This window comes from Vulpes lagopus, chromosome 3, assembly GCF_018345385.1.
Source record: "Vulpes lagopus strain Blue_001 chromosome 3, ASM1834538v1, whole genome shotgun sequence".
NCBI classification, from domain to species: Eukaryota; Metazoa; Chordata; class Mammalia; order Carnivora; family Canidae; genus Vulpes; species Vulpes lagopus.
In genome coordinates, this window is record NC_054826.1 from 118739556 (window position 1) to 119316271 (window position 576716).

A 576716-nucleotide genomic window follows, 5' to 3' on the forward strand; every position below is an offset into this window, starting at 1 on the left:
TGATCTCAGCCTAGTTTTAAGAACATGTTGATTGACTTGATTGATTAATCACTTGAAACACAGTAGGGAATTGCCAGTCTGTGGGTTTTTTGGAGAAGGCTTTTCTGAATTGTAGATGATTGCTGCCTTGACAATATGGGTTTGGATTGTAACTAGGGGGCTAATGGTCTGGAAGATTGTGAGTTTCCCAGGGATAAATAAGGGCTCATTAGCAGGTCAGTGTGTGTGTGTGTGTGTGTGTGTGTGTGTGTGTGTGTGCACTGCTTTTGGGAGGAATCTTCATTTTCTCAGCCCATTCTGCTAGCTGTTCATCTTATTTTAGGATTGGGAGCCACATTACCATTATAAATTATGTAAAATCCGATAGGAGCTGAATAATGAATCAACAGACCCAAGGTTCAAATTCTCTGTTACCCACTTAAAAACAGTGAGAATTTGAACAAATGGCTTAATTTCTCTGTATCTTGGCTTCTTGTTATGGAAAATGGGGACAGGAATAATATTTTTCTCTTATTATTGAGGATTAAATGGGAGACTGTAAAGTGCCTTGCACAGCATAAGAGCTTAATAAATGGTACCCACAGGTGGCATCTTCCCTTCATCTGTTTTATGTATCCAGTTTGCTTGAATTCAGACCTCAGCATGCTTGGATACCACAGAATAAATTCTACATGGTGCCTGGCATCCAATAAGCACTCAACACATAGTGGTTGCAAAAAGTGTGATCTCTGAGTGGTTGTTGTCACTTACCATTGGACATTTATTTAGATGTTCACCCTGGTAGTTTAATTCTTTGATTTTAAATTTTGGTGATTGGAACTCCTTGTACTGCTTTGACAGATGATTTTTGAGGTTATTAAGATCTTTGAAAGGGGTGCATGGGTGGCTCAGTTAAGTGTCTGCCTTTGGCACAGGTCATAATCCCGAGGTCCTGGGATGAAGTCCAGCATCGGGCTCTCTACTCAGCAGGGAGACTGCTTCTCCTTCTCCCTTTGCTGTCCCCTTTGCTTGTACTCTCTCTGATAATAAATAAATAAATAAATAAATAAATAAATAAATAAATAATAAAATTTCACTAAAAAAGAGCTTAAGATCTTTGAGAAAGGAGAGGAATGATTTACATATGTTAACTCAGATTTTCACAACCTAGATCCTTGCTACTCAAAGTGTGGTCTGAGGACCAGCAACATTGACAGCACCTAGGAGCTTGTTACAAATACAGAATCCTAGCACTCTCAGAACCTACTGAATCAGAATCTGTATTTTAACAAGATCGTTAGGTGATTTATAGGTGCAATAAAGCTTGTAACGGATTTACCTAAATATTTATACTACACACAAAAACATAGCTCCACTGTCCTTAGATAGATGTGTCCTCTCTTTGTGCATGTTGACTCTGTCTCTAGCAGGCACTAGAGGAAATGAGTGGACCAGACTGGATGTTACATTAAAGCACTCCTGTTGAATAATGTACAAGATCTTTTCAAATGACATGAACCACTTAAACAAGTTACTGGTTATTTTGTCAATAGGTGAGTAACTGATGGCAGTTTTGTTCACACATTTTTCACATAGCCCTTGAATGATCCATAATTTTCTGGGCCCACTGCCAGACAAAATTACCAATATTACACCATGTAATGATAACACCAAAGTAGGGGCTCTGTGCATTTCAATTTAAGGCAATTTAGAAGACTTCAGTGGAGCATTTGTTTTCTATGTGATAAAACTTTCCTTGGAAAAAATTTCTTGTGGTTATGATGTCATTTCACTGTTGCCCTCAATTTTTTTCAGAGGTTCAAATCTACAGGCCATGAGGTCCCACAAACAGACTCAAACCTAGGGGTCATTCTTGACTCATTACCATCTTTATCATCACCCTCATCACCATCTTCATTCTTTTTGGCACATAGTTATGAAGTCCCAAGTCCTTGTGTGTTACCATCCATTTCTGTGGATGGTAAACATTCCCCTTCATTGTTTTTTTACACTAAACCATTTATTTCTTCATTCTTACTACACAAGTACTAAACCCCTAATCCTGATATTGCCAACAAATGAGCAGGGTGCTCCACCAAAGAAATTAACCAGATACAGATGCTTTCATTGTAACTGATGCATGCATTATTCAAAAAGTAGCTAATGTCCAGGGAGGAACCCATTCAGAGAGCACAACTCCTTACACATAGAGAATCAAACCTCTTCCAGAGATTGATCAGAGCATAAATGAAATATGAAATAATCTTTCAGGATCCTCTTATCATTACATTGTCTATTTAATAAAAATATTCCCTGGTGTTCATTATAATTGGGTATTATCTGTTTAATATTGTCTATATGGTATATTGTCTGTTGAATAAAAATGCTGAATGGTGTTAATTATATTTGGGTGAAAAGAATCATCTTGCATATTCATTGAAAGACATAAATCACCCAAATTCTGCAAGTTGAGTGAATGCTGAATGAGGAAATATCTCTTGTTGCTTGTTCAAAATTTGCTTCTCTTTATTTTCTCAGGGCATCTCTTGTCTTTATGTGATTCAATGTCTTCAGCAAAGAGACAAGTGCTTTTCCTTGGAGCACGTGAACATCAAAGAACTAACCTGTCCTCCCTCCCCAGATTCTAGTCTGTTTCATATCTTTGTTAAGGACCTAGTGGGCGCAGATCTTTCAAAGAAAATCCAAGCTAGTTCTAAAAGGCAGAGTAAATCTATCAATGTGGTGCTAAGCCAACAGTAGTAAAGATAAGGCACGTGTCTAGAGTGGAGTTTCTCAAACTGGGCAGATCATCAAAGATATGTGTGCATTTGGGTTTGTTTTTTTGTATAGATTTTTAGCCCCACACCTAGATGAGGAGGTCCTCAAACTTGAGCATACATCAGAACTCATGTGGAATGTTTGTTAAAATACAAATTGCTAGGTCCTGCACTCTGAGTTTCTGATCCAGAAGGTCTGGAGGGCCAGAAAATGTGCATTTCTAACAGGATCCCAGATGATGATGATGTTGCTGGTCTGTGGACTATCCTTTGAGCATTTCTGCTCTAGAAGTTCTGAGTCAGCCTATTCTGAGACTTGAGAATGCACACATCTGCCATGCATCTTATGGAACCATGTACCCAAAAGTTTAATACCACCAATGCAATGCATGCTTATTCTGAAGCAGCACTGTGCTAGATTCAGTGCAGAGATGACAATAAAGCCTGGTCCCACTTGCCTCTGGACCTCTATCCTCCATGATCCCTCAATCCTGCTTTATGTCCCAGCTCTACTAAATCACTTATAGTTCCCCAAACTCAAAGCTGATCTGCATCTTCTCATCTTTGTATATGCTTTTTCATCTGCCCAGAATACTCTCCTCCATTTCTCTGTTTCATTCTTCAAAATGCTCTTCCAATGCCATATTCCTCAGCATCACTCTCCCCTAAGGAGACTTTGCCCTTCAAGGAAACTCTTTTCCTCCAGGAAATTATAATCTAGAGTGGAGGTCATTAACGAACAACTCCCAATTATGATATTGTCCCTGTATTTTGTTGGATCTTATACATATTTCAATGTTGGGCTTATTATCTAACATTGAAATGGTTGTTTTCTTATGCCTTATTCTCCTCTTAGACAGTGGGATCTTAGACCACCAAATCCACATCTTTTTATCTCTGTGTACCTGGTTCCTACAGAGAGTTGGTCACATGCTTGAGTGTTTTCTAAATGTTATCTGAGTTCAATACAACATAGCTCTTCTTCCCAAAGGGATAACAATCTTATGCAAACACTAATGCAGCAGATGTGAAAACCTTAATTATATTATTAGTTGGCATCAGAATTCCTTTTATATATTGGGACTGTTTTTGTTGAGAGAAATCCCTTGAGAAGCCACTTGCAGCTTTAAGTAAAGCTCAGAGTGCCTGGGCTTCGGGAAAAACATTGTGGCAATGAAAGAAAAGGCTACAAGGCTCTGTGTGAGATGAAAGAAAGGTGGCTTTGCTCTTGACTTAGAGAGAGAAGGAACACAGAAGAAAGGGAAATAGAACAGGGAAAGTGAAATGTGAGAGACTGAGAAAGAGAGGAACCTGCCATCAGTGAGGTGGGGTGAGGTTCAGGCACAAGATGGATGAAGTGGCCTATAAAAATTCTCTAGTTCCAAGATGACTAAATTTCAGTAATAGTTGAAGATTTTTTTTTTACTACTTTGGGAACTTTACTATTGTCTGCCCTGTGTACCCTGTAATTTTCAATAGAATAAACTGCTCACAAATCCCTAACAAAACACAGGTGCTTTTGTTAATGTTCATTTTGGGGAAATAAAGCAAGAGGCTGAGTTTTTTCTCTGGGTCAGCACAAGGAGGACTGCAGCCATGATTCATAGAACAACCACAAGATGATGTGACATGAAGTGATTCTGTCTAATCAGGATGCTACTTCATCAAGAAATACTGAGTGTGACTACATGCTGGACTTACAGAAGTAGGTATATTGCAGTGAACTCAATGAAAAAGTCCTTAATCCCATGGAGTTCATGCATGGGTGGGAGGAAGACATTTAATGTAACTGGGGCACTAAGTACTAAGAAGGTAAATTAAGGAGAAGAGGTGTGGTGATGGTACATAGTGGTCAGGGAAAGCCTCTTTGAGGAGGAAGTGTTGGAGCAGAGACCTGAATGAAATAAGAGGGTGAGTCATAGGCTGTATCAGGTAAGAGAGCTTGGGGCAGACCTTGAGATAGAGAATGATTGGCCCAACTGAGAGCAGCAAGCAGCAGATCTGGAGCAGAGTGAGTGCAGAGAAGAAAGGAAGGAGAGGGGTTGGCCAGAGAGTGGGGGCAGATCACATGGGCTGTTGAATGACAAGAAATCCGGATTTCATTGTGGATGGGGTGAGGTGTGGGATGAGGAACCATTGGAGGGTTTGGAGCGGATAAGTAACATGATCTGATTTGATTTTGGTTTGTTTTTTAATCTGATTTGAATTTGTAAAGGCTTTTTATGGCTGCTCTGTGGAGGGTAGACTGTAAGTGATGGTGGTGGAGGCAAGGGGACAATTAATAGGAATCTTGAGGAAAGTCATGGAATTGAACTTCCCCTGGCCATGGAATTGAGATTTATATCTATCTTCTACAGATTTCACGTGGTTGAGAGATATTCCTGATATTCAGATTTAGTACTGCTGCTACTTCTACTATTATTTACTATTACTACTACTACTAGTAGTACTAATATTAATACCATTACTAATACTACTGCCATTGCTGCTGCTAGTACTACAGAGTAACAAACATTCATTATATAGCAGAAATGTTGAAAAGTGATTTTCGTATATAAATGATCTTATTCACTTCTCTCAATGAACCAAAATAGGAGCTATTTTTAATCCATACTTTACAGATGAGGAAAATAATGCTAGGACATGATCAGTGAGTTGCCCCAGGTTACATGATTATTAAGTGATGGCAATGGGACTTGATCTTACGCCTTTCTGACTCCAAAGCTTGAAATTCGTTACCTCTATTCAGTTATGGCAAACAGCGAATAATTACGTGTAACTGCAAACAATATGTACAGGGGGAATAACCAGCTGAATAAAGACTTTCATTCAGTAAGTCATTTGTGTGAGACAGCCTATGAAACAGAGGAGACATCAGCATGAGTGAAGGCAGAGGGAAGAAGCTGTGTGAGAGGGAGCACAGGGAGGTGATAGAGTGGGGAGGAACTACGTGGGAGGCATGATGCCTGCAGAGATGTACAGGTGGAAAAGCAGAGTGGTTAAGAACATGAGCTCTGTAATTAAGAATCGGATCAACACTCCTGATCCCTACTTACTCATACAACCATGGGCCAGTTCCTTGACCACCCTGTGCCTAGACTTTGTCATCTGTTAATGGGAGTAAAAACAGCATTGTCTCTATAGGGATATAAATGGGATAAAGCACAAAGAACTCATAAGATGCTTATTAGCATAAGGGCATCTGGGTGGCTCAGTGGGTTGGGCATCTGACTCTTGGTTTTGGCCCAGGTCAGGATCTCATGAGTCGTGAGATGGGTCCCCATGTCTTCCAGCTCTGCTCTGCCTTCAGCAGGGAGTATGCTTCAGGGTTTCTTCCTCTGCCCCTGCCCCCATTTGCTCTCTGTCTCTCAAATTAATCTCTTTTTAAACAAATGCTTAGCATATAACAAATACTAAAAAAAAAAAAGGTTAGCTATTATTAATCTAGAGAGAAGTAGATAAAATTGAGAAACATTTAGGATTTGGTAGTTGATTAGAGGATGAGAAGAGTATGACTCCAAGGTTTCTGGGTTAAGCAACTGAGAGGATGGTGGTGTCATGAACTGAAATGGATGAACCGGTCAGAGAATTGGATTTTTTCTTTTCCTTTCTTTTAAGATTATTTATTTGCTTATTCATGAGAAACACAGAGAGAGAAACAGAGACATTGAACTCCCCACAGGGGGCCTGAAGCAAGACTTGAACCCAGGATCAGAACTTGAGCCAAAGACAGATGCTCAATCACTAAGCCAACCAGGTGTCTCAGAATCAGACTTTTTCAAGGCAACATAAAAGTGTTAGCAGGAGAGAGAGAGAGAGAGAGAGAGATCCTAAGAATGAAAGAAATAACATGGGCAAAGAGATATAAAAGAAAAGAAGATGGTGGATTTTCTCAATCTTTAAGGGAGAAATGGAATCATCCATGAGTATGGGAAATGAAAGAGGAACAGAGAGTGTTAGACAAAAGGAATACTTAACGTAGCTATGATGTTAGTGTGAATCTCCCCAAACAAAACCTGAGGAGACAAGGACTTGAGCGTAGGTAACTGGGTGTTTATGTGACAGTTTAGCTCCAAAAGTAGGAAGAGAGAATAGGTCAAATGAGATGAGAAAGGAAGGAAAGTTGATAAATGGGGTGTTATTGAGCTGGTAATCACTATGAACAAGCAGAAAGCATCTTGCTGGGGGTCCTCTGAGAAACTGGGGGATACACCTCAGAATGTCCCCTCTTGGGGGCATTATCCACTGACTCCCATCTCCCATTGGCTGAGAGTTGCCATTAACTCCCCTGTGTTTCTAGGCTCTGCCTATGTGTGTCCTGAGTGATCTGCCACCATTTTGAAAAAAAGACTTGAGACAGAAAAGTGGGGAGACATGGTGGGGAGTAGTTATAAGAATGGGCAATGACCATTCTCTGTAGCTAAAGTCAGAATTGGGAAACAATACCATCTGCTACAGAAAGTAGTGAGTGGTAAACTTGAGATCTTACAAAAATCCTGAAATGTGTAAGCACTTTTAGTATTATTTAATATATGAAGACCTTCAGCTTAAAGGTGAAAGTAAGTTGGTAAATGAGGGGTTTAAACCCTTAAATCAGATGGAATCCAAAACATACACACATTTCCCACCTACTGTGCTGACAGCCTTCCCCCTAAAATTCTATTAAAATGGAAATGGCAACAACATTAATGGACCAGTTCTTCCCAGTACTAATTATTGGACTTTTGCTGACTTATGGTTCTCCAGACCAGGATCTAAAAATACCCACTTCTTGAGAGACTGGATACACAGACTCTAAAGAGGAAAATGAGAGCCACAGAGAATCCAAAATTGGATACCCTTCTCCAGTCGAAGTCCAATGAATGGGAATTGCATTTCTCAGCCCAATCAAGAAATTCTTTACCTCCAGGAATATGCAGCTATTAAAGTTCCAGGCCTCCAGCCTCAGAGGCCTATAATCTGCTTAGCTCAGTATATGCCCAGTGAACTGAGGTATCTTTCTGTTTCCCTCACTGTGATAGAACTTTCTAACACTATTTGGCCCCAAAACACCTTGTCTTCTAGACCTGTCAACTGCATTGTGTTTCCCTATAACTGTGCAGAGAACAGCACTGAAAACAGGTGTTACAGCTGCTATTGATAACTGGAATTCAGAACCCTCAGTAGTCTGACATAAGCCAGGCATAAGGTGAAGTAGGTTCCAATCCTTCTCTAACCTGAGGACTTCCATTGGCTGGTGGAAGCCCTTAGAATCATGCTGAATCTGAGAACATTCTGAAAAATAGAATAATGTTCTCTTACAATCTCTGTGTCCTGCAGGATGAAAGGAAAAGAAAAGAGAGAGGATAGGTGTGGTGGGGAGAGGCGAGGTTATTGAACATTTATCTATGCCAGTTACATCCTCATAGATTATCTCATCTGATTCCCATGAGTTTGTAAGAGATCCAAGAAAATTAGGATGAATTTATAAGGTTCAAAAGCCCATGCTCAAAGCCAAGATTTGAACTCAGTTGGCTGACTTCAAGCCCAGACAGCAAATATAGCACTCATGCCGCCACTTCCTGTTCTGCACTCAGGTAGACATTACTAATTAATCAGACCTTTTATTCCACTGATTTTAGAATCTTTTTCATCTCACTGTCCTACATGGTCATTACCAATCAAGCAGAGAGTAGTAAAAGCCAACTGAAATCCTTCCCATTAAAAAAAAGATCTTCCCATTTACCAAAGATTTGCTGGCAGAAGGAAGATTTTTTTTCTTCAAGGGAGGCCATGCCCATCACAGAGGCATTACCATTACTGTCCAGATCCAATCTGAAAGGTCATCTTGAGGTAATCCAGTGGTCCCTACATTCCTACCAGGATCTCCTTTTGATAGTAACAAGGAGTGCTGTATACAGCTATCCTCCCATCCCCCAGTAGCCAACACCGATAACATGTTAATGCGTTTTTTTCCTTCCAGAAATGTTGCTTTTCACTTGAACTTAACTGTGATCACACTGCATCTGTATTTCAAATCCTAATCTCCCATGCCATAATAAACTCTCCGTTTGTTAATTTTTATTTCTGCCCCAAATATATGAAGTCAAAGAAATCAGACCATGCATTCCTTTCCACTCTCCGGCACCCTGCGGCATAGAATGCTTTTTCAAAGGAGACTTAAGAAATGGGCATTGCTGCTCAGCTTGGGCAAGGCTGAGGGTTTGCAGTGGGCAAAGAAATGTTTTGGTGTTGGAATCTGGAGGTGTTCTCTTCACTGTCACATTCCCCTCTCCATGCTCATGATTGATATTAATCTCTCCAGCCTCCTTTGATGTCAGCAAAATCATTTTATTTGAGCAGTAGCCCAAAGGAACGTGGCTGATTCACCACCTGTTGTCATCTTTCCTCCTTCCTCCAGCAGTGAATTTAGAAGATCTCTTCACAGGGTAGCAGTGTGTTTGCTAGAGCACTGCAGTTCCCTATGTTTGATCTCATGTTTCTTGCCTGGAGCTTGTATTTCAGACTAGAGTAAATTATTTACTGGTGTAACAACCAAGTCTTGTGTTATTTAAAATATAAACCTGAAGTATCGGAGCAATCAGACCTCACCAGCTGACACTATTTATGCTTTGCAGATACAGAGACAGATCAAAGGATGAATCATAATTATCCCAACACATCCATTTTTCTAAGTACAAGAGGAGGAGATGCAGTTTTCTCTCCTGACTATGAATTTCAGGAAATGAATAGCAACTTAGGCAAGAGTCTGTTGACTTCTCTTCCCCAGAGCCATTGCAACAAGGAAACAGGAGGGTAGCCAGGGAACAGTCAACTCTGGGGCTGACATTAACCCTGTCCTGGCTTCTGTCCTTTGCACTTTCAACAAACTTTGCACATCAGCAGTCCTTGGTTCGTACTTTTGCTCACACAGTGTGTTGTACTTGTTTCACTTCCTTTCTCTTCTTTGCTTCCCACCAGTCCATGAGCTCCTGGAGGGCAGGAAACCAAGGTACACAGAAGAGGGTGCTTATGCAGAAGCAGTTAGCATTTGCTTTCTTTGGTAGTTTTAATATTGTCTGGCTAGAAGCCTTTTTTGTCCACCTGCTGGGTAACCTACTTTGGGATGGATAAAATTAGTGGCTAGTGGCAGGCAATATAGGTAAATGGCTTAGAGGCTAGGTTTTGGAATGAAGTAGAGGTGGGTCCTGGCTCTGTTACTTTTGCTATGTGATCCTCAAGAATGTTACTTTTTTATGAAAATTAAGACAATTCATATAAAATAATTTACTTCTATAAAGAATTTAGCATAGTACGTGCACAATCAGTGCTCAATAAGCAATCGTCATCATTACTGTTTGGAAAGATCTGCAAGCCTTTTATAGGTCCAAGAAATACTGAGGTAGATGGTATCAGGACATAGTGTTCTCTGGAACAGCTGGGTTCTGTGTAAAAGGAAATGTCTTTCTTGATCTGACTTTGCCAAAGACTCTTTTGGAGAATGAAAGGGATTCTGTGTAATAAGGAGCAACATCTGAAAATCAGCCATTCAAGGAGTCATTCTGTATTAATATCCCAGTGCTTGCCCTTTATCTCATTGCCTCCCCTTGTCTCTGCAAAAAAATGAGTATGGCAGTTAGGTATGTCTTAGAATGACTGGTGCCTTTGGGGCCTGAAGTCACATCTGGAAAGGACCCACTTCTGCAAATGCATCTCTGCCTTTAGGATGCAGAAGCACAGACCCAAAGCTCTTAAGGATGGCTCTCAGAGGACTGAGCCCTGAGGCTGGATGGGTTCCAGGCTCAGTTCAGTGGACGTCAGTTTAGGGGTCTTCCAGAGACCTCTAATAAAAATAATGGAATTCCTAAATTCTGCAGATCTTCTAAGGAACTCAGTCTGTCTTTATATGTGATCTCATCCCTCCTTTCCAGATCAGAAAAAGACCAGACCCCTTGATCTGTTCATCTAAACCAAAGTAACCCTCCCTACAGGAGATTTATTACCACATTTTCATGATTCTAAGACACTTCATTTGTAAGCCACATCACTGGTATGATAGCACCTTTCTGGAAGAAAAACACAAAAATAAATATGCACATCAATTGTCAGTTGCACTTTGAGAAATGTTAAAATGTGGAAAGATGTACAACTTGGAATCAAAGAAAAAATTAGTCATACTAACTTAATGGGCACTTGTTGCAACAGAAATGCTAGAGCTGTCAGTGGATTAGGAAGCCCAGCAGTGGCTGTGTGATAGGAGAGTTCCCAGCCTCCCCCCTCGTCCTTTGTCTACGTGTTTGTTCCACGGTCTTCACAAACCCTGAGCCTGGCCTCCAGAAAAAGTTGGTGCTTAATTGTTGATGTCACACATATCCATAATAACTGTCCCCTGTGACTCCAACCTCTCTCTGCAGCTAGGCAAGTTTTTTTTTTTTTTTTTTTTTAATTTCCTGCAGAAAATCGACTGCTATCCTAGAGACTCCTGCCCCTTTAACTCACCATGTCTTAATGTGGTGGGTGATTAAGACACACCATCAGGCAACAGGAAAGTCTACACTGGTGACTGCTTTGCAAACCTCATTGGCATTTTTCTGGAGGGGCCTAGAAGGACAAAGGGAGTTGATATTTACCATATGAAATTCTCCATAGGAATTATATGCCTCTTATTTATCTCTTTGGTCCAAAACAAGACTTATTTCCTTGGTTAGAGAGACCCTCTTTCCAGTTTGATAATTCCGAAGAATAAATGCCAAGACTGTGCGTGTGACTGGGAGTGTCTGAGAATGACCTTGGGAGCCACTAGCCCACCCACTGCGGGTGTCCATTGGCAAAAGGAAAACGTTAGCCCACATCAGTCAGAGAGTGGAAGCAGAGAAGAGCTACAGAGTTCACAAAGCATATAAGTGAGGGAACCATGTAACAGACAACTCCTGGAAGGATGAAAATTGTTTCATGTGTCTTTCTCTTCTCCGATCTATTGGATCTACAGAGGTACATCAGGTCTCCGTGATGGTTGTCCATAATCCGAGCACCCTGAGCATCATCTGATTGGGCTGGAGCTGATCATGTGGCTCAAATAGGGCCAGTAAGTTCTCTCTAATAGAATTCAGAATCCAATTAAGCCTGTCAGTCTCTATTTGCGGTTGGCTAAGAGCACCAGTTATGAGGTCAGACACCTGAGAAGTGCACCCACCACTTCCCAGTTGTCCTTAGGCGCTTAACCCCTGAGCACCCTCCCTTGAAAACTAATAAGGGCAGTGGCAGCACCCACACCATCTAAGATGCTTAGCACATTGTTCTCGGCATATAGAATGTGCTCAATAAATACTAACATTAATTGTTTTAGTTTCCAATGAAGGCCATAACAAGTTATCACAAACTTAGTGGCTGAACACAATGCAAATTTAATATCTTACCATTCTATAGGTTAGAAATCCAATATAAGTCTCATCCTGTGATTGTGTGATTGCATTGAACCCACCTGGATAATCCAGGCTAATCTCTCTACTTTTAAAGTCAGTTGATTGGCAACCGTAATTCAATTAATAATCTTAATACTACTTTGGTACAAAATGTAGCACGCGGATTCTGGAGATTAAGATATGGACATCTCTGAGTGGGCATTATTCTGCCTACCACAACTATAAAAAAAATTGGGAGCTCTGGGGCAGCAATAGTACAAGGTAGAGATGGTGAAGAAAAGAAAGCAACTTTGCAGGAGAATGAAGAGAGTCCAGATATGTAGAGTTCTGAGGTCTTCCCAGTTCCCCAGTCCAGCTCTTCTGGAGGCCCATCTTCATTCCTTCACATGGCTTCCCCAAACTGAAATTACATGCTTCATTACATGATCATTACAGCAAATCCTCTCCCTCCATTAATTTTTGTTTCTTTTTTTAGCTGGCTCAAGCAAGCTTAAGTAGGTTGCTAATAGTTAACAAGGGGTGCCTGGGCTCAATCAGTTAAGCCTTCAATTCTTAATTTTACTCAGATCATGATCTCAGCGTAGTGAGATAAAGCCCAGCCTTGGGCTCTGTTCTCAGTGGGGAGTCTGCTTGAGATTCTCTCCCTGTCCGTCTGCCCCTAGCCTCACTCATGTGCTCTCTCTCAAATAAATAAATAAAGTCTTATAAAGAATACTTAACACTTGGAATCTTAATAAGATGGAAATGTTCCCAGTAATAATGTTCTGTATCACAGCTACTCAGCAATGAATCCTATCACAGTGACTACTTTTATAAAAACATTACTCAACAGTGATCATCTACTCTTCACTCTCCATGTATAATATGCCTTTGAAGCACATGCCACAGCTCGAATACCTTGGGACTTGGTCTTTGGGTGATGAGTTTGTTTCCTTTTTCAGGCACAAAACACTCATCTAGAGATGACCCAGGCCTTTTAGGTCAATCAGTGGTATCTAAATGCGTAAAGTTATACTACTCATTGATAATCTACTGCAGGATTATAGCTGAGCCAAGTCCATTCATACCTTTTCTTTGCCCAGAAGTGCAATGCTCTCTTGAAAGGTGTTCTCAGACTTCCTCTTCCACCTCTTATAAATTGACATTATCTCTGAACTACTGTGTGAAGACAAAGACATTCAGGTACAGGATTTCCTGGAGTACTGGCCTTGCACTGTGTTATTACACTTGGAATTGGTTTGTGGATAGACTTGAAGAAATGTGCATTTGAATCCTAACTGTACCTCCTAAGAGCTCAGGGAGCACAAGCAAGCTACTGAGCCTCTCTTAGCCTTAATATCCTCTTCGTATAAAATAGAGATAATGTTTCCCACCTCAAAGGATTGTTATGGGAATTAAATGAGAATTCTGTGCCTGATCTAGTGCTGAATATACAGCAAATATTCAAAAGTGGCAGCTTTCACTCATTTTATTTGGTTGAACCAGGAATCAAAAACACATCTCAGGTATTACCTTTTCTTGTATCACCAGGAAAAGAACTAAAAAGAAGTTCAACAAGTACAAAACATGATTTTCCTTTGGTTATTCTTTTTTTTTTTTCTTTTTTGAAGAGAAGTAAGCCTTTATTTCCTTGTTCACAAATAAAGCTGCTGAATTGGTTGCTTTTTGGTGATCCTTTGGTCCTTCTTGAGTCAATGAGTGTAGGCAGAGAGTAGAAGAAAACCAGGAAAACAGAGATCTGAATACCATATCTATACAGAGTAATTGAATACATTTCAAAAGCCTAATGAAATGGAAGAAGGTAAGAAGCAGGATGGAATTTAGAGCACAATACCATTTACGTAAATGTGAAACATGCACACACAAATACCATATTTTTTCAAGGGTATAGGTACATTTTAAGTGTGTATAAAATATGGAAGGTGACTTGAAGGATATATATTATATGCACTAGTGTAAGTACCTGGTAGAGAAAAATAGGAAGGAAAAATTAAATGAAAAGAAGCTTCTAGCACTGGATGATAATTTTAACATGCTATGAATGGGAGAGTATGCCATTTCCTCTCCATATATTTATATTCTATATTCATATATATGTGAATCTTTAGTAGGATAAATATAAATTATTATAAAACCAAGATCTAAATGTTGATCAAATACATACCTATCAGCAAGGTCTCCAACTCCATAATTCCCTTCTGTGGTTTTCCTTGAACTCAATGAGTTAGGAAAGTTCTGATTCTACTCTGTGATTCATACTCACTGAGTTTCTTGGGTGATATCATTAAAAGTATAATAATTATAGGGTTTTCCTGTGAATGGAAAAGTGCATATTGGTGATGGAATGTCATTTGTCTCCACCAATGGTAATGTTTTGAAAGCCATGGGCTCTGAGACTAACTGTGATCCTAAGGCTGTGGCAATAAAAGTCATGGTCTTCAACGCCCTGGACTCATAAGTTGAGTATTGCTTTTGCACAATGACAACAATGATTAATTTCATCCAAATCATCCTTTCTCTCACTGTTAATCTGCTGTGTTTTTCTGAACATTTTCCTGTGGATTAGTATTGATGCTTGGGTTTCCTTGGAGAGAACAAGCGATGTAGCAAAAGCCTCCCAAGATGTGTACCGATGCTCTTCTCCTATTGATCTAATTAAAGATCATGATGCCTAATATAATTAGTTCAGTCGGCCTTTCTGTCTGGATGGTTCTTACACTTTTAGACATGTAAGCACCACAGCTAAATTGCTCTGGGGTAATGAATTGCAATTTTAAAGGAAGCGGCTTTCAGGGTACAAATACGTGAATCAACTAGGACATTAATTATAGGATTTCCTTTTTTTCCCCTAAGCAATCGATGCTTATTTTCATCCTAGACTTTTTTCATCTAGAGGCGGGACACTCAGTGCCATTTTGTGGAACATGCTTTAAATTCTTGACTTAATGGACTGTCCAGAGCACAGGATATGTGACTTAATACTTTAGTTCAGATGATATCTAGCATTTTATTTTATGGTACAAGAGATAAAAGGGGGACCTGGGAAAATGTGTAAGTCTTAAGAAAGCAAAACTATATAAGATCTGGATCACATGATAAGGAATTGACTTTGTGGAGAGAAGAATGAGATCAGTAGAGCTATTGGGAGATTTGAAGAGTTGATGACAGAAAGATTAGGGAGTTCTCATCTGAAATTTTCCAGGTTTTCAACTAAGTAGAGGTAAGGTCATCAGATGGGAGAATGGGTTAATGACAGTGACAATAATAAGAATGTTATCATTATTATCAATAGCCAGCATTCATTGAGTTCTTCCCATGTGCCAGGTATTACTTTAATCAATTTTTAATATATTAACCCTTAATCTTCACAACGACCTTATGAAGCTAGATTGGATCTTGGAAAGCAGATGAATAAGCTCAGTAAAAAAAACATTGTAAGATATAAAATGAGTATCTGGATTTATTTTCTCTCTAGTGTTTTTAGCGGCTCAGGTATAGCACAGAGAAGGCAGATGGCTTACTGCATCTAGGGTTGGGTTTTGCCAAGCAAATATGGTATGGAGAGAAAATGAGTCAGGAATATTGTGTGAGTGGGCATTTGGAAGCAGGCAGTTGCAAGTGATGGACCATGAGAATGGGAGAGAAAAGTAGTGGAGGAGGACAAATGAATCTGGAGAAGGTGGTGGCCTGAATGGCTTACAGTCATAGTGAAGTTGAAGAATTATGGTATTGGACATAGTTGCCTTCAAGCTGGAAGAATAGGAGTTTGTGGTCATGGAATCAGAAGCTGGCATTTATGTTTATAGATGGAACAGTGTTCAGTGATGGTGAGTTCTAAGGCATGTCCCTAAGTGGTAAAGAGGACATGAAATGATAGACATGGTCAGATTCATATTTGGGAAGATGAACAGTAGGCAAGGGGTAAGCCTGGAGGCAGGGAGAGGATTGGAAAAGTTCCAGTCATCCTGGAGAAAGAGAGATTGCAGCAGCTTGGCTAGAATGGTGGCAGTAAGGATGCAGATGAGGAAGCAGATGGACCGGGGAGACATTTAGCAGGTAGAAGTGTGGAAGAACTTCATGGATTTGACTGAATACAGAATCAAGGAAAGGGATGAAGCAGAGTGATACCCATATTCTAAGTCCCAGTCTTGACAACTGGGTGAAAGTTGATAGGCTTCAATCATAAAAAAAGAACTGGGAAGGAAAAAAATAATGAATTCAGGGTAGACAAGAAGAGCTGGAGATACTTCAAAAGGTTTAAGATAAACCACGATTTCTCTTACATATAGACAGGATCCTTCGATGTTGCTTTCAATGTTGCATCTCCTGGAAAGAAAGGTTTGTATGTGCCTCAGTCACTAAGGAACTCAAATAGGCTCTGTGGGAGGAGAGAGTATTGAAAATGGGGAGGTGAATACAGAAGTTGGGAAAGGCATTACAAAGACTGAAGGTGAGACCCAGCAGACTAGAAATAAGTGAAGTGGTGCTCTCAGGTCAGGTTGCAGTCTGCTGAACCAGAGCATGAATAACAGCCGGCAAAAACTACAAACATCCTTTATGTTTCTTGGAGCTGTGGCCATCTTTGTTGCCTGTGCTGTGTATCCTCATGCTGGATCATCTTGGAAGAAGAAAACCTTCAGAATGTTCTCAATTTCCATCTCCTCACAATAACATGAAGGGTCTCATTGGGTTGCAGATAAGACAACTCCACTCACAGGAAAGTAAGTAAAACATAAGACTTCAGTGGACTCATGGTGAATGTCTTTGACTGAATCTGAAGAAAAACATGAGAAAAAGCAGCCTTCCAGAAAGGTAGGAGGTGGGGACCAGGACAGCTCTTGAATCCCAGCAGCAGGGCTGTGTGTACTTTCACCCTGCAGCTCTGCTTATCCTTGGTACATATCCATTAGTGTGGTGGGTATTTCTTGAGCATCTATTATGGGCCAGCCATTATGCCAGATGCTGGGGCTATAAAGCTGAACAAAAGGAAATATGACCCCCATCCTGATAGAGCTTGGAGTCTGCTATGACATGTGGTCATTACTCAACTAATGACACACACAGATGTGTAACAGGAGGTGGGGGGTCACATATCAGGAACCTGGCTGCTGAGGACCTACCTGAGGGAAATTTTCAGAAAAGATGAACTGGATAGAATTCTTCAAATAACTATTACATCAATTCACATGACATCATTACTTTCCATGATATGAAAGACCAAAGATTGCCACTGTCCCATACATGTTTCCAAAGTCCTTTGGGGGAGACAGCATCTGGGGAATGGAGAGGGCAAAGGATTTTGGGAAAGACACTTGGCCAAATCATCTGTGTGTCTGTGGGCAGATGGCTTAGTCTACCCTACTCCATCCTCTGTAAAAGGAGAGATCATCACAATAGCCTCTGTGTCCCAGGCTGGTACACACTATAATATCATTTTAATGCCATTTTTGCCTCAAGGGGTACAAATTGTCACCCTCATTTCATAAAAGTAGAAACAAGGGTTGAACATGTTTTAAACCAGGAATGACTTCCAAGTCTACCTACCCTTCATCATTTTCCTCCTCAAATCTCATAACCTTCTACATCGAATGAGTAATTATTATCATTATCATTCTTAACAGAAATAATAGCAGTGTTCAATTGATAATATAATTACTGCTGATAGCTAAGACATATAGCACACTATTTGCCAGGCACTGTTCTAAACACTTTCCATATATTTATTCATTTAGCCCCTGGAACAACCTATAAGATAAAATAGTATAATCTCCACTTAACAGATAGGTAACTGAGACACTAAGAAATTAAGTAATTTGAACAGGTTACATAAGTAGCAGAGCTATAACTTGAACTACAGAGACTAGTCTCAGAGTGCAGGCTCTTCACATTTCCGATCTCTCTCTTGCTCACTTGTTCTCTCTCTCTGATTTTCACTGTGTGTGTCTCTCAACACACACACACACACACACACACACACAAACCCCAAAGGGGAAAAACAAAACCCACTATGATTACTCATCACAGATTTTTGCCTGAATCCATTTTTAAAATGAAGCACAAAGGAACATAAACTTGGTGTTACAACTTGCTATTACTGCTACTGACTCCATTTTACTGATAAGGAAACTGAGGCTCAGAGACCTCTCCTTATTGGAGATAACTCAGATTGTAATTGGAGGAGTCAGGATTCAAATCCAGGTCTGGATGACCCCAAAGCCCTACTGATATGAGGACATGAAAACAGTTTCCCATATCCTTTGTCAACTGGTTCCATCTCAGCCCTTCTTGAGTGAACTTTGGGGCCTTTGTGAAAAAATAAAATAAAAGATCAGTATGGTAAAAAGTGCCTATTAGGTCTTAAGTCATGCCAGCCCTCACTCTGAGATACCCATACACCATACCAGGCTGTGTCCTCATTTCAAAAAAAAAAAAGTCACAACATGAAATTGATCTCTCGTGTATTTTCTGCTTCTGTTATAATCTCTGGCATGGAAATGAGTTATTTAGGTTGTTAGTAGCTGACAGTCCCCATAAATTGCAAGAGGAGGCTCAGCAGGGTGACAGGTGATGCTGTTTTGTACTTTGTCATACTACATCTCTCTGGTTATAATCTCTCCCTGCAATTCCATGTACCAAGCGGCCATGAATTATACATGTACTTTCTGAAGTTTGATGAAAGTTCTCCCACCTATTAAATTGCCAGGTTCCCAAATCTAACATAAATCTAATCCAAACATGCTTAGGAAAATATTGTGCCATTTGTTCTTCTAATATTGTGCCTTTTCCTTTGTTGTATCATGTATTCAAAGTGTCGAGAGCTTCTGCTTACTGTATATTCACCTGGGGATCACAAACCAGTCAAATGAGTCTGCAACATGGCTCAGAAAGGTTAGCAATTCAGAAAACACAGGCTCATTCATTCCACCCCATCACGTAGGATGAAACCCTTTCACTGCCCTGGAAGCAACTAGCAGGGGAAAGAAAACTGTAGTAGAGAAGTCAAAATCCCAAATAAAAATCCCAAGATGGGGAAATCCAGCTTACTTCCACTGGCTTACTATTGCCTGTGGGTGAAGAAATTAACCTTTAGGAAAGCATCCTAGGTTCTTTGTGATACAGCTTCTTTCCATCTGTGCATGTTGCTCTGATCTCAACACACTTTCTAGCCATGTCAAATGATAACCAATCCTTGGCACATTCATGCTGAAAAATCCTATTATGAATTATGAATGACCCTGAGATCCTTTTATTGATTAGGATTTTTTTTTTCTGGTTGCAAGTGAAAGAACCATAACTCAAACTGACTTAAGCAAAAGGAAGAAATTCTTGTGCTATGTAGTTGATAAGTTCAGGAATACAGGAAATTGTAGGCGTGGCTGGATCCAGGAGTTCAGAGGACATCACCAAGACTCAGATTCTCACCATCTCTCAGCTCTGCTCTCCTCTATGTTACTGTCATTTTAGATAAGCTCTGTCCTTTAGTTGGAAAAAAGTACTTGGCTTACCTGCAAGCCAGAACAAAGATCATGCTTATTTAAAAAAAAATAATAGTAGAAAAGCTCCAAGTATTTATTGAAGATTTGAGTCAAGAAAAAAAAATTAGAGAGTGTTGCACATGAACATCCTACTTAAGAGTATCTCTGGAAAAGTCAGATGATCTGACAATATCAAGCCATCCCTGATAAATGGTAACCATGGACTGGCTGCTTAGAAGCATTCTGTTGAAACAGGGCATGTGCTCTCTTTTTATTACCATCCTTCCCACACCTTATTGTCTCCCAACTCTAGAACCAAAAGTTAGTTGTCATGTATTATGCTTTCATTGTAGTTTTTGTTTTAGAAGAGAATTTTCTTTATGGCCATATCTTTAAGAAAAATGAGTCAATTAGGGGTACCTGGATAGTGCAGTCAGTTAGGAGTTCAACTCTTGGTTTTGGTTGAGGTCATGATCTCAGGGTGATGAGATCAAGCCTCACATGGGACTGCACACTCAACACAGAATCTGCTTGAGATTCTCCCTCCTTCTCTCTCTGCATCTCATGTGTGTGCTCTCTCACTCTCTTTCTAAATAAAAAATAAATCTTTTCCAAAAAAATGGGTCAGTTAATGAATACTGAGAGCCATGTGAATTTCCTTACACCTATTTCACTATAGTTACATATATTGTCTACTTGATGTCCAAGAGAATGGTAGCTTGTGGCTTCCATGGGAAAGTAGTCTTACTTTGATGGGATGGTAGTTAGGAGAGTTGGCCATTCTTAGACAACCAGGATCTAGGAGTGGACAAAACAATGCAGACAGAATGAGAGCACTGACAGATATTCACCCTCAATTTAAATATTCCATCTCCTTTTTTCCCAAACTGAATCTACACCCTGACATTTGGTCCATAGCTAAACTGACAGCTCTTGGTGACTGTCTCAGGGCACATATGTGGAAAATGGGTTCCTCATCTTTCAAGTTGGTCATCCTCTTGGGATGGAAAGAAAGGAATCTCCAACTATTTTAAGAAAGCAATGCTGTAGGTTGTCATATGGTTTCAACAAGGGAGCTTCCTTTCTGGGATCAGAGTGATTCAGTGGGTGCTTTTTGCTTGGGACTGGCAAAAAAAATCCAAATGCATATATATATATATTTATATATTTATGCCAGTTGAAGTCAGAAATGTAAGGAGGTAATGAATGAGACTCAGAGGTAATAAAGTCAGATACCCTGGAGAAATAAAAGACTAGGGGTATACACATGTATGGTTATGGTTTGGATAAATCTTAGTATACCTAACCAAGGACTCAGATTCATAATAGGAACCACCAAATGTGCATTTATTAAATTATTGCTTGTTTCCTTGGATTCCTTCAGGATCTAGGACCTCCACTGACTCTTTATTTGGGATAGAGGCTATGTTATTAACACCTTTTAACATAAAGAAGGACGATTATTATTCCTCCACTTCTGGGTTGGAGAAAGTTGATTCTGGACAGGTTGGGTAGCTTGCCTGAATGCACCTGAGCAAGTATGAGCAGGATAACCACACAGCCTTTCCACAACTCCTGGAAAGGGGGAAACCAAGAGAATTCTGATCTTATGAGACTCCACACTGGAACACCCTCCCTTCAGTATTTAACTATAATTAGCGACAACCATCCATATGGCGACTTTTCTCAGGCCAGATGGGTGGTTGTCAGGCGGCACATGATCTTTGCTTCACTTTGAAGGAGACGTGAGTAATCCTGGGGATATTAATCCAACAGGGACTATATTTATCTTCATTTCTTTTGTTAATAACACATCTCTATTTCTTCTCTAGCCATCAGGGAGTATAGGGCACAAGCACCAAGGTAGTCCTACCTGGAGCCCAAGGAAAAGGATGCCTCCACTCTGTGGTTCCTACTTGTTTCCACAGACCCATGCTCTAATGGCCTCAGCCACCCTCAAAGGAGTGTGAGAACCCTGTAAGATATCAGACCCTTAGAATTTGTCCAGACAGTATGACAGATGAGGAGACTGGGGCTCAAAAAGGATGTGTGGCTGATGTGTAGCAAGTTACAGGTGGGGCTGGAGTGAAAGTCACATGATTTCTCTTTGGTTTTATGTGGGAATGGGAGTGACATCCTATTTTGCATCCTAGGGAGCCAAACCATAAAAAAATTACATGGCGACCTCTTTATTTTTACTCTCAAAACATGACAAATTATGTGGTTACCCTATTTCAAGGGACTACAGTCACCTTTAAAAGGAGGCAGAGGGTGGGTATTGTCAGCATATATATGGTGGAAGTAGAGCCAGAAAAGCTTTCAGGATTCAAGGTGGTCCTACAAACAACCTACTCCATCCATCCCTCGTTAGTCCATGAGCTTTCTCCCTAATGACAGTTCTGCATCTCCTCTCAACTCAGCCTAACACAGAGAGCCACACCCATGGCTGTCCCACACTGTCTCTCATTCACCAAGAAGTGAGCCCTGCAGGGACAGAGGCAACACCATCCTGTTACTCTGGATTACTCTGGATTGCCTCTGGATTGCCTCTGACCTTGACACAAACAGAGTTGCTATAAATACCTTCATCCCCTTCTTTCAAGAGTTGTACTTAGTGTCTTTACCTCCTTTTCTAGTCTTTCTCCAGTCTGGATATCTATTAGATCCCACTTTGAAGGTCCTTAATATCAAGTAAAATTTTCAGCCAACATGATCTGGCAAAGTTTGTGGTATCTTTATTTCCTATCATTGTTCTCATTGTTATCATAGTGCATTTTATTAGCAGTCTCAAAAGCTTTCAGGATAAAAAAGTATGAACATCAACTATTATATAAAAGAAAAAGGCTCCAACACAGGTAGCATACATTTGTGACTTTGGATAAGTTACTTAATCTTTCTAGATCTGTGTCTTCATCTGTAAAATGAGAATACTTCCTACCTGATATAGTTATTGTGAGTGTTGAATGAGATGTCCATGGAAGTGCCTAGAGAGACCCTACCACCTAATACTTGCTCAATAAATACTTACATCTTGGGATCCCTGGGTGGCGCAGCGGTTTGGCGCCTGCCTTTGGCGTCTGCTCAGGATCCAGAGCGCGATCCTGGAGACCCAGGATCGAATCCCACGTCAGGCTCCCAGTGCATGGAGCCTGCTTCTCCCTCTACCTATGTCTCTGCCTCTCTCTCTCTCTCTCTCTCTGTATGACTCTCATAAATAAAAAATAAATAAATAAATAAATACTTACATCTTGGCCCAAGTAATTCCTTAGGCATCAACCAATGAGCTATCTAGTTCAGACCTCCAAAACTTATGCATCATTCTCCTTTTTTGTCCTGAAGTCTTTGCCCTGAGTTCTTTCTCTCTCCAGGGTATCTGGTTTATTACCTCCTTATATTTCTGACTTCACCTGGCCCTTATGCCCAAAGCCCTACCTCTCCTCCCCACTATGGCCATCAGATATTTCTGGATGGGTGAATTGCCTCATTTTTGCCCCCATCAAAGAGACATAAATCAGTTAGGGTCTTCCCTCTTTTCCTGAGCCAGAGATAGCAAGTATCTTTCAAACTAAAGGCTGGCTGTGATTGGGTGATAGTGGCTGAATTCTTAAGGTTCTAAATCTCTTAATAAACTCAGTGGGAAGGAGTTCCATGATTGTTTAGCAGGGTCTGCATGGGCAAGAGTGGAGAGTGACAACCCATATTCCATCTCTACTGTGTGTGCTGATGATACTGATTTGTTCCCCGAGTCTTCCTAGAATTGTTGCCACATTACACTGTGAGCCAGGATGCAGGTGAGGTCATGAAGCAGCACAAAGCCATAAGCTTCCACTGCCACTTGACAAACCACTCAAATGTTTTCCCTTCTGGTTCATCAGAGGCTCCATATTCAAATGCAAAACTGCTTGTTTTATCATTCCCTCATTATTGCATAAGGAGAACAGACCCACAGAACCATCCTTCCTGGGTAGTGGGGGGAATTAGGCCATTATGTTCTCTCTCCATCTTTTTCAAATGTTTTTAATGAGGCATGCAATTAGGGGGGATAAAAAAACTCAGGGGAAACAAGGTATGACTGTGTGAGTCTTTAGGACACAACAGCAATTGCATTATCAGTAATTACCCTTTAAGGAGTACCTACCACTATATATCCTAGCACTGTGGTAGGGGCAAAGCTTATGGCTTCTCATTTAACTTTATGACAGTCCTATGAGGCCTGTACTATTAGTTTTCATTTTACAGGTGGGAAACTGGTCCACATTCACAGTGCAGGTGAATAGCAGAGCTGGATTTTACCCTGGATATTTGTCTGGGTCCAAAATCTGAGTTCTTTCAAGATACCATGTTGTTTCTGAGGAAGGATCTACAAATTCTTAGCTACAGGTCAGCCTTCCTGATCTAATCATTCCCTTTATTTAACTGGCATTTGACTCAGATGAAGTTTCCTTCTATGAGTGTGTGTGTATGTTTCTGCAAGAAGCATAGCTTTCTGTAGTAGATTGGATTAGAAGATGTGGAATCAAAAGGCCATAGTATGAAGCATGCATCAGTGGGGTCATAAAACAAAGGAGAAGTCTGAATTGGGTCTTACCCCCAAGCCAGAGAGCCCGAGATGAGCCCATCTCCACCCCTAGGTTCTTAGTTTCCTAGGGCCGCCATAACAAAGTAACCCAAAATGAGGGGCTTAAAACAACACAAATTTATATCTCATAGCTTTGGAGACCAGAAATCTGAAATCAAGGTGTCAGCAGGCCCATGATCCCTCCAAAGACAAAGGGAAGGGACTGTTTTGTGACCCTCTCATAGTTTCTGGCATCCTTAAGCTCTCCTTGTCTTATAAATGCATCCTTCCAGTCACCTGGCTGTCTTCTCCCTCTGTGTCTTCACATCATCTTCCCTCTGTGTATGACTGTTTCTGTTTTATAAGAACATCAGTCATATTGGATTAGGACCTACCTTAATGACCTCATTTTAACTTAATTACCTCTGTAAAGGCCTTGTCTCTAAATAAGGTCACATTCTGAGGTCCTGGGGGTTAGGGCTTTAATGCTTATTTTTGTGTGGAGTGAGACTCGACTCAATCTATAACTCCTGGGTTCTCTGTGTGGGAGTCAGAATTTAGGAATTAGCTTTTCCCATGCAAATAATCAAAAGATGAATAAGGAAGTATGAAAAGTTACCATATCCAAAAGTGGGATTCACCTTTTGCTAGCACATAAAACTGATGTGGAATATCCTACTTTAGGAGGAGAAGACGGGCAAAATTTTTGAGCACCTACTATGTGCCAGGTTCCCTGTCAGAACTTTACAATCACTGCCCTATTTAGCTCAATTAGTAATGGGGAAACAAGTATTTATATCAATCCATTGATCCTTCACAACAAACCCAGGGGGAAGGGAATCCTACTGTCTTCATTTTACAGATGGAAAGAGTGACCTCCAGAGAAGGAAGATGCCTGAGGCAGCAGGACTAGAATTCCAAATCAAGAGCAGTGAGATTCTTATTTCCATAGTTGGCTATGTGTGTCCATGAGGGTTGGCTGGCGACCACCACTGGCTCAGACTTCGGATAATTGGGCCAATGGTCACCTAGAAGCAGATTCTCCCCTTTAGGAAGAATCTGATGGCAGAAACATGGAAAGTCCAAGAAAGAGGAAATGAAACACAGAGCTCATTGACTGGTGTTGATTGTCTATCCCCAGTGAGAAGAGAAAATGAACTGGGTTTTGATTCTTGATGTTAAATTTGACATTAAACTTTGAAACTTGGCCTCAAAATCTAAAGATTGCCAAACCTTAGTTTCCTCATCTGAAAACTGGGGACACTAACATGGCTGGAGAAAATTAAATGGAATAATATTTGTAGGAAAACATGATGAAAATGTTGATCTTAGTTTCTGTCATTGTTGATAGAGCAAAGACAGTTTGGAGCTAGATGAGGTGGACATTTCCTGAGAGAAAAGGCCCTTTGTTATCCTTTTCAACAAGGTTATAGAGTTTCACCAGGAAGCATCAAGCATTAATCATGTCAGCAAGCAGGAGCAATGGAGAATGCCTCTACTCCCACATCTTTTTGCTGCAAAGCTGTGGATGGTTACCTTAAGGCAAAGTAGTTTATGTACCAGATATTCACAGAATGATTTTCCTTCTGTTCCTGTTTTAGGACATCCTTGCTGATCTCCCCCATCCATCTCTCCCAAACATTTTAATGGTTAAGTAGAAACCTGAGTTCTTTTCTTCTCAAAGTTAAACAACTCATCCCTTCAAATGCATGATGTGGCTCTTGGCTCCAGAGAGTCTGAGATTGTTGGAAGATGTCCAGAAGTTCCATTCACTCTGAATGCCATGAAATATGCATAACATTAAATAGGCAGACTTGAAAACCTCCCTCCCTCCCTAATTTCAGGAGACTGGTAGTTGTGATATGCATGCATCTCGGTCAAATATACATCTGGGGACATGCCTGAGACATATCAATGACTCTATTTGGGTGATAACATTTCACACGTTATCCAAACCAAGCTTCTTCCTTCCCAGATTACCTTTAACTGCAGCTGGAAGAGCTGTAGAACCTAGATGGTCTTGCCTGCCCCTGGCTGTGGCTTTATATCCATTCCCTTGAAAGAAAGAAGACAGGCTATTTGGTATTTAGATGGATATTCCAATCACTCATGTGCTGATGACCCCAATCTTCAGGGTCCAAGAGTTAGACCAGAGAGTATAATCCCCTACCCTCTTCCCCAGTAAAAGATAGTTCTTCTAGTCCTCTGACTTATGAAGGCAGCCATTGCAAAGGATCTCTCATGGAGAGAAGTAGAATGAAGGGCTAGATCTTTTTAAAAGACAGAAACAGAACTCAAAAGAAGAGTCAATTTGGAGAGGGCAAAACCAATCTTGAGGCAGCTCTGTACATGTTGGGCATCCCTAGAAGTTGCTGACATTCCAGGCACCAGGCCATTTAGCACCTCTGCCCCCAGAGTGGATAAGAGAGGCTTGAGTAACACCAGGACAGAACACATGAGTGTTCAAAGGCAAATGCCTGATTATTTTACTATATCACTAATGATCTTCCCACATGGGGTTTCTAGGAACCCTCCTGGAGTCACACCCTGTTGGATATTTTCATTTTCCACTTCCTCTTCTTTCTCCATTGGGAAACTCCACTTTACTACTCTGGGGCTTCTGAGACATCTGGGAAGTACAGCTTCTTCACTGCTCTGATGGAGGGTTCTTTGCCCTTTTGGGGGGAGGGGGGAGAATGTCCGTTTTAATCAAATTTGAATCTTCTTTTGGAACATAGGTGGATTTTGGAAGGAAGATGAGGACTCTTCCAGCGAATTAAAATAGTTGACTCATTCTTGGTTATTATCTCCCTCATCTTTAGTGTTTTCTTGGACCACTATTCTCTTACCTACAGTTTCAGTATTTCTCCAGAAAGAAATGGATGTTAACTCAGCCATAATGTTTACAGTAAGTCCACCCAGTCATTCATGGGCATGGGAAGGGTCCTCCATAACTTCCACAAGCTTAAGACATAGGATGACCAAGTTGTCCCTGTGAGTCAGGGTCTTTCCTGGGTCTAGCACTGAAAGTCCACATCCAGGGACTCTTATTCCCAGGAAAACCGGGAAAACTTGGTCATCCTAAAGATATGTCTTTAAATCTTCCAAAAGACCTGTCTTCTCCCACATAATGACAGAGGAATTCTAATTATTTTTTTTTCCTTGTATTACCTCTTTTGCTTGAAATCCACTTTCAGTCACTTCTTCTGACTTCTGGTCCCTTATTATCTCCCCTAAATACTACTATCTAATTTCTACCCCACCCAGGTTAATAAGAAGGACAACTGACTCAAGATAATAGGGAACATTTTCTGAAGGATACCAGGAAGAGGAAACAGAACATGAATCCAATCTCACGTGTGCCAAGAGTTGTACCAGCTATGAACACATACCATGTTATCACAACATGGCGTAAGTACTATCATTGGTTCCATTCTCCGATAGCAAACCAAGGATTAGAGAGACAAAGTAACTCCCTGGAAGTCACTCTGCAAACAAATAATGGAGGTGGAATCAGATTTCAGGTCTTGTCTGGAGAAAAGTAGAGGTCGTTCTGGAAAGGAAGTTTGAGGTTACAGTTATAAAATTTCTCAGAATGTTGAAGCCAAGGGGGAAAAAAATCTAGTGTGATGGAGGAGAGCAGATGAAGCAGCAATGTGGGAAAACTGAAATATATGCATTCCTCTTTTTTTAAATTTTAACACTCTTTATGGAACTTAAGTCACTTTGTAAGCTTTGAAACATAAAAATGTATTATGTATAATGTGGTTTGCTCATAAAATTATCATGTTTGGGGTATTTAAAGACCTGAGAACATAGGAAGAAGGAGAAGAGCTTGGGGAAAATAGCTTTTCTCTTTTATTTGAGAAAAGTTAAAACATTTCAGAAAAAATATTAAAAAGAAGTTTTTCATCCCCTCCCCCCCCCCGCCGCCGCCGATGTTCAAGATGGTATTTGTAGCCATTCACTTTTCCCTTTCTCTGTTAAACTTCAGAACCCTCAAACTGACCCTCTAAGGCTCCCTCACGTGCCCAGGGGCCAATGCTTAGCATCACCATCCCCTCTGCCTCTGCATCCTCTCCTTCTCTCTAGTGTTGGGTACCTTATGGCTTTGGCGCCTTTCATTTTTCCTTGTCCTTTCTTCAGTCCCAGCCTGTCATCTAGCTCCCTACTCAATAAATAGCTCTTACTTTCTGCCTCTTCATAATTAATTAGTCCTTATGAGTATTTAGTGTCTGTGGTAGTTCCTGGTGGCTACTGATCATCTCACTTAGCTCATCCCTGGGATGGGCTGATTGCTAGGTTCAGAGAACTCTTCTTTAAGACTTTTTGAGGAGTAAAGCCAGGGACCTGCCCTCTTACTACATCTGTTCAACTGATTAATACAGCCCTACCCTTGGGTTCCAGGTTTGATGGGTAGAGTGTGGGCTTGAATGTCACTCCCACTTGGCCTTTTGGTCAAGTGCACACCTACTGACCCCAGATGATCCAGAGTTTTCAAAAGGCTTTGGTCAAAAGACTAGAAATAACCTTAATACTCACAATAGGGACTGCTTAAATTATGATGTAAACCATAAAATGGAATTGCATACAGCTAAGAAAGTATCAAGATAGAGCTACATCTACCAAATACAGTACTATCTTTAAGGAAATTTTAGTGAAAATGATAATAATTCAGGGGTTCCTGGAAGGCTCAGTTGGTTAAGCATCTGCCTTCAGCTCAGGTCATGATCCCAGGGTTCTGGGATGGAACCCCACATCAGGCTCCCTGCTCAGCAGGAGGGTCTACTTCTCCTTATCCCTCTGCCCCTGCTTGTATGTTCATTCTCTCTCTCTCTCTCCCAAATAAATAAAATATTGAAAGAAAAAGAAAATGGAAAAATTCCAAATAACGAGAAAACACACTGCATATACACTAAATAGAATGAGATGTTAAGTACATATTTGCTTGTCTGTTCATAAAATATCTTTATGATCTTTTCAATGCCCAAGAAACTCTGACAGGAAGGTGACCTAGAGTATTAAAGATAAAGAGGAAGAGAGACAATTTTGACTAGATATCCTTTTATAGCACTTATTTTTTTTATCATTTTCATGTATTGCTTTTTGGTAGTTGGTTAAGCAGATAGCTAGATTATACAAATAAGTAAATGAAAATATAAAGGTAATTTGACACATTGTATGCATAAGTATGCTGGAAATTAATTAAGTGAAACAATTGCTGATTGATCAAATCACCCCTGCACACAGCATAGCCTGCATGCAGTCTACTGAATCTGGCAATACTTGTTTGCCTTTGAGGAAGAAAGGTGGATGCATGTGCCATCTGGATGTGCCTCTGGCTAGTCCCCTTGGCCATTTCATCATTTCCACAGCAAACATTAACTGAGAAGTTAATATGTGCCCACACTGAGATGGATGCTAGTAGTGTGGTAATGAATAAGACAGAGCTGACCCATCCTGATCTCACAGCAAATGGGAGATGGGGCCACCTCCATACATTACTGCACTACAATGTAACAAATGTTCAACCCAGAGATGCTGGGGGATGATCCACTAATGGGATTATTGGGGGTCTGGAGAAGAAATTGAATAATTTCAGAGCTAAAATGACCCTAAAGAATCATCCAAGTCAATCCCTTGATGAAAAAGTTGAGGAAACAGCTCTGAGTAGGGCCATATGAGGATAAAGTGGCAAGATGGGATGTATAAACAAATGATGAATTTTCAATTTTGCTGCATAACAAATTCCAGTATCTCAATGGCACGCAGCACGAAGTATCTATTTAGCTCAAGTTCTGTGGGTTGGCTGGGGGCAGGACAGGGATTAGCTGGAGTGACTCTGCCCTGCTCCATGTGTCCTCCCTCTAGTGGGCATATTCTTCTCCTGGCATGTGGCAGGGATGCAAGAAAGCAAAGAGAAGCATGCATGCCTCAAGAGGTATGCCTCTCAGAACTGGCATGATATCACGTCTACCTCATTCTATCAACTAAAGGAAGTCACTTGTCTGAGCCTAAAGAGAAGAATAGGAAATTATTTTTTACTCCTTTAGTGAAGAAAATAAAAATTCCCAGGCAAAAGGTATGGATAAGAGAGGGCAGAGGGGGTCAAGAATTAGGGTTGACAATACAATCTACCCCATGGATTTATATACGCATTTGTAGCTCACAAGCCCAGTGTGGTAGGCTGCCTCTTTGGGAAAAGAAGAACTTGCTAATGTGGAGAAGTCTGAACACTCTAATGGGTGGAAGGGCCTGTAGACTATGCACAGGTAATGACACTGGTAATGTCAAGGGGCAAAACAGATCCTTACTAGAAACCTGGCATCTAGGAATTGATCTTTTCTTCTCTTTCAAAGCTCTTCCAGTGTGCCAAGAACTCTACAGAGGTGTGCAAGGGCTAGAGGGGATGGGAGCTAGGGCCACCTGCTCCGGGGCCAATTAGGAATTGAGAGAAGGGGGAAGGGGAGAGAAATGTATTTAGGGGAGGTGAAGAGATCATTGCTTTCAAAAGCAGAATCTTTTCAGCCATTTGTTCAAAGCCAACATAGGGACAAAATGTTGTTATAAGTGAAATGAGATGTTTTTAGATGATACAAGTGTCAAAGTGCAACCTTGAGGCCCAAAGAAAGGCAAGGGCCAGTGCTTTTTTTTTTTTTTTTTTACAAGATTGCTGATCTGTTAACCACAAGGTACAGGCTCAGGCTTGCCCACAGCACAACCGACCCCCAGGCTCCCTTCCTCCCTGATTAGGACCCGGAAGCCTCTCAAGCAGAGTAGGCAGGGAGAGGGGCTGGCCCGATTCCACCTTGGAGTAACAGGAAGAGTAACCTGAAGTGTTACTTTCACGGAGTGATAATGCCTGGTGTCTCCTGGAGGCAAGACTTTGAAAGCTTGGTAAACACTATGGCAAGGACTGAAATAACTGTTATCATACTGTTTAACACCTAAATTGTATATATTGTTGCTGAGAAAGAAGCAAATTTGGCTGGTGGGTGTTGAGGAGGTTGTTTTCAGGATACCCAGGTTGCAAAGACATTCTGGGATGATTCACTGAGTTACTGATAATAAGGCACAGAGAGGAGAGAGACGAAAATTATAACAATAACTACCCAGATACAGAACATGTTTTGTATGCTGGGTTTTGCTATCAGATTATTTTTTCTCACTACCTCAATATTGTAGGGAGTCACATGACCTGTTCTCAACCAGTCAGAATCTTTCCTGGGACTTTGACTCTTAAGTGTAGAGATGCAAGCACTTGGAACTACTGAGGTTTCTTTATGGCACCTGAGTGGGTAATTTTATGTGTTAACTTGACAGGATCAGCTGCTGAGATACTTGGTCAAGCATCTCTCTGCTTGTGTCTGTAAGGGTGTATCTGGATGAGATGAATGTTTGAGTGGACAGACTCTATAAAGCAGACTGCCCTTCCTAATGTGGGTGGGCTTTAGCCAGTCCATTGGGGGGCTGCATAGAAAAAAAAAGGCAGGGTAAGGAAGAATTTGCTGTTTCTGGTTGTTTTCAAGCAGGACTTTGGTCTTCTGTGTGGTCCTAGAATGTATGCCACTCACCCCCTTGGTCCTCAGAACTTTACACTCAGATTGGAATTATATGACCAACTTTCCTGGTTTCCAGCTTACAGATGGCAAAATGTGGGATTTCCCAGCATCTCTAATTGTGTGAGACAACTTTTTTATAATATAGTTAACCCTTAAACAACACAGGGGTCAAGGGGCACTGACCTTACCCACAGTCAAAAATCCATGTATAACTTTCACTTTCCCCAAAATGAACTACTAATGGCCTACTGTTGACCTTATCAATAACATTAACAGTCGATTAAGACATATTTTGTATGTCACATATGTGAGATACTGTATTTTTATATATAATATTTTATACATTGGAATTTTATTTGCTAATATATAATATATATTGTATTCTTATGTATACAATAACATAAGCCAGAGAAAAGAAAATGTTATTAAGAAAATCATAAGGAAGGGCAGCCCCGGTGGCTCAGCAGTTCAGCACCGTGTTCAGCCCAGGGTGTGATCCTGGAAACTGGGGATTGAGTCCCACATCGGGCTCCCTGCATGGAGCCTGCTTCTCCCTCTGCCTGTGTCTCTGCCTCTCTCTCTCTCTCTCTCTGTCTCTTATGAATAAATAAATAAATAAAATCTTTAAAGAAAAAAAAAAGAAAATCATGAAGAAGTACATTTATAGTAGTGTGCCATATTTACAAAAAAAAAAAAAATCCGTGTAAAGTGGACCTGCACAGTTCAAACCCATGTTGTTCAAGGATCAAATATAAATCTCTTTTATTGATAGAGAGAGAGAGAGAAGAGATAATAGATGATAGATAGATAGATAGATAGATAGATAGATAGATGATAGATCGAATAGGTTCTCTGGAGAATGCTAATATAACCATCAAGAGGTTTGTGCCACCAAGGCCTTAAAGAGTTTCCCAAACACTTTGTAGTGTCTATTTCTTTCTTTTTTAAAAAATTTTATTTATTTATTTGACAGAGAAAGAGAATGAGCACAAGTGGGGGAGCCTTAGGCAGATGGAGAGGAAGAAGCAGGCTCCCCACTGGGCAGACAGCCTGCCTTTGGGCTTAATCCCAGGACTCTGGGATCATGACCTGAACCAAAGGCAGATGCTAAACCTTAGACTGAGCCACCCTGCACTATTTCTTATATCCTGGGAGCTACTCTATATTTTTCTAATTCATTCCTTTTTGCTTAAGCAATCTGGAACCAGATACTGTTGCTTACTGATAATATAACCTAGGAGATGGGCAAATACTATTCCTCTTTAAAAATAAAAATAAAAACAAAAAAGCAAATAACAAATGCAAGTCATAGAGGTGAAATTACGTTACTCAGCTCATGAGTGGTAGAGCTGGAATCTGAACCCAGTCTGCCTAAATCGAGAATTCGTACACTTCCCATTTTTTTCTTTGGAGTTGCTGCTCAGAAGATGGCTAGAAACTGGGCTGGGAGCCTGGAGGTGTCTCTTGAGCTACAGAAACAGAGGCATCTAACTTGGCTCAGTCTGGGTCAAAGAAGATGCTATGAGGTCAAAGTTGCATAGACTGAAGAGTATCAATTCTGATTCAGAGTCAAGTGCCAAATTGTGGATCTGCTACTAAATTGCAGGGGGTTCTGCTTCTTGAGGGACATAGGAGACAAAGTGTATGTGTTAGCCCCACTCTGTGTACAGACTTTGTGACTGGATATTGCCAGCCAGGCTCCTGCACATGAGACTGATTACATTTCATTTCCAAAAGGGTATTGGGTATAGATGGAATGAGGAGAACCAGCATTTATTAAGATAATCCAGCTTCTTTGAGGCTGTTCCTATCTGTAAAACTCAGATATTACATTACCTAGCTGGCAACATGGCCATGAGAATTAAAGGTGAGAATATCTGTAATGCCCTTAGCATGAAAAAATACAGTGTGTGGACAATACAGCATATAGTCATAATTCTATTATGTTATTTGGCAAGCATTATACATCAGGTATTATATTGGATACTTTAAAAAATGTCTTATTGAATTATTATTATACAAAGATGTAATTCCTATTATTATCCCCTTTTCACAGCTAAAGAACCTCAAAAGGTTAAGTACTTGCTCAAGGTCACATTAGCTATTAATTGGTGGCTATTATTATTATTATTATTGCCATATGGATAACAATTCTCAATGCATAAATCCAATCTATACATTGTGCACATCTATACGCAGACACAACCAAAGGTTGTTAGGCACACCTGAATACACAAGGAAACACAGACATTACACAATAAGTAAGTTCCCTGAATTGTAAAATCCCCTTCCCCATATACCGGGTGTGTCATTCCCTGTCCTACTGCTTCCAGCACTCCACCTCATAATCTGAAAGGTTAATGCAGGGCAGATACTAGTATGGCTTTATTGCAATACTTTCCCCAGGGTAACTGAATTTTAACCGATGAATGGTGGAAACTATAGTGCAAAAGCTGCCAGAATTATTTGTCCTTAGTGAAAATTCCAGGCCTATACTAGGATGACAAAAGGGAGACTCCTGGGGAAAGATCATTCATTCATTCAATGTAGTGTTATTGATCACTAGCCATGAACGACCCACTGTGCAAGGCTCCAGAGAGAATAATACAATGATAGAGGCATGGTCCTTGACCTCTCAGATATCAGAATCTGCCAGAGTGACAACATAAGCCGGAGAAAAGATCTTAACCATGTCCTCCTAATGCCACCTATAGATGGACAGAGATAGTCACAATAAGGGGATTGTCATTCCATTTAGAATCCTCATTGTGAATTCCCAAAATCCTGGAGATGTGTTATCCAATATGGTAGCCACTAGCTGCATTGGGATATTTATGTTTCAATTTAAGTTTATTAAAATTAAATAAAGTTAAAAGTTCAGTTCCTCATTATGCTAGCCTCATTTTAGGTGCTCAAAACCTCCATTTGGCTAATGGTTACCATCCATCTTGGAAGGGATGGATATAGAATATTGCCATCATCACAGGGATTTTAAAGGCTGCCAGACTGGAATACCAAAGAATGATGACAGTTTAGAGATATTTAAGTTCTATCCTCCTCATTGTACAAATGGTGAAACTGAGGCCCAGAGAGGGGGGCCAGAGAATGGGTCCATAGGCTAATTACAAATGGAATCTTCTAGTACCTTTGCCAAATAATATCCCCCACCCTCTGTCCTGCTCACTCAGTCTTCCCTCACAAACCAAAGGAAAGGAATCACTGATTTCATATTTGACATTGCTATACATATCCCAGGGGTAAAATTTGTTCTACAGGAGAAGCCCTTCTCCAGAGATGACCTTACTATCTCTCTAAGAGGTTGTGTGCACCAGTAACTACAAAACAACAACAGCAACAAAGCTTCCCTTTCTGTGTGGTGATCTTGGCATGCATCGTCTCTTTTAAGCCTCTTCAGCAACCCAAAGAGTTGGTATCATTATTACAGATAAGGAAACCAAAGCTTAGAAAAGTCAGGGACTTGCCTGAGGTCACCCAGCTGCAAAGAGAGAAATCTGAATTGGAACTCAGATCTTTGGATCCTAGAGCTCATTGCTGTGTGCTTCCATTCTAACCTACAATTGCGTTTTAAAGCTTTGCTTTAACAGGATAAGAAGCAAATTATAATTGCAAATTTCCCTCTTTCTTGGCCTTGCTTCAAATTCAAATACCAAAACAAATGTAAAACCAAAGTTTAAACAAGAACCATCCCTGCTGGAAAAGCCACACATGCTCCCTCCATTCCTTGCCCTATTTTTTTTTTATCAGCTCTGTACAATGTCTCTGCACTGCAATCCCCAGAAACAATTTCCATAGGTCCCAGAAGGACCCAGAAAGAGCGTAGCTGGGAGACCTTGTCTGAAATACCTGTCTCCTGCTGTAAACACAGGACTGCACTTCCAGCGTGGATGTCAAAGGGTTAAAAATCAGATCCGGAGTACCCTCCCCCTCAACAGACATACCCACCTATCCCCAGCCCAGGTGTCCTGGATGGAGAAACAAAAGGCAGAAGGCTCCCACAAAGTTGAGCTCTTTCCAACCACAGCTTCAGCTGTGCCATTTCAAATCTGTCAGACAAGGAAGAGACTCAGCTTTATTCTTGTGTGATAAAGTGTTACCCTCTCTAATTCATGTAGGGTAAACCTCTTAGTGTCACTTTGATGACTAAAATATTTGTTGAGAGTTCTCAGGTCTCTTGGGGCAAGAGAAATGCAGCTGGCTGGAATTTGTTTTGCAAAAATAAACATGGCGAAATGAGTCCATGGGGACCACCTGAGTCCTAATGCGAGCATGAGGCTGGGTGGGAATCTAGACTGGATCTGTGTCATGTAGGGCTTTGGGTGTCAGCTAAGGAATTTGAACTTGATTTAGGAAGTGATAGGGCATGGTGGAAGCAGGTTTTTGTTTCATTTTTAGCAGAAAACTGCCATGATCTTGATTTATCTGATCATTTTTGCAAATAGTAAGCATTTACCATGTAAGCAGCTACTCTTCTAGGCCCTGGAAACTTTGAGGATCGACCAGACAGGTGCTGGCAGGTCAGGTTGTGATGGGACTCATATACATCTAGAATAGTGGTTCTCAACTGGGGGAAATATCGCACCCCCTAGGGTATTTTGCAATGTCTGGAGATATTTTTAGATTTCATAACTAGGGAGAAGTGGTATTTGCTACTGGCACCTAGGAATAGAGACCAGGGATGTTGTTAACATCCTACAAGGCACAGAACAGACCCCACAACAAGGAATCAATAAAATGTCCATGGTACAGAAGTTGGGAATCTCTGACCTAGTAAGTAATGAACTCATGAATGATACAGAACTTTTCCCCTGCATAGAGTCACTACCTGCTTATAGATACTACCATGGTGCTGGGCACAGACTATGTAAATAGTAGATCAATTTTAAAAAGGCACATGTGGGATGACTTTAGAAATTATCCATTTATAGACCAATGTGAGATAGTAGGTATTTCAGACAGAAAATTTGAACAAAAAATTTTTTTTTCCTCAAATGAGAGCTCCAGAAGATCAAACGTGAGGCATTTCCAATTTTAGTGACACAAGGTACTTCTGGGAAAATAATGATTCAGGAAGCTCTAGGAATCAGGAAGATTCTGGGACAGACAGCCATAGCCTTTGAAGTTAACCATGTAGGGGACAAGCAGCAACCACCATTATTAAGCACTGAATACATGCAGGGTACAATGGGTTGTTTTATGCATCCCCCCAATGACCCAGTGAAGTAAGTCTGTTGTGATCTCCATTTTACAGATGAAGGAACAGAAAGTACAGAGACGGTAAGTAACTGGCCCAGGGTCACTCAGCTAGTAGGCAGAGCCATCTTGGGGGAGAAAGCAGCTTGACCCCAGAACCTATATTCTTGACCTAGATATCCTCTTGGGGAACTCCCTCCTGTGTGTGGTATTGGGAAAACACTAGTGTACTGATGAGCATCCCCTGCCCTAACCCACACCAGGGCAACAGGACTCTGTCCCAGAGCATTGACTCTTGAACTGTGTGACACAGATTTAGGAAAACTAAACAGAAGTGGTTGATACAGATTCCTTCCAGCAGATGTTTGAAGCTTCCCTGGCATCTAGACTTGTGGTGTTGCCTCCAAGCTCCACTTTCCTGTCTGTTCTGCAAGCTGCCCCTTTCTCATCAGTAAACTCCCCCCTTTTGTTTATAGGTCATTGGTCATGTCTGTTGTTTGCAACCAAAGAATTCCTGGACTGGACAGAGAAGATCCAGGAAGGGGACTCTGGACCTCTTGGCTCTGCTGGCCTCTGGAGGTCAGGAGAGAGTCTATGGAGCAGGGAAGGCTGGAAGGTGTGAAGGTTGGCCTGAGGCTCAATGGGGAGGAATCAGAGAAGCAGAAGGCTTCTTGCCTTCAGTTCAGATGACTTTCAGGCTGTTGGAAGCCCAAGGGCTCACATCAGGCTGCTGAGGTTTACGCCTTGGCTTTGTCTAGCTAGCTGTATAACTTCAGACACTTAATGTCTCTGAACAACTTTCCCTTTCTTGAAGGGTGTGTATCTTAATATCTGCTTTGTGGAGCTGATGGAAGACCAAATGAGTTAACAGTGTATTTCATCACTTCTATGGTGCACATTTCCCATATTTTATCATCTCTGACATTGGAATGTGGCTCACAGTTGATGATATGTCATCAATTATTAGATAAAATGGGTTTCTTTTTCAAAGTATAAAATACAACTGTGAGTTATTGATGTCATCTCAGGTTCAGTCATACAGGATGGCTGGACTGTTGTACGGGCTTCAAATATTAGGAATATTTTTCTACTGACACCACTAGCTCCTAGCAAGTCCTAAGCACTCAGTAATTGTGAGCTTAAAGAAGATCCCTCAAGAGTTTGAGCCTGACCGGAAGGTGTATTTGAACCCTTGAACCCAGTAAAAATCAAAGAGAGATCACCCTCGGGGGGTTCCTTCTTGGGGAGAGAGGTCAACACAAGGCTGCATACAGATCCCCTAGACAGGAAGAAACAATGAAACTCTGGTTGTAGGGAATCACATTGGATAGGTTCTCTGTGAGTTCAGAGAAGTCACACATCCTCTTTGTTACGCAATGTACAATACAAAACCAATACAAAACCCCCACCACCTCTGCTTCCTGCCGGCCAATGAACCACTCATACTGCAGGTGGCAACCAGGGATTCACCAGTGAACAAGTGACTGCTGCGTGCCCAGGCCCTGCCTGCCCAGTAATAAGCTCCTTCCAAATGCCATCACTCATCCTCAGCTTGGCCACATATTGGGGCGCTTGCAACTCTCTGGCGTTGTCCTTGTTGTAACTGTTCTGATTCTAATGCTCTTTATCAGATTTTATTTACTCTGACCTACAGATTTGATTGTAAGTGCACAGGTGGCTCATCTGGGCGTTTTCATCAGCATTCACCCATGTTAAATAGTTGACCAGGGAGAGGCGAGATACAGCACAATGACTAAACCGCCGGGCTCATGTCTCCACTCCAATATATGTGACCTTCCACATAGGAAAGCCAATCAACGACTGTCAGCTTCAGTGACCTCATCTGTAGTATGTTCCAGTCACTATTCCATGCAGTTAACATAAAATAATTTATTATATCCTAGCAACGATCTATGAGGCGGGTGCCCTGTTAACATCTCTATTATCCAAGTGACAAAAAGGATGCTTCTAGGATCCATTGGAAAGGATGTTCCAATTACACAGCTAGACTGTAGCAGACTGTCTCCAGAGCCCATGCCCTTAACCACAGTTCTGTTGCTTCCCAAACTAATAGAAATACCTCCCTGATTACATAAACAAAGCTTTATGCATTTAACAACAGTCGGCTTCTGCTGGGACAGCTTCCATTTATCAAACACTTCCCATGTGGCATACTCTGTGCTATGTCCCCAGACATGCAATTTCTCTCCTCTTCATAGGAAATAGGAATAACTATTACCTTCCTTTTAAAGACAAGGACCTAGGTTCAGAGAGGTTTTTTTCATTACAAATGGCCATGGACCAGGCACATCACAGGTGTTGTGCTAGAAGTGATTGGCGCACAACTATTGAGATGCCAGGGCTCCTGACTTTAAGACCATTCACTCTCCATGAGACCCCTGGATCCAACATCAGGTTGCATCTGACAAGGATGCAAAGAATCACTGCAAAGGGACCGAGCAAGACTGGGGGAGGGACCGTTGTGATCAAAGAATAAGGAGTTGTTCCCAGCTCATAGCGAATTGCCCTAGAATTGATCCTAAGATGCCAGAGCAAGAAGGGAGCTTGGCGATCATTTAGTTCCAGCCTTGTCTTCACAGTAGAAGAGAAGCTGGATTCCTGCCCAAGGGATAGAGCTCATTAGCAGAGCTGGAGCAAAACCCTGTGGCTTCTGACTCCCAGCCAAAAGATCATTTTTGCTAGCCACTCAACATGAAGAGAGGAGAGCAAACTCCACCGATAATATTTCATTTATTTTGGCATTACAAAAGCTGTGCATGTTTGCCATAGAAAATTGGGAAAATACGGAAACGAAGGAAGTTGTGACAAAAATAAAACAATCCTGTTTCCCACCACCCAGGGAGCTGTAGATAACTTGGCATGTTTCCTTCTAGGCCTTCCCCATGCATAGCTTTTTGTTTGTTTTGGTTTTAGTTTTTATATACTTGTGAATGCACTGTGTATACAATTTGTTACCAGCCTTCCCACTTATATTATAAATATTTTTCCATGTTATTACAGACTCTTTATAAACATTTTTTTTCTTTTCAGTAATGAAATGCAACAGTCCCCTGCCCTATTCCTACTTTCTGCCCACATACACATACCTATTGAGATTAGCTTGGGAACCAATTTTAACCATTTACATTAGTTTTTCTACTATTGTCTCCATATGGCTAAATAGTATGTGACCTCTATATTCTTCTACTTCGACAATTATCTGTTGGTTTCCTGCTATGATGGATGGGAGCTGGTCATGCTATGAGTTATGCTGGCAATGGGGCAGGTGGGCAGGAGGAAATATCAAGGAGTTACTGTCTTTGGGATACTTGGAATGTCTTCAATCTAGGATGTTTGCCTGAGACCCGTGCTTAGGAAAATATTATTTGGCTCAACTCATCTCCACCAATTATCCTGCCTAAATGATCTACCTTAAATAACATCACCTTGGGATTCCTGGTGCAATGGTTACAGGGAATGGAGAAAGACCAGAAGCCATTACAATGGGTGCCCATCTCTTATCCTGCCATTCCATCTCAACAGACATTGACACCAGAAATGTGCATGGTGCTTTTCTTCCACTTCCTCACTTGTAAGCATCAGAGCAAGATTTTCCCCCCAAGAGGATGGGCCAGGAACATAGACTACTTTGTGAAATCTAATAGAACAGTTCATACAATCTGCTGCTTTGGGGTTAAAAAGTCCTAGAACATTCTATTCCCTTTCTTCACTATCCTATTATTCATGTGGTGCCTCAAAATAATTATTTTCTGAAAGGATCTTAGCCTCCCAGATGCACTTCGAAAGTCACGAAAGAGCAGAGGAAACAAGCATTAGATGCAGCACCAAGCAAGAACAGAAAACAAATTGTCCCTGGCCCATGATGTATGGCACCCAGAATAAACACAGTGAGCTTCATGAATGCAAGTTCATTTTATTTACCATGAAATCCAACTTTAACTGCTGGCAAAACCATTAATTGTCCTCATCTACTCATGGAAATAAGCCCATCTAAATTATCCTGAAAACCCCAACTCATTGGGTGGATGAAAAGGATTGTCTTTTTTAAACTTAAAACATTTCCAAGTCACTTTAATAAAGTGGCAAAACCTGCTTTCTGTTCATTTCCTCTCTATTAAAAGTGTCTAAACAACTTATCGATTCCTGTAAAGAGAAAGAGCAGGAAAAAAAAAGATCAAGTACAGATTGAATAAAAACTTAGGTGTTTATTACACTAGAGCTATAATTCAAACAGGCTTTGGAACAGAACTTTTGTCTAATTAGTCATTGTAATCAGGTATCTATGGGAATAGGTGTTAATGCTTGGAATAGACAACCAATTAATCATGTCTATAGTCAGCATAATGGTTGGCATCAGGCTCCATGCTTTTTAGACTCCTGTACAGCAAATACAAAACAAGCAGCTATCCTGTGCTTTGAGTAGGACAGAGGCACGTCTCCTTTCTGCACTGTGAGGCTCTTGTGATAGCTCATCCCTGGGTGTCTGGATCCATAAAGCCTCAACCTCTAGCCACAGGAACACAAAGGCAGAAAGTAGAGGGAAAGCACACAAAGGGCCATGCCACTCAGGAATGCATGATATTAATAATAAATGGCATTTTAAAAGGTGGTTACTCTGTGCCAAGCAGCCGACGAAGTTCAGTGTATATATTAGATCATTTAATCCTTACAGTAACTTTGGCATATAGCTGCTATTGTTCTCACCTGAGCAAATGATGAAACTGAACTTCTGAACTTCAGAGCAGTTAAATTATTTGTTCAAGTGTGCACAGATGGTGCTGGGACTCAAACACAAACCAATCTGACTGCAAAGTGTATGATGAATCTGTTTCTCATGTGAAAATTAATCAAGGGAGCCCTCATTTAGAATGGAGGTGGGAGGCCAGCAGGGGGAGCTCCCATGCCCTAGCACCTATCAATCGCAGACACAAACCCAAGAGGAAGAGAGGCACCTTGCATGTGGGTACTATTGTAGCTACTACTTTCTGACCCCAGCCGGAGGAAGAAAGGCTTTCTTTCTGCCTCAGCAACAGCCCAGCCAATGAGAGACTGTCACAACTCAGCTAATGAGAAACCAGTAAACTTGGAACTTCCAGTTTATTCCAATAAACTTTTTGTTTATAATAGCCCCTCCCAACCCTTCCCCTACCCCTTTGCTGTATAGAAGAGGTTCCTCTCTTTGCTCTCCATGGTTTTGCTGTAGCTTGCTTTGCCTCAGATTGCAATTCTTTGCTATCTCCAGATAAACCCATATTTGCAGGTAAAATAATTGGAGGTTTTATCTTTTCAAGTTAACAATGCCATGGAACCGTGTTTGTAATATATTAAATGAGAGTATAAAACTTCTGGATGTAGTGTAATTGCTTCATTCATAAATATTTATGAGTACCCACTATGAGCTGCACATTGGCATAAAGACACACACACACACACACACACACATATATATATATATACACATACATATATGTGAGTCTAGGTTTAAGATATGACTACGTATCCTTTTATGTTCCTCATTCCTAATGACTACAATAAAGCAGAAGTGACAGTATGTGACTTAGGAGACTAAGTTATAAAGAGCCCTCTGGCTTCCTTATTATTCTCTCACTCTTAGGTTTCTTTGCTCTGGAAGAAGTTAGCAACCATGTGGAGCATCTCCCCATGGAGGAGCTCATGTAGAGAGAAACAGGCCTCTGGACAACAGCCATGTGGATGGGCCATCTTGGAAGTGGATCCTCCAGCCCTATTCAAGCTTTCAGATGACTTCAGCCATGGCCAACATCTTGACTATAATTTTGTGAGAAACTACAAGCAGCTAAGCCACTCTTGGAATTCTGACCTTCAGAAACCTCACAAATGTTTGCAAATCACTCAGCTTTGGGGTATTTTGTTGCACAACAATAGATAACTAATACTGGTGTGTGTGTGTTTGTGTGTGTGTGTGTGTGTGTGTGTGTTATTAAAGAGTGATCAAAGAAAGCTAAGGAACAACAACCCAGAACATATCTAGGACCTGTTCCAAAAGCTCATTGCTCTTTACAGTCCTTTTCCTATGGTCTCCATTCTTAATTGATGGCACAACCACTCCCTCATTCACCCAAACAAAAAAACCACAGTTCACTCTTGACTCCTCCCTGTGTCTATTCCTCAATTCCTACAGATTGGTCACCGAATTATGATAATCCCATTTCTTGTATCCTAAATGGTCTTGCTTCCCATCTTTTACCATTTAAGCCTCTCTATTTGTTCAAAAAAGTTACCATTTCTAGCATCTACTTAGTGAACTCCTACTCATATGTCAATGCCCCAGAACTCTTATTATTGCTGGGTCCCCTCTACCAGTTCTGTGCCTTGCACACACTTCTAGTTCTCCATTTTAAATTATTCTCTTGTCATCCTACTAGCCCATGAGTTCTTGGAGGATAGAGACTATGTCTTGTCTTCTCAATCTCTCCTATCTTTAGCAGATCCTGACAAAATCTGTGCTTTGAAAACATTACTCTACCAACAATCTGTTTCTGTGTAACAAATCATCCCAAAACTTGGTGGCTTAAAACAATAGAATGTGTGTTACCTCCTAGTTTCTGTAGGTCAGGAATCTAGTGTGATACAGTTGGGTCATTTGACTCGAGGTCCCTCATGAGTTTGCACTCTTCATCTCAAGTTTCAACGGGGGGGGCGGGGGGCAGGGGGGAGGGGACAATCCACTTCCAGGCTCACTCATGTGGCTGTTAGCAGGCCGCAGGTCCTCACTGCCAGGTGGACCTCTCTATGGGGCAGCTTACAACACAGCAGCTGGATTCCATCAGAGCTAGGAAGAGAGAGAGAGGTAGAGGGAGAAAGAGATGGTGAGCAAGGACCAAACCAGTCTTTGTAATGTAAGCTCAGGAGGGACATCCCATCACTTTGCCATATATTTATTAGCAGCAGTTTACCAGGCCAGTCCAGAGAGGTGATTACACAAGGGCCTGTATACCTGCAGGTGGGGATCACTGGGAGACTTGTCTCAGGACAGGACCAGCCTCGGGTGTCCTTCACCTGCCTTCTCTAACACCATCTTCATTTCCTCCTGCTATGCACCCCTCCTGACTCCTCTGCTCCCTGGCAATCAATGAATGAATGGCAGTCCTTCTCTAGATTCTGTTCATCGCTCATTTATTCCATATTTCAGCCCTGGGCATGCTACTTAACCTCACTAATGTTCCAGTTCCCCATCTGTAAAATGGGCTTAATCATAGGACTTGCCTCATAAGGTTGTTGTGGGAACTAAAAATGTACCTAAAAGCTCGTAGCATAGTTCTCAAAACAGTGCAACTGCTCAATAAACATAAGCAACCCTTTATTACTGTTATTACTATTATTATTTTGTCCATGAAGTTCAAGTTATCTAAAAACTAGCTTCCAGCTTCTTCTGTTCAGTTTACATTTGACCTCAAATTACACACTCTTGCCAACTTGATTTAGTGTGTGCATTTGTGTTTTTTCAATTATCAAAAACTAAAACTATCTTTAATAAGTAATAATTTTAATAATAAGAAGAAGACAGCTTCTGTGTGGTGGGTGGCAAAAAGACACCACTTCTACAAATCTTCCCAGAACCAGAAATTGAAAAACCCAAGGAGGAGAGGGTAGTAGCCCATTGGTGCATAAGCATGAGTGCTCAAGAACAGAGATTGGACATAGATTGAGAGTAAGATTCCCCAAAGCTGTAGTAAGGACAGAAATTAAGCTGGGGAGTGGGACCTTTTTGTATGCCTCCTACTTAAAAAAAAATTTCACTTGGCTTTCCTTTTTTTTTTTTTTTAACTTTATTTTTTTTATTTATTTATGATAGGCACACAGTGAGAGAGAGAGGCAGAGACATAGGCAGAGGGAGAAGCAGGCTCCATGCACCGGGAGCCCGACGTGGGATTCAATCCCGGGGCTCCAGGATCACGCCCTGGGCCAAAGGCAGGCGCTAAACCGCTGCGCCACCCAGGGATCCCCTCACTTGGCTTTCCTAAGCAATTAATATGGTCCTATAAAGTGAAGGATAACTGTGCCACAGGATCCAAGGGATCAGATCCTTACAGTCCATGAAGACTAACTCTGTGAAGAGGAAGGGGAATCACATGTATTGAGTGAAAATTGCTGAGCCATAGAGCACATCTGGAGTTCCACCGCATTATCTCATCCCTCATACCCAAACAGATTAGATGGCTAGTTATTGCTGTCCTCCACTTAAAAAATAAAATAGGTGGGATTCACACAACAAAATTCATCATTTCAAAGTGAACAATTCAGTGGCATTTACAATGGCATTGTAATTTTGTAATTGTAATAATTTACAATGCCATTGTACAATGGCATACAGTGGCATTGACAATGTTGTGCAGCTACCACCTCGATATAGTTCCAAAACATTTCCATCACCCTAAACAGAAACCCGGTACCCACTCATCCCTTCGTCCCCATTTCCTCCTCCTCCCTTAGCCCCCAACAACCACCCCTCTGCAGTCCATCTCTGTGGATTTATCTATTTTGGATATTTCCCATCACTGGCTTCTTTCACTTAATGTTCTCATACAATGGTTTTGAAGTTCACCCCCATGATGGCATGCATTCATACCGTTTTCCTTTTTATGGTTAAATAGTATTCTGTTGTGTGGGTATGGCAATTCATTCATCCATTCATCCTTTGATGGACACTTGGGCTATTTCCACCTTTGGGTATTGTGAATAGTGCTGCTGTGAGCATGTGTACAGGTTTCTGTTTGAGTTTCCGTTTTTAGTTCTTTGGGCTACACACCTAGGAGTGGGTTATTGGCTTGAGTGGTCATTCTATTTAACTTTTTTGAGGAACTGCTTCATATCCTCTTTCTACAGGTGGAGAAAACACGAATGCTTTAAAAAATATTATGTTTTTAAGTAATCTTTACACCCAACATGGGGCTTGAACTCAGGACCCCCAAATCCAGAGTCACATGCTCTACCAACTGAGCCAGGCAGGTGTCCCCAAAACATGAATGCTTTAAAATGCTTTATGTTTAGAGTAATCAGGCCTCTCAGACAGAAAAGTCATTGCCATTTTCACTGGGTGACAGCCCCACGAGGGCAGGCTTCCTAGAGGAGGTGAGACTATCTAAAGGGAAGCAAGTCACTTGTCGGGGAGTAGAAAATGCAGAGCCTAGATGCAGGGTGATATGCACAGAGGCAGAAGCAGGCAGCTTAGTGGCAGATGAGGTCCTGTTTGGAAAGGACTCGGGCCAGAGGGGCCCCAATCCTTCCTCCTAAGGCACCAGGCCGCCAGTGTCATTATTTACCTTAATGATGTATCTTAGAGTCAGAAGAGCTGATGTCTGTGGGGTTTGCTTCTAGTTAGAACTGTTTATTCCAGGATAGGCTTGGGGCTCTGTCCAGCTCACTCACATATGTGTACAAGCTGTGGACATTTCTGCTTTCTAAAAAAATAGGTTGATTTCCTGCCTGCACACCTCCATTCCACAGGGAAGATCAGCAGGTATCCAGCTCTCCTTCCCCAGATGACACATATAGATGGCTGGCTCTCTTGCTTCCCCTTATCATGACTCAGCGGGACAGGGAGAAAACAATCTGGATCCTACCCAGCTGATGAGGAAGGAATGACCGGCCCAGATCATGCCACCCTGTGTCTAATAAAACTCTCCATGGCTGCCCAGTAGGCCATAAAATCAGTGTACCTCTCGCATTGGGACTCGTATTTCCACAGGAGTAAAATCACCACCATCACGGCTGGCCCTTAGCTCAGTTTACCTTCTATAATCTTTTTTAGCCTTCACAGTGAGTCTGCCAGGTGGACAAAATTACTCTCACCTTACAATTAGGAAAGTGACAGCAGGTTTGAGAGATTCAGGGTTTGAACCCAAGCATGGCTGAATTCTGAATTCTGAATTCTGCTGCTGGCCTCCCAGCTTTATCCAGCATAGTGTGTGTGAGTCTCTAGCCCTTGTAGAACTGCAAGTGTGTAATCTCCATCCAACATCACCCCTTTCGCCCCAGCCCCTGGCTGCCACCACTCTGCTCTCTGCTTCTATGTGTTTGGATATTTTAATAGCATTTTTGTAGGAAGATAAAAGAGAGGAAAGTAGAAGGCCAAGAGTGAAGGAAGGAGAGAGGGAGAGAGAGACAGGAGTAAGTAGGGGGCTAGGGGAACTTGGGGGCCAGAGAAGGAGAGAGATCTCATGGCAGGGCTGGGAAGTACCCCACCTTATGCATTTGACAGACCCTGCATGTCCTCTAAATGACACCTGGTCCCTTTGAACAATGTCGCCCTGGCCAGGGGCCAGCAGAGGGGAGTAGAGACAGGAGACAGTAACACAGGCACATTTATTGATTCCGAATAGACTCCCCTGGGAGCACATCAGAATGATTTTCAGGATTCAATTGAATCGACTTGTTCTTTAAATTAAATTCTTTTCATTGCAGCTCAGCTCCTCACCAACCGTCTGGTTCTGTCCTAAAGGGGCTCTGATCCCCAATTAATAAATGAGACTTTGAGTAATCTGATTCAGAGTTTTGCCAACGGGGTAGACCAGATGACAGAGCAGGTCAGAGAAATGCAAGGGTTTGGTTTCTCTCCTGGAGGGCCCACCTGGATGAGCTCCTGGGGGGGCGGGGGAGGGGAGAGGGAGGGGCAGGGTTACATTTGCAGGGAAGCTCCAAAAACAGGCCCTTGTTCCAGGGGAGCTGGCTGCTCTTTGCAGCTTGTTACATCATGAGATCCCACTCAGAAATGGATTCCGGGGGTGGACTGGGTCTAGGAAGTCAGCACATCTTGCAGTGCAGGATTATTGGAGGGAAAAGTGGGCAAGAACTTGCTACTTAGGGCTCTGCTCCCCCTCACTCCATCCCTTGGATTCTTTCTTTTGCTTGGATCAAGGTGAAATTTTGCATTCTTGAGGAGGGTAATAGTTGGGCTGCTTTGAAACAGGAGCATTGAGATGGAAGTGGAGGTGAAACATAAACCTCAGGAGGGCAAGTCCTCTTGGGAAACCACACTGCTACCTGGAGCTTCACGTGCACCGTATTGTATGATCCTCCTAAACATCCTCTGCTGGAGGAAGAACTAGCACGTGTACTTTACAGGCAGGGAAACTGAGGCACAGAGGAGCCAAAAGATGTGCCCATGAGCAAGTAATGGCAATGTAGTTTAGTCAGGATTTGAACAAAGGTCTGCTTATCCCCAGTTCTGTGCGCTAAGAGCATGGATTCCAGAGCCAGCCAATCTCTACTTCAACCCAAGCTCTTCTCCCTAGCAGCTGTGTGACCTTGAGCAAGATTACATAAAGTCTCTGTGCCTCAGTTCCCTTTGTGTAAAAGGTTATATTTTACGCACTTTACAGAATTGTGAATAGTGAATGAGAATCTAATTCTAAACGATCTAAATGGTCAGTCTTTTAAAACAGCAAGTGCCTGTCCTACTGGGTAAATGCTGATAGAAATGGGGCAAAAGGGTTTTTACATTCTTAACCACAGAGCAAATATTTTGTGCAACAAAAGTATGAGTGTTAGTCTTTGTGAAGCGAGGGTGGTTAGATTCAGGGGAGAGAGGTCTCTTAGTGGGCCTCTATTGGATGAGCAGGAGCAAGAAGTCTTTGGGTTGCCCTTGGAGCATCCTGCTATGGGTCCCCTCCAGGGCAGTCCTCGTCTTGTTCTTACAGTTCAAGGGGATCCAAGGAGACTGCTCACTTTAGCCAAGTGGATTTGGGGACAGGCCTGCAGGCACCCTGCACAGGTTGCTCCCCACTCTGTCTGTGACCAGAACCCGGTGGTGTGCAGAGGGGCTGCCGCATGTGCCCTCCTGACAAACCCAGCCCTTTCTGTGGCTGGGAGAGCCATAATTAGGGCAGATCTCAGCGTGGCAGCCAGGTTGCGTTTGAGTGGAGTTTCCAGCTCTCCTTCCCCAGGGCCCAGTTAACTGAATAAACCCTTCCAGAGGGCTGTGTATCAGCATTTCACCAGAAAGAGCATGACTCTGAGAGAGCTCTCTCTCAGGCAAACCAGAAGGTAGAGTTCCCCCAAAAGTAGTGAGTTTGGATCCCAGCTCCACCACTCACCAGCTCTGTTATCCTGGAGAAGTTACTTAACTACTCTAAACCCGGATTTCCTCCTCCTCTGAACAATGAGGATAATGATATCACTGACTTCGTAAGGTTGTTGTAAGGATTAAATTAAGATAATTCATATAAAGCTTTCACACCAATACCTGAGAGATAATCTCTTAGTATTTGCGAGCAATTCTTTTCATTGTTGATAACTTATTGATGCTAATAGTTAGCAAAATTAAGAAAATTAATAGCAAATTAGAGTTTTCAGAGGGATTTTTCCCAGCTTCAACATCACTTCCTTCCAACCTGTAGGGTCCATCAGAATCTTTGAACTTCTGAGCCAGGAAGTCCATTGAGTTTCTTTTTTTTTTTTTTAAGATTTTATTTATTTATTCATGATAGTCACAGAGAGAGAGAAAGAGAGAGAGAGAGAGAGAGGCAGAGACACAGGCAGAGGGAGAAGCAGGCTCCATGCAGGGAGCCCGACGTGGGATTCGATCCCGAGTCTCCAGGATCGGGCCCCGGGCCAAAGGCAGGCACTAAACCGCTGCGCCACCCAGGGATCCCCCACTGAGTTTCTATAAGGAAGGGAGCATCTCTGCATTAGATAAAGGTTACCTCTTTTTTTTTTCCTTTTTTTTAGTAGGGTAGCAGGTATCAGTGGTTTGGATTGGTCACCTGAGCATATTCCTCCACATACAGTAGCTTCAGAATGTACTAAACGCTATTGGCAGAGGAGGGACATCTCCTGTTAAACTCCCATTCTTGCTCTGACCACCAGGAAGCTCAAGGCCAACACTCAGGCCATCCTTCTTACTGTTCTTTGCTAGGCTAGACCTTTTCCTGCCTAGGGGATGCTGCACCTACCATATCCTTGCTAGGAGTCCCTTCGTTAGAAACCCACATGGCTCTTTTACACCTCAATCAGGTGACTGTCATTGTGGTAGTCTACTTGGGCTGCCATAACAGAATACCACAGACTGGGTGGCTTCCACAGCTCTGAAGGCTGGAAGTCTGAGATCAGGGAACCAGTACAGCCAGGTTCTGGCAAGCGTCCCCTTCCACTTTGCAGATTGCTGCCTTCTCACTTGGCAGAGAGCAGGGAGAGGAAGCAAGCTCTCTTGTGACTCTTGTAAGGGCACTAATCCTATTTCAGGGGGCTCCTCCCTCATGAGTTTATCAAACCCTAATCAACTCCCAAGGCCCTACCTCCTAGTACAATCACATTGCCAGGTAGGGGTTCAACACATGAATTTGGGAGACATAGGCTTGCAGCCCATAACTGTCACCTTGGTGACACCATCCCTGACTGTCCTACTTCAAATCTCAACTCCACCCCAGCACTCTCCAGTTACTAACCTGTTTTCTAGCTTTCCCTAGGACAAAGGGAAGCCCCAATGACAGGCTGACACTGTCCTGGTCTCCAAAGACCACACAGTGTACATTTGTACCAATTTCCTACAAAACTGTCAAGAGCCTTAGAAATATCCATTCTCCTTGACTCAACAATTGGACTCATAGAGCCTAAGGTACTAGCAAATACGAAGAATGGTGAACAAGAACATTTATCCACTTATAGACATGAAAACTTAGAAGTCACCTAAATATCCACCCACAAGGGAGTAGATTAAGACGTTATTGAACACCAATGTGGTGGAACATCATGCAGGCATTCTGAGTCTTTCAAACTGTGGGGCTGCCATTAAATTGCAAAATAAATCTGCATATTATATTTACTTTCAGTGTCATTGTGAATGGATGCATGGGATATTGTATTTCACACCATTAGGATTATCACTGATAGAAACACAGGTGATCATTCCCTTTACTCCTTTCGTATTTCTAAAATATTTCTAAGTTTACAGCATACATGCATTACATTTACAATAAGGAAATAATATTGTAATCTGCACGAGGGGTTTTCACAATACCATCATGGCTTCATTTCCACAAAGCAACTGTCAGCCCCCCAAACAGAATGTGGCCCCTCCAGAACATGATCAACCACATTCCCAGCATTCCTGGACGTAGTAAGGCGGGGATCTGCTTTTCTTTTCTTTTCTTCTTTCTTTCTTTCTTTCTTTCTTTCTTTCTTTCTTTCTTTCTTTCTTCCTTCCTTCCTTCCTTCCTTCCTTCCTTCCTTCCTTCCTTCTCTTTCTTTCTTTCTTTCTTTTTCTTTTTCTTTCTTTTTAATTTTTCTGTGTGCTGTTTGGAAAACAGCAGGCACAGCAAATAACAACCCTCTAGATAATACAAATGGGTAAATATTGCCAGGATTTGTTACATAAAGTGCTAAAAAATATAACTTGAGGATATAACCACTTATTTTCCCACCTTCAGAAATCCCAGCATCTGTTCCTGCCAAAAAAGATGGAGGGTGGGGAATTTTGCAGGGAAAAAAAAAATTCAGAAGTCTTTTCTTTCAAACTGACAGAGGAAGAGGTGGGGTTGGTAATGGAGGAAAAATGCTGCATCAAGTAAAATAAGAGATTTGGCTGTTATCTCCTCTGAAAGCACAAACGAGGTGGCTTTTGCCACAGGAAAGTGACAGGTGTCACCCTTTGGAAGGACTGGGGATTAAGGGATAGTTTTTAAATTTGCAAGGAAGTCAGAAAGGAGGGGAAACTTCTTCCCCTCCTCTACCTAACAGACCCACACAGAGTCTAGTATAGGCTCAAGAGAGGCAGACTGATCCTATAGAAACTTGTCTTGAGAATTGGGGCAATTCAAGGAAAAACTCTAGAAAAAAGAGAAAAGCAACCTCTTTGTATCAATGTTCCCTCCTCTGCATGTTCATACTTTTTCTTGGGCACACTGCAGGTGCTATTCCTCTCTCTATGAATGGTGCGAGACAATTTTCATCTCTGGTTTTCACATCCTCTTGCCTTCCTCACATCCCTCTTCTGACCCCTAGCCAGTCAAGTCTTGACAACGTCAAGCCACACCTGCACAATACCTGAGCCCTCACTCACCTTCCTGGGGCCTCTGCAGGAGGGTGAACCATCCAAGGTGAAAAGGCTCACAGTTGGCCCACGCCTGATATGCAAACCAAGGCCAGCCTCCACCTGGGGCTCCAGTTCTAATTTCCGATGCCCTCAGAAGCACTGGTCAATGTCAGGCAGTGCCTACCTGATATCCTGGGCCAATGCCAGGACAGAAGCCTCAGCCAGAGCCCTGTTAAGACACCGCTGGGATCTTGGGGATTGATCTTGGAAGTTTTGATTGAGTTCAGTACTTTTCCGGAAGGGTAGGAGGCCTATCATGGCTGGCAGCTGCCCTAAATTCAGGCTGATAACATTCGCCTGGTCAGACCAATCCTCTAGGCTGGATAATGGTCTTAAACAAGAGGCCCACAGTCAAATTCAGCCTACAAAGATACTTCCCTTGGCCTGCACAATGATTTTTGTATATTTAAATTACTTGTTAAAATATTATACTTGAATGATTCCATTTGAAAATCTGCATTTCTGGCTTTTATTTTCCCCCCAAACAAAGAGAGTTGGTTGCAGAATGCAATGTTTAAGAACACGAATGCTGGAGCCAGATTTCTTGGTTTAGGATCCCAGCTCTGTGACTTGGAACAAGTTACCAAACCTCTCTGTGCAGTGATTTTTCTCATCCGTAAAATGGGAATAATAACATTAATAATAACTGTCTCAAATGCTTGTTGTAAGGATTAAATGAATTAATATAAACAATGCTTTTAGACTAGCACCCACCAGATATGTGTTTGACCAGTTACTACCCTATGTTGCTACTCACAGTGGACAGGCGTCTGCAACAGTATCTCCCTCGCTCAAGATAACCTGCAGAGATGTGCTAAAACCAACCCAGACTAGACAATATTTGGTGAACCTACATTCACATGACATATAATAATAAATGGCTGTTGTTTCAAGCTACTGAGCATTGGGGTGGATTGTTATGCAGCAAACACTAGCTGATAAACTGTCTAATGGAAACCCTCAGCATCACCCAGCAATTAAATGGGACATTGCAAATTTTCCCAGGACACAATGATGATGCTACCTGTGTTAGGCGTGACCAGGGAACTGGACTGCTCTCGACTTCTTATGAAGAGCCAAACATTCAAGAGGCAGGGAGTGTTGGAGAGCCAGCTGCCAGTTGGGCACCCTCACCCCTCATACAGCCTTGGGCAAAACCACAGGATACTAGTCAAAGCCCTTCATGGATTTTCTCAGTTTTCAGGGTGTATCTTCTCATGGTTCTTGTCACCTCCACATACCTGGGAATACACACCATATCACCAAGTTTTTGTTCACTTGTTTAAGTGTTTATTCTGGCTAGACAATGGAAGAATGGACTAATGGAGGCAGAGTCAGGGAGTAAAAAGCTGTCTCAATAAATTTAGGGAGATTGAAATCATTGAGTGTATCTTTCCCAACCACAGCAGTATGAAACTAAAAATCAATCACAAGAAAAGGAAGCTGTTGGTGATGTCCAGGCGGAAGATAATGTCAGCCTGATTGAGGACTTCAGGAGTGAGGATGGAAATAAGTGAACAGATTTAATAATAAAAACAATGCCAGTAACAAACTTATCAGGTGCTTGTCAGGTGTTGGCCACTGTTCTAAGAGAATTACACATCTTTAAGCAACAGTCTTATGGATTTGCCGACAATGATGTTGAAGCCAAAGTGATGCAGCCTGCCAGTGGGGAGTTCAAAGCCAGGAAGATCCTGAGTAGCCTGGGCCCTTCACCCCTGCATGATTCTGCTACTGCATTTTTTAGGAATTTTGCAGGTGGCTTATTAACCACAGGAGTTGAGGGAGCCACGGAAAATACAAAACAGTTGGAAAACAACATAGTTTTCTCATTTGTTCTAGGTGTGTGTGTGTGTGTGTCCACTTACAATGACAAACAAGAAAAAGTCCATGAACAGAGTAAGATTTTGACTAGATAAGACTCATGGGAGAACAATTATTATCGCCAAATATTGGGAAGACTGTCAAATATTTGGTTCTGACTTGTTCTCTGAGGACCAAGGAAGGAGAATTTGTCTAAGTAGAATCTCAACATCAGGTGGCAGGGAGAAGGAACAAAAGAACCCATCAGTGGTGTGTGTGCGCACACAAGCATGTCTGCATGCCTGCATGTCTGATAAACAAATAAATTATTGCAAAACAATCACAGGACCATTGCATGAAAGAACTTGTTCTGAATGTGTCTGCCACAGCTGGGCACTCATTACAATATTGCAGAATGAGTGGAGGCTATTTGAAATCCATCTGCCTCTTCGACTTTCCCAGTTAATACTGAAGCCAAGATATGACAAGATTAACAACCGTTTGGAGGAGGAGAAACCCTGCGTCTTCTTGGCTTTGTCTGGTTCTTTTAAAAAAGATCTTTGTTTGATGAGGAGTGGCATTCCTTCTCTCTAGAAGAGATCGATACTGGCTTTTCTGCTAAAGCTTGCAAGTGTATTTTTTTTATGTCCAAGAGATGATTGCTGGGACCGGGGAGACCAAGTGTCCTCATTCAACTGGATGTCCTAGAACTCTTGCTCTTTGATAACATTCTTAAAAAAAAAAAAATGCTTTGGAAGAGATTACTTTCCATTCAGCCTCTCAGGCCCCAGCGTACAAGACAGCCTCAGCGTCCTTCTCTCCCTCCCTCCTCTTGTCCTGATGTTGAGATTTCTTTCCGTATGGTTCCTCCTCATCTGAGTAACTGATGCTATCTGATAGTGAGGAGATGGCCAGTTCTAGGATGGGAATTGGGCCTCGGGGACTTGTACCTAAGTATACAATGGAGACCACCAAGGGGAGATCGAGAGATCAGTGTAAGCTGCATATTTGAGAGAGATTTCAAAAGTTGGTGGGGGAAAAAACACCCTGAAAATCTGTCACCAGTTTTTGGGTGAGCCCAGAGCTAGTGACAGTCTAAATAAGAAGATTGGGGAAATTTAATGACGCAGGGTCATTCCAAGAGGTGAGGTACCAAAGTAGGCACAAGGAGGGAGATCCAGGCCTTTCTTGATCCAATTCCTCTGTCTGCAGGGTTCTTGCTATTTGATATGAGAAAGAGCTTGTTGGGAGTGGCCCAAATCTAAGAAGCAATGGTCAGGACAAACACACATGTTCTAGGTTGTGACTGGGCTCATGTCAGCCACCGCCACGTCTGGCTTCTGTCTGGTTCAGGACAGCGACAGAACACAGAAGCCATGGTGGCTTCACATTTGGCCTCTGCTTTTCCTTAAAATCACATTTAAATAAATAAATAAATAAATAAATAAATAAATAAATAAATAAAATAAAAATAAATTTTAAAAAGATCACAGTTTTTAAAAAGATTTTATTTATTTATTTATTTGATAGAGAGAAGGGGAGAAGCAGGCTCTCTGCTGAGCAGGGAGCCCGACACTGGGGCTCCATCCCAGGACCCCAGGATCATGACCTAAGCCGAAGGCAGATGCTTCACCAACTGAGCCACCCAGGTGTCCCCCAAAAAGATCACATATTTTTTAAAGAATTTGTTTTTTTGACAGAAAGAGAGCACAAACAGGGGGAGCAGCAAGGGAGAGGGAGAAGCAGACTCCCTGCTGAGCAGGGAACCCGATATGGGACTCAATCCCAGGGCTCTTTATCATGACCTAAGCTGAAGGCAGACGCTTTCAGCGACTCTTTTCAGAGTCTCAGCTGCACGAGACTGAGCCACCCAGGTGCCCCCAAAATGATCACATTTTAGAAAAAAAAATAAATTGATCATAAAGGACCCTAATCAAGCTACAAAAAGAAAAAGATAAATTTATATGAATGAGTCATGAAATCCAAAGCCATTGGGAGGTTGTTGGCAGGTGGGAGAAATGCAGTCTCTTCAGGAGGCTCCAAGACCAAGAGATGAGAAGTCAGTATTTCGCCACAGGAGTCTGTGATTCTCCTAGGAAGTGCAGAGTCAAGTTTCTAGTTTGTCTCTCCAAAGTAGTCAAGGACATAATGCTACGCATTTGTAAGTCATTTCTGGCTCCATTTTACTGCCATTCTGTGTTAACTTACCTGGCATCTACTTTGAATTTGAGCTTTCTCTTTTGATATTATACATTCTTTTGAGTCGCATGACATCTTCTCTAAAAAATAAGTCACATATCAAAGTAAAACATGCACTTGAGCATAAACTGGCATGCATGCATCTATGCAATCACATGATCTATATACATAATGCTTATATTTCTCTCAGCCCCATGCCTGTACACCACCACCACCACCACCACCACCACCACCGGGTAATTGGGAGCAATTCAGAAGCAACATCATCCAGAGGAGATATGTCAAGTATGTCTGGGTCATGGAGTCTGTGGGGTTATTTTTGCTGTTCTTGTGGGAACTTTACATTTCTAGACTGTCAGAAGTGAAAGATACAATTTGCACAGATTGCTGAAAAAATAAATTATATCCCATATGACCTTTGGCGATATAACTTTATCATTCCTTCTCACAGGCTGGAGTCTGCTTGGCTGGCCCGGACACTTGGTTTGACCAACAGAGAGCAATAGAGGCAATATTGTGTAAGTTTCAGAGTCTGGGTCTCAAGAGATCTTGGAGCTTCTCTGAGACCATCATGTGTGAGGAAGCTTATCCAGCCTCTGGAAGCCATGGAGGGAAACCACCAAGCCACCAGCAGCAGCTATCTTCAGTTCCAGGGGCAAGCTGAGGCCAGAGCCTGCACTACAAGGCAAGTCTCCAGGCCTCTCTTCTGACATCCTTAAAGAGCATGTTCTAAACATCGGGGTGCAGGTGTCCTGGCGTTTCACTGCATCAGTTTCTTTGGGGTAAATCCCCAGCAGTGCAATTGCTGGGTCGTAGGGCAGATCTATTTTTAACTCTTTGAGGAGCCTCCACACAGTTTTCCAGAGTGGCTGCACCAGTTCACATTCCCACCAACAGGGCAAGAGGGTTCCCCTTTCTCCACATCCTCTCCAACATTTGTTGTTTCCTTTCTTGTTCATTTTCCCCATTCTCACTGGTGTGAGGTGGTATCTCATTGTGGTTTTGATTTGTATTTCCCTGATGGCAAGTGATGAAGATGTGGTCTATGTACACAATGGGATATTACTCAGCCATTAGAAACGACAAATACCCACCATTTGCTTCGACGTGGTTGGAACTGGAGGGTATTATGCTGAGTGAAATAAGTCAGTTGGAGAAGGACAAACATTATATGGTCTCATTCATTTGGGGAATATAAAAAATAGTGAAAGGGAATAAAGGGGAAGGAGAGAAAATGAGTGGGAAATATCAGTGAGGGTGACACAACATGAAGACTCCTAACTCTGGGAAACGAACAAGGGTTAGTGGAAGGGGAGGTGGGCGGGGGGTTGGGGTGACTGGGTGATGGGCACTGAGCAGGGCACTTGACCAGATGAGCACTGGGTGATATGCAATATGTTGGCAAATTGAACTCCAATAAAAAAAAAAAAAAGGAGCATGCTCAACACTGCCCGTCTCCTCTGTGAGAACACAACCCTGTGACAGGCTAGGAAGGCACAACACTGGGAGCCAAAAGGCAGAGCTGCAGCCTCAACTGAGTCAGAGGCTTGCTGTGTGTCTACACCCGAGTACAATAACCTCTCTGGACCTTGACCCCCTCATCTGTGGGATGAGCTGGTTGGAGAAGTGAACCCCCAGGCCCTATGAAGTCCAGAGAGTCCTTGATCATGACTCTCAAGCATGCCTTCTCAGCTCTTTAGTCACAGCAGGAGCTCGGGGATTTTACTGTGACAGGCTGGAAACCAGCGAGGGGGAGGCAGGGGGGTGCATTTCATTCTGTCAACTCCCCTTCTTCTAAAGGGTAACATTGTCACTCACAGCTTATCTTGCTGTGAACTTTCCGTAATGGTTTCGTTGGATTCAGGCTCAGATTAATCATCCTGGGCAACAAGCAACACGACAAACTCATCACTAATTAATTGGCAGCAACGCAAGATACCACATTCCCCGGTGCAGAAGGCCTGTTTCTATATTAGCCCCTGTCCTCGTGGGTGCTCACCGTACTCTGCCATTGTCATTCTCTGGGTGCTTATCTTGGCTGCAAGCATAGTGGCTGCGCACCCTGGAGACAAATAATCGAGAGAAGATGCGATCCAGGAAAGTGTGTTTCTCTTTTCATTTTCATCCCCGAAACCAATGCTACATTTAAGGGAGAGGTTCTGCTTTGGCTGGCTTCTGGAAATAAAAGTTTGCCCTTGCAGCGCTGAAATAAAAATGCAATAGTACTGCTACCCATGCAATGCTGTCGGAGCAAAGATTAGGTCACACCATAAACAGGCTCGGAAGTTGGATGTTCAACAGAGTTTTTTACCTGAGAGATTTATTCACATTCAGCTATGCACATACCTTTCCACCTATGTTCAGTGTTAAATCCTTACACAGGGTAGTAAATTTGTGTTGAAGGAATGAACGAATCTCTCTTGCAAAACAACTACATGTTGTTTTTTGGGTTTTTGTTGTTGTTGTTTTGTTTTGTTTTTGTTTTAGACTCTTGCCCTTTATTCCTCACATCAGAGTGTACTTGCTTCCAGGTCCACACCAGCAATTTCAGTCTTAGTGAGGATTCTTCAGAAATTATAAAGGCATAGGCACAACTCAAATGAGCTCAGGCCAAAGAGGGAATTTTTGAATTGTGTGTCTGGAAGGAAAGTTGGGTAGAGGTCACAGTGATCACACAAAAAGATTCAGGAGTTTGGAGCTTGAGGATTCATCCTGGAACTCAGTGCTGCCAGAAATCAATCAATCAATCAATCAATCAATCAATCAACAAACAATTCCTCTCTCTCCACCCTGTGGGGGCACAGCAGGAAAATGGCCTTCTATCCTCTGCCAGCAAACAGGAGGGCTCTTGTCAGAATCCAATCATGCTGGCACCCTGATGTTGGGCTTCCAGCCTCCAGAACTGTGAGAAAAGATATTTCTGTTGTTCAAGCACCCCCCATTCTAGGATATTTCATGTGGCAACCTGAGCTAATACACCAAACTAGTCTAGTCTTCCTCTTACCTCTTTGATATTTTATCCCTTGTGCTCTTTTCATGGTTCGTTTTTACCTGGTCCTGTGTTTTCGATTATCATTACCGCTCAGTCTCCCTGGATACAATCTTCAGCTCAGATCTCCCAACTGAGCTGCATATTAACATATCTTGCTACCTACTATGTGGTCCCACTGGTGCCTTGCAGTCAGATATCCAGAACTGAACACATTTTTTCCTCCCAAAGCTCCTCCTCCAATATTGTGCCCATCCACATGCCCATCCACGTTCTTCACTCATTAAAGGGATGAGTGTGAATGGACCTGAATTCATCTGTTAGCAAGAGGGTATCCACAATGATGTATCCTTCCTTCTCTGTCACCGTCAGGTGCAAACACTCACCAGATCCTACCTATTATGACACAAAGCAGTTCTAGAACTGCCCTGTTCATCTTCACTCTCACTGACAGCACCTTTGTGAAAGTGACCGCCATTGCTCAGCTGGATTTCCATACACTCCCCGAGATGGTCTTGTGATCACAGTTCTGCTGTCTGTAATCTCTTCTACACTCTGCAGCCAAACCTGACCATGCTGTGTCCCTCTGCCCAGAACTCAGCCTGGGTCAGAGACGCTACATGTTGTGACTTGCACTTACTGTCCCAGCATTATTTCTTGCTCTTCCACCCTCACATGTGGATGTGCTTGTAATTCTTTTGGAACATATTCTCACTAATGCCTCTGGATGTTTAAACATCTATTGTATCTACATATCATTCCTAAGGGTGCCTGGGTGGCTCCATTGATTAAGCGTCTGGCTCTTGGTTTTGGCTCAGGTTGTAATCTCAGGGTGGTGGGATTGACCCCATGTCAAGCTCCATGCTGAGCATGGAGTCTGCTTGGTATTCTCTCTCTCCCTCTCCCCGTCCCCCTTGTGTTCTCTCTCTCTTTTTCTCAAAAATAAATAGATCTATAAAATAAAATATCATATCTATTGCTCCTGATTAAATCCTACCAGTCCTGATTTCACCCTAGTTGTTCTTCCTTTGGAAGGCCTTCTTATCCCCCCAATTTAGTAAGGTTCTCATAGGATCTCAGAGAGCACGTAATTAATTTTTTGTAGGACTACTTTACAGTATTGTAAATGATGTGTTTCCTTTTTCCCTCTTATGTTAGAATGCAAGTTCCTTAATTGCAGGAGTAGTGTTTGGTGGCTGCTGTGGATACTTAATTGATATTTGTTTAATGAGTGAATCAATAAAGTAATGAGTGACAAAATATACAAAGATATAAACCCATACCCACACTGCGGTTGCACAGTGACTATAATTCATCAGGTCAGCTCTCACTAAAAGCAAAAAAAAAACAAACAAACTCCATAGCTTCACCTTTTTTTAATGCAATTATGTTTATAAGGCCTCTAAGAAGTATCATCTTTACGGCTTTATACACAAGGTCAAGATGTTTAAGTGTCCTTTATGCTAATTCCATTACCTTCTTCTTAAAAATCTATTCTATCCGTCAATGTCTGCTGTTCTAGGGTACTTTGGATGAAAATCTATTTTATCAGCAAATGTCCCCTAGTGATAAATAAACACGCATTAAAGCTCTCAGATGGCCTTTGCAAATGACATATTCCTTCTTGTTACGCTTTTCTCTAATATTGGTTTAATTGTTTTCTAATCACTGTGAAATGAACAAACAATGGCTGTTCTATTTTACCCAGACAAGTAGCTCACTCAGATCTGTTTGCCTGCTTTATCTGGGTTCTTGACTTTGATTTTACATGGGTGTGAATAAATTTAGTGACCAAGAAAATGCTTGGGTACTAAAAAATAGAATATAAGTGGTGACTTTGGGTTTAATATGACTAAAACAACAGAAGAAAAGCATCCACATGTTCTTTAAATTCATAGCAGGACTGGAAGGATGAGAAGAGTACTACCAACACATGACAAAAGAGGAAGCCTTGGAAAAGGAAAGAAAATGGGTAGAAGGGATGAAGAACATTGGCCATGGGTTGTCATCAGGGTAAAGAATTAAAAGGTAGAGCAGTTCAGCCAGGCCCTGGATATTGGAGTGGCTTTATTGACACTTTATTGACACTCTAGGATAATGCTTTTTGTACAAATCTTTTATCCAGAAATTCTGATAAAGACTCCCAGAGTAATCTATGGCCATTGAAGCGGGGCTGTGCCTCAGACAACTTATAGTTCCAAGGAAAGATGGGAAGATCACTTACTGAAAATGAAAAATCCTCTGCTTGCATACTCTAAAGGAAAGCCCAGTCTCCCATCTCCTCCTCCATCATTAAGGCCTTCATGATCGAAATCTGCATTCATCGCCAACAGAACATGAAATTTCATTGAACTAAAGAATTATTCCTCAGCTGCCAACATCACTCAATTTATGTTACATCAATAATTATGAAAAACAACGAATAACTACCATACATTTGGAGAAACCAAACAGTGTGAAAGAGATTTTCAAAATACAATAAACAGCAAATTAATGTCTGAGGGAGCAGTTAACACAATAAACTGAAGGAAATTTATCCATTTATCACATCAATAAGAAAGAACAGGCTGCGAAGAAAAAAAAAACAATGAGAGCTCTCCAAAACAAAATTTTAAAACCAAATTGTCCAAGTAAAAACTAAAATTTAGAAGGTAGATGGTCTGCACAGAAGAGTGGATACCAGTGAAGACTAAAATCTGGACTAGGGATTTTTAAAAATTCCCCCAAATCTGAAGGATTTTGTTAGAACTGGTGAAATAAAAAAGGTCAAACATGAAATAGGGGGTGGATATTAAGATATATCCAGGTATTCAAATCTGTTTAGTAAATGTTCCAGACAGAATGAAAGAGAGGAAATTATCAACTAGCTAATAAAAGAAAATTTTCCTGAGCTGTAGAAAAGACTGAACAGGTAATTACTCAAGATACTTTGTTTATTCAACAAATTTTTATTGACCACCCATGTGTTAGTAAACACAAATATCACATCTAAGTGATAGATCCTGATGAAGTTATCCTGATGAAGTTATCATCCTGATGAAGTTATCTGAATTCCAGTTATTAAAACAAAATGCCAAATTCTTCTGCTGTTGGCTATGATAGAATAACTGGTACTGGGCCAGTCTCCTCCCTGTAAACAACTATAAAGCTAGACAAAATATGTAAGTTAACAGAAAACAGCACAAGACTGTAATACCTGAAAGAAGAGACCTCCTAGCTGAGCCCTATGATCACACAGCTCTCTGTCTATGGAAAAATTTCCCAGCCTGATACAGAGAACTAGAGTCTGAGAAGAAAACAATGGTTTCTTCTTCTGCTAAGTTGAATAGGCATCAGTCAGAGTTCTGGACATCTGAAATGAAGCCACTGGGAATCTGTTTAATGATTAAATTGATGACATAATGAAGTAATTAGTGTTTGATAAGGCATCAAAGAAATGGAAGCTGTGTGGAGAGGGAACCCTAGAAGTCCATGCAGGGGGCTCCCTGCAAGTCTACGGAGGAAAACTAGGTTGTCCGTTCCCAAAGTGAGACCTCACAAGGTTTACCAGACAAAAGCTACAATGGATTGAAATTGTAATTAGATATTATAGGTCAGCTGGAGGAAGAAAAGTAACAGAGATGTTGGTGTGTTCTGGCCCTAGAGTAGAGGGATCTTCTTAACACATCCTTAACACACCTGAAATCCCACCAACACATAAGAATGTCATCAAATTAGGATAAAGAGACACCCTAGAGTAAAACCTACTAGTGGCTTGTCTTAATGAAGCCTAAAAACAAGCCCCAGTAAGACCTGCAGGGGAGACAGAGTATAGAGGTTGAAGTCAACTGAGTTAGAGACGTTTGAGAAACACTCTTTCATAGATTTGCACTAGCAAAATGCAAAACCAAACCTTCACAAGTTCCTGGTGATCAGCCAGTGGTTGAAGAATCAATACTCTTCAGAAAAGCAGAACCCAAAGTCTCCATAATATTATCTATTGTGTCAAGTATTCAATTAAAAAAAAAACACTAGCTATACAAAGAATGAGAAAAAGTGAGCCATAGTTAAGAAAAATAAAGTTGTCACTATAGACCAATCCCAAACTGGTCCAAATGTGGGGCTAAGCAGACAAAGATTTTTTTTTAAGATTTTATTAATTTATTCATGAGAGATACAGAGAGAGAGAGAGAGAGAGAGAGAGAGAGAGAAGCAGAGACACAGGCAGAGGGAGAAGCAGGCTCCATGCTGGGAGCCCGATGTGGGACTCGATCCCGGGACTCCAGGATCACGCCCTGGGCCAAAGGCAGACATTAAACCGCTGAGCCACCCAGGGATCCCCAAAGATTTTTAAGCAGCTATTACAAATATGTGCAAATAACTGAAGGAGAGATTTAAAGAAGGGAAAACATGGTCTTAATGAATAAATAGGTAGAAAATCTCAACAATTAAATGGAACTACAAACAGGAGCCAAATGAAAAGCCTAGAAATTAAAAGTATAACAATTAAAATACAATACCAGGGATCCCTGGGTGGCTCAGTGGTTTGGCACCTGCCTTCGACCCAGGCATGATCCTGGAGTTCCAGGATCGAGTCCCGCATTGGGCTCCCTGTGTGGAGCCTGCTTCCCCCTCTGCCTCTCTCTCTCTCTCTCTCTCTCTCTCTCTCTTTCTCATGAATAAATAAATAAAATATTTTTTAAAAATTAAAATATAATACCTGGAATTTAAAAATTTCATAGGCAAAAAAAAGTCAGTGAATTTGAAGGCAGATAACTGAAATTTATCAGCTTTAAAGAACACAGGGGAAAAAAGATCTAAGAAAAGTTAACAGAGCCTCAAGATCCTATGAGACAATATCAAATGATTTGACATGCGTATAGTTACGGTCTCGAAAAGAGAAGAGGGTGAGGTTGGAACAGGAAGAGTATGGAACTAATGTTGCACCTTAAAGGGAAAAAAAGAACAGAGTAAGTAAAAGTGAAGAAAATAATAAAGAGAAATAAATGAAGTGAATAAAAGAAAAAAGAGAAAATTAACATACTCAAAAGTTACTTCTTTAAAACATCAATAAATTTGATAAAGCCCTAAGTAAACTGATCAAGAAAAATAGGAAATAATGCAAATCTAAAAATCATGAATGAAAAGAGGTTATGAACTCCACAGATCCTAGTAGTAGAAAGATAATAAGAGAATATTGCTAAGGAAATAGAATTTGTCAAAAACTTTACCACAAAGAATAATTGAATTCAAGGTGAATTGGTGAATTCTGTAAAACATTTATGGAAGAAATCACACCAAACTTACACAAGCTCTTTTAAAAAATAGAAAAGGAGGATATACCTCTCAACATGTTCTGTGCAGCCAGAGAAATGCTGATCTTTAAACTGGACAAGGTCATTCCAAAAATGAATGAAATTACAGATCAAAATAACTCCTCAACATAGACACCGATATCCTTGAAAGATTGCTAAATCAAATTCATATATACGACAATACGTTATGATCACAAAAATTAATAGGAACATACTGAAATATTGAAGAAAGAGGGGGAAACATTTATATAAAAAGAAATCAGACTATATTGACTTATCAGAACAACAGAGCAATGTCTGAAGTTCTGATAAAATATGACTTCGGATTTTTATTTCTATCTCAGGCTAAATTGTATATGCAGTGCAATCTCAATTATGTAAAAATATGCATAAAGATTTTCTGAGAAGAAATGTGTATTGAACACCTAGCCAGTCACAGTATTAAGGGTTTTAGAGATATTATCACATTTGATCCCCACAGCAGCCCTGTGACATAGGGATTACTGCCTTCTTCATATATCCATCTCACCCTGCTGGTAAAGACTGGAACTGAACTCAGATCTATGCCTTCTGAATATGAGAATATTTGACTGCATGCCTTGTCATCAGATTTGAGGAATTTATACTTGATACTGAGTGACAGCTATCCCTGCTGCATCACATAACCATTGCCACGACTCAAAGTGGACCCAATAACCAGCACTCTGGGCTAGACTTTGAGTGCAGCTTGGGAATTTGTGCTAAATAGAGGACAGCTGACCAAATTCTCTGCATTGGCTGGCATTTTTCAGCCTTAGGGAATTAGCGAGACCTTCCTGAAACCTGTTTGATTCCGCTGAGTTTCCCCCAAAGGGATGGCTGTCATTGTTAAGTGGCTTATCCAGCTTCAAGGCAACATGAATGACTTTTTCAAACGTTCTGATCCCACAAAGAGTCAGCATGTCATGGAATTCAGGCCATTTGACATAATCAAGGTCTCTCTCTCCTCCCTCCTCCTTTCAGGGTCAGCCAGCAGTGATTTAGCTCCCTTCCGTCTACCCACATTATCTCTACCATGGGGAATTAACAATCACTTCCCTGCACAGCTGCTAGAAGCTGGAATAATTAATTAAATTTTAAAATTAAACCATTTACAAGCCTTTGCATTTGAAACTAGAGGAGTGGGTAACCTCTTCAAGGCATTTCAACTGATTAGCAAGGGAAAGAAAACTTCTTTGTCAAGAGGATATTAGCAGTGTAAAGTATATTTTACAAGCATATATATAAGTAATTAAACCATAAAAGCTGACATCAAAGCAGAACAATCTTGTTGTGTATAACAATTGGAAATTTATCCACGGCATCAAATGGATTCACGTGGGGAAAGTGAGAGCCCGGATACTCAATTAAAAGCATCGATTAATACAAGTGGCAATCTGAAATGATGACCCATCTTCCCTTTCATCAGATGCCTCAACATCTCTGGACAGTCCAATAACTGATGGGCAAAAACACATTTTTATGTTTTGATTTTATGAGGCTTCAAATGAGAAATAAGCAAGCTAATGGCATGTATTATAGAATGTCTTGCCAAATAAGTTACTTTCGCCCAGGTGAGAAAGCTAAGATAACTTTCTCAAGTCACTAAATTGACTTTCTCAAGGTCACACAATGAGTGAGTGATTCCTATAAACAGCCTCATTGGTAGCGTCTACATTCACTTTCAACATTGGTATTCTCAGTTCCAACCCGCTCCAAACTGATGTTCTGATTGATGACCCTAGGACTGCCAAGTTCGCAAGTGTTTCTGATGTCAGAGACAAAGATACCCATGAACTTTGACAATTCATGACAGTCCTGCAGTTCCTTAATCTTCTGGGGCTTGGGGGGAGAGAAAAAGAATTCATTGAGCCTCTACCATATGCCTGGACCTGTAGCCTCATGGTATAAATAATCTTGTTGAATTCTCCTGTCTGCCTGTGCACCAAGCATTCCCATTTATTAGACCAATAAAAACCCTATGAGTTGAACAACTTGCCCATAGTTGCATAGCTGCTCCATGGCACACCTGGGATTTCAAAATGCCTCCATCAGGCTACACCATTGAGATGTCTCACCAGTGGGCTGAGGTCCCTTTGTTGGCACTGGCTTGAGAAGGTGCACAGTTGGAAACTGGGTCCTTTACAATACTTCTGTAGGCTCTCTTTGCAGCTGATGATGGCTGAGTTGGTGTGATGAGGTGAAAAATACCAATTCTGATAGCAATCAACTGGGGATGTGGCCAAATTGCCATTTTTGCTCTGATTCTATGGCTTTCCCAGTTCATAAAATGAGACAGAAAGCAATGGGTTCAGTTTTCCCCTGAGTTTAAAAATCCCAGATAAAAACAGAGTGAGCGAGGGGAGGGGAGAGAAGAATATCAGTGAGCCAACGGGGAAAGTCTTCAGTACCAACAAAGAGCAGAAGGGACTCTGAGGGCTTCAGAGGAAATGAAATCCCCATGTGACGCATGCCCAGTTCTGGTGGGAAACAGCAGGACAGGAGATCATAAAGAAGAGAGAAAGACAATAGTCTTTTCCTGATGCAGATGAGGGCTAATATTCATTGTACATCTTCCACCTGCCAGGTACTCTACCTGTAAGTTATTATCTCACTTAATTTTCACATAACTGGTAGCAGCTCCTCTGTAAATGTCATGTGCAAATACAGTGATGCTTTTGTTTTTCCAGGTAATCTTAGAGTCCTTATCTACTAGATTGGCAAAACATATGGGAGCCCTCTCATGCATCTCCTCATCAATTTTACATATAGCAGAAGGAACAAGGTTCTGTGCAGGCCACCATGGTGGAGGGTAGAGGGAGTAATGCAATTGTTAGCTTCGCACTCAAACAGGAAAATCCATGGCTTATTTATTTATTTATTAGCCACAGAGAGAGGGGCTGGGGAGAGAGTGGAGGTAGGGGAAGAGGGAGAGAATCTCAAATAGACTCCCTGCTGAGTATGGAGCCAGATGCAGGGATCCATCTCACAACCCATGAGATCATGACCTGAGCCGAAACCAAGAGTCAGATGCTCAACCCACTGAGCCACCCAGGTGCCCCAGGACAATCTGTGGCTTTTAAATAGTTCACAACCACCATTGCTTCTTGTTGCCTCACTGAATTGTTTTTTATAAATGACTCTATGGAGGTATAGTTTACATATCCTGAAATTCATCCTCTACAATTATACACTTTGATGATTTTTAGTAACTTTACCCAAACGGTGCAAATATCCTCATAAATCAATTTGAAAGCACTTTCATATGCACACACAAACCCGCACCTTCCTAAGATCTCCCATGCCTGTTTGCAGATAACCATTATTCCTATCCCCAACTCCAGAAAACCACTAATCTACTTTTCTTTCTATCTTTTCTGAACATGTCATAGAAATAAGATTGTACAATCTGTTGTCTCTGTGTCTGCTTTTCTTTTTCACTTCACATAATGTTTTTGAGGCTCATGCATGATGCAGTAGCTTGCTCCTTTTTATCATTGAAAAGTATCTCATTGCATAGATAGACCACATTTTCCTACTTACTTACCAGTGTCCACACAGACTTTCACACAGATGTTCACAGCAACATTATTCATGATAGCCCCAAACTGAAAACAGCCCAAATGCTTTATAAAGTTGGTCTACACCTGTGGTTCTCAAGCCTGGTTACACATGATGATTTTGATTTAATGGGCTTGGGGTAGAGCTCACAACAAATATTTGTTTTCAAAGCTTTCCAGATGATTCCACAGTCCAAGAGAATCACTGTGCTACAGAGTCTAACAGATAATGTTTGTCCTCTCTGTCTACATTGGCGCTACAGTTCCTGGATCCACACTGTGTTTTTTTTTTTTTTTTTTAATCTCATTCTTTCTCAATTAAGCTTGGCCAAGGATGCCCAAACGTGAGCCCCATTACAAAGCATTTCATTTGACTGTTGGACTGGGGACATTATCCCTGCTACCCATAGAACCCTATAGTCCCAACTATTTCCCATCTCAGGGTCTGAGCTCAGTGATCAGTTCACTCCTTCTCTCAAACCCTGGGAAATGGATCCAAATGCCTTATATACATCCCCTTTCCGAGAGAATGAGACCACATGATCTACTTCCCAAATGAGGCTCCAAAACCTCCACCTCTCTCTCCCATTCTCTGTAGGGGATGCTACTTCCAATGACCCAAAACTGATTTCCTCTCTAAGAAAGACTCCTGGTGATTCCAAGGTGCCAACTACCATGCTTCTAATTAGAGACCACTTTTATGACTCCAGGGTGTTCTGTCCCTACCCATTCCTGTTTACTGTACATATTTCTTGGTTAATGAGACAGAGAAAAAAATCCCTTCAGTGACTTCTGTGTCACAACCTTTGCAACATGCAAGTATATCATCCTTATTTTCAGACGCTGATTCCCAGCTGGGTTAATTGGCCAAGGTCATATAGCTGATAATTGCAGATCAACACTTCAACTCAAGTCTTCTTGACTCCAAAGCCTGTGTCACTTTCTAACTTTCTACTAAAATTTGCTGGCTTCTTTTCACCTTCTTTGCAGAGCAAGGATTTCCACATTTCCTTTAAAATGCAATTTAATTGTAAATACCTTCTTGCAAAGCTCATTCTATCTCCCTCATTTTCTCCTTTCCTTCCTCACTCTCCTAAGAGAAAGTCATTAGGAAGGTACATTCTGTTTCTAAGTCTGCTTTGCTTCGTACAAAAGGTCTGCTTCCATAAACCTGGTGGAGGTGCCCTGGAGAATTGCAATGGTGTCCTCATCCCCTCCCTGTTAAGTCGGTGCATTCCTATAGCATGAGCAACACATCAGCCTGATGCTATACAATCCTACTCCTTGGCTCAGCCTGCAGACCCTCACCATCAGGGGAAATGTAAATGGAAGGCAAACTATTTTTCATCAAATAAACAGTTGGAATTTGTTGGAGTCTGGTGAGTGAGGCAGGGCATCGCTCCATGTAAGCCCTTATCAGAGCCCAGCAAACACTTCCTTCCAATGTGGCTGGCTTTAAATTTTGTGTGGCAGGTTAGAGTGACGATAATTGGGTCAGCCTCTCAGGGTCTGGTTCCAATGCCCTTGCATCCAACTATAACTAACTTGTGACAAATGTCAGCCTTGCTATGGGAGAGGGGAGAGCTTTCTAGAGGTCAAGTCTCATCAGGTCTTTGGTGATTGCAGGGGCATGGATTTTGGTTACCTGGATCGAATACTAGATTCCCTCTTTATAAGGTACGTGGCAGGGGCATGGATTTTGGTTACCTGGATCGAATACTAGATTCCCTCTTTATAAGGTACGTGGCTTTGGCCACGTTACTTCACCTTTCTGGGTCATAGATTTCCACCTACCTCTATGATTTATTTCAGCAATTGCCTTCTTTATTCATTCTTTTCATCCATTCTCCCTCAAATGCATTATCCCTCAGGACTTCTGCAGCACTGTTTCCTGTGCTGAAAACATGCATGTAAAACATTGCCGCTGAAAGAGGCCATTTTGCCTACCTTCCTTCTTTTTATAGATGGTGAACTGAGGTATAGAGAAGGTAAGTGACAGGTATAACTGGCATTGAGTCCAGTTGGCTTCATAATAGGTTTTTAACACATACCTGCTGAATGAGTCACAAAGCTAGTGATGGTGGTTCCTCCAAGAATTCTTACTTATTCTGGCTGCATGTCAATTTGTTGTTGTTGTTGTTGTTGTTGTTGTTGTTGTTCTTGTTCTTGTTTTTAAATTAAAGGATTCCCAGGATTGATTTGAATACATTTTAGCTCATTAGGAAAGAAACATCACAAGGAATTGTGTCCACCATAGGAATAAGGAAAATATGCCACCATTGAGGATGAAAAAGGACCATTAACAGTACAGAGGGGAGTGTCTTCACTTTCTCATGTACATGGAGAACATTATGTGCTGCTAAGCATCTTGCAAAGCATAAGTATTAAAAAGAGAAAACTTTTCATTGAGCATAAGGACTGGCTTATTCATCTCACCATCACAAACACCTCTGTAACCTCTACTCCCCTCTCTCAGTACCTAATGCAAAATCATCTATTCAATCCCAACTGAAATGGGAGCGTTTTTAGGAGAGGAACGAGGGGGGTGGAGGGGTGGTGAATGGGGTCCTTGAAGCCCTCGCCATACATTTATGCAGCAGCTGCACTCAGCGGCACCCCATGGGCTCCTAAACCCTTTAGTCTTCTTCCTCTGGTAAAATCATTGGACCAGGAATCCTTTGAGATACAGAAATAACTATCCCACCCCTCAGAACACCATTGCCAGATGCTAAAACAGGAAAGAAAGAGAAACAAGAAAAGTACCCCTGGTCAACGTACCAAATACTAAGCCAAATTCTCACAACCACCCGGCAGGGGCCCATTAGTTCAATTTTACAGATAAGGAAGCATGAGCAGAAATGCAAGCAGCATTCCCTGGAGTTCAGAGAAGATAAGTCAGGAACAGACCCAGGTTGGTCTGACTCACTACTAATGGTTTATAATAATCCAACAAATGGACTCCATCATTTACTTAACCATTCCTCCTCTTGTTATACATTTAGACTGCCTTCTTCTTTTTATTGTGGTAACCAACACTGCAATGAAGTTTTTTAACACAAAAAGCTTTGGCTGCATTTACGATTGCTGCCTTGGAGGTTAGAATTGTTGAATTAAGAAGCATGGATATTTTTAAGGCTCTTGATGCACACTGCCAAGCTGCCTTCCAAAAGGGCTGCACAAACTCACATTGCCTCCAGCAGTGCATGAGAGTATCAATTTTACCACACCCCCATCAGTTGGGGTATTTTTTTTTTTTTGAAAATGTTACACATTTTCTGGCTGAAAATAGTGTCTCTGTTTTAATTTGCATTTCTTTGATTACTAGTAAGGGTGAACATTTTCCCATATGTTTTTAAAGCCGTTTTGTTTCCTCTTTGTGATTTTTATTTTCTGGCTATTTTAGCTCTCAGGAGCTTAGTGATTTTCATAATGGTTTTATAAGCTCTTTTATGTTGAGAATACTGAGGCTTGGTTTGTCATCTTTGTTCAGAATATTGTCCTGTTTTTGCTTTCTTTTAACATTTTTTAAAGCCAAAGATATATATACCTCGAGATATTATATGTGTTAAATATATACTGGATAGAGATATTTTAGAGATATATATATGAGATGTAGGTATATAGATATGGAGATTCAATATCCCTCTACGTGGGAATATGTATCTTAGATATAATAGATATACTATAATGATATATACATTTTAAACATATATCGTATATATAATTAAATATATCTTTTATTTTGTGGTTTTGTCCACCCGTAATTACCTCTGTTTCAGTACCTCAGTAAATATTCAATTTTATTGTTTTCTGGTGTATATTTTTATTAAAAATTTAAAGCTGTTACTCGACCTGGAAGGTTTAGGGTTTTTTTTTTCTTTTTTCAGTGTTAAATCTTACGTGAGGATCAACCTGAGTCTTTGCCAAACTGCTAGCCAACATTTGTCCCAACAGTGTACACCGAATAATCCCTCAGCTTCCCTGCAGCTTGTTATCGTATATGAAGGTCTCATCCCTAAGAGTTACTCTTTTTCGTCCCTTTCCTCTCTGAGCCGTACCAGGGACTGTGCAGATGTCCTATCTTGTTTCTATTCCACCCACTACCACCCACTCAGTTCCTCCTCCACCCGGGTCCCCAGAGCTATCCTTGCGCTTCCAGTCAGTTTTCCATCTTGAAAGTTCTTTTGCATTTGCAATGCCAGCCTACATTCCAGGAGGCTTGGTTCCAGAGCAATTCCAACTGGAAAACTCCAGCAAGAGCTAGCAGTCAGTGCCTGTGGGAAGGTTGCTTGTGTGACTGAACCTGCTAACACTGACCATGTCAAAACCCTCCTTCTCTAGCCTCTCAGCGTGAGAAACAGCCTCTATGAGAAGATGCACTGCAGGCTCTCAGACCCACAGAACCCTCATTTTAGTACAAGATTGGGGAAAGAGCTCACCCCCATAGAAAAGGATGGAAACGTTATCTTCCCAAAGAGGGAAATCAATGAAGAAAGTCTGGGGGAAATTAATGGAGAAATAGCCATATGTGCATAGTTAGAAATATAGCATAACTTTGTGGAAGAAGAGCTAGCCATTAAAAATGCTTGCCTTTGGGAGATGAGGAGACATGGGTAAAAAGGACTTCCACTTTTTCTTATAAAGTGGGTTCATATTTTTAACTGTGCATGTAGTTGCTTTGATATAAAAGGAACATATCTGAAAAAGCATCCACTGAACATGACAATGCAAAATAAAACAACCTATGCACCTACTTCTTATCTGGTGTCTGGTGAGCAGAAATGAATCTTTCTTACCTCTTTACAGAAATGCTCACCATCCAAGTCTGCAGATGGGAGATGAATTAGAGTTTAGAAGATTGATTGCAGTGTGAACTGATGGCCAAAACACTCTGGATGTTGGTAATGGTTCTTTTAAAAACAAAATCCCCTAAAACTGCTTGCTTTTCTTTGATTCTATTTTGCTTCTTTCCCTAGAAAGGAGTAGTTTCTGTCTCCCATATGAAACTCTCCAATCTTAGAGAGTAGGGACCAATGTCTCATTGGTTTCCATATCTTAGCATGTATCACATGGTTTGATGCTAAGATTATGTTCTGTGAATACTGAATGAATGGTTAAGATAGGATAGGATAGGACAGGATTCCCTTGGGTCTAAGGAAGTCAATATATCCACTCTCTTTCCTCCACATGGGAATACATTAAAACCTTCTATGATACAGATATATCTTACATTTGCTTAGGATCTGTGATTCTGACAGTGTTTTTAATTTAGGCAGCAGTCATAAAGGGCATAGCACAGGTTTGGCCTATTTCCAGATCCCATGTCTAGGTCATTTCTTTTCCCATATTTCTCCTTAATAATAATCTCTCACATTTATGTCTTATTTTGGAGTTTTCAGAGTGCTTTCACATGCCTGTTCTATGTATTTCTCAAGACTCATGAGGGTAATGTTACGTTTCTCAGTTGGAAGATAGGAAATTGAGGCCTGGAGATATTAAGTGACTTGTCCAAAGTCCCCTAGCTAATAACTCATGGAATCTGAACTCAAACTTAATTCCTCTGTCTCAAGGTCCAGCCAATTTCAGAATCCAACACAGTAGCCACGCTCCCTCTTTCATGGGATAGGAACCATGGGCTGCCATGTTTCTAACTGGAGGAAGAGACCTGGGGACTTTGGGTGGCTATGAAATTTACATCTATCTATCTATACATAGATATCTATACATAGATATCTATACATATCTATACATAGATAGATATAAATTATTATATATGTATTATTGAAGTTCGATTTGCCAACATATAGTATAACACCCAGTGCTCATCCCATCAAGTGCCCCCCTCAGTGCCCATCACCCAGTTACCCCATCCCCCCGCCTGCCTCCCCTTCCATTACCCCTATTAAACACCATGGTTTGCTTGCAAGTTGTTCAGATCTTCTGAGACTAACCTTGGAAAGGTCAGTACCAAAAGTGAGTAATCTTTTCACTCAACTTTTATTCTGACTCCTAAACCAAGGCTCACTATCAACCCAAACCTAAGACAATAAAAATAGGGTCTTCCAAAACACAACACAGGGTTACAAACAAGAGAGACATTCTCTTCAATATTATAGAGCATAAGAAAAATACTAGTATGGAATTAATCTTTGCAGTACAAGGAATTTTCTTCTCTTTCCTCCAGTCCCATTTAGTGTGGAAGTAGACGTTGGTGGTGACAAATGACAGCCCACAGGAGGACGTACTTTGATGAGAGAGATAAAGGTACTAAGTCTCAGAACTGTGTAAGTAGTAATATCCATGTGTATAAAATTTTGTGGACCAAATTCCACTTTAAAACATGGAGGAAAGTTATGAATCTTCTCCTTGAAAAATGAACAGGTACATTCATAAGATTCTTTTTTCCCTATTTTATGTACTTTCTTGCTTCATGAGATTCTTAAATACTTTTTATTATTTTGGCTTATGATAGATTCACAAGAGGTTTTTGAAGTAACACAGACAAGTCCCAAGTACCCTTCATCTAGCTTTGCCCAGTGGCAGCAACCTACAGAACCACAGTACCTCATTAAAGCCAGGAAACTAATATTGATTGGCACAATCTTATACAAGATTACATATTCAGTTTCAAGGGGATTAAGGGTCCCTGAAGGCTATCCACAACTACATGACCATGGGCTCACCAAGCTAAAAGCCCTTGCCTTAATTTACAACAATTTCCCTTACCAGGGGAGACAGCCGAGAGAAATGATTACGAAAGAGAGTAGTGTATTCATATTGAGGTGAGGAGCGCAGAGCAAAGGTCTTGGAAATGGGGGTTTAAGATTTAAGATTGTGCCTGGCTGCACCTAGGCAAAGTGATTTAGAAGGAACAGAGGAGAGAGATACTAATGTCCCCTTCTGTAACTTAAGGCTGAAGGAGGAAGGACTGGCTTTATATCTCTCAGTAGGATAATCTTAGTAAATGGAGTATTCCATGGTCTGGGTGGCTGCAGTGTTTCACGTTGGGTGGTCCATTCCATGGAAGAAACAGCTGGCATCCCTCTATTCCTCTCTCCCATCATCCCATCCTTCCTCCTTCCCTCCCTCCCTTCCTTTATTCAACAAAAAAGTTAAGAACCTGTTATCTGAGCTAGCTCAGGGAAGCTCTATTGGTCTTACTATGGCACAAGTTAAAAAGACTAATAAGACAGAGTTTCTACCTTTAAGGATCTTCTAGGCAGGTAGGCAAGGGAGCAGGTCAACTGTGTGATACAATCTAATAAGACCTTTCATATAGATAGAACAGTGACAGCTAAAGGGACTGGTGTGTTTGGGGAAGGAGGGAGCTGAGAAATGAACCTGAAATGCATCAGAGGGTGGAGGATGCCAGGATCAGGATTATGGTTTTTATGTTTTCATGAAAACCACTATATTCTGGCTGGGATCACATTTGTAGGTGTTCAGGCTGCCTCCCATCAATTTACAACTGCTATCAACCCCATTCTTTTTAAGCACTGAGCATATCAGGACCAGTTTTCCTCATTGGATGATTGACAGCCTGTTGTTTTACCAGATGGTTGGAGGGCATTCAAGGGTGGTGGGGATGTTGGTTTTCTCTCAGGCTGAACCTCAAAGGTAACTCCTTACTCTTATCTCCAGTTTCTGAGTCTCTGTAGAGGGAGCCCACCTGGGCTGGCTGATTTAATTAATGCCTGTGTTATCTCTCTGCCACGTTTGAAGCTGTTGTCATGTTGTTAATGCTTAAGCTGCACAAAGACACACCTGTGGGATCCCCCTGCCAGCAAACTCCCATATATTGTCATTCTCAGCCACAGAATTTATAGTCTAGGCAAGAGATGGTTTGATTCCTCAGGATGTTCATAACCAATCTTGAGAGAGTTGGCCACAGCTGAGTTTGAATCTCACTAATGCCTATTTCACAGATTATTTGTCAAAGTCCTCTTGGGCTCATGAAAGCATGGTCATCTGCCCATATCCATTCCAGGTCACAGATAGTGTTTGTGATAATGTGGTCTCGAGCACATGGTATTTGGTAGACATGTGGTACTGGTAATCCACCAGTTTCTTCTATATGAATTTCCAAAATGTTGAAAACAGTAAGCTTGGATTATAAAAAGGGGGGTGTATAGTGAATGTCATCCTAGTATAAGGATTTGGATGCTCCAAATTTTATTTCTGGTCCACTTTGGAATAAATCCTCAAGCCCCATGAGCTTGGAGATTGCCAGAGAGTCCAAGACTCTCTGGAGTTGGGATGAACCTCAGTTTGGAACAGACTCTGACACTGATCAGATTTGTAGTCCTTGTCATGTCACTTAATGCCAATAGCACCCAGCACAAAATATGAATGCTGTAACCATCATCATCCTAAAAATCATGACTACCATCATCACCATCACCATCACCATGATGATGATAATCAACATCCATGATCCTGGCTATAACCTATAGTCCAGGTTGGGTTAGATTCCTCTCCTATGAGAAAAAATGTGTGGGAAATATCAGAAAGGGAGACAGAACATGAAAGACTCCTAACTCTGGGAAACGTACTAGGGGTGGTGGAAGGGGAGGTGGGTGGGGGGTGGGGGTGACTGGGTGATGGGCACTGAGGTGGGCACTTGATGAGATGAGCACTGGGTGTTATTCTATATGTTGGCAAATTGAACACCAATAAAAAATAAATTTATTTAAAAAAAAAAGATTCCTCTCCTATGGACTCCTAAAGCACACTAAATGTTCCCATCTTAGAACATATCCTATTTTACCACTAGATTCCTTAAGAGCACGGGCAATAGGGTTTTGTTTGACATTCTATCCTCAGTTCCCAGGAATGTGTTGGGCACCCAGAAACTATCCAATAAATTGTTGAATGAATGAAAAGGGGAAGGGAACCAACTCTTCCCAAGCACCAATTACATGCCATATGCTTTACAAATTTGTTTCTAATCTTCAGCATAACCTTGAAATGTTTCCATTTCCATTCTCATTTCTTGGAGTAATAAAGACCCTGGAAAGTGAAGTGACTTGGCCAAGGACGCACTTAATAAGTAACAGTGACAGTATGCAAAGATAGGAGGTCTGCCAAATAATCTTTATCTACCAGGATGATTACCTAATGAACGAGAAAATTTATTTATTCAGAATCTTTTTCACTCTATTTTAGGTAATCAAAGTTTTACAGTCTCCAAATGGGGCTGTAGAGGAGGGGCAATAAGGTTGGGGAAGTGGATGGCAGATGGCTGAATAGTGTCTGGAGCACTAAATTACATGGCCTTGGGGCTGCTAAGATTTTCTAGTCAAATTTCAGCTACTTGGAATCAGGAAAATGCACCATTTTTTTTTCCATTTGCAAAACTATCCATCCACACAGGGAGTGCTGAGAAGTCTGGTCATGATGTTTTTATTTGCAGAGGGCTGCTTTCAAAATCTCAGAGTTCCTTGCAAAGAAAATGGCAAACACAGGTTTAAGTCACCAATAAAATTAAGTGTTTAAACTGGGTTTTCTCTTAAAAAGCACAAAATGGGCAGATTTCGGATTTCATCAACTTCTGAGCACAGAAGGGAGTCTGAAACATTAAGGGAATAGAGAAAATTCCACTTCTGAAGGTCAATTTAAGGGCTTTTATGTAAATGCTGGATCCCAGGCGGACACTTATAAAGAGGTGACAGCATTTGCAAAGACATTTGGATTCTTCCTCAGAACCACAATATTTAAATTGGTGGAATAGTACTTGAAGGAAATGATATCTGCCAGCATCCCTCTGCTTTACAAAAAGGACTGATCAAAATATGATGATATTGTACAGATAAAGTATCACATAGATCAAAAGACTTGAATACTGGGGATGGTGGTGGTAGTGGTGGTGGTGGTGTAATTCTATGATCCGTGAGCATGTTTCACATACAAGATGTCCTAGTCAACACCCTTTGAATGTTATCTATTCAACAGCCTATGGGTTTGTTATTATTAGTACAATCTTAGGGGTGAGGAAAGAAAGTCCCAGAAGCAACTTGCCACATAATTAAGAAGTAAGCCAGATGCAACTTAGACCAGCTTAATTACATTCAGTTAACCTACATAGTGTCTCCAAGAATCGACCAAGTCACTTTTCAGGGCTATAGCAAAGTGCCTCATGTCAGTAGCAACAAAGAAAGAAAATGTTTCCCGGGGAAGGTTTCCATACCAATGGCCAAATTCTTCAGCCAAGAGGAAATGTGATGTCCCAAGGGAAATAGAAAAGGTACAAAATTCTAATCCTGTCTCTGCTCCTACAAAACTTCCTAAATGGACAGAGATTCTCTGGCAGATCATTTGTAACCCGATTTCATTTCCTGGGATGGAGTTTTTAATACTGTGTTCAAGGGAGCCAGAAGTCGGCACATATGAGCATTGGGAATCCACGAATTCCCTGCAACTATATCAAACATATGTCTATGTGTGTCTTTCTTGTAAAGGTCACATCACATGCTCAAAGGAGTCTAAAACACCCCCTGCCACCGCCACCACCACAATCAAAGGAAGGTTTTCCGTCCTCAGGTCTTACAAGTTACAAATTGTCCCTTGTGCTCAATAAGTCTTGGCCTATCAATGCTCAGAAAGGCAACAAGGTGTAGTAAAAATAGCACTCTTTCACTAATTTATTCACTTAGTCATTCATTCATGTATTTATCAGTTGCCTTACTTTACACGCTATTCTAGGCAATGGGAATTCAGAGACAAATTAATCCTGCAAGGTCCCAATCTAATGGGGAGAAAGACACCTAAGCAGGTAATTGTAAAACCATATACAGAGTGGTACTGGCACAAAAACAGACACATAGATCAACGGAACAGAATAGAGAATCCAGAAGTGGACCCTCAACTTTATGGTCAACTAATATTCGACAAAGCAGGAAAGACTATCCACTGGAAAAAAGACAATAAATGGTGCTGGGAAAATTGGACATCCCCATGCAGAAGAATGAAACTGGACCATTCTCTTACACCATACACAAAGATAAACTCAAAATGGATGAAAGATCTAAATGCGAGACAAGATTCCATCAAAATCCTAGAGGAGAACACAGGCAACACCCTTTTTGAACTTGGCCACAGCAACTTCTTGCAAGATACATCCATGAAGGCAAGAGAAACAAAAGCAAAAATGAATTATTGGGACTTCATCAAGATAAGAAGCTTTTGCACAGCAAAGGATACAGTCAACAAAACTAAAAGACAACCTACAGAATGGGAGAAGATATTTGCAAATGACCTATCAGATAAAGGGCTAGTATCCAAGATCTAGAAAGAACTTTTTAAACTCAACAGCAGAGAAACAAACAATCCAATCATGAAATGGGCAAAAGACATGAACAGAAATCTCACAGAGGAAGACATAGACATGGCCAACATGCACATGAGAAAATGCTCTGCATAACTTGCCATCAGGGAAATACAAATCAAAACCACAATGATATACCACCTCACACCAGTGAGAATGGGGAAAATTAACAAGGCAAGAAACCGCAAATGTTGGAGAGGATGTGGAGAAAAGGGAACCCTCTTGCCCTGTTGGTGGGAATGTGAACTGGTGCAGCCACTCTGGAAAACTGTGTGGATGTTCCTCAAAAAGTTAAAAATAGATCTGCCCTACGACCCAGCAATTGCACTGCTGGGGATTTACCCCAAAGATACTGATGAAGTGAAATGCCGGGACACCTGCACCCCGATGTTTATAGCAGCAATGTCCACAATAGCCAAACTGTGCAAGGAGCCTCGGTGTCCATTGAAAGATGAATGGATGAAGAAGATGTGGTCTATGTATACGATGGAATATTACTCAGCCATTAGAAACGACAAATACCCACCATTTGCTTCGACGTGGATGGAACTGGAGGGTATTATGCTGAGTGAAATAAATCAATTAGAGAAGGACAAACATTATATAGTCTCATTCATTTGGGGAATATAAAAAATAGTGAAAGGGAATAAAGGGGAAGGAGAGAAAATGAGTGGGAAATATCAGAAAGGGAGACACAACATGAGAGACTCCTAACTCTGGGAAGCAAACAAGGGGTGGTGGAAAGGGAGGTGGGCGGGGGATGGGGTGACTGGGTGATGGGCACTGAGGGGGGCACTTGACAGGATGAGCACTGGGTGTTATGCTATATGTTGGCAAATTGAACTCCAATAAAGAAAACAATGTATAATAATCTCAGTAATGGATATTTATAGGTCATGAAGAGGAGCATCTGATCTAGGTGGAGAGGATTGGGAAAATTCTGATGAGTCTTAAAGAATGAGTAGAGTTAACCCAATGTAGAAGGAAAGTCACTCAGGACAGAGGGAAAAAACCAAGCCAGGTGGCAGGAAACAGCATGGTGGATATATAGGGGAACTTCCAACAGCCTAATTTTCTTAGAACACAAAAAGGCAGAAAATTGGTAAAAGATGAGTCTGGGGAGGTTGCAGGATAGGTTATGGGGGATATTATATAATACCCCTTTCTTCTATAGGCGTTCTATTCTAAAGGAATTCCATTAAAGGGTTTAAACTAACTTCTAGGTAGTCTACCTGGCATATGAAAATGGGTTGAGAAAAATCTGTTACATTAACCCAGGCCTGAGGTAATGAAAACTCTGCAGACATAGTAGTCATCTCTTTCCTCTGTCGACTGAAGTCTTGCCCTATTCGGACTTTTCTGACATTTGTTCCAGACCTACTACAGGTATTGATACATAGCAGGTGCTTGGTCGTTTATGTTGAACGAATAAACAAATAGTAAGGATGGGAAGGTGCATATCATGTTCAAGAATTATTTAGAGTATTAACATGGCAGGAACTGGAAACAGAGAGGATGTGGACAGTGAGAAGAAGGGAAATGGAGGCAGCTTCTAAAAACACAGGCTTTGGAGTCAGTTAGATCTGGATTCTAAATTCTGTCTTCTGAATTTGAATACTGCTGTGTGAAACAAGTAGGAATGGAAGACAGTGGTGATGGTTTAACGTGGACTCAGCTCAAGAGACAACTAATCCTTTGTATATCTATGAAAAAGAGAATAAAACAGAGAGACAGAGAAGAGAGGGACACAAAGTCCCGAAGATGGAGAGCAAGAGAGGAGAAACAGAGTCAGAAAGAGAGAATGTGTTTTTGGGGGGGGGGGGCACAGACTTTAGGGGCTGAGCAGTGGTGATAGCACGTGTCAATGACACTCTCTATGAGGTATCCAAGTGTGTGGTGTTATTAAGTAGGGGCTCAGGAGGATGAGTAGAGGAGAGAGTAGGAAGCCAGAGAATGAAGAAAAAAAGCAAGATGACAGAGGCTCTGCAGCAAGGAGAAGGGAACACACTCAGCTCCTCTCTTGCTATGCAGAGGACCCCAGCTCACACCTGATCCTTCATTACCTGGTATTAATCTGCTGATCTGTTATAAGACCACATTGCCTCTGGGCACAGCTGTTCAACAAAACGACTGGCACTTAACAGCCTAAAAGGGACTGTTCCTTCCTTTGTAAAAGTCCAGTTCTCTCTCATTTTGCCCCAGGGTGTCCACTGGGGGTTCACCAGGAAGCCCCAGAGACAGAAGTTTGATGTCACATCAGGAGGATTTGCCCTGAGACTCTGTTCGGTTCTCAGTGAGGTGATTAGCCAGGCTAAGAGGCCCTTTTCTGGAAAGAACGTCATGGTAATTGCTGACAGCCCTCTGTACGATGGATGGAAGAGTTCAGAAATAAGAATAATGAATAAGCAATCAGTCTATTCTTGGGTCTGCTATTACTGCCCCTCTAATTGGGTGTCTCAGAGTCTCCTGGGATTCCCTAAACTATAGCAAGAGAGGCCAAGAAACCGAGGCTGGAGATATAATAATTCATAACAAACGTTCTGATTGGAACTGACGGTTACTCTGGGAGCTGTGGCGAATTTTCCTGTTGTCTTATCTTCTCTCTCCCCATGACTCCCTGTGCAGGTGGGACATGAGAAGTCCTTGACCAGAGAACACATCTGAGTTTTAATCCCAGTTCCTAGCAGCATGGCTTTAGGCCCATCACTTCATGGCTCCTACCTCATAGGATATTTGTGAGGACCAGTGCTAATATATGCAAATGGCCTGGCACATAGTAGACTTTCAATAAATGATAGCGATTAGTATTATTATGATAGAGGGTATCTTTGGCGAGAATGCAAAAGACTGGCAGCCTGACAAGTCAGAAGCCAGAGAGCTACATTCTGGAAACTACCACCGAAGTGTGCAGTAGTCCTAATTAGAATTCTCATTAAGTTCTGATAATGAGAAATGTGTGAGAAGACAGTTTTCAATCTCCCAAGAGGAAACAGGAAGTGGGAGGATTAAAAAAAAAAAAAGCAAAAAAGAGAAAAGTAACTTTCAGTGGCATTTCATTTTTGTCTCCTTAATTTTACTGAATGTTAAAAGAAATGAGATGAAATGTCCCTTCTGTGTTCACCTTTGGACCTAATGGGGTTGTTACATAACATACTTGTCTGGGCGGGGGGAATTAGTACCCGAGCAGATGTATTTCCCTCCCAGCTCAAGAACCAGTAGACCTTTAAGATAACTGAGGACAATTATAGGATGGAGCATGGTGTAAGCAGGTGGGTTTGGATATGAGGTTCAGGATTTAAGGCTGTAATAGGAAGAATTGTTCTGGAGATCCCTGTGTATGAGGTTTGCATGTGACCCAGGTACAAAGTAGAAGCTTTAAGGTAGGTGTTTGGGAAAGTGATCCTAAGGAAAAGGAGGAGGGTCCAGGAAGAGTGAAACAGGACAGGAGGAAAAGCCAGCCCCAGGGGGCTCTATGGAGCTAATAACACACTGTGAGTAAGGGGGCTCCAGCCCACCAGGACCTCTGAGGAGCTGAATGAACTTGGAACTGTCTTCCCAAGAGAGGGAAATGGAGAATATGCACCATCAGTCCCCACCCTACACTGGGTCATGTTTAGCCCATGGGGTGTTAACCCCCTCACACTTGCAGCACTGCACATGTATCAGAATGGAGCACACATTCCTGAAATTATCTTACACTGTGGAGGCAGGAAGCTCGAAGGCAGAAGGCAAGAGCTCTGCAGCACACCTCAGCCAGGTGCTACCTGAGTACACCTGCTCTGCTGGTTGCCACAGCAACGGCTAGAGTTAAGACCACTGGCCAAGAGGAAGTGATACAGGAGGTGGGCTGAGGGGCTGAAGTATTCCCTGGAATATTCTCTGTCTGCAGTCCCTTTGACACTGAGTTCAGAGACAAGGGAGCTTGGAGGTGGTGCAGCTTCTCACACAAAGGGCATCATCTTTGAATCTGTGTAGCCTCTTAGAGTTTTCCCATCTGCCATTTCATCTGTTCCTCACAGAAATCCTGCAGGAAGACAGGGCAGGGGTGAAGAGCCCTATGGTGCAGACAAGGAAAGATGCTTAGAGACCTTCCACAACCAGGTCAGAGTATTTGAGGTCGAGCTAATCCCAGGTGTCTAGAAGTGACTCACAAACAGCGGTCCACCAACTGACCACATCAGAATCTCTGATGTGTTTCTTAAAATGCTGATTCCAGGGCCCAGAGAGCTACTGAGTCATGATGTTTAAGTCTGAGTACTGTTTTATATAAGTTACCAGAGTACTCTCTCTATTTGGAGCAGTTGCCCTTGACTTCACAGTACAGTGGTAACTGGGTTCCAGCCAACAGTCTGCTTCCAGGGCCTTGAAGGTAGGTCTTTCCCAAGCCCAAAGGTAGTCATCTACTAGGCTCCTGGAATGAAAAAAGTTGGTTAATATGATAAGAGCCCCTATGGGGTCATTCTAAGACTGAGACACAACAGGGAGTGAAATCAAGATATTTTTAAAAGTGGGGTTCCTGGCTGAGAGGACCACACAACCCTCAGAAGTCATGGTCTCTACGCATATCTGGTGGATGAGGAAAACAATGTTCAAGGTCATGCAGCTTGTTTCAGAGCTAGAATTCAAGCCACAAGTTCCCTGGTGCCCATCCCAGCACACTTGGGAGTCTACCCATCTGCAAAATAGCAGGGAAATCTCCTCTGCTCTCCAGACCTTCCTGCACCACCACCCACACTTTGCCGCCAAACAATTAGCCATGTATTTTATTTGCTATTCCCGAGGACTCAGGACTGCTGCTTGCACTTGTACACCCACGTTCACCTCTTCCTCCAGCCCCCAACCTTTAATTAAAGCTCTGAGTGGTTTCCTGTTATCTCCATGTCACCTTCTGCCAAACCAGAGGGCCTGGATTGAATTGGATTCCCCAGAACTTCATCCACTCTGTACCCTTCAGAAAGGCCCTTGGAAAAGAGCGGCAGGAGGCAGGAACTTGATAGGGTAGAAGGCTGTAGAGTGTCTAGTGGATATGAAAACTAGGTCTGTGGGGAGGGTAAGAGGACGCAAGACAGGAATGCAGAGAGGAAGTGAAGGAGGGAGGACGTGGGGCAGGATGAGGGAGTGGAGAAGGCGTGGCGTCAGAAACAAGACAGAGATCGAAAGGAAGACAGAGGAAGGGAGACAGATCATGTATAAGGAAGGACAAGGAGTCTATAATTTATATGTCTGCCTCCTCCACTAGCTGCCAAGGTCTTGGATTGCAGGACCTGTGTCTGATTCATTTCAGTGTACCCAAGTCCTGAGCTTGACATATAGCAGATGTTCAGTATATATATGTCAGATAAATCAGTGAACAGAAAGACAACCTTGTAGAACAAACCTACAAAAAGTATATTGTCATTCCTCTTCTATGAGTGAGAGGATGTAAGTCACAGAGGCTAAATCAGTTGCCCAAAGTGCCACAGGCAACAAAAAGGTAGGCTAAGACTTCATCTTAAGCCACGGTGATCCCAAAGCCCCCCATTAGCCCTATTTGGATTCGGAAATTCTCTAAACTGCCCATGCTTATGAACCATGGGCATCTTACTTCTTGGGGCTAGTTGGGCCAGGGCTAATGTCCCCCTGAAGTCAGAAAAGGGAGGTATGACCAACATAGCTGGTGCTTCACCCAGATACCCTCATATCCTTTTTCTCATTTCCATGAACTAATCTTTCAGACTCTGTGTGCCTTTGATTGTAGCTACCAGCACCTGAAACCTTGGAGCTCTTCCCTTGGGCTATGGCACTGCTTTCCCTTCACATGTAGTGATCCAGAGCTCTTGGGGGTTCCCATCCTTTTTGCTATTGATTGGTGAGTGTGTAAGAATGAAATCCCAGCTTCCTTGCTTGGAATAGGTGCAAATTCTGAGAAGTGTTATTCACCAGAGCTACCCTCCATGGGACACTGCCTGAAACTGTATCCTTATGTGGCTTTTTCCTCTTCTGTCTAACTCCCACCATTGCTTTACCAGTTCCTCCTGGGATCCCTTTCCTCCTTGTCCATGAATCCTTGTCTGGGGATCTGTATCTAGGGATCCCAATATAAACAAAAGAGAAATACCAAACTGCCCTGTTAGCCTGGTTTCTGATGAGTAGAAATCAATATTAAGCAAATAGTTCATATTAATAGCAGTTCCCATTTATTGAGTATCCACAATGATTAAATGTTTCACACACCTTACCTCAAATGCTCAGGCAACATTGCAAGATAGGTATGATTGTGTCCCTTCTAGAGATGAGAAAACTCAGGCTCTGAAACAACTCAGTAATCTCCCTAAGGTCACCTAGCTAGAAGTGCTAGGAGGGGATTTGAACCCAAGTTTATCTGTCATCAAGGCTTTCCTTATCCATGCTGTCTCTCTTCATGGTACCTGTATCCATTTGTCCATCTTCCATTTTCATTTGTTTTTTGGTGGAGAGGGAGGGAGGGATGGTAGCAGAGAGATCCTTGTATTCTCAAGGCCCAATACAATGCCTGGCACATAGTAAGTACTCTGTATTTGTTGACTGAATAACTAAATGAGGTGCTTGAGAGGAATAAAACACTTAGAGTGTCCCTAAATTTTCTTCAAAATTTTGTGGACTCTGCTTGAGAAAGTACTGAATACTGCCATGAGGCAGATTCCCACAGCAAATAATGAGACCCAGGATAAAGGCTTTAAGACCTATGCAGTGTTAACATTTGGGACCCGAAGACAGGGACAGGGCTGACAGCCAGCTTGTAAAAATCCTGTACATTCAGCTCAACTGCCTTTGATAAGTGGGCAGCAAAACACAAAAACAAAATTACAGCATCAAAACCAGCTTCCAATTACTAGAAAATAAGGCACCTGCACATCATAAATTGCCTCTTTAGGATCTCCTCATTTTGTACCTTTTAAGATGAAGACAATGAAGTGTTCTATTTGGATGTGGAGATTCTGAAAAACGAAGTGCCCTTTTATAATGTTTTAAAAGGAGGCATTATAAGATTTGAATCTAAGTGAACCCTCTGAACTTGCAAAAAGGAAAAATTCAAGAGGATGTGACAAAATTATTTCTAGCAACCATGACATTTCTTGATGTGAAATGCTTTCTTTGAACTGTACAACACAGCACGAGTTGGGTTTTGGAATCTGACAAGAAAATAGTGAGATGCCAAGTTGACAATGTAGACATTCTTCTCCTACAAAGGTTTTAACTCCGTTGCTGGATCCAGATTGTACCAGCAACTTCGAGAGGGCTGAGTGGGATACTAGAAATGGTGGAACCAGATCATCTAAACCATGTTTTAATGACGCCTCCAGCCCTTGCTCTGTAATCTTAAGTAAATTGTTTAACTTCTCAAGATCTTAACCTATTAAATGGAGTTACTAGCCTTTTCAGAGTTATTGGGGGGATTAAATATTGGAGATGTAGGGACACCTGGGTGGCTCAATGGTTGAGCATTTGTCTCTGCTCAGGGCGTGATCCCAGGGTCCTGAGACCCACGGTCCCTGCATGGAGCCTGCTTCTCCCTCTGCCTGTGTCTCTGCCTCTCTCTGTGTCTCTCATGAATATATAAATCTTTAAAAAAATATTGGAGATGTAAATGTCTTAGTACAGAGTAGGTGAGTTAAGATGGTGATGATGATGATGATGATGATGGTAAAGATGACATTTATTAAATGTTTTTAATGTGGCAGATACTGTTCAGGATGTCTCATCTGTTGTATGTGTTAAGGAAACTCTAGCTACCCTAACAGATAAACCCTGAAATCCCAGGGCTTAACACAATGTTAGGATTAGTTCTCACTTATATAAAGTTTAATTAGCGATGGGATTGGTGGCAGGGAAGCCACTGCGCCACACAATCATTCAGAGACTGGGGCTGGTCAAGCTCTATCATCCTCAATATGTAGTTTCCAAGTGGTGTGCTGGGCATTGGCATCTATCCAGCAGGTAGGGGAGGCAGTTGGGAGGATAGTGCCAGAGGTTTTATGGACCAGCCTTATTGTCCAAAGCTCAGTCAGATGACCCCCATCCAAGTGCAAAAGGAGAAGGGCTGCAAAGCATAGTTCTTGTCTGGCTTGCCATAGCTCTATGTTACATCTTTGTTGGGCAGTCATCTGCTTGGCCACTCAGACATCCCTTAGTAAAGGCCTCACATAAACCTGAGGAGTCGGTGCCATTATCACTTCTGTTACTGAAGGTGGAGAAGCTGAGGCACAGAAGGTGATAGAGCTAAGAATTGATCCCAGGTTAGTTAATCATCTCTCTGAACATGATAGAGACATCATAACTGTGCTCAAATACTCATTACTCACAAAAGACATAATAGCTGCTCAGGCTTTTGCCCGGGAGGGAGCATAGGTGCCACCTGTGTCAGGCAGCCTCTGTGATGGCCCCCAAATGACACCCATCTTCTGGTCCTTACAGCCTTATGCAATCCTTTCTCCTTGAGCAACTTGCCTTTAACCAACAGAATATGGTGATGTTGAGAGGTTGTCACTTCTATCATTAGGTGACAAGAGATTATGACTTCTATCTTGTTAGCAAATGCTCTCTTTTGCTGTCTTTTATGGAGTGAACTGACATATTAGAGAAGCCCTCATGGAAAGAAACTGAAGATGGCCTAAGGCCAAGAACCAGGTAGGGACCAACACCCGAAGTCAGCCCAACAATCCTAGAAAAACTAAATACTGCCAACAATTACATGAGTGAGTTTACAAACAAATCTATGCCACTTGACCCTATAGATGATACTCCAACCCTGGCTTACACCCTGACTGCAGGTTCCCGAGAGACTCCCTAGCACACAACCCAGTTAAGCCATGTTCAGATTCCTGACCTCTTATAATAAATAACAATACATGATAACAAATCATAAACGTGTGTTGTTTTAAGCTGCCAAGTTTTGGAGTGATTATGTCATTGTGCAACAATAGATAACTAATAAACCACCTAAAGCCAACCTTTTTTACTACCACCGATCTTCTTAATTACGATTTTTTATCCCCTATAGACCTCTAGATCTGAAAAATTCCCTCTATCAAACAAACCACAGTCATTGAACAAGAATTTATTCTCTTTCCAATTTTTAAAAATTCATCAAAACTCTAAAAGGATCTGTAGTAAAATCAGGTCCCTAACATGTTCATGACCTCACCAATAGCCAGGGAATTGGAAGAAAAGGCACCACACCAGGTTCAGAATTATCTCACCCAAACCCAAGGTGAAGAAGCTTGATGAACTTGATGTTTCTTCTAATCCCTTCTGTGGGGCCCTGGGGTAGGTGATGATCCTAAATGAAGTTTTAAAATATTGAAAGTACTATCTGAGAATTGTGCTCAGAGATTTATGAAGATTGTATTCTTTTATCCTTGTACCAATTCTATGATAGGTGCTATTATTATGCCCATGTGAAAGCAGACATGGATCATCCGACTCCAGAGGTCCTACTCTTATCCAAAAGATGGCATGGCCACTTAGGGAGGAAAAATGACTTTCCCAAAGTCATACAAAATTAAGGGACACGGAGTTAAAATTCCTGATTTCCTGTCTACTTGTCCCAGAAGGCTCCTCTGGTCTTGCTTTCTTTCCCACTGTCCAAACACTAATGCATTCCGAAGGCCAAGGCTGTTTCGCTGGTGACATATGGAGTACGGGGGACAAATCTGAAAAACACGAAGGACAGAAACATCAATAGAGGTGGCATCAGGTCGGTTCAGTGCCTCCAGGTCAGTGACAGCTGGTAGTAGTGGGCACTATCTAACCCAGAGGGGTATACTTCTCCCTGGCCTTTGAACAGATGCAGTACATATTACAGTTCCCAGTTATTTACCCCAACAGAAGCAAGTACAGGCATGGGTCATGTGAGGATGAAATGGATCACGGTGATAGGGTTGGCTTTGGAATCATACAGATGTGGGTTTGAATTCCCAACCCTGCCACACTCACTCGATGTATGATCTTGGAAGAGTCATTTCACCTCTCCGAGTCTCCAATATTCCATCTCAAAAATGGGAATGATGCCTCTTCCTCGGAGTACTGTTGAGAGGAGAAAATGAGGCAATGCATGGACAGTACTTGACACAGTGCCTGGCCCATAATAAAAGCTCAATAATTGGTAACAGAAAAACTTGTTGTTATTATTACCATTACAATGATTATTATCTTTCAAAGCTGAGACTGACTGAATTTATGGGGAAGGCTTATCTAGTTTTAGGTGATGAATATATTTCTAACAGGACTGATTTAAAAAAAAAAAGAATCTGACAATTTCTAGGACAGGGAAGTCCTTGTAGTTGGAATCTTCTAAGGGGAGAGCTTACCTTGAACAGGAAGATATTATTAACCATCTCCAACACGCCTTTAAAAATAGTCCCCAGACAGGGTGCCTGGCTGGCTCAGTTGGCAGAGCATGTGATTCTTGATCTCAGGGTTGTGGTTTTGAGCCCCATACTGGGTATAGAGATTACTTAAAAAATAAAATCTTAAAAAAAAAAAAAAGCTCCCAGACTAGTCCTGAACCTCGGACATCTGCCTTTCTCTTCAGGGAGGGAAGAAGAACTGGGGTTATCACTGCCACTACCCCAGTGTGTGATTGACTCCATTCCAGGGAGCTGTAAGGATATTTAACATATTTGCTATAAAGAATATGTATACAACAAGGTATGTGGTCGATAGCCGGAGGATGAATCAGAAAGATCTGGGGCTCAATCAGTTCTATCACTGACTTGCAGTTTTGCTTTGTGCAAGCATAATCTCTCAAGCCCAGCCTCAGTTTCTTCTTCTGAGAGTGGAGGATGATAAAAATACTATTTCATAGGATTGTCATGGGATGCACTGAAATAATAATTTTGATAACAAAAGCGAACTCCTGAGTGTTTACTAGGAGCTCATTAATGTCTTTTAATCTCTTATTTTATTTCGCACAACAGCCAATGATAGAAGTAATAATACTACTATTATCCCTACTTTAAGGATGAGAAAATCAGAGCATGGAGATAAAAAAGAAAGTAGCTCTGAGTCTTTCTAGTCCATGGATGGTTTACCTAGACCCACAGACCCTCAAGGGGATCCGTGGATAGAATTCAGTGGGTTTGGGAACTTGGATGGTAAAATAATAACATCTTTATTTTCACTAGCCTCTAACTGACATGTTGTATGTCATAGGCAGAAATCCTTCATGATATTAGCACTGACCTAGGACTACGTCACCAATAGAATCATGGGTATTGTCACATCAATGTGTACTTGTAACAGGTAGCTCAAAGAATTGTTTGTACCCATCACTACATTGACTATCTGTCACTTGATCTTGGTATTTAATGCAATAGTTAAAAATCACATATATTACTATATCACAAATGTAGGTCTTTAAAATATTTTCACAACTGCATTTCAAGATCATGGGTTGCTTTTGTAATTCTATGTGTTTTATTTCATGCATTTAAAATCATTATTCTGAGAAAGGATCCACAGGTTTCCCAGACTTCCAAAGGAATCCATGGCACACACACACAAAAAAGTAAGAACCATCATAGTAAGTCCATAGCTGTTAAAGCAATGGAAAGCCCTAAATGTAAAGCCAGGTAACTAGCAAGTGCTCGTGGCATAGAGGGCGCTACAATAATATTATTATATTCAGCAAAGTCTTGTTCATCCAGGAGCAAATTTAGGGAAGTGATAAGGGACTCAATCCTACTGACTATACCAAACACTACGGTTTGAGTAGCAGAGACACCTAATCAAGTGAGAGAATAGGAGTGGAGATTTTTCTATCCCAATCTCCTTTTTGGGATGAAGAGAGCCTCAAAGAGCACTCGTGTCAGACCGCAGGACACACTGCAAATTAGTGTGAGAATCAATACCAGCAACCTGTTCTTCTTGAGTCAGTCTTCTATCCCTTATAGGACGCAGTCTTCCAACATTGGACATGAAGCCAAAGGGTGAAGGTCCTTCTCTCTGGTGGCACACATCTCCATCCCATTTCCTTTTGCATCCCGGGCCCACAGATGTTAGATGACCAGCAAATGTAATATGGTGCAACACTTTTCAGGTCCGGAGGTCACTGGATTGTGATGATAAGGCATCTGTTACCAACACTGAATCCTGCCCACCGCCCCCCTCCCTTCGGACCTACTTCAACTTGGTTGGAGGGGCTTGAGAATCCCAGTCTGTATCCTCCACTGACTCACTTGCTCACCCAAGTGAGAACTGCTCTATAGTAGTCAAAGGATGAGTTCTGGAATTCAAATCCCAGTTCCACTGCTTCATAGCTAAATCGAGTCAGGCAAAATTACTCAAATTTTAGAGAGATCGCTTACCTCCAAAGCTAACAGTGCCTACCTTATACGGTTGTGAGGATCAAATGTGACAATGATGCAAAGTCCCCAACAGTGTTTGGTAGATCTTGAGAGTTCTACAAATATACTTTGCTGTATATTGTTGTTTTTTGAGTTGTGACCAAACAGCTTCACTAATGGGAGAATCCGTCATTGTTCCCTACAGAGGCATGATTCTCTGTCCTACCCTGCTTCCATGGGGCTGTGATGTACACTGTCAGTGACTCCCCCTCTGAAGAGTTCCTACATACTGGAGGATCATTCTCTGCTATCCAGACTCTTCTGATAACCACAGCTATGCCCCAGAGAGAAAGAGGGAGAGCCCATGAGATCTACTCTGGGAGACACCAAACAACCCTCTGACGAAGGATCTCCACATCCCAAAGCAAGGACCCTGACTCAGATTGCAGACTGTGGTCCAGTATTCTCTCTGCTTGACATAGACAACTCCTGAAGTGGCCAGAGAGAAGAAGATTCACTCCAGAAGACCTCAGAGAGGCTTGCTTTGAGCAGCCCCTGCAAACTCCTGCCTCTTCCCTTGTGTCTTGCCCCAGGGGCTGACTTCCAATTACCAGTAGGCATCTCTGCACCTAGGGCTTTCTCCATGCCTCTGAAATCCCTCTGCCCTCACACATGAGAGCCTGGGGGTTGATGTGTGAAAAGCTGAGCTCCACTTACATTTGGGTGGGATGATTTTGTGTGTTCTACCCTCCACCCCTCCCCCGCCCACTCCTGCAGCCTTAAATTCCAGTCACTCATAGTGATAACTGGCATGAGAAGGTATTCTTTATGGCCTATTTTCCTTTTCCTGTCTCCCCTTCCTCCCCCCTCCCTTCAACACTGGTGCCCCCTTTGCTTCTCAGATCAACTTTTCTCAGAGCCCCTTTCCGATGAGACCATATTAAGGCAGGTTTCTACCTGAAAATTTCAAACTGAAATAATGTGAACAAAAGCCAGGCAGGAAATAAAATCTAACAAATAGGGGAAGAATCCAATCTTCTGTGTTTTTTATGATTGTAGTCACTGAAAAAAACAAAGTGCAAATCTCAGCAACATTCTTGACCAGTGCAGATAAATTTAGTTATGATGAGGGGATCTAGCAACGGTATTATTTTTTAAAGGCAGAAAGTGAACTTAAGAGACAGACTCCTACCAAAAAGGCTTCAAACAAACGAAACAAACAAACAAACAAACAACTGTTCTCCTGGAAAATTTGTATAAGTTGCTATGAAATAAAAATGTCCTTTACCTGTAACAATTTCCCATGAATCCTGAGTATGTATTAAAGATTTAGTTTTCTGTGCTAATACTGGTGGTCTCTGGTGGAAGCTTAGATTAGCATGTGGGACCCTAGGAAGTATTGAAATCAAACACCAACAGGGACAGGCCTTGGGAATTCCCTGAACAGAACCAGTTCAGTCCTTCACACAAAGCTTAATTTAGCTTATTTTGCAAGACAAGCAAGGCTCACTTGACCTGGGTCACTTCATGCTGACACTTCTGAAAATCCTAAGCCAAACTTACTCCCCAAAATTGATATGAGGTCACCACTAACCAGTTTCCTCTCATTTAAGAAAATTCTAATATTGTAACCCATCACTGTGGGGAATCAACAGTCACTGATTGCACATGATCTAAGCTGCTTTACAACGATATACCTCTGAGCCTCATTCCACGTTTTGGTTTAAATGCTCCCGGTTGGCAAACTGTCTTTTTGGTGTGTGCACAATAAACTTGTACTAAATACCATTGGGGTGATTCATTGATTTCACTTTTGGCTTCTTGTTTTTTTTTGTTTTTGCTGTATTTTGTTTGGTTTTGAACTTTGGACAAAAGATACACGGCAACCCCAACAGCATCACATATAATCAGTTTTATTGCCAGGTAAGAAATTCATATTAATATAGTGAATACATGTTTACAAATAAACATTTTTAGAAAACAAACAAATGTCTTTTTTTTCTTCATTGTAGGAAGTATTATTGGTATCATAAACTCTGCAGTTGTTGACAAGTATTAACACAGGTTTACTTGCAGAACATACGGTTACTAAAATATTCGCACATAAAATATGCTCCATTTACACGGAAAACTGGGGAGGGGGGAGTTAGATGGGGGTACCAGGCAGAGCCCCAGGCAGGATGGAGGCTGAGATGCTCTGGGAGGGCAAAGGGAAGTCAGACTCTGGTCCCATTGGGTTGGAAGTCGGGGATAGCTAAAGGCAAAAAGTAGAGGCTAGTGCCAGGGCATGGGATGGGGCAGGGACAGCCTCTCTGCTTTGTTCCGGTTTCTCTCTTCTAAGCTCCCCACCATAGCTACAGGATTCATGTTGATGCATGGCAGCCACAGATCCATCAGTACCATGAGTTCCATCCCCATCCACCCTCCTGGGAGGAGGCCTAAGAATAAACCTCCTTGCCCAGCCCCCACCCCCTTGGTCCCAGTTCACCAAGCCAACTGGAAGGTCGTGAGACAGAGAAGTAATGTCCTCTGCTGTCATCCTGTCACATCTTCCTGAGCGTGCTGCAACCTTCCTGCCAACACCCCCCAACTAACAACAAAACTCACCGGATGAAGTTTACCCAGAAGAGAAGGAACACGGAGGGGGGTGGGGTGGGAAAGAATTCTGTTGATTCAGAGACCAAGAAAGGTCCTTAATCAGCGTTGGGATAAAGGTCAGATGAAGTGAGTCCAGTACAAGAGGCAAGATGAGCCAAAGGGGAAACTAGACTCACAGGACTTTGGAGCTGGAGGGAACCTCACAGATAAGCAGACCCAGTATTTCCTGAAATACGCGCTGTGCATCACTGGCAAATGCAAAACGATTTGTAGTAGCACGTGGATCTAGCACTGGTTAACACCGAGTCACAGAGGGAATGGGTTCCTTTCCATTCTATCCGTCCGATGGAGTCCCTTGGAGTGCAAAGTCTCCACTGGGTGCTGGTATATCTTTAACAGCTCTTTAACAAATCTGCTAATCTTCTTAATAAAGAAAAAAGGGAGAGGGAGGAAAGATGGAAGGGAAGAGAGACAAAGAGAGAGAGAGACAGAGAGAGCGTGCGATGAGCCAGCAAAGGCCTGGCTCTGGGTTAACATCCTTCCACAGGCAACAGTATCCAGCTAGAGCTTAACGATTGCCTCTCTGTTGCCTTGGTCCTTGTTTTTATGCTTACTTTTTTTTAGGGTGATGATACTGACTTTCTGTTTGGCATGAGGAAAGGAAGTTTTCCTTTTAAGAGTTCAAAGTATTAAGAGGGAATCAATTTAGATACAAATATTTTGGTGGCAATACACAGAGATGCCAAAAGCAGGTACACGGAAAGCTAATATCACGGAAACCCTGACCAAGTTGGGCGGTGTTTACCCCACTCTGGGGAGCGCTGGGATCCCAGCAAAGAGGCTGAGAAAGTGGGCATGTGTATCCGCCCCCACCCCCACCCCGACCACCAGCTCTGCTTTGTCCAGTGCAGAGCCACCTTCTCAGTGAGGATCTTCCAGAGTGGCACCTGTGCACGATTACATTTTTAAAAAATGGGCAGAGGTTTTGCTATTCAGAAAGATTGAAAGGCTTTCCCCGTGTTTCGGATGGGAGACTACGGCCCGAGGAGATAACATACATTGTCAATGTGCCCCCAGATGGAATGAAAAGAAGAACCTAACCCCTGATTTCCCTTGCTTCCGTGATGTCGGAGGAGAGAGACAGGTGAGGCAGCACGCCGCACGGGGGCATCCCCAGGAATGCTCTGGATCTTCTTGGACCACTACGTATAGCTTCTGACACCAGAAGAGCTCTGGGGCTCTCAGAGGTTCCTGTTCATTGGCTAAGGCCGTTAGGGAACTGGATGAGAACTTGTCCCCTATGATCAAAAGTTTCTTCTCTCCCTGCACTCTCCTTTGGGCTTCCACAAAACAAACAGAAGTAGCCGGGAAGCCACCTTGGTCGGAATGCCCAAGGGCCATCGGCTGGGAGGACCGATCTGAACAACCACCTCAGGGGGGATTCTGGTTAGGAGATGAATTCTTGGATGGATGTATCTGGGGAGGTAGGTGGCTGGGAGGGCCATGGAAATTACAAGATCCCAAAATGCTTGGGAGGTTTGGCGGGGGCGGGGGGGGGGCAGATAACAGTAGGACTGGGGGTGGGAGGGTGGGGGACGGGGAGGTCGTCATCTTTAGGTACCCCCGACATCGTAGCAGCCCCCTCGGGGTGTGGGATGGCTGGGCTCACTGACAAAGGGGGAGAGGAACATCTTCTATTACTGCAGGAAACAGGACGCGGGGCGGGGGGTGGGGGGCTCGGAGAACACAGGTTGCACTTGGGAAACAAGACTGTCATTAAACAGTAACACATTGAAGGCACCACCCACGCTTATGACATTTTCAGTCCAAAGCAGTTGAAATTTGGCAGCGGCGGCGGCAACGGGCTGAGGGGGGTCGGGGAGAGATGGGTAAGAGAGGACTGGTTTCTGCGTCTGTTTCTTGTCTTGGAGGCAAGGCGGGAAATGCGGGGTGTCCCCTTCTCACCTCACTTTCCAGCTGTGGAGTATGTTTTTGTTCTGATGTCATTGTTTCCTAAGTCCCAAGGATTCTGGGCAAAAATGAATTTGCTGTTTTTGTCTGTTTTGTAGTGGGCTTGTCTTTGTTTCTCTTCTTCTTCTTCTTCTTTTTTAAAGTTATTTAATACTCTCTGGACCCTCTGCCCGCTGCAGAAGCCTACTATCCTTGCCATGTCCATGGTCATGGTCTTTACAGGACTTCTCTAAAATGCTCTTTCTTTCTCATCACTGCCAGTGGGTTCAGGGTCTATTGACTTTTTGTGAGTTTGAGTGTGTGTGTGTGTGTGTGTGTGTGTGTGTGTGTGTTTGCTTCCAACACTGATGATATGAAAAGTACTACAAATAGAATGGTAGGGGTCCAGTTACTGTCTCACGCTTGGCAAAATTGTGTGTCCATGTCACTATTTCTTGAGATTAGAAGACACTTATGCACACAGCATCCTTCCCAGACAACTCCTCTTCTCAAGTACGCTCTTCTCTTGTGTCCACCCTCACGCTCCCCCCACCCCAACCTGGCTCTTTCACCGGAAACAGCGCATGGTAAATGGTGTATGTGCTCAAATGGACAATTTCTCTAAGTTGTGCTACTTTTAATTTTTCATCATGGAGTTCAGTTGTAAGTCAGGAGGAAAAGAAAAATTAGCCCCACGATGTGGGCATGTGAGTTGGCCACCTGGGGCCTGAAGTCGAAAGAGCCGTGCCTCAGTTTCTCCTTCGCTGTATTGCTGAACGTCCCTGCTTCCGTCTTGCTCAGCTGCCCGCTGACACGTGTTTGGCATGACCCAAGAAAAGCGTGATTCTGCGTCACCAGTAGGTTTATCGTCGGTTGGAATGGGGAGTCAGGGAGTGGGGGAGCATGTCGGGGGTGAGGGGGACAGGGAGGGTGTGGGCCAGGGGTATTTTTTTGCCTCTCTCAGTTGAGTATGGTCTCCAGGATGCTCCCTGTAGTGAAAGCTCAGACAGTCACTTCTGTTTTGCTGTTAGTGATGAAGTATGGCTGTGGGGGTGGGTAGTGCTGGGTGCGAGTCCCCAAGGGGTCGCTGGAGCCCGACTCAGCTGTGCCAAGCTTGCCCTTGTTACCATAAGCCTGCCGCCGGAGGGAATGCTCGTTGGGGTCCCAGCCCTTGAAGTTGGCGGTGGAGTTGTAGGCCAGGGGATGTGGGGGCATCTTGTTGGTGCGGGACTTCTGTCCATTCTGCTTGGCAGGGCCATGCTCAGGGCTGAAGGCCCGCGGCTCGTCATCCACTCTCACTGGGTGCAGAGGTAGGTTCCCCTTGGCGGCCAGCTCGGCCAGGTGCCGTCGCTTGGAGGAGAAGTCATCATTTACCTTGTCGGCTGTCCAAGGTGGACGGAGATGGGGAGGACAGGGCACAGAGAGGGAGAGGGTGTGGGGGGAGAGAGAGAGAGAGAGAGAGAGAGAGAGTTAGGGATTGGCAAGTCAACCTGACCACAGCGTTAAGTGGGCCAACAGTCCAAACGAGACACACACTAGAAACTCCATCTGGAACAGACAGAAGGAAGGAGAACAGAAGGAAAGAGGGTCGAGTTCTTTTCACAAGCAAGAGCAAGACCAAGAAGGTTAGGGCATCCCCAGTGGACACTCTAGATCTGCACCCTCCCCGCCCCCACCGCCAATAAACACTTCTCCACCATAGTGCACCGAGCACTGTACCTCCTTGGCGTTCTTACAAAGTTCCAGGGTTGTTTCTTCATCATTAAAATCATGCATTCTCATTTTAACATCTTGAGGAATATTCATATCTGTCACCCACCATTCAAGATCGCCGATATCAATGTGTGGCTGTATTTTCTTCTGGTTTTCTCCATAAATGGGGTTCAATTTGGGATTTCTATTAGTTTGTTTGGTTGCTTTAAGCAGTTAAGTAGACCTGTGTTCAAACCCCAACTCTTCCACCTGCTAGAGGTGTAACTTTGGCTACTTAATGAAAAGGTAAGAAACTTCTTAGTTTTAATTACCATTAGTTTCTACATTAGGAGAGTAGTTACAATAAATATATATTTATTACATATTTCATGCGGTTGTTTAAAGGGTTAAATGATATCATGCATGCAAAGTATTCAGGTATTAGCCCCTGCCATTGTAATTATCATTATAAATCACTGTTTAATTTCCAAATAACATTCTATCATGCATTTCTCCATGCTGTTAAAAATCACTAATAAACAACATTTTAATGCCTACATAATATTTCATTGGGTAGAACTATTAAAATTAATCACTCCTCCCATTGATGAAGAGTCGCTTGCCAATATGTTGCTGACATAAATAAAGCTGAAATGAGAATCTTCAAGACTCAAGCTCTTTTTGCATTTAGGATCATTGTAAAAGTAGTTTCTTCATCTACATGAGACGACTGCAAATTACATCCCCTGGACCAAATCCAGATGCTGCCTATTTTTGTAAATAAAGTTTTACTAGAACATGGCCATACCCACTTGCTTACCTACTGTCTGTGGCTGCTTTTGCTCTGCAGTGGTGGATCCAAGTACACATGCCTGAGACTGCGAGGCCCATAGAACCTAAAATCTTTATTAGCCAGCCCGGAAATGAATGACCTGAAGTTAATTACTTGGCAAAAGGATGTAAACATTATCAAGGTTCTTGATACATATTGCCAATTCCTCCAAAAGAGTCACACCAATCTCTGTGCCATTTCACCACACCATCTCCAGCACCATGATTTCTTTCTCTTTTTCTTCCTTGCTTTCTTTCATTATGATCCTGGCTCCCTCCTTCCTCTCCTCTTCCTTCCTCTTCTCTCTCTCCCTCCCTCCCCCTTTCTTCCTTCCTTCCCTCATCTTTCTTTCCCTGTGTATTTATTTGATAAGTTTATTAGATCTTTTATGTTCTTATACTTCTTTTATTATAAGATCCTCTACACTTTTAAAATTTATTTCTTAGTGGGACATCTGACTGGCTCAGTTAGTAGAGCATGTGACTCTTGATCTTGGGGTCATGAATTTGAGCCCTACATTGGGTGAAGAGATTATTTAAAATAAGATAAATAAAATAAAATTTATTTCTTAGCAGTAAACTTTAAATTTACATCTATTTGGAGATGAGAAATATTTGCTGTTTTCCCATTTACGCTTCCATCATCCCACAGCCTTCCAATATCCTACATTGTTACGTAGGTGAATTTGTGTATATGTACATTCATGTATGCCATCATTTTTCCATGTTTTTTTTTTCCCCATTTGATCCTTTCAACAACCCTAGGAAGTAGGAAGGATGGGGATTTTTACTCCTGCTTGATTGATTAGGAAATTGTCAAGCTCAGGAATATGAAATGATTAACAAAAGTTACCCCCAGCTAGTGGCTGAGCCAGGGTAGAACCTAAGTCCAGTAGACATTATTTGGTGCTTTTCAAAGGCCATAGAGGGAAAGCTTCAGTTTCAGGACCAAGGGCACAAAAATATGGCCCACTTGCCCCCTCAGTGTCCATGGCAGATGTCACTCATTGATCATAGTGCTCTGTCCAGGCAAGTGCAGCCTCTGCTCAGACTCCTCAACACAACACCCCAGTAAGCCACACATTAACCTTCCAGGCTTCATACCATTTAAGTTGGGTTTCTGTCCCTGTTAATGTATATTGTCCTGGCTACTGTGATCTTTCAAGAGAAAGTCCCCTTTGCCATAAATCTTAGAGCTGTCTGAAGATACAGAATGTCAAAAGGAATCTGCTACTAAAGATGCGAAGAGCAAACATTCTGAAAATACCATGCATTGCTTAAAGGGGTATGAGTTAAATTCAAGTCAATGTAAGATCCCCATCTTTCTGCTTTCCAGAAGAAAGTTCTAGGTTTCCAATGCCACAAAGTCTCAACAGAAGGATGCCAGAGCAATATCAGAATATTCCCCCTTTGGACTTGGGGTAGTGGGGGAGGACATGAATCCAGTTACCTCCAGGACAGATTCATTGGTATTTCCTACTCCAGGTAGCCAAGTCTGAAACCATTAACAATAAATACAAATATACCTTCTTCTTCAGGTCCTTCCTTAACTCCTGGATGCAAACACCCCTGAAGCCAGAAACAAGGTAGCATCTTCCTCCTCCAGCACAACTGCTAAGCCTGTCCAGCTATGCCTACAAACGCTGCTCTAACCTATTCCACTCCACCCCCAACTTTGAACATCGCTCCACTTCAGCCACCAAACTGGCCTCCCTGCCCTGAGCCTCATGCCTCGACCCAGTCCAATCTCCACACTGCAGCCAGAGGCATATTTCTGAAATGCAAAACCTATCATGCCCCTCATCTACCAACATCCTCCTCAGGTAATTTGCTCATTCATTCATCAGAGAGTCAGGGGCAGTACTAGGCAGTGAAGAATCAGAAATGGACAGGGTCTTTGCCCTCATGGGGTGGACATCTACTAAGCGGAGACAGATAGTGACCAAAGAATCCTACAAATAACATAAAAGTATATTTACAGGGGATTCCTGGGTGGTTTAGTCGGTTGTGTCTGCCTTTGGCTCAGGCCATGATCTCAGGGTCCTGGGATTGAGCCTCACATCCAGCTCTCTGCTTAGTGGAGTCTGCTTCTCCCTCTCCCTCTATGTTCTCTCTCTCTCTCTCTCTCTCTCTCTCTCTCTCTCTCTCAAGTAAATAAAAATCTTTAAAAAAAATTAAAAGTAAAAATTTTTTTAAATAAAATAAACAAAAAATTAAAAGTATAAATATGGTAGGCTTATGAATATTTATAATAAGATCTCTGAGCTGGTCTGACAACAAGATGTTGCAGCTTTGAAGGCAGGGACCTTATCTTTCCATCTGTGGGGCTCTCAATCCTGGCAGTACTTGGGAATCCCATGGGGGAGCTTCTAAAGCATTCAGATTCCTGGATCCCTCCCCTGAATAATTCAATTAGAATCTCTGCGGGTCAGGCCCAGGCACAGATTTTTTTGAAGCGCCCCTCCACCCAAATGATTCTAATGTACAGCCAGAGTTGAGACCACAAGCAAAGCCCTGGTGTCTAGCAGAGTCAGGGCACATAGCTTTTCCTAGAGAACTAAAGGTAAGTTACCTCCAATCTCATTCCTGTTCTCTCCTGCCACCTCCCACCATCTTCCCTTCTAGAACCTTGAACAAGGTCACATACCACCATGATAGGTTCTTCTCCATGGCACACATTGTACATGCCATTTTGCACTCGTTAATGCACTGTGTGTATTCCTGTCTCTCTCTCTCCCACTGCAGTTGCAACAGGGCAAGGCCAGGTCAGATTCCTGCCCATCACTGTGTGCACAATGTCCAGCCTACTTCTGGCAGATATTACTCAATAAGTATCCAGTGAGTGGATGTAAAAGCAAAATATTATGAATATGCATAGAATATTAGGGCAATCATAGGAGTGGAAGCTCCCCTCCCCTGTTCCTTCTGGGAGTCTCTTATAAAAGTCTCACTCATCCTCATTACGTCTCCAGTTGTGATCTAGAATCATTCACTCCCATGTCCTCTTTCCAGACAGTGGACTAGTCTAAGATCTGCTCAGAGAAAGGAATGTAGTCAAGGTTTCCTGTATCTGACAAACTGAGACAATTGATTATGAAGTAGGTATTCCAACAGCTGGGATAGGTGATGCTTCCTCAAAAAGTTCTAAAGGAAAGAAATCACAGAGGCATTAAAATCTTGCCAATCAGTGCAGGGATGGGGAGAAGGCTCCATTCAGGGAATCATGAGGTCCCACAGGGAGAATCTACAACCTCCTCCACAATCAACCCTGATTTAGTCTCTTAGTGAGCCTGACTCTGGGGACCCCCGGATCGTAGAAAGTGTTTGATACTTGGAGCAAGAGAAGGGTGGACAGAAAACTCTGGGGGCCCTGTAATCAGACGGACCGGAGGTTATGAGATCTCAGGAATGTCACTTAACCTCTGACAGCTTTATTTCCTTCAGTGTGAAATGGGGATAATATAAGCTACTTTCAGGTTTGTTGTGAGCAATACATTACATGAGATATATAAGGTACGTAACACAATTCTGGAATGTAGTAACTATTCAGTACATATATTTTGTCTGTCTTCTGAAAGAACTGGATTAAATCCAACAGACATTTATTGAGCACTCACCCTGTGCCAGGCAACTTGCTAAGCACAAAGGAGGCATTCATCCAAGCCAACAATCCTTTCCTTTCTTCCTTCCCCTTTCACTTCCCTGTACCTACTACCTGTGTTTGCCTCGTCTGCCCTATGAAGTGGCCTAAGAAGGGGACTTGATCTTTTCAGGATGATTAGGGAAGGCACCCTTGAGGATGTGTAACAGCAGCAGGATTCCAGGTGAGAGAACATGTAGTATATAGCAAAATGGCCATTGTACATCGCATTGCCTTCCATCAAGAGGTTGAATGTCTTTCTCTACCTTTTGAATATGGTCGGGCCTTGTGACTGGCTTTTACCAGTAGACTGTAGCAGAAATTATGTCATGTAAGTCCTGAACCTGGGCCTTTACAAGTTCTAAAGCTTCAACTATCAGGCTCTTGGATTCCTGCTTCTGTGTGAGAAAGGAAGCCCAGGTTAGCCTCCTGGAGGATGAGAAAGCTTCAGGCCAGTTGCCTGTGCTCACCACAACCAACCGCCTGCTAATTGCCAGATACTGAGTGAGGACAAACTAGATCACACAGCCATCAACTGACCTGCCAGCTGACTCCAGATACTGAGTAAACTTGGCTGAGAACAGCTAATCTAGCCCAAACCAGAAGAATTGCCAGCTGACCCACAATCATGAGTACAGTAAATGGTGGCTGTATTAAGCCACTGCACTGCACTTTGGGGAAGTTTGTTATGCAGCAGTATATAACTGACACTAAACAGCATTTGCAGGCAGGAAGGAGTCTGACAACTTCAAGAAACAAAAGGACATCTGTGTGGTAAAATAAAGGAAGCAAGAGGTCTCCAGGCCATCTGAAGTCTAGTAGGCAAGACTATATCATTCACAGACACTTATTTGTCTGACCATCTTCCCTCCACTGGACTTAGAGGTGTTTTAGAGAAGTACAGAGCAGGCACAGATATGTTGCTGGGACATGAAACTTTTCCTTAAAGAGTGATTTTCAAGATTGTTTTAATAACAGGAATATAGATGGTGGTGGATGGACCATTCCCATAACCAGGAAAGGCAATGTTTGTGATGCTCTCTTCCCCATGTTTTTGGTCTCTTCTGACTTAGATCCAGAGGAGGAGGAAGAAATGCCTACCTGGCCTCTCTTGGCTTTGTGCAGTGTGGTCCCTGTCACTATATCAAAACACTTCTCGTGAAAGAAATAACAGATTCATTGAGCAGCCTTGTAAGCCCCATTAATAAATGCATTAACCTAATCAGCCCCAATACCTTGTGGGCAGATGGCTGACAAGCCAACCAGGAAACAGATGTGTGAGCCTTTCAACAACATTGGGCCTCTCTGGTTTGATTTTTCTTCATTTAAAAAGAGGAAGAAAGAATGAAAAAGGTGCTTTCCTTCCAATGAGCCTAATTGCCTTGAAGGAACCAAGGCTGTAAAATTAAACTCTACCTTCCTCCATCTGTCTCTCCCCTAATTAGCAGCAGACACTTGTCCAGGTGCAGGGTAGGATGGAGCCTCACTTCCGTGGAAAGAGAGCGAGTCAAGGTAATAACCCGTTTTCAAAACAAGCTGCACATCTGAGGGTCTCAGCAGGTGGCCTCCCACCTACCTTCTTTCCTTGGGCCAAAGATATCTTAAGGAGGGGTTCCTACAGCTCATTCTCACTTGGTGATATTCTTGGGTCTTGGGTGATGAATTTAACTGGGTAAGCAATGCCCCAGCCAACCTAAGCTTTTATCATTCCTCATTTGTCCCTGTCTTTGGTCCAAGAATATGTTGAAATCAAGTAATACATATTCTTATTGCACTTAAGAATAAAACCCAAATTATTTGCAGTGGCCCCAAGGTCTACATGACCTTATCTCTGGCTGTTTTCTAGCTTCATCTCTTCCACTTGTTGTGAACCCATCACAGAGTGTATTAGTTTCCCAGGGTTGCCTTAACAAATTACCACAAACTGGGTGGCTTAAAACAACAGAAATTTATTCTTTCACAGATTCCAGAAGTCTGAAATCAAAGTGTCATCAGGGCAATGCTCCCTCTGCAGGCTCTAGGGGAAGACCCTTCCTTCCCTCTTCTAGCTTCTGGTGGTTGCAGCAATCCTTGGCATTCCTTGCCTTTTGCCTCATTCCAATCTCAGCCTCTTACTCCATCTGGCCATCCTCTTTGTGTGGGTCTATCTGTTCAAATTTCTTTCTTCTGATAAGGATACTGGTCATTGCATTAGGACCCACTTTAATCCAGAATGAGCTCACCTTATTACGTCTGCAAAGACCCTATTTCCCAGCAGGATCACATTTTGAGGTTCTGAGTGGGTAGAGATTTGGAGGGATACTCTTCAAACCAGTATACACAGGATTCCTTTCTGCTCCTGAACACACCAACCTTTTCACCACGTCAGAGCCATTGAATCACATCCTTGCGGTTTTCTCTGCCAAAATGCTCTTCTTTTTGGTTGCACATCTGGATTCTTCTTATAATTTGGTTCTCTGATCAAAGGTCACTTCCTCAGAAAATCCCTCTTGATGAGTCAGTCAAAAGAGAGCCCTCCCCACCCCCAATTGCTCTCATCACTTCTCCCTATTCTACTATATTTTTTAGCTTGTATAATTTCATGAAATTATCTTTTTAGTTACTTGGATATTATCGGCCTCCTTTGACTAGAATATAAATTCTGATTAGGGTAGAGGCCATATCAGCTCTACTCACTACTGTATCACCAATACCTAGCCCAGTGCCTGGCACACAGTAGGAGTACAATAACGCATTTGGTGAAGGCAGGAAAGCACTGGAAATATTTCAGATTCTGAAGAATTCTCTAAAATATTAGAAACAGGCAGCATGTTTCCTGTTTTGGCCATCTGGTCTGTGAATTTTACGTGTCAACCAGACTGGGTCTACCGGGTGTCCATATTAAATATTATTTCTGGGTGTGCCTAGGAAGGTTTGCATTTGAATTGGTATGCTTAGTAGATTGCTCTCCCCCATATAGGTGGAAATTATCTAATTTGTTGATGGACTAAAATACCACAAAAATCAGAAGAAGGGAGGCTCCATGCCCTTCCTGTCTGCTGCCCTATCTCCTGGGTGGGACATTGGCCCTCTGCTCCTCAACTGGGATTTACCTCATTGGTTCTGCTGGTTCTCAAGTTTTCGACTTGGACTGAGATCACACCACTGGGTTTCTAGCTCTCAGACAATAGAAATAGATCATGCAACTTCTCAGCCTCCATAATCATATGAACGAATTCCCCATAATAAATGTCCTTTCATATATGTACATATCCTGTTATTCATATATACCAATATTTGTCATATTCATATATACACATATATATATGAAAGGTGGTTTATTATGGGGAATTGCTTCAATCACACCCATTATATATATATATATATATATATATAAACATATATATATCCTATTATTCATATGTGTATATATATATAAATAATAGGATAAGAGTGTGTGTGTATACACAGTTCAATTTTTCTGGGGAACATTAATATATACTAATACAGAAGTCTGAATGATCTGTGCCCTGTGTTTTATAGGAATCACAGGACTAAAGAATGGGTTAAATTCCTTTATTTCTGGGGCAGGAGAACCTGGTTGCTGCCCAGCTCCATGTCTCTGGTTAGCCTTGCAGAGGCATGACTGTTCTGTAGCAGTGAGCTCAGGGAGGCAGGATGCAGTTAGGTGAAGGAGGCAGGGACTGGTTAGAGACTACATGCATATAGTAGAACTGTGGTCTCCCTCTCAGATCCCCAGCGGTAAATTGAATAAAAGCTCATATTAGTTATTAAGAACATAGTCTGTTCTTGATACTTGACTAGGGAATTTGTTAACCTTTTTTTTAAAAAAATATTTTATTTATGAGAGACAGTGAGAGAGAGAGAGAGAGAGAGAGAGAGAGAGAGAGAGAGTGGTGGGGAGGGTCAGAGGGAGAGGGAGAGAGAAGAGAGAAAATAACAAGCAGCCTCCCCATTGAGCAGGGAGCCTCATGTAGGGCTTGATATCAGGACCCTGAGATCATGACCTGACCTGAAACCAAGAGTTGGATGCCTAACTGACTGAGCCACCCAGGCACCCCTGTTAATCTTTTTAAGACTCTCAATATCCTACCAAGGTAGGTGCCATTCTCAGCCTCATTTTATAAATGGGGAAACTGAGACTACAGAACTTTGGCAACTTGTTCAAGAGATGGTGCTGGGATTTGAACCCAGGATACCCAGCTCAATTCTGGGTGTCCTGAAATTTATGAACTTGTGGCTACAACCCTCACCATTTCTATAACCACTAGCCTGGCTTATAGAACCGTCTTGTTTCCTTCAAAAGGTTTTATCTGCAGGAAAATATCCCCCCAAACTACAGAAAATAGAGAGCAGAGTGAGAATTATACAGAGAAATCACTTTTCTTGTTTCCTTCTCTCAAAACATTAGGGATTGGGGTGCATATGGCAAGTATCAGAATCTCAAGAGGAAACATCAGGATCTCTCAACCAGAAGCTTAACAAAGCCTCAAATTCCCTCCTAAAGCAAACTAGGTTAATCTTTTTCTTTCTTAAGGTGAGGAGGAGGGAGCTGGGGGTGACCTGAGATGTTCCCTGTCAGGTTGTGACTCTTCCAGTGTTAAGGTTGGCTACTGCATTACCAGGAGCACAGATCTTGGCATCTCTGAAGGGCAATGATGTTAGCTGGAGTGCTGGCCAGTCACTGACCGAAAGGAGGCCACCTGTCCTGGAGTTGAGCTGGATAAAAAGCCACTCACTTCTCATAGAACTGAGTGAAGACTTCAGGTCAGGTTCTTGACACATACTAGTTCATGTAGTTGGCCCCACAAAGCAGATGTGCTTGCCTGGGCTCATCACAATGATTTCCTCCCTGACAACGTAGTGGGATAGTGTGAAATATTAACTAATATTTATTTTCCTTGTGCTTCTACTATCCCATCTCCACCACCCAGAGAACATCAGTCACTTTCAGCAACAACAAAGAACCAAAGTGTTGGGTTTGAATCCTACACTGGCTCTCAGCAGCCATAGCAGAGCCTCGAGTCTCAAAAGGCAAGACTTCAGCAGTAGGTTCCAGGAATTAGAAGGATTAATGAGAGAAAGAAAGGAAGATTAGTGAGGTTAGAACTTGAAGGCTACCATGCATCAGGCTCATACAATATATAATGATGTCTGAAAGAACAACCACCTGATTATTGTGACCATAAATTCTTCTTCACAATATGGTGGTAAGAGCCTAAGCTCTGAAAGATGGATCTAAGTTCAGATCCTAGGTCTTCCACTTATAGGCTGGAGACATTGAGCAAGTTACCTGAACTCTCAGAGTTCTACCAATAAAATTGAAAATCAAAAGACAATGGTTGGGTGGCAGGGGGTTGAGGGTACTGAAGAGAATCATGTACAGTACCAATGTCCTTGCCTCATAGTTGGTATTCAACAGATGGTAGCTGCTATTGCTGTCATTGTTAGAAAGCAAAAGAAAATTGCATGAGGATAGACTGACTTTGCAGGGTGCTGTGCAGAAGTAAAGGAGACAAGGCAGGTAAAAGCACAAACCATTATGCATGGTGTATGGTAGTGTTCTTTAAGTGTGGACTCTCACCTGGAAAAATGTAGCATATGGCCACTTGGGCCCCAAGCCTTTCTCTGCCTTTTTCTCTTGGGCATGTGGCCACTCTGCTCCAAACTAGATTTCCTCAGCCCTCTTGGGGGCTACATTTGGCCATGTCGCTCATCTTTTGCCAATGGTATGTGAGCAAAAATGATATATCCAATTTTCACTTCACCTGACTTACTTAAAAGTAAATCGCTTGCCCTGGATGTCCCCTCTTCTCCCTTTCCATTGGCTTGACAACAACTAACCATAACAATGCAGATGAGGACAATCCTGTAGACGGTGGTAGAGAAATAGTGTTTGAGGAGCCTGGGTCCCCAAGTGACACTTTAGAGTAGAGCTGTCCCACCAACATGTACCACTTCCCTGGGTACTGTAACAGAACGATATACTTGTTTCTCTCAAGCTGCTGTATTTGTGGGGCCTTTGGTTCAGTAGGACAATATTTGCTTTTTACTTATACAGAAATATGTCTGGGTCTGCACTTTGTTCCCCCTCCTTCACAAACTACGTTAAAGAGTGAAACAGGGGACAATTCATGTTTAAAAAAAAATACCCAGGTATTTCTCTCTTCTTTTAAAATACATTCTATAAAGCTGTGCAGGCTCCTGAAACTGTCTCAGCAGGCAGAAACAAGAAAGGCAAGAAAAAAGCCTAGCTTCTTAGACAGGAGAGAGCCAGGGAGGAGTTGGGAAGATTTGCCTTTATGGTGAATTAGCCCTGTTTCACCTGGTTCTGGGCCTTGCTGAAGAGACATCAGTAGGGAAAGTCACATTTGAACCAGGTCTTAACAAAGCTCGGGGCTCCCAGCTCTCTCTGCTGGGCTTCACATCTTCCTTCTGAAGTCCTTTATCTCAAAGAAAGAAAATTGTCAAGGGGAGTCCAGAAGCCTGAATCTTCTTTGTCTTAACCCTGAGGGCTCCCACTATCTTTGCTGGAGAGGATTCTGAAATAGTGCCTGGCTTGGGCTTTGCACTAAAGCTGTCCAGGCTGCACCACTAGCTCCTTGGTTATGAGTCCAGGGAACCCTCTGCAAATGTCTTGTTGCTAACAGGCCTCTAAACCTGCAGGTCCTTTGTCTCTTCCCTTAGGCAGTGCTGTTCTGCAGTCACCTCTTTCTGAGAGGCTGTGGAACAAATATAGACAAGACTAGTGCTCCAGCCATGGCTGACCACAGTGCCCCCTACATAGAAGAGCTCTGGATGGAAGTGGTGCATTCATTCACTGCCCTGCCACGCATCCTGCATTGCTGCTCCATAGATGGAGATCATTCTTTTCAGAAATTCCTTGTACAGTTTGTCTTCCAATCGACTTCTCCTCTGGTGAAATTTTATAAAACTGGTGTTTGTTCTTTTTTTTTTAATGTAGCAAATAAAGGATGACTCTCCTTAATCCCATGTTCTTCCTTCCAATTTGTCATAGCAAAGCATAAACAAAGCAGATTATTATCTCAAAGCAAATAATTCTTAAGATTTCGGATCCTATGTTAGATTCATACACGAATGACCTCAATTCTTCACCCTTCCCTGTATCCATGCTTTTTGTATGCAACTTTGAAACTCACCCCAAAAGAGGTAGATCTTTTTTCCCCACCAGTGGATTCTGAGTTCATCCATGTGACTAACGAATGTGAACAGACATGACATTACAGAAGCATGAAAAAGTGCTTGCTGGTTTGGGGTTCCTCTTTTGTACCTATGCCATCATCATGGGATGTGTGGGCTACCCTCTCCAAGGATGAAAGACACCTGGAGCAGAGCCAAGTCACCTGAGTCATTCTAGCTAGAACCAGCCTTGATCAGCCAACATTCAGCAAGCTCCCAGAGACAAGAGTCAACTCAAGTGAGACTAGGAGAACCTCTGACATCAGCACAAGTCACTGGCACATAGACACCTGGTCTCAGTAAATGCTGCTAAATAAAGTTAAATCACAAGTTTGGGGCTACTTGTTACACAGCATTTTTGTGGCAAGACTACCAATACAAACACCAATCATTTACTCACCCTACTTCCAGGAAGAGCCCCATATTTTCAGATGGGGAATCTACCTGTCTCCCACTCTTAATCCATGTGGTTTGGCTGACACATGCTTCCACCCTTTCCCCAGCTATTCCCCAGGGACTACAGCCAAAACATTCCATTGCCCTCTCCACAACAATTTGTTCAGAGGAGGGTGCATGACAAGGCAAGCCAATCAGAGCAAAGCAAAGAGCCAAAGAAATCAATGATCCCCAACCTTCCATTCTATAGGAGAGACAACTCAAGCTGTGGTCTCAAGGACTGTGAATTGCTAACAAGGAGCACTGGATCTAGAACACAGGTCTCCTGATTTCCATCTGGTTGATTTTTCTGCTTCACAGTGCCTCTTCAGAAAAGACTACAAGATTCCCTTCAAATGGTATGCCCAACTTCATTCAATCATTTATTGATAAAATGCACATTGAGTGTCTACTATGTGCTGTAGGCACCATGCAACGTGCTGGGAAAGTGTGAAATGCAGATTAAAAAAAAAAAGATCTAACTGGCTTCACATCACAGGGAGTGCTGGTGCATATTTTCAAACTAGCAAAATATGTACTGAATCTTACAGAATGGCATTTTCTGCCAAGCAGAGAATCTCCTCCATGCCCTATGGGTTTGCAAAGAAGTTCATCAAAACTCCAGTGCTTACTGTGTGCTTTTCAAAAGAGGCCAAACTCAGGAGCTGGTGGGATTTGATTTTTATTAAAAAAAAATCCCCTCCCTATTCTCCACCTGCTCTGCACCCTCCTGCTCACCAGCAAACCAATAACCCAAATCAGAACATTGAAAAAGCCTGAATTTCATGCAGTAATGTTTTAAGGTTGCCTTTAGGTGGGTCTTTATTCAAGATGTGTGCACTCCAACAAGACTGCCACCCAAACTAGACATTTTCTCCTGCTTTGTGCCTCTGTACCATCTCTTAGATGAACACTTATTACTATGGGACATCAATTTTCTTAGAAAAAAGAAAGAGCTAGAATTTACTGAGTACCTACTATGTACTAGACACTCTTACTCACTTCCCTGACATTGTCTCATTTAAGCCATCTTAAATATAGGTGACAAGGCAAAATCATCTCTTCTGTGTGACAATGGGAATTAAGGCCCAGAGATACTGGGTAATTTGGCTGCCAAATTTCTCTGCCACAGCTGATAAGTGTCAGGGCAGGACACTGAATCCAAGATTGTCACCTCCAATGTTCCTAGTTTCCAGCTATGGATCCAGCTCAAACCCTCAACTAAGAAAACAGTTTTATTTCAGCAACCAGCAAAAATACTCATGTTTGGAAGAATCCTGGCATGTGAAATTGGTGTTCTAGGATAAATTGTGTCTAGAGATTGGGTCTTGGAAAAGGTAAGTCCAAACTTTAGTGTATAAAGAATTATCCAGAAAGTGCAGTTAAAAAACAAAAAATTAGAAGATGTCGAGGCCCCATGTCCAGTGGTCCCAGTTTCTTTGCACTATGTGAGCCCAGGATTTTCATTTGTAACAAGCATGTCCAGTGACTCTCAGTCCAGTCTTTTTTTTTTTTTTTTTTCCCCCGTCTTTTAAGCCATTCTTTGAAGACTGGGCCTTGGCCCCAGGTCTGATATAATTTTCCTGTGTGACTTTGGGCAACCTCATTTATCTCAGGGGACTTGGTTCCCTCATCCATAAGAGCAGAAGGCTTGAGGAGAGCATATTTTCTTCACTGTCATCAATTAAAGCATTTTACTTCTATTGTCTCCTAAAGTTACTCCCCCAAACACTATGGAATGTGGATTTTCAGGGCGGCTGCTCTGGAAATACCAGAAATGGGTGTTGGGAGCCTATGAGTGGCTTGTGCAAGAGCACGTGGTCTGCTTCTGATCCGAGCCAGAGTGATTATACCACAGTCCTATGCTGGTGGCTTCCCCCACGTTCAGTGCCCTAGGGTAGCACTGGACTAAGCAAGCAACAGTCAGATTCAAAGATTCATTTTGCAAAATTGCCAGATCCCAAAAGACATGGCTTCATACCGATTGGAGAGGCTACCAAGGTAATGGTGTCTTCCTTGGGGTGGGGGGTGTTTCAACAATTTTGTGGGGAGTTCCCAGGACCAGGCAGGAGTGGAGCAAAGCAGTGACCACTAGGGGGCAGCATGCATGGGAAACCTCAGAGAAACCTGAATAGAGCAAACGGGTGTGATGTTCACCATTTCTCACCCTGGCACATATGGTACACCTCCCAAGGGAGGTATATAGTCAATGCGGATGGAAAAGGGAACGTGCATCTTCGGGGACCTTGCCTTTTCTCCTTGGCAGCTACTCCCTCCTTTGCCAACCTCCCCAGGTGGCACCGACCCCTCTGTCTCCTCCTCCACCCCTGCCCTATGCTCCCAGAGTGGGTTCCTAGCAACATTTGTGCCCCTGAATGTTAAGATGTTAACTGGTTTTCCTGAAGAGAAATGAGATCAGACATCAAAAGTGTTTGGGAAATGATGCGTTAGAGTCTGACGGGTTGTGTTGGCACGAGATTTTCCAGAGCCTTTCATTTGCTCACCTGGTAACAGTCATAATGATACCAGTAATAGTCTTCATGTGGCTATGACTTTCCATATGCCAGGCACTGTGACATGTGTTGTACATGTTATCTTCACAGCCAACCTAGGTGGTAGGGGACTATTATCCCCATTTTGTAGATCAGAAAACAGGGACTCAGAGGGGCCGCGCTGACTTGCCGAGGATCACAAGGATGCTGAACGAGGAGACCATGGTTGGAACCCAGGTGTGTCTGAGGCTAAGTGCATCGCAGCCTGCATGTGTCTCCCTTTTGAGGAGGTGTCAGGGTGTGGGAGGCAGGGGCTGTCCAAACTCCCCGACCTTGTTATTATGCTTCATGCAGACTCTGGGGCTGGAGGTTGAGTAGAGAACACTGGAGAAAGATCAGTGACCCCAGAGGAACCTGGGCCTGGCCATTCCTGAGATCCCTACTCTCGTCCCCAGACAAGGCAGGATAAATAAAGATTCATTTAACAGGACAGGTGAAATTAGCCCGGTTTGGGTAGAAAAACAGCTTCCAAGCCCTTGCTTTTGACCGGTCCCGAAATATTTTCTAAATGCATCAGACAACAACAAGCTGATATAAGGACAGGGGTGCTGACTGCCTCCAAATGCTGTCACGGGAATCATAATGGCTTTGTTTTTCACAGAGGAGACAAAAAAAAGTTTATGCCTCAAATTAGTAGGTCTGTCATGTTCCAAATTGTTTGCGTTTCTAAAAATGGATGTTGACATGTGAACAGTTATTATCTAATGCAAGCCCCAAAAATCTGCCTCTCTAAAGGCAACTGGGTAGTCAAGGGATCCTCAGCAGACACGTGGATCTACAGCTCTCTCTCTGGATACGGGAGTAGATCTCCCACTCCCCATGCTCCTCTCAGAGCTGAGGTTGTTTCTGAGCCTCTGAGACCTGGTCAGACTCCCCTCTTCAGAAACCTCAGCCTCCAGAACGATCCCTAGAGATCTAATTAGATGGTATCAGCTTCCCAGCAGGATTTCTCTAGTGCAGTGATCTTCCAAGTGTGGTCCCCAAACCAGCAGCACCGCCATGGAACTTGTCAGCAATGCAATTCCTCAGGCCCCACCAAACACCTAGGGAATCAGAAGCTCTGGGATGGGGCCCAGGAATATGGGTTTTAACAAACCTCCAGGGGGTGCTGATGCTGCCCAAGTGGCTGAAATGTGAGAATCACTGAAGAACCACTGTACCCTCCTGCCTGCTCAGAGGCACTCACTCACCACCTCCCATAGCCTTCTTACTTGTCTGTCTCTCCATCCTCCACCCACCGCAGCTCAGGTCACTGCCCATGTAGGTGACCGCAGAGCCTCCCAGTGGGTGGCCCCATCTCCAGACCACTCACCCCCAATCCTGTCTCCACCTTGGAAACCAACTTTTGAGAATCCTCCCCACCACCAAATCCAACAGAGCAAATGGGGTGAAGGCAGAAGAGAACCAAGTTTTCCACCTGTTCTGGAAAGAGCTGCTCCCATCACCACACCCCACTGGGAAATAACCTAGTCCTTGAGTCAGATGGGTGTGTGTCTAAACTGCAACCCCAGCACTTAGCAGTTGTAGACATTAGCGAGATGCCCCTGCTCAGATACCCGCTGAGTCCTCATCTCTGAAGGGGAGGAATGTGGATGTGGTCTACACAGCTGGGGCATCGGAGAAGTTACTGACACCATGATACCAAAGGCCAGCACTCTGTCTGCACATGGTAGGGAGTTAAGTCCAGTTCACCCAGCTGGTGAACTCCTAGACTCCATCTGACCTGACTCCTTGGCTTTCAATGTTCACCATATGGCCTCCGGAAAGCCAAAAATAGCAAAAAGGCTAATCACTCCCCAGACCCTGAGCCAATAACCTGATTCTGTTTCCCTCTCCCTCAGAAGTTGTGTTTTCTCCCCTGCATTAATTCACCTTGTGTTTTGCTGTTTTGCTTGTGCTGCTGAGAAAAACCAACATTTCCCGGATGTCTTACCTGGGAAGGTGTCTGAAAGTGACATTTTCCTTCAGGCAGTGAATATTGAGACATGAGGGGTAGCACGTTCTTCAACAATAGCCCCGAGCACAGATACTCCACCACACATGCACGCACGCACGCACGCACACACACAAACATCTACACGCTGGAACTTCGACGGACTTGCAGGGCCACCCAACAGAGACATACGTGTGATACCGGGTCACACACAGACACCAGGACTCTTGTGTCTTCACTGGTCAGTGTCAAATCTGACAACACCCCGGACGAAAGAGCTAGAAAAAGCCGTACAGTACCTTTTGGTGACTTAAGTGTCGCCACTGCCCAGTCACCATCAGAACTTCCTAAAAAAATAACAATTGAGAGATGCTGATCTGCTGGCCGGCTTCCCACATCCGCGGTGCCCTCACCCCCAGGTGCTGCTGCTGGCAGCCCCAGCTGCAGCCTCCATGAGGCTGGCAGGCTCAGGAGCCCCGGGGGACGGGTGAGAGGCCAAACATGCAAATGTGATCCTGCGCACGCCTCCTTCTGCAAAGCCATGCAGCGGTATCAGGATAACACCCCACAGGGGGTCAGAAGAAGTCCCCTGAAAAAGGCCTGGATGTTTTTAGTTGCATTAGGGAGACAAATTTCTTTTTTTTTTATTTTTTTATTTTAATTTTTTTTAATTTTTTTTGGGGGGAGACAGATTTCTTAGGCAGTGAATCTGGCTCTGAATTTCAACACTCTAAGAAAGAAAGGAACATTTGAGTTGCATGAGGTCACTCTGGCTAATGACAACACTGTTGATCAGAGATGCATTTTGATCCTGTTTTAGTGCAATTCCTTCCTATAAAGTGTGTGTGTGTGTTTTGGGGGGGGGGGCAGGCATTATTAACTCCAAATCCAAGGTTGGGGTCAGCTCTGAGGACTGCAACTTTACATGCTGGGTGGCAGGTCCCTGAGGGGTAGAGAGGCTGCCTTCACACATGGTCTGTGTTTGAAAAATACAGTTGAATGAATGAATGAATTGAAGTTTCTCCAGGGAGTTACTTTTCCTAAGGGAAAGAAATGCCCCTAAATGTTAAAGGGATCAAGCTTGTTATTTGAGAATCCTGTAATGCTTGGAATTTTGTTTATAAATCAGTTTCTCCAAGTTGAATTTCATTCCAGGTGTGCTGAATGAGCCCGAGGGGGATCGCACATTATTAGCAGATCCCCCCGGTGGTCCCTTTCACAAAGTCAAGGATGGTAAGAAGAGCAATGTCTACACCCTAACCCTGCTTTTGATATGCCTTCTCTGTAAGGGTTTTACTCAAAGCGGGGCAAATCTACCCACATGTCCACGCAGCAGCCTCTGCCCACTGGCTGGAGGCCTGGCCAATCATTGTGCGTCACTAGCTCCCCTTTCCTTTCTTAGGACTCTACCTGGACAGCCCAAGTCCTCAGCCTTTTATGCAACTTCCAGAGACAGATGAGGCCGCCAGCTGAGAGGAGTCACAGGGAACATTCTGTGTGATGTGAATGATTACAGAGCACAGATCCGGCCTCATTTAAACATTTCCGGTTGGCCTCCCAGGCATGCCAGAGGATGCTCAAATTGCCACATTCCCCCTGCGGATATGAACTCCAACACCCTCATCACTCACCACAGAGTGGAAATGACGGGACAGGAGAGTGACAAAGTTAAAATTAAGTGAGACCCGCCCGGGATGGACTGGATGTTTCTTCTCCTTCTGAGCTAGGGTCACTGACATCTGGAAATAGTGATGTGGCCCCAAATCTTCCTGTGCGGGTGGACACAAGCCTGATCGAGTCGCTGAGTCACTGATCCCAAAGAGGCCATCTTACCCCCAAGTCAAATTCATCCCGTGAAGTCAGGAACCATGCCCTCGCCACCCCTGTCCCCACTACCTAAGACGGGGTTTATCTCTGGCAAGGGGTAACAAGTTGTCTTTCATAAATCCACTGAAAATAAAGACACTTAATCAGATGGCACACAGGCTTCCAAATATATACTTAAGTTCCCACTACATGTTTTGTGCCACTAGTGGGCATTAGATAAATATTTGTTGGACAAAAAAATTAAACACTTAGTAAAAGAGGATGGATCCAAGGCACTGAGAGGAAAGGGACATGAAGGAAACTTTCTGGGTGATGAAATATTTCTTATCCTTACTGGGATGTCAGTTGTCCTAGAGTATGTATATTTCAACAATCACACTATTATAAAATTAGGATCTGCATATTTCACTAAATGTAAGCTATACCTTATCTATAGTATGCCTTAAGTCTATTGCACCTCAATTATACTCAGCACCCTGGGAAAACTTTCAACGTTGAACAAAGAAAATACAATCAATATGTTAGTAAGTCTTCCCTCCAAAAAAGGGGGAAATGGTACTCCCAAAAGTTTTTTTTTTGGGGGGGTTTTTTTTTTTTTTTTGGTCTGGTTATAACCTTCTGATGCTAGAAATTGTTCTCTGGAAGATAGAATCTTTTCATGGAAAGAACACAGGATTCTGAATCAGGCAATCCTGAACATGACTCTTGGCTCTGCCATTTACAAAAAAATATGACCCTGGGAAAATTGCTTAACTACACTGAGCCTTAGTGTCACCATCTGCAAGAATGGGATCAAGCCCTCCATCAGTGGTATAGTGTTTTGGGAGTTCAGTGATGTTAACCTTCCTCCTGCCATAGCTTTAAAAAAAAATTAAACTAGTAGAAGTCAATCCATAGTTAAGGCCCTAATACATCACTTAGGGTTTTCACACAGGATTCCTACAGCAAGATGGAAGAGAGAATTCCTGCCTTGTTGAAGTGTGTTGTTGCTGTGGTTTTAAACAGTGCTTTGGAAAATGTAACATGGTTCTGGCAAAATCATCCCTTGTCTGTCAAACAGTAACAGAAAAAATTACTTTATTAAAATTTTAATGCAAAAATGAAGGTACCACAGCATTTTATCAATAATGCCGGTATGCCCTCTTTCTCTCATTGAGTAGCCAGGGCTGCACCAAAGAATCTAAAGGGGATGTGGTCAGGAGTTTAACTCTTAGATGCCTAGAGAAAAAATTGGACATGAAGCCAGTAGGAGACAAATGCCAACATGTGAGTGACTTTCTGTTTGCAAGGTCCATCAGAAATTACATGAAAGTGTGGTCTTTTTCCAACTCTGAAAGCAGGAGCCACCCCTCTCTGAGCCATCAGGTAAGCCTTCAGGATACCTTCCCAAACACCTTTGTCTCGTGAACATTGACCTATGAGGAACCATAAAATGGGTTCTCACATCATAACTACCCATCACACGGGTGGCTCAAGCCAGGGAACCCGTGTGCTTAATTAAGTTTTCAGGTTACATTTCGACTCAATCTATCACAAGACACACTTCCTGTCTTCAATCTTAGTGGAAGATATGTCTAAAATGTTTAAATCCTTAGGAAGGAAGGAGACTTAGGACTTAGGAAGAAGAGTCAGTCGGATGAAACTGAATCTTTTTGTGATAGACTGTAGTAGCCATATGTCCGGGCATGGATTTTCATTGTTCAGGCTGTAGATGGGCCAGTGTAGAGGTCTGGCTGACTGCAGGTCCTTAGGACAGCTCAGAAAAGTCATTTGCTCTTTATTTCCTTGCTTGTTTGTTTTATCAGATCCTCAGTGTGAGTTAGCTTCCTTGTATGTCTTTCCCATCAAACTGGCATAACCCTCCCTCCCTCAAAATGACAGCTGAGCAATTGCATGCTAACCAAGGTACCAGTCTACGTTGGAGATTCAAGGGAAAATATGCCCGACAAACAACTCTGGTCTGGAGACTTTATTATGTGGGAGTATTTCCTGAGTGTTGACTGTGTGTTGGGCTAAGCACATTCTGTGCACTATATCATTCAATATTCCCAACAAACCATTAGCTGTGTATTTTTATTATCTAGGATGTTACTTGCTAAAGTCTGAATGAGGTCTTAAACTCAGAAGCCAAGCTGTGTTCCACCATCTTGCTGGTCATTTCTCCCAGCTCCCGTCTGGATGTGGTGCCCATCACACTCTATTATTCTCTGATTTTATAAACATATGTTGGGAGCACTCATTAAGTCCCCCCACATGGTACTAGGTTCTGGGGATGCACTGATGAATGGGACAGACTTGGTTCATGCCTCAATGGGACATATAATCAAGGGACATCAGATTAAATGTCTAAAGAATGAATGGATGAATGAATGAATGAATGAATGAATTGAACAAATGATAATTCAACCCCATCTCACCTCCTTGTATGGAGTCTGATGAGATTTAGCTTCCAGCATTTCCCTAGTGTGTGCTAATCTTTTACTGATAACTGGGCAGTGAACCCCTTAGGAACAGAAACCTTCTGCAGTCACATGCTGTATTCCTGAACTGTAGAGAGAAAAGAGCTCTCTTTAAACATGAATGAGTGTGATTTCAATAAGCAACTAAAATATATAAAACAAAACGAAACAAAACGAACCAAGTCACCATCTTTTTCTTCCCGGGTTGGCAGTGAATGGACAGGACATATTTAATGGTCCACAGGTATTCTAATAACTAGAATGAGTGGAATTGTTTCATTTTCTATTTTAAAATTTCCTCACTTTTCATTCCTCATTTTTCACTTGAAGAGGTTGAGGTCAGAGAGTTTCAGTGACTGGCTCAAACTACCCAGTGTTCTGGATATTAAAGCTGCCAAGAGAAATTTATTTTCCAGGGATATTTTTGAACCTGGCAGTTAACCCTAAAGGCTGTCCAAGCCTCTCCTTATTTACTAGAAAATTTTAGAAAGTGAGTCTGGTTATCAGAGGCTGCAGAGCTTTCAAGAGCAAACAATTTTTTAAACAACTTCTCTCCTGGGTGGTAATGATTTCATTAATGAAATGCATTTCATCATCTACATACACATCATGGTGTGAATTATGCCTTAATAAAGAACCTTTCAAAGAACATTTATTATGGGATTTGCCTTTCATTTGTGCAGGCAGATGCTGGACACCTGGATAAGCCATTGGGTCAGCCAGTCCCTAGTAGGTTCCTCACTGGGCCTCCATTCACTAGAGAGTCACAGGACCATCAGTGACTCATAGAAGGTCTGAACTCCCACAACAGTCCTAGAAGAAGGACAGAGAAAAAAGAGGGGCACATCAACCATATCCAGGATTGAGGAGGGTACTCTAAATAAAATTCTTCATAGTTTTCTAGATTAGGGGTGCTTCCTTATGACTAAGCTGTTCTTTGATTCATGCCAAAGACAAGCTCATTCATTCATTCAGCAAACATTTCAGAAGTTCTCCCTTTGTGGAAGAAAGTGTTACTGAAGGAGGGTAAGATACATTTTCATACTGCAAATTTAATTCTCAATGCCCTGCAGACATTTGCTATGCACAGGATCCCTGTATAAATCCTGGGGAAAATCAAGGAGCATTGTGGGAATATCCACTCATTATTTACCCAAATAGCTACTGGGTTTTTGAGGGAGGACAAGACACTGCACCTAAGCTGAAGAAATGAGTTGTTTAAGGTAATGTAACGAGTTCAAAAGGAAAAAGGTGTCTGGGCTGATTTTTTTTAATGCCAAAAGAAGAATCAAATAGAACCAGCAGATGCCATTTATCACCCAAATGCAAGGCTCAGAAAGGGGAGGGGGGTGGTGGGCCACCAAATAGTGTATGAAGGCTTTGCAGCTACATCAGCACAGATGCCCCGACTTTTTCTCTCCTAGGCAACAGCTCTCAGCTATTCCTACTAATATTTGAGTCTGTTTGAACACGCTTAGGATGCATATGCTGTGCAAACATGCAATATGGAATAGAGGGAATCTGTGTCATGGGGTGTATATGAGGGCTGAGTTGGGTGTAGAATTTCAACATGAAACGTGGGAACTGGTATATAAATCCTGCAGGGCTTGGGATTTAGAAAAGCCTGTGTCAGTCTGCACAGCCTGTGCCCTTGGTATTAGAAATTTGGTTTGCCTGTCTTTGAGTGACTCCATCTAGAAGTCCTAGGAGAGGGGGAAAAATGAGTTCCCAAAGATACTTGTGGTCCAAATACTTATTGAGTTCCTAGTATGCACCTGGCCCTCTGCCGAGCACCAAGGTACTTGTTGTGTGCCTTTGCTATTGGGAGACCAGGGTCACCACAGGCATCACAGACACGTGTTAGTGTCTGGGCTTTGGTTTCTGGTGTCAATTTGTAAAGGCGTTAGGATATTTAACACTGGAATCCATCACTAAGGGTCTCCCATCTCATCTCTGATGAGGGAAGAAACGAAGACAAGCAGATGATAATACAAGCAAGCATGTGGTCTGTGAGTCTTCCATCTGCCTGAAGTTTGACTTTGCTGCTTCCACCCTATAGAACTCTTACATGAACTATTTGTTCAGGAGCCTGGGTCATTATCTGGGTTGTTGTCACACTCCCTTATGTGTGAGCTGGGGAAAGGGACTGACACAGGAACAGGACTGAGGGAGGCTAGTGGCAGGAGGATAGGCTCTGGAGTGATAAAGACTCAAAGATTCCTCAAGTCTCAATCTCCTAATCTGAAAACCGGGATAATAATTGGGCCTTCTGCTTTGGATCACTGTGAGAAAATGAGGCGGGATGTATAAAAGGTCTGATGCAATATCTGGCACTTTGATAAGAACTTAGCACCAGCTCCAGGATGCATGTCCCATCTTGAAGAGCAGAAGCTGCCTGAAATAGGAGCATTCACTTACCGACTTCTCAGAGATGGGGTGACTTATGGGGGTGATGGGTGTTACCCATTACCGGGCAAGGCGTTTGGAGACCAGGTGTCCTGGATTCTGTGTCCAGAATCCCTGAGGATTCATGAGGGTAGATGGTGGACGATGAAGGGGCTGGGCTGTCAATGGGACCAAATGAGTCTCCAGGCCCTCCTCCCCGGGAAATGGCCCCCACATGTGTCCCTCGCCTACCCTCCCAGCCCCACATGACAAGGCGGGACTTGATCCAGGCAGAGAGGAAGCAGCTGAGTGGCTCTGCTTCACAGTAACCTGGGCCCCAGGTAGAGAGACCAAAAATATGTGTGAGAGAGACAGAGACAGAGGGATATAGAGAGAGAGAGAGAAAGAGAGAGAAGAGAGACAAATGGAGAAAGAGACAGAGACAGACACAGATCTTATGAAAGAAGAAGAAAAAGAGAAGTAGGAAGAAAAAAGAGAGGACTAGAAGAAACAGTCAGAGGGAATGAGAAAAAAAGTACAGAAAAGTAGAAGAGAAAAGAAACAGAAGAGCACTCACCGACTGCCTTCAAGGAGGCATACTTGTTGAGCTCTTTGCCCGGTGGCTGCTGCTCATAGGGGTTGGAGATCTGGCCCAGGCTGGGGTACGAATGCGGATGGCCCATCTGCTGGAGCAAGGGGGAGGTGGGCACCGCGTTGTTCATCTGGGTCGTGTCTGCACGTGAGGAGACAGAGGGACATGATCACAGATGGAGCAGGACCTTCTACCCACACCCACCACTGCCTGGCCCCAAACTCATGTCAGAACAACCAACTCCATGACCCTCACTGGAAAGCAGCTGAGGACAGATGGGTAAACAGCAAATTTATATATAAAGATGATTAACTTCAGTAATAGTCAAGGTAATGCAAGTCAGAGCAACAGTGAGAAGCCAGTGCTTTGCCAGGAGACCAGCAAACAGTACAAGCATGGAAGGACCCCCACACTAGCAAAGATGTGGAAACTGGCCAGTCTCATAAACTCACCTGGGGGCACAATCTGCCATGTTTGCAGAAACAAACATAGTTTGTTTGTCTTGAAATGTAATGTGAATGTATACCTTGACCAAATAATACAACTTCTAGGGATGAAGCCTACAGAAACAGCATCAGAATATATGGAGAATATATGGATAGGTGCGCCTAGGTGTCTCAGTCAGTTGAGTATCTGCCCTCAGCTCAGGTCATGATCCGGAGGTCCTGGGATCAAGCCCCACATTGGGCTTCCGGCTCAGTGGGGAGCCTGCTTCTCCCTCTCCCTCTGTTACTCCCCCTACTTTGCTTGCTCTCTTGCTCTCTGTCAAATAAATAAAGCTTTTTTTTTTTAGATACAGAATATATGAATATTTGTTCAGAGATGTTCTTTGCACCGTTGTCTATAAAGTGGCTAAAGGGCACAGGCACAGAAACAACCTGAACTTCTACAAATACAGAATTCGTAAATAAATTACTGTGCATCTACATTAAATACACAATATGTACATGCATATGCTGGGATATCATGCAGCTGTTAGAAAAAAAATGTGTTTAAAAGTGAGTTAACTCTATACATGTCAACCTGGATAGTTTCTTTTGGTTTATATTGTTCAGGGATTCCCCAACACCCTGAGCGCAGTGGGATGGATGGAGTGAGGGGAAGAAAGAGAGGAGAGGCAGAGCCCAGATGGGGTGATTCTGGCTCAGGTTCAGGCAGGAACTACAGGTTCTCCCCACTTCATGAGGCACATGTACAGATCCAGATAAACATGGTGGTGGGTGCTGGTGCTGCCTTGAAAGATCCCCTTCACTTGGCATGTGTGCCTATTTCCTGGCTGCTGTGTCAGCTGCACACAGCCCATGGCTGCCCCTAGCACCCAGGAAGTTATTCTTGGCAACTACCACCCTGGGTTTAGTGTGCTTCATGCACCTCACTCAATGCCTGAGGTTGTTGGCAACCAGGGCCTGGCTGACTCGAAGGCATGCAGACGAGCCCCATGCCTCAAGGTGGGGATAGCTTTGGAGCAGTGGATGCTCCAGAACTCCCAGGGATTGGAACAAGCCACTTTCTCTAGTAAAGGGCCAGACGGCAAATTGTTCAGTCTTTATAATTATAAATTTAAATTAGTCTTAATTAATATTATTAATTAATATTAATTAATTATAATTAATTAAATTAGAATTGTTTACGGCCACATTGTCTTGTTACAAATGCTCAACTCCGCCCTTGTAGCAAGAAGGCACAGACATGAGGTCAATGAAGGGGTGTGGCTGTGTACCAATAAAACTTTTTTTTTTTTCCAATAAAACTTTATAAAAACAGGTGGTTGCTAGATTTGGTCCAAGGGCCATAATTTGACTACCCCTGGTCCAGACTTTATCTGACACTCAGACCGTATCCTTGAGTGGCTCCTTTATCTTTCCTATTTTGTTTCCCTCACAACCCAAGAGGGGTGTGTGCATGTGTCTGTGCATGCGTCTGTGTCTGTGCATCTCTGTGTGTGTCTGTATGTGTGTGAGCGCTGGAGAGCATTCCCTCGGAGTCTCATACACCTGAATCCCTCTCTCAAGTGCTGCTTCTAAACAATTCAAACCATGATAGATATGGACTATGTTTGGCTTTAGAAAAAAAATGAACCCAAATGGAAAGAGACAGGGACACTACAGCTGAGAGATGAGCAGAGCATGTTTATCACTGCACAGGCAACTGCATCATGGGAATGTCACCAAACATATGCCACATAACCCAGCCTCTGGCCTGCACGTGAGGAAGTGGGTGTATCCTTCTGCCGTGATAGCTTTTTTGGCTGAGATTCAGCAGGGCTGGGAAGGCCCAAGATTAAGGAAATCATGGATGAGGTGCTGCATAAGGTACAGCTTTTGCTGAAGCGTGGACCTCAAGATCCTCTGATATCTTCTCTCCAGAGCAACCTGCTGGAGAAGTTTGTCTCCTCCCGGGCATGCCAGACATGTTTTGTGCCCAAATGCTGGTCCAGGGGGAGCACTTACTACAAGTCCTCATTGTGTCCTGGTTTTGTGAAGTGTTTTTTTTTTTTTTCTCACAACGTCTTTTTTTTACTGGACAGGTTCTGCTAGTTGTGTGTACTCAGAGCTACCCTGCACAGAATACACTGTGCCCTGAGCATCTGAGTCATGTGATGAACTGCCCATCATGGTGACTGTCTCGGTCTGGATTTTCCCAGAAGTTACTGAGGTAAGGACTCAAGGAGGAGCAAATCTGGGAGACAGGCTCAGGGAATACTACAGAAAAGGAGTAGCAGAGTGAGACAGGGAAGAGAAAGCAGACATAACCGTAGTGAACTGGAGTCTTATCCCATTTTGGAATTCTGGTAAATGGTGTTGATGCCTGTCTCAGAATTTTGTCTTCCGTGGGCAAGTGAGCCCCTTACTATTCCTACACCAATTCCCAACAGTCGTTGGGTGAGGGCTGCTTCTGGAAGATAGCAATGCCTTAGCACTCGCAACCCACCATGTTCAGGGGCAGAATGTGCTCTGGCAGCCACAAAAATTCTTATTCAGATATGTAAGAGCCGGCAGTTGGAAATCAGGCCAGGAAACCACACCTCTGGCCACAGAAGTGCGTATGTGATCCAAATTGGACAAATCATGATGCCTCCTTCTTCTCGTAGTGACTGGGCTGGAGGTAGGCATGGGACCTACGTTGGACCAATTAGAATTCTTCCCTGAGTTTTTCTACTGGGAATCTTTGGACTCAAGGAGCCAGAAGGTCATGGATTCAAGTGAGTTTGAACCTGCCATGTGGAGAATATTGTGAAGGAGTAAGGACAATAGGAGGAAAGCAGAGAAGATAGATAGGGAAATCCCTTTCTAATAAGCTAGTATGCTTTGGGGTTACTATCTTCGGCAATGTAGAGTTTGGACTAGTGTAGTTGTGTGGATTCCCTCTGGGAAGTGAGACTTCCAGATCGAGGGGAGGCTGCCCATGTGGCTATAATGAAGGGCCTGGGGATTGTGTCAAGATGCAAAAGGAATCACACCTGGGTATTCTACAGAGATTTAATAGAAATTTCAAACAGCAAATGGCCTCAGTAGTACATACGGAATGCCCAAAGACATTCATAAATTAATTTACTAATATCTTCATGGCAGCTCATGTTTTCTCACCCCTGGAAGTAGATCCCAAACATCAGCTCAAATTTTGTTCCCAGGCCTGCCAGGGGAAATGCTAAACTCTGTAGAGATAGAAATAAAACTAAAGGAAATAAAACTCTGTAGAGATGTTCCTCATCACTTGGGACAGGCTTTTATATTATTCAACAGAATAGTTAATATGCTATCATAAAGTATTTGCTTCTGGATGATTTCTCCCAAGTCCTGAGCTTCTTCAAGGGCAGTGAGTGGTTAACTTAATGTAAGTGGGCATGACCAAGAGGGCCCACCAAAGGAGTCCCTCACAAAAGAAAAGATGGGGCTGCCCCAGAGCCATATTCCTGCTATCACATGCAGAGCCACAGGAAGCAAATTCCAGCCATTTCAGACAGACATTTGGTGCTTGCTTCCAGACACTGAATATTCACAAATATTGAAATCCAGTCTCAGGGCAGCAATCAAGAATTATTAAACAGACATTTGTGACTGGGTTTTTTAAATGTTATTTTCATTTTACTGAACAAGAAGATGGAGCAAACCTGGCAACCCAGAGTTTCTGTGAGTTTTGTACAAATATATCCAGCTAAGGAGAAGAAACCAAAGTGTAGATGGGAAGTCAGCCCAGCTTGGAATCCAAGCAAAATAGAACAATAGGGTGAGGGAAGAGCAAAGACTGGATCAGATTCATCCTTGCCAGTAAAGATGAGAAGAAAAATAAAAGAGGTAGAGCGTATGTAGGTATATATGTACATGCATATGTATTTTTATGTATATATGTACACATATGTATATATTATTTATTTATCTATCTCTATCATTTAATTTATGTAGTCATGGCCATAGAAGGAACCCAGTCAGACCAATGATGACTTGCTCTCAGCAGGGTAGTTTCTTTTGTAGACACACTTCGGGCCCAGAGATATTTTACCTACCTCACCTCTGTAGAAAGATACTTCCTACCCAATGCCACAAGAAAAACCTTCCCTGCCTCATTATAATTTCGCAACTCATTCTGACTCTTAGAAATAACAAACAAGGACTTGCTGTTCTGGGATGCTGTTTTCCATCAAGAACCTCAGTCAACAAACAAAAAGTTGATGATGTCCCTGTGCTCTCCTTCCTAAGACGGAAGAGGGGTCTTAAGTATTTAACAGTCATTTTCAAAGAAGGGTAAGACATAGCTACTCTAATTGGAAGCATCTGGCTGACCTACCCCCAGGTAACCACTGCATAAGTATCATTATATGTGGTATATCTTAGTCACTAAACAGAAATAAAATAAATGCAATTCAGATAGGGTCAGCTAAGGTAAAAATGCTCAGTTGCAAACACTGGGAGGATGCTGTGGGCTTCTCAGTGTAGAAGAGACAAATAACAACTATCAGAAACTGGACTAATTTGGCTCATCTTGGGAGAAAAGTAACAATAGCCAGTCTTTCAAGGCACATAACAGGAAGAACAGCTCAGAAAGGCACAAGATGGTCAAAGGTGTTGTTTCGTGGAGCGTACATTACGTGCCAGGCACTTGGCGAGGAATTTCTCATGTAATATATCTCCTTTAATTCCTATATCAACCCTATAATGTAGAGATCTACAGACAATACATCTTTTAAAATAAGGTGTTCATTGTAGAACAACTTTAGATTTATAAAAATACTGCAAAGATGGCACCCGGGTGGTACCTGGGTGGCTCAGTTGGTTAACTGTCAGACTCTTGGTTTCAGTTCAGGTCATGATCTCAAGATTGTGAGATTGAGCTCCATGCTCAGCGTGAAGTCTGATTGAGATTCTCTCTGGCTCTGTCCTTCCCCATCACTTGGTCTCTGTCTCTGTCTCTGTCTCTGTCTCTGTCTCCGTCTCTCTCTCTCAAATAAATAAATAAATCTTAAAAAAAAAAAAAAGATGGCATCGAGTTCCCATATATACCCCAGATCCTGTTACTAACATCTTGTGTTGTATGGTACATTTAACTAATGAGCCACTTTGATAAACTACTATTAACAGAAGTCTACACTTTATTCAGATTTCCTCAGTTTTTATGTAGTGTCCTTCTCCTGTTCCAGAATCTCATCCAATTACCACATTAAATGTAGTCATCATGTTTCCTTAGGTATATCCTGGCTGTTAGTTTCTTAGACTTTCCATGTTTTTGATGATTTTGACAGTGGTAAGGACTGCCAGCTAGGTATTGCATAGAATAGCCCTTGTGGAATCTGTCGGATGTTTTTCTCATGTCTAGAGTGAGGTTGTGGGTTTGGGGGAGGAGAACTGTAAAGTGACATTCTCATCATCACCCATCAAGGATACATACTATGATGCCTTATCATTGTTTGATGTTAACCTTCATCACCTGCCTGAGGTAGTGTCTGTCAAGTTTCTCCACTGTAAAGTTACGCTATTTTTTTTCTCTTTCCATACCATACTCTTTAAGTCACTCCGTACAGCCCACACTTAAAGAGCGAGGAGTTATGTTCTACCTCTTTGAGTACAGAGTGTCTATTAAATTATTTAGAATTCTTTATAGGAGGCTTGTCTCTTTCTCGTTGCTTAATTATTAAACCATTTATTTATATCAGTGTGGACACACAGACATGAATTTTATTACATTGAGTTATAAACTAATACTATTTCATTTTGTTTTTTGCTCAAATTGTTTTAGGTTGGCCATTGGAAACTTTCAGTTGGCTCCTACTGCCCCCTTTTTAGAGCTTCCTTGCTAAAAAAGTAATACAAGATGTTCCAGGTTCATCTTGTATATTCCCTGTCCAGTGTTAGAATCAGCCATCTCTCCACAGAGGCTTGGCTCATTTTATTGTAGAATGATGTTAGTAACTAAGATCTGAGTGCTGGGTGTGCTCATTGCTTCTGGTCTCTCTCTCTGCCGACAGAGTAAGGAAATCTGTGTGTGTGTGTATGTGTGTGTGTGTGTGTGTGTGTGTGTGTGTGTACTAACTCATATGTACAGGGGTCTACAAATATTATATATGTAACCATCTTTATCTACCATAAGCTAAACATGAGTTCATCTTGCTATCTCTAACTCTAATCCATCATCATATGGGTCATTCTAGACTCCTCCTCTTGCTTATTTGTAAGCTCTCACTCCAACAATGAGAAATGTGGCTCTCATAATTCACCATCTATTGACTCAGTTGTTCAGTCTAGTATAGAGATCTAGCAATATTAGAATTATTAACTCATATCCCCATGGGAAACAACTTTTATCAATTAGAGCACAGTCTTAAGAACAATGGATCTTTCAAATTATTAATATGTTTTTCTCTTCTGTCTTCCTATGTACATAATGACCATGGCATCCACATATCTGGGTAAGGCTGGGGAATTAGGATTTATTACAGAAGGAATACAAAAAAATAATGATGATGATGATGATGATATTAATTGATTAATTAATGATGAAGATGGTGAAGACACACTTATATACATAATACACAAAGAGGTGTTATTAGGTACCAGGAACTATCCTCTATATGAACTAATCCAATCATTCCAAGAATCTCTATGAGATACTGTTTAACCCCATTTTGCAGAGGAGGAAATCAAGGCACAGAGAGGCTTTGTAACCTGCCCAAAATTACACCACTTTCATACCGCAGGGTTCTGCTTTAGACCTAGTCTTTTGACTCTAGAATCTGTGCTCTTGGTTAATTCCTTACTGGCTCTAAGGGAGTAAATTTTAAATTTCTGACATTCACAAAATTATTTTGCAGTCAGACAATAATACAATTTTAAGTCACATGGCTGATTTTGGCAAGTGTTCATTCTTTTTTGATGTCTGAGTAATATTCCAGTGTGTATATATACCATATCTCCTTTATCCATTCTAAGCCCACGTGTCCATCTAATGATGGACACGTGGGCTGCTTCCAAAATTTGTAATGTTGTAGATAATGCTGCTATAAACATTGGGGTGCATGTATCCCTTTGAATTAGTGTATCCCTTTCAAATACCCAATAGTGTTATTACTGGATCATAGGTAGTTACATTTTTAACTTTTTGAGGACACCCTCATATCTTTCTTTCCATTCTTAGCAAATTGAGGCTGGGGCTTAGTAGGCAGGACTACAGAATTTTTGTCAAGGATGGACCAGGGAAGAAAAAAGATGGGAAGCCTGCCTCCTCTGATTTTAGGGAAATGAGAAAAATGACAAGGAAAGAGAGAGAGAGATGAAGGACTATCACTTGATTTTCCCTCTTTGGTCTTCAGACCCAGGTTGGGGAAAATGATGGGTGAGGGAAACGCTGAGGGCAGGGATTTCTCATCTCACTCCTGTGTTTAGGACTCCAGGAAGAACTCAAAGTGAAGAAGCTCTGAGCTATCAGAGGGGATCTGAGTCAGTTAAGAAACAAAGTGGTATGATCTGACTACCCAGATAGCCTCAGAGCAGGGATCCTGCAATAGAACCTTTCATTGTGGGGCAGAGGGTTCCACATAGTAGCATGGAGTGCTTCCTTCCACTTTATTCTGTTCTCCTTTCTCCCGCAAGCAGATGGTTAGCATAGCCCAACTCAGACAAAAATCACAAACTCAGAAAGGCCAAATAAGCACCTTAACCATATAAAAAACAAAAAACAAAACCAACAACCTATTTCTCTAAGTATTACAATCCTAATTTACATATAAGGAAATTGAAGCCCAAAGAGGTTGAGATGCTTGTCCAAAGTCCCGCAGCATATTAGTAAGTGTCAGGATTTGATCCCAGGTTTGTCTGATGGCAAAACAGGTGCTTCCTCCACTAAGTTAAGCTGCCTCTAAGCAGGGACAGGAAGAAACCAGAGATTCAGCATTGAGCCTCCTCTATGGAAAGAGACTCTTCTGTTTTGAGTATCTTCCTTCTTATAAAATTTCCCACTCAGACCAGTAAACCAGTGGCCAGAACTATGTTTTTTGTTTCCTTTTTCATCCGGAGAATAGAACTTATAACAATAATAACCCCAGGGAACGAGCAGGTCTCCCCCCACCCCTGTTCTGAGAATCCCTTCTTGCCTTGTGGAACCTGTGCTCTGACCTCTCCAGCTTGCCCACCCATCCATTCCTCCTCACGTATTTGTCTGCAGTGTGCCAGGCATTGTGCTTGGTGGACAAGTCCTAGCTCTTGCACCACCTACTAATTAGAGGAGCTCAAAAAATTTTCCCAAAGATTTTCAACACCCAAGAGGTTGCCCAGCCTATGAGGCCATGTTGTTCTTGCCCAGCTTTCTCCCCCACCCCACTCTCCCCAACATACTTTCTGTGCTTGACAGCGTAGCTTTGCAGTCACTGCCCACAAGCAGCAGCATCCAGGATGACATAATGAAGTAAGAATGGAATTTTAACTCAGTTAGTCCTGGATTCAAATTCTGACTCTTCTCTTTGCCAATAGCATCTTGGAGTATGTTCTAACACCTGCCTGAGCCTCAGTCTTCAGCTCTAAAATGGGGACATAACAGCTTCCTCTGAGGGGTTGCTATGAGGCTTGGAGACTGCAAAAATACAGTGCTCAGCATCCCACCTGAAACAGAGTAACCATCCAAGACATTATAGCCAAAGCTTTATTGCTTCCAATTGTCTGGGAAACAAAGATGACATGATGGGGTGGCCACAAAAGGAGAGCGGTAGGTTTCCATAAGGCCCCCTCTGGACTCAGGATTCTTGGACATATTCCAGATCATTCAGTTGTCTCAGAACAGGATAAATGAGAGGGAATAGGGAGGGGATGTTCTTGCAGGGGCCAGTTGCAGTGGTAATTCTCAGAACAACAACAACAAAAAAAGAATACATGGTCAGAAATCATAGCAGAGCTCTGGCTTTTAGCTCTGTGTTCCTTTCTATCCTTTCCAAACCTTTGTGCCCAGTATCCTTTTAAAGAGAAAACCTGAAAATTATAGTTTGAAACACCATGTAGATTTTCTGTGGCCACAAGCAAGCAAAAAAAAAAAAAATTCAAATCCAACTCAAAATTACCCTGAATTTGTCAAAAGAGAACATAGCAGGCTAGGCTCTCACCAGAAAAGGTTTATGTAGAAAGAGAATTAAATCCATCTTATTGAATCTTGGTGGCAGAAGGACCAGCAGGGATTTGCAATGGAGGAAAAACTGCACATACATCATTGTAAAACCTTTGGGAAATGAAGCATTTGTGTTACCCATGGGTTTGTATCTCTAAGCATGCAAAACATTTTTTAAAAATTTTTGACCATTTAGGATGGGGATGTTTTTAAACTGGAGTTGTTAAATATTTATTTAATGTTCACTTCTGGCCACTTTTTATGCAGGCTCTGGGGGGTGGGGGCAGAGATTCATTCTAAATCTTGGGTTGTGTCCCAAAGAGACGATGGGCACTTTTGGTCTGCAGGGCAGACCAAAGCAACACAGGGGACATGGAGGACCCTTAAGACCAGCATGGTTAGTGCCATGATACAGCGAAACAGAGTCCTGTGACAGCACAACCAACATGGCACCTCACCCAGCTTTAGAAGGTAGAAGACCTTCTTCATTTACATTTTGAGAGAGATTGTCGAAGACACTACATAAGGACCATTTTAATTGGAAGTAACATTGTGAGCATGTTCAAGAAATGGCCATTTATTGGTATCCCGTTTCAGGGCCATCTCCAGAGTGAGTTAACTCACCACCGATGGCTCAGCATCATCATTATAAATACCAAAGGTTGTCTTATGAGCACAGTGGTCATTTCCCCAAAGTCAAGCTCATGAGCTCGTCTAATGGTACACGTGTGCCCCCTCCTTCGCTAGCCCAGTGTGGCCTGGTTGCTTCTTTCCTGCTCCTTGTCCTCTTACCCTCCTCCTGCACCATCTTCCTCCCAATTCCATCTGTTTAGAACTTTTCTTTTCCCCTTCATCATGGTTAGTCTTTTATCAGTTGCATGGTGAGCCGCAGCCTGTCATCTTGGCCTTCATTATTTCTAGTCCAAATGTGTTGTGGGATTAGAAACTAGATACCCAAGCTTGTTAGAATAAGTTGTAAAGTAACAATTAGCCATATGTAAAGATACTATTCTGCAAAATGCTCTCCTTTTTCCCAACATCTTTCCCAAGCTGACTCTGAATCGTCTTTTCAGGGTCAGCTTATACATCATACCCTCCAGGGACCTTCCTTCCCTCAACCTATCTTTTTTTTTAAAAAAGATTTTATTTATTTATCCATGAGAGACACAGAGAGAGGCAGAGACACAGGCAGAGAGAGAAGCAGTCTCCCTGCAGGGAGCGAGACGTGGGACTGGATTCCTGGTCTCCAGGGTCACGGCCTAGACTGAAGGCGGCGCTAAATCGCTGAGCCACCAAGGATGCATCCCCCCACCCTATCTTAAATTATTTCTGCACCTCTCCATATTCACCTGCTAGGGCTGCCATAACCACTGAGATAGGGAGGGCTTTTAACAACAGAAATGTATCATCTTGCAGTTCTAGAGGCTGGAAGTCTAAGATCAAGGTCGGTTCCTTCTGAGGTGGTAAGGTGCCTCTCTCCTAGCCTCTGGTGGTATGCTGGCCATCCTTGGCACTCCTGAGCTGGTGGAAGCATCACCCCAATATCTGCCTCTATCCTCACATGGTGTTTGCTTTGTGTGCATGTCTGTGTCCAAATTCCTCTTTTTCAGAAGGACATCAGTTGTATTGGATCGGGGCTCATCCTACTCCAGGAGGACCTCAACTTAACTAATTTACACTGGAAACAATCCTATCCCCAAACAAGGTCACATTCTAAAGTACTGAACGTTAGGACATCAGCATATCAATTCGAGAGGGACAGGATTCAATTCTCAATTCGAAACACTTCCTTTGCTTTGCTTCTTTAGCCACAGAAATAGTCTCTTTATTTCCAATGCCTGTTTTCCCACACCGCTGAGGTCAGGGGATATGATCCATCTCCTCCACACCTCTGTTCCTGGCTCCTGGAGCTTACTCCATGGAACTGAATTCTAACTAACACAGGAAAGGATGAGGGGGAAAAAGACCATTTTTCAGGCACCTGCTATGTGACAGGCAGTATGCAAGGAGTTTTACCTAAAAGTCAGCTTTCTTGCTAAGAAAAATGCATTAAATGTGTCAGCTTAGCAACAGCCATTTTTGTTGCTCTGAAACTTGTTTTTTCTTTTTGGATTGTATGTGCACTGGCTACGTATTTTGTTTATGGACGATTTGACAGCAAACAACAACAATAGAAAAGGAAAGCAATAAAAGAAATGAGGGAACTGGGCCCAGCTTAGCCAAACACGAGCGATGCTACGCTGCTCAGGTGTGTATCCTTCAGGTGGTAACACAATGCAGATACCCCATGGGTGGAGGATGCAATATATCTTACACCAAGACTCTAGTAGAAATGATGCTATACAGGGGTTGGGGGAGTCTCAGACAGCGGGTGACTAGTTGCTTAAGAAAATTTTCAGCGTGCACCAAAAAAGACCTTTAGCTCCTGCTTTGGTTGAAGCTTCGCAGAGCCAATGCATGGAGGCAGAGTATTTGTTGATTTCCTATCACTCATACATTTTGTCCTCACAGAGCCCACCTGGGGTGCAAATCTCCCGCACTTAACTTTGAGAGTCCATTTTCAAGGACTTGTCACATAGAGGATGGCTGAGGTTCACAGTGATAGACACGACCATGTCTCTCCCCATTTTCCTTATCTTCCAACGTCCTCTAACTAGCTTCCCCTGTGATTCAAGATGCTAATCTCTCCTCTTGAGGAGTATTTGAGAGCAAAGTGAGTTTATGAAGATAGACTATATCATTTAGAGACAGGAGACATGGATTCAAATCCTACTCCAGCAACGTACCAGCTGTGAGGTCTTAAGAAAATTAATGGAGCCCTTGTGCCTGTGGTTTACTGCATATAAAATGGAGAGAGATGGGGAACTAAGGTTACTGAAGGCAACGCACATGCCAACAAAAGAATTGGAAGCAGGTTCTTGAAGAGACATTTGCTCACCGACCTATACTGCAGCACTATTCACAATAGCCAAGAGGTAGAAGCAACCCAAGTATCCCTCGATAGGATGAAGGGACAAAGAAAATGTGGTATAGGGACACCTGGGTGGCTCAATCCATTAAGTGTCTACCTTTGGCTCAGGTCATGATCCTGGGACCCTGGGATTGAGCCCTGTGTCAGGCTCCCTGCTGAGCAGGGAGTCTGCTCTCCCTCTTCCTCTGCCCTTCCCCCACCCACTCGTGCACACTTTTTCTCTCTCTCAAATAAATAAAATCTTTAAAAGGAAAGAAAATGTGGTAAATGCAAACAATGGAATGTTATTCCGCTTTTAAAAAGAAGGGACTTCTGACACCTGTTTTAACATAGATGAACCTTAAGGACATTACACTAAGTGAAATAAGCCAGTTATAAAAAGACTCATACTGTATGAGGTACCTAGAGTAGTCAGACTCTTAGAGACAGGAAGTAGAATGGTGGTTACCAGGAGCTGGGGTGGGGGACAAGAATGGGGAGCTGGTGTCTAATGAGTAGAGGTTTCTCAATTTTGCAAGATGAAGAAGTTCTGGAAATCTGGAGCACAACAATGCAAATATACTTAACATTACTGAATTGTATGCTTAGAAATGGTTGAGAGAGTAGATTTTATGTTTTGTGTTCCTTCACAAAATTTGAAAAAAATAAAATAAAAAGCACGTGCCAAGTACTTTACCTATACATCCTTTATTATATCTGAAGCCATTCTGAAAGTTAGGCATTATTGTGCACAATTTGCAGATGAGAATAGGAGGCAAAAAGAGGCTATGAACCATGTATTCAAGGTCATGAGCAGCAGAGACAAAGTCAACTTCATCCAAAACCAATGCTTCTTTCTCCATACTAACTGATTAGTTACGACAAAGTCCAGAATAAGATAAAATGAGATACATCCTGAAAGCACTGACCTTAATATCTGGCACATACAAGAATCTGTAATGTAATGTTTCTCCTCATATTTCCACATTTTAAAGACTTTCAAGCCCCAATAAAAACAGCCTAACCATTTTTATCCTCTGAGAATGCTCCAAGTGGTGATTGTTGATTAAATCAAATCCTTTTTAATTGCAAGTTGAGCAAATTCATTCGTTGAATAACCCACTTATCAAATAATCACCATGTGCCATTCCTAGGCCAGGCATCTTTCTGGGTATAGGGGAAAGAGAAATAGATAAGACCCATCCTTGCCTTTGAAAAGATCACAGTCCAACGGAGTGCTGAAGACAGGAACAGACAGGTAAATGACTTCCTTGTATCACATGTGATATTACAAATAGGTAAAAAGATCTGAGGCAATCTCTGTTGCAAGATTAAAATTCCTAAAAATGATCATTTAAGATCTAAAAAACACAAACAGAAACAAAAACCCAACAACCTTGGGGCACCTGGGTGGCTCAGTCAATTAAGCGTCTGCCTTCAGCTCAGGTCATGATCCCAGGGTTCTGGGACCGAGCCCCACATCGGGCTCCCTGCTCAGTGGGAGTCAGTTTCTCCTTCTTCCTCTACTCCTCTCCCTCACCCATGCTCTCTCAAATAAATAAAATCCTAAAAAAAAAAAGAAACTCTTAAAATTGCAAAATGAAACCACAATGAGATATCACTACCTATCTAGAAGAATAGCAAAAACAAAAGCAAAATAAGAAGTCCAAAAATAAAAAAGCAAAATAAAAATAAAAAAAATAAAAAGCAAAATAAAAAGTCCAAAATAAAAAGTCCAAATCTTGGCAAGGATGTGAAGCAACTGTGAGACTCTCATGCATTGCTCCTAGGAATGCAAAATTATACAACCCCTTGGGAAAAAAAGTGTAGCAGTTTCTTTTAAAAGTTAAACTTAGGGCACCTAGGTGGCTCAGTTGGCTAAGTGTCTGCCTCTGGCTTGGTCATGATCTCAGGGTCCTGGGATTGAGCTTCAAGTCGGGCTCCCTGCTCAGTGGGGAGTCTGCTTCTCCCTCTCCTTCTGCCTGCCACTCCCCCTGCTTGTGTTCTTTCTCTGTCAAATAAAATCTTTTAAAAAATTAAACATATACTGAGAATCAGACTTTATAATTTATAATTATACTCCTAGGTATTTAGCCAAGAGAAATGAAAACTTATGCTCACACAGAAACCTGAGTGATGTTTATAGTGGATTCATTCATAATCGCCCCAAACTGAGAACAAACCAAATGTCCTTCAATTGGTGAATTGATAAACAAGCTACATCCATGCAGAGGAATACCACTGAGAAGTGCAATGGAAGAGAAATTTTTTAAAAAAATATTTTATTTATTTGAGAGAGAGAGAGAGAGAGAGAGAGAGAGAGAGAACAAGCAGGGAGGAGGAGCAAGGGAAGAGGGAGAAGCAGACTCCTGCCTACTGGGAGCCCGATGCAGGGCTTGATCCCAGGATCCTTGGATCATGACCTGAGTGAAAAGCAGATGCTTAACCAACTGAGCCACCCAGGTGCCCATGGAAGATTTTTAATATATATATTATGCCAAGTGAAAGAAGGTAGACTCAAAATGCCAGATACTGTATGATTCCATTTATAGGACATTTTAGAAAATGTCCTTATACATTCTATAAGGATAGAAATCAGTTCTGTGGTTGTGAGATGAGGAGTTGGCTCCAAAGGGACAGCCCAAGGAATCTGGAGGTGAGGTAGGAGGATGGAGCCATCATGGGTCTTGACTGTGATAATGATTACATGACTCCGTGCATTTGTCAAAATTCACAGAAATGTTCACCAAAAAGAATAAATTTTACTGCATATAAATTATAAAGTAAATTTAAATAAATTTTTAAAAAATATGTAAAGACATTACCCTGCTTAGCAACAAAGAGTTCTGCTGGCAGAGCAGAGACTGTGAGGAATCTCTGAAATGTGGGGCCAAAATGGGATTAGATTAAAAAAGGAATCCACAGGGCAGGATCCAAACCAGAGAACAGAGCTGCAGAAGATGGGTTCAAACATCCCAGAGGTGATGATGGAAACAAGAGGGGCTGAGGACATTGACAAGTCATTCATTTTATGCTGCAACTTCCCTGTGCTAAGGAAGTAGAACCCAAGCCATCCTGCTTCTCCCCAAGCCTTCTGGCTTCTCAGTTTAGCGAGGCAAGCACCATGATCACGAAATCTTAGGTCAGGCAGAGAGATACCCAAAGTGGATGGGGGTGCTCAGGATGAATCAGGGCCACCCAGAAGACCACCTGCTTAAGCATCCTATTGGTCAACACATCCCACTCTCTGCACAAAGCATGGATGTGGCTAAGGAACCACAAGCACCACAGTTCCTACCCATCCCTCCCCAAGAAGACAGTGCTAACAAACCCAGTAGACATTCTACAAGGAATCTCAACCACAAAGATGAGTCCCAATCCGGACTTACCAAACCCATGGAAATACCAACCAACACTATGAAATAGACGAGGTAATCTCAAAAAGTAGAAGAACGTAAATCCAAGGATAGAGAACCAACAGAAACATTAGGTCAGGACTTTAAAATACGTGTAATTAATAGTCTCAAAGAGACGAAGGATATTGCATATATGAAATAAGAACAGGTATTTATGCAAAAAGAAACAAATAGGATTCTTTGGAAAAGAAAAGCATAGCTGTTGAAACTGAGATGAGGAACTTCATAGAGATTTAACTCTAGCTGGAGGATTGAGGGTAGGCTTCTTTGAATCTCCAGCTCTCAGCTGAGAGATCATTCCTGTCAGTAGAAACAGTAAAAACAAAGGTAAAGAATGATGGGAAAGCATTGTGTAATTTTTAAGGAACCATAATAAACTCGGAGTAGCTGGAACAAAAAATATAGGGGAATAGTTTTTTCTTTTTACTCTGCCTTCCCTTGTGGTATGAGCCATGAACTATGTCACAATGAAAGTGTTCACAACAGTCAGCCATGAATTACATTGTGGTGAAAGGGTTCAGTTGTGAGTACACACATATAATGTGGGCACTTTCAACTACTGTGTTTCATTTTACTCTTTACTTCCTATCATCTGTGGCAGGTTACATTTTCCAAAGATGGTCACCACAATATCTCCCCATTTAATTTGCTCTTTTTATAATACAATGTTGACGATTCTCCCATCAAGTGGGGCATCTGTGTTGTGTCCCCTGTTGCTGAGCCCTCGCAGATCTTTGTGATTGCTCCTGCCAACAGAGTCAGGCAGAAGTGATGCTCTGTGAATTCCAAGGCTGGATCACACAATGCCAGGCAATTCTGCTTGCTTTCTTGGGACGCCAGCTCTTGGAACTCAGCTGCCATGCTGTGAGGAAGCCCAGGCTACACACAGAGGCCAGGTGTCAATGTTCCAGCTGACAGTTCCAGCCGAGGTTCTGGCTGGCAGCCAGAGTCAATTGCCAGATATGTGAGTAAAGAAAGTTCAAGATGACATCTGCCTCAGCCACCATCTGAACACAACTACATAAGAGACCCTGAATGAGTACCGACCAGCTGGGCAGAGTCAACCTCTAGAACTACAGGCGACAATAAAATGACTGTTTTTGTTTCAAGCTGCTGAGTTGTGGGGTGATTCAGTACACAGCAACACATTAAAAACATCTTAGTTTGTAGATGTGAAAAATACAAAATTTGCATTTCTTTAAAATAACATCCATTTCTAACTTCGTGGGAAATTAGATGAAATTTAATCTTCAGTCCCCAACATTTGCTACAACTGGGACCATGAGAAGAAAAACAGGATCCTCACACCTTGACTCAGTGTCATAAACCCACCCTGTCTCCATCACCAGTAGTGGATAGGCTGAGACTTATGGAGAAACAAGGGGACAAGGCAAGGGATGTGGACACAGAACCAAGAAGGAATGGAGGGCTTTTTTTTCAGCTAAATATTTCTAAACCAATGGAGAAGAGGAAGGTTTTGTATAGGGAGCTCTGGACTTGGGTTTCTGTCTGTGTGATCTTGGGTAGGTGATCTCACCTCCCTGATTCTCCCTTTTCCTCAACTATAAAATGTGAAGAATAATAGTTATTTCATAGAGAGTGCCCATCTGCAAAAATATGGTGAAAATGTGGAAACTGGGTGGCTCAGCTGGTTAAGTGTCTGACTCTTGATTTTGGCTCATGATCTCAGGGTTGTGAGATTGAGCCCCATGTCAGGGTCCGAGATGGGTGAGGAGTCTGCTTGAGATTCTTTCTCTCTCCTTCTCTCCCTGTTCATCCCCCCCTCTCAAATAAATAAGTAAATCTTTAAAAATATAGATCTTGTTTAAAATGAACCCACAGGGGTAAAAATATGTGGAAAACCTTTTACTTTAGGATGGATAAGAACTCAGGATGTCTCAGACTGAATCATTTTTGACATGTTCTCCATAAGCTTGCTGGATGCCCCACCACTACATAGCTTCCGGTCATCACTGCCCTTGGTGATGTTTCTTGTATCCCCATCCCAAAACACTCCCAAGACAGTTACACACCATACTTACTCAGAGCTTGGGGCAAAGTTTTTGTTCAACTCCCACCCAATGGCCACTCTTCCTTCTTGTCAGTTGCTTCAGGGTAATTCTACATGAAATATGATGCCCTACCCCCTCATCTCCAGGGGATTTTAAAGGTTGCATCCCTTTGATTTCTCCCTTCAAAATATTTCACAAATCCTCCCCCGCCCCCTCTCCTTGTTCACCACTCCCTCTCAAGACCAATTATCATTGTCTCCTACCTGGATCCTACCAAATGAGATGTCTCATTTCCTTTCCCCACCTCTTCAAGTCCATTAACCACTCACAAGTCTGGGCAATTTTTACACATCCTATCACATCACCCCCTGCTTGAAATTCTTTAATTAATTCCCACTGCACTTTTGGGTAAACTCAAAATCCACACCAAGTACAAGGTCATGCATGACCTGCAGCTGCCCACCTTGCCAGTCACTGGCTCCCTGCCACCCTCTACCTACCCCAGTCACATGGGCACTCATCAGAACCTTTCTCATACACAAGTCCTTTCCCCACTCAGAGCCTTCATATATATTCTTCTCTTTTGCTTAGAATCCTCTCTCTTCTCCTGATTTCTGGTTCATCTTTTTGGACTCTGCCTTTATGTTTTTAGGGAAAGCTTTCTTGAGTCTCCTCTTCTACATATATGTGGCCCTCCCATAATAGTAATGATGATGATAATACTGCTAACAATAACAATATCCTTCATGTTTGTAGTCACAGTTCATAAAAATATATTTCCTTGTATTATTATTTAATTGATACCTGCGTCCTCCACTAAATTCACAGAAACCAAATCTCATCCGCTTACTGGTTTAATGCCGGCACCCAGCACAGTGTCTGGGCCATGGAAACTGCTCAGAACGTGTTTCTGGATGAAAAAGATGGTGAATTAACACTGCCTGGAATCAGGGTTCCAGATGTTACCCTGATTGACACTATGAGTCCAACAGGTGTCTCCTGCAGCAAGAATCACTTTGAATGTGAAATAGAGACTTTGCCCAAACTTGCTTCCTGAGATGTAGAATTTTGCATTCTACACAGTGTTGTATGCCCTGTTGGTAACTCTCGGTCTGTAAGGATGGCTTAGTCTGTTTTCTATTCCTAAACATTTGGTTGTTGGGGTTCTCATCTGATCAGTTCATCTTTTTCACTGTGAGAACACAGATCAGCCCATGGGCAGGCTGATTCTGGGTTAGGTGTCCTCCACCCCTGGTTCAAACTTCTGTGACCTGGAAATAGGTCAAACTAGCTAATGTTTTTCTGGATACTGACTGTATCATCATCTTCTGTTCTTTGGGCAATATTGCTAGGCTCAAATATGGCTTCTCTGTAGAGCCCCTTTGACCGATGGTAGGAGGCTGGCTTCTAGGTTCCATGTTTCCAGGTCCCTAGCATAGACAAAAGGCATGGGAGTGGGAAGTTGTATTGCTCAGGACAAGGAGGGCTCCCCTAGTGTCTCAGAGCTAGATGATTCTGCCAAATAGCCAAGTGGTTAAATGTTGAGGGCTGTAAATGAGGCTCATCTGTCAGTCGTGGGCGGGCACCAGCTCCATCTGCTGTGTCAGGAGTCTGGAGAGTGATTGGAGGAAGCAGCTTGTAAGCGTGAGGCCCAAGACAGGAGACAGAAGCTTCCTCAGGAGACTGTAGAACCGCGTACCTCGAAGCCTTTAGCAGTCCCTTCAAAAGTTTTACAGATGAAAAACAAAAACAAAAACAAAAAAACAAGACCTAAAGAGGGGATAGGCTTGGCCTCATCACTCAGCAAATATGCAGCAGTGCCAGAACAAGAGTTAGCTCTCCAGAATTCTAGACCACTTTTCTCTCCACACAGACACACCTGACCCAACTTCCACCTAGCCCGTGGGTGGAGGAGATACTCTGAGCAACTTGAGAATAAAATAAGCCAGTTCTGTTCTCTATGTTCACATTTGTTCTTCAAGATTCTCTTTGTCCCTCTAGAACCTCAGAATAGATCTGATCACATTCATTCACCCATACGGTAGATATTTTTGGAGTGCCTCTATGTGCAAGGCATCATCCCAGGCATTGCAAATACATCAATGGAAAAATGGACCTCATCCCTGACTCTGAGAGCTCATGATTCAGTGGGAAAGATAGATAGTAGGCAAAAGGAAATCACATGAATGAATATTATATATATTATACACATATGTTATATTAATATAATATACATATTTATATTAATATTATATACCTCTATACACACATATACAAATCACATGAATGCATATATATATATATACACACAATATATATTTATAAATTACGTCAGTTTTTTTAAGGAAAAGTATTGGGCACCAGTTGTGTCTAATACATGTGTTGCAGGATATTATGAAGAACTGACTGCCATGTCCCCCCCTCATACTTCTTTTCATACAGTGACCTTCCCCTCATTGGGCAGATGGCCATAGTGCATCCAGAGGCTGGATGGAGAGTTTGAACAGTAGAATCAGACAACCAAAGAGTCGGATTCCAAATTTTTGAGCTTGTACTGATAAGAACGAGCATTTGCTGAGCTTTGTTCTTTGTCTCTGGTCCAGGAGAGAAGAGGAATTCTGAACCACAGGAGAGGAAAAGGAGAGGTAAGGGAGGAAGCAAGTGAGCTGTTGTTGGCATGGATTCTTGGAGATGGGGCCCTGTATGCTGCCCGTGGTGGAGATAAAATATGGATCTTTGCAACTCAGATCACCAAGTATATCAAGAGTTGGCCCCAGATCAGAGAGATTCCCAGCTGGTAGCTGAGCAAAGAACAGGAAATGCAGAAAGAATCAGGTTTTCCCCAGGCAGCATATGAGGAGGCTCAAAGGGTCCTCAAAGATCAAAGGCTGGCAAACAGTCTATAATTGGAGTTGTGAGTCCTCCCCAGCCTCAGGGTAACCACACAGATGAATAACACCAAGTCAACATCATGGCTTAGTTATTGTCTCAAAAAGAGATTAAAAATGGGGAGAAGAGATGTGGGTGATCCAAGAACTACAGCCCTCTTAGGGCATTATCTGTCTTGAGCCTCAGCCCACCCTACCACCCACTCCTCCATGTGAGGTTATAATATAACAATAAGCCTGCAATTATATTTTACTTGTGAAAAAAAAATAGTGGTGAGTCAAAAACCAGCTCACAGATGTAACCGGCACCACTAGTTATGTCAGTGGGAGGGGGCCAAGTCTTGGGCTAAATTCGGAACCCCTGCTGTGAGTCCATGTTCAGGAGCCTGTCTGGCTGCCTGAGGCTGGGCCTCCTTGAGTCTGTGAGGAGCACTTGACCCTGAGGGGACATGAGACCACCGAACACAGCGGGTACTGGTTAAGATCTGAATCCTAAAGGAGGACTGTGGGACTCTGGACAGAAATTGGGGTCAGGACAACAAACAGGCAAAGCAGCAGGCCTGGCATGGACCCTATGACCAAAGACAAAGAAGAAGAGGTCTGCCAGCAGAAGGACAGGTGCCTCGTGTGGGCCACGCACCAGACCAGGTGACAACTACAGGCCAGACCTGAGCCCCAAATAGACCTGGATCCTGGGCCAGCCCCTCTGAATTTGGATGCAACTGTAGGCACAAGTAGGAAGGTAGAATAAGTTGAGTGAGGAAATCTTATTTGCCAGAGGTACATTTTTAATGTTAAGGTCAAATATGAACATAAAGCAGACACTAAGGGATGCCTGAGTGGCTCAGCAGTTGAGCACCTGCCTTTGGCTCAAGTCGTGATCCCAGAGTCCTGGGATCGAGTCCCGCATCGGGATCCCTGCAAGGAGCCTGCTTCTCCCTCTGCCTGTGTCTCTGCCTCTCTCTGTGTGTCTCTCATGAATGAATAAATAAATCTTAAAAAAATAGCAGACACTAAGCTAAATTATAAACATTATAAATACATGAAATATATATATGAACACACTTTATAAAAATCAATGTAAATGTAAATATGTAATATATAATATACTGTCGAATATAAATGAGTTATAAATATATAAAAAACATAAATACATGAACATACTTTGTAAATTATATAATATGTGTTACAATATATTTTGTATTATATGTAATTATATAACAATATGAACATACAAATATACAAGTTAAAATATAAAAATTAAACATATATTAATATATTCCATATATATCTGGGAGAGAGGCCATTTTCTACTGGTCAGATGGTAAAGGGGATACCTCTGGCATTGTGGCTAAATGCCCTGCACTGTGTGGGGTCCCCTACAGGGACTCATCCCACCCTATATGCTGACAGAGACCCTGCTGAGAAACACTGGAACTATCCCAAGCCCCCTTCTGACTAGCTGGAGAGTCACTTGCAACTAGCCCTGCCTCTCTCATGGGTCACATGGAACCCTCACCTCTTGCCCGGCCAGGCGTGAACGTGAGTGAGATTGAGTCTCTGCCCACCTCAGATCCTGCCACTGGGCATGTCCCACCCAAATCCCAGAGCCTTCCAGCCTCCCAAGTACTTTTATCCCCTCTCCTCACAGCATCCCTGGACATGGGAAGAATTTCCCCACCGACTTTGGGAAAGGAGAGAAGTGGAGCCCCAAGAGAGAGGATCCCACAAAAAGATCTGGAACCCGAGCTGATCAGATTATTTCACTCCAAATGTGAGTCCCTTTGGGTGCCTCCCCCCACACCCCAGCTGAGCACCAGGACCCAGTCATGGATCTCCCATGTCTTGGTCTACATCTGTAACTAATGTCAGGAAATCAAGAAAGATGGGGCATAATGCAGCTTTCTCCTCTCAGAAGGGTTCTTTGTTTTCCTATCTCAGAGCTGCCTCCATCTACAAGTAGTTAGGGAATCTACTTTATACTTCTCACATTCACACGGGCCTCCCTGGCTCTATCACCAGGAAGACAGAGGATCTAGAGCACCATTTTTGATATGAAACCGACTTCTTTCTATGCCTTGCCTCTTCAAGGGCATGCCCCTCAACCACTGCTCATCATCTCATCCTTCACAGACCCAATAACTGAATGAGTCCTGTTAGTTCTTTCTCATAAACATCCCTCAAGTTTTCTGGTCCCCATCCCTGTCCCAGTTCTATTTCTATGTCCCCTGCCCTAAAGCAAGCCTCTACCTTCTCTGCTAGGACCACTGCCCAAGGAAAAGGAAAGGTACCAATGGACTCACAGCCCTTCAACTCCCAGGGGATGCTCAAGGACCATCACAACGATGGAGGATCAGCAACAAGCTATGTTCTCAGAACCCAGCACCAAGCTGAGCCCAGAGGAAGTCATTTGTCATTGGTAAACAAACAGGAGGCTGGAAGTTGTCACATGAGAAGGCCCCACCATGGAAACAAAAATAAAACCAAGTGGAAATCGAATCCTGCAAAAGCAAATACACACAAGCTAGAGGCACAGAATCATAAACATGGAGCTAAAAAGGACTTTGGAAGTCCCCTACCCCAATTTCTCCTTTTATGATGGAGGGAAGAGACCCAGTGAAGTGACATGACATATTTAATTTTTATTTATTTATTTATTTATGATAGTCACAGAGAGAGAGAGAGAGGTAGAGACATAGGCAGAGGGAGAAGCAGGCTCCATGCACCGGGAGCCCGACGTGGGATTCGATCCCGGGTCTCCAGGATCGTGCCCTGGGCCAAAGGCAGGCGCCAAACCGCTACGCCACCCAAGGATCCCCTACATGACATATTTAAAGCCACACCATGATCCAGCCTGTGGACTTTGCCATGACTCTGGCTCCCTAGCCAGTATGGTCTTTTCCCCATATCCTTTTCTAGTCAATGTTTTTTTCTATTTTTCAAGATTCAGCCATCACTTTCTCCAAGAAGTCTTCCCTGAACTCCCAAGTTGGGTTAGGTGCCTTCCTCCCTTTGCCCTGACAGCTTTCTAAGCTTTCTCTGGCATAGAATCCAATTATCGAACTCTATTGTAATTGCTCAATACTTCATTTATCTTTTATACAAGGCCACAGTTTCTTATTTTGGCACAACTGACATCTTGGGCTGGATCATTCTTTGCTGTGGGGACTGTCCTGTGCATTGTAGGATATGTGGCAGCAGCCCTGGCCTCTATCTGCCACATGCCAGTAGCACATCTCTCCAAAGCTATGACAAGCAAACATGTCTCCAGACAGTCACCAACTGTCCCTGGGGTGAAAAGCAGGGGCAGGAGAGCACAATTACCCCCTGTTGAGAAAAGCTATCTAGACGGTGGGGTCTACGAGGGTGGAAGCAATGTCTTCCTGTCCTTTACATGCCTACTATGCAGCACAGGGCCTGAAACATGATACACGTATAATAAACTAGATCTATACTTATGCAAATATGTGTGTGTGTGTGTGTGTGGCACACACACACATACATGCCATTCCCATAGTGTGATTTCCAAAATATTGTCCAAAAATACAAAATTTGTCATTCTTCTAGGATGTATTCAACACTATTATGTGTTTTTGTCGCCTTGCTAAAATAAAAGTAACAAAAAATGTTGGCTAATTTAATCTTTTGTTTCTGGATTGGTAATTGTGTGTGTGTGTGTGTGTGTGTGTGTGTGTGTGTTCATCTCTTGACTGATAACAGTTCCCTCTCAATATTCATTTGGAGAAGAAGATGAATTTTCAGTGAAACAAGAAAACCCTTGCTCCATTCCAGAAAAAAAGACATTATTAGGTCATTAAAGCATCGTTATGTGTTTGGTTGCTAATGCACCGGTCTTTACTTGGGAGCACATGGCAATCACAAGGAAGAATTTTTATTGCCAGTTGAACAGATCGGGAAGTAAGATATTATGGAATGTGCTATTAGGCGGCAGATAAGTAATTAAGTGACAAGCAAAATACATTTTTCAGCATTTCAAAATATTTCCACTTCATCACCAATTCATTAAAACCCGCCTCCTCTCTCATGGCCCACCAGGAATTTATATCAAGATTATTTACAAAAAAGAAAAAAAAAAGAAAAGAAGAAAAGGAAACCATCAGGATAAGTGAATTGTGATTAAGTCATATGATTGTTTTTAACACTTTTCTATGAGCCTCAACAGGCAGGAGAAAACAGGCTCAGATTGTCACTGGCAGGCTGAATGACTGCAGTTCTTGCCAGCACGAAGGTGGTGAAATGATGGTGTTTTCATTATTATTTCACAAAAAGGGGGACTGAGGAGCCATGAATGGTGCCACAAGAAGAGAGAACAGTCAAAATTATAATCAAAATGATTGTGCGTCTTCAGATTGGCTCCGCACATTGATTTGATGCTGTGACTAATGGCTGGGCTGCAACAAATTCCGCTGAGAAAGAGCAATCAGTGCATTACCTGGCTTCCATGCAGCCTTCTGTTCCTAAGGCCACCTGTTTAAATAAGGGTTCCTTACGTGCTTCCGGCGGTGCAGATGCACAGGTGTTAGAACTGGGGACTTCCCACTCCTTGGTCATCTCTGCAGAAGCAGGCGTAAGGTTAGCACCCAATTCAGACTCACTGATTAATCAATTTAATAAGTGTGATAAGCAAAGCAGAGTCCCCTGCATTGTTGTTGTTGTTTTTAAAGCCTTGACTGTCCTAAAAGTTAATAGAAGCAGAGTATATCCTTCCGTTGGTTGAACCCTGCTCCCCTGTTGATGAAGGCAGACAAATGGAGGGAATGAGGGAGAGAGGAGAGGAGTGGAGAGGAGAGGAGAGGAGAGGAGAGGAGAGGAGAGGAGAGGAGAGGAGAGGAGAGGAGAGGAGAGGATCAAAAAAGAAAGAAAAAGTTTCCTACATATGGCATACCAACCACTAGGAGAAGCATTTGCACTTGGATTACTTCATATCACAGCTACTGTAAAACTAGAGACAGGTTCCATTATTAGCCTCATTTAATCCACGTGGAATGGATCAGAGAGAGAAAGCAATTCGTTCAACATCACGTAGTTAATGGTGCATCTTTATTTACTGTATCATATATGTCTGTGTACTCATATTTATAAAATGATCATGTCACCTCCCTCAATGCTCCAATGGTTTTCCAGTCTCTTAGGGGACCAGCCTGCACAGCTCCACTCATCTGTCCCACCTCACACCCCCTCCCCCTCCTGTCCCACTTCCCCTCTCAACCACCTAGCCTCTTTCTCTTTCTCCAGATATCCTTTGTTCTTTTTCTCTTTGAGCAGTGCCTTTGCAAATCCAGTTTCCTCATCACGGAATACCCCCATTCATCCACTCAGCCCAGCCTGGTAAAGCCCCCTGTCTTCTTACACATCAGCTTCAGGGTGAGCCTTGCCTGACCTTCCCTGACAACTGCATGCCCTTTATTCATTCTCTCTTGGCACTGCATCCTTTCCTCATCCATTACATCTAACCATTTGTAATTTCTCACCAGTCTCAGAGATTTATTGATTAACATGCAGCCCCTCTGTTATACTAGAAGCGTCTAAATTCAGAACTACTCCATCCGCTACTCTATCCCCTGCACCTAGCACAGTATATGGCATGCCTGGTAGCTCAATAGATATTTACTATAGGGATGAATACATGAACAAATGAGTATATGTTTTAAATGGCTATATTTTTAAGTACATGCATAAGAATTTGGAATTAGATTATGATGTCAGCCAGAGACCTAGTGCAACTCAGGAAAGCCCCAAGAGAAGAGAGTGATTTGGGGCTGGGACACAGAGTGTAAGTTTCCACCCAGAGTGATCATCTGTCATCATTAGTTTTGGGGGAGGCTGGAGACGGGACCTCACAGACTACATTACTCTCTGACTTCTGGCTCAGGCCACTCGTAATTGTTTTAGAAATCCAAAGCCAGGAATCTGATGAAATGTTTTGTTTTTTCCCTCCCTTAAAAAGGATGGATCAGCTGCTTGATGTTTTTCATAAATTCTTCAGCCAAAGTTGCGTTTTTCCATCCACATTTCACATTAAGGATTCTTTATGAAAATGGCTTTATAAGAGAGGAATTTAATGAGATTATGATTTTTTTAAGCTTTCTCTCTCTAATTAATACCCTAGAGAGGGAACTTTTTTCTAACGTAATGGCCTTTCAGTGTTAAAAGGGCTTTAATATTATGGTAAAATATGTTAACTTTCCTGGCACTCTGACCCAACTGATAAAATGAAAAGGAGCGCATCTGTCTTCCCGAGCTTCTGTCACCACAAATGGTGTTGTTTTCGGCATTTTCATAATGAACTAATCAACTGCTTATTCACTAATTGCGCCTACATTAAAAACTTATTACCCTGGGAAAGGGCTGCACTGCAGTTGACCTTCTAACTAGAACCAGGAGCTGTAAGGGTCACATGGGACCTGTAAGACAGAGTGGTGGCCACACAGGATCTCTCTCTCTCTTCTCCCAACTAGGTGTGAGGCCTCCATGGGATCGCCGTATGTGAGGAGTTGGAAATCCAGAATCTGGAAGCTGCTCCACTTGGCGAGGGAGGGTCCATGCCTCAGTAGGTTCCAGAGTAATTACCAAGATGATAAAAATGACAACTCTAAGGATGACAATCACTCACTGAGTGCGGTGTTAATGCCAGGCACAATGCACATGGGATCACCAATTCTGTGTCAACTCGATAGGCAGCTACTGATGCCCACTCTTACTGGTGAATAATCTGGGGCTCAGAGGGGGCAAATGATGTGCATGAAGCCACACAGCCAGTCAGTGGCAGAACTGGATGAGAATCATGCCCTTCTAATCTCACATCTTGGGCTCCTAGGCTCTTAGAGGATGCTGGAAAAAAGAGAAGCATGGTGCTGATGAGATCTAGAGCAAACCCAAGACCTCTAGTTGCTTCTAAGCTCTCACTGCTTCCTAGACAGCCTTCTCCATGGCAGGGGTTCAAAGGCCCCCTCTTCCCTTTCATGGTGTCACATGGACAGAGGATGTTTGGCAGTTCACTATACTTGGGCACACTGGAAGACTACATTTCTCAGACTCCTTTGCTGGTAGACTGGGACCACGTGATGAAATGTTGACCAATAGAATGTTGACAGAAGTGACGTAAACCATGTCCAGGCCACTTCTGTGGCAACTTTAGAGGCTACCTGTTAGGATGGATAGCCACAAGATGGAAGTGGCCTTCCCAATAGGCTGCAGAGTTGTGTAAATAAGAAATAAAGGTTTATTGTATCCAGCTGCTGAGTTTCCAGGTTTATTCATCACTGTTGTACAGCCTAGCCTCACCTTACTAGGCCCCGTCTCAAAGAATAATCACGTCTCTATGTTACCCTTCTGCATTCAATTAACAGGCTTTATTAAGCACCACCTGTATGCAAGGTACCAGAGATACAATAGCAAGCAAGGAAGGTATGGACCTGGCTCTTTGATGTGTGTCAACTAGACTGGACCACAAGATGCCCAGACATCTGGTTAAACATTATTCTAAGTGTGTCTGTGAGGGTGTTACTGGATGAGACTAACATTTGAATCAGTAAACTCAGTATAAAGCAGATCACCCTCCCCAGTGTAGGTGGGCCTCATCCAATCAACCAAAGACCTGAGTAGAACAAAAGACTGAGTAGAAGAGGACTTCACCTACCCGATACTTGAGCTGGGACATCTATATCATCTGTATTTTCCTGCCTTCAGACTCAAACTGAAAAATTGACCCTTCCTGGGTCTTGAGCTTGCTAGCTTTTGAATTGGAACTTCCACTAGATAGATTTAGTCTCTCTCTCTACACAGATATATAGATATAGATATAGCTGATATATCTCCAGTTGATTTTGGTTCTCTGACTAAAATACCCTCAAAGAATCTGGTGGAAGAAGAGAGATAATAAGACAAATGAACACACAGATTAAATAATTACAATCTAGGGTGATTTCCATGAAGGAAACCAATAAATTTGCTGAAATTGAGAATTACAGGTGGTCAGCAAAGGGCTCTCTGCGGACATGACATCATTTTAAAATTTAGGTTTTGTTATTAGCCAGGTATGACAAAGCCAACAGATCAGGAGATCAGGAAATGATTAACCAATGAAATGATAGCTTAGGCATTCACAGATCTCAAGAGGAGGGGGCACACCACACCATGGGGGGTCATGTGGGGAAACACCAGGGTGAGTTAGGAGGCAGAGAGAGAAGTAGGGAGGGGGAGCATGGACAAAGGCTGTGGTTTCTGTGGTTACTGTCATTTCTACAGGAAAGAACAGAAGAGGCAAAGCAAGCCGACTTACGAATGGTTGCTTTGAATTATTTTGGTGGGCTCTGGGGCATGGGACCTATCCTAGTCATCTCGTACCAAAACCTGGGTAATTAAGGTAGAGGAACAGTGAGTGGCCTGGGGTCTAAGAACTTTATAAGAAAGGTGGTTGGGAATACAGGCTCTGGATTGGTTGGCTTGCATATGAAAGACACTCTTGAGGCAAATCCTTACTATCTCTAGGAATTGACTGACCCTGGGATGGGCAGTCTTACCAGGATCCAGCAAGGTCACAAGATGTCAAAGCATCAAGTACAGAAACTAGAAAACATGGTTATTATTGACACATGAATGAAACCTGAATAATGAGAAACCATCAGCCATGGATGAGCAAGAAGTCATACTTGAAGCAGACAGAGAAGCACAGAAAATCTAAGACATGAGACAGAGAAAGTGTCCAGGAATGAAGGGAGTGAGCCACTGTGCCAAATGCTCAGAAGTAGAGTAAAATAAGAATGGGAAAGTATTCCAACAACAACAAAACTCTTGATAGAATATTCTATCCACAGCCTCCTCTACTTCCCTACTTTCTCCATCATGGTCTAGCTTCTTTGCCCAGAACCACCTCTTGAAGTTCACCACTGGCTTTCTGCTCATCACATCCAATGACCTATCCTTTGCTCTCATTTTGACAGCTGCTCTGCAACATTTGGGGGATGTGCCAGGCGACAAAGCAGTCGATAAAAGAGACAAAAAGACCTGCTCGAGGGTGGAGGTGACATGCTAGTGAGGGAGAAAGGCAACACAACAGACAAGTGTATAAAGTCAGTTACTTGAGGCTATGGAGAAAAGTAAAGCAAAACAAGAGCTAGGGAATATGGAGGGTGAGGGGAGAGGGCTTTTCACAGAAGAAGTGACTAGGAAAGGCCTCGCCAATCCTGCCGTGTCCGCCATGCTAAAGGGCATGCACCTGATCCCATAGTAAAGGGGATGTTCTAAGGCTTCTAAGCAAGGACAGACCTTGACCAAATACTTTATCAAGAGAGCTGAGACATGACAAATCAGTTGGCCAGTGCTATAAAGAGGGAACTAGAGGGTGCTCCGGGGAGAAGGAACAGTGAGAGCAGAAGCCCAGAAGCATGAAAGCACTGTTAGTAATCTGACAGCTGCAGTTGAGACAGGGGCTTGGAGAAAACCCACAATCTTGGACAAGTCCCTTCAAGCCTCAGGACCTGGAGTGTCACAAGGTTATGCAATGAAAGATAATAAAACTGACACTTGCAAGATCAAAGGCAGCATATATAAAATCCTAAGCACGATCTCCTGCTAAACAGTAGGCATTAACAAATGATCGCTATTATTATGAGAATGACTTCCCACTGAGAATTCTGTGGCTGGAGAATCACAGACTCCAGATTCTGAGTGGCAGATAATATCTGCCATTTTCTTTAAAGGCTGTACTGAGCCCACCTGGGGGGGTTGGGGGGACAGAGCTGTTTCTTGGGCCCAATTTAAAAGCTCCCCACTGTTTTCATAAAGATCTGTTGACATGATTTATTGGGAATTCTGTCCATTAACATTTTTAAGTGCTCAATAGGTCCCCCAACTACCCTAGTAAATTAATCTTAATAAATTCACAACAGAAAGAACTTCGCTTGCCGATCATCATATGATAATGTGTCCGGTCTCCTGCCCGTTGTGGGAAGGGATGGGTGTATATGGAGCTGTGAATCCCCTGAAGACAAAGAACAAAGACAGGGCAAAACGCCTTTTCCACTCATGGTTGGAGGAATCTGAGTTGGCCTCAGCCTGTTTCTTCATCCATGCAATGGGATAGGGAATCTAATAGAAAGTTTCCTAAACTTATGACACTTGCATGTTTTTTTTAAAGATTTTATTTATTTATTCATGAGAGACACACACAGAGAGAGAGAGAGAGAGAGAGAGAGAGAGGCAGAGACACAGGCAGAGGGAGAAGCAGGCTCCATGCAGGGGGCCCAATGTGGGACTCGATTCTGGGACTCCAGGATCACACCCTGGGCTGAAGGCAGCGCTAAACCGCTAGGTAACCAGGGCTGCCCCACTTGCATGGTTTTTGCCAAATTTGCCCACTATCTATTACATAATTAAATAATGTTTATTAAGTAATTCTTCTTAAACTCAGGTCTGCTATCACTACCTTTCTTCATTCTAAGCAGTAGCACCTATAAAATTGCAGATTTGATGTGCTAGTTATATTTTTCTAATAAGTTATTAAAGTTATAATAAATTCATTTATATATTCCCCAAAGTCTTTACAAAAACTGTTTTAATTTGAGAGAGAGAGCACAAGCAGGAGGAGAGGCAGAGGGACAAGCAGATTCTCCTGGGTATGGAGCCCAAGGCAGGGCTCAAGGCAGAGCTGAACGCAGGGCTCAATCTCAGTACCTCAAGATCATGATCCGAGTGGAAGTCAGACACTTTACTGATTAAGCCACCAGGCATCCATCCCTGAAGTCTTCTTCAGCACACTTAGGGCACGTATATACACTGAGCTGATGTACTAGATAAGTGGTAAATTGTAGAGAATATGACTCCAGACTATGAAATCTGACTGCCTGGATTCTTGTACTGGTTCTGGGTGATGTGAAGCATGCCACTTAACTTCTCTGTAGACAATAAGATTTAATAATTTGAGATAATATTTGAGATAAGAGATTTATCCTATACCTTATTTTAAAAATTAAAAACTGAAATAAAACCAAAAACATTAGAATGGTATCTGGAATGTAGTATATACTCAATAAATATTAATACTTTTATTATTGTTGTTCCTACTAACATTTCCTCAAGAAAACAAAGCATGGTGCCTGGCATGTGACAGGTATGCTAGTGGGAAAACTGCATAAGGCTGGGGAAAACCCACCAGAAAGGACTGGAAAGAATAATTCCCAGAGCTCACTCAGGGCTGGGAATAGTTCCTGTTATCACCATCACAGTGGAAAACCTCATAAACTATGGGGTACTAAGTGGGCTATCCTTAGAATAAGTGTTTCTATGACCTTAACTCATGAAACCTAAAATCAATACCCAAAAGAATAAAGCTGTTTTAAGTAACTTACCTGCGTCTTAGAGAAAAATCTCAAGAATATTCATGGAAACAAAAAACATTTTGCCTATGAGGTAAATTTTAAATGTCTGTCATTTACTTTTATTTTTAAAAATATTTTATTTATTTATTTGAGAGACAGAGGTTAAACGAGAGAGAGAGAGAGAGCAGACAAACAAGGGCAGAGGGAGAGGAGAAGCTGACTCCACTGCTGAGCAGGGAGCCTGAAGCAGGGCTTGATCTCAAGACCCTGAAATCATGCCATTCAATTTTTTAAAAGTCACCAGGCATGCAGAAAGGGAGGAAAAAAATAACTATCAAGAGGACAAAAGTCAATCAATTGAAACACCAAAAATGGTAGAATTAGTAAACAAAGATATTAAGCCACTGGTTATAACTGAATTCAATATATTCACAAATTTGGAGGAAGAAGTCAAGAAGTACAGACATGGAAGTTATACAAAGATCCAAATAAAACTTCTAAGGATAAAAATTACAACATGTAAGAAAAAAATAAATATAGTGCATTTGATTAAAGGCAGATTATACAACAGAGAAGAAAATATTAGTGAACTGGAAGGCATAGTAATAGAATCAACTCAAATGAAGCTCTGAGATTCTTTTAAAAGACAGCAAATATATGAACAAAGCATCTGCAAGATGTGGAAATCATCAAGTGGCCTAACATATGTGGAATCTGAATCTCTCAGGGAGAGGGTAAAGGAGGCAAAAAAAAAAAAATGGTTTGAATAATCAATGGGCAAATATTTTCTAAATATTATAAAAACCTACACACGCAAAAATCCAAGACAATCAACCAAGCATAAGCACAAGAAACATGAAGAAACTATACCAAGGCATATTGTTATCAAGTTGCTGAAAACCAATAATATACAGAGAATCTTAAAAACAGAGGGAAAAGGGGCACATTAAATACAGAGGAAACAGACAATAATGGCATATTTCTTACTAGGAACAAAGAAATACAGAAGACAATCCATAGATGGAATGTATTTTGGGCCATGAAACAAATATCAATGATTTTATTTTTCATTTTTTATTTTTTAAAGATTTTATTTATTTATTTATTTGACAGAGAGAAAGAGAGAGCACAAGCAAGGGCAGTGGCAGGCAGAGAGAGATGGAGAATTCAGGCTCTCTGCTGAGCAGGGAGTCCAATGAAGGACTCGATCCCAGGACCCTGAGATCATGACCTGAGCTGTGACCTGAAGGCACATGTTCAACTGACTGAGTCACCCAGGCACCCCCAATCTCAATGATTTTAAAAGTATTCCTGTATAAAATATATTCTGCAACCACATGGTTCAAAATAGGAACTGATAACAGAAAATTATCTAGAAAGTACCCAAATATTTGAAAACTAAAATACACTTTTAAATAATCTAATAATCAAAGAAAAAAATCAAAAGAAAATGAAAACACAACAAACCAAATAAGTGGGATATAGCTAAAGCAGTATTTAGAGGATACTTTATAGCATAAATCTCACATGAGAAGATCTAAAATGAATGGCTTCAGTTCCTATTATAAGAAATATTCAAAGAAGAAATAATATCTATTATAAAAAATATTTTCCAAAAAAATTGAAGAGGAGAAAATATTTTGCAACTTACTTTATGAGGCCCTGTATTACCATGACACCCAAACCAAACACATTAAAAGAAAACTACAGACCGATGTCCATCATAAATACAACCAAAAGATGTCTCAGCAAAATTTTAGCAAACCAAATTCAACAATGTATAAAAATAAAATATCATGCCATTAATCTAAGGTTAGCCATTTAAAAATCAATGCAATTCATAATATAACTATAAAAAAGAAGCCATATGATTATTTCAATAGATGCAGGAAAATCATGTTACAAAACCCAACATCTACTAATTCTAGTCTAGCAAACTAGGGATAGAGAATTCTTCAAACTGATAATTGACATTATATTTAATGGTGAAATACCTAACATTTTACCTAAAGATCAGCAACAAGGCAAGACTATTCATTTACACTATTCTATTTATTACATTTATTACAGCATTTTACTGCAGGTTCTAGTAAGAACAATAAAGCCAGAAAAGAAAAAAAAATCCATACTGGAACTTAAATTTTTCTTTATTTTTAGGTAACAGCATCACCTATGTAAAAAGTTCTTTGGAATCTAAAAAAAAAAAACAAAACAAAACCCACATTATTACAACTAGTAAGTGATTTTAGCAAGGTTGCAGGATACAAGATCAATATACAATTTCTATAAAATAATAATGGATTATTTAGAAACTGAATGTGAAGAAAAAATACCTTGCAATCTCATAAAAATGTTAAACACTTAGAGATAAATCTGACAAAAGATGCACAAGTCCAGTACACTGAAAACTACAAAATCTTATTGAGAAAAAATTTAAAGGACCTAAATAAATGGAATGGTACACTGTATTCATAGTTTAGAAGGCTCAATGTTGTTGTCAATTATTCCTAAATTATTATGTAGATTCAATGCAATCCCAATCAAAATCCAAGCAGGCTTTTTTTGCAGAAATGACCAGCTGATTCCAAAATTCATATGGGAATTCAAAAGATCTATAATGACCAAAGCAACTTTGAAAAGTAGAATAAAATTAACTCAGAGATATTAAATAATTTTCCTAAGGTCAAGGGAAGATCATGTCTTTCTCCTCCCTTAAATGACATTTGTGATTTATCACCTCTCTCCCCAGGACTTGTTCTAGGTAAGTACTTCCAAATGCATTTTCTCATTTAATTCTTACTATGATCCTAGAAGTTTAGCATTAGTAGCTTTCTTTCATTTTATTTTTATTTTTTATGATCACATTTTATTGAAGTATAGTTGATACACAATGTTACATTAGTTTCAGGTATACAACATAGTGATTCAACAAGTCTACACGTTATGTTATACTCACAAGCTTAGCTACCACCTGTCATTATACAACACTAATACAGTACTATTAACTATATTCCCCATGCTGTACTTTTCATGCCCATGACTTATTCATGCCATAACTAGAAGTTTGTCCTTCCCACTCCACTTCACCCATTTTGCCCATCCCCTCCCTTCTGGCAACAATCAGTTTGTTTTCTACATTTATGAGTCTGTTTCTGCTTTTTGTTTGTTTTTGTTTGTTTGCTTGATCATCTGGTTTTTAGATTCCACATATATGTGAAATAATACAGTACTTGTCTCTCTCTTTGTGACTTTTTTCACTTAGAATAATACCCTTCAGATCCATCATAATTTTGCAAATGGCAGGCTTTCACTCTTTTTATGGCTGAATAATATTCCATCATATATGTATTATATATATATATAATATATATATATAGATAGACACCACATCTTCTTTATCCATTCATTTGTGGAGAGACAGGCTGCTTCCATACTTTGGCTATTATAGATAATGCTGCAATAAACATTTGACAAAATCCAACATCTGTTCATGTTAAAAACTCCCGACAAAATGGATTTAGAGGGAACATATTTCAACATAATGACAGCCCTCAGCTAACACCACACTCAATGGTCAGAAACAGAGTTTTTACTCTAGGATCAAGAACAAGACAAGGATGTCCACTCTCATTACTCTTAGCTTTGCAGACAATGAAACAGAGACTCAAATAAGTTATGTGAATTGTCCAAGGTTTCTCAGGTTCTGTTCATGTTCTTTTAAAACATGTTCTTTAAGAGAAAGATGTGGGCTGCTTTAGAGGATGTTTTAAATAACACATTAAGAATCGAAAAGAGCCATCTCTTGACAGGACAACTACTCCAAAGTGATAAAACAGCATATATTCAAAACCACTACCTCTTCTTCTCATATCAGTATTTTTTCATGTAAATGACTAACTTAATTTGCTCTCCATTCCAGAGCACTAGCAATTGAAGTCTTTTTCAAATATTCTGACATCTACTTTGCTGACATTCTCTCCCATTTTCTCTTATGACAATGATCATATACCTGCATGATAATAGCCACCTTCTATGCCAATGGCATTACAGCAAAAGCCTGTATGTAACACTGTCAAGGCCCAGGAGTGGCCAACTTATTTCCAATTCCATTTGCTATGCTTTGATTCTATCACAAAAAAAAAAAAAAAAAAGAATTGGACAAGCCCTGAATTTGTCTTAATGGAATTTGGTTTATTATTACAGCAATCAGTTCCATGTATCAAAAATGTGTGCTTATACCCAACACTATGAAGGATGCTAATGTAAAGTATAAAAGAACATCCTTGCTTCTCTGTTTTTCCTTGACAGCCCTATAGGAATGTGCAAATCTTGTTTAATTTGTTTCTTAATGACTCCTATATCTGAACAAATATCCACTTTCCCTGTTTACCAAGAAAGAATTACACCATTCTACACTCACTCATAAATCTTAAAAATTCATACTTATTCTCCTTAGTCTAGGCCCCAAGATTGATATGCATCGTCCTTGTCTCCAAGAAAAATCTCTCTCCCACCTCCTTCCAAACGCTTCTGGTTGCGTCTACCAAATTTTATATTACCTACTTGAGAATGTTGGGGGCTATATGGGCTAATTCATCTACTGGCAGCTACATCTGAAATCCACCTCTGCCATAACACTTTCCCCTTCCCCAGTACAAAGTTTCCAAGGAAACAAATCTTTAGTAACCCCCATCCATTTCTTGCACTGGTAGGGAAAAATACCCAGAAATAGATTTTGCCTATAAGGCACACTCCAAACTCTCCAACCCCAGCCTGCCCATAACGTTGTCATGTATGTGGCTCACATTCAAAAGACCCACTGCCTATCAAAGAGGCTGGGATATAGAAAGACAAGAAAAGCTGGTACATGATGGCCTGGATCCTCATCTTAGGTCTGGGCCAACATAGGTGCTCCACTCAAGATGGCTGGAACAGAAAAATGCTTTTGAGTTCATTTGGATGTGGCATCTTAACTATAGAGGGCAGTCAAAGTTGAGATGGGACAAGTGCCAAGAGTGAACCAAAATGAAAAGGAAAGATTAACTGCTTCAGAAGTTGATCAGAAAAATGTCTTGAGATAGGTTGAGAAGCTGAGAGTACACTTACCATGATGAGCACAGATTCATATACAGAATTGCTGTATCATATTGCATACCTGAAACCAATACTTATGTTAAAAAATTACACTTGAATGAGAGAGAGGTTGTTTAGAAATAAAAAATAGCGTTGAGGAGGTATTAGAGTCCAGGTCCATGTGGGCTTACCCACATGGGCAGCTGAGTCTGATGATATAAAGGCCTGAGCGGTCAGGAGAGATATCTTCAGTGATGTCACAATGATTGATCATCAACACAGTAGATCCCCTCCTCCCTTGACTTTTGACTACTCTTGCATGGTCTAATTTCCCAGGGACATCTCAAAAAGCCCTGGACAGTCTGGAGCTCCCCACAGCCTATAATTTTCTCTATTCACAACACCCTGGAACCATCCAGGACTGAAAAGTCTGTGAATTTCTATTGCTCCTTTGAAATACACATGTCTTTGGCTCTAACCAGGGTTTGTCTTTTCCAGTAAATTATTTGTAAAGCTTTGGCTCAAATGCCAACCTTTCAACTTCTCTTGCAATGGGAAATGGGACCAGGGAAAGAAACCAGGGTCATTTGAATCCAATATCTACCCTGAGGCTGAGAATCCATTTGTTCCCTTGAAACCATCCAGTCTGAAAAGAAGAGTGTTGATTTCCCACCTGCCCTGTCTCAGCCAGAGGCAGTAGAAGGAGACTTCAGGGAGACATCATCATTCCCTCCCATCAGAATGTTCCTAATAGAAGTATTCTAATAGATCTATGTGCATATGTTGGAGGAGTTTGTTAAGTATTAGGTTCAGAGGGCCATATCTTTAAACTGGGCTCAAGGAGGTATAAAAACCATCCTCAAAGAGCACATACTAGAATCCTCTCATCAGATTTTGTTCCTGATACCCAATGCTTGGGGTTGGGCCTCCTGATTTGATAACATGGGCAAAACATGACCCAACTTGCATTAGATGCACCCCATTTAAGCCATGTAGGACCCAATGGTTCTCTCCTTTTGGCTTCACTGTTTTGCAGGAAATACCTCTTGAAGGGACCAGGACTACCTTTGTAACATAATATACAATATGGGGATGTCAATCAACAAATTCTGTTTAAGTACCTCTTCAAGGAACAGTACTCCCTAGGCATGATAATAGGCAGACATTAAAAAGTAGAAGATGCAGGCTTGACTTCAGAAAACCCAATTTAACAAGTCAAGATAGCAAGTACTATTAACTGAACCCTGTAATCCATCCTCTCCTCCCTTCACTGTGGTCTAGTCATGCTCAATCTCGACCTATACCCAGAGCACCCCAGCTCACCCCACCTGGGCCTGTGCAGGTGGCTCTCTTTACCTGGAACTCTTTCCCCTTGGAAGGGACCCACTGACATCCACACATAAAGTTTCCTAAGCTTCCCTGATGTCACTGTTTTGGTATCTCCCTAGCTCTCACCTGCCACAATACAAAATTATTTTATTTATTATTTATTTTCTCTCTCCTCTACTAGTATGACCATTCTCTGAGAGTAAATAGTGTGCTTGCCTTAATATACAGGTTATCTCCAGTGCTGGCACGTAGTAGGCCTTCAGTGAATAATTGTGGGAGGAAGAAAAAGAGTGAGAAAGAAGGGCACCTACAGGGCTCAGTGGGTGAAGCGTCTGCCTTCAGCTCATGTCATGTTTTCAGGATCCTGGGATTGAGCCCCGTGTCGGGCTCCCAGCTCAGGGGGGAATCTGCTTCTCCCTCTCCCTCTGCCCTTCCTCCTAACCCTGCTCATGCTCACTCACTTGCTCTCTCTCTCTCTATCTCTCTCTCAAGTAAATAAAATCTTTTTTTTTTTTAAAGAGTGAGAAAGAAAGAACAATATAAGCTATAGGAATATTCATGGAAGAGAGAATTCTGTGGACTGAATGGTCATATAGAGACACCCAGGGGACAGATCAGAATCTGGGCCTTGAAGAAAGGGCAATCATTGGAACATCTCCATGAGCCTATACTCTCCCCTAAAGGAGGCTATCTCTAGCTCTCTGAGGCAAGGAAAGCTCTGCTAGCATAGAAATGTAGCAAGTATTCATCAAGAGAAAAGCATATGCTCCAAGGATGCTCTGATTCATGAACCAAGAGCCACTCATATCCATTCTTTCAATATAATGAGTGAAATTTTACTTGTTCTAGACAAGGGAACATGATCATTGCCAACCCTGAGATCCTTCTCAGAAGTGGACAGTACTGGCCTCACTTCTCAGGAAGCTCCATGAACCACTGGGGATCTGGAGACAACTCAGCATCATCGACCAAGGCAGCCTCTACCATTACACAGCAAGGAAGAGACAGGCTTCTGGGAACCACCCGTGAGACTCGGGCCCTGATGTAGGTTTTAGAAAAAGAGAGGAAACAGGTGTTTTTTATTGAATGCCAATAATATCTAGGTATGATGCCAAAGCATTTCACAAGGGTTCACTCATATAACCTTCCTAAGAATTCTTAGGGATGGGTCTTATTTTCCCAATTTTACAGAGGAGGAATCAATAATGTAATTGACAGTATTTGGTTGAGTTTATGTTTTATTGTTTCAAACATTTTCATCCCCCCTTCCCATGTTTGGGGAGCTCCCCATCTTATGAATCTTGGGGAGAGATGGAGTATACCTCCCAGGAGCTTAAAAGGCCAGATACTTTCTTTCCAGCCTCCCCTGTGGTTCAGGCAAGAGCATGTGACCTAAGCCTGGCCAATCAGCTGCATCAGTCATAGAGTGAATTTGGAGCTCTTGGCACAAGAAGCAGGGATGGTGAAAAGCCATCCTAGGAGCAGAAACACTGTTGACAACATCCAGTGTCCTGTGGTGTCAACAGCAAGGTCTTCACAGGACAGCTTCCGTGGCATGGCTGCTGTGTCTCCCTTTGTCTCTGCTCATTTTCCAAACTAGTTTCCCAGACACCATGGAAATTCTATGAGCAACCTAACATCTTTTCAATAAACTAATTTTCTGCTGGAATCATTCAGAGCAGGGTCCTCTTGTTTGCAATGAAGAATTCAGGCTGATTCAGCCTAGGAAAAGACTAAGCAAGTCACAGTCAGGGAGAAGCAAAGCTGGGATTTGGATGCTGGTCAGTCTGAAGGCAGAGCCCCTGTTCTTTGCACTATTTCTAAACTGCTCCATGGGGAAACATGGAAAAACTTGAATCACATTTTATACATGAGGCACAGAGAGGAGATATAACTGCCCAGCCTACAAGTGACCAGAAGACAAACATTTGGACGGTGAGCCCCTGGTTCCTTCTAGTGTACCAAAGTCACCCCCAACACCATGACTTCCTGATATAATGATCTTGTTTCAGACTGAGGAGCCCACATAGAGGGAATGAGACCCCAGAGATGAGTAAAAGCAGATTCACAATGAGACCACACACACAGAGAGGTGGGAGCTCACTGGACCTTGAGCAGTGATTTCTAAAAGTCTCATCTTAAAACAAATTCAAATCTGTGATCACTGCCAATTCCTGAGAAACCAGGAAAAGGAATGAATAATTGTCTGGGGGATGGGGGAATGGCATCTCCCCTTTAGGAGGGAGGAGAGTAAGTAGGGAAGACAGCTGAGAGGCGGTGACAGTCATTTAAGTTGACTTAAATGACACTGAACTGTTCTGATCCTGTTTTCATGTGTGCAAAATGAGGGTAACACCACTAGTTGTGCAGGTCTGTCTGAGAGAAGTTGATGATAGCAATTTCAAAAATAACCTATAGCACTTAATGTGTGCCACGCATCATTTCAAGGGTTTTCATACCTAAATTCTTTCAATTCTCATCAAAACCACACAAAATGGGTACGACTGCTGTAATCTCTGTTTAACTGATGAGAAAGGTTAAGTAACTTGCCCAAGCACAGCAAGTAATTGTACAGCTAGGATTGGACTCAGGTATTCTAGCTCCAATATCCGAGAGCTTCAGTACTGTGCTATTATAATGTATGCAATAGAGCTTTGTGACTGTAAGTTGTTCCACACATATTAGCAAACAATATACTTGATGCCAGGATAGATTATCAGCTCCAAGAAAGGAGACACAGATCTGTCTTGTAACCCAGCATCCAGCAAGTTTAGCCAATAATGAGTATATAAAGCATGTTAGGGAAGAAAAAGGGAAGGAAAGGAAGGAAGGAAGGAAGGAAGGAAGGAAGGAAGGAAGGAAGGAAGGAAAGAGAGAAGGGAGGAAGGAGAGGAGGGAGGGAGACATAAGATGAGGATTCAGATGGTAGCAAGATGGAACCTTGCCATCTGGAACTGAGAACGAATGGAATGTAGAAACAAGTTTCTAAATGGGGATCCTCTGAAGCATGCTTGAAAAGCCCTCAGCCAGGTTTCCAAAGGAAATTTGCAAATTGCTTCTATATATCTATATCTATATCTATATCTATATCTATATCTATATCTATTCTCTATCTATATCAACAGTCCATAAGTGTTCAGTTCCTTTGTACTTTCATGTTCCGATGGTGCACACAATGTGGAGTCAAGTGCACAGATGAGAGCACATCTGGTTGTCCACCTGCGCAGGTAGAGGTGTGCATGGGATTCTGTGCAGATAGAATCCCACAGGCGTGCGCAGCTTTTGAGGTGCACGGTTGTACAAGGACACAATTTTAAATGTGTACACAATGGGACCCAGCGAGGAGTGTTTGCAGCACTAGGTGCACACCATAGGTGCGCACCGTTCATAATGGGCTAATAATAATTTGCGCGTGGTGTGTGCAAGGCTCTGTCCTAAGCCTGTTGCAAATATCAACCCCATTTAATGCTCACAGTGGTTATGGGTGCACCCAGTTACGCACGTGTGCATGGCTCTGTCTGAACTGCGCATACATACATTGCTGTTAGGTAAGCACAGGCTCAGACTAGCTGTCAATTTTCTGCCGCTTAACCCAAGCTACATGAATAACACCAGGAAGGCACACTTTCCTGGGCTGGAAGCAGTAACAATGAATTAAAAGATAGATCATAAAGTCCTTTCAAAATACCATCCACTTAAGAAATAGCAGACACCCAGCCTGCGTTCTCTTGCTGTGTAAACACATTCCCACCACCCTACTCACTTAAATAAGGCTCACTCCACTCTGGCATCCCCGCAAACACATTTTTTTACAGTTTCTTTTTCAAAAACAAGATTGCTCCCTCGGCAACTGTTTCCAAGCACATTCCCTCGTTCTGGGAGAAGGAAGGAAAAATCAGAGCAAGCCTCTTGTTACTATACAGGGAACACAGAGCAGGGGCAGAGGGAGAGCAGACATGGGGAAGAGGCAGAGGAGCTGGAGTTGATGGTATATAGTAAGACACACGTCCCCAGGAGAGAAGTGGCCAAATGCCCCCTGACCCAGCAATATCACCCCCAGGCCGAGTAATCACTAGTTGGTTGGAAGGCTGTAGTGTGGGTATACCAGTTAGGATCATTCCCTACTCCACTGTGCGTGTGTGCATGTTTGTGTGTGTGTGTGTGTGTGTGTGTGTGTGTGTCACATTCATACCATTAAAGGCCAGAGGCCATCCCTGGAGCAGCCTGGTGGAGCTAATGAGGAGACCGAAATTATTTCCCTCAGAGAGGGGATGTCTTTTTAACAATGGCATTTGCTCAACAGCATGTTGACTACTTACAGTAGCAAAAATAGACCCTGGGGCAGCAGTGAAGGTGGGGGTGGGTGGGTAGGAATAGGAGACTAGAAGAAAAGAATGCTTTCCAGCCCACTCTGTGTGCTTAATGCAATAAATAATTCTGCTCTATCTAATTCATTCCACTCCATCCTATCCAAATGCTTCCCCCCATCTTATTCCAAGAATTCCACTATGAGCTATTTTGTGCTCAGCCGTTCCATCCCACTCCAATTGCAACTCATTCCATTGGATACTGGTCAGATCCATTCTTCCCTAATCTACTTCTGCGCCACCTCAAGGGCTTCCATTTTCTTAATCCATCCCCTCCCATTATTTCATTGTCTTTTTAACCATTTCAATCTGTTTTCCTGGTAGCTCCTGCTGGTAGTAGTCCATCAACTAGACAATGTGAATCGTCCTGAGGACCACAAGGGATGTGGAGAAAGGGACAGAGCCCCTCATCCCTGCACTCTTCCTGGGGAGGCAGAAACAATCCTTACAAAACAATATGACAACCGTGTAACCTGCCCTGCTTTCACAGACCCCATTGACTAAAGAATCATGGCCACCACCACCACCCCCAAAATAAACAATAAGGGCTTAACTCTCTACACAGATCATGGATAAGAAACCAAGTCTGCTTTGGCGCCATGCAGAAGGAAATTCAGGCTAATAAGTGGTCAAATTCCATATATTCTCTAGCAGCAACAAAGGGGTAGGTACCAAACAGCCCCCAAAATCCCAGTGGCTTAACACAAAGATCTATTCTCACTCATGATTCATGTCTCATGCACTAGCTGGGGGGTCTGCTTCATGGTAGCCTTACTGCCAAAACCCAGCTGACCGTGCATCCACTATTCCGAACACTGCCTATCACCATGGTGCGGGGGGTAGAGGGAGGGAGGGGAAGGGGAACCACGTGGCAAAGAATGAAGTGGCTCCTAAATGTAGTGGCTTCCTACCCAGAACAGATATACTTCATTTCCACTCACAGGTCACCATCCTAAACAAGCATGGCCACATTCAAAGGTCAGGGCAGAGAAATCACTCTTTGGGAAGTTCAGGGCCCAGGGACTATTTGATGGATAGCAAGCACTAATGGCTACCACACCAGCTGGGTATCTACAGGTCTATAATCTATCTTCCTGGAGCCCTGGTCTTTTCATTTTTCACTTTAAAACCTACTTCTTAGGTCTGTTGTAAAGATTAAATGAATAAGGTATGGAAAGAACTCAACCCATAGTAGGTGCTTAATAAATATGAATTTCCCTCACTGAGTCTGCAAGTATCTCCCTGCTAGCCTACTTATAAAAGCATCATAGACAGAAACTAGATGGCTCTTATCTGGGAACAGAGGAGAGATTTCAATCCCCCACCCCCAGCCCAGCCCTCATATCTGTTGCCTCTATTTGAAACAGGAGCTTAAGCCACCTGCTCGTTGATGATCCATCTGCTTTGCAAATGTAAAAGTGTAATTATATCACAACACTGATTTCTGATGGGCATAGACCAATACCCAGAGATGCTTCGTTCCCAAACATTGCAGAAAAAAAGTACCACACTCCCTGGAGCAGAAGTGTAATCAAAATGAACGATCATCAAGTACAATATTTTCTCATGCTCCAGAGAAGACTGGCAAACATCCTGGAACATCAAGTTTGGACCCCTCCAGAGGGCCACATCTCTCTGTTTGCTGGAGCTTGTAATGGGGTGGAATTGGTACTATGGGGCATGATTTTGCCTTATCTGAAGGCCCGGTGGGAAGCAGGGACTGAGGAGCCCTTTCTTTGTGGGAAGTCACACATTGGAGTTCCATCACAAGGTTCCAGAACAATGGGCACAGAACGCCTCGCAATCCACTGAACACCACACGGGAAGAGCCAAGAGCAAGAAAGTTCCACAGTCTATCAATTTAGGAAGCCAATATTCATCAAGCACCTCCTCTGTGCTAGGTATTGGAACAAAACTATGATTATCTACCCCTGAGTGGATTGCAAACACTAAGTTTTTCATCAAAGGCCAATATGGAAACAAACATTTATAGGCCAACTCTGTTTTGGACATGTGTTGTTGTTGTTGCTGTTGTTGTTTCTGGTTGAAAATCTGTATCTATATCCTATTGCTATTATGGCAAACTCGCACACAAATGTGTGGCTTAAAACAATACAAATTTATTATTTTATGTGTCTTGAGGTCAGAAATCCAAAAGGGTCTCATGGAGCTAAAATCCAAGTGTCAACAGAACTGCATTCTTTTCTAGGAGAAAACATTTTCCCACCTTTTACAGCCTCTAGAAACTGCCTTCATTCTTTAGCTCACAGATGTCTTCCATCTTGAAAGTCAGCATTGGCTGGTTGAGTTTTTCTTATAATACATCACTCTGACCCTCATCTGCCTACCTTGTCCACATTTAAAGGACCCTTGGGATTATAATGGCTTACTTGGATAACACATTATAGTCTCCTTATCTTTAAGTCCACTGACTAGCAACTTTAATTCCATCTGCAACCTTAACTCTCCCTTACCATAACATATTCACAGTTTCTGGGATTAGAATGTGGATCTCTTTGGGACCATTATTCTGTCTACCACATTATCTATTACTCTGATACAGTCTTGATCAATCCAGCAAATTGAGTGTTCTCTCCTTGCCTTTCCAAAGACTGAACATGTGACCCAAGGTAAGTCAATCACATACCATGTTGCTGGCATTTAAGTCTTGAGTTGAGTGACCCACTTATGGAAAATGGTTGAGGCTCACTCATCTCAATGACAGACCATGTTAAAAGGCCTCTTTAGTTCCAGTTCTCTGAAACTTCCCTGGTCTCTTTCCTTTCTAAAGTGATGTTTTCAAGCATTTCTCCCAAAGCCATGAGCTGTCCCATATTTCTTCCCATTGGTCATTTATTTGTTTAAGTCATCCAGAATTGGTTTCAGTTGCTTGCAACCCATAAGCCCAGAGAGACTCAGGCACAAAAAGAGACACATGGAGACAGAGAAAACCACGGAACCTAAAGATAAAGCAGGCATACAGGCACACTCTTCTGACTTGTATGGAGGACAGCAGACTTATTCTGAAAAAAAAAAAAAAAAGTGAGTCTGAAATAAATAGCTCGGCCAGATGAATTTATTTCTAGGGAGTCGTAGTGGTAGACTTGTTATATGCATCTCTGGGTATTTTCACAGTTCCATTGTTGGAACTAGCCCCTTTTATTTATTTACACTGAATGAAAAGAGCAGTATCATAATATGCATGAAATAAGGTTTCTGCTTTGTTTTCTTCCCTGATCTTTTTCTCACGTAATTTAATCTAGGGAGTCATTCTGACCCCTATGGGCAAAGGCTGCAGAACTGATGGCTCCTGCTGTCCACTCATTCATTCAAAATTAATTATAGCAACCTACTCTGTGCCAGGAACCTTAGGGATATGGAGATGAAAAAGTCAGACTCCCTGGGCCCAAGGGCCCTACGTATTCACTCATCTAAGACAAATTTCCTAAGCATACCTACTAGGTGTCAGCTCATCCATAGTCTTATTCTTGTGGAGAATAGAGTCTAAAGATAAAGGAGGCATGTGTGCTGGTGTGCAGAACAGCCAGCAGGGAAATCTATTTTTTTCTGAATGAGAATAGTGCATTTGGCTAATTGATAAGCATATAAAATATATTTAGTTCAAGAATTTGTAAAGGTTTAATTATGCAGTCATGTAAATTTGGAAACAGTCTTTCTAAAACAACAGTAGAGATAGATACTAATTGAAGAGAGTTGGGGGAGCATGTCTTGGTGAATAGGATATATAAAGAGGACAAAGCGACAGTCTTTATATTCTTGTGACCATTAGAGCAAGCTGAACTTTTTGTTGTTCAGGCAAATGGAGGACGTAGTCTACTGAAAATCAAAGAGACTGGGTGCCATTCTTGGTTGTTCCATTTTTGGAGCTTCTTTCTCGTGTTAATTATAATATAAAAAAAGTAAATGTGCAATAATTAGGGGCAGAATAACCCACAGTCTGCTGATTCCACCTTGGGAATACTGGGATAGAGTTTGAGAAAGGTTTAAGATGAGGGCAAAGATGAAGATAATATGGAGAAAGATTTGGGGATTCAGTTAAAGGGACAGACCACGATCATATTCTTGATGGCATCTCACGTACCTATGATATCTACCTGCATTTTCCTCCATGGTCATGGTTGAAACCAGAAAAAATAAACCAAGTTCTTACAAATGCACATAATACTTCACCTGCTCTGCTTCTCACCATCATTGCATGGGGGGAGTCCTAGACATTACTTCTCAAATGTCATTATGAATCACCTCATTATTAAAGGTTGTACTCCAGTTCAGTATGTCTGGGGTAGTTGAAATTCTGCACCTCTGACACACTCCTAGGTGATGACGATGACTCCTTAGAACACATGTGGAGCAGCAAGGCTTGGAGTAGTCTTGGAGACTTACATATCCTGGAGACTGTTGTGAACCTCTCCCTGTCTCCTGCTGCTGCCAAAGAGGGCCAAATCTGCCACAAAGGTGAAGGATGGGGCACAAAGGTCACCAAGAACAAGGAGCAGAGACAGAGTGGAATAAACCTGAGTCTGCCTTGGGGTATCTGGGAAACCTAACCAGGATGAGGCCACACTTGAAGGGTGAGCAAAAGTTTGCCAAACCAACTAGGAAGAGGAGGGTAGGGCATGGAGAGGAGTCAACATGAGCAAAGACATGAGCTATAAGCAAATAAATGTAGCATATCTGAGGAAATACTGAAGGGTCAACATGGGGGAAGAGTAAAGCTCTACCTTCAAAGGAAAAACCAAAGAGCAGGAAATTCAATCTTGGATGAAGGGGTACACACACCCCAATGTTTATAGCAGCGATGTCTACAATAGTCAAACCATGGAAAGAGCCTAGGTGTCCATCGACAGATGAATGGATAAAGATGTGATATACATATATTGTACTATATTATATCTCTATATATAATCATATATAAATGTATATACACATAATAGAATATTACTCAGCCATCAGAAAGGATGAATACTTACCATTTACATCAACATGGATGGAACTGGAGGGTATTATGCTGAGCTAAATAAGTTAATCAGAGAAACAGGGCAACCTGGGGCTCAGCAGTTTAGTGCCACCTTCAGCCCAGGGCATGATCCTGGAGACCCGGGATCGAGTCCCACATCAGGCTCCCTGCATGGAGCCTGCTTCTCCCTCTGCCTGTGTCTCTGCCTCTCTCTTTCTCTGTGTCTCTGGTGAATAAATAAATAAAGTCTTTTTTAAAAAATCAGAGAAAGATAATTATCATAATTGTTTCACTAATACGTCAAAATATAAGAAACAGCAAAAGGATCATAGAGGAAGGGAGGGAAAATAGAATGGGAAGAAATCAGAGAGGAAGACAAACCATGAGAGACTCTTAATTATAGAAAATAAACTGAAGGTTTCTGGAGGGGAGAGGGGTTGAGGGATGGGGTAACTGGATGATGGGCATTAAGAGGGCACATGATGTGATGAGTACTGGGTATTATATGCAACTCATGATTTACTGAACTCTACATCTGAAACTAATAATGTACTATATGTCAGCTAATTGAATTTAAATTTAAAAAATTAAATTATTTTTTTTAAAAATTCAATCTTGGCCAGAGTTGATACCAGAAAAATAGGCCTGTTTTTTTTTTTTTAATTGATGATGATGAAGACCACTGAATATTTTCTATGTGCCAGGCACTGTTCATGATTCTATCTCTTGGACATCACAACAATCCCCATTTTAGAGTTGGGGAAAACAAGGCTTAGAAAAGCCAGGTAAGCACCCCGGGGCCCAAGAAGCTAATAGATGAAGGAACTGGAATGTGACGCAAGGTAACCTGACTCTAGGCGCCATGTGCTTAACCATCATGCAACATTACCTTCTGCCTGGTGCTACAGTCCCTGCCAGTAGGTAGATTTTTGAAACCCTATAAACTGGTGCCCAGGGAGCATGAGCAGAAAAGCTCAAGGCATTAAACCACAGTTTCTCCGCATGGTCCTCCTCATCTCTATTCCCAGTTGCCCTTGAACACTCAGGCTCAGAACATGAGCCTGATCAGCTGGAGTTCCCAGTCTTTTTCCCAGGCATTCATCTCACATCAAGAGAGCCTGGGAAGGTGTATGTGCAAGAAGAGACCATTTTTCATGTTTTGGTCTGAGTTTTCCTGTGTTCAGGAAGCTCATAATATGGGCTGAGGGTATCACTTTCCCCCAAATATTCCATCCTTTAACCAGAGCAGTAAATATCCCTTTGCCCAGAACACCTGCTGCTGCTGCTAGTGGTGAATGAAAGGGCTTTACACTCCCATCACCAAGGGTAGAGGAGGCACTGACGTCAGAAGTCAGAGCTGTTGGAGTTACATAATCCCGGAAGCTGCTTGAGCATCAAATAAGGCCATATTTAACCTCAGGGGAGCCAAAAATAGGCAAATAGAATTTTATTTCCCAATAAAAACTTTAAAGTTTAAATAATATTTTTTTAGTGATCCTAGGCAAGGATTGCATTTGGCCCCAGGCAATGTTTTCACTGTCGAATTATGATCCCTAGGAAATAAGTATGGTATATATACATGGTATAGTCATGGCATATGTGTGTGTGCATACATGTGAGTGAACGACAGTGTGTATGTGTGTATGGGGTATGTGTGTGTGGATAAATATAGATAGAGATATGGCTGTGGCTATACATATATACATAGATATAGGTATAAATATAGAATGTGGGCTGTGGTTTGCTGTGGTGGAGTAATAGAAGAATGAGTGTTTATGTAACTGGGGTGAGTAGGTGAGTATGAGGTTTGTATATTTTCTGAGTGGGAGGGTTTTGATACAGGTGTGTAGTATATTTCTGTGACTAAGAGCATGAGCTGTATGGGTGTGTTGTAGAAACTGTGCATGGTGTGTGTGGTAGGTGTGTGTTTGCAGGGGTGTGTAAGGGTATGTGAGCATAAGGCATTGCATCTGCTCTTGCTTCTGTGAGTGTATGGTGGATATATTTCACTGAGTGTGGGGAATGTGTGTTTGTGTGTATTCAAATTGTGTGGGGATGTGTGGGAAATGTATGTTGACAGTGTGCATGTGTGGGTAGCACCAGAACTATGAGTTGAGCATGCAGGTGTGTGCTGGAAGGGGTATGTACCTATTCATGTGTGTGTGCATGTGTGTACACCATGCCTGATGACACCAGGAAAGATGGTCACAGAGTCCTGAGCATATCTTTCCGACATTTAGAACATCCTCCAACATATTTAGATCCTCCTCCAACATACTTCCAGAGACCTATTTGAAGGTGTTCTCCAGAATGCTGACCTACTGTTCTCCTTTGCCCCTCTGGGACTCCAAACCCTAATTAACCCTTTGACTAGGCACAGTGTTTAGAGTAATTATCATTTCTTGGTACATGTGGGCTTCTCTCAAATTCTTGTCTACAGGCAAAAGTCGTACCACCTAACAGAGGAGATGATCAAAACAAAAACAAGAAATCTGCCCTGAGAAGAAATAATATACAGTTAAAGCTCAGTTCACATTTTCCCACAAGAATTAAGATGACACAGTGTGGCTTAGAAGAAATTCTCTAGCTTTAGGGTTTCTAGTTTCTGCTCTGTCCCTGTTCTGTGGTCTGGCCTTAAGCAAACCTTTTCTCTTCTTGGCTCCAGAATCATCTTAATTCTTAACTACTCCAACTATATTTAGGTGTGGTTTTCATTGGATCCCTGCAGCCCCTGGATAGAATCCAGTTTCCTTAGCATGCCATTCAAGAACCTCCATGACCTGACTGTACTAGTTTCTTACTCCCCATTGTTCTTCCATGCCACCATATCTTCTAGGCTTACCAACCTACTCACTGTTCCTCAGATGCAATATTATCTCCTCAAAAGGGAGCACCTGGGTGGCTCAGTCAGGTAAGCCTCTGACTCTCGGTTTCGGCTCAGGTCACAATCTCACAGGTGGTGAGACTGAGCCCTGTGTTGGGCTCTGCACTCTGTGGAGAGTCCACTTAAAGATTCTCTTCCTCTGCCCCTCCCTCTACTCTGTCCCCCTTCTCTCAAATAAATAAATAAAATCTTTTTAAGAAATACTATCTCCTCAAAGAAACATATGTCACTGTCCTTTGTGCTGAATAAGTCCAACTCAGCTGTCTTCCCTTCTGTAGAAAAACCAAGGACCAGGAAGGACATATCCTACCATACTCACTCATTGACTGATTGATTCATTCATTCATTCAAAATGTTTTGGGGTAATTATTAAGCTCCAGAAACTCAACTAGCTTCTAGAATATGGTAGCCAGCCAAAAATATATGTACTTTGACCTTGTAAAGCTTATATATTAAAATTAACTGAAATCAGACTTTTCTCCAGAAAGCTAGTCCCAAAACCTGTGCCTAAATCTAGAGTGAAGGAAGTTTCAAGGGAATATCCCATCCATCCAGTTGGTGTCTCATTCATTAGTAATGACTAAGAGCATTAGTTCGGGATTCAGCACACCTCGGTTTGAATTTTGACTCTGCCAAGCTGCCTCATTGTAAGAGCTCAAAAAATGTTGGCTTCAAAAAGTATTACCTCACTTCCTCCCAGTGGGTTTGGATAGTAACCTTTTTATTTCCTCAATGCAAAAATTTTGACTTCAGCCTTGTCCATTGGGCTGAGGCTTCCAGTGTCTTCTCAACTCAACTAAATTTTTCATCATGTACTAGGATGTAAGCTCCATGAGGTTGGCAGTTTTTTGTATGTTATGTTCAGTGATAAAAGTTCAGTGTCTAAAACACAGTAGATTCTCATTAAATATTTGTTAGGAAAGTGAATACTGCACCTGTCAGCAGATTGAAGAAATAGATCTGTCCAATCATTACTATTACTTACAACTGCCCCTTTCCGCCTGAACTGTGAAATGTATTCCACACCTCACCTCTAATTCTCTCAATAAAATCATGAAGCAGGTCTGATTATTCCATTTTATAGGTGCGCAAGCTAAGTAATCTAAGACCCAGTGAGGTTAAAATTTGCCCAAGGCCACATAATTGCTAAGTGACACAACTGGAATTTGAATCCAAGGTTGGTTCCAACACTGTACTATGCTGCAATCGAGGAGCTCCTATGGTTTCCTGGGGAGAAGCAGTGAATCTTCTTTCCCTCTCATCCCTCTGATAGAGAATCCAAACTAGATGGTGAAGACTGCAGACAAAGAAGCTTGCATTAAGGAAACAACAGGGCTGAAGACACTGCATTGTCAATAACTGCTGAAAAATCATGGCACTAATTAAGAAAGATGCTCCTTGTTCTGCCAAAAGCTCTATCTTCTTGCAGGGATCAATAAATCAAAAATAATTGTTTACTTTTTCTAGGCTCCCTGCCTTCTCTTCTGCCTGTATTTTTTTCCTTCTTTCTTTGTATAATGTGAGAGTTGACGAAGGACCCTCATTTTCACTAATGAAAGAAACTTAATTTTTTGGCACTATATCCTTCATTAGAAAGAGCAAAATCAACTTAGTGGTGGCCTCTGCTTCCTTCTATTTGTCCAAACCAGGACCCAAGATCAGCAGAAGGCTAGTTTTCACATGCAGTTTGAGCTCCCATTAAATCTATTGTTTCAGGAGGAGCACTTAAAGATAGATGGTAACAGGCACTAAAAATGACAGTAGTCCTCGCCACTTGCTTTATCTTTCCACTTTCTCTCCCAGTAGTGTATGTAAAGCCAACAGCATTATGGCCCCAAAGAACCTGGAATTCAGAACCCAGGTTATCCACTTAATATAAGATGGACACAAGAGCAGAAATAAGTAATACCAACTTAAAGAAGTAGCAAGGAAAAAAATCTCCCATGCTGGGACATAAGCCAACAGCATTATGGCCCCAAAGAACCTGGAATTCAGAACCCAGGTTATCCACTTAATATAAGATGGACACAAGAGCAGAAATAAGTAATACCAATTAAAGAAGTAGCAAGGAAAAAAATCTCCCATGCTGGGACATAAGCAGATACATCCATCTGCAGAATTCTTGTCCAACCACAAGAAGAAGAGTAAAGGAAGAAGACATTGGTCATGGCCTTCCAAAGACTGTGCAGTACATGTCCAGGGCTGTGCTACCAACTTATATATGCTTTATGGTACATGTAATAAGTCAAGTGATATGCTGATAAATGTTTAAAAATCAGATTCCTGGGAGAAGAAAAAAGCAGTAATTTGTAACATTTGTCAATTATCATGGTGTAAATATTCTCACCATTGCAATTGCAAGCAACCAACATGAATGTTGGATTTGGGGAAAGATGTGTACAATTGATCCTTGTAGGTCAAAACAAGCATGCTCAGCATCCCCAGTGGTACTGCCCCAGGAATATTTTGACTATAATTTAGCTTTCCATGTGATTTAGCCCCTAGGAGAGAATTTACTTATCTGCCTTAATATTATCTGCTTGATGGCTAACTCTCCCTTTCAGTGGCAATAGATATATTTTTATGATAGTTTATGTATTGGTCTAGTGGCAGTCAGTTGCTGTTGGCAGTCCAACATGAATAGCCAACAAGGCTAGGGAGCATAGCCAAAGAATGGTGACAGGCCACAGTATGACCTCCCATTGGGGACCAGTGCAGCTGACCCACTGGTCTTCCCTCTGCCATGTGTGAAGTCCTCATCACCCTCTGCCGTAACAGTTTAAATTCCAAAGGATGGTTATGGGAACATATTTATCCTTGGCACACTGTGGTGTTAGACTGAAAACTTTCACTGATATGTTAAGCAAGTAGGCTAATTAGAATAAAAGAAACATCTACTGAGGACATTTACCCACCTCCACATGCTCTTAAGTGCATCCCTACTAACTTACTATATCTTTTCCCATAAAACATATAAAAAGGGGAATTAGGGAAAAGCCTTATGGTCCCTGTTACATATTCTATAGCATCTTGAATAATCTCCCCTCTAAAAAAAATTCTTCAACAGTGTGCAAACATCAAGGTTTCTCCATCCCTATGGAAATCTCTCTCCCTTGGTGAAATGAGGACATGATAAAAAAAATAATATTAAATCTGGGGTAAACAAAAGGCAGAGGTATTTTGAGCCAGATGATGGACCATCAAAAGGACAATTTGATAATTCACTGTCTGCAGACTTCATAGGAAGGCGAAATAACTGTGTGTAGCTCCAAATCAAAACTTGGAGTTTATCATTATAGACTAATGGTTTCTACTTACAAAGTTCCCACTGCAGCTGGCCAAAGAGTTGTAATAATCAATTGGGTTCTGATTACATGCATTTAGCTCAACTGTGAAAACCAAGTGGAGTCAAGTGGAACTTGAAGCTGTAGAGAATTAAACTGTCTGGCTTAAGCAGTATAGTTTGGGGGGCTCAGACTGTACTGCTACAGAAGGGAACATGTAGGCTACTGATGATGTGGAGTTAGGGAAGACCTAACAAGTAGTTGTGGCTACACCATTCAGCCTGGTCATGCTAGAAATCCTATTATCTAATACAATTACTATGATCCCTGGGCTCCCACTTCACCCAGTCCACCCCAGACAAGAGAGATCTAGAACAAAATCCAGTAGAGCCATCTCCAACTGGCTATGCATTCAAAGATGAGGCTCAGAAACATTCCTAGAATGGTAATGTCAAATCTTTATTTCAGGGAGAAGAGAAAATTTTATTTATTTTCACTTGTGCGGTGGGGAATCTTCTTACCATCTGAGTTCATTTCCTGCTTCCGCATGGATGATCTACAGATGTGTCCCTTCAGGGTTATCAACATGAATTGTCATTCTCAGTGTCCAGTATTACAGCTACACAGGAGATGGGAGTCATGGGGAGGCAGCAATCAGACGCTACGTTTTTAGACAAATCCCCATGACTTGTCTATTTTCTTATTTGTGTAATAAGTGATGCCAATAAACTGCAATTAATTAAGTCTATTAAATGTGAAACTGGGACAAGGAGTATATAGGAACTCCCTGTATTATCTTTGCAACTTTTCTACAAGTCTAAACTATTCTAAGATAAAACACTTCAAAACAAAAGACTACTAAGCAATTTCTGGTTCATTGAGATTTTGCTTCAGATTCAAGATATCACTCAGCTCATAACATGATGGCTCTAGTAGGCAGGTCTGGACTTGAGAATCTGGTTGAAAATTCACCAATGGGATTATCTCCATTATAAAAAAAAACTGCATAGATATAAGACTAGAAGAGGCAATTGCTGCCTTTGGAGGATGGGCTTCCATAGGCAAGGTAGAGGAAGGGGTTCTTATTTCTTTCATTTTTCTTTGTCCTCTAAATCTTCCACCATTACTTTTGAGGGAAATCAGAGTTGCAAAAAGGCTTCACTGTTGCCTGACCATCTGCAACGGAAAGCTTCTTAGTGTAATGTACCTTTAGGATCTGGTCTTGCTTCTCTGGTTTCATCATCCACTACTCTTCCTCTTCCTATAGATGACAGTATTTCTGGATAATTCTATATGCCCATAATTGTTCCAGACATCCTGTGTGGTTTCACAACTCTGAATCTTTGTGCATCAATCTTACAACTTGCCTCCTCCCCAGTCTAAATTTTGGGTGTTTCCTTCAAAACTTAGCTAATATCACCTTTCTTGGGAAAGCTTCCCTGACCTCACCAAGCCTCACTACAGAATTCATGCTCTCTTGTCACTGCCAGACACAGGTTTCTATCATTGCACTTATCATGCTGACTGGTATTGATCTGTCTGCATGGTTAGCCCACCTACAAAATCCCGAGGGCAGGATGGTGTGTGATGTATTACAACATTCCCAGAGACTACTACAGTGTCTGGCATATGGAACATATTACAATAAATCTTTTTTGGGTGGATACTGAATGGACTCACCAGCAGATGTTTGGTTACTCCCAGAAGGCAGCATCACTGACTTATGAAAGGAGAAAGGTTGACCAAGAGCCAAAAAAGAAAGGCACAACCAAACTGGGAAGACAGGTGAGAAGTGGCTGGAACTATAATATAACAGGCACAGGAATATAGTTGACCAGGAACCTCATCTGAGTCAGAGCCAGGGTGAGTGAGTCTGAGCTGCAAGGGCTGCCTCTTCTGAGGTCCCAGGGCAAAAGCTCTAAAGTTATCTTCCTGTGAGATGTCAGCCAAGACATTCTAACCCAACTTGTCTTGTTTACTCATATAATCCTTAAATTGTTAGGAACAAAATGCCCATTGGAGAACATCAAGTCTAATGGTCTGTAAACTGCACTTTCACAGGAATCTGAGATTCTAAAGAATTATTTCAAAGACAGAGGGTGTGGAGGAGTTTGGCGCTGCAGACACTCTAACAGGGCAGTTCCATTCGTCACTGGCTTACAGAGTGGCACTCCACAGAAAATTATTGAAGAAACAGTTCTGCTGATAAAGCAAAGGCAGAGATGGAGGGAGGGAGGAAGTAAGAAAGAAAAAGAGAGAGGAAGGAAGCTTGGAATGAGGGAGAGGAAGTCTGGGAAGGAAGGGAAAGAAGAGGGAAAAGGAAAAAGGGAGATGGAGGGAGGGAGGACAAAACAAAAAAAGATGGAGAGAGGGAAGAATGAAACTAGAAAGAAAAGGAAGGAAAGGAGGAAGGAAGGACAGAAGGAGACAGGAAAGGAAAGAAGAAAGGCAAGAGGGAGGGAGGTAAGGAGGGAGGGAGGTAAAAGAGAGGAAGGAGGGAGCAAATTTAAAGAAGAGAAACAAAAAAGGAAAAAAACCAACTCCTAATAACATCCAAACAAATCTGTCATGAGAAAATGAGGAGTCAGGAGAGGTGAATTTCTGAGGTCATGCAGGAAGGAAATGGCACTGTCACAATGATGACTCTAGTCCTCTCATTCCCAACTCAGCACACCACATTTGAGAACAGAAGTTCCATCAGCTCCATCTTCTTCCCCCTTCACCCCATAATGCAGTAAGTCACCCTAATAAAAGCTCCCAAACTACAGTGCCCAATGAAGTGAAAAGCAAAGGTGAAAGTAGGTATTGTGAAATTAAAAACTTCAAATAGGAGACCAGACACTCTGGCCATCTCATGAGCCATGAATCCTGAAAAAAAGATGTTGCTAAATAGGGAATCCTCATGACCTGCTCCCACAAATGGGGGGAAAATGATTCATAATTAGGGCAGCAATTGCTTGCATGTGAATAAGACCTATATGCCTGGAAATCCCTTGTCCTCCTAAAGGATTCAAATATGCCCCATGTGAGGCATTCATATTCCTAAATTACTGAGGAAACAAATCCCTCTTCAAAGATCATACAAGAGAGAACTTGAATAAGATATGGAGGGATGGTTAGTGGAATATAGGGTCTGGGGGTTGCTATAATTGTTCATTCAGCATGCCTTTTTCTGAGGGCCTCCTTTATGCAGTACTCCCCTAGGAAATGGATAGATAGGAATGAGGATGTGGGGCCCTGTTCTCAAAAGCTCAAAGTCTAATAGGTAGACTATCCTGATTATAATACTATATGATAAGGACTTTCATGATGTAGGGGAGGGATGGTGAGAACCTCCTATCCCACCTATCTGAGGACCTATCACAGTACAGGGGAGTAGAGAAGAGCTCCTAGCTCAGTAGTTCTCAACTTTTACTGGCATGTGGATTACTAGGGGGATCTTGTTCAAGTGTGGGTTCTGATTCAGTAACTGGGATGGGGCCTCAGATTTTGCATGTCCAGTGGAATTCAGATGAAGCTGATGCTGCTGGTTGCAGACTACACAGAGAGAATCAAGGTCCTAGAACAGAGTCACTCAAAACATGGACCATGGACTAGCAGCATCGCTATCACTTTTGAGTATGGATAAATGCAAATGCTCAGGTTTTCCTACAGACCTCCTAAATCAGAATCTCTGAGGATAAAGCCCAGAAAGCTGTGTTCTATCAAATTCTCAAGGTGATTCTTACAAACGCTAAGATTTGAGAAGTAGCATCTTTGTGGATCTATTTGAACCGAGTCCTAAAGAAAGAGATAAGATGGGGTGTCTCAGTGGCTCAGCGGTTGGGCATCTACCTTTGGCTCAGGGCGTGATCCCAGAGTGCCGGTATTGAGTCCCACATCGGGCTCCTTGCATGAAGCCTGCTTCTCCCTCTGCCTGTGTCTCTGCCTCTCTCTCTGTGTGTCTCTCATGATTAAATAAATAAATAAAACCTTTAAAAAAAGAGAGAGAGATAAGATTACCATGTTAAAAACTCCACTCAACAGCATCTATCATAGACTCCACTGTCTGCCTCCAAATTCAGCTCCAACAAATATTTCTCATTCACTTGGCCAGATCAACATCATTGCTAAGGCAAAACTGGATCTGATTTCCCATGAACTGAGACAGGCTTGAAAACTCTTGGAGAGGGAAAGAAGGATACATCCTATTGAAATGTCACAAAGATGGAAAGTGCGTGGCATGTGTGCCACCCCATGCTCATTCTGTTTCTGTGACAGGCATCATTAATCAGTCCCTGATCTCTTTCTTGCTTCACCCAGGCCCTATCTCAGAAATCTCAGCGTAGTTCTCCAGGCATCCCTTACTGACTGAGAGAAGCTTATACATAAGAGAAAGCCCATCTAGTCCTTTAAATCATCATGGACGGAGAACTCTAGTCAAAATAAATATTTTACCAGGTATGAGAAAAAAGCAGCCCCATTGTTTTTCTTCCTAGTGTGCATTTCTCAGAAAGAAGAATCCTTATGCCAGAGTCATAGGTGGGAGTGACCAAACTACCTATTCAGCAAGTGACATTTGCATATTTCATCCAAGAGAAAGAAGGGGGAGGAAATGCACATTTACTGAACATATACTCTGTATCGTGTACCTTCACAAGGGCATATAGAATATTTCATCTGATCCACACCATAAACATACAGAGTAAATTTTGTCATCCTTATTCTATTAGAGGAGTTTCAGAGAAGTTATGTGAGTTGCCTGCTCTCAAGCAGCTAGTAAAGAGCCTAAATTCAAGCCCAGGTCTCTCAGGCTTGAAACATGGGTCTTTTGCTATTACACTTTAATAAACAGAGGCATTGCTGATATGGTTGATTAAAAAAAAAATAAGGCCACATAATAGCACGGGCTTCAAGATAGTTATTTCTAGACAGCTCTAACTATTTTAAAAGAGTCCATGGATTCTCTTAAGGGGGCTTTTTTTAGCCCAGAATCTCTGAGTTTCAGATGGTCTGGGATGAAGATTTCATCTTCTGGTTGATTCCAAAGGACTTGAGAGTGTGGCCTGGAATATTTACCTCAGGAGCACAAAATCCTGTAGAAACAAATTGGTGGCTTTATTAGACAAAACCCAAAGGGATGGCAGCAGCAGCAGCTCCAGAGCAGGGTTCAACTGTGGAGGCCAGAGTCATGGCAGGGCAAGTGTTTAGAGAGTTTTTTCCCCTCTTTGATGGAGTTTTAGTTGAAAGGAATGCAGCTGAAACTGTAACCAAAGGAAGTATTATGCTTCCAGAAAAATCTCAAGGAAAAGTGTTGCAAGCAACAGTAGTAGCTGTTGGATCGGGTCCTAAAGGAAAGGGTGAAGAGATTGAACCAGTTAGTGTGAAAGTTGGAGATAAAGTTCTTCTCTCAGAATATGGAGGCACCAAAGTAGTTCTAGATGACAAGGGTTATTTCTTATTTAGAGATGGTGACATTATCGGGAAGTATGTGGACTGAAATCATTATTCAAATGGCATGAAGTGAAGCTGCCCATTCTAGTGAAGTTGTGAAATCTTTCATCATGTAAATAATTTTCATGTCTCTCTTTTATAATAAACTAATGGTATCCAAACTAATGATATCCAGTGTCTCTGAAGTTTAGTTCTAGTCTACCGATACAAACATTAGCAAATAAAAATACATAAATGAGAAAAAAACCCAAAGGGATGATCGCTTGCTTTAAATACTAATTCTGCAACCTGATTTTTTTTCCCTAAATTGGCCCTTGCTGGGGAGTATAATGTAATAAATACATCAATCTTATTGTTATTATTGTATATTATAATAATAATTACATTATTATCACTATTACTTTTATAGCAATGTCACATTGGGTTCTCTAAAAACAGATGCTGAAATGGAATTTGGGGTGCAAGATGTTTATTAGGAGTCAACATCTATGAAGAGAAATGGGAAAGAAACAAAGATGGGGCAGAGAGGTTGAACTGCAATCAAACTTGAAAAGCCTGAGACCCCCCAACAAGGAGCTTTGGAACAAATATCATGCATTAGGGTTGTTCCTCTTCAGGCCAAAATGCTCCAACCTTTATAAATCTGCCTCATTCAGGGGCATGTGGGTGGTGTAGCCAATGTGTGCCCCCGACTCTTGATTTCAGCTAAGATCTCAAGGTTATGAGATTGAGCCTGATGTCCTGCTCTGCACTCAGCAGAGTATGAAGCCTGCTTGTCCCTCTCCCTCCCCTCCCCCTGCCCTGCTCTCTCTCTCTCAAATAAATAAAATCTTTTAAAAAAATAAATAAATCTGCCTCATTCAGTCTCTAGATACTGGATGCTCTGGGAAGATTAAGTGATGATACAGCTCTCTAGAGCTGAGGCAAACCTTGAAGAAACGAGTAGCTACAGACACTCTGCTGACCACATTCCTTATAGCTGGACAGCAAGTCCTTCTTTAAAGGAGGATGCAGACATTTGACCGGGGCGTTACAATTTATGACATTTTCATATCTATTATGACTTTTGCTCCTTGCCACCCAGATGCGATCACAGTATGCCATAGTAGATTCCACAGTTGTTCAAAATATTTGCTGTCCTACTTTTCACGGTGGAAGAAGTAATTCCTGTTCCATTGATATTGTGATCAGTTATGTGACTTGCATTGGCCAATGAGATATAAGTGAAAGTAATGTGTACCAGTCCTGAGCAGAATCTTAAAGGGCCACTTTTGATGCACTGACATCTTCTCTCCTTTCTTTTTTCCTCTACTAAGAGTCCAGATGTTCTACACGGGAGCTGCTCCTTCAGCATGGGTTCCTGAGTAAAGGGCCAAAACTGTAGGCTCTCCACAATGGACAGCTTTGTGAGAGAGATAGAGACCTGTATTGTTTCACATAACTTTGCCCAGATTAACTAAAACACCTCCCATCACCTATAAGACATAAAGCTCAAGCTTCCCAACAAGGCTTTATACCACCCAACCTCTGCCCATCTTTCTACTCTCATCTCTCACCAGGCCTCACCTTGCTTTGCTCTAACTATATCAAACCCATTTCCCTTCTTGAAAAACTCCTACCCCCTCTCCAAGCTTTAGCTAAAATAGTCTCTCATCTATGTGATTTTTCCCTCACTCCCTTTCCTTAAGCAGAAACAACTCCTTCAATCTTTCCCATTGGCCTGGGTAGAAACTATTTTGTTAGATCCTGCCCAGTGCCTAGTACACTGTCAGGGACTCAGCAGGTGGTCAATAAATATTTGGCGGAATAAATCACAATGTATACCCAGGTGTTAATGTGTACCAGGCACTGTAATAAGTGCTTGATGTAGATTATTTAACTTTCACCAATATTCCCTATTTTAAAAATGGGAAAACTAAGGCCCAGAAAGGTTAAGTAACTAGTTTGTGTTTTAAGTGACAAAAGCAGGCAGTCTAATTCTGCAGCACGCTTCTTAAGCACTGTGCTATCTGTACCAATCCACATGTGCCCAGATTCTAACACAGTTTCTTACACATAGCAGACACTCCATACATGGAAGTAGTGGTGTATTGGAGATCTATCCCTAGTGCAGGCAGAGGGAGTACAATGATTGTAATAAATTTGAAAGCAATAATAAAATCAATGAAAATCTGGTCTTATTTATATTATCACCATACACTAGCAGTTCTAAACAATGTCACTGATAAAACATTCTTCCCTGCCACGGTGGATCATTTCCATGCCCCAACCCCTTATTACAGCACTGAATGGTCATTAAATGAATGAATGAACTGACTGATAGAATTGTGGGTAATATGAATGATGGAGATGTAACAGTTGACAGAGAACAAGCCCATTATCTCCATGACTTTCAATTAAAGCAAAGCCAGTAGCCTAGGTTGACATGTTGTCTCCCTTGGGTGATGGGCGAGTATTGGGGTGGGGGGGGGAACAAGCCAGCCCAACTGGATGGGCCTGGCATTATGGAAAGGATGAAAATCATCCATTTTGTAAATCCAAAGATACCACCCAGCAACCTGAGGCCTGGGGACAGAGAAATATCTCACCTTGGTCATCCTCCCTAGGCCAGTGACCAGAGCTGCAGAGAAGCAAATAAAATTCAGGAAAGAATCTGGAACCTGCATTTATATAGGCACCATTGGGCAATGACCCAAATTTTTATAGCCTGCTGCTCAGCAAAGTATCATTCTGACAGGAAAAAGAGAAATGAAAATCCTGGACATTCCTTTTGAGTAAGTTCTATTTCTTGGGCCTTTGATGATAATGTTTTTGGACACTTTATCATAACAGAGAATGGCAGTGTCAGTATTTCTACCTTTCCACATCCGTGTAGAATTCCCTAATATTTGGTAAAATCAAAATCCAGAAAAATACAGCATCTGTTTAAACAAATCTCACCTAGCCCTGTAATCCCAATCTGGAGGACTGCTCAGTTAATTGGTCTACATGCCTGTGTCTTTGACTAGGTTGTGAGTTTCTGGAATATGGAGATACTCTCTCATTCCCCTAGAAACAAAAGTAGCCTTTGGTTTGTTGAGTGAATAAAGGATGACTTTGTTTCTTTCCATCGTGGTCTGACCTGGTGAATGCTCTCTTCGGATGCCTTCCCCCAAGTGATTGACTCCATCACACAGAATGTCTTCCCCATTCATGGAGAGGAGAGGATCTAGAGATCTGGATCTAGAGACTTATCCATGGGATAAGTCCCAAAACATTTTATTTCAATCAGAAATGCCTCCCACAGGCTGCTCACTTTCTCTCCAAAGTGTTTGCCAATGATCTTTGGGTTGATCACATCAGTGAGAGGGGCTCAATGAAGGGTTAATGGCTTTCAGGACTTTTTCTTAACACCTGTTAATTTCTCTCTTTATGAGGAGAGGACATATCAGAATTTGCCAAACCATAGTGAGGAAGAAGCAATCACATTAGAGCAGTGGTTCTCGGCTGGGGGAGATTTTGCCCCCAAGGACCCAAGGGACATTTGGTAATGTCTGGGCACATTTTTGGTTATTAACAACCAAAAGGGGGAGGATGCTGCTGCTGAATCTAGTGAGTAGAGGTCAGGGGTGCTTCTAAAAGTCCTCCAGTGGAGAGAACTTACCTCCTTGCTACGTAGTCAAGAATTCTCAGCTGCAAATGTCACTAACACCAAAGGTAAGAAACTGCATTATAGGCATTGGAGGTTAGAAGCAGTAAAGGTATGAAGTCACACATTCCACCATTTTGGGGAAAATAATAGTAATGATAATGATAACCAGCAGCAATAGCAGTAAACACCTACTGGGTGGCAGACACTCTTGTAAGTATTTTTATACTTAACTGTTTTAATCCTCATCCAACTATTTCCAACTCCTCGAAGTCCCCTTCAAGGCAGGAACTGTTACTATCCCCATTTTACTAATGTGGACACTGGGGCACCCAAAGTCACCCAGCTGGTGAGTGTCAGAGCTGCTACTGCCACAACTGCCTGACCCTAAATCTGTATTCTTTCTTTTTAATTGTATTTAAATTCAATTTAATTAACATATCGTGCATCGTTAGCTTCAGAAGTAGAATTTAGAGAGTCATCGGTTGCATAGAACACCCAGTGCTCATTCCATCAAGGACCCTCCTTAATCCTTAACCACTCTGGTGAACTGAAAATCAGAGACAATTTCAGTTCTGGCTTTTAAGTTCATTTCTTTAGGAAAGAGACAGAACTCAAGAAAGCAAAGCACTTGCCCTTCTTTAGGATTTTGTGGATGGAAGATATCAGGGCTAAAGACTGAGCAGTGATTAATATCTGCAATTGTGAGAGACAAATGGCAAACCCACGAGTCTGAGATGAGGCTCTATGCCCGCCATGGCAGCTAATGAGGGAGACTGGTGTAGTGGAAAGAACATTATGTCAGGAAGCAAAAAAATGTGGATTTGGGGTACAGCTCTGCCACAAATATGTTGTGGCTTTGAGCAAGTAAATTTAAACTCTCCAGCCTGATTTGCCCTTTCTGGTATTTTCTATATTTTCCATGTGAGCTCTTCTCATGGTTGTATAGAGCAGGAGTTGACAAACTGTGGCACGTAGGCCCAATCTGGCTGTCTCCTGTTTTTGTCAACAAACTTTTATTGGGACATGGCCGTACCCATCTTTTACATAATGTCTATGGCTTTTTTTAGGCTACCATGGAAGAGCTGAGTAGTAGCAATAGAGATTATGTCTACACAGCACAAAATATTTACTACTTAGTCCTTTACAAAAAAAGTTGTCGAGCCCTAGTGTGGAAGTATCTGTGTAGATTTTCTTTCTAAATCTGTGGAGTAGGAAAATAAAAATGAGTCTGTGCTACAAACTACTCTAACCTATCAGGATGCTCTAATGAAATCACCTATGTGAAAGTACTTCGAAAAAGTACTAAGAAATATATGAATCATACCATTATTACTTATACATTTATTGTGTAATATATAATTATATATAAACAAGAATTATATTTAAAATTATGAAAATAAAAAAAAATAAAATTAAAAAAAATAAAATTATGAAAATATATATTATTATATTATAATACATAATATATATTAGTATTCAGATGATGGGGGTGCAATGTGACATAGTAGAAAATGAACAAACAAAAGCCAAATAGCATGAGATTTGAAATCAAGCACACCTGAAGTTGAATCTAAGTCCACCCAACTATTCCTATCATGATTTGGAGTAGTTATTAAATTCCTCAAGCATCATTTCCTTACCTGCGGATAAGATTATTAAACTGGGGAAGAGAAATAATGCACAATGGGGCTAATGACACTTCATTCCTAAGTTTGCTGGGAGGGTGAAAAAAGATATACAAATGCATTCAATTATTTATGCATTTGTCCATTGAATATGTCGCATGAATGCTCCACTAGGTATCAGGAGTTGTGCCAATCACCAGATGTACAGCTATGCTCAGAAAGCCACAGTCCCTGCACCTTAGTACCTACAGTCTAGTGGGATAGACAGGCCTTGAAATTTCAGCACATAAAAGTTCAATGATAATTCTGAGGGCTGTTCAAATTAAGTAGTAATGGCCACAGTCATGGCTAATGGCATGACTGCTACAAAGAGATGATAATTTTTCAAAGACACAAGAAATCACCCAGGTTCTCAGTTGTGAGAAACCTTTGAGGGGCAGTGGGGGATTCACAAAACTGGAAGATCTGAACTCAGGGAAGGGAAAAGGAAAGCACAGCACTGTATAGATCTGAGCACAGGGTAGGATGGGAGTAAGAGATGGCAAAGGGAGAGAAAGAAGGATGTGAAAAAGGTAGTCACAGAGGTCAGATTTGCCCTACTGAGCATCATAGGATCAGCGGGAACACTATACACCCACCAGCAATATTTCCTTCTCTTGTAGAAAGCAGCCCCTCTAAGTCCCTCCAAAGAAACAATGCAGATGCAAACACACATCAAAACACAATCACACTTGGGTACATGGGGGCAGAGGATGTATGCATTTTTATTAAACTGGTTTCCTTTTCTTCCTGAGAAGATAGCTACACCATATCTACCAGCCTTCCTTGGAATTAGGTATAGCCACGCAACACTTCTGGCTAATGGAACCTTGGTAGAAGTTATGTTTGCCCCTCACAGCCTATCCTCATAAAAGCCTCCCATCTAGTTCCCCAACTTGCACTCTCCCCTAGTCTGCTGGGCTCAGTGGAGCACTTCAGGGCCCTAAGAGAATAGCAGGGCCAGAGGAAAGAAGGATCATGGATCCCTGCCTGACTGCATGGAGCAGAGCTCCCTATGATATGAACAAGAAATGAACTTTGACCATATTCATGCACTGTGAGCTTGGGGTTGTTTTTCTCCTTTACAGCCCTAATTAGTACATACAAGTATCTTATTTTCCCTTTGTACATTTACTGCCACCAGAATGGAAGCTTCGTGAAGACAAGAACTCTGTCTTCTCATTCACACTTATGTCTAGAATTGTGTGACATTAACAAGAAGGTCGGAAAACATTTACAGACAAAAAAATATTGGTAGGTTGAGGACAAGATAATGTCAAGCAGTGACCCAGGGTCATTGGAAGAGAAGAGATAAAAGCTGATACAACACAGCTCTTCTGTAAACAGTAAAGTTCTGTACAGATTGCAGAAGTGGGGTTTGTTTTCCATCATTGCAGAAGTGGGTTTGTAGATGCACAGGCATATTATGCATACAGGCATAGCCACAGTGAATTCTTACAACATTGTAGTGTAGACATGAGCACACAGACATGCCACAGTTGAATTCTTTTAGCATGATAGGAACCAAAAATGATCACGTACTCAAAAGAATCAGGATCTCCCTGTGTCCATGTGGGCCCATGTCTGTCTCCCATTGGGACGTAAGCTAGATTCATACATCAGGCTTAGGCTTTAGACCCAGGTAATCTGGGAATAAATAAGAATGCTAATTTAAAGTCATCAAGTTCTTTGTATCTGCCTAGCACTGTGATAAGAGTGTTATGTATGTCCCATGATACTTAATTCTCTTATCCACCCTACATGGTAGGTATTATTGCTATCCTCATTTTATAAATTGAGTAAGTTCAGGCTTAGAAAGGTGCAGGAATGTGTTGAAGGCCACCTAGCCAGAGGGGCTTCCTAGATGCTTACCTGAGGCATGTGCCTTCACCCCTTCACTACTGTGTCTTCATCTGTAAAATGGGAGCAACAACACACATCTGACAAGTCTGTTAGAAGGATAAAATTAAATCCGACAGTGCATCTAGAATTCCCTGTGGATCATCTGACACTGAAGAGCTCAGAAATATACCACCTTCCTTCCCTACACTTCCCTTCATTTGCCCAGGAGAGCCATTTTGTCCTAGGCAAGGTTCTGAGCTCCAAAAGCCAGAAGCAAGCGGAGGCCAAGTCCCCAGATGACTCCGCCACCAGGGCCAGCCAGTGTGCACCAAACCCTTAATCGTATTTAAACTCTGTCTGGGCACCTAATTATCTTAATGATGCAGAATTCAAAATAGCACAGTCTGTGTGCACCCCAAGAAAGGTCCCGTTCACAGACATGGGCCTATCGAGCCAGAGAAAAGAGTCTAATAAAAGAATTTAACAATTACAGTACTTAGAACAGGAAAGGCGGACAGGTCATCATTGGAAGCTGGGTTCTCCCTGAGATCCCTCCCTCCCGTCTGAGCTTTCTTGGGATATTTCCACCTCTTCTGTTTGGACTCCCCCTGCTTCAGGGGCCATGACTCTTTCATTGTTGATTATGTGGTTTAATTCTCACAACTATGTCAGGTAGACATGACAAGCCCATTTCACAGACAAAGGGACTGAGCCCTGGAGAAAGTTGGGTCTTTGGAACAAAACTCCAGAAGCTCACCCTGTAGCCCAGTGTCCTGGGATACCGATCACATTGACAGCCTGAGTCCATGTCTTGCACTCTTGAACTCTTCTAGAGGTGGCCTGATGAGTCTTCTTTTCCATTTCTTCTTCCTCTCCCCTCTCTTCTTGCTTCCTCCCTCCCTTCCTACCTAACTTACTTTTCTTCTTAATTTTATTCTTTCATTCCTTGACTTCTTAGTTTTTCTCTTTCCTCCCCTTCTTACCTTGATTCCTTCTCTCTGTCCTTCCATCCCTTTCTTTCTCTCCCTTCCTTCTCTCTTTCTCTCTTCCCCTCTCTCATGCTCTCTCACTCTCACTGTATTAACTACCTATTCTTTGCCTGGTCTCATACAAGACATCAGGAACACACAGATCCATTAGACATGTCTCTGCTCTCAGGGAACTCACATTCAGCTGGGATGGGGGGACAGACAGCAAAACAGACACCACAGTAGTGAGGTTAAATATTATTATGAAGAAATCAGAGCTAGCTGTAGGAGCATGGATGAGGGTCCCAGGGAAGGCTTTCACCTCAAGGCAGCCTCTACATCACTGTCTAAATTTCTGCCTAAGTGCAAGATGTCACCATCCTCACAGATGGGGCTGAAAAGACTCTGTCAACCTCTTTAGATCGTTCTCAATTTGTGCAGTAAGACACCTAAGAGCTTGCCAATGGCTAGAGTATGCCATGGAATTCCTCACAGCCTGTCAATTTCAAATAGGGGCTGGCCATTGCTGGGATAGTGGAAGAAGGTAGTCTGCTACCCACCTATTCTCCATCACAGGTAATGGTCAATAGCCAGGTAATATTAGACCTCAACAAGCGGATGCCCAATATTAGCCTCAGAGTTGATCAGTGCTCAATGCTCATGAGAACAGATTAATGAATAATAAACACATAAATATTGCTATTGTTCCAGCATATTGAGAAATACTTGAATATGCTACTGTATAAGTTTAAGGCACACAGCTTGATGGTTTGATTTACATAGATTATGAAATGATGACCACAGTAGGTTCAGCTAACATCCATGTTCTCATATAGATACAATAAAAAGAAAGAAAAAAAATCTTTTTGTGATGAGGACTCTTTAAGATCTGCTCTCTTAACTTTCCTGTATATCATATACCAGCATTAACTATGGTCACTGTGTTGTACATTACATCCCCAGGACTCATATCTTATAACTGGCAGTTTGTAGCTTTTGACCACCTTTAGCAATTCACCCCACCCCCCACCCCCCCTCCACCCCCACTGCCGCCTCTGGTAACCACAAATCTGATCTCCAGAAGAAAGTGTCAGTGTTGAGGATAGGACATTAGAAATTACCAGGCAGACCAGCAAAAGAAAAAAGATTGAAAAAGATTGAAGAAAGCCTATAAGACACAGGACACAATGTAAAGAAACAATATTCATGTTATGAGAATTCCAGAAGAGAAAGGGAAAAGAATAGAAAATATATGCAAAGCAACAATGGCCAAAAAAAAATCCCTGAACCCAGGAAGAGCAATGGGTATCCAGATTCATGAGGTTTAAAGAACCCCAAGGAGGTTGAACTTATTTAGGGCTGCACCAAAACACATAATAAATAGTCAAAAGGCAAAGGCAAAAAATTTTTAAAGGAGCAAGAGGAAAGAGAGAAGTTACATACAAGGAAACACTCATGAGACCATTGGCAGATTTCTCAATATAAATATTTCTTAAACAGCATTCTTGTACCAGTCTGGGTGGTTTTTGCAACCACCAAGTGTCTCATGTTGAGGTAGTCTTGCATAGATGGGCTCAAGTATCTTATTTGGCGTCAAACAGATTTTGGTTTGTAACTGTAAGGTTCTGGATGGGAAATCTTAGTTCTTCCAGGCTCAATGTCTCATTTTTATAATGTAGATAATAACCTAGGTCATAGGACCGCTGGTCAAAATACAGCACAGTGTCTTCTCCATCATAAAATAAGAACAGGCAAATGATACTTATTTCTAAATATTATGACTGTAATTCATCAAAATGGTTCTGTGAGAGCCCTTCATTTATTAGGAACAGAGTAGAGACTTGAAGTTGAAGCCACCTACCTTGAGATTCACCACAAATGAAAAAGAGGCAGATTTTGAGACACCAACCTTCCATCCAGCACACCCCATCCCATCAGGGAAGTTATTGTCAGGAAATCAATGGTGAATTCTCATCTCAACGAGGTGGGATCCACCAGATTGTGGTGGATGCCAATGAATTCATGGTTTTATTAACCTGTCTGGAACTGATAGAATCTGAGGAGTGCTAGCCCTTCTCATCTCAGTATCCCCTGGAAAGTTACCAAGTAAACTGTAAGTAGTGAAAGACTCCAAATACTTCATGCTCCAACAGATCCAATCTTTCTTGAGCTTGAGGAACTGACACTATCTGTCTTCCCCTCTCCACCCTGGCTAATAACTTCGGTCATGTGGCACCCACTCTCCAAAGCCTTTCTTTTCTCTCAGCTTGAGAAAGCTCCAATTTGGTGATTGTTCATTATCCCTCCATTTAGACAATTTTCAACGCACAGTGGAACCTTTAAACAGTGTGAACAATGTTGTCAATCTTTCTGCATGCTGCCTCTGCCAGGCATTAAGAGGTAAATTGACTGCACAGCAGGAGGGGAATTAGGAACACAGTTTCCATTAATAGTTATAGGGGAAGCCAAGTGGGGCCTGAAGTTTGGTCATGGATGGGGGCGGGCATTAAAGACACCTGTCTACCAGGGGCTGGACTGAGTCTGAGTCAGTATTTGGAGCTCCCCAACAAGGCCTTTCCTCACCAGGGAGAGAATCCCTTAATGCAGGCCACAATAGGGTGGGTGGAAGAGAAGAGAAAAATCCATACCTTGAGGACCTGCTATATGCAAAGCACATCAATAGTGTTATCTCATGTCATCCTCAAAATAACACCAAGAGTTGGGAGCAGTATTTGTTTTGTGTGGATGAGAATGCAGAAGTAAAAACTCAAGTCACACAGCTCATGAGTGATGGAGCCAGGATCTGAAATGTGATCTATCCAGCTCCCAAAGTCCCATCGTTAGCAACCACTTTACTGTAAGAGGGACTTGCTTTCTAGAGTCTTCCTAATGTTTCTTTTGCCCAGACTGGGCTGCCTCCCCTGGAGGCAATTGGAGAATTAATAAGTTCACTATCTCTTGTTATCACACAAACTGAGGCCTTTGTCCATTTTCACTGGATTCAGCTTCTGCCAGCTGTGCTTATCATTCACCTCATACCTTTGTTGTTCCAACGATATTATCCACCCACCCTTACTTACTTACTTACGCCTTTCCTGTATTACTCAGAACAGCCACTTCTCTGCTCCATGAGTAGCTATCAAAGAAACAGCAAATAGGCCACTAATTCCTCATCCCACATGTATAACGGGCATCATTCATCAATTTCCCACCTAGCAGCAACTACCAACAGATCAGATGAGACACTCAAGCATAACTCTATCTGCCTTCCACAACCAGAGCCAAACACAACTCCTAAGTAAACCAGTGAATGTATCCTGTGCATAACAAAATTTCCTCTTTCTTGCCCCACTTGTCAAGAGCAGAAAACCAAACAGACTATATTCTAATGGGTACATTTACTTATCACATCTTTTATTTTTCTATCCCTGCACACTCTCTCAAAGATTTAAAACCCAGATATTCTAGTTCTCAAACCCCAGTCCTATCAACATTTGTTGGAATTATATGACCTTAGGCAGGTTGGCTCCTTCATCTATAAAATAGTTATGCTAATGTCATCCTCACAGCATTATTTGAGGATCAAATGAGAAAAAACACACAGAGCACCAAACATAATGCCTGGAAAATGGATAGTTCATTGATGCCGAATCGACAAAATGCCCAAACATCAGGGTATCTCTTTTTCCTCCACCTCCACCATCTGGCTTGTTTCCCATGTGATAGAGGCTTCTCTGTTCTGTTCCCTCCAGCATTTAGGAAGGACAGGACTCTCAAGTCAATCTGAGGATAACTGCTTGCCAAAGGCAGAAACAATTGCTGGCGTCTTGGCAAGAGATGGCCACATCTCAAAAGGACAATGGAAAACCTTTGGCTGAAAATTCTGCAGTGGCTGGTGGACCGCCCACAGCTGTACTGCACACAGATGCTGAACCTCCTCTCAAAACCAGGGTCAGTCCCAGCACATTTCTTCTTCTTTTTCAACAACAAAAGCATTGAGCCCTTACTATGGGCAGGGCACATGCTAGATCCACCGACCACCAGTCAATGCACTTTTTAATGTTATTTATTTATTTATTTATTTATTTATTTATTTATTTATTTAAGAGAGAGAGAGAGAGAGTAAGCATGTGCACATGAGTGGGGGTGGACAGGCAGAGGGAGAGAAGGAAAGAATCTGGAGCAGACTCTCTGTTGAGCTTGGAGTCCAAGGCAGGGCTCGATCTCTCCACCCTGAGATCTGACCTGAGCCAAAATTAAAAGTTAGACATTTAACTGACTGAGCCACCCAGGCACCCCTCCATGCATTTCTTTAATAAGCCACCTGCTGAAAAGATGAGAGTGACATCTGACATGAATCAAGAGCTTCCAGCATGCTGGGCACTGCAGTATTTTATGTGGACTTTCTCACTCAGTCCTCAGAGGATCATTTTACTAAATGGAAGGATGCCAAATACACCTGTTATATAGATCTGTTCTCTCTGTGTGTGTGTGTGTGTGTGTGTGTGTGTGTGTGTTTAATTTAGTGATTAATCACAAAAGTCATAATGTTTATTTTAAAACTTTTGAACAGGGCACCTGGGTGGCTCAATTGATTTAGCGTCTGCCTTCAACTCAGGTCATGATCCCAGGGTCCTGGGATCCCTGCTCAGTTGGGAGTCTGCTCTTCCTTCTCCCTATGCCCCTCTCCCCAACTCATGCCATCTCTCCCTACTCAAATAAATAAATAAAATCTTAAAAACATAGCTGAACAGCAGTGGACAAGATGTTAAAGAATTTCATGTGCTTAGCAAAGTGACTGTCCTATGGGTATTAAACACACAAATAAAAAGTGTCAACCCTCTTCCCTCCCTGACAGCATGATGGAATTAGCCCTGCCCTCTGTACTGACCCCCTGCAAGGAGGCAGCCTTCCCATGGCTAGGGGCAGCCTTGTTGTCTCTCTCTTCTTCTTGGCTATTCTCTTCCAGGGTTCTCTCTCTCTCAGCATTTTCCGCTCTCATAAATATTTGCAAAAAATCAGGCTGCTCTGTCTCATTGTGTTTTCACGCCTTGTTTTGCCACCTTCTTAGCAGAGCTGATTTGACATAAATATTTATGTGTAAAAATATGTTCCCTAGTCCCCGATGTTCTCTGCCCTACATACTATCATGGGGAGCATTGGGGCACTGCTTACATGGGGCCTCCCTGCAGCCTGGAGCAGTGCACAGCCACCGATTTCATCCTGGGTTGTGAGAAGAAGCAGATGTTGGATCTGTGACCCCCTGGTAACAACAGGTCCCCTGGTAACAAGTCCTCGGTGACAGGCCAAAGGGCTCCAAAGCTCTGCAACAGAATTTATTATAGACTGTCCTGTGGGAGTTCCCTCAGCAGCAGGAGCAACTCTGCTGTCAAACTAGCTTGGCCAAAACTAAAAAAATATGGTAGGGGTGCCTGGGTGCTTGGTGGGCTGGGCATCCAACTCTTGATTTTGGCTCAGGTCATGATCTTGGGGTCCTGGGATCGAGCCCCACATCAGGCTACTTGCTCAGCAAGGAGTATACTTGGAATTCTCTCTCCTTCTCCCTCTGCTCCTCCATCCCTCTCAAATAAATAAATCTTAAAAAAAAATACTGTAGATATATCTAATTGTATATCTGTACCCTTTCTTCCTTCCTTCAGTTCATTTCCAGCACTGCCCACAGACACACCTGCACCACACATCCCCTTCTATAGCCAATGACCATCATGCCATTTTTTAAAGATTTATTTATTTATTTTATGATGAGAGAGAGAGAGAGAGAGAGAGAGAGAGGCAGAGACACAGGAGGAGGGAGAAGCAGGCTCCACGCCGGGAGCCTGACGCGGGACTCGATCCTGGGACCCCAGGATCACGCCCTGGGCCAAAGGCAGGCACCAAACCTCTGAGCTACCCAGGGATCCCCCCATCATGCCATTTTTAAGGCCATGCCAGGTGTTGTCACCCATTCCCTCCTCACTTCTAGAAGGACACTGTCTTCATCCCTTCATATCTCCCTGTCATGTTCTTATCCCCCTTGGAGTGCGCTCCCCTCTTGCCAAGGTCACCCACCATCCTTCTTTCAAAAATGCCACTCCTGGCTATTATTGCTGTTGGAACAGGGCCTGCATAGTAGCTTAGCTCTCCTGCAATCTACAGCAGCAACAGGAGCAAGAGCAAACCATCAGCCTCCTTTTAATAGCACCGACCTGATAGAACCAGTTGGCCAAGGACTCCGTGTCTGCCTGAGCAGAGCACAAGACCCCCAGCCATAGTCATTTAGGGCTCTGATTGGGGTGGGGAAAGCTGATTTGGTTGGAGCCCAGTTCACCCCAGACTCCATGAGGACACTTTCCCTAAAGGAAACAATGCACAGAGATTTCTGTCCACACCTTTCAGAAGACTATAAAGACAGGCAGCTTACTTATAATTAATTTAATTAGTCATAATTAATGATGATTCTTAACAACCCATTGATAGTTATTACTTGAGGATTATATAATTATTTAATAGTATATGACATAATTATTACTAATTAATAATAAATACACATGTTACATTGGTAAGTGGATATGGGATATCAGCAATCTGTTAGTAGAAAAAGGCTCACAGACTGGGTCAAAAAATAAAGACCTAACCCTTATTTGTATGCCACGCTGAAACTGCATGATGGATTAGTAAAAAGTGCACTGTTTTCAAAGTCAGAAAACCTGGGTCCTAAAATCAATGGTACCATCTGAGGCCGTGTGACCTTGGGCACGGCAGCTCCTCTTGGCAAGCTTCTGGTTTCTCAGTTCCAAATGGGGGACCCGGCAATCTCCAGGGGAGGCTCACATGTGGTAAGGGATGGGCAAATGCGCTGTAACCTTCAGAATACTTCAGGCCCTGCTCCTCAGAGTGCGGTCGGAGAGCAGGCCGTGAAGACACAGCTGATGCAAGCCAGACTCTGAGCTATAAAGCTCTAGCGAGAACCCGGCCCTCTCGCTCACTAGCTGTCGGGCCCTGAGAAGCCAGTGAATTCCACTCAATCTCAATGTTCTTATATGTAAAATACAGGTGATATGTGGTATCTGCATCACAAACTCGTTATGAGGATTAGAGGTAACATAAAAGCTGTCAGAAACGATGAAGTTGTTATAACCACAGATACAGCTGAGATTAGAAAAATAAGAGAATATTATTTAAAAGTTTCACCCTAACTTAGAAATCTAGTGAAAATGGTCAACTTTTCAATCAAAATTTACATTACCCAACTGACCCAAGAGAAAGTAGAAAACCACAGTAGGCCAAAAGCCATATAAAAATTGAAGTCATTTCTGTGGTACTCTCTTTCAATTTTTCTGTAAGTTGAACATTTTTCAAAATTTCAAAATAAAGGCCAGGGTAAAAAAAAAAAACTCACAAAGAGGCACTAACCCAATTATTTTACAGCCAAGTGGTAGCAGATCTTTGACAAATAGAAAATTCCCATTTTAATCAGACTGTTCTGGAGCATAGGAAAGATGTGAGTTACCCCCAATCACGTTATTCCACTAGCACGATCTTGGTACCAAGACTGGACAGAGACTGTAAGGAATGAATTCAACCCAATCTGCCTTTCTGAACAAAATCCACACAAGAAAACCAATCTCCATTATAAACATAGATGCAAAACAAAACAAAACTTGTTTGTTTTTCAGGAAAAAAAACCCAGCTGGGGATCCCTGGGTGGCGCAGCGGTTTAGCGCCTGCCTTTGGCCCAGGGCGTGGTCCTGGAGACCAGGGATCGAATCCCACGTCGGGCTCCCGGTGCATGGAGCCTGCTTCTCCCTCTGCCTATGTGTCTCTGCCTCTCTCTCTCTTTCTGTGACTATCATAAATAAATAAAAATTAAAAAAAAAAAACAACTGAACTAATGCCCCTTAAATGCCTGGCACCTGCTCCCTCATTGGTCCTGATTAGTAAGATGTCATGACTTCCATGTAAGACAGGGAACACATCCTGGTACATGTGGTTATTATTCATCACTATCAAAAACACAACAATTTTGTTTCCATTCTTCTAGCCCTTCCAGCTTCTTCAAAGTGTTTTAACAAACGAAGCCAATGAAATGCAGAACTAAAAGAACTGAGCAGCCTTGGGAAAATGATGTGAATCTTACAAGTCTTGAAGGAAAAGTCAAATAATAAAAAATAAACGCTACCAACAAAAGTGAAAGAAGCCCACAAGCCACATATACACACACCAGAGCTTACTAATTAAGTTGGAACGGGGATAATGGGAAGAGGCATGTGGGAGTGAATGTCCACATTTCTCTCAAACGTTTTTCACAGTAATGAATTAAAAGATTACACTTCAGATTTCATTGCTGACAAATGAAGAAAAAGAAATGACTGTACTAGTTAAAAATATACAGTGACCAGTGGAAGAATTTTAAAAAAACAAACAAACAAACAAACAAAAAACCAGAAATCATGGAAGTAAGAGGAAGGGAGGAAAAAACCAAGGCCAAAAACTAGATCAGTGATTCCCAACCTTGGGTTTTCATTAGAATACCTGCGAATGGTTTTTAAAATCCTGATGCCTAAGCCACATGCTAGAGCAAATAAATCCATCCCCCAAGCAGGAGCCAGGCAGTCGAATTTGTTAAAGCTCTGTACGGGATTCCAGTGTGTGGCTAATGCAAGGAAGCACCACCAACTTATAATAAAGAACAAGAGCATCACCACCGAAGAATGAAGACAGAATTGATAATAAGCATGCAAGTTACATATGAAAGCAAAAAGCCTCTCAGGCTGGATCAAAATCCAAATCTGGCTTCCATTTGTATGTCCTAAGAAGCTGTGTGATGCCTTATTTAAAAGAGCACTGCATTCCAAGTCAGAAAACCTAGGTTCTAAAATCAAAGATAACCCTTTGAGGCTGTGTGACCTCGGACAAAGTCCCTGTCCTCTGCAAGATTTCTGGCATCACAGCCTGGCTATGTCCAGGGGAGGTTCAGCTATGGTAAGGAAGAGGCAAAAGTGCTCTGAACTTCAGAATACTAACGCTTTTTGCCTCCAAGTGTGGTCTGCACACCAGCAGCACTGGCATCCTCGAGGAGCTTGTAAGAAAAGCAGGATCTCTGAATCCACCCTGGCGCTACTGAATCAGTCCTCTGCATGGTAACCAGATCCCAGAGGTGATCCGGGTGCACTTCAATGTTGGAGAAGCAATGCTCCAGACGGCTATCCGGCCTTCCCCAGAGAGTCGGGGAGACAAGAATTATTGCCTGTTTTTGTTGTCTTATGCCCCTGTATGTGCCTCCCTCTCCTGAAATGCCCTCCCACATCCCTGTCGAGCTGACCCCTCTTTGATTTTGGGGGCACAGCTTAGATAAACTCCAGGAAAGACTCCCAGACACATCCCTGGCTGCTGGGTTACCTGACCTTCCTGGGCTTCCCCCTGGTCAACCTGCTGCATTGGTGGAGCTGTTGGTATCTGTGTCACATCCCAGCACTCTACTGTAACTTTTTAAGGGCATTTCAATAAGTGCCTGCAATATGCGAAAGGTGCTTGCATAACCAGAATTTAGCATAGAAACCACTTTTATTAGTTTCCAGTGGCTGCTGTAACAAATTACTACAATCCTGGTGCCTTAGAACAACAGAAATTCATTCTCTCACTGAATGCTAGCAGTGTAAAATCAAGGTGGCTCCAGGCCTGCTCTCCTTCAGAAGCTCTAGGGAAGGATCTGCCCCTGCCTCTTGCAGCCTTTGTGCCTCCAGGATCTCCCCTCTATGCTCACACTGCCTCCTCTGTGTGTCCTCTTCCAAGGACACTTGCCCCTGGAGGTAGGACTCATGCAGATAATCCAGGATGATCTCCTAATCTCAAGAACCTTCACTTTAACACACACGCAAAGACCTTTTTCTCCCCCCATATAAGTTTATATTCATAGGTTCTGGGCATTAGGACCTGGCTATATCTTCTTGATGGCCACTCTGCAGCCCACTTTACAAATCTCATAGGAGGTATCCAAAGACCTCTGCAGTATTAATGCACACCCACTCTACAAAAGTGAACCTGAGGGGGTTTAAACACAAATAGCAGAAACAACAAATCTTTCCCAGTGTCACAACTGAAATAACATTGGGACAAATACACATGTCCATCTCCTGAGTACTTGTCCTTACACAAATGCCCAACCTATATTAAGTGTAACGTGTTTGATGCACATGCACTTTGTGTCTATAGTGGTGATAAGCACGACATGTCCATGATACCTCCTTTGTCCAACAACCATGAAGGTACATAGTACTGTAACCACAGGTAGTACCTGGCACCAGAGTCAGGATCTGAACACAGGGCTATCTGGCTCCATTCACATCTCAGCAAATATTTACTGAGTGCCTACCATGTTCCAGGGATGACTGGGTTCAAGACTTTTCTAGACATAGGCTCAGAGAGGGGAGTGCCTAGCTGCAAAGCCAACACTCTGCTCACTGCTCTGGCTGTCAAACAGCATCTTGGCTCTACCTTTTCAAAGCACTTTTTTACTTCTGGGACTTCAGTTCCTACCTGATACCTTCAGCAATGGCACTGTGCCATACCATAAACCACGTTGCTCTGGCAAGCTCTCTCAGAGCCAAGGGCCATCAGAGCCAAGAATATCTTGGGAATCTCCTATGACTGAGAACTTGGAAACTTCACATCTTCATGTTGTCCCAGACTCACTTCTAATGCCCCATGGCAAGTAGACTCCACCACTGATTCCTTGCCAACCTAACAAGGGTTTGTGGAATATCCCAGGGACCAGCTGACATGCATGTTCAAGTGAGAGGTGGATGCAAAATAAAGTCAGATGGATCAGTAAGGTACACCACCAGGTTGAAGGAACTTACAGACAATGCTACAAATACAACCCCAATTATAAGACAGAATGGAGACTCAAAGCAAAAATTTGTCTTAGAGATCCAAGAGTTATCCAGGCAGAGGGTGCTAATTGAAATAGGCCAAAGAGGCCACTTAGATTTCAAGGAGAGATGAGGTGAGAGAGTCAGTAGTCAAAGAGAAAGTGTTCCCAAGGAAGAAAGTCAGAGGATTTTGTTCATAAGAATGTCAACATTGGAAGGAACTGCAAATATTGCTAATGTACGGTTTACAGATGCAGGTGCTTACAAGCCAGGACTATTGGTCAGTTGGTGTGAACCAGTATGATAGATCTGCCAATTATTCATAGCCAAATTTAGTCTGACTGTACCATTACAAGGTTTTTATTATTTGGTGCCTAGAGCATATGGGTTGTTAAATATTTTGAGTATCACCCCTGCTACATGATGAGGCAAGAAAAATGAGTGACATAGAATAGATGTAAAATAGCTAGACAGCCAGCCAGAGAGATGAATAAGTAAATAGACACACAAACGATGATGTTGATGACGATGGAAGAGAAGGTGGCAGAGAAAGACGATAGATGATAGATAGGTAGGTAGGGAGGTAGGGAGGTAGATAAGTAGATAGGTAGATAGATAGATAGATAGATAGATAGATAGATAGATAGAGACAGGAATAGCTGGCTGGCTGGATGATGGATGGATGAGTGGATGGATGGAGCTAGCTATAATATCTAGCTAGACAGTAATGTATATAAAGCCCCAAAACATAATGTCGAGTGAGGGGGAAAAATAAGATGCAGGATGCCATGTAAAATATGACATGGTACACAAAAATTAAAACATAAAATACCATATATTATTTATCAAAACATAAATCTATATGTAAAAGTTAAAAAGGACCTATTTGTAAGAGTTCCAGGTATCACTCTTAAAAAACAACACGTATAAAAAACTTCACAGCATTGGATCTATCAGTGATCTCACAGACATGTTACCAAAAGCACAGATGACAAAAGAAAATAGACAAACAGAACTACATCAACATCAAAATTTTTGTGCATCAAAGGACACAGTCAACAGAGTGAAATGGCAAGCCACTGAATGGGAGAAAATATTTTCAAATTATATATTTAGCAAGAGATTGATACCCAGAATATATAAAGGACTCCTAAAGTCAACACTAAAAAAAAATGAATCACCAAATCAAAAAATAAGAAAAGGACATGCATATTCATTTTTTCCAAATATATACAGTGGCCAATACGCACCTGAAAAGATGCTCAACATAACTCATCATCAGCAAAACACAAATCTAAACCACACCAAGATACCATCTCACACCCATTAGAATGGATACTATCAAAGGAAAAAAAAAAGATAGGAAACAAAAACAGAAAATAACAAGTATTGGTGAGGATGTGGGGAAATGGGAACTTTGGGCATTGCTGGTGGGAATATAAAATGTTACTACGGAAAACAGTATGGTGGTTCCTCAAAAAATTCACCATAGAATTATCATATGAAATTGTGCGATTTCACTTCTGGGTATATTCCCAAAAGAACTGAAAACAGAGACTCAACCAGTTATTTGAGCACCCATGTTCATAGCCACTTTATTCACAATGACCAAAAAGTAGAAGCAATCCAAGTATTCATGGATAGATGAATGGATAAACACAATGCGTATATACATACAACAGAGTACTTACTCAGCCTTTGAAAGGAAGGGCATTCTGACACATGCTACAACATGGTTGACCCTTGAGGACATTATGCTAAGTGAAATAAATCATTCACAAAAGGGCAAATATTATATGAACCTACTTTTATGAGGTACCAAGAGTAGTCAAATTTATAGAGATTGAAAGTAAAATGGTGGTTGTTGAGGGCTAGGGTGGAAGGGATTGGTGAGTTAGTATTTAATGGGTACAGAGTTTAAGTCTTGCAAGATGAAAAGAATTCTGGAGATGGATGGTAGTATTGGTTGCACAATCCATGCCACAGAACTGTACACTTAACAATGGCAAAGTGGGGGACACCTTGGTGGCTCAGTCCGTTAAGTGTCCAATTCTTGATTCCGGCTCAGGTCATGATGTCAGGGTCATGAGATCAAGCCCCAAGTCAGGCTCTGAGCTGAGTGTAGACTTTGCTTGAGATTCTCTCTCCCTTCTCCCTCTGCTCCCCCACTCCCCACCTCAAAAAAAAAAGGTAAAATGGTAAATTTTATGTTACGAAAATTTTAACACAGTTAAAAACAAATCATTTTTAAACATTTAAATTTAAAAGTTACTTGGATTAGCTATAAAAAGGAAACACATAAAATCGATGACTCTTAACTTTACATATGGTGCAAGGGAAGGGGCAATTTCAACATGATCTGGGACTTATTGGTTTTGATTCAAAAAAGTTGGTTCTGACGTGTGTGTGTGTGTGTGTGTGTGTGTGTGTGTGTGTGTATAAGGGGGTTCACCCAGCCTGCTCACATTAGGTTAGGGTTAGAGTGATCTGTTTTTCCAGACAGCACCTACCCTGATCTATCTGAAGAAACAGGGCCAAAAGTTATCCATTGAGGTTTCTGGGTAGTAGAAGACTGGGTGATTGTTACCTCGTTCTTTGTATTTTTCTGTATCATTTTTAATTTCTTTGAAATAAAAATTATAATTGAAGAAGCAAAAAATTGGGAGTGGGGAAGACTTCGATATTATGACTTTGCTAAATTGTCACATCTCTGTGCTCTGGGAACAACAGTCACTTATTTCTAGGAACATTTTAACCAACACAGGTAATCTCTAAAAAATTTCCAGGCACAATTCCAAGCTTATAGTAGGTCCTAGGTAAGTATGTGCTGAATGAATGAATGAATGAACAAATGACCCCTACTAGGTAGTTTAGGGTAGAGGCCTACATTGACTAGGAGTCAGATCAAATGACCTCTTGGCTATGACCACAAAACTCTTTTTATCCCTAAGATACTGGCCTGGGCCTCTTCCCAATTTTCATTATGTTCAGCCCTTCCTACTCCATGGGTTCCAAGAACACAGCCAGAGAATGCAAACAAATGAGCCAGTAATTTTCAGGACATTCTCAATTCCTTGGCTAGGTCTCTTCAGCAACTGAATATTAATCATATTAACTCTGACCTCCCTGCCCAAATTCCTTTGTATTGGATGTGGTAATGAGCCTCTCGGGCAAGACAATTTTCCCAAGGTTTCAATATCTATTCCTGTCCGATGGGTGACAGCTACAAGTCCTGAAGGCAGCCAATTAAGTCAGCAAGGATGATCCTCTTCTAATCTGAATGATAGGAAATTCAAATCAGGCAACCACCAGCTAGGTCAAGATAGGTGCTGCCTGGAAAAATAGATCACGCTAACCCTAACCTAATGTGAACAGGCTGGGTGAACCCCCTTAAACAAACACACAGGAGATGCGGTCCTACCAGTCCCTCGGGAACTGCCACATCACCATCACTACAACCAGTGAAAACTCTTTTGACTCAGGTCAATGTGACCTGAGAATCTTTATGCTAAAAATCAGGAAGATATGTTCAAATTTGTTCTTAAAAGTGCAAAAAAAGGGGCACCTGGGTGGCTCAGTGGTTGAGCATCTGCCTTTGGCTCAGGGAGTGATCCTGGGGTCCTGGGATCAAGTCCCACATCAGGCTCCCCACAGGGAGCCTGCTTCTCCCTCTGCCTGTATCTCTGCCTCTCTCTGTGTCTCTCATGAATAAATAAATAAAGTCTTTTTTTAAAAAGTAAAAAATAAATGTGCAAAAAGACTCTGGTTCCAAGTGACATAGGGTTTGGTTAAAGGGAAATGGTCAACCCCACACATTCCTCGGCCCTCATGAAGGCAAGTGGAGTGGGGACCCAGCGGTGCCTTTTAATGGTTTCTAATAGGCACATCACTGAGCACCTCCTCTGACCTGGAAATCACTGCGAAGTGTCTTTATTAAATAAGACACAGAGCCACAACCAACCCAGACCCGCAAACCAGAACAAATCATCTGCAAAACCTCAATCAATCCTAAATTTGCTGAAAAACAATCAAAGAAAACAAGACAAAACAAAATCAGAAAACTACAAACTCACAGTTTTTGATAAGAGTTATAGTTCAGACTCACCTGTGTTTACCTGCCCAGGACTGACCCCCGGGATTCCAACTCACTGGGTACGGGGTCCAGGCCTAAAATACAAATTTGGAAAATGTTCTGGTGGAGATGCTGAGGCATAACCCGGTGAAGTCTCATAAATTTAATATATTTCAAAGGTATGCCTTGTGAAAGAAGACCAAAACCTTTGCTTACCTTCCTCCCCTCCTCCTTCCCAACCTTCCTTTATTTTTTTTTAAGATTTTATTTATTTATTCATGATAGAGAGAGAGGGGGGGGGGCAGAGACACAGGCAGAGGGAGAAGCAGGCTCCATGCACTGGGAGCCTGATGTGGGATTCGATCCCGGGTCTCCAGGATCGCGCCCTGGGCCAAAGGCAGGCGCCAAACCGCTGCGCCACCCAGGGATCCCCCCTTCCTTTATTTTTAATCTTGCTTTCTTCCCTCTGTTTTCCTTCTCTTCCCCCTCCCCACTACCTTCAACTCAATAGCTATGTACTGAATATATTTCGTTAACTGAGATACCAGATTTCTTTCCAAACTTAATAAAAAGCTTTATTTGGTGGATGACTCAAGTGAGTCCTCAAGGCTCTCTCTGCTCCGTCACAGGGCGATCACAGTCCAATTCCTCAAAAAACCCTTTTCTCCCTTTTGTTTTGTTTTTGTTTTTGTTTTGAATGATGAGACTATCTGGACTTAAGGTGAAGAGGCCTTTGGGATCATGTTTGGAAGACAAACAGTAAAGAGCAAGTCCCTGAAGTCAGACACACCTGGTGTTGCCTCTTGGCTCTATTTCTCAGCTGTGTGTCTTTAGGCAAGTTTCCTAACCTCTCCTAAAAGTGTAAATACAAGATAAAAATGGGCCTCCATAGATATCAGCTTGGACGGACGATAACTGAAGACCAATGGGCCCAGTGGGGTTGGGAAGGGAAGATCATACTCTCCCTACCTGCTTCACATACAATCCTGTTACATTTACAGAATCAAAATCTTTGAGGAGAGGCAAGACTGAATCACATGGGGGTTTCTTGGAATAGACCAAGATTCCATTTCACCCATCCGGTAGGAAAGAGGCTTAAAATAGAAAACCACCTTCATGATACATAAAGCATGAATTTAAAAATAATAGTAATGGCAGTTCATGTTTACTCTTGTCTTTCTATGTATCCACCACTTTGCTCAGGGCTGTACAAAAATAATCTTAGCTAATCCTCAACACTGGGAGGTATTATTTTCAGTCCCATTTTATAGATGAAGAAACTGAGGCACAGAGAGGTTCAATAAATTATCTGGTGATCTTGTAGAACAAATCTGATGTCTGAGACCACCTTCTTAACAGCACTTGCTCAACAACCAACAATGAAATCTTGGGAATCTTGTTTTGAGTATTCTTTTTAAATCACCTTCAGCCCCATTAGGGGAGAAATCAGTTACCACTAAGGAGATCAGTAATGTGGGTATCTGTTCCACTTATGCAGACCTCTTGCCTCCTGGATGTACAAAGGTTTAGCTGGGCGCCATCCATTTGCGCCCAAATTCCCCAGGTCCCCACGGGATGGGCAAGACCACGTGTGACTCTCTGATCACCAGCTCCCCCTCACAGGCTCAGCTGCCTGACTGGCCTCCCTGACCTGTCACACTCTCAGGAGGCCATCTCCAAGTCTCCAGAGACCCTGGATTCGTGCTACAGCTCCAGCGTCCCTCCCTCTGTTGACACAGACCCAACTAGCCATCAAAGCTGCAAAGGGACAGTTCCTCAAATGCAGCTAATTCCTCCCAGAGAAATGTGGAGCCGGTGATGCCTGCTTTTCATCCCAGTTCCCGAGCTTCACCTTTCTGGCATAATATTCATCTCTTTTGTCTCCTGCATGAAAAGCGCTCTGCGGCAGGAAGACACTGCAGCTGCTTTCACAGGACCATGCTGGTCTGGTGTGGGGAGAAAGCCCAGTTCAGACAGCCATTGCCCTCCTCGGGCTCTGTCTTCCTCGGGATTGGGAAGGCACTACAGCACCCCAGAAGTGGCTGGGGTCAGGGGGCAGGGATCTACTCTGGCTGGTGGCAGAAGGTCCTGAAAATCCCACTGAGGCCCTGGGGTAGTAACATGTGGAGAGCAGCCAGGGCCACCGAGGACTCTCAGCCCTTCGGGATATGGCTGGGAGGGCATTTTAACACTATTTTCTTTTTAACACATTTTAAGACTAAGTATGAGTTTCTTGAAAACTTCAATATCCTCTTCCTATGTGACCTGACAGTTGCACACCTTGATATCTACCCAAGACAGATGAAAACTCACATCCACCCAGACTTGTGGGAGAACATTCACAGCAGCATTATTCATAATATTTCCCAAATGGAAAGAGCCCAAGTGAATGCACGGAGTGGTCTTCCCATGTAACGGAATATTCTTCAGCAATAAAAGGAAATGAAATCTTGGGGTGCCTGGGTGGCTCAGTCAGTTAAGTGGCTGCCTTTGGCTCAGGTCATGATCCTGGTGTCCTGGGATCGAATCCTGCATGGGGCTCCCTGCTCAGCAGAGAGTCTGCTTCTCCCTCTCCTTCTGCTGCTCCCCTTGCTTGTGGTCTCTGGCTCTCTCTCTCTCTCTCTCTCTCTCTTCTCTCTCTCTTTCCCTCTGTCAAATAAATAAATAAAATCCTTTTTTTTAAAAAAAGAAAGAAAAAAAAAAAAGAAAGAAATGAAATCTCAATGCCACCTACAACACAGATGAACCTCAGAAACAGTATGCTATGTGCAACAAGGACCAAGGGTCACGTATTGTGTGCTTCCAGTGATATTGCATAGCAAGAACAGGCAAATTTATAAAAGCAGAACATAGATTGGTGTTGCCTGGTGGTGGGAATGGGCACAAGAACAAGGATGTCATTGGGGTGATGACAATGTTCTGAAATTGGGTAAGCGGTGATAGTTGCACAACCCAGGAAATTTACTAAAAATCCCTGGAATTGTACACTTAAAATGGTTGAATATTATACCTCCATAAGGTTGGGGTTGTTTTCATCATCAAACATTCAGATTTTCTAAATTACTGAAGGATGCATGCATCAGACCTTGTTTTGAGGCTGCCACCATCCCTCTAGCCCTGAGAGGAGACTGAGTAAGAAGTGAGGGACATGGGTGTCGATGCTCACAATACCTGGAAACTCAATAAACAAATAAACAAACAAATAAAATAATTATTTGATTTTTAGACCCTGACAAGTTTGTAAACATTAAAAGTCTGTGGATCCAGGAGAGCCAGGTCAAAATGTGCCCTTGCACACCCACCCTCCGAATCATCGCACACATGCCTGTCACGGCTGGGAGGACATCAGTCTCGCCTGTCCCGTTTCAGAGTACTGTGGGAGGTTTTAGTCAATTCAGGACATGGCATTTTTGGAGGAAGATAGAAAAGTACTTAGTAGCTGTTCTCCTCCCCCCACTCCAACCCCCAGCTGGTCTCATGATATTTTCTTGTGTTAGAATCATTTGCGATGTGAGTCCTTTCAAATCATGAAAAAAATAACAAAGTTGCTTAAGGAAAAAACAAACAAACAAACAAACCAAAAAAAGAAAAGATTGGCTCAGATTCAAGATTTTCCCCAGTGGCAAAAGCAATCCCACTCTAGTGCAATCTGTTTTGTAAGTTCCTATGCTGACTTCTTTTCCCATTTAGTGATACATTATAAACAACTTCCCAATGATTAATAAAGATATCTTCCCATGCGCCTTGAACTTAAGGCAGAATGCCTCATCAACTTTTCTTGCCCATCCTCCCTAAGCAGCACCTGCTCCCCCACTCCCTGTCTCCCCATCCCCTCACCCGAATGTCCTTTCTCCTTAGCTCTAACATATCACACACACGGTCCATGAGAAATGTACTCTAAGAAGTCTGGGACTCTCTCTCTTTTGTACCAGGTGAATCCCAAGTGCCTAGTGCAGCACTTGGCTTATAAATATCTGCTGAATGGGGGACTCCTGGGTGGCTCAGCAGTTTGGCACCTGCCTTCGGCCTGGGGCTTGATCCTGGAGTCCCGGCGCCCTGCGTGGAGATTGCTTCTCCCTCTGCCTGTGTCTCTCTCTGTGTCTCTCATGAATAAATGAATTTAAAAAAATAAAATAAAATAAATAAATAAATAAATATCTGCTGAATGAATGATTTGAATAAATGAAACTCAGGGTAACATAAATATAGCCAACAAGTTCAGTTCCTTACAGAAAGAAAAAAAATCAAATCAAACCAGCTTAAGTGTAAAGCGCTTACTATGGGTAGGGCTTGTACTAGGCCAGATTTGACCCCTACCCACACCACCCCTCCCCAACCTGTTTTATGGTAACTCAAGATTAAGGACTAGCTGTGCCTCATACCCACCAGCACTGACCTCTGGCAGTGGTTCCTGTTTCATATGACCTACTGGCCTTTGATTTCACCATCCACTACTTATCCTCCAACACAACATCATGAAATTTAAGATTCTTCATCATCTAGCCCCCACTGGCTGCCATCATTTGCCCCACTGGCTTTCATACAAGAAAAGAGCTAAATCTCAATGTCCTGTATTCCACTGAAGAACCTTCTGCCCTATGAATTCAGGACCCTGTCACCTGGCTTTACCTTGCCTGCCGAATTATGTGATCTTTGCTAAATCTGAAGTTCAGGATGCCTGGGTTACTCAGTCGTTGAGCATCTGCCTTTGGCTCAGGGCTGATCCCGGGATCCTGGGATCAAGTCCTACATTGGGGTCCCCGCAGGGAGCCTGCTTCTCCCTCTGCCTGTGTCTCTGCCTCTCTTTCCATGTCTCTCATGAATAAATAAATAAAAATCTTTAAAAAATAAATAAATCTGAAGTTCAACTCTGAGCATTTTATATGCACATATTATTTCATTAACTCCCTCATGCACTAAACATTTAAATAAAAATAAGACTTGCCCCTTTCAAATGCCTACCATGTGAAACACAATTTCACTTTCAAGTGACAAAAACCAACATAAGTTAATTCAATCCAAAGAGAGAATTTATTGGTTCATGAAGCTAGAGAAGTCCAGATGTGACTAGATCCAGAAATTCAAACAATATGACCAGAACTATCTCTTTCACTCCCCTATTGGTTCTGCTTCCTCTGGGCTCTCAGGAAAGTGCTATCCTGCCCGGTGAAAGCAACACCTCACTGCTTATATAGCCCTTAGCAACCACCATCTCGGAAGGATGCAATGTGTCTCTTTCTGCTATCTCTAGCCAAGGTCCCAGAGAAGTCGTGGATTGGCCCATCCAGATCACATGTCCACCTTTAAACCAATCCCTGTGGCCAGGGTACCCTGTGACCTTGCACTCTGGCCAGGCCAGCCAGGGGTCTGTCACTGTCCCTGGAGCTAGAGATTAAAGTAAACCCCATCTGAACTGAGTGGTGCCCTGAGGCAAACAAAATTGCCACACCTAGTTAGCACAAGGTACCATGTATACACCATCTCATCAAATCTTCACAAATAGCCTGAGTAGGTATTATTAACAGAGGCTCACAAAGCTTAAATGAGTCACCCAAAGCCACAGAGTTGGTAAGTGGCAGAAGCCAAGCTTGCTCCTAACCGGCTCAGTACTGGGCCCAGAAGATACAGAGGTAGAAAATATGCAATCCATGCAGATGGGAGACAGATGTGCCAGCCTAACATTATGATAAAATATGATAACGTGTGCTATAATTCACACCAAAATTTGGGAGGCAACAGAGCTTAGTAGCCAAGAGTTCTTGAATCCTCAAATCTCGGGTTCTAATTTCAGCTCTGCCACTTACTAGCTGTGTAACCTTGAACAAGTTTCTTGACCTCTCAGGCCCAATATCCTCAACTGCAAAAAATAAGGGGAAGTAGAGCTGCAGGGACAAAGACAATGAGGCAGAAGGAGGGCAGGTCCTATAGAAATAGGGAATCCAGGATATTCAGAGGACTCAAGCCTCGGGTGAGATACGTAGTATAAGCCAAATGATGAAGACTTTGAATGCAAGTATCATCCAAGATGGCACTCTCAATGTCAGCCAGTCCAATGTTTTCCAACCCTGAAGCTCTGCATCTCCCACTGGGCAGTGCCAAGGTTTCGGGAAGCCCAAGAGGAGCCAGAGAGCCTGTAGGGATGCAGTTTCTCAGCCCCTGGCAGTTTTCCTCAGCAGAGTAGCTCGATTCTTCCTGACAGCACAAGCACTTGGCCATGCCCAGAATGAAATTGACTGCTTAGAGAGTCCAGCTCCCTTTCTGTGCTCTGTGTTCCCTCCCCAAACTCACAGCCGTCCTGCTGGCACGAGCCCAGACCTCCCTCCTCCAGAGTCTCCTCACCACCAGTCTAATTGGAAGGCTTCGGGAAGCCCCATGGGGACATCCTGCCCATCCTCCCCCTAAGCCTCTCTACAAGAAGCTTTGCAAAAATAGGAAGCAGGAGCCTGGGAGCCCAGGGAGCCCGGAAGACCCGTTGTGGTAAGAAGGGAAGAAGGAGGCTGCTGGCCAGAAATGTAGTTCAGACAGGAACACTTGGGACTGAATGGGGCCATGATGATAATGCTGCACCTCCCCCAGCCTCAGACACCTTCAATCTGCAGATGCACCATACATTCCAAAACTTTCCAAGACAACAGAAATAAAATCACTTTACTAGCTGCACTTCTAAGGTACATTTCCAAAAATGTTAATAATATGAAAAATATCTCAGCATCAAGGAGAGACAAATAAAAATATTAACTTGTACTGAGCACAGAATGTATGAATGTTCACTTTTTATAAATGTTGACTTTTATTGTTATTATATTTTCCTGATGAAGCACATCCCAGGCTTTGACCAATTTTAATCCTCTCCACAGCCCTAGGAAGTACCATTTATTCCCTTTTTATGGATAAAGACACAGAGGCTCAATTAAATTAAGTAATCTGCAATGGCACAGCCAGTAAGCTATAGAGTGGGAACTCAGATAAAGATCTGTCAGAATCAGAGCTCACATCATTTTTTAAAAAGTTTGAGATATAATTTACATATTATGATATTCACCCATTGTATGTATACAGTTGCATGATGTTTTTAGTAAATTTATAGAATGTCCATCATTACCACCCCCCAGTTGTAGACATTTTCAGCACCCCTAAATTTCCCTCATGCCTATTTTCTGTTAAATCTTGCTCCCATTGACCTTAGGTAACCACTAATCTACTTCCTGTCTCTACAGAGTTACCTTTCCTGGACATTCCATGTGGAATCATGCAACATGGCCAATACATCTTATTTTCTTCATCTAGCATGTTTTTGAGGATCAAAAGCAAATCTGCTAGCACTTATCAGTACTTCATTCCTTTCTCTTTTTTTTTAAAGATTTGATTTATTTATTCATGAGACACACACACACAGAGAGACAGAGAGAGAGAGAGAGAGGCGCAGAGACACAGGCAGAGGGAGAAGCAGGCTCCATGCAGTGAACCCAACGTGGGACTCAATCCTGGGACCCCGGGATCACGCCCTGGGCTGAAGGCTGTGCTAAACTGCTGAGCCACCTGGGCTACCCACTTCATTCCTTTCTTATTGCTGAATTGTATTCCACTATATGGATCTACCATATCTTGTACACCTACTCATTGATTGAAGACTTTTGGGTTGTTTCCATTTGGGGGCTGTTATGAATAATCCTTTTCTGAATATTCACAGCTGTATCTCTGTGTGAACGTATGTTTTCATTTCTCTTGAGTAAGTTCCTAGGAGTGAAACTGACGGGTCATAGAGTAAGTCTACTTTTAATTTTTTAAGGCACCGCCAACCTATCTTCCAAAGCAGATGACCATTTTACATACCCACCCAAGCCCATACTATTAAATACTACCATGTCCTAGCTTGAAGCCAAAGTGAAATCCCAACATATCTGAGGGGTGAGCTGGGCCCCCTGGGACAGTGCTTTTTCATGAGCTTCATGCATTGGGCCTTGGTTGGGGGTTGAAGAAGAAAGCAAGAGGCTTGGACAGTCCTGAGTGAGGGAGATGGGAGAGAGCAAGAACCAGGTGCAGGGCCCCTGGTGCAATCTAGAGAAAATATGAATAGAGAAATCAAAGTCTGCGTTTTCATGAGACACTTTAGCACAAAGCCCAAGACGGATGGCTTCGGAGCTCAGAAGGTAGAGTGTATCCCAGAGTGGGGGAGAGATGACTTTCTTTCACTGCTCTGAAAGATTCAGAGTTGGCACCTTTGTGAACATCCTGAGACAGAGCCCATGATGTGGTCATGCAGGACACCAGCAGCATGAGGTACCCACAAGAGCTTCTCCAGCAGGAAACATCAGTAATGAGGCCAAAGTAGGAAAAAGAAAAAGCGGCACACACTGTGAGAAAAACACAGGCACACAAAGGTGAGAACACAATGAATCTGCTGCAACAACCCTCAGACATAATACAGGGTATAAGTCCTATTTGTGTGTGTGATAAGAGCCACAAAAATGTGATCAGTCCCTGCTCCTGTGATTCCAACTTCCCCACAGGCTGGGCTCTAGTGTTCAAGAGCAGAGCTAGTTCTCACCTGAGGCCCTTCTGGTTCTGCAGATGCAACCCTGGCTTCCTTCCCATTAGCCCCTGCTTCTCCCATGCACCTGCTCATGGAACATTAAGGACAGACACTCTGTGATCTGGAATGGGCAAGAATTCACCCCAGACACATGATTGTGTCCCCCTACATGTATCCCAAATTCCATTAATCACAGTTGAGAGAGAAAGATAAATCATTATACTCTGACCAGAAGAGGAGCTTTGAGAAGGGGGTTTTCAGGCTGTCCGAGAGGATGGGCAAGGATGAGGTGAAAGGCAGGAGAATGGAGGTACCAGTGGGCTCTTCCTCCACATCCCTTGTGGGCTTAGGAGTCTACCACACTTGCATTCCTATCCTATCTTTGCCACCTAGATCAGTCATATGACTTTGGACAAGTCATGTACTCTCTTCGCCTCAGTTTCCCTGTTACCATAGGAGTAAAACACCTCTCAGGCAATTAACAAAGGCCCTCCATCAGAGGAGAAATAAGGCATTTTTTAAAGATTAAAAGGAGTATTGTTATATGACCACACTAAATATTGGGATTGATAGAGAGAGGAATTGTTGTCTCCCTCTGCCAACCCATGATCTGTCTCTTTAAGAACGAAAAAATCTGAAATTTGACTTAGCAATTTATCCTGTAAATTAAGATGACTTTTGGCCCAGGGGAGAATAATCATTATTTCCCCCCTGAACAGTGACTGCACTGGATGCCATGTATTGATTGGGGATTAACAGGGACAAAACAAGTCATGGAGAGTGAATTCCCCCAAACGTCAAAGGGGAATCAGTGAAGCATCATAGCAGCAGAGAAATAGGAAAGGGGGGTGGCATCAGGAGGGAAGACAAAAGGGGGTAAATCAATTACGGCGTCATGGATGAAATGTTTCCCAAGGGCCAGCGGCGACCTGACATTGGTGTGTGATCAACTTGCCCAAGAAGGGGGCCTCAGTTGGGATGGAGGGAAAACCTGTCCTCTCTCCCTCTCCTGTGCCTATTGCAGAGTAGGCAGGAATGGCTACCATGGCCACACTCTGAGAAATGACCATCTGTCCACCAGGTGAGGTGGACAGAGGTGAGGACCACCAGGTGAGGCCAGAGGAACCAGGCAGAGGTGAGGACACCCAGGGCGGGTCTGACGTCTACCAAAATGGCAGCACTCAGCCTGTCTGTGGTTCCTTTTGAAGGCTGCTCCTATGGAAGCTGAGCCAGGAGCCCCGTGCTAGAAGCTTGGGGATGCATAATAAATAGGAGGGATCACAACCGGTCACCGGTCATGGCAGATACAGTGAGAGACTGTGTCCTAGGAACAGGCACAGCCACAAGTGGGTCTCACTCAGATCTGTCGCCCCAATTTTAAGAGATTCAAATCATAAAGTCTGCAGGGAGGAGGGGGACAGGCAGGAAACATAAACCAGTAAACCGGGCCTGAAGCAGGAGTGAGCACACACTGCACCTCAAGGTGCAGAACTTGGCATGGTGAGGCCGGATTCTCTGAGGGTTTCAAGAGAAGCCCAAATTTGGAATTTACTGTAAAGTCTTTTGATTTTCAAAAGCCAGCACCTAGTTTAAAACAGATGCACACACACACACACACACTTGGACAACCCAAACAAAACATGAATTGACCAGGTCTACCTGAGGACTCCAGTTTGCAATCCAGTGCTAGCCTGTATTTCCCTTTATTTAAGGACATTTGTGCTACCCATTCTCCTAGAGTGGAAACTGCAAGAGGGCAAGAGCCAACCTGCAATCTTTGTCTCTTGGACACTCCCGAGCACAGGGTCAGGCCTGGAGTATGAATGAACCAGGCAAGCATCCATCATCATTGTGCTAGTTACACCCTCGGGGTTTTAGAGGCCAAAAAGGGCCTTGCAGACCCAAGTCCCGGTGCCTCACGTTATACTAACCCAACATGGCATGCCCAGTGTCCCGCCACACACACACTCAGTACTAACTGTATTCTGGTTCAATTCACAATTCACCAGGGCACATTATTAAAAACACCAATTTGCTAATGCCAGGTCCCAATCGGCCCACTTGGGAAAATATAAAAAAAAAAAACTTAAAAGCCAACAGCCCAAAGCTTTGTGGACTTTTGGTAAAACTAGAAATATTTGTATTTGTGCTGGAAAAGGTACTGCAGATATGTTTTGTTGTGCATGGTATTTAAAAAGACAAGCTGAATTACTAGCGAACATATAGAGGCTGGAAGAGTTGATATTAAAATCTGCATTTCTGAGTTCTCTTGAGGAATCAGCTCTGGGGACACTGAGCTCACATTGCCATGTAGTGACAAATGGCAGGAGCTGACTAGCAGCCATCCCTTAAAGGGCCATGTGCTCACTTTGCTACAGTCCCTGCTTCCCATTGGATCACACCCAGCCTGGCCCCTGTCCCTGTCTAGGTTCTTGACACTGTCTTCAGGTGCCTTTTCCCGTGAAAAGGTCAAGGATGGAAGGCTTAGAGGCCCACGTGGAGACCCCAGGCCCTCCAATCCCCTAGATTTTCCTCAGCCTCCAGCACAGCAGCCAGAGTGGGACTTGGAAAAGTCCCACAAGTCTAGTTGTGCCCGTTACCTCACTGCTCATTCCCTTCCCTCCTTCTAGTCATGGCTGAAATGTCACCTTCCCAGTGAAGCTGGCCCCCCTGGCCAACCTACTTATTCAAAATCACAGATGCATCCCCTCTCCAGCATGCCCTGTCTCTCACCCCTGTTTTATTTTTCTCCACTTTCTAATATATTATAAAATTTATCTGTTTGGTTTGTTACCCATCTCCCCATCCTAGAATATCCCATTACATTAGTGAAGAGGTGTGTGCGTGCTTTGTTTACCCTCTGTCTCATCACCTATAACTTTTCTGTTGAGGGTCAGAAGGTAAATATTTCAAGATTTATGGGTCATAGGGTCTCTGTCAGAATTACTCACCACTGACAGCATGGCACCAAATCAGCCACAGATGCTACGTAAACAAATAAATGTGGATGTGTTCCAATAATGCTTTATTTACAAAAACAGGCAGCTCTTGATCTGCAGGTCGGTTTGCCAACCCCGGATCTAGGACAGTGCCTACCAGACATTAAGTACTCAATAAAGATTGCTGAATAGATTCAGAGCTTTAATGTCAGTCCCTCACATGGATACAACACTTTCTTTGAACTGTTTGTTCCTTTACTCTTCACCACCACACCAATCTCGCAGATGAAGAAACCAGCATTCCGGGAGGCAAAGGGAGCTGTCCAAGGTCACAGAGTCTGGAGGGGCAGAGCCAGGCCTATCAGAGGCGGGGATCTGTCTGCCTCCAGAACCACACAGCCTCTGTCTGCAATGCCATCCTCTCAGCACTGTGCTCCATCCCTGAAGCAGCAACTGCTACATGCACCAGGTGAACCAGAATCCACAGGTCCTTGAAGAAAATCTGGACGTTCAGCCCTGTGCATCCTCCAGAAACCAAACTCAAGTCGTTTGACTTAACTCCTCATGTCACTTTCTCCGAACCTCCTTCCATTCTTGCCATGCACTGCAAGTGGCTCTGTGCTCCGCAAAGAGAAGAGGCCCCCTGTCATTTGCAGAGAACAGGACTCAGAAATTCAGAAGGCAAAGGAAAGAGCACATGGCCAGCAAGTGAGAGGGAACCAGGGGCTCCTTGGCTTAATGGGGCTGTAATGGGTCTACGGCCACGCAGAACAGCTAATCCTGAATTAGTTAAGGTATAGAACAGCAGTTATTAATTATAAGAGCTGGCATTTATGGATGCCAATTATGCAGCAGGGATTTCTTCAGTACTTTCTATACATTATATCTACATCTTGCAACAATGTGACAGCGAGTGTAGTTTTTACTCCATTTCTACAGATGAAGAAACCAAAGCTCAGAGAGGTTGTCATTTGCCCAAGATCACACAGCTCCTAAGAGTCACAGTCAGGATCTTAGCCGAGGTTTCTGTGACTCTTCAGCAACAACATTAGGAGCATATGCTCAGGTGTCATTGCACTGGGGACTTCCTCTCTCTGGGCCTCAGTTTCTTCTGTGAAATGGGGTAACAATGTACCTAATCTGAAGGTTATTGAGAAGAATCTGCATGTAGAGCACTAAACATAGTGGCTCACACATAATAAGCATTCAGTTAATGACTCTAATTGTTAGCACTACAGGGTCTCAGGCCAGAACTAGTACTACTATCACTGCCAAAGCAAAGAAGCTCTGACCATGAGAATCACAAGGTTTCCACCATTAGGCAGGGGCAACCAGGTGAAGTAGGGTGCTTGTCTACCTTGATATTTTACTGCACCCACTTCAAAAACTCCTTTCCACCCCATCTCTAATCACCCAGTGCTATTAAGCTGTATTCTGTATAGGAAATACCAAAGTCAAAGCCCCAGAAGACTCGACCAGACAATGCCACTACAATGCAAGACTGTCCACTATCTCATGGCCCATCCCATGAAGTACCTGTTTTCCATTTGAGCTAGATGAGGTAAGAGCTCTGGGCTTCAATTTCTTCCAATATAACTCAAAAGAGCAGAAGCAGATAGTCGCCAAGGGCTACCATAGGGCTCTACACAGGGATTCCCTCACTTATCCATTGTCTCAATTACTTATACGTTCATTCGCCAAATACTTAAGTGCTTTCTATGTCCTAAGCACTTACAGTACAAGACACACTCTCTGCCTTAATGGAGCTGACCATCTAGTGGGGAAGAAAGATAGTAAATGAGTAGACAAACCTATAAGTTCAAGGAGTGATATGTACCTTGAATAAAAATAAAGCAGGGTAAGAATATAGGGAAGAGAACAGAGGAGCTACTTTAAAACAGGTGTCAGGAATGGACTCTCTGTGCAGGTGACATGAAGGGAGAGAGTCCTCTGTGAGAAGGTCTGGGGGAAGAGAGTTCTAGGTAGAAGGAAGAGCAGGTGTGAAAGCTTAAGGTAAGAACAAGCTTGGGGTCTTCATGAAAGATTAAAGGGTCAAAGAAGGCAGAAGTGAGCCAGGGAAATGGGGGTCTATGCCTGATAAGGGCTCAAGGAATTAAACTTCCGAGGTAACACTTGCCTTGATCCCCCCAAGTTATGGTAAGACTCAAGCACCATGAACAGGGTACCTACAGGGGATACCAAATGGGAGATTCCAAGTCTATCCAAACATTTTATCTGTCTGGAACAACCTTCCCCATCTTCTCAACATTTCTTAGGATTCAGCTTGGGCATCAGCCTTGTCCAGGGATCCTCCTCTGAGCCCCCCAACCGCAGCCAGGTTGGGTGCCTCCCTCTGTGTTCCCACAGAAGCCTGCATCTGTCACCTGTGGTCACAGTAGATAATTACTGCTTCTTCCATATGCCTCCCCCACTAATCTATAAGTTTCTTGAAAGCTGGGACCATACCTTATTTGTCTCTACATTTCTCACTGCACATGTCAGAGTACACAGTAGATGCTCAGTATATACTCAAACTAGCTTCCATTTATTGAACATCTACCATGAACTGGACCTATGCTTAGCACTTTCAGTACACCCTTTCATTTAATTCTCTCAACCACCCTGTGACACAGCTGATATTATTCTCATTATATAAATATGGAATCTGAGGCTCAGAGCAGTTAAGTAACTTGCTCAGAGTTACCCAGCTAATATCTCTGGAAATAGAGATTCAAGCTCAGGCGTCCCTGACTCCAGAGCTTTCACTCATGACCACCCGAACAGTGGCTCTCAATGTAAATTTACATTCTCTGGCCTCACCCAGGACCTTATGAATGGGAAACCATAGCTGTGCTCAGCAATCTGTGTTTTCACGAGCCTTCCACGGGATTCAGATGCATAGTCAAGTCTGAGAACCACTGCAGTCGTGTTTATTGTCTCACGGTATACACTCACTCACAATTTATTGAGAATTCACTATGCGCCAGATAGTATGTGGCATGCTGGGAATGCCGTGGCAAGAAAAGACCATCACCAGCTCCCGCCTGTATGGAGCTAATTGTTAAGTGTTTGTTGAAAGAATGTTATACTCTATCATACTTGGAAATCCAAGGCTAGGGCTCCGCAAAATAAAGACTGTCTGGAACACAATCTTTTTCCTTAACACATGGCAAATATTGTGCCAAAAGTCCATGTGAGCTAGAACAGTCCTAAGGAGGAAGCTGGCAGTCCCCCAGCACTTTCCTTTTTTGGTTTCCCTTCTCTGGCCCAATGAGGTAGCCACAGTCACATCTGAGAAACTATACATTCGCCTCTTCTACCCATTGCTCCTTCCCCCATTAAGTTAACTCTCTACAGAAGGTAGGGAGTCAACCAAATGCAGCAAAGCTGACCACTTCCTGGTATCCTTAGCTTAGCTTGAAAGCACAGAGACAAGTTGTATGTTGTGGGCTAATAGGCCTGGTTGTCCCCAAAGCAAAGATTGGAATGAAAAACCTTTCAAGGGACGCCTGGGTGGCTCAGCAGTTGAGTGTCTGCCTTTGCCAGTGGCCAAGTCCCACATCAAGCTCCCTGCATGGAGCCTGCTTCTCTCTCTACCTATGTCTCTGCCTCTGTGTGTGTGTGTCTCATGAATAAATAAATAAAATCTTTAAAAAATAATAAATAAAAAAGAAAAACCTTTCAAGTAGATGCCTGCCAGTCTCCTAAGGAAAAGAAACATGTTCCAAATACAGGTGCGCCTGCAAGTATGGTCACAATGATTGCTCAGAGAATTCTGCTCTTCTCTCACAGTTATCTCTGGGGTCCAGGAAGTATCTGACAAATCACTGAACCCAGCAAGTTGGCTCTATCAAAACAGAGGAGGAAAACTGATCACATCTAGAGAAAGACAGAAAGGAGGAAAAGGAAGGAAAATGTTTTTACTGTCTATTATGTGCCAGGCACTGTGCTAGCTGCTTTACACATATATTACCATTAATTTTCCTGACACTCTTATGCAGTTAAATTAATATCTCTATTTTAGAAGAAGAAACCAGGACTCAGAAAGGTTAAGTGACTCTCCCAAGGACACACAGCTAGTATGCAGCCAAACTTCAATTCAATCCAGGCTGACCCTGACCACAAAGACAGGGTCTTATTGATTATATAAAATGTTATTCCCCATGACTCTCCAAACACAGTCTGCAAGCCCATTAAGAGACAGGTCCAGAAAAGTCCTTCACCAGAGAAAATATATTTCATCCTCAATTTCAAAAGTACGAATTTCACTTAATAGAGGAAGCAGCATGTGTAGTGTTGACACAAAGACAAAATGGAATTAAAGTTGTCTTTCGCTCCGACTTTGAGAAATATTCTGAGTGTTTTTCTATTTTAGGCACAGTTACAACCATAGCAGTCAAAGTGAATTAGTTTGGGGAATATATTTATTTTTTTCATTTTTGCCTAGTCATCTGTAAACAAGATCTATTAAAATAATTAAATGCAAATTCGGTAATTTCTGCAACATTTAACTCAAAAATAGCAGATTTTAAAAGAATGAGTATATTTAGCACAAAATTGGCTCTTAGCTTACTTTTTGTCTAATGGCCTATTTTAAAGTCATCTTCCAAGGATGGGAAGTTTAAAGTTTAGTTGCATGTTTTGTCAACTGTTTCATGCACTTCTGGGGGCGGGGGGAATGCATCTTCTACCCTCATCCCCAGTCAGAGGAGCATGCTTGGGGAATTTGTCACATTTTACCTTTTCTCCTTTCTTGTGACAATGACAATTTTTTCTTTCCCAGAATCCCTTCCGCCAACGTCCTGGCAAAGGACAAAGAGAGAATGGAAAAGTACCAAGGGGCAGGACCTGATAAGCCTTCTGGAGGAGAGGTTTGTGAATGGGCCTGCTCCTGGGGCATTCCTTTTTTGGGGTGTGGCCTGGAGCTGAGCAGACCCATGGGAGAGGCAAAGGAGAAAGGAAGCAGACAGAGGGAGGAGGGTGAGCCACACCCATTAAATCCTCTGTGCTTTCCTCTTCTGCCAGAGGAGCAAGCATCTGAGTCAGTGACAATTGCATCTGAACTGGTTTGCCCTCCCAACTATATATATCTCTGGCAGTCCTGTGTGGTGTGTAAGGAAAGGCCTGTCACAGTGGAGATGCAGAGGTTTCTGAAGGCTGCAGGGGGCAGGGCCAGGCCAAGGAAGAAAAATAGTGGAACTCCCCAGGAAATTCTCAACACACACTTGAGCTACCTGGGAAAAAAAAAATTCAGGGCTGAACTGGAGGAAGAACTACCCAAAGGGAAACACGATGTTCCCCAGTGGACTGGCTTTCCTGAGCTTTCTCAGATTCATAATCTGTAAGCTCCCCGCCAACCCACACATGCACATGCCATACTTTGAACTGTAATAGTTAAGTCGCTCTTTTCAATCTGCAGCTGGGATCCATGATGGGTAATGCTCAGTGATCCCCTCACATGTGGACCCTTCCAATCCCAAGTTTTGAATTGTATCCAGAAATAGTCATGAGGAACCACCTTTCTGCAACATTTAACATTATAAATGCTACAACTGGAGGAGGAGGCAAGATGGCAGAAGAGTCGAGGTCCTCATTTCATCTGGTCCCCCAAATTTAGCTAGATAAAACCATCCTGAACACCTATGAATTCAACTTGAGATGTATAAATTCTACAGCCAACCTGTCAATTTATGCATTACTCAGTTGATCTTGTCTAAAGCCCTGCAAGATGAGTCTTATCATTTCCACTTTACAGATGAACAGAGGCCCAGAGACAGAAAGCAATTGAACGAATATCACACAGCTAGTGGCAGAGTTAGCCTTTTCTTAACCCCTTTGTTATGGACAGAAGCAGGATCAATATCAGAAGTTCCTTCTGTCTAAGTTACCTTTTCACTTGAGGCTGAAGTCAAGTCTTGGGCCAAGACCCAGAAAAAGAGGGCTCCAGCCCTCCACATTCCCCATCCCCTCCAATTCTGCTATTGCCTGCCAAATGCAGGAAACCTGAAAGTGGCATCCCCTTACAACTCAGAATTTCTACAATGGCTTTGGTGTCAAAAAGAACTAGATTCGTATTCCCATCTGTAGTATTCCTAAGTATTCATAATCTCTTCAAGCCTGGTTCTTAGAATGAAAATCAGTCTCTTTTCAACTTCCATGCATTGGTCATTATCTTCCCCTCAGAGGACAAGCATCCTACTCTCTCTCTAGGCACATTCTTTTTCTCAACCCTGAAATGCAAAATGTGCTAAACTCCATTTTATTGCCATTTTCACTGGCACCACTTTATCCCAGGACACAACAAGTATCCCTTACCTATGTTACTGAAGACCCTCTGAACCTACTCTTGACTTCTTCCAATCTATCAATACCACTTTTCTGCTCTGTAGGTAATTTCCTCCAGTCTATCTTTCAATTCACTGCCTTTCTCTGAAGCTATGTCTAATCTGCTGTTGAACTCTGAAAGCAAATTTTTAATTTCAATAAGGAAATTCTTGACTTCTTTTTTTCTTTTCTTTTCTTTCTTTCTTTCTTTCTTTCTTTCACCTTCCTTCCTTTCTTCCTTCCTTCCTTCCTTCCTTCCTTCCTTCCTTCCTTCCTTCCTTATTTGAGAGAGACACAAAGAGTGAGAGAGAGATCATGAGTAGGGTGGAGGTGCAGAGGGAAAGGGATAAGTGGACTCCCCACTGAAAAGGGAGCCTGATGTGGGGCTCAATCCCAGGACCCTAAGATCATGACCTGAGCTGAAGGCAGAGGCTCAACTGATTGAGCCACTCAGCTTCCCCAGGGATTCCTGATTTCTGTACATTTTAGTTGACTTAAAAAAAAAAAAAAAACTTCCTAGGGGCACAGTTGGTTAAGCATCTAACTCTGGATTTCAGCTCAGGTCATGATCTCAGGGTGGTAAACCAATGTGGAGCCTGCTTAAGATTCTCTCTCTCCCTCTCCCTCTCTCTCTCTATCCCTCCCCACCAAGCTCTCATGCTCTCTCTAAAAATAATTAATTAATTAATTAATTAATTAAAAATAATTCTAAAAATTTTAAATCTTCCTATCTCCTTTTAATAATACCGTTGTGCTTTCATTAGTGTCTTTCATCTTTCTTTTATCTCTTTGGTCATTTTCCAAAAACTTATTTTATAGCCTTTTCCAGATCGTTTAATGGTCTCAAGTTCTTGAGATGCTACTTCTACTTATTATGCCTGTTAACTATCCTTTATATAAGATGCTAAAAAAAAAATCACAATTTTTAAATTGTGAACTCATCTTCAACAGAGGTTCTTTACTCTGCAAAATTCCTGTGGGCCAAGGGATGCAGAGGTTATCCTACAAAGAGATTTTGCTCTCAGGTGTTTCCTTGGTCCTATATTAGTTTATACTTTAATTCCCCATATTTGAATTTCTACCCCAGGTGGGTACATACACACATGACATGGATTCATCCTTTTGCTTTCTCACTAGAGATCTTTTCCCAACCTTGAACCCTGAGCAGGCAACAACCTTCCCTGGACATGTGGACAGAATTTCTCTAGCCCTTTACTAAAGGAGGAAGAATTGTAGCCTTATGTGGGGGGGTGCCAGTTAATAACATGTAAATTGATTAATAATATACTGTCAGAGGGCAGGAAGGGCACATTAGTAAAATAAAAGGGATTAAGAGTACCCTTATTGTGATGAGCCCAGTAACATATTGTGTAACGTGTAGAATGGAGTCATTCCAGGGTGCCTGGATGGCTCACTCAGTTAGTTGTCTGCCTTATGCTCAGGTCATGATCTCAGGGTCCTGGGATCCTGCCCCATATCAGTCTCCCTGCTCATGGGGAGGCTGCTTCTCCCTCTCCTGCCTTTCCTGCTCATGTGGTCTCTCTCACACACGTGCACACACACTCTCTCTCTCAAATGAATAAATAAAATCTTTAAAAAAATAATTCCATTGTATACCTGAAACTAACATAACACTATATGTTAACTGTAGTTCAATTAAACTAAAGAAATGGTATCTTTTCTGTGAGTGCTCATGTCCAGCTAAACAAATGATCAAAAGGCAACAGGAGAGATGCCTGGGTGGCTCAGTGGTTGAGCATTTGCCTTCAGCTCAGGGTGTGATCCCAGAGTCCCGGGATCGAGTCCCAAGTCGGGCTCTTCTCCCTTTGCCTATGTTTCTGCCTCTCTCTCTCTCTCTCTGTGTCTCTCATGAATAAATAAATAAAATCATTTCTTAAAAAAGGCAACAGTAAACGTAGAGCTATAGAATACATACCCAACTATCCTTTGAAGAGACATGTAGGAAAGACAAATCTAATATTGAGTTTAATTAGGAAGTGTCTGGCAAAAAAAATAAGCATGCAGCAGAGACTCAATAGATGAATGTACCAAAAAGAGAAATATATATATATATATATATATATATATATATATGTATGTATAAATTATCCCTAAATATATATAATATACATCCAATAATCTTGTATGTTTTGAAGTATGGAGAGAGCTATGCCAGTTGAATCTGCCATATTGCTAAGTATATTCCTCCCTCCATACCATAACTAACAGAATGGTATTTCTAAAACACACATCTTATCTGTTATCCTATACACACACATGAACACACCCTCATCCCTCATACCCACTCCTGCTTACCTTCATTTAATGTCTTTCCTTCAATTAAAAGGCCAAATCTCTATCCTCATATTTCATCAAACTCATTCTCACTTTACATTCAGCCACCCTGGCCTTCCCCAAACAAACAGGTCTCAGACAGACCATCCCACTTTGGGGATCATGCATAAGCTGTTCCCTCTGCCTATAATATCCTTCCATCCTCTCCCTCAACCCCCACCCCTAGTTAATTTCTCTCCATTCTTTAGATCTCAATTAGAACATGACTCCCACAGAGAAAGCTTCAAGGCCCCAAACTAGGTCAGGTCATTTGGTTATGTGTTCACGCAATACCCTGAACATCTTCATAGCACTTACCACAATTGTTATTTTAATCGCATAAAGAGTAGTTTAATTTTTGTCTTTCCCACTGGACTGTGACCTCCGGAAAGAGGAACCCATCTGGATTGTGCTCTGCTGACTTCCAACTGTCTAGCACAATAAAAATTTGCTACATAAATGTGAGCACCCTGGCACCAGCCCTCCCTATCACCCTTGCTAACATGCACCTGAGCTCCCTGCATTTTCCCACAAGCCCCTTCTGAAGCAAGAACACTGTTGTCTGGGAGGCTTATTCACCACATGATCAAAATTTCCTTCTAAGCAGCAGGGGGTCATTGAGATCATGGGAACTTATTTACACAAAGCAACAGCCGCTTCCTTAGTTGTCTGTTTTCAAAAAGAAGCAGCAGAATGAGTCTTGCTGGGTTTGTTTGATGGATATGTTTATGCAGGTTTGGTCTTGGGTCTGCCCTACTCTGTGAATTTGGGTCACCTGGTCTTTTCTGAGCCTCGGTTTCCTTGTTTTTAAAACCAAGGGGCTGGCCCAGATAATCCACAAGAAACTGTTCTGCTTTTTTTGAGAAAGCTGATAGCATGAATAACCTTATTGCAAAAGGCCAGAAGAATTTTGTAGCTTTGCTCCTCCTCTAATACTTACCACCAATGTGAACTTGAGTAAGGTGTTGAGCTCCCTACATGGGTTCCTGTATCTAAACCAGAGTTAATCACAAGTGCTAAGTCCCTCCTGATTTGCCACCAGATTGTAACCAGCTTGGTGTGATGGGTGCCATTGGTGCCCTGCCCAGATTCCCTTCACCAAGAGGGGCCCCACTCCGAGATGCTGTGAACAGTGATTGCTAATGATTCTCAGCCACCCTCTTCTATGGAAAACTGGCTCCAACTAAACAGGAGTTGCCTGATCAGAGAGGTTACATGCCCCTTGGGGCTACCCACATTCAACGACTGAGTAATACATGAGCAGAGAAGACCAGACCCTTTGCTTTAAAGGGGGACCAGCTCTGAGATACAAGTGATGCTGCAGAGCTTCCCATGCAGGCAGGCTGAAGACCAGCTGAGACCACTACACTCTCGCTGAGCTCCTTCCCCTGAACTATTTGCTTTTCTTGCCACCCTTCTCCAGAAAGTATCCCTCAATAAATCACCTGGGCAAGAATCCCCATCCCAGACTCTGCTTCTAGGGAAGCCACCTAAGACACAAACAGAAGTACTCTGGCCTTGCATACATCATCTCATGTAATGCCTATAGTAATCCTCAGAATAACCCACTTGTAAGACCATTGTATCAAAGCATGAGGCTAAAAGAGAGACTGAGCAACTTATCCAAGGCTAAAATTTATCCAAATCTTAGCATGTCCGTACCCTGTTCCCTCACCAGACCATTGGAGTAGCAGCATGAGGCCCAGTGGAGGCAAGGAGAGATAGAGAAGGAGAAATGGCATCTACTTCTCAGGTTACTCCTTTGCCAGCCAACAGGTGCCCACCTCCCCCTCCCTGCAACAGGCTGTTTGCCCCTGAATCTCTCAATGCTGAGAAAACTCAGGTTCATTTGGCACATTGGTTCCGAATCAGGTATACACGCGCTTGGCAGGGTTGGTAGGGAGGTAAAGCTCTGGGCAAAACTGGTGGAGCAATCCACTAGAAATGTTGGCCCAAACCTATTTCTGTGTCAAGAGGAGGTGAAGAAGGTGATGGGCTATCTCAGGAAGGGAAAGTTTTCTCTAAAATGTACACCTCGAGAACCTCTGCAGAAGATAACATTTCCATCTTTTCTTTATTCCCATTTTATTGAAGGAATGTCTTTTAAGAAACAGACTTCAGCCCCTCGCCCATCCAACCACACATACACAAATGACCACTGCAGAGAATAGTTTTGATCACCTTCTCAAGTGTCCATTCTCCTTTCTCCTTTTGATCTTACCGTGCTTCTCATTTGGGGAATTCACCTACACTCCAATCTTGGCCACATGGTTTTGGCAGAGTGATCTTTCCCTCAGTTCCAAGGATTGCTCTTCATACCATCCTTCATTCAGGGAACAGCATGTGGCCTAATTTGGGCCAGTGAAAAAGAGAAGACCCAGGACTCCAGTAGGAGTTATTCTCTCTTCTCTGAATGGTGTGGGCTAAAGATGGAAAGTCTGCAGCTATTGTAGCCATTTGGGGACCAGGAGAAGAGAATCCAGAGTTCTTGATGACCTACAAAGAGGTGCTGCAAGGATGGGTCTATTACCATGGAAAGACAAAGTAAGAGGAAATCTGGTCTTTAAATGGTTAGATCAAGCCCCACCTGAACTGAGATCATCTCTTGATTTTCCTGTTGCTTTAGTCACTAAATTTAGTCACTAGGTTGCATTAATTTTTAAATCACAGTGATGTGTGTGTGGGGGAGGGGGTGTTGTTTTGGGTTTTTGCATACAATGGAAAAAGTCTTCAAATCTGAGAGGTCTCCATTCTGCATGTTCTCAAGGGAGTTAAACACTTCCGTTTAATACCTCACTTGTGTTTCACTGAATTCACCCCTCTAGAATCCCCTTTCCTTTTTTACCTCCCCACCAGGATTTTCCATTGTTCTCACTGTTGTTGCCTTGACAATTACCTAATGAGCCATCAGTGATTCCTAAGTGTGGCAAAACGTTGAAAAGATACTTAGTGCAGTCCCTGTTCCAACTCATAATTTTTATTCTGAACGTAGTTTATGGGCAGGAAACTGTTCCTGCCCCCCCCCACCCCACCATTTGCTAATTGAACCTATTGAGAGGTTGAAGCCATCTCATATGCTGAGTTGAGAAAAATTCTGAAATCAGATCCTGCTGGGAAGAAATGCTGTGATTATCTGGTGATACACATCATAGAGGTATGAATTAGGAGCAGGGGGCCAGGAGAAGGGGCACTAACTGACCACCTTGGATCCAAACCAACTCTTTAAGGCCTGCCACAACGTCTAACTCTCCTTGCAGCCTAAATAATTCATATTGCAATTTCAGTCCAGCTCTCCTTAGACTATTCACAATGGCCATAAGGACTGGGTTGTCAGCCTCATCTGACCCTGTTACGTTCATGATAAAGAGTGCTCTAAAGTTGCCTTACCCATCTCTCCCTCTCCCCAGTGCTAAATGATCCTTTCCCACAGTTTTGGATCTAAATCTAGACAAGGCACTCCCTCTCCATGTAAAATGACTTGCAAAGCCCAGACTGCTAGCAGGCTCGACCTCTGGGGCTCACATTCCCTGTCCATTCTTGGATATACCAAAAGCTTCCTGAACTAAATCAAAGGAGACTAGGAATGGTTTAGAAAACTCCAGTCCTTCATCATGTTGCAACTCCCTTCTTTCACAGAACATCCATTTTACGTCTCCACTACACGGCCAAAGCTGGACATGAATCAGTCACTGCAGAGCACTAACTGGGATTCTGGTACATGACAACTAGAGAAAAGGAGGCTCCCCGCATCTGAATACAACATGTCCCTGCCCTTGTCCCACCTGCTGTCTTCGGAAATTTCCTCAATGTCCACGGGCTTGGTGAGACTGTAAGTTGTCACGTCTTCCCTATCTCTGTCCTGCCAAGGGGCAGACATAAGATCCAAGCTAGACCAATTGGGTTCTTCCTGGAACTTCATCTCTCAACTGGAAGGAGACAAGGTTGAGATAAAGGCAGAGCTGACCACATGGTGGTCAAGACTGTCCAGTTGTCCTACCTTCCACAAACCTGGAGTTGTCCTGGCTCCTGGCTCCTTAGCCTTCCCTTTCCTCACCCATCCAATGTATTCTCATTTCACTTCAGCCAGCCAAGGCTGGGTTCCACTGCTTGCATCGACAAACAGTAATGGGTAGTGTTAACACTCCAAGAAGGTGTTTCCCAGATTTTTTAAAACCTTAATGATATATTAAAAAAAAGAAAGCAAACATTTTCACACTTGTGCTGCTGGCAGTACAGAAGAGTTTGGGCCTAGAAATCAATGGCACAGATTTCTCCAGATGTAAACCAAATTGCGTCATGATAACACGATCTTTGTCAAGGAACCACAGTAACCTGAAATTACTTTTGTGATGTTGATCTAATGTCTCATTAAAATTAGGCAAGTCAAGGGGAATGTTATCCAACGGACCCAACACGGTCAGGAGAAAATGGATTTTGGTGGGCCAGGGTACTGCTTACGGGGTGTCATGATTGGCACAAACACATCGTTAGAGCACTTTTGCAAAAAAAAAAAAAAGAAAAAAGTATAATTTGCTAATTGCACAGTGCAAATCACTTAACAGTAGAATAGTTTTCACATTGTCATTCTTCAAGGCCTTTTTCTCTTTGCTCCTTTAGTTCATCACCCCAGAATGCTGATCATCATTATAACGACAATATACAGCAAAGCTTACAATGAGACACGGTGCTGAGTACCTGAATTCCTGGAACTCTTCCTCACCAGACCCCACAAGGCAGAATCTATCAGCAACCAAGTTTTCCAGATGAGAAAACGGAAGCTTATCGAGAAGTAATTCCTAGTGCGCAAAGCACTGTAAGGCACACAGCTGGGATCCAGACCCTATACCCTCAACAACCACATCATGGCATTTATTCAGTGTCTTCGACATGCCAGGCACTGCATTAGGCATTTACAGAGGTTCTGTGTCACATTGAATCCTCACCCCGATCATCAGATGTAGGTTTTATTATCTCCATTTTATAGAGGATGAAGCTGAGGCTCAGAGAGGTTAAGTAACTTGTACAATGTCACACACAAGCCATCTGGCTCCTGCACTCTCCCAGCTCTTAACCACTCTGTTTATGCCTCCTCTAGAGAAGGTCAGACATGCCCTTCCCTTTGACCCCTTAATTAATTTCAAAAGTATTTTCAAATTTGAGCAGTCCCCAGCTCCAGCGTCTGGTATTGGGCCTCACATCCTTTAGAATTTCCATCACTGACTTGCTACAAGACTAAATGACTTGATGTATAATCTGTCAAACACTTAGAACCGTGTCTGACACACAGTAAATGCTACACACACATTTCCTATCTTACTTTCTCATCATTGTTACTATTTGAGAGAATCAAACAAGCACCTGTTTTCATTTCAACCATTTATGTGTTCATTACAACTATTATAGTTTTATTGAATAAAGCCAGTCCCAGGGGATTTTTATTGCTTAGGTTTCTATTCATCCTCCTTGGCTTCTTTTCACTTGTTTTTGCCACCTTTTTATGATTGTGATGGAATTTCTTGTGTGTCCTTACAAGTAATCAAAACAGAGGGATATATATGTATCTGGCTTTTCTTTAATGTAAACTGGACTTCCGCCTCCCAGTTAACCGAAATTAACTAAGACTGGCTGTAATTAGAAGTGGTAGCAGTGGGGACGAGAGAGCTGTGATATCCCACCTTCCCTTTAGGGTCTCCTTCCAAGTCTTTTTGTTTGGTGTCCACCTGAGGCTGGCATGCCTCACCCATTTATCCCAGCCACTCCCACCTTCAAAAGATTTGTATTGAGCACCTACCTTTCGCCAAGCTAGGGAGGGCTACCATTTTTCCTTGGGCAGAGGAAGTGTTAGTAGAGGCTTTGGGAGGGTTTTCTCAACCCCTGCAGGTCTCAGAACTGCCCTGTACACATGAAAATGGGCCTTGGGGGGTCATTTTTATACTAAGCAAGTCCCACTTGCTTCCCAGCCATTCCTGATTGCACCAAAGATGATCACCTGATCCAAGCTGGGCCAATCAGATTCTCCCTGGTGAAAATTTGAAATTGGCAGCAAGAGACCTTCCTTGGTCCGGGCTTGCATTTGAACTAAGGGGTCAAGTAAATGTGGGGAGTCCAGAATTCAATTTTGAGATGGTCATCTTTTGCCATGTGGATAAGGTAGACAAAGCTGGTCTACACAGGAGGGGGAAATTGAGAAAATGAGAGGAAGCAGAAAGAGAGGAGAAAGAGAGAGACAGAAGTCTAAGATCTGAAGCTGTTTCTGCAGAGAGAGGACAGACCACTCACCTTCTCCCTGGCCCTGGTGCCTGGCGAAGCTGGGCTGTCCTCCTGGCCCTGGAGTCTGTGAGATATCCGTGGTGCTTTATCTAGCTTGAGTGGGTTTCTCCTTATTGCTTCAAAACCAGTAGTGGCCAAGGCAAACTCACTGACACCAAGAACTAATGCATGCTCCTCTGATTTTTCATTCATAGAAAAGGCCCTAACAGTGGTTTCATCATTAATTCCACAAATATTTGCTGAGGACCTACTATGTGCTGGTGGCATGATGGGTGTATATGATTAGGAGTGTAGTATCAAACACACTAGAGACAGCTATGACTCTGTGCAGTTGATACTTCTTGGGAAAGAAGAGAGAGAAAGTAAGGAAACCAATTATTCCAACATGCTGTTGCTGATGCCACATGATGAATCTTCAAGACGCCCATCCAGCCTTCTGTGGGAGCAACAGGTGGGTCTTGGAGCTGCAGGGAGGCTGTGGGAAGAGAAGGGAGATGTGGAGAAAGGACTGGATGAGGGCCTGCAAACTGGACTTCAGCCTCAACTCAATTATTTATAAGCTGTTGACCTTGAAACTGGACAAACCTCTCTGTTGTTCCATACCTCTAAAACAGCAGAGGGGTGAGTATGTGTGTGTGTTGGGGGGGGGGAGGAGTCAACTAGAAGGTAATGAGGTTAATGAATTGTATGATATGTAATTTATACCCTAATGCCTCACAGAGAGGTGCCTGGATTTGGAGTGTTTGCGGGGCCAAAGTAGCATCTTAGAAAGAACACAAAGATCTAAATCTAGACCAGCGGTTCTTGGTGGAGATGATTTTAACTCCCAGGGGACAGTGGCAATGTCTGGAGACATTTTTGGTTGTCACACCTGGTGGGCAGGGCACTACTGGTATCTAATGGGTAGAAGCCAAGGATGTTGCCAAACAACGCACAGGGCAGCAGCCTCCCCCCAACACTGAATGGTCTGGCCCAAAATGTCAATAGCACTGAGGTTGAGAAATGCTATGTTAAGCAAATCCTGATTGTGCCTTATGAACTGTGTGACCTTTGGTAGTGTGATTTTTCCTCATGCCTTATTTTGTCTTCTATAAGGTGGAATCGATAATATCTTCAGCATTGAGCTTTTATGAGGGTCAAAAGATAATGCATACAAAGTGCCTTGCACACACAAAACCATCAATAGATATTATATATATATATATATATATATATATATATATATATATATTTTTTTTTTTTACTGAATGGGCTATTCTGCTCATCCATGGCTGCATGTTCAGCACCAGAAGGATCCTGTGGGGGAGCTCACACTCTTAGCTGATGCTCCTTCCAGCACAGCCTAGAGTTTTTTTATGGTTAGAGCCCTTCAGCCCATCTTCCTGTCTCTTGCAAGCAGTAGGCACAGCAGAGCACATCGGATTCAAAAGGCCTTTCTAAAGGTTCAGGCCCTGAGGATGTGCTCAAGATCTGTTGGCTTTAGAATCTGAATGGCCAGACAAGTGTCTCTGCCATCCAGGCCCTCAGTCTCCAGAAGGGCCAACACCAGGTGCTGGAGATGAGAACACAGTGAATGATGGAAACTTCTCAAGTATGTAATTAGGAGGCATGTTGACTTCATTACACCATCTAGGCAGATGACCAGGAAATTTCGACACTCCTGCTCTGCTTTCTCAGTGGACCTGCCCACCTCCCATGTGGCTTAGGGAGTCAAGCCTCATGCCCAACTACGGGCTTTGCTAACCTCCCATCCAGGCCCTAATGCTCTGTGCAGTTAAGGCACAGGGCAGATATAGGGTCCTAAAGTGGTACGTGTGTCTCCACCATAAACCATGTTCACTTTCTTCCCTTGCCAAGTGCAGAGAGGCAGACATAACTAGCAAAAATAATCGTAACAGTGATAATGCTAAAAAGTCCTGCAAGTGTGGGGAGCTGGCTACTGGAGGTGAGAAGTCTAAAATTGAAGTGTCTGCAGGCTTGGCTCCTTCTAGAGGCCCTCAGGGAGGATCCATGCCATGCTTCTCTCGTAGGTTTTGGGGGTTGCCAGCAATCCTTGGCATTCCTTGGCTTGTAGATGCACCCCCCAATCTCTGCCTCTGTCTTCACATGGCTTTTTTTTTTATTTTTATTTATTTATGATAGTCACACACACAGAGAGAGAGAGATGCAGAGACATAGGCAGAGGGAGAAGCAGGCTCCATGTACCGGGAGCCCGATGTGGGATTTGATCCCAGGTCTCCAGGATCGCGCCCTGGGCCAAAGGCAGGCGCCAAACCGCTGCACCACCCAGGGATCCCTTCACATGGCTTTCACTGAACATCCTTTCCTCTTTTCTGCTCTTATCAGGACATTTGTCATTGGACTTAGGCCTCATCCTAATTCAAGTAGATCTAGTCTCAAAATCCTTAACATAATTACATCTGCAAAGACCCTTTCCCCAAATAAAGTCATGTTCACAGGTTCCAGGTGGACTGACTTTTGAGGGGCTACCTACCAGTCAACACAGATTGCTGACTGCTGGGCCTCATGTCCAGAACTTGCATGTCTAAAAATTCCCAGGAGATGCCGATGCTCCTGGACCAGGGACCACAGTTGGAGGACCATTGCCATAGGCAAAAACTCCACACCCCTGTGATCTGATGTCCTGGTATTTAACTAGTGTCAGATGTATACACTGAACAAACTATGACAGATGGCAGACTTTTGCCCCCATCTTTCATCCTTCACCACCTGATACGACCCTGCCCTGACTCCCCAGTGACCCCAATTAATCTTCAGGAAGCAGTCAAACCTCCTGTATAAAACAAAGGAGGTTGAGCATAGCCAGGCCTGACTTCGCATCTTACCAGCCGTTTGAGTTTGGAGGAATCATTTCACCTCCCTGAGCCTGCCTTCCTCCACTGTAAAATGGGAGAAGAATATTGATTGGCCTCGTCGCAGTTCTTGAAAGGCTTAAATGGGCCATATATGTAAATGTAGCCATTTCCAAGACTAAAACTCTCAACAAGCCAGTAGTCCTAATAAGTGGCCCAGATACTGTTGTGTGATGGACACATGGTGGCTGGAAGGACTCTGGCTCTAATTCTGCCACGTGACAGGGATGTCTGGGCCCCTCCCTTCCTCTCCTGGTCCCTCAGAGCCCTAGATACTTCCTCTCTGGCCAATTTACTGGCCAGCTACATCTCCAGGTCCCAGGGTGGCAAGTAATCATTCGGTATTGCCCACCTCTGCTGTGCTTCCCGGGGATGTGCCTCATCAGCTTTAATCCAGCTAGCTGACCTGCATTGGGTCCCTGGTTTATTTCCAGCCACCACTTTGTAACATCACTGAACTGACTTTGACACTTTGAGGACACTGGGGTGATGGTCCAGGCCAGCTAACTGCCCACTAGTAGAGAGGTGGGTGCCAAGGACTTGAGGAGAGTCTGAGCTGGAATCAGGGACAAGGGATCACCTAATCTCCTGGGACTACAGAGAAGTGGGGCTCTCTCACTGGGATCCCCCGAATGGTAAGGCAGTAAGGAGGCCTTTTGCAATTCAGGAGGCATGATGGTGTCAGAAAGGCCTGGGTTCAAACCAGAATGCATCGTTTAGCTGGCTGTGTAAGCCCCAGAAAATCTGCAGCCTCACAGAGCCTCAGGTACTTCATTGGTGACATGGAGATCATAAAGCAAATTGCCTCCCAGGCTGTTGGTAGGATCCATGAAATAATCCACATTTAAGTGTTTTTGCAGAGTGCCCTCCTAGCATAGAGAAAGCTCCTTGCCAGCTCATTCTTCTCTCTTCCATGGGAGAAGCCCAGGGCCAGAATCACAGGCTCACGAGACCCCCCACTGGATGGATTTAGGACTCGGGTCACTCTTTTTTCTTAATATACATAATGTAAAATGTACCATGGTGACTATTTTTTTAAGTGTCCACGTCTGTGGCATGAGGTACATTTGCACTGTTGGACAACCAGTACCACTGTCCACTTCCACAAAGCTTTGTCGTTTCTGAGAGATGAGGATGCAGGGGTGACATGTTAGTTGGTGACACGTCAGTTCCTGAGTACTGCAGGTCCTCCACAAAGCAGTGGGCCAGTGACTCAAGAGAGAGAAGAGCCAGATCAAAGGATGGGGCTGGGGGAATGGGCAAAACGGGTCTTGAGAAGCCATCTCGTCCAGCCCCCAGTCTCTGTAAGCACCGATCCCACATCTTCCATCCCTTCCCTAGAGTTCCCAGGGAAGGTGACTGTGCAGATGTCTTAAACACAGGACACGGCTGGGTTCACACCCTGGCTCTGCTTTATCAGCAGTGTAGACTTAGCCAAGAGATTTCTCTCTCAGCCTTCCCCTCTTCATCTGTAAAATGGGAAGAAAAATGATGCCTACTACATTGGTTTGCTAATAAGCTAATAGAAAGAGCTCAGCACACAGTGACTGGTAAGTAGGTGTTAGCTATTGCTATGACGGTCCCTCTCAAAGCCTCCTGCCTGTGTGCCTTTTTGGAAATGTCTTAGCGTGACCTCGTTCTGTAACTCTGAGTCCTCATTAGGACAGGAATTCCTTCCCTGGTGGAGGACCCTGCTCACCACAGCACACTCAGGTTCCTTTTATGTCTTGGTGAGTGTCCCTCCCCCAAAGGGGGTTGAGGATGAGAATCACCCCCAAAATCTGCCCGCCAACCCAGAGTCGAGCCCCGGCCTGGCCAATCACATGTGCTCACCCTGCAGTGGTTTCCTAGGTAACCACTACTCTGTGCCAACAAAGAGATGGGGTGCTGGGCGAGGGGGCGCTGAGGGAAGGCACAGAGAGGGACCCGGGGGTGCAGACTGACAGAGCCAGAGTCAGAGAGAGGGGGACAGAGGGCAGAGACAGTCACGGCGATGAAGTAACACAAGCAGCAATGGGGGGAAGAAATGCAGGAAGCTGGAAAGAAGGAAAAAAAGAAATTCCATCTCTCTTGCTGTGTTCATACACATACACACACGTGTGCACGCACACATACATGTGCATATGCACACATATACACACGTGCCTGTATACACCCACGTAAACCACATGTACATGTGCATATGCACATATACACACAAACACACACATATACAAAAATACACCCATACACACACACCTAGAACCTTTTTCCATCTTAAGTCACAAGAAAGCTGGATTTCCCAAACAGCCCAGCTGTGGTATTCACTGGCATTCAGGAAGCCTGCCAAAGCTGAGCCTCCAAATTCAGATTATCGAGGGTGCTACTCTCCCGGACGGAAGGAGAGCGTGAAAAAGACAGGTCAACGTTTTCATCTAAAAGCAAGGCTATCCCCCAAACCAGCCCAATGGCACCGCAAGGTTTGGGATTTTGAGGGGACTATCCCCAGTGTCCCTCAGTGTCAAGCAAAGAGAGAAGGAGTGTATGAGTGTCTGTGTATGTGTTCACACACACTTTAAAGAACCTGGTTAATATTCAGGCCCACAAGCCTGGGTGGCTCAGCAGTTTAGCGCTGCCTTCAGCCCAGGTTGTGATCCTGGAGACCTGGGATGGAGTCCCACATCGGGCTCCCTGCATGGAGCCTGCTTCTCCCTCTGCCTGTGTCTCTGCCTCTGTGTGTGTGTGTGTCTCTCATGAACAGATAAATAAAATCTTTAAAAAAAAAATATATTCAGGCCCACAAAACAATAGGCAAGTGGTGAAAATCATCACCACTTAGAAAGTACTTCTGTGTGCCAGGCACCACGGATCCATGCGTTGTCCCAGTTCAGCCACACAAAGTTGTTGGCTTGTGTTATGGATGAGGAAACTGAGGCACGGGATGGTCAAGCACACTAAGGGGCCTGATCTCAGAGCCCAGATGCTGAACCACTCAGCCCTCCCAGCATGTCAGCCCCATCCCAGCCAGCCTGGAACTTCCTGTGCGTTAGAGACTGGGTCCCCTTCATTAAATGTCAGTGTCTGGGGTGCCAGGAAGGGACACCTATAGTGAGATCTGAAGGTCAAGGAGGAATCAGTGGGAGTAGAAGGCAGGAGTGTAGAGTGAGCCAAGCAGGGTAAGAAACAACCTGAAGCCCTGTGACAAAGCCCAGTTTGTTGGGTGGCAGTGGGACTGGCAGGTGCAGGTGGAATTGGAAAGGTGGGTTAAGGTAGGACCTATGCTGGGATGCAAGTTTAGACTCGACCCTGAGAGAAGTGCCACACCACTGAAGATGTGCTCTTTAGGTGACAAGTCACATGATCGGATTTGCCTTTTAGGAAGAACACACCAGCTTCAGCCAAGAGAACAGATTGAAGGAGATTAAGTCTGGCCAAAAGACCGAGAATCTCACCTGCTTCTCCCCAGAGTGGCACAGAATGACAGATAAGGAAATCAATGCACAGACAGGAGAAGCCATTTGCCCAAAGTCTGTAAGGTCTCTAAAGTTACATGGGGCGCCTGGGTGGCTCAGTTAGTGAAGCGTCTGCCTTCGGCTCAGGTCATGATTCAGGGTCCTGGGATGGGCCCCGCATTGGGCTCCCTCCTCAGTGGGGAGCCTGCTTCACCCTCTCCTCCCCACTTGTGCTCTCTCTCACTATCTCTCTCTCTCTCAAATAAATAAATAAATCTTTTAAAAAATAATTTAAAAATAAATAAAGTCATGGAGCCCAGAGTTGAGCTTGAGTTCATCCAACCCCAGAGCCCAGCACTTTAGCACCTACACAAGCCCCTGCCCATCAGGTGTTACTCAGAGACTCACCCATCCCTCGGCAGACAGGAATCTGGAAGAGATCCCACTGTGGCCCCTTCCCCCACATCAGGACCAGATTCCATTCCAGATTCTCAGCACTGAGAAAGAAAGCAAGCAGAAGCACTCAGTCTGTCTCTTCTAGGGGTTCAAAAACTTTAATTCTCCATATAGTGTCCTTGGAGACTGCACAGGCTCTACTTATTTTTTTCTATTTGAATATCCATCCAAGATCCAAAGCATTTAAAGCTCTCAGGGGCCTTGATGGTGCTCCAGCTCAACATGGAACAGCTACTTTCTCAGATTCTATGCCCTCCTGCTTGCAAACTAAAAGCAGACACTTAAAACAAGTCTTGCAGCATCTCTATGAGTGAGGTCCTTGGATTCCAGTATAATGATGCTACCTACTTGCAGAGGGACATCTCATAAATCTGGGGAACTGTGTCAAATTATCTGCTGAATGTAACTGACAACAGAGGCCCTGTTTTGATTCACTGGATTGGCAACTGGTAAAAACCATGTATTTCCAGACAGGGGGCAAGGTGCTTTATATTCATGACATTTAATTCTCAAAACGTTCCTATGACACAGGTATGATTAGTACTCACATTTTACAGATGAGGAGTGTGAGGCTCATGGCAGTTAAGTGACTTGGCCACATAAACCAAATTATTAATCAATTCAATGCATATCAATTTGGTGCCTACTATGTACGAGGCACTCTTCAAGAACTAGAATTACCCCATTAAACAATAACAAAAAGGGGTGACTGGGTGTCTTGATCATCTGAGTGCCCAACTCTTGATTTCAGTTCAGGTCATGATCTCAGAGTTGTGAGACTGAACCCTGTGTCAGGCTCAGTGCTCAACATGGAGTCTGCTTAAGAATTCTCTTTTCCTTTCCCTCTGCCCAACCCCCACTTGCACGTTCTCTCTCTTTCAAAAACAAATAAACAAAAACAATAACAAAAATGATGGTTCTCATAGAACTTCTAGAGAAAGGAGATAAAAATTAAGCAAATAAATATAAATAAGTTTGGTGGTGGTGGTACAAGCTATAAAGGAAAGAGGAAATATTTAAAGGGAATATTGTATTGGTCCAGGATTCATTAGGGTGTGCTGCAGTAACAAACAACCCCTCAGTGCCAGTGGCTGGACCATCTCTCACTCACACTGCATATCAAATGCAGGTCGGCATTCACCACAGTCACTCAGGGACCCAAGCTAACGGAGGAGACTTCATATCACATATGTTTGATCTCAGTGTGCTGTCCATGGCAAGGGAACGATGACACGGGAAATTTCCATACTGGCTATTATAGCTTCCACAAAAAGTGACACACATGTGTCATTTCTGCTCAGAAATTACTGGCCGAAGCAATCACATGGCCACTCCTAACTTAAAACGATGGGCAAGCGGATGCTCCTACCTTGTTCCTGGAAGGAGGAGAAACAGTTACTGTGATCAGTAGGGACGGGGGAGCTGATTGGAGTAGAGATCACAGAAGGCCTTTTTGCATCACAAACAGCAAAACGGGGATGCGAATACTGGTAGTTCGCAAACCTGCACCTGCTCACTCAGCCAGCCCACCAGGATGACTTGTTGATGGACCCGCAAGACAGTCCACACAGCACAGGTACCTCAGAGAGGGACTTGCCAAGTGAACTGTGGCAGGAAGTGCACTGCCAATAGGGAGACAAAGATCTGCCAAGTCATCCTGACAAGCAAAGATTCTAGAAGCTCCAGACAAGACTCACTACTCCTACTTCCCTTGGAAAATTCAAAGGACTCCCATTTTGGTTCAGAAATGTTTATTTTCCATTCTCTCTTTCTTTCCACAGGAGAGCCACAGCACGTAAAACATGGATAACCCTTCCATGGCCACAGGATTGTTAAACTTGGCCCAGAACATAAAAGCACTAAAAAGAGGGGATATCTCACCTAGAAATATGGATGAAAGGCCATCCGGATGCCTCACGCTATCACTTTTACATCAAGTGATTAAACAAGGGCATCCCTTTCATGGGAACAGAAGTACACTCAGTTGGCTGAGCTGTGGACATGGTTTTGCACCATGAATTCCACCCTCTTCTCTCTAAAAGGGTCATTGGTTCATTGCTTACAGACATCCAGTCTGGACCTGCATGAGAGCCTGTGTATAGACAGGGGCCCAGGTCACATAGCGGTGAGAGGCTGGGTATCAGAGAGAGAGGAGAAAGGAGGAAACAAGAGGAAAGAAGAAGGAAGAGAGAGAGAGACCAGCGTTAATGAGGTGTGTTCCCTATCAAGTATGTAAATAGAGGAGAGAAGCCCTCTCCCATGGTCCTGCTTGGTTTTCTCTACCCTGTTGGAAGTCATCTTGCTCATGAATGTGTTCTCTTGTGTCCTCTCTGCTGCCACAGTGGGAAGATTAGCTCCCTCAGCAGGGGCACCCACCCCTGTCACTTTACTGCTGCATCCCCAGCATCTACAGACATGCCTAGCACAGAGTAGGTTCTAAATAAATATCTGTGGACTGAATAAATGAAAAACCAGCATTGACACTACTCTTGGAGTCTCAGCTCCCAGCAGGAATTGAGAGTCCAGAGTTACGATACAGGAAATAGGCAGAGAATGCAAGGGAATGGACCCAGGCACAGACCCAACTGTCTGCACCTCTTTGGCATATGTGTCCTTGATTAGAAGACCTCACGGATCCCCCCTGGCACGCGGCAAGGTGTAAACAGAAATGCACGACAAAGATAACCTGCTTTCCTGGTGTGGAGGAAGGAGAGGACACTGAAGGACCCAGCACTCAGGCAGTTGTTCTGCATAATTATCCCCATGATGCCCCATGGTAAATCACTGAGGGAGCAGTTCGAATTGTTCCCACTTGACAGATGAAGAAACCAATGTTCAAAGAGAATAATGTTGATGGCCACCATGTTTTGAACCCTTTGTAAATGCCAGGCACTCTCCTTGGCATTTGACATGGATTTTGTTTTCCACAACCAACTTTGAGACATGAGCTTTTATGGAACCCATTTTACAGATAGGGAAACTGAGGCACTATGAGGCAGGATCTCTTGGTTAGTAAGCAGTGGGTCTGAAATCAAACCCTGCCAAGTGTATCTGGCTCCTGAAACTGTGTTCCTCCATCAAGAGCCAGGACTAAGGTAAGGGAGTGAGCCACACTGTATTTGGGTGCAAAATATAAAAGAGGGCATCAAAAATAATCATTGAGACAAAGAATAATTTAATGCAATAGTTTTAAAAGTCAAAAATTAAATCAAAGAAATCCATAATGAAAAATTGTCAAACTTTAAAATAGAGACACAATCAGTAACTGCTGTGCCAACCCAGTGGGAGCCTGAGGCCAATGACCAGTAGCACCCTGCTCGCCCTAGGCCAGGAAACTCCCCAGTATCCTAGTGTCAAGGGCTCTGGAGGGACGTCATAACTCATGCCCTGCAAATTATAAAATGCTCAGTACCCTTTGTGGCACTTTAGCAAATATTCAGTAAAACCTGCTGAGGCCCTCAAGACCCAAATAGGATCTGTATTTTATGGCTGCAGCAGCTGGGACACAGAGAGGTTAAGCAGCCTGCTCCAGGTCCCACAGCAAGATCGGTTGTACCCAGACACAGTCCTTACTCTACTCCATAGAACTTCCGGAGGCAAAATACACCATTGTTTTTGCGGGTAAGATTTATTTGAAAACCATCTCTACCTTCCCGGTCTGCGTGGCATTGGTTGATCACTCCAGTCAGATTTAGCAAATGAAAATGAAGGATGCCCAGTTAAATCTGAACTTCAGAGAAACAAAGGATGATTTTTTTTTTTTTTTTAGGGTAAGTCCCATGCAATATTTGGGACTTTACTTACGCTAAAAGTTATCTGAAATCTGAGTTTATCTGGGCATCCTGTATTTTATTTAGAAACCCTAGCCGCAACAGAATTGGGATAACAAAAATAATCATATAATAAAAATAATCACCTAACTGGGCACTTGCCTGCCATCACTTCTCCCTCCCTCACTCAAGCCCACCTCCACTGGCCTTCTCTCCTTTCCTCACACATCGAGCTGTTTCCACCCTGAAGGACCCTGCAAGGTCCTTCAGCCTGCTTGAAATGTTCTGATGGCTCAGAGCAGCCTCCCTGTCACTGTCCTGTTTCTGTCCCTCTGGCTGTTTGCTTCTTTCATATCAGAAATCACAACTTGCATGGGTTTTATGACATGGCTGGTTATATAGTTTGGGGCTCCCCCTCCACAATGCACTGCAAGTTCCAGAAGGCAGCTGCTGTGCCTGGTAGGCCCTGTCTCCATGCCCAGCACCCAGTGCAGTGCCCAGCATGTAGAAAGCGCTCAACAAAGGTATCCAGTCAATATAACCACTGGGCACCCCCAGTTCAGCCACACCCTGCCTGTCCTCAAGGCACCCTCCAAGGTGACCTCATACCCACATTCCCTTGAATCTAGACAATGCACAAAACTGCCAAGTTCAAAGGCTTTGCCGATACGGAACCGTCTCAGACCTTCGGACTCACCAACCTTCACCAAAATTCTCTTGACAACAATAACAACCAAAAAAAATATAGATTATATAACTCTAGATGGGGGAATAGTCATCAAAAATATTTCCCTGCCTCACATCATCCTGTTATTATTTTGACATCTGTGTAGGCTGTGGAATGATTCTTTTAACACTGTGTGTGAGGCATATTTCTATCTCCGGCGGTAGCATGGAGCATAAGCAAAGGCTTCAGGAGCCTATTCTAGTAGGTCTTGCTTGTAACCGTATCAGGCCCTGTGTGGACGGCCTGAAAAAGCATCTCCTCTGTTTACTATGGTTAACAGAGATTAGCATCCAAGTAGCAGGGTAATAGCCAAGCCCTGCTGTTCCTCTATGACAGATCCTGTGGTCCCGATGGAGATAGGAACAGTGGGGCCAAGAGGCCCCCACCCCCCATAGCAAGTGCCATGACTTGAAGGGAATACCATCTGATTCCAAGTAATCACGGTGGCAGCTACCATCCACCCAGGACCTGGAAGGCCCAGTGCTATGCTAGGCTGCTTTCAGGCATTATTTCTTCTGATCCTCATCATCACCCTTGGTGGCAGGTTCCATTCTCCCCACTTCTCAGAGAAGGAAACTGAGGTCCAGAGAAAAGTTTTTTTTTTTTTTAAATCAAAACAAAACAAAACAAAACAAAAACCTTTCCCCAGGTGCTCTGGTTGACAAGACACAGAGCAAGGGAACTCAACCTCTGCTGCTTCTAAAGGCAGACAGGTGCTCTGGGGACAGCACAGGTAATATCATGACTGTCCTCACCAGCAGCCCCAGTCTGAGTCTGAGGAAGTGGGGAGATGTCCCAGTGGTTCTCCCAGGATGATGTTCAAGCAGCATAAATAATATGGCCCGATGGAACACAGAGAGGGAGAGGAGGAAGCCAGGGCTTTGGGGTTAGGCCTAGTTGGGGTTCAGTAGGATCATCTGTGCTTCTCTATCATGGGTCAAGATCTTTGTGAATCCCAGGTTACCCCACCTGTAAAATGGAAGTAATCATAGTAATTACTTCCTATGTTGGTCTGCTCAGGCCCCAGTGACAAAGCACCACAAACTGGTTGCTCAGACGATAGGAATGTGTTGTCTCACAGCTCTGGAGGTTGGAAATCTGAAATAGAGGTGTCAGCTGGAATTGGTCCCTTCTGTGAGCTGTGAGGGAGACTCTGTCCCAGGCCCCTCCTTGGCTTGTAAATAGCTGTCTTCCCGTGTCTTCACCTCATCTTGTCTCCATGCATGTCTCTGTGTCTAAATTTGCCCTTTTTATTAAGATTTTATTTATTTATTCATGAGAGACACAGAGAGAGACAAAGGCAGAGACACAGGCAGAGGGAGAAGCACACTCCTCACAGGGAGCCGGATGTGGGACTTGATCCCAGGACCCCAGGACCATTACCTGAGCCTAAGGCAGACATTCAACCACTGAGCCAACCCAAGCATCCCAAATTTGGCCTTTTATATAAAGACACTAGTCCTATTGGATCCGGGCTCATCTGAATGCCCCACTTTAAAGAACTTTAAAGACCCCATCTCCAAAGAAGGTCGCATTCTGAGGTCCTGAGGTTTAAGACTTCAACATATGAATTGTATAGGGGGGAAAGACACACAATTCAACCTACAATATGACTTCCTAAGAATGTTTTATTGATTAATACAGAAAATATATATGGAAACACCTTCCCATATATCCATCCTCAAAAACAAAGTCAATGCCTACCTTGGCCAAATAGTCTAGGATGATATATCACCCTTTGGTGAGCTGCTTGATGATGTTAATGTCTACTAGTCCTTAGCTGGATCCCTACCAGTGGGAGATCTCTCCCCCACAACAAACACACACACACACACACACACACACACACACACACACACTAGCCAATAGCAGGTCAATGTCATGACACCAGCATACTGTATGGTAGCTCTGAGCATGTGCAAAAGCTTTAACAACATCTCTACAGGCTTGTGCTTGCAGCTACACTGAGCTTGGAATGAAAGCCTGGACTCTTGTGGCTCTAGTATTTTATACCCAGCTTTGCCACTTTCCAGCATCATGGCTTCCTCCCCAGGCCTCAACTTTGCTCATCTGTAAATGGGGGAAAATTATGATACTCCTGAGAATCAAATACAGAAGCAGCATAAAGTGCCTCATGGCTTGGGACCAGAATAGTGAATAGTTATCAACATGAGTTTTCTTTGTTGTGACCACAAGGGAACCCTTGAGGAAGAGGCCCAGGAAAGGACCATGTGTCCCAAATTTTGGCAAATATTGAGAAGCATCAATTCCCACAGAGGCAAGTTCAGCAACTCTAGGGCCAGCCCGGGAACTGGCAATTTTAACAAGTATTCAGATATTATTATTATTACCAGGAAATAAGCAACTCACGTTGGTATTCACCCAATTGTTGGAAAAGCATTAAAAAAAAAAAATCCATATGCCTGGGCCCTGCTCCACCTCCAGCACTACTGAATCAGGATCTCCAGAGGGCAAGCCCTGCACATTTACACATGGAAACAGCTCCCCTGCAATTTTGAAGCATGCTTTTGATGAAGAATTACTGGTTTAGAGCAGCAGTCCCCACACTGCGTCATGTATCAGATCCCCTTAGGTGTTTTTTTTTTTTTTTTTTGAGAGAAAGAGAGCAAGAAAGAGAACGAGCAGGGGGGAGGGGGAAGGAGAAGCAGGCTCCCCGCTGAGCAGGGAGCCTGATGTGGAGCTCAATCCCAGGACCCCAGGATTATGACCTGAGCCAAAGGCAGCCACTTAAGCAACCAAGCCACCCAGGTGCCCCCCCATAGGTGTGTATAAAATGCAGGCTCTAGGGCCCTTACTCCCTGAACTCTGATTCCTAGGTCTGTGGTAAGGCCTAAGAATTTGCATTTTAACAAGCTTCCATTGAATACAAGTCCCTGCCCATACCTAATGGTGTTCTACACATCTGAACTTGATGTCTGTAGGTGAGTCCAACATACAAGGCCCAACACAGATCCTGCTGGCCAGGAGAAGTTGATTCAGAGAGCAAGCGTTTTGGAGTGATCAGTGCACACAGGCTTTTCCCGCTCTTCTATTGCCCTGGTATAAAGAATGAGAGCACAGCCCATTTACACAGGGGTCCCCTATATCTCACACATCCATTCAGCTGGTATTTCCTGAGCCCCCGCTATGTGTCAGGCCCTAAAGTGTGCCCTGGGGAGTCCTTGCTGAGCCCTCGTCCTCCTAGAGCTCACAGTCCATCGAGGGAGATAGATGTGTGACCCAATAAGCACATCTGTGCCCTGAGCATCATAAAAACCACGTGTGACAGCACTGGCCAGAGTCTGTAGGTCCGGATGGCAACCCATGGGCTCCATTTAGCAAAGGTTCACTGGCCGTTACCAAAGGCAGTTGATGGTTTTCATCCACTCTCAGCTGAGTACAAGAAATGTTCTTCTAAAAAACACCTTGGTTGAGTAACAAATAAGAGAATCTCAACTTCACCATGCCCCAGGTTATTCCAACAACTCTTCTGTATTTTCAGTGTCTCCCCAGGTGGCCATGGCCTCCAGAGCACTGAAAGGACCAGGGTGGGTGGAGGTAGAGAGTGAAGCTCATTCCTTTGTGGGTCCACCGAAGCCCTATTATAGCTCTCACAAGACTGGGATGTGAGCTGAGAGTCAAGATACCTTCCTGTGACCATCAGCAAGATGAAGGAAATACAGGGCCTGGAGCACAGAATTGGAGAGAGAAAGCCATCCTTCTTCAAACACTTAGGTGGAGCCTATGAGTGTTGAGTCATCGGTAGAACCCTGTGGTAGAAAATCACAATGGTCACTGCTCAAAGGACACAGAACAACAAGGTGGTTATAAGCACAGACTCTAGAACAAGGATGCCTGAGTTCGAATCCTGCCTCTACTTACTTGCGGTGTGGTCTTCGATAAATCACTTACCTGCTATGTGGTTCAGTCTCCCCATCTGAAAAATGGGCATCATCATAGCACCTCCCTCATGAGGCTGGTGTGTGGATCATATAAAATAACAAGAGTGCGGTGCTTAGAATGGTGCCTGGCACAGAGAAGTTGTTTTAAAAACGTATACTATGATGATGATGGCGATGGCCAAATTGGGGAGAGGACTGTTAATTGAACAATGTTATATATGAATACGAATTTGCATCTGTGATCAATGGGACACCTGGACAGGGTGGGGTAAAGAGATTTGATGTGAAGACATCAGAGAAAGTTCTCTAAGGAAGAGCTGCTTGAGTGGAAATTTAAAGGACAAGTGAAAGCTAACTCCGGTTGGACTAGAGAAAATAGTGAATCAGATAGCGGGTGCAAAGCAGCATGTGCAAAGGCCCTGTGGCAGGAGGGCACGTGGAAATTTCCAAGCACTAAAAGGAGGTCAACTTAACTGGAAGGCAGAGTGAGGGGAACACAGGTTCCAGATGGGGCTGGAGGTGTAGGCAAAGGCCAGAAAGAGGCATCCCATGTTGAAGATTTCTCTCTAACTCAAGTATCTGCCTCAAGGTGAGTCTAAACCCTCCCCACACTGTGCAATTTGTTATTTGCCATTTCATCAACCAACTCTAGAGGAGTTTCACAACCCCCCCCCTTAGCAAAATCCTACTGTTGCCCTGAAAATAAGTCAAATTTGTCAGCTATTTTTAAAAGGAGGTTATGATGGAAACTTAAAGGCATTCTCCTTGATTCGCCAATAAGAATTTCCGTAGCTGTGTGTGTATAGTCAAATGACTTACAAGGCTCCTTGGTTCCCAGAAATATCGGGGAGTTTAAAATAGAACAGTCATCATTTGCTGCTCAGGAAACTTCAGCGTTACACAAAAAGAGGGAAAGATAAGAAAGGGAGTCACATTCACTGCGGCCAACTGTGCACCCAAGGCCAAGCTGGCAGTGGGCTCCACCCAGGTACTCCCCATTTTGCCCCCACGCCCCACCTGTAAAGGTAAAGAGCATCATTACCCCCACTTTGGCAGATGACTAAACTAAGTCTCCTCAGATGGTTTGTTTAACGTCATTGTTTCAACCAAAGCCTGAATCCATAGCCTGTCTGCTACCCTTGATTAATGGTCAAGGTAAGGAAGAAGGACAAAGCAATGGTTAAAGTCCAGGCTGTTGGGGTGGCTGCTCCCCTCTCATCGAAGCAGCCGACATTGCCAGTTTGCCTGGGACTCTCCCAGTTTCAACACTTAAAGTCCTGCCAGGAAACACCCTCAGTACCAGGCGAAGCAGCATGGTGGCCCACATCCCATGCCAGGGCAAGTGGCAAAATCCGCCCAAGGCAAGCTTCCAAGCAAATTTTGGTTTGGGTAATCTTACTGGGCATAGAGAAGCCTTGTTTCATGGCAGGCTTGCTCACACCAAGGGCCCCTATAAACTTAAAATAAATAAAAGCAAGTGTGCATAAGGGATTTGAAGAGCTGATGGCACACAGAGTGGCCATGTTTTCCAAACCCAAGAACAGAATCATCTATTCAGTGATCAGAGGACTGTTGAACTCAGACCAAGTGCCCAGCATAGTTCAGTGTGTAAGGACATGCAGACATAATTTTCTTGTGGACATTAGATTCTAACAGGAAGACATATAATGAAGCAAATCAAGATGTAACTTCTACAGACTGACATGGGCTTTAAGGAGATGAAGTGATAGGGCACATGGGTGGCTCAGTGGTTGAGCATCTGCCTTTGGCTCAGGACATGATCCAGGGGGTCCTGGGATCGAGTCCCACATTGGGCTCCCCGCAGGAAGTCTGCTTCTCACTCTCCATCTGCCTATGTCTTTACCTCTCTCCCTATATCTCTCATGAATAAATAAAATCTTTTTTAAAAAAAAAGGAAAAAAAATAACAATACAGGAAAACAGAAACAACTCCCCAGCAACTTGGAGCTCTATGGATTTCAAGGCTTGGTGAACTCATCTGAATAGCGTTTTTGTACAGTGTGTCAGTCAGTTGTACTTTTGCCATAGGCTGGGCTCAAGACTCGATTATTCCATGCATTTGGCAGCTTTGAGCATTTAAAAGATGTGGTCGATTCATTTCCCCATCAAGCCAGGTGGGGCAAGGGAGGAATCTCTCCTGACAATGACTGTTGGTAGAGCTCTCAGAAGACAGCACCTGACGAAGGGGCTCCCTGGCCTTATTTCTTGGCTCTCTCACACACAGTCCTTAATCATCCTTAGAGCCAAACAGTTCAGGTGACATGTTCCCCAAGAGTTATTAGAAAAGCTACTTTATTTCCACAGCCCCAAAGTATATTCAGAAAGAGGGGAATAGCTCTAAATCACTAATGGAAGCATAAAGCTCTTTGGCAGTAGGGTTCTATTTTGGAGTTTTTATACTATATTGCCTGTTCCTTCTTTTCTTTTCTTGGTTTATTATTTTCATAATGCCTGGGGATTTCCAGCATCTGTGGGTAAGCTAGATTGGTCCTTCTTCAAGGGTTTAAGGTTGGCAATGAGGAGTATTAAAAGTCTAAAAATGCTTTAAAAACATAAAAACTGTATGAGGGTATGTCTGAAAGTACACTGAGCTCCAATTCATTTCCCTCTGGAAATATGGACCAGCTTCTAACATTCACTTTTACTTGCTCATCTGTTTGTTTCAAACATGTGGGCCCCGGGTATGCACATATGCTGCTCACACCAGAAAGAACAAGGAGGATGGAGAGGAGGGCCAAGAGGAGGGGGAGAAGAAAGAAGCCAGGGAGACAAAGCAGGAGAGGAAAGAGGAGAGGAAGAAGAAAAGAAAAAATCAGAAAGTAGATAAGAAGATGAGTGGTAAGAATTAATGGCACAGAGAGGGAACATGTATTTCAAACCCCAAACCAGCCATAGTTGACGTGTATTCAATTCATAGTCTGTGCTAAGTGTTTGGAAGCTTCATCTCATGAGATCATTAGTAACCCCATTTTCAGATGGCAAAACCAAGACCCAAAGTCACACAGCTAAGGAGTGGTAAAACATTACTCCAGAACACACGAAGTTATACCACTTCTACACACAGGGATTTACTCGTGGGAGAAATGTGGCAAAAACAATTGGGGGATTTTCCTGGTGGATCTTTCTTGATGAATCTTTAGGAGACAAGATGTCCCATGAAAAGAGGTTAAGTATGGAAGCAGAAAAACTTAACCCTAATCTATCACTAGTTTGTTAAGGGACTAAGGAAAGACAATTGACAAATACCTCCTCCCAGAGATTAACATTTCATTATATACCATATAACTATATCTCTGTCCATATCTCTATCCCTATCACAAGCAGGACCATATCATTCATGCAGTTTTTTAAAGATTTATTTATTTGAGAGAGTGAGGGAGGGAGCAGGGGGAGGGGCAAAGGGAGAAAGAGAATCCTGAAGCAGACTCCATGCCCAGCACAGAGCTCAACTCAGGACTCGATCCCAGAACCCTAACACCTGAGCCAAAATCAAGAGTCGGATTCTTAACCAACTGAGCCACCCAGACACCCCTCACAATATACAATTTTGCAACCATGCTTACACTCTAGACATCTTTCCTCATCAATACTTCTTCTATAGCCTCATGATGTGAGGTCATAATCTTTCAATTCTGTAACATCCCCTTTGTTGGCTTTCGTTTGACACCTCCAGGCTGACTTCCTGAGGATAAATTCCTAGAAGTTGTGTCTCCTTTTGAAGAGAAGATGCATAACCTCTCTCCTCAAATAGACATGTGTAGGAGACACATGAGAAAACAAACATCGAGGGGAAAATCGTCAGGAGTGGGGTTCCAGGTGTGGAACCAACCCAAAAAGAGGGAGAGGCTGAACCCCATGCCATTAGCCCTCCAATCTGGGCATTGCACAAGCAGGGAATCATCTGGCAGCATGAACTGAGTTGGGGATGGCAAGGTGAAGCCAGGACATTTCAACCTCCCTGTCCTGGGAGGAGAAGCAAAAGAAGAGGACTCAATAGCCTTCCAGAATTTTTCCTTTGTATAATTTTCCCCTCTTGACAGGGAAGATTTAAGGTATGGAGAAGAAATTGGTGCTCTCTAGAGCTTTTCTTGCTTTAGTTACAATACAAGCTAGTCCTCTATCTCCACTCCCTTGCCGTTCTCAGCCATCCCATAGGGAAAAACAACAGAGAAGACACACTTTCCTCCCCAGAGTGTAATGAGCACAACCAACTTGGTCATTTCTTGATGAGTCCTCATTTCAAACCTGGAACAAAAGAAGCAAAGGAAGTGATTATCTACTGAGAGCTGACTGCACACCAAGTACAGGGCTGGGATCTTCATGAGCAATCATAAAATGAATCCTAAGTCATCTGATCAACCCACTTATTTTATAAGTGGCAACATTACGTTTGGAAATGACCCTCAACTCACCAAACTTGACATAATTGTTAAGGAGCAGAACCACCACCCCAGGGCCCAGGTATGCTAACTTCTAATCCAGAGCAGTCTGGAACCATTCTTCAGAGTTGTTTTCTTCCCCTAAGCCATGCAACACTTCCATGACTCTTTGAGACAATACCAAGCCCAAAACTCAAAACACACACAAGCCTGCACCCCATCCCACACACACGCACTCTAACCAAAAATGAGAATGGCTGCTCAAAGCATTAGATTTGCCAGTAATTCCTGGATTGTGCCTAAAGAGCCTAGAGAAAAAATTAGGTTTCTTTAAGGCTACTTTTCCTTTTAGAGATTCCAATACCTCACACACTGGACCAGAAACATTTGTGGAAAGGGCTTAATGAATTGAATGACATAATCAATAAATAAATAATAGGAGAAATGAAATATTAAATGATTGAATGTATTTAACTGAATAATTAATTCAAGACTGAAGAGTCTAACCAGTGGAACCCACACATATTTGACAATTGGGTCCCATGCCCTCTATCCACTGTGGAGTTCTCTGGAGGTCCAAGGCTCACCTTACAATAGAGCTTCCTTTCTAAGCTCCTAGACCCATAGAGTGCTTTTTTTAAAATGCTGTAAGTCCATAAGCCATTTTCAGGGGCTCAAAAGACTTATTAGAAATTGGACCCTCAAGATATGCCAGGATTTGCTCTGGGTTCCGTAAATGCTTCCCTCCTTACCATGCTGATCAGCAGTCCTGATGATCCTACCTGATTTTGAGTTATGCAGAATGAAACATCAAAGAAATGACTTGTTTACTTCATCATCACACTTTGTGTGAGATATACCATTTATCAAAACAACAGAGCTGGTGTGGGAAAACAAGTAACAAATGAGTTATTCAGTATGCAAATGTTGGAGGCATAATACCTCAAATCTGAGCCTTCCTGAAGTCATCTCCAGAAATCCCTGCTGTGGGGGGTTGTTTCCTGGGTGGTGTCCTTAGGAAAGCCTCAGAAATCTTGATGAGGAGCTCAGCTAACAACTAACTAAGCAGGAATGCTGTGCATTGAAAATGAATGAGCCTTGGCATCTACTGGACAGGATCTGAATCCCACTTTCAAAGAGTGTTAACCTATGTACATTTCTCGGCTTCCCTGAGTTTCCATGTGGCATTACAGGAAAGAGCATTAATAACTTCCACCATACAGGGAAGTGGTGATGATCCAATGAGACGATGCACTCTAAGCCCCCAACATAAGGTCTGGGACATGGTAATTGCTGTGTACGCTTTAGCGATTTTATTACTAAATATTATTAGCAGTATTAAGCCCGTAGGGTCGTACGAACCTCAAATGAGATAAAAGATGTAGAGAATCTAGCACCAATTCTGGCACTCGGAAGGTACTTGATAGATGTTTATTTCTTGTCACTTTTTCCAGATGGCCCTATCGGGGATTTTCTGAATTTATTCTCTTTCTGAAGGGCAGAACCATTATGCAGTAAACATCCAGTCACCCTCCAGAAAGCCACTATCACAAAGCTAATTCCAACGCCCTGGGCAAGCAGACTGCAAACTTCTCTCTGCTGCCTAAGAAAGTTTGTTTAAAATAAAAACTGCAAATCTGCCACAATCGGGGGGCTGGATAGATGCCAGCATTGGAAGCCACAGCTGGAGGCCCCGGCCCTGTCCCCAAAGGCTCCAAGAAATGTTTCTGATTTTCCTCATGATGGATGAGACACCATGGGCTGATGGTCCGAATAATGGAGGGACAGACAGCCTGCAGGCCATCGGCAGGGAGTGAGCTGGCTCCCTTCTCCTGCGGTGGGCAGCAGGGGTGAAAAAGGATTTATTAAAGCTCTGAGAGAGTGCCAGAAAGCAACTCTTGAAAGCTGGGTCTCAGAGGCAGGGATGAAGAGTTAGGAGTGGGGCGGATCCTTCTAGCCTTCCTCAGTTTACCTTTCCTAGTAATTCAGATGCACTGGAGAGAAAACCACATGCCCGCCATTGTCTTCATTATGAACACCATTAGTCAGATTTCTTTTCTGGTGCCCAGCACAGGGCAGAGTGGTGTGGAGAGGGATGTCAGGGATGACAGGAACACAGAGCAGGGGCGGCTAATCTAAGCTAGAGTTTCCAGGAAGACCTTCCGGAAGAAATGGAGTTACAAATGAAGCAGAAAGGATGAAGGGAAAAGAAGGTGAAGTAGATAAAGGTAGCGTGTTTTAGGCAGAGGAAATAAAGCGATCAGACACTTAGAGGCTTGTGAACAAGAGATTAAAATGTCTAAGGAACCAGAAGTTGTTCATGATTGCTGGATTAGAAAGTGTGAGGGAAGAAGTCAGAGGTCAAAATGGGCTCAGGCCAGACTATACAAGGTATTGTAGGGTGTGGTAAGGAGTTCAACTTTCCTTTTTAGAGCAATGGGGAGCCACGGAGGGCTTTAGGCAGGAGCAAGCTCCATTAAATTCCCTTTTATGAAGAGTTCCGGGCTGTTTTACAGTGAATACTGGTTCTCTCAATAACTTACTGTGTGATTTTGGGTTATTCACACCTTCTCTGAGCTCTATTTTCTGGAAGACGAGAACAGAGGACCGATACACAAATCATGGCAAGAATGCATCCTGGCTCCCCCCATGGCAGGCCCTGGAAATCTTGTGTGTCATGTAGCCCCCAAACCACCTAGGAACTCTGCTCTCTGGGAGTCTGGATCCCAGATCCAGAATGCCTCTCACATTTAGAAGTGTTTCCAAAAATCCTCTGTCAGCCTAAAGAGGTCTTGGGTTCAGGAAAAAGCAGCCTCCCTCTGTAAGGTCCCTTCTGGCTCAGATATGCTGTGATTCCACATTTGTCTTGCACACAACAAGGATGGGTATGATACACAGCCTCAGAGGAAAACTTGCCTCTCCCCAGGACAGGGGCTGGGTGGTGGTGGTCGGGGTGGGCGGGGGCGGGGGTGTTAGATAAGATACTTGTCTTGCATCAGCATAACCTCCAGACCACAGCTTCTTGGTGACATCTGATGAATATGCCTTTGCATTTGGAGAAAATTAATGGGCTTTGATGGTTATTTGGAGCCTGCCTTCTCGATTCCACTGTGAGAGAGTTACGGACTTAAACAAACATTGACATATAATAAATCTGTGCTCTGCACACTCGTCAAAAGGTCTGAGTTAATAGGCCGGACCATCTTGAAATTTGGATTGAATTCATAGCAGTGACGTGGCCCAGCTTATCAGAAGGACAAGCCGCAGCTGGAGAAATGACAAAAACTTTCCTTTTCAGGCCCCACATGGCCTCTTCCATAGGGGCGGCCACACAGAATCTCTCCAGCCACTCTATCCCATTATCTGGCTTTATTTTCTTCCCAGGGCTTATCTGGGTCTGAAATTACCTGGTTTATGTCTTTGCTTACTGATTGATCATCTGTACCCTGAAGCTCTGCAGGAGATTTACAGGTCACCCTGTAACCCCAGCCTTTCCCAAGAATCCAGGCACATAGTAGATGCTCAATGAATATTTCTTGAGTGAATAAGTGAACCAACAGACTTCATTATTTATGTTGTAACCATGGACTCTCTATGCTATTTAAACAAGGGCAGCAGAGTGTCATGGTTAGCGGTGTGGGCTCTAGAGGCAGAATGCCAGCACTGAAATCCTTGCTCTGTCATTAATTGTGTGACCCTGGGCAAGCTACTTATCTGTCCACACCTGCAAAATGGTTTAGCAGCACCCACCTCATGGTAAGCATTCAGCATGATGATACATGTAAGATACTTAGAGTAATACTCTGTAAATACCCAAAGTTGCCAGGAGACAACTTAATGTTTTTACATTCATTTACAATTTTGACTTAAATATCTGTTTAAAACTTCCAATTACTCTAACAGTTATGGATTTGCTGACTCTCTAGAACAATCTTATAAGGTGGGTACTATTATTTTTTTAAGATTTATTTATTTGAGAGTGTGTGTGTGTAGGTAAGTGTGAGTGGGGGATGAACAGAGGGAGAAGGAGAGAGAATTTCAAGCAGACTCCCCACTGAGAATGGAGCCCCATGCAAACTTTATCTCATGACCCTGAGGTCATGACCTGAGCTGCAACTAAGAGTCAGATACTTAACCGACTGAGCCACCCAGAGGTGGGTATTATTATCACCATCTTACAGATCAAGAAACTGAGGCACAAGGAAATGGCACAATGTCACAAAGCTAGGAACTGCAGGGAAGGGATTCAAGCAGGTAGCAGTGTTTCAGAATCCATGTGCTTCTCTGCCACACTGGGTGCTGCCTCATGAAAAAAAGTGACTTTTTGAGTGGAGACTATAAGCATCAACATAAATGTTAACTTTATCTGACTTTTTATAATGGAAAAAATTTAATTTTCATTGTTGACGTACAGTTGACATACAACCTTATGTTTCAGGTGTACAATATAGTGACTCAACAACACAATACATTAGGACGCAACACTCACCATAAGTGTCACCATTATCTGTTACCAACAACATTAGTGCAGTATTAGTGACTAATATTCCCCATGCTGCATATTTCATCTCGGGGACTTATTTATTTCACAACTGCAAGTTTGTACCTCTTAATCTCCTTCATCTATTTTGCCCATTCCCCCCACCACCTGGATAAAAATTCAGAAAAAGCAGAAAGAGTGCAATTAAGAAAGGGATGTTTGTGGAGCCTATTAGGGCAGTAATTTCAGCTTGTGGAAGGCGAAGGAGATTAAACTCTCTGCTGCAGGAAGATAGATGTCAAGCTGGGGTCCTTACAGAAACTAAGTACCTCAGGATAAGGAGTGGCTAGCTGCTTACCACACCCATTTCCCCTTCTTCCTAGTTGCCCAGCTAGACATTTATCAGGCCCTCCTGCAGTTGGATGCGGCCATGTGACTGAGTTCTGGCCAACAGACTATGGATGGACGAATGTTCCTACCTCCAGGCTGAGCCCATTACAGTCTCTCATGGGATCCTTCACTCCTGTGCCCATACCATTCCCCACTGTTTACTGGCTAGAAATTAATGCCCAGACCCACCTTGAAAGCCATAGGTTAAAGCTAGACCTTCCTCCATCACCCTGGGCCCCTAAGTGACAACATGGAGAAGGGAGTTCCAGCCCCACCTCCAGCACCTATCTGTATCCAGGAACATATAATCAGATCTTATGTGAATACAAAGTCAATGTGATGTATTAAGCCCCTGAGATTCTGGGGTTTATGTGTTCTGGAAGCTAGTGTTACTTTGACCAATATACTTCTTGGGTTGGTCCATTCCACAAATATTCTTTGAACATCAGCTATGTGCCAGGGATGCTTCTAGGCATTAGTGATACGGTGGTAGACAAGGAAAAAAGCCCTGATGTTAGGCAACCTTAGTGAGAGAAGACAGACTGTAAATAAGTAAGCAAATAACACCATTTCAGATCGTGGTGAAAGCTATGCCAGATATAAAACAAAATGCCTTGAATAGACGGTAGAGTGCGGAACATTTACCCTGAGTAAGGCAGTCACTTCCCTCCACCTTTCTTCTGAAACAAACCTGTTTCAGTATCCATGAGCATTCTACATGCTAGAGAACCAGAGAACTGTCGAGAAGGGGCCACTCTTGATCCCCTTCATCAAAAACTTGGGACATCCAACCCAACAGAAGCCAAATGATTTTGGCTCAGGAAGACTGATGAGAACAATTGAAGCATTTGTTCAGAGCCTGATCACATGCTTACAGAAAGTGTCTGTTTGGTGAGTTTGGCTCAGCTATATTTTCCACTCGAAATTGCTATTGTATTTCTCACTAATTACAGTCAAAGCAAATCTGCCACTTCATTAATCCTATAGACCAGTCCCCAAAGGAACAAATTCTGCCAATGAGCCAAAAGCAATCACATGCATGGTGCTGAAACTTTGTGAGCAGCAAGTAAGAAGCCTCTTCTAGACGCTAGTAAACATGAACACCCAGTTATAGGGTGAGGTGGGCACTGGTCCAAGATTTCCAGTCCTCCTTATGGCTTGTGTTCAAACCGTATTCTGCAGACCTTCTACCCAGCAGATCGTGGAAAAGATAAGGAGTCATACCGGTTATTAAAATACAGAAACATGTCCACATTTGTTGGTAATAGCCACTGCCCTGAGAACCCTAAATATCCACTGGATTATCCAAATGCTACACTCCTCCTTCAAAGTCCCCTGAACCCTTGTCCCAATCCAGAAACAAAAAGGTCAAGCCAGGCATGTGGTTAAAGATTGAGGGGCATGGACAAGATCTTGTTGGCTAGATGATGCTTATGCCATAATATGTATTAAATATTCTTGATATGACCCCTGGACCTACATCAGAATTCCCAGGGAGCTCGTAGTTAAAATCAAAGATTCTGAAGTCCTATCACATACTGAATTAGAATCTGTGGAGTTGAAGCCCAGGAATTGGTATTTTATCAAGTTTCCTCGACAAGCCTCAATTACTCTAAAATTTGAGAACTGCTAACCTAGACACTGCTTCGACATTTTGCTAACATGAGAAGAAACTGGTTTGTGCAGTTGTTTGATCTGATCTGCACTTTTAAAACTTGATCAGAGCCATAGAACCCTTCCTTTATATAAATTGTTCATCGGGATTTCAGAACACAAAATAATCAGAATACAGCAGCATGTAGTGTCTTATTTTGCAAGCCCAAGCCTCAGGATGGCTGCCAAGGGTAGATGGTGTACCACAGAAATCGTATCTGGGGTTACCTGACCTTGACAAGGAACAGAGCGCAGCCTAAAAGAGGAGGGCAGGACATTAGATGTGGGGGCGGCGCCAGGCAGGTTGCAAAGCTTGATGATAGTAGAACAGGGAGTCAGGGACTGGCCAAGCCCAAGGGGGAAGCCAAAGGCAGGCATCCTAAATCTGGATCAGCCATGGGCTGATGATGATATTAGAGCCCAAGGCACAAAGAAGGATCAGGTGTCAGACAGAGAGAAGCAAACAGGAGATCAAGTTGGCCAAAGAGGCAGGCTCCATTTGGCCAGGGGGGAAATGGTAAAGAAAGGGGGTGCTTTTGAGGGAGCAGCACTGCTCCTGTGGACAGCGCTGCTGTTCCAAGGGAGTACCATCATCGAGACATCACACCCAGCTATGAGCTGTTGAGAGGAAAAGACGTACGTATCAATGCTATACCAATGCTCTATCCTGGGTACTTGCATAGAACGTGCCCTCAACAACACAGTATCTGTTGATTGGACGGATGGACGATGGATGGATGGATGGATGGATAAACAGATGGATGAGGGCTTATGTCTGCTACAAGACCCCTGTTACTCACTTACTTGGAAGCAAAGGTATATATTTCTAGGTTGGAGGGTCCCTGTAAGTGAGATTCAGGATTCTACACTTACTCCCCATGACAAGTGGTAGAAAAATCAGGCTGGCTCTAGAAAAGGTACTTGTGAAGTTCAGTGGGACAGCTTAAGACAAGCAATGTTTGCTACTGACTCTCGAAATCATATGTTTAGTATTCACTTGTGCCAAAAAGCTACCTCTAAGAGTCCTCAGACCTTAGCATGATACAAAGAAGTAAAAGAAGCTTTTCTTTACTGAGCGACTCTTCCCTATTTTTAATTCAAAAATCCTATGGGGATGTTTTATGCATCAGACACTGTGTAAGGCACTGATGATAGAGCAGGGAAAAAAATAGGCCAGATCCCTCTCTCTTGAAGTTTATATTCTAATGAGGGAGTCAGGCCATAAACATGAAAACATGCAAATGAATGAGATCATTTGGAATGTGATCAACGCTATAAAAAAAAAATTTAAACAGGCAGTTGCAAAAGAAAGAAACTGGCAGGGCAGGAAGTTTTTTAGAAAGGGAGACCATTTGTAGAAGTGGCATTTGAGCTGAAATATGAATGACAAGGAGATGGTCATGCAAACAGTAGAGAGAATAGCACCTCAGGCCCTGGTAACAAGCGTAAAAGCACCCGGGTGGGAAGAAGTGTCATGCATTTGAGGAACGGGAAGAGGCCAGTGTGTTTGTAACTGAGTAGTAAAGGCACAGGGAGGTGTCGATGAGCAAGACAGGGAGGCAGAGACCAGATGACGCATGCCTTGCAGGGCATAAAGAGGAATTTGCAGGTGGATGGTCTGATTTGTGTTTTGAAGAACAACTCTGACGGCCCTGTGGAGAACAGGCTGTGAAGGGAGCAAGGGTGGAATCGGGAAACCAAGTAGGAGGCTATGGCAGGCTACCAGAAGGGAGATGATGGTGGCTTCGACCAGACAGTGCCAAGAAACGGAGAGATGCAGGACATATCATGCAGATGGAGTGGACAAGACCCGGGAAGGAGGGGGGAGATTCAAGGAGACCAACCACTGAGGGGGAAGCTGAGAAATGGCTTTGGATTCCCACTTTGTCAGATAAGAAAACTGAGGTCCAGGTCACATAGCTGGACATCGTCAGGGCCAAATTATGAAATCAGGTCTGTGTGGTCCCAGAGCCCGCCATGTTCTTGCCTGTCAGCCTTCTTTCTATGGAGCTTTTGTGCTTACGGTCACTGCCAAAGAACAGGTGTGTGGGATTAGCGCATATTCCCTCTACACCAACTGCTCCTCATTTGGGGACGAGAAATGAACCTCACACTAGTTAATGCCACACTGCTTATTGATTTAGGCAAATGCTTGGCAGCTCCAATTCATCTTCCAAAGGGTAATGTAATAAGGGCCTGCATTATACTGTAGCTTTTTCTGGGCTCTAAATACGCTACCCTCCTTAGTCTGGCAACCTCCTCTATGAGTTATGGAAATAAACAAACTCATGGCATGGACACATCAGTCAGGAATGTCTTTTCCATATAAAGAAGCCAGAGTCAGGAGCATGAAAAGAGCAGGAGGTGAAGGTTCCTGAATAGATGGATGACCTTGTCAAGTCACTTAACCTCTCTGAGCATCAAGTTTCCCTTCTGAAAAATGGGGTAATAACCCTGTGCTGTCAATCTCAGAAAGCTCAAGTAGAAATATGTAAGACATCGTATGTCAAAGTCATTTGTAAACTGAAACAGGTAAATGACAATTAATATTATCAACTTTTTACTCTCAAATGAGGGAACAAGTTAGAGCCATTGAGTGAATCGATAAAAATTTACTGAACCTCTATTATATGCAGATGTTAGTAATTCAGTGTGGGTAACACAGATATGACATGTGGTCTCCACCTCTCTGGAGTTTATAATCTAGCCAGGATGAGAAAACTCACAATGATCACATCAGCAAATATATGATTTCACATTGTTTGTATATGTGTTTAAAGAAACATGCAGGATGATACTAAGGCTCAGAGAAAGAGTTAGTCATGAGACGGGAAACTATGGGAAAGGATGAGGGAATTCCAGCTAGTAGGAATAGAACATACAAAGGCCCTGAGGCAGAAAGAGTATGGTACACACTGGGGAACCCTACTTCCCCTGCCCTCCCTCCCCAAAACAACACAGTAGCTGGAACAATGTCAACAAGAGTGGGGCCCTAAAACGATTATCCTAGTTGTTCCAAAGGAAATGGGGGAAAGGAAAAGAAATGGAGCAAAGGGCAAACCATAGAATGATTAAACAGATCCACATATTACCAAGTACAAGTTTTAATAAGGGATTGGAAAGGGATACCATGGGAGCACAAAGAAGGGATCTCTAATTCAGCTGGAAGGTAATGGAGGAGAGAGATGAGGAAGACCCTGGGAGAAGCTGACAACAGTTCCTGCTTGGAGGATATTTAGGAGTTAGATAGTTGAGGAAGGAAAAGGGATCCCAGTAGAAGGAACCATGCAGGCAAAATACTGCACAGTGTGATGCATTCAGGAGCCTGCAAACAGTTCAGTAGGGGGAGGAACAAGGGTGCATAGGGATAAGAAGGAGACTGGTGAAGTATTCAGGGCCCTGATTTTGAATGACACCTGATGCTTGTGAAAGACTTTGCATGAGGAGGTTCCATTTGGGAGAATGTTTCATACATTTGATAGAAGGGAGTGAAAAAGATGTGATACACATGTACAGAGCTCTAGGATTAAGTTGAGGAAAGGCTGGAAGTGGGAAGACTCAGAAGGCTACTTCTGAAGTTCAGGCAAGAGATGGGTGTGGAACCACAGGGATGACAGTGTGAACTGGAGGAGATGCTGACATGCCAGGATCCCAGGTTTGAGCTCCCAGCTTGGGCCTTTGCCCAATCTCCAATGATGAGGGTTCATCTCTGCCCCATGCTCTCATCCAGCAGCCTTCCCAGAACCTCAGCCTTTGAGACTCTCTTAGCTACGACTTGCCTCCTCCCTTGCTGCTGCCCACCCCCCAGTCTTGGTCAGATGCTCTGCAAAACCAACTCTGCCGATGCATGTTATGTAACACTGTTGTTTCTATCTTATGAGAACTCAGGGAGAAAAAAACGTCTGCCTGACAAGTAATTTCGTATGTAAAAAACAATCTGCCAGAGGCTAGGGGAAATGTACCTGTGGTTCCTCCACAAGCTGGCAGGTACACCTGCTTGCCTGATGACTACCCTGCCTTCAGACACCCTGGAAGCAGCGCTTGATTATACGAGAAGCAAGAATGCCCTTTCCCCTTTCAGGAAGCATCTTAAAGTTTAACCTGCGTGTGTGTGTGATCATTCCTCACTTTCCTTTCCCCTATAAAACTGCACTAAGGAAAATGCTTCATTTCTCAACTGCAAAGTGAGGATAATACTAGTGGCTGTTGAGAATAAAATGAAATAATGCATATAAATAGGGTCTTACATGTTACTTGGCACGTAGTAGGCATTCATTAAAGGGTATTTTGGACTGCCTTTTAGTAAGTGCTTAACTCTCTTGCCAGGCTCTGTGCTAACAGCTTTACCTGCATTAGATCTTTGAACGCTGAAGTGCTGTCCGTGGTTCTGAATTATCTTGGGCAGCGTCGGGGGAGGGGGTGCTTTTTCTCCCCTAATTTCCAGAAGCTGGTTTTATGCCATACCATTCACCATCTCCTAAGAATTCCTAACCATCTGACTTTCAAAAAGACGTAAAGACATAATTTTAGATCTTTCTGAAAGTCAACACTATTGGGTATAATTTATGTACAATTGAATGCACTTATTTTAATTGTACATTTTGATGGCTTTTGACAAATTTAGATGCTGGTTTAACTAACCATCACCACCATGAAGATACAGAACATCTCCATCACCCTCAAAAGCCCCCTTGGGCCCCATATGAATAAATCCCATGCCCTCAGCCACAGAAAACACACTGACTTGCCTTGAGTCATATAGATTGATTTGTCAGTTCTAGACTTCATGTTACTGGAATTACATAGTATGTATTCATTTATATCCACCTTCTTTCCCTCCACACGATTTTTTTTGGAATCCATCCATATGAATGCATATATCAGTAGTTAACTAATTTTCATTGTTAACTAACATCTCACAATTGGTTTACTTACCTATTCACCTATAGATGGATTTGGGGGGTTGCTATCATGAATATGGCTGCTATGAACATCGCTGTAAAAGTCTTTGCATAGATGTGTTTACATGTATCTTGAGTAAATACCTAGAAGTGCAATTGATGAGTCATATGTCAGTGCAGATTTAACTTTACAAAAGAACTACCAAATTCTTTTCTGTCGTAGCCTTTTACCCCTGCCATGTATGAGAATTCTAGTGGCCTCCACGTTTTTGTCATCACTTGTGATATTGTCACTCTATTTAATGTAGCCATTCTAATGGGTGATAGATTATTACAGTTTTAATTTGCATTTCCCTGGTGACTAATGATGTTGAGCACCTTTTCATGAGCTGACCAACCATTTGTATATCTTCTTTGGTGAACTGTCTGTTCAAATTTTTGCTCCTTTAAGTATGGTTTTAATGCCACCAACAAATCCAAGATCTTTATGGTAGAAGCTATTAAAACAGAGTTACAGGAAGACATAATCAACCTCAGGATGACACAATGCATGAGAATGTCCCCCGCCCCCCTTCATTCTGAATTATGGAGCTCTTTGGACTAATAGCTAAGGAATTATCTGTCTTGTTATTTCAAACTAACCCATTACTAGCTCATTGGCCCTAAGTAAGTCACTTATTTCTTTAATTCCCATCTCAGTTGTCTACAAAGTGTAACCTACCTAAATGCAGTGGAAAGACAAAAGCCAGTGTACATAAAGTATCTGTTGCATAATACATACTCATATACGGAGCTCTTAGTTCTCTCCCAAATATATCAATGATGTGTTAGCACAATAATGCTACTTTAAAAGTCACCTCTGCACCCAAAATACTGAGATTTTTTAAAAAAGCATTTGTTGAGCTCCCAAGTCTATGACAGTGGCTGAGGCTAGGATCATCCAGTAGATCTTCTGGTCTCAGCTCAGCTCATTGACACATCAGGACCTGGTGACTGTTGGCTACTCTGTGAAAACATCAGATGGGGTTATTGGGGGGTGTCAGCTATACTTCAGGTGTCTGTTATCCTCTGATAGGCCTGTTTGGGCATGTTTTCTGGGCAATGGTGGAGAAGCAAGAAGCATAAGTAGAAACACACGGGGTCTCCTCAGCTCTAAGCTCAGAACCGGCATATAGTTGCTTCTATCAATTTACTATCAGTCAAAGCAAATCACAGGCCAGGCCAAATTCAAGAGGCTGGGGAGATAATTGTACTTCTTTGCGAGGGCAACTGCAAAGTCATACGGAGAAGAGTGTGTATACTGGGAGGGCTGTAGAATTGGGTCTGTCATGACAATCTGCGACGCAAAACAATCTCCAAGTGGACCAAAATGATAAACTTAAATTACTTTCCTGCTCTCGTATCTCACTAATTCCGGACGGAGGCTGAATATCTATGATCCAATTTCCCTCATCCCAGAAAAAAGAATGTCCCAACGACCTGACTTCTATAAGATATGAGTCAGCGCTGCTGTTCATTAGCAAGTCTAGCAGGGCCAGGAGGTGAAAGAGAAGCTGAGAAATCGGGTCATTCGTGTAAAGACGTGTTGGTGGTGCTCACTGCCTCTACCCCCACCAACTCCTCTGTGGTCCCCTCTATCCTGTTAAATGGACTAGAGATCCCTAGGAATCAAGCAAACTACTCCTTTGCTTGTGGGATGCAGTGGTTTCTGGCCTCAGACAAAGGTATCCTAATGAGACTCCTCCACTTTATCAAAAATGGGCTAAGCCATCTTGGGCTTGAATCCTGAAAGCAGTAAAGGCAGGAGCAAGTGGAAATGACCTGCCTTGCCATGAACTGGCCAACTCACACTGGCCATTCCTGTTGGTCTCCCCATCTACAGACATAACAGTGGGCTCCTGGCATCTGTTTGTACGATAGAACAGCAACACCCCCATGCCTGAGTCAGGTCATTTGAATGTAAGTGGGCTCCTGATCCAAGCTGGGACAGAATCCTTCCTTTAGAATTTTGAATTGGATAGTCACTCCCTTCTGGTGGCTGGCTCTGTAAGAGTTTGGCAAGCGTGAGGTTGGCAGATTCTGTCCATGATAAAGATCATGTGAATCAGAAAAGCAAAGAAAGGAAGGTTTCAGGAAAGAAAAGAATGAAGCATTGAGTAGGAAAGAAAATCGAAATGGCTTCTAAATGCCTGGTTTGGTAACTTCTTACAATGGAATTGTGTTGTGTTTGCCTGTCCAATAGTCATTCTTCCTTATACAGGAAACTAAAACTTGGAATTTTCTTTGGAGATACATTGTTTCCCCAGCCTTAGTGCCTATCAGTTGCATAAAAGCCGACTGCACCCTAATTCCAGGGGAGGGTGGGTCCCCCAAGCTGGGCCAAATAAGAGCATCACACTCCTCTGCCCACAATTATCATTTCAAGAGTGGAAATAGGGCCCAATTAGAGCCAGCAAATCTCAGGATTTAGGCAGATGAAACTAGAAGGAAGAGTACTCTCTCTTTCCCACTAGACTTGAAGCTGTATGGATGTGAGCCAGAAATTGCTGGCCACCATCTTGCCACCACTAGGATAAAGCCTGCCTGGAAACAGAGCCAACAGAGCAGAAGGCACAGCTGAGGGCAGAAAGAAGTCCCAGTGACATAGCATGGCTTGAGTTCCCTGATCCAGCTGTGACTGAAGCAAATGTGCAGACTTTTGAGGCACAAGCAAATATGCTTCTTTTTGTCTTAGCAAGTGTGAGTTGGGTTTTCTGTTTTTTACAACCAAAGTTCATAACTACAACTTCCCTGAAGCCAAGTTCCATTCCTGTCCATCCCTGTAGAATTCTAGTAAGTCCCTCTTTTCTACCTATAAATGTTGAGTAGTTTCTTTTACTAACAATCAAGATTCACAATACATGTCTTTCTACTTTCTAGCACCTGAGGATAAAAAGTGAGAAGAGGAGGACACTGTGACATTCACTCTGTGCTATGCACTACCCCAGGCACTTCACTGTATATAGTTCTGCTCTAGCACAACACATGCATCCCTGAAAGTCACTGCGCCATGCAAAATCATGCAACAAAAATCACAGAGCTTATGGGGAAGTGAGGTTGGGGTTAAACACTCAGAAAGTTCACCAGTGACACATTTAGAAAAAACAAAACAAAACAAAACAAAACAGGAACCTAAATGGTAGCACCATTTATACATAGTGGTTTTAAAATACATGCATCTGACAATAAATACGCCACTTTACCTTGGGAAAGACCTGAAATTGGCTTGTGGAGGTGTGTGTTGGAAGGGCTGCAGTATGAGTTGGGAAAGGGTAGGATTGACACTTGGCTATCCAAAATCAAATGGAAAGTTTTAACACCAAGTGTGGATGCATAGGGCTCCCAGTTCATCTGAGGGGTGTGCATGGGTGCATTTTGCACCATTCTACGGTGGCTCAGTTTGGTTGAGCCTGGCAGTTGTCTTCACTCGCCTATTGTTTCTCACTGATAAAACTGCACGTAAGCAAATGTGAAACCCGCACAACATTCGAATTGTTCTCCTAATAGATTAACCGCACTGGAACAGATTCTTGTTGGGGGTGGGGGGAGGGGAGGATGAGTGTTGTAACAGAACTAGCTCATGGGAGCCTAAATCTTAACTTGTGACATAGATATGATTTCTCCCATTTTAAAAGTGAAGACACTGAGGTTCAGAGAACCAGCGAGGTGGCTAAACCATGATCCAAACCCATATTTATCAGTCTGTAGCACTCACATGCTTTCCCCACTGGCATGCTTCACCTAAACACCACTATTTCCTTTGATACATGTCTAAGCTGCCCGACCCTTGGCTGTCAGGTCTCAGGAATTACACAAGTCTCTGCACTGAAATTTTAAAAACTCGGCATAGTTTGTAGTGACTGCATGATAAGGCTCAGTCTGTCTCAGTTATTCCATCTGTAAAATGGGTCAGGGTCCATTTGCTACCAACTCACATCACAGAAAAGGTCCAGTGGCTGAATACACCCTTGACAAGACAATAGCACTCATACAGCTCACAATACACCCTGGGGCCTCTTCACCCAAAGCACTCCATTTGACAGAGGAAGAAACTGAGGGCCATAGAGAGCCAGGGACTCACCGAGGTCACTCAGGGAGACAGTTGGCAAGAGAAGGATTAAAATCTGAGACTGCGGGGACGCCTGGGTGGCTCAGCAGTTGAGCGTCTGCCTTTGGCCCAGGGGGAATCGAGTCCTGCATCAGGTTTCCTTCATGGAGCCGGCTTCTCCCTCTGCCTCTGCCTCTGTCTCTCTCTTTCTGTGTCTCTCATGAACAAATAAATACAATCTTTTTTTCAAAAAAAAATCTGAGGCTGTGGACTCCAAGGAAAAGTCATTTCCAATATGCCTAGAATAAGACCTATTGTAACCAAGGCGCCCAGTGGCACTTGATTTAGCCATTGTTTTCTCAAACGAGGCCCTCTCTGTCAACACAACACAGCTACAGGAGTGGCCCGGAGGTATGTGCTCAGCCTTCCAAACCTTGCGGTTCTGCAAAGTCACTTGGCTGCACACAAACCCACAGCTCATTATTCTGACACTGAGTAATAGCCAATGCAAGGTGCCAGGCTAATCAATCACTCAACCAATATTTACTGAGAACTCCCCTGTCAATGACTCCCTCTCTTTTTGCCACACAAGGGCCTTTGGGGATTCATGGCTCCCACTGCATTTCTCTCTATAAATGTTTTTATCGGGTTTGCCTATCCAGCAAACTGCATTTATTAAGGAATAATTAATTCTTTTCTATGATATTTTATTCATCAAGCCCTCAAAGAGCTGCCAGTCAACACCCCTAGTCTGCAGGGGGTAAGTACCCCACACTGTAACACCAGACCAATGGGTGATGCCAGCCAAGAGCAAAATAACCAACAGGAGGGATCCCTGGGTGGCTCAGCAGTTTAGCACCGCCTTCAGCCCAGGGCCTGATCCTGGAGACCCTGGATCGAGTCCCACATCGGGCTCCTGGCATGGAGCCTGCTTCTCCCTCCTCCTGTGTCTCTGCCTCTCTCTCTCTGTCTCTCTCTCTATCATAAATAAATAGATGTTAAAAACAAAACAAAAACAGGATGTTTCAACTCACTCAGAGGGTCTGGATCTCAGGTTGGGTTCCCATCAGATGCAGGCCCTTGAAAGAATGTTTGGATGCAAATTGTCTAGTTAGGGAGGAAAGCACTGGGTGGTTAAAGAAAGGGGTGAAAGCTAATCCCCTGTGAAAGGGCCTCTTACTACCAGGAATCTGAGGCTCAGCCCTGTAGTGGGGGATGGGGAAGGGGAAGTGCTGCCAGATGCAGTCGAATGTGGCCCGGAGTCGTCCCACCCAGGAGAAGATGAGAAGGCTGGTACCCCTGGCCGGCGGAGGGCTCAGCACTTGTAGCCCACCGCGCATGCGCGAAGAGCATCCCGGAGAAGGCGCTCGGGCAAGATGAGTGGCAGGTGCCTGTAGCAAGGATGCCATCCATGTGTGTAGCACCTGGCAGGGTCCCGAGACGTGCTACCCCCGATCATAAACAGGAACTGTCAGTTCTTAAAAGATATCTGAACGAGCAGAAGCAGTAATACTGGAGGACATTAAAGGCTGAACGGTGTGCCCGGAGTTCTGCCAACGCCCGATGTGAATGATCTCACTTAATACTCACTGCGGGGTCGCGGGGCAGGAGGGCTGGCCCTTCCGCTTGCCTCAGAGGTACGTTAGCGGATTCCTAGAGAAGTCCTGTAAACCGCACGGGGGCACGGGGGCACGGGGTCACGGGGTCACGGGGAAGCCGCGCCAAGACTCGAACCCACGTCAACGCCCCTGTCTTTCTACTACCTCACACCGGCGGAAGCCACGCCAGACACGAAGCAGAGGCAGATCCCTCTAATTCCGGAGGATGTTGGGGTCAGAAAGAGAGACAGGTACCCAGGAAGGTCACAGCCAGGCTAGGTCCACGCAGCCCACCTGCTCCTCCCCCTTCTGCCACCACTTCCGCCTCCACTGGCCGCTCCCGCACGCACACGCGGTAGTTCTAAAGGCCTGACCCCACTTCCTGGATCTGGCACGTGATCCAGGCCTGACCAATCCGGGAATGCCATTACCATCCCCCGGACAGTGATTGGTTCAGCGGAAAGGGTCACATGATGCAGCTAGCCCAATAACAATCCACGCTCTAATTTTAAATTATAAGAAGCTCTCTTCTCCTTGGGGTGGGGGCTTGGACCAGTAGGGACCATACCTGTTAGCACCTGGGGGAGAGGCAGCCTGACCATGAAGGCGGGTAGAGATGCGCAGTGCCCAGAGACAGAGGCAGATTTTTAGAAAAATAGACTCTATTGAGGTTTATGTATGTATATATTATTATATATTAGCTGTATATATATATAATATAATTATATGTAATATATTATTATATAATTTATAATATTATATATTATACATAATTTATGATTTATAATATTATATATTATTGCATATTATATATAATTTATATTACATATTATTGTATATTATATATTATATATAATATTATATATTTTATATATGACTTATATGATTATTATTATATACTATATAATTTATAATATATATTATTATATATTATATAATTTAATGTTATATATTATTATATATTATATAATTTATAATGTTATATATGATTGTATATTATATAATTTATAATGTTATATATTATTATATATTACATATGACTTATATTATATATCATATATAATTTGCATATAATAAAATGCACCCATGTTCAAAGCAGTACAATTCCACCTACCCCGTCACGTGTACAGTCAGGTGACCATCATGACAATGAAGAAAGAGACCTCAGGAAGGTCTCTCCCACCTGTCTGAAGTCCGTTACTCCATCCCCACCCCACCAGGCAAGCACTGATCCACTCTCCATGACTATAGTTTTACCTTCCAAGCATCTCATAAATAGAATAGTACAGTATGCTTCTCTCACTGCACAGAATGTTTTTGAGACTCAACCATGTTTTTTTGCATGTATTAATATTCATTCCTTTTTATTGCTGAGAATCATCCCATTGTGTGGATGTACCACAGTTGGTTTATTCACTCTCCTGTTGGACGTCTGGGTTGTTTCCAGTCTGGAGCTATTCTGAATAAAGCTTCTATGAATATTAGTGTAGATGCCTTTGTGTGGATGTAATTTTCAGTTCTCTTGGGTAACACCAAGGAGTGGAATTTCTGAGTTGCATGCTCAGTGCTGAGGTTTAAGTTTCCTTTCATAAGAAACAAAAGGCAGAGTTTTAATAACCTCTTTTGATCTGCCAGCAACGATACACACCACATTTGCATTTGACAGAAGGTACCTGACAAAGAGGTCCTAGCTTTACAACTGCGGAGTTAAGCAGAGACCTGGCCCTGCAGAGGGCAAGCATCTTAGGAAACTTCAGCCAACCCAGGGATTTGAAGAATCCATTGTGCAGCAGGATTCGAGATGTTTTCTGCACAAGGGTGGTCAGTAATACCGTTAGTTTGATGTTAAGCAAGCCGAGCCTCAGAGAGCTGAAATAACTCACCTGTGGTCACACAGCCCAGTAGTGAGAAAGGTGAGATTGGAAGCCAGGTGTGTCTACTCCAACCTTCTCTTGCTATCAGCCTCTCTCAGAAAATTCTGCCTCAGTTGTTCCAATCCCAGCACCAGTGGGAGTAGGGACTCCAAACCCTCTAATATTTATCTGCAGGACCGGCTCCTCTGCAGTGCCAAGTGGGCAAGGGTGCCAAAAGGGGTGTTGCCTCTGAACCAGCCAAACTCTGCCTCCATACCCCTGCCTCAGGAGGCTCCAGGCCAGCTGGGCTGTCCAGCACCTGGGTTCCGGCTGCCAAAGGAAGCAGGTGAACGCCAGGCTGGGGGAGGCCCAGGATGAGCAATGACAGCTTCTCTGTTGCAAAATAAATGTTCTGGCGTTGGCCTCTCCCCGCAGCTGCTAGTAAGAGGCTGCAAATGCTCCCTTTATCCTAGAAAGAGCACAGGCTCTGGAAACAGCAGACCTGTGTTCAATTTCTGTATGTGCTTGAGCCACTTGTTTACTTTCTCTGAGCTTCTATTTCCATCTTTAAGATGGAGATAACCGATCCACCAAGTATCCGTGAGGATTAACGGATCTGAGAAATGGAGAGCTTTGGCCCAGTTCCTGGCGCGTGGTGGATGCCCTATTACTGCTCCTTTCTCCGTCCTCAGCCTCTTTCCTTAAATTTTAGGAGGTAAATCATATTCCATACTGTGTTTTTTTATCCTCTTCCATCTTTCTGTTTTATCCCATTCTGGGGTGGGTCAGATAACAACCCCTCCAAAAGACTGTCCAAGTCATAATCCCCAGAACTGTGAATGTGACCTTATTTAGAAAAATGGTCTTTGCAGATGTAATCCAATTAAGGATCTCAAAATGAGATCATCCTGGATTATCCAGGTGGGCTCTAAATCCAGAGGAGTCCTTTTAAGGGAAAGGCAGAGGGAGATTTACAACACAGAGAAGAGGTCATGTGAAGATGGAGGCAGAGGTTGGCCACAAGCCACAAGTCAAGGAACACCTGGAGCCACTAGAGGCTGGAGGACACAAAGAAGGATCCTCCTTTGAGACTTTGCAAACAGTGTGGCCCAACCAACACCTTGATTTCAGACCTTTGTCCTCCCAAACTGTAAGAAGATAAGCTTCTGGGGGCACCTAGTTGGTTAAGCATCTGCCTTCAGCTCAGGTCATGATCTCAGTGTCCTAGGATCAAGGCCCATGTCATGCTCCTTGCTCAGTGGAGAGCCTGCTTCTCCCTCTCCCTCAGCCCCCCACCCCCAACTCATTCTCTCTCTCTTTTTCTCTCTCAAATAAATAAATAAATAAATAAATAAATAAATAAATCCTTTAAAAGAAAAAGGAAAGAAGTTTCTGCTGTGTTAAAGTCATGCAGTGTGTAGTAATTTATTATGGCAGCCACAGACTCTTATAATGCACCTTCTTGCTGCCCCCCCATTGCCACCTCTGCCCAGAAAGAAGAGAATGATCTGTTCTCCAACCCCTTCTCCCTTGTCCCAGCTCCCAGTCCTCCTGTGACCCATGGGCAGAGGAGTTGCTCATGCAAATGTTTAGAATTAGCTACACTGATGGAGCCACAATGTACCAGTGGACAAAATAACTGAGCTGTAAAGACTGGATAGCAAGCCCCCCTCCCATTTCATTTTCAGCCTCCAAATACAGAAAACTCTTTTTGCAAACATGCCCTCAGCAAACAAACCCTCAGCAGAACCTCTAGAACTGAATTTCACAACCTCTCAATACTATTTGGACTGGGAAATTCTTTGTGATGTATGTATGGAGCAAAGAGAGGCCTGGGTATTGTAGGATATTGAGCAGTATCCCTGGCTTTCACTCACTAGCTGCCCAAAGCCACTGTTCTCCCCTACTGGCGATGACCAAGAACGTCTCCAGATGTTGCCAAAGACCCCTGGGGGAAGATGGGGAGAGGCAAAATAATCCATGGTTGAGTCACTCCTGCTCTAAAGGAGGGTCCAGCACACATGTCCCTTGTCACGGGGAAAGTAGGAACGCCCACCAACCTTGTCCATGAGGCTGAATGAACCAGTTCAGCTTGGCACACCCAACTCTTCCAGATTCAAGAGAACAAAGACTAGGATTCTAATTTAGGTTTCTGGGCTTGAGCTTCTTGCCCTACCACCAATCATCACAGAAGCCCATGACTGGGAAGATAACAGATGTTTGCTGTTAGTAATAAAACCAAGACTTTGTGTCCTTGTGTATAATTCCTTCAAAGAGGAGTATATATCAGATTCACTCTGAATGCTTGACACTTAAAGCTGCAAAGGTCTGGGAACCTATCCCTCCAAAATATAAGAGGCCTAAGATAGTTCAGTACATGTGGACCATACAATGCAAAGTGGAAAGGTGGACAGAGACACAAAGGATGTGTAGGATGGTCTCAAAGAGTCTTGAGTGCAGCGCACCAGGGTGGTTCAGTTGGTTAAGCCTCTGACTCTTGATTTCAGCTCAGGTCATGATCTCGGGATCAGGAGATTGAGCCCCACATTGGGCTCTGGTCCTCGGTGTATAACCTGTTTAAGATTCTCTCTCTTGGGCAGCCCGGGTAGCTCAGTAGTTTAGTGCTGCCTTCGGCTGGGGGCGTGATCCTGGGGTCCCGGGATCAGGTCCCACGTTGGGCTCCCTGCAAGGAACCTGCTTCTCCCTCTGCCCGTGTCTCTGCCTATCTCTGTGTCTCTCATGAATAAATAAATAAAATCTTTTAAAAAAAGATTTTTTTCTCCCTCTGCACTCCCCCACCCCCACTCATATATATGCACTTGCTCTCTAAAACAGTAAAAATTAAAAAATTAAAAAGAAATTCACTTTTTAAAAAAGAGCCTTGAATGCAATACTCATGGACTGAATGTGTGTGTTCCCCCCCAAACTCCTATTTTGAAGCCCTAACGACCTAGTGCAACTGTGTTTGGAATGGAAGTAATTAAGGTTAAGTGAGGTCATACAGGTGGGGCCTTGATCCAATAGGATTAGTGTCTTTATAAAAAGAGATACCAGTTCTCTCTCTCTCTCTCCCTCTCCCTGTCTCTCCCTCTCTCCCTCTCCCCCTCTCTCCCTCTCTCTCTCTCTCTCTCTCCTCCCTGTCCCTTTTTTCTTCCCTCTCCCTCTCCTTCTCCCTCCCTCCCTCCTTCCATCCCTCCTTGCACATACACCAAGGAAAGGCCAGGAGGAAAGCACAGCAAGAAGGCACCATCTGCAAGCCAGCAAGAGAAATCTCACCAAAAACTGGGTCAGCCAGATCCGTGACCTTGGATGTCCAGCCTCCAAAACTGTGAGAAGAAAAACTTATTTTGTTTAAGCCTATAGTCTATAGTATTTCATAATTGTAGCCCAAGCAGACTATGACACACATATACTGAGGAGTTTGGACTTTGTGCTGTAGGTCAAAGCTTATTTGGATTTTGTGCTGTAGGTCAAAGCTCAGTTCCTGGACCATCAGCAAGGAATCCCAGAGGCTCTTGCCAATACAGATAGCCCACATCTACCAAATCAGGACCTCTGACAGTGGAGCCTGGTACTCTGCATTTTTATCAACTCATAAGGCAATAGTTAGGCACATTTAAATTGTAGAACCACAGGGATGCCCAGGTGGCTCAGTGGTTGAGCATCTGCCTCTGGCTCAGGGCAAGATCCCGGGTCCTGAGATTGAGTTCCGAATCAGGCTCCCCGCAGGGAGCCTGCTTCTCCCTCTGCATATGTCCTTGCCTCTCTCTGTCTCTCTGTCTCTCATAAATAAATAAATAAATAAATAAATAAATAAATAAATAAATAAATAAATAAAATCTTGTTAAAAATTAAAAAATAAAATAAATTGTAGAACCACAGCTGACAGTTGACTGGGAATCGGTAAGGGTTTTTAAGCAGATTTCTATTTTGGAAATACAAGCTGCAGTGCCCCTCCTGGGATGAAAATTGCCTCCATTCCCATAGAACCCTCTGCTCTCCTCTTCCCCTCCCCCCACCCCTTGCTCAACGCATAGCTTATAAAGGACGACCCAGGACATAGAGGATGTGGGTGCCAGGCAAATGCTAGAAGGGAGGGCAATATGAGGACCAGAGAAAACAACAAGAGAAAAGACCAGGAAGGAAGCAAGAAATGCCAAGAAACCAGTCTCAACTGACCATTGTCAATGGCTTCCCCCCAGGGGTGGAGACAACTGGCCAGAGACTAAATTCAAATTTTAGATCAGACCCCAGACCCCTCTTGCCAGATTCAGGGCTAAGGCTTTGGGTGCAGGAATGAATGATAAGAGGAAGCCAGGCCAGCAATACCTCAACAACCCTCCCCATACTGACATCTGCCAATGGTGAATGTTTCCATGATGGGCATTAAGGGTGGGCTGCATGAGGGTCCCCCTGTGGCTGCCTCTGTCCAGCAGAGTGTTGGGGCTCTGAGCTACCCCCTCAGTGGGGAACAACGTAGGGCTACGAAGGAGTAAATAGTCTTGGTTGGTATTTACAAGAAGGCAAAGTCTAGATCCTTCTTTAGGTGGTCAAAAATCTCCTTTGAGAAGGGAAGATGGGCATGAGGGGGTTTCCTGAAGTCCCAGTGAATTGTCTATTGTATGGGATTTGGATGAGATGGCCCCTAAGGAAAGATACCCCAGGTTAAGCATATGAATTGGTGTGACTTGAGTGGAAGACAGCACTGGTCTCACTTGGGAGGCACTCAAGGGCTGTCTCCTATATTTACAAGCTGGGGAGCCTTGAGCCAGTTACTTAACTGCCCTGAGCCTCAGTTTCTCTTATCTGTATCATGGGAATAATGTATAACCTACCTCATGAGGTTATCATGAGGATTAAATGAAATCATTCATGGACAGCGCTTACCACGGCATCTGGCACATGCTGGCACTCAATACCACTAACTATGGCAGATGCTGTTGATGATGATGATGATACCATTATTTTCAGAAACTTTCCAAAAGATGGATCTAAATGGGAATCCTCGCTTAGCCGGTAGCTATGAGACTCACAGCAACTTGCTTAACTACTTTGAGTTTCAGTTTCTTTTCTTTTCTTTTTTTCTAAAAAAATGGGCATAATGAATCCAACACAGAAGACTGTTTATGTAGCTATTATGTAAAGAAAATGCACAGCAGAGCACCTTGCACAGAATCCCAAAACCCATCCCCTCAGGAGAGCATTCATAGGCACCTGCTCTTCCCCTCACTGTGTACTTTGAAATCCCCAATCCCAGGGCAAGCTCACTAGGTCAAGACTGCCTTTCTTAGCAACTGTGTTTTTTCAATGTCCCTGAAAAGTACCTACAGAGTACAGAGACAACATGCCCCCCACCCTTAGCAAGATGGTCTTGACTTCCTGTCACTTGGTGCTTTCCACAAAGCCCATTCCTTTAACACATGATGTAATGCATTTGTCACGCCCTAACATAAAGATAGCCATAGGTCCGAGTGAAGTAAACAAAACAAAATGTGCTAAGTTTGGGTTGGGTTGTTAGGCTTGCAGGATTTGCCTAACACAAATGTAAGTGGTAAAAACTCCGCCAACAACTGGGAGATGAGCTCATCCGAGTATTCTTCCCAGAGACTCGAAAATTCTCTGCCCTCGCTGCCACCCATACACAGCCGGCCACTTGGGCTTATGCTTGTGAACTGAGCTTTACTAGCCAGCCCTCCTCCCCTGCATGGATAAGTCACTGATGATTTAGATAGCTCTCAGAGCCCATGGCATGGAGAAATACTGGAAGACTTTCCAGATGAAAGCACTGTGAGCATTGAAGCCATCAGAGGCTGGGAAGCTAAAGAAATTAATTTGTCTTTGTGAAATTGGCACCAGACTTCAAACGTGTTGATGAATCTGCTGCTCCAGACATCTTTGATCTCTAGGAGGGAATCTGTGTATCTAAGCAGAGGGGAACAGTCCCCACCAGCTCAAACTACCCAGGCATCCTGCCTGCCTTGTTGGGTGATTTCAGATTGGCACTGGCTCCCCTTAGCCCCCAATAGAACCAACTCCAGATGCTCAGAAAAACCTGATTCAAAAGTAAAGGTGAAACGATTCAAACTGTTCTCGGTGGGGAACACAGGGCAAAGTAAAGAGATTTGGCTTTGGACACACAGACCTGAGTCCAAACCCTGGATCTTAACATCTGAGCAAATTGTTTAACCTTTAGACCTGAACCTTGATCTTTTCATCTGTGAAATGGGAAGATTTCCTTTTAAGGTTGTCACAAGAATTAAGAGACTGTGTGTGCGTATAAAGTAGGACACGGCAAACATTTTCTGCAAAGGGCCAGATAGTAAACATTTTAGGCTTTGCCTAAACTACTCACCTCCACCACTGTAGCACAAAAGCAGCCCCAGACAATGCCTACATGGGTGGGCATGGCTGTGTTCTGATTACAAATTACTTACAAAACACAGGCAGCCAGCTGAGTTTTATGAATGGGCTGCAGTATATGGACTCTGGGCTATCAAGCATGAGGCCCAATGTCCACTCACAGAAGACAATCAACCATAGGTATAGCTTTGATGATGCTGATAGCGATGCTGAGGAATGAAGAAGATCCACCAACCAGGCATTTATTGAGAGCTTCTGCATGTCCAACCCTCCACTAGACACTGAAGGGAGAAGTAGAAAGCATAGGAGGGAGACCCTGCCATTGGAGCACCATCACACACCAAGTAAGTTACTAATGGGCAGAAAGGAATATACCAATGGAAACATATCAGGATGTCTTGGAAGTCCTGTGACTCTGTAACAAAAGGGCAGAGTCCTGAGGTAAGCTCTGATTCACTGGGGCATGTGTGAGTGTGTAAAAGTAGGTGTGTGTGTGTGTAACAGCCATAACCCTGGTTCAGAATTCATGCCACCCCTGTGCTATGACAGACAGCATCACATCTCAGACTGGCGCAAAGCAGTAACCCAAGAGGAGGTTCTCTCTGAAAATGCCTCTTCTGGTGTTCATGCTCTTTCCGTAGTCACAAGGAATAACCAGGGATTCGTTAAAGACCTCCTGTTGGAGCTATTGCCAATATAAGGAAATAAGCACAAATGAAAGAGAGTGAATTGGATTAATTAAGGACGTTATCTCTTGCTCTGTTTAATTACCTCCTAGCAGCCCTTCCCAAACTGCTGTCAGAAGATGTTAACAAGTGTGTCCTGAAAGTAAAACAGGGAAGGGTCAAATGACTTCAGGAAATATCCCCTCTTTGAGACTCACAACTCACATTAATCTGTTAAAGACTCCTTTGAGTCCTGAAGCCACGAATCCATTTAAATCTGTTACCTTGGAAAGCCGGCGCTGGAGTTGGGCCAACCTGGGTTTTAATCCCAAATCAGACACCAGCTGTGTTATCGTGGGCATCTTCTTTGACCTGCTCCATGCCTCCATTTTCTCACCTGTGGAATGGGGCTAATAAAAATATCTACTACTTCACCGAGTTGTTCTGAGGGGCTAAGACGATGCCTGGGACTCCCCTGGTACAGCTCCCTACATACAGTAATGGCTTTATTTTGCAACCTGATTTGACCATATTAACATCCATAACCAGCCGATTTGGGCCAAGTTTGAACAATGCAGGAGCAAATGGGCAGATGTGAAAAGTGGTGTCTTGTGAGTTAAAGAAAACCCTTTAGAGGCAGCCTTCTTATAGTGCCATAGCGGGATATTTGGTGAATCAATGTTTAGCACCTGGAAGTGCTAGACACTGGGACACTGGATGTGATCCCTGGCCACTCAGAACTTAAGAGGCCAGTAGGTTTCCACTGAGTCGACAGCCCGTGAGTCACTTCCAGAAGCCACTGGCCATGTGTTCCAGGCAGATGAAAGCCTGGTTCCCTTCCAAGGCTCTGAATATCACAGGCAAGAGCCTTGAAGGCTGACACGGGCCCAGGGCTAAGAAGCAAAGGGCTGCCCACATCCTCATCTCTGGGCCCATTGTGCCAGAGGAAGCTAGTGGCAGCCAGCCCCAACAGAGGACAAACAGCCTGCAGGGGACGTGTTTCTGGTCAAAGCTGTAAGCTTCCGAGCTCATTAGTAATGGGGGCCTGGGAGCCTGCCAGCCCCTGGGGTCCCTGATGCAGTTTACAAGGCCCACCGCATTGCCGGAAAGCCTCCTCTGATCCCAGTATGGAGCACAGAAAGGTCCTGCCTCCCTGGCCCCTGACTGTTTAATCAATAATAACTTCAGAGCGGGAGTGGTGGGGGGAGAGACAGGCAGCAGGAGAGGCAGGTCCCCTTCTCCCTGTCTCCCTCCACTCCCCCTCCCTCCGGGATGCTGAAAATAGCCTAATTAGATTGTCCCCCTGCCTGGGTACCATGGAGATAGCAGGCATAGAGGCTATGACAGCTCTCACACACCCTTCTGAAACTTGTCTCTCCTCCCTGTCTGGCCGCTGCTGATAGAGACACAGGACCGCAGGACCAGAGAAGAGGGGATGTCATAAAGCAGTGATGATGGGCAAGGGACTGCCTGCAAGAGCACTGCAGAAGAATGACTGTGGATCCTTGTAGGACACCATGGCCAAGAGCAGTGCTAACCCCCACCTCATTCTCTGTGACCTGGATTCTGCATCCACAAACCCTAGCAAGCACTTACGTGTGATGCAGAGTAGACAGTGGTTTAAACACAGGTGTGCTGAAAGTGTTTCATTATTTATTTGAATTGAAAAGAGGCCACACTCCTGCCCAGCAATCTGACCTCACCAACCCCCACTTTCCCTCCCACTCGCTGTGCTGTGGCCACACTGATGTTCTTCCTGCACCTCAATGACACGAGCCTGTCCCTACCTCAGGGCCTTTGCACTTACTATTCCCCCTACCCAGAACCCTCTTTCTCCCCCTCCCCATCTTCCCACAACTAACTCCTCTCATCATTCGAGTCTCCTCTCAAAGGCCACCTTCTCAGAGAGGGCCACCCTTGATACCCATGTTTTCATCCCACCAAGCCCCTTTCTATACAATTATTCTGTTTCATCTCTCCTTGGAAATGATCATTGTCTAAAATCATCTTGTGTATATGTTTCCCGCCTGCCCCCCGGTGCAAGGATTCAAGCTGCATTACGGCAGGCACTTTGTCTCTCTTGGTTCACTGATGCCTATATTGGGTGCTCAATAAAAATATTTTTGGAAGACATGAACGAGAATATCATGGAGGAGAAAGATTCATCATTCATCATTCATTTAGCAAGTATACTTATTTAACTAAATATCTTTAATGACTTTAAACATGTGAAAGGCCAGATGCTTAACATAGAAGGCATCTGATTCCAATAATGCTGGACTGTGAGATTTTAAAGGTTAACAAATAAAAGTTCAGACTCTGAAAACCTATCATTTTAATGATTCTGATTTTCTAGCTGTGATTCTGTGTACCCGCAGTCGCAGCTAAACTTCTGTTATTCTACTGACTCAATGTGCCAAGTATCTAGAAGAGTTTCAAGTTTGAGAATCTATAACGCTAATGATTCTGAACCTAAGATGCTCTAAATCCAGGTATCTGTTGATCTCAGTACAATATTCTATTGTCTACAGTATCTTCAGTAGGAGGTCTTTTTTTTTTTTTTTAAGAGAGAGAGAACGCGCACGCAAGGAGGAGGGGCAGAGAGAGACATAATCCCAAGCAAGCTCCACTTGCTCAGCACAGAGCCCAACATGGGATTCGATCTTAATGACCCTGAAATCATGACCTGAGCTGAAATCAAGAGTCAGATACTCAACCGACTGAGCCACCCAGGTACCCCTTTTATAGGAGGTCTTAACATGGGAGCTTGTGGGCCGAACCTAACCCACTAAGACATTTTCTTTGACCTCCTCAATGTCAGCCTGAAAAGTGTGTCTTTCAAATTAACTTATTGCCAATATTTAGCATTTGAGATGTTTCATCTTTTAAAAATTGGATTTCAGGCAGCCCGGGTGGCTCAGGGGTTTAGCGCCACCTTCAGACCAGGGCATGATCCTGGAGACCCAGGATCCAGTCCCATGTCAGGCTCCCTGCATGGAGTCTGCTTCTCCCTCTGCCTGTGTCTCTGCCCCCCTCTGTGTGTGTGTGTGTGTGTGTGTGTGTGTGTGTGTGTGTGTGTGTCTCATGAATAAATAAATAAAATCTTTAAATAAATAAATAAATAAATATTGGATTTCCAGCTTCTTTCTTTTCTTTTTTATTGAAGGGGAAAACCAGCCATGCTGAGCCCCCCACTCCCAGCAGGCAATGACGGGCTGCACCAGGGTATTGCCTGCCTCCTCTGGGTCAGACATAGGCTGCATTTAGCATCTGACATCAGGACACTCCACTGTTGGCCTTGACCGCCTGCCTGGCCTTTACAGGCATTTGAGTTTGTGACTTTGGATATGCCACTCTGGGATCCTGTGATTTTGAATATAAGTTCCCGTGTGTGTTTGAGACTCTTGCAAACCCTGACTACAAATGAGTAAAACTGTGTCTGCGGCCAGGCTCCTCGGAGATTTCTGATTCCAGCTTTTGGCCCTCCAGCCTTCCCCACATCCTCCAGTGCTGAAAATAATCTGGGGGACGGGAAAAACGGAGGAGGTAATGAGAGAGTGGCAAAAAATGCAGACCTTCCTACAAATAAAGACTCCCCCCCCCCCCAGGCATATGACCTTGAGCAAGGCATGTGCATTCTCACCTTGCCTTTGCTCCTGCTGACCTGCCTTCTAGTTGTCCTGCTCGTTCCCTTCCAGGCACTCAAGACCCAGATCAAATCTCATCACCAATTCCAGGCACTGTGGTTTAGAATCCAGCTGGAAACCAGACTGTTCAGAGCAGACTCCCAGCTCCTCCACCTACAGCTGGGAAGTCTTGGGCCAAACCCCTCTGTGCCCTAGTTTTCCTCATGTGTAAAGCAGGGTGAAAATAGAACTACCATGACTTGTTGTGACATTTAAATGAGGAAAAAAAAAATACACACAGATGCACAGCCTTAGAAGAGAGCCTGAGACAGAGTAAATGCCCATTCAGTGTTAGCTTTTATCACTCCCCATCTACATTGGGGTCCTTCGCCCCTGGCTTAGAAAGCTTTGGAACTGGGACACCTGGGTGGTTCAGTGGTTGAGCATCTGCCTTTGGCTCAGGTCACGATCCGTGGGTCCTGAGATCAAGACCCACATCAGGCTCCCTGTAGGGAGCCTGCTTCTCTCTCTACCTCTGTCTCTGCCTCTCTGTGTGTGTCTTTCAGGAATAAATAAATAAAATCTTAAAAACAAAAAAAAAAGAGAAAGCTTTGGAACTGTTGATTGTTGCTTCTAGGCTGTTTTGTGTGGCTCACTTACTGTTTGATGGATATTTTATAGCCATTGCATTGCATTTGTTTGGTCAGTCATCAAACATTTCTTAAGGCACTATCTTGGTTGGGTTCTGCAGAAGCAGACATTATCGAGACAAAGATTTTGGGCTCTATTTGAGATGATCATCCCAGGAAATTCTGTAGAAGAATGAGGATGTGATATGAGGAAGGGTATGTTAAGGAGCGGGTTACCATTGACGTAAGTGGTACACATTCATAACTGGGGACCTCTGGGAGAGGGTGTAAAAATTATCTTGTGGTTGTTGCACCCAAGGAGCAAGGAGGCTGGGCTCTTAATCCTCCAAGGCCAATCCTTATTTAATGTATATTTTTAATTATCATCTACCAGTGCTTTCTACAGCATCAACTTCCATCCCGCCCCATTCACATTCAATAGTGTCAGGATGGTCGCCTACAAGTGCCAGGTACTGACAAAACTAAGGCACTGCTCCTTCCTTTGTTGTGGGATTTAAAAAAGAAAGATGATGAAATAATCATGTGTGATAAGAATTGCAGGAGCAGTGGTAGGTCACAATGCACAAGAGGGGCTTGAAGGTAGCAGAGGCCAGTTCTATGCAGGGTTGTAAGAAACAGCAACAGAGAAGATAGGCTGGAACAAAGGGTTGGAGGTTCAGGCTTGAGGAACTATAGACAGATCTGCCTGAGCCAGGGAGAGCTGAGGCTGGGGAAGCAACCAGAGGGGGCAAGTCATCATGAGCCCTGATGGGCCCCAAAGCCATGTTTAAAAGCTTGGGTTCTCATCCTAAGGCAATGTGAGGCCTTCAAGGTTTTCAGCAATGGAAACACATGATGTAATTGGGATCTTAGATCCTTCTGGCAGCAGCTAGGATATAAGCTGTAAGGAGGCAAGAACAAAGACAGGGAGACCAATATGGTGGCCGCAGCAATAAATATAAGCCAGAGCTACAGAGCACTTGTGTGGGGAGGGTGGAGGACAAGAGGCTGATATAGAAGATGTGCCAGACGTGGGAACGACTGGATTAGGGACCTTTTGGGTATAGGGGGTATGGAAATAAGGTGGAGTCTAGGGTGGGGGCCCCCTTCTCTGGTTTGGGGAACTAGGTGGTGGGAAGATCCATCTGCTGAGATCCATCACACAGGAAGATGAGCTGGTCTATGGAAGAGATGTCTAATCGAATGTCAAATACATCCAGCTATATGAGTCTAGTGTTCAAGAGAGAGTGTAGAGTGGAAGATAGACATTTTCTAAGGGCAAGAACTTGATCTGAGTTGTTCACCATTTTGTCTCCAGCATCTAGAAGAGCCTGGCACATGAATAGTTCCCCAAAGATCTCTATTGATTGAATGATGGAATGGAGGCAGGTAGTGCTCCTCATCATGGACATGGCCCTGAGTCAGCAGGTGTGCAGAAGGTATGGAAGGTGATAAAAAGAGCTAAAGACACCTACAGGTAGAGGCTGGTGGAAAAAGAGTAGCCTGAGCTGGATGGGCTGAGAGGTGGAAAGAAGGGAAGCAGAAGAGAAAGTAGTGCTTTCGTGAAAGCAAGGGAGGGGTGAGTTTCAAAGATTGGAGAGTGGCCAGTGGAGTCAAGCATGAGGTGCAGCTGAGTAGGCTGGACAAGGTACCTCAGATGCAGTGACAGGGCTCTGAGCCCCCTAATAAAGGCAGGTTCCCGTTCCCTTCATTAGGGGTCTCCTACGGTTCCTCATTTCTTCCCTCATTTGTGCATCCCACAAATATTCATTGAGCGCCTCTTCTGAACCAGGAAATGTGCAAGGTGTTGGCAATGTAATAATGGAGACAACAGATACAAATGTCTGATGAATGAATGAATGAATGAATGAATGAATGAATGAAGTCGCCAAATGACTTGCAAAGTCCTTGGGGACAGAATTCTGAGCCAGGTTTCACTGGCATTGTCTTTGCTCTCAGCCACAAGGTGGAAAGACAGAGAAAGTGCTCAATAAATATTGACCCAGTGTCATGGGCTGACTGTTCTGATGGGTATCAGAGAGTGGGACCCTTCTCCTCCCCCGAGACTCTCTGTCACTGCTAAGGGCTTGTGGCTTGCCCTCACCCATTCTGGGCTGAGAAAACAAGCCAAAGGACAGGTGCTCAGAGCAGACACACCCACCCAGGCTGCTGGGGTCACTCTTGCCCCTTCCTTTGGGGGAGGAAAGAAAGAGTCTGGCTGGCTTATTTTTCTTTCCTTCCAATGATGCAAATGCTCAAATGTGAGCCTCTTCTTTGCACAGATGATATGCTAGCTAATAAAAGCTCATCTGAAATCAGTCTCTCAGAGCGTGTGTGTGTGTGTGTGTGTGTGTGTGTGTGTGTGTGTGTGGCTTCACTGCCCATCTGTAGCTTGAGCTGCAGAGAGACATATGCCTTTGTGGGTGACTTTGCAATTGAAAAGGACTCCAGCATTCTGTGCTCCACTCTGAAATAAGAGCCTCCCACTGCTTCAGACCTTTCCCCCCCTCACAAGCCGAGGTCACCCAAGAGCCACCATGTGGCAGAAATGCTTTTCCAAACAGCCAACCGTCCCTGGGATGCTGGTGCCCAGTGGGGGAAGTGTCTGTTTGCAGTGAGCACCTGCCAGTATCCTCTCACCCTTCCTTGGGTAACGGCTCTTCCCCTCCCCCACTCCCTAGCCATGTGGTCAGTCCAGTCTCAGGGCTTGGCACTTGTCTCAGGCCAGGCCAATCAAGAGGTCCTGCTGGCCTGAATGATGGATGCAGGGATGAGAAAGTATCTCCTTTGTCCAGCAAGAGTTAGTCTGAGAGCCCTCATGAGATCCACTGAACAGGAGGAGCTTTCTTTCTAGAAAAGAGAAAGACCCAGATTTAATGCCACCTCTGCCAACCACTTACTAGCTGTGTGACCTTGGGAAAATGACTTCACTTCTCTGAGCCTCATTTTCTTCTTTGGCAAAATGGGCAGCCCCCTCCATGGCACTTGTATGGTCCAAGATGACCTGGCGCATAGTAGGTGCTTCATAAATGCTGGTTGTCATTAGCCCACAGCCCCAGCTTCCTCTCTCTCTATGCCTCCTTAACAGCTGATCTCATCTGTCTTGCAGCCCTTCCAAAACTCCTAAATTTAAATCTCCAGCACTGATCTCTCTTCTGAACTCCAGATTCATATATCCAACAGCTGACTTAAAACCTCTGTCTGGATGTCTCGTGAGTGCCTGAAATCTAGTGAGCCACCCTTCCCCCACCAACTCCACAAATCAATCACCTCTGCCTCAGGAGTGGCACCTCCACTGGTCTTCTTGCCCCAACCCAGAAATCTACGAGGCATCCGCAACAACCTCTCTCTCCCACCCTCATGTCTAAACTATCAGCAGGTCATCATCCAATCGTATCCACTTTCAGCATCTCCCCCATCCCACCCTAGGCTCCATCACCATCACTGGCCACCCAGATGACTGCGCCAATCCACCTTAGGCCAAGCATCAAGAGATATCTATATGAAGTGTAAATCTGATCAAGTCAATCCACTTGCTTCAAGCTTTCCAGTGGCTTCCCATGGCTCTTAGAATAAAATCAAAATCTCACCTTAGCCACCCCCCCAAAAAAAAAGCATTAACTAGTCCAGTCCAGCCCAGCCCACCAGCCTCACCATTGATCATGTCTTTCGCCCTGACTTTCCAGATATTTAACACATTGACCTGTTCAAGCAACCTGGCTTCCTACTCCTGAACTACCACAGGTTCCCTGTTGAGCCTTGACTGCATAACATTTCCCCTTTGGGTCTCTTTAAAATGGACAAGTTGGGCCTTAGGGATCCTTCCAGAATTGTCAAAAGCTGGGCTTTTTCCTATAGCCCGTTTGAGGAGGGCTTAAGGAAGAAATTCACAGTCTTCTTTGTTGTTGGACAACACCTGAGCACTTATTAAGCAGAATGCCCAGAACATGCACAGCACCTCCAAACTGTCCTCCCCACCCTGTTTTATTACCTACAGGAGCCCAACACATTGTTCTCCCATGACACCTCTGTAATCGAAGCCATAAAGAATGCATGGCCAGCGCACCACCAATCCAACATTAATTAGTCCTGCCGCACAGAATATTATGGATATTGTAACTTTGGTTTATCACCTATTGTCGTTAGGGGTGCTTACAGGTTGCTTTCACGCCTTCTGCCTTAGTGTGGTGAGAATTTTCCTTGCCCTTCAAGCAGATTTCGTACACGGCCAACACAACCAATTCTTGGAAAAGACACTGGTGTTTGAAAAATTTGGCATCCCTTTGTGCTTACGGGGACAGTGGAGGGGAGAAGCACAAAGACGGTGAGGGCAGAGAGAAGCCAGCCCCAATCTGCACTGGGCCATTTTCTGACTTAGGGTACCTGAAGCAAAACGGGTCATTTTCGTCTCAGGTCTGACACTCCTCGTTGGTTCTGGTTCCTCAGTGATCACCCCCGTTGGTGTGTGAGATCCTGCAGCATCTGGCCACTGGCTGCTGCCCTACTCCCAGCTCGCATCACCCTCTCTCAGTCTCTCACCCTGTTTCAAGCAGCCTGGCCTTCTGGCTCCTTCTGGTCCTTGCCCACTTCCAGGTCTTTGCACACACTGCTCCCTCCACCTGGAACATGCTCTCCCCTTGCCACAACCAACTATTTCTTCAGATTTCAGCTCAATAGTGTATTCTCATGGCTGCTTTCTTTACGGTGTCTTCATCCCGAGATTCACTCTGATGTCCCTCTTAGATAGACTCCTATGCCTTCTAACCAGATTTCTATGGCACAGATCACAACCGTCACAGAGTGCATAGCACTGGATGTGTAGCCCATCTTCCAACTGGAGTGTAAACTCGATAAAGACAGGAACCAGCAGACTGTCTCATAGTGCACTGCCGGCCACTAGCACAGAGCCTGGCATGTCGGTTTTTATCAACCAAACAACGACTGACTGAGCGAGTCAACCTCTGCTTTACTTGATATTTAGGAGCGTACGAAACTAGAGGCTAATCATGACCAACTCCTAGGATGATTGCATGGAGGAGCAGCAAAATTCTGCAGGCTATCATCATGCCTGGCACATGCTAAGGGTCATATAAGAGGTCACATGTTAGGGATATGGAGCGTAGTGTTTTCCAAGTCTGGTGGTACCAATGAGCAGCTGTGTGAAAATGAAGGCATGGCACGTCCCTGGTCACCCAAGGCTGTTGGGGGGATTCAGTGAAAACTTGTATGTAGAGGTCCTGGCATATAACAGGTACTTTATAAAGCAGAAATGCTATACCCTAATTCAGGTCAGTGGTCTTCCACCACAGGGAGCTTTAGAAAGTACAGACAACTCGGCCCCAATCCAGGCAAGTTAAATCCATGTATTATCTGGTGGAGGATCCTGGGCATTGGACTTCCCCCAAAATTCTTTTTATGAAAATTTTTAAGCATACACCATAGCTGAAAGATTTTTACAGCGAACCCTCATTACCTACAACCTAACCTCTACATTTAACATTTTACTATTCTTGCTTTCTTACATATTTATCCATCCACCCATCCACCCATCCCTTTATCCACCCATCAATCCTTACAAGTTTTTATGCATTTCAGAGTAAATTGAAGACATCAGTATATCTCCCCCTGAATACTTCAGTATTCCTAACATGCTATTAACTGAAGTTCAATATCTGTTTATGTTTTTATCTTTTGAGATAAGATTTATTTAGAATGTAACACATAAGTCTGAAGTACGCAATTTTATGGGTTTAACACTGCCTATCCCAATGCCTCTTCCCAATCTTTATCAAGATATGGAACATTACCCTCACCCCAGGATGTTCCCTCATACCACTCCCCGTTTGGTCCTTACCTCCTCTCCCCAGAATCAACCACTGTTCTGATTTGTTTTCTCATTGGGGCATTGCAATCTTAAATACTTTAGAGATGCAGTCAAGATTCAGAACCAAAGGCTTAGGTAAATACATTCACCCTGGTGATCTCAGGAATGGGGAGGAAACTCAAGGAATAGTAGAAAAGACCTTCTGAGCCTTGGCCTATTGGCCTCAGGGATTGGCCAGCTATAAGAGCAAACACGAAGGACAGCATAAGCTATGATTCCATTTACCAGATATTTAGGAGCATACAAAACTAGTCTCTGGTGAAAGGAATCAGACCAGCGGTTCCCTCTAGGGAATGGGTAGAGGGCCCGATAAGGGGCATGAGGGAATTTTGGGGGTGATGGATGCGTTCCTCATCTTGACTGGGGACTTGGCTACATGAGTAAATGCATCTGTCAGAACTCATTGAATTATTCACTTAAGCTATGTGCAGCTCACTGTATGTAAATTATACTGATTAAAACAAATTCTAGGCCTAGGATTTGGCAGTTGGGGGGCTGCAGAAGCCAATTACATGCATGCTGAGTGGTATTATCCCCAAAGAACTCAGCACTGGGTGCCTTATAGAAAGCTAATTTTAGCAGTCATCTTTTTCAAATTTTCTTAGCCACGAAACTTTTTTTTTTCAAAATGAAAATATTATTCAGCATTCCAAAATAACAGACCCAAAGGAAGCTTTTCTGTTTGAGGTAGAGACAAGCAATTGAAGGTCCTTCAAAGGCCCCACCCTCAGGGCCTCCCCTTCCACCCTGAGACACGTCAAAAGATCCTTAGTGCTCACGGATCCCAGGTTGAGAACCACTGATCCAAAGGAACTAGCAGGACTGCTGGGTACAGTTGCACAGTGCACACTGCACAACTCCAGACTGTGATGGGAATGGCATCCCTTGAGGTGTTGAATGCAGCAGCCCTCGGCACCATGTAGGTAACAGAAGTAAGTCAAGTAGGCCTGGAAAAGATGACAAATGGTAACTAGCATGCAGCCAGAATATCAAGCTCAGGAGGGAGTGACAGGGCTCATGATGAACTGGTGAACACAACCCCATTAAAAAGGGACAGCTGCTACTCACCTCCAACTGAGTGTTGCTATGTGGGAAAACGTGCTCAGCACTGCCAGATCTGAATTTTTTGAAGAGAGCCAAAAAATCTGGATTTTATATGCAGCTTCCCAGTTTGTCAATGCTGGGAATTAAATTGATTTAAAAACCACGGTGTAGCCCAAATCAAACATCTCTGCCAGACAAATCCAGCCTTCTAGGTCACCAATTTGCAACTTTTGGTTTCAGACTTTAATCAAAAATCATCTGAGTTCTTGGCAACAAATACGGAGAGACAGGAATGCGTTATCCCTTTGTGTCCTGGATACATTTAGGAATTTTAGCCATCTGCCTTCTGAGAGTCAAGAGATTTTACTTATACCTTCCTACAATTTCTGCAGAATTATGCAATTGGCATTACCAGAAACATGAACACCAAACTTAAACCAGGAAGCACCATGAGTGCTGTCGGTACCGCTTCCTGCATGTCTATCTATCCCTTAGCCAGCGAAGCAAGTGCGGGACAGCCACTGGCAACGCAAGGTACACAGATCCCAACCTCAAGCAGCTCAGCAAAGGCATCATTTAAATGAATAAACATGATAAAACTGCCTAATTAAAGTGCTTATTAGATCATCTAATGGTAGACTTTTCTCTATAAATAAATAAACAGAAATGAACGCAAACATCTTCTCTTTGAGCCCTTCTTTCATATGACTACTCTGAGAAATCCTCTGAAGTTTAGGAGCTCTGGTGGTGGCAAGGTGGAGGAGCAAGTGGAGGAGCAGTAAAGAGCAGGATTAAATTCAGAAACTGAGCACATTGTTTTTGCTGGGCTGAATGCCAGATGAATATTTGAAAGACATTCTAGTTGAGATTTGAGATATCCCTCCTCGGGCCAGTGTTTCTCAAAGTACAGTCCACAGATCCCCTACTCTAGGATCACCTGGGGAGGTTTCTTAAAAATTCAATAATCTGGATCCTATCCAATGCCTAATGAGTTGGAATCTCCATGTGTGCGGCCAAGACACCTGCTTTCTCAGCAAGCATCCTTAAGAGATTTGGGCACACACCAAGGTTCAGGAAACACTGGCCCAAATGATCTTTATCCACTCCTATGACTTTGAGCCTTGTTTAGATGCTTATAGGAAAAGAAAAAAGTCTATCTCTAACCCAGAATTCTCTTGTGATCCCACACATATATGTCCATCTGTAGGCTTGATATCTCTACTTGGCATCTTACAGTTATCTCAAGTTAACAATAACAAAACTGAATCCTTGATCTTCATAGTAAATGGCATCATCATCCATATCCAGCTGCCTATACCAGAAATGAGGGCATCACCCTTGGCATCTGTGTTTTCCCTACACATGATATCGAATCTCTGACCATGATCTACTGATCATACTTGTTCTACCTCCATAAGGGTCAGTTTTCCCTGCAGGAACACACAACTCCAAAATCTTAGTGGTTGGAGACCACAGTGAGTCAAATGGACCTCTGCCTGACTCTGCTGGGCTTATTCTCAAGATGGAGATCAAGTGCAATTCTTTACCACAAGTCCTCTTATTCTAGAACCAGGGTAATGGAGCACTACCACCACCACCACCAATCAGACTTTACAGTCTCATGGCGAATCAAGAGACCACAAGAGCCTGGTAGACAGAAATAAGTCCTCATAGAGCCTTTTCTCAGACCATACTGTCAGTTCTGCCCATATTCCATTCACTGAAGCATGTCATCCAGCCAAGCACAACATCAGTGGAGCGAGGAAGTACTTTCTTCCAATGGCAGGGAGGAGAGGGGAAAACTTGCCAAACAATGACACAGGCCTCCATGATCTCTGAAATCTATCTTAAATCCATCAACTTCTTTCCATGACCATTGCCCCCACCCTGGTCCAAGTTACTGTCATCTCTCAAATGGGTGTCACACAGCCTTCCAACTACCTACCTGCCTTCCATGGCCCCTCCAATCTGTTTTCCATAAGAAACCAGCATGTTCTATTTAAAGTGTTGATCAGCTCATATTGAATGCTCCAATGTCATCCCATTGCTTTCAGGAAAAGTCCAAATTCCCTATCCTGACCTCTAGGGCCCCCACTACCTCTCTTGCCCAGGGATATTTTTAGCCTGGGGTACATAGCTTCATTTCTTCCTCCTTCCATCCTCACTCATGCTGCCGCCACACTGGCCTTTCTTCAGCCCCCACCCCTACCTTGCCAAATTCTTTTCTGTGTCCCAGTCATTCCCTCCACCTGGATGCCATTCCAGATGTCATTCCCTCCACCTGGAGCCCCCACTCTTCTTGCATACTGAGCTTTCTCCTATTCACCTTGCAGATCTCAGCATAACATACCTCGCTGAGAAAGGCAAGGGATCGTCTGGGCTAAACAGGCTCTTCATATAAACTCTTTGAAGAACCCTACATATGTTACAAATTGAAATTATTGAAAGTTGAAAAATTGAAAGTGGGTTATTATCAGCTTGATGTCTGCCCCTCTGCTGCATGGTAAACTGCATGCGGGCAGGGGCTGTATCTACTTTGCCCACCAGCAAGACACTAGCATTGGACGCAGTGCACAGAGTAGATGCTTGATAATTAGTTGTTGAATGAATATCAAATTATCTTTTATTGAGCATATTGTTTTATCTCATCCCCATGCCTGATCTAGGTATCTTAACCCAAGGAAACTAAAGCTCAGATAGGCAGAGTCATGGGCCTGAAGCCCTATCCCTAGGAAAAATCAAGATACAAATCCAGTTGTGTCTATTTCTAAAGTCACCACAATTAACTATTGTGCTAGAAGAACCCCAAAATTAAGTTCTCGGGACCAGAGATGACCTGTCATGGCCCCGTTCTTTGCTAACTCAGCCTCAAAGACAAGGAGAAAATTAACTCCTTCCTCCTGCAAAAAAACAAAACAAAACAAAACAAAACAAAAAACAAAAAACATCTGCAGGTAGGCACAGTGGGGTGCTCATGGAGGGGCTGAGGTTAGCCCATTCTCCCCTCCACCCAATCCATGCCATAAAACATGTAATGTCTTTTAGAGAAAGAGATATAAATACACACAGAAAATGAATTTTTAAGAATCTAAGACAAGGGGGCACCTGGGTGGCTCAGTCAGTTAAGCGTCTGCCTTCAGCTGAGGTCATGATCCCAGTGTCCTGGGATGGAGCCCCACATCTAGCTCCCTGCTCAGTGGGGAGTCTGCTTCTCCCTCTGCCTCTCCTCTAGCTCATTCTCTCTCTCTCTCTGCCTCTCTCTCTCGATAGATAGATAGATAGATAGATAGATAAAATCTTTTAAAAAAGAATCTAAGACAAGGATAATGTCACTGGCAGCATAGGCATAAGGGTCACATGGATTACATGGACAAGACAACCCAAGAGTATGATGTAATCTTTCTGTGCTTCAATTTTCCTGGTTGTGAAATGGGAGGACAATTCTAGCACCTACATCATAGAGGTGTGGGGGGGGGAGCAGAAATATAGCATGTGAAGGGTTCAGCTTTCCCGTGTACATGGTGCACATTCAGTAAACATCTACTGCCCCAGGAAAGCACGCCCTCTGCAAAATGCAAAACACCACCTGTCATGTCCCAGAGCAAAAATGGCATGGTCACATCTATTGATACCACAGTTACAATAGTGAAGAAGTAAATACCATGTTAACATTGCTAGAAACCACTTTTTATTATGGCTGAAATCACAGTGGTCTCCGAGACAGAACACAAGACCAGATTCCAGGTCTTACTGTGGGAACTCAGGCAATGTTTTCCCTTCTGTAAGGCTTGGTTTTCTTGTCTGGAGTCAAGTATGCTAGTAGCACCATTTCTCAAGCTCTCTATTATTCAACCACCTTTGCAGTACTCACTGTAAAGTATCTACAAATTGCCCATAATACAACCCACTTAATATTTTTTTAAGATTTATTTATTTATTTTGAAAGAGACAGAGAGACAGAGAGAGAGAGAGAGGACAGAGAGAGCAAGGAGGGGGAGAGGCAGAGGGAAAATCCACAAGCAGACTCCACACTGAGCACAGAATCCAAGGCGGGGCTCAATCTCATGACCCATGAGATCATGACTTAAGCTTCAGCTTAACCGACTGAGCCACCCAGGTGCCCCTACCCACTTAAAGTTTTGTATTTATCCAACAAATATTTGTTGAGCACTAATATGTGTCAGACACTCCTCGTGGCAATGAGGCACTGTTCTAGATAACTTTTGTTTTTTACTTAATTGTACTTTACCTCTATCCTGAACAATAATATACATAAAATCCATAAAAAATATCCATCAATCATAGGCTCTATGAGCTAACAAGAGATATTTTTTCTAGGGACATTAAACTAAATGTGTAACTATTAAAAGGGTCCGTCAGCGTCCAACTGTATTATCTCACATGCTCCCAGTGATACAAGGTGGGTGTTTCTGGACACCTTAGGCTTGGATAAGACCTGCGTTCCCTTTTAACTCTCCCAAATGTGCTGTTCTGAACACCTCTGAAGAGAAGACGGACACAGCTTACCTTCCTCTCCTCCTTCCCACTCTGATAGATCGAGGAACAGAGTGACATTAATTGACTAATTATTCCGCAATTACAAGAACTTTTCTTCTGAGCCAGAGACTAGACTGAGAACATGCTTCTATTTCCTGGTTCTGTTTTCAATTCACACTTGAAACTTCAGGCACTTTCATCTCCTTCCTTCAGTTCAATGGGATGTTAGTTTACACCCAGGCAAAGACGTTTTCATCTTCAAAGAATATTGCCAACTTTCAATGATTTCTCTCCATCTGACAGGGGAAAGGCTCCGCAAAACCCATAATCATCCTACTAGATGGCTCTTACCAAACAATATTTAATAAGTTTTGCATAATGAGTCAAAAATGTATGTTCTGAGTTGCCTTTGAAATCCAAAAAAGGTTTGAAAAGGAACACTTTCCCACCAATCAATTAAAACCTCCTAAGACTTCAGCAAGAAGGGGAAAAAAAAAAAAAAAACTATGGGCTAAGGACACGAGCTGATAATTCACAGGAGAAGAAATACGAACTAAGAGGCCTATGAAAAGGTACTCAACTCCTTAATAATCAAAGAAAATGCAAATTAAAACAACAGGGAAGCATTTTTTTTGTTTCGAATTAACAAAGGGTTATAACATCATAATTTTCCATGCTAGCTAGAGCATGATGGAATAGGTACCAGCGTTGGAAGAATGATATTTCTGCATTTCTGGGTAGCAATTTGATATTGTGTTTCAAGAGCCTTCAAAGAGGTGGTCATCTCTGACTCAGCAATTCCCTTTCTGGAAATCAACCATAGAAGCTCTGTCTGTCAAACATGCTTGGTTTAACAAACAGGATGTCCATCAGAAGGCTGGTCTAAGATCAAGGTTAGTCATGCACAGTGCTATTAACACTTGGGGTCAAATAATTTTCTGCTGCTAGGTTGTCCTGTGCATCATAGGATGCTTAGGAGCATCCCTGAACTCTCCCTACTCAAGGTCAAGGGCACACCCACCCACCCACCATTCCCCAGTTATAACAACCAGAATTGTCTCTAGACATTGCCAAATGTTCCCTGGGCTGTAGAATCCCCACTGAGAACCACTCACTTAAGAATAACCACTTTTAGGGGCACCTAGGTAGCTCAGTTGATTAAGCATCCAACTCTTGATCTCAGCTCAGGTCTTGATCTCAGGGTTGTGAGTTCAGGCTCCACATTGGGCAGGGAGCCTACTTAAGGGGAAAAAAAGAAGAGAAAATAAAAAAAAAAAAACACTTTTAAACCACCTGCCTGGCCAAGTATAACAAAAGGGTCAAATACTTTATGGCCTATTCATACAATGGAACATTATATAGACATTTAAAGTGTTGCTTTTAAATATTATTAAATGGCATGGAAACCTAATCATAATAAAATGGCATATGGGGGGGGGGAAGAAAATTAATTAGCCATATATTCTTAGAAAAACAAGGGATCCCTGGGTGGCGCAGCGGTTTGGTGCCTGCCTTTGGCCCAGGGCGCGGGTCCTGGAGACCCGGGATCGAATCGCACGTCGGGCTCCCGGTGCATGGAGCCTGCTTCTCCCTCTGCCTGTGACTCTGCCTCTCTCTCTGTGACTATCATAAATAAATTAAAAAATTAAAAAAAAAAAAGAAAAACAAGACTAAGTAGAAATAAAGCAAATGCCCACCACAATGATCTCCAGGTAGTGGGATGAAAAGGCAGTTTTTATGTCTTTTTTCAAAATAGCTCTAGGTTCTATAAGCTCCAAGACTGGACTTCTAGTGTGAAAAGCGTGGCTTTAAATCCCAGCACCACCACCCCTTTCTAGCTCTTACTCTTGCTAACTCTCAAGCTCCAAATCACCATGACTTCATCTACAACACAGGATAACCATGTGCCTACTGCAAAGAGTGAATGAGATCATGTATATAAATGCCCAGGAAGGGGCCTGGCAGGTCGTAAGTATCCAGCTGAAGGTTCATTCTTATTAACAAGAACTACATTTTAATGAAAATGTAAGATTTCATGAAAATCTTGTTCTTAAAAAGAAAACAAATACACAGCACCAAGCCAGGAGGAGCTCATCTGATTTCTCTGGGGAGAGACACTGTCTAACAATGAGTAGTGGCTAGTAGCCGGTGGGGTATCTGTCCCAGAGCAGAACTCTTGGTGGCAGAATGAAGACAGGGATGAAAGATCCACCTGGCCTGGGGGGAAATGTTATTTCAAGTGGATGGGATGGGGAGAGATCTTCAAGGCAAGAGCATGGAAATGTCAACAGCCACAAAGAGTTGACCTGACAGTTTAAACTACCAAACAAGGGCCTTCCAAAGAGGGATTTGGGTCTGGGGACGTTACTGTGCATGTGGTGGTTCTTTGAGACTAGAGCCTGGAGACTCAGGAGTCCCAGGTGATTAGCAGAGAATCTACGAGGACTGTGAGCATTGCCATGGGAATGCCCTGAAAGAATCTGGACACTTGGCTTCAAGATCTTGCTGCCTTGTCCTGCAACTTCCATTTCCTCTTTGGATCTCTGACTATTGAAGTATTTAGACAAGTAGAATAGCTTAGTGCATAAGAATAGGACAACTGGAACCCCACCACCTAGAGATGAATCCTGCGTCCACTGTGTACTAGTTCTTGTAACTCTGAGCAAGTCACTGACTTCATGGATCTAATAACCCTTTGGTTGTGCATCTACATGGGGCAGATGATAGAACCTCCACTGTGTAAACTACTTAGCATGGTGCCAGGTAGCACCTAGCACTCACTTTCCATGTAGTCAATGGATGAATTACTCTTTACAACCGTGAATCTTTTGTGTTTTTTGGGAGGTGGTAGAAATAATGAAAGTGTATATTGGGATTCCTGAGCAAGTTTTCTCTAGATGTCTGTGGTGATATGGTGGAGGAATTTAGATATTGTGCGATCGTGAGTCTTGAGGTCTGCCCTATGTTTGCCCTATCTAGTTCTACTAGAACTATCTATCTAGTACTATCTATCTAGTACTATCTAGAACTATCTATCTAGTACTCACTGAAATGGAGGCTCTAGTGTTGTTGTTTTTTTTAAGTTACTCCAAACATAGAACTAGAACCTTCCTCGAAGTGGAATGAGTTTTTCTGAAACTTCTAACATGGGGTAGGTCAGTGGGAAGGTTGAGAGGCAGCAACTCTTCAGCCCCATCAAATGCTCCAGGGCTCATCATCACACTGCCTCTACCCACAGTTGTCCCTTCCCTTTGGCACTCGTTGACCTGTGTTGAGTCCTGGGACAAGCTAGGGATACTGCCACGGTCAAGAAATGGCCCCTTGGCCTCAGGCTGCTCAGAGTCCAGTAAAGAACAGATATGAAATGCACACATACACTTCAGTCAAGCATGATATCACTTATGGAGTGAAGGAAGCAATACCGGATCATGGTTAGTGCTCAGGTCCTGGAGCCATACTGCCGGCTTCAACTCCAGATGTTGTCAGCTGTATGAACCTGGACAGATGGCTTCGCCTCTCTAAAGGCTCAGTATTTCCTCTGGAATATGGGGATAAAAACAGATGTTCTTCTCCCTCTTAGGATTCTTGGCAGGACAAAATAGGGGGAAACTCTAAGAACAGTGCCTGGAACACAGTTAGTGTTTAATAAATGTGAGCTGCTACCACTGTTAAAATATGGGTGACTGGGGCACCTGGGTGGCTCAGTCAGTGAAGCATCTGCGTTCAGCTCAGGTCATGATCCCAGGGTCCTGGGATCAAGCCCCACGCCAAGCTCCCTGCTCAGTGGAGAGCCTACTTCTCCCTCTGCCTCTGACCCTCCTTCTGCTCATGCTCTCTCTCATTTCCTCAAATAAATAAATAAAATCTTTAAAAAATTAATCTAGGTGACTAAATGTAGGGATCCTGGAAAGACCATCTGATTCCCTGACCTGCAGAGGAGTGAGATCCTCCTGGTGGGAGTCAGGCCTCCCCTCCAAACATAGAACTAGATAGGGCAAACATAGGACAGACCTCAAGACTCACGATCGCACAATATCTAAATTCCTCCACCATATCACCACAGACATCTAGAGAAAACTTGCTCAGGAATCCCAATATACACTTTCATTATTTCTACCACCTCCCAAAAAACACAAAAGATTCACGGTTGTAAAGAGTAATTCATCCATTGACTACATGGAAAGGAAACTCCAAACCACTTCTAAAAATGATACCCCACTCTCCCTGTCTCCCCCCCACACACACACAAACACACACCAAAGAATGAGAAGGAGGGAGGGAGGGAGGGAGGGGAGGGGAGGGGAGGGGGGGGGGAGGGGAGGGGAGGGGGAGGGGAGGGGAGGGAGGGGAGGGAGGGAGGGAGGGAGGGAGGGAGGAAGGAAGGAAGGAAGGAAGGAAGGAAGGAAGGAAGGAAAGAGAGAGGGGAGGGGAGGGAGGGAGAGAGCTAGCCCTTTGACATGACTAGGACAGATCAGTGAGGAAAGAACTATGGGCAGGATAGGACTGTCTGAGGATGAACAGGGGCTGCACACCTGAGTACACTCTCTGCTAGCCTCCTCAGAGCAGACAGGTGGCAGGTGTCTTCTCTGTGACTATGCCACTAGCACACCTGCTTGCCCCAAAGCCCCCTCAGGTCACTCTGGGTGAGCCTCAAGCTGAATGGACTCATGGTCTCTTGCTGACTTCCAACAGAAGTCAATTCTTCCTTTCCCTGGCATGAGTCTGGACATTTGGGCAGACAGAAGTGCTTGAGGATTTTGTTAAACAAGGAAGGCATTGTAATGTCTGGGAGAAATGCCACCACAAAATGATAAATTGGGGCCAGCCTGCCTGCCATTCTCAATCTCACACACACACACACACACATACACACACACACACACACACACACACACACACCCTTCTGAGTAACCCCATGTGTGCCTACTTGGTGCAGGGATAGACAAAATATTTAATAACCCTGAAAGTGCATCTACTGAACAATCATAATGCATGCTGACCATAGTGCTGGAGAAGGTTCTGGAAGTCCCTGCTGTTACCCCTGTAGTTAAAAACCTTCGGAAAGTTTAGAGGATTCAAGGGAAGGGTCAGGGTTGCAGGTGGACACTTAGGAGGCACCAGGGCCATGGCTATTTTCCAATAAGCTGGGAAATATTTCACTATTTTAATACCCACTATGGGCATGCTGGTGTGTGCCAGCTGCCCTTGACTGTGTTCCCTAAAAGTAGAGTCTGAGATAAGGATTTACACCATGGGTGACTTATTAAGAAACTGCTCCCAGAAAAAGACAAAAAAGAACAAATGGACATAAAACAACAACAAACCAGTAAGGAAGCAACTGAAGCAGAATAAAGAAAGGAAGGTAGGGGTAAGGGTGGTTCTGGAGTATAAATCAGGCCCACTGATGGCCTGATCCAGGGCAAGAGAGCTGGGCTTTGAATCACTGCACCCGGCAGTCATTAGTTAAGGGCTGTCCTGGGAGCAGGATGCAAACTGTGAGGCATTCTGGCTCTTTGCAGGCAAAGCAGCTCCAGTAGTAGCCCGGAAAGTCCTCTGAACAAGAGCCGCTGTTGGATGCAAAAGCACAGGATAATCGAAGGTTGGAGACCATGGAAATGGTAAATATATATATATAATATATATTATATATATTTAATATATCATATATCATATATGTCATATATAATTTTATCATATATAATTTTAGAAATAATAATAGTAATACAAAAACAGTTTTTGGTAAAATCCAATATTTTAAGCACTAAAAGGAAAATTAGCAGATCTGGGTGGAGTGCCAACGCTGTCCAAGATACCAGGTTAACACCAGCCCAAGCCTTAGACGGAGAGAGAACACATATAACTGATGGCTATGGTATACATGTGACATATATGGTAGCATGACATACCTGCTCAGGTGCTCATTTCTCCTCTCAGGTAATTCATTTCTGAATGAACTCCTGGCCTCTAGTCTTGCTCCCTTCAATTGCAAATAGCAATAAGAGCCACAACTTATTGAATGCCCACAGTAGGCCAGAGACCATGCAGATGATCTATCCAGCCTCATAACACTTTGCAAGGTGGCCATATTCTTCCCATTTTACAGATGAGAACACTGAGGCTAGCTGAAGTTGAAGAGACTTGAAGAAGTTTTCACAACCAGCTAAGTGGTAACAGATACCAGCGTCTCAACCTCCCAGACTGTAGAGCTTATGTTCTTTCTAGCCCCCATCCCCACCCACTACTACCTCTTTTTGGTGCAAACATGATCTAGAAGCAGACCTTGAGATGAGGATCTATGTGCAACACATTAACCAGAAAATACTCATGGGAAAAACTGGTAAGGGGACAGGGAAAGCAGGACAGGGAAGGTGAAGAACTGAGCAAGGGGCAATTTCAGGGAATGTTGCACCCTTAGCCTGACCCTCTTTGTAGCTCTGATATGAACATGAGACCTCCAAGTTAGTCCCAACTCAAGGCAAGACAGTTGGGCTCCATATGCCTGCACGACTGGGCACTGGGGGGGCATACAGCCTCCCAGGCAGAGAGGTTCTAGTCCCCCAAAGGAGTCCTTCAGAGAGAGTCGCAAGAACAGACCATGAGAAGCAGAGCCCATAGAAGCATGACCCAAAAATGGCAGGAAATGTGGGCTACACATTGGCGCTCATCATTCTTATCCAAGCCCAGCTGCACTTTCCCAAACCCTAGGCTTTAAACCCCAAGAGGCAATTTCCCTACTGTCTAATGGGGGGAAAAAAGTCTCCTTTCCTGATATTCTAAAGATCATCTTGAAGACCATTTCCAAGAGCTGATTACCTGAGCATGGCTCGGATCTAAGGAAAGCATCCCATTTTACTTCTCTACAGAGAGAGAGAGAGAGGCATAATTGAGTAACTTGCCTCTGGATCTTCAGCTTTATTCGTACATGTATCAGTAAATAAGAGAGAATTTGACTGTTCTCAGAACTTCAGCAAATTGAGCTCGTATTTGGGGGCAAAATAAAAGGCCGCTAAGATTTAATATGAAATCCTCCTACAAGGAAAATGATTGAATACATTACAGGGGCTTCAATTTTCACCATGGTAGATATTGAATGTGCCTTTCATTTCTTTCTGCTGCTCGGTACCTCTGCTCATTTCCTTGATGCTTGAGGCTTTGATATTAAGGAAGCTTAAAGTGATAAGAATCAGTGTATTGGCAATAGACTGACTAGGGCAAATTGGCAAGAAGGCCAGAGGCTCTGGGCTGGGAACCATGGGACTGCATGAATGCCAAATCCCATATGGGGAGTCCAGGATGGTCTTGAGCTTCAAAATCAATGTTACCTACCAAGTATTTAAATAAACAACACCAACAGCCGAGTAGAATGGATGCCAACATGGGAATCATGAACAGGAGCCAATGCCAAGAGCCAACAGGCACTCATTATCTTAATCATGTACCATTTGGTTACCAGAAACAGAAGCCCACTCAGACGAGCTTGAAATAATGGGGATTTTAATTGAAAGAATCAGGGGGGTAGAGGACAGAGCTCCACAGGATAAATAGCCAGAAAGTTAAAAATCGGGGTCCTACCACGAGTCAGGCCCTGTGCTGAACATTTTACCTGCATTCTCTCACAGTGAACCCACACAGACACTTTCTAAAGGACACGCATGCCCATTTTGCTGGTGGAGAATGTGAGGCTCCAAGAGGTTAAGGACATTTCTCAAGGTTTCATGGATTTTTATTTTAGTTTAATTTTTATTTGTACTTTATTTTAACTGATTTAAAAGTAAATGGCTAGCAGCTGTCATGTTAGCTGAATCTAAAACGGTTATGCAGCGGGTTCTAGAGGTAGACTTAATGCCAGCTCCAACTCCAACTGGCTGTGTGACTCTGACCAGAGTTCCAGGACCTCTATGTACATCAGTTTTCCCATCTGTGAAATGGGAATAATAATAACTAATCTCCTCAGAGCGCTATAGAGGATGGAGTGAGTTGATATGTATGAAGCCGTTAGAACAGTGCAGGGTATGTAGTAATCACTCAACAAGCAATCAGTGCGGTTTGGAAAGTGGAGGGAAGTTCTGAGAGGTGTTGAGGGGGGTGGTCTGTGTAGAGTTCCATCAGTAACAGACCTTTGGCTGGGGCCGCTATAGCAAAGTACCACAGACTGGGCAGCTGACACAACAGACAGTTATTGTCTCTCCATTCTGGAGGCTAGAAGTCCAAGATCAAGGTGTCAGCAGGGTCTGTTTCCTCCTGAGGCCTCTCTCGGGGGCTTACAGATGGCAGTCTTCTCCCTATGTCCCCATGTGGCCTTCCCTCTTTATGACTGTGTCCTCATCTCCTCTTCGGATAAGGACACCAGTCACACTGGATTGGAGCCCACCCATACAATCCACTTTAATGCCATTAGCCCTCTAAAGACTCTATTCCCAAGTACAGTCACACTGTGAGGACTGCCAGGACTTACTTGGAGGGCAGGGTGGAGACACACAATCTATGTTATAACAAAGACACAGCAGACTGAAAATCAAGATGGCCAATTCTGTTCTAATCAATATGCTGAGCTAGCCTGGCTGCTGGATTCTTCCCCCATGATCCGCCCTGGAGGAACCAGAGAGAAATGCGAGGACCCGGCAGGAGCTACAGGAGTGGATAGGGGATATTTCGGACAAGAGTGAGTTGGGAATGACTGGGATTTGAGGCAGAAGCTGCCTAGCATGACTGGAAGAGGATAAAGCAGATGGCGGGGAGGGGCTATAGGAATTTGGCTCTTTTTGCTACCCTACCATGGTCCCAGGGACAAACAGCACCTGCCCTGTTGCCCAACTCGGACCTCTGGTCCTGATGCTATCAGGGCAAGGGAAAGCTGTGTGCTGGTGATGTGCTGAGAAAAGCAAGTAGGGACTAAGTGACCTAAAAGAAGTTGACCCCAAAGAGAAGTGAGGACTTCTCCCTCTTCACATCCTCAAAAATGTCTCCTCCTATGTTGCTGCCCGTGAGGGCAGAGTGATGTCTGAAAAGCTGTTTCGAATGGTGAGCAGTGATCGGCTGTGGGTTTCTGGCATCTGGAGTTCTCCATCCTAGGGCATCCACCCCCCACTCTCTGAGCTCCCTGGAGCTGACACTGGGGTCTGGCCTTCATCCATCCACACTGCTCACCGCAGTAACCCAATACCTTTGGGTAAAGCGAGCTCACAACCCCAAATAACAGGACATTTGAGGAGCACAATCATCGCAAAAGAAAAGCAACACCCTGGGTTAGATGTTCAAATAGAAGCAAAAATATTAGAGCAGTTGGAACTTAAAATCAGTCTTTCACTAAACATATTAAAGAGATAAAAGGAAACACTAGTGATATGAAATAGGAACAAGGAAATATGTAAAAGAACCACATTGAAATGTCAGACGTGACAAGTATCATGGTTGAGATAAAGAATACAGTGAGTAGATACATAGACATAGAACACACAGCTGGAGAATGCATTCATCACTGAAAGATAAGATCGAGGAAATCTTTTAGAAAGAAGAAGAAAAGACAAAAAAAATTTAAGTCAAGTGATACAGATAGAGAAGAATCGCTGACATCAAAATAAGAGTCCCAGAAAGAGAGAGAAATAAAAGAAAAGAAGAGTAAGTATCTGAAGAAATATTGCATACACCGTTCTCAGAGTCTTTCTCAACAAAGGTCCAAAGAGGAGAAATGAGGAAAAACATGTAAGTAGACACATTCTAGTACAAGTTAAGATGTTCAAAATCAAACAGGAAATTCTAAAAGCTTCCAAGGAGAAAGAGGTCACATTTCTAAAAAGAAACAATCAGACCGACACCAGGAGTTTTTCATCAGCAACGCCGTATGCAAAAATACACAAAGTAGTATTTTTAAGGAATTAAAGGGGGGAACATAGAAATTAAAATGTTATAGTCAATTAAGCTGTCATCCAAATATGAAGGTATGATATAAATATTGCCAAGCATAGAAGACCTCAAAGATCTGTCACATAAAGCCCATGCTGAAAACAATTTGGGATGAATTACCTAAATAAGAGGGAAGACATATCCAGGAAACGGTACCAGATACACAGAGGTAGCTGATCAATGCTTTGCTGTGGTCTTTGAAGAATAGCTAAGACCAAATAAAAAGAGAATTATATCCATAAAAGCACTGAATTAAAAGCCTCCAGTTCCAACTCAGAGTGTGGTCCCCCGACCAGCAGCATCAGCACCGCCGGGGCTTGTTAAAAATGCAGAGGTTGATGCCCCACCCACAACCTACTGAAACAGATGCCACATTTTAATAGGGTTCCCAGGTGATTTGAATACATATTAAACTTTGAGAGGCATCAGTCTGGATCGTGTCAGTAGTAGGTGTAGTGGTAAAGAGGGAAGAGACAAAGGGATGGGAAAGTAAGTGAAGTTTTAATCTCACAAAAGGGAAGATAGAGATAACCATTTTTGAAAAGTAAGCAAGGATTAAAATTTTTATTTTTTTTTTACGATTTTATTTATTTACTCATGAGAGACACAGAGAGAGGCAGAGACAGGAGAAGCAGGCTCCATGCAAGGAGCTCAATGTGGGACTCGATCCCGGGACCCCAGGATCACGCCCCAAGCCTAAGGCAGATGCTCAACCACTGAGCCACCCAGGTGTCCCGAGGATTAAAAATTTTAAAGTGAGAAAGACTGAAATAAATTAAGACACATAAACAGTGGTCAAAACCAATGAACCATAGTGACATGCAATATTATGGATGAAAACCTCATTAAGTCGGGGACGAACAGGAAGACCCAAAAGATTATAAATCACATGATACACATTTTACAAAATTAACAGCAGCCAAAGTAAAAATACAAATGTTTAGGAATATAAATTGAAGCAATAAGCACATCAGAAGGAAAGCAAGCAAGTAACGAACAAGGATAAAGAACGGTGATGGACTTGGAGGGGGCAGTACAGGGGAGTGGCCTGGTAGAGGGAGCCATGTGGTTAGATGCACGTCATTGTCTATATTCCACTTTCCTTTGGGGCATATGTTCACAGGTGCTTATTACATTATCAAAAAGGATCCACTATAACTATTAGACATAATTAATTACACAAAAGGAAGTCCTGCATGGAATGAAGAGAGTGTGTTATCAACCAGGGGGTATGATCAGTCCAGAGTTTTGAATGCCTGGCATGTAACAGATGCGTCTCATATACAGCAGCTACCCAGAGGGTGCTTAATGGATCAACAGAGGGTTTACCTGGCTTCAGGGTGCAGGACCAGAAAGGGATCAGAGAAAGACCAGCAAAGAGGGTGCGGCTGTACAACCCAGGCAAGGATAGAGGAAGAGAGGAGAGACATGGCAAGAGGAGAAAAGAGGGTGTCACCCGAAGATTTAAAGCAATGCAAAACCCACGGGACCCTGATGGCTGGTGACATATGGAGACCAAGAGGGGAGAGGAATCAAGGTTGGCAACCAGGGCCTGGAAGCCTCCAAATGGATCAGGAACCATCCCATCAGTTGAAGAGACTGTGTCTGGCTCTTTCACTGTTCCGACGTTTTATTTTGGAAATTTTCTAAGATACAGAAAATTGGAAAGAATTGGATTAGCTTCTACAACTAATACTTGGTTATGTTTTTTTTTTATATCTATCATTCTGTTTTCCAGCCAACCCTCAACCCATTTTCTTTAATTTTTTTCATTTTATTTATTTATTTATTTATTTATTTATTTATTTATTTATTTTGAGGAGAGGGTTCTCATGGTTCTGTCACATTGCAACAGGAAGAAAACAAAGTTAAAAGAAAATATCTTACCTCTTTATGCATAGAAGCCAAACGTTACGTAAAATGATCTCAAACTGTCTCCCACCCCACTCGAGGGAACTGCACTCCTTTGGGGGCCATTTATAATGTCATCCCCATTAGATATTAAACAGATTACTCTGGAAACAAATACTGTTGTCCTTAATTGTTCTGTATGGGAGTTTTATGGAGGTGGCAATTTGCATCCCTGGCATTTGGTCTGGGGTTTGAAAACACACTCGCTGCCTAACATTTCAAATTATTTACCATCTACGTGGAGCGTAATTAAATTCTGAGTCCTTCAAATCATACTCAGACGTCAGTTACAATCAAAATTGACTCCTTGGGTTACACAGTGCTCCTCCTTCTTTATATAAATCAGCAATCATAATTTGATGAAACAGGGCTGCATTTATGAAAATTCTTCCCCAAGGGGGAATAGAAGTCAGGCTTGTTTCTTCCAGAATAAACAGCGAGCAGCCCGATTATCCTATACCAAGTCAGTGGTGCTATTTGGTTAATGAAAGTATGATCTAGACGTGGGCCACATTCGGGCTTCCATTTTATTAGCTGGAGAACAGCATCCCATCCCATGTGTCATCTACTCATTTTGATGCTCGCTCTCTCCCTTTTTCTCTCTCTCTCCCCTCTGTCCCTGCACCAGCTACTTCTTCCACAAGCCGCCTCCCTATCCCCACCCTTATTCACATAAGGTGCATAACTCCCTCTCACTCTACAAACTATCCTCGGGAAGTCCTACCTGAGTCCCCCAGGCTGGACTGTGTTCTCTGCAGCACCACACGCTTCCCTCTACGGTGAGTTCCCTAAGGGCAGGGGCAATATTTTTCATGTATATGCTCAGTGCCTACTAGAGGATAACCCAGCACGCTCTTCCCCGTCTCATTCATTTGTCAGATACATGTTAAGCAAGTACTAGGAGCTCTTCTAGGCACTTGGGGTACAATGGTATCCCATTGAGACAAGAAATGGTACCCCATTGAGACAAGAAATGCCCTCTACCTTCATAGAGCTTACAATCCAGTGGAGACATCACACACACACTCACACACACATACACACACACTCAGGACAGGAGCTGCTGTGTTCCCATATGGGCTCCATCTCCTTTCCAACTGGAAAGATAGAGACCATTTTTTTTAAGATTTTTAAATTTATTTTGGAGAGAGCTCGGGAGGAGGACAGAGGAAGAAGGAGAGAATCGTTAAGCAGACACCCCACTGAATGGAGAGCCCAACACGAAGCTCAATTACAGGACCCTGAGATCATGACCTGAGTTGAAACCAATAGTCAGATGCTTTACCGATTGAGCCACCCAGGTGCCCCAAGACTGAGCTTTGAGGTAAGAGGAAACTGGGGTCAAGAATCTAAAACTCACCACACGTGTAGCTTCAGGCAAACTTGGATTAACCTCTCACCACCTCAGTTTGTTCATACATTAAACTCTAGCTTACAGGATAGGTTTTGAAGACTCGATTTTTAATGTGTGTAAACATGTAGTCAATGCCTAGTTGGTAGTATGTGCATGATGGTCTGCAGCTGTGATTATAATTATCCTCCGGCACCCCAGCCCGAGAATCATTAACATCTTCTCCTCCTGGAAAGGATACTAAATGATTCCAAATCAATTTTTGAAGTCTGTTAGTAGTCACTCCTTCTGTACACTGATATTTCCCTCCAGGGTTGGACTGGACCTTCCAACCCCCTTAATGTCAAGCAGAGACACGTGGCTTGCTTTGGCCAGTGACACATGAGTGGAAGCCCACAGGGGCCACCGCATGACTTGCTGCACCCTCCTCCCCCTGATTTGGAGACTGGCACCATCCCAGAGAATGGAGGCCCTGAAAAGTGGGGCTCCTTAGTAGGTACAACTTGGAGCAGAGCCTATCTGCCACAGACTTGAAGCAGGAGCACCTTTTTATGTTAAGCCACTGAAAGGTTGGGATTGCTTATTACTGCAGCATAACCCAAACCATCATGACTAAGGCACCATCATCCTACCAAGCCCTGAGCCCCACAAAAATACCCAACATATTCTCCACTCACCCTCCTCCTTCTTTTCCCATATTGTTCATGCTCATGATGTTCTGGAGGAGTTCCCCAAAGAAACTCAGCAACGTTACACATTCTTTTGATTCTATCATTTTCTAACAGTCCTCACTGGCTTACTTTCAGCCATTCTTCTCCAAGGTCCCTGATACATCTCCCCATTTCTACTGGGCTATCTCATTTTCTCTGCCAAGGGTGACATACCAGGCAAAGCCAGGCCTGGAACCAGGTTGGTCTGACCCAGCCCCAGAGCTTCACAGTAACCCTTGCTGTAACACTCACCTGCCTGCAGACCACATGTTACTGAACCCCTGAAAGTCACCTTCCGGTGAAAGCTGTCACCACACTTAGACACATTTAGAATGATTCAAAGATCCTGAGAATAGGAGAAAATATCTTTGGTCCACGCATACACAAGCTAACTGAATTTTGGAGGAAGTAAAACATCTTTCCAAACCTCTGTGATTCAGTTGAGACAGTAACAGAATATGAATGATCAGCAGGGGAGGCGGAACCTCAAAATTTCAAGCCAAGAGATGACACACACATGGCAAATGACCATAAGAGGACAGAAGAAAATCCAGAGGGCCTCCCCTTTACAAAAATTAATGAGTTTCTTTTCCTAGAGCAGTCAGCGGGGAAGGCAACTCATGATTGGTTCAAACATGTTGCCAAGTGAGACTAATTGAGAATCTCGGAAAACTTTGATTAGTCAGGATGCTCTGGGTCACCAGATTTTTCAGATGAATTAATGTTTAACTAGAAATTTCTATTGGTTTAATGTTCCCTGCCAAAAATTCTGCTCAAACAAATGAATCTATTATCCTTCTTAATAAGCCAGGCCACTGAGGATAACTTTGAGTCCCACAAGGATGACCAAGGATCTCATCAAATATCTGGGGGGCATCACCCGTCTCTGCCACACCCCTTCACCCACAAATTTTATCTGAAATTTAAACAAATCCTGATTAGGCCAAGCCTATTCATAGTGTCATGCCTGTGCCCCTCAGTTATCACTTCCTGAATGCCCTACCCTGGTCACTGTGACCTAAGTATTTCTAATCATCATTAAACACCCAACTTCCATAAATCCCAACTACTCTGGCAGAGCTAATAGCTCTGAGCCCTGCCCCCTCCCCCCCCCACACACACACAACACTTAGTCTACGTGATCAGAATAGCTTTAGCTGCAGTATACATAGCAATTCTTAAATGTCTTCCTACCCACCTACAGACAACAACTCACACCTAACCAAAAACTCCTCAAGAGCAGGGAATGTATCTTATACAGTTTTGTGTTTATCTAAACACAGTGCTTGGCTGTAACAGGTACTCAACAAATACCTATTGGAAGGATGGATGGATGGATGGATGGATGGATGGTTGGATGGATGGGAGTATTATGCCTGTAGGTTAACAATATACAAGAGTTTGGATCTCAGCTATGTACTAACCCCTAAATATTATATAAATATAGGGAAATGGATAGAAATATAGATAATTCAGATGTTGATAGAAAGAGCTCCAGGCTCAGAAAAATTTTCACACTGAGTAACCTAAAAAAAAAAAAAAAAAAGGAATTGAGGATTCTGGCTAAAAGACACATTTCCCTCAGAATTAAGGCTGGCACAGTCTATGTATATATGGCAGTTTGGTTACATGCTTAATTTTCAAGTACACAGTCTATGTTTTTAGAAAACCTTGGTCATGTTCATCCACCTGGCTTTCTTTCCCTCTTCTGTCAGCAAGAGTGTGTCATTTTCCTTCCAGGAACTACATCTCTTCCATTGGATTCAATTTTTGAGAAGTTATCAGTAAAAGTGGCCTGCCCTCTCCTGGCCAAGGAGTGGTCCAGGCTTGTCCAAACATACACTTTCTCCCCATAATTTGAGTCACAAGCATGTGAATACAAGGCCTCCACCCAGATAGGTCTTCGTTGCCATTCTCTAGATACCCTGGAATGCTCTGGTTCCTGTCCTTCTCAGGCCTCAAACTTCAGCTTTTCAGCATGGTCAGAATCAGTTTCTGTTGCTTGCCATCCAAGAATCCTGACTGTGCTAATGCTGGAGACCCCCCACCATGTCTTCATCCCTCCCTGAGCCCCACTCTCAATAAAGCCACTTGTGCATGATAAGAAAAGCAAGCACATTTTTGTGCCATAGGATGCAGGATCCAAAGGACCTTGTAGAATAATAATTAATCCCTTCCATAATACATGGACACAAGAAGAACCTTTCCCAAGGCCACACAGCCAATTAGTGACAGAACTGAAGCTAGAACACAGGTCTCTGGGGTGCCAGTCCTCTGGTCATTTCATTGTACCCAAATCAATGATGTCATCCTTACCTTAGAAGTTTTAATACAAATATTCATATCTTGAGATTTCTTAGGGATCTATCATCAACAGAGGGAGTGGCTGTCAAAATTCAATGTGTTACATATACATAAGTGGTATGCTCAAAAAAAAGGCAACTCTCATTAACATATACAGGTTTTATTATGTGCATTTTATCTGCAGGAGGAGAGGGGACTCATAAACGTGAAACTGGCCTTTTCTTGCCCAGTTTCCTTACAGCTCTCTGCTCTGAAATCAAGATGTTCCGTTTGCCCAGTAATGGTTCAAATAACATTAACTATCTTGGTCTAGAGCCCATATCTTTAGGGGAGTCAAGAATCTCTTCCTGAGTACCACCAGAATGGAGCTGTCCATCAAAACACAAAGCCTACTCCCCATGACTATCTATTTTCCTAAAGAGTCTGCTCAGGTTTGATCCCATATCATTCCAGAAAAACTGATGGCATTTGAAGAGGAGAAGGAGAGGGAGAGGGAGAGGGAGAGGGAGAGGGAGAAGGAGAAGGAGGAGAAGGAGAAGGAGAAGGAGAAGAAGAGGAAAAGGAAAACTTTCTTTCTATTGGATTTAGCTGCTAGGCTTTTTAGGAAAAGTGAATAGGATATACCAGCCTCCTAAACGGGCCATTGCTTCTACCCTTGCCCCCAAAAATCCATTATCAAGAAACATATTACCCTAGCGTACCATTCCATTGGTTGAAACCACTCTCTGGTATATGGGTCACTTAAAATTGCACTGTCCAATATGGTAGCTGATAGTTACATGTAGCTCTTCCAATTTAACTTTGAAATTAACTAAAATTCAAATTAGATAATTTTAGATAAACTAAAAATTCAGTTTCTCAGTTGCATGAGCCACATGTCAATTGCCCAATAGGCACATATGGTTAGTGGTTACCATATTGAACAGAGCAGATCATCATCACAGAAAGCTTTATTGGACAGTGCTGCCTTAGAAAGAGGTCTCAACTCCTTACCAGGGTCTGAAAGTTTCCGTATGACTTCACTCCTTGCAATATCTCTCACTCCATTAAGTGCCACCCTTGTTCTTGCTCACTTGGTTCCAACCACACTGGACTCTTGTTTGGTTTTAGACCTTGCCAAAGTTTTTCCTGCCTCAGGGCCTTTGCACCTGTGGTTCTTTTTGGCCGGAACACTCTTCCACTATGCCCTACTATGTCTTCTTATCTCCAAGGTCCTAATCCAGATATTTCCTTTCCAGAGAACCCTCCCTAATTACCCTAACTAATGGATCCCACTACCATTTTAAATTATTTTGTCCTCATGCCTGCCCCTCACTACACACACACACACACACACACACACACACACACACACACAAACATAAACTTCAGGACCTCAGGGATTTTACCTAATTTATTTACAACCACATCTCTAGAGTCAGAAGGTTCCTGGCATAGAGTAAGAACTCAAGAGAAATTTCTCTGGAAGGAATAGACTAAATATAATGCAAAGCAGGCCAGAATCCATGGGGCAATCCTCTAAAGAGAAAGCTAATATGAATAACCCCATGGGTACCACTAAAATTGAGCTGAACACTGAGCTGAAAAGGAGCTGGGAAAGTCTGCCAAATACCGGCTTTCTCCATTTTTACAGGATTTTCTTTACTCTGCCTGCTTTGATTAATTGCCTCACAGATCCACCCCAAGAACAACGATGATGGCATTAATAATAATGGTGATCATAGAAATAATCGGGTACAGCACACGGCTCTTAGAGCTCATCCTCCTAAAGAGAGATGATCCATACAACAGCACAGGGTGAGTAAGGAGATTCATGAATTTTTTAAACGACAGCATCCCCAGAGCACAGGGAGGATGCTTGCCTCCCCAATTATGCACCAAATTAGGCCACAGTTCCCCCACCCCTCCCCAAGCTTCAGAGGCTGACTCATGCTTCATGGGAAGACCTTTTTCCCATTCAAGACCAGGCAGCCAGCCAAGAGACAAGCGGGCTTCTGCGTGCCTCTCCAACGCGGCCAGACACAGCCTGCCTCTCCCCCACCGCCTACTTCCCCATCAGCGAGCACTGGTGATCTGAGCTGCCTGGCTCCGACAAAGGTTTCAGGATTTACTAGACAGCCCACAAAGCAGCCAAGCTAGGGGGTCCTCACATCTTCCCTGCATTCACTCGGGATCTGGAAGGGGAACAAGGTCAGCAGGCGTCATCTTTAAATGTTTGCCCCCAGGGCACCTGGGTGGCGCAGTTGGTTAAACATCCGACTCTTGGTTTCAGCTCAGGTCAGGATCTCAGTGTCATTGAGATATTGGGCATGGAGCCTACTTGGGATTCTCTCTCTCCCTCTCCCTCTTCTTCTCCCCCTCCTCTTCACTCATGCGCACACAGTCTCTCTCCCTCTCTCTCTCTCTCTCTCAAATAAATAAATAAATCTTCAACAAAAGAGAAAAAAGGAAATAAATAAATAAATAAATTTTTGCCCCAACGTTTTGATCTTGTCATTGAGGCTGGAAAACTAGCACCTTTGAAGACTGGACAGATGGGAGTCCCTGGCAGTGTCCATCCTCTCCTTGCCCAGTCCCAGGTCCTGGTCCTCAGGGAGACTCTGGTTCCCCTTCTCTCCAAATTCCCACTGTATTCGTCAATCAGTCTGTATTCATCAATCAGTCTCTGCCTTGTGTGCTAAGCATTTCATTCATTCATTCATCCATTCATCCATTCATTCATTCAATGAGTATTCCATGTGCTTATTATGTCTCAAGCCCTGTTCTAGGCACTAGAGAGAAGTAAATCAATTAAATAGATTAAAAACCATTGCCCTCCTGGGCTCACAGTCTTCTGCACTCACTTTAAGACAAATGCCCCTGAAAAAGAGAGATATTATCTGTTGCCATTATTATTGTAGATTGAGATATGTAAAAGAAAATAAAGGATAACATGATTTATTCACCACTCGGATCAAGAAATAAGAAATTAGCACTACACAAAAAGCCCCCTCCCCACCCATGCCTGCCCCACTTACCTCCCTCCTCCCATCCCAAGAGATCTACTATCCTGAATGTGGTGGTTACCATTCCCACGGACGTCTTCTTAATCTAGTGCATGGTCCCTAAACAGTTTATTACATTGTTTTGCCTATTTTACATTCTGTATATATCTTCCAAAACTCACTGTGTTCCACACAACGATTTAATGCATATTGTTTCGGTTCATTTGTTTATTTGCTGCTTCTAATGCAAACTTAACACTGAGGAATAATATCACACAGAAAAGTATACACATCGTAAGTGCACAGAATGACAAATTTCCACAAAGTGAACACAGCAGCATAATCAGCAGCCAAAAAAAAAAAAAATCCCAGCAGCTGCCTTTCTTTTCACCAGTCTCCACTTAGGGTAACAAATGTCATCATAGTTTCACCATAAATTAATGTTGCCTGCTATAGAACAGGGATCAGCAAACTATGGCAAACTACAAATGGTGGGCCAGATCCATTCCGCCACCTGTTTTTGTAAATAAAGTTTTATTGGAACACAGCCATGCTCATTTATGTCTCATGCATGGCTGCTTTTGCAGAATGGCCAAGCTGATCAGCAATCAAGTCCATACCACCCACAAGCCTAAGACATTGACTGCCGTCCCTTTACCAAAGAGTTTGCTGACCCCTGTTCTAGAACATCACTTATATGGAACCATACGATCTATACATCTTTCAGTCTGACTTCCTTTATTCAATAGCCTACAAGACTCACACATGTAATTGAAGTTTGTTCATTCTTGCTGATGTGTGATATTCCATTTTATGATCACACCATGATTTGTTTATCCATTTTACTGCTGATGGATGTTTGGGTTGTTTCCAGTTTAGGGCTATTATGAAGAGTGCGGCTATAAACATCCTTGTACATGTCTGTTAGTATAGTTCATTCATTGTAATTACAGCAAGGTAATCCATTATACAAATATACCAGAATTCATTTATTCATTCACCTGACAGTGGATATTTAGATCAGTAGTTCCAAACCAGTCTGCACACTGGAATTACCCGTAAGATTCGAAACATAGCAACAGCGGTTTCCCACTCCCAGAGATTATGATTTACTTGATATGGAGTATAGCCTGAACTTTGGAATTTTTAAAAAGATCTCCAGATGAATCTAACATGCAGACAAATTTGGGAACCAATGAATTAGGTTGTTTGCAGTGTTTTCACCATTAACTATCCTTTATGCAATGACTATCCTTGGCATGGCTCTGCATCCTATGACATACAGTTCCTTAGATTTACACCTAGAGAGACATTGATCATTTGAAGGGTAGGAGCATCTTCCACTTCCCAAGAAGTTTCCAAATGGGTTTCCAAAATATTTCCACCAAGACGACCATGTCTTATTCATTCCTAGACCCCTTAGAGATTACAAGTCCTGGCATAGAAGAGACACTCAGAAAACATCTGCTGAATGACTACAGACAGGCAAGAATTCAAAGGATAACCAAGACAACAGCCTTCCTTCCAGAAGATAAATATTTAACCATCCCAGATAGATCTGAGTCTTTCCCAGGTTCAAAAACTCAGTGACTGCACCTGGCAGCCTCCTCCGAGATTTTTTTTTCTTTTCTTTTTTTTTTTTTTTGAGATTTTTTTTTTTCTACTTGTCATTTATTCACTGGACAAATATTCTCCAGCACTTGCTAGGTGCCAGGCACAGTGCTAGAGATGAATGCAAAAGGACTTCTCAGTCTTCAGAGAGCTGAGGTATGTATACGGATCATGCCAATGCAAAGAAGAAAGAGATTTTCATAAAGACTGTGGGGTCTGTGGGAAGAAACATAAACCCTGAAGTGCCCAACTAGGTCCTGGCTCTGTCACTTTCCAGCTATGTGACCTTGAACAAGTTTCAGAGCTTTTCCCAGCCTTGGCTTCCCCATCTGTAAATGAAGGGAATGATGCCTTCCTTGTGGAATTACCGTGGGGATTGTAAAGCACAGACCTACATAGTTTATACTCATCATACGAGAGGTAGAGACAAAGTGCTTTAGGGATTTGTGGTGGGAGCAGCTCTTTCACCAAGGAACATATTAGATGGAAGTGGCTTGGGGCTTGACTTTGAAAGCCAATGGTGGGCTCTGGACATAGTGGCACTGAGGACATGGAAATCTCCAAAGTAAGCAAAATCACTGACGCTGGGAAGCCAAGTGTTCTTCAAGAAGTACTTGAGTATTCAGTTTTGACCAGTGCCACCCCTATTCTGGCCTCCAGGGGACATCTGGCAATGTCAGGAGACAAGTTTGGTTGTTGCAACTTGAAAAATGCAAATAGCACCCAGTGGCTGGAGTCTAGGGATGCTGCCAAAGTTTCCACAAAAGACCAGAAGCCTGGCCCACAACAGAGATAAATCCTGGTAAAAGTGCCAAGGTTAGACCCCAATTTCAGTGTAGTGGTCATAAGAAAATTTTCCCTGTTCTTCAATTCCTGAGGTAAGCATGGTCTTTACTGTAGACCATTTCTTTTTCATCATTCATTTCAAGGGTAATATTGTTACCATTTGTTGACCACTTGTGTTACTGGGTGCTGGGTGCTGTGCACTGAACAGGAACCACGTGGGTGCACTTAACATGCATCATCTCATTCTGTCCTCAGAATGACACTAGAGGTAAATGACATTTTAAGGACAAGAAAACAGGCTTCATGGCTGCCAAATCCTGGTCAAGGGAGTAAACTCTGTCCCTCCCTGAAAAAGCAGTCACCTCCTAAGTGATGCTGGCAATCAGCCAGGTTCATTCGGTTTTTTGTTTTTTTGTTTTTTTGTTTATTGGTTTTTGTTTTGTTTTGTTTGTTTTTTTGCCTGAAAACTTCAGAGTTTGTTCATCTGATTCCAAATCATTTGGGTTTTTTTTTTTTATTATCACCAGTCTAGCACCTGGTAGACTGTTTTGCATACAGTGGGTGCTCAATAAGAGAGATGGAAAGATCAGTGTCTGCCAGCAGCGAGAGAGAAAGGGGAATGACTGCTAATGAGTATAGGGTTGCTTTATGAGGAGATGAAAATGTTCTGGAATTAGAGAGTGGTGATTGCTGCCCAACTTTATAAATATGCTAACAACCTCTGAGTCGAAAGGCTTAAAAGGCTGAAATTGTATGGTGCATGAATTAGATCTCAAATGTACGCACACACTAACACACGCATATGCATATTTCAAACAGACTTAAAACTGGGCTGTAGTTCAAGTACATCACCTCTTACATTTCCCAGGGCCTGAGCTTTCAAGACAAATATACTAATTTGGTGACATTGCTGGATCAAACCTTTCCTGAAGACTATATATAAACAAAAGCATAAATAAATGAATGAATCAGCCTAAGCACCTACTAGAAGAAATCATAACTATCAATAATCAGTTAATTTCCATGATTACTAATTATAGTTCTTCATTACTGTACAATTCTAATAGATATATTTTCTTTTTTTTAAGGTTTTATTTATTTATCTGAGACACAGAGAGAGAGGAGGTAGGGGGAAGCAGCAGAGGGAGAGGGAGAAGTAGACTCCCCACTGAGCCAGGAGCCCAACATGTGGCTTGATCCCAGGACCCTGGGATCATGACCTGAGCAGAACACAGATGCTTAACCAACTGAGCCACCCAGGCACCCCTAGATATATTTTTTTAATTGAGTCTTTTGATAACCCCAAGAGTTAAACAGGACAAAAATTACTACCCCTTTTTATTGCAGGGAAACAATTTTCCTGGGGGAGCTTGGGGAAACTTTCCTGAAGTTAACAGCAAGAAACTCCCTCATTCTCTGTCGTATTCTTGAATTCTGTTAATCTGCTCCTCTGTACTTCACAAAAGCCTGGCAATCTGGTGATTTCTTTCCATCTTAGGCCAGATTGTGTGTCTGTAAAATATTACCCCTGACCAAGCCACAACATCAGCCCTATAGTATAAACACATCCTGTCTTGACTTTCCCAGGGGCTGAGCTTTCACAACAAAAGCAATAATGTGGTGACACTGACAATGCTGGATCAAACCTTTCCTGAAGGACATTTTAGTTATATAGTCAATAAATTCTCTATATTATTTAAGTCAGTTGGAATTTCTGTTGCATCCAAAAGCAGAAAACCCCAAAGGTTTGACTGATACACCATCACCCCTTTGGCTCATGTTACACATGCAGTGCTCCACATAATCACTTTTGAACTATTTTTATTTGTTCAGGCATCAGATATTTATTGAGTGCCCATTGTGTGCCATGGTCCTGGGCCAGCAGACAGGAGACACATTCTTGCTTCCTTCCAGATCAGCCAGGTCTGTATCCTGGCCCCAGTTCCTTAGAAACTCAGTTTCTCAGGCCATATCAGAGAACAGACCGCTTCTTCACATGTCCCAGGCAGACCTGGGGCCTGGCCTGACTTCGCAGCAATTTGTTCTAATGAAAACCATGATCTGTCAGTGTTATTAGTTTGCAGGCAGAGGCCCTTTGAAGACTCCCAGTTTGCAGGGAGCTTTTCATTTAGTTAATTATAAGGCTGTGACTTGAGGGGTTGCAGAAGCCCCCTCGCTGAGGACTGGAGGGAAAGGATTACACGAATGATTTTCTTTTCGGCTAAAACACCCAGAACATGTAAAAAGCTTGTTTTAATGCCTTCCGCCTGAGGTGAGAATTATCTGACTCTGGGCTAAGTGTTCTCAGCCTGCCTTCACCGCTCAACTCCCAAACCTCCATCCAGGTGAAACCTTGTGAAACCAAAGGTCTGTGGAGCTAGAAAGGGGAGGGCTTCAATGCAGCTCTGACCCTGTGACCTTGAGCCACGACCTCTTTGTGCATCAGTTTCCCCATCTGGAAAATGGAAGAAGGAACAGTAGCTACCTCCTCAGGTTACCATGCAGATCAAATGACATAAAAATATAAAACATGAAGAGAGGCACCTGGCACATAATAAATGTTCCATAAAGGCCCTATTGTCATTGTCCCTGTTATCATGAGTAATTATGATATTTATTGATATCAGATATTTATTGAGTGCCCACTGTGTGTGCCATGGTCCTGGGCCCAACGTGCTCTGTCTTCTGAATCCCCACCACCCCTCATCTCCCTCCTGTCCTTATTACATTCACCATGAGAAGTCACTGATGCCCGGCCACCTCCCTCTAGCCATACTATGAGCCCCTGAATCCCAAAGTCTGTGTTGCAGACGCCTTTGACCCCTGCGCCCTGCTCAAGCCAGAAGCATGGATCAGACTGTCGCCTTATTTCTGGTCCCCTGCTTCCTGCAAGGACAGACTCCATGCTCATCACCTTTCCCACTGGTCTTGCTCACAACATGAGCACAGTCTCTTATGACACACGCTTTCAGCTGACCATTGAAAACAAATGGCATCTGGGGCACCTCGCTGGCTCAGTCCATAGAGCGTGCAACTCTTGATCAAGGCGTCATAAGTTTGAGCCTCATGTCAGGTGTAGAGTATACTTAACTTTTTGAAAGAAGATCTTAAAAACAAATGGCATTTAATGTGCATCAGATTTCTGCTTCCCAGGATGAAGTTCTATAGATCTTCTGGATGACACTGTGCCTGTGATTCAACAACACCATGCTGGATGCTTCAACGTTCGTTCATGTACATCTCATGCTCTATGTCCTATATTTTTTAAACAAAATTTAAAAAAATAAATAAATAAAAATAAAAAATTTTGAAATAAAAAAATAAATAAACCAAATTTAAAAAAAAAATCAGGGACACCCGGGTAGCTCCACAGGTGAGCATCTGCCTTCAGCTCAGGGCCTGAGCCCAGGATCCCAGGTTCAAGTCCTGCATCAGGCTCCCTGCAGGGAGCCTACTTCTTCTTCTGTCTGTGTCTCTGTGTCTCTCTCTCTCTCTCTGTGTCTCTCATGAATAAATAAATAAAATCTTTTAAAAAATCAGTGAAGGGATCCCTGGGTGGCGCAGCGGTTTGGCGCCTGCCTTTGACCCAGGGCGCAATCCTGGAGACCCGGGATCGAATCCCACGTCGGGCTCCCGGTGCATGGAGCCTGCTTCTCCCTCTGCCTGTGTCTCTGCCTCTCTCTCTCTCTCTCTCTTTCTCTGTGACTATCATAAATTTAAAAAAAAAAATTTAAAAAAAAATAAAAAAATAAAAAATAAAAATAAAAAATCAGTGAATTACTGATACAAGCTAGATGAGCCTTGAAAATATGATAAGTCTAACAAGCCAGACCTAAAAGACCAGAAATAGTGTGATTTCTTTTCTATGAGATATCCACAATAGGTATATCCATAGGTGAGAAAGCAATTTATAATTGCCAGGGCTAAGGGGCACCAGGAAATGAAAGCAAGTGCTCATGGGTTTGGGTTTCTTTTTAAGGTGATGAAAATGTTCTAACATGTGGTAGCTGCATGGCTGTACCACTCTGCGAATTTACTAAACCTAATGAATTGTACACTTTAAAAGGGTGAATTTTGGACACCTGGGTGGCTCAATGGCTGAGCACCTGCCTTTGGCTCAGGGTGTGATTCCAGGGTCCTGGGATCGAGTCCCACATCGGGCTCCCTACAGGGAGCCTGCTTCTCCCTCTGCCTGTGTCTCTGTGTCTCTCATGAGTAAATAATTTTTTTTAATATCTCCAGATGGAAATTGGGGTGTTGTAAGGAAGCAGAGATAGGTGCCAATTCTCTAAATCTGCTCTGGCTGCCGTAACAAAACACCATAGGCGGGGCCCTGCAACAGCAGACAGTGATTTCCTACAGTTCTGGAGGCTGGGAAGTCCAAGGTCAAGCTGCTAGGTGACTCAGGTCACTGTGAGGGCATCACCTGACTGATGGACAGGCACCCTCTCACTGTGACCCCACATGGCACACAGAGCTCTGGGGTTTCCTCTTCTAAGGACACTAGTGCCATTAGGGGGGCCCACCCTCATGACCTCACCTAACCCTGATCGCCTCCCAAGACCCCCCTCCACATACCACCACCTTGGAGGGTCAGGAGTGCTACACAGGATTCGGGGGAGGGTGCATAGTCTGTCCACCGCAAGGATCATTCTCACAACCAGGCTTGGGGCGGGGGGTGGGGGGGGCGCTGAAAAATAATGGTGAGCAACAGCAGAAGACCCAGAACTTACCACAGTCCAAAGACCTGCGGTCGCACCCAGACGCTGGCTCCCACTGCCTGTGGGCAGCTCCTTGAGTCTCTCTGGGCCTCAGAGAGTGTCCCCTCCTGCCTCCCGGGGCTGTCGTCCTGAGCATTCGGATCATGGGTAGGACATGACAACAGCATAGTGCTGGCTCGTGATGGCAGGTAGGGGAGGGCGCTTCATTCCCGTCTGGCCGGGGTGAGCCTGGCCAGACAGGCAAGGCGGGCAGGGGGCCAGCCCTCAGGAATGAAGTCCAGCCGTGGCCAGGGGCCTCCGTGCTGGGAGCACTGATGTCCACGTCGCCACAGGGACCACTGATCCCATTTTAATTACTCTTACAAGGCTGAGGTCCTGGCCCCCTGGGTGCCCAGTCTCAGCCATGCTGGAAGACCTAACTCCCTGGCAGAGGGAGGCCAGCTCCGGCACGTAGGTGTGATCACACCTGACAGCTGCCCGCTGTGCAGGGCTCCGCCGAAACCTGACTTACTGTGAGCAACTCACTTTCCCCAGGGAAAGTGCCATCGCCCTGTGCTCCTGGGACTGCTTTCCAGGCTGCTCTTGGCGGGGAGAATGGGCTCTGGTTTCGAGACTATTTTGAAATGTAAGGATGTCATCATCACTCTTCCCCTTCTTTCTCCTTCCTCCTCCTTCTCTCTTCATCTGGAAAACACTCTATTCAACTTGCAGGGCTTGGTCCTCGATTACCCCGTCAGCCTTACTTCTGGTCGCTCCACTGTCCCACAGACACACTTTAATTGCATTGTGCCTCTGGGCCTCGTTCACGGCTATCCCCTCTACTCTGAGGCATCACCAGCTCATCTCCCAACCAATTCCTCTCGTCCACCAACACTTAGCTCAAGGGTCACCCCCTCCAAGCAGCCCTCCCTGACCACCTCCTGCCGCCACCTGTATGCTCCTTCTCTGGGCTTCCTTGTATAATGTTACTTAACAAGTGAAAATTGTCTCTTTCCATGCCTGATTCACCCAAGACACGACCACATCATTTTCAGCACTGAGGCCCCTGCTCAGAGGCTGACACATAGCAACTGCTCAGCTGAGCAAGGAATGAAACTTGGGTGCTGACTATAGATACATTATAAAGGCAGAGGGTCACCCTGAGAGCAGGGAGGGGTGTATATCAGGTGTGGGCTGGCGGGGCAAATGCCATAAACCCTGAGCACAGCATCAAGGCCCTTCAATGACCTGGCCCCCATCCAGCTGCTCCCCCATGGCAGTTTCAGAGCATTTATATTTCCACCACTGGGGTCACTGCTTCCTGCCTTTGCACATGCTGTTCCCTCTCTCTGGAATGCCCTTCTCTCAAAATGCTTTCCACTTTCTGTCTGCTCATCAAACTCCTCTACATATCACAGGACTCTGCTAAAGCATCTTCTCTTCTTCCAGGAAGCCTTCTGTGATTCCCTTCTTCATTTCTTTGTACTGTACTTGGGCTTGGACATATCTGGCTTAAAGCCTCTGTCACACCATATAATGGTTCTGTGTGGAGCTTCTGTCCGGCCCTTTAGTGTACGTGAAAAGCAACAACTACTTCTCAGCCATCTGCATGTTGCCAGCACCTACCCCAACCCCTGGCACAGAGTAGACACCCTGCAAACAGCCATCAAGCTAATAAATGTCTTGCCCTTCCCGGGGCAACCACTAAGGGAGGCTTTGAACAAAATCACCTCACCTTTCTAGATCTTGATTTCCTTCTCCACAGAATGGTGGAGAGAGGCTGTTGTCAGAATTGAACTTGACAATATAGGTGGAACACTCTGTGTCTGGCATATAGTACGTGCTCAGTAAAATTTAGGTAACATAACCCTCCAACGGGGGCAACTCTACAACAATTGTCAATGGTAAGATGTCAGTGAATCACTGTTATCAAAGCCAGAGTCTTGATAGAGTAGGAAGGAAGAGATAAGGGGCTGTCCAATCAATAACTGAAACATTGCCATCATGTTAAGAAGCATGAGCAAGGCCAGTTAAAGTTAGAAAAGCGGTTCCCTTGGAGATCCAACAGCCTATAAGCACTCCTCTTGCCCCACCCCTAACCGTATAGTCCTACAGCTGCTAGAGCCCAGCTCAACAGTATCTTTGTTTTGTTTTGTTTTGTTTTTACTTTATATTTTTAATTCTTTTTTCTTTTTTTAATTATTTTTTTATTGGAGTTCAATTTTTTTTATTTTTTATTTATTTATTTTTATTGGAGTTCAATTTGCCAACATATAGCATATCACCCAGTGCTCGTCCTGTCAAGTGCCTGTCACCCAGTCACCCCAACCCCCTGCCCACCTCCCTTTCTATCTTTGAATCATAAGCCATCCATGTGGTTCAAAAAGCATGATGGTGTCAAAGGTATACATGGAGAAGTCCATGGTGGCCATCCGGCCCCCATCCATCTTCCCCCCACACACACCACAATATCCAGCCACTTGTCCTTCCAATGTTTCCTTATTCAAATATACGTTAATTAGAATATATGGCCTTATCTCCTCTACTTCTGAGGCTGTTCTGCACCTTGGTTTTTCCCATTTGCCATGTTGTTCTGGAGACTTTTCTATGTTGGGCTACAGAGATTGTCCATTTTCTCTGTTTCACCTGCTGAGCATGCCATGGTGTAGACACAACAAAGCATATTGAACCCACTCCCTAATGATGGAGCAGTGTACACTTCTGGCCTACGAGGGACCCCCCAGAATTGAAATTCTGTTTTTCAGGGCACCTGGGTGGCTCAGCAGTTGAGATTCTGCCTTTGGCTCAGGGCGTGATCTGGAGTCCTGGGATCAAGTCCCACATCGGGCTCCCTGCAGGAAGCCTGCTTCTCCCTCTGCCTATGTCTCCACCTCTCTCTGTTTATCTCATGAATAAATAAATAAAAGCTTAAAAAAAAGAAATTCTGTTTTTCTCCTGCTTAAACCCCTTCTGTGGATCTCCACTGTTCTCCAGAAAAAAAAAAAATGCCAAAATCTCCTCCCACATCCTCTGAGACCTCTCAAGTTCTGTGAGCTTAGCTCTCCAGGTCCCCTGCACTTTCTCTGCTCAGGCCATGCAGGTCTCCTGTCCCCTCCTCCAAAGACCCAGGCCACTTCCTGTCTCAAGGCCCTCCCAGAGCCCTGCAAGGTCCTGGGCCAGGATTGCTCTTCCACCCTTTCCCTCCCAGCTCTCCTACTGGGCCTCCAGATCTCAGCTCCAACAGCGATTCCTGGGGTAGAAGCATTCCCTGACTCTGCAACACAAAGGCCCCCATGCTCTCCTGTCACCCATTTTCCAATGCTCACGTCACAGATGTCATTTTGCAAATTGATCACACTTCTATAGCTTCATGCCTGGCTCTCCCCCGCTGGACTCAAAGCTCTGTGAGCACAGGAAACGTTCACCTTACTCATCACTGAATCTCCAGTGGCTAGAAAGTGCTTGACACTGTTTTATTCCAGGGATGTTTGTGGAAGGAAGGAGGAGAGTAGTTAGAACAAAAGGTAGGGGAGGGGAAGGATGGAGAATGAAATGGATTTATCATTAAGCAGGCTCCCTGTACCAGGCACCATGATGCTAGACACTGTGATAGAGGGAAGAAATAATAGAGGAAAAAAAAAACCTGCTTGTAGTCTAGCTAGAGATGATTCATTTACACAAGAATATGTAACCAGAGTCAGGGCTGCACAAGATGAGGGCCAAATGCCAAATGAGCGCACCAGGCAAATAAACACATAAGGACTGTGAGGCCTGTTTTGACCTATTTATAAAAGCATTTCTTCAAAGGTTCCATAAATATGTAGTTCCAAATGCTATATAATTAGAAACCGTAATTCCTACTCCTGAAGGCAACCTTTGCACTTTAATATTCCATTTTAAAGGTAAACTATCTTTATGGGGTTGGTCCTTAATCAAAAAAGCATCTTAATTCAAAATAAACACCATTCTTTTTCTTTCCCCAAAATTGTATTTGGAGTATTTAAACTGTTGGCTTAAAGGTGAATGTGGGTACAGGGCAGAGATGGCAAGATGATTCCAAGAGCCCCAGGACCAGAATCAAGGGGGTTGGGGGCTACCTGTGTACTAATTTGCTGGGTTGTCTTGAGCAATGAGGTCACCTCCCAGCTCCCACTGCCCACACCCCCAACCTGGGGACTTGGTTTCCTCTCCCACACGACTGAGCTGAATGAAATGATGGAAAAAGGGTGTTCTGGCACCAGCGATGATTGCTCCCTCTGCCCCGGTTATTTGACTCCAATGAGAGAAGAGTCTCTTGAGAGTGTGAACCCCTTTTATTCACCAGCTGCTCTGAATTTTTCCTCCCCAGAAGAAGATCAGCAGAGGAGGTAAGGCCAAGGTCTCCAGAAAGTTCTACAGAGAGGTACAGTTTTTCCTCTACTGGTGTGGGCACCCCAAAGGAAGCACCCATGTTTGCTGAATTAGTGAAATGAATGCATAAATGAATAAACTAATAGATCCTACCCAGAGAAGCCAACCAGCTTAGCAGCATCTCACATACAGAACAGCACAGTACTCAGTGCCTCAAGTCTTACAGACATTCCTTTGTCTGGGAACTAGGTTCATTATTAATCCAATAAAATACTCCTGGAGCACCTTTTATGAACTAAGAACAGAAAATCCAAAATTGAATGAACAAGTCCAAATAATCCTTTAAGACATAAATCAGATCACACTGCCCCCCTCTCATAAAATCTTTTAATGGCTCCCACTGCAATAAATGTAACATTCAAACCACCCACGATGGCCTCTCAGGTCCTGCCACAATCTTCCTCTAGTACATCATCTGGTCCCACTTACTCCTTTGTCCCCTGGGCCCTGTTACGCTCGTCCTGCTGAGATCAACCAAACCACAACCAAACCTCACACTCAGCTGTCAAAGAAAAAGAAAAATAATTATTGATGTAAGGTATTGAGATTCGGGGGGTTTGGGGGAAGGGGGAATTATTTGTCATGCAGCATTATTGCAGTGATGGCTGACTAATACAGAGTGCTGCCATTTTCGAAGATGCATAATCTTAGTCAAGTCACTTAACCTCTTTGAACCTCAGTATGACTTAATTTTTTTTTTAAAGATAGATCCACATCTTCCCCATTTACCTCATGAAGTAACTATGGGACAACAGAGGAATAGGGCTTTGAAAACTATAAAAGTCTGTTGCAAATATAAGATCACATCATCAGCATCCATCTTTGCCCTCCCAGGCCCAGGGGCAAGGCTGTTGCTGTCCTGATGACACAGCATGACTCAGCAGGCCAACAGCAGCCATCTCTTATGAAGACATATTGTGCCCAGCACATACACACTCTGAACCGAGGCCTACACTCCTGGCCTGCCAAATAAAAATTTGGCCTTCACAGGGAAATTTCCACAAGGCAGGAATCAAAAAACATTTTGGTTCTAAGACTTCACCTGAGGAAAACGATCACAGGTACACACAAGGTTGGAAGTACTAAGATGTCCATTATCATTTCATTCTTAATGGCAGAAAATAGACAGCAGCCTAGGTGTCTGACGATATGGAACTGGATACGTTTGCACAATGGCACACAATAAAACCACATAAAATAACTTTGGAGGAGGAAGAAGTTTTGCTTTTGCAAACAATCCTCCTTGGGAAACTACGAAATCCTCAGAGGTGGAGTAAGAGCCAAGTGAGGGCAAGAGAACAAAGTAACAAAGCAGAATTTTGATTCCTCCACTTGTGCTTCAATCAAAGAAGCTCTGTTTTTATCTGTGTTATGGACTGAATATTTGTGATAATCCAGGTGTTGGAGCCCTAATTCTCAATGGGGTGGTACTAGGAGGTTGGCCTTTTGGGAGGTGATTAGGTGTAGTTGAGGTCATGAGGGTGGGACCCTACAATGGGAGTTGTGCCCTTAGAAGAAGAGGAAGAGACACCTGAGTGCATTCTCTCTCTCTCTCTCTCTCTCCTCCCCTCCCATGGCCACATGAGGACACAGCAAGAAAGAGAGGGTCTGTAGACCAGGAAGCGGCTCTCCCAGGGACCAAATCATATGGCACCTTAATCTAGGGCTTCCCAGCCTCCAGAACTGTGAGAAATAAATGTCTGTTGTTTAAGCCACCCTGCCTATGGTTTCGTTATAGCAGCCCCAGTGGACAGAGGCAATCTGTCTTATAAATTTCATTTCCAGTGCCCGGGCTTGTAGAAACGGTTCAGAAGCTGCTAAAACAAGTCTGAGAACCATTACTGGAGAAGAAAGTTGAGGTGCCTCTGTCAAGTTGTGACAGGGAAGTAGCCAATTACAAAATAGCATTTACACACACACAAAAAAAAATAGCATTTACAGTACGATTTCAGTTTGTAGTAAAAAGGAAAGAGAGAGAGAGAACGTTGGATGAACACTCTCCAAAATATTAGCCGTGTTTATCTCTAGATGGTAAGATTAAACTTTACTTCTGATTTCATCTTTTTGCTTATCCAAACCATGTAAATGTTTGGTGATGAATATATATTACTTTAGGAATAAGAATTGATATGCAAATACACCTTTTTTTGGTCTATAATAAATAAATCTTGCCATCATGAGGAAAAGAGGACTCAGGGTCATGGGGACGTGAGTTAGTCTCCGGGAATGTAATACCTCTCCCCTGTCCCCAGCACCCCTGTGGGAACAGACAGTCAGAGACACACATCCACACAAAGCCTGGAGGGCTGGTTATCCTCAGAGGTGTGATGAGCAGCAGCCTGGAGAGAAGGCTGTTAATGGAAAAAGTCACCTGGCAAAAGAATCAGGAAGAAATGGCCATAAAAGTGAACCAAAAAGGAGAAAAAGCACTCATGTCTGAGGATGGATGGCAACCCAACCAATCCTAACATGGCCATTGGCTAGACTTCTTGTTGGGGAGAAGGTGGGCAATCCCAAGGGAGGTAGCAGTAGTCAAAGATGCAAAAGATTGAGGGACACCTGGGTGGCTCAGCGGATGAGTATCTGTCTTCAGCTCAGGATGTGACCTGGGGTCCTGGGATCAAGTCCCACATTGGGTTCCTTGCAGGGAGCCTGCCTCTCCCCCTGCCTGTGTTTCTGCCTTTCTCTGTGTCTCTCATGAATAAATAAATAAAATCTTTAAAAAAAAAAAAAACTCACAAAGATGCCGAAGATTGAGAACGCAGGTTATGAAGCCCTCAGTGAGAAACTACTGGAAATGAAACACTAGCCAGGAGAAAAACACAGCAACCCACACCTGGCTTCAGTTTTCTGTGTTGAAAGGAGGTGCACAGCTTCAGACTGTGACCAAAGAACACAAACAGCGTGCGTAGAGCTGTCCACCATGCACCTGGTGCATAGTAGATGCTCAGTAAGTGCATTCATTCATCCCCTGCCCTCTGGGTGTGGAAACAGGACCTGTGCACCTGACAGATGAATGAGGAAACATCGTGCTTTCCATTGTGACTTCTGGAATGACAATCCCTGAGCTATCATCCCTGCTTCACCAATTAGCAGCTGTGTAATTTGAGATGCCACATTCAACAACCCTCAATTTCTTCATCTGTAAAATGAAAAGGAAAGTGATAGCTATCTCATAGTGTTTTAAGGATTAAATATGAGAAAATATATAGATTATACAGCATAGAATCTACTCGGCCCCTAGTATGTACCTAGTAAGAATCAGCTGCTATTGTTATCTTTAAATACATAAGAGTTAAGGGGAAAATTCTATATCTCTCAGGCAGATGGAAAGTGTCAAGAAGAATGGAGATAAGATGTCCCCCATCAAACCACCACACACACATGCACGCTGGTATCCATGGGATCTTCTAACAACACAGTAACAACCATGGTCACTTCTTACTTAGAATCATTCCATGGCTACCCATTGCCCTCAGGATAAAACCCCAGCTCCTCAAGAAATCTGAGGACTGCTGTTTGTGTTTCTGTCTCATAAGCTGGTGTTTCCAGTCTCATGAGCTGGTACCTCCCCACGTGTGCTCTGTGCCCATCTTCCATTACGTCCCTGGAGTTGCCATGACTCCCTATCTTTGCACAGGCTGTTAACCTCTGCCTACCAGCCCTTCCTGACCCCTCTTGCCCCATTTTCCAGCCCAACATCGTCTTCCTACAAACTCATCCTTCGAGTTTCAATCCTTCTTGTCATTTCCTCTGAACAGTCTCCATGATCCTTCCTTCACCATCCTGGGCTGAGAAAAGATGACATGTCAAGCCTGAACCCCAAAGCTGTCTCTGCTCCCAAGGCAATGAGTGAGAAAGAGGTCTTACTTATGTCTACTTGGTCCATATCGGGTCCTCTCTGAGTGGAAGATTGGAATAAATCAATGAATCAAATATTCAATAAATCAACATCCTAATGCCTCCTAAGAGTTAAGAGCACTTGGCACCAGGAGCTTGGAGTCATCCCACCACTGATAAACTTGGCATCCTTGGGCCAATGACTTCATCCTTCTGCACTTCAGTTCTACCAGCTGGGGCTCATCTTGGTCTATCTCACGGCATCATCATGGAGATTCATCAATGCAGGTGAAGCCCTCCAAACACTGCTGAGCACACAGTTAGGTACTATAAAAACACTGACTATGCTTATTCTATTTTTTCAGGTCTCCTTTCAAATGCAACCTTCTCAAAAAGACCTCTCGTGCCCACTCTATTTCTATTCCTGTGCTCTTATCACTTCCTGGAGTTATATTATTTACTTATTTATTTACATATTTATCATTATCTTCCCCACTAGCACGTAAAGCCTGACTTCATAAATGGTGCCTAAAACACAGGCTTGGCACACGATAGGTGTTCAATAAATGTTTGTGAAAGGAAAAGAGAACCAGAAGGAGGAAGATGTCACTCTGCCTCAAAGGAACAGGTGTTTGACTGGAGGAGACGGTAGACTGAGGAGGGCATTCTAACCTATAAATGGGTAAAAACATGGAGAAGAACATGCTGAAGTTACCTCTAGAAAATTCTCGGCATTTGCAAGAAGGGGCAGGGCCATGGAGCTGCCAGGAGAGATGCGCGGAGCCAGCAGAGGCATTCCGGTTCAGACTAAACAGGTCACAGAAAGTTCTCTGGAGGCCAAAGATCATTTTAATTGAGTAAGTCCACCTTGGGGAAGCAGGAGCTGCTGAGCTGCCATTTCCCCACGATTTTGTATTAATTATTTCCCAGCCTAAGGCATTCTATGTTAATTGCTCTCAGTTGAAAAACCCCAGTTTATGTTTGTGTGCCAAAACCTGGGGGGCAGGCGGGAATCACTGAACTCCCTAAGGTGCCACTGCCTCTACCTTCCAGGGTAGACCAGTTGCCCAGATCCTCAGAATACCCAGCAGCATCTTCAAATGTTGTGTGGATGTGTGTGTGTTCCTCCCCTCTGATTCTTAAGGAAATAAATATTTGGTCTGACTCTCCTTCTTTCTATTTCTCCATTTTTAGCCTCACAATCCAAGCTCTCTGAAATAAAGTTTCCCCCTAAAGCTTGTTCCTTTAGAGACAGTAGTAGAGGTCAGTAGTAAAAGCGGGGGGCGGGGGGATCATTTGGGCAGAGAATCTTCCCCAACCAGTAGAGAAATGGGAGAAACACACTCTTGATATCCCACTCAGATCCTTTTTAACAGACTGGTACACCCCACGCACATACCATCCCCAGCCTGTGTGGGCACTGGCTGAAAGTTTACAGCTGATTTTTTTTTTCTCTCTAAAGCAAGAATCAGAAAACTACAGCCCATGTGTCAAGTCCGGCCCACCACCTGTTTTTATCAATAAAGTTTTATGGGAACACTGCCATACCCATTCATCATTTATCTTGTATCTATGGTCATTCCCCTCCCCCTACAATGACCACAGAGTTGGAGTAGTTGCAGCACAGATGGTGTGGTCCACAAAGTCTGAAATATTTACTCTCTGGCCTTTTGCAGAAAACGTTTGCCTCCCCCTACTCCAGAGCAATGGTATCCAATAGAAATATAATGAGAGCCACAAATACAAGCCATATAAGTAATTTCAATTTTTCCAATGCTCATGTTAAAAAAATATAGAAAATGAAACCAGAGAAATTAACCTTCATAATATATTTTATTTAACCTGCTATATTCAAGGTGTTATCATTTCAACATGTAATCAACTTTAAAATGATTTATAATGTAGACATCTGGCTTTTTCACACTACATCTTCGAAGTCTGGTCTGTATTTTATACTTACAAGACATCACAGTTAAGACTAGCCACATTCCAAGTGCTTACTAGGCCATGTGGCTAGGGGCTACCATCTTGGAAAGGACTGATCTAGAAAGTCTCCTTGGGTTAGCCAGGAGATGCCTCACCCAGAGGTTCTATACCCATGAAATAACAGAAAATCCATATATTGCCCCTGCGCCTGACACAGAGCTCCCGAAATCCTTGTGATGTGAGCACTAGGAGCATCTCTTATTCTCATATTTGGTCATTGACCTTGGGTCCCAGCACAGAGTTCCTAAATCTCTGGAAATGTGATAGGAGTGTCTTTTGTTCTAATGAGCCAATGTTTGGTGGGCTTCTGGATGGGGGCTGGTCACCAGAAAGACCAAGCTTCATGATTAGAAGCTTGGAATTCTCAGCCCCCTCTCTATCTTCCAGGAAGGGGAAAGGGGCTAGAAACTGAGTCAAGTACTGATCACGCCTATGTAATTGTGCCACCATAAACACCTCAGAAGCATAAGGTTCAGATAGCTTCATACTGTCACTGTACACATGAAGGTGCCAGAAACTCCAAGCTCCTTCCCACATACTTTGCCCTATGGATCTCTTCCACCTGAATGTTCAACTCTATCCTCTATCACACCCTTTTATAATAAACTGGCAAATATAAGTAAGTGTTTCTCTGAAATCTATAAGCCATTCCAGCAAATTTTCAGACTCAAAGAAAGGGTGATGGGAAGCTTGATTTATAACTAATTCATCACAAGTACAGGTGACAACCTAGGATTTAGGATCATCATGGGATGATCCTGATGATGGGAATATCATCAGAAAACTTTCACAAAATGTGAGTTGTACAAAAGCATCCCCATCTCAAGCTTAGAAGCCAGCAAACTTGTCCTAACACAGGAAAATAAGAGCACATGTATTTATTGAGTACCTTTCATATGTCAGACACTTAATAACTGGTATCTTATCTCACTATAAAGCTATGAGGTAGGAAATACTGGCCACATTTTAAAGATGAGGGAACTAATATAGATGAGTATATTCAGCCATTCAATAACACATTATGGAGTTATTTTAAATTATACTTACAATGGTATGTGATAATATTTAAAGACTTATGGTATAATATTGATTTGGAAAAAATGAGACAAAAAGGCACTGTGTGAATCCAAGTGTTTTTAAAAGCCCGAAAGGAAATACACCGCAATGGTATCAATCTTACTTTGAGCAATTAGAATTAATGACTGTTTATTTTTCTTCTACTTCCTACCATTCCATACTCTCTAGTTTTTCCAAGGCGTGCAAGTGCTCCATCATCGAGGAGACCTGGCTTAGCGTGAGTACAGGGCAGTGTAAAAGTTAAAGAGCTTGATTTGGTTTGGAAATGGTCAAGCCGGGGAAACCTGGGTGGCTCAGTGGTTGAGCGTCTGCCTTCGGCTCAGGTCGTGATCCTAGGGTCCTGGTATCAAGTCCCACATCCGGTTCCCCACCTCTGTTTCTGCCTCTCTCTCTCTCATGAATAAATAAACTTAAAAATATTAAAAAGAGAGAGAGAGAGAGAGAGAGAGAAAGGAAATGGTCAAACCAGGCTTTGAATCCAGGCTTGGCCGCTATCAAGCTCCAGGACTCTGGGCAAATGAGTTAATGTCTCTAACCCTCAATTTTTACATCAGTAAAAGGGGCACTGCAAGGGGGGACAATGATATATACCACATAGGGCTGTTGTGATGATTAAGGTTTTGTGTTTAAAGTGCTTAGTGCAGGGCAGCAGCCTGGGTGGCTCAGCAGTTTAGCGCCTGCCTTCGGCTCAGGGCGTGATCCTGGGGACCCGGGATTGAGTCCCGTGTCTGGCTCCCTGCGTGGAGCCTGCTTCTCCCTCTGCCTGTGTCTCTGCCTCTCTCTCTCTCTCTCTCTCTCTCTCTCTCTGTATCTCTCATGAATAAATAAATAAAACCTTTTAAAAAATAAATAATAAATAAAGTGCGTAGTACAGTGGCTGGCACATAGTAGGTCTCCCTGGATGGTAGACCCACAAATGGAGGCTGCTTGACCCCCAAAGCCCCATGCTTCTCTAGATCCCCATCATGGTCTTCCAAATCCTCTCAATTCACGCTGTCCCAAACTCTGCAGCAGAACCCACCACTGGCAATTTTGAGTCAAGGAGCAGTCTCCACTCAGGGGGATCACTGTCACTCCCATCTCTACATAGTTATGCCACTTGAGTCCCATTTCTCAGGGGAACTGGGCCTCCATTCCTCAGCTGGGCAGTGATACCTCCACAGGGCAGAGAGCTCTTTCCCCTGCTCCTTTATGTGATTAATGAGACTTAAATTGGCCCAGTGATAGATGAGTTATCCTAAAGGCATCGAATATTTAAAACTGAATTCTCCTTTGACAAAAATAGTCCATGGGTTTCAGGCGCTGCTGTCCTGATGTCCCTGTTAGCAAGCACGTGATGTCTGCCGGTGCTGAATGAATTCCTGCCAAGTGTTCACCAATATCAGGGACTGAGACACCCCTTTTTACTTTTACTGTTCCTATGAAACCAAAGTGCGTGCTTTACATCTTTATCTTAAGTGACCAGACTTGTTTATAGCTGCTCCGAATAATTACGTCTGGATGCATTTGTGTTTAGCACACCCCAGACCACGCACTCCACTGATTAAGGGTTTCTAAATGGAATTCTTCCCTGGAAATGAGCCTTAAGTGGATTTCTTCACTTAAACAAGTTCCTGTCCCAGATATCCCTGTGGTCCTTGGAGAGAAGTTTCTGTACCAGATCACACTCCCTGATGCAGTCCTCACCCTTTTCTGGGTGTGTCTCCATCCCCTGTGCCCACATTACCCTGCTAGTCCTTGCAGGTCTTCCTGATTTCTCACCCCCTAACCCAAACATCAGCCATCCCCAAGTCCCAGGGAAAGGGGACTTCCACCATGGGGCCACCCCAGATTACACTGAACCCTTCCATCTTTCCTGGATGCCTAGGCCAGTCACTGGGAGCAGTAAGTGTCTCTTTTTTTAATAATAAATTTATTGTTTATTGGTGTTCAATTTGCCAACATACAGAATAACACCCAGTGCTCATCCCGTCAAGTGCCCCCCTCAGTGCCCGTCACCCATTCACCCCCACCCCCCGCCCTCCTCCCCTTCCACCACCCCTAGTTCATTTCCCAGAGTTAGGAGTCTTCATGTTCTGTCTCCCTTTCTGAGATTTCCTACCCATTTCTTCTCCCTTCCCTTCTATTCTTTGAAGGCCACACGGTCTCTGTCTCAACTACTGAACTCTGCTGCTGTAGCACAAACAGCCATAGACAATACGAGAACGAAGGAGCCTGGCTATATTCTAATAAAAGTTTATTTACAAAAACAGTGGCAGGCAGGATTTGGCCCACGGGCTATAATTTGTGGATTCCTTCCCCCTGAGACTGCAGCGGCCACTTGTAGTGCCCTCCTCAGACCCCCTCTAGCAGCTGCCAATGGCCCACAGCTGTGCCTTCTCCACCTTGGCCACCAGAGCCATCTCTCCTAGAAAGTTACTTTGCCCTCTGTCCATCCAGGGGAGCGGCCAGAGCCAATGAATGGCTGACTGACATATAACGCCACAAAATTCCAGCCACTTGCCTCAAGGCAACACCAACTTTATGGGGCATTTCACACTCCAGAGCTCCCTGTGTGGGATCAGGCTAAAGCTGGTCTCCCATCAAGACCACATGCTTGGGGCACCTGGGTGGCTCAGCAGTTGAGCATCTGCCTTTGGCTCAGGTCGTGATCCCGGGGTCTTAGGATCGAGTCCCACATCGGGCTCCATGCATGGAGCCTGCTTCTCCCTCTGCCTACATCTCTGCCTCTCTCTGTGTGTCTCTCATGAATAAATAAATAAAATCTTAAAAAAAAAAAAGACCACATGCTTGCTTATTAGCTCTGTTCCTCTGCCTTATCCTGCTTCCTCACCTCCCTCCTCCTAAGTCAATTAAACACTCACCAATCTCTGTCTTGGGCTTTACTTCCAGGAAACCAACATGAGGTAAGACATTAACAGCCAAGCTAGCACCCGGATGGTCTTGTCCCTTCCTCTTGGCTGTCTCATGCTCCCAAGTTCTATCTTTCCCAAAAAGACCATAAGAACCTTGGAGGGTGAGGAATGCCAAGGAGGATGTCTCCGCAGCACAGTGGTAGAGGACAAAGAACACAGGCTTTTTACTCTAACAGACCTGGGTTAAAATCCTGGCTCTGTCACTGACTTGGTTTGTGACTTATGACAGTAAGAATAAGAATGGCAATAAAAAATAGCAAGAACAGGGATGCCTGAGTGGCTCAGTGGTTGAGTGTCTGCCTTCGGCTTAGGGCACGATCCTGGGGTCCTGGGATCGAGTCGTGCATTGGGCTCCCTGCAGGGAGCCTGCTTCTCCCTCTGCCTGTGTCTCTGCCTCTCTCTCTCTCTGTGTCTCTCATGAATAAATAAATAAAATCTTTTTTTAAAAAGTAGCAAGAACAGAGGTAAAAGCAGGGGGCACGTCTTGAGCAGCATATTACGTGGCAGGCACCATGCTGAGCATTTTGTGTTAGTTACTTGGGCACCCACTCAGCACACTATTAGGAAGGTGCTGTTGTTAGTCTGTTTGTAAATGAGGACCACTAGGCTCAGAGAGTGCCCACATCACCCATTTTACAGATGCAGAAAGGGCAACTTGAGGAGTTGCTATAATTATTAACACAAAGATTAAAGTGCCGGGCAACCAGTGGATGTTCCAAAAATGTTTCACTTTATTATCAGGTCTTCACTGGCTGGTATCCATACAGTAGATGATCCTGTTACTTGACTTGATCTTTTTCCAGCACTTTGCTGTGCACTTTTTCACCCTATCCACTCCCCACCCTGATTTTCGCTTTTAATGGGACAAGGAACTCTAAGGTGAGAAAATCAAGCTTTATCATGAGCTTTAAGACAGTCTGGCCTCCCCACTCAGGCTCCTTCCTGTGGACCAAAAATTTTTGCCCCTGCCCCCAAAATAATCTGAATATGCTGCCACAGGATGAGCGTTGCATCACTTCTACTCATTAATTTATTCAACATAGTTAAGGAGTGCCCACATATTTGCCAGACTCCAGGATGGCCTCCAGTGATTCTCAGATCCTGGGATTCACACTATCACCAAGAGTGCACCATCTTGAAAGCGGATCCTTCTGACCCAATCAGATGATGGCAACCCTAGCCAGCATCTTGACTGTGATCTCATGACAGATTCTGAGCCAGCACCACCCAGTCAAGCCACTCCCCAGTTCCTGATGAACAGAAACCATATGGGATAATAAACTATTATTGTCTTAAGTAATTTGTTATACAGCATTAAAGAACTAATATGGTACTCACTGGAATATCACACAATACTTTAAGAGAATGTTTATGAAGGAGCCAGGTGGCTCAGTTGGTTACACATCCAACTTCTTGATTCTGGCTCAAGTCATAATCTCAGGGTCGGGAAGATCCAGCCCCATGTGGGGCATGAGGAGTTGGAGTCTGCTCGAGATTCTTTCTTCTTCTCCCTCTGCTTTTCCCTCACCCCACTCTCTCTCTTAAACAAATAAAATCTTAAAAAAAAAAAAGAATGTTTTTGAAAAGTTATAAGTCCATAAGAACAGAGCAATGAAATAATTCCAAACAAAACACAAAATAGGACACATGAAAAGATCATATGAAGCATTTTTTAAGGCACTTAGATATTTGCTAAGTTTATTTTTTTTCTAATTTTTTATTTACTTATGATAGTCACACAGAGAGAGAGAGAGGCAGAGACAGGCAGAGGGAGAAGCAGGCTCCATGCACCGGGAGCCTGACGTGGGATTCGATCCCCGGTCTCCAGGATCGCGCCCTGGGCCAAAGGCAGGCACTTAACCGCTGCGCCACCCAGGGATCCCCATATGAAGCATTTTAAAGACAAGCTCATAATATTATTCTCATTTCTAAAAGGAGATGAATTCGTGTATGCCATATCTGATGAGTGCTTACTATAAGCCAAATTTTCTCCAAATATTATTTAATTTTCGAGACAACCCTATAACACTATCCCCATTTTTCAGTTTGGGAAACTAAGACTCAGAGAGGTTAACTAGCTTGTTCAAACTAGCCACACAGCTAGTAAGTGGTGGACTTTGACTAGAACCCAAGACTGTTTGACTTTCAACTCAGTTTTTCTAGCTACTATGTCTGTTACCTACAGACGGAACAAAAAGGGGATGCATCAACTGTATGCTTTTCACAGATTTTACATTTTCTACAAGGAGTAAGTATTCCATTAATAAGCAGGGAAAAATAACAGTTATTGTCTTTATAAGTCAAAATAAAACAAACAAAAAGGTTTCTTTCTTGCAGGAATCCACAGGAGAAAGGAAATATCCATTCTCATTTATTGTGTTTCTCAAAGGGATGTCCCTTGGCATTCAGGATGGGATAATTCTTCCTTGTGAGGATCTCCCTTGGATGCTGTGGGATTTTAGCACCACCACCCCTGTCCACCAGATGCCCCATAGCGCATACTGTTAGTGTCTTGCCAGCTACCAAAGGGCCAGCACTTACCTCTCGAGCCAGTGCTGCCAGCTACAAACATCTGTGACCCTCTGCCTGATAACTTTCAGTCTATATGGTGAACACGCCTGGTTCCCACACAAGGAAACCCAGAAGTGCCAGAGCATCGATGCTTCTGGAATCAGCCCCTAGTGTTTAACTAGAATTTGGCAGCTCAATTCCCCACCCTACCTTGCCTCTCAGTTGCAGTGACTCTGAAGGTACACATTCTACTCTCCCAAAGTCCCAGGCAGGACTGAGCTCCACTGGTCCAGGCAGTAAGTGGCCTGATACACACTCTTTATCAGCTTCCCTATCTCACTAGCCCTCACCTAACAGTGTTTTCTGTGATCACCTCCCAAAAATATGCCATGCCCTGAGATCCTTGTCTCAGGGGCAGCTTCTGGGGAAATCCAACCAAGGCAGGTCTCCAGGCACATTTACCCTGTAAAAGTTCCTACAACTTCCAAACACTGAGGCTGGAGGGTACTGTACTGTTGCTGCCTGAGACAACATTTAAGTTCCACAGCTGCTTTCTAGTAAAAGACCTCTGGCTTTAAGAAAAGTCCATGGTGATGTCATTTCATGGAGAACCACCCCTCCCTCCAGCCCCGCCCAAAGTCCTTCAGACATACCCTCTATGCCAGTTGCTCTCCCATTCTCCAGCCATTTCGCCAAGTCCCTATCTATGGTTCAAGAAACAGTGATGATTTTTTAGTGCAAAATAACCACATGGCTTTGGGTTTAGCAACACTCCAGGAAGGAAACAGTCATAATAAGAGCAACCCAGGAGCTAACATTTATTGAGCGCTTCTTGTATGCCTGAAAGAAGGTAAGACTTTGGGGTACCTGGGTGGCTCAGTGGTTGAGCGTCTGCCTTTGGATCAGGTCGTGATCCTGGCATCAAGTCCCACATCAGGCTCCCCATAAGGGGAGAGCCTATGTCTCTGCCTCTCTCTCTCTCTCTGTCTCTCATGAATAAATACAATCTTAAAAAAAAAAAAAAAGAAGGTAAAACGTTACACAAATTATTTTGGTTCTCCTCACATGAAGAAATGTGGCTGCTTGGAGGGCAAGAGCAGCTAGAAATAAATTCAAAGTGGGCCAGTTCATTCAAAGATTTAGCAGAAAAAAAATATAAATTACAAAGATTTAGCAGAAAAAATATATATATTTATTGAGCATTTAATAAGCTCCAGACAATGTACTAGGTAGAGGCATTAAACAGAGACCATGTCATCATACAAGTTCCCTCTTCTCCCAGAAGCCACATTCTAATGCAGCAGTGGGTTCAATCAGGATGACTTTGCCCCCCACCCCAGGGACATCTGACAATGTCCAGGAGACATTTTTGGTTGTCATAACTGGGGAGTTGGTAAAGGCTAAGGATGTTGCTAAACACCTTCCAACGCACAGGATAGCTCGCACAACAAAGAAGTATCTGGCATAAGATGTCAAAAGAATCAAGTTTGGGAGACCCTGGCCTAAGATGTCAAAAATGTAAGAATTATCTGGCCTAAGATGTCAAAAGTGTCAAGGTTGGGAAGGAGGAGAGAGAATGACAAAAAAACAAACCAAGAATTTCTAAAAGTGAAGCCTGAGCTCGTGTCTTCCTCTCAGCTTTGGTTATCGATCTGCAAAATGCTATTTGCATTACATGAGCCCCTGACCAGCATCCACAAATGGAGGCAGGGTCCTTTGTTTTAAAGATTTATTTACTTATTTGAGAGGGGCAGGGGCAGAGGGAGAGAGAGAATCTCTAGCAGAATTCACACTGAGCACAGAGCCCAATGCAGGGCTCCGTCCCACAACCACAAGGTCAGGACCTGAGTCAAAGTCAGAGTTGGATGCCCAACCAACTTTGCCACCCAGGTGCCCCAGCCAGGGTCCTTTCTTAAACCAGGGTACGCAACACAGAAAGCAAATCTGAAGGAAGTCAGAGACTAGCTTTCCACCTGCAGCACATTCCACAACTCAGCCTGGGGCTGGGTTTGCCGACTGCTATCTCTGTCAACCCCACCCACCCTCTTCTTGTAAGGAGAGATGCACTGATGAGTCTTTTCAGTCATTTTACACATCTTATCATTTATTTATTCCACCTCATTTCACAAAGGGTTGGAGGCTGTGAAGTAGATATAAACAAACAATCACACATCCCAACCAGGAACAATACGAATTAGAAAAAGGGGCGTGGAGGGTTTTTTGCTAAGGTTGTTGTCTGTTTGGAATCTCTTCTCTGAAGAACTCCCCCTCCAATATGCCAGGTACACAAACACACACCAGCTCAACAGCGGCCCTGTTCCGACCATGAGGCTTGGATGGAGCTGACCCTTCCCAAGGCCAGCAGTCAACACAGGACCCCTGAAGGACCCATCAGAGCACCATTCCGCCAGGTCAAGGTGATTGATGCATGGATGGTCATGGGACCTGCCAATCACAAACCTCTCCAAGCTTCTTTCCAGCCCCACGGAGAAATACAGGTCTCTCATTCTCTGGGATGGAGAAGCTAAGGACGGTGCTGCATTAGGGCTCCCACCCCAGGGAGAGAGCCTGTCTTAAGATTAAGTCGAGGGAAGCACACAAAATCTAGAGATGGAGAGACAGAGATCTGAGAACCACTTGCTGAGAACTAGCCATGTCTGAAGGTCAGTAACGTGGCTCACTGAATCCCTTTTTGCTTGCATCAGTTAGGTTTCTGTTGCTGAAACCTGAAAGATCCTGACCTAGTACAGGGCCTGCCCCAAGAGGAAAGGAAAATGGAAACCAGAGGGGATCCCTGGGTGGCTCAGTGGTTTAGCCCCTGCCTTCGGCCCAGGGTGTGGTCCTGGAGACCCAGGATCAAGTCCCACGTCGGGCTCCCTGCATGGAGCCTGCTTCTCTCTCTGCCTCTCTCTCTCTCTCTCTCTCTCTCTGTGTGTGTGTGTGTGTGTGTGTGTGTGTGTGTCTCATGAATGAATAAATAAAATCTTAAAAAAAAAAAAAAAGAAAAGAAAATGGAAACGAGAGCAGGAGATGAGGGTCAATGCAGGTTTGGATTTGGTTGTGTGCCTGTGGGTAAACTAAGTGAAAAGGGTAGACTGATCACAGACATCGTTTTCCTTTACCCGCCATGAGAACAATGAAGCTCCTTAGGAGAAACAAAGCTGGGGCACCTGGGTGGCTCAGTGGGTTAAGCGGCTGCCTTCAGCTCAAGTCATGATCCCCGGGTCCTGGCAGCAAGCCCCATGTCAGGCTCCCCACTCAGTGAGAAGCCTGCTTCTCCCTCTCCCTCTGCCCCTCCCCCTGCTCATGCGCTTTTGCTCTCTCTTTCTCCCTCTCAAATAAAATAATTTAAAAAGAAAAAGAAAAAGGAGAAGGAAAGCTGTGTCCTAGCACAGGCTTCTCAAAATACAATGGGCTTTGTGGAAGGAAATACCGAGATGCCGAGATAATGTCCTCTTTGATTAACATCCTTCAGCAAATGTAAGAATGAGATTCACAAAGCTGCTATCTAGACTCTGTTGTGGATGCTGAGGGATTCATCTTTACACGGTTGGTCAACCTGATTCTCTGAGATCAGGAGAAAGGCAGTGTGCTCCCACAATGCACATTTCCGAAGGTTCTCTCCACTTGTGAACACTCCTGGAACTGGTTTCAGAACATTTTAGCCACTAATAAATCTCACCCTGTTTCTGCCTTTTCCGGTTCAGATATAAGCTCACTTGTACCAACTGCGGAAGCTTCTGCTCTCTCTCCCCTACTGAGAGCGGGGGTTCAAGAGAGTTAGGAGCTCCTGTCCTTCAGCCCTGAGAAAGATTACACTGAGGTGCCTGCAGATGTCAGGGGGCTGTCCTCAAGAGCTTCCCCTGTCCTCACCTCCTGTCTCCATGATTAATGCAAGCTGTTAGGATCGCACGTTACCATCAGGCTGTCACTGCACTGAGGATCTCAAATGGCTCCAACCCAAGTAACAGATTGCTCCAGAGTCTCTGTCCTTACAAAGGAAAAAAAAAGTCGCCGTGCCCCTAAACTTGTCTTGGAGCAGTGACGCTTTGATGAGGCACAGTCTAACCGTGTCCCGTGGACAAAGGCAGGTTTGTAGCAAAGTATTATCACTGTGACACTGGGGAAGGAAAGATGGGGGGGGGGGGTTCGTTTGCTTCTGTTTGTTGTGTTTGGTGTTTTTTGCTGCCCTTGGAACTGGGCCAGTGGTTTAACATGCAGAGTTTCATTTCATCTTCACAGCAATCCAAGATACTAGATAGTAACACCACCATTTCCTATGGCAGGAGGGAGAGGATATGTACTTTGCTCAAGGTCACGGCATTAGTAAAAGGTAGAACCCACAAATTTGGACTCACGTCTAAAGGACCCCCAAGCCCATGCTCCAGTCTCTGTCTCAAACCCTAGGAGGTGGGTACCACCTTCTGGGAAGAACCCCTGCCCCTGGGGTTCATCCAACCAAAAGTGCCTTCCTTCCCATCAGGGCCATGTGTGAATCACACCATTAAAATATGATATCTGGGGGCACCTGGGTGGCTCAGTCAGTTAGGCATCTGCCTTTGACTTGGGCTGTGATCTCTGGGTCCTGGGATCAAGTCCCGAATTGGACTCCGTGCTCAGCAGAGAGTCTACTTCTCCCTCTGCTCCCCTTCCCCACTCGTGCTTGCTTGCTGTCTCTCCTTCAAATAAATAAATAAAATCTTTAAAATATATATGATACCTGGGAGGAATCAACCTTTAGTTGAGTATCTATCCCTTATACCAGAGTCCAAATTAGACTAGCTGGATAATTAGAACTCTTAAGAGAGTATTTCTCAAAATATGGCCAAGGACCACCTATGTATGCATCCTCTGGCAGAAGGGTGAGACTGTTAAACAGCTATATGTCCCAGTACCACCCTCAGATTTGCTCTCTCAACATCTTTGCCCTGAGAGAATGAGGCTCAGCTGAAGGACCTTGTAGGGACAAGCGCTTGCAGAGAACCTGTTCTCTGCTGGGCATATGTGAAGGGCCTTGTCATTTCTATCATCTCTGTGAAGCTTCATCAAATATCACCATGAGGGCGGTGGGGGGCAGAAGTAGGGGGAGGCGGGTTGAGAAAAGTTGATGGAGAGGGAAAAACATGAGCTGGGCAGATTTAGGGATTCAAATCCCAACACCACCACTTGGATGAGTAAGTAGCTCCCTGAGAGTGTTTCCCATAGTCTCCAAGATCCACTTATAGACTATTTGCATCCTACCCCCGCCCCAAGTCATACATTAAAGCCCCAACCCCCAAGGTGACTGTATTTGGAAATGGGGAGGCCAAGGAGGTAATAAAAGATAAATGAGACCACAGGACTGGGGCTGTAATCTGGTAGCACTGGTACCCTTTCAAGAAGAAGTAGAAACACCAGCTAATCTCTCCTCCATCACGTGAGGACATGGCAAGGGGGCAGCTCTCTGCAGGCCAGGATGAGGGTTGTCACTAGGAACCAAAGGGACTAGCGCCTTGATCTTGGACTTCCCAGCCCCCAGGACGGGGAGAAATAGCTTTCTCTAGTTTAAGCCATGGAGTCTGTGGTACTGTGTTCTGGGAGCCTGAGAGGCCTGAGCAGACATGGACTATTAAGTAAAATAAAGAAGGTGCAAAGCTGTTTACAGATGTTAATAAATGCACAGAGTATCTTTGGAAGGATAGACTATAAACCTGTTACAGTGGTTGGCTCTGAGGAGGACAGGACACTGCAGGACCGCGGACACCTATGCTTATTTTACACCTGTTTTTACTGCTTCATTTCTTTTTCCCCATATACATATTGCATCTGTTCCGATAGATAAATATGTTAATTTATCAAATGCACTCTATATAAATGGTCAGAAGCCACTGCCCAGAGACCTAGGGAAGCTGTCCTTCTAGGAGATCTCCAGCTACACAATCAATCCCTAAAACTCCAACAAACATGCCATGCAAGGGCAGTGGTGGGCTCGCACAGCACAGGGGGCAAGGCTGTGGTCACAAGAGGACTGGCTAATTGTATGAGGGTACCTGGCCGTGTTTTCTGCTCCAGGTTATATTAGTGACCTCAGAAGACACATCCTTGGGGCATGGAACAAATAAATAAACACCACTACTTTCCAGCCAGCCCACACTGTGCCAAGGAGCGGGCTGGTCAGCAGGCAGGGGTTATATGGCATCAGCCGTGAGCCCCAACCAGGGGGTTCGCAGAACTGTACACTGGGTCCTATCTTGTTCAGGGGTCTGAGGCCAGAGGGAGCAGCTAAAATCATGTTCAGCGAGCATTACCCACGATGGCTGTTTCTCTGATTGAGCACCAGATGAAGTAACTGGCTTGTGTTTAGGGGCCAAGTTATATGAAAAATGCATATCTTTAAATGCTAGAATCACACTCGGGAGAAGCTCGTGGGAAGTGAGTCTGTCTGAGGCAAAAGCAGACTCATGTCTCCCATCTTCCTTCAGCATATGCTCATTGTGTGGAATGGTGACCAGAAATACCGACATTATTTATGTCCTCTCTCTCTCTCTCCCTCTCTCTCCGGCCCCCCCTCTCCCATTCACTTCTCCCCATCCTTGACCTGAGATCACAGAATTGAACCCGCACAGCTTAGAAGCACTTCAACCTGACTCTCCTCCATAGTCAGGTAAGAAAGCGTGGCATTGGACCGGCCTGCTCCTCCTCCAACCATGGAAACTTAGAGAATTGTTATAATCAGATCCCAATTGCTCAAGCATCCCTAGTTTCCTAGCAACCCTCCAAACGCTTTGGTGCAGGGTTGGCAGGAGGATTCCAGGGCTGAGGTGGTGGCTGGTGTGTTCGAGATTGCTGGAGAGCTTCCCCAAACTCTTTTTCAAAGGCCCAACAGCCCCACAAGATGCCTCTTAGCCAGACAAGTGATGTAAGGCAGCACGTCTGCTCAAGAACTTCAGGAGGCTGGGTTCTAAAATCCTTACCCTGGACCTTGGGGCCTTCTGTTCACCAGTCAGCTCCGTCACCCCTCGCTCCAGGCAGCAGCCCCTGTGCCCCAGCGAGTCTCAAGCACCTGCCCCAGCAGGTGTCTGCAAACATGTGCTTCCACATGCACTCCTCTCCTTCCTTACCAACCACATCATCCTCCTTCAGTACATCCCACATTTCCTACCTCGATTTCCTTCCCCCGTGATGACCCCTCCCCACTCACTTAGCCCAACCTCTACTGGAGACCTTCCTTAAGTTTCATTATTATGCCTCATCAGGGACGCAAGGCGAGCACATCGCAGAAGGGCTAAGCCACAGGGAGGGAAAACCATGCAGGGAAGCCAGCCAGGCAGCGTCCAGAAGTTGGGGGAAGTGAGCAGACCTGAAGACGTGGACAGAGAGCTGGAAAAATAAATAACCAGGGGCGAGATCATGCAGAAAGCTAGGTTTGTTTGGACGTTTGGAGATTTGTTTCTCTTTTGGAACACTCAGCACCCATCCCCTACTTACTCGGACCAACACCCCAATTTCATTTGGGAGGCTCTCATCTCACTTACTACGTGTGCTCTGGGTGAGACTGTCAATCAAGGACCTGCCCTGCCCCACCAAGTGTCAAGCTCGTGACTCAATGTGGGCCAATCAGACTCTCCCCTTGCACCTTGAATTTAAGGGGCATGGAGGCAAAGAGGAAGAAAAAAGCAATTGACGTCCACAGCAGAGTTTTGCTAAAACCATGCTGTTAGCTCATGCCACCAGCCCTGGTTAGAGCTGCCCAGGTTCCTACCATCCCAAGCTCTGCTCTTCAGATGTTCCTTCCATTCTAGGAACCATCCCGTGTTCTTGAAAAGAGCCCCTTTGTTGCATGAGTCACACACGGCACTGATTTCTGTTGCTTGTAACCCAATCACCCTAATGTAGACTACTGACTCTAACCCTTGAAGGATGGCAGGAATTAGCCTGCACAGAAAGGAGGAGAGAGAATTAGCAATAGCTTTGGCCTCCACCTCTTTGGTTAGGCCATTCTAAGGGGCGTGGCTGATGACTTTAAAATGGGCATAAGGCAAAGTCCCTCTCAAGGAGGGCCCATCTGAAAGCAGAATGGATCGATCACCTTGGGAACTAATGAGCTTACCACCAAAGCAGGTGATGAAGCCGGGCCAGGTTCACATCTGTCCAGGAATTATTACACAAAAAGATGTTTTAGTAGATTTTTCGGTTTGAAAAACACTGAAATGAACACAAGTGTAAATGGCTTCAGAGCATTTATTCTGAGTCTCTAATGTTACTGAAAGTCTCCAAGAAGCAGGAGAGCATGTAGGTATTTCCAAATTTATTTGGCCAAGAAACTCTCATTTTGCCGAACTTCTCAAAGGACTTGTGTTCAGTAGGACACCCACAGGGATGCACATGGGGATGCACTATTACAAAGAGAGATAAACCACTGAGACACAATATAATAGATGTAAAGCATGTAACACAGGCCTAGTCATAGTAGGTTCTCAAAAATTGTAGGGACAGTCTATACTTCATATCTCACTTTGCTCCTTTTAATTTCTGAATAGCAATTCTCCACATTTACTCATAAAACCCTTTCCTTTCAGACTCTAGCCCTATTTGGGCCTCCTTTATTTCCATAGGCATAAAAAAGTATTTTCCTGCCTCAGGACCTTTGCGCATTCTGTTTTTTCTGCCTAGAATACCACATTCCTGCACTTTTCACTTGGATGGTTCCTTCTCATTCATTCTTAGGCTTCATTTTAATTGTCACCTCCTCGGTGATGTTAGCCTTATCATTATTTTTTTTTTAAGATTTTATTTATTTACTCATGAAAGACACAGAGAGAGAGACACACACAGCCATAGGCAGAGGGATAAGCAGGCTCCCTGCATGGAGCCTGATGCGTGACTCAATCCCAGGACTTGGTCCTGGGACTCTGGGATCACGCCCTGAGCCAAAGGTAGACACTCAACTGCTGAGCCAACCAGGTGTCCCTAATCTTTTCTTTCTTTATCCTGCCACCTTCCTTGTTTCATCCTATGCATATCACAAAAAATATTTCTTACTTTTTTATCTATTGAGTATAAGAAAGTTTTCTACCACTCATGTGTAGACTCTAGAGGCTGGAGATATGGCTCGTTTTGGTTTTTTTTTGCTCCATTAGCATATTTAACTAGATAATGCAAGACAAAGGTCCATTGAATGAATGTGTAATCCCAAAGTCATTCTCTATATAAAGAATTTTGAACAATAGAATATGCCTCATTTTCAACAGCAGATCTATAAGAATGCATATGCATTCTTCACATTGCCCTTTGTTACATCAACCATGAGTTAAAAAACAAAAACAAACACAGGATATACTATTAAAATACAGTCCTGAATTGGCATGTCTATAAGAAACTAATAGGAATGTAGATTTGATATGTCATTTTACAGGGGGTATGACTTGATACATGTAAATAGCTTAGAGGACCTAAAAGAACAAAAGGTTTTCATGTGCCTCAAACTGTTCATTCATGGATTCATTCATTCATTAGTTCATTCATTCATTCAATAAAGGTATGCTAATCACCTACTATACATTCAAACACCACGTTAGGCACTACACACTTGAGGCCTTCCCAATCCATCAGTTGGGTTTATATTCCCTCATTTTATATTGCATTGCATTGATCCTCCCTCATTTACAAAAATCATAAGCCATTTTTCTTAGAGAAAGAGAGAGAGAGCACGCACGCACAGAGGGGCTGGTGGGGAGGGAGAGAATCTTGAGTAGGCTCCATGCCCAGCACAGAGCCCCCACAAAGAGCTCTACGCAGGGCTCGATCCTACGACCCTGAGATTGTGACCTGAAGTCAACAGTTGGATGCTTAATTGACCAAGCCACCCAGATGCCCCCAGAATCATAAGTTAAGTCTTTTGAGGGGCAGAAATATGGGTATAAACATATAGCACATAAGCAGCAGAGCTCGCTAATCAATCTCACTACTCATGCCAACTGAGCTAGAACACAGCTTCAAAATCCCTTTCAACACTCCCCTTCAGGCAGCCACTAGTGGTCATGAGATTTGGCACCCAAAAGGAACCCGAGGTGCCTACTTGGGTGAAAGAAAGAGCCCCGGCTTTGCAGTCAGACCACAGTGTATTTGAATCCATGTGTCAGAAGGATAGTCTGTGCCAGTTTACTCTGATATAGATAATCCTACCCATTTTCTCTTTGTTAAGAGAATTAAATGAAGAGAATACATTTGATACACCTGGCATACAGCAAGTATCCAATAAATGCTATCCATGCCATTCCTTTTACCCCAAGCAAGCCCCATAGAGGGTGGCACATAGAGTGATGGCTTAACAGAAGACTGGCATGAGCAGAAACCTTGCTGAAGCGATCACAGTGGGGCACAAAGACCAGAAAACAAGGAAATGGAATGAAAAACAACTTCCTCCCTGGATCCCCTCTATCCACAACACAATCTATCGCATTTTTCCCCATACTTTTACTAAAAAGTATCCTGGGAGGAAGGAGATGCTCAGAGAGTTTGTGATTGAAAATCCTAAGACTGCATCTTTTTGTTCTTATGTGCTTTTCTTAGCTTGACCTTATTTTGCTCCAGAGGTGAGGATTAGAAGATCTGGTGGCATATTTGGGGCATTTGGGGACCCAGAGTCAAAGGGTAGGTAAATACTTGATCTTAACCATGGATACGCCAGGGCTTAGGGCTGGCCATTGGATGACTGCCCAATTACAGGCTATGAAATGAATCTGTAGGTCTGTTGTGATTTTTTTTTTCCCCTTGTACCCACCATGTCCTCCTTCTGGGTTGTTAAGAATTCCTTTAAAATGTAATAATTAACTGTGGAACATAGCTGCTGGAGGTAGAATACTCTGCTTGGCAATACATTTAGATCAATATTGTGATCAAAGCGGGAGGTTATTAAGGTTACTTCGCCCCACCAGAGTTAAGTTGGATATTTTTATTACCCATATCAACACACCATAGTCATTGCATAAATATTAAGCACACCCAATTCCTTCCTTAATTTGCTTTCACGCTGATGAAATTGAGAGTCAGTATGGATGGGACATTATGAGGCAATCTAAGATCCAAAGAAGCTGAAAGAAATGAGGGGAAACGCTACTGAAAAAAAATCAATTGTGATTAAATTGGTGGACTAGACTCTGAAAACATTGTCTTTGTGTGACATTTCATAATTTCCAGGTAATGCTGGAATATCTGTTCATGATCTTCTAAACATATGCAACTTTTCTTAGCACATAATTTGGCATCTGCTAAATGGTTATAACAACACTGAAGGTTTAGTCTACAAGAAATAAAACCCCGATGAATTCACAAACAGAAAAATAGTAGCAATGACTTGAAAAATGTGCCCAGTATTGTATTTTGACAGCATTCACTAGACTAATTTTTATAAAGCACCTGCCATGCACCAGGCACTGTGCTAGGCAGGAAAGATACAAGTGGGGAACAAAGCAGATGAGGTCCCCAGTACCATGAAGCTGACATTTTGGTGGGGAAGATGCAAAGAAAACAGTAAACAAGATGACTTTAGGTAGTGAGCTATGATGAAGATAAAATGGGGACCTAATAGAAAGGGATGGTGGCAGGAGTTTTTATATAGGGTGAGCTCTTTTCTATAGGGAAGGCTTCCCCAAAGACATAACAGCTTAGCTAAGACCTGAATGACAGGAAGGAGCATGCACTTGCAAAGATCTGGGGACAAGTGTCACAGGCAGATGGAAGAGCAAAAGTCAAGCTCCTAAGGTGGCAGCAATCCTGGCATGTTCAAAGAAGAGAAAAGAACTTGCTGTTATATAGGATCTTGTAGGCATGTGAAGAGTTTGATTTTTTTTTAATTGCAATGGAAAGGAGCAATGGAAACCTCAATTGGTTAGTTGTAAGCAGGTAATATAATTCATGATGTAATGAAGTTAAGGTGAAGACCTAGATGTCACTAGACCCCCAAATTGCCCAATACCCAAATGCAAGGGGAGGAACCAAGAGCACCAGACCTGGAGTTTGGAGATTGGGGTTCTTCTAGTCCTTGCTCTGTCACTTAGCTTAGATGAGTCACAACTAGTTAAGTGGCAGGGTTTCATTAGTTTATTTACCAAATATTTGCTAATTGCCTACTGTATGTTAAGGTGCAAATGTCGGTACCTAATCCCAGACCTCAAAGAGCTCACAGTCTAGTAGGATGAAATCACAACAGAATGAGCACATTTATGCATAAATTTGGGTATTGTTGGCTAATAGGCTGTAGTTCCAGGTGATTTTTGTAATATTTAAATGAGATTTATGCTTTGAAAACTGTAATATAGAAAAGGTAGCTTTTGCTGACAGAAATTGGCATTCTTTCCATTGCAAGTGACAGAAACCCAACCCAAGCTGATCAAGTTGGAGAGAATCATTCTCTTAGGTTACTAAAAATCTCACTTGAAGTGTGGCTGGATCCAAATATCATCAGAACTAAAGTCACTCTCTCCAATCTGCTTTTCTGCATAATAGCTTTATTCCATGGAAGGTTTTCCACCTTGTGGTAACAAGATGGCTTGCAGCAAACTCCAGGAGTATATGCCATCTTCCTTGCAACCCTATCAGTATATTATTTTTCTCACCATCACAGCAACAAGATTGTGGACCTAGTTCTTACCTGTCCAGTCTTGAACCCACCACTGTGGCCAAAACAATTCTGAAGAAATTCAACTTTGTTAGAATGTTCAACACTATATTATTCCAAAATTTAGAATACACTGTGGGAATAGAATACATTTGTTGGTTTATGACTGAGTCAAAAACTCACCCTTAGGAGGATGAATTAGCCCCACCCAAAATGTAGGTGAGAAATTCCCCTAAAAGAAACATCAAGGGTGCCATTGCCCAAAAATGAGGCAAGTAAAATTTATAGATGATGATTCAGTACTGTAGTTAAATATAGGTGACCAGCTAACTAATCTCTGAATTTTCTTCTAGTGCCAAAGTTCTATAAATTCATTCACTCACTTAGCAATACACATTGAGCACATACTATATGGCAGAAACTATTATAGGCACTGAAGATAGAACAATGAACAAAGTAGATGAAATTTTAGTATGTAAATCATACGTGGTACATACATGCATGTTGAAATGAAATGAAATATTCTCATTTACATAGAATTAATAATTATATGACTTAAGATGATGCTAGTATCTATAAAGGAGCTATTAAAGATTTCGGTACCATATCATATGAAGATTTTTATAACTGTATGTATTCATGTAATGCTGTATATATGTATGTAAGTAAAATAACAATAAATACATGTTTTAAGAAACATGCCAGAATCTGGACCTCTAAGCTGATTAGGGGAAAAAAATGTTCGCAGGGAGCAATTTTTAAAAGCATGTTTATGCAATGTCTTTGTTGGCTGTTATCAAAGATTGTTTGATTGATGACCTTCTTGACCTTGAATATATGCACTAACATGTTTAAGTGATGCCTCTGAAGAATGAGGCACTTCTTCCATTCCTTGTTATTAAGGTGACCAAGTACCACATGGTGCCCTTGCATAACTTCCAATTCATGGACTCAAAGCAAGTCAATATTCTCTTTAAAATGTCAAGACTATCTGGGGTGCCTGGGTGGCTCAGTGGTTTAACATTGCCTTCGGCCCAGGGCATGATCCTGGAGACCTGGGATTGAGTCCCATGTCGGGCTCCCGGCATGGAGCCTGCTTCTCCCTCTGCCTGTGTCTCTTCCTCTCTCTCTCCCTCTGTGTCTCTCATGAATAAATAAATAAAATCTTTAAAAAATAAAAAAATAAAAAAAAATGTCAAGACTATCTGGGGTGCCTGGGTGACTCAGTCCGGCATTGGACTATTGATTTTGGCTCAGGTCATGATCTCAGGCTCATGAGATTGACCCCCACACAGGGCTCTGCACGCAGCATGGAGCCTGCTTGGGATTATCTCTCTCCTTCTGCCCCTCCCCACCTCCACTCATGCTAAATAAATAAATAAATAAATAAATGAAATCATTTTTTAAAATGTCAAAAATATATTAATATTTCAGAGTTTCATTTGGATTAGAGGTAAGACATCAAACTAAACTAGTGCTGTACCATAGCTAGAAAGTCTATCCCTTCCCTTCACAACTTTAAGTCCATTTCAGAGAACTGCCAAGTAAACATGTATTTGTGATCAGTTATTGTGTCCTAAATACTCAATAAAAGTTTCAAAACAGTGTTAATTTGTTAAATTTCATCATTATGCCATCAGAAAGGATGAATACCTACCATTTACATTGACATAGATGGAACTGGAGGATATTATGCTGAGTGAAATAAGTCAATCAGAGGAGGGCAATTATCATATGGTTTCACTCATATGTGGAATACAAGAAATAGTGAAAACAATCATAACGGAAGGGGGGATACTGAGAGGGAAAAAATTAGAGAGGAAGACAAACCATGAGAGACTACAAACTAAAAAACAAAGGGTTGTAGAAGGAGAGGTGGATGGATGGATGGATGGATGGATGGATAGGGTAACTGGATGACGTGCATTAAGGAGGGCACGTGATGAGATGAACCCTGGGTGTTATGCTATATGTTGGCAAATTGAATTTAAATAAAAAAACTTTTCAGGGATCCCTGCGTGGCTCAGCGGTTAATGCCTGCCTTTGGCCCAGGGCATGATCCTGGAGTCCCAGGATCGAGTCCCATGTCGGGCACCCTGCATGGAGCCTGCTTCTCCCTCTGCCTGTGTCTCTGCCTCTCTCTCTCTCTCTCTCTCTCTCTCTCTCTCTCTCTCATGAATAAATAAATAAAATCTTTCAAAATTTTTTTCAAATGTCATTGTATAGCTTTAAATAACATTTTTCTGGTTCTCAGTTTCATTATTTGTAAGATGCAAAGAATGGACTGAGTATAATCTCTATGAATTCATATATGCATAAATATGCATAAGCATATATACCTACACATGCATACATACACACAGAGCCAAACTCTGTATCCCTAACACCAAGCCCCAGTATTTATTCAACAAATACTTATTCAGTTAGCAAACCATTTAAGGAATAATCAGTAATTCCCCAAACTGCAAATCCTTGTTCTCATTTTCAATTGATTGGAGGGAAAGAGAGAGAGAGAAAGAGAGAGAAATAAGGACAGGGGAATGAGTTTTTCATTTGATGAAAAGCTAACACTTAATTTGATTTAGGGATTGTATTTTATTTCAAGAAATATTTCTTACCAACATGTTCAGTGTTAAAATGTCCATGTCATTTATGAAATGACGGTGATAGTATTTTGTAGTTACTTTTGAATTTCATTTCTTGGCAAAATTGAAAGTTAGTACACTATGTTGATCCCCCAGTTCTTCAATTTCTTTACAATTTTTAATCATCTTTGAAACCAAAAGTGGAGTGAACCAAAGGCAAGATAATTCCTGAAGTACCCTCAAGCTCCAAAATTCTAGATTAACTTTTCTTGCTTGGTGGTTTGAATCACGTAACCGGCATCCGGGGAGTGATTCAGCACCATGGACAGATCTCCAAACGTGAGCCCATCTTGGGGATAAAGGGCTGGATTGAAATGAGTAGAATAAAGTGCAGGCTCTGCTTTGAGCACGGCAGTTTTCATGTGAGGACACAACTCCAAGCCTAATACCTAAATTAATGAGTTTAAGTCTCCATTTAATGAAATATTCAGATTATGATTACACTTAGTTTCATTAACTGCATTCTCAGAATAATGTGATGGGGTTTCCTTTTCAACTTGTAATTAACTTTATTGAGAATTCTTATTGGAGTTTTTCAAGCAGCTTCCTAAAACCTCATTATAAATTATTTTAATATATGTATTATGGTTTTAAACTATGTTGCTTAATTTTATATTGGCTGTTATTTTTAAAGGAAGAAAAATTCAACACTAATCTTGAAGAACAGCAAGCTGATTGAACTGGAAAGATACTCTGAAAAGAATCTATACTCAACTCCTGACAGCTAATTCTGAAGTTTTGGTCTTCCTGTGTCAGATATGGCATTTTAATAGGAAAACAAAAATAATGTGACCCTAACCAAACAAAATCCCCCTTCTCCCCTTATATGATTTGTATAAAACTAATCAGACCTGCAAGAAAGACCTATATTCTTTTTTTTTAAAGATTTATTTATTTATCTTAGAGACAGAAGGGGGAAGGGGCAGGGGAAGATAGGGAGAATCATCAAGCAGACTTCCCGCTGAGTATGGAGCCCACAGTGAAGCTCGATCCCAGGACCCTGAAAGCATGATCTGAGCCAAAATCAAGAATCAACCACTCAACTGAGTGAGCTGCCCAAGTGTAAAAAGACCTATACTCTAAGACTGATAGATCTCCCCTTGATTAAAGGCAAGGAAAATTAGCACATGCCATTTTTCTGCTTTCTTTCACTGTGACTCTTGGAAGTTGTTAGGGCGTATTTCCCTCTCAGAACAAAATAACAATTTCTCATAAAAAGTGTCCTAATCTATTCCCTCTTCTATTATCTATTTATTCCACTGTCCCATAAACTCTAAGAGGATAGTTCCTATTCTTGTCTCATTCATCCTCATATCTCCAAGTCCTCATATACTGTCTTGTTCATAGCAGGATTTTAGTAAGTATCATTTAAATATTGATTGACTCAATGGAAATATTAATGACAAGAAATCAGACAAATTGGCTAAAATCTGAGTCCTCCAAGACAGAAATAGTGACTTTATCTCAACTGGTCCATTTTCAAAGATAAGCATAATCTAATACAGTCATTCTTAGCAGAAACCAATAAATGAGGAGAAGAAGGAGAAGAAGAGACATAACTGGAGCATCATCCAGCGTAGGTCTCCAGGAAAGGCACAAGAAAGTTCATGAGTACAAAGCTTAAAGCCAGACAGAGATGGGTTCATGTTTGAACCTACGTATAGGATCTGAACTCCTTACTGAATAAGTCTGTGCTTTGAGCAGGTTACTTAAACTCTCTGAGCCATAGTCTTCTTATCTATAACATGTGGGTGCAATACCTATTTCAATTATTTCATGTGGTTGTTGTGAGAAGCAAAATGCATGCGTGTGGCAGGTGCAGAACAAACATTCTGTTTTATCTTTTACTCCTTTTATATCCACACTAAGTGTCAAAAACACAGTAGGCATGTTGCATCATTTAATCCCAATATATAACTAGAAATGCTCTCCCAAAGAAACTGTGTCCAAAAATAGGCTTTCCCTAGTGTGGAAGGAACAGAACTTGGCATCTTTTAAACTAAACCAGACACTGTGATGGGCACCTAGGCTTTCTTTACAAATAGTCCTACAGCTGGTTTGAAGCACTTTGGAAAAGCAATGCAAATCTAATTAGGCAATACCATGTGGCCAGCATTAGTAGCAATTTCTGAAAACAGCCCAGGAGGTGGAATACAGAAAATGGTAAGGTTTTTTTTTTTTTTCTTTTAACGGCTCTGTTTTTCTGTTGCTTACACACACACACACACACACACACACACACACAGACAAACCCTCTCACACACACCCTCATGCATACATAATCTCATTTTCTGGGTGGAAATACAAGACATGTTTGAGACCATACAAATTCTTATGGGCCTGGTCCACCACTGTAAATAAAATATTAAAATCAATATTCCTAACAGAACAAAAGCTCATGTGTTTCAACGGGAATTGAAGAAAAACATAACACAGGAACAAATGTCTAAGAATGGGACAGCTGCTCCATCAGAGCTATTTCCTTGGGAAGAAATTGACAGATTCTTCAGTTCTCATTTGCATCAAAAACATTAGTAGTAACAAACACACACACACACACACACAGATTGTGTTATCAACTGACACACAGAATGAAAACATTTTCACTTTGAAATATCAACTATACAATAAATTTGTGCTGGTGTGTATCATCGTCCCCTCTTTAATGGACCACATTAACACTAATGATCACTCATTCCACTAATAATCATCATAACAACCAACATTTATATGTTACCGGCCATTATGCTAAGTTCATTATATGTGGTAGTGCATTTAATCCTCTCAACAATCTTGTATTTTACTCCTTTTATAGTGTGGGAAACTGAGGTTCAAAAAATTAATTTAATTTTTCCAAGATTACATAGTTATAGGTGACAGAGCAGATACCCAGTTCAGGTATGACTCTCTGCTAAGCATATATCCCCCACTCCCTCATTGTACTACCACAAATTCATATTGGACATGTTTAGTGGCCATGATACACATGTCAGAGACTCATCTAACACAGAACTCTTGATCTAAAACCACACAAAATTGACTCAAGCCATTGTATTTATCTTTAGTTACAAACATTTGTAACTAATCCAGTCATAGATCCAACCCCTAACTTTGATTAACTCTATAATTTACTGACCCATGTACCAAAACCATAATAATCATAGATCTTCAGATAGGGCAGTTTTAGCCTGCCTGACTGTGGAAAAGAAAGTTTTCGTTTCAGAAACATGAGTGTTGGTAGCTGTGGCTTGGTTGAAAAAAGTGAAAGCTTCACATGAGTTAATTACCCAAGTTCCCTCAAAACTCAAAATCCCAACGGTCCTTGATAACAGGTTCCACTGGGCCTCTTATGGAACTTGAGATTCATCCATCCATGTGTGTGTTTGTTCATTCAACAAACATCCATTGAGCACTGTGTCATTTCGTTGGAGATACAGGGGTGAATAAACACAATCCCTGCCCCCACCCTAACAAAGCTCCAAATGCCAATCCCTACCCCACTTCTCAAGTATGACCTTCTTCAAGAACTTGCCCCATCATAGCCATGAGAGGGGCTAAGACACTCTCCACCCCATCCAACTGATTGAACCAGAGACAGACAGTTGATCCAGGAGAAGCCAGGCCACTGGCTGGTCAGAAACTACATTTTTTCTCCCTGATTAATATGAACTAAAAGACACAGTGATTAAGTGCATAAAAAGGCAAAAGACAGTGATGCTTTATTACTCACACTACCTACTGAAGTCCCAAAAGTACCCTGATTCCTACTCTTTCTGACCCTGGATATTCACCAGAAGATACCCTCATGTGTATCTAATAAAACTCAGGCTATGTAATCAGATGGACCTGGGTATGAATCCTATTGCTTCTATTAACTAGGACACCGTGGACAAGATCTTTGATTTTTAATTTTATGGTGGATATTTTCAAATATACACAAAGACAGAATGAACCCCCATGTACTTGGCCACAATAATATTTTCTACTTCTGTTTCCTCTGCCATCCCCTACAATTTTATATCTTCCTGGTGATTTCTAAAGTAAATCTCAGTTATCATGTCAGGTGAGTTTCTCAGGTTCCATGAATCTCAGTTTTCTCCTTCACAAAACAGGAATAATAATACCCCTTCCACGGGCTTTTTCATTTGCTGGACAGAAATGTATGGGGCTGCTGCCGTGAGCCATAATATGCGATGCCGCTATAACAATACAAAATATTTGCTCTCACAAAGTTTACATTGTAGACATAAATAATGAGGAAGATAATATCAGAGGGAACAGAAGTTATGAAGAAAATAATGGGAGAAATGGAGAACAGTAGGTGACTTGGGAACAAGAGGAAGACTAGGAAGTCATCTCCCATGCGGTGACTTTGGGGGTAAGATGTCAAAGGGTAGAGGCCTGTGAGCAGGGTTCTGTAGGTAGGAAGCACAGCAAGTACAAAGATCCTGAGGCAGGGATTTGAGCTGGGCTGTTTGAAGGTTGTTTCCAGTGTGAAATGAGCTGAGGCATCCAAAGCTTTAACACAATACATGGCACATAGCAAGTGCTCAATAAAACTTTAGTTATTATGCCTCCTAAGGAAGGACTCCACAAGATGTATGATGGAGTGTGTTTTGGAAAGAGCTCTCTTTCCTACAGTTTCAATCGATCTTTGGGTTCACCTAGCATATCCTTTATCAACTTCAACTCCTAGCGGGGGAAGACTTCCCCATTCTGCAAACACCTGTACCAGAAGGAGAGGTCTTACAGTGTAGTGATTAAAACACAGACCTTGGGGTCTGACCAGCCCTGTTTAAATCCCCAGTGCCACCACTGAATAGCTGTATGAGCTTTGGAAAAGCCATTTAACCTGAGACTCAGTTTCCCCACCTTTATGAGGTGAAAATAACAGTACCAACCTAATAAGGTTTTGAAGATTCAATGTGTTTGGGGTTTAGAATGCTGTCTATATAAGTAATTGTTAATATTTAACTACCTTACATAGGTTTTATTCTTATGTACCTGCCCTGATTAGGAAGTTCCCCCAATTTTGAAAAGATATTTGGGAATATCCCTCCCAGTGCCTCCAAAAGTCAAGTATATGACATCCAGGTGCCTTGGTAAATATGAATAAATGAATGGAAATCCATTTGGCCCTAGACAAGAGCTGCACGGCATCTTTCATCTGGTTCCTTGTAAGCCCACTTGGGAATGGTCCTGGGGCAGTAGGGAGTGGGCTGAGGCTGGAACGGGAGCCTGATCTTTCTGATGGATTCTGTGTCCTGAAACATCAAGTCAGTACTTCTCCTCAGTTCGGGGTGAGATCCCACCTGCTCAGATTATGCTGCTAAATAAATAGAGTAACGTCAACCCAATTCCAAAGAGGGGTTGCATGTTTGCGTGGAACAGGAGGGTACTCTATCCCAGGAGTCCATGTGAGAGCGCAGTCAGTATAACAATGGGTTCTATTCCAACAGTGACCAGGTGAATAACTTTATGTGGCTGTTTTTATAGCCACTGGGAGACACTTTTTATACCATGGCAATAAAGGCTTTGTAATTGCTACTGACTTATTTAGGATTGTTTTCAGTCTTTACCACATCATTAAACAATACTGCCAACCAAAATTCTACTATCAAGTTTGCAGTACTAAATACAATGTAGCTTCCTGGAGTGCATCCTGGAACAGAAAAGGGACCCGAGTGAAGAAACATAGTGAAATCCAAACATTATCAACAGTTTAGCTAAAAAATAATGTACTAATGTTGATTTCTTAGTTGTGACAGGTGAACCACATCAGTGTATGATGTTCACATTCAGGAAAAGTGGGTGAAGAGTATACGGAACTCTGGGTGTTATCTTTGCAACCTCTCAGTAAATATAAAATTATTCCCAAACTAAAACTGTATTAAAAAAAAAAAAAAGTGCTGTTAACACAGACAAGCTGAGAGACGTTGATCCGGGCTCTCTCCTTGTATCTACGGCACTCACTCCCATCTCCCATCCTTAAGACGAAAGGGAGCCTATATTTACCCTGCACTCCCAGAAAGGATGGGGAGTGTCACTGGCAGGCTGTGAGGCTTGGGTGGGGGAGACAGAAGCACGTTCATAGCACTTGAGGACAAAATGTGCCTTCAAAAGCAAACTATAATTACACAGAAGCCGCGGAGCATTTGCGAAAAATCACTATCTCATCTGAATCTACATCCTGTTCATCAAAGAGGTCGAGGCCCTTTTGATTATCAGACTAAATATTTTTAGGCAATATCACTGAATGCCTGGAAAGAACATGAACAGCTCCAGCTGAAGAAAAATCCGTCTTCAGATAAAAAGGCAAGTCTTGCATATCACAGGAAAAAATCAACCCTAGGAAATTTATAAAGGAAAACTGGCAAAAATTTCCCCCACACTGAAGCTTTCTGTCGCCTCCATTTGCCTTTACCCTAGTCCTTCCCCACTCCCTTCCTTCTAGATGACTTTTTATTCTCTTAGCATTTGACCAAAGTATAATGGAAGGCCAGAAAGGGCTCTAGCACGAGTATTAAGATGAAGAAAGAGAAACAGATGGAGAGGAATATTCTCCTAAAACTATGTCGAGTGGGTTACTGGATAGAGACAAAAGAAATGACATTCAAGTTCTAGGTATTGAATTCTGGTCAAATCTGGTCACTTGAATGTTTAGTGAAGAATGCCCCAACAATGGCATGATGGGTATATCACAAATGGATACGTCATTCTTTCCATTTTTTTCTTATTGTAAATCTTCATAGCACCTAGAATGCTCAGGAAAAAGGTTTTATATTCAATAGGTGCATTCTAATTCTGGCACCAAGAGCTGATCTAACTTCTTAGTTGGACTGGATTCTTTCTCTCCTAGTTCTCTATGGGTCAAAATGGGCACCTGCATGGTTTCTTGAACCCCTGATAACTGATAAATACCAATTATCAAGGCCTATCGTCTCAGTGAACTCCCGAAACATTCCTTCTCTTGAATATGTAGATTTTCCCTGTGTCTATAATATATAAATAGCTCTTGTGAATCAATAAAAAAAAGACAAAATCATTACAAGGAAGCCTATCATAACTACCAGGTACTGAACAAGTTATAGAAATTGAACCAATTAATATAAATCTGTAGAAGAGCTGTATGCTTTTTATTTTCCAGATGTTACAAGAATTCTAGGAGATATGGACTAGATCAACCCAGCAGCAATATATAAAATTAACATCATATTCATGCAAGAATGCAATGTTTGCATGCACCTGGAATTCTCTCCTGTAGTCTACCAGGAATGCTCCGGTCTACTTCTTCCCAGAATATTACAAGACACATTTTTTAATTAGTATAAATATCACAGATTACTGAGAAATTCAGATACAAACTAAAAGCAAGAATCATAAATAAACCCAGTTAGTCCCTCACAGGAGCCTTCTGAATTAGTGCCTGGACACCCATCTCTGAGCAGTAATTTGTTTTCAGTACAACTTTAAACAAAAGTCCCGTATTGAAACAAGATTCATTAATGTTCCTTGCCCTTTTGCCTGACACAATGATGAAACGTGGGTGACTTCAAAGAGTTTGTTATTCCACGTTAGTGCTGATTCAAACATCATCCTAAAGATGGAAACTTCACGAGAAACTTGTTAACAAATCACCTTGTAGAGCCAGGGACTCAACACCATTTCAACTTTGTCTCCTCCATGATCATATTCACTCACATGCAATGGCTGGAACCCACATACATCTAGGTTCAACTTATTTCCCAGTGACATCTGAAAGAGAATGTGCTCATTTCCATGAAAGCCAGAACTGGGCTCAGCAATTGCCATGTCAAAGTTGGTGCAATTTACCGTATCTTTCAGGGTTGTGAGATTTGGTCATAAAACTTCCAATTGCTGATGTATTTTGCTCTAAAATGTGGCTATTTCTCATGCCACTCTACGACCTGGCACATAAATAAATAAGGTTGAATTATTTAATACAATGACACCTAAGACATTCTGTTTGGTAGCCCATTTTCAAACTGTGTAAACATTGACTTTACAAATATACTGCCACATTTTTTCCAAGGCTATGAAAAATCATCACCATGCATGATCAGATAATTTGCATCACCTATGTCAAATACCACAGATTTATTCCTCTACTCATCCAGCATAAAAATTTGTAGCCAAACAGTCCAAAATGATGATTCAGCAAATAAAACACCAGTGCAACTCTCCTCGTGGAGCTTCAGCAAAGGCAACACAGACTATAAAATGTGCAATGTTTTTAAGAACCTCCAGCCACAACTAAATGCATCTTTTAAATTGTCTGGCTTTTGTTGTTTTAAACCAAGCCCTCCACATTACTTTAATGGGGGGTTAACTTGAAAACATAATTGCTAGGAATAAACACGGTAGCACACTATTGTCAAAAAACTAAACAATCTGGCTTCCCCCCCTTCCCATTAGCCAGTGCATCAGCTCCATAAGGTATATTGTATATAACCTTTGAAAGAAAAGAAAAATTGAGGGAATATACCAAGATCCCCAAGTATGCTCTGTCCACTAAAGAATACCTATTGAAATATAATAGCAAATGTAGCATTTTTTCCTTCCTGGCAGAAAAATGGAGAGTATTTGCTACTGTTGAATCACATATACACACCCCAAACCAACAGAACCACAACGGAACACCCCACACACAAACACACATGTGCATGTGCACGTGCATACACATACACATAGGGTAGTTTGTGATTTATTTTTGCAAAACTCTATGAAAAAGAGATCGAATTCTTCTGAACTACTATCTGTTCATTGAAAACAGCGGGGAACCTAATGGTCACAACTGGTCTACCTCAAGAAGGAGACAAATAAGCAAATGGACCATTGGTTAACCAATTTCCCAATCAAGATGAATCAATACAATAGGTTATTGGATAACAGATTAACTATCTAAGACGAATCAACCAAGTAGCCCAGTGGTTAACAAGGTGGGTGAACCACCAAGATGAACCATCCAAGAGGGCCATTAGTTAACAGAAGAACCCACCATAAGAAACCAACTAAGTGGATCACTCTTTAACAGAGAAACAAACCAAGTGAAAGCTGATGATGCCAAACACAGCTTCATCCCAGAGAGATGAACTAAAACTTTTAACTAGTCAACAAACAGAAAAGTCTTAATGAACCCAAACAGACCATGAAATCTAGACACATGACCACCGCACAGGTCACCAAGAGGGGCTGGAAATGGACCGCACGACTATACTTACGAAGATTATTTATGGGGGTTCTGGTATCCATGTTTTCATAATGCTGGACATGAACCACAATGTTGAGGTCCCTCTCCATGTGGTCAGTGTTGCAGTGGCCCTGTGGCCTCATGACATCTGCAAGGGCCCTGAAAGGAGAAAGAATTTAAATCTGTTCATTCCAAACACAATGATTGGCACCTGCTGTGCTCTGAGCACTGTGTTTATGAAGATGAGGCCCCTTACTCCATGGAGCTGCCATTCTAGCTAGGGGTGGGAGGGAGAAAAAGACATAAGGAAGTAAAAAAGATCACTGCAATTAGAGGTTACATAAGGACTTCATGCAAAACAGTCCACATGCTCCTCACAATAGCTGCGTAAGAGTGGGATCACCCACCTCACAGAGTTGTTGACAGGATTAAATGAAGAATATATGTAAAGTGTCTGCACCCCACAGACACTTAGTCCCCCTTCATAGCTAATGCTAGATACCACAAGTCATGTACAGCAATGACCCACTATTAGTAACAAATAACATTTATAGAGTACTTACCATAAGCCCGCCACCTTGCTAATCACGTTATGTGCCTTAATTCAACTAAGTAGCATATGAGCACCTTATGAGGTTTATTACTCCTTCTTTGTGGATGAGCAAAGGCTCAGAGAGGTGAATTAACCTGCTGAAGGTCACACAACCACTTGTATAGGGCTTTGAACCAGAGTCTGTATTCATAACTCTGCATACTGTGTGCATGGGGTTTCCTACAGCTAGGGAGGATTTGGTGTGAGCCATCCACACCCCATGTTGTAAGTAAGTACCCTTCTTAATCAGTAGCTGGGATGGAGGGAAAGCTCTATCTGAGTCACCAACTGTGTTTTGGGCTCTTCCCATTTATCATCATGTTTAATCTCCTTGACGCTCACCCAAAGATTGATCATCTTCTTAGTATTATTTGACAGATAAGAGAGCAAGTGGAGAGGTGTTAAGTGACTGTATTAGTTCCCAGACTGCTGTAACAAAGCACCACAAACCAGGTGGGTTCAAACCACAGAAATTATGGTCTCACAGTTCTAGAGGCCAGAAATCCAAAATTAAGTTGTCGGCAGGGCTGCACCCCTTTGGGGACCTACAGCGACTCCTCCCTTGCCTCTTCCTGGCTTCTGCAGGTTGCTGGAAATCTTGTCCATCACCACCTAGTGTGTCTCCTGGAGTCACTGTCTTCCTGTGAAAATCTGCCCTTAAGGACAGCAGTCATACTGGGTTAGGGGGCCTACCCTACTCTAGGATACCTCGTCTTAAATCATTACATCTGCAACAATCCGATTTCTAGACAAAGTCACATTCCAAAGACCACAAGGTTACAACTCTAAAAAATATTTTTTTAAATGGGTAGTGGTGGGGGCAGAGATGTGATAGACAATTCAACCAGAACAGTGACCTTCGCAATTAGATGTAAAACTGAGTCAAGCAGCTCAATGTTTGCACACCGATCAGAACGGAGATAGCTGTCAACCAGGTATCACACCTAAGGTCAGACCTCACTAGCACATTTACTTCTCTTCACCTACGCTCCATCACATCTCTGTTTAAATAGGATTATCCTTGAACAGTATATACTATTGTAGCTATAATTGCACAGGTGTGTATCTTTGACCTGAGGGGCGTCTTTACTGTAAACCTCAATCTGTTTCTTTCTCTTTGCACAACACGAGAGCTAGCCGTACCACTAACTGTGAATCTCCTCCATCCAGCAGTTTTATGGTGAGAAGCTGCAGGATATCAGCCCTGCTTATCCATTTCCCTGATTATGGGCACCTAGATGATCAGCACACCTCCCTGCCTCTGTGCACAACACAGCAATAAGCATCCTGGTCCACTCCTCCTCTTGGACCAGGGAGAGTTTCTCCAGCATACTGCCACACGTTTAGATACATCCAGGTGCTCTGAACAAACCAGAACCCTCTGAGTCCACATCAAGGGAGACAGAGAAGCAAGGTGAGCATTTGAGTGAGGCCCCCACATACCACCAATGACTATAAGAGGCCCGGCTTGCTTGCTGAAATTTACCCCCCTGTAGCACCAACTCTCAAATAGCAGTCCACCAACCAGTGGCAATAGCATCCCCTGAAAACGTGTTAAAATACAAATTTTCAGATTCACTCAGACCTACTGACTCAGAAACTCCAGGGGCAGGATGCAGCCACCTGATTTTTCTGCTGCACATTCAAGTCTGGGACTTTGTTCAGGTCACAGAGGGCCCAAGCTTTGGGAAGTGGTTGCTCACTGGGCAATGAGACGATGGCCCAAGAACCACAGCTGGTGAGAAGTATCAGATGTGAGATACAGGGAACACAGCAAGGGTCGCATGTGAATTACAGGAAAAGATTGAGTCCTCCAAGAGACAAGAGAATAGCAACTGCTCCCATTCATTCATTCGTTCGTTCACTGAACAAATCTTTATTGCCTACTCTGTGCCAGGCACTATTCAAGGCTCTGGGAATACAGCAAGATGCAAGATGGAAAAGGTCACTGCCTTCCTGGAGCTTATATTCTAGGGGACAGGATAAGACATACGTATATTAAATAAATAAACTAGGGCTGTGAAAATTAAATACATAAAAGGAACATGATCAAGAGACACCAGTGCATAACGGCATTATTCCCAACAGCCAAAACGTGGGAAACCACCCACATGAACTAATGAATGGATAAACAAAATATATGTTATGGGATGGAGTATATGATTCGGCCATGAAAAGCCATCAAGTACTGACACATGCTACAACATGAATGGAACCTGGAATACTAACACTCCCATAAAGAAGCTAGGCCCGAAAGGCCATGGAGCATATGATTCTATTTATATGAAATGTTCAGAATAGGCAAATCCATAGAAAGTAGATGAGTGGTGGCCAGGGGCTGGAGAGAGGGATGACTAGAGAGTGGCTGTTGAACGTATATGGACTTTCAATAATGAAAAGGTTCTGGAATCAGATAGTGGTGATAGTTGCTCAACTTCATGAATATGCCAAAAAATAACTGAATTGTACACTTTTTTAAAACTCTAAATAGACACAGAGAGAGACAAAGATAAGGTGGTCGGGAAAAGTTTTCCTGAGATGACACTTGAATTGAGCCCTGAACAGTGAGGAGTTGGTCACATAAACATGATGGAAAGAAACTTCCTGGCAGAGGGAGCAGCGAGTGCAAAGGCCCTGAGGCAGGAAAGAATAAGAATATTTGAGGTACAAGAAAAAAGGCCAATGAATATGAAAGATGGCCAATCAGGAAGGGAGCATTCAAGGTGAGGATTAGCCTACCCATTTTATGTGGGGGAAGAAAATGCTCAAGTTAAGTGCTTATCAGTGCAGAGACCAAGATACAAACCTGAGTATCTCTGAAATCAGAGTTCAGCCTCCTTCCCAGTTCTGTGATGTAAGCAGAATTTGAAACTCAATAGGACAACAGGAAAGGAGCATTTGGGGGGAAAGGCAGATGCCCTCTAAAACCTAATTTGCCTTTTTTTAACTTCTAAACAGGTTCCTCATCTTGAGCTTCAGAGGATCTGGATTTGAATAGAAATTTTGTTTGTACATTTTTCTTGAGCAAGAAGCCATAGCTTTCATCAGTTTCTCCAAGGAGTCCCCCCAGAATTTCAAAATATTCAGGCTTTTAAGAGGTTAGCAAAGTTACCAGGACAGCTACCAGAAACATGGTCAACAACTGCCTTCTGCAGACCCCTTGGGCTTCTCCTGAGTGCTAAAGTTCTTAAAAGTCCTGCCCAGAAGCCAATGCTGCTTTTCCCCCAAAGCAGCCCCTCCCCAAGTATGCAGTGGAAATGAGGGTTCTTTTTAAAAACCTCCATAAGGACACCTGGGAGGCTCAGTGGTTGAGCATCTGCCTTCGGCTCAGGTCATGATCCCGGAGTCTGGGGATCGAGTCCCGCATCAGGCTCCCTGTGTGGACCCTGCTTCTCCCTCTGCCTATGTCTCTGCCTCTCTCAATAGATGGATAAAATCTTTAAAACAAAACCCAAAAAGCAGCCTACAAGGTATGATCCATTCCCTCCAGAGACCTCATGAAATGATTCGGGATCAAGAAAGGAAATCCAAGAGCTTCCACGTGTGATCTTTAGTCATTAAAGTAAGAAATCAATGTAGTGTGTGTGTGTGTGTGTGTGTGTGTGTGTGTGTGTGTGTAGGGATGCTGGGGCCTTCACTTGAAATGCCCACGCCTGACAGTGAGAATTAGGAAACTCAGACCAAGGAGGGTGACTGGCAGTTGGCACCATCACTGGGGTGCATCACCTGTACTGCAGCCAGGTGCACCCTGAAAGGGGCTATGAAGATAAAGTTTCTCCTTTTAAGTAGGCTAAGCATCACTCAGCAGGCACGTGGCTTAAAAATATCCCCCACAAAATAAAATAAATAAAATAAATAAAATAAAATAAATAAAATAAATAAAATAAATAAAATAAAATAAAATAAAATAAAATAAAATAAAATAAAATAAAATAAAATAAATATCCCCCACAGGAAAACCGCAGCCTGGAGACAACACTGATAGAGCAAGCACCAGAGCACAATAGAGTTGACTCTCGCCTTCTCTTCAACCACTAGCTTGTCACAAGGTTAAAAACAATGATTGGCTATTCAGATCAAAGCAAAGTCAGCCAAAAAGAATCACAACTCTCACGAGAAATATTCAAAATATAGACTGTTTATTAATGATGTGCTTCATCCTCAATCTTTGCGATGTCAGCCAATGATCGCATGATGTCACCATGCTTAGCAACTAATTTTAAAATATTTATTGTACCTTCAGCTCAGTTTGAAATTTCTGTTCTCATATATGTCCTATAATGTACCTAATAGCTGTTTGCTAGTATGATCCCATATTTACTAGTAAAAACAAATGTGCATGCATGAGGGCACATGCTAAAAAACACATTATAACACGTAACCAAAAAACTTAATAAGGCAATGGAAAGAACCAACTATGCGCTGTAAGCCAAACTCCCAAGGATTTGGCCTCTATTTGTGGCACATGGTTTGGGTGCTTCTTAAACAATGTGCATTCATGTTACTTAGGGGTCTTGTTGAAATGCAGATTCTGTTTCAGTAACTCAGAGGCAGAGCCTGAGGTTCTTTTGCTCAAGCTCCCAAGCTAATGAAAATGCTGCTGCTCCACAGGTCACACTCTGAGTAGCAAGATCCTAAGAGGACTATGATGGTCAACTTTAAGTGTCAACCTGACTAGGCCACAAGGTGCCCCAATATTTGGTCAAAAGCTGTTCTGGATGTGTCTAAGAATGTGCTTCTGGATGACATGAGCATTTACATCAAGAGACTGAGGAAAGCAGATGGCTCTCCAACATGTGGGTGGGCCTCATCCAATCAGGTGAAGGCCTGACTATAGCAAAAGGCTGACCCTCCCCTGAGTAAAGAAAAAGAATTTTCCTACCTGATAGCCTGCAAACTGAGACATCTGCTCTGCAGATTTCAGACTTGCTCATGGCAAGTCCACATAATGAAGTTCCCTCTATTATATCTCACATAGGTTCTGTTTCTCTGGAGAACCCTAGCTAATAATACAGGTACCTTATTGAAGAAACTACTTTTTCTTGATATTCATTAACCTGGTTCAGAGCAATTATGTTGAAAAATTGCCATTTTTTTAAGTGCCTGAATATTGGCAATTTTATAAAGTTCAATTTAGTGTCAGCTTCTTTCTAGATGTACTTGTATGTTATTTGTCTCGGGCCATTTGACAGTTGGCTCTATGAGTGTGGGAATTCTGTTTGTACTTATTCACTGTTCTCTTAGAGCCCTCAAAATAGTGCCGGGGTGCCATAGTTGCTCAATAAATACCTATGACATGAATAAGTGAAAGAATGAATGAATAAAAGAGGAGATACTTTCTTATGTAAACCAGGATGTCAGAAGCCAGTACTCCTCTGTGCCAGATACTGTTCTGGGCACTGAGGATACAACGGCAGAAGAGACTCTAGTGTCCCCACACTCCTTACTGTGGACAGTAGGCAAGGAGACAGATAATAAACTAGCAAACCACTAAATTAGTTAATTTTAGGCTATAATGTGAAATGAAGCTATTAACATCAGGCGATGGGCTGGAGGGGCGGGGGGGGGGGTGCGGTCACTGAGCCTGGGTGGTCAGGGACAGCTTCTCAGAGAAAGGGACACTCGAGCTGAGGCCTGAATAGCGAGAGCCAGCATGTGAGGTCTGACAGAGGAGAATTTGAGCCAAGCCAACACAACAGCCCCAAGGTAGCAATGAGCTTGGCATATTTGAGGAACAAAGAGAGAATGCTGCATCCTCTTACTTTCCAATTACAGTGAGCAAATAAAAGACCCCAACATTTCCAAACAGAGCTCAGAGTCCCAGCACCTTGCTTCAAAGCTTCCAGGAGTCCCAAGGTCTGAACTGTGCTCTGACATTTAAACACTTGAATAGGATTCCTGGGCATTTCCTCTTGTATCAGAAGCATCTTTTATTTTTCAAGAATGCAAGGGCAATGGGCATGAGATAATTTTCAGAGTGGTGGTCACACAGGTATAGACGAAGCTCATTAAACTGCACTTAAACTCTAAACTCAAACTTCTTTTTATTATGTACACTATACCCCAATGGAGGTGATTTCTAAAATGCAAGGACTCAAGGGCGCCTGGGTGGCTCAGTCCATTGAGCATCCAACTCTTCATTTCAGCTCAGGTCATGATCTCAGGGTCATGAGATGGGGCCACTGTGTCAGACTCTGCGCTGGGCATGGAGATTCTGCTTAAGATTCTCTCTCTCCCTCTCCTTCTGCCCCTTCCCTCCCTCCCTCCCTCCCTCCATCTCTCTCAAAAAAAAATAAATAAATAAATGCAAGGACTCAATGCCCAAAGAGAAGCAAACATATCCTGCAAGGAAAAAGAATTTATAGAGACTTTTCCATGGCCAACAAGATATGCATGCAAGGGCTTCTCCAACTCGGGGATCTGGTTAAAGCCATAGGATAACCACCGATGTACAAGAAAACAGGGAAGTTGGAAGAAGAAAAGGGAAAAGAAGGAGGGACATTCATCACTTGATGCTATTTCTTTGCAAGGGACTCCAGCTCTTCTGAAGCATGTTTGAAAACCACACAGGACACTGTGCTATGTAATTTGCCCCTTGGATTTCTGATTCTGTTTGAAGGTGGGCAAAATAATGACATGTGCTCCCTACTGGCTTCAAGTGTACAGAGCTTCAAACATGCTTTTCTGCCCCTGAGGTCATTTCTCATCAATACCTTCTCCAAGAGGGCTGGCCCTGCCAGGGGCAGACGCAGAAAACATTCCTGGTCTTGATCTTATGGTGGCTTCTTGAACTGGCCCCACTGCATGTGTGGCCATTTGCAGAGCATCAAGCACTTCTTTGTGATCTGAGAAACAGAAGTCCTGCACAGGTCCGCTCAAAGGCAGTGCAGCCTAGTGGTCAAGGACCTGTGCTCTGGCCTCAGACTGTCTGGGGTTTGAAGTCTGACTCCTCCTCTCCCCCGGGGCTTATTCATCCTCATGGAAAGCAATCTGTGCCTCTCAAAAGGCAGACTGTCATGAGGCCTGCCTCACTGAGGAAGGACCTGAAATTGAGAATTCACACACAAGCTTACGGCAAGATAGCAAACCCGACGAGCATTCTTCAACATCACCTAGGCCACCAGTTTGCAAGGCTTTTCCTGTGGCCCCACATGGGTCTTCTATTCTGAACCTGCCACCTCCTCTTGTTAAGTCAGAAGGAGTCAGGAGACTCGACCCATGTCACATAGCTGAAAAGATGTTAGCAGAGCAAGGGCCAGGCACGGAGTTCCAGACTACAGCACTTACCCTTTCAGCAGATGAGGGGTAGAAAATTCGAATAATAAGAGTAAGAGTTATAAGGAAGTTCTGGGCTAGGAGTTTCCCAAGCCCAGGCTCAGCAAAACGTCCCACAAGCCTATGCCATAAGGATCATCGTCATTATGTCATTTTACAGACAAGAATCTAAAAACTCAGAGAGGTGAAGTAACTTTCCCAAGGTCACACAGCTATTCAGTGGTCGAGCTGGATTGAATCTCAGGCCATCCAACCAGAGCCCGTGCCACTAAGGTCAGCCTGAAGGTATCTCCAAGGACTGCAGTTTACTGAATGAACTGGGTTGGGGGGCGGAGATGGAGGTGAACCTGTGAGCTTCCTGAAAAGGAAAGTCACCTCTCAGCACGGCAGCCAACAGTTTCCATGTGAAAATGCAGGTCCAGTGTGGCCAGACCTGCCCAATATCTCAAGAGAAGTCAGAAATCTAGATGTCTGTGTGAAAACTCCCCACTTCTAAATATTGGCAACTGGTTCTAAGTTGATTTTAAAACATGATAAAGAAGAGAGACCAGAGAAATTTCACAGCCAGATGCAGGGAGTCTTAACTGGATCTGAGTTTGAAAACCCAAACTCTAGGAGACATTTGTTGGCCTGACTGGGAAAATTTTGATATGATTGGTTATTTGATGATATAATGGAATCTCCGTCCTTTTTCTTGGGTGTGATACTTGGAATTGTGTTGTGTGGGAGAGTGTCCTTGTTCTCAGGAGGAAGTGTCATGTCTGCAACTTCTTTTCAAATGCTTCAGCCAAAAAAACAAAGGAAAGGGGAGGGAGGGGGGAAGAGGAGGGAGAAAGAAATATGGGGAGAGAGTAGCTATAAAGCAAATATGACAAAATGCTAATAATTGTTCAGTCTAGATGAGTGTTCTCAACTGCGGGTGATTCTACACATTGACGACATGTGGCTATGGCTGAGGATTTATTATTTTTGTTTTACTGTCACAGCTGGGTTGTGGGGTGGGTGCTACTGGCATCTAGTGGGTAGAGTCCAAGGATGCTGGCCAACACCCTGCAATGCCCAGGAAAGCCCCCCACCAAGACTGAGCCAGCCCCAAATGCTGCTAGTGCCGGGGCTTAGAAACCTTGAAGGCCATACTGGAGTTCATTTTTATTATTCTTTTAAGGTTTTGTTTCATGGGCTTTGTGTGTGTGTGTGTGTGTGTGTGTGTGTGTGTGTGTGTATTTAAAATATTTCACAGTCAAAAAGAGAAAGAGAAACTTAAAAAATCAGAATGCATGAATAGAGAAATACATTGCAGACCAAAGAAAACATGTCTGCATGCTTTGGTGACCATAACTGGCCACCCTCTGCAGTCTCTTCTTCCACTACGTCGTGGCAGGATGGAATGTTCCCGGGTCTGGTGAACGAGTATCTGTGGAGTTCTCACAGTACCGTGGGCCAGAGCCCCACAGCTCCTGGAATCACGGACTCTCCTGATTTCAATCCCAATCAAGCCCAGAAGGAAGCAGGTGACATGCCCAGGACTCTGAGCCGGAAAACCCACATCACAGAGGCCTGTTCTGGGATCCTACAAGTGCACGGGTCACAGGAGCACTTGGTGACATGCGGACAGCAAGGGGCTGTAAGTCTTCCGAGACTTGTAAGTAAGATAAGTCCTACTTATCTGTGAGTCAGATAAAATGAGAACAAACCTCTCATCTCAGTAACCCTCACGGCCCAAGACAAAATAAATTAAGAGGCTGCGGCCAGCACATTAATTTCACCTGGAAGCCACCTTGGAGCCTCTCTGAGGCCAAGCTGGGTGTGCCCGCCCCATCCAAGCACCTCTTAGCCCCTACAGGCAACAGCTAATGAGCTCGAGATGATTACCTGCATCAACTGCAAGATGCATTTGGACGGTCCTTGGGGCAGCCCCCAGCACCACAAATACACATAAAGCTCTACCTGTGCAGACAACACACAACAGAAGGCACATACCAGAGTCGTGGTGGCATTGGACAAATTCATCCATCCCCAACCCTGTAAAATAGTCCCAAACTCCAGAACAGTCTTTCTTAATGTGTAGGCCACTTTTTAGGGGCCATTCAGAGAGGCTGTCAAATGCGGATTTCTAAGGGCTCATCCCAGACCTTATGGATTTGGAATCTCTCTGAACACAACACAAGAATGTGCGTTTTGCATTTTAGGAAACGCCCCCCCAAATGCGCCCTGAAACTGAAAACACAGTTGAAAACCAGGTGCCGGGGATTGAAGTTTTTCTGTGTGACCTTGGGCAAGCCATGCAAACCGAGCCACGATTTTCTCATACGTAAGTGGGAATTAACAGCACCTGTCTCATAGCTGTGAGCACTACATGAGAGGATGTTTACACACACATGCACTCACGCATGCATGTCCACACGTCTACATACACACACCCCCTACTACGGTGCCTGGCAAATGTTAGTTCCTTTTCCTTAATAGTGATTGGCCACACGCTGGAAAGCCTAGAGAGCTTTACAAAAGTACAGAGGCTTCACGAAGCCCTAGAGAATCTGATCTAAATTGTCTAGGGTGGGGCCCCTAGCAACATGATTTTTTTTTTTTTTTAAGCATTCCAGGCGATCCCAAACAGCAGTCAGGGTTGAAAACCAAACCATGGAAACTGCCCATAAAAGTCAACTATTCTTGGGGCTTCTGGGTGGCTCAGTGGGTTGAGCCTCCAGTCTTGATCTCAGCCTCAGGTCTTGATCTCAGGGTGGTAAGCTCAACCCGGGAGACGGGCTCCAGGCTGGGCATGGGGAGTGGGGGGGGGGGGGTGGAAATCAACTGTTCTGTCCCTTCAAGAGAATGCACTTGCACTGCATTCTGGAACTCCCAAAATGTGTACAAGGAGAAGCCAGTGCGGAGGCTCTGTTACCAGAGGACTGGCTACCTGGAGATTTCACCCCCAAGCAGTCCTTTCCTGGTACCTGCTGAAGAAAGTGGCTGCAACCAGCAGAGCCTAGGTGATTCTTTTTCTCCTGACAGAGCTGCAAGGGGGCAGGACAGGAAGTTGAGTCCCTTCTGGGGCCCTTAGGTCTGCAGTGGAGTGCTGTCTCCACAGGGACACTCCGATCCAAGAGGGCCTGGAGCATCACCTTCTCCTGACAGACGTCCAAAGGGAGCCACCCACCCTTAGCTGTCACCTCCCCTCCTGCCTTCTCCGGCCCTTCCTACCCTCCTCTACCCCCACCCCAACACCCAGGAGGGCTCCTTTCTGCGCTGGTTTGCAAGAAAAAGGCTCAGTGGGCAGAGGAATTAAGCTGAATCTGCAAGGCAGCCTTCCGATCCCTGGTCCCTGGGTGACTCGCTCCCTCGCAAGGCGACACCCGCTGCCTGCTGCAGTCCTGCCTGGGCACTCCTCCCTCACCTTGTCACAGACCTGGGGAAGCTACAGGGATCCGCGGGGACTGCGGGGACGTGAAACACCCGCCGGTGGGGCTGGCGACAGGGCGTCTTGGGGGCGTGGGGGGTGCAGGAGGTGGGTGGGGCCAGCATGTGACTCTTTTAGCGGGGCAGGGTTTCCTGTATACCTTGGAAGCTTACTTTGCGCTTAGGACCCCAACATCCATCTACACCTCCCCGCTGACCCAAACCAAGAGGAACTTCTTCACCTCTTCCCCCAAATCCCTCCCCACGGGGGGTAAAAAAAAAAAGTCATCGGATACTCTGCGTATAAATAGAAAATAATTACTAGTGAGGTGGTAATGTTCCTTCGCCTATTTTTGGTGGGTCTCTTTGTTCAGATTTTTTAGGCAGGCGCACGGAGCGCGTGCATCCACACGCGCACACAAGGGCCCCCGCCGGAGGTGTGGGGAGGGCGTGTGTCTGTGTGCAGGGGACGGGGAGAGGAGGGGGGCCCCAAGGCGACCCCGATGTCCACACTCGGGAAGAAGATCCAGCGGGCGCCCAACCACCCAGCTGCTGGAAGACCGCCTGTCGCTCTTCAACCCGGTTGGCCCCAGACCTCACGCCTAACCCTGGCCCCAACCCTGCGGGGTCTGGGGGCTGCAGCCTCCACCTCCGAAGTTACTGGGTTGTGCAAATCAATTTAGACACTTTTTTTAAGGGGGAAAAAAAAGCAAAAGGCAAATAGCTCCATTAATCCCCAAATGCCTTCTCCCATCTGCTGCGACTTGCTCGCGCTGGGACTTGCATAATGAATAAGGCAACCGGGAAAGTTGACGAATCAGGGTGTCGGGGGGCGGCGTGGGGAGGGAGCGGGGCGCCCGCCCTTGGAGTCCGCGCCAACCGCGGGCTAGGGGCACAGCGCGCAGCGGAGGCGGCGCCCCCCCACCCCCACCCCACCCCCCTCCTCCCGCTGCGGGAGGTGCAGACCCGGGAAAGAAGCGAGGGGTCTGGGCGGAGGGAGGCAACCGAGGTCCCAGTTACAAGGACCTGGAAGCTCCGAGGGAGCGAGGCGGCCGCTCCAGGCGAGGCTTTTGTTCTAGCCCTCCCCTCTTTCCACCTCCCTCGCCTCTTTTTCGCGAGCGGTACGAGTTGCAGGCGGCACACACTCCTCCCTCCTCCCTCCTCCCTCCCTCCTCCCTCCTCCCTCACACACGCGCGCGCGGGCTCACACACGCCCCCCTTCCCTTTCGGGCTCGCCTGCCCTGTTTACCTAGAGCCCAGCATCTGGCATCCGAGCGGCGGACCCCTCCCCAAACCCCAGGACTCCGGGGCCGCGGGCTTCCCGGGCTGTCTCAGGTCCACTCCAATCCTAGGCAAGGAGGGGGCGGCGAGAGGGTGAAGGGGGCAGAGACCACACACGCGCACACACACACACACACACACACACACACACACACGCTCGAATCCACACCTGTGCGCAGCCCAGCGCCCCCTCTCCGCGCTCCACGACGAAGTTGGCTTCCCGGGAGACCTCCCCCGGCGGAGACGCGGCGATGGGGGCGGAGGGGGGAGGGAAGCGCTGGGAGAGCGGCGCCCGGAGGGGAGGCGGAGGGGGGTGGGGGGGGAGGCAGCCCACCTGGACATGTGCTCCCTTTGGGGCCGGTGCGCTTTCTCCAGCCCCAGCTTGGTGAAGATGCCCACAAGCACCATGACGGCCACCACCCCGCAGATGATGTAAACGATCAGGTTGGTCTTGTCCTTGGTGGGGTCGTGCAGGGGGTCGTCCTTGCGCGCGGGGGGCTTGCCGGTGTTGAGCCAGAGCGGAGTGTCGTAGTTGGTGCAGGTGCTCTGGTTCAGTCGCCGCTTCTTAAACGTGCAGCAGAACCGGAAGCCACAAGTCCCGCAGCAGAAGATAAAGTCGCCCGAGCTGCAGTTAAACGGCGGGTCCCACTGGCCCATGACATCGAAGTAGCCGCGGCAGAAGTCCGGCGTGGGCGCCCGGGTCGGGGGCGCGTCCGAGACCCCCGCGCCCTCGCCGGCCTCCCCGGAGGCGGCCCCGGAGCGGTTGCCCCCCGCCAGCACGACCACGCCGCCCAGCTGCGCCAGCTGCCCGTGCCCCGCTCGCTCCTGCGCCCGGCACACGCGGGCGCACAGCTCGGTGAGGAAGCAGCCGAGGAGCAGCCGGAGGACGCGGCGCATCGTGTCTCCCAGCCCGGGCTCGGCCGCTCGGCCGCCGCTGGAGCCGCTGCAGCCGCCTCTCGAGGCGCGGCCGAAGCTGCCGAGGCTGCTGCCGGGGGCTGCGAGCCGCCGCGGGCCGCACATGCAGGGGGCGGCGCGGGGCGCTCGGTGGTCGCGGCCACGGCGCGCGGCTCAGCCCGCGTTCGCCTCCAGCGCGCCGCGCGCCCAGGGGCCGGCCGGGGAGGAGCGCGCCCGGCCGGGCGGCGGGGGGGCGCGGGGGGCCGGGGGAGGGGGCAGGTCCGGCCGGCTACGGGGGAGGCGGGGGCCGGGGAGCGGGGGACAGTCGGTGCGCCCGCGCCTCCCCTCGGCCCGCGGCTCGGGACTCGCCCGCCGGGTCCCTGTCGCCTCCCCAGCTCGCCAAGTGCGCTGGAGAGCGAGCGAAGCAACACTTGTGGAATGAAGGGAGGGCAGGAGCGGAGGGGGAGGGGAGGGGGAGGGGAGGAGGGCGGGCAGAGGAGGGGAGGGTGGAACGGGCGCGAGCTCGAGAGGGGCGGGGGCGCGGAAGAGGTGACTCGGGCGGGCGGGAGCGAGTCGGGGGGCGTGCAGAGCCGAGCTCGGCGGGCGCCCGGGGAGGAGGGAGCTCCGCAGCCGCCGGGGCCGACGGCAGCGCCGGGGCTTCCCGGCAGGTGGAGGACGCCTGCGGGACCTCCCGCGCCCTCTCCGGGCCGGAGGCGCGGCTCCGACCTGCTCGGGCGCAGAGGCGGCCCCGCCCGTGGCTGTTTCGGGCGTGCGTGCGCAGGAGCTGCGGCTCGGATCTGCCCTCCCGGGAGGGGGTGACCCGGAGGGGCTAGGGACGCGCTAAGTGGCTCCCCGTCCTCGGCGGACGGAGGGATCGCCCTTTCCAGGCGCGGCGGGCCACCTCGCCCTTCCCCCCGACTGCGCCCCCCAGCCAGGCGCGCCTCCCGGACGGCTCCACCGCCTGGGACGAGCGGAGGACCAAGGCTGAGCCGGGAGGCGGGGCGGCAAGCCCTGGGCCGGGGTAAGCACCCCCGGGAGAGGGCCGCGGGACCAGCTCCATAGTCCTAGAAGCTCGGGGGCAGCGGAGACGCAGCAGACGAGGCCGAGGCCGTGGCATGCCCCACGTCCCGGAATGTCCTTCCCCGGACTCCCCTAGGCCCCCGGACCTGCCACTTTCTGACCCTCTACGACCTCGCGGCGTTGCCCGCGCTCCACGGGAGGGCACACCGCGGCGCGGCCTCTGCGCGCCCAGCCGGCTCTGGTGCAGCGCAAGGCCTGGGCGTCCAGCCTCAGCCTCGGTCTCCGGAGCCCCCCGCCCCCCCCCCACCCCCCCGACATCCTCACCCTCCTCACCCGGGGCTGCGGAGTCCGGCCTTCGCCCTCCGCTTCCAGCTCCCCGTCGCCAGCCAGGAATTTCCAAATCTGCCTTCGCCGCCCAGCCACGGATTCCATCCTGCCATCCGTCGGCCCTCTCCCATTTCTCCCACTTCTTCTTTCCTCTGCTTGAATTTGACTCCAGTAGCCCCCAAAACAGCATTTGCACCAAAACTGCTACACCGAATTTAGATCTCCACACGCCCCTGCGTTTTGTTTTTAATTGCATTAACTAAGTATTCACTTTGCAGGCGGCTGGGCGATTTGCAGGGAAAGGATGGCTCCACCACCCTCCCCTCCCCTCCCCTGGGCTGCGGTCAGGGGGCTTCTCAGGGCATTTTCAAAGCACCAAAAAGTTGGGCCACGAATAAAATGACACGCTCGGTCCCCTTAACTGAGAAACGCCGGGGTGAAGGGGGGGGGCGGGTATTGGACTCTGTTGCAAGTTTTCTCAGAACCAGAGGGAGTTTGGCTAATGGTGCCTTCTCTCCGAAGAATGTCACCTACTGTCTTCCCAAAGTCTAGCAAAGAATGACCCTGTTCCAGCAAAAACAAAGCAGGCCCACACTGATGGAGCATACCCAGGAGCATCCCGGCCCTAGAAGACCCATTGAATTACAGGCTGTACTTTATCCCAAACCCACCTGGACAAGGTGTGAGATCGTTTAGTCTAAATTCATCAGATCCATCATAATGGGATCCCCAAAATAGGACAGTGTGGCATGTCTGTCGACCCACACCCACAGCCACTGTGTGAGTCTCTACAAACACAAGCATTGGTGTGTGAGAGCTAATGATAGCTGACATTTATTCAGTGCCTGCAACATGCCCACTAAGCTTGTCTTTTCTAAAATCACCTCCTCACAGATGCTTAGAGCAGTGCCTAGCATCTAGCAGACAATCTGGGAATATTTGCTAAACCATTTGAGTGACTGATCTCATTTAACTCTATCTGCTAGGTAATGTAACGGGGCCCACACAACAGAGGGAGACATTGAGGCCCAAAGCAATTAAACCAGTTGCCCACAGTAGCGCAGCAAGGAAATACCGCGGTTGGCTTTTGACCCAAGAAATTTGACTCCTGGGCCTGTGTTCTAACCGCTGCAGGTAGTGCCTTCCTAAAATAGGCCTCCAGACTCCCTATTCCACCTGATGTTATATTACATATTTGCTTTCTGTCTCCCCACATTGAGATGGCAAACTCCAGGACAGAAAGAGGCCATGACTCCTCCAAGAGTCTCCCAGCACCTACCGCAGCACTGGACGTGAGGAGCACTCAAAAGAGGAGCACTCAAAGCCATGCTGAGGGGTTGGGCTATTTCTAAGCACTAAATCAGATTCTAGAAGGGCTGCTCCAGCCGGTTTGCCACAGTCCGGGAAGCTGAGGCTCAGAGAGGTTAAGGGCTTTGTCCAAGGTCAAATGGCCAGGAAATGGGAAAGCCAGGGCTGGCTGCAGACTGCTAGACTCCTCATCCCTGGTTTCCTAATTCCCACCCCACTGCCCCCCACTGCACTCCACTGAGGCGCCTCCCTGCCAGCATCAGGGCTGGGAGCTTAGAGCAATAGCCTAGTAGAAGAATAGGTCAGAGACACCTTCCCCCAAGAGCTGGGGGTTTTCAGACACTTCTAAATTTGATTTAAAAACAAAAACAAACCTTAGCAAAAAGAGACAAAATCGAGACAGAAAAGCCCATTTTAGAATCTGCCTCCAATCTCTGTAAAATATTGCCTGTCACCAGGACATTTGAGTCCCGTCCTCAGAGGAGACTCACTCTGGCTGCTGTTCCCCGCTTTAATTAACAGAGACTGCCCCCTGTTTGTGACAAGGAGAGTGCAGGGATCCTGCCTGGGAAAGAAGCAATCTATGGGGCATGGCTTGTTCGCCAGACCCCAAACCTGAAGCCTGCTATCCCTGTGCGCTTCACCCAAACCAAATTCCCTCGCTGCTCCTGCCTGCCAAGGCTGCCGCTGGCCCTCTGGAATATTCCCCACACCTGTTTCCCAAGCCTCTGAGACACATTTACAAGAGGGAGGAACCACCTAGGTTTATCTTTCTCTTTAAAGGAAGAAAGTCCCCTCCTTCTGGGTATGTCAACTCAGTCAATAGATTCACTACCTCCTAATAGATGTGTGATTACTGAGGACGTGTCCCCGTTTAGAACGTGCCATTGAGAAAGTCTCTCTTTCAGGGCTCCTAGGGGGAGGGGGACGGTTTATAAACTTCCTAATTGAAACACCTGGCAAGTTCATGGAAGATGAAATATCATCAAATACCACCCCCCACCACCAGCCAAATGAATTCATGCAAATGCGTTGAAATTAAAATGCAGCTCTTAATGAAAGCACTTTCTATGAAAGAGATGATGACATTATTATTTACAACACAGGCACTTTTAATATCTAAAGAAGAATCTCGTTTGCTCTGGGCTTAATTATGTCAGACTGCAGTACAGCTTGCCACAAGACCGCAAAGGTACTCCCCAACAATTAGGGGAAGGCACAGACTTACAAACAACGTTCGCTTACCAGGACTTGCAGCCGGTGTCCATAAGCAACTCAGCAAATTAGATTATGTGTGCTGCAGGCCCTCACTTGAAGGCGTTGTTTGTTAATAAGTCCTCATCAGGTGGCTTTTAGGGTTTCAAAAAGGTTTCTTAGCAACTGTTAGCCTTGAGACCAAAAAAAGAGTGAGAGAGAGAAAGAGAGACAGAGATAACACAGAAGCTGTTGGTTTGAAACCTTAGGAGTCCCCCCCCCACCCCAGGGTGAAAATCAAAACTGGATGCCCATATACAGAGGACAAGGAGAGACCAAAGAAAGGGAGCAGAACTCTCCAGATGGACAGGTGGCAGGGGTGATAAGCAAGGGAATTTACACGGCTTGTCCTGTGCCCTGCAAGACAAGTGGTTCTCTGCACCTGTCTACCAGAATCTTACAAGTTTATACTATAGGGAGGCTTCGACGAGGGTCAGTAGCATATGGTCCAGATGGTCTTATGAGCACCTTGCTCTCTCAAGGCTGCATCCTTGAAACAGACTCCTAGTGCCAGAACAGTGGGGGGAATACACATTTCAAGGACAGGGAAGAGGTGAGGAGCCTCCAATTGCCCATGTCCAGCTCAAGGGTCAGCCAGAGGTTGTGTCCCCTCCATGCCTTCCTCCCACAGAAGCCAAAATGGGGCGAACACCTTGCCATGCTCAAGCAACACACTGATTTGATAATATCTTATTCTCTTGTCTGAAAAGATCAAGGATACTTTACTGAAGAAATGAAGTGGATCTGAAGTATGGTTTCCCCAGACTACAAGAAGTACATGAGATGATTTTGGTGGTACCCCAACAAAGAGTTTTTTTAAATAGTTTTATATTTATTTCAATGTGTAACAGAAAAAAAAAATAGTGGCACATCAGACACATGACTTTGTGGGCATAGGTATTTAAGGTGTACGTCAATTTAAAGGCAATGGAAGAAAAATAATACATTTTAGTATTTATTAATAAAATACAAAAAAGGAAAATATGAAGTGTCTGATGTTTAGGAAACATGAGTTTTGGTATTAGGGCGGGATGTCTCAGCTTCGGCGCTACTGAGATTTTAGAGCGGGTCATTCTGTGTTGGGGAGGGGGCGTCCTGTGCATTGTAGAAGGCTTAGCAGCATCCCTGGACTCTACCCACTAGATGCCAGTAGCACCTCCCAGACATTGCAAAATTGATTGAGAGCCAGTGATTCTTGCCTATGTTTAAATCCTGGTTCTTTCTCATCTGAGGTTTATGACTTCAAATGAGTCACATCACTTCTCTAAGCCCCAGTTTTCACATCTATAAGATGGGGATAAGGATCGTTCCTTTCTCCAGGAATATTACAGACACTCCATATCTTGTGCAGTGTGCTTAGCACAGTGAATGGAACCTTGGCAGTGCTTAGTAAAGGATCACGCTTATCACCCCAAAGGGGCCTCCTAGGTGTCAGGCACTACACTGAGTGCTGGGGAGACAGAGGGCTAAGCCAAGATCCTTAGGATCCCGAAATCTCCAGGGCAAGATAGAACACAGAGTCAGGGCCAGCTTCCTGGGCAGCCTTATAGGATCTCTCCCATTGGCCCCAGAGGGCTCCAGGCTCACCAACTGCTCTGCAGTTGCCTTGAGATTCTCAATGATTTCTGAACATGGGGCCCAACAAGTTATGCAGAAGGTCCTTTATGGAGGGAATGCAACTCAAGCAGAAAGAGAGGTCAAGCTTATGGGAACTTGGAGAGGATATGTAGCTCCACCTTCCCTCACAAAGACTTTTCAGAGTGGCGACATTCAGGCAGTCCTAAGTCAAATGTATGCAACCATTCTCAGCAACAGAGCAGAAAGAAATTTGGTAGATTCTCCTGAAAATTTGCTCTCAAATGTCAGTCCAGAGAACCATACTGAAGCTGTCAGCAGTTAACTTTCCACTGGTCCATAGAAAGTGGAGAAAAATTCTGGTTGATGAAATAGGCATTTAATAAACACCCTCTTTTCATGGTTGTGGACTCTATTTGTATAAAAAATGACTTCCTGAAATTATGTTAGCCTTATATGTATTATCTCTTATTGATATTAGTCATATTTATCATCATGTGTATGTATATGTGTGTGTGGTATTTTTAAAATATGTCTTAACCAGGGAAAAATTGGTAACTTTATCCTCCCCAATTTTTGGTCATTTTACTATAGATGAAATCCCAGAGTCTGGGTTGACCAATTTAAGAACCTCCCTTTTGTTCACAAGTAAAGTGGTGGTTTGAAGCAATTATCTGAATAATTTAAGTCCCTCCAACTGAGGTTCCTCAAAGAGTTAAAAATTAAGCTACCCTACGACCCAGCAATTGCACTACTCAGGATTTACCCCAAAGATACAGATGTAGGGAAAAACCAAGACACCTGCACCCCACGGTTCATAGCAGCAATGTCCACAATAGCCAAACTGTGGAAGGAGCCTCGGTGTCCATGGAAAGATGAATGGATAGAGAATACCCACCATTTGCTTCGACATGGATGGAACTGGAGGGTATTATGCTGAGTCAATCGGAGTAAGTCAATTGGAGAAGGACAAACATTATATGGTTTCATTCATTTGGGGAATATAAAAAATAGTGAAAGGGATTAAAGGGGGAAAGGAGAGAAAATGAGTGGGGAATATCAGAGAGGGTGACAAAACATGAGAGACTCCTAACTCTGGGAAATGAACAAGAGATAGTGGAATGGGAGGTGGGCAGGGGGACAGGGTGACTGGGTGTTGGGCACTGAGGGGGGCACTTGACAGGATGAGCGCTGGGTGTTATACTATATGTTGGCAAATGGAACTCCAATTTAAAAATATACCAAAAAAATAAAAAGTAAAAAGAAGAAATGATGAAAAAAAAAAGTCCCTCCAACTGTACTGGGAAACCAAAATAGGTTTTAGGGTCATGAATTTTCCAGCTAACTACTTTGGGTAAAATTGCAAGGTGTATCCCCAGGAATCAACTAAGGCTAGACAGAAACCATCCAGTTCCCCAGACCTGTGTCTCTGTGCTCCTACAAAGCCTACAAATTCAGATTGTATCAGTTCGTTTTTGCCATGTAACAGATCATTCCAAAACTTAATGGCTTAAAATAATAACTATTTTATTTAGGTAACAGTTCTGTGGATTGGCAACTTAGGTTGGCGTCAACTGCATGGTTCTTCTGGTCTTAGTTGGACTCACTCATCCATGCTGCTAACTGCCAGGTCACCAGGGTACTGGTTGGTCTGGGACAGCCTTCAGTTGGGACAGTTCCTATTTGCTCCATGAGATTTCTTGTAAGCCATCAGGCTAGCTTTTTCACATGGTGCCTCAGCAGGGGTTCTTAAATACTAAAATAAAGCATGCAAGACTTATGGAGACCCCAGGTCAGAACAGCCACACCACATTCTGTTGGCACAAAGCCAGTTCATATTCAAGTCGGAGGGAAAAAGATTTCTCTTAATTGGCAGAGTGGCAAAATTGCATTGAAAAGGGACATGCATACAGGGGTATGTGAATGATGCCATATCAATTGTCTTAGTCCATTTGGGCTGCAATAACAAAACACCAAACATTGAGTAAGGGTTGTGAGTAGTAGAAATTTATTTCTCACAGTTCTGGAAGCTGACAGGTTTTAAGATCAAGACACAAGTATGGTCGGTGCACCTGGATAGCTCAGTCAGTTAAGCATCCTACTCTTGATTTTGGCTCGGGTCATGATCTCATGGTCGTGAGATCAAGCCCCATGTCAGGCTCCACACTGGGCATGAAACCTGCTTAAGATTCTCTCTCTCCCTCTCCATCTGCCTCTCCCCCATTCATGTTCTCATGCTCCCTTTCTTTCTCTTTCTTTCTCTCTTAAAAAAAAGGACATGGTCACATGGTCACATTCTGGTGACAACCCTCTTCCTAATTCAGAGCTACCACCTTTTGCTGTGTTCTCACATGGTGGAAGGGGTGATGGCTCTCTATGGGGTCTCTTTTAAGAGAGTGATTCCATTCATGAGAAGGCTACCATTTCCCACAGGTGCCACCTTCTAATACCATCACTCTGGGCATTAGGATATTAAGATACGAATTTTGAGGGGACACAAACAGATGCACAAATATCCGTCGACTAACCACACAGTTCAAATCCCATTACTACCAACCCCAGCAGAATGAAAACCTCCGGATCACCAAGACTGCCGAACCAACAGTATTCCAGGAGAAACTTCTACACATGAATCGTACTGCAGCCAGAGAAGCAACAGTCACATAGACCTATAGAAGCTGTGTTTTCACCTACATTTTCAGAAAAACACCCCCAGGTTTGAAAATTCAGTGCACCAGTAGCCAGCCATGTATCCAAACCAGTAAACTGGGAGGTCCTTGGCGCCATCCTTTGTCTCCACTTCCCTATCCTATTGGTCATCAGGTTGTCAATTCTCCCTCCTGAATAAGCATCAGATCCTTCCTTTCTGTCATCCCCATTGTTCCTGCTTCAGATCAGCCCTCATCATCTTGCGCAGTGACAATGACACGGCTCCCTAGTTTCACCTACCCACACCATGCCCTCATCCTGAATCCTGCATGCCCTTCATCCACTTAGCAAGCCTTTACAGAATATTTGCTTTGTGCCAAGCACTGGGCTAGTGGCAGGGGATACAATAGGAAATCAGATAGAGCCTATAGTTTGGTAAAGCAAAGAAACAAAAAAGACATATTTATCAGTCAGGATAGGTCATCTGCTATACTATAGAACCACACAATCTCCGTGGCTTAACATAGTAAACGGTAATTTAGGAATCCAAGTCCCTCCCATCATGTAGCTCCACCATCATGAAATCATTTACTTTTAGCCATGTAGAGGGCACATGGAGGCCTATATGGAACCTGAGAGGAAAGAGCAGAAGGATGGGGTGAGGCAGTTTATGGCCATGCCAGGAAAGGGCATACATCATTCCCACCATATTCTATTAGCTGAACTCGGTCACATGGTCTCAACTCAAGCACAGAGGAGCCTGGGAAATGTAGTGTTCCTGTGTGCTCAGAGGAGGAAAGAACTGGTGAATATATAACCAGCCCTTTCCTTAATAGATGATTGTAATGCATATAATAGATGCTCTGGTTGGAAAAAATATGGCATCTTGTGGGAACTAGCCTGGGGGCGGGGAGGTGGGTAGCGGGGTTAATGTATCTAATATATCCTGGGATGAACTCAGGAAGGTAGGGTGGTGGGCTGAAAGAATGGCCCCCAAAGATATCCAAGTCCCAATCCCTGAAACCTCAAATCTTGTTCCCGGCTAAAAGGACTTTGGAGGTGTGATTAAGTTAAGGATCTTGAGATAACTTACCCTGGGTTATTCAAGGGGGCCTTCACTGTAACCACGAGGTTCCTATAAGAGGGAGCTTGAGGGAGATTTGGCCCGGGAAGAGGACAAGGAAATGGGGTGGCAGGAGCAGAGGCTGGAATGATGCTCTCGGAAGATGGAGGAAGGGTCCCACAAGCCCCAGAAGCTGAAAGGCAAGAAAGAGGTTCTCTCCTGGAGCCACCAGAAGTAATCAACCAGCTGATGCCTTGATTTTAGCCAGTTAAGACTCAATTTGGACTTCTGGCCTCCACAAGTATAAGAGAATACATTTTCCTTGCTTTAAAACAGTGAATTTGTGGTAATTTCGACAACAGCAAGAGAAAACTGATACAAGCAATAATGCCCATGCCTGGTTCTAGATTAAGGATCACAGTCATCAGTGAGCTAGGCAAAAAGACAGGAGGATGGGGCTGGAGGTGGGGGTTGAGGCTGAGGGGTAGCAAGGTCCAGATTAAACAGGTTTTTTTTTTTTTTGGAGGGGGGGCGGCAGTGGAGAGGGACTAAATTTAAACCTGAGAGCACCCGGAAGGCATTGAAGCAGGAGTGACTTGACCAAAATTTGCATTTTTGCAGGATAACTGTGCCTGCTCTGTGCAGAACAGACCAGGGGAACCAATGCTGGAGGTAGAGGGCAGTCATTGGCTTTATTCCAGGTGAAAAGAAAGGTAGTAATTCGGGATCATGGCAAATGGGAGGGGACTCAACAGGACTTGGGGATGACCTGCCTCTGACAAGACACATCCACTCCATTCCCAACATAGCTGCCATGGTCAATGGTACCTTCAGATGACATAACCTGCTTAGCCACCTCTCCTGATTAGAGACAAAACAGGGAGGTCTAAAAGAACAGGGCAGGTGCCTGTGAAGCCCAGGTGCTATCCATTGGATGTCTTCTTCCAAATCCTATAGTTGCCAAGCCCGTCGTGTCCTTTGCAAATTGAGTAAAATCGTGCAAGCACCATCCCCATGTAAAGGGAAATCCAGCATGAACTTTCATCGCCACCCATGCCATGATCAAGGGATTTGTATTTCTCCTAATCTCTTCTGACTCTGATTTCTTGCTTCTGCTGGTACAGCCATGGTGATGTGCACTCCACATCAGGTGGAGGTACCCAGCCAATGGGTGAGCTGGGGTTAAAACCCAATCTTGCGCTGTCCTGGCCAAGTCATGCATTCTTGGTATAAACAGAAAATGATTTGATGTCTGGCATGGCCAGAACTTGGAGCTTTTGAGCAGAAAAGACTGGAAATAAAGGTCAAGTAGGGGGTCAGCTTTCAAGTGTTTCAATGGCTCGCTCACAAAGGCGCTCAGGACTATCTCCTACAGTGATGGTACCTCGTCTAACAATGTAAAGGAAAGAGAGCTGCATGTGTTCAGATTTGCATCTTATATAGATCATTTTGCCAGCTAGTCTGGTCTTCATCACCCATCTGGGACGGAGAAAAAAACAATCAGTCTGGGCTGAAAACCTCTGTACTGAGTCCTGTGCGGAATCCCCATGGCCTCCATGCACAGACCGGACCAAACAGGGCAGGCAAACAGAAGGGGAAACAGGTCTGATTCCAGAGAGCAGCAGAAACAAGACAAAAGGAGATGTAACTACCTTGTTGATGGTTTTCTGGATCCTGAGATTTGGGGGATCTGTATGATACTCCTGAATCTTCCAATAAAATCCTCCTACCTTCCTCCTGTTTTTGCCTAAATTAACTCAAGTTGGTTCCTGTTATAATTCTGACCGAGATACTCTGTCTCCAGTTTCTCTCTTCAGGCCTTCATCACATCACCACCAAGTGTTACATTCTGTGTCTCTCCTCCCTGATGCCATGAGCTGGCCAGATGGAGAGGAGGAGGAGAGATCAGGAGAGGGCAGGGGCGGGGAGAGGAGGCAAGAAGAGGACAGGAGGTGAGGGCAGGAGAGAGAAAGGAGTCATTGCACACAAACACAAAGATATAGAAGAGTGTTCTTTATGACATTGTTTGTAAGAGCAAAGCGTGGAGAACAACCTCCACTTGTGAGACGACTGATGACCACCAGGAGAGATCTCTCCATCATTGAGAGACCGGCTAAATAATTCTCCATACTTACGTATCAGAATACTATATAACAGTTAAAAAGAATGAGCAGTTAAGGGGCGAGTGAGTGGCTCATTCGGTTAAGTGTCCCGCTCTTGATTTAGGCACAAGTCGTGATCTCATGGGTCATGATCTCAGGGTCATTAAATGAAGCCACACGGCCTCCAGGCTGAGCGGGAGCCTACTTAAGATTCTCTCCCTCTGCCCCACTCCAAGATCGAGTTCTCTCTTTCTCTCTCAAAAAAATAGAATTTTCTCAAAAACAGAAAATTTTCAAAAAAATTTGAAACTCAGTTTAGGTGTTACTACCTTACTTATACATTTAATATACAAATAATGTATTTATATTCTAAACATATTATAAATTATAGCAAATCATAATTTATACTATTATATTTATAAATGTTTTTATAAAAATAAGTAATATAGGGATGCTTGGATGGCTCAGTGGTTGAGCGCCTGCCTTTGGCTCCCGGCGTCTCGGGATTGAGTCCCACATCAGGGTCCCTGCATGAAGCCTGCTTCTCCCTCTGCCTATGTCTCTGCCTCTCTCTCTGTGTGTCTCTCATGAATAAATAAATAAAATCTTAAAAAAATATAGATAATATACTATCATTTATTTATTTAAAAATTAACAAATATGAATATATTTAATATATGAATATATTTATATAAACGCAAATATTAAACTTAGAAATAAATTTATACTTCTAAAAGCTATAATACACATATAATATAAATATATAAAATCCTCTGTATGTGTATGTACATATATATATACCTATATACATACGTCAAATGATCTTCAGTCAAAATATAACTTTTTTTAAAAGCAAAGCAGAAATAAAAAGCACACTTATGCTTAGAATGTACAGACTTTTTCTGGGAAGTTGTACTGGAAGCAGTCGTGGCCCTCAAGGACAGGAAGTGGAGGAGGAGCATTAGTCTTCCCTGTACGCTTTTGCATGCTGTTTTGTTTTTTTTTTTAATCTTCTGTATACTTTACCTATTCAAGGACAGTACTTGATTAAAATGTTTATAAAAACAGAAAAAAGAAAGAGGAACAGATGAAGGGCAGATGAAACAGAAAACAAAGAGCCGCCACAGCCACTCCATCCCCAGTGCTTCCATGATGGATCTTTGACTTTGGCTAAATTGCTTCCCTTCTTTGGGCCTCGGTTTTGTCATCTGGAAAACAGGTCAGCAGAATTCGATGCTCTCAAAGGTCCCAGCTCCAAAAACCATCTGCAATATTCGCTGACAGAGCTAATTGCTTGGGCAGAACTTTCTTTCAAATTAAAGCAGTAATTGTCCTGGCTTCCCACAGCAGCATAGGGTGTTACCATCATAATATGAAATGGCTTTTTCTTTATTAGAGTTATCTTTGGAATCTGGCGCCTTAAAGGATATAAAATGAATCATAAATAACATATTTGCAAATCACATAAAATAGGATGATTTCTTTTTTGCAAGAGGCACATTTGGGTGCCTGACAGGCCTGCATGCTCTTTAGAGAAAAGTCCTTCAACGCCCAGCCAGAGATGGATCCAGAGGGCTGACCCAGGAGGGTGCAGTTGATTATAATATTCCCCAAAGCCAGTTAGATTTCTCCTTAAGAACTTGAGCTAAGAGTGCAGCCTGGGTGGCCCAGCAGTTTAGGGCCGCCTTCAGCCCAGGGCCTGATCCTGGAGAACTGGGATCGAGTCCTGGAGACCTGGGATCGAGTCCCATGTCAGGCTCCCTGCATGGAGCCTGCTTCTCCCTGTGCCCGTGTCTCTGCCTCTCTCTCTCTCTCTCTCCCTCTCCCTCTCCCTCTCTCTCTCTCATAAATAAATAAATAAAAACTTAAAAAAAAAAAAAAAGAACTTGAGCTAAGAAACACAGATGAGTATGGGGGGAGAAGTATCCCCATTACATTAATGCTTAGGAACCAGACTGCAAATTGCATGAAGGTAGGAATTGTGGCAATCCTCTTCATGCTGTATGCCCAGTGCTCACCACCATTCTGGCACATACGAAGTGCTCAATAAAGATTAGTTGAAAGAAAAACATCACCAGAGGAACGTTCTGTAAACACTGACAGCTATAGGTCCTTGGTACCACCCAGCTCCTTTCCTTTGAGAGAAACCAGATTTCTAGCTTTTCTTGGGATTTTTGTGAGATGTTAATCTTTCATTAAAATCCCACTTACAAAAAAATTAAAAATTAAAAAAATAAAAACCCACTTACACCTAAGCGAATTTGAACAGATTTTGGTTTCTTTATCCATAGAAAACCTAAAGCAGGTATTCTTGTTTTTTTTTTTTTTTTAATACAAATCATTTTTTTCCTTGAGATTACCTTCTTTTAATTAAATACTATAAAAACTCATAGTAACGTGTTCCGTGGTCCAATTCACTTCAGCAGACACGTATTGAGCTAGAAACTATGTGACAGCTGAAAAATGAATGGAGCAATGTCCCGGCCATGGGGCCATCACCTTCAGATGGAGAGACAGGCACAGTTAAGTCATTCAAATAGCAGATCATCTGAAAGAGAAGGTTTAAACAACGCACCATGGGTATAAATGGAGAAAGAAATCAATATTGGGGAAGACCTCACAGAGGAGATGACCCTAAAGATGGACTTTGAAGAATGAGCAGGAAGTCCCAGGGAAAGGGTATTTGAAGCAGGGAGAACACCAAATAAAGGCACAGAACCTGGAAACTCTGGTACTTAGTGTGGCTGAGGAATGAGCTACATGGTAGAAAGAAGGAATGAGCTACATGGTAGAAAGAAGACCGGCACAATGAGAATAGGAGAGTAAGCCACATTGTTTTTTTTAAAACCAAGATCCCAGCTCAGTGTCTTGAATTATTCAGGCCAATAGAGTTTTGCCTTTTTTTAAAATTTTTTTTAAGAGTACCACATTTGGCAAGTCTCCGAGCCCTGGAATGAAACTTTGATGTTCTAGAAACTCTACAACACAAACAAGATGATCAGAACTCTAATCTCAGTGATGAGTACCTTTTCTACTTGAAATGTGCATTGTTCCTCTTCCAAACATTCTGTAACAGTGCTCACTTGGTACAAAGATCATTAAAAATGATTATCTTTTTTAGGTGATGGGAATGTTCTGGAACCAGACAGGGGTGATGGTTGCACAACACCGTGAATGTACTTCAAGCCATGAATTATTCGCTTTAAAGTGGCTGGGGTAAAAATGACCCAAGCCTTAGCTTGAGCAAGGTCATATTCTAATACAGATTGTATCTACGGGGATAAGTCTTGGTGAGTGAGTACCATTTTATATACAGGTGCCAAGCCAAGAAATATAATTTTATTTATATATAAATATATTATATTATATATAAATAATAAATTTACACATATATAATATTATTTATAATTATATATTTATACATATAATATGTATATATGTGTATATAATATGTATAAACATATAACAGGTATATATAACATGTATTTGCATATGATATATATACATACATATATTCTTCTATATATGAAGAGAGAGAGGGATACAACTTTTTTTTTAAGATGAAAATAACCGAGGAAATGGGCTTTAATCACTGTTGATGAGAGGATATATTAGTATAACCATTTGTGGGGCTGGAGTGTGGGGTGAACATTTGACTCCATCTTTCAAAATTTTCAATGCATGAAACTTGGTATCAGCAATTCTCCTTCAAGGGGTCTACATGCCCGTGCACAAAATGCTCATAACCTACACAAGACTGTAGACCAAAACAAAACAAAAAATGTGTTGCAACACTGTATTAGTGAAAAATTGGAAGCAACCTAGATGTCCATAGAATACTAGCTAAATAATAGGAAGAGGAACTAAACAGGATAAACCACTATGATGTGGTCACCTCTAGTCAGTGTTGTTGAAAAGAGAGATTTTTTTCACTTTATTTTTTTGTGCCTTATTTGATTTCTGCTGGTATGCCCTATTTTTATAATTTTAATAAATCCGTAAGTTTTCTTTAATCAAACATGGCTTTATTGAGTCCCAGGGAAAATATTTGTATTCTTCAACTAGAAGACTACTCACTTTTATTGAATAGAACAATACTAAAAAAAAAAAAAAAAGTCTATGCCTAGTTTATGGACATTTGGGGCACAAAAAATGTTATAAGCTGAGCACGTTGGAGAGATGGCAACCTGAAGGATACTGCCTAATCTTGCATTCTGAAATTAGATTGGAACTGTGTTAAAAAAAAAAAAAAAAACCAATGTCTGTCACCCACTAGCTGTCCATTGGTGAATTCATCAAATACATACAAATTATTAGATTTGTCTAGTCGGCAACAAATCAGTGTTGGCCCTGCATCCAGATTCCCTTGGATTCCTTTGGCCATCTCTTGTGTGCCTTGCCTAATTTGATGCGCTTTCGCTTCTATGAGCATTCACAAGCAAGTCTTTGAAGGGAGGAACTGTCTTGGGCCAGTGGAGCAAATTTGCTTGGATGCTCTGAGCCAGAAGTGCTCAGGGGTTTTATGTCCCTCCAAGGAGACTTTGGTCAATGACATATGGGTGCAAGAGTATGAAATTCCAGCTGTCTTGCTCAAGTTGGAACAAAGTCAGAGGCATACCTTACCCTCCAGAGTCCCCGGCTGAAGTTACTGGCTGTGGAGCATTGCCTAAATCACACTTGCTTGGCTTCTTATCCTTCCCCTACGGGTTTCTCCTGCAAGAGCTTCCTTAATAAATTAATTACACATGAAGCCTCATCTCAGCATCTCCTGAAGAACTCAGTCTCGGTCAATCTTTTTTTGCAAGTTTAAACTCAAACCCAGAGACAGAAAGCACAAACATCATTGACCCCAGACTGGCTTCAGAAAAGCCCAGGGTCAGGTTTTCACAAAACAGGATGATTCAAACCATGGCTGATGTAATGACAGTTTCTCAAAGCTTCAGCTCTAGTATTTACTACTCAGACTCTGTAACAGGCTAATGATTCTGCCTATTGTAAGATGCTCTATCTTCTTGTGTACAAGACCAGAAGGTTTTATTTAAGAGATTGATTAACTTTCCCTAATTATATATATCCTTGGACTTGGTAACTTCTGGAAAATCAATGAAAACTTCATAGGTTCTTTTATTTTTTGCATCTCTCTCTCTCTGTCTCTCTGCCTGGATTAAAAGAGTAGAATTGCTGTTGTGCTTCTGTGCAAAGTCATTTTGCAAATCTAATGGGAGATATTTTATTTCTCTTTTTTTGGGACCTCACGAGGTTGTTCTGGAGATGAAATAAGTATAGAACCTAGCCCAGGGGTATGGCTCATGGCAGGCATCCAATCAGTCACTTTCCTTCATTCTGAAGCTGTGGCCCATGAGGATATTCTAATTTTGTAATTCTCAAAGTGTGATCCTATGTCAGAAGCACCTGGAGTGTTCACCAAATGCAGATTTCTGGGCTGCATCCTTCTGAACCAGAACTTTTGGGGAAGACCCATATGAAAGCCCTCTGTTTGAATTTTATGGCATTCTAAAGTTTAAATATCAGTATCTCTGACTCAGTGGTTTCCAACTAAAGAGATCATGAGAATATGAGTGTGTTCACAGGTATAGTCTTATCTGAAAACGATAGAAACTCAAGTGAAATAAACATAAGCTAAGGTAAAAAGAAGTGGACAGGTTTATGAGTTCACAAAACTAAAAACAGTCCAGGATTAGATTTAGGATTCTCTAGATCTAGGGACTCAAGTGCTGCCTTCTAAGTTCTCTCTTTCCTCTATCTCCTGGCTCTCATCATCTCAATGGCTTTCCTTCATAGCTCCTAGATGATAAAACGAGAGCCAACAGCTCTATGCTGACAATCTTTCTGCTAGTGATCCCCAAAGACAGGAATGCATCTCTTTCCCGGTAGTTTCAGCAAAAGTCCCTGGGAGACCTCCGATTGGTCTGGCTTAGGTCATATGCCCATCTTTGAACCAATCAGTAGCCTGAAGAATATAGGCTCTGATAGGTGAGGCCTGAGTCATATGTCTATTCCTGGAGCAGAGCTAACAGTGTCAACTCCACCTAAATCATATAAATTAGTTTCCTACCCCCCAAATAAGTACCCTATTGTCAGAAGTCTTGCCAGAGGACTGATCTTATGTTCACTAAAACCAGAATCTGCATTCTTTAAAAAATCTTCTAAATGATTGCACTAAGCACATACATTTGGTGGTGATGAACCTCATGGATGCATTTACCTTAAAAGGACTTGGAAAGTCTCAAAACCACTGATCTGTCCTCACTGGGGAGTTCAAGTCCTGCCTCTCCTGCCTAAGGAGATTCAAATGTCAGGGATGAGGATGGTGAGCTGGTCCCTCTGCTTCTGTAATCTTCTGGGGGTTAATCTTCTGTAAACCATGTTAGCCAGAGAATGTGAGCCCAAACTGTCACCACTTAGCAGAGAGCAAAAAGGTTGGCATTAGAAGGAGCTTTTGGAAAGACATCTCTGCTTATCCTCCAGGGAGACAACAGGTTAGTGTAACATCTACCAAGCAGATGTGCTGACAGGAACAGGGACCAAATGGCAGACTTGTTGAAAAGCGAAAATTCCATTGTAATATAGATGATTTCTTGATGAGAAAGTAGTGTATTTCAATTGTTACAGTCAGACTTCTCCCTTGATATCTGTCAACAGGGGAATATCTTTTTCTTGAACTGAAATAAAGAAAATCTAGTCCATCTGTATGAGCTTGTTTATATCAATCCCAGGGAGGGGTGGGAGGAAGATGAGTCCAGGAAATATCCTCAGTGTCATCTTGCACAACTAGCTTTCCCAGAATAGTGATGCTCCTATTGCTGGAGAAAAAAAAAAAATGAGGCAAGACCCAAAAGGACTTGGAGTCTAATTTGAAAAGTACATCAAGACATTGGGAGAAGATGGGGGGAAAATTGCTGAGAAAGGTCCTGGTTGTGTCTTTTGTGTCTTTTGCTCACATCAGCATGTCATATGTAAAGAGCAAAACACCATCCTGTTTTAATAACACACTTAACTGCCTGCATATACACGGGAGATCATGGTGTACGCCAATTAAAAAAAAAACTCAATCTCAAGTGCAGGTAGAGCAAGCCAATATTTTTTAGGCCAGACGGCTAGAAGAAATCTGTAGTTCTTAACACAGCATGTGAACTGTTAAAATAGTGTTGCAACAAAGATGACAATGATTTGGATATGGAAGCCATGTTTCTGGGAGGGGTGTGAGGGTTGGGTGCTTAAAAGGGGACAACTCAGCATCCTATTGGGAAGTGCAGCAGGAAATCAGTGCCTCTGTGTGTGTGTGTGTGTGTGTGTGTGTGTGAGCTCCACCCACACACTTCCTCCACCTAACAGCCAACTGGCCTCTTTACTGGTGGTTTTATGAATTTCATCTTGTGCAAGATTTAAATTCTCACCAGATGGGAGTTTATTATTCTGACTTGCTTTGATCTACCCTTACTATTAAAGTGTCTTACTCCATATAAGAATGCCCTTCCATGATGGATGTTAAATCAACTTATTGTGGTTATCATTTCACATATTCACATAGTATATACATATATATATACACACACACACACACATATATGTATGTATATACACACACATATATATGTATATATATATATATACACACACACACACACATATATATCTATGTCAAGTCATTCATTATTCATTATGCTGTCCACCTCAAACTTAGAGAATGTTGTATGTCAATTATATTTCAATAGAACTAGGGGGAAAAAATGAGTGTCCTTCCTCTCTCCTACAAATAGATTTTGTCATTCATTAAATGATTCATCTAAAAATGTTTGTTAAGGGTAACAATGTGCTATGTGTGGTATTAGGCACTGAAGATGCAGCAATGTAAAAAAAACAGACAAGAATTCCTACTGTCTTGGAGCTTATGTTCTAGAAATATACTGTCCAATATGGCATCCATGGGCCACATGAGCTGTTAAGAACTTGAAAGGTAGCTAATCTATATATTTTTTTATGTAATCCTTCTGCCCAATGTGGGGCTTGAACTCATGATCCAAGATCAAGAGTTGCATTCTCTACCGACTGAGCCAGCTAGGTGCCCTGAAAAGTGGCTAGTCTAAATTGAGTTGTGCCATAAGTATAAAATGTGGGATTTCAAAGACTTAGTGTTGAAAATAGAGTGGAAAGTGCATCAGTTTTTTTATATTGATTACATATTGACATAATATTTTTGGATATTGACAAAATATATTTCACCTGTTTCTCTTAATTTTTTTAGTGTAGCTACAAGAAAATTTTAAATGATTTATGTGGCTTTAAGTATCATTTTATTGAATAGCACTGTTCTAAAGCAGTGGTTCTGAAGTGGGGGGTGATTTTGCACCTGCTCCCAAGACATGGAGCAAACAAAAAATGAGTCTTCCTTTTATAGCTCTGAATCTATTATTATTTCAGAAGCTCAAACTTTCTAGACCAACCTTTGAGAGGTTCACCTTGGAATTTATGGAGCTGCCCCCAGGTGGTGTCCATATTTCTCTGCATAGTGGAAACAGCTGAGATCCTGTTGGAGGCGGTCACGGAGAAGACATGACCTCCAGCTGACCCACGAGCTGGACCCAGGCAATCAGAGGTTCCCTACATGCCCCACTGAACTTGCCCTGTACATTCTGGCCACCATTCCCACACTAGCAGCTGGTCCAAGGACAGAGCCTTGAATGAGCAATGAGTTGTGGAGACCTTCTAGGTAATATACACAAATGAACCTCATTAAAGCCTCTATTTAAACTTTTAAGATTCTCATAGGCAGATGCCGAGATCTACTGTCTTGGCTGTCCCTAAGTTCCCTTGCTTATTAACCCTGCCACCTACCCGTCTGGAGCTGTCTGCCCCTTCGACTCTCCTTGTCCTCTATGTGCGGGGCCAGTTTGCCAACCAACACTCCCCCAGGATTTTGAGGTAAGCATTTCTTGCCTTCCTTTGTATTTTACAAAGTATAGATAGATACGTCCCTTAACAATATAGTTTCATTCTGCCTAATTTCAAACCTTATAGAAATGGAATCATATGTATGGATTCTTTGTGTCTTTTTTTTGCTCAGTATTATGTTCTTTAGATTCATCCTTATAGTTTCATTAGCTCTTAACGTTTATTTGCACCACTATATTCATGTATAACACCATATGCATGTAACATAGTACCTACTATATTATTACATGGACATACAATCAAATCCCAGTCTGCTGATGAGGCACATTTAGGCTGTTTCCATTTGGATCTGTCTTGAGTAATGTGCTTATGAATATCCTAGAACATGAACATCGAGCTCACGTGCATAGGTTTTTCTAGGGTCGGTTCTCACCAAATTTTATTTCAAAAATCTCTGCAGAATCTAACTCTGGTTCTATGCCTGAAGTTGAGTAAAAGCAACTCTTCTGAATCTCTTACCAGAATGTTAAGGAACAAAATTCAGCTGAGTAAATTTGAAGATCTAATTGGCTTTATTAAGCAACTCATGAATTGGGCAGCATCCCATCTAGCAAGCAGAGAGGAGCTCCAAGGAGTTGTACAAAATGGAAGGTTTTTTATAGGAAAGAGCGTGGGGCAAGGAAGTTATTAGCAGGGGGAAAAAAGAGGATTTTTCCAGTCAAGGTCACTGTTCCCTAGGGGGATGGCAGGGATCTTATTAGATGGATTATCTCATCATCCTATTGGAAAGCAGATAGAGAGGGTCCTGGTGACAGATTAACCTCATTGGTGCTGACCAGGAAGTTCCTGACGCTTCCCAAGGAGGTTGGACCTGCAATAAAGTTAGGTATTAAGCCCAGGTTTGGTCACATAGCCTAAGTGGCTCCATTTTGGTCCTGTGGTTTTCATAAAGACTCTCAAAGTTACCTAAACTTTGTTCTAGCTCCAAGTTTTAGCATTCTGTGCTAGTTGAGATCAAAGCTCTAGGGACTGTCTCCTGAACTTTTTCCATTCTTCCCCTTCTCTTTGCACAAGGGAGGAAAGAGGTCTTTTGTTTCATGTCTATTCTTGCACTTCCTTCACACTGTTCACCAGAGTGACTTTGCTAAAGGAAAATCTGAACCCTGTTTGAAGCTTTTCATTGAGTCCCTGGTACCCTCAGTAAAAAGTCCCAAAAGCTTAGTATAGCATCAGTGTCCTCTCTGAGCTCCTTGTCCGAGTGCCAGCCACACATAATCCTACACCTACCTTTGGGAGCAATACCAAATGGCTCAGTGTTCACACACCATGTGACTGTTCACATGTCCATGCCTTTGGCCACACTTTTTTTTTCCTGCCTGGAGCAACGTTCCCAAATCCTGTTTTCCATGGAAGCTCCTACTCATACTTTAAGATTCAACTCAAACATCATCTCTTCCAGAAAGCCCTACTCCTTGTTGCTCCCTTATCCTTGGCCAGGCTGAGTGCCCTTTGCCTGTACCCCCATATCACCAGGACCTCTCTTTGTACTAATGATCATTGAGCTGTCTTATCATTATCAGTCTTCCTCCCCACTGTGCTGAAAGCTCCTCCAGGTGAGAGACCCTTCCTTATCTACCTCTGTATTCTCAGTGTTAAACATAATGGTGTGATGGTTAATACTATGTATCAACTTGACCAGGGATGCTCAGATATTTGGCTAAACATTATTTCTGGATGTGTCTGTGAGAGTGTTTCTGGATGAGATTAACATCTGAGATAAAAAAAGATAGAAGAAGAGAGAATTTGCTTCCAGGGCCTGACTCCTAGACCCGAGGTTGATCATCCCCTGAGCTTGGACTGTAGGTATTCCTGGTTTGCAGGCCTTCAGATTAGAACTATATCATTGGCCCTTGGGTTTCTCCATGGCTCAGCCTCCAAAATCAAGTCAGTTTTTTTTTTTTAATTTTAAAGATTTTATTTATCTATTCACGAGAGGTACAGAGAGAGAGGCAGAGACACAGGCAGAGGGAGAAGTAGGCTCCCTACAGGGAGCCTGGTTCGAGATTCGATCCCAGGACCCCGGGATTACAACCTGAGCTGAAAGCAGATGCTCAACCACTGAGCCACCCAGGTGCCTGAGTCAGTTCTTTTTAATCAACCCATCATATATATATATATATCCTATTGTTTTTTCGAATATACTTGGTAAATGCTGAATAAATATTTGTTGGGCTAAACTGAAATTGGCGTTTAAACTTGAACTTGGCTTATATGGAATGCCAGAAAATCCCATTGGCTGTGTTGCAAATAACTGTTACAAATGGCCTCTCCCAGAGTTGTGCAGTATAGAGCGCTACTAACCTCCACCCCATTCTTCTTGCTATTGTTGTTGTCTAATCAAGAAGAAATCGCCTCCTTGTGACCCACTTCTCTTCTTGATTTCTATCCTCAAAACACAGAGTTGCTATCCAACATTAATTAGAACCAAACACTTTCAGAATCACCTAATACCACTGCAGCAAGTAACTACATCCTTAAATGAGTGTTTCTTAATGCAAACAGGCTTTCATCTAAGAACACATGTTTTTAACAGAACACAGCTTGGTGTTTATACAAATAGTTTATCCTTAATAATCCAGGATTTTTTTATACCTCACCGTCATCTTTCAGAATATAATACTCTAAATAATACTTTAAATGAAGAACAAGATATCAGTTTAAAATTTAACTAGCTGAACAGAAAGGAAGCTTTGAAGATTCTTTTCAAATATTTGTTTGATATGTTTGATTTTTCTTATGTGCCTCTCTGTCCGAAAAGTCAAAAGCAAGGTATGAAGTCCAGTTAGTTAAAGATTTCAGGTAGTTGGGCCTATGAAAAAAGTTATGTTTTAGTCTAATCCCCAGAGAAAAGTGTGGGAGCGTGTGGGAGAGAGAAGTCGTATATGTAGAACATTCCCCCTGGCTCCTTCCACACCTGGGGCAGACATCACCAATTGATTCCAGCACTCATTCCTCTGCAGCTGGCAAGAGACTCAAAATCCTTTAAAAGATGGCACTCCAAGCAGAACCAATCCAAGAGGTGACACACATTCGCTAATTGAGATTGGAAAAGTGCCAAGAAACTTTTAAAAAGGCAAAGGGTCACCTCTTGTTTATCTAAATTGGATAAGAGTAGCTTCTAGTTGATTCTAAGGATGGCCCTGACATACTGAATATCGTACTGAACTTTCCTTCCACATCAGTACTGGCTTCTCCCGGAAGGTCTTCCTGGTTTCTCCAACCTACACTGATTTTTCTCTGCTTTCACCGGAAATAATCCTTAGAATCTGCGCCAAACAGTGTCCTGTCCAATTAGATTGCTCAATTTCTTGGGAACAGGGGCAGCATCTTCACATGATAGAATGCTGATCACAATAGTAGATGCTCACTTAAGTATTCCCTCTTTTGATATGTCGATATGTAAATGCAGGAAAGCAGAAGGAGAGTGGTCTTACTCTCTCAATAAGTTTCTGGGTTGGGGGGAACCTATATAAAGCAATGTGGGCAAGAGATCACACTAAAGCAAGGGTAAAAATTTGCTCCTACCCTTTCAAGTCCAACACCTTTCCACCATGTAGAGTCAAACGGTGGAGGGAAACCAATTCAGAGACCACACTACCCAGAATGCAGAAGGCATCCAGTCAATGCCGAGTTCAATAATTTAATATTTCAAATAACCTTTCCACACCTCGTGTCCAACAAGATTATTAATGCTGGATCTTTGTAAGTCTCTGAATTGCTCATTCTGCTGCATTCCCTCCCTGGAACACTCCCTCCTGCCAACGAAATGACTGTGTCTTCCTAAGGCTTGCCTGTTCCCTCACCTTTGCCCAAGCTGCTCCCCCATCTGAAATTCTTCTTCTCTTCGGTCTGGACTTTGAGGTCAACCCAGGCACTCCCTCTGCCATAAATCCCCTCTTGACTCCACTGTGGAATGGCAAGGCTCTCCCTCTGGACGTTCACAGCATGATTGCTGCAGTGTATGTGGGTCTGGATCCTACAACACCCAGGAGCATGGCCTCCAGAGTCTGGCAGATACCTAGATGGAATCTCTTTCTGCCATTGGCTGGTTCAGTGACCTCAGGAGTAGCTCTTATCTTGTCTAGGCCTCAGTCTCTTCATTGATAAAATGGACATAAGCATAGCACCAACCTCAAAGAGTTCCTATGAGGGATTAGTAAAATAATGAATGCAAAGCGCTTCATAGCCAGGCACCTAGTAAGCCTTCACATAAATACTAGTTCTCAGGGGCAACTGGCTGGTTCAGTAGGTGGAGCATGCAACTCTTGATCTCAGGGTTGTGAGTTCGAACCCCACGTTGGGAGTAGAGATTGCTTAAAAATAAAAAATAAAAAATAAAACTTTAAATAAATATGAGGGCTCATTGTTATGCAATCTGATATTGGTTTATAATTTTATTTTTATTTTTTAAAAGATTTTATTTATTTATTTATGAGAGACACAGAGAGAGAGGCAGAGACTTGGGCAGAGGGAGAAGCAGGCTCCCTGTGGGAATCCTGATGTGAGACTGGATCCCAGGACCCTGGGATCACGCCCTGAGCCGAAGGCAGTTGCTCAACCATTGAGCCACCCAGGCGTCCCGAGATATTGGTTTATAATTTTAACATCGGGCCCCCTACACTGCACACATTTTATGTTTAAGAATGTGTTATCTCCCCTAATGAAATTTAAGCATCTCAAGGGCATGGGTGAGTTTCTCTTTTACATCTCTATCAGTTAACCTCTTTAGGTTAGTGGCTTAAAATAACACATAACATACTTAGTTTAGTGTGTCTTCAAATTTTAGCTTGTTCACAATCACCCGGGAGGGCTTTTTTTAAACAAGGAGGTCACTCGGCTCTACTCCCAGAGAGCATGATCCACCAGTTCTAAGGTGAGTCTGAACATCTGCACCTCTAACAGGTGCCCCAAAGATGCTGATGTGGCTGGGCTGGAGACTTCACTTTGAGAGATGCTGAGTGTGCTCACGATCACGTGGTTGGCATTTGGGGCTGGGTTCAGGTGGGTAGTTCTCTGCTCTCACCTGTGCTCCCCTCACGCATCCACAGTCAGCTGCTGGGCAGCCACACTACTGTTTCTGGGAGGTGGTTGGCTGCCAGCTGAGGTCACCTCTCTCCTAGATGCAAGGGGCAGGGCTTTAGCCTCTACCCCCTGATGGGGGAAGGGCAATCACACTGCAAAGGGCCCTAGCTAAAGAGAAAGCGGTGTGAGGTCATATTTACTATCTACTGCACCACCACTGAGTCTGATACCCACCTACTGTGCAGGAAATCCTCACTGCATAAGTAAATGTTTCTCCTAGCAACTGAATTTTAAAATTTCACAAATGGTATTAGTTTATTTGTACACAACATCCTAGCCTAGCATACACTGGGGACTGCTGCCCAGCCCTGGGTTTCCTACTTCTCTGCTGTGGGGTCTTTACCCTGAGCCTCAGGATTTTCTTGAATAAAATGGAGATTAGAATCTTCACCTCACAGAGTTGTCATTTGAGAAGCTGTACAACTCGACCCCTCTACACCTCAGTTTTCTCCTCTAAAAAATGGGCACAAATCATACCCATCTCACAAGAGCTTCGAGGAGCATCCCCATGAGACGGTGTGTGCAAAGTGCTTGCCTGAAGTGATCATGATTACTCCTACCTGGATCACATTGCTTACTTGGCACAGTGGTGGTAGCTCTCAGTAAATATGGGGTGCCATGTAGCACTCTGGCTATAGAAATCCCAGCTTCTGTTCAACTTGCTGCCAAAAGAGGTGCCCTAAAATGCTCCAGGTGTGTGAATGCTGCCCAGAGGAGCCAGGCTTTGAAAATGTGCACCTGCAAGCAGCCTCCACCAGCCCCACCAGACAACTGGTAGGGCCCACAATTCCCACCTGCTGGACACCTCTGCCGTTTATCTAGCCACAGCTCCATGGCCTCTACCTACAAAGTGAAAGTAGGTCATCTTGATATTTCAGATTTTCCAAGGCAGGCCAGATGCAGGAGAAAGGGATGCAGTGGGTGGAGCCAATTGCCAGGGATCAGAGGTAGAAAGGGGGGAATTCAGAGAACCTTTGTAACAACCTTAGGGCAGGGGGGAGGGAAGGAAAGTTGGAAGGAGAGGGAGAAGGAGGAAAGGAGGGAAGAGAAGGGGGTAGAAGAGGAAAGGAAGAGAGGAAGGAGGAGGGATGGGAGGAAGAAAGAAAAGAAGGAAGGGAGGGAGGAGGGAGAAGAGGTAGGGGAGGAAGAAGGGAGGAAAGAGAGATGGAGGGAGGGTGGGAAGGAGCCTGGGAGGCAGATGGTTGATTTGCAGGCAGCGGAGCAGACGGTCCCCAGCGGCCTCTGAGACCAGAGGCTGGAGATGCTAAGTGAGCAATCCTTTCGGCTGCCCATTTGATTGCCTGGGGAAGCCACGGTGACAGAGGAGGCCCCGCCTCTGCCAAAGCTATCAGAGTGGTCCCTGGGGCTTCACTCCCTCTAGGTGACTCCCTCTTAGGCCAGTGTTAATGGGTCCCCTGCCAAGAAGCCCTTGGACTGTGCAGTTAAAAATGCCTCATTCAAATAATCACCATCAGAACCAAAAAGGCCTCTGGGCTAGAAAGGTGAGCTCAGGCTGCTGTTCTGGGCAAGCCCCAAGCACAGCAGCTTCTCACCCTCCCTTCTCCAGGCAGAAGGCAGGGCTGTGCACACTCCCAGCTCTGGCACAGCCAGGAATGCTCACAGAGGGGTAGGGCCCCTGGTACAAACCCAGGATCAGATTTCAGATCAGGCCCTGAGAGGAGAAGTGGGGAGGCAATGCGAGGCATCTGGAGTTTCGCCCCAGGGAGGCTTGAGGCAAGTGGGTAGGGTTCCCTTACTGGGTACCAGCCACCCTGGTGGGCTCTGGGGCTGCTGCGGTGGGTGGTGAGCCCAAGGGACAGGGACCAGGCGCTGCTCCCAGGGAGTGCAGGTTCTCAGGAAGGGACCAATGAGAGGTGACATAAACCAGTGAGTAATTAAAATGACTTTAGGGGCACCTGGGTGGCTCAGTGGTTGAGCATCTGCCTTTGGCTCAGGGCCTGATCCTGGGGATCTGGGATCAAGTCCCAATTGGGCTCCCCACAGGGAGCCTCTTTCTCCCCCTGCCTGTGTCTCTGTCTCTCTCTGTGTGACTCTCATGAATAAATAAAATCTTTAAAAAATAATAAAAATAAAATTACTTTAGAAAATGGCCCCCAAGAATAAGAAGGTTGAGGTGCTAATGCTTGGCCTGGGGTGGGGACCACGGAGAAGGGTGACATTAGACAAAATGACTGGGGAAGGCCTCTCTAAGAATAAGACCCTCCAGCCAAACCCTGAATGTTGTAACCTAACTCTGCTGCGTGGATATCAAATGGAATACAACCAATGTAAGAGTCGGAAGCAAAAACACTTTTCATTACTTGTTATAAATCAGGAAGGAGACAGGGAACTAACTCTATCTATGGAGGCACTGTCTCCCCCTGGGGTTAGCTTTTATCCAGTGCATGGGGGTGGGGCGAGGCAGGGGGCTTGCAGAGGCAATTGTGGTTCAATAGCAAATGCCTAGGGTGTCAGCCTGCGAGCACATACATCATATGTTCAAAAAATTGGCAGAAAATTCTGCCCATAGGAGGAGGTCTTAGTATTGTAAAGAGCTAACGGTAACTTCAGGTCAGCTGGGGGTGCCAGGGGAGTGCTCTGTGCTGGCCCTCAGCTCCAGGCTGGCCCAAACCCGCTCAGGTAAGGAGCAATCTGGTGAGACATCTAGTTGGATGTCTTCTTGGCTGGATCCAAGGGTGTGTTGGTTCTGCAAAACAAAACACATTCCATTTCTTTTCTGCTTTTGTCCCTTGCCTTTCTCCCCTCTGCCAATAGCATTCAGCCCCCTTATTTGAGTGATTTCTCCTGGCATCCTAGCTAACACAATGAATGATGCAGCTAAGAGCTGGGGATAGGACATCCCAGAGGGAGGGAAGAGCAGGCAAAGGACCTGAGTTTGGAACCAGCTTGGCACATTACCAGAACAAGACAGAAGGCCAGTGTGATGAGACCAGGTTTCTCAAGCTTGAAAGTAGCCATACTGTGTAAATCACCACACTGTTCCTGACGTTTTTAAAAAATATTTTATTTATTCATGAGAGACACAGAGAGAGGCAGAGACACAGGCAGAGGGAGAAGCAGGCTCCCTGCTTGGAGCCCCATGCGGGACTCAATCCTAGGTCTCCAGGATCACACCCTGGGCCGAAGGCAGATGCTCAACTGCTGAGCCACCCAGGCGCCCCAATGCATTTCACTTTCTAAGTAAGTTGAAGGGAATAAAATGATGCATTAAATTAATTAATGCATCTCGGAATATCAGCCACAGTACGTCGGAACTATGGCTCTGGAGCCTGAGCACCTGGTTCACATCCTGGGTCTTGTCTTTGCTTGTCTTGACCCTTTGCAAACAACGTGACTACTCTGTGTCTCGGTTTTCTCATCTGTGTCCTGGAGGTATTGACAGCAGCTGCCTCATTAGATTGTTCTCAGAATCCGGGGGGGGGGGGGGGGGGGGTGTGCATGTAGAAGAAAGCACTTAGAACAGTGTTTGGAATACATTCAATAGATGCTAGCTCTCGTTATTTAAATGTGCTACAGTACCTGAGACACAATAACTAGCACTAGATAAACAGTAGCCAGCACGGTAGAAACACCCAGCCAACAAACAGGAAGCTTCAAGCTTAACAGTTTCTGGTGAGTTCTCTAGTGTTGCCTCCACACTGAGCCCTGAGGCATGGATTGAATGCAGTGAATATCCTGAAACTTGCACAAAAGCATTACCCTCACCTGAAGGCTTGTGACAGCACAGATTGCTCGGCCTCAACCCCAGGGTTTTCTGATTCAGTAGGTCTGGGGTGGGGGCCTGATAGCTCACATCTGTAATGAGTCCCAGGCAAAGCTGGTTCTGAGAAGGGGGATGTCCTGGTCTAATCCTCAAGGAGCTGTCTTGTTTCCAAGCTGGTTCCCTGAGCCATCCATTAACCACGGCCCCACCTCATGGCTCCACACAGACTTCTCAATATGAAGTCTACCTGAAAGGGGCGACCAGAATCCCTTCTCATACACTCTCTTTCGGTGCTTACTCCTGTTCTGTCCTGGCAGGCAATCACCTGAGAGCCCGGAAATTAATCTAAAAAGACTCAACCCCCAAAAATAAAAATAAATAAATAAATAAATAAACTCAACCCTCCCCCCTCTTCCCATAAGCCTAGACATAGGCTTTTCCAGTAATACTTTATTTTTTTAAGATCTTATTTATTTATTCATGAGAGACACAGAGAGAAGCAGAGACACAGGCAGAGGGAGAAGCAGGCTCCCTGCAGGGAGCCTGATGTGGGACTCAATCCTGAGACTCCAGGATCACAGCCTGAGCTAAAGTCAAACTCTTAACCGCTGAGCCACCAAGGCATCCAGTAATACTTTAGCAGCCGTTCAGCCTCTGGCCAGTTCTGGTTCAGAAAGGGTTAAGATTTTTTTGGTTTTGATGGACCCCAAATGTAAAGGGGTAGCAGTTCCTCTGGTTCCTACCCTACAATTAAATCAGTCTTTCTAGGGAACAGTAGGACTAAAAGATTAAGAGCTATGTTTTGTTATTCATTTTTTAAAAAAATCCCCCTCCATTCTGAATTTCATTAGCTTTGTGTTAATATTGTGACCAAAATTAATTTTAGACCAAAGTCAAAACCATTATTTTCCATTTTCCTTAAAATATATTTTACCTCTGGAACTTGGCAAGTGGGAAAATGCAATTCACTATTAAAATGGGCCTTGCTAATTTGCAGTATTATCTTCAGAGAATTGTTGGAGGAAAACAAGAAATAACATGCAGAGTGATAGGAAGAATTTGGAAAAGAAAACGTGAGACTAGCACAGAAGAAAAAATAGTACCTCAGACCTGAAGGAATGGTGGGATTCCATATCTTGGTTATAAGGGGAGTGCATATCTTTTTGAATGAGTGCTTTCCTTTTCTTTGGGTAAATATTACCCAGTAGTGCAATTGCTGGATCATAGGGTAGCTCTGTTTTTAACTTCTTGAAGAACCTCCCTACCCCAGGGTGGCTGCACCAGTTTTTGTTCCCACCAGCAGTGTGAGAGGGTTCCCCTTTTCTCTGCATCTTCTCCATTACCTCTTGTTTCTTGTGTTTTTGATTTTAGCCATTCTGATAGGTGTGAGTGGTATCTCATTGTGGTTGGATTTGCATTTCCCTGATAATGAGTGATGTTGAGCATCTTTTCATATGTCTGTTGGCCATCTGTCTGTCTTCTTCGGTAAAATGTTTATTCAGATGCTCTAACCATTTTTTTAAAGATCTTATTTATTTATTTTAGAAAAATACAGAGAGAGTGTGCTTGAGCAGGGGGAGGGGCAAAGAGAGGGAGAGAGAGAATCCCAAGCAGACTCCAAGAAGGGCTCAATCCCAGGACCCTGAGATCATGACCTGAGCAGAAAGTAAGAGTCAGATGATCAACTTGACTGAGCTACCCAGGTGCTCCTGACCATTTTTAATTAGGGGAGGCTTGAGTATCCATCCATAGATGAATGGATAAAGAATATGCGAGATACACACATACACACAAACACATATACACAAAATGGAATATTACTCAGCCATAAAAAAGGAAATCTTGTCATTCCCAATGATATGGATAGATTCAGCTGGTGTAATGTTAAGTGAAATGAGTCAGAGAAAGATAAATCCTGGATGATTTTACTCATACATGGAATTTAAGGAACAAAACAAATGAACAAAGTAAAATAGTGACAAACCGAGAAATAGACACAACAATAGAGAATACACTATATCATGATGAGCACTGAGAAATGTATAGAATTGTTGAGTCATATTGTACATCTGGAACTAATATAGCAGTATATTCATTATACTTTAATAAAAAGTAAATGAAGGAACAGTTAAAAAAATATTTTCTGCAAAAGGCCTGATGGTAAATAGGTTCCACTTTTTGGGCCATACAGTTTCCGTGGCAGCCACTTCACTCCACTCTTGCTTTGTAAAGAGGAGCCACTGACAACATATGAATGATGAGTGTGGCTGGGTTCTGGCAAAACTCTACTTCACCAGCATCAATTTTGAATTTCATATCATTTTTCTGCATCGCTGAAATTCCTTGTCTTTCCCCCACACCCAACTACTTAAAATCATTAAGAACCATTCTTAGCTCAAGGATGGTACAGAAAGGGATGGTAGCAGGGTTTGGCCCACAGGTCGTAGCTTGCTCACCACTGACCTAAAGAAAATAGTCTGCTTGAAGCATCATCTCTGCTTTCAGAAATGCTATCAGTATAGCAGGGAGATAGTAGTCAGGCTTGTTTTTCTCTCACCTACACGAGAGTGGTCATTCAGTGGTAATAAAACAACCTGCTGAGCTGCTGGCGGAAAGAAGTATATGGGGATATGGACACTAAAAATGGGAAGGACTCTATATCTCTGCCCCATCTTTTTAGTCCAGACACCAATAAGGGAATAGTGAACAAAAGATGTCTAAATGGCTTCTTTTGGCGTTTTGTCAGTTGGTGTTCCACTGCCAAGTGAGCAGATCCTTGGACCAGATGACCTAATTTCTAGGACATTCCCCCACAGATGTAAGCAAAAACATTTGCACACAGACATTCCTGGCAACATTATTGGTCATAGAGAAAAAACAGACACAGATGAAACATCCACATTCAGGTACTACTCAAGAAATGTATGGAACAGCCACACTGTGGAGTACTATACAGCAGTCAAAATAATGAGGTCAGCTTTTATAAACTGGTGTGGATCAATGTCCAAGATGTACTGTTAAGGAAAAAAAAGTTGCAGAATCATGTGTTTAGTCTTATCCCTGTGTTTGTTTGAATATAGATAGCAAAAAAAAAAAAAAAAAAAGGAAGGAAAAATCCTATACTACACACCACAGTTATCTTGGGGGATGAAGACAATGATGGGCTTTAATATTTTATTTTAACTCTTTCTGTACTCTGGATTGTTTGCAGCCAAATTTTTGTTGTTGTTGCTCCTTTGTATGATGGTTAACTTCAGGTGTCAGTTTGACTGGGATGTGGAAGGGGTCCAGGTATCTGGTTAAACATTATTTCTGGATGTATCTGCAAGAGTGTTTCCAGAGGAGGTTAGCATTTGAACCAGTGAACTGAGCGAAGCGGGTAGCCCACTTAATATGGGTGGCATCATCCAATCCATTCCTGGACCAAATAGAACAAAAAAATAAAAAACAAAAACAAACAAACAAACAAACAAAAAAAAAAAAACAGGGGAAAGGGGAATTTACTCCCTGCCTGACTGTTCTCAAGTCCTGCCATGGGGACCTTTGGTTCTCAGGTCTTCAGACTCAGAATGGATTCTACATCATTGACTCTCCTGACCTCAGGTCTTTGAACTATTCTACTAGCTTTCCTGAGTCTGTAGCTTGCAGATGGCAAATTATGGGATTTCTCAATCTTCAAAGTCTCATGAGCCAATTCCTTATCATAAATTTAATTTTATATATAGATGTAGATGTAAATATAAAGACTTCTGTATCTATATAGAGAGACATGTTTTTAATCTCTATCTATCTCATATTGATTCTCTCCTGGAGAACCCTAACAAATATACTTCCATAATAAAAAATTAATTTTTAAATGGTTTTATTTATTTATTCATGACACACAGAGAGAGGCAAAGACATAGGCAGAGGGAGAAGCAGGCTCCCTGTGGAAAGCCTGATGGGAACTCGATCCCAGGACCTCGGATCATGACCTGAGCTGAAGGCAGACACAACCACTGAGCCACCCAGGTGGTCCTAAAAAATTAATTTTAAAAAAAGTCCCTCTCTTCACAATAGGAGTGGAATCAGGGAAGGGCTACCCCCAAAGCCTGCATAATTTCACTTAAAATTATTGTTGAAGTAAATAACCTGAGTAGTTCATTTTTTCTTTCACTTTCCATCTAGTCAATATTTATTATACAGTTGTATAATGGGGTTCATGGGAATAGTCTTCAAATGTATTTATTCTTTCAGTCCACATTTGCTGTACAAACATGCTGTGTTAAGCAGTGCATTCTAATTTAATGAGATTTATGTGACTTTGAAGGAAGGTTTTCAAAGAGTTGTTTCCTAAGATGATTGAATGTGTTGGAAGATACAGTATAAGGTGCACATATCAAGAGTCAGAGTTTTACTATTTTGGAGATATACTTCATGGAAATTAGGAAGGCAGGCCATAATAACCATAAGAACAGGTGATATCATCCTTGTCTTAGGATTTAAAATGGAAACTTACTTGTGTCACTTTCACAAGGCCACATAATTAATAAGTGCTAGATTGACAATCTAGATATGACTGCCTTCAAAGACCATGCTCTTTCTTCCAGTGTCTTTCAGGATTTCCAGAAGATCCCTTTTCCTCTTTTGCCACTGTAATAAAATCTCAAAAAAATTTTTTTTCATTTTTTAAGTATTTATTTATTTATTTTAGAGAGAGAGAGAGAATACATGAGTAGGAGGGGCAGAGGGAGAGGAAGAGAGAATCTCAAGGAGTCTCTACACTGAGCTCTGAGCCTGACATGGGACTCAGTCCCATGACCCTATAATCAGGGCCTGAGCCAAACCACAGAGTCATATGCTTAACTGACTGCACTGCCCAGGCATCCCAAAATCTCAAAATTTTAACTAGATATAGAGCCACCCAGACTCCCCTGTAATTAGGTAGGGACATAGAACTAAATTCCAGGTGGGAGAGGAAGTAATGTTTTGCTTTCTAGGAAACCTTCCTAAGAGGTTGCTACCATGTACCTGTGGCCTCTTCTTCCTTCCTTTGTTCTTCCTGCTGGCTGAACCACCAGCAACTGTCTTGGACAATGACGTAAAAATCATGTATTAAATATGAAAAGAGCATGAATCCCAAGAACTATGGAGCTTCCATATAGTCTCAGACTGCCTGCCTGTAGATGCTATTTATATGAAAAAGAAATACATTTCTATGAAGTCAGTGTCATTAGGATTTTATTGCAGTTGAACTTAATCCTATTCAACTGTTAGAACATAATGCCTTCCAAACTTGTCATCACTTTCGGGGGAAAATGTCCTAAAATTACTATCAAAAACCATTTCATCTCAAAAAATCTTGAGGGAATCAGGTGGCATAAGGCAATACCCATAAATATATATAGCTTAAAGGGAATTGCATGATGGGGGTGCCTGGGTGGCTCAGTCAGTTAGGTGTCTCTTAATTTTGGCTCTCTCTCTCAGAGAGAGAGAGAGATAGAGAGATATATATAGATCTGTAGATAGATATATAGATGATAGATAGATAGATAGATAGATAGATAGATAGATAGATTCAATGGTCCCCAAATTGTCTGATGACTTCTCCTTCAGTCTTCTCCATATTCAGACTCAAAGTAATAAACTAAGATAGAATGTGGGGAAGAGAAACTGCTCTACCTACTTCTCCCTAAGTACAGTGTGAGGGCTAGTTTTTAATAAACCTATTTAAAAATATTAGAATTGAAGCAAGGGTAAATAGTTTCGGATTATAAATGTATTGAGGACACATGAAACATCCTCTATAAGCACTAGTTCAAGTGTATTTTATTTATATAATATTCAGTTAAAACTGTATTTTTTCCTCTTGAACTGTCAAGGGACTTTACCAAAAATATTCTTTTGTCCACTTTCAGTAAAGATAAACTTATTCTCAGGAATTTTTCAGGTAAGACTAACTTGGGGAAATAACAAGAGAAAAGCTGAGGCTTACAGCCTTTCTGCCTCATTCAGAATCCCCAAAAAAGTACCCTACATGGCATTTAGGAAACAGAAATATAATACTGTAACATAAATGGACAGTTCCTACTAAAACGTTTTAAAGCAAGATACAGAATTTCATTATTTTTGCTTTTGTGCTGATTTTTTAAAATTATATTTTCATTATCATTTTTTGTGCTATAGGGACTAGTACCCTGAAATATGGAATTAACATTTAACTTGAAAATTTCCTTTTTTAAAAATTAAATAAAAAGATTTACAAAAGCCAATAACTATCTACTGTCAGCTCTACATTCATTTATTAAGTATGTTTCATCCAACAATTCCTAATCAGTGGTAACCTCAAAATGAGTCATTTTGGCTTAAATATAATCTCAATTATTTTCCCTTTATGAACCTTGACTTGTTAATTTTCAATATAACTATGGGGAAAAGAGAGTGATTTTTCAACAGCAGATAATAAATATAAACTAACTCTGACCCTATTTCAGAGGGTCCTTAAACCATGTACCCTTGGATTAGATCTAAATATTAGATCACATGAAAGCTGTTCAGTCCATTTCTGCCCTAATGGCTCTTGAAAAGTATGCTACTGTTTGGACAACTACTTATATATACATACATATATTCCTTTGCGTGGAGCGTGGAGTCTCCAATGTTTTTTCCCCAAAACGCATTGAATACGCATGCTATGAGAAGTGATAGTTTGACATGGTTTCAGGCAAAGACACACTCTCCAATTTACCCAACACAACAGTTGCAAGTCAGAAAATATCAAGTGGAACAAATTTGAATTGCAAGCCCTATTTGGATGAACCCAAAAGATTACCCCGTATGTACACACCAAGATAAAGGAATAGAAGGCAGTGTCTTCTACAGGGTTCGATATGTTCTGCACATGCACTATTTCCATAAGTGTTCTCATATTTAGGTTTGTTTTGTCCTAAAGGTGTTTATATGAGCTCTACCTTTTTTTCTCAAGTAGTTTGAGTGTGAGATAACCTACCCACCAGCCCCTAAAATGGTTCGGAAATTACTGAGGAAAATGGCATAGAAAGAAAAATGCACCTTTCAAAGAAATGATTACCTTACACACCTCCATAATTAAGTCTTATCTTCCTCTTTTGCCAAGTACATTAAGCCTTCTTTGCATTATATCTGATGTGCACACTTTATTGGCTTTCTATTTTTTACTTAGTACTTAAGTAAACTTGCTTTCATTGTTCATTTAATGTATTTTTCTATCTTTGAAAAGTGTAAGGATGTTTTGGTTGAGATGGAAGGCATCATAATTTTCCCATTAAAAGTAATGGAAATTTTTCCCCATTCAATGGCTTTTTATTTAGTAGAATAGTCGTTATATAACTTTAACGAGTTGAAGTTGTTAGATAAGACCTAGGTGTATAGATTCTTCCCCATGCAAAAATAGACCAACAAAGAGTCTTACTCACTGACTGTATGTTAGATAGAATCTTAATATAGACAACAGGAGGGGTGCCTGGGTGGTGCAGTCGGTAAATTATTGGACTCTTTGTTTCAGCTCAGGTTGTGATCTCAGGGTAGTGTGATCAAGCCCCATGTTGGGGCTCCATGCTCAGTGTGGAGTCTGTTTGAGATTCTCTCTCCCTCTCCTTCTGCCCCTCCTGCTTGTGCTCTCTCTCTCTCAATCTTTCTCTCTTTAAGATAAATAAATAAATCTTTAAAAAAATATATGGACCCCAAGATTTTCAGCCCCTTTGGTGTAAATTGTCCTGCATAATCTCTAGGACTATAAAGATGATGGATTTTATTCTCATAACTAGGTTGTGTTATGTGCCATAGTTGACCTTAAGATAATATTATCCCAGTGAGGATGATCTAATCACCTGAGACTTTAAAAAGCAGAGAGTTTTCTCTAACTGGTCATAGAAAGGGGCATTGGAGAGACTTAAGCATGAGAAGGATTGTTTCAGGGAGATTCTTTGCTGGTGAAGGAGAGGCCACAGGGCAAGAACCTGAGATCAGCCTCTAGAAGCCGAGAATGGTCCCAGACCAACGAGTAGTAAGACAAAGAGATCCTCAGTCTACAACTCCAAGGATATGAATAAGGCCAACAACTCAAGGTTGCTCAGAAATAGAACTTTCCAAAATTGAACCTCTAGATTAGGATACAGATCAACGTATACCCTGATTTCAGCCTTGAGGCATCCAGACTCTGGACCTGTAGAACTGTGGACAAATAGAAGAGTGTTATTTTAAGCTGCTAAATTCATGATAATTTGTTGCACAGCAATAGAAAGTGAATATACCCCATATTACGATAAACCAAAATATACTACAGTTAAAACATTCTTCTAAAAACCACCAACTCTCAGAATCATACAATAACCAACATTTATTTCTCACTCGCACTAGTATCTGAGACATGTCCCTTCAGCACACAACCCATTGACCTTAACTAGTTGCATGGTTTGCCCAATGCCAAGGAAGCTGAGAAGTATGATCCCCTTATATAGGCAAACAATATTCATCTCAGCCATGACCATCTGAGTCTGCTGTCCTCCTTTATCCCTGTACTTCCAGACCTTGGCAGATTCTACTCACACCATCCACATGGGGTTTGTTTGAAGAGTACATCCATTCATATGTCTCAGACTAGCCATTCATGGGATGAATCAAACCCACAGGTGTATTCAGTTAAGGCTTCACACTGTTCTTTACATTTTTAAATTAGTTTTGAACGTTTAAAAAATTGGAACTCCTCCCATAAAAATCTCAATCTCTGGCTTCTCTCAAAACATTCAGAAGATGTTACAGTGATCTACTTCAAAGTAAGGGTGGAATTATATGGCCTGACCTACAGTGTTTTCTTTTTCTTTTTAAGATGTATTTATTTTAGAGAGAGAAATATGGAGAGCGTGAGTAGGGGGAGAGGCAGAAGGAGAGGGAGAGAGAATCCTTAAGCAAACTCCCCACTGAGCAGAGAGCCCACCTCTGGCCTCGATCCCAGGACCCTGAGATCATGACCTGAGTTGAAATCATGAGTCAGATGCTTGACCAACTGAGCCACACTGGAACCCCTGGCCTGACCTACAGTATTATCTAAAGAGCATTGTTACTTGAGAAAAAAATCAAGTGAAACTTTTGTAGAGTTTGTTTCTAAATAGAATGTATACAAAAAGAGGTAGAAGAATATAGACACTAAAATATAAATCATAGTTCCCTATTAGAAATAGAGTGAGATGGGGGTATTCCACAGCAATACAGAATTTAAATGAAGCATTTTATCTAACCACGAAAATTCACCAAGTTAGGTTTCCGTCTTAATAGGGATGAGAATAAGTGTCTGCCTTAAATGGAGAAAAAGTCTTACTAACCATTTATTTTTAAGATGCTTTATTTTCTTTATACAGCAGAACAAGATTTCAATGCACTGGTGCCCTCACATAATCATTTTTATGAATTCCACATTTCACTTTTATAAGAAAAGGACAAACAACAACAAAACGACGTAGGCAGGAATTTTATAACAAGAAAGCAAAACTTCAGAATACTTTACAAACCAGTACAAATCCACCTTCACTTGTATTTCCTGTGTAGGTCTGTGTCCAACTGGTGGTAGTCATAAGACTGATCTTCAGACATTGAGAAAGCATGAATCATCAAAGAGGGATTTACTTGCAATATTGCTTTACAGTAGATAACTATGGTTGTTCCCACTCAGCAGCCCCTCGATTCTCTGAAATGACTGAGCTCTCTCCATCAGTTGAGGACTTTTGTCACTCTGGGTCACTCACAAATTATCCCTCCCCACCTTCCGACATTCCAATTTCCCTTTGAAAATTCATCTCTCGGGATCCCTGGGTGGCGCAGCAGTTTGGCGCCTGCCTTTGACCCAGGGCACGATCCTGGAGACCCGGGATCGAATCCCACGTCGGGTTCCCGGTGCATGGAGCCTGCTTCTCCCTCTGCCTGTGCCTCTGTCTGTCTGTCTGTCTCTCTCTCTCTCTATCATAAATAAATAAAAATTAAAAAAAAAAGAAAATTCATCTCTCACCCATGGTATTCAGAATTGTTGGTTGGTAAATCCAGGTGTATGCCCTTTTATGGCAGGCAGGGTAATAATGATGGTCCTCCAAAGATGTCCATGCCCTAATCCTCAGAACCCTTGGATATATTACGGAATATGACAAAGGAGAATCAAGATTTTTTATAAAGATTGTATTTATTTATTTGAGAGAGAGAGCACAAGCAAGGGGTTGGAGGGGCATAGGGAGGAGGAGGCTCAGTCCCAGGGTCCTGAGATCACAACCTGAGCCAAAGGCAGATGCTTAACTGAGATTCTCCCAGGCACCCCGAATATTGAGGTTTTAGATGGAATTAAGGTTGCTCATTATACAACCTTAAAATATGGAGATTATCCTGGATTGTGGGGCAGGGGACAATATAATTATAAGGATTCTTAAGAATGGAAGAAGGCAGGCAGGACAGGAGAGGTAGAGGGAGGTGTGAGAAACAGAAGAACATTCTGCGAGAGGTACAGCATTGCAGACTTTGAAGATGGATGGAGGGTCCATAAGCCAAGGAAAGCAGGCAACCTCTAGACACTGGGAAATACAAGGAAATGGATTTTCCCTCAGACCTTCCAGAAATGACTGCAGCCTTGTTAACATCTTGATTTCAGCCCAGTGAGGCCAGACTTCTGACCTCCAGAACTGTAAGACAATAGATCTGTGTGGTCTTAAGCCCCTAAGTCTGGGGTCGCGTGCTACAGCAGCTCTAGAACACGAATATTGTCCCCTGCGGCTGGAGAAGCCAGTTTTTCTGGCAGATTCTGCTTCTTGTCATCCTCACACGGAAGCTCTGCTTTCTTCCAGTTTGATTCCATCTTTTTCTTCTTTGCGTGACTCTCAAGTGTCCTTTTAATAAATGCATCCTTTTGTTTAAGCTGGTTGGAATTAGGCTCCTGTTATTTGCAATGAAGAGTCCTGATCATATTTGCTCAATCAGGCAGAGGACCATTTTTTTAAACAGGCTTTTCATCCCAGGGCTTATAATGAAAAGAATTGAAGTATTCATTAAGCCATAGTTAACCCGTGAGTGACAGTAGTTGGAATCCCCTACAGGTAACCAAGATTTGAGTGGATGAAACTTGTTTTTGTAGGATGTCCCTATTATCCCATTATTTCTCTAAAAAAGAGGAAGACCATGGACAGGACAGTGTGGTGGAGTCGATTCTGCTTCGGAGCCACGCAGAATAGGGTTCAAATCCCACATCCTCTGCTTTCAAGCTGTGTGAACTTGGACATCTGACACTTGGGGGAGGGATCTTCATTCCCTTGGCCTCTGGTCTTCCACACGGTGTTTTGATCTTCATGTTTCTGACTCCTGTCTCTCATTTCTCAACTTGTTCCAAGGAACCTTATCAATGGCTCCCCTAAGACTATAAAAGTTTGAACAGGTTCTAGTCTCAGTTTCTTTCTCTGAGAAAGATGGTTGATGCCACACCGATTTTGAAGATTAAGTGAAATAATACACATAAACAAATTCTCCAGGTCCTGGCATATGATGAGCAATCAGTCAATGCTAGTTGACTATGTAAAACCAAGGACAAATGAGCCTCATTTATAAATGGGATTGGCATCTTTCCCACATACATTTAGGATTTAAAAAGATGAAAGATTTCAAGTGTTTGTTTAGCACAAAAATTTTAGTTTCCTTCAGTTTTCCTCAGAGAAAGATATATGAAGTAGCATCAACATGAATTGGTTCTTTTCTTCCCTGTGGCCTGGCATCGTCATATTGTATTTCTGAGAACATGGCAAGACCTGAGTGAGGGCTGTGTTTCTCTGAAGCTATTTGTCAAGTACATGATCTACTAATGGTTAATCCTATCTGTCTACAATTCAGGAAGCTGAGCCAATGATCACTTTTGGATCTTTCCAGAAAAGTACCTCCTCAGACCTGCATCTCTTAATGTAGCCTTCAAAAAATAGGTCATATGCCTGTATATCTAGATTGACTCCTCATCTGAGTGGGAGGGGTGATGATGGGCTAAGTAACATGTTTACCAGTCAGCTTTTTCCTGAAATTCATGTAAACACTGACTCGGAAGTAAAGGGCAAGATGATTTAAAAGAAAAAACAGAAGATTCCCCATTGAGACATAAATATAAAACCCCCAGTTTTTCTGTGTTTCTACCATTTTTGCTGGCACATAACCTGTGGAGATATATAAAATATACCCCAACTCTATATTACATTTTTTGGGGAACAAAATATAATTTTTTTCCTTGCACATGTATTGAAGGTGATTTTAAAGTACTTTTTGTTTGAGGGAACACATTACTTTTGGTTGCTTTAAGGACATTTTATTATGCATTAAAATTCAGCAGAAAATTATTAGCTCTAGACATGCAATAATATTGTGCTAACCTAGAAAACAAAGATATAAAATCATCTAAGAGAAATATTTTGGTATCAATGATTAATGTTCCATGGCAGTCAGTGTAATCATAAATTTCAATCTAGGGGCTCCTAGGTGACTCTGTTGGTTAATCATCTGCCTTCAGCTCAGGTCATGATCTCAGGGTCCTGGGATCAAGCCCCAGCTCAGGCTCCCTGCTCCGTGGGGATTCTGATTCTCCCTCTGCCTCCACCTCTCCCCCTACTCATGCTCTTTCTCTCTCTCAAATAAATAAAGAAAATCTTTTAAAAACCCTTAAATCTAATATGTTAAGGAATTAACTTTACTTTGCCTCTGATAAGCTGTATGGTCTGTGGTTTATTATCTTTATTAAGAAATTTACTTTAAAAAATATCTGTGTGGCAATAGCTTTCATCACAAAGTTCTGCCAGTAGGGGCAGCATCATCTATTATTTTAGGTTGATTGCTGGGTAATTTAGGGTGCACATTTTCTGCATGGAGAAAAACACCGTAGTGTGCTTTGTGACTTTGGGAAATCACTGCCTGTTGGGCCTCCTTTTCCTCAACGAGGCTTTGGACTAGATGAGCTCTAAGACCCTGACAGAATTCTGGAGCTCAATGGTGAGTATTTTGGTTGTGATTAGGGTGGAGAGGAGGGAGGAGGACTGAGTTATAATTCCACTGCTTTCACTCTGTGACTTAGAGCAAGTCAACTCCTCTCACTGGTTCTTAGTCTTCCTAATTGTGAGATGAGGTGAAGTTAGTATTTCCCGAGTGCTCATTCTTCTTCTTTTTTTTTTTTTTAAAGATTTTATTTATTTATTCATGATAGTCACAGAGAGAGAGAGAGAGAGAGAGAGAGAGAGAGAGAGAGAGAGGCAGAGACACAGGCAGAGGGAGAAGCAGTCTCCATGCAGGGAGCCCGACGTGGGATTCGATCCCAGGTCTCCAGGATCGTGCCCCGGGCCAAAGGCAGGCGCTAAACCGCTGCGCCACCCAGGAATCCCTCATTCTTCTTTCTACGTGCACATGCTAGTTTCTGGTCAAACAGTTTGGAAATACAAGACAAAGAGAGTTGATTGGGCTTCCTTTTATGGAACTCATGGAGTCTTTTAAATGACAATATGATAGATACTGAGATACTAGGCATAAAACGGTTGACCCATGATGATGATGATTGTTTTAGTTTCCTAGGGCCACCATGACAAATTATCATAAACCGGGTGGCTTTAAAACACAGGGTTTGTCATCTTAGAGTCCTAGACACAAGAACCCTGAAATCAAGATGCTGAGGGAGGCGAGGGGCCATGCTTCCTCTGAAGGCCCTAGGGAAGAATCCTTCCTTGCCTCTACTACTCTTCATGATTGCTGGCAGCCCTCGGTATTCCTTAGCTTGTGTCAACATAATTCCCAATTTGTATCCATCTTCAGTTAGCCTTCTTCCCCATGTGACTCCAGGGTCTCTGTTTCCAGATCTCCTTCCTCTTTCTCTCATAAAGACACAAGTCACTGGGTCAGGGCCCATCTCTATCCAGCATGACCTCATCTTAACTCGGTTATATCTGCAAAGACCCCATCTCCAAATAAGGTCACATTCATAGGTACCAGAGGTTAGAACTTGAATACATCATTTGGGGGGAGGTATACAATTCAACTCATGATTATGATGAGGATGATGATGATGATGATGATAGGAAGAAGAGCAAGAATAAGGGAAAGAAGATGATAAGACAGAAATAAATACTAAGTGCCATGCAGTATGCTAAGGGCTTTCCCCAAGTTATTTCATACAAGCCTCTCAGAAATCCTATGATAAAGGTGCCATACGCTTGTCCTTATTTTTCAGCTTAAAAAACACAGGCTCTGAGAGGTTGACAATTGCCCAAAGTCTCTCTACCGGTAGAGTGAACATGAGATTCATTCCAGTTCTGACAGGAACACCAAGCCTAAGCTCCTACCTCAATGCTAGCTTTCTTCTTTCATTACTACATGCCTAAATCTCTCAAGGGCTTCAAAGTCTGAGATATGCATCTTCTTCTTAGATTTCACCTCCACAACATGATAAACCAATTCTTGCTCAGAGCGGGACATGTGACAGCAGGTGGTGCACAAGTTTTCTTAAGTGACACACACATGCAAGCCGTGTAAGGGAAGAGGTGGTCCTTTTTTTAAAAAAAATTATTTTGAAATAATTGTGGGCTCACAGGAGGTGGCTGCAAAAATAGAACATAGAATCCCATGGACTCTTCCCTTGGCTTCCCCCAGTGGTGACATGTCAGATAGTCAGAGTGCCATGTCAAAGCCTGGAAACTGACACTGATACAGTATTGCCAATCAGACTATAGATCCTATTCAGATTTCACCAGTTTTGGCGTGTGTGTGTGTGTGTGTGTGTGTGTGTGTGTGTGTATGCAGTTAAAACCCCTGTATAGCTTCATGCAACCACCGCACAATCCTGGTACAGAAGAGATCCCCACAAAGCGGCTCCCCCATCTGAGTCACTTCAAGGAGAACAGTCCCCACCTGCAGTCTCTGCTTCTCCAACACCAACATCAATCCTTTCTACTCTCCCTTTTCACCGGAGACCTCACGCATTCCAGTCTCAGAGTCCTTAGCCGGTAGATGGAGTTGTCTTATGTGTATGAATGTTATTTTATTTTCCCCTCCAATTTTATACGCATCTATTGTGCTAGGAGATGCTGGCTTAACCAGAATCATGAGGTGTGATATTAGAAAAAAATTTTTTTTTCTTCTAAGCAAAGATATTTGAGCAGCAAAGATGAGTTACAGTAAAGAAAACCAGGAGGTGGTCCGTAGACACGGCAAAGAAAGTGAGAGAAATGGTGTGGGAATGCTTGACATTTACAGAATGCTGCGTTAAGAAAGAACTTTGAACCTAACTAAGATTCAGAGGAGTTTTATGATATCCAACGGGAGGAAGAAAACACAGGTGTTGTCCCTGGCCATGCATAATATGCCCATTAAAAGTGGAAATTAAAAGAATGTGTTTTATTCCTGCATTTCAAGTCCTTTTTGTTAAAGGAGATTTCAATTTGGCTGGTCACTCACAACAGTGACTCATCCAGTCGGGCTTGTGTTATTAAATACTGCTCCCGCAGGGGTGGGTGGCACACCAGGGCCAGGACGGAGGCAGTGGCTTTCTGGAGGGTCTGGCAAGGCCCCTGACAAAGGCTCCCAGCCTGAGAGGAGATGATATCACCCAAGGGCACGTCTGCAGTTTTCTCCAACGAGCTGGAAGGGAAAACTCACTGAATCTGTCCCCAGAAGAACCAAATACTGCAACCAGCAGGACAGAGGTGATGGTGAGACCAGTGAAGGCAAGAAGCTAATAAAGATAGCTCAGTTAAGTGTTTAACTCATTAGTTCAGCTTTTGTGTCTCTTATGGTTAGACTAATTCAAAGAATATATTGCGGCACTTTCAGATAAATGCTTTAAACTCACACTAAGTGAGTCAGAAAAATCAATTAATTTGTAAAACCGTACTGCTGGAAGTAATGTCAGGTCTGCCCTTTGCCAGGCAGCAGATTTTTCAAGGTGATTTGGCTTATGGTCCTTGAAGTTTCACCTTGTATATGAAATAGTAGAGTTGGTTTGTCTGCTGACATCATACATTCACCTACTAATGTACTCTGCAAGTATTTATTGGGCCCCTACAGCATTCCAGACACAGTTCTAGGCACTAGAGATCGAGAGATTGAATGAATGCAGGCTCTTACCTTCTTGGAGCTTATGTTTCCTGGGAAAGGTGGAAAGTGAATAGGTAAACACATCACCACTTGCACATAGTGATTGATACGTGACCGTGACACAAACAAACAAATGTATTTTGGAAGAGCTGGGGGAGAAATGAGGATAGCCTAAGTGGTGAACCAGTCAGTGTTTACTGAACACCTACTATGTGCTAGGCATTTGGTGGGTACTTGGGGGAGCAGTAGAGGGAATAGAAAGGTTACTGGGCGCCCACCTTGTGGACAAGGTATAAATCACAAAAATCAGGGACGCCTGGGTGGCTCAGTGTTGAGCATCTGCCTTTGGCTTGGGGCGTGATCCTGGGGTCCCAGGATTGAGTTCCGCGTCGGGCTCCCTGCGTGGAGCCTGCTTCTTCCTCGGCCTATGTCTCTGCCTCTTTCTCTCTGTGTCTCTCATGAATGAATGGATAAAATCTTTAAAAAATAAATAAATCACAAAAATCATGATTATCAGGAATCAGGCATGGCATTTCCCCCGACCGCCCTCCAAAATGGGTGTTACCCTCATCTTATAGGGAAGATTCAGAGATACTGAAAATTTTAATTACTCTTCACAGCAGAAAAGTTCTAGCACTAAAATCTAATTCAGATATTTGGTTCTAAAGGTGTTTCACTCATGCCCCCTTCCCTTCTCTGTACAGACAATTAGAGAAGGAGACTCAAAAACAAATAGTCCTGGTGGTATGCAACCACACATGCTGCAAGAGGTATCAAGCTGTCAGGTATAAACTAACTCAAAAGGTCCTCTCAACTTGATTTTATTATTCCACTGATGAATCAGAAGGTTATTTGAGGGTCTTATGTGTCTTGGGTTCAGCATTCAGAACATCAAATATTATTGATGATAGATATGTGGAAGTACTGACAAACCCAAACAAACAAAAAAGTGGTTAATAGTGATTTTTGCATCAATAGAATTTTGACACATAAAAAATAGACCAAAAAAAAGTTACGCGCTTGGGGCGCCTCAGTGGCTCAGTTGGTTGAGCATCCAACTCTTGATCTTGGCTCAGTTCTTGATGTCAGGGTTTTGAGTCTGAGCCCTGTGTTGGGCTCCATGCTGGGTGTGGAGCAGACTTAAAAGAAAAGTTTAGTACTTGCCAGTATCAAACCTAGACTCTCTTCTGTATTCTAGATGCATCTATCCAATTGCCTACTAACAACTATACCTGCATGTCTAGCAGGCATCTCAAACTCGACATGCCCCAAAATAAACTCCTGGTTCCCTCACCTTCTGAAATCTGTTTCTGCCACCAATGCTCCCAGACTCTGTCTGTACAAATCCACCCTTCCAGTAGTTTGGGATGAAGTCTCTGAAGTATTCGTGCCTTCTCTTCTCTTCCAAGCCCTCAGAAAATCAGGCTGACTTCATTATCAAAATGCATTCAGAGTCCAACCATTGCTCTCTGTCTCGTCCTCTGGCATCTGGTCCTGATGTCGAGTCTGGCCTGGGTAGGACCCCTAGCTTCCCTCTGGTCAATTCTCAACATAGCAGACAGAGTGATCCTTTAAAAACGTAAGTTGAATCATGTCACACCTCTGCTCAAAATCTTGCAGTGGCTTCCATTTTGCTCAAGGTAAAGCCAAAGCTCTTACTGTGGTATAAAAGGACTTCATGTGCTGCGCTCCCATCACCTCCCAGATCGCTTCCCCTACTGCAGTCCTCTTGTTCATCTACTCCTGGCACAGTGGGCATCTTTGCTGCTCCTTGATATCCCAGGCACCACTTCCCATCTCCTTGGGAACTTGCTCTCAGTCGTTTCTCCACTGGGACACTCTTCCCCGGATACCCACTTGGCTAACTCCCTTGCCTCCTTCAGATCTTTGCTGACATTTTACCTTCTCTGTGAAGGCCACCCTGACCACTCTACATGATGATGCAAACTGTCGTCTCTCCTACTCTGGCAAGCTCAGACTTCTTTGCTCTGTTTTTGTTTTGTTTTTTGTTTGTTTGTTTTTATATAATGTGAATATCAACTTCTATCACATTCTATCATCTGTCTATTATATGTATCATCTTAACTCCCCTCCTGGAATGTAAGCTTCATGAATATTGATATCTTTGTTTTATTTACTCGTGTATCCCAAGCCCCCAAATTGGTGCCTGGCACAGAGAAGACATGCAATACATATTTGTAGAACAAATGAATGGAAGTCCCAAAGAAGAGACATTCCCCCTGCCCATCAACCTAACTTGGAGTTCTGCATATTTCTTTGTTTAACTGGGAAAAGCTGTAACTGTACTGGATAAAGAGCTCAAGAATTTCATTTTTTCCAGTTAGTCTGCTCAGCTCATGGCATGCATGCTAGGGATCCTGAATGTCATTCCACCAACAGCTCTGGGGGGTGGTAATACAGTAGCCCTGAGCAGTTAAAAATTCACAGCTTGTCTGGGCCAATCTGCAGTGTGGGCAGCAGCTGGTTTGTCCCACAGGCAAATCCTTCAGGACAGGACAGTTGCAGCCCACATCATTTTCAGAGGACTTCTGATTTGGCGAGAAAACCTGACAAGATATTGCCCTTTGCAGCTTGTTTGTATTCCCTTTCAAGGGAGGAAAAGCAGGCACTTTTGTGGCTAAACTTGTGCTGTAACAAAAATCTACGTGCCATTCTGAGCTAAAATGAATGATAAAGTAGCAAAAGGGAGCATTTCTATCTCCTGGGCAGGTAAGGGGATAGGACACTATGCACAAGACAACAGGGTGTCTTTTGTGGGTGTCATAGTGTGTCCCTATGTGATCATTGGAAGGAGGGAGGTGCGAAAGTGATACAGCCACAGGGAGGGGGTAGGTGTGTCAGTGGGAAGATAAGGCGAAAAGATATGAGTCATTGTCTTGGAGAGTAGAAAAGCGAGTTCACAGTGAAGCCCAGGAGGTGTGCCCTACTGGGTTCAAGGTCGATGCTGGTGTGAAGTCCTCTGTGTAAAGTGTCTATTACAACAACTTTGTTTAAAAACAAAGAAATACAGTAATGCCTAGAAAAGAAAATAAAGATGCTAATGGCTTAAAACATAGTCTTAATAAAAATAGTCCACCAATATTAATTATTTTTCATTCTTGGCTTGATTTTTCTTAGTGTCTCAGATGTCCTTGAGAAGGAATGGTTGATGATGGGCAGTTCACATCTCTTCCTATGTGTGAAATAATCCCAGAGGCCAGGACAATTCCCGCTGAACTGGGAAGTCTATATAAGAGAATCATGCCATGTGTGCTGACATGTGTCAGCAGCCTAAGAAGTGCCCAAAATCTAATCCATTCATACTTCCCCCAAATCTCCAAATGGACAGATTTGGAGACAGATTAAAACCACACTGCATGGCCAATAATAACCCCAAATTGAAAATGGTTCCCGAGTCCAGTTGTGAAAGAATGGTTAAGTGAACTAAGGTGCACTCACAATTGTGGGTGTCATACCCAGGGATGTGTGTGACACATGTGTATGTGGGTATTTACAGTAACCTTGTTTTCCAAGAATAGACAAGTTGGGAATAACCTAAATATTTGCAAGTAGGAGTTTGCTTAATGAATTTGGTACAGCCATACAGTAGAATGATAGGCAACTGTTAAGAATAATAAGGTCAAAAAAAAAAAAGAATAATAAGGTCAGTATATATGTACAAACATGGAAAGATACCCATGTACTTACATTCCATTGAGGATATAAGCTTTTTTATTTTTCTTGTTTTGTTCACTGATATAGCATAAGATCTAGAATAGCATCAAGACATAGTAGATATTCAGTGAACAGCTTTTGAATAATTAATATATTTCTTAGCAAAAAACCCAAACCAGGCTGCAAAAGAATGCATACATTATAGCCAATCTGTGGTGTGTGTGTGTGTGCATGTGTGTGTGCACATATATAAATACAACCACTCTACTAGTGAGGATAGGGTACCTACACTGCTCTATGCTGTTATCCTACTGTAACAGATAACCTCTGTGTTGTTTCTCACTTACTGTTCCTGCCCACTCTGAGTTGTCTGGGAGCTCTGCTCTGGGTTACCGTTCTCTCCACTACTTAGTTGATACAGCAGCTACTAACTGGAACATTGGCAGTTGATACGAGGAAACAAAGGCCCTGGGGGATCTTACCAGCAATTATTATTAAATACTCACAACCCATTGGCCAGAACTAGTCATAGGATCTAACTAGAACATAAACTAGCTGGCAGGTAGGATCAGACTCTGTGCCTGAGAAAATGGCTGGAACTCGTGGGCAGCAGACAGCCCTACTGACTGCCACAAGCAGTGTCTTGGAAATACACATGGAATTGTTTAAAATAGCTCCAAGTGAAAAAAAGAGAATTTGAGGAGGATTAAGGGGTTGATTTTTTTAAGATTTATTTATTTATTTATTTATTTATTTATTTATTTATTTATTTGACAGAGAGAGAGCAAGAGAGAGAGCATGAGAGCACAAGCAGAGCAGAGGGAGAAGGAGAGGGAGAAGCAGACGCCCCACTGAGCAGGGAGTCCCAAGCAGGGCTCAATCCTAGGACCCTGGGATCATGACCTGAGCTGAAGGCAGAGGCCTAACTGGCTCAGCCACCTAGGCGCCCCTAGGAGTGGTTAATTTTTCATTTTCATTTTGTATACTGTACTTTTTTGTGTGACATTTTGCAACTAATTCGTTCTATAATGAAATATTTTTATAAGTGGGTAATACATTTTTAAAGTGTACATTATTATGATGAAATATGCTATAGCCCTAGAAATGTTTAGGACATATTTTTATAACATGCAGAAATTTTTATGCTGTGATGTTAAGTGGGGAATGTAAGATAAAACTTCTTAATGCGGTTTCATTTCAATTGTCTAAAGAAATGCTCAGAAAAAGAATGCTAGGAAGAAATATGCCAAAATACTAGTAGTACTTCCTTTGGGTGTGTCTGGGTGTATTTGGGTGATAAGATTATGCCTGTTTTCTTCTCCTCCTTCTCTATAATACTTCTTTAGACTGTGCAAGTTTGCCACAATGATTAAGTGTTGCTACTATTAAAAAAAAAAAAGCATACCCTAAAAAAAGGCTGATCTCTAGGGAATGGATGACCTGATATATCAACTTTAACTCCTAAAACATAAATGGACAAATATACCCATAACCATAACGTTTCAGAAAAAAAAATAGTAATAAGTGGACAGTGCCTGTCCCAGAAAAACCTTGAGTTTTTATAAAAGCCCCGCAAATAGGCATGAGATTATGTAGCACAAATACTTTCTCTCTGAGGCTGTTCTTTTAATATAAGATGGGGAGGAAAACTTATAAGGATTGCATTCAACTTGTGTTCTAAAGTAAGATTTCTACAAAACGTCAAATAACAAAAATAAAATTTTCATTTTGCCAACATAGATTGTTGTTTTCGATGGGTCTTGATGAGGACAGTCAGAAACAAGGTTTGTGTCCTACTTGTGTATATAGTTATTTCACAAATGTTAGAATCAGAGAATTTTAGAACTGACAGGGCTCCCAGAAGCAATGTGTTAATTGAAATGGAAGCTCAAAGAGATAGGAAATCAGACTAGCTAGCATGTATTGGGTACTTGCTCTTTGCGACATGCCCATACAACAGGATGCATCACCCTCAGAACTATTGATAATGGAGGCCAGATATTTCTTTGTTGTGGAGGCTGTGCTCTGCACATTAGGTATTTAGTAGCATCGTTGGCCTCTATCCACTAGATGCCAGTGGTATCCCCACTCTGTCATGACAACCAAAATGTCTCCAGACATTGCCAAATGTCTGCTTGATGACATTTGAGAACCACTGCCATACAGCCTTTCAAAAAATCCCTGATGGCAAAGGAGATGTCATGATGCCCATTTTACAGAGAGGGTAAGTACGTGCTTCTAGATGTCGAGCAAATAAGTAGCAGAACCAGGGTTTAAATCCAGATTCCCACAACTCCATGTGGTAGTAACCGCCCACAAGTAAACATGTGCCCATGTCAGGCCTGGTTCTAAACTCTTTACGTGTACAAATAGTCCCTGACTTAGGATGGTTTGACTTAACAGTTTTTTGTTTTGTTTTTTTTTACTTTGCAATGGTGTGAAAGTGGGATGCATTCAGTAGAAAGGGTACTTGGAGTTTTGAATTTGGATCTTTTCCCAGGGTAGGGCCATACTGTAGCATCCTCTCTTGTGATCTTTGGCAATGGCAGCAGTCACAGCTCCCAGGCTCTCATGTGATCAGGAGGGTAAACACTGACAAGCTGACAACCATTTGTCTGTACCCCTATGACCACTCTGTTTCTCACTTTAAGTTCTGTATACAATAAATTGCATGTCATATTTAACACTTTATTATAAAATAGGCTTTGTGTTAGATGATTTTGCCCAACTGTAGGTAGGTAAGTGTTCCAAGCATGTGTTTATGGAGGGTGGAGAGGCCAGGCTACGATGTTCAGTGGGTTACGTGTATTAAATGCATTTTTGACTTAATATTTTCAAATTATGATGCATCTATCCAGATGTCACCCCGTCATAAGTTGACAAAGATCTATATACATATATCTCTGTAGATATGGATATTTACTGTAAGAAGTAGATGCACATAGGACTCCCATTTTGTTGTGGAGCAAAGTAGACTCAGCAAGGTTATATAATTTGGCCAAGATCACTTAGCTAAAAAGCTGCAGGTCTGAATTGGAATAAAGCATTGCTTGACATCATAGGGCACACTGCTTCTGCGAGAGGTTTAGAACATGTGTTGCCAAGGGAGGGTGGGGAGTTGAGAAAATATGATTTTTATTTGTTTTTTAAGATTTATTTATTTATTTTAGGGGAGAGAAGGGGCAGAGCGAGAGGGAGAGAATCACCAGCAGACTCCCTGCTGAGCATGGAGACCCAGGCAGGGCTCGATCTTGTGCTTATGACCTGAGCCAAAACCAACAGTTGGATACCTAACTGATGGAGTCACCTACATGCCCTGAGAAAATATGATTTTTAAAGTAAGGCTTGATGTAATTAAGCTCACTCGTCATTTATTCTTTCACTCATTCATCCATTGTATATGCCAAACCCTGGGGTGCCAGCATCGCATAATTCCAAAGAGCACAGTCTCAAATCCTGCTCCACCAATTCCTAACTGTGTGGCCTTGGGCATTTTGCTAAAGTTTTCTGAGTTCTCTGAGTTGCAAACCTCATATTCCTCTTCAGTAAAATTAGGATAAGTGCTTACTTTTTTAGGATTATTATGAAGAGAGAATGAAGCATGCATGGGAAATGCAGAGCCTGGTATGAAACACTATGGATGGATATAATTTTTTAATAAACAGTATTACTGTTGTTGTTACTTCCCAGAAGGGATTGAGTTGGCTAAGTTCTAAATGCGTGCGGGGTTGAATAATATGAAAACAGCCAAAGAAAAATCATCATGCAAGGGAAAGGCATTTGAAATACCAAAGCAGTCCTGAAGCGGTCTAATATAATAGCATTTACCTGCTGTTGTATAAGTTGGGTTTTGAAAAAAAAATCCACATTAAGCCAAGTTTGACATTAAAATGAAAAAAAAAAAAGATTCTGACTTTATGTTAGCCAATGCAATGAGATATCCTTATAACACAATTACACTCTAAAGAAACTAAAATAAATCTATAATTTTCTAGATTTCTTATCATCATTTTGCCTGTTTCTAGTTTGAGAATTTGGAGGCGAAAAAGAAAACAAACTTCTGTTGCTAGGAACATTTCAATAAATGAAGATATTTCTCTGCCCACATAGATGCCCTTCTATGAACCAGTTCTCCTGTTCTCCCCCAAACCAAATTACACACAGATGTATGGCTATGTCTGAGGATGTTTATTAAAGCTAGTCATTTCAATTCTGAATTTAGTTACAGATTCAAGACACAAATGGGAGGGAAAAAAGGATTGGACAAGGAATGTAAGTTATTTCTCCCAAGGAAACATCATTTTATCTGCTTTGAATCTAATCATCTGCCCTACTTGTATTTATCCTCATGTAAATTGGTTGGATGTTCTAAAAGTCATATGAGAAGGCTAGGTCTAATATTTAGGAGTCAAGGATTTAACATTAGAAGCCTTGTGGTCATTAGTTTTTCTTTCTAAAGTTAAACCTAACTAAAATCCATGGAACTAGTTAATTTACCCACCCTAGATGGAACTTTCTGCTTCCCACTTAGGAGATTAAATTTAAAAAGATAATACATTTAAAAAAACATTTTTAAAAACCCTGTTAGAATCCATGTTAGAATAATCAGATTAATCTTTCTGAGATGTAATGGGGTTAATTTGGGAAGGCAGTAACCATAGTGGTTAACTATGGAGATCTATCTTTGCAGTTTGAAACGACCAACTTCAGATCCTACTTCTGCTATTTAATTGCTTTGGCAGGCAGGGTCTATAATGTCCTACAGGGAGTCTTACCTTACTTGGTATTTGTGTCCCTGTATAACCTCTTCTTGGTGGGTATGGGCTGTTCTGGTGACTTGCTTCTAGCCAATAGAATATAGCAAAATGACAGGATGCCACTTCTGTAATGAGGCTATGAACAATGAGTTATGTCTCACTAGAAGATTCTCTCTTTTACCGGTTTTGATGGAGCAAGCTTCCATGTTGTAAGCTGCTATGTTGGAAGGGATATGTGCCAAAGAACTGAAGGTAGGCTCCAGCCAGGTGCCAGAAGGGAACTGAGGCCCTTGGGCCAACAAACAACCACATAAGAGGTTGGCAACAGACCTTCCCCAGTCAAGTCTTCAGATGAGACCCCAGTCCTGGCTGGCACCTGGTGGCAGTCTGGGATAGTCTATGTGCAGAATTCCTAACTAAGCTATGCCCAGACTTCTGACCCACAGCAACTGTAAAATAATAAATAGTTGTTGTTTTAAGCTGCTAAGCATGTAGTAATTTGTTATGTAGCAATAGGTAACTAATACAGGGGCTATGTCACCTTGGAGGAGCTACTAAACCTCTCTGAGCCCAAGTCCTTTAACTGTAGACTGGGGATACCAATACCAATTTCCCAGGTTGGCTGTGAAGATTCCATAAGCTGAACATTAATATTATAACTGGTACCTTGCAGAGTGAGAGTGAGGGGAGAGCCAGAAGGAGAGCAAGAGACAGAATCTAAAGCTACCCTGTGCTCAGTGTGGGGCCTGACAGGGAGCTTGATCTCATGCCCCTGAGATCATGACCTGAGCTGAGATCAAGAGTTGGACACTAAACCAATTGAGCCACCCAGGTGCCCCTATTGACAACATTTTATATTCACCATTTGCACCAATCTCAGAAGTTAAGTAATACAACGTACAGGACATTAAAATAGATAAGTGCATTTTTTCATAGAAATCACACTTCAAGAAATTCTGTTACAGTTGACGTGGAAGAAAGCACAGTTCAGATTTCTTCTTCCTGATTCTTGGGCAGTGAGGGGTGGAGGAAGCAGTTGGATACCTCTATGCCAAAGGAAAAAAAAGACCCCAAAGGAAGGCAACTGGAAACAAAAGTTCCACAGAAAAATCTAACAAAAAGGACTGCATAGTACTTGATAACAAGTGAATTGATCTACCCATGGCTTCATTTGCAATTGCTGGGGGAGCTGGGGAGTCTCATGCACGTTGGTGGAACAGAAGGCACTCTGAGAAACCCCATCAACATTTCACATGTGTATACTCTTTAACCTAATGGCTCCATTTCTAGGAATTTATCCTGAAGAGATTACTGGAAAAGTGCACCAATATGTTGAAACTGTTCATTACGGCATTGCTCATAAATATTAGATTGAAACATAAAGTTGCTGACATTTGACCATTTTGATTATGAAAACAACAATTTCTCATAGTTCTATTGAGAAGAAGAGAATTTGAAGCAACCCCAGAATAGAACCCAAATCGAATTGTGGATCAAATTGTGAGTTTTACACACACGCATACATACACAGAGTGTATGAATAACGTCAACACGTTAAGAAAGCAGTTTGCAAAACAGCAGATTCCCCTTCTATCCTCCTGAGCATTTTTGTGGAGCTCTGAGGGTAGTGAAAAAGGCTTGAAAACAAACATATGAATTCTAATGTTTTATGCCCTCACTCCCCACTCCATTATGCTTCCCTGTGGAAGGACCTCCTGACTCTTCTCCATCCCATCCCTCACAACACACCAGGGGAGGAGGGAGGGCTTCTCTCACTGGTCACTTGTCTAGGATGAACTGGGCATGCGCACTTCCTCTTACTGGGTCAGCATGATTCCAGAACTGGCCTCCTGTTATCTGCTCCCCCCTAGACTGGATAAGTTTAGAGGAGCTGGTTCTACCCCTGCTGGGAGATGCTGATCGTTGTCCAGCTGAGCAATGTTTGGGCGAGTAAATACAACTAATTCAGAGGCAGAAAGCATTAAAAAGCCCACTTGGTTACCTACATCAGCCATGTCCTCCAAATTTGCCTTTTCTTTAAACTGGAGTTCAATTTGCCAACATATAGCATAACACCCAGTGCTCATCCCGTCAAGCCAAATTTGCTTTTATCAGTGACCAGAGATACATTGATCTCCTTATATATCCAATAAAATATCCTTACATAGCTAATAAAGAAGATATTTCTTGGAACCCCTCCCCCAAATCTCTAATACACACAGACATGCACACACTTGTGTGCACATAGACACTTGTATGGGCATCATGAAGTTGAGCTATATCTATATTGATATCAATATCTGAATCTCTAAAGCTCTTTGCTGTAGAGATGGCTGGGAAGGTAGGATTACAGAAACTCTCATCTTCTCTTCATTGCTTTGGAATTTTGTAAAGACTCTAGTTGAATCAGGTAGTTGGACTTTTCCTGGGAAAATAAAGAGGTGCCTTCAATCTCGCAGCTTACCACCTCTGTCTTCCATGATACTGGACTACCCGGGTGGCAGAGAAAACATATGAATAGAACACCAGAAAAAAAAGGGGGGGTCATAAAAGGAGAAAAACTTCCCTCAAATTCCGCTTATTCCAAAACTAACTCATTATCTCCCTGACTGCCCCCCAAATTGGCTCTTTCTCCCAACTAATCTAAGAGCAGAATCATTTTTTCTCCCATTATCTCAGGCTAGAACCCAAACCTTTGATTCCTGCCTTAGAGTCCCTGTATTAATTCTGTCACCAGGCCCTGTTTCATAGCATCTCTGTCCTACTTTTCTTTTTTCTTTTCCATTCTGACTGCCAGAACTTTCCGCCTAGCCATTGCAGATTTCTATTGCTCACTTCACATCGAGTTCCTTCCAACTCAAACCAAAGTCTGTCTTTTTTTTCTTTTTCTTTATTTATTTGGGAGAAAGTGAGCAAAAGAGAGAGCACACATACGTAGTGGAGGGGCAAGGGAGAGAGGGTGGAGAGAGAGAAACAGACTCTCCACTGAGCAGGGATCCCAATGTGGGGCTGGATCCCAGTGTTCTGGTATCATGACCTTAACGGAAGGCAGATGCTTAACCAAATGAGCCACCCAGGCGCCCCCCACCATCTGTCTGCCTTAAAGCTACTCCTCTGCCTAGTGTTCAAGGTTTTCCCCAATTTGGTTCCACCTAACCAGTCTTTCTCCTTTTACTTCCAACAGATCTATCTCTGTCCTTCCCTTCCTCTCCTCACTTGGTGTTTGTAACCCATGCTCACCTCTAGGGGGAGCTCAAGACCCTCCTCCCTCATCTCGGGTTGATTTTGTTGACCAAAGCCAACTATATAAGGCCACATTAAAGGGTGAAGATTTAGCACAAAATCAGAAGTAAATTCTGATTCCTCCTTCTTTTGGAAGCATCCTGGCCAGCTTCATCTGTTATTAATGTTGACCATATGGACAATAGCGACAGGTACCATTTTTTGGAGAGCCCATCATGTACCAATTGAGGTGTCTTTCCCACAGTTTCTCACCTCATCTTCTCCAAAATTCTATGAAATATTCCATTGTGAAAGTGAGGACACCATGGCTCGGTGGACACTAGGGGGCTTGCCTGAGGTCAGATGGCAAGTAAGTGATGGAGCTGAGATGCTTCCCAGGTCTGTCTCCTCCAGAGCCCAAGCTCTCAGTCTGCACATGGTGCTTCCCTACAGTCCCCGGTAGAGATTTCAGGGACAGAGCCCACATCTAACTTCTCTGCGTCATTCACACTGCCTCTGTTTCCTCATCTGCCAAATGGCAATCATACAAATCTGTATTTGTTTTCTAGAGCTACCATAATAAATTACCACCAACTGGGTGGCTTAAAATAACAGAAATAGAAGGGTGCTTGGGTGGCTCAGTTGTTTGAGCATCTGGCTCTCGATTTCAGCTCAGGTCATGAACTCAGGGTCCTGCGATGGAGACTCACCTCTGGCTCAGCACCCGGCGCAGAGTCTGCTTGTCCCTCTCCCTTTGCTCCTCCCCCCTGCTCATGCTCTATCTCTATCTCACAAGTAAATAAATAAAATCTTAAATCTTAAAAAAAATAATAGAAATAGAGTCTGTCTCAACTCTGGAGCCAGGAAGTCAAAACTCAAGGTGTCAGCAGGACTGTGCTTCCTCAGAAGGTTCTAGAGGAGAATCCTTCCTTGTTCTCCAAGCTGCAGGTACTGGTTGTAATCCTTGGTGTTCCTTGGCTTGTAGATGTGTCACTCCAATGTCTGCATCTCTCATCACATGGCTTTCTTCTCTGGGTGTCTCCAGGTGTCCTCTTCCCTTCTTATAAGGACACCAGTCATCAGATCAGGCTCATCCTACTCCAGAATGATCTCATCTTAACTTAGTTGCATCTTCAAAGACCCTATCTCCAAATAAGGTCACAGACACAGGTTCTGGGTAGATATGAATCCAGGGAGACACTTCAACATACAAGCTCTCAAGATTGTGTTGAAACTTAAATGAGATCCCATTTAAAAGGCACATATCGAGGCAGCCCGGGTGGCTTAGTGGTTTAGCACCACCTTCAGCCCAGGGCGTGATCCTGGAGACCTGGGATTGAGTCCCACGTCAGGCTCCCTGCATGGAGCCTGCTTCTTCCTCTGCCTGTGTCTCTGTCTCTGTCTCTCTCTCCTCTCCGTGTTTCTCATGAATAAATAAATAAATAAAAAATAAAGGCACATATCCCAGTGCCCAGTGATGCAGCAAATGTCACTGCAGTTCTCTTAGCAGACCTGCTACAGCCACAGGCTGTAATGTTTCCTAGCTGTTCACCTGACTCAGGTAGTTGCCCTCATCTTAGAGTATAGACAAGCAGTCTTTCACGCCAGCAGCATACCAGAATCACCTGGGATATGTTTTTTTTTTTTTAATATTTTATTTATCTGTTTGAGAGAGAGAGAGAGCATGGACAGGGGGAGAGGCAGAGGGACAAGCAGACTCCCTGCTGAGTGCAGAGCCCCACATGTGCTCCATCCCAGGATCCCAAGATCATGACCCAAGCTAAAATCAAGAGTCAGATATTTAATCAACTGAACCACCCAGGCACTCCACCTGGGACATTTTTAAGACCAATTCGCAGGCCTCACTCAAGACTTATCCAATCAGATACTCCAGGGTAAAGTCTGGGAATGCGTGCTTAACCCCTCACCCCCTCAGGTGATTGATGATGACACACAATTGGGTTGAGAACCTCTTGCTGATACTAATGTGGTCAGAGTCCCAAGAGAGAAAACCCAGACTTATGCTGTTGAAGTGCTGCTGGATACAGCCCTTACTTCTCCAGAACATTAGGTGAGCAAAGAAGGAGGCCAGTGCTTTGGAAAAATAAAACCCAGTAAGACCTGTCAGATTTAGACCCATGTATATATTCCTTTCTGTGGGAAACAAAGTATTGTTACAACATTACCACACACAGGATCTGATCTACTCAAACAGTGCCCAGCAGGATGAAGGCCAACAAATGAAATGAAAACAGAAGAAGGGACAGGTGTCTACAGTGTTTTCTGACAACTTTCAATTTGGTCCTGAGCCCCCAGTGGCAGAAATGTTCTCCAGAGAGGGCCAGGAGCCAACTGTAATGACTTGGCATGGACACATGACAAATGAAAGAAAAGCACGATTGGGAGAGACTCACTCAGTGGGGCTGAAGTAGGTAGGATTTTGTTATTGTTGTCATTCACTGTAAACCGATCCTATATGAAGGCACATGCAGAAATAACAGAATTTGAAATGTGCCTTTGGGACTGTCAACATAGGTAAGTTTAATTGAGAAGCAAATTTGATTGAATTCAACGTGTATTGATTGAGGCCTTCCTATGGGTCAGGTCCTATTCCGGGCACTTGGTTTATGGCACTGGAGATACACACGTGCCTTGGGGAGTTAAGCTCTGTGTTGGTTCACAATCCTCTTGGGAGCATCCCAGGTGTAAAATGAAACTGGCCCCTGTTCTCAGAGGGCAAGGAGAGATGGGGAGAAGAATAGGGAGGCCACTCCAGGTCAGAACGTGGAGATTTTCATAAGCAAAGGGAACTTATGTTGAAAGCCTGTCTTGGGTGGCAAGATGGATAGATCCCTGCACCCACTTGCCAAATTTTCAAAGTGTTAACAGGCCCTAAGTGGGGCCATTCATGTGTACAGTGCTGGTGTTCTCAACACCGCATCACTATCTCAAGTCTATGTTGCGAGGTTTAGAGCTTTCAGGAGAATGCTAATTCTTGTTGAGAATGGGGGAAAAGAGGATTTTTCATGGCACTGAGTAACTGCAAAATATTTAAACAGTTGAGGTGGCTGAGTTCACGATACAGATGAATAAAATAAAGATTGGAAAGTAAGAGTAAGGGAAGCCCAGGTGGCCCAGCGGTTTAGCACCACCTTCGGCCCAGGGTATGATCCTGGAGACCTGGGATCGAGTCTCACGCTGGGCTCCCTGCATGGAGCCTGTGTCTCTGTGTCCCCTCTGCCTGTGTCTCTTCCTGTCTCTCTCTCTCTGTGTCTCTCATGAATAAATAAATAAAATCTTTTTAAAAAAAGGAAAGAGGGATCCCTGGGTGGCGCAGCGGTTTGGCGCCTGCCTTTGGCCCAGGGCGTGATCCTGGAGACCCGGGATCGAATCCCACATCGGGCTCCCGGTGCATGGAGCCTGCTTCTTCCTCCGCCTGTGTCTCTGCCTCTCTCTCTCTCTCTGTGACTATCATAAATAAATAAAAAAATTAAAAAAAAAAAAAAAGGAAAGAATAAGCACCTATACAATCATGCCAGAAATGATTTACAAGGGATAGTAAGCACTGTAGGGGAGAGAAAGAAAGAAAGAAAGAAAGAAAGAAAGAAAGAAAGAAAGAAAAAAGAAAAGAAAAAGAAAGGAGGAACAAAAGCCTAAATGAGGAAATTAAAGTGTTTCAGATGAAAAAGAACTTGAGTAATTAGTATGAACTGCTTCAAAGTCCAAGAAGTTTATTATAGTAGTCCGGGACACTTCCAGCTGTTCATGCTCTGAGTGCCTATCATATACAGTTGGACAGAAGGACACAAGTAACAGGGTTCATTGACTTCGAGTGGCTCACTGAGGTTCCGAAGCAGTGCTGTCCAATAGAAATTTCTATGATGATGGGAATGCTCCACATCTCTGATGTCCAGCATAGAAGCCCCAGCCAGAAAAAATATGATGCCCAGTTAAATGTGAATTCAGATAAACAACACGTGACGTTTTTTTTCTTGTATGTTGGGACGTACTTTATCTGAAGTTCTGATTTAACTGAGTGTCCTGGATTTTCTTCCCCTAAACTCTGGTCATCCTAGCCACGCGTGGCTATTGCACAGTTGAAATGTGCCTGGTATACCTGGAGAACTGTCATTTAACTTTTATTTAATTTTGATTGGTGGAAGTAGTCGTGTGTGGCCGGTGGCTACTGTCATGGTCAGATCAAGCTGGAGAAACAGGGACACGTGAGAGGACTTCTGACAGCGTGAGGTTTCGCTGGGAACGGTTTTCAAGCTCAAATTCTTCTGTCCAGGTTCTAAATGTCCAGAAGCCCCTGTCTCTGTAAACAAGAAGCCTGAAGGCCCTGTCATGCTGGAAAGTGTTCAGGAGCTTGCCTGAGAGAGTAATGACCACAACAAGAACAAGCCATTTACTGAGCAATTATTATGTGCCGTGAGACCTACTTTAAATATGCCACGTCACCGAATCCTGCCCCAAACTCTGCAGGTGGACATGGTCATGCTCACTCTGCGGCTGAGGAAAACATAGCCCAGAGAGGTTACATGACTTGCCCAAGGTCACAGAGCTGGTATGTAGAATGAGCGTACATTTAGGTCATGTGACAGAACAGTGTAAGTGCTTTGCACCCAAATGGGACAAGTTTTCAAAGACTTAAACTCTTTTTTTTTTTTTTTTTTAAGACTTAAACTCTTTAAGCCAAATGGTGGGCAGCAAGGAGGAACTGGTGCCAAACAGACATGGAAATTGAACATGAGAGGCAGAAACAGGGTAAAAAGAGGGCCGTAGGCTTCGCTATTTTGGCAAGTGGTGGGATGACTCCGGGCACATTACTTGGCTTCCTCTGTGGCTCCATAGTCTCATTTTTAAAATGAGGTGAGACTTTCTTTTGTTTGAGGGCTAACAGGAGAGACTGTGCACATAAAGACCTGGCAGGCACTCATAAACGATAATTACACATAGTAGCTCACCTAATGGTTATATTTTCTTTCTAACGATGAAAACACAATCTACGAGCTCTGCAGCTCACCCGAGAGAGTTGCAATGACATCTAAAAGGTCTCAGGGACAGGATTTAACTTTGAACGGAGGTACACCTCAAACATTTCAGAAATTCTCTAACACCCTGAAAAGGGGAGAAATCGTGGAAGTCCTGTTAATGCCAACACTGTGACGATATCAGTGAAGTCAATAAATTTTAGAAAAATACACAAAAAAAACCCCACCAACTTTTGGGGTCTGAAGTACACACAGCATGTCAACCTGGTCCAATCTATTTATTTTCAATTAAAAAAAAACAATCAAGTCTATAAAATTGACATCCTCATGGACTGCCCTTCGCCTTGACCCCATCGCATCCCCTAGTCCCTGATTTCTGAGTGTCAGCTGAAAAAGTGCAGGTCACGAGTGGGTAATGGTGAGGGGCGTCTGGTGCCCACATTGCTGAGTCATTGTCTTGTGTCTCACATTTCCACCTAGTTCAAATGTGCTGTATCAGAATACTATCCTTCCTTCCAGAATGATACCAACCTGAATTAAAGCCTCACTCTGGGACTTTAACACTTCCAAAAAAGACCTCTGAACAATCTGTGTGAGTCAGGGTTCTTCAGAGGAACAGAAGCAAAAATGTGTAGACATATAGAAAGAGATTTATTTTAAGGAATTGGCTCACACAGCTATGGAGGCTGGCAAGTCCAAAATCTGCAAAGTGAGCCAGGAGGCTGGATAACCAGGAAGAGCCAATGTTGCAGTTGAAATCCAAAGGCCATCTGCTGGTTGAATACCCTCATGCTTGAGGAATCACTCTTTTGTTCTATTCAGATCTTCAACTGATTGGACGAGGCCCACCCACATTGTGGAGGCCAACGTGCTCTTCTCAAAGTCCACCAACTGAAAGGTAAATCTCATCTTAAGACCACTCTGGCAGAGTAACAGAGACATCCAGAATAACGCTTGACCAAATATCTTGGCACTGGGGGCCAGCCAATTTGACATAAAACTTAACCATCACACAGTCCACCCGGGAATGACTATATCCACTGAAGTCAAGCCTAAGCACTTTCCTTTAAATGAGGCTTTGAACTCGTATGCCAGGCCTCCTGGCTCAAATCTGTAAACCAACCTGGCTCATAATCCTAACAACCTTTGTCATCTGGTTTCACAAACATGGGCAGACAAGAAACCAGAGAAGGAGGTAGAGTGAGGACTTGCTACGGGGAGATTCCAGAAATGGTGAGAAGCAGCAGTTCACAGCCTGACAGTGAGAAGGAGACAGAAGATCTCTAAGGAGTAGATGGAAGAACTAAAAAACCTCAGCAACATAGGGGCCTTTGAGTATTAAGACAGATTGTTCTGTTGGCTTCATGGAGTGAAGCTATAATAGAGTCCAGTACAGCAACTAGTGTTCTTAATTATATACCTGGGTTTCTAAGTAACAGCACAATTGGACCTGCTGTTACAAGGGGTGGGGTGGAGAAAAAGGACAGTTTCTAAAGGGTGGCGAGGAGGCATGGTAGTCGCTGGCTGATATGCTCTCCCTCCCCTCACTCAAACCCTCACTTGTGCATGGGGAATACAGTGGATTCTGTCGGTTCTTCTTTTTTTTAATTAGCCATTCCCCCCTTTCTCAGGGCAATCAGGGTATCCATGTGTCATTTTAAGAGAACAAGGCTCTTCATCTTCAGGCAGGTGGTTTGAGTAATATCGATACCACTCCTCCAGGGGTGGCCCTTATAGCTTAAGCCAGTCTAAACATGCTATTTATCTCCTGACCTTGCTTCAGAAAGAAGCACATATTCCAAGTGGCATTGCGGTGATGCAACCGAATGTTTGCTGGGGGTTTTGAGAAAAAGAGACCTTTTTTCCTTCTCCTCCCTAGGTGGTGTCTCATGAGGGTGCGGTCTAGAACTGCGGTAGCCATTCTGCTCTTAGAAGGGGGAGCCTGGAATTTTCAAGTGGTGGGAAGGAGTTCTCTACATGGAGACTGAGGATAAAGCCAAAATGACTAAAGGCAGAGAGGATAAATGGAGAGAAGTTGGGTTCTTATAACGTCATACGAGCAACTTGATCAAACCTCACCTGAAGCTGCATGGGGTTTTTTGTTTATGTCAATGGATTCCTTTTCTTATTAAACCAATTTGAAGTGATTTTTGGTTATTTGCTGTGACATGATGCCTGACTGATATGAGATGACCCCTGAACACCTAATCTTGAAAAAATGAGACTTTTGACTAGAAAAGAATGGGTTGAAGGGGTAGTCTAACAATAGTAACAGTTTTGACTCAGAAAAAAACGTATGAGGCACCTGGTATGTTCTGGAAACTGCTCAGAGCTTCACTGATTTATCACAAAAGCAAATGAGGTTGGTGTTACAATTATCTCATTTTATTTATTTTTAAAGATTTTATTTATTTATTCATGAGAGACACAGAGAGAGAGGAACAGAGACACAGGCAGAGGGAGAAGCAGGCTCCATGTAGGGAGCCTGATGCGGGACTCGATCCCGGGACTCCAGGATCACACCCTGGGCCAAAGGCAGACGCTCAACCACTGAGCCACCCAGGTGTCCCCCGATTATCTCATTTTAAATGAAGATGCTGAAGCTCAGAAGGATGATGTGAATTGCTCAGGGTTGCACAGCTGGGAAATGGACTGGACAGGCCCAGCTGCCCAGGAATACCCTCTTCTCATGCTGCCAGGCAGACAGCTGAACAGAAAGACCACGTTCTTTCTGAACTGAAAGACCATAGTCAGAGGAGAGTGGGACCTCCCACCTACACAGTGATGAGGCGAAGATGGGCAGGCAATGAGGCTAAGAAGCTGCTGGGACCCAGTGGCAGACAAGGTTTGGTTGCACCCATTATTAGCATTCAATGGTTCCCGTGTCGTTCTGAGGTTCCTCATCATCACTACCAATAGAGCTATGCCCAACCACTGCCCAGGTTCAAATCAGGCTATACTGTCAAGATATTCATAATCTATTTATTCATGCAGCAGCCACTGGAGTGTCTATGCCTCAAGCACCCTTCCTGGTGAGCAAGGCAGTTGAGGTAACCACCCATGTGGACTTTAACAGTTGAGTTGGGAAAGACATCGGGGACAAATAATAACACCTGAAGCAAATGAGTACATCTGTAAATAATTATCATGTGTGGCAATAGCGCCAACTGTGCAAAGGGCTATCTATAAAAGACAAGAACAGAGAGTTACAAAAAGAACAAGGAGGAAACCTGCTTTCCATAGGAAGGGTGTGTACAAGTGTGTGGGGGGTGGCTAAAGCCTCTCCTTGGAAGTGTGATTTAAGCAGAGGCCTTGAAGTTTAAATGCGCAGGTGCATTCTATTTTTTTTTTAAGATTTTATTTATTTATTCATGAAGATAGAGACTGAGGGGCAGAGACACAGGCAGAGGGAGAAGCAGGCCCCATGCAGGGAGCCTGACATGGGACTCGATCCCAGGTCTCCAGGGTCACACCCTGGGCCAAAGGCGGTGCTAAAGCGCTGAGCTACCCAGGCAGGTGCATTCTAAGCAGAAGGAACCGCATGTGCAAAAATAGGGAACTGGATTTGCATGTTTAAGGAACTGAAAGAGGACAGTTACTGGGTGAGAGGCAGGCCGGAGCTGGAACTTGCAGGGTCTTGAGGTCCCCATTGGGACTTTTTAGTTCTCATTTTGTCATTCCCTCTTGAATGTTTCCTGACAGTCCTCCTGGGGTGGGGGGTGGGGGGGCAGACCACACGCAGGGAATAGCGATACGGTGACTAGTCGTGATGATGAGAGTGAATGCCTAATACTTACCGAGGACTTACCATTTACTATTAGAACTCTTGTCCAAGATTGGAGGACGAGTCTCCTGGATGTAGGCAGCTAGTTGAGAAGTTCCCAACCTGATGGATCAAAAGAACCTCATAAGGAGTTAAAGCCAGACCCTTGGGGATCCTTGGGTGGCTCAGCGGTTTAGCACCTGCCTTAGGCCCGGGCATCATCCTGGAGACCCGGGATCGAGTCCCACGTCAGGCTCCCTGCATGGAGCCTGCTTCTCCCTCTGCCTGTGTCTCTGCCTCTCTCTCTTTCCATCATGAATAAATAAATAATTTTTTTTTTTTTTTTTAAAGCCAGACCCTTCTCCTAGAGATTCGGCTTCGGCAGGTGCCACCCCTCCCGGAATTTGTTTTTAACCACGTTGACAAACACCAGCCTACAGCAGCGTGGTGCAAGAGCTTTTTCCCCCCTTCTTTTTCCTAGACAGGTCCTGGTTTGGGTCGGTGGCCGCTTCACTGCTTTTGCAGGTGTGTCACCTCGTGCAAACTGCGCCACCTCTCTGGGCGTCAGTCTCCCCTTCTGACACACGCAGCTCACGACAGCCCTGGCGCTCATGTGCAGCGGAGGTGAGCTACGATTCCAAGGGAGCGATGATGACAGTAACAGGGTGATGGTGAAGATGCCTCATGATCAGGGCTCCTGGGTCACAGTGGGGGGGCTTGGAGGACTGTCCTGAGACAGGGCCCAGCGCTTCGGACCTCCCCCCCCCACCCCGCCTAAGGTAGGGTTGTTGGATGAAATGCAGGAGCTCCAGTTAAAGTGGAATCTCAGATCACGAAAACAATTTTAGGGTAAGTATATCCCAAATGCTGCGTGGGCTATACTTACGCTGAACCATCATTCATCGTGCGTCTCAAATTCCAGCTTAACTGGGCGCCCCGTGTTTGCACCTGTGAAACCAGGGCAGGCCGCCTCCGGGGGAGCTGGAGGGGGGGAGGAGGGAAACCCCGCGGTCGCCCCCCGCAGCCTGAGCTGCCGAGCATCCCCCGCACGCCCGCATCCAGGCCCAGGTCCAGGCGCCTCCGCTCGCCAGGCGCCGCAGTCGATCCCCGAGGGGCCGCTCGCGCTTCCGCCTCGCCCAGGCAGCACCAGCGGCGCCCCGAGCGGCCCCGCCCCGAGCAGAGGGCGCCGCCCGGAGCGGGGCAACACGGGCCCGGCGGTTGGGGCTGCAGCGGCGTCCTGCCGTTCCCTCCCGCGCCACTGTGTCCTCGGGGGGAGCCGGGAAACTCGCTCGCCATGTCGGCTGCGGAGGCGGGGGGTGTTTTCCGCAGAGCCCGGGGCAGGACCCTGGACGCGTTTCCCTCAGGTACGGCCGGCCTTCCGCCGGGGGAGGGGGAGGGGGAGGGGGAGGGGGAGGAGGGGGGACTTCAGCTGCGGCACCTTCCGTCGGCGGAACCGTCGGTGCGGCCGCGCGCGCCTCCAGCCTCCAGCCGGACGGCTTCGAGGGCTGCACCTGCCCCGCGGGCGGGAGCCGGGGACCGCAATAGCTGCCGCACCGCCCGCGCCCGGGGCCTCGGGGGGCGCGGCCGGAGAGCAGGTGTGCGGGCGGCGCGGCCCCGGCGGCCTCCGCATCCCCGAGAGAGACCGAGACAGGAGGCGATGCCCTGAGGCAGCAAAGCGTGCTTCCCGGGCGCGCGGGCTGTGCACTTTGCTTCCTGGCGGTCCTGCCTTGCACGCGTGCCCCAGCCGGGCGGCTCGGCCTCAGTTTCCCCACCTGCAAACCGGGAAGAGCATCCTCGCTGTTGTTGCGCGCGGCTGTGCCCCTGCAGGCCCCCAGCCTGTATCTTAGGCTCCCGTCGTCCCGCTGGCTTCCTGCAGCATGTGGAGGGCGGGGCAGGGTGCAGGAGCTCCGGAGGGGGTTTGCATTTACTCGGGCTTCTTGTAAAATGCAAAAATGTTACGTCGTTTTGCTTTTTTTTTTTAATGCATGTATTTTCTTTTTATTTATTTTAAAGATTTTAAAAAAAATTTTGTTTATTCATGAGACACAACACAGGCAGAGGGAGAAGCAGGCTCCATGCAGGGAGCCCGATCCCAGCACCCCGGGATCACGCCCTGAGCCAAAGACAGGTGCACAACCGCTGAGCCCCCCAGGTGCCTCTTTTCTTTTTAGCTAAATTCAATTTATGAGCATACTTTCCGATGAAGGGTATTCTTGTAATCCAACCTCTGGACCCGCTTAGCCCTGGGGGCCCAAGGCAGGAAGCTGGCACATTGTTTGTTGCTTGGTCCTCTTAGGTTTTTTGCTGCCAGGAGTCAGGGTCCCCTCCCATGCACTCACCAGTTTTGTGAGTCGCTGCTCCCTCCCCCCCCCCACCCCATGGTGCCCTGCATGGTCTGGTGGGTGCGCTCACCTTTCTTGCTTCATGCATGTCGTCCTGACCTCTGCCCAGTTCTGCTGCCACACGGGTTTTCTCCAAGGGCTTTCTTTTCTCCAGCTCCCATCGCTAGTAGCTGGGCTGGTGGAGCCTGGCCCTCTCTTTCTGAGCTTCCAAGCTGTATATAAAGTTCAGTCACTTTCTAAGGGTCAGGTTTTCCCTTGGCTAGCCTATTTTTTTCTTCTTTTCCAAAGGCTTTATTAGGAGAGAGAGAGAGAGGCAGAGGGAGAAGCAGGGTCCATGCAGGGAGCCTGATGGGGAACTTGATCCCAGGACCCCGAGATCACACCCTGAGCCAAAGGCAGATGCTCAACTGCTGAGCCACCCAGGTGCTCTTGGCTAGCCTATTTAAAATACGTTTCTCCTCAAGATTTCAGCCCTAAAACCTTGTTCTTTTCTTCTTTGCAGCTCTTGGTGAGGAGTAGCAAGGTTCTGGAAGACTGTGTTGGGGCCAGAAATGTAGCTGTGGCAGGTTTTAGAAAACATAGTTGGCCGTAGTGCCCATCTTCTAAATAGTTTGATAGGACTTTTTTGCCCAACATGAGGTTTGGGATTTATCCATATTGATGTCAGAAGCTCTAGTTCATGCACTTTCCTCCTGGGCAGTAGTCCATTGTACACGTATCTACTGTATACATTCCGTTGCTGAATATCTTCCCTGAGGAAGGGGTGTGTTACCTGATTGCAGGAGGATGACTATAAAGGGAGGAAAGAGCATCGTGGACGGTGGATGGAGCAGGTGTAAAAATCTGCGGCCTGGCGGGATGCGAAAGGGAAGAGTGGGGGCTGTGCTGTTCTATGAGAAGGAGGATAGTGGTGGGCAGGGTGGAGGGATAAGTAATTGAGGACTTTGGTCTTTACCTAATAGCATCAAAGAGTTTGAAGCTGCATGTGTGAGGAAACAAGGACACTGATCAGATTCCCTTATAACCCTCATACACTCACTCCTCAAAGCCCCCTTCAGAATTAGCGAAAGCACCTGGCAGGGGAACCGAAGAGTGCTGTCTTAGTCCCTTCAGGCTGTCGTAACCAAGCACTGTGGACTGGGTGGCGTATAAACAACAGATGCTTTTCACAGTTCTGGAGGCTGAAAGTCCAGGATGAAGGTGCCAGCGGGATGCGAATGGGCGCAAACCTTCCTGGTTCACAGACGACCATCTTCTTGCTGTGCCCTCGGGGGAATCGGGGAATGAGCACCCTGGGGTCTCTTCCAAAAGGCATTAATCTCATCACTCAGCCCTCCTGACCTCATCACCCCCCCACACACACACCCTCCCCCACCCCCCCACATCCCGTGAGGCCCCGCCTCCACATATCATCATGTTGGGGTTTGGGTTTCAACATGAAACTTTGCGGGGCATACAACACTCAGTCTGTGGTAAGCACTTTAAGACTGTTTCCCCCCTGGTAATTTATAGGAGTGGCAGTACAACGTGCACTTCTTCCAGGAGTATTGTACGTGAAGCTTGGCCTCAGGCATCCGTTCCTTGTTAACACAATCTGCGAGGCTCCATCAACAGATGTTTGTAAAAAGTAAATTGTACACGTCTCATTTGAGAAAGGTGCACATTCCTCAGGCATGTTCAAATATTCATTTTAATTAGGCAAATTGATAATTATATTTCCTCGACACATACACCCTAATCAAGGCTACACTTTATCCTAGCAAATAATTGTTTTTCTGAAAAGTTCATGACATCAGTTTTGAAGAAATTCTAAAAAGGAGAGCTATCAAGGTAAAATCGGTTTTAAAAATTACCCATGTTTATTTGTTTTCAGGTCCTAAGCTGTTCTTTTTTCCAGTTTTATTTTTACCACCAGAATGTTCCCCCTGAATGTATCCTTGGAAGAGGATAGGGCTCTTTGGTGGTTTTCTTAAAAAGATGATTTCCCTGGACATTTTAAATCTCTGCAGCTGTTTCAGAGGAGCTGAAACAGCTCCTCACCAGTCCTGAATATTTCTCAGTCGCCTCTGGAAACCCTCTCACGTGGCAGAATATAAGTGGAGCACCCAAAAAAACATAACTTGCCCCATCTCTTCCAGGTCTCACCTAAGGCCTCTTCTAGAACTACTAGACCTGAAAATGTTTATTGAGGTCTGAATGGGGTCTTGAAAATATTGTATTGGAAAAATTCTAACAGATCAGTGAAGAAAATGAAATAAATGCTTTTAATTATGTCATATGTCCAGGCCAAACCAGTTATCTCTTATTTAAGAAGGGCTGTGCATAAGACAAAAATTTTGATTATTTATCCCCTCCTCATTATCATCATCATCATCATCATCAATCAAAATTAGTGTGTAAAACATTCTCATCATAACAAGTCTAAGAGAAAAAATGAGCTTTTATTTTTGAGTGTCTTTTTTTTTTGGCTTTTCTGTATTTTAGTGACTTTATTGAGATACCATAACATTGACTCATTTTAAGTTCACAGTTCAGTGATTTTTAATAAATTTACAGTGGTACAGTGTCAGGGTTTTAGAACCTTTCTGTTTCCCAAAAAAAGAAACTTTGTGCCCATTTACAGTCTGTTCCTGTTTCCACTCCTCACAAAGACAACTACTAATTTACCTCCATAGCTTTGCCTTTTCTGGACATTTCATATAAATGGAATTACAATCTGTGTTCTTTTGTGACTGGCTTCTTAGCATAATCCTCAAGATTCTCTTGGGCAGATATCAGCACTCTGTTCCTTTTTACTGAATTGACATTCCATTGTGTGGGAAATCATATCTTGTTTATCCAAGTACGTATTGATGTACATTTGGACGTTGGCAGACGTTTCCCAAATGAACACTGGCTGTTAGGAATAAAGCTGATGTGAACATCCACATACAGATCTTTGTATGGATATATGTTTCATTTCTCTTGGGTATATGCCTAAGATTGGAATTGCTGGGTCATATAAGTACATTTGACATTTTGAGGAACTTCCAAACTGTTTTCCAAAGGAGCTGCACTATTTTACGTTCACATCATCAAGATACATGGATCCACACCTCCTTATATCCCTGCCAACGCACTTATCACTTGTCGTATCTCTCTTTTTTATTATAATCAACTATATGGGTGTGAATTGATATCTCATTTTGGTATTGATTTACATTTTCTTAAAGGCTAATGATGTTGAACATCTTTTCCTGTGCTGACTGGCCATTTGTATATTTTTGAAGAAATATCTTTTTGGGTCCTTTGCCCCATTTATAATTGGGTTGTGTTTTCATTGAGTTGCTACAATTCTTTATATATGTTGAATATAGATCCCTTATCAAATCCATGGTTTGCAAATATCTTCTCCAATTCTGTGGATTCTCCTTTCCCTTGCTTGATGATAACCTATGCAGCATCAAAATTTTTAATTCTGATGAAGTTCCAAATTATCATCTTTTTCTTTTATCATTTGTGCATTTGATGTCTTAAGAGATCTTTGCCTAACCCCAAATTGTGAAGATTGACTTCAGTATTTCTTCTAAGAGTATTCTAGTTTAAACTACTACATTTAGGTGTAGGTCCATATTGAATTAATTTTTATGAATGGTGTGGGGTAAGGGTCTAATTATTAGGAAAAAAGCTTTTTTTTTTTTTACTACAGTAGAAACCTAGTAGTTGGTCAAAAGAAAAAATGAGCAGAAGAGGGGAATTTAGAAAAATACACATTCTTTTAACATTTATTTTTAATGTAATCTATAAATGTACATTCATTTACCATTCTTTTGAGGTCGGGCCAAGGACTTGTCTTAGAGTATTGGGTTTACAGATGGGCCTGCCATGGAGTCTTTCTTGCATAAACAACACCCATAATGAATCTTTTCCAGTTTGGGTTTTTTCCAGTGGAGTAGTCAGTTAAAAATCACTTGGAAAGCACTCCAAGTAAAGGATTCTAGGTTTATACTTTCTTTTTCCTCTAATCTTTTACACTTGTCTCCACAGCACCTAATTCAATAGTACTTTATTTTGGCCAGCCTGCCTTTTATTGAGTGTTCCCGAAGCATCTGTCTCAGTTTTATTGGAAGCGGCCCTTTTTACAATTCATATTTCTCTGGTTTACATGTTTAAGTGATTTAAAAGTAAGTGCTAGCTTGAACACTTTCGGGGACAACTGATGGATGCGCAGAGCTGAACCCTTGAGGGACTTTGGGCAACAGTCAGTGCATTTGCGGAGGGCATGGAGAGTGTTGGTAAATCTGTGGGTTTGGTAAGAGAGCATCTCTTTCACAGAGAGGACTAACTGGCAGCTTTTTATATTTGTGAAGCATGTGATTTTTAACTTTGCCGAACCCTCCCAATTAGTTACAGGCGATAGCATGGGGCCCTGGCAGCTGGAGACTCCAGGAGCCCAAGAACTGCTGTCAGCCACTCTTAGGACTGAGTCCATTATGTAGCCAGACAGTCAGGAAATACTTGTTGAGTGAAAGAATGCCCAAAGTTGCCATGTACCATTGTTTAAAAGAAAAAGAAAAAAAACCTAATCATGCTAATGCTGTAGGTCCTCATTTGTAAAACGGAGGCAGAGTGTTGGCTACAGCTGTCTTAAGATGAGCTGTGGTGATGGATGCAGTGGCTTCATTTACCCGAGGGTGCTGAGATGCTTCAGGATTTCAGGTCCTAAATCAGGAGGTGGGAGGGCCAGGAAGGGAGCACAGCTCTCCTGGCATCCAGCCCTTTGACCTGGCCACCAGCACATACTGGAATAGGACAGAACTCTTCGTTTGCTCCCCAGAATGCTCCTTCTCCTGTCTTGCCCTCCCATTCCTGTTCAGTCAGGAGCCCAGGAGTCAATCCTGATCTCTCCTCCTCCCATTCTCTCCACAGCCCCATCCCTCCAGCCTCCAGAGCTCGCCTTGGCTTTGTCCACCTGTTCCCTTCCCAGCTCCCACTGTGACCCCCAGCCCTGCATCTCTCACCTGGACTGTTCCAGTAGCCTTCTGTGTCCACTCTTGCCCCGCCAGTCTACTCCCTATACGGCATTCCGAGCCATCTCTTTGAAACAAAAATTGGGCCTGTCATCCCTTGCCATAGCTTTTCTCTGTCCCTCTCCTTCTCTCTCTAGGGTCTGTCATTCTTCTGGTATCACTTTATTTTATTTTTTATTGATTTTTATTTTTTAAAAATATTTTATTTATTCATGAGAGACAGAGGGGTAGAGACATGGGCGGAGGGAGAAGCAGACTAGCATTTTAGAAGAAATGTGTGCTCATTCTCCCACTCTCAGGGTCCTGTTATTCCCCTTTGCTCGTTCTTTTCCTTTACAACACTTATTACAATTTACATTTGTGTATTTATTCCTGTGACTTTCATGCCTTTTCATGCCCCTAGACTATAAATTCCTGGAGGGCAGAGAGCCCAGACTTAGGACAGTGTCGGGCAGTGGAGGCCACTCAGTGGCCATTTGTCATATAAGTAAATGAGTAAATACAATCACATTTCTCTGTATTTGCCTGACCAATTGCTTACACCATGAGTCCTCTGGACAAAACAAAACAAAAACCAAGATATTGAGTCAATTAATGGGATTCCTTGCAAACCACCCCAGGTGGTGCCGAGGTCATGCATTCAAAGATACCTGTTTTGTTTTTTGTTTTTTGTTTTTTTTCCCAAAGGTACCTGTTAAAGGAGCTTCATGTTATTAGGTGAGCCCTCTCTGGGCCATATCTGCCCTGAGGAAAGGGTGCCTTCTCCTCGCACCCAGGGCCTCTTTGCCCAGCCTTGCCCCCGCAGGGCACCTCTGCCCAGAGAGCGTCTTTTTCCACTTCTCCCCAAAGTACCACCCAGGGCACCAACCACCTGCTTTCTTGGTATAGCAGCATGGGTAATGGAGGGAAATAAGTCCTAGCAAACATCTACCCCAAAAAGGCAAACTCCAAATGGAATTCTGCTTTGGAAAAGTGAGAGAGGTTCAGGAAATGTCTTTTCCCCCCTGTAGCTGTTGTCTAGAATAGCATCAGGCAAAGCCAGTTAGGCTGAAAGCCACCTGGCCGAGGAGCCCGGGCCTGTCTACCTTTTACTTCTCTGAAGGGTTGCAGATAAAGATTTTGGCAGGTCCTTTATCCCCGAATGGCAAGTTTGGCAGCCAAGCTATGACTCAGAAGCTTTTGTGTGTCTCAAAAACCACCTTTGGATGCATTTAGGCAAAGAAAAGAGAGATTGGATAAATTTGCTTTGCTACTTAGGAAAAGTAATATGGAAACTCTGAGGATAGTGCTGTCACAGTTAATTATTTCAGGGGAAGGGGGGCCTCAGAGGGCACTATTTACTTTAAATAGCTGGCACTTAGTCCGTTCACAGAGTTGTGCGACCGTCACCGCAGTTGATTTTAGAACATTTTCATTACCCTAGAAGGAAACCCAGCACCCATCAGCCATCACCCCACCTGCCACTCCAGCCCTGGGCAGCCACTAAGGAATGGCACTATTATATGGAACATAAGTTCTGGCAGTTTTACAGTCGGGACACTTGGATCGTTAAACCAGAAAGAGTCCCAAGGTGGTGAAGATTGTTTTGCTACTGCTGTGGTTTTGTTGTTGTTGTTGTTGTTTTTCACTACTAAGATAAGATTAGTCCCTGGAGAAGATGAGGGGTATTACTGCAGACATTTAGATTGTGATTCACTGTGCAGATGGCTACTGTGAGAAACTGCAAAAATTGCATCTCGTTGGCATTTGCTCTTTAGCCAGAAAGCCTCCAGACAGCTGTAAAGCTACCCATCTTTGCTGTTTTATAACCGACACAATATTCCCAGTATATGAAGGGAAGAATGTTAAGATCAAAGCACGTAATTTGTACGTGTGTGTGCTTGTATGCGTATCTGTATCACCAAGTATATTCTGCGCCCCACCATGTACTATGGGGAATAAAGAAATGGGTATGGTTTGGGTGGCTTTGTCTCTGCTAAGAGAAGGGCAAGAGTTACTGTAAGTAACAGTCAGAATCACAGAAGCTCACACTTGGTGTGAGCTTTGGCTACTGTGCGCCAAGTGCAAATGCTTTATATGTATTCACTCAGTCACTGTTCATGACAACCCTTCTGAGGTAGGGTTTACTTTATGGCTGAGGACACTAAGACTCAGATTAAGAACTTGTGTTATGTTGCATGGTTGGTAAAGAGTGGAACTGGGACTTGAGCCTGGCATGCAAGCCTCAGAGTCTAGGCTATACTAGGACCCGGTGAGGGCTTTGGGAGACATGCCTTGGCATGATCTACCCCCTACCTTACGTTCAAATTTGCCTCCAGTGTCAGGGTCTGGTCTTTGCTGTGCCCTCTGCCTGGGGTACGTCCCCACAGCCACCCTGTGCCTGGCTCTCATGTTGCCTCACTGCTCCATCCAGCCTCAGCTCCCACCCACCAGTCACTCTGTCCACGATCACTGTGATTCCTTCTGCAGTAATGATGAGCACAGTGTGTAGTCAGCTTAGTTGTTGATCTGTTTGTCATCCATCTCTCCACTATTGTGTAAGGTCTTAAGGAATGGGACCTGTGGTTTTGCTCACTGTTGAATGTCCAGTGACTAAAGTGTAGTGCCTGTCACATAGCAGGTACTCAGAACAAACTTGCTGAAAGAGGGAAGAAGGAAGAGCTCCATCTCCTTGCAGGGGAGGGAGGTAGGTGCTGGGCTGGGCTAGGAAGGGTAGGTGGAGTCTCAGCAGGAAGAGTTAGGAGAGTGGGGAGCATCCTCTAGAGGAAGCAGTGGGAAAGGTTGCATGTGTTGAGGAGCAGATAAGGGTCCCTCTGGAGGGATCCTGTGGCATGTTTTGGGGAGAGTTTCTCAGTCTCTGTATTGACATTATGGGCTAGACTGTTGGCTGTGGGGCCACCCTATATAATCTGGGATGTTGAGCAGCATCCTTAGCCTCTATTCACTGAATGCCAGAAGCACTGTGACCCTCCCAGCGTGACATCCAAAAATGTCTCCAGACATCAAATGTCCCCTGGGGGTCACAATCATCCCTGGTCAAGAGAGCCACCCGTCTAATGGGAACAGTAATCAGTATAGCTAGAAAAATTTTGCACTACATTTTAGACCCAAATGCCAGAATGAACAAGGATCCCTCAACATCTTGGTTTATCCCTTCACCAAATGTTTACTGAATGCCTCTCCCATGCCAGTGACCCAGTGATACATGCTGACAATATACTGGAAAGGAAACATGAACATGGGTCTTTACTTATGGAAATTAGAGTGTAGTGACCCTTCAGCAAGGGAGTTTGATGATCAAGACAAGGGTTGTAGGAAGTCACGGCGGCAGTGATTGCTTGCAGTGGATCAGAGTAGGGAGCATTGCGTGGAGTTGCTCTGGTAGCCCTGGGTGGGAGTGGTGGAGCACTGACCCAAGGTGATGGGGCTGTGGAGGTGAAGGAGGTACTGTAGAGCACGTGCATCCACCTGGTAGGCTAAATGGACCCAGTGACACACAATCCTGTCATCTGTAGACTGGTGAACTGGGGACCTTGTTGGCAGACTCAGGGCCATAAGGAAAAAGAGGCCAGTCTTCAAGGATTTGCTTGTGGGAGTGTTGTAAGATGCAGATGGGATGAGCTGGGACCTTGGACATACTCAGGAAAGCAAAACCACTACTCTGCTCACTTTTTAAGTTAATTCTGCAGCTTTCTAGTCAAATGGAGAAATGTGGCCCTTGCGGTCCCAGTTCATGTATGATTTTGATTCGGAGAAGTTAACAGGAGTGCAAACATTGAACTTTTAAATATTCTTACAGTGTAGTGATACACTGTTGTAATGATTAGGGCCTTGTTCACCAGCCTGCTCATCAGACTTCTTAATAAATATCTTCCCAAAAGCAAAAGAGATTTGGGAAATGAGACTTAGCTTTATTAGAATTAAACTGAGAGCTATTTATCATTGTATTCCACCTTGAACCATTTGAAGTTGCCTGTACAGTAACAAGTTTGGCACATCGGGAGAGCACACGCTGTTAGTGTATTAGGTGTTAATTAATGGCATGACTGATTTCTATAGGCCTTTTCCTAGCTGAGTGATGAAAATAGTAATTCATTTGCTTTTGGGGGTGCATTTATTATAATTAGTCATTGATGAGCTAGTAATAGCGAAAGGATCAATGAAATTTCTAATTCTTGGTATATGTTAAAAAGTCAGCTTTCAATACGAGTTGACATACATGCCTGAAAGGTATAATAAAAATGAGGGAGAGGAAATGTATTGACAGAGACAGATTTAAGAAAACATTTAGTTCCTGATATCAACGGCAAAGAGTCCTTGCAATTTGTATATTTGTCTTTCAGGCAGGATATTGGCACGTAAACAGTTGCATAGGAAGGAAGGATTAGTGGTAAGGCATTGTGTGAGTTTTTAAAGGTTTTTAAGATTCTTCTATGTGTGCAGTCGCTTTGTACCCAGTAATGCTTAAAGAAGATTCACAGGCCTTTACTGTCTATAGTTTAATACCACACAAATCCACAGTCCTGTTATTCTTCAGTTTTGAAAGATGGTGGTGTCTGTGACAGTCTCTATCAGCTAAAATCTGTAAGTGGCCAAATCCTGATACTCTCTGTACAATGGATGAATCAGATTTCTCTCTAAGGCCAATATTTCCTTTATAAAAATGTTTTTTAATTAATTAAAGATTTCAAGAACTAAATTTTAAAATTAATTTGATTCAGGCTGTGGTACCTTAATAAATTATGGTAATTTATTATGGTAACACAGAGCTTGTTTTTTTCTGACATACCATTTGGACAGATTTTGGCACTCCCAGCTAGCTAGGTCTTCTCTATAATCTCACCTGTGTGACCCCTTGCCCTGAAGTCAGGTCTTTGTGGCATAATAGGCCTGGTTCGGCCTCTCAGCCCTTTGTTAGACCTTGAGCAAGTTATGTGACCTTGACCTTGCTGAGTTTCTTCTTCTGCACCTCTGAGCAGAATGGAAGAGTTATAGATTTGGGCTTGTCACTGCCCATGTGCACAAGGGCCAGATGGTGAATGGGACCAAGTGTGGACCATGGTGAATTTGAGACCACACGTCCCCTTTGAGGAGCAGCCACTGCTTAGCCCAGCCAGTCAGCATATTCCAGTTAGGCCTGATTTGGCTAGATTTTCCAAGAGCATCTAGAAAATCAGGTATCTGTATGAAACTCATGAATTTAAAATGTCGGCAAGATTCAAAATTTTATAACTACTATGTGGGCCAAACAAAACACACCTGTTAGGCAGACCGCATCCAGAGACCTGGAGTTTGTAATTCCTGGAGAAGATCACCAATTAACATCCCATAGAAGATAGATGTTCTGGGCTCTAGCCTATACCCTGAATCAGCCCTGTGCTATTGGCAGGGACTGTGAACATCACAGCCTACTGGAGAAAAGCTCTGGGCCTTGCCAGCATTATCTTTGTGTACACTTTTCTTATTTACCAAGATGTTCCTTTCAAAGGAAACTTTTTGGAGATAAAAATGTTTTTATGGAGGTGGATAACTTGCAGGCAGCCCAAGGCACATTCCATCTCCTTTATGGCTCTCCCCTCTGCAGGCCAGCCCAGCAGCACTGAGATTCTGAACAGTGGAAGCCACTGCTCATTAACTGTGTGATCTTGAACTTGAGCCATAACTAAGATCCCTAGCCAGGCCTCAGTATCCCTCGTTGGTTAAATAAGGGGTTAAGTAATTCTGCAAATCCCTCCCACACTGAAAATTTCCATTGCTGTAGTGGGAAAAGGTTGGCTTCTGTGAGGTAACCTTTCAGCCGCCCTGGGATGGGGCTGCAATAAATGGGCCCACTCAGCTCAGTACAGGAGGGTCAGGTCTAAGTGGTGTGGTTAAGTATGTGAGGCTAGGCTTTAATAGTCCCCCCTGTGGCAGAGACTCTCCGTTGGTTCCAGGGGTCCCCGCCTCCGAGTATTTATAGCCTGTGTGATCCTCTGCTCTGTAGTCTGGGCTGCCCTAGCAACTTGATTATAATGAATTGAATACAGCAAAGTGATGGGATCTCACGTCCATCGCCATGTTACGTAAGATTATAACTGCTCTTTGCTAGCAGACCCTCTCCCTCACCGTCTTTGATGAAGCCAGTTTCCATGTTACGAGCTGCCATGCTGGAGGGGCCCACATGGCGAGGAACTGAGGGTAGTTTCTGGACCACAGCCGGCTAGGAACCTAGTCAACCCCGTAAGTGAGCTTGGAAGCAGATTCTGTCCCATGTGAGTCTTCATGAGAGACCGTGAGCAGAGAACCGTGCTCTAAGCCGTGCCCAGATCCCCAACCCACAGAAACTGAGATAGTACATGTGTAGTGTTTCAAGCTACTACCTTTGTGTTCCTTTGTTACAGTAGCAGTAGATTGCTAATACACCATCTCTGTGAATTTGTTACAAAAATTATATTGAAAAAGTTCAATTCATTGTGGAATTCTTATTTATAGAAGACTTAGGTGTTTTAGTTAAATACCTGCATACTTCGTGGTGTATTAACAGTAAGCACCCTGTAGACATTATCAGAAGTTTGTGTCAGATGTTTCAAGATTGTAGTCTTGTTTTGGTACCACCTATGTCAGAAATGAGGTCTTAATTTAATCAGCCTCACGTTATCCTCTAATGCATTTATTCTTCAAGTACTTAGTTTATCTCAAAATTTGACCTTGGCTTTATCATCGTCCCTAATTAGGGTCCCTGACTGCATTCTTTTATCAATTTTGGAAATTACCTGGGCTGGACACAGACAGGGACCTAAAAATGAAAAGGAAAATATGCAAGAGAAAACTAAAAGCAAAAAAAAAACAAAAAAAACCCTCAGTAGGAAAATATGCAAAATAACAACCAATCCTCTAAGCCATTATTTCAATTTAGGGAAACAAAAATCACTTTGCACCTGTTTCTGATCAAACACGTTTAGGCAGTTCCTTGATTAGTTACAGGTCAGTGCTTTTCAAACTTGATTTTGCATACGGATCATGTGGGGATCTGTTAAAATGCAGACTGTGCCTCAGTAGGTCTGGGCTGGGCTTGAGATGCTGCCTTTCGAACAAGCTCACAGGTGGTGATGCTGATGCTGGTTCAGGGGTCACACCGTGAGGCCCAAAGTGTAGGCCCAGCCCTGCTTTTCACGCCCAGGGCAGCATGCTTCATTGGTGCCCTCCTATCATAGGCACCACTTCCCCTCCCTCAACTTTCACTTCCAGCAATTCTCCTTTTTTTTGAGGGGGGGGTGGTTATCAGGCATTTACCATTTAACTAAGCAGTCCCACAGTTAAATTCTTTGACTAGGAAAATAAAAAACAAAACAAAACAAAAAAACAAAAAGCTCCCTGGATGCCAAAGTGTTTTTTTTTTCTTCAATAATAAAAAGTGCTCTGATTATGTATTGAGGTGCTTTAGGAGTGAACCTTGGTATATCTGAACTTCTGGGGCTCAAACTGCCAGAACAGTGTTTTTTAGGGAATCTAAAGAGAGTAGCTGGACTGTGCCGAGGTCAGACACGTGCTCTGCCTGGCAGGAGATGGCATGGCAAGCTCTCCCTGGCTCTTGTAGATGTTAGCTAATACCTGTGTCCTGCCCTGGGCGTGACTTTGGACTTCGGCAAAATAGTTTAAGGCAAGCATTGTTAAGTATTCACTTTCTCAGTGTTTTGAAGGATGGGGGAGGTATAAATTTACAAAAGATTCCTCCCTCTGCAACTAAGCATCATAAGTCTCAAATTAAGCCTTAATTAAGATGAGACTGAAGACCACAAGCTTCTGTAGCAGAACTTTAAGAGGACCCAGGTGCTTTTGAGAAGGCAGAGGTTGAAGTCAAATTGTTCTTATTATGTATGTAAGGCAGGTGGAATAGTGATATGTGAGCTGTCATTCATTTCAGGTCAAATCTATTTATTTTGTACCTTATCGTAAAATTGAGATTCCATCTAAGATTTTACTAAGTAAACAAATAATAATGAAAGATTTATTTTAATACCTCCAAGGACTATTGACTTTTTGAGATGATGACTATTTGTTGTAGGAAACTATATTGGTTAAAATGTTTGCTGTAGAAAACTGTTTATAAATTCTGTTTGTTATGGAAGATTGATTTATGCACCAACCTTGGGATGACGATCACCTCCCTGATCTGATTCTGATTAATTTGCCCAGTTTAAACAGCTCTGCAAACTGCCTCAGAAACAGGAATGTCATTAAAAGCATTCAATGTAGAAAGGTTATTATTCAAGTAAAATAAATGAATGATGCCAACAATTAATTTTAAAACACAAATTGGAATCTCATTTTTCTTTTTTTTTTTTTAAACGACACCAGCCTTCAACCCTTGAAGAAGTCTTGCTGACTCTGTATCTTTAATGCCTGATCCCTCAGTATCTATTATCACTTTATAGCAGAGCATCCTGAAATTTGGCAGCTTGAAACAACAAACCTGTGCTGTGTCACAGTTTCCTTCTGCTGCAGAGTCTCCCACAGGGTTTAGGCACCGTGTCAGCTGGGGCCATGGTCTCATCTGACAGTCCAGCTAATAAGGGAGAGTCCTTTTCCAAGTTTACTCATGTCATTGTTGGCAGGATTTCACTCCTTTTGGGTTGTTGCATGGAGGGTCTCCACTCTTCACGGGCTTTTGCCTCCATTCCTTATCATGTTGGCCTCTCCAATAGGTGGGTCACAGCACGGCAGCCTTTTACCTGCATAGGGAGGGCTATGTGTGTGTGTGAAAAAGAGATGAAAATCATGGTCTTTTTCTAGCGTAATCTCTCTCTTTTTCTTTCTTTTTTTTTAATATTTTGGACACATCTGCATTTTACTTATTTATTTTTAAAGATTTTATTTATTTATTCATGAGAGAGGCAGAGACACAGGCAGAGGGAGAAGCAGGCTCCATGCAGGAGCCGATCCCATGGGACTCGATCCCGGGTCTCCAGGATCACACCCTGGGATGAAGGCAGCACTAAGCCACTGAACCACCTGGGCTGCCCTTTTTCTTTCTTTTTGACCATTTTTATTGAGGCATGATTAACATGTAAAAAGCTGTATATATTTAATGTGTACAACTCCATCAGGAGTTTGGGGATAAGTAAACACCTGTGAAACCATCACTACCATCAAGGTCATAAACATACCCATCTCTTTCCAGGGGTTCCTGTCACCCCTTTATCATCATCATCATCATCATTATTTATGTGTGTGGTAAGAGCACTTGACATAGATTCCATCTTCTCAGCAAATTGCAAGTATACAATACAGTTTTGTTAGCTGTGGGCATTCTGCTGTATAGTAAATCTCCAGAACTTCTTGTACAACCAAATCTTGTAGAACTAAATCTTTGTACTCTTTGACCAAGGGATCTTTGGGACCTTTTTGGTATTCTTTCTGCCACATGTAGTAAGAGCTCAATAAATACAAGTTCACGTCTGTTATTGTGCTAGACAGCTGTCCTTAACACTGAGATGCATATTTCAGGGTTTCATGCACTCCTTGTTCAGATTGAGTTCAGGGCAGCCCTGGTGATGCAGCAGTTTAGCGCTGCCTGCACCCCGGGGTGTGATCCTGGAGACCCGGGATCGAGTCCCACGTCAGGCTCCCTGCATGGAGCCTGCTTCTCCCTCTGCCTGTGTCTCTGCCTCTCTCTCTGTGTTTCTATGAATAAATAAATAAATCTTTTAAAAAAAAAAAGATTGAGTTCAAGTTGGTTGTGATTTGATTGAGCAGCTAACAGTCTCTGAGCTGTGGGTCAAGAACTGGTGGAGTAACTTGCATATGCAATTTGTTCAATAAAGTATGTGCAGGTAGTTCGCACACTTGCATTTGTAAATTCTGAAAAAGCACTTGAGAAGGGAGGGAGTCCTAAAGCCAGAGGTCCGCTCTAAGATGACAGTAAGCAAGGCATGGTGTGGGCAGAAGGGTGGTGACCATATTTAGAAAGGTTAGCCTGGCTCCTTGCCAGTAAGCTCTCAGCATAGATGATTCGCCTCAGAGAGAGGCCTTCCCTGTGCATCCAGTTGAAATTAGCCATCACTTCTTACTTCACCCTCCTAGACCTGCTGCTCCAGCTCCATTCCCTGCTCATTTCCTTGTTCCAGGTCTTTCTCCCCCATGAGGACTAAGCCCCAGGAAAGCTGGGCCTTGTCTGTCTAGGTCCAGCCGTGTATGGTCAGCACCACGTATAGGGGCTGGCAGATGGTAGGCTCTCAGTGAATACTTATCAATTCAATGAATGAATTGAACAGAGAGACATGAAATAACTCCAAGGAGCTTTTTGGAAATCGTAATATCTTCATGACTTCCAAAGGAAATGCCACTTACTCAGTTAACATGCAAAATATACTAATTTGTTAAAAAGAAGAAAACAGTCTCAGGATTGATTGTGGGCTGGTTTTCTTCCTGCCAGTGATTGCTGGTGGCCGTTAGGCCAGTCATGTTCCCTTTTTGGGCCTCAGTTCTCATTGGATAAATGTAGGGGCTATAAATTGGGGGTCTTCACACTGCCCTGTCCTCAGATCCAGCTTAGGCAGAGGAGGCTGTCTTTTTCAATGTTGGTCTACCACACAAGATTTTGTTTGAGGGGAAGATGCTGTCCCCATGAAAAAAAAGTTTGACACCCACAGGGCTTCCATGCTCACTAATGGCCATTCCAGCTCTGCAAAAGCAAGTACTGGTTGCAGTCCTTCTGGCTAATATGGGTAGAGACCTGTGGCCCACCAAGCTTAGGATTTTTGGAACTGATAGGAAGGACAAGCCTAATAATCCTGGTTCAGGTGACCCTTTGGTGCTTGGCCCTATCCAAGACCATAAAGAATCCCCTCTCCCTTCCTTCTCCCTTACTGCCCCACCCCCAGCCTCATGCCTTGCTTAAGCCCACATTATGCTGCCTTTGAAATGTTAGCATTGATTTTTTTTTTTTCTTCTCGTTGACTAACTCCTTTCAAGATTTCATTTCTGGCACTGCATTTCCTACCAGATAGCCGGAGCTTCCAGGCTCCAAGTTTTATAATTAAAATGCTGTCACATCCCCCGAAACAGTGCAAATTGTGCCATTAAGCCTGGCATAAAAGATTTGAAAGCACTTCACCTAGTAATTTAAATATAATACTTCTGGCAGCTTTCAATTTCTGGTATTTTTAATTCTAATTAAAAAAACTATTATTGAACATTAATATCCTCTATACAGCGTGCTGTTGTGCCTCTGCGCTCCATTCTGGCCAGCTAGTTTTAAACAAACAGCTTGGCTGCGTGGCTGTTGCAGCCCACATGGTTTTTCCTGGCCTTTGGGAACCACCAGGTCCCAGGCATAATTAGTATAAATCAAAATCCTCTAGACTATGACAGGAAAATGGTATGTTTGAACAGCAGCTTATTAAAATGACCTACTTAATTTAAGAAAAATATTGTATCCACTTGCACGATAACCTGGATGCTTTCCCTGACAGATTTTATAATATTTCTTCCCTCTCCGTTTTGTTTTGTTCTGTTTTGTTTTTATAAGAAAAGGAAAGGGAATGGAAAGGCCCATTCTACTTCATCCAAGGAGCAGACCCACAGTTTGGACTAATGAAGGCCTGGTCCACTGGGGACAGCGACAGTGGCGGTGACGAGTGGGGCCAGGAGATCCGTCTAACTGAGCAAGCTGTGCACGCCATCAACAAGTTGAAGCCCAAACCCAGATTCTTTGTTCTTTGCGGGGACCTCATCCATGCCATGCCAGGTAAGACTTGTGCTGTTGATGTGACCTTCTCTCCTCCCAGTCATGACTGCATTTGGGCAGAAAAAAGAAAAAAAAAAAAAAGATTTAGGAGATGTCTTTATTCAGTAATAGTGCATTCCTTCTCTCCATGGCTATTGGAGTATCCTTGAACATCAGAAAATGCACGCTCATTTTATATTTAGAATTTGGTGAGATTAATCACAGTAATTAGGCAGAGCTACAGTTCTGATGATCTGAACTTACTATGAAAAATGGAACAGATTCCCACATGTCACCTTTATTTCCAGGGGACAAACTTGAACTGCTTCCAGATAACCATATCTATAAGTGCTATCTTCTCTTATTTCCTCTCTTCTTGCACTTTAATTTCTCCTCTATTTTTACTTTTTCATTTGCAAGCGACAGAAATCTAACTTAAACCAAATTTTTTTTTTTTAATTAAAGGTGCATATTCCTTTATGGGACTATAAAGTCCAGTGGCAGATCTGGGCTTCAGATATGGCTGGATCCAGAGGCTTAGGTTGTTATCAGGACTTGGTCTCTCTCACTCAGCCCTGCTTTCCTCTGGGTTGACTTCATTCTTTTTTTTTATTTATTTATTTATTTTTTTTTTTATAATTTTTTTTTTTTTATTATTTATTTATGATAGTCATACAGAGAGAGAGAGAGGCAGAGACACAGGCAGAGGGAGAAGCAGGCTCCATGCACCGGGAGCCCGACGTGGGATTCGATCCCGGGTCTCCAGGATCGCGCCCTGGGCCAAAGGCAGGCGCCAAACCGCTGCGCCACCCAGGGATCCCTGGGTTGACTTCATTCTTATGCAGGCTCTCTCTAGGTTTCTGGGTTTACATCTTTGTCACAGAAACCACAACATATAGTGCCTTATTCTAGGTGGTCCAATCAAAGTCCTTGACTGACTACTGTCCAGCTCACGTGGTCCCTTGTAGCCAGGGTGTGGGGTCATCTCTGCCTCAGCAGTGTGGTCTGAAGAGCAGGCTGGTTCCCTTCAAGATAAGAGAAGTAGAATGTAAAAATAACAGACACCTTCTAGAACTCTTGTATTTTGGTTTCCTCCTCTGATACCTTCTCCCCCAGGCAAGATAAACCCTGGTGAGCAAATATAAGCTGGTGGAACTGCGCCTGCCCATCAGAGAGGTAGAGCAGACCCCCCATTGCAGAAAACCTGAAGACCATTGCAGAAAACACTGCAGTGGCCATACACATTTGGCTAATACTATCTTGTAAACCTGGGCTCTGAGTCCTGTAATTTCCAGTGCCTTTAGAAGCTGAGGTACTCTATGGTAAGCTGGGGTGCATTCATTCTCCCCCCTCAGGGTTCACTTGTCTGGCTGCCTACCTATCCAAAACAATCCCAAAATGAAGATGTGAGAAAGGGGCTGCCCAGAATCACTCTTTACAGAGTCCAGTGAGTATAATGAGCAGGAGGACTTCATTCTCTGTTTATACATATTTAATGCAAAGTTATGAATGTGGACATTCCCATGTCATTTGTTGGGTCCCACTGGGTAGAATCCAGGGTGGTTGTCTTGGAGAAGCAGCCTTTCCTACTGTTGGGCTTGTACAAATGCAGCAAGGTAGGGAAGAAGAAAAATAAGGCAGTGCACAGAGACCCAAAATAGGCAGATGCCAGCTCCACACCTGCCACTGATGTGCTGGGTAAACTGGGACAGACCCCTTACCTTCTCAGAACCTCCATTTCTGAGCCAAGAGCCCATTGATGCTGGAAGCATTCAAAACCCCAATAGCCTGGGGCTTCATAAGAAAGGGTCAGTGAGCTCTGTTTCTCTGGGCAAGTGGTGGATGTCTCAGCAGCTTGGTACAGAAGCACATTCACAGGATGTTGCTAAGTTTTGTAGAGAGGTAAAACCTTAGCTGCATGTGAACTGGGCCATCCTTGGTGACCCTTGAGCAAGGGTTTCCTGGTGCTGATACTGTATATTGCTAAAGTGACCACAGGATGCTCCAGTTTCTAATGGAGTTAGAAATCATAGCAGGACTCAGTCTTGGTTTACCAGGTAAAACCAAGGTAAGATGCTAGTTGACCAGATTAATGCTGCTTCCAGATGCTCTGATTTTGCTGTTAACTAGGTTCTTTGGAATCATTTGGTGTAATATGCGCTGTAGCATCAGCTAGATCTCTCACTCTGGACCATCCAGTGAGCAAACTTCTGCTTTTATTGGATAGTTGAAGGTTAGATTCCAGGTTTACAGTTTTTATGACCAGTGGCTTCTTTTCTTTGAAAACAGAAATGTTTTAGGACTCACTAAAATTATGTAACATGTTTTTGTAGATGTTTACTGACTTATTCTGAATTACGTTAATGTATTCAGTCATATTTCAAAATAAAATTTAAAATAAAAGCTCTCTATGCAATTTCAGTGCTTCTTGCATAAAATATACTGAGCTTATTAGTAAATTAGAAGGTACGGTTTTTATGATTAACTTTTTCCATTGGTCGGAAGACCTTGTAAATGTGAACCGTCAGTCTTTTGAACACATATTTTATATCCAGTGTGACCCGAGCCGAATTCGTATCTGTTCTGAAGAGTTGGACTGTTTTTGTGGGATTGTAACTGAGCCAGTGAAGGACTGTAACTATTTTGAGTATTGTGGTCTGAGATTAAACAGAATGTTTTAAAGCTAGTTACCATTTTTTAATATGCAATTAGTGGCTTCCTCCTCATTTAGCTCATATGCTGGGGCAGACACTAGAAAAGTAATTATTTGCTTTGACTGCTTAGCACATTGTTAATTATCAGATGCATGTATTAATAGGCAAATAAAATCAGAAAGCATACTTTTAATTCTACCATAAATAATATCTTGGGCCAAGTAGTTTTGAGTTCAAACTGGAGAAAAAGAACTTTATGAATAATGCTGTTTCTAATGAAAGTTGTAACACACTTTTCCATTATACATATTCATCACAATATTTGTTCATCTACACATTCTTACCGTGTACACACTGAGTGCCAGTTAAGGCACTATGTGCTCTGGATATAGTGGTTGGAAATGAACAACCAACCCTCCCATGGATCTTAAAATCTGGTAAGGGAAGTGTAAAACCAGGAATGGTGAGGGGCCTTCCTGGTACCAGGCTCTGCAGAGAAAGCCCAAGAAATGTAGGACAAAGTCTAGTTAGTTTTAAAACACGTGTTTTCATTCTGCAGATGTTTTTTTGGTTACCTGGTTGTTGTTTTTTTTTTTCTTATTTCATAAAGCTTCTCTATAGAATAAACCACATTATAAATAGCAAGTGGAGATTTGTACAAATATTGAGACCATTGATTTTCAGTCCTTCATGTTGAAGCCTAGGGTTACTTTGTTTGGTCACCCTGACATGGAGGCATTGACTGGTGCTGTCCCCAGGAACCTTCTGAGCTTTCCCCAGATCACGTGGAGAACTTGACAGATCGGAATGTGGTGATGCAATTAGAGTACAAGAGATCCTTTCAGCCTGTAGAACAGCTCATTATTAATGTGCGTGTCTGGCCCATCAACTAAAAATTGCCACAACCAAACAAAACAGAGAGCTGGAGAGCAAATTCTTCCCTGGATATAAAGGCTTCTTGACCAGCTCTTTGTTCATTGACCTCCACCCTGTTACATGATTTCATTTCAGTTCATGATTCGGCCTCTGGAAGAACCCTCTATTACCTGAAATGAGACAAGCCTGTGTTAGCATTCTTTTAGTAATGGTGTATGAGTATCCTATAGCTGCTATAACAAATTACTACAAACCTAGTGGCTTAAAACAAACACAGATTTATTCTTACACAGTCCTGGAAGTCAGAAGTCTAGAGTGAGTGCGCAGGGTTGCCTTCCTTCTAAAAGTTCCTACTTAAGAGGCTGCCAATATTTCTTGGGTCATGGTCTCTTCCTCCCATGTTCAAAGCCAATAGCATAGCTTCTTCTCTCTCCTTTGACCTTTGATTCATCTTCTCATGTTCTCTCTATTGAACCTACCCTCCTGCTTCTTTCTTATGAACAGCCTTGTGATTATCAGCCCACGCAGATAACCCTGGATAACCTCTCCATCTCAAGATCTTTAACTTTATCACATCTGCAAATTCCCCTTTTGCCATGTAAGATAACATAGTCACTGCCTTCTGGGGATTGGGGTGAGGACGTCTTTGGGAGCCCTTTTCAGCCTACCACAGATGGCATGGGATGCACTTCAGGGTGTGTATCTGCTAGGACTGCTGCTGCTAGCTCACCGACTCATTAGACTCATGAAAAGGGGGTGTCCTTGCTGTTTCCCTTTTAACTAATGGTAGAAACTGGCTCAGAGAAGTTACATACATCTCCCATGGTTCCTCAGCTTATAAGTGGTGGAGTCAGGATCTAACTCAGGTCCAGCTGTTTTCAGACCTCATATAGTTTACATGGCAACCTCCTTACTCAAAGGGTGGACCCCAGAGCAGCAGTGAAGAGCTTATTCAAAATGTAAAATTTTTGCAACACCCAGATCTGATGAGATAGAATTAGCTTTTTAATGAGATTCCCAGGTGAACTTATGGACAATCAAGTTTGAGATGCACTTGCCAGATAAAAATATACCAGGCTTTGCTTTTTTTGCACCAGGCCCTGTGTTTTTTGCATTAGGTACAATTTTGGTGTGTACACTAGTGGTTTGTGGACATTCCCTCCAACTGTTAAAGATAATGATGCCTAATTTTGGTGTGTACACTAGTGGTTTGTGGGCATTCCCTCCAACTGTTAAAGATAATGATGCCTAACAAGAGAACTATTATTACTTTTAGATTTTTCATGCTGCGCTCTCACAGGGAAATGTTTTAAGTTTGTGGCCTTTGTTTTGCTTTCTAAACAGTTTGAACAACTAAAGCAGAGTGACCTCTGCCATGCAGAGTCAAAACAGAACTTTTCCAGAATATTCAGGAAAACAATCACACACGCATGCTCTAAAAGGATCTTATGTGGGATGGTTGGGAGATCTAGAACTGGTTCTTTGATTTGGGTCGTGTACGTGTGCATGATCCCTTAATGTGCTATTCCAAAATCCAGAAAGCTCTGAAAGCTAAGAGTTTTTCTCAAGTTTGAAAACTAACTCAGTTGGCAGCAAAACTCACCTGAACTGACATGAGGTTGTTTATAGTCTCCCTTCATTCCTACTTAGTGAGAATATTCATATGTTTTGCTAGCAAAATGCTACTGTGTCCACAATGGGATGTCGCCCAAGACCCAGTTCCAGGTGTGAGTTAATATGTGCCCCATGCACAGTATTGCTGTTTTCGAGTCTGAAAAACTCCAACAAATTTCAAAGCAGGTGTGGCCACTTTGATTCGGGATAAGAACATATGAATTTGCAGTATTGATAATTTTGGATTTATGGATGAAGAAGCCCTTCATCACTAGAAGCAGAAGGCTTTTTCCTCCCTCTGATATAACTTTTCCCCTAAGGTAACCACACCATTGCAAGGGCACCATGATTTAGTTTCAAAGTTAAAATGGATTTTGGGTTGGGACCTTGTTGGGACCAAAGGGACAGGATATGAAAATGGACTTGAATTCAGAAAGGACTCTGACAAGTCTAAGGAGAGGATATATGCACCAGGGTGATGTTTGCTATAGATAAGTGCAGAATAATCCACTTAGGTGGAAAAGTCTTAAGTTCCATGCAGAAAAGGGCCGGGTGTCTGCAGATGTGACTGAGAAGGGCTAAAAGTAAAGGGATCAGCAGAGTGGTGGTTAGGAATTGGGAGATGCTGCGGGAATGCAAAGTAGAATTACTAGTAAGCGGGATTGAGGTGGCTTTCTTTTTTTTTCTTTCTTTCTTTCTTTTCTTTCTTTCTCTCTCTCTCTCTCTCTTTCTCTCTCTTTCTTTTGCAATTCACTCTTCAGTTTCACTCTCAATTCTTTTTTTTTTTTTTTTTTAATTTATTGAAAAGACCCAAGCGAAACCTGAAAAATCCTATTTCATGCAGTGTGGTAGCCTTTTGCCTTAAATTAGATGTGAACGACTGGGTTAAGGTCCAGATAGGAGTAGCCATGGCCAAATGACCATCAAGATGCCTTTCTCACTTGGAGTTTTCTAATTCTAGGATGAAGGAGAGTTGAGAAATGAAGCCATTGAGCAAAGATGGAGTGCTTTGGCGATCTGGGTTTTGGGCAAAGAGTAAGCCATTTGTCCTTCCAGCATTCACATAATCAGGGAGGGTTGGTGTTCATTTTCCCCAGCTGGGCAGGCACCAAACATATGAACGTAATTCTGGTATAAGACAGACTATGATAAGCAAAGCCTCAGAGGCATTGAAAAACAAAGCCAGAATTAAGGTTCTAGCCAGGAAAAGGCCTTATCTCATCCCTGCAACCTCTACAAGTTCACCTTCCACCAAGCTTAATTCAAGTTCCTACGGGGCAGTGAGGGGGTGTATGTGCTTGTATTGATGTGTATTTTCATCTAGCGCCCGACACAGTTGGACACGGGGAGGGTGTTCCCTGAATGCAAGTCAAATGAATCATTCTGTGTTTCCCGTGATGTGCAGCAAGTGGCCCATACACCGGGAGGCACCCAGTACACATTTCTGGATTAAATGAACAATCGATTCATTTATTTACGAGATCTCTGCTGAGTGCCTACTTTGTGCCAGGCAGTGCTCTGGGTGCTTGTGCTACATCAGTGAATAAAACAGACAAAAGTCCTTGCTTGACCTAGAAAAAAGGAATGTGGACACACAGAAACAGGAAATTTTTTTTTTTCCATTCTGATCTTTTGTAATGTTCAAACTCGGGTTGATAAGGATCAGTTTTATTATTATTTTATTAGATTTTAAATTACATAAATATGTGAATATGTTCCCTTTTTAAAAATTTAGGATCTACGTCTAGAATAAACTATAACCTCACCCAAGTCATTCTCTTGCGGTCACCATATGTGAGCAACCTTGTCTTGTATAAATGTCATTATTCTGTGCATGTTGTTCTGTGACTTAGTTTTTCCCTTTCCATCTACCTGAGAAATCCTTTTATGTTGATACATAGAGGTTTATGTCAGGCTTTTAGTAAGTGCATTGCATTCCATGGATTGGATCTCATAATTGGTTAATCCTCTCCCCAGGCCATAACAAGGAGTGATAATCTCCTCATGTTGGAGCTAATCTAAACAATGCTGCTGTAAGAATTCTTGGGTACACCAGTTAGTTTTACTTGAAGTCAAATGGGTTGTCTGGTCTTGGGATCTGCTCTAGCATTTGCTTGACGTGAACTGTAGTCAATTTGTTGTGTGGTTCCCCAGAGGATATGTTTCAGGGATTGACCTGCTCTTCCATATTACCTCTTCTTTGCCACCAGCACCTCAGTCCCTGTCGTACGAGTGCTGAATGTCTGCACTGCACACTACACCATAGCTACTCAAAAGTTTCCGTTGAACAGATATCCTCTTGTCCCCATCACAGTAGGATTTGTTGCTCTTGGGTTCTGTTTTGTTTTGTTTTGTTTTCTCCTAAAAGCTCAGTTAACGTATGTTCATTTTCTCACCTTGTGATTGATTAGCCTTGAGTTTTTCTAAGTGCCTACTCCAGGTTTCAAGAAATGCCAAGATTTGAAGACACTTTACCATATTGCTCAACATACCGAAACATAAAAGGGGTTTTGTGAGTGCTGGAAAGTGACGTGCCTGGGTTCAGATACCACCAGGCCCTGGAATGGGCAGGGCTATCAGCCTCAACTCTTTCCACAGGTTGTGTATGGCTGAATGCTGAGCAGTGGTAACCTGGAGCAATCAGCCAGCCCCATGGCTCCTTAGATCCTTCACATCCATTATAAGCCTGTTAAAACATCCAGGCAATCAGCGACAATACCTTCCTTCTGCTGAGACTGATTGAAAGTGGTTTGAACTAATTTACCTAATATTACTAATTAGGGAGCTTGGAGAATTACTTGAGAAGTTGTTTCTGATTAGGTGTGTGATCAGAAGCAGTGTTGTTGGCAGCTGTGATCATCCTTGGCTGCACCCCTCCCCCTAGCCCCCCAACACTTTCAGCGTGGCATCTTGGCAAAGGGACTATGCTCGCTGCTGGGCTGTGTCAGCTCTCTGTCCTCCGTTAGGGCATCTGTTTTATGCCTTGGACCCCTCTGGCAGGCTGACATACCACCTCTCAGAGTAATCTCTTTAAATGCATAAAATAAAATGCACAGGATTTCAGAGGAAACCAAGCATAATGAAATACACTTATCAAAATATTTTAAAATTATTTGATAGAATAAAATACATATTTCTTTGTTGATCTATTATACAACACAGTCTAACAGCAGGACTAAATAACTACTATAATTTCAAAGTGGTGCTGAGCTTAAACAATATGGTGAGGTGTCTACAACTCTAATAGTATATGAAAAGTCCTCGTAGTTTCTGTTGGTGGCAAAGTCCCAGGAGCCTTAATAATACCTCTGTGATTTTCCGCTTAATAGTAGGAGGAAATACTAAATACCAAACGTTAGTGAAAACATAGTTTTTCCCCATATGGGTTCACTGGTCCCTGTAGACCCCAGATGGAGAGCCCTTCCCTGTGCGCATATACGGACGTACTCCGTCTGCCATTCAGAGCTGTCCCATACTAGTCAATGTGTGGATTTTATGATTGACCAAAGTATGACCTCAAAGGTGGAAACTCTACCTTCAATTAAAGCCTCAAAGTCTTCTTAATTGTGGCTAGGAAAATGTGGATGTTTGATTATTCAGTGAAAAGAAATGACCGGAGCTGAATAACAGGAGGTTGTGAACAATTGCCTTTTGATTAAGGAAAAAAGAAGAAAAAACAGCCCTTCTGTATTCTTTTTCTTTGGTTTCTACTGTTTGGATCAAACATAGAAAATTGAGAAAGCCTTGTCCCATTGGTTTGTTTGTTCCATGAAGTGTTTGAGAGGCTAAAAATAGCACAATAAAAAAATATAAGTAAGGAATGACTAATCAGGACCAAAGAAAATACAAGTTTATATATAAAGTCATGACCCAAGGGAGGGAGGCAGAAACAGAGAAACCTCTCTGTGGTTGGCCAGAGAGATGGAAGATTAGCCAGAGAGAAAAAAAGACAGTCGTCCAAGAAACAAAATCAAACCCATCTCTAAGAGAGGCACAGCTTTTTCTAGAATATCTTTAGATTTGAAAGGAAGTTTTTATGGGGGTTCCTTTCTGGGGCACTAAGTAACATAATATCCAATAAGGGGACTTCTCAAGTAGTTTTTTGCCCTGGATGTGAAGTCCATTAATAGGCTTTGTCCAGCCGGTGAGCCCCATAAAACTGGACAAAATCCAGTGTCTTTGCATAGATGCCTTGGGGAGTGGTGAGGGGAGAGGGTCTTTAGCTTTCATCAGACCCTTCGAGGACTCCATGACTCAAAAGATGGTTAAGGAACCTCGATGCTGAGTGCTCCTACTTTTGAATTCCATCTGAGGACACTTTCCCTATGGTCAGCCAAGATCATAGATGCCGTTTGGCAAAGAAACTGTGGTGGTCTGCTCTGGAGCCCACTTCTACCCTCTGCCCTGCCCTGAGAGTTTTCCAGAGATGGCAGATGGATGCTGCAGAAACTTGCAGCAGAATTCCCCAGCAAGTAGATACCAAATCGACAAAACCAGTGTCTTCCTAGCTTGTGCTAAGCTGATGGGAATATTTATATCTTTCATTGTTTTTTGCTGTAAACACTCATTTCCTGGAATTGGGACATTTCACCGCTTTGATGGGCCTATTTTCTGCAACTACATGAAATACTAAAAAGGAGCATGATCCCAAAGAAGTTCAATTTTCAGGTAATTGGTCAAGTGATTAGAATGTGGAATGAAAAAAATAGTGAGAGATTGGAAACGTTGGCACCTTTAAGTGCCAGAACTGCTGAGGGGCACCTATTTTCTAACCCTCAGAATTTATAAATTCACCTGCATGTTTGGAATTCTAGATTGTTGAATATTTATATCCAACTCTATTTCCTGAATAGTTTATTGGAAAACCATGTAAGTTCTTTTCAATATATATTATTTGGGTTGTATAAAAAATTTATTATTCCTTCCTTCCTTTATGTATTATTTGGGTGAAATACTGCTGCCATAATCTGTAAATATTCCTGTGAAGAAATTTTGTATTGATCTGTAAGGTAGCAATTTTAGAAATTTCATATGGATAATATACCTTTGTTCATCTTTTTTTTCCCCAAAAGCACATTAAGGCATATTCCACATCATACCAAAACCTCCCATTATGTCAAACATTTTATTAATTGTATCCTAAGTTGGCTTATAGTACATATTCAACAGTGAGTTGCAGTAAATGTCTGGGAGCAGCCAGTGTAATAAGCTGTAGCTGTTAGATGCAAAATTAAATGAATTTTGTCTAATAACATGTATAATTTAAAAAGCGGTGGAACCTGATTAAGCTTGATCTGTTGGCAGCATGGTTCCAGATCACTACATGAGTAATTCTTAGGCTTGCAAAGTTTTAGATCAATGAATTTACATACCTCAATTAATTAGGAAAAGATAATGGAAAGGATTTGAGATGGAAAGGATTATGGCTCTATAAATTCTCTGGCACTAGATGAAACTAAATGTTTTTAATTGAAGGAATAAATCATTTTCTTAAGTTCCACTCACGGCTGCTTGTGCTGTCGAGTCCCCAGTCCTGGTACGCCCCAGAGCAGCATCCTGTACAGAGACCAGTACTCCACCGGTCTGCTCTGGCCTTGACCGTAGGCTGTTGAAGTTAGGTCATTGGACTGTAGGTCATTTACTCATTTGTCCCATCAGTCATAGCAGGTAAGTATGGAGGGCTTGCGTGTGTGTGTGGTCCAAATTAGCAAGAAACAGGCCCCATGCCTTTCCTCAGGAGGCGCCCATGCTGGTCAAGGAGAGAGGCTGGCAGAAAGAGGCCACACAAAGGGAATAATCTGGTGGCCTTAGCGAGTGTGAAGCTGTTCTGAGAGGGAGGGTGGCATGTAGGCCCTGGTCTGGCGAGCTGGGTCAGAGCAGCTTCCTCAAAACTGAAGTGGTCTTGGGTGGCCTCACCAGCGCATGGTTTCAGCAATCAGATCAAATTCAGCAGTGCCAAAAGGTAAACAGGAAAAAAGTCTGCATTCCTGCCCGCACTGATACACTTCTCAGAGAAAACACAGTTACTAGGTTTTCGTGAAAAAAATGATAGAATCATCAAGCTTATATATGCTTGCACATGTTGCGTTCTATGAAAAAGCAGAATGGGAGCCAGAAGGACACAGCATTTATTTGTGACATTTCTGTTCTCTTCCCGAGCAGCACATACAGGTGCCCGTCACTGTTTTCAATGCATAGATAGCAGAGTATACATCTTCTGTCCCTGGCTGGTGGGCATTTCGTTGTGTCCCTTCTTATGTTATGATGAGTACTGTAGGGCCCCTGCTTGAACCCACACCTCTTTGTACATGTGCTGCCGTTAGAAATATAGCTGTGAAGTCAGCTTGCTTACACCCAAATCATGGACTCTTTTCTACCAGCTGGATAATGTTGGGTGAGTTCCCTCTGTGTGTGGTTGAGTTTCCTTATCTGTAAAATGCCGAAGATCATGGTACTTCATAGACTTCTCATAAAACTTAAAAAAAAAAAAAGTGCTTAGAATGCTATATAGAATTTTACCATACAATAATCACAATTCTAGTTGGGTTTTTTAAATGAGATCTTTTTATTGAGATACAATTCCCATACCATTTAATTCACCCACTTAAAGTGGATACTTACTGGTTTCATTATATTTACAGAGCTGTGCAGCCATCACCACCATCTACTTTAGGACATTTTTATCACTCCCAAAAGAAGCTTTTTACCCATTAGCAGTCATTTCCTATTTCCCTCCAACCCCTCCTCGCCCCCAGCCCTATGCAGCCATTAGCACGCTTTGTGTCTCTGTGGATTTGCGTTTTCTGGACATTTCCTATGAATGGCTTCTTTCACTGAGCATCGTACTTTCAAGGTTCATCCATGTCATAGCAGGTATTGGTGCCTGTCATTCCTGTTTACGTCCAAATAATATTCCACTGTGTGGATCTACCACATTTGATTTTGTTGTTAGTCTGTGAGATAAATTCTTAGAAGTAGATCGTTGAATCACTGATAATACTAGGAAAAGGGAAATTGGGCCTTTGTCCTAATACATGGCATAACTAGTACATTCTGTATTTTTTTTTTAAATTTATTTGTGATAGTCACAGAGAGAGACAGAGAGAGAGAGGCAGAGACATAGGCAGAGGAAGAAGCAGGCTCCATGCACTGGGAGCCTGATGTGGGATTCGATCCTGGGTATCCAGTGGCCCAAAATATCAAATTTACTATCTTCTGTGTGTGAACTCCACCCCACCCCCCAAAAAAAGTAAAAATAGAAAAGAAAATGTTTTTAATGTGAAAGTGAAGGTCTCGGGTACTCAACACAGTGGAGGGAGTGGAGTGGCCCATCTCTCTGACTCAGGTTAATCCTAGTTTGCCATCTTGAAAAGATGAGAATCTATTTATTGTAAGACTCTAACTCTTCTCTGCAGTTTTCATTAAGGATAGTTTTGTCTGAAAATGAAACCCAAACTTTTAGAAACTGAATAGCAAGTTCACTAAGTTGAGTTGCTGGTATCTGTAGCTTGCTTGCTTGTTTTCTTTTTCTTCTTTCTTTCTTTTCTTTCTTCTTTCTTTCTTTCTTCTTTCTTTCTTTCTTTCTTTCTTTCTTTTTCTCCTTCCTTCCTTCCTTCCTTCCTTCTTTCTTTTCTTTTTCTTTCTTTCTTTCTTTCTTTCTTTCTTTCTTTCTTTCTTTCTTTCTTTCTTTCTTTCTTTCTTTCTTTCTTTCTTTCTTTCTTCTTTCATCACTTCAAAAATAGTCTTTACGGTTTCATTCCTTATCATTAGGTAAACTGAAGTTTGCTTGAAGAAGAGCTTGTTAAGAAGAGCTTGTTACCATAAATAGTCTTACTCAGGGTGGTGGGGAGCCACCAAGGTAGCTGTGTTATTATGAGATCATGGTGTTCTTATCCCTTCTTCCAGATGAGCAAACTGTCAGGTCTGACAGCTTTCCCAGCATTGCCCAGCTGGCGTGGGGTGCTGTGGCTGGGCCCAGCTCTGGAATTCAGAGGGCAGTCTCCTTTTACTGAACCCTCACAAGTCATCCTGAAGTAAGTCCTAGAGGGAGTCCTTCTACCTGCCACACTCCAACAGGCCAAGGCTGCAAAAAAACTAGGGGAAAGGGTGAAGGCGGAGGTAGGTTGGGGTGGGGGACAGGTGTTCCCAACTTGAGTTTGATGATAGCCACCCCTGCAAGCTCTTTTGGATCTAAATCTGCAGAATACAAAATGATCTGTCTCTGTCCACATAAGGATGAGGCCATGCAGGTGCATGCAAGCAGAAAGAGGTACAGTCTAGTTGCAATTTAGGCCATCCTGCCAGCCCTGGGCCACATCAACATTATCAGCATTAGGTTAATAGGATGATATTGTCATGGGAGTTGCTTTTCTTTGTTTAATAGACCAGGGTAGCGGTACTCAAAGATGTCACATTTTAAAATTTCACTTATCGGTAAATTAAAAATGGTCCCCAGAGCCTGTAACCCAGGGACCTCCAAACCCTGGGCACATGCTGTGGGAGATTTGCAGCAATTCTGAACAGAAGACAGCTTTCTCATTCCCAGTGAACCGGCCTCCTGATAGCCTGCCCTGGGACCACTGGGCCCCCAGCACCAGGAAAAGCCGACCAGATCATTATAGTAGCCTCTGACTCACCAAAGGTGAATGCAGCCATCTTCTTCAAAATCTTAGCACCACCACATTAAACTCTGTGTTCTGAGACATGTAAAGGTTTTTCTACCGGTGAAGGGCAAACCTAACATTCAGTTATGTAGAAGAGACAGAACCAGATGGATGTTAGAACACCAGTGGGTGTTTATGCCTGGCCTCCCTGTACCGTTGAACTTCACTTTCCTTCCTTGAGGGAGGCAGAAACCACTTGCTGTGATCGAAGCCAGATACCCAGAAGCCCTCTTATTCTCTTCAGCTTCCCTTGCAGCTAGGACTCCGGCACGTGGCCCAGTTTCAAACACTCAGACTCCCCTAAAGTGGATTTTGAATCTTCAGCTGTAGACACCGAAGAGGCAGGATCTTCGGTGAGGGGTTGGCAGCTACACCCACTTGCCAAGGGCAACAGTGGGCAGGGTCCTAATGTTACTATCATCTATCATGGCCATTGGCAGTGTCACTGGGCAGGCCGGGGTGCTGGGGGCTGTGCACTTCTTCCTGGAAGCAGTTTCACGAGTGATTTGAGGGTGTTGCTTCTCCCCTCTTAGCTCTGAAACCTGGTTCTCCAGCTTTCTTTGATTTGCAGCTACCTGATATCCTTTAGTAAATTGCTTCTCTGCTTAAATTAGTCAGAATCACTGGTTTCTGACAAAGAGCCCAACCAATGAAAGCATGCACATCACTTCTTTTAGGTGCTTCCCAATTACTCACCCACCACCAGGCCAGATTCCACTCTGTGCTTCTCCCTGGGCATCTGCCTGGTCGTTCCACTCATACCTCACTTCCATCGTGGGAAAACCAAACTCGCTCTTCTTAGAGCTTCCTTTCCATTTGGTGGTGTCTCGTTGTTCCTTCATTTATAAGGATGTGAACTTTTGAGATTCATTCTTGAGCCATCTTTCCTCCCCACCTCACCCCTACCCAGTGTAGCCCATCCTGCTTGCAGCCTTGCCTCACCTCTGTTGTATTAGCCCCACTCATACCAGGGTTTTTGCAGCTGCCTGATTGAATTCTTTGCCAACAGCGTGGTCCCTCATCAAATTGTCCCTTCCACTGGTCACCTGGTCTACCTCCACCGTGTCATGTGCTCAGCCCATCACTCCTGTGGTATGCTTATTACAGATGGCCTCCATTCTGCAACCCTCCATGCATCCCATCCTGCAGTGTGACTTTGCAGCTCTTCCATTGGGAGGTGGAATGGGTCTCTTGTATTTCTTTAACCTCTGGTTGCAGAGGGGCAGTGATTAAGAGCTCGGGCTGTGGTATCTGTCTTCCCTGCCTGGGTACCAGTCCCAGCTGAATCCTGTCATGGCCATGTGACCTTGGGCCTCCTTCTCTGGAAAATGAAGCTAATGTACCTACACTCAGAGGCTTGTTGTGGAAATGAGGCAAGATAGAAAACATAGAAGGGCTCACATAAAATATGCATCGAATAAATGGTGGCTGAGCCATCCTCCTTCTCCATCCTCTTCTATCTTGTTACTGTTGTCATTATCCTTGTCCTCTTTTGCAGTTCAGCTCCATTTCCAGTATTCTTGAAGACTTCTTCAGAAATACCAGTTTCTAATGATTCTTTCTACTTCTAAAGCTAGTAGTCTGTTTCATTAATGCAGTGCCAAGCTCAGTCTGCATTTTTCCGACACACATGGTCTAGTTAAGAGTCTGGGTTTCGGAGTCAGAGGACATGACTAATCAACCCTGTGACATTGGGCTAGTTAACATCTGTAAAAAAAAAAAAAATCTGTAAGCCTCAGACTCTGTACAGCTCTGGAAAATAATAAAAATGGGAGGCAATATCTGTACCAGGACTGGCTGATACAGTAAACAGGGAACATTTTGTACAATCTCTGGCACCTGATGAGCACCCGGTAAGTGTACCACCTGCTATGGTGCAATTGCACCCAGCTTGGGAACTTCTTAAGGATAGGTTTTCTGCCAGTAATCCACTTGCATCCCAGCACCTACCCCGGTATTGGAAACGTAGTAGGTGTTTAAAGCATACCACCTTGTGCAGACAGAGGAACCTGAGTCCTTAAACTGAGTCATTTAGGAGCTGTTCCTAGACCTTGCTGAGCATCTGCTTTCTTATCTGGAAGTCAGGGGTGGTGACATCTCTGTTCTTGGGTTGTCTGGAGGATTAAACAAGATTATAAATTACCAGAGCCTGTGACAGACCTTGGTGGTGGCCGTGATGGAGCAATGTCCTTGCTCGTTTTCCTTTATCCTCACTTGACACCATGCTGGACCTAAGTGACTGGCTCTTCCTCTGCCTTTCGTTGCCATACATTTTGCTCTGTTTTAGAGCAACCCTAGCTTTCTAGCAAATTTATTTGGGAAGATGGTATTTTCAGTCAAATGCTCTGACACACTACCATTTCCTGTAAATAATTACACAGTGTTTTAATCGGGTATCATTTGAGAGCATGCTGGGAAGACCTTTTATCCTTTTTTAAAAGGTTGCCATTAAGATTAGTTTAGTAGATGATCTGGAAGGAATGAAGCCTGTCATGGATACAGACTGTTATCTACCCCTGGTACCTCTGCTTCTAAGACCCCTGTGTGGAATATCAGTGCCAAGGATCTGAGGGTCTGTCCATAAAATACCAAGTACTCAAAGGGAAACCAGCCAGTGCATTCAGTTTTATGGGTTTTATTTGTAAACGTGTTAAGGCCCTTCTGTACAGTTCAGGTAGGCGCACCCTTTAGGCTGACTGCATTGCATGGGGCTCTTCGCATCTGTGGTAATGTTTATAGCTAGACTTTGGAGTTCTGTGCTATTCTAGATTAGGGTGGCTGCCCAGCCTGCTTTGCCAGGGCCTGTCCTGGTTACAGCACTAACAAGTCTCATATCCTGGGAAACCCCTTATTTCTGGGCAAACCAAGATGGTTGGTCCCCCTCAATGTGCCATCGTATAGTCCTCCTATACCCAGATTGTTGTTTTGAAGATAAACACTTTTCAGGGCATTGTAACCAAAATTATAGAAGCTAAACATGGAAAATTGTTGATACGTGCATTTCATATAAATGTTCACCGCTCTGTAGGAAGAAACAACCCATCAGGGACATATTTTGGGAGAGCATTGTAGTCAAGGTCTGCAACCTTGGTCTCAAGGGTTAAAGTTGTACCCTAAATTTCACTAAGCAGCCTTTAATTGCTTACTTCTGTCTGATTTATTATTTTGTTGCTTGGCTTTCCTGGTATCACTAAGGAGAAGCACTAACTGTTGCTAAATAAACACATTCCCGCTGCTACTTCCCCTGCAGCAGCTCGCAGGGGGCTGCTGTGTGCAACTCCACTCTCACAAATCACCCCTCTTATTTGTGGTCTCTGCCCTTGGGACTTCCCATTCAGGGGCTCCTGTTTATTTTTTTATTTTTATTTTTTTAATTTTATTTATTTATGATAGGCACACAGTGAGAGAGAGAGAAGCAGAGACACAGGCAGAGGGAGAAGCAGGCTCCATGCACCGGGAGCCCGATGTGGGATTCGATCCCGGGTCTCCAGGATCGCGCCCCGGGCCAAAGGCAGGCGCCAAACCGCTGCGCCACCCAGGGATCCCCAGGGGCTCCTGTTTAAAACCACAGCTGCATGTGTCCACAGACTGTTGGTATGGACAGCATGCTCTTCCAGCCGCCTGTCTCGTGGATGTACCATCACGCCTGTTTTAGAGGCTCTGCAGCTGAACCAACTTCTGCTTCTTTGAGGCACCCTGCAGAGCCCACGATGCAATTTAAATATGTCACTTAACCTGGATTTTATGTCACACCGCCCCAAACATATCTCCCAAATTTGCTCAATGTGTCTAGCTATTTTCATACGATGATACAACAGAGAATGAATTATCATCATCATACGGATGTGAGCCTTCTTGAAAGTATTGATATCTATGGTAAGAATGATCTAATGTCTTCTGAGCTAGTAGATGTGTAAAGAGACTGAAATGCTTGCAAACGGGTCACCCTGAGAGAACCTTCAGTGGTTAACCCATGAGGGTCACTGTGACAGTCATATAAACGATGCAGTTCCTTTGCCAAGAGACACCCCTCAGAGACGTTTGACCCCATTCTTTGCTGCCTCCCACGAGAGAGAGAGACAGAAAGAGAGAGAGAGGACTGTCACTTGCCCTGCAGCTTCCTGGGCATAGGACACACCCCACCCCCACTTTTCCTGCTGTATGTTAACATTTTCTCTAATTTGATCCACTGTAAGGTCCAAGAAAAGCTGATATTCTCCCTGTTGGCCCTCTTCCTCCCAGCAGTAGAGAAGGTCCTGTGCAAATTAGATTTTTATAAATAGACTATGTGCAGCAGAGGGTCTTAGAGGTCTCTACAGTTTGTCCTTTAGTAGGACGAGGAATCCACATGTATGTGCACTCATCCCCTCAGTTTGTTTAATCAGATGCCTGTGGATCAGATTGAGAAATCGTGTGCTCCCTCTGCCCCTGCAGCATATGGAGACCAATGGCTGTTAGTCGGGGGAGGCGGGGAGGGTGGTTCTTTCCTCGGGGGGGAGGAGGAGCGGCCCCTGTGTGTGTGTGTGTTTTTGTGTGCACGTGTTTATGGACATGCACACATATCACAGGAGATCAGTTGCCTTGAACTACAAGGGCTTCCTCTGGTTTGGGTCTGGCTTGAAAACATCCCATCGAAATGATTGAGGGACAGAGCTGGTTTTAAAACCAATATTTGTCATTTCACTTGTCCTCCTCCAGAGCCTGTGAATGCTCACATGGGTGGGTTCAGAGGCCACCACGCACCTGGCTATGGCTCTTTGTTACTGAGATGCACTTTGAAGACCAGATATCTCTCTGTCTTCTGACAGAACTGTGCCACACAAGGAAATAAAAGGCCAGAGCCGAGACTGACGGGCAGCCAGGGGGAAAGCTGTGAGGAACCCTGGGAGGTTGTGTGCATCGTAGGGAAATGAGCACGATGAAGTATTCAGTAACCCAGAGCCTCGTTTGTGGCCATCTTGGTTCATCCTTGTCCATCTTCTTCATAGCCCACATGGGAGGAATGGCTGCATTTCTTCTTTTCCTGGGTCACTGAATAGGGTTGGATTTCCAGAAGGCTAGACTCTGCAGGAGTAACCACAGATGGATGGGGGAGCTCCCACCAGGAGCATGATCCAGGTAAAAGGAAGGACCCACAGACTTCTTGTGAAAAATAGGAATTGTGTTCAAATCAGCCTATACAGCAGGGGAGGGTCTTGAAGAAAGGTGTTTCTCTTGTAGGAAACGGAAATCTACTCAAAGTAGCTTAAGAAAAAAAAAAGTGTCTCTGGGCGGTGGGACTCAGGAGGATTTCGGTGAATGGGAGGGCAGGAGTATACTGAGGCCCAAGGAGGGAGGGGACACATGGGCACAGAAAAAGGAAAGGCAAGGGTCACTGACTTCTGCCTCTCCTGGGTCCCAGGGGCCTTCCCCGCTCCATTTTTCCCGTCTCTGAAGACCAACTTTCTGGATTCGGGCACAAATACAGGATGATCCCTGCCCTGCCTTCATGTCGTCTCATAGCATCTCTCCTCAGTGAGATGCATAGATATCCAAAGGCCCAGTTTTCAATGCCCAGAAGAGAGTGTGTGATTGGCTCAGGCAGGATCGGATGTCTCCTGAGACTGGCCAGCCATTGCCAGGGGCTAGGGTCACACTGTACAGACGTGGCTGCAGGCGCTTGTCCCCGTCCGTGTGTACAGGGGCAGGAGGAGCAGGGATCTTCCAGATAAATCTCTCCTGGAGGGGAGGAGAGGGTCCTTTGGATGCAAGCAGCAGAAACCCTTGGCCAATTTAAGGGGGAAAATGGGTTTATTGAAAAGATTAGAGGTCGTTCAAGGATTGAAGGGAGAGGCTGAAAACAGGCATCTGGAAAGCTCTGGGGGGTTGGGAAGCAGAGCTTAACTCAAGATCTTCCCACAGCACTGCTGTCCAGGTGCACCTGCCGCTGCCATGCTCCATCCTCTCGTAGCCCCACTCGAGAATAGTGCCAGGGAAGGAGAGTCTGATGGGCCCAGTCCATGTACACACCCATGCCTCAGCCAGGAAGAGCACATTGGCCTAAATGACTATCCCCGCCGAGTCTCTGAACAGCTGGCAAAGGTAGTTCTGCAAGTCAGAATGTGGTACAGTTGTCAGAAAGTGGAGAAACTGAATGCGGGGCGGGTAAAACCAACAGACTCCACTGCAGAGAGGGCCGTTCTGACACAAGACCCATGGGCAGGATGGCCCTGAGGTTGGGGGACATGCAAAGACCCACTTGGCTGGATCGGAAGGGTAGGGCAGGGGGAGAAGGTGCGGGAACATTGTCTGCCTTTCCCAGGCAGTGACACCCCTCTACCTCCTGGAACCGGTTTCCCCAATCCCCCAGAGGGACGTTAGGGAATCCGGCAGCCGAGGGAAGACACCTGGAAGCTGTGGCTGTGTACTGGCCGTCCTGAAGACTCATCGTCCTTTAGTTCTTCCTGCCCACACCTACCAAGGTCACCCTGTGCCAGGCGCCAGTGCCCCCGTGGCTGCCAGCCCCGGGCCCTTGGACACGTATGGTTAGGGAGCAACAGTCCTTCCGCTCTGACTCAGTGGGTTGGTGGTAAGCAGAGGCATGGAGGGGAGAAAGCCCGGAACAAAACAGAAGTAAAAGCTATCCTAGAGAGATGGATTTCAGTAGATGATGCTCACCAGATCCAAATGTTTTCCTTTGTTGGTGCTTAACTCTAGTGGAATTTTTGAAAGCACTGTGTTTGTAACATGTGTATTAGTCTGCTCAGGCTGCTATAACAGATTGCCACAGACTGGGCAGCTTTAACAATACCACATTTATTTCTCGGGGGAAGCCCAAGATTAAGGGACCGGCAGATCTGGTGTCTGGCGAGGGCCCCTTCCTGGTTTGCAGATGGCCGGCTTCTTGCTGTGTCCTCACACGGAGGAGGGCAGAGAGAGGAAGCGGGCTCGCTGGTCAGTCCGAAGGGCGGGAGAGTTTGGAGTTGACATTGCCACACAGGTAGAATGACCTACACACAGACACAGGTTTTCATGTCATTACATACGCACTCTCTGCTTATTCATTAGTTTACCTGCCAGGATAGCCCTCAAGTAACCAATTTTCAGAGTTTAATAAATTTGATCTACTTGGAACTGACAAAATTGATAAATTCCCACCCCTCCGAAGACAAGTTGACCGGAAGGCAGTTAGGGAGAATTAAGGGAGGGCTGTGAGGATTGAACAGAGCTGCGCCGTTTGTGTGGTAGAGCCATGGATGGCGTGTGAGTCTCTCCCACACGGCAGCCCCTCCACACCTGAGCAGCGATTCAGGTGCACACCTGAGTGTTCTAAACAAACACCAGGTCGGTCTCTTAAGACCTACGGGGCACTGCCCACCAAAATCCAGTTCCAGCCCGTGATGTTCTTCTCGTAGGGTTTTCTTAGAGAGCCTTTACATAACAGCACTTGGCCTTTGCCCTACTCCTGTTGCACCGGATTTCATGAGCCAGAACCCCTTTATTAGGGGGAAGCCTCTATCTTCAAGGCAAAGCTGTGGGGCGGGAAGCACTCAGACCTTGGACTCTGGCGCTGCTGTCTGCGGGCTTGGTGACTCTAGGCAGCCTCCTTTTTATTTCTGATTCAGTGTTCTTTACTGAGTTGCCTCGAAAGACATTGCTCATTCTCACCGAGTCTTCAAATCTTTCTGAGGATTAGATATCGGGCTCCATATTTTGTAAAGTTTCTGAAAAGCATAAAGAATACCTGAAATAGTATAAAGATGACTATAATGAGTAAACATGTCTCTACCAGCCAGCTTTTTTCTCTTTTTTTATAATAAATTTATTTTTTATTGGTGTTCAATTTGCCAACATACAGAATAACACCCAGTGCTCATCCTGTCAAGTGCCCCCCTCAGTGCCCGCCATCCAGTCACCCCTATCCCCCGCCCTCCTCCCCTTCCACCACCCCTAGTTCGTTTCCCAGAGTTAGGAGTCTTTATGTTCTGTCTCCCTTTCTGATATTTCCTACCCATTTCTTCTCCCTTACCCTCTATTCCCTGTCACTATTATTTATATTCCCCAAATGAATGAGACCATATAATGTTTGTCCTCCGATTGACTTATTTCACTCAGCATAATACCCCCCAGTTCCATCCACGTCGAAGCAAATGGTAGGTATTTGTCATTGAGAAAATGCTCTGCATCACTTGCCATCAGGGAAATACAAATCAAAACCACAATGAGATCCCACCTCACACCAGTGAGAATGGGGAAAATTAACAAGACAGGAAACCACAAATGTTGGAGAGGATGTGGAGAAAGGGGAATTCTCCTGCACTGTTGGTGGGGGAATGTGAACTGGTGCAGCCACTCTGGAAAACTATGTGGAGGTTCCTCAAAGAGTTAAAAATAGATCTGCCCTATGACCCAGCAATTGCCCTGCTGGGGATTTACCCCAAAGATAGAGATGCAGTGAAACGCCGGGACACCTGCACCCTGATGTTTCTAGCAGCAATGTCCACAATAGCCAAACTGTGGAAGGAGCCTCAGTGTCCATCGAAAGATGAATGGATGAAGAAGACGTGGTTTATGTATACAGTGGAATACCAGCCAGCTTCTGAAGTAAACCATGCGGTTGAAGCCACCCGTGTGCCACTTCTGTGAGGGATCAAGGGCACGTGACAGAAAGTCCCAAACGAGAAGTTTGGGGGTAGGCCTCCCTGGGACCCAGGCTTCTCTGGCTCTGTGCTCCTTCATCGCCTGGGTAAGCCCTTATTCCCGACCCCAGCAGCCCTAACGTCACCTGTCCGTGAAGGAGGTGAGGCCAATGGTGGAAGGGCTTTTCAGTGTGGGCCCTCTTAACAGCTTCCACTCCGAGACTAGACTCAGACTGGAAAATACAGTCTTTAGGAAGGAAGGAGAGAAGGGTGATCAGGTGGGCAGCTAGCAGCTTCTCCCGTTGAGACAAATGCTGTCCTGAGGTAAGAGGGTTTTTTTAAATTATTATTAAAGATTTTATTCATGAGAGACAGAGAGAGGCAGAGACACAGGCAGAGGGAGAAGCAGGCTCCATGCAGGGAGCCCGATGCTGGACTCGATCCCGGGACCCCAGGATCGTGCCCCGGGCTAAAGACAAACGCCAAACCGCTGAGCCAAGCAGGCTGCCCAGTAAGAGGGTTTTAAGTTGGGATCTCCTTGTGTTTTTACTCTGTGTGTACGTCCCCCCCAGGAATACATGGGCTTATTTTACATGTTTTCAAGGATTTTCTGTAGAGGGTAGCATGACCTGGGCGTGCTCTTCCACCATGAGCGTTTTTCCCAATTTGGTCGTACGTTGGAGGCCTCTAGGTTGCCGTGAAGCGTGCTGGCTCGGCTCTCTCTGCTGTTGGAGAGTGCGGCGGCGTCTGCGTACACCACAGCTTGCTCACCCCCTTGCCCGCTGTGCTGTCGTCCAGCTGATAAGGTGTTTGCAGTTTGTTGCTGCTGCATTTACGCTCTCCCGTTCCATTAGCCAGTCAGTCCATCTTTCTCCTCGTTGTGGGTGTTATTTTCCTACTTCTTTGCAGTTTTGGACATTTTGGGTTGCAGACATAGTGAATTTTATCTTGTTGGATGCTGGATATTTCTGCCTTCCTATTAATATTTTTGGGCCATTCCGGGGCACGGTTGTTTGGAGCAGTTCATCCTTTCAGTCTTGCTTTTAAGTTTATGGGCAGGATGAGTTTGGTGGTGGTGGGGTGGGCTGCGTGCTAGTTTTTCCCCACTTCTGAAGCAAAGCCTTCCAAGTATTTCTCCCGACAGCCCCTGAATTATGAGGCTTTTCCCCGTGGCTGGTGGGAATGGGAATCATTCCCGGCTGGGTGTGGACACTGAGGACTGCTCCCTCTGCATCTTTCAGATGTTTCCTTCCTTGGCCTGGGGCGGGCGGTTCCCTCACCTGAGTTGATCTGTTCCCACTTCTGGCCCCAAGGCTTCTCTCTCCTAGCAACTCTGTCCTTGCTCATTCTCTACCCTCAAACTCTTGGTGTCCGATGCCCGCACTGCACGCTCCTGTCTCAGCTCAGCGGTGGCTGGCTCCCGGCCTGGGGCTGCTCTCCCTGCAGCGCCGCCTGGAGACTCTGCACGCAGTTTCTGGGCAGTTGCCCGGCTCCCCTCACCTGTGTCTGCCTCTAGGTCAGACCCCCGAGCGCCAGGGGTTCACTAGTTTTCCAGTGTTTCCCTTGTCCTTGTCCCAGGCAGGAACATAAATCCCACGTGTGATCCTTCTTGCCTGGAAGCAGAAGTCAGTCCCCGTGTGCCTGTTAATTTCCTTTTTGTAATTGCTGGATTGGTTAGGCATCTATTCACGGTTTTGGATCACGTGGGTTTCTTCCTCTCTGAATTGTCTGGTCTTCTTTGCCTGTTTTTTTTTTCCCCATTGACATATATGTCTTTTTCTTAGTAACTTTATATATTTCACAGATTAATCATTTGTCAGTATATTTCGATTGTTGCTATCTTTTCTTAGATTGAATTGTCTTTTCACTTTTAAAATTATGCAATTTTTGATGAACCAAAGTTTTAAGCTTTAATATAGTCCAGTTTGCCAGTTTCCTTTACGGTCAGTGCACTTTCTGTTGTTTAAGAAGTCATTCTTTACCTTGGAGTCATGGAGATATTCTACTACATTTTCTTCTAAAATCTTAAAAAGTTCCTTTAATTTTGGTCTTTAATTCACTTGGAATTGATTTTCGCATGTGCTGGGATAGGGATCCAATTATATTTTATTTTTTTCTAGCTGTGATTGCCAGTTGCCGCAGCCCCCTTAACGATCTGTCTGTGCAGACAAGAGTTAGCATGGCAGGCTTGAGACTTGCCCATAGGAAGGTCTGTCCACATGGTTGGCTGGCATCTGAGAACCTGCACTTTGGGGTAGAAGTTGGTTTCCCAGAGCTGACGATGGAGGACCTCGCTGCACCTCAACTGTGTAGACAAAGTAACTTATGTGGAACACCCACTCCTCTTCTGAGTCTGGAATGTTGTATGTGCCAGGTAGAGGTTGTCTACATGACTAGCTCCCAATAAAAGGCCTGACACAGGCTCTCTACTGTGTTTTCTTGATAGCATGTTACATGTGTTGTCACAGCTCGCTGCTGGAAGACTTAAGCATGTCCTCTGTGCCTCCCCTGGGAGAGGACTCGGAAACTGGTGGCTGATTTCCTACGTCCTTGGCTCTTCTGCTTTGCTGTGTATCCTCTGCGATAAATCACAGCCATAAGCATGATGTGTGCTGACTTCTATCCTGAGAGCTCTCCTAGAGTCGTCAAACCTGGGAGCCGCCTTGGGGATCTCACAGAAGTAGATAATGGGCAGTGTTCTTAACTCCTCTTGAACATTAGTTTCTTCATTGAATTATCTAAGGCCTCTTCCCTTTTGGGTGGTTTATACAATACCTGGCACATACCCTGTGCCACTCAATAAATGATCATTAATAACCCTAAGAAAGGAGCAGGTAAAGCGCAATGGTAGTTTAGTGGAAGGTGTTAAATATTCAGCAGTAAATCTCCCAGGTGGGTAGATTTTATGTTTTTGCAATTAGTGAAATAAATTATGACTGCCAACTTTAAATAGATATGGGTAAAAAGGTTTTTATTTTAAAATCATCTTGGGATATTTATAATGCCTCTGATATCTTCAGTTAAGAATTTTCTACTTCCCTAATTCATGTCTGAGAATTTAAAATCCCAAGGTCATTTAACACACTTGACATTCCCACCTTTGTGTCATCCTATGGCCTGAATGTTTGTGTCTCCTGCAAAACTCTTATTTTGAAGTCCTAACCCCCAGTGAGTTGTATTAGGTGGTGGGGCCTGTGGGAGGTGGTTAGATCCCATTTGGGAAGTGAGTGAGATTAGTGCTTTATAGAAGGGACCCCAAAGAATTCCCTGGCCCTTCTTACCACCATGTGAGGACACAGCAAGAAGTCAGCCACCTGCAACCCAGAACCTGGCCTTGCGGGCACGCTGACCTTGGAGTTTCAGTCTCCAGAACTGCGCGAAATAAATTCCTGCTATGTGTAAGTCACCCCGTGTGTGACACTGTGCTACAAGCAGCCCGGGCTGAGACCTGTCACTGTGTGATTTCTAACATAGCGAGACAACTTCAACCAGTTGCTTTTATCCATACTCTTTCCTTAGGTAGCAGTTCATTATTGGTTAAGCACTTCAATCACAAGTGATTACATGTTTTGTAATGTCTGAAAGACTTGTCTACAGTAATTTAAAATATGTTTTTCTACAAGTATTATTTCTATATATTTCTCTATTCATGTGTTTCTCAGAATGTCTCTATGTGTCATGTCTTAAATGCTTCTGACATTTGTTGACCATAGACACAAGGCAAGCACACACATAAACGATTGGCAGTATGTGCTAGAAGTTGTAAGCTGCAGTACAGTTAACTGTGAATCCTCCCCTAAAATTCTGACCATTGTCTGATTTGTCTATTCAGTGTCTTCTGTCCCATAGAAATTCACATATCTGACCAGCTTTTTGATAGTGAATTTTTCTAGTGGCTTGTGTGAATAGATCAATAGTGCCCGACCAACTTTTTTCCCTAATGAAAGGAAGCAGATAATCATGCCCATTTCAAAAGCTGCTCTAAACTGAGTGTAATGTCTTTAACCATACCCCCAGTGAGCGGAGATCCCTTTATCACTCGTAATGATTGTCATCTTTCTCCACTCACATATAATTCTCCACAGCTCGCCATAAACAGGTCTGTCTCGATTCACTTTGTCTACAAAAAAGGCATTTATTTTTCTGCTCATTTTTTGAAGTCTTATACAAAACTATTCAGAAAGTTGCTGGTGCCAGCCATGGTTTACCCTGCCTGCTGTCCTGCCCACTTTATTATAAGTATCATCCAGCCACTTGGCCTGAAGTTATTGTAATGTTTTGTCATAATTGGGTCCCATTATATTCCCATGTTAGGCAGTTCTCCTGGTTTGGAAGCAGGAAATGTTACCTAATACAGTGCTGCCTTCTTAGACTGATGAAACAAATTACTTACCAATCATGTTAAATAGATGTGGGCTCTTAACCTTTTCTCTGTAGATATCAGGTACATCACTTAGGAAGGTGTTCGGCTACAGGGAACAGCCACCCCAGTGTCAGCAGCTTGAACAAGTAGTTCTGGAGTCCAGCAGCCCAGCAGGGTCCCAGGGTCTTTCTGCCAATAAGCCCCATCATCCTTAGCATGCCGGCTTTCATTTTCCTGCTAGTTACCATGTGGTCTCACCAGAGCTGGATTGGCCCCATAGGGTTCCCCTCTTACTAGGAAAGCAGGTTATGCCCTCTGTTCACACGTCCACCCCACCCCACCCTCACCAGCAGATGGACTGCTGCTGAGGTCCCCTCAGTCAGATTAGGGCTATATGTCCATTCCTGGACTCCAAGGAATCATAGGAAACAGGAAAGAAGAAAGTACTTATTGGCATGGACCAATCAGAGTCTGTCAGCAGGACACAGCACATGACCTGGTTTCTGTCGGCAAAGGAGAAGGGAGAATGGATCCTCATACACAGTATGCCACAGATAGGGATTTTCAGTCTCTGTCTCTCGGGTACCACACCACACCCACGGATAGATATCACTTAGCCACCAGAATTCAATCTGAACATGCCCCCCCCCGCCCCACCCCCTGCCAAACTCACTTACATGGCTTCCCCTTGCTCCTGGGTAGGGTGGCGGGGGGGACCCTATATACTTATAAGAAATACAAAGTCCAGAGAGGTGTGGCCCTCCCCATCTCCCATGGCCTGATCTTACACTATGCTCTCTGCACTCTTTGCACTAGTCACCATCTTGTTTAGCATCCTCTTGTTGGCCTTCCTTTCCTGCCATGGGGCAGTGCACCTGCTGTTTGCCCCGCTGGGAACTCTGTCCTCCAGTCCCCCTCACCCCTGACCTTCTCTAGTGGCTCAAAACCCTTCATATACAAAGGACAGAATTTCAAGTACCCCCTTCTTCATAACTCTAATAGTATGTTCTCATTCTACATTTATATGTGAGCCCCCTTTATTGTCCATATCATCGGTAGACAGTAAGCTCCATTGAGAGCAAGGACCAGATAGAATTATATTCATGATTTGTATTCCCTAAGAATGCTTTTGACTGTGGGTTTTAGGAAAAAGTGGCTTCAATAAAGTAGGGCTTATTTTTCTCACGTAATAACAAGTCTGAAAGTTGGCAGCTACTGGCATTACCTTGGCTAACACTGTCATGATCAGCGTCTTGTGACTCTCCTCATGATTGCAGGGTGGCTGCTGTAGCCCAGCCATCCCCTCCGTGTCGAAGAGAAGAAGGAAGGGAGGAAGGCAGTACCGCTGACACATGACTCTGTCATCAAGAACACAAACATTTCCCTGGAATCCCCCCAGCCACTCTGTTCTTGTGTCACTTTGTCACTTTGCCACTTCTAACTAGAAGGGAGCCCAGAAACCATGTGTGTAGCTCTTTTTAGCCTCCACACTGGAGGTGAACAAGAGAGCAGAAGGGAAGAAATGGGAGTTAGGCCAGCCCACTAGTAGTGCTCTGCCCCCCGGCATTTACCTGAACACCGACTTTGGTGTTAGTGGACAAGAAAGAAGAACTCACTTGCTTTGATTATTTGTATGTTCATTCATCCATTGTCTGATGTGAGCCAGTCTCTCTAGTCGTACCATACACACACACACACGCACACACACACACACACACACACTTTCTTTTTTGTCATGGCAGTTCTGGCAAGGTAGACATCATTATCCTTACTTTGCAATTAGAAACAGAATCTCGGGAAGAATAAATGACTTGCCTAAGATTATGCAGCTCAGTAAGGGGCGGAAGCAAGACTCAAAGCCAAACCTCCTCCTTCCAGAGCCCTCTCCTTCTACACTGACACACTACCTGCTGGAGTGATTACAGCATATCTCCTGTACTTGACCTTTTCCAAGGGGTGGGGGGCAGTGACTACTGCCTGCCACAGTTTACCTTCTACATTAGACATGTATTGGCAGAAACAGTTCGCTAGTAATTTTGCAACAATAATTTGGGATGATTGTATCTTTAGGGTCTATAAGATGACTCTGGTTCCCTGAGCAGGGCTGTAATTTTTAGCACAGGACCTGGGATGGTAGTCTACTGAATAAGCCTTTACCCAGCAGTTAGTCTGCAGTCTTCAATTCTAAATCATTTGTATAATCTTCTGCTGTTTGAGTAGGTAAGATACTTTGCCAGGAGCTTTTACCCTTCATTATTCCCGAAAATCCCAGCATTCTTGTTTCAGAATAAATGAAACAGTGATCATCTATATTCATGCCCTCAGCTTACAGCTATGCATTTATGAACTAAAATATTCAGAGACATTTCATCCCTGCAACATGCTTTTTAATAGTGTGTTTGGTTTTTGTGTGTGATTATAAAAGTAATAGATGCTCAATTGAGAGAAATTAGGGAAGAAGAATAATGAAAAAATTACTCATAATTCTATACCACCCAGAGGCAATAACTATTAACATTTCTGGCATATTTCCTTCCTAATCTTAAAAAAAATTTTTTTTTTTTGCTTAGTCAAGTTCATACGTTATTTGCAGTTTTCTGTGCTAAGATTTTTCATGTAACGTAAATCAGCCTCTTTGTTATTACAAGCATCATTGTGAATGGCTGCATAATGTCCCTTCATTAAGAACACACCATCTTTCTTATTTTTTAAATGCTCATTAAAATAAAACAGAGCCCCTTAAGTAATAAATAATAAGTAAATAAAATAGAGCCCCTTAAGTAAAAATATTTTCAACATTCTTTACATGCCTTAAGACAAACATTTTCTTAATAGATATGCTTCCGGATCGGTCTCTTGATTTTAAGAAAATTTTGTAAATGCATTTTGTGGTGTCACATACCAAACAAAGTACATTCCCCATTTTGTTTATCTCTCCTTTACTCTGGCAGTGTTCTCTTTCTAAATAAATATCCAGTGTCTTCCTCATTTTATGGCTCATATGATTGGTTCCTGTTTCTCTGGCCCGTCTTATATGTCTTAATTTCCTCCTGCCCGGCCGGCAAGCACTTAGGGTGCTGACCTGAAATCCATATTGATCAAGACAACAGTGTGAAAGTGTGTTCTGCTGGCCTTCCACCCCCATTCCTTCTGTCTCCCTCCCAGCCCTCTGCTCATATGGCCTCCAAATAGAGTGACTCACATACACCTGAACCAGGGCTCCGAGAGATGCAGAGTGCCAAGCTGTCATCTGGAAGTATGAGCCACTGCGACACATGTTTGGGAGAGGGATTACTGTAATTTCTTCTGTGGCCGGGTCTAATGCTCAAGTGTATACGCAGACAGTATTTTGTGTCATGTTTGTTTGGGTTTTGCATTTCAAGGACTGGAAAAAAATTATTCTACTCTCTCAAGTAACGTATGCTGCAAATATGAGAACCCATCAGAGCAGCGAATTTTTAATTTTTAGGAAAAAATATTTTGCATATTTTTTTCAGAAGACATCATCTCCTCTTAAGTCAAATGCATAATTTAAGGAGTGTTTTTTGGTTTGTTTTTTTTTTTTTTTTAGCAGCACATCTGCAGGGTGTATTCCTTTTTTTTTTTTTTTTTTTTTTAAGATTTTATTTATTCATGAGAGACACACAGAGAGAGGCAGACACACAGGCAGAGGTAGAAACAGGCTCCCCATGGGGAGCCCGATGTGGGACTCGATCCTGGAACCCCGGGATCACACCCTGAGCTGAAGGCAGACGCTCAACTGCTGTGCCACTCTGGGGTCCCAGTCTGAGGCTGTTCTTACTGAGAGTGAGCACAGCCTTTGACTTGCACAGTCCGTTATTCCTGCTGGTTTTAGTTCTACATCTGGCTCTTGATAGAAAATGATTTATAGGGGCGGCCCAGTGGCCGAGCAGTTTAGCGCCGCCTTCAGTGCAAGGCGTGATCCTGGAGTCCTGGGATCGAGTCCTACGTCAGGCTCCTTGCGTGCAGCCTGCTTCTCCCTCTGCCTGTGTCTCTGCCATTCTCTCTCTCTCTCTCTCTCTCTCACTCTCTCTCTTTCTCTCCGTGTTTCTCGTGAATAAATAAATAAAATCTTAAAAAAAAAAAGATTTATAATGAAAGAGTGCCATTCCATATCCATGGCTTAAAGAACCACCCCCCACCAGCTCCATCCTTTATTGATGTATGTTTGGATTACCTTATGAGTATCATGATGTGAGCCTTGGATTGCTAACATTTTCTAAAGGAAGGATCATTCAAGTCCTGACATATCTGCTCACAGGCCTTCTACTTGCATCAAAGTCCATATTAACAGTTTATCATCGATGAGCATCAGTCATTCTTATTGTCATGATGATTTCTTGGTAGAACAAGATGCCAGCAATTTTTATATTTTAAAAAATGACCAAATCCTTCAGTCTTTTTTTTTTTTTTTTTTTTCCAAATCCTTCAGTCTTGCAGCAGGTGTGCCTTGATGCTGAGAGGATGAACACCAGGAAGACAGAGAGACCATAAAGCATGTGCTCCCTTCAGCTTTCCCCTTCCTCTGGTCCATATCTGGCCACCACTCTGGTAGCTTTGAGCCCCTTCGCTGCCCAGCTCCAGTGTCCCTTTTCTTCTCATGGTTCAGCCAGCCATCTGGCCTCTGCAGCTCTATATGGTTAATAGAAATTTGGGGAGAAAGCCCTGGTGGCTTAGCAGTTTAGCGCTGCCTTTGGCCTGGGGCATGATCCTGGAGACCCGGGATCGAGTCCCACATTGGGCTCCCTGCATGGAGCCTGCTTGTGTCTCTGCCTCTCTCTCTCTCTCATTCTCTCTCTCTCTCTCTCTCTCTCTCTCTCTGCGTGTGTCTCCATGAGCGGATAAATAAAATCTTAAAAAAAGAAATCTTTGGTAAGGCAGGGGGAAACTCCACAGATTCCACCTGTTTACTTCTCATTCTTCAAAAGAGTTATGGCCAGTACAAACCTAGCAGCCAGTGGGGTTGGCTAAACCTCAGTTCTGACCATGCCCATCCCTGTTCAGAATCCTACAGGGGCTGCCCATTGCTCTTAGAGTCCAGGCAGGCCCCTGGACCTATAGAGTCCATAGGCCCCTATGGTGGGCCACAGGGCTTTGCCTGGTCTGGGCCTGCCTGCCACGTCTCCTGTTACTTTCCTCCGAGTGCTCTGGTCCCTGGCCATCCTGACTGCTTTCACAGTTCCCTCATGGGCTATGCCCCCTTGACATTCTGTTCTCACACATACTATTCCTCTTCCTGGAAACTGTTCCGACTGCTTCCTCTCCTTTCTTCCCATACCTGAACTCCTGCTCGTCCTCCATACTCATTATCTTTGCTTGCGTGTCACCGTGTCACTGAACTTGTCTCTGATCGTAAAATTGTAGTTCCTTCCATCCCCACCTGCTCTCCCTAATACTCCTTGCGGTATTTTTCTTCGTAACACTTGGGGCCAGGTATCATCTGGCATATGGTATGTACTCACTGTACTGAGAGTCTTTCTCCACTGGTGGGTGAGCTCCGCTAGGGCAGGAAGTTCTGTTTTTCATCTGTGCTCTTACAGTCCAGCACAGTGCCCAGGACAGAATGGGTGTTACATAGACATTTGTTAAGCCAAAGGGAAGAATACAAAATCTAAGCTACTCCCCTATTCTCTCTGGGTTAGAATTCACTTTCTTCTAATTCAGTAGCAGGAAATTTCTAGACATCAAGAGCCAAGATCTAAAGGTATTTAAACCTTCTCCTCATAGGTGGATAGTGCTAAGCAGTATTTGGTTGTGCTGCACCCAGCTTTCAGACTATTGCTGGCATTGGGGTTGGCTTTCTGACGGTCCAAGCCACTCCAGACTTAACAGGGACCCCCCCACAGCCTATGTGCCCAACTCATTGCAACAAAGTGAATGGCTCACTGCAACGGCAGCAAGCTCAGCTGCACTCTAAGGGCCCAGGGTTCCCTGTGTCTCACCTGGCAGGTGGTCTGATCTGTTACACCTCCCCCAAGGCCAAAACCCTGGCCCATAATGATATCCAAGACCTAGGCCTCTCCCACCATTGGGGTTCAGTTTAATCTAAATAGAACTTTCTTTCCTCACTAAGACCACAAGCGGAGGCAGGCACCTTTTAAATCTGTTGTAGGACACCTTCCTCAGCACATGAGCACAACTTCTGGATAGAGAGAGACTTGCCACTGTGCCTTTGCAAACACGACATGCCCTCTTCCCTTAGTTTATTAAGATAACTAATATTTATATAGGACTTGCTGTGGGCCAGGCATCATTCTAAGTGCTTTGTAAAGATGAAGATGCTTAATCTTCATAACAACCCTATAAAGCAGGCAGTATAATTATACATATTGTTACTCTGTAATTCATCTTCGGGGAAAGGGCACCTGGATCTTGGTGCAGATTGTTTTACAGGCATGGCCTGCTCATTATGTATGAGCCCAAGGGATGGAAAGGGAAAAATAATAATTGTTTAATGGAGTGTGTCAGAGGGGCAGATTTTCAGGCCCTGAAAAGGAAGTACACCCAGGGTCCCCCAAATATCTGTATACTTGTGATGGCAGCGACCTAAGTCTTTCCAGCTGACCCTCCAGACAACATTCCCCACTTCTCTGCCTGTCACCAGGGCTTTCACCCCATTTCCTGTCCTGTATCTTCCTGCCTTGCGTGGTGTCTGAAGTCTGCTGGCCAGCAGGGGAGAGCAGTTGAGTACGAGGTAGGAAAGAGGAGCCTGTTAGCCCCTGGCCCTGGCCAGTCTTTGCTGTGAGGCTGTCCCTTACTTAGTGGTCTTTGTGGGGGTGCATGCCACGGTTTGTAATCTGTGTTCAGCCCCACTACCTCCTCCTTATCTGCTCTTATGAGGGGTCTCATGAGAACCCTGTTGCCACTAAGGAGCTGAAATACATCCTAGACATTTAAATACCCTTGGGATAAGAAAGTGATTTTCTTAATTACAAAAATTATCGTGTAATAGTTTATATAGCCTATGGAATTGCCATTTTACAGTAACCAAAAACAGTGTTACGATTTAAAGTCTTGCATCTTTGATTTGGTTTTTCATCTTTGTCAACATTATCTAGGCTTGCAGATTAATGAGTCAAATCATCATACACAGGCTGTTATGAGAAGAGGCAGTTTATGACCCTTCACCTGGCTGTGGCTCCCTTCCCAGTGGCAGCCCCTGTCAGTGATTTTGGCTAACAATGTTGATAATCACTTCTGTAGTTCTAAATAACATGCTTATGTTGCCATTTCTGGATTTGCTCATTGTTATTTATCTTATCTGCATCTTCATTGAATTTTAATTTTAGTTATATCAGAATTCAGTATTTATAGTAGTTCATCTATGTATACATTATCTTAAACATTCACAACTGAGCAATGTTTGTATGCTATGATTATATTCCCTGCAGCTTCTTTTCATGTTTTTAAAATAAAATGTCTTAATTTTTGTTTTAAAGATTTTATTTTTTTTTTAAGTAACCGCTACGCCCAACATGGGGCTCAGACTTTCAACCCTGAGATGAAGAGTTGCATGCTTTACCAACTGAGCCAGCCAGCTGCCCCAAAATGTCTTAATTTTTTAAATGTACTAATACAACCTGATTCTCTTCTTCCAAAGGCATAAGTGCACAGATTTCCTGTTGATAAATTTAAAAATATTGGGCATCTGTCAGATTCAGGTTTTTGAGCTTTGTCTAGGAGAAAGTTCTCTGTCCTGCTTGGTAACTCTAAGCCTGCTAACAACTACTGTCTTGAGATTTCCATCCCCAATCTAGGAACTGACTACCTTTACCTCTCATGTTGAATCCTGTTTCCTTCCTTTTTAGATGGATGACATGCTCTTGTAGCTTCTGGAAAAGAATTTATATTTGAAATATCCTCATTCTAGCCTCACATTCCATTGAGATTGTGGTAGTTCAGCTGGGTATAGAATCTTAGATAAGGAGTCATTTTTGCCTTGGCATTTTGAAAGTTCAGCTTCCTTGCCTTTGTCCATCCAGTAGAGATTTTGAAGATGTGCAATTCCCCTATAGTGGAAACATGTAGAATCTTCCCTTTGTATCCAAGGTACTAAAGTAACATTGTGATATACTGTGGTGTGAATCTGCTTTTTTAAAATTATTTAAAGTTGTGGCTTTCAGTTCTGAAATACTGTCAGATTATTTCAGTGATGATTTCCCCCCAGTGATTTTTTTTTCTATATTTTCTGGTACTTCAGATGTTGGACTTCCAATACTGGCCCTCAAATATTGTCTCCTTCCTCCCTTCCCCCAATTTCCTTGCTTATTCTACTTTCTGAGATATTTCTTCAATTTTATCTTTTAAGCCTTCTACTGAGATTTTCCTTCTGCTATTTCTGCTACCATAGTTTTAATTTTCAAGATTTGTTTTGCTTATTATTCCTGTAATTGTTTGATGGGTGCAATATTTTCTTTTCCTTCCCTGACAATATTGAAGTTAGTTTTTTTTTCCTCCAAATAGTCTGTTTCCCCCCTTTTTTTGATTGTTTGGGTGTGTTGTTCATATTGGTTGTATGTAATGATCCCTGGCTGCTCGTGCCTGTATGAGTATGTCACCCATCCATAATGCATCATTGAAAAGCTCTTTGGACCATTTGGGGTTGGGCTTGTATCTTATGATATTTACCATAAAGTGGTGAAGGCTCCCCTTCTTCCCCAAAACCCGTGTCTGTAGGTCTTTTCTCTTTGTCTCTCAGATGCCCCATGGTAGTTTCTTCCTGCCTCTTGCTCAGGCTGGGGGTGGGGTGGGTAGGGGGGGTGCAAGGGGCGGGGGCAGAGGGGAGGCACCTGGCTGCTCTCATTCTCAGAGCATACATAGGGAAAAGGTTGTGCTCACAAAATTAGGGTCAAACCTTTTATCTTAATGTTCCTGCCTTCACTATGATTACCCCTACCGTAGTTGTACCTGCTGACTCTCAGAATCGTTTACTCACTACAAAAGCTGAAGTCCCCATCTACCAAAGTATGAAGGACAGTGGTCCAGCTCTGTGGGATTTCAGGGCATCTTTCCATTTTGGCTGTCTTTAACTTCATTTCCAAGAACACCTGTCACTGCACATTCTTTAGCCTTTAAAGTATATGTAATACAGATCAGATGTTTTCGCCCTTTCATTCATTTTCTTCTTTTAAGTTCAATTGAACTCAATATTGAACTCAATATTGAACTCAATATTAAAAAAGTAAATTGCAATTAATCTGAGATGAAGAGCTTGAACAGGCATGTCCACCCCTGCCACTCACATCATGATAGAGAACATTTGCCACCTGCCAGAAAGCTCCCTCGTGCTTCTTCTCCATCAATAATCTTTCTGTCTCTATCAGTTGGTTTCGCCTGTTCTTGAAATTCTTAACAATGGGATCATACAGGATGTGCTCTTCTGGCCCAGTGTGCTGTGTGTAATATCTGAGATTCCTCCACCTTACTGCATGCAACAGTAGTTCCTTCTTTGTTACTGCAACACAGTATCGGTGTGATGATTATATCATAATTTACCCACCCATCCTACTACTGATGGAGATCCAGGTAATCTGTTTGGGGACTCTTGTGAATAAGGCTGCTATGAGCATTCTTACTAGTGTCTTTTATTAGACCTGTGCACTCCCTTCTTTGGGGATAGCCCTGGAAGTGAAATTGTTGGGTCATCAGGAAGGTGGAGGTTGATCTTTGGTAAATCTCTCCAGGGGGTTTTCCAGTTGAGTTGCACCAAGCCAGTTGCTTCATAACTTTTCCCACTTTCAGCTGATTATTTAACTTTGAGTGAACTAGGCCCACTTGTCCGCCTGCTCTCCGGTTTGCACATTTCTGTGCCTGTTCTCTCCTCTCGTCTTTGTCCTGGAGCATTTACTGTCTTTGCAGGGCAGTATGTGGAAGGAATAGAGCTAAGTGTGTGTTTCCAATCTGCCATCTTTAGCTGGAAGCCTCTTAGGACTTGAAGATGGCTTTTAGCTCTCAATCTTACCAAACGTGATCACACTTGTGTTTTCTCTGAGTCCATTCTGCTTAAAGGTTTGATAAAAACAAGGTTTTATTGCTTCAGCCTTTCATAGCTTCTCCAGACATTGTTTTCTATATTCCTCATTTCCAGCAAGATGACAAGATGATTCTGATTCCATGTCTTTATCAGACATAAAAGTCAATAAGGAACACAGACTAAAGGTTTAGTTTGTGGGGTTCGTTCCCTTAATTTTTGTTTTCCTGAGCTTGCAGTGTTCGAGTCTAGGCAAATCCCAATACCCTAACATTTAGCCTTACAATATCCCAAGCGTGTGTTCCAGGTAATTAACTTGCCCTGGGACTTCAGCATTTTGGTTTGGGTACATGAGGACTAGGAGGCACGATAGAACTCCTACAGCCCGAATTGGAAATCCATGTTTTCCCCCCAAAGAACTGAGTGTGCATGTTGGCTCCCACCCATCCCTTGGGCACCTTCTGGAGCTTCCTTCAAGTGCATAGATGGCAATAGGTGGGGTGGGGATGACAGTGAGGAATCCCAGATACATTCTTTGCTCACGGTTGTGGTGACCATGCCAGCAGAAAAGATGACAGGCACTAGAAGATGGTCCTGAACTCCCAGACTCTGAATGTCCCATCCATTTACCACTCAGGCCCTTCCCAGGAGAGCTGATCCTTTGTCCTCAACGTAACCCTCTTTACCCATCCTTCTTGCATCACAGAACCAGCAAGACCACGTTTCTTCTCCCTGGCCAGTAGTTCACTTCATTTGATGTGGTTTTACTCATTAAAATGGTGTTAGCATGAGAAGGGGCCCCCGGTCACCTGACCAGCCAGGTTGACCTGGTCATGTAGCATGGAATCAGTAGAGTAACAGATGCCTCAGGATGCAGTAATGCCAGTGCTTAGAACGTGGTAAGAATTCCATAAGTTATAGCTGACATCATGTTTATTACTTCTTCTCATAGAGTGAGCTTCTGAATATCCTAGGAGAGTTACTTGCTTCACTTGGTCAAACTCAAACTGACCTTGGCTCACCTCACTCTTTCTTTGGGGTCCCAAGAATATATTCAACCTGAAGACCCTTCATCTTTATTTCCCCTGACATATTTCATATATCGAGATATGTTACCCTAAAATCCCTAATTTTAGTACATTTTCCTTCTATTAATGTAATAAATAATATTTCTAAGTATGGATAACCACATAATTGTACCTTTACCAAACCTCTAATCAGATGCATTTAGTGTACTCATTACTTCACATAATACATTTCTCACTTCTAGTATATTAAATCCCCTTGTAATCATTATTATCTATGGGTATAAATAATGGTTACGTTCTTATGCTAACTGGTAAGAGCATTTTTGAAAGAAAGGTAAGACGCAGAATCTGGCAACACAAACAGAAATCTCAAATATTTTGCTGGGAAGGTAAACAGTGCAGCTGGGAAGAGAAGCATGATTATAACTCTTATGTAGTTCAGTGAGTACATTCATCTGTGTTGTAGATTAGGTTATTGTGAGTGAGCCTGAGAGCTCATCAACAGTTATGATGTTACATCTGTGACAGATCCTAGTTGCATTCCAGGCAGCCGTTTATGAACAAACTTTTGCACACAATACATTTGCAAAGTGAAAACCATTCTAAGAGGTTTAAAGATTTTTATAATTCTAGTGTCTTTCCCCTTTAAAAAGAAAATACTGCTGGATGCTACAAGGGGGATAACATACCAAGCAACAAACCTTTGATACATCTGTATTATAATATTTTTAAGTACAGAATTATGATGAACTCAAAGTATGGAGCATCATCTATAATTATTGAAGAACTGACCATAGCTTGCTCAAATGAAAGGCTTAAATAAAAATGGCTTTGGTATCTAGAATCTCCCCCACAATTCCAGTGACTTACCTTATGATTTTGGCAGATTTGATGATTTCATCAAAGAATTTGCTTCTATGTATTCACTGTTACCACTGGCTGGAATGCCAGTCTGCCTGATTGAACTGGATACATTTCACTGAGTCTAGAATTCCCCTATATTTGAGACACCTTTGGATGTACTGATGACCATACCTCCTAAACCTAGGGGTCAAGTTGTTGTGGAAAGGCTGTGAGAGTTATTTCCTGCTAATTGTCAGTCAGTAGTTCCCTGGCGGGTCTTGTGAGGATGGTCCTTAGCATCAAGTGAAAGTGTCCTCCTTTGCCCCACACCAGCAGAAGCCTGGTGTACGTATTTGAAGCTCCATGAAGGAGAGACCCTGTTTGTCTCCTTCAGCGCACTGCCCCAGGCACCTGGCCCCATACATGTTACATCACAGATATAGCGAGTTTCCATTGCTACTTTATACCTGGGCAAATTAAGGCAGCACACTGTTAAATAAGTGTCATGGTGACAGGACAGTGGTGGTCATGTTGCAGTTCCTTCTTTGGTGTCCTGGCAGACGGTAACTCATTCATGATAGCAAGAGGCATGTTCATAACTGTTGCCAAAAAAGAGCACAGTTGGTTAGTCACAGAGTGAGGTTTAGGATGCCTGCCTCCTCATTCCCCGAATCCTATGAACCCCACCCCTCTAGATGAGCCAGTTCTCAGGCTAGCCCACCATGGCTGAGCCCTGGGTTCCATGCAGCTTGGCTGGCTCTGAGTCCCCATCTCTGCCCCCACCTTATTCCCTTCCCTTTGGCTGCAGTAAGCCCTGGTTTGCTCATCTGTAAACCATGGTAATAGAACAATGGATTGATGCTGTGAATCCAAAATAGCATTATACTTAAAAAAAAAAAAAAAAAGGAAAGAAAGAAAAGCCTCTTTATGTTTTAGCTTTGAAGTAATACAGATATTTTCAAATTAAACATTTGTCAAGAATTGTGTCATTTTAGAGCTGGTGAAGCTGGTGATGAGTAAATGCAAAATTTTTCATGCTCTTGCAAAATGTCAGGGACACTTCATCTAGTAAGCAAATAACCCACCATTCTGTTTCAGGAGTACTTTGGAAACAAGTTTTATATTGGGCGGTGTTTTCAAAATGTGTCTCTTGCATAAGATGCTACATGGAGACCCATCCATTGCACCATCACAGGGATGACGGGAGGGTCAGATGGGCCAGGGAGTAAGAAGATGAGGTTAAGTATCTGAAGCTTGGAGTAGTTTGTGATTGGGTGAGGTGAACAATTTGACAGGCTGGTGACCTGGCTGGAAAACCTCTTGACCTGGCTGTGTGGACAGGTCGCAGGTCACCCATAGGAGCCAGGGGCCGGCCTGGAGGCCATTGTAGGCAGTAAGCTATAACCAGGGGAAAAGAAACGTGGTCTTACCTTTGCTGTGATACAGGAAGGGTAGGTGAAAAGAATTCAAGAGGAAGACCAAGGGTCAGCTCTCTTGGGAAGGGTATGTATACTGTATGCAGTTATTGGGGGTTAGGGTTTCAACATATGAATTTGGGAGGAAGCATTTTAGCCCAGAGCAGGTGCAACTTCACAGAGTAAATGAAAAGCCCTGCCTTCACTTAACTCAAGTTTGGCTACAGCTCTCTTAGGAAAAGAGACTTTAGAGACAGAGGGATGGTGTGTGTGTGTGTGTGTAAGTATTGCACCTGGAGGGAGAAGCTGCTGAACCTTCTTTTCTTCTCAGAAAGCCTGGACTGAGGAACAAGAGTTCTGAGGTTGCCTAGCTGAGAACCCACTGCTGATATTAGGGAGAGAAGAAACAAGAGGGGGCTGTTTTGTACATGTCCCGGTGTCTTCCCTGCCATTTCAACACTAATCTGATCCCAAATTAGACCAAATCCATACATACCTACCAGGTACCTTCACCGTGCAGAGAAGATGCTCCTGGAGGCCGCTGCTCAGTGCACAGCCCAGCCTTGAGACCATGTGAGATCCTAGGCCGGAGCAGGCCTCTGGGAGTCAGGGGCAGGCCAAGAAGACTGTGCAGGTGTGAAGGGATCTGAGCACCTACAGCGGCCGTCTTCCACACAGGAAGTCCTTCCTCAGCACACACCGATTCATCTGCATCCCCTATCCCGGCCTTGGCTGGGGAAATCATTTGGTTTGCAAGTATCTGCTCAGAGTGTGCTTACTGAGCGCTGGACTGATTGTGTTCCGTTCATTGCAGCCCATGTCCAGCCAGGAAGTACCCCCTAAATCCCCCTGAATAAACAGCCGTTACATTACTGGATAGGTTCTGTGCTTGCTAAGGTTGTCCCGCTATTTAATTTAAATTGTCCTAACGGTGGTTGAGTATATTATCATCGGCTCCCATTTGAGTTCTTGTGCCTCCAGGGACTAGGAAAGATAGAAGTCTTCTTTTCTTAAAGCAACATCCTTCCTTGTTGGTTTGCTTTTTAAAAAAAAGAAGAAAATCTTACTGAAACAGTAAATAGATTCGTAACACTGTTGAAGTCTATTCACAGCATCTGTTATTCGGATAGCCTCCGTGGAGAAAGAAAATGTGAAAGTCTCAGAGGTGGATGGTTTTCGTCAGTAGTTTCTGGGTGGAATTCTGCTGTCACTGCATTCTGCTGGCCAGGATGGTGATGATTGAAGGGGAATAGAAACACGTGGGTTTGCTGTTTGTTTCTTGTTCTGTTGTTTTTGTTTTTTGTTTTTTTCTGTAGCTAGGTTATACTCTCGGAAGCTTGGAAGCAGCTTCTGTTCTGTTCTCCTTAATCCCCAAAGGGAAAACAAAATATGTTTATCGTGGTGTTTTGTGCTTGGCAGGTATGCACTCAGGTTTTTTTGGTGTCTGCCTGCACTTCTGGCAGAGACGTACTCTAAGTGAAGCACCATGTTATTTTCCCTTCAGAAGATGGAGCCTTAATCTGTTGTTGAATTTTAAGAGTTCTTTATATATTATGGGTATTAATGCCTTACCTGATATATGATTTGCAAATATTCTCTCCTATCCTGTGGTTGATACTCACATCTTACGATGCACAAAAGCTTTTAATTTTCATGAAGTCCATTTGTCTGCTTTTTCCTTTTGTTGCCTGTATCTGTATCAGTAGGGCAAGTTTTATATTGAAACAGAGCTTTCAATTTTTACCTCTAACCTATTTCTTCCCCAGTCTTTTCCTGTAAGTAAATGATATGACTGATCTCCCAGCTGTTGAGACATCGAGAATTATTTTCAAGTCCTTCCTCTCCTTCTTGTAACGAATACAAGGACTCCTATTGTTTCTACCCCCTAAGTATCTTTCAAATATTTATCTTTATACTTCCAATTCTTCATTGTAGTCTATAGAAGTACAGTTTATTTTTATATATTGACCTTGCATCCAGCAACCAAGCCAATCCTCCCTTGTTAGTCTAGATACTGAAAAAAAAAAAAAAGATTCTTTGGGATTTTCTACAGAGATAGTCGTGTCTTCTGAGAACAGGCAGTTTTATTTTCTCTTTTCCTGTCTGTATGCTTCTTATTTCTTTTTTCTTGCCTTACTGCACTAGCCACAACTTCTAGTGTGATGCTGAATGGAAATAGTAAGAACAGACATCTTTGCTTTGTCCTCAGTCCTCTGGGGACTATTTAAAATTCAATGTTAACGAATGATATACATAACTATTTTGTAATTATCTTTTTATAATTTTTTTTAACTCCTGGTTTTAAACTCCTCACATTTAAAATTTTTTTTAAATGTGTATTCTGAGTACATCACAGCTTTCCACACTGCCCCATCTGTCCTTCCAGAGTTCTTCTCATCAGTCAAGTGTGTGCTGACTTCGGGATCCTTGTCCTCTCAGTACCCACTTTTCGGCAGATGCCCTTCCTCCACCTTGGAGACCTGCCCAGAGCAGTCCTCCTCTTCTCATCTTTTTGGTTTTTATTCAAGTATAGCTAACATGCAATGTTAAATTAGTTTCAGGTGTACAATATAGTGATTCAACAATTCTATACATTTCTTAGTACTCATAACAGTGTGTTCATAATCCCTTTAATCTGTTACATGCTTTTCCTATCAGCCTCCCCTTAGCAACCACCAATTCTCTGTATTTAAGAGTCTGATTTTCTGCTTGTCTCTTTTTCCTTTGTTTACTTGTTTTCTTAAATTCCATATGTGGGTGAAATCATATGGTATTTGTCTTTCATTGTTTGATTAATTTCACTTAGCCTAATACCCTCCAGGCCTATCCATGTTGTTGCAAATGCCAAGATTTCATTCTTTTTTTATGGCTCAGTGATATTCGTGTGTGTGTGTGTGTGTGTGATTATGTGTGAGTGCATGTATACCACATCTTCTTTACCCATTCATCAGTCGGTGGACACTTAGGTTGCTTTTATATCTTGGCTATTGTAAATAATGCTACAGTAAAGCTAGCGGTGCATATATCTTTTTGAATTAGTATTTCAGATTCCTTTGGATGAATTCCCAGTAGTAGAATTACTAGATCATGTAGTATTTCTATTTTTAATTTTTTGAGGAACCTCCATACTGTTTTCCAGAGTGGCTGCAACAGTTTGCATTCCTACCAACAGTGCAAGAGAGTTTCTTTTTCTCCATATCCTTGCTAATACTTGTTATCTCTTGTCTTTTTGATTTGAGCCATTCCGACAGGTGTGAGGTGGTAGCTCTTTGTGGTTTTGATTTTCATTTCCCTGATAATTCGTGATACCGAGCATTTTTTTTCATGTGTTTGTTGGCCATGTGGATGTGTTCTTTGGAAGAATGTCTATTCAGGTTATCTGCTCATTTTGAATTGGATTTTTTAGTGTTTTTTGGTGTTGTATAAATTCTTTATATAATTTTAATCTTAACCCCTTATTAGATCTATCATTTGCAAATATCTTCTCCCACATAGTAGGTCGCTTTTTTTTTTTTCGTTGATGATTTCCTTTTTAAATTTTGCTTTCTGTGTCACTTGTCTCAGGAGACATATCTAGAAAAATGCTTCTATGGCCAATGTCAAAACTATTACTGCTTGTGTTCTCTTCTGGGATTTTTATGGTTTCAAGTCTCACATTTAAGTCTTTAATCCATTTGGTGTTTATTTTTATGTACTGTGTAGGAAAGTGGTCCAGTTTCATTCTTTTGCATGTAGCTGTCCAGTTCTCCCAGCACCATTTGTTGAAGGGACTTTTTCCTCACTGCATATTCTTGCCTCCTTTGCCATAGATGAATTGAACATAGAAGTGTGAGTTTATTTCTGGGTTTTGTTTTCTGTTCTATTAATCTTATGTCTGTTTTTGTGCTAGTTCCATACTGTTTTGATTACTATAGCTCTGTAATAAAACTTGAAGTCTGGGGTTCTGATTGATGCCTCCAGCTTTGTTCTTACTTCTCCAGATTGCTTTGGCTATGCAGGGTATTTTATGAATCCACACAAGTTTTAGACTTATTTGTTCTAGTTCTGTGAAGTTCACACAAACAAATGGAAAGATATTCCATGCTCATGGATCAGAAGAACCAATATTGTTAAAATGTCCACTCTTCAAAGCAATCTACAGATTTAATGCAATCCGTATAAAAATACCAACATTTTTCACAGAACTAGAATAAATAATCCTAAAATTTTAATGGAATTTCCTCTCTCCTGAGTCATTTCTTGCAGTTTTTCTTCCTTCACAAAAGTCTTGTTTCTTCTTTCTGTGCCTCTATTTCTATCCTTCCTGTGAAGTGGAAAGCCCCATTTGATCCATAAGGGACTCTTGGAAGTTCTATATCCTTGGCCAAGTTAACATTTTTTCTATTCCTGATGCTAGTTAAGGTTTGGCTTTGGCCTTTGCTGTAATCTTATGACTTATTTAGGAAGCTGTGCTAGATTGTACTCTTAGCTATGCTAATAATACTAAGCGCTTAATATTCTGACGCTAAAGAAATTCTGATCTGCACAAACAAAAGTGTGTTGAAAATAAATGCAATGTTTTCCTTAAACTCGGCTTTTTGTAATCAAGAAGTTACTTGCTCACTTTTAAATTCTTACCTAAAAATTATTTATATCCCTGGGGAATGTTTTCTTTCCTTCAGAAATGATTTATTGATTGCTATGTGCACACTCTGAGTCACCGGTCAAAAAAGGGAGAATTCAGTACATTCGGGTGTGGGGGTGGAAGGAAGACAGCTAACATTTTTGCATCCCTGTTCATACTGAACTCTAGAAATCATTATTTTGGTATGAATCTTGACAGTTGCCCTCTGAGGTATGGAGCCTATCATCCTCCTCTCACACACGATGAGACCAAGGCTCAGGAACCAAGCGACTCACCGACACCACAAGGCTTGTGAGGGGCAAGAGCCAAGGACCAAACCCAGGTGTCCTAGACTCCACCTCCACGCCATGCCTCTACATGAGGGGTATAGAAAATTCTGGAAAAGCCTCACAAGAGAGGCTCATATTTGACAGAGGGGGTCTAGAGAAGATGAGCGTCATGTCTTTTTTTAACAGGTTATTGGGGGCTAGTTGTGACTTCCCCTAAACCAGGATCCCTCTGAAGTTTGGAAACAAACATCCTATTTCCATGTGTAAGTCACAGCTCTTCCTTGTAGATTGCTTGGAGACAAGGTCTCCTTTTCAAAGTTTTGAGTAAGCCGTTCTTTGAAGGTACTTTTTTGTATATGGTCATTAGCTAATTGAACATTCTTTGTGTCTCACTCAATCAGAGCATCATGATGAATGCCCTTTGAATATAAGGAATGAGGAACACCGTGTACCCTAGTGTATTTATAAACCCATGTCCTGTGGATCAGGATGGCCGAGAGAAGTCACGCAGGAAGCCAGGACCCTAGTTTGTGACCAGGACACTGTAATGAGAGGCAGCAGTCTTAGCTGGAACACTGAGTTCAATTCCTTACACCCCCACTGGCTGTCAAACCAAGTTAATATGAGTACAGCTCTTAGAACAGTGACTGCGCGTAGTAAGTACCAGGTAAGTACTGGCTATTGTCGAGTATCACAATATCCCCCAAGTCAATATGAATGGAAAGAAGGGAACATTAGTGGCAACGTTGGGGTTTTTAGAAAACTGGTTAAGGAAAGTAGTGGTGATTTAGCCTTGGTTTGTGGAGTTCCTTTGAAATGGTTTATCATGTTCAAGGCCATAAAGGATTCATCTTCCCTATTTGTTGACATGGGAGCGGAGTCTTAGGGAGGATTATGTAAGTCAACATAGATGCTCACAGTGTGGGTTCAGCTAAAGAAGCAATATTAGTCATGGGCCCTTTAAACCAGGAACCCCAAGGTCAGCCCAGACCAGCGAGGAGGCAGACTTTAGAGGTGGGCAAATGCCCAGCACCACTGAGGGAGGAGCTTCCTGGTCCCTGGTGCCAGGAGGGACCTGCTTCTCCCCTCAGGAGCTTCTGCGGAGGTCAACTGACTGACACCCTTCTCCAAGCAAATGCCACTCATCCTAGAAATTGGGGTTGCTTGGAAAAGCAGCTGCCTGACTGGCCTCTCCTGAATTTTCTTGAAACCTTAGGGTTATGGGGCTAAAAGCCCCTTAAAAAAAAAAAACCCCAAACAAACAAAAAACAAAAACCAAGAAAACAGCTTCTTTAAAAAAAAAAAAATGGAAATAATACATAAGCTTGGAAAAAGGAAGGAAGGAACTTTTAAACTATAGTATAAAGGGTTAAAACTGAATTGTGGAAGTCCCTGTCCATCCCTACTGTTTGCCATGTTTAACCATAGTTAATAGTTCTCCTTGTGTCTTTGGAGAACTTTTATCCTTAATATGTGAATATGCATAAGCCTTTTAAAAATTTACATGTGCTTTTTCCTCCATGTCTTACCTTTATAACTTTATTTTTCTATTGCATCAATGTAGAGCTACTTCTTTTTATTTAGAATGAATTATAAAGCTATTTCAGTAAGATATGAAAATCTGACCTCTTACGCAATAACAGAGCTAAAAGTAAAGGATACTTAGCATAATTACGAGGAGAAATGGATCAGTTCACAATTATAGTGGAGGCTTAACCAAGGCTCTCAGAATCAGACACTGCCAAAAGCAAGGAGTGATGAATGGCACAGGAGACTTGAATCACACCATGAACAGGTTTGATTGAGGAGAGATACAAGGAGCTCCGTAGTCAACACTTAGAGAATGCATGTTCTTTATAAGCTCACATGGGATATTTAGAAAAACGGGCATATACTTGGCTATAAAAGAGATCTTGCCACTGCTAATTTCTTGTAGTCATAAATTCCGAAATGGTTATGTCTCTTGTCTCTATTTCTTTCCTGTGTTAGTTCTACTCCTGCTTCACACCCACCTATTTTATGACCATCTAGGCTGAATTCCTCTCTGCATTAGGTCTTCCTTCTTAGCTGTAATTACTCCATAAAGACCTTTTTGCCTTTTAAATTCATGGTGGACGAGGACTGTTGGGTATAATTTTCATGTTTCTGGCAAGGTGTTTTAGGTGAGTTGTCATCATCCCTCGGGAAACTGGGCTGCTCTTCTCCCTCATCCTTTTCGCCATGTTGAGCATGTTCCTCTGGACCAGCATGGTACAGGAATCCTGTCATGTTCCCCCACCTTGCTTTTCTCAACAATGCTTCATTAGCATCTGAGACGGACCGTGTGCATCCATCATTTGCTGGGCCAGTTATCTGACTCCCCAGTTGGGAGGGAAGGATTTGTGTCTCTTTGGCTCACAGCTTGCCCCAGTAACTAAATCAGTGCCTTATACATAGCCAGTACTCAATATTTTTTGAATAAATTAGCACAGAGGAGCTCAAAAAACAAAGCAAAACAAAGACAACAAAAAACAAGTCTGGAGTTGAAATGGTCATTTCAAATCCCATTCTTTTTTTTTTTTTTTTTTTTTTATGATAGGCACACAGTGAGAGAGAGAGAGAGAGGCAGAGACATAGGCAGAGGGAGAAGCAGGCTCCATGCACCAGGAGCCCGATGTGGGATTCGATCCCGAGTCTCCAGGATCGCGCCCTGGGCCAAAGGCAGGCGCCAAACCGCTGCGCCACCCAGGGATCCCCTCAAATCCCATTCTTTAAAGTTTTAAATACATCATCTCCATACTGAATAATCTTCTGTGCCTGGGATGAGGGCTAGGACAGGGAGACATGCGAAGACTTTGAGCCCTTGCATTTTTACACACCGGTGGTGGAATATAAAGTACCTCTTCCCCTGTGTGGGCAGGGGATAGTGGGATTTGGTAAAATGCATGTGCCAGTTGATGTGGCCATTTGGATTCTAAGAGTTTTTCTTATAGAGGTGCTCACGCAGTGTGCAAGACCATGGATATGGTAAGAATAACTTCAGATAGCAGTTGGTTTCAGACTAGTGTTCAGAGCTGGGTCCACACACGATAGGGGCGCACATTATGACCTATTTTTTATCTGAATAGAAGAAATGAAGCCTCATTAACATTTAATATTAGAATAACTCCGTATCATCACCCAATCTCAATGTTGGGTCAGATGGCCACTTGGGACACTGAATTTCCAGTGCATTCTAAGGGAAGAGGGGGCGGACAGAGGTTCCCACCTAACTTACTGACTTGCTTTTAACACACAGCTGCTGTTTGCAGTTTTCATGTGCCAGATTCAGTGTACTTCTAGATTGTGCTCTCTTACCTGATGTTAGTAAACCCATAAATAGCCACAGCCATCTCAGATGTGACCCTTACTCTTGCAGGGATGCCTTGGCGGAAAGAGCAGACAGCAGACCTGCAGAGAGTGCTCACACAGGTGGACAGCGACATCCCACTGGTGCTGGTCAGCGGCAACCACGACGTGGGCAACACCCCCACACCCGAGACTGTGGCAGAGTTCCAGCAGACCTGGGGGGACGACTATTTCAGCTTCTGGGTTGGGGGTGTCCTGTGCCTTGTCCTCAACTCCCAGTTCTGGTACGATGCTTCCCGGTGCCCCGCTTTGAAGCAGGCACAGGACCAATGGCTGGATCAGCAGCTGAGCATCGTGGGGCAGCACAAGTGCCAGCATGCCATCGTCTTCCAGCACATCCCATTGTTCCTGCGGAGCATCGATGAGGACGATGACTACTTCAACCTCACCAAGTCCGTGCGGAAGGAGATAGCCAACAAACTCGCTGGAGCAGGTACCTCTGGGGACCCTCATGGCTGGCTAGGAGGGCCATTTAGAGAGAAAGCTTCCAGATCCTTCTGCCTCCCTGCAGCCTAGCAAGGGGGGGAAGAGGATGGGGCTCTGGAGAGAACCAGGTTTTGACCCCAGCTCCACCCCTCACTGGCCGTGTGGCTTCAGTGGCTGTGCACTGCCTAGCCTTTTCACCCTCACTGTGGAGTAGCAGAAGGAGCTATCTCATAGAGGGATTGTGAGGATCAAAGGAGAGAGGGTCTGTAAACCATTACAGTAGCCCTTGGCCTACCAAGTAATGAAACTGTGACAGCTGCTGGCAGCTGAGGACAGGGTCCTGTGGGAGTTATTGGAGGGAAAAGGGGTCTGAGTGTGGCTGTCACAACCCTGGGAGAAGGAGTGATGCCAGGGGCATTTTTTCTCATATTCTTGGGGAGCAGGGACTTGCCCAGTGGCAGATGCTTTTTAAGAGCTGGGCTTCCTACCAGGGTTAAATTAATCCTGGCAAGTCCTGGGGCTTCCTCATTAGTTTCCCCAGAATGAGGAGTAAATTCTCCTCTAGAACCAGGGAAGAGAAATGTATTTAGTCTGATTTAACCTGCTGTAAATTATTAGCTAATCACATATTTGACATGTGTGTGCACACACACATACACACATACACACATATAACATGAAGCACTCTGATGGCTTCCTGGCCTGCACACATCCGTCTCTCCTGGCAGCACCTGTAGTGTTGCTCTCATGAGAAAAGGGTCGTTCTAAGCCAGTTCCCTGTGTGGCCAGAGACTTGGCAGGATTCCAGTTCTGACAACTGTTGTGTCTCTTGTTTTGATTTTAATGCCTCCTTTCAGATCTTTCCAGACTGTACTTCATCAAATGCATCTAACATTTAAATACATCCATTTGTTTGTTAGGGGGTAGAGAGAGGGAGGTGGTGTCCTGACCCAGTAGCAAGCATTTGTTTAAAAAAAAAAAAAGTCTTGACACTCTTCTTTTCATCTTTGAGCATTAAATGTGTTCGCATTTACTTGTGAAATGTACAATAGGCCCTTCTGTATTTTTGAGACATTTTACAAAAAGCTTGCATAATTGGAGACATTTTCCAACTGTTCCATGGAGATGAAGTTGGAAAACTTCTATTGAGGTCTTTGAAATTTCATGCCATGCTCGAGTTGGTGCAGAAAACCATTTTGATGACAAGGAAATGAAGTGTCAAGATGGCATCAGCACCACCATGGAGACTATTTTGTAACAGAGAATAATGCCAGAGAGAACATTTAATGCCAGGGAAATGATTCCTTTCATATCAAATGTTAAATGATGCAAATGTCGTCCCTGTGACTGCTCTTTGTTCTCCTCTCCTGTCAGCCATATTCTTGAGTGGCATGTGGTTCTGGGTTTCCCATCGTAGGAGGAATACATGTGGCCCACAGGCACTCCCAGATATTGAGACCTGTAGACACTTAACAGAGAGAGCCCACTGCTTTAATGGGGCAGCCTCGAGGGAAGCCTGCTGCCCGCCCACCAGGAACCCAGTGTTGGATTCAGGATGCGCCAGCCACCTCCCCGCCATCGGGCCCGCAGCCCTGCAAGGAAGGATTTGTCAGCACACCCAGAGCCAGTCTGTGTCTTGGAGGTGGGCTCCCGTTGCCCCAGCTCACAGATGGATATCTCCCCCAGAATGCCAATTGATTGATGTAGAACAAGACTGAATCCCTTCCCTAAGCCCCAGCGGCACAATCTCTTCCCGTAGGCAGAGCAACATGGGAAGCCAAGTTATCAGCAGAAGCTCGCTTGCTCAACATGAGGCAGAGCAGAAGAGCGAGTAGTCTTCTTCCACTCTCAGTGGCGTCAGGCTCCGGAACTCTGACAGAGCCATCTCCAGTAGAACCTCCTTGCCCAGAATCCACTGGTGGTGCTAGAGCCTTTAATATCTCATCAGACTGTCCACTTCTTGAGGCTACCATCTGGATCATAGCAGCTCCACAAAACCCCTCCTTCTAGGGTCCCTCACCCCCAGGACAAGGCCAGCTCCACCTCTTCCCTATGGTCTCTGCCTCTTCCATTTCACCTGGCTGGCAACTCAACTTTGTTACCTTCTGTATGAGGTGCCCCCAGCCCCACCTGGGTTCTTCCTCAGCTTTCCTCGATCCCTGAGGACTTGTATGTGCTGACTTGTCTCCACTGTCCACTAGATTCAGTTCCTTGAGTGTGGGGATGCACCTGCAGTCATCTCTGCATTCAGGATGCCTGGCTCGGGTCTTATCTCATAATTAGTGCTTGATCAGTATTTGTGGAGTGAGTGAAGGACTGACATGGCCCTTTTATTTGTCCACTGGATGCTGGGTACAGAGCAGACCAGGTTCACACTCTCACGTTGCTTCTGGGCCAAGCTTTTCCCTGGGTGTGTCCCAAGAGCCAAGCATACATCCCACAGCATCCAAGCCCTTCGTTCTTGGGTAAAGTAACTGTGTGCCTCCACCCTGATCCATGTGTTACCTTTCCAGGTTCACATAGCAGTCAAATTCTCTCCTCCCATATGGTCCCCCCACTATACCCATCATGCACCTTCACACATGAGAAGGATTCTCTTGGCCCTTGGCCTTAGGATCTTCACCTAAGTCTGCTTAACCAGGCAAAAGCAGAGAGATGGAGCCCTTCCTGCTGTCACCTGTCAGTTTTAGTGGCTTACCAAACCAGGACCTTTGCTTTATGGCCTGTCAGACACAGAACAAACCAAAGGCAACATTGGAAAGAGATCCAGGCCATGTATGGACCCAACTTGTGGCAGGTGACCTGCTTGGTTTGGAAGCATAGTTAGGTAGGCTTTCATGTGGAATGTATGCACTTAGGACTCAATAACGCAGAAGATTGCTTGGGTCACAGAATGTAATTCTTGGATTCATATGGGAAAGCCAGAAGTTCAAGTGACATTTTGTAAGAATTCATTAACTTAAGGACCATGATAAAATTGGGGGTGATGCTGCTGTATAACGCTGCCTCCAGCTTTTCCCCCACAGCAATATTATTCCCTAGTACTGTTCCAGTCTCATTTATCTCCTTGTGTTAAAATGCCAGTACTCAAAAATATGTCAAAAGCTCATCAGAATATCAGGGTAGCTTTTAATTATGATAATTGTGTTGTTATAAAATATCCTTTTAAAGAGCACATCCCTCCTCAAACCACCATGGAGGTAAAAACCCAGCTTCCTTCCAGCAAGCTTAATGAATAATTCTGAATCATTGTGTGGGATGAATAAATGATTTAATAACGAGCATCAACAATCATCTCTCATTGTTGCATTAATTTTTCAGATGGGATGAGGTAAATGAGGAGGAGGGGTATTACTGTACAAATGGGCCCCTGTGTGTATGGGGACGCATTTTGTGAACTGAAGCCTGAGAGCTTCCCCAGTCAGGTTTCCCTAGAAACGGTAGCATTCTGTATCCACTTGTGAAGCTCAGTGAAAAACCTTCTTTGTGTGCTACAAAGGCGTCAGTGGCCAGTGCACATAAATAGTTATCAGGGCAGGACAGGTGCACAGATGCGAAGCAGTACCTCTTATTATTGATCTTCCTTTGCTCTGCCCAAGGATAATCAGTGTCATCACATCCAGAGGATGTAGAAATTGGTTCTCCCCTTAATTCACCTGATACCTAGTTGAGTTGCAAAGACAGATAGTAGATAATGAAATCATGGCTGAGCCCGGCCACTGTCTGTCCCTTGTGCCTTTTTCAGCAGAAGGTTCATATGTGACCCAGTTAATATGGATTCCAATTTAAAAACTCAGTCTGAAAAAACAAAAGTCTGGCTCTTTCACTGACCCCGTCTCCCTTGATGTCTCCATACCTTTGCCTTTTCCATTCTCAGCATAGAGATGAGAACTGGATAGTCAAGGGCCCAGAGAGAATTTGGCAATTACAAAAACTTCCAGAAGTTGATCTTTCCTGCAAAAGTTAATGAGTAATTTCACAGAAAGAGTTTCATCTCTATTATCTATGCTTAAAAAAATGGGGAGAAAGAGATCTTAGGCCATGGTTACAGTTTTAGAATTTCAACATTTAAAAGAACAAAAGAGGTCAGTTTTCCAGGATCCATATTATAGGACAAATAAAAATCAGATCCTCCTCTAATGTCCTACTGAGTTACATTGAAATTTTTTGTTCATATCCTGCTTCCTCCAAGAAATGGAGTCCCAGCTTTGTTTGCCTCTGTAAGCCCAGCCCGTCACCAAGACTGTCATGTAGTAGCCCCATCAATAAATAAATATTGGTTAAGTGGAGTGGAATTAGACTTGATTCACATACTTATCAGAATCATAAGTAATGTCCGTATCACCTCTGGATTGGTGTTTGCCAGCTGACTTTTGGATGGGAAATGTATGACTTAGAGCAACTGTTGGTAAACTGTTTCTGCAAAGGGTCCCACAGCAAACATTTTGGGCTGTGCTCTCTATAGACTGCTGAGTTCTGCTTTATAGGTGGGAGCAGACATACGTAAGCAAACAGGATGGCTGTGTTCCAGCAAAACTCTATTTACGGAAGTGGGTATGGGGTGCAGGCCATATACTTTTCCCACCCTTAGCTTAGAGAACTCTTCCCCTTAGCACATGACACCCTGCCCTCCCTCAAGGCCGTGTCCACACTGTGCGTGTATCTAACCCCAGCGTGCTTCTGGTGACTGCAGTGTGGCAGCTGCCTCAGGCTCCTCGGTAAGGGGCACACCTGGATGAGGCCCGTTCCTTTGGAGGCCCATGATGTGATGTGGGGGTGGGGGGGCGGTGGGAGGTGACATGAAAGCGCTTAAAATCTAATACTTGGGTGTTTATTTTTAACACGTTAGAAAAACTATAACAAGCTCTTCAAGTCAGTGAAAAATATTCAGTAAATAAGAGTACAGGTAGCACATGTTTATAAGACAGAGCTTGTAGAGGGAGTGCAGGGGTGATGTGTGTGGGTGGGAGGGGTAAGGCCATGTCACATCACAGAGCAGCAGGCAGGCTTTGGCTTCAGACAGACCTGGATTCAAATCCTTTGGCGCCACACCCTCAGCCAAGTGGCCTCATAAGCTACTGAACATCTTTCCACCTTAGTTTTCTCACTTATTAAGTGGGGCCTCTCGTCCCAACCTCATAGGGTTGGTATGAGAAGCAGATAAAGTGAGGCAAGCCCTGCACAAGGACGTGCGGGGCTTGTGCTCCAGGGAGGGTTGTTCATTGTTAGATGACCCGGTTGTTAGATCGCGAGCTCACAGCCGGCAAATATGTTTTGCACAGGCTCTGGGTTGACCCTGACCTCAGTGCTTCTCACCCTGGGGTGCCGGCAGGAGGGGCAGGATCTTCTCACAAGGGGGGCGTAGGAGCATCTCCAAGCAAAGAGAGGCATGTTCGCTAATGTGACTTTGTAAGTTGAGAAAGAAAGGAATTAGCAAGTCTTCATAATACAAACAGGAAGGGAAGGTAGACTGTCTCCTAGCTCCTGAGAGGTGCAGGAAGGCAGACTGTGTCTCAGTCTCAAGGAACCTGAGATTTTTCAAGGTGGATGAGGAATGTGTGTTATATTTAGTTTTATCAAAAGCGAGTACTAGTTTAAAAGAGAAGGAAGCGGTCAACTAGATGGAAGATCTCTGGAATCTGGTGATAGATTTTGACTCCTCATTACTTGTTCTTAAGCACATACCATGCCAGTGAATGTGTTGGTAAACACACCTGTGAGTGTATAATTTCATAGGTTTTTCTGAATCTAGCTGATATGTGATCATCCTATGATGAATCTAGTGGTGATCATCCTATGGTGTCCTCTGTTTAAAGATTCTTTTTTTTAAGATTTTATTTATTTATTCACAAGAGACACAGAGAAGCAGAGACATAGGCAGAAGGAGAAGCAGGCTCCCTGTGGGGAGCCCCATGTGGGACTCGATCCCAGGACCCTGGGATCACACCCTGAGCTGAAGGCACTCAGCCACTGAGCCACCCAGGTGCTCCCTGTTTAAAGATTTTATTTATTTATTTATTTATTGAGAGAGAGAGAGAAGTGAGCGAGCACGCATGCCTGCGGGCAGCAGGAGGGGCAAAGGTAGGAAGAGAGAGAGAGAATCCCAAGCAGACTTCTGCGCTGAGCACGGAGCCCAACCCAGAACTCAGTCTAACAACCGTGAGATCATGACCTGAGCCAAAATCAAGAGTCAGACGTCTGCTCAACGACCAAGCCACCCAGGTGCCCCACAATGCCCCTCTGTTTAAAATGCATTTAAAAAAAACTAGTGGTTGGTTTTCTTTAACCAACTCTCATGTGGGACCTCATAAGGCATCCTTTCTTAAGCATCTATAGAATCCAGAGTTTCTGGGGGCCTATCAGCTTGAGGAATTTGACCCTCCTTAATTCATATGTGGTCCTGAATTCATGTTCCCAGGTTGGATCTGTTTTCTGTTTTGATCAGTCCACCATAAAATATCCTGCTGTAGTCATTTGACGTCTGTGCTTCATTCACTACAAACCCAGATAAAAGACCAACTGCCGAAGCTGCATCTGGCGGGAAGTGATGGATTACATTTCTCACTTTGGAGGTATCCGTAACAGTTGGGCTCATTAAAGTCGAAATCAAGTCCTGATTGTAAATATTTATAAACCGAGAATCTGGCGCGTGTCAGTATGTGCTTTCTGGTTCCCAGAGTTAAGTCAACATTGATTCGTTCGACAAGTAGTATGGGCCCTGGGCTAGGCACTGAGCGTAGGCAGGAGCAGCAGACAGAGGTCCCTCCTCTGGTATCATAGATACCAGTCTCAAACTGAAAATTAGAAATCTTGTTGAAAAATCCCATTGCACCATTCCAGAAAGGAGGCATAAGTGCACAGGAAACCATAGTGACTATTTAAGTTTACGAAATCAAAATATTATATCTTCTCTTTGTAGGTCACAGTTTAAAAATAGCAATTAGTGTCACTTCCAAATGAGCGGTGGGATTCCTTTGTAAATTGAAATATCCCTAGCTTAGCTAAACACCCTGACTTACTTCCTATACTAGTTCAAGTATTTTTAGTTACTGGACCTGCTCGCATTTAAAAGGCCTGTGCCCCCACTATGGCCACCAATACAAGTGAAAATTTAGAATACTGTTATTTAAAATAAGCTAGAGATCACTTTAGTTTTGTAGTTGTTGGGTTGTGTTTTTTTTTATTTTACTTAACAGAAATGTTTGCATACTGATGATTCCTTTAGAAGTGAAAGAACGGCACCCCTTTGGATCAAGCCTTCTAGCACAGAGATAGCGCTTCATGGCCCTCGTCATGGCGCTTCATTGGCCCTTATCATAGCGCTGAGGAGGCCGTGCGCCTATCTGCAGTGCAGGTGAGGAGACCACACAGAGGCTCTCTGGCTTCCCAGTCCATCCTAAATTTAAGTCATAGACACATCAGAGGAAAGGAAAGAACTTCTCTCAGATGTTTCTTTTACACCTGTTCTGTGCACCGTGGGAGCCCAGGTGTGGAGCTCCCTGTGGTCACATTGCCCAGGTGGGAGGGGTCATGTCCAGGGCAGGTGGCCATGCCACCTTGCCCATGAGCCTCCAGCTGGGCTGCCCTTCCCCGGGTGGGGCCTCATGATCTGCACTTGTGTCTCCTTCAAGGTTGTAGCCTCACTCCCTCCCAGATGTCACTTCACAGACACCAAACAGAGCAGCTTCTCTCCTGGAAAAGGGAAGCGGTGAACAAGCTTTTTGAGAGCCGTGGCTCATGTTCAGTTTTACCATTATGTATGGCATGTCAGTGGCCATGCGCTTTGTCAGCCTGGGCTATGCAGGGAATGCTACAAGACATTGGTGTTCTGTCCATGTCACTGACAGCGGACTGGAGCCCTGGAGGCAGAGTCACTTGTTCAAGTTACAGAGCTGGGAAACTAGCATAGTAATACCTCAGGTTTTCATGAGATCAGATAAGATAACCCAGTACCATGACACGGGGTCTGGCTCCTGGCAAGTGTTCAGTAAAAACAGTGCTATTAGTATTATCTGTCTTCCTGCCACTGTCATTAATATCCTAAAATTCTGAAAATATTAGAGTGACTTAACCTTAGGTAAATGGATGTGTAAGGAACAGATCTTCTCCTTTCTGCAAGTTCCCACCTCTGACCTGCGGCTGGGTGGTGGAGTATTGCCACAGGTGGGACCCCAGTCTCTCTGACCATGTTGTTCTGGTACTCTGCCCACCAGACAGGGTCCTGTGTCCCTGAGGCCGCCCCATCATGTGCCCCCCAGTGGGTGCTCGAAACCACAGGGTCACCGACTTCTCGGCATCAGTTTTACTTCCTAAACCATTTAAAATCAATGAACATTACTGTCATGTAATCACAATTACCACTTATTAAAGATTACAGTACAGTATTATTAGACTAATAAACAGTACAGGTACTATTTCTCTGATTTTACAGACAAAGGAGAGAGAGACACCCAGCTGGGAAGTGGCCAAGCTGGGCTCTCATCCTAGGGCTCTGACCTCTTAGCCAAGTTGTTGTCAGGGTAACGAGTAGAATGCACCTCAGGCACAGGTGATGATTCAAGATGCAGGCTGCGGGGGCTGGACCCCACCTGCTCACCCACACATCCTCTCTGCTGCACCTTCTCCCGGGGCCACCTTGCCAAGGAGGCTTAGAGCCATCATGTCTGAGGGTCTGCAGAGTGAGGCTCCAGCCTGCACACAGGGTGAGGAAGGCCCCTCTGGCCTCAGCAAGCAACTTTTTCTTTCAAAGTGAGTTCCTAGCCCATCCTTTGAACTTCAGTGTGTGAATTACGCCTCCTGCAGACAGAGATAATGTTGGAAACAGGGAGGGAAGGATCTGTACCATCCTGTAGACTCTGGCTGGCTTCCTTGGGGTATGAGTCAAGGGTGGCTATTAGTTGAGGATAATGCTGAAACTTAAAACAGGAACTGCAGCTCTTAGAGAAGAGTGATGAAATAAAAATAAAGGTTGGCTTGGGGTGTCTGGGTCTGATGGTTGGGTGTCTGACTCTGGATTTCAACTCAGGTCATGATCTCAGGGTCATGGGATTGAGCCCCACATCGGCCCCAAGCTGGGCGTAGAACCTACTTGAGATTCTCTCTCTTTCTCCCTCTGCCCCTTTTCTCCCCCCCCCCCAATAAATAAATCTTTATATAAAAAAAAGCTGTTGTGAACTTCTTTGGGCACAAACAGGTGTGAATCATAAACTAAAAATGCTCACACATTTTTTTATTATAAAACGCATGCGTGAAGTTGGTCTTGGTAAAGCCAGCTGTAACCTCCCGGCATGTTTTGCTGAAGAGGTTCATTGTTCTGATTGGAAGCGTTACTGGAGCTCTTGACTCTGGGGTTGGATGCTTTGCCTGATGTCACATTCATCTTTATGTGTTGAACCCTTAGTGCTCACATTCTCTGCCTGCAGGAAGTGTATATAGTAAGCATCAGTCCTACCATCAAGAAGCTCAGTTTAGGAGGAAAAGCTAGAGAATGAACCAGAGAATTATAGTCAACATAGATGTCTTAGAGGGGACTTCATGACACGTTAGATGTCTGTTTCTGTTACTGAGATTCCTCTCTCCAGTAAGTCACGTTTGAAACTGTGCCAGTACTTTGCTTGCTATCTGTTTGATAGGAGCGTGGTTTCCTATAAGAACGTGAGAATTGCGTCATACCTGTTGCCGTGGATAGTCTTCATGTCAGGGACATTTCCTCCCTTCTTCCTGTGTCCTTTTCTTTTTCTTCTTCCTTTTCATTCGTAACCACCTTTATTTGACGGCTGCATCTTCATGAAATCACCCGTCAGACATTTGCTTTGATAGGGGAACCCATTCAATTCAATAGATTGGGCTCTCGGCCAAGCCCATATATCATGACAGAGACTGCTTTCAAGGGAAAGAAGCCTCTTTTTTGTATAAATGATCCATCAATACACAGAAGCACTGTGATCAGTGTCCCCATTTCCTGTCTTCTGATCGAAGTGAAGGAACAGCTGTCTTAACCTTGTCGAGGTCGCAGACCCCCTGGCCAAAGCTCTACCTGTCCTTAAAGGTAAAAGCTGGGCGCTTCTGGTATAGCAGGTGGCAGTCAAAGGGGACTTGGGCTACAATTGCATAAAAACCATGTAACTAAAATTTTTTTATTCTTAAAACCCGTGAAAGCAGATCTTACAAGATGTTAATATCTGTTATCTCTAGATGGTTGGAATGTAAATGTTAACATTTTTTGTACTCATCTGAATCTTTTAAGTTTTTCCAAAAAATGAAAAAATAACAAAAAGAATTCCCTACAGTGATACCTAGATCAGGGTTGGCAGACTGTTTTTCTGTAAATGTCCAGATAGTACATATTTTAGGCTTTGTGGGCCAAGAGGCAAAATTAAAGGTACTGCATAGGTGCTTCTATAAACCTACCTATAGCTATTTAAAAAGCTAAGAAACATTCTTAACTCACACACCTTATAAGAAAACAGTGGGCTATATAGATAGCTTCCCAGCCCCTGGTCCAGATACTTAAGAAGATCAATCACCACTGACACTTATGTATAAGGATAATAGTTATAGAGCCATCAGTTCATTTCAAAAAAATATGCCACTTACCGTTTTCCTCATTTAATATTAAATATGAAAAAGCTTAAATTCTAAGGGAGGAGATTTCCCTTTTTGTTTTTCATTGACTGTATTTTTGGGTCTTGTAATGACATACTCTGCCTCCAATGTGTGTTGTCTATTTCTCACTTCCAAATTGGCCTCCTGAGTTGTCATACAGGCATGGCCTGAGGTGACCGAGCCAACCTGGCCCCCTGTATGTGCCTTTACAGTGCCTTGGGTCCACGCCTCGGTCACACTGAGTGTGTGTTGCTTGGGAAAGCAATTTCACGAGCCAGAAAAGGGGTGTCGAGAAGGTCACCCTATCGAGGGACCATCGTGGGTCCTGTTGGAGAACAAGTGAAGTCCATTATTTCGTAAGAGCTTCTAAAAGCCAATTTATGTAGTGTTTAAAAGTTTATTGGTCACCCCAAAAGGAGAGTCACTGTTCTAAAAAGTGTAAGGTAGTATTAGTTCCTCTTGGCTGTACCAGGAAACTCCAACTCGCCCAGTGCACAGAATAAGGATGTTTATCATCCTGTGTAATAGAAGAGTAGGCATGGTTCAGGCTCTCAGCCAGGCCGACTTGGGGATCAGGATCTTGCTGTGATGCTGCTCGTTGCCCCTACCTGCCTCTCCATGTGGACCTTCTCAGATGGCTGCTGGAGTTCTGGACTTGATGTTCAGAATGGACACTGGGCCTTTTAAAAAGAAACGAAACCTTTCTCAGGATCCCAGCAGATATATCCTCCCACAGCTCCATACCCAGACCTGGGCCACAGGCCTTGTCCTGGCCTATAATGCAGGTGGCCATAAGAGGAGAGTTGCCACGGGTACCTCAGTCCTGGCTCTGGGGATGGAGCCCTTGACCTCCCAGAGCCAGGCATTTCCCAGAACAGAATTGGGAATTTTTTTCAGCAAAGACAAAAAGGAAGAGCATGGGATTGGAAGGCAGCCAGCGTTGTCTACTGGGGCCAGGAAGAAAGAACCCACGTTCACACCTTATTTCAGAAACAGTGCCAAAAGGCATTGTGTTCCGTGGTGCACTGAGCCTGTGCTGGGGGGTTAGATACATCATCTCTGAAACAGCAACTCCATGAGGGATCTATCATCGTCTCCTTTTTGAAATCAAAGAAACGAGATTCAAGGAGGTGAAGTAGCGCCTCATGTGGCATTTAATTAACAGACAAGGTTCAGAATCAGTGCTCATTTCTCTGTGTCTCCCACCCTCATGTTAGTAATATAATCAGGCTTTCCCTGACAAGGAACATGGTGATTCTTTTGTAGTGTCAGATAATACTGGAACCCTACTTTTCCTTGGATAATATTGACAAAATGGAGAGATCGGAGTTTCTCTTCCCTGGCACCTACTAACATAGAGCTTACGAGTTACCTCAAGTTTCATATACTTATTCACCATCCATCTGTCCCTCTGTCTGTCCATCCGTCTGCCAGCAGTCATTTATGGAGCAGCAGCGCTATTCTCTTCATTCTGAGGATGGATATCCAGTTCAATAGACTTGCTCTCGGCCCTCACAGACCAGTAGGGGACTGACCAAGGTGGAAAGCAAGAAACAGCAGAACAAAAGCAGAGGAATGTGGAAGAATCAGGAGGAAGGGGCGCCTGGTGGCTCAGCGGTTGAGCGCCTGCCTTTGGCTCAGGGCATGATCCCAGGGTCCTGGATTCGAGTCCCACATGGGGCTCCCTGCATGGAGCCTGCTTCTCCCTCTGCCTATGTCTCTGCCCCTCTCTCTGTCTCTCTCATGAATAAATAACTAAAATCTTAAAAAAAAAAAAAAATCAAGAGAAAGGATAATCAGCTTGGTTCAGCTGGGCCAGGGATGATTTCTTCAGGCGAGGAGCAGGCAGGGTCTTGAAGGATGAATAAGAGTGCACCAGGTGGATGTGGGCAGGAAGAGGGCATTCAAGACCCTGGGCAGAGTATGAGCTGAGGCCAGAGCCACAGACAGCCCAGTCTGTGTCAGAGCTGGCCTTGAACCATTCATGAGAAGAACAGGACTCGGGTCACTTTATGGCAGGGAACAGGAGCCAGATCTTAGGCATTAAAGAAGCATGAGAAGGTTTTTCTGTCAATCAAAGTATGCATTTTAGAAAGAACAACCTTGCTCAGTCTGCCCAGGATGCATTTTGTCTTTCCCTACCAGATTTCGTGCAGGATGTCAGTGACAGGCTGAAAACCCTACTTTCCAGACCCCCTTACCCGTGGTGTGGCCACTTGTCCCAGTCCTGGAATTCAGCAAGCGGGCCTTCCTGGAAAGCTTTCTGTTGGCCCTTTTCTCTTCTTGGAACCTGGACACAGTGCCCGGAAGCCCTGCAGCCATCTTGCAGTCTTGAGGACAAAGCTACAAGCTGAGGATGGCAGAGCAGAAAAACAGAAGGAACCAGCATTCTTAGTGAAATCATTGAGCAAAACTGTACCCACCCTGACTACCCACCTCCTTTCTTTATATGGGGTGGATAAACACATCGTAGATAAATACAAATGCAGCTTTTACTTATTTAAGCCACTGACAGCTGACTGTGGTTCTGACACATCTGGGGGCAGAAAGGAGAGGCATCCGGGAAGGCAGGCAGTCTCAAAGACCGTCCTAAGGGTAGAGAGCTGCGAAGGCTGTGAGCAGGCCCTAGCCAGAAACAGTAGGCGTACGGCCTGCATCCCTGGAGGTGACTGTGCATGCTGGCCCGGGGAAGCCCATAAGAGGAGGAGCAGGCACTGGGGGGTGAAAGAAGTGCGTGAGTCACGTCTGCTGGCAGGGAGATGGCTGGGAAGTGGCTTGGAGTCATCAGCGAGTGGGGTGGCCGAGGTCAGAGAGGCAGTGCTTACCCCGGGGGACAACAAGGGTGTGGACAGAGCCCAGGGAAGACCACCGTCAAGGGACTCTTGGAAAAGGACACTCATTCGGCACATGCCGCGCTCCAATCTACCCTCTTGTCATCAGACTTTCTCCAGTTATTGAAATGGAGGCCGACTTTTGTAAGGTCCTGATGTTTCAGCGGCTGCAGCTCTGCTCCACGACCTCCCTGGCTCAAGTCCAAGCTGGAGCACTATCTCCCCAGCACATTTCATCCTCGACACCCTGCAAAACATCTCCCTCCCGCAGCGTCTTGCCACCTCTGTCTGCCTCCCTCGAGTATTTTTGGACGGATTTCCAGTTTGATGCATGAACATGCCGTCAGTCAAAATAGTCTTTTTAATGAGCCTCTTGTCCTGACAGCTGTGTTTAAGATAGGGCATGGAAGCCGGGTAATGGAAATCTAGAAAATTGTCCATTCTGGATTGAAACCCTAATGTGTGCCCCGCACTGCATCTCACACACAAGCCCGCCATCTTCTTTTAAAAATAAAGAGGAAATTATGAATAGTGAAAAAAGATGTAATTTGTGCAAAAGAAAAAAAAAGATCTTCAGATACTCAGAGAAGGATGAGAGGAAGGTGTAATTATTGAACACTCCCTGAATACCACATGCGGCTTCCTGCCGTGCAACCTTGGGCATGGCTCTGAGTGTCACTTGATCTTCCAAGTGACCCTGGGGGGCAGGGGGTGGCCGATATTAGCCCTGACTTCCAAAAGGGGGAACTGAGGCTCAGGGAGGTTGATGGAGATGCTACACTCACACAGCTTGGTTGTAGCAGACTGAGGTTCAGGCCCGCATTCTCCTGACCCCTACCTCAAGCTGCCACTACTCTTTTGGTATCCAAACACTAGTATAAGTAAAATGCAGCCCTCCTCTTGCATATTCCACACAGGTTTTGAATTTCTGCGTCATCAGGAAGGGGAAAAATTCAATTAAAAAGTTGAGCATAGCCTCCCCTGTAAATAAATATGAAGTGAGTTTGAATTTTGTAGAAGACTAATTAATTCTCGAGTCCAGAGTGGGAAGTGGGGCTCTGGTGCAGCCTATACTCCCCAAGCTTTGGATGTGAAGGCAGCCAGGCACTGGCAGGCCTCGGAAAGGAATGATTTCCCAGCAGTGCTGCTCTGTGCCCTGGATCGTAAAAGCTCACGTGCTCCCAAAGGCAGGGGAGGCTCATGTCCTATTTAAGTGTAAGTAGGTCCAGTGGGTAGAAGTGGAAACATCATGTTATAAACAGGACCTGAGCCCCTCTCCACCCCTCTGGGTTTTGGTGTGAGGACTCCGACCAGCAGCTCTCTCCCTATCTGCTCTTTGGGGCTTTTGTGGCAGAACCACTTCTAACCTGATTAAGCTGGAAATGCACAGCCTTTGGTACTCTCTGGACCACTTCTGTGCCATCAAGAGTTATAGTTTCACACACACCCCCCACCACCTTCTTGTGGTTTCAATTAAGAGGAGCCTGGAACAGGGAATAATATAATTTTTGTTTATTACTGAGTTGAGGCAAGAAAAGTTTAATTTCTTGAGAGGAGGAAATTAAAAAAAAAAAAAACTCTTGTGGTTTTAGAGTATGAATGAATTGACCTTGGGTGAAGGTCATAGGTCATTTCAGCAACTGGGCCATTAACTGCTACCCAATCAAAGAAATAAAAAGTAAGAATCCCAAGAGGAGGCTGTGTCCTTAAGACAAGCCAGATGTTTCATGTTATGTAAATCAGACATCTGGGCAAATGCCTGAGGTAACCAGATGTTTGCAGTTCCGTAGTGCCCAAAGGAGAAGGAGAGGCACGACCCCAGGCCCCAGCAATGGCCCTGCCCAGGAACGCCTGGTGACATGGTAATGAAGTTGTCACCAGCCATCTGTGGCTGCCCACCCCCCATCAGCAGGCTGGGTCCCAGCTCCTGGAGGAGATGATGCAGCCTTCCCCTGAGGTCAGATTGTGCAGAGGCAGGGCCTCTCAGCTTAGGTGATCCATACACTGGGAGTCTTTCCTTTTGCTAATAATCCTACAGCAAACAGGTACAGATGGGCTCCTCCCCTGAGACCCACCAGAATGATGGCTACAAGACTCTTCCTTCCCAGGAGTGGTTTGCTCCAGGTCCCCAGGGCTCCCTGAGAAGCTGTGCTAACTCTGAGTTTCTGCATGTGCCTGAGCAGTCTGCAGAGCTGAAAGGAGCTGAACCCCACCTGGCCTCCCAGTTTAGAATGATCATCTAACAGCCTAGATGTTTATGTACTAGAAATACAGTTTTCAGGATTTTATAGAGTGGGTCTGAGATAGAGCTGTATATCCTGGGTGGTACAGTTGAAAGATAGACTATTGAGTGAATAAAGGCAAGTTGCATATCTATAGATAGCGTATCCCATTTTTGTGAAGTTGTGTCTATTTGTATAAATGTGTATTGCTGTAGATCTATATCTAATACCTGTATTACCAGTATAGACATTTAAATTATGTGGGAAGAGAAAGTTAAAGAGATTTTCCTGCCCCTCCTTTTTTTCATGCTCTATATTTTTACAACATTTGATTTTTATTTTAGCAAGTATGTATTGCTTTTTTTTCTTCTTTTTATTCAGAAATATTTTAAAGCTTACAGAAAAGTTGCAAGTAAAAAGAACACCTATATTCCTTTCACACAGATTTATCTAGCATTTTTACCCCCAGTTGCTTTATTTTTTTTATTTGTGAGAGATATTGCAAATATATATATACTTTTTTCTGATCTATTTGAGGGTAAGCTGCATGCATCATATGTGTTTGTTTTATTATCCCTTCTTACACAAAAAGAAGGCTACTGTATATGATTTTTGCACTTTATTCACATAATTTTTCTTGGTTGTCATTCCATATCAGTTCATGGAGATCTTCCTAACTCTTCCTTACAGCTGCACAGCGTGTGTACCAAAGCTTATTCAACTGCTCTCCTCTCCTGAGGCACGCATTATTTTTGAAGGCAGAAACACAATAAAGATAAATAGTGGAAGGGAAATTTTAAAACCACTGAAGAGAGCAAGCTGAAGCTCTTAATAGAAAGTCTTTGTTATTTGTAAAGTGGGTGGGGCTGTCGGAGAAATTAGGGGGCCAGGAGAGGAACCCTTGGGCAGAGAGAGTAATAGAGGCATCAGAAGGTCTAGCTGACCTCCTATATGTCAGTGTCCTAGGTCAGTATCCAGTGTCCAGTGTCCTAGGTCAGTGTCCAAGCAGAGCCTGAGGTTGGCAGACATGTGAGGGAGGCTCCCTGAAGCAGGGAAGCGAGGACCCAGGACAGGGCAAGGAGCAAAGTCAGCAAGGGTGTGTGCTCAGGATTTCAGCCTGATCCAGCCAGAGCTCCAGAGCAGGAATCACACCACTACAGAGATGGATGCTCCCCCTCCCCCCAGCTTGAGGCAGGGGGACCATGTCCCCCAGCTCCCACATACAGTAATCCTTTATAGGGATAGAGAAAAATGTAAAATAATACACAGAGTGAGGCTTGTTTACACTGCCTGGCCCATAGCAGGTCTTCAAAAAATGATAGCTATGACTGTTATGGTCATATTCCCTTTCTCTCCCCCACCACACCATAAGAGCTTTATTGACATGCCATACCATCAGCATACCATACAATTCACATATTAAATTGTACAATTCAGCAGTTTCAATCTATTCACAGAGTTGTGCATTCACCACTACAATGAATTGTAGAACATTTGCAGGACCCTATAAAGAAACCCTGCACCCTTCTGCAGCCACTCCCCTTTCCTCCCTCTCTGCCCTAGAAATCTACTTTCTCTCACCACAGATGTGTCCGTCTATTCTGAATATTTCATATAAAAGGAGTCCCATGCCACGTGGTCTGGGGGCTGGCCTTTTGTACTCTCATATCAGTCATTCATTGGCTGTGCCCCCCACCACAGCTTTGGTTCAGTCATTCAGGTCTTGGGAAGGGCCGCTGTGAGCAGTTAGCAGCCAACCCTCCTGGCACCAGCTGGACACACCAGCCTGGGAAGGGGCCTGGTAGGGACACTGACAGGATCTGCCAGAGTAAATCGTGTGAAAGGACTTATTTAAGAGTAAGAGGACAGGAATTATCCAGCATGATAAAACCAGGGAGGATAGCAGTTACTCAAAATATCTTGATAAATGTGTGTTGGACAGTCTCCCTCTTAGTCTTTGAAAGGCTCTGCCTCATAAGATCCCCAAGGAATGAAATCTCAGTGACCAAACTCTAACATCCTTGGTGGGAATTTAAGTTGCTTTCTTTCCTTATGGATCATTTGACAGTCATGTCAAAAGTCTAAGCTATGGGAATATGGAAGACTAAATTTTCCCCCTGAGATCAGGAATAACGAAAGCTTGCCTATTTTCACCATTCCTATGTAACAGCATATTGGAGGTTCCAGTCATTACAAAGAGCAGGGAAAAGCATAACAATCAGAAAAGAAGAAATAAAACTGTCCCTGTTTGCAGATGATATGATTATTTAGAGAATCCCTGGAATCTACAAAACAATTACTAGAATAAATGAATTTAGCAAGATCTCAGGGTATGAGGTTAATAGACACAAATGAAGTGTATTTTTACATACCACCAGCAAACACTTGTCAAATGAAATTACAAAAATAATTCAATTTGCAATAGCAGCAAAAAACATAAAATACCCAGGAATAACAAAGGACATGTAAGACCTCTGCCCTTTGTTGACATTAATTAAAGAAGACTTAAGTAAATAGAAAGATAGACCATGTTCATGGATTGGAAGACTTGTTAATAGGAGAGTTTCCCCAAATTGATCTCTAGATTCAACATAATACCAATAAAAATTCCTGAAGGTTAAGGTAGAATCTGCAAGCTGATTCTAAAATTCCTGTGGAAATGAAAGTTACCTATAGTAGCAAAATGGTTTTGGAAAAGAAGAACAACGTTGAAAGACCTACCCTACGTGATCTCAAGACAAACCATAAACCATGGATCAAAGCTGGCAGTTGGTATTAAAAGATAAACAGATTAATGGAACAGAAAAGTGAGTTTAGAAATAAACACAAACATATATATGGTTCATCACTTTTCATCAAGTGTGCTGAGGCAGTTCTGGAAATAACTGCAGGGTCCATCAGAAGTTGAATGGTAAACAAATTATAGGACATGAAATATTACAATGAAATATTACAATGAAATATTACTTGGCAATAAAATTACTTGGATGAACTCTTGCCACATACAGTAGTATGGAGGAGTCTTTCAAAATCATGCCTTCATGATTCTTTTCATGAAATATATCAAAGTTTTCAAAGTCAGGCTATGTGAAAGATGCCAGACAAAAAAAGAGTGTGTATTAAATGATTCCATTATATAAAATCCATATCAATCTATAGAAACAGAAAGCAAGGTGGACATTGCCTGGGCCAGGCTGGAGGGAAGGAGTGACTCCAAAGGAGCACAAGGCAACTTTCGGGAGTGGTGGATATGTTCATGATCTTGATCTTGGTGATGATTTCCATGAGTGTACGTGTGTTAAAACTGATCAAGTATATGAGGTTTACAGTTCTTCAATGATAACTTGACGCTGTGCCAAAAAAGTGGAGGTATTCTTTGACCTAGCGGTTCAACTTCCTTGTAAACTTTGGAAACTGTTGATCCTAGGGCTACTTTTTTATTTTATTTTATTTTATTTTATTTTATTTTTTGGTCTCTTTCTATATGTGGTGTAGTTATTTTCGCTCTGCCGAAGGGCCTTGTGTTTGTTATATGGTATTGATAATTCAGTGCTTCTATTAAAGAAATATTCAGTCATTTAATAATTGATATTAAAATGACTCTCATTCATTAGGAGCCTACTGTGTACAAGGCACAGTGAAAACTATTTCTCATAGCGGCAGCCTTACAGGGCAGCTGTGATTATCTCCATTTTTCAGGTAATGGAACTAAGGCCATTCAGTTAAAAAGAGCCAACACTAGAATTGGATTTCCACATCTGCCCCAGCCCAGAATGGTGCTGCTTAATATAGTAGCCACATGTGGCTGGTCCAAATTGAGGTGGGTTCTAAGTGTAAAGTGTAAAATACACACTGGATTTCCCAGACTTGGTATGAAAATAATGTAAAATTGGTAATATTTTATATATTGATTACATGTTGAAATATTTTAAATATAGTCTTTAAAACATATCATTAAAATTAATTTTACCTGTTACTGTTTACTTTTTTATTTATTTATTTTTTTAATTAACTTTTATTGGTGTTTAATTTACCAACATACAGAAAAACACCCAGTGCTCATCCCGTCAAGTGTCCACCTCAGTGCCCGTCACCCATTCCCCTCCAACACCCGCCCTCCTCCCCTTCCACCACCCCTAGTTCGTTTCCCCGAGTTAGGAGTCTTTATGTTCTGTCTCCCTTCCTGATATTTCCCAACATTTCTTTTCCCTTCCTTTATATTCCCTTTCACTATTATTCATATTCCCCAAATGAATGAGAACATACAGTTTGTCCTTCTCCGATTGACTTATTTCACTCAGCATAATACCCTCCAGTTCCATCCACGTTGAAGCAAATGGTGGGTATTTGTCGTTTCTAATTGCTGAGTAATATTCCATTGTATACATAAACCACATCTTCTTTATCCATTCATCTTTCGATGGACACCGAGGCTCCTTCCACAGTTTGGCTATTGTGGCCATTGCTGATAGAAACATCGGGGTGCAGGTGTCCCGACGTTTCATTGCATCTGAATCTTTGGGGTAAATCCCCAACAGTGCAATTGCTGGGTCGTAGGGCAGGTCTATTTTTAACTCTTTGAGGAACCTCCACACAGTTTTCCAGAGTGGCCGCACCAGTTCACATTCCCACCAACAGTGTAAGAGGGTTCCCTTTTCTCCGCATCCTCTCCAACATTTGTTGTTTCCTGCCTTGTTAATTTTCCCCATTCTCACTGGTGTGAGGTGGTATCTCATTGTGGTTTTGATTTGTATTTCCCTGATGGCAAGTGATGCAGAGCATTTTCTCATGTGCATGTTGGCCATGTCCATGTCTTCCTCTGTGAGATTTCTCTTCATGTCTTTTGCCCATTTCATGATTGGATTGTTTGTTTCTTTGGTGTTGAGTTTAATAAGTTCTTTATAGATTTTGGAAACTAGCCCTTTATCTGATATGTCATTTGCAAATATCTTCTCCCATTCTGTAGGTTGTCTTTTAGTTTTGTTGACTGTATCCTTTGCTGTGCAAAAGCTTCTTATCTTGATGAAGTCCCAATAGTTCATTTTTGCTTTTGTTTCTTTTGCCTTCGTGGATGTATCTTGCAAGAAGTTACTGTGGCCAAGTTCAAAAAGGGTGTTGCCTGTGTTCTCCTCTAGGATTTTGATGGAATCTTGTCTCACATTTAGATCTCTCATCCATTTTGAGTTTATCTTTGTGTATGGTGAAAGAGAGTGGTCCAGTTTCATTCTTCTGCATGTGGATGTCCAATTTTCCCAGCACCATTTATTGAAGAGACTGTCTTTCTTCCAATGGATAGTCTTTCCTCCTTTATCGAATATTAGATGGCCGTACATTTCAGGGTCCACTTCTGGGTTCTCTATTCTGTTCCATTGATCTATGTGTCTGTTTTTGTGCCAGTACCACACTGTCTTGATGACCACAGCTTTGTAATACAACCTGAAATCTGGCATTGTGATGCCCCCAGCTAAGGTTTTCTTTTTTAAAATTCCCCTGGCGATTCGGGGTCTTTTCTGATTCCACACAAATCTTAAAATAATTTGTTCTAACTCTCTGAAGAAAGTCCATGGTATTTTGATAGGGATTGCATTAAACGTATAAATTGCCCTGGGTAACATTGACATTTTTACAATATTAATTCTGCCAATCCATGAGCATGGAATATTTTTCCATCTCTTTGTGTCTTCCTCAATTTCTTTCAGAAGTGTTCTATAGTTTTTAGGGTATAGATCTTTTACCTCTTTGGTTAGGTTTATTCCTAGGTATCTTATGCTTTTGGGTGCAATTGTAAATGGGATTGACTCCTTAATTTCTCTTTCTTCAGTCTCATTGTTAGTGTATAGAAATGCCATTGATTTCTGGGCATTGATTTTGTATCCTGCCACGCTACCAAATTGCTGTATGAGTTCTAGCAATCTGGGGGTGGAGGCTTTTGGGTTTTCTATGTAGAGTATCATGTCATCAGCGAAGAGGGAGAGTTTGACTTCTTCTTTGCCAATTTGAATGCCTTTAATGTCTTTTTGTTGTCTGATTGCTGAGGCGAGGACTTCCAGAACTATGTTGAACAGCAGTGGTGAGAGTGGACATCCCTGTCTTGTTCCTGATCTTAGGGGAAAGGCTCCCAGTGCTTCCCCATTGAGAATGATATTTGCTGTGGGCTTTTCGTAGATGGCTTTTAAGATGTCGAGGAAAGTTCCCTCTATCCCAACACTCTGAAGGGTTTTGATCAGGAATGGATGCTGTATTTTGTCAAATGCTTTCTCTGCATCTAATGAGAGTATCATATGGTTCTTGGTTTTTCTCTTGCTGATATGATGAATCACATTGATGGTTTTACGAGTGTTGAACCAGCCTTGTGTCCCAGGGATAAATCCTACTTGGTCATGGTGAATAATTTTCTTAATGTGTTGTTGGATCCTATTGGCTAGTATCTTGTTGAGAATTTTTGCATCCATGTTCATCAGGGATATTGGTCTGTAATTCTCCTTTTTGGTGGGGTCTTTGTCTGGTTTCGGAATTAAGGTGATGCTGGCCTCATAGAACGAATTTGGAAGTACTCCATCTCTTTCTATCTTTCCAAACAGCTTTAGTAGAATAGGTATGATTTCTTCTTTAAACGTTTGATAGAATTCCCCTGGGAAGCCATCTGGCCCTGGACTCTTGTGTCTTGGGAGGTTTTTGATGACTGCTTCAATTTCCTCCCTGGTTATTGGCCTGTTCAGGTTTTCTATTTCTTCCTGCTCCAGTTTTGGTAGTTTGTGGCTTTCCAGGAATGCGTCCATTTCTTCTAGATTTCCTAATTTATTGGCGTACAGCTGTTCATAATATGTTTTTGAAATCGTTTGTATTTCCTTGGTGTTGGTAGTGATGTCCCCTTTCTCATTCATGATTTTATTAATTTGAGTCTTCTCTCTCTTCTTTTTAATAAGGTTGGCTAATGGTTTATCTATCTTATTAATTCTTTCAAAGAACCAACTCCTGGTTCTGTTGATCTGTTCCACAGTTCTTTTGGTCTCGATATCATTGAGTTCTGCTCGAATTTTAATTAACTCTCTTCTTCTGCTGGGGGTGGGGTCTATTTGTTGCTTTTTCTCTAGTTCCTTTATGTGTAAGGTGAGCTTTTGAATTTGAGATCTTTCCAGTTTTTGAATGTATGCTTGTATTGCGATGTATTTCCCCCTCAGGACTGCTTTTGCTGCATCCCAAAGATTTTGAACGGTTGTATCTTCATTTTCATTAGTTTCCATGAATCTTTTTAATTCTTCCTTAATTTCCTGGTTGACCTTTTCATCTTTTAGCAGGATGGTCCTTAACCTCCACGTGTTTGTGGTCCTTCCATATTTCTTGTTGTGATTAAGTTCTAATTTCAAGGCATTATGGTCTGAGAATATACAGGGGACTATCCCGATCTTTTGGTATCGGTTCAGACCCGATTTGTGACCCAGTATGTGGTCTATTCTGGAGAAAGTTCCATGTGCACTTGAGAAGAATGTGTATTCAGTTGAGTTTGGATGTAAAGTTCTGTAGATATCTGTGAAATCCATCTGGTCCAGTGTATCATTTAAAGCTCTCGTTTCTTTGGAGATATTGTGCTTAGAAGACCTATCCAGGGTAGAAAGAGCTAGATTGAAGTCACCAAGTATAAGTGTATTATTATCAAGGTATTTCTTGAGTTTGGTTATTAATTGGTTTAAATATTTGGCAGCTCCCACATTCGGGGCATATATATTGAGGAGTGTTAAGTCCTCTTGTTGGATAAATCCTTTGAGTATGAGATAGTGTCCCTCTTCATCTCTCACTATAGTCTTCGGGGTAAATTTTAATTTATCTGATATAAGGATGGCAACCCCTGCTTTCTTTTGAGGACCATTTGAATGGTAAATGGTTCTCCAACCTTTTATTTTCAGGTTGTAGGTGTCCTTCTGTCTAAAATGAGTCTCTTGTAGACAGCAAATAGATGGGTCCTGCTTTTTTATCCAGTCTGAAACCCTGTGCCTTTTGATGGGGTCATTAAGCCCGTTCACATTCAGAGTTACTATTGATAGATATGAGTTTAGTGTCATCATATCTATTCAGTCCTTGTTTTTGTGGATTGTTCCACTGAACTTCTTCTTAAAGGGGAATTTTAAGAGTCCCCCTTAAAATTTCTTGCAGAGCTGGTTTGGAGGTTACATATTCTTTCAGTTCCTGCCTGTCTTGGAAACTCTTTATCTCTCCTTCCATTTTGAATGAAAGCCTTGCTGGGTAAAGTATTCTTGGTTGCATGTTCTTTTCATTTAGGACCCTGAATATATCCTGCCAGCCCTTTCTGGCCTGCCAGGTCTCTGTGGAGAGGTCTGCTGTTACCCTAATATTCCTCCCCATAAAAGTCAGGGACTTTTTTTCTCTTGCTGCTTTAAGGATCTTCTCCTTATCTTTGGAATTTGCAAGCTTCACTATTAAATGTCGAGGTGTTGAACGGTTTTTGTTGATTTTAGGGGGGGATCTCTCTATTTCCTGGATCTGAATGCCTGTTTCCCTTCCCAGATTCGGAAAGTTTTCAGCTAGGATTTGTTCAAATACATATTCTGGCCCTCTGTCCCTTTCGGCGCCCTCAGGAACCCCAATTAAACGTAGGTTTTTCTTCCTCAGGCTATCATTTATTTCCCTTAATCTATCCTCATGGTCTTTTAATTGCCTGTCTCTTTTTTCCTCAGTTTCCCTCTTTGCCATCAACTTGTCTTCTATGTCACTCACTCGTTCTTCCACCTCGTCAAGCCTCGTCGTTAGGACTTCTAGCTTGGATTGCATCTCATTTAATTGATTTTTAATTTCTGCCTGATTAGATCTAAATTCTGCAGTCATGAAGTCTCTTGAGTCCTTTATGGTTTTTTCTAGAGCCACCAGTAGCTGTAAAATAGTGCTTCTGAATTGGCTTTCTGACATTGAATTGTAATCCATATTTTGTAACTCTGTGGGAGTGTGGGCTGTTTCTGATTCTTTTTTTTGAGGGGTTTTCCTTCTAGTCATTTTGCTCAGTGCAGAGTGGCCAAAAACAAGTTGTATTGGGAAAAGGAGAAAAAGAGAGAGAAGGAAAGAAAAGAGAAAAAGAAAAAAGAGAAAGAAGAAAAAAATAGGGGAAAAAGAGAAGAAAAAGAAAGAAAAAGAAAGAAAGGAGAAAAAAGAAAAAAGGGGGGGTGGGGGAAGCAATCAGAAATCAAGAAGAAAGAGAGAAAAAAAAGCGCAAAACAAAACAAAAAAAAAAACAAAAACAAAAACAAAAACAAAAAAACAAAAAACAAAAAAAACCACGGGGGAGTATCTTCCGATTCTGTGTAGTTTAAGTCCCTTGACTTCCCTTGGAACTGGTCCGTCTCGCTGGTCTTCTGGGGGAGGGGCCTGCTGTGCTGATTCTCAGGTGTTGGCACTTGGGGGAGCTGCTCTGCCCCTACCTGGTGCAGGGCTCGGTGGGGGTTGTTGACCCCGTGAGGCCCCGGGAGGAAGCCACAGTGGCGGGGGCAGCTCTGGGACCCTGGAGTCAGCTCCCGCAGTAGCTCCGGGGCTCTCCGTCTGCAGGGCCTGGGGGCTCCGGGGCGGGGCCGCTGATCTGCTCAGCTCCAGGCAGGAGCGTCCTTGCTGTCCTGGGCCCTCCCGGCCTCTGCCTGTCCCGGGGGAGGCCGGATCCTGGGCTGTGTCCCGGCGCCCTGTGCTCCGGGGCCTGCGCTGTTGGATTCGCGCTCCCGCCCGCAGCCCCCTCCGCGGAGCCGCCGCCCGAGCCCCTCCGAGCTGTTCCCGGAGCCGCGCAGCCCCCTCCGCGCGGAGCTTCTTCCTCCGCCCGAGCCGCCGCCGCTGAGCTGTTCCCGGAGCCCCGCAGCCCCCTCCGCGGAGCCGCCGCCCGAGCCCCTCCGAGCTGCTCCGGGTCCCGCCGAGCGCTGCAGCCCTTAGGGAGCTCGGCGCATCTCCCGGGGCGCGGTTCCTCTGTTACTGTCCCAGGGAGCCCGAGGGCGTCCCCGCCTTTCTGGGGATCCTGCTCCAATTCCCGGGGAGCCCCTTTCCGCGGGGAAGGTTGGTGCAGCTCCTGCTCCTCCGGGACGGGGCTCTCCTGTCCTGGGGACACTCGCCCCGGCCTCAGCCCGGCTCCTCGGGGCCCCTCCCCCTTGGAGGCCTTTTGTTCCTTTATTTCTTTTTCCCCGTCTTCCTACCTTGATAGAAGCGTGAACTCTTCTCACTGTAGCGTTCCAGCTGGTCTCTCTTTAAATCTCAGGCCGAATTCGTAGGTTTTCAGGATGATTGGATGGTTTTCTAGGTAATTTGCTGAGGACAGGTGACCTGGAGACCCTACTCCTCCGCCATCTTGCCCCTCCCCCTGTTTACTTTTTTAAAAGCAGCTACTAGAAAATTTAAAATTACATGAGAGGCTCACATTATGTTTCTCTTGAGCAGGGCCACCCAGAGCTCTTTCCACTTCACATTGTCCATATAAAGGACAACCATAAAATTAATTCAGCAGCATAGATTTGTGTTTATTGAGTATAAACTGTAAGCTGGTTGAATTTTGTAATTTCTCTTATTGGCACATGCATTTCCTCTATAAGCCCATTAGACATTTAATTTCAAGCAAAGATTATCAGCACACAATTTTTTAAATGTTTTTGGATCTTAATGTTTGAGTTACTTTTTTTAGATGAAGGACGTGGACACTCTTACCTTCCAAGTAAATATAGAAATCTCTTTCTGACCATTCGTACAAATGCTCTTGTTTATTATATAATTGAGTAATTGTTTATAGAATAATTTTGTGTTCATGAAAGCAGTGTTCTCTGTTGGGCAAGTACACTTGTCTCCCCTGGTCAGAATCGCATTCATAGTTTTACAAACCACAAATTACTGTTCTCTTTGTTGTTTTCTTTATTTGTGAGAAGTACAGAAAATTCTAATTTTTTGAAGAACTGAGAAACTGTGGCTGAACCTTATCACCCAAATATATTTTTTTAAGACAGTATGCTTTTTTTTTTTCTCCCATTACTGGGGGTGACCCTCCTTTTCTTTTGTTAATAAAGTTTTATTGGATCATACCTATGCCCACATGTTTACATAACTCTGAATAGTGGCTGCTCTCAAGCTATGAAGGAAGGCAGATTGAATAGTTCCACACAGATTGCATGGCCTTAAAATATATATTTTATGATCCATTACAGAAAAAAATGTTTGTGGACCTCAGGTCAATCAAGTTACAAGCAATCCTCAAAAGAAGTTCCACGAGAATATCTTTAAGATCTCACTTCAGTTAATGGGAATTTGGGGTTGGGAACATTTGAACTTATGTGATGACATGCTCTGATGCTCTCACCGCAAGGAGGAGGAGGATGCAGACTTGAGCTTGGCGCCTCACTTGTCTCCATTCTAGCCAGTTGTCAGTCTGGGCCTACAGCCTCATGCCCCTGCCCTCCAGCAGAGCCGGATTCTGACCTGGAATCCTGGTACCACTCACTCCCCTGGAGAACGCACATAAGAATTTCTCCCATGTTGCAAATCTGGTGAGGATTCAAAAGCACAGAGAAGGAACAAGGGGTTCCTGTAGGTGGTGGGTCAGCAGGAGTTGTGGGGTGACAACCTACCTAGCTCCTGCTACCTCCTCATCTCTCATGCCCCATCTCTCATGTGCTTTTAGTTTCCCTCAACTTGGCAGGTGTTTGGTTAACAGCGCCAACTCTGGGGCCAGACCCCTGGACTCTGATCCCAGCCCTGCCGGACACTGGCCAAATGGGGCAAACTGTGGTATGTGTCCACATCTGTTTTCTTCACCTGCCAAATTGGGATAATAACTATGCCTTCTTTATAGGGAAACTGTGGGGCTCACACGATTTAAAAACATGTGTAGTGCTCTTCAGAACAATGTCTGATAGTGAGCGCTCCATAAATATCACTTATTATTATTATTACCACCAGAATCATTATCCTAGGAGCAGATGTGAACAAAGAACTGGCCAAAGGGGAGGACATGGGCCTGCAGTGTCACAATCCTTGGCACTTCCTACCTCTAAGGTAAAGGACAGAGAGAGCATCTGCTTCTGAGTCAGCCTTGATCCAGATACAAATCCTATCCGTGTGACCCCAAGCAAGTCCCTTAATCTCTCTGTGCTTCCTTACTTTTCTCACCTGCAAAAGAGGGTTAATATCTTCATGGGGATCCTTATGAAACTTACCTGAAATGACGCGTATGCAAAGTTCTCAGTTTAGGATGAGCATACAGTAAATAAGAACTACCAAACCCGGCTGTTATCACTTGCTACCTTTTATTAGGAATAGCTATTTATATTACTACCCAGCTGTAGGGCTTAAGCGCTCGGCTGCTAGGCATGATCAGTCTGGGTGCCCCCCTACACTCCAACAATGCCTCCATCAGCGGAGAGCTCCACCAGTGTTTATGCCTCACCCACAGAATGTGGAGCTAGCCTTTTCCTTTCTCCACGTTCCCAGGGGAACACTGGAGGGGAGATACCTGGCCAGGGGAACTTTGGTGGGGAGATACCTGCCCGTGGAACCTAAGGAGAGTGATTATACTGGAATCTAGAATTCCCAGATTGGCAACTCAAAACCCTAACCCAGTAGTGAAGAACCTTTTATTTATCTTATTTATTTATTTTTTAAGATTTTATTTATTCATTCTTGAGAGAGAGAGAGAGGCAGAGACACAGGCAGAGGGAGGAGCAGGCTCCACGCCGGGAGCCCGATGCAGGACCCGATCCTGGGTCTCCAGGATCATGCCCTGGGCTGAAGGCAGGCACCAAACCGCTGAGCCACCCGGGCTGTCCTGAAGAACCTTTTTGGGCCAGACCCTGATTTTGGATTAACAGCTGTGCCTCCCAGCCCTGCTTAAGAAACATCTGTCTGTGCCCCTTTGCCATGTGGCCTCCCCAGGCTCAAGGGCCCACCTCTCAGCTACCTGCTAATGAAATTCTTTACCTGCAGCACAGATTATCTGTACCTGTTTTCTGTCCGTTCATACCATTTTTTTTTTTTACTTTCCTTTTTTGTTTGTTTTTTTGTTTTTAATGAGTCACGTTTCTTTTTCCTTACCACCGAGGCAGAATAAATTGAGTGACTAATGATTTGCAACACAGTTTTCACTGTCACAGCTGGTGATGTAAAGATACATAGCATTTTCATAAATGTATACTCAGGATAAAAACAAAAGTGGTCCAATTCAAATTTGTTTGCACTTTCCAGGCTTAAGTAACACTAAAGCATTAAGGAAGCAAGTTTTTAATATTAAAATTGCGCTGGGGTACATCGCAATTTCCTGATTGATTTGAGGCAAGCTTCCAGTATTAGAATATTAAATTATATGGAGATTGCATTCCCATCCTCTGATTGATTTGAAATGAATTTGAATCAAGACAGCTTAAAAATAGCTTTTATAGTGTCTTTATGACTTGATACCACTGAGAAATAAATACCAGGCTCATGCCACAGAAGTTGTCCTCTGTTGATGTGCAGGGGCTGTCTTTTGCTTGGGAATTCTTCTGGCGGTAATTTAAAAAGATGCTTGTCATCTCCTTACAGCAGTTCATTATTCAGAAACAATCTATACGTAATACTCAATTAAGGAACCATAGAGGCATGTCGGCCACAGATGACTAATGAACAGCCAGGATGGAAATTCTGCACAACTCTTGAAAACACGGCTAAAATCAATCCCCCGTCAAGGAAACTGTGATTTATTAATGCATTCCTTACCTCCATTGAGTTGTGAATCAATGTGTCCCCACCAAAAGCTAATAGAAAGCAGAGACAGGTCCTCATGGCCTGTCAGCACAAAAGGGACAGGATTGTAACTCGGGCAGGAGACTGTACATTGCAGGGCCAGCACCTGGTGTCTGAGCCGCTGGCCCTGCCAGGGAGGGAGCCCCAGGGGTTGCTGAGCACCTGCTGGGTGCTTGTTGCCTATTTCCATGCTCTCCTTCAGACCTCTGTGCCACCCACGAGACTGGTGTTCATCGTGATTCATCTCACAAGGGAGGAAGTGGAGGCCTGCGAAGGTCAGCAGCCTGCCCAAGGTCCCTAAAGAACAAAGCCAGAGTCTGCAGGGCCCGTTCAACACTTGGGCTCTGACATGAGTTTTCCAGCTGCATAACTTTGTCCTTGTTTCTTCTCCTGGCCCCCCTAGCATCCTGCTCTGTTCTCCCTTCCAAGCCATCCTCTTTCCACTCCACCTCCATACTGTCCTGACTCGAGGGAGGATTTGGAGAACCTTGTCAGGCTTCAGAACTGTGAGACTTCCCAGGACATGGGAAATAGAAACTCCCTCTGTCAGCCACCAGGCACCTTCTGGCTCTGGTTCCATTCCGGGAGGAGGCTCGCTCATGTCCCTCCCCATGTCTCATTCCTTGTGTTTTGGTTGTCACTGGGCCCACCAGGAATAGCCCAGAGCCTTGAACTCAGCCTGAGAACTCGGCAGGATGGAGAGTTAACTCGTACCCTCCTCTGTTTGACACAGACTCCAGCTTCCTGCCTGACCATCCCTTTGCACACTTGTTCATTGGCCACTCCACGGTTTCTGATTTAGGATTCCAAGATGTGAAGTTTCTTATTGTAATGGTGGGAGTGGGGTAGATCTCTTGCCAGGGGGGAGGACGTTCTGAACAGAATGGCCCTGCTCACTGACAGTCTCTTTCATCTTTATTGCTAGTCCTCTTAGGTGTCCTTGCTAATGCCACAATCCTCATATGGTCACATATGCTGTGACTTGGGACATTAACAACAAACGGTGAGCCCTGAAGGGCTCGCAGTGGGAAGATGGATAGCACACACGTAGCAGACCAGCGCAGCTGTCCCGGGTCCACTGAGATCTGCTCTGGAAGTTCTGCAGGTCACTCGAACATCCCCGTTAATGCTCCTGTCTCTGTGGACGCCAATAAATACGGTGTGAAACTTGAACAGAAATGAGTTTTTACAGCTAATTACGGCTAATGCAAGCCACATTGAAAATTGCCAAACATTCCTTCCAGAATATTACCGTTTGCAACTGTGAATTAGGCATAAAGACCCAAATTCCACGCACATAATCTAGTACACCACAAAATAATAATAACACTAAGTGGTTTCCGTCTGGCCATGAGGAGCTCCCCGAGGCCTGTCTAACAGCACAGGCTCCCATTGGGCCTCTGGCAGCACAAGCCATGAAGCTTTGAAACCCCAGGAAGGCCGTGGAGGAAGCAGTCACTTCCAAGGTCCTCCAGTCTGTGTGGTCAGGACTGTTCAATTCTCCAGTTGTGGCGAGGACCCTCTGGGCACCTACCCGAGGCTTGGGCCCTGGTGTGGGGGCACCTCCATTCCATGCCTTCTGCCCCCCACCCCATCCATCTGGCATGCCACTTTCACGCTGTTCACAGCACCTTGATGCTTGTGTCCATGATCACTGATAACATCATACCACGGTACTAAAGAGTAGAAAGGGATGCCCCTTGCTAACCCCAGTCCCCCACCCTCCCCGAGAAGTCACCAGTGTGAGCAGTGGGAATGTATCCCACTTCAGCTGGGGGCTGCAAACACATGTGCACACAGCCTCTCATGCATATACTGTCTTTGTTTCACAAAACCAGGATCACACAGTACTTTTCTTTAACTTCTTGTTCATACTTAATAACATATTCCGTGCCTTTCAGTGCCAGCACATGTAAGTCTACTTCTGTTTAAAAATATACCTATGAGGGATTCCTGGGTGGCCCAGCAGTGGAGTGGCTGCCTTTGGTTCAGGGTGTGATCCTGGGGTTCTGAGATCGAGTCCCACATGGGCTTCTTGCAGGGAGCCTGCTTCTCCCTTTGCCTATGTCTCTGCGCCTCTCTCTCTCTCTCTCTCTCTCTCTCTCTCTCTCATGAGTAAATAAATAAAATCTTTAAAAAAAAAATACACCTTCGATCATTTACCCAGTCTCCCATAAATGAACTTCACAATCAGTGCCCCAGTGAACACAATACTGTGTATTTATGCTCCCAGACACAACACACCTTTTCTGGGTATGTCTGAAGGATAAAATTCTACAAAAGTGGTGGTGGTGGGTCAATTGGAACGCACGATGAAATGTGAGAGAATAGCACCTAATTACTCTCTGAAATGAGTTGTAGCTGTTTATATCCTCATAACAGTAAATGGAAGTAGCTGTTTCCCGCCACCCTTCACTGCTCTGAGTAGAGAAACCTGGGTGCCCTTTTTTCCCATCCCTAGGTGTGGACCTCAGCCAGCAGATGGCCACACCTGCCCACAGGTGTGTCCCTGTTCCTGCTGCAGGCCCCCTGCAGGGCCCTGGCGGCTGTGGTCACAGTGCTCTGTTGAGTCTCCCAGAAGCAGCTGCTGTAAATATTTTGAACACATTTCCTTCAGACCTTTTTGAATCCTTGTCAAATGCAAACAGTTCCATCACCACAAGGATCCTTCCTGCCCCACTTCCATAGCCACTCCCGCTCCCAACTCCCTCTCCACCTCTGTGCCTAACTCCTAGCAACTGTTATCTATAATTTAGTCATTTCAGGAATACTACATAAATGGGATCATACAGGATGGAACCTTTTGGGTTTGGCTTTTTTAGATGAGTAAGCTTTCCTTGAAGTATATTCCAGTTTGGTGTATCAATCATTCATTCCTTTTTTTATTGCTGGGTGGTATTCCATGGTGTGGATGTACCACAGTGCAACCTTTGAAGGACATTTATGTTGGCTATTACAAAATAAAACTACTGTATACATCCATGTGCAGATATTTGAATGTAAGTTTTCATTTCTCCGGGATAAATGTCCAGGAGTTCTGTTGCTGGGTCATACGGCAAATGCAAGTTTTGTAAGAAACTGCCAGACTATTTCCCAGAGTTGCTGTACCACTTTGCATTCCCACCAGCACTGTAGGAGTGATCCAGTTTCTAGAGCCAGCATTTGGTGTTGGGAACATTTTAAAATTTGGTGTTTGATGCTTTTGGTTTTTATAGTCCTTGCAATTTTTTCCCTCTGCCTCTTTGCTGATTGAAATCTACATATTCCATTTATGTTATTTTGGAAATTATCCGTATGGTTTTTTTAAATAAGCTTTTTAATTTCAGTATAATTTCAAATTTACATAAAAGTTACAAAGATAATACAGAGACTTCCCATATACCCTGTCCCTGCCTTCCCTCATTATTAATATCTTACGCTAGTAGGGTACATTTGCTACAATTAATGAATGGATATTGCTACAGTTTTATTATTGAAAGTCTATAATCAGGTACCCTTAGTCTTTACCTAATGTCCTCTTTCTGCTCCAGGATCCCATCTGGCATAGCACTCCTCACTTAGGCATCACACCTCCTTAGTCTCCTCTGGGCTGTGACAGTTTCTCAGACTTCCTTGTTTTTGATGCCCTTGACAGTTTCAAGAAGTTCTGGTCAGGTATTTTGTAGAATGTCTCTTTATGGGGATTGGTTTGATGGTTTTCTCATGCTGGGAGTCATGGATTGGGGGTAGGGAGAGAAGACCACACAGGTGTAAAGTGCCGTTTTCATCACAATCATCAAAGTGCATCAAGGGTGCGTTCTAGCAACCTGACTTCCCATCCCTGTTGATGTTTAGCCTGTGTCTCCACTGTGAAGTTACTCTTGGAAGGAAGTCGGTATGCACAGTCCACACCGACGGGAGGATGGAGTTCTCCACCTCCTTGAGGGCGGAATATTGACATAAATTATTTGTTCTTATGTACAGGAGATTGATCTTTTTTTCCCATATTTATTTATTTTATGGACTCATAGATCTATTTGTTACACTTTATGTTATAATTCAGCACCAATTTATTTTATTGCCCAAATTGTTAAGCTTTGGCTGTGGGGAACTCTTTACTGTGTTCCTCTGACGGATCCATGTGAGTTTTTGAGTACCCCCTTACTTTCCAGCCCAGCAAGGTCCTCTAAGCTCATTTTGTAGGTTTCCTGCCCCAGCCCTACAGGCAGCCATTTCTCCAAGGATCTGTAGCTCCTTTTGTTGGAGAATGGTACCAGAAACCAAGATCTGGACACTAGGTGTGTTCATGACCAATATGTGCCCTTGTTTCTAGGCACTGACGGCTGACAGAGCAGGGGAATATGTGTCTGTATACAATCCTGCATGTGTACACATCTATAAATGTGTCTCTGTGTCATTATGTTTTTAACATGATATTAAGGCAAACATGAGTTCATACTGATTCTCCACCTCTGATCACTACCAAATGGGTCATTCTGGCGTCTGCCTCTTCCCATACATTGTTTTGCATTTTTTTATCGAGGCATATAATTTACATCACCCTTTTAAAGTCTAAAATTTGGCGGTTTTAATATATTCACAGGGTTATGCAGCCATCACCAGTGTTTGATTTCAGACTGTGCCATTCCACAAAGAAATGCTGTGCCCATTAGCAGTCACTCCCCCTTCGCCATGTCCCCCATCCCCTGGCAAACAAAGATGTCTGTCTCTGTGGATTTACCTGTTCTGGACATTTCATATAAATGGAATCCTAGAGTGTGAGGCCTTTTGTATCCAACTTCTTTCACTGAGCATGATGTTTTCGGGGTCAGTCCATGTTGGAGCCTATGTCAGCACTCTCCAGTCCTATAGATAGCTGAGTAATCTTCCATCATATGGATGTGCCACATTTTTTTCTTCCGTCAGTTCAAATGGACATTTAAGTTGCTTCTGCTCTTTGGGCTACTATGAATAATGCCGTTGAGAACATTCATGTACAGGTTTTTACATGGGTGTGTGTTTTCATTTCCACCTAGGAGTGGAACCGCTGGGTTACATGAAGCTGTAGGTTTAACATTTGAAGGAACTGCCAAAATGGTTTCCAGAATGGCTGCACCACTGTACATTTCCACCAGCACTCTACAAAGGTTCTAATGTCTCCAAATCTCTGTGAACACTTGTTATTTTCCATCTTTTTGATGATAGCCATCCTAGTGGATGTGAAGTGAAATCCCATTATGGTTTTGATTTGTGTTGCACTAATGATTAGTGACATTGACCATTTTTTCATGTTTTTCATATTCATCTCCATATTTTATGGATATTAGATCTTTATCAAATAGATGATTTGCAAATATTCTCTCCCACTCCATAGGCTATCTTTTCATGTTGTTGATAATGTTCTTTAACACACAAAAGTTTAAAATTTTGATGAAGTACAGTGTGCCTGTTTTTAATTTGGTTGCTTGTGCCCAAATGTTTTTAAGAGCCATGTTAATTAGGCATTTTTTTCCTAGCAGAATATAAAGTTACTCATTGTTTTCATCTTCCTTCCAAACATGATAATAGCTTTTATGTTATTTAATTATCCATTGAACTTCCTATCATGACATTCTTGAGTTTTAGTTTTACTTTTGCATTAAAAAAGGAGTTTTTCAAAGAAAATCAGTAGTTAATTAAATTAACCAAATATTTTTGTGTTTGCTCATCACTGTTTTTTAATATTTCATCCCTTCCTTGCTAAAATGTATCTCCTAATAATTCTTCCAGTGAAGGTTTGGAAGTGGTAAACTCTTCATCTTCATATTCCCCAGCATGTATTTATTTTGCCCTTTAACTTGAACGATGGTTTAGCTGGGCATAACATTTGAGGTTCATAGTTACTTGCCCTTAGCACTGGAAGGCATTACACTTTGATTCTCTTATGGCTGGGGTGCCTGCTATCTAATCACCATTCTTTTGTAGTATTTTTACCATGATACTTTTTTAGGGGTTTTTTGTTGTTGTTGTTGTTGGATGTTCCACAATATCAGCATGATACATATCAGTATGAATCAACTTTTATTTTCCTACCTAGTACTTTGTATCTGAAGACCCATATGTTTCTATTTTGGAAGATCCTCAACAATCATTTCTTCATTTGTAGGTAGCTCTTACTGTTATTTACTCCTTTCTCTTGTTCCACTGCCTCTTAAGCATCCATTGATACCTCTTAGTCCATTCTTTGGGTTCCTTGAACTGTGTATTCTTACTGCTTGTGTCTGAGTCTCTGTGTTGTCTTTTGATTCAGCGCCTCCATTCTGTCTTTTAGTTCACTGGCTTCCTTTTTGATTAGTGTCCAGTTTAGATTTATCTCATTTATTGAGAATTGTTTTGTGTTCTGTCTTTAATGGCCACTGTCTCTAAGCTTTCATTACCATTTATTCTCATTGAATTTATCCCAGTTTCATTTGATAACATCTGGTTCTTTTTTATAGATATCAGTCCTTTATTAAGGACTTTTTGATGCCCTAAACATACTCATTTTAAATATTTTTTCAGGCAGTTTTATATCATTCATTTCACCTGGAGTGCATTCATATTCCTGATTGAGGAGTCTATAGACTGCCCTAATTAGCATGAAATTTCTTCACAGGTGGTGAGATTTTTTTTTTTTTTTAAATTTCAGATTCAATTTGAGCAAGATGTCAGCTTTGGTTTTTCCTTCACTTTCCCTCTTGAGTAGCTTCTCCTTGTCTAGTGGTTTGGGTTACCTCCACCCCAGCCCTCACCTGGGGCCAGGTCTTACAGTCAAGCCTGAGGGCCCTTTCCCACTGTAGCACTGAGAAAACATGTCTCATTTCCTAGACTTGAGCCTGTGCCTGTCCTTCCTTCCTAGATCCACAGATTGCTACAAGCCCTAGCCCGTGCTTTTCTGGAGACAGCTCCAACCCAGCTCGCGAAAACCAATTATTAAATTTTAAGGAAATTTGTGAGCTTGTTGCTAAACAACCATTATTAAAAATTAAATTCTACAAACTCACTGTCAAATTATATTAAAAAGCAAAGGTAATAAATACTCAAAACTGATTATTTTCTAATTATCTTGCTACGTGTTATTATTACCATGCGGCCAAGGTTTCTCACAGCGTTTGTGTCCATGTAGAAGAAGCACCATTAATAATGTACAACCAGGCATCTCTTCCCACGTCTGGGCAGTGACATCACATTGGTAATTTGAAATCAGCCATGATCAGGGTGTTTACACCATAGAAATTAGTAAACATCACAAGTTGGTTCTCTTTTGTTTCCTGGAGTACTTGTTAAAAAACACCTGCACACCACTGCAGCAATGGTTTTCTGCATCCTTCTTCCATAAAGAAAGGTTTTCATCCCAACCCTCTTTCAAACAGGGGTCATGGCATAGAAACTCCTTGCAGTCTCTTACACTGTAGGAGCTTAACTCCCAGTAACACCATAACCCTGCTCATTACTCTGCCTTTCTGCCTTGTTTCTCATCCGCAGAGCTATATATATATTTTTTTGAGGCTACTTCTGTCCTTTGGTTTTCTTTTTTAGATTTTTATCCATCATGGCTCTTGAGTGTGGAGCGGAGGAGGTACATTAAATGTTGAGCATGCTGTGCTATCTTGATTAGAACTCCATAAACATTCCTTTTTGTAGACATTTAACTTCCATCATATGGCTGTTTATACAGGCCTCAAAATATTTCCTTCCGCTTCCTGTATCTCTCCCAAAGGCATTCACTTTATCTTCTCTCTTCTTGCTCCCTAGCACTTTCTTGTACTCATTATGACAAATGTGTTCATATGTTGTATCGATGAATTATCCTGGAGAGGATTCTGGATGTCACATATGTGGTCTTCTCATTTATTATGCACTGAGTAATATTATGCATTTAATTTCATAACATACTGCATTGCTCCCAGAAGGAAACCATGGGGTCCCCAGGTTCCCTAATTGGAAATCCTCGGCCCCCTAATGTCTTCTTCCCTCCCCCTCCCCGCAGGTGTCACCGCTGTGTTCTCAGGCCACTACCACCGGAATGCCGGGGGCACCTACCAGAACCTTGACATGGTAGTGTCATCTGCCATCGGATGCCAGCTGGGCCAGGACACCCACGGGCTCCGAGTCGTGGTGGTCACCGCCAAGAAAATTGTTCATCGGTACTACAGTTTGGATGAGCTGAGTGAGAAGGGCATAGAAGACGATCTCATGGGCCTGATGAAGGAAAAGTGACTGCCCCTGACAGTCTGTTCATAGTTAACTTTCACTGGTTTTTCACTTTGCTAGAAACCACACCTGTGTACCACTCCCTGTTGAAATAGAAAAGTACTCCAGGCAGATTTGTGCATTTATGTCCTTTTGTATAAACCAGAGGGCTGGGTCCTATCCTCCTATCCTAAATTACATACAATATAGAGCTGCCCTCCCTTAAATAAAAAAGAGAGGTGTGAGGGAAGCCTGAAATTAAAGGAATAAACAATATTAGAATCTCGATGCCTGGGTGTTTGAGTGAATCCTCCTAATGATGTGTTTCTCAGCTTGGCTTGTGAAATAGATTGTTTCCTGGTAACATTTTGGTAAATGTCTACCTGTCGACCTCCATCCCACCTGGATATCCAAGTATGGTCTTTGATAATTCCACAAACAAACTGCATCTGATTGTATTAAATTGTGTTCTTGACTCCCAAAATATATAGCAAAAGAAAGGCCATCACCTTTCCTTCCTAACAAAACAAATAATTGTGTCCCATTAGCAGAGCCACGCAGGAGGCTCTTTACAAGGAGCTGACTGAGCAGACAACATTTGCCATTGAATTTTTAGATTTCTGGTATTGTCGATGATGCAGTCGACACTAGTCAAAGTTGAATTCGCCTTTTGGGTGATGAGAAAAGCTTCATTGGCACATAAATCGGCCATCTCTAAAAACCTCATGCCAGAGACCAGAACTGAAGCCCCAAAGACCCACATCTCAGTTCACCAGCAGCACGTTTTGAGTTTGCTCCCGTTCGCATCCGATTGGCGCTGGAGCTCCACAGAATGGCCTTCTTGAGTGATGGGAATGGCCCTCCACTTATGAGGCTCTTCACTGCATCTACTTTGACAGAACAAGTGGGACTTGCTGCGAAGTTCTCGAAAGAAACAAAGCAGAAACTCTGGCAGGGCAAGAATGGTGCTTTCAGCCTTGTTACCTAAATAGGCACCAACTTGGTTAAATGAATGGGGGTAGTACCCCTTGACAAAGGAGCGTGGGTGGTTTAAAATCAGCATCATTTTTATGTGCTCTCCTTCACTGCTGCTTCTCTGCAGCTGCTTGCTGACCATAGTGTGATCTCATCCTTTGCCCTGGCGGCCAGGAAACCTAGGCACTCCGTCCTGCCGGGAAGATTTCACACGCCAGGCTGGAACAGGCAATCGTACCCCAATGACTGGTTACAAATGAACTGAAAAGTCCATTAAATCAAAAAGGATTTTCATATTAAAAAGTTTTAGTCAATGTAGCAAAACCATGCGAAATTAAATAGAAGGATAATTGGATACGTAAATTCATAAGCAACAAAAGCCAAGAAGTTAATTATACTACAGATCGGTGATGCATCGTAGCTCATTGTTATGTGGCACAAGAAAATTAAAGATTTTCAAAATTAGAACACTCTTGTTTTAATATTTTGCCACAGTCTTGCTTTGTGTTCATTGCTCTTGACAAAGGTGTGGATTTAAGGGGTCAGGAACAGGAGTTCAGTAAAAGGTAATAAGCCACGTGTCCGAGGCATGGGATGTGCTGACTTTCAGAATCAGATGCCAGGATTGTAAATACAGGTGTGGGGCTGCTGGGGGCCCAGGGAAGAGGAGTCCCAACAGACCAGCAAAGCCTTCTGTGTTATGGGACATGTGCAAGATGCTGTCAGTAGGCTGTGGCACTTGGGTTGGGGGAGAGGATCTGGAGATCATTAAAAGTAATGGAACTGAGACTTCTAGGTCTCCTTCCACACAAACCTAATATGTAAAAGAACTGTTTCAAAACACAGCAAAGATATGCTAAGAATAGGGAATCATAGGAAGTTCTCACCATTTTTTTTAAGTACCCAGCAGTATTCCTTAATGCCGGTTGGTTCAGAAAGAAATGATTTTGTAGATGAGCATGTATCATTCTGAGAATAGCTAATTACCAATACATTGACTTATGATTGCTTTTTCTTTTAAAAAAACACATTAAAAAATAAGTGCCTTATGCTGTTGAAAATAATAAAATACTCCATGATCGTAAGTACTATGGTTTTGAATGTTTATTATGTGCTAAGTACACTGTAAGTGCTTTGGCTCAGAGAGGTGGGGCCACTAGGCCAAGATCACAGCTCATCAGTGGGAAAGGAAGGAATGAGATGCAAGCAGTCCAGCTGTCCAGCCCATGCTCCTTAACACCATCCTCTCTTTCCTAGAAGACATTTTTCATGAAGGAGAGGGTTTGTACCAACTCCACCTGTGGCAATACTACAATATGAAGCACCTTTGACCACCTTTGCCGGCCAACAATGCAGTATTAGCTGGAAACCTTGAGACTTTTTTTTTTAATTTTAAAGATTTTATTTATTTATTCATGAGAGACACACAGAGAGAGAGGCAGAAACATAGGCAGAGGGTGAAGCAGGCTCCCCGCAGGGAGCCCGATGTGGGACTTGATCCCCAGACCAGGATCACACCCTGAGCCAAAAGCAGACGCTCAACCACTGAGCCACCCAGGCATCCCGCTGGAACTTGATCCCAGGGTTTGCAAAGCCCAGATGCCTCTTCTCTGATTGCACTAGATCCAGGGTGGCAAAGCTTGTCCAGATTGTTCAAGGCAGAGAATTTTCGCCAGAGGAGACTGGAAGACTAAAGTGGACTTCTAGGGCATAGCTCTGCCCACACCAGTAAATGTTTCATCAGATGATGCTGCCCCTTATACATCCCGCCCCTGGGGGGTAGGAAACCCTCAATGCAAGCATTGACCAATGCTCCCCTTCCAATCCATCGTTTTATTTTATTTTTAAAAAGCTTTCATTTTTATTTACTTATTTGGGAAACCTAGAGGGAGAGAGTATGAGCAGGGGGGAGGGGCAGAGGGAGAAGGAGGAGCAGACTCCCCACTGAGCAGGGAGCTACATGGGCCTCCATCCCAGGACCCTGAGATCACAACCCAAGCCCAAAGCAGACACTTAACCGACTGAGCCACCCAGGTGCCCTAATTCATCATTTTAATTGGGGAGGGAAATGGGGGGGGCTGCTAAAGGGAGATTATTTAAGGAAATGGAAAATTGAGTTGTCAAGACTCAACTGGGTTTGTGGACAGGGGTGGGGAGACACCTCACTGCATTCACCTTTTACAAGAAGTAAGTTTATCTATAGAATTCAGTCATGTTTCCCCTGAGGTTGGAGAAAGGGGTGGGGGGAGTCTAGAGTAAACTCTTTGAAGCTGAGCAAACAGAATATTTCATAATATCTTGTGATTTCCAGCATTACAAAATTGTCAGTCCCTGATAGAGACTTACAAGGCAAACCCTAGTTTTGAGCCTGAATAATAGCACCAGGACCATTTCCCTTATGTACTGCAAAAAGATACCAAGTTACATATAACTGTAGAAACTATATATGCATAATACAGCTTAATATTCTAGTCTGTATTCTCATGGAAATCTTTTGAGAAAAGGTACCAAAAACATCATTTGCATTTACTTGAACTCTTAACACTTATTTCCCAAGTACTGCCTAAAAACAGCTCTGCGCAGTCGTCAAATTAAGCAGCAATCTTGTATTGAGCTGGGGGGAAAAGGAAGATATAGGAATAAATTGTCAAGGCAAGTTCTGTTAAAAGCTTTCTGTAATAGACACCAGGGATTTCTTGATTTCTTGTTCACATAACCTTAGCAGTTTGGGCTGCACATGCAAGAGATAGTACTTGACAGGTAATATTGATTTTTTATATATAATTTCATAAAATACTGTCTTATGTCATTGGAGAGCCCTTAGGGATATATATTTTATATGTTTTATATGTAGGTATATTTTATATATATAAAAAATGGAGGATTCTTGGAATAATAATGACTTCTAACCTCTTTCTAGAAGAGATTTTACTGACTAAATTCTCTTTCCTTCGATGGATTTTTATTGCCATTATTATTATTATTATTTTTTACCATTAGTGGACTACACACACATACACAAATATATACAGGTTGGATTTTTCCTTTAGATAAAACATAAAAGACCTATGTAGATTTTTTTAAACCCTATGTAAGTAAAGTTGAAAATGAATAATCAACAAGTCACCTTTCATTTTTCTGTTCTGATACTTGTCTTTAAAAAGTCATTTTCTACACCAAAGGAACTTTGTACCGCACGTAAAATCAAGTTCAGACTTCTCACTGTAGCTCCCCAGAGCCCCCACTCGCTCTGCTCCAGGCCTCCCAGGTGCACCCAGAGAGGGCACAGTAGCTCCACACCCCTTTCCACATATCTTGCCTATGCATCTCTTCATCCTGGCTGTTCCCGAATTATATCCTCTTATAATAAACTGGTAATCTAGTAAGTGAAATATTTCTCTGAGTTCTATGAGCCACTTGAGCAAATTAACCAAACCCAACAAGGGGGTTGTAGGAAGCTCTAGTTTACAACTGACCAGTCAGAAGCACAGGGGACAACCTGGACTTGCAGCTGAAGGGGGAAGGGGGACAGTCTTGTGGAACTGAGCCCTCAGCTTGTGAGATCTAGCACCATCTTCAGGTAGATCGTGTCAGAATTGAGCTAACTTGTAGGACACCCAGCTGGTGCTATAGAATTGCTTGGTTGCAGGTGGTGGTAAGGGGGGGCGGGGGCACACATTTTGACAGAAGTGTCAGGAGTGAAGTGTTCCGTGAGTAGTAAATAAAGGAAGAGTTTCTCCTGCACCTGTATTCATATACATTCTTGTTGAGAATAGTAAATGGTACAACCATGTTAGAAAGTAGTGTGGCAGTTTCTTTAAAAATCCATTTCCACCTGTGTTGCAGCCATTCCACCTGGGGGTTTGCCCAAGAAAACTGTAAATATATTTCCACATAGAAACTTGAGCCTAACAGCTTACTCGTAATAAGAACCCCAAACTAGAAACAACCCAACTGCCCATCAGTAACTGAATGAACAAGCAAAACGTGGTACATTCACACAATGGGATATTGCTCCTACTCCACACAAAAAGGATGGAATTACGGATACATGCAATAACATGGGTGAATCTCAAAATTACCATGCTGAGTAAAAGAAGTCACACTTTTTCCATACATTTACGTCAGTTCCACTTAACATCAAAGTCTAGAAAATGCAGACTAACCTGTAGTGACAGAAAGCAGATCAGCAGTTGCCTGGAAACAGGGATGGAAGAAGAGATGGCCTGGAAAGGGGGCCCAAGGAAAAGTTTTGCGGGGATGGAAATATTCTGTATCCTTTTGTGTAGTTGTTTCACAGGCGTATAATCTGCCATAAGTCATTGAAGATGTTAAATGTGTGCAGCTTAGTAGTTTATTTTACAAAAACTATGTCTCAGTAGAGTTGAGGCGTTTTGTCATGAGAGGTGCTTGCTTCCAGAGCCCCTATGCCTCTGAAGACAGACCCAGGTCTGAATCCGGGCTCTTAGGTTTTACTGTGAACATGGGTTCTCTCACAAGAGTCACGAACCTCCACGTACCTCAGCTTCCTCAGTAGCTGAGGTAAAAAGCACATACTTCAGTTGGAACCCTTCTAGCCAATGGTAACAGTATCAGAAGGGGCTTGATAAGTAAGGAGGGTGTTTTTTCTCACACAACGTCAGTCCTGACTCCTGATGTTGGCAGTTCCAGGATGCTCGAAGACCTCAGTAGGTTAGCTCAGTGTTGACAGGTCCATGATTCCTACTGAGAAGACGGTGGCCCAGCTGCAAGCATTACGTCCACATGGAACTGTGTTCCAGGATGGGAAGAAAGGCCTGATGAGGTGGGTCTCTACCTCCAGAGTCACTTTTTCTGTCAAGAGGAATTATCACCCAGAGGCCCCCAATTGATTCTCCATCGTAAGTCCCATTGGCCAGAACCAGAAATGCCAACAATACAACCCAACAGCCATTGCAGTCACAAAAAAAAAACCCTAGGATATGGGTTCAGGCTCACCAGTAATTGTGAAAGAGCACCTCACTGTGCGCATGAAAGCTACTTTAAGTTGCTTTAAAAAAAAAAAATGAGTAGCGGGAAAGAAATGGGAATCAGCAGAGACTCATCTTTCCAGGGAAGTCGGGATGGGAGTAGTCTGAGAGCACATGGAGAAAGGTATGGGTTGAGCAATCTCGAGTGAGAATACGGCTGAACATGGAATTGGAAAAGGACACTGGAAGGGGAAACAAAGGGCCTTGGGAGCACAGCCGTGGCCATGAGATAAGAATGAAAAGGACAGAATGGGTGGTAAGCCTGAGAGCGTGGACAGAGCCATGGGGTGACTGACTGGTTGACTGACCAGCGGGCACATCCCACTTCCTGCTGATGCATTTCTCAGAGGGCCTCCTCGTCTGTGCCTCACTGAGAAGCAGGTGAGAGTCTCTGGACTGATGCCCAGTTGGCCTTCATCTTGTCAGGCAAAAGCCACCATCTGTAGAGAACTGGTCATCTGGCGGTCACTGAAGCTCTGCCTCCAGGTGGACCCTACGGTGTGTGGTTTAGACGTGCAAGGAGAGAGCAAGTGCAGGGTGTGGCTTACTACTGTGCTGTAGAAAAGTCTCTCCTTGGGTTTTGAAACCGTTCTTTCAAGCTTTCACAAAGAAATTAAATGACTTCATCTCTTATAACATCTTTGAAAGACTCTCTAGATTTGCTTTTTTTAAAACTACCAAACTGGAACACTGTGTCCCTTAAGCACATAGTTTAGCTGTCACAGATTTTGAAAAGTCATTTAAATGAAATTGTACTGTACTTTTCATGTAGTCCTGTACTTTCCTGATCTCCAGTGTGTGTCAGACAAGATCGTGAGTACCTGAGGACAGGAACAATGTCTTGTCGGCCACTGTGTTCTCGTTGCCTGGCCCAGGACCTGGTACTCCCGACAGATATCTGTTGACATGCACCGCTCAGCAACCCTCTGAACCATGAACCTTCCCTCCAATTATTCATCCATCCCAAAGACATTTGCCAAGTAGGCACCAAGCCCTGTGCCCAGCCCCCGTGACAGAAAGTGGCCTTCAACTTCAGTGAGACAATTTAAATATTGATGTTTCCTACAGCTTGGATAGCACCCCCCTGCTCCCTCCTGTCCTTGGGAAGCATCAGTACCACCAGCACAACCTTAATTACCACGTTTGTGATGACAATCCCCACACAGACCATTTTAAAGATGAGATGAACGTCTAAGGCCTCCAAATTATGTACTGCGAAGGCCAACTGGACAACGAAACAGTGTCCCCAAGACGACTCAGAGCCATTTCCAAAATCAAATTCATCTTCCTTCTAAAAACGCTTTCTATTGTTCCTTATCTTGGCGAGTGGCAACATTCCCCAGCCATCTGCCTGGAATCAGAAACCCAGCCTCTAGCTCTCCCTCTGCCCCATGCGCCATGTCCAGTCTCTCACAACTGCTAATACCTCAGCCCCCCGGGATCCTTGGCACCCTTGGTTGACAGCAGAGGTTCCCAAGGTAGACTCTGGACCCAGATCCCATCTGGGCCTCCAGTGGCATCCTGCCTTTGGGCGTTTTTGACCTCTGCAAACCTCATCCACACTCTCATCTGTCTGAGGAGGACAGTAATGGTGCTTGGGTGTGGATTAATTGAAATAGTGTGTGCTGAGCTGTCAGCCTACGGCCAGGCATGCAGTGAGCCATCAGTAAATGCCATCCCCACAGCCACAGCTGCCACTCAGGTCACTGAGTCATTGTCATGGCCTCCTGCCTGTCTCCTCACTTCTAAAACATCCCTCCCCTTCCAGGCCCGGGAGGAAAAGTTGTGCAATAACCCTGAGGCCTTGGGCAGGTCATATCCTGTTTAGGGGACTTAGTTTCTTGATCTATAAAATGGGTACAAAACCTTCCCTGTAAGGTTTAAATGAACTTACTGCTTCATGCATTGGCCTACCCATGGGTACAGAATATGCACACAGTAGGTAATAACGACCGTGCTGATCACCATCAAGCACCACACATTTGATTCCCCACCCCTACCGCCTGCACAGAGCCCACCAGTGCATCACAAGGGACCCACTGCTCCCCCACCCCTTATGTGTTTTACTTCCCAGATTTAAATTTTCAAATTTCTAGAAGAATACGGTTGCTGATGATTACAACAGGTGGTGAGAATGGGTCTGGCAGTGGGAGCAGGAAAGAGGAAGGCAGGTGTGATGTGAGTAGCAGAGCAGTGGTTGGTGTTTTCATCCTCAAAAGGAAACAAGAAACTGCCCTCTGGTTAGCCGTGGGGCGGAGTGGGGTGGGAGGAGGTAGCTGAGGCACAAGGGACGCCGGCTACCCGGCCAGGCACTCCACACACACGAACTCACTGAATGCTGCCAACTGCCGCACCAAGGTAAGTACTTTTATTATCCCCATTTTACGGAGGAGGAAACTGAAGTGCAGAGACAGTGAGGAACTTGCCCAGGATCACACAACTCGAAAGTGGCAGGGCTAAGTCAAACCCAAGCCGCGCGATTGGAGCCCAGGACCCCTACACTGCATCAAGCCTCAAAGTGGCCTGCAGGGCCTGGCGGGGGGGGGGGGGGGTAGGCCGCAGCCCCCTGTGCTGGAAGGGGTGGAAACAACACACGCACCCGCTTAGCTGCACACGGTCGACCATCCAATGTGGAGGCTCCCCGCCCCTCTCGGAGTCACAGACTGGAAAGCAAATTCTTTCCATCCCAAAATTACGTCTCCTCCGACAAATGGAATGCAGTTTATCTATTTAATTATTCAATCAAGCTTTCTATCCCCTCCCCCCCCTCCCCCTCTCTCCAAGGAATTCTGGCAATAAAGTCACACATCCCCTACAGGATCTCCAGCAGAGGGGGTTCTGGACCAATCTCCCCTACTGAGACTCTAGCTCTTGGCACAGATGAAAAGAAAGTTTCATTAGCTTTATTTACTTCTCCTGACATAATTGGCCAGTGGAGTATAAATGCTGATGTCATGTCTAATTAGCGGCAGCCTCTGCTCCCCTGGTCGCAGTACCCCGTCTGGCTTGTTTGTGTGGATGGAGGAATTTCACAGGGAGCATCTTTATGAACTAGCCCTCCCATGGAGATGTTCTAATTATCATTCAAGAAAACAAGCTTTCTGATGTTGTGTAGACAGTTCAGCAACATCTTCCCAACAGGGCTGATAATTGTAACACCCTTTTTGGTACATGATGGGCACTTCTGAAGGTGATAACACCGGATCCCAGGGAGCTAGAAATTTGGAACTCAGCTCTGTTGCTCTCTGTCCTGGACACCTTGCCATTCTTGGCTCCAGTTGGGTTCTTGGAGGGCTCTAGGGCTAATTGTTTGCATTGGGATGAATTTTGCCATACATCAGAAATTCCGATTAAATCGCTACCTCAGTCATCGTGCCCCTGGGTACCATTTATTGTCATGAAATCAAACCCAGCAGAAAGGAAGATGGCTCAATACCTAAAGGATTAGAGCAGATACAAATATTAATTGATTCTGATAAATTTCACAATATGCTTTTGTTTCAAAAGGAAAAAGAGTAGGGGAATAATTTGATCTCCCCAGTGGCAGGATTCCATTGAGCTTTGGAGAAGTAAAGATTTTTAACACAACTAATTACAGTCTGAAAACGTCAGTCTGGCAACAATGCTGTCTTCCTGCTGCACACATCATTCAGCTCCAGGAAGTCTGTGCGGAGAAGCCATGCATCGTCAGAGGACTAAGGAGGCTCATTCCAAGTTTTCTTCTTAATTGCAGTAACGTCATTGCCTTTTTGACTCTCGTCTTTGCCACCTGCTCCTCCTGCCATTCTCTGCACCTCCTCTCCCTCTCCCTCATGGTCTCCCTCTCTGTGTGTCAAAATTTTCAGACAAAGCCCCTGGAGCTCCCATTTCTCTTAAAGAAAAACGCCTATATTTTCAACCACTTGTCTGGGCTCAGACCATCCACCTCCCCTCCAAGTCTAATGGCCACAATTCCCACAAGTGAGACTGGTGTGCCCCCAGTTATCCACTTTGTATTCTAAACCTCTGCTCCTACACTTCCTTCCCCTCATTGGTGTATTCATCCCACGAATTCTTGACCACATGCTCTGTGCCGGGGATGCACCTCATGGCTCACGGTCATTGAAATCATCTACGGATCTTCCTTCTTTTATGGAAGGCTTTCCTTCCATAACAGGTCTTCCTGTCCACTCCAAGTCTAACCTTCATCCGGGATGATTTAGCGGCCATGTGAGCCACCCACTTGCAACTAGCATCTGTTGCTTGCCCTGTACAGCATCCACTGCCCCCTCTGATTTTACTTTGTGGGGCCTCCTCTTCCCCCATTTAGTCTATGTCATTCAGGTGGGGTTGGTCCCATTCCTGGGCTTTGCCTATGTTGGAAGCAGGAGTGCCTGTGACATATTAGTGCCATGGTTCTGGTGCCAGCGTGCCAGAGAAGGCCACATGACTCAGGTCAGATCAAGAAGATACAATCTCAGGACTGTTGCTGGAATTATTGAGAGGAGAAGCTGTCTTTCTGCTAAAGGTTTCACCCGTAACATAACCTACCAGGAATGAAACATTATAAAGGAAACTAGGGCAGAGAAATGGGGGGAAGGGTAGAAAGAAGACCCAAGAAACCAAAATGAGCTCCTGGGTCCAGCCATGCCTAAAGCCAGGCAATGCCAGGCAGCTCAGTTAAATGAGCCAGCAACCTTCCCTCTTTGCTTAAGTCAGTTTTCTGTTCTTTACAAACCAAAAAAGACCTGACCAAGATACCATCCCACATATACTGACATCAACTCCCATTGTCTTCTTTATCCTAACTCTGTAACTTATTCCCATTAACCAGAGCTGGAGGCTAAAGGATGGGATATAGGCATGGCAAAAGAGTAATGCAACCTGACTGGTTTAGAAGGCAACACAGACTCATAGGACAGTTACCAGAAATTCAGGAACAACCTATTTGGGAGGATGAGTCAGCATTTCATAGCTGCACATTTGTGATGCTCAATTAATCCAGCAAATATTTATTGATCACCCACTACTCTTCAGGCCCACTTCCAGGTCCAGGGATCTAGCAGTGGAAAAGTGAGATGGAATCCTTGCCCTGAATGTTAAGTAAAGTCCACTGGCTTGTATGTCTGATTAAAACCCTCATGTCATGTAACAGTTGTCAAGAGCCTCCCTGCCCTACTCAAGCATTTAAAAAAAGAGGAAAACTCCTATTTTTATTATGCCATGAAGTTGCTACTTGGATGGCCTTTATCCTGCCAAATACATCAGTCACTCATATCTCTCAAAATCTATGCCATTTACAGCTTATGAATTATTGCCCTGGTTCATAATAAGTTATTTGATAGCACAGCAGTATTCCTCTTTATTGACGTCTTTCATCTGAGGAGAGCTGGTTGCATTAGCTTGGCAGTTGAGTTTCAAGAGATGTCTAAATATGGAAAGGAAAAACCTTGGCATTGCCCTATTGCCTGAATGTCCGTATCTCCCCCAAAATTCACATGTTGAAGCCCCAACAACCAATGTGGTGGCATTTGGAGGTGGGGCCTTTGGTAGATGACCAGGACAGGATGAGAACAGTCATCTGTGAGTCAGGAAGAAGAGAACCCTCACCAGGAACCCAACCATGCTGGCACCCTGATCTCAGACTCCCAGCCTCCAGAACTATAAGGAACTAAATTTGTTGTTTGAGTCACTCACTGCATGGTGTTTTGTATGGCAGCCCAAGCTGACCAATATGTGCTGTGATAAAGAAATTATTGATATGAATCCCAAAAGTATTGTGTCGAGTGAATGCATTAGCCTTGCACAAAGGAGTATGTGCTGTGCATATATTGTATTATTCCCTGTGTATGAAATTGTAGAATAGGGGAAACTAACCTAGAATGAAGAATATCAAAAAAATAGTTGCTTCCGGGGCTGGGGCCAGCAATTGTCTGGGATGAGGCATGAGAGAATTTTCTGGAGATAATAATATTCTGTGTCTTGACAGGGATTTAGATCACACAGGTGTGTATGCATCTGTCAGAACTCAGTGAACGTACAATCAAGATCTATGCGTTTCAGTGTATGTAGATTGTGCATCAAAAGAGGGAAAGGCTGCAAACAAACGGTGGACTCTAGTTAATGACAGGCATGCCGAAGTATTTAGGGGTCAAATATATGAAGTAGGTAATGCCCCAGATTCACTTTAAAATATAACAAAAATCAGATGTATCACTGGATGGATAAATGGATGGGTGGGCAGAGAGGTAACAGCAAATACAGCAAAACATTAATGATAGAATGTAGGTGGCGGGTATGTTTACAACCTCTCATTATATTTGAAATTTGTCATTTAAAAATATTAGGAAAAAGATCCAGAATTCAGCAATCACTTTCACCCCAATTAAGGAGCTGACCAGCCATCAGTAGACACATGTGGAGTGGCAGGCTCTGTTCTCTGAGCTTTACATCCACATCTTATTTCATTTTCCCTAGAACGCAATGAACTCATTGTTTTATACTCAGGGCCCAGGGGCAGAAATGGGTTGTGGATGACAGTGGGTCCGGAGTCTACAGAGGGTGCGTGTCAGAGCAAGTATTTAAACCCCAAAGTCCAGTTTTCTCCCCACACTGCCCTCCCGCCGTGGACAGCACTGAGAACTGGCCAAATTGGAGGAGGACCAGCCGTCTCACTGTCAGAGGCTGGGGCTTAAACAACAAACGATTTGTTTCCTGCGTCTCTGGAGGCCAGGACGTCCAAGGTCAAGGTGCTCTCAGATCTGGTGTCTGCTGAAGGTCCCCTTCCTGGTCCACAGTTGGCGCCTCTCATGGCAAAGAACACAGGGAGGAAGCAAGCTTTCTCCCGTCTCTTCATAGGGCGCTAACCCCATTCATGAGGGCGCCACCCTGGTGACCTAACCACCTCCCAGTTTACATGTTGGAAAGATCACTCCAGCTCAGGTGGGAGAACAGATTGCAGGGGAGCCCAGTGCCTGTGGGGGACGGCCCTTCAGTGTGTTAGGACCACAGTCCTAAGTTTGAAAGAGCACAAGGGCTCAGACTGAGGCAGTGACAACGGGAGGTGATAGAGACATGGTGAGCCGGGTCAAGAGTTGTGCGTCACCGGTTCTTCCGATGCCATGGAAATATTTTATTTCCCTAACAGGAAACTGAGGTCAGGAAGTGACGGAGCTTGTTCAAGGTAATACAATCACAGCAAAAAGCAGAAGGAAGGAGAACCAAGTTGGCCCTAACACCGCAGTCTTGTGGTCCAAATGATAAAGAAGGCCAGAGAGGGGGCATCTGGGTGGCTTGGTTGGTTTAGTGTCCGACTCTTGATATTGGCTCAGATCATGATCTCAGGGTCATGAGATCAAGACACCCATCCGGCTCTGCTTGAGATCCCCTCTCTTTTTCTCTTCCCTCACCCCCGCCCTCCCCTTATTCATGCTCACTCACACTCTCTTTATCTCTCTTTCTCTCAAATAGATAAAATCTTAAAAAAAAAAAAAAAAGCCTGAGAGGAAAGGAAAAGAAAATGATTAGAATATCAGGCTAAGATAAAAGACACATCTAAAACACACACGCATTCAAACAAGATCAGAAGGTCCCTGGTAAGTTGAAGAATAGATAGGGTAATTATAAAGCTGTCTGAAATGCCAGCTGGGGTCAGTCCGGTGACCCATCCCTCCAGGCCTGCCAGGGATGCTGGGGAAGGCTCTAGAAGAACTGCCAGTCTTCCCGACTCTCAGCATCTGCTCCACACCCCTGCTTCCCTTCTCTGCAGCAGAACCTGTGGATTCCTCTCCAAGACAACCAAAGCCTGTTGACAGCCTGTCCCACCTCTGCGGTCACATGGTGAAAGGTTATTTCCAGCGTCCCACTTTTAGCCACACATTAAGCAGAAGGGGTCCTTCCCTTTTCCGTTGGTAATGACCCCTTGCCTCCAAAGAGGTGGCTTTTCAATGTCTTTCTTGAGAAAAAGAGAAGGTGACTCACATCTCACAAGCCTGAAATCATTAGTTTCAGGGCAAATGCATGTAGATATGGGTAAGTACTTTCAAGTTAATCCCTCTAATCAATAGTCTCTACATTTATCGAGAAAGGAGCAGATGGTAGGAGGTTTTAAAAGGAACACGGAGACCAGAGAGAAATACTTCCACTACATCGTGGGTTAGACAGATCATTAAGGGGGTACTAAATGCTACTGGAGGTTTAGGGAAGGATATATAATTCTGGAATGTTAGAGCTAGAAAGACCCTTTAAGAAAATTAAGTATAGCAAAGACCAGTAAGTGGCATGCTCACCATCACATGCCTCTCACACCCATCCCAGCCATCAGTAACAATCATAGCACTCTTGCCCTCTGAATTCCCCTTGAGACACGTTGCCAGCATTCATTGTCAATCTTGGCTGTCACCCTAGCTCTGCATTGTTTTATGTAGTAAAATTTAAAATTAAATTTAAAATACAGTTTTCAGTCACCCTAGGCACCTTTCAAGTGCTCAGTAGCTACACGTGGCTAGTGGCTACCATATTGGACCACACAGGATACATTTCAATTGTTGCAGAAAGTTCCACTGGACAACACGGCCCTAGATCAGTTTCCCAAATGTCAAGTATTCACATATCTTTACACTTTTTGCCTCAATGACTCATTTTTTAGAAAGGTATTTATTTAGGGGCGCCTGGGTGGTGCAGTAGGTTAAGTGACCTACTCTTGCTTTCAGCTCAGGTCATGATCTTGGGATCATGAGATCGAGCCCTGCGTTGGGCTTTCTGCTCAGCAGGGAGTCTGCTTCCCCTCTCCCTCTGCCCTTCCACCCTGCACTCTCTCTTTCTCTCAAACCTTTAAGATAAATAAATTCATTCATTCATTCATTCATTCATTCATTAAAAAGGCATTTATTTAATATGGAAACTTCATATTACCAACTGAAATGGAAAGCCAGCATTGCTCACCACAAAGAGAAAGTAACAGTAGACAGAGCCACTCAGAAAGCCCCAAACAGTGTAACTTCATAGTACTGAGATCCTGTTGCTTCCCTGAGGACTAGCAAGCATAGCAGTGACTTGCTAATGATCCACCAGTATCTGTGTTCTCTCTCTTTGGTTCACTGTTAGGCCCTCCTTCCAAGTCCCCTTGCTTCTAGGTGAGATCCCGTGGCAGTTTTGGCCAAGAAAATATGGGAATATTCTTTTTCTATTTTAAGGTGTGTTTTTTTTTTAAGATAGATTTATTTATTTATTTATTTATTTATTTATGATAGACACACAGAGAGATAGAGGCAGAGACACAGGCAGAGGGAGAAGCAGGCTCCACGCTGGGAACCCAACGCCGGACTTGATCCCAGGACCCCACGATCATGCCCCAGGCCAAAGGCAGGTGCCAAACCGCCGAGCCACCCAGGGATCCCCCTTATTTTAAGTTTTAATTTAATTTCCAGTATAGTTAACATACAGGGTAATATTAGTTTCAGGTGTACAACAGAATGATTCAACCCTTGCATACGATACCCCGTGCTCATCACAAGTGCGCTCCTTCATCCCCATCGCTTGTTTCCCCATCCCCCACTCTCCTCTCCTGTGGTGACCATCAGTGTGTTCTCTACAGTTCAGAGTCTGTTTCTTGCCTTGTCTCGCTCTTTTCCTTTGCTCATTTGTTTTGTTTCTTAAATTCCACATATGAGTGAGATCATATGGTATTTGTCTGTCTCTGATTCACTTAGCTTAGCAAAGTACTCTCTAGCTCCATCCACGTGGTTGCAAATGGCAAGATTTCATTTTTTATGGCTAATATTCCAACTGTAGATCTCCACCACACCTTCTTTATCCATTCATCTAGCCATGACACTTGGGCCGCTTCCATACTTGGCTCTTGTAAATAATGCTGCTGTAAACATAGGGGGTGTATGTATCCCTTTGAATTAATGTTTTTGTATTTGGGGGATAAATACCAGTAGTCTGGTTGCTGGATCCTAAGGTGATTCTATTTTTAACCTTTTGAGGAACCTCCATACTGTTCTCCAGAGTGGCCGCACCAGTTTGCGTTCCCACCAACAGTGCAAGAAGGTTCCCCTTTCTCCACATCCTCGCCAACACCTGTTGTTTCCTGAGTTGTTGATGTTAGCCATTCTGACAGGTGTGTGAGGGTAGCTCACTGTGGTTTTGATTTGCATTTCCCTAATGATGAGTGATGTCAAGCATCTATCCATGTCTGTTGGCCATCTGGATGTAGGACAGTAAGATTCTGGAATTGTTGGGGGAGCACCTGCTTGGCTCAGCCATTGAGCGTCTGCCTTTGGCTCAGGTTGTGATCCTGGGGTCCTGGGATCGAGTTCCACATCAGGCTCCCTTTGGGGAACCTGCTTCTCCCTCTGCCTATGTTTCTACCTCTCTGTGTCTCCCATGAATTAATAATTTTTAAAAAATCTTTAAAAAAAGATCCTGGAGTTGTTACAGCAGCTCATCTTACTTATCCTGATTACTCCACCATGCCTTAGAGGTTGATGACATGCCATACCTTGGTGTGAGCAGAAGGACTGAAAAAGAATTTGTGACCAAGTAACTATCTCAGTAAGTAAGGATATTGTTCCATGCCCTGAGGGTGGGCCACCTAAAGTCATGAGATATGTGCCAAGAGATTATTTTCTGCCCCTCTGTTGGGCAGGCTTATTGTGGGAAAAGCTGCCATAAAGGAAACCTATTTCCATCCTTTATGTAGTTCTATCCTTCTCATTTTCCTAGAGGAACAGCTTGTGCCTAGACAGGGGAAGAGATTTCCCAAAACCTAGACTACTTACTTGCCAAATTGGTATTATAATCTACAGCTCCTAACTTGTGTTCCAGTGCTCTTTCCCTATCATTGCTGTGTCTTGAGATCCCCTGCACCCAAAAAAGAGACATTCTCCCCACAAAAAAGAGAGAAAAATAAGTTTTTTGAGTAAGATCTTAGATGTTGAGCCCTTGAGAAAAAGGTTATTATTTTAGCTGTCTTCCTCTACAAGATGGGCTTTGGGGGAACAGACCATTGTCTAGGGTTAGAGGCAATGTGACTTTAGCAGACTTATTCATTTGGCTGAGTGTGTCTTGCAATGGCAATGACTTAAAGGACTATTTTTCATCTGTTGTGGAAACTACTGGGTAGGTAGCCTATTAAAATGGTATGGTATCTAGTCTTCAAAGATAACTCCCAGTGACCCATGCTTCTCAGTGTTCAGACCCTGTAGAGAACCCCTCTCCTTGACTTTGGGGTGGTCCTTTGACTCATTTTAACCAAGTGAAATATGGAAGACATGACACCATGCTAGCTCTGAACCCAAAAACCTTCAGAAGACCTGGAACCTTCTACTGTTGTGCTTTTGGGATCTGGCCGCCATGTAAAGAAGCCCAAGTCCTGTGAGGAGACTGCATAAGCCCCCGGCTTCCAGCTGCCCCTCCAGGGCACCAGCCACATGAGTGAAGCCATCTTGGTCACAACTGCCACAGCCGCCATCTGGCAGCGGCTGCATGTCACCCCACGTGAGACCAAAGAACTGCCCAATTGAGCAATCTCCTCATACAAATGTGAAAGATGAGTAAGTAATAGAAATGCATTTTGCTAAGGAGGAAAGTAAGGCAGAGGGGTTTAGTAAATTCTTTTTAAAACCTAACCAAGACGGATGCCTGGGTGGCTCAGCGGTTGAGCATCTGCCTTTGGCCCAGGGTGTGATCCTGGAGTCCTAGGATAGAGTCCCGCATCAGGCTCCCTGCATGGAGCCTGCCTCTCTCTCTGCCTATGTCTCTGCCTCTCTGTCTCTCATGAATAAATGAATAAAATCTTTAAAAAAAAAAAACCAAAAAAAACCCCTAGCCGAGATAGGAAGGGTGCATTGGCATTAACAGGGGACACCAGGAGGGAACCATGTCATTCAGGGAACTGAAGGGAGCTCTGTGGGGACAGGGCCTCTGCTGAGGCTGGCCAGGGTGGCTGCACCCAGACCTTGTAGAACCTTCTAGATCACATTGGTGATTGGTGTAGGCATGGGCATGGGACCAAGCTCTAGCCACTGAGAGGATATCTAGGGAAAGATTCCCTCCCCTCCCCCCGCCCTGGTTCAAAGTGAGACACATCCTCAGAGAACCCCTTCCTCCTGCTTTAGGGCATCATGAGGTTATGGTGTCTGTGCAGCCCTAGGAGGAAAGTTAAAAAAACAAAACAAAACAAAAAAGCAGAGAAGCTGTCCCAGAGCCCATATGGACACCGTCAAGGGCTAAATTAGGCATCTTTGGAGCCACCTACCCTCAGTCCGCTTATCCAAACACATAATAAATGTCCTTGTTGTCTGGGCCACTTTTAGCCAGGCGTTTGGATACAGCCACAAGCTGCCACAGCATTTTTCAGAAGAGAATTAGAGGATCGGCCAGGGGGAAACAAGCTGCCCAAGGGGACACAGCTGGGGTGCCCTCAGCAGCCCCCGAACTTGGGAGGGGCCCTGCCTCTGAACCTGCTCCAGGGAGAGCGAAGGCTCCGTGGGGGCCACAGGGACACCTCTCGGGCTGCCAAGGGCCCAGGCTCCTCGTGCCACTCCCCACCCGTGGCTTGAGGTATGTGAACTGTTCTGGTGAAAGAAAGCGAATCCCAGGAGAGGGCTGTGGGAACCTTCCAGCCGTAGCCATGTCGGGCAGCAGTGGTGAGTACCTGGCGACCTATTCCTTGTGGTTGGCACCCGCAGTAGGGGACAGTCTTGTGGGACAGAGACCTCAACCTGTGGGGCCCACAGTAGATCTGGGGAGAGCCGGACCTGAACTGATGGACGCCCACCTGCTGTGGCAGAGAGCTGTGAGAGCCACATGAGGGCCACACACCCAATGTCAGATGCGGTCAGAAAGAAGCCCGGTGTCCTTTTGCCCCCAGCCCACTGCTCTGTCCTCCAGGAACCTTAATGTTGTCATCTATAAAATCTGAGCAGTAATCGCTACCTCACAGGCTTACGATAAAAACTGAAGAAGATAATGAATGTGGTAGCATTTTGAAGAACAACTATTAAATGTTGTGTAGTAGTACCCTTTTCCTGTTGGACTCTGAGTCACTTAAAAAGAAAGACTATTTCACCTTAAAAGGCATGTTTCATCCCCAGCTCTTAGCAAAGGATTTAGCATTGACTAGGAGGCTTAATAAATGTTTGTTAAGGAAATAAATCGCTGTGGGCACCTGGGTAGCTCAGTGGTTGAGCACCTGCCTTTGGCTCAGGGCGTGATCCCAGGGTCCCGGGATCGAGTCCCGCATAGGGCTCCCCACATGGAGCCTGCTTCTCCCTCTGCATATGTCTCTGCCTCTCTCTGTGTCTCTCATGAATAAATAAAAAAGAAAACAAACAGCTGACATCTGATGAGCTCTTACTACAGACTCTCCGTTAACACAGCCCCATGACATACATAGATATGGTTATTAACCCCATCTTACCGATGAGGAAAGGAAGGCTCGGAGAAGTTGAGCAAGTTCCCCAAGGCCACACAGTAAGCAGGGGAAGCAGGCCTTGAACCCTGCTCTAAGCCCTCTGCATGCCACTCCCAGCCACCGTGCTCCAGCGACCATGGGCTGGGCTTCTAGCCCGAGGAGCCACCTTGTAAACCTAGAAGGAGGAGGCCACACGGAAGCAGTGGGAAGAAGCCTAGAGGCCCAGGAGCAGATCTGGAAACCTGTGGATTGGACTCGAGCTTCCCAGCCAGCAGGACAGGGGCCCTGCATTGCACATGCTCAGCACGCAGAGCTCCTGCTACAGTGGGGACGGGTGACAGATGCGTCTCAGAGCGGCCAGCCCACTGCAATTAGGAGGAGGTGTCAGGACCCATTAGCATCACCAGGAAGTACCAGGGCACGTGCCACATCCATCACACCCCAAACCACTGCTGCCACCAGCCCCCCGCCCCCTCCCACAGGTGACATTTCCTTAATGTTTATCTATTTTTACTAGATTTTGTTTTTTTGAGTTTTTTTTAAGATTTTATTTATTCAGGAGAGACACACAGAGAGAAGCAGGCTCCACACAGGGAGCCTGACATAGGATTCGATCCCGGGTCTCCAGGATCAGGCCCTGGGCGAAGGCAGTGCTAAACTGCTGAGCCACCCAGGCTGCCCTTTGTTTTTTTAACAAAGCAGATAATACATCCACAAGGTAAAATTTCCAAACAGCACAAGAAGATAATACGATAAACAAAAAAAAATCCAGATCTCCTTTGTGGCCCACGCCTCTGAGGCCACCTCCCCACAAGCCACGATGGTTTTAACAGTCTCTCTGTGTCTTTCCAGAAGCGTTTCCTGCATAGACACACCTGCGAGTGGACAGTTATCTCTCATACTTAAAAACGTGTACATGCACAATTTGGGTCCGTTGATGAGGCTCTTGGGCCAGCTCCTACTGTCACTACGTGTGGAACTGGCACATTCCCTTCATGGCTACCCAGCCCTCCATGGCACAGTCTCCGTCTCCTATTGATGGAGACCTGTTTGTGTCCTGCCCCGTCCTCTGCTATTCTGGGCAATGCTGCAGTGAGCTCTGCAGATCATGTGTCTGCTCTCTGTGCAGAACATCCCTGGGAACCCAATTCCTGCACGTGGCAACCCTGGGCCACTGGCTCCGCAGAGTTTTGCTTTCAGCAGATGCTGCTACCCAACGTGATGGCACCAGCTCAGCCTTGCCCTCGGAGCGTGAGTCATGGAGCCAGACCCTGCTTCATTCCGTTGCTTGATATGAAGGTCCCACATGTCTCACTGAGATTCCACAGACGCTCTCTCAGCCCATTCCGTGTGTGCCCACCTTGACTTAGACTCTCTCTTCGAATACAGGTCACAAACCTGAATCGTGAGGATGGCTGGCCTTTAGAAGATTTTTCAAAAACCACTTGGATGATATAACCAATACATGTTCATGTAAGTGATAGAAAAGGCCTCCTCATGGCGAAGGGAGGTGTTTCTGGTGGAATATTAAATGTCACAGATACAGAATGCAACGATGATGGTCTTTCTTCAAAATATTTTTTATTTACATATTTGAAGGATAGAGAGGAGAGCCTCAGCAGTGGGGAGGAGCAGAGGGAGAGGGGGAAACAGACTCACCCCCTGAGCACGGAGCCCCATCCCAGGACCCCAAGATAGAGATAACTGTCCACTCGCAGGTGACCTGAGCGGAAGGCCGACGCTTACCCGACTGGGTCACCCAGGTGCCCCACAAAGATTCCTAAATTGTATCAGCATCCCTGGGAACCAGCTAAAAATGCAGATGCCAACTCAGTGGACTTGGTGTAGAACAAGGACAAAAATCTGTACTCTCGGCAAGCTCACCCAGAGATGCCATGTGCCCCTGGAATGTTATACGGTCACTCTAATCTCAAACATGGTCAAGAAAAAAAATGGGGAATTCATCCAAGAGTGAACAATGCCTGTCTGGGTGGAGTGAATCTGAAAGTAGTTTCTCTCCTGCACGCTTTGCTGTTTCCCAGATGTTCCTACTCAGAAACTTTGACGCTGGGAAACCAAAGGTTCCTCTAAAAATCGAAACCGACCCTCCCTCCAGCCCTCTCTTCCTCCTTCCCTCTGTCCTTCCTAATCCAGCCCAGACTGAAGGAGACCGGGGAGACATAAAACTTGGTCACAAGGCATCATCACAGACTGGGCATTTTCTGCTAAAGACTATCATCGGGCAATCATTAAAACTTGAATATGGTCCCTGGGTAAGAAGCCTATGGGAGGTCTTTGTTGTCATTTGCAACTTTCCTGGAAATTGGAAACTTCAAGACTTCATGGAAGCATCTCCCCGTCACTGTGGGGAGATAATAAGGCTTTTCTGAGGCTCGAATCCTAAGGCATCAGAATATGCCTCTTAGCACTCAACAAAAAAATCTAATATCAGGCGTCTCCGGAATACCTTACAGATAGAAGTCCACACTGCCTCCTCCTATATATATATATATAAATATATATATTTATCAAAGTCAGGAAATTAACATTGATACAGTACTATCATCTGATCTATGGATCAGTTTTCCCAATAATGCCTTTTGCATGAATTCTTCCCCCCCAAAAATTCTTTTTTTAACAGTTCAGGATCCAAGCCAGGATTATATATATTGCATTTGGCAGTCATGTCTCGTTAATCTCCTTTCATCTAGAACGTTCTTCAGCTTCCCTTTGCCTTCCATGACCTTGACATTTTTGCAGGGTACAGCCAATTATGGTGTAGACTGTTCCTCAGTTTGGGTTTGCCTGAAGTGTTCTTGTGATTACATTCAGGTAATGCGTCTCTGGCAGGAATGTCACAGATCGATCTTGTGGTTTTCTTTGCATGGCAGATGACGCTCGGGTGTTGGCCTGTGTCATTCTGACGTCTTTGACTCCCACCTCTCAAATAAGATGGTGCCTGCCGGGTTTCTCCACTTCGAGTGGCTACTCTTTCCTTTGTAATCAAGGAGTAATATGTGGGGAGTTATTTCAAGACCATGTGAATTTCCCATTTCTCATCAAACCTTCTCGCTATAATTTTAGCTTCCACTAATGATTCTGGGCTGAAATGAAGTATCATCACAATTGCCAAATCCTACTGCCTTCTCGAGAAGACTAGGAGCAAGTATATATATATTAGGGGACTTCGACCTACTGGTTATATCTCAAGGAAAATAATCTTATGTGTCGATTACATCTCAATAGACCAGGAGGAGGGGGAGAAAAAAAATCCCAAGGAAACAATATAAGATGCGAACAAAGATTTAGCTGCAGAGAGTTTCTTTCTTTCTTTCTTTCTTTCTTTCTTTCTTTCTTTCTTTCTTTCTTTCTTTCTTTGACATCAATAAGAAATTTACTTGTTTTAAAAAAATCCAAATGCTGGCATTGTCCAGAAAAATTTAACAGGTTTATTTATAATTGTTATAAAGTTGAACTGCTGAAACGTGTTCACTGAAACATTTTGACTTGCATTAATGCTTTATGTCCCCACATTTATATTAAAAATTCACACACAAATGAAAATGGAAAAACTGCCAATACCTGATTTCTGTCCCCTATTTTTCCACTTGCAGTCATATACTTAAGTACCTTTTGACCCCATGGAAAAAAAAATCTAACGTTCAGAGAACTACCAATAACAGGAAGAAGAGAAAAAAAAATTTTTTTTAAAGAATGAAATGTTTTCCATCATAGTGGATTCTTAAGCACGTTCTCCACGTATGTGGCGTGCTAGCTGGATGTCTTTTGGCATAATCGTGACACGTTTGGCATGGATAGCACACAGGTTGGTGTCTACAAAGAGGCCCGCCAGATAGGCCTCACTTGCCTCCTGCAAAGCACCAATAGCTGCACTCTGGAAGCGCAGATCTGTTTTGAAGTCCTGAGCAATTTCTCGCACCAGACGCTGGAAAGGAAGTTTGCGGATCAGAAGGTCAGTGGACTTCTGATAACGTCTAATTTCACGGAGTGGCACAGTACCAGGCCTGTAACGATGAGGTTTCTTCACCCCTCCAGTAGAGGACGCACTCTTGCGAGCGGCTTTTGCAGCCAGTTGCTTCCTCGGTGCTTTGCCACCGGTCGATTTGCAGGCAGTCTGCTTTGTACGAGGCATGGTACAGAGACCTCCTTACTTACCCCCCTTCTCCTTCGGCTGGAGCTCGGTGAGCGACGGCGGCACAGCGGTGGCTGCGAGCATCAGCTGCAGAGTTTCATGGCAACATCACTTACAAGAGCAAACCTTAGAAATCACTGAAGTCAAGCAATATGATAAATTGGTATCAAAAAATATGAAGCATCTAAAGCAGTGTTTTTGAAGGGTTTATGGTTTCTAGAGGGATAATGTTAAGTAACAAAAGATAAGCTATAAAACTACATTTGGCCAAATGCAGCTCAGCATCCTGGGTTGGATCCTAGAACAGAAAAGAGGGCACCATGAAAAAATCCGTGGTGAAGTTCAAGTGAAGTCTGTAGTTGAATTAATAGTGACGTACCAACATTAAAGTCTTGGTTTTAATGAACGTACATGGTATGTGAGGGTAAACTGGGTAAACTGGGTCAGGATTGTGCCAGAACTCTCTTTGCAACTTCTCTGTAAATCCAGAATTACTCCAAAATAAAAACTCCACTTAAAAAATTTGGACTTGGGGGGACACCTGGGTGGCTCAGTCAGATAAGCATCTGCCTTCAGCTCAGGTCACAATCCTGGGATCTTCGGATGGAGCCCCAGTCGGGCTCTGGCTCAGCAGAGTCTGCTTCTCCCTCTGCCCCGCACCCCGCTCATGCTCTCCCTCTCACTATGTCAAATAAATAAAACCTTTTTAAACAATTGACTTGGGAGTGATAGATATGTTCATCATCCTGGCTGTGGAGATGTTTCACGAGTGTGTATGTGTCAAAACATATTAAATTAATATGTACAGCTTCTTGTGTGTCAATTATACCTTAATTGAGCTGCTTTAAAAAAAAAAAGAAAGAAAAAGTAGGGGCATCTGGGTGGCTCAATCAGTTAAGCGTCCAACTCTTGATTTCGATCAGGTCAGGGATCTCAGGGTCCTGGGATCGAGCCCCGTGTTGGGCTCTGCACTCGGCGGGGAGTCTGCTTGCCATTCTCCTCTCCCTCTGCCCCTCCTCCCGTTCATGCTCACTCTCTCTCTCTCTCAAATAAATAAATCTTTTTAAAAAACTATTTGATCCACTCCCAATTATCTTAAATATACATATAGAAAAAGTACTGGATGGAAATGTACCACAGTGTCAATGGGTGTTGGTATCTGTCGCTGGTGGGATAACAGGTGATTATCATTTTTATGTTTATAATTCATCATATATTTTTGTAGTTTCTCAATGTCCTAAAATGGCCATGTAAGACTTGAATAAGCAGGGGGGGCACTGGCATTTTTTAATGGGGTGATTTGTTATCATAAAATGTAAAGTGTCTGGTTCATAGTGAGAGCCGAGGGCTGTGAGCACCTTGGCTCATTAAGAGAAGGAAGTAAACAAAACCTGAAGAGAGAAGCAGACCCCTCACAGCTGAGGCCCCTCAGATGCCCTGATTATAAGGAAACCTTGAAAATACAAGGTCCGCAAACTTTCCTCCCTGCATGTGTATGCGTGCCCGTGTGTATACGTGCGTGCACCTGCTGGAGGTTACTCGTGAAAAGCAGATCCCAGGCTTCAGCTGTGAGTCGTGGGTCTCAGGGCGGCTTTGGGTGATCTGAGCAGGTGCTGGGGATCAAGCCTCCCCTGGGGGCCTAAGGGGCAAGTCTGCGCAAGGCTCCTCCCAGGGTCATCAGCTGTGGCCCGTGTTAATCCACCCACAGCATTAAAGCCCAGCTGCACCCTCTTCGCTCTTCCTGGCTCTCCTGTGGGTGTGGGAGGATGTCCCTGGAAGCCGGAGAGGTGGGTGGCGTTTTACTTTCCTCTTCTGTTAACCTCAGGCCAGGCCTCTGAGGCTTGCCTCAACTCTGGGGGGTCCCCTGGTTGCTGGGGCTCAGGGCAGGAGGGAGGGGCTTGGCTGGGAGAGGCTGAGCGTCGTGGGGCAGGGGTGAGGGGGCAGGAGGGCCACGGGGAACGGGCAGTGTGAGCGGCAGTCCTGGCTCCGTGACGGCTGCAGGGACGGGCAGCACCGCTGGGTGATGGGGGAGGGACCGAAGGCCAAGTGCTGGATGAGGCCTTCCTGAAGTCGCCAGCTGCCCATCCCGCGCGCATCCTTGGGGAGGACGGAGGCTTGTGCCAGGAGCAGCTGCAGGGCCCCGTCCTAACCCGGCCCAGGAGACTCAGGCCCGTGCCCTGGCTCTGGTGGCATCCAGGTTAGCCCCGGGCTCCTCTCGTGGAGGGGTGCTCTTCTCCCTAGGGGGTCTTATCTGCCTGCCGGACGTCCTCCTGGGGGGACCCGAGGACGGACGGGGCCTCGACCCCCGTGGAGGAGCCCAGCCCGGGGAAGGGAACTGGGCAGGATGCAACCTCGTGGCTTGACGTGGAACAGGGGCTTCCTAGGCGCCTACCGATGTGGGGAAGTGCGGGAAACCTTGGGTGGAGGTGGTTTTCCGTGACCTGGCAGGGCAGCCGTGAGGTGACTGGCCGTTACCCTCCAGCTGGGCCACAAAGGAAGGCTTAGGGCCACCCGCGGAGGTTGGCCCCAGCCTGGGAGGCCAGGGAGGGCTTCCTGGAGGGGGTGGACAAGCAGGCCTCAGCCCTGTGGAGGTGGGAGTCAAGGGCCATCCGGGGCTGAGGGAATTCGTGCAGCTGGTGAAGTCAGGGAACGCGGGGCAGGTGGAGGTGGGCAGGTGGAGGGGGCACGCGCAGAGCAGCGGTTCTAGGATAGTGATGCTGCAGCAGTGGCATCCACATCACCTGGGAGCCTTGGGGAACAGCCATCCTCCGGCCCTACCTGGGCCTGCCTCTGACCCCGGCTGGTGGGTTTCCATCAACCAGGTTTCTAATGAACCCTCCTGGGGATGCTGGGGCACCGGGGAGTCTGAGCAGCCTCAGAGTCCTGAGGCTCTGCAGCGACAGAAATGTCAGTGCTCAGGTAAGGTCACCTGCCCGTCATAGACCACGGCAGGTGGAGGCGCTTCCGGGCCTGAGTGGACCCAACTGGCTGGGTCTCCTAAAGAAATCATTGGGACTTAAATACGCTGGAAAACCACCACCTCAGTTACTGGGCCTTGGGAGGGGCCCTCGCAGGTGAGAGGTGACCTCGGCTCCGGCCAGCCCTCCGTGCTGTTGGCAGAGGGACGGCAGGTGCTGGAAAGCAGCAGGTGCAGGGCCGTCCCACCCCTGCCCTCGGGGTGGCCCGTGGCTGTGCCCAAATAAGGGACCTTCTAGTGCCATATGTAGGTTGCTGGGAAGCTGTCCCCTGCCCCATGGGCAGGTGTCACCCCCGGCAGCCTATATCCAGCCTTTTAAACCCAGCTGGCCATACCCCCCCCCCCCCACACACACACACACACCTGTCTTGGCTTCAGTCCAACACTAAAGCTTCTATGTCCCTGTCGAGCTGACCCTGAGCCCGGGGAGTAGTTGCTGTGTTGCACCTTGTAGAGGAGAGCAGAGGGTCAGCCAAACCCAAGGAGCTGTTTGAGCCTGCAGGGAGGCCCGGCCTGGAGGTCCTGGCTCTAGCGACACAGGTGCGCTGATCGCTTCCCTCCAAACGCCTTCTGGCCTCAAATTTATTTTTAAATTTTTTTTTAATTTTTTATTTATTTATGATAGTCAGAGAGAGAGAGAGGCAGAGACACAGGCAGAGGGAGAAGCAGGCTCCATGCACCGGGAGCCCGATGTGGGATTCGATCCCGGGTCTCCAGGATCGCGCCCTGGGCCAAAGGCAGGCGCCAAACCGCTGCGCCACCCAGGGATCCCTGGCCTCAAATTTATTAATTGAAAGTGGCTGAGCAGGGCGCACACCTACTGCCGGAACCTCCACCCCACAGGTGATCCTGCTAACTTCCTGGGCACCTGCTATTGGCCTGGCATGCTGCACGCTTCCAACTAAGCGGGGCTGCTATTGGCTTTCCTCTTGTTATATCAGAGCTGGGGGATGGGCTGGTAGGGTCAAGATTCTAATGGGAGTCCCCCTGGTGTAACTCTGGGGGTGTCCCACGAAAGCACCGTGGCTGTTGGAATTCAGGATTGACAGGTGTCTGGTGGCCAGGACCCAACACCCAGGCCACTGGCCATCTCCTGAGCCACGTCCAGCAGGGTGCTTTGCAGCTGGGGATGGTCGCTAAACAGTACCACGTGATCCCAGCAAGGGTGCTGAGGAGGTCCGGGGTCCCCTGGCGGCTCAGGGCCCCGGCCCGGCTGTCAGGATCTTATTTTCTTAGGTTCTGCAAGCTCCTCTGATTCCCAGGCTCGGAGGCCGATGCAGCATCCCCTCTCCTGATATCTGTGCAGCCCCCCAGGGGTCTCCTCTCTTCCTGGACGCCCTCTTGGTCCCTTCTTCCATGGCAGCTTTGGCACCCTGAAGAGGGAAGCCCTCAAATGGCAGCCGGCTGCACCGAAAATGAAATTGGAACTCCTGTGGCTGCAGGACCTTGGTTTCTGCACCTCTTCCTTCCCATCCAGTGGCAGCTTCCTCTCATTCTGTTGCTCCAGCCACACTGCTCTTCCTGCAGCTCCGTGAACATGTGCACATTCCTGCCTCGGGGCCTTTGCATCCATGGTCTCCCCGGCCTGGCAGGTCTTCACCTCAGATCTCCTGGCTGAGTGGAGTTCAGATGTCTGTTCCCTGAAGAAATTCCCCAGCTACGCTTGATCAAGTTAAATTGCAACAAGAGGGCTTATTGCTACCAGAAAGGACTTCTTGTTGGCTTCTCTACCAGTTTTCTTCTTCCCACTCCATAGTAAGCCTCAGTGGGGGCAGGGATATATATATATATTTTTTTTTAAGATTTTATTCATGAGAGAGAAGTAGAGACACAGAGGGTGAAGCAGGCTCCCTGCAGGGAGCCTGATGGTGGGACTCGATCCCGGGACCCTGGGATCACGCCCTGAGCCGAAGGCAGACGCTCAACCGCTGAGCCACCCAGGTGCCTCGGGGCACATACTAGGTGCTCAACGAACACTTCTATGTAGAAATACCTCTTTGATTGCTCGGGCTCTCAACCCTGGTGTTGACCTTGACTTCTCCCTCTTTCAGCTTCTCCAGAAATGCTGTCAGCAGTTCCTTCTAAGAGCATCAAAGTCTTGCCATCCCGACCCAGGCCTCCTGGGAGCTCCTGCTTCGTCTCCGCGGCCACCTCCCTCGGGAGCCCTCACCCGCTGGGGGCCGGATTATCCCCTGCTGCAGGGCTGCCCTGTGCACCGTGGGACATGGAGTGAGACCCCCGGAGTCCAGGGCCCCCAGCCACTGCCTGATGTCCCGGGGCCTTGCCGGGAAGCCCTGCCACCAGAGCCACCTGAAGCCTGAGATGCATGACGCCCCTCCGCTGCACGGGACTCTCTGGGGACCCCCACCCCCACCCCGTGGCCTCCCAAGCCTGCCTCGGACTGGACTCCCTCTGCTCACTCCCCCCTGTCCGTCCAGGGTCATGCAGCTCCCCCTGAACGTTCTCTGCTGGCTGTCTCTGTGCCCAGAGATGCCCCACGGCCCTTCAGGGCTCCCCCAGCTCCGTATGTGCCCCCCTGGGTGCCTCCACCTGGACCTGGCGCTTCCAGGCCACGACTAGGGACCCCGTCCCGGCCACCTAACTCTGGAGGGGCTGGGGAACAGCAGGTGAGGGAGGTGGCCCGAGGGAAGACCGTTCCCTGCTGGGGACTGCCCCTAGGACCCTGCACAAGGCCTGACCTGCCCGGTAGCTGCTTGCCCGAAGGCTGCCCCTCCGAGGGAGCCCCCAGCGGTGGGGGGGGAGGCGGTTTCGTACGCCGACTCTGCTGTTCGCTTGCTTGGTCCTCCTAGGTGCAGCTTCCCACGGGCGGGTGATGGCACCTTGCCTGCAGGTGCAAGAGGCAGCAACGCCCAGGCAGCGAGGTAGGTGCGCGAGGACCCAGCCCCAGGCGCTGGCCTTGGAGATGTGCCACTGTAGGTAGGATGCCCAGAACGCTCCTGTCTGCCGTGCTCTGGGGCTTAGGTGGCCCTGTGGCCTACCGAGGCCGGCATTAGACCAGCCCGGAGACGGGGTCAGAGGTATGGGGAGCCCCTGTCCCTGGTCGTCCTCCCCACACAGCACCAGCCATCTGGGGAGCGTGTGAGGTGTGCACCCCAGTGAAATCCTGACACCCCCACCCAACACCCCGCTTGCCCCCGCTTGCGTGACCATTGCCCTGTCATGAGTGGCCGTGGGCGTTCTCTGCGAGGGCCTAGCCCAGGGCCCAGCACCGGGGGCTTCTCATGCAGCCCTTGCCTTCATGTGGGCCCGGTGCTCGGGGGGAAGAGGCCGTGCCCCGGGGATCCTAACACCAGGTCCTATGGAAAGAGTCAGGAGCCCCTGCCAGGGATGGGGGGCACGTGGGGAAGAGCCTGGAAGGGTTTAGGAGCCATTAGCTCTGACTCCAACAAGGAGCAGCTCTGCTAAGGGGCTTGGACAGTGTGACCCGAGCCCGGTCCTTCCAGGCTGGGAAACTGGAGGTGCCCAGAAAGCCTTTGCTCCCTGGGGAGCCCCATGGGTGGAGCCTGCTGCTGTAGCATCGGCTTGCTCTTGCTCGTTCTCCCCACTGGTCCTCTGCAGCCTGGGAGCTTAAGATGTGCCACCACTTAGGGACCCGGGGCGGGGGGCCTCCTGGGAAACCCATCTGCAGGCACTGAGGACAAGGGGATGGATGCATCCTGTCCAGGGAGGGGGATGTCCCCATGTAGCAGGGCAGGACGGGGAGTCCCCAAATACGGGTGGTGATCTGAGCCCTTGTGCCAGGTTTCAGGAGGCTGAGGGACGGGATGCTAGCCGGGCTTATTCTAGAACCAGGCCGCCCAGGATGGCAGCCACCAGCTGTGCCAGGCTCCCAGTCCCTTGAGGTGTGCCAAGCGAGGCGAGGGGACGGTTGGAATTTTGATTCCTCTAGAATGAACTTTAAAGCCTGGTACTGGATTCAGTTATGGGAAGACTGAAATACGTTTGGGACAAAACGGGTACGTGAGTCTCCTTGAACGGAAAATCCTAGGAAACTGAAGGCCCTTCCAACCAAAGCTTAGCATCTGGATTGAGACGCTGGAAGTCGAAAATATCAAACTTCAAAGGAGGACTACTTTTCCAAGGATAGGTACTTTACGTATCTTAGTGTTCCAGCGAGTTAAAAATAACACTTCGGGTATATTGGGTTAAAGGTATTTCACTTGGTTATTTTTGCTTTTAACTCAGATCCTGGAAAGTGTTAAATCTATCTGGCTGGCAGGGGATCTCCTCCAATGGCATTGCTCTAGGGGCTCCGTCCTCCTGGATTTTTGGCAGCAGTGATTGGAGCTGGTATTCTGATTTTTGGCCAATATGGTAGCCAAGAAAGTATCTCATTTGTGGGGTTTTTTTTTCCCCCTTGACTTTTTTTTTCTTCATTTTCTTGGGGTTTATTGGCTTAGAATTCTGGCAACTATTTCCCTGGCAAGAAAGTATCTCATTTGTGGGGTTTTTTTTTCCCCCTTGACTTTTTTTTTCTTCATTTTCTTGGGGTTTATTGGCTTAGAATTCTGGCAACTATTTCCCTGTTAAAGAATTTGTTTTTCACCCTGGTTTGTGGAAGATCTTTCTGTACTAAATGTGTCCTCCCTTGCTTTCGAGGTTTGTTGTCGGCCTTCTTTTTGCTTCTATTACTTGATGTAAAGAAGTTAAAAATTCTTGTGTGATCAAATATTGTGTGATCAAGCCCTTCTCTGGGTATGATATGGTTTGGATTTGGGTCTTTTTATGGTTTCATTTTGATTTCATCTGGGCTTCATTGTAGAATGTGGTGCAAGGTATTGAACGGATGAGAAATTTGGAGGGGAAAACTATTTTAACTGTGTCTCCACTCAGTGGATACGTACATTATCCTGATTGTGCCCTTAGAGCACTTCTGCTTCTGGTCTTTTTTTGCTTCTGTTATCTTGTGTCTGATTCAGTCACTGGGAGGGAGACTAGGAGCACAGCATGTCCTTCCGTGTACAGGAATCAGACTCGGTGGTAGCAAGTGGCTCACCCAAAGATCGCCAGTTTACCAAGTAGTAGGGTTGGGGCTTGAATATGGAAATGCTATTTTTTCTTTTTTTAACTGAACATATGCGGTGTCACTGGGGACCAGAAGAAATGCCACTTCCTTAGGTCATAAATTTGAACAAGCAGAACCTCCTACTTCTGACATTCCTTAACTGGAGTTAGACCCAACCTCATCCATCTCCATCATATTCCCTACTCCCTCCCCTTGCCCATTCTCTTAGGATGTGAGTAGAGATCTCTGAGGATCCTTGTCAAGGTCTCCAATTTACTGACCAAGTGTGAGTTCTCCATCCTCCTGGGCAACTATGTTCTTCACAACCTGGATGTTACAAAGTTCTGACCACTAGCCCATCCAGACCTCCCTCCTCTGTCCCCGGTGAAATGTGTGCCTTTCCAGACCCTTTTCGGTGCTTGAATATCTACCCCCTTAGGACTGTTTCTGGTTTTGGTGTCAATACCATCATGAATGTATTGTTCAAATCTTTTTTCTTTTTTTTTTTTTCCACTTGTATCAGAAGAATACTAGTACACTTCCTCTTTCCAAATGCTACACAGCAGATTATGGTACAGATACCCCACGGCTTATCCAGCCACTCACCCGGCACTGGGCACTTGGGTTGTCTTCTGATTTTTTTTTTTTCTCTTACAAGGCTATGAACACCGTGTTCAGGCTGTCTTGCCAACACGGGCAAATGCTTTTCCTGGGGGAAGGATGGTGAAAAGTAGAACTGCTCCATCCTAGGTAGGCTCATACCTTACTGCCAAGCCTCCAGAATGGTTTGGCAATTGGTGACCAGCCATGCATGAAAGTACTGTGTTTCAGGTTTTGGCAATTTACTAGGTAGAAATATTTAATTCAATTGGCATTTCTCTGGCTAAGTAGGTTGGAGGCTTTTTCATATGATCATTGGGTACTTGTATTTCCTCTCTGGATTGCACACTCATCACTACTACCCACTTGCCTTCTGGCTAATTTAACATAAAAGGCTTTTGGCCTCTCAAGTGAATATATTTACGATAATTTTAGATAATCTGTCACGTGTGTTAATATCTTCTGGAAAGTCGCTTGCCTTTGAACTTTCTTTTTTTTCTTTAAGATTAGAAGATTTTATTAGAGCAAGTATGAGTAGGGGGAAGGGAGGTGAGGAGGGGAGAGGGAGAAGCAGACTCTGCTGAGCAGAGAGCCTGATGTGGGCTCGATCCCAGGACCCAGGGATCATGAGCTGAAGGCAGATGCTTAACTGACTGAGCACCCTGCCCAGGTGCCTTTTAAGTAAGGTCTATACCCAATGTGGGGCTTGAACTCCCAACCCCAAGATCCAGAGTTACATGCTCTGACTGAGCCACCCAGGCAACCCTGAACTTCCCCCCCTTTTTTTAGGAAGGGGGAGAGGTGGGGAAGGGGGAGGAGGGACTGTATCCCAGTCA

The 576716-nt window shown here is 43.7% G+C and overlaps 4 protein-coding genes across 5 annotated transcripts; 2 read left to right on the forward strand and 2 right to left on the reverse strand.

The window, feature by feature from the left end:
* Nucleotides 1–95731: 95731 nt before the first annotated feature.
* On the reverse strand, nucleotides 95732–372784 carry SHISA9 (shisa family member 9). Of its 2 annotated transcripts, XM_041747093.1 has the most exons (5): nucleotides 372179–372784; nucleotides 359332–359459; nucleotides 121625–121780; nucleotides 114676–114723; nucleotides 95732–97475 (listed from the first exon to the last, which is right to left on the reverse strand). In XM_041747093.1, exons 1-5 carry the CDS (start codon nucleotides 372739–372741, stop codon nucleotides 97096–97098), a joined length of 1275 nt encoding a protein of 424 aa, XP_041603027.1. In that variant the 5' UTR covers nucleotides 372742–372784; the 3' UTR covers nucleotides 95732–97095. The 2 variants fall into 2 exon arrangements, with proteins under 2 accessions (XP_041603027.1, XP_041603029.1); XM_041747095.1 differs by lacking the exon at nucleotides 114676–114723 and having other exon boundaries at nucleotides 372179–372783.
* On the forward strand, nucleotides 180912–181220 carry LOC121486255 (10 kDa heat shock protein, mitochondrial). Its single transcript, XM_041747096.1, has one exon. It carries the CDS (start codon nucleotides 180912–180914, stop codon nucleotides 181218–181220), a length of 309 nt encoding a protein of 102 aa, XP_041603030.1.
* A 66693-nt stretch (nucleotides 372785–439477) lies between the features above and the next one.
* On the forward strand, nucleotides 439478–545184 carry CPPED1 (calcineurin like phosphoesterase domain containing 1). The gene is made up of 4 exons (XM_041748729.1): nucleotides 439478–439685; nucleotides 457182–457400; nucleotides 505735–506157; nucleotides 543539–545184. Exons 1-4 carry the CDS (start codon nucleotides 439616–439618, stop codon nucleotides 543766–543768), a joined length of 942 nt encoding a protein of 313 aa, XP_041604663.1. The 5' UTR covers nucleotides 439478–439615; the 3' UTR covers nucleotides 543769–545184.
* A 21650-nt stretch (nucleotides 545185–566834) lies between these two features.
* On the reverse strand, nucleotides 566835–567277 carry LOC121487467 (histone H3.3A-like). Its single transcript, XM_041749216.1, has one exon. The coding sequence runs from the start codon at nucleotides 567275–567277 to the stop codon at nucleotides 566867–566869; it is 411 nt and encodes a 136-aa protein (XP_041605150.1). The 3' UTR covers nucleotides 566835–566866.
* Between the last annotated feature and the right edge of the window lie 9439 nt (nucleotides 567278–576716).

Excerpts from the sequence above, each read along its gene's own strand:
- LOC121486255 (XM_041747096.1), top strand. The coding sequence starts at position 180,912 with ATGGCAGGGCAAGTGTTTAGAGAGTTTTTTCCCCTCTTTGATGGAGTT.
- CPPED1 (XM_041748729.1), top strand. The coding sequence starts at position 439,616 with ATGTCGGCTGCGGAGGCGGGGGGTGTTTTCCGCAGAGCCCGGGGCAGG. Across the intron at positions 439,686-457,181 it reads CCTGGACGCGTTTCCCTCAG|AAAAGGAAAGGGAATGGAAA; the intron begins GTACGGCCGGCC and ends TGTTTTTATAAG. Across the intron at positions 457,401-505,734 it reads CCTCATCCATGCCATGCCAG|GGATGCCTTGGCGGAAAGAG; the intron begins GTAAGACTTGTG and ends TTACTCTTGCAG.
- SHISA9 (XM_041747093.1), bottom strand. The coding sequence starts at position 372,741 with ATGCGCCGCGTCCTCCGGCTGCTCCTCGGCTGCTTCCTCACCGAGCTG. Across the intron at positions 121,781-359,331 it reads AACCCCCATAAATAATCTTC|ACACGACCCAGATGAACAAC; the intron begins GTAAGTATAGTC and ends CCTCACGTGCAG. Across the intron at positions 97,476-114,675 it reads GACACTTAAGTCACCAAAAG|CCGACAAGGTAAATGATGAC; the intron begins GTACTGTACGGC and ends CACCTTGGACAG.
- LOC121487467 (XM_041749216.1), bottom strand. The coding sequence starts at position 567,277 with ATGCCTCGTACAAAGCAGACTGCCTGCAAATCGACCGGTGGCAAAGCA.